Genomic DNA, 554,902 nt, shown 5'->3' with positions numbered 1-554,902 from the left:
TTTTTATATTTTCAGTTGCCCCAATAAAAGGGATCACCTCCACATTATTGGGTGTGCTGTAATCTGCTTTTCTGTTGAACTACAGCAATTACCATTTACGCATTCCTTAGTTTAAAGGAAAAAAGAAAGCTTTATAACATGGAGCCTGTTACACAGCCCTGTCATTGTGTTTACATGATTCAATACTGCAGCTGTTTATTTGCTTTTTTCTTTTTCTCTGACAATAACTTTAGATGACTTTTGTTGAAGTGAAATCATGTTCCTGTTATTCACCTATGTAAGAAAAAGCCTACTGTGTTTGAAAGTGTCATCATGATTGAAATTGTATTGAGAATTTAATAGATATGAGCAGATGTGTCCCCAGTTCAATTCCTACACTTGGTTATAGTGAAAGATGTGTACTTCTGAGAAGCACTCTTTAAGTAATGACTATACCATATGTTGTTGTAAAGAAAAAACATTAAGGTTTAGCTAACTGTTTAAAAAAATACTGCGTATCATTCAAACTCATTTAAGATTACCAAAGTTATCTCAAAACACAGAATGAGTGATTTAAATCAAGCACTTCAGTAGTGCTGATTAGCATTTAACCTTGTGTGTTATAAACAGCTATATGGCTAACTGAGACAGACTTAGAAAATTGCTAGTTCTATACCAAACAGTTTTTTGGCAAATCATTTAACTGGGCTGCCCTGATGGTTTGTTTGATATGTGAGAACGTAGCCATCTCACACTGTTTTTATTATGAATGCAGGAAGTAATGGTTATTAGGGCCTAGGAATCCCATTAAAACATATCCTTGATTTAACATGTCTCCACTGACAGTAGATTACTTTGTAAGCGAAGGAAAAAGCTTGAAGTATTCAAGTATTAGAAGTTTTTGCATAAGGTCAAGTAAAAAAAAAAAAACATACTCATAAATGAGATAAAAGATGAAATCAACAACCTAACTCTTGGTGCATTAAAAGTAGCCACACACTTAACATAAGAACTCTGTTCATTTAAAAGACTTTGAAACAGCAAATAAGAGAATAAGTCAAGCTTATATGGAGAAGTAGTATCTTTTACTGGACAAACTGACTTAACTGAAATAACAGCTGGACTTCCTGGGGAATCACATTTTAGACTTCAAGTGAAACAAATTCTTTTGTCTAGTAAAAATACTTGCTGTCCCTATACTGCAGCATCACTGCTACTAGAAATATAATGTATTTGTAAAAAGAACTTTTTGTTTCTTAGTTAGTCTTTGTTCTGCTTCACAGAATGATTGCTTCCTCTTCAGAGCAAATTCAGATACAATGCAATGAGTCAACAGTGGTGTTTTGTACCATGTGGTCCCAGTTAGAAGTGGTATGCTTTGAGCCAGAGATCCTTAGACACAGCTTGCATGGAATTGCTGTCAGAGTCCATTAGATGTGTTCCAACTTTGTAGCCACAGGGTATGCTAGACACTGAGCCTGGAGACACTACTTCTGTCATTTACAGCTGAGCTTTTATCCTCCAAGGTTGAATCCTTGATAATTTGGTATTGTTTCAGGTCTTGTTTTATAGTATTTTCATAGGGAAAACACCAATTGTAATTAAATATTTGGTCTTTTGAACAGCATTCTGTCTTAGTAAAGTCTTTAGTAAATTCTGCTTATAACATATCCTTATGCGTGTCCTTATAAGGATATGGGCTGAGAATAACAGTGCCCTGGCAATAGAAAATGGAATTTTCTTATTGAGAATTTCTTAAGTTTCCATTTCAGATAGACTGAGGAATGACTTTGCCACTAAGGTTGAATGAGCAGTTGTGTTGGATCATCAGGAGTTTGCTGTCTGTATAGCTTTTGTATTCTGGCTGTCAAGGGTTTCTTTAGATTTTGTCACTGCTTACTACAGTATTGAAACCAATACAACTTCTGAAGTATAAATACACTTAGTATTTTATGTATCCTTTTTGAGTAAGGATAAGAAGGTTTTTCTAATATGTAAGTAATAATTAGGTGATGAAGGAATGCATATTTAAGAGTGTAATACAGTGGCACAACCAATGAGTTGTACAAGCACACCCACAGATAGTATTGTAGCTGTGGTAATCTGTGAACATAGAAGATGTTCACAAGCAAGACCAGGATTCTAGGAAGAGGCAAAGGCTGCAGTTTTCAGCAGGAGCAACAGATAAGTTTTTGTAAATGCTAGAGAGAAAGAGAAATGAAGTAGAAACAGCAAATATCAAACTATATTCTGTTTCTGAATAATTGCTTTGATAATTCACCTATTTATATTAATCTATTAAATACTTTAAGACAAAAATGTGGCAAGTACTACTAGGCACAGTAGTGGGATAGAGGGAAATGGAAAAGTCATTAGCCCCTGGGAGACTGTAGGATAGTGGTAAAAAGCTACAACAAAGGGAAAGCTCAAAAGCAAGTACTGAAGAAAAAAACTAATCTACTGAGGTAAAGAGTTCTGTATAAACAAAACCCCAGCAATACTCTTGCAAGGTAATCTCATGAATTTTAGTATTTCTTGTGGCTGTGTGTCAGAACTTCTTCACTAGTATGCTTGCCAGATAGTGATGCACTATCTTTAATGTAATTGTCTTCACGTTTGTATTTAAAGTAGACTTTCTTTGTTCTTGCATTTTCTCAAGTTGAAAGTTTTCTAAGTTTGACACACTTGTTCTTTTATTTGAGAGAATCAAAGCAGCTGAGATTGCATAGAATTGTCTCTAATCAAATGAAAGCAGATAACTCTGTAGTTTGAAAGTGAAACCCAGCAGCAGTTCCAATGAAAACAAATCTCATTAACTGTAACTGTTTTTTCTATTTATATTGCCTTGTTTTCTATCTGCTTGCAAATTGCTGTTTCTTCTTCTGTTGTAGTTCTAAGAAGCCAAAATGGAACTAAATGTGCTTTAATTGTATTTACAACATTATCTAAAGAGTCATTGCCTCTCGTATCATGTGGAAGGTACATGGTCTATTCTCTTAAAGACTCAGTTATTTGAACTTAATAGGAAGTTTGTTCTTTCGCAGTATCAATAGTTCTTTCATAACAAAGTTGTCTGAAATAGAAAGATATCTTACAAAACTATAAAAGACATGATTGGAGGCCTACTGAAGTGTTTCCTTGAACAATACAATTCTCAAACAAGTGTTTATTAAAATGCATACAGTAACAGAGGCATTTATTTTTAATAATGATGAATGTAAGTGTTTATAAAACTTCTTTTTGCCTGTGAATTGTCCTCCCAAAATATAATACAGTTCTGCTGTGAAACACACAACAAGATTGATGATAAGCTTTGCCCACTTGTCACTGCAGAAGTCTCACTGAAGATGTACTTTTAAGAAGTTACACCTCACATTTCTGATACTAAGGGTATCTATAATAGAACTGATAGAATGACAAATATTGGTTTAATATGCAAATCTATATCATAGCAAAGAACAAAATAGCTAAACTGTTTTTCAAAGTGGCAATTGCGAATGCAAGCAAAGATGCAAGCATATGTGCACATAGGCTTGCATATACAAAAGTGGAAATTTGTGTTCTAATGACACCTGTGCCTGCAAAATGTTGAATATGTAAATATGCAAGTAGGTAACTTGAAAGGACAATTTCTCATGCAGCTCAATACCTCTGATACAGGCAAGAGCTGAGGACAGCAACAGTTGTGTAGCATTAATTCATTTCTGTGAAAATAAAGCAGTTGTATTGACTTGTAACACTGGATACTGAATGTGCTTAATATGTGTGGGAAAGGTAAAGTTTTTCTGTGCTTGTTTAAAAAAAAATCCTTCTGGATGAACTGGAATCTTCTGGATCAGGTGATGCACGAGCTGCCAGTTGCTTAATGATAATCGTCTCATAAAAGTTATAAAGCATATTAAAATCATCATCCATGATTCTAATCAGTAAAACATACACTTCTGTAGTCAACTGTATATTTAAAGGGAGAATACATGGAGAAATGCTTATGATAAAATGTACAGTTCATTTTTACACAAAAATGGTAAAAAAAAAACATTGGCAGTTTGTAAGGGGAGGGGTCACATCAGATGAAAGATGTTAAAGCTAGAATAATCCTGTGCTCTGGAAAATTAAGGAGGGAAGGAATGGATGAAAGAGTAGGGTAATGAATGTAAGTAAATCACGTTAGAGGTAGTAAGATCAAAACTACAGCATGGCTTCATTAGTGGTACAGAGAAGTCTGGGAATCAAAAATACTGTACTTCTAATAGAGTGTGGAGATGTTTTTTAGGCATTTGGTACTGTTGAAAAAGAACTGATAATGAACAGTAAAAATCTCCTAAATAAGAGTACTTCTCACATTCACAGATCACAGCATTATTGACACTGGAAGGGACCTCAGCTGACTGCCTGTCCCAAAGCCTCCTCTCAAAACAGGGTCAACTACAACAGGTTGCACAGGGCTGTGTCCATTTGGGTTTTCAGTATCTCCAGTGATGTCACTTTCACAACTTCCATGGGCACCCTGCTCTGTTTTTTAACCATCACAGGGAAAAATTAAGTGGAATTTCTTATGTTTCCATTTGCTCTCACAGAGAAACTAAATGCTAAACACATTAATGGTATTAAGCACTGCATTTCCAATTAAAGAATGAATAAATTTTTTCCTGCATTGGCTTACACTGGGTTTTGAGCTAAAAAATCCTTTATGCATTGAGCATATCCCTAGGTAGGTTTTGACTATTTGAAGAAAATCGACTTTAAACAAAATCAAATAACATGCAATGGCATTGCAAGTGCAGTACTACAGTTAGAAAAATGTAAATCTCTTCACAGTTCTAAATTAGTGCTTGAAATAGATACTCAGTGTGCATATTAGCAATATGCAGTATTGCTTCCTGAATGTGGGTATTAATTAGCTGGGAGAAGTTGCTGAAAGGGAAGAAAATCACATTCTATTTTCACATATCAGGCTTAGTAAACTATCTAATTATAATTTGACTGTCAGCGGGGGAAAAAGTGCTTGGGTAATCTTTTCCAATACTGTAAGAAGAGAAAAGAAAATGCTGGACTTTTTTCCCTATCTGTATTCTGGTTGCTGGAGCAGTGATGTAACTTTGTGCTAAAATAATTTATTTTTTACCTTGTCTTACCCACTCAGTTTCTTACATGTAACTGCTTTTACTAGGATGGTGCCATGACTGTTCAAATTCTAACAAATACCATTATGGAATTTTGGACGGATACATATATTGTCTATTCCTGAGATGTTTTTCCACTGTCTCATGTCACATTTTAAAGTATAGTCTTTTTCCTTGACTTGAATCTGTATATCCCACAACTGTTGTCTTTACAGCAAAGCTTCTGAGTAAAGTTGCTACTCAAACAATTCAGGAGCTACAGGACATCTCTTCTGTATCAAAGTAGTGTTTAAAGATTTACTTTCCTTCATGGAAGGAAGAAAAGAGGCTAGGAAGGAACCTTAGGTTTTAGTTTAATTCTTTTACTATCAAATTCAGGTTCAGAATGATGATGTTGGCCACTGATACTATCCTTCCAAAGGGTAAAGTCACATTTCTCACTTAATTTACTTCCCTATTTTAATCAACTTCACATGAAATTTCTTCATGTTTTTGCAGCCCAGTACTGCTGTTTGTACAGCATTGTGCAGTTTAATCTGTTACCTAAGAATCAGTATCAAAGGTTCTTGCAGGGGCAGTTGCTCATATAAAGTCACTTTATATGCTTATCTTCGTAGCTGGCAGGTCAAATGTTTCAGACTCCACAGTATATTTTGCACTTCAACTCATTAAGACTCATGGTCAGTATGTAATTCTCCTCTGAGGTGCAGCCTGCGATGTGTATGTGGCAGTGCATCTTGGTTAAAATCGAGATCTACCAGATCTGATGTGCCTGGAATAAATTCCAAATGCAAGGATCCATCCTGCAAAAGGTCGTGGCTTGTCTTGTCATGTTGCTGAAGACCTACTTAGCTTTGGAAACTTCCCTTCCCTTGAAATTTTGCATTCTGAGAACACAAACATGACTGACCTGTGCATCTTCAGTAGATATGATGAACACAAGGTCTCTAAGAGTCAAATTTTTCAGTAAGTAATAGAAGAACCCACATAGCAAGGGGATGTTCTGTTATCTTTGTTTGCTGTCTGCATCATCAGTTTTAGACACTTCTGGCTTTAGCATTTGCCCGTATGCTTTATGACACAGGCTTCAAGTCTCCTGAGCAGAGCACCCTTATGACACACCTTAAATGTCAGCTTATGACATTTGTAATATTTTTATCCTTTTTTAGCAGAGTTTATAGTAATAGCAAAAGATATTTTACATCAACATAAAAACAGCACATGATTCTCTCTTTGCCTGTAAGTGTTTTCTTATTGCAACTGGCTTGTTAAAAATGAAGATGTTTTGACTGTACTCTGTGTCTGGGATTTTCCAGAGGCACTAATGTACAACCTATGCTGTGAAGTCTGAATTACAAAGAAGAGCTGTGGGGGAGTTCTCAGAGTCCACTTCCAGGATTTGTGGGTACAACGAATATGATGTACTGGGAACCAAAAAGATCATCCGTTCTTTCTCTGAGAAACATAGATTGTGTTTGGTTCTTGTCATGCATATTTCAGAGTGCTGAGGAAGAAAATCTCTTGTGTCTTCAGCTCAGCTTTGTGGTCCTCTGGAAGACAGGGCTGTGATTAAGTCTACGCATGTTCTTCTGGTGTTACAGAGGTCAAAAAGACCTTTACTGTTTTGAACAGCTGTTTTCTATACAAACAGTCTGAAAAAGTAGCTGGGAAGTAGATGTGGGAGGAAACAAATTCCAGTCACTAGGAACTGAGGTGCAGGAGGCGAGCTCATAGACAAGCTGGCTTGCTTACATACATGTAGACAAGCTTTTTTTTGTTTATCTCACTTGTATGAAGTCTTCATGAATTAAAGAGTGATTGTAAATGGAATAATGCAATAATGTCCTTAGCACTTCTAAACTCATTGCCATTGTTTGTGTCTTATCTCTAATCTATTTCTAATAAGGTGTCACAGATTTGGCTTTTATGTGCAAAACAGCTAATTAAAGTCATGCTCTCCTTTTTCCATTACGTTTTCAGTTTCACACTTACAAGTGTAACTGATTGTTTCTAACACCCTGATCACAAACTCTAACAGCACTAATCTCCATAAGTTCAGGAAAAGATGCAGGAAAAACTCTTAAGTATAACTAGAATTTTTTCATGCTGCTGAAGCAAAATATTTTTGAGGGGAAAATGTGCCTGTCACGACTGAAGACGAAAGTACACTTTCTCCTGGTGTAAAATGTCTGCTCTGTCTGTATGCCTGGTCTTATTACTCTTCACATTTTCTTTAGTTTTCACCTTTCCTACTAGATACTTTCTCTTGTTGACTAATCTGCCTGTTGTCATCCCTGTGATCTTAACTATGGATGCTGCCTGCTGCCGTAGTTCCTTAGCTGTGCATTAGTATCAGCTGTGATTTGTAATTGTGGTTTCTGCATATTTCTAAATTGTTAAGAATACGTTTTTAGAAATGACTGGTGATTGAAGGTACATACCTGGTCACTTCTGAAATTATCATTGCTGAAAGACACCATTGCTGCATCTGAACAGTCCAAATAAAGAAGTCTGACTCCCATTCTCAAAAGGAAGAGTGCAGCAGGCATGCCACAGTCTCAATGAGGAAATACATTCTGCCATCAGTTTCATCTTCCTTAGCTTTCTATCTCAAGCCAAATCTGAGGATGGTCTCCCTGCTGACAGTATTTTCTCAAGAAACTGTTTCACTTTCTCTCACAGAACTCACAACTCTTTTATGTTGCTTATTTATTTTAATCATCCTCTCTAGCTTCATGAAGCTCTTATTTTGTACTTTTAATACACTTTCAATGTGTATTAAAATACTTTTTTAACACTTTCAATGCCTTTCTCTCTGAAAAAGGCCTTTTTGATCTCTGTAACACCAGAAGAACATGCGTAGACTTATTCACAGCCCTATCTTCCAGAGGACCACAAAGTACTGTACACTTTCAATACCTTTCTCTCTTCCAATAGGACACTTTTTCTCCTGATTGTTCCTACACTATGCTGTGTGATCAGAATGGTAACACAAGAATGTAGGCATCTCTCTGGTTTCAGTAAGACTTCTCAAAAACTGAAACTTGAATGTAGGAACAACTTCACTGCTCAGACCAAAGTTTTGTCTTGGCCAGTGAGTCATTGTCTTGCCACTGGCCAGCACTAGAATACAGGGAAGAGTGTAAGAAGTTGCTAAGCATGTAGCAGTATTTCCTCAGCATACTCTCTGAGCCTCCAGGGATTTTCAGACCAGGAACTACTTGGGTCAAATATAGCCTCTTTGCACTTAATTGCCAATGTTGAATTTTCTTCCATTAATTTTGTGATATCCCTTATTATATACTTCTAAATTTACAGCATCTTTTAGTTCTACAAATTATCTACATAGTATGAAGAAGTACCTCCTTGTATTGGTCTTGAATCTCATAGTTCCTAGTTTTTGTCAGCCTGATTATATGCTCTCATCTACTTATCTTTGTCCTGCAAAAATTGATAAGCTTATCTACCTAGATGCTGAGAACTCTTGTATATTTTGTTGCCTCATACCTGAGGTGCATATGAACATGCGATATATAGTTTATCTTGCTAGACTGAACAGCAAAATAAATATAATCTATTCATTGAGGAAACTACTGAATCCTGATTAAAAATTATTGACTTCAATCTAATTCTCTCACTCTCTCCTTAATCTAGAATATTACCAAATATATCAATTTTCTAACTGTCTACATTTTTTTGTGCCTAATTTGGGACACTATAAACCTTGAGAAATGGCAGAAGCATTAGTATCCTGAGCCCTTGCAGCTCTTACTTATTGTCTAGTAACAAACAATGAATACTGCTGAAGAACTGCTCACATATATGTGTGTGTGTCAAACTTGGCACTCAAATTCTGGATCAAGAGACGTTTTCAAATTTTGAATCTTTAAACTCTTAGTCATAGTTCCTTAATTAATAAAACCTGCATTAGGAGTAGTTTATCACTTCAGGGTTCAACTTGAATCAGATATTTTGAAGTAGAGATCAGGTGGGCTGATAATACAAATACTGCTAAGTAACATTCTCTTATCTCCAAACACTACCGTTTATCTACTTGCCTGATGGTTACTCACCACTTAGCGTTTCTTTATCTCATTAATAGCTTTAGCCATTATCCTCCCTTCTCCTAGCCCTGAGCTAGCTCCTCTAGCCTAACACTCTTAGTTCTTGACCAAGCAGTTTGTTAATCAATGCCACGAGAGTGGCACATTGTCTTTTTTTTTTTTGTCTTCTCATGACTGTAGAAGCATCTCAGTGTAAAGAAACTGGTAATATTTAGACAAAGAGGCTTTTCCAAAATCAAAATTATTGCACAGGAGAATTAATATAGTGGAGTGATCTGTTCACAGGAAAATAAACTTGTCACGTAGGCTGTAGGAGAGTCAGCACACAGGTGCTATCCGGTGCTTCTGGGAGGATGCTTGACTCATTGAGCACTCAACACCAGTATATGAGTAAGCTGCAGCACAAAAGTAGGAGAGAGAAAATTACAGAAAGTTAGTAATTTGATCCTTTTTTCCTTTGATCTTTTTTTAAGGAACTTCACTTTTTTTTAGAGATATGGCAGAATGTTTTTAGATTGTTTTAAACATATTTTATTTTCTCACTATCTCTTGCTATTAAATCCTTTTAAATTAATCTCTTTTATCACTTTTCTCTTTCTACCTTACTTCCTTACTCTCAACGTTTGGCCTTTGATTGCTTTATATTTATCATTCTTCTATTGGATCAGTTATAAAAAGTAAGCAACTACTTCTGATGTCTCATTACTAGTTGTGGAAGCTTTCTGCTTGCTTCTGGTTACAGTTACATGATAGTTGTCATGGTGCAAGTAAAGTAAATAATAGGATCTGTAGTTTAATAAATACACAATATTCAGTTCCTATAATAAGGCAACTGAGAAGTATTTAGCTTATAAATTAAGAAAAGTTTGCTGCTGTTTAATTTTCTGAGGCTGTGCACAGGCAGCATCAGAATAACCACCAGCAGAGGTGCCAACAATTGAATCAGATATCACTGCTGGGAAAAATACATTCCTAAGTTTGACATCTGGGTCCTGCAGCTGGAGTGACTGGAAGAAGAAAGGGAAACAGTACTGACTGTCATCAAAAGAAGGTAGTGTTGCCAAGTGAGCATGGAAATTACATACAGATGCCACTTTTTTTTCTTAAGACAAATAGCTCAACTGTACAAAAAACCAACAGCAGCAACATCCAAAGATGTGCTTTGAAGTGGCTGATGGGTAAATGAGCTTTGCTTTTTTTGTAAATGAAACTGGAGATGGTAGATGCTGAAATAAACTTTATAATTGTATACATTTTAACATTTGAACAGACATTGTGAAAAGCATTTATGTGCATAGAAGGCAAAGAGCAAACATGGTATATTACTGTTTTCAAACTGTTTTCTGAATAATTCATAGTTTTAGTTTCCCAGCCCAATTCTTCACTTTACAATATATTGCTCTTGCTCAGCACATCACATAACCACACAGGACCCACTGTAGTGATACTTGTGAAAAGCCCCAACTCACTGAATGAAAAATCAGCTAGAATTTCTTCTGGTATCTCCCATAGCAGTAGAAAAGACTGGAGAAGCCACTGCATGCATCTTGATCAAAACATATCCTGTGTGAGTCTCTACTGATTTTAGCAGATGTTTGAATAAAATACTAGTCTTCATTCTTTATTTAAGAGGATGAGTGAGGTTACAGTAAATGGGATGACTAAGTATTAGAAGATTTGCTGGAGAGTAGCATGATATCTTAGCTCAGCCTTTTCTTTACTAGATTTCAAGAAAGTGCTACTTCAATTGCACACTGTGTTCTGTCTCAAAAGCTTAATTATTTATGCTTTCAGGGGAAAAAAAAAGGTATAATAGAATCTGTTTAATGCATGCAATCTTCAGTATACCTTGCTTGTATTTTGAAATGATATATCGTATCTGAATGTGGATGTCTTGTATAATACAACTAAAATTAGCTATTTCATCTCTTTATGGATGGAGTTATAGCCTTTCATTTAAAAAGTATTTTCTGTTGTTGAAAATATATTTTATTTCAGTATGTCTCTTTAGCATTGGTGCTAAGCAAGCTCTACTTCCTGTCTTTGTTTCAGCCAAAATACAACTTTACTAGAACTGTATGATTTCAGTTTTTCAACAAACTATTTCCACAAATAAAATAGAAAAAGAAATGTGGACTTGAAGGTGTTTTTGAAGTTAACGACTGTTTACATGGGTTGTTAGTGATAGGACAAGTGAAAATGGTTTTAAAGTGAGACAGGAGGTTTAGGTTAGATAGTAGGAGGAAGTTTTTCACACAGAGGGTGGTGATGCACTGGAACAGGTTGCCCAATGAGGTTGTGGATGCCCCATCCCTGGAGCATTCAAGGCCAGGCTGGATGTGGCTCTGGGCAGTTTGGTCTGCTGGTTGGCAACCATGCACGTAGCACGGGTTGGAACTAGATGAGCATTGTGGTCCTTTTCAACCCAGGCTGTTCTATGATTCTTTGATTCTAAGTGTCTTAACTGATCAACTGATTCCTTCTGGGGAAGACAGATAATGAGGTACATCCTCTAATACATAAGTTATGCTTTGTGATACATAAACCCTTCTGTGAATACAAAAAAACCTGTGTGCCTTCTTTGTTGACAAAACACTGCAGTGAGGTCAGTAAGTAATAGCATAAACTTATGAAGGATGCTTTCACTAGAGAAAGTACTAGCTCTAGCTTTAATTACACTGTCAGTAGAGAAGACACACTTGAGAATGTTGCAGAAGTGAAAAAGGAAGATGCTGTTTCCCTCAGAAATTTTGTTATGGGATTAGGAGCTATTTCTCTTTGAGATCTAAAAATAATCTGTCTTGGAAACAGTTGAGAGCCATCTGTTGGGTGTTAACAGTCTTGAAATAAATTAATGATCTGAATCTATTGTACAATTGAAAGACATCCACATACTGGAAACAATTATACCCTGTTGATAACTTCAGCTGGAAAGCTGGGTAATGTAGGGACCCTACAGCTTTCCCCTGGTTTGCAAAGGTAGTACTAGGAAGGCTGTGACATCCTCAGAGGTGCACTTCTGTAAATATATACAAGTTGTACTGACACAAATAATATCAAATTAGGTGTCTTCTACAACAATAAATTAATCTTAATAACTATGCCATTGCCATGGTACCTGGTTTTGGAAATAGGATATTTAAGACCTCTTCTATTGTAAACCTCCAATATCTGAAAGATTTTGGATGAAATTACTAAGAGTGGCTGCAGTGGGAATACTTGTTTAGAGAATAAGCAGTTGTGTTGGTGGTTATGAAGTTCTGCTTCAAGATTGACTTGAGGAAAGGTAATGTAGTTTGGCAGCTAAATATCTTCCCTGAAGGACACTTTACATGAGATACTACACTTTGAAAGGAAAAAAGCTTGAATCCAAATCAATCCTATACAAACAAGACCCTTTCTTGTTTAGCTTGTATTATATCTTGCCGTCTTGGCGCTATCTGAGCAGCATCAATGGGTCTTGCTACCATTTGGGAAACCTGTGTATATTTCAGTCACACATTGTTCTTGCAGGATTTCCTTAGGCTAAGCTGCAGAAGTGAAAGAACTCCTTTTAAGAGAGTCAGTGAATAACTAGGAAATGAGCATCAAACTAGGCATTATCTGAAGATGTTTGTTAACATGCAGGATGTTCCTTAAGGCCTCTATCTTGAATGAGAAGAGTTTTTATTCGGGAATGCTTTTTGAAAAAGCAAGAGTTCTTTTGCATGCATGTCACTATGGGCCCTACTCAGGCAAAGAGCACTATTTGATGCACTTGGCACAGGTCTGCTTCTCTTGTTTCCTTGGATATGCTGCAATACACAGCCTTATTTGGAAGAAGATTATATCTTTTCAGGAATGAGAATAGGCACAGTTTACAACCTTACATGCTTGTCGATAAAGTACTCATTTTCTATTGCGAAGCCTAACTTAAGTCATCAGACCTGTGGATGTGTATTGAGGGATCTCTAAAGGAAAAACAAAGCTGTGGAGGGAAGACCATGCACTTTCAATATAAGACCAGCTGCGACCATTCCCTTTATCTTGAAAAAATACTGCTTTTCATATCTAGCTGAGGAAAAAAAACACAACAACTTTATATAGGTAGCATACTCTGCTGTCTAGAGAGTTTGAGAGAAAGTAATTTTTTATTGCACAGTGGAATGGCAAGTAGCTGGAGAAGCATGTTTTAGAAGGGTTCCAAGTAAAGAGTACAGGCAAGGAGATAAATAAGATTAGTTTTCTATCAGTATATGATTATGACCCAAAGTGTAATCAGTTGCATTTGTGTGTCTATCTGTGTTTATGTGTATGATTGAGGAAGAAGAACAATATATCATTCCAGGAGAATGTTCTTGCTTAAGGCCTTGCCTGCAAAATTTACACCAACGGAACAAAATCTAGGTGGTTGTGTAAAATTTTTTGTAATACTGATAGAGTCTCAGAAGCAGCTTAAGAGTGAAGAATCAACCTTCAGACTGTGAATGATTAACTGTGAAAGCCATGCACTAAAAAGTTTAGAAGTCATAAACTGTAACATTGTTAATTCAAAGGCAAAAGAGATCCCTTCAGTATATTTAGTCCTCTGTTCATTGCATAACAAATTATCTCTAGGGAAAAAAAAAGCCTTAAAAGAATATACACATTATATTCATGTTTATCTAATTAATTTACAGAGAGATTCCTAACTCAGCAGACAGTTTTTGTGTATCAAAGTCAAAGGTCTTAACATATGTTGGCTTTCTTAAGCAGATGTTAAGCATTTGATATCTAATAAATAATTTAACAGTGGATTCAGTAAATGTACACAGACTATGCATTTGGTTCATTTAATATTTGGAAAGCTACTTATTTTCACAAACAAAAATCATTTAGATAAAACAGACATTTTAATAAGTCAAGGTGATTTTGTTGACAAGATTCACTTTGAAGGCTCTGTCAATTTATGTTGGTTAAGTGACTGCAAAGTCACACTGGAATATTAAATGCATTAACCACTTTTTAGTTTGTGCTTACTTGTAAATTTTGAATCATTAGCTTTTTGCTTTAGATGGTTTTATTGAGATGGAATGAGATCTTTCAAATATGTTAGAACACTGTAAATTCTCAAGTTATACAGTCTTCTCAGATGTTTTAAATAAGAAATGAAGGCATCACGTCCTGTATATGGAGATAGCTGTCGTTAAAGTCCAACAATGTAAGTGTGGCTGAAGTGTGGCTCTGTCAGAATATGATTTGATTTCTCGACCCTCTCAAGTCATAAACAATTAATTGTTTCTTTTCCATAATCCCTGTGTATTTATTGTAAGGTAATGGAACAAATACAAAGCATCTGGATATAAAAGAATTATAATTAAATTACTCTTTCCAATTAGAGAAAATGGTGGGCCTTTCCCTTGATTTAGAGTTGTAATAATCATTTGTAATTTGATTTAAAAGGGGCTTATGGTTGCATTCATAAAACTTGGAAACATTAGGATTGACATGACCTCATAGGTATCTAAACAAATTACAGGCTTATAGAGGTAGGGATATATCATTAACTCTTGAGCTGGCAGCATTTTTTTTTTTCCTACTGACCTTTGGTTGGATTAAGTCCAGTCATCAGAAAATAATTCCATTTTCAGCAGCCAGGAGTTATTAGCAGGTTTTGTTGACTCAGGATTAAGTGTACCTCAGTGGCTGAAGAGCCTTTTAGGATCAACTGTCCTTTCACCTATGGAGTTTTGTAGAAAATGAAAGGAGAAAAACATTGCAGCTAGTTTATTTCTAGTGTACATCTTGAATTTACTAGTGCACGAATATCATCTGCAGCTCTTTTTCTTTAATGTAGGAAAGTTCTGCAGTAGCCTAGGCTCCATTTACTGACAGCTGTATTTATGAGCGAGATTTCTACAAACTGGATGCTTTAAACATAAATCTTAGAAAGCTCTTGTTGAACTGTAGCAGAGTAATCAAACATCTACTGCTGTTTATGGACAGAATCGTTTCAGACTTGATATTGCTGAATGGCAAAGTCAATCTGCCTAACCCCCAGCAGAAATAATAAAGCATTTCCTAGCTTGTTTCAACAGACAGTTCTTGCTCCATAAATGCTTTTGCAAATGCATGCTTAATCATATGCAAAACATTGAACAGTAGGAGGTGCCTTCTTGTACAAGCAGTGTTCTTTGTGAAGAGACTTAGGTGCAAAAGCTCAGGGTTCCCTGCAGAGTGAGGCAGAGTAGTCTCTCCTGAAGGAATGCCTAAGCACCACTGTATTTGATGGGTGCTTTTGCCTTGTGAGTCCTTTGAAATTGTTTAACTTTGCTTAAACTGACTTGATGATTCACTGATTCTATATCCTGGTGGTCAAGATGCTTAGGATGGATGAAGGAACAGATAACCACAGATGCTCCTCTCTGGCTCTGTTGATTTCTGAACTTGGTTAATATGTCCAAACATAACACCCTCAGCTCAACATAACCTCAGCATTTCAATACCATGCAGATGTATTCTCATTCTGCTTGCAGGGTATGGCTTTACCTCATCATTTTCTCCAGCATTCATGATTTGTAAATTTAGGCAGTTCCCTTCTCTGCACAATGACTTCTGTAAATCATATTTCTAGAAGTCTTTTGCATGTATTTTGTGGGATGGACATCCTGAAGTCTTGAATTGTGATAGCCTCACGTTACCACACAGAATGTGATTAAACTTGTGTTGCCAGGAGCTGGAGAAAGCAAGTGAGTTGATAATGGTTGGTTCTCCTGATGAGCAACACCAAATGATCTTAAAAACTGCAAAGTACAGGAATAGATGGAACTATTTGCCATTTTTGTTTCAGTAAATGAAATAAATTACATTAGTGCATTCTATGCTTGTGTATACTAGACCAGGGATGTCCAAACTTTTGCCTTGTGTGACTGCATTGAGTGAAGAGGAATTGTCTTGGGCTAAATATAAAATCTATGATGCAGTTAATGTAATAAGTTTTAAAATGTATTTAATTTTTTGTATTATTAATTAAAATAAGAAATGGGACAACAAGAACATGAAACTAGTGGGTTGCACATTTATGTACTAGATGATGTATTACTGGGAAACTGGTGTCTCTATATGATAGTGGTGTGTTAAGAAGCTTTTAAACAATGCTGGTGTTTCTGTCTAAAGATGATTCAGAACAGGTAAAATGGAACTAATTTATTCTTGAAAAACAGGTGGCAGCACTTAAAATCTTGCATGCAGTAACCATACCCACTGATGATTCAGTAGTAAGAAGGATAACTGAATACCTGCATCAATTTCACGTGTAAATGCTGCCTGATTGTAATTATTAGCATTTGGTGAAAATGTCCCCAATCTTTTATGTTTCTTACTGAAACAGAGCTGAAGGTGGATTTTGACGAACAGGAGCAGGGATGGGTAAACCACTTGTTTCCTTTTAATGCCTTCTGTCAAAGGTTTTAAGTAAGTTTGTGTAAGAGGACACATCAGATTGGTGGCTTTTAGGGGGCCTAATGGGCCTCTGTTTGGCAAGCAACTGAAAGAGTACAGGTCAAGTGTGTGCTACTAGGAAGAGAATTTTTAAATGGATTAGCTTTGCAAACTGGAATTATCCTAGAGATATACAAAAAACTTTGTTCTGAACTGTAATTGTTAATGAAACTGCTGGCTGGATGAAGAGGCTCTCTTTCAAACACCTGAGTAGCAGAGTGGTTCTTAAATATCACAGGCAAAGGATCTGGCATGTCTCATCTGTCACAGATTTTATTAGGGAGTGTCCACAAAGTGCACAATGAATTGAATGCAGTTTCTTAATACTCCTTCTACATTAGACTGTAGAAAGAAGCGAGAGTGTATAGATTCAGGGATTCATGGCTCTTAAGGTTTTTTATTCTCTGGGCTCAATATGGTCAGATTGGTGTACCCTATGTTGAATATTCATGCAGTTGTCAGGCCCTCCCCTCATTGTACAGTGATAGGAGAACAATGCAGCTGCACATATTGACACCATTGACACCAACAGTTTGTTTAGGCTGAATTTGACATGACAAGGCTGACTGCATTTCTTCTGTGGAACTAAGTTTGTGTTTGTGGGAGGGACTTAATATTTTTTTTCCTAGACATTATTCATACCAAGAGGCAACTTGGTATGAATCAATAGGTTAATTATAAGTAGGGAGAGTCACAGCATTACACTTTAGGTAAATTCTTGGTATTTTTCTTTACAGGAAGCCTTGCTGGAACATAATTGCTCTTAAATAGGAGACCAACTCCCTGCCTTTTAAAAAGCATATGAACATCCTATTCAGAAAGTTCTGTGAGCTGTACATGAATACTTTCAGTCTGATAAGCCAAATGAGTTATAATCAAGAACGTGATTAATCACACTATTATAGATCTATTTAGTTTAAAAACTGCTATTCAAGATGCCGTGTTTGAACCTTGATTCAGGGAGAAGCCCCCTGCAGGGCCGCTGTCACGTAGTCAGCGGGTAACCATGTTTTGGTTACAGAGGAAGCAGAGTTCATGTGCCTTAAAGAAGGGCATCTCAGTCTCTCCACTCCTTTTCAACATCTTTCCCTCTACCTGAGAGCTGTTTGATGTTTGTTTGGTTGTTTTCTCAGGGAAGTTTTGGCAAGATAACTAAAGCAGTCAAACAACAGTTGCTCCCAAAGGGCAGGTCCCACTTCCCCCCAGCTCCCAGGTGCCTAGTTCCCCCCTCACTCTTGCAAATGCTCTGGCTTTTGGCTTCTTAGTGGGCCAATTTAGTTAACTATGAGGACAGAAATCTATTCACTTTATCCTGCCTGCCTGCTCATTTTCTGTGGGTGAAGGGCTTAACAAAACATACACAGTCAAAATTTCATTGCTGCTGAAATAAATATTTCAAGAAGTCCGTTACTAATTTTTATTCTTTACTGAGCTATGTACCTGACTGCTTACTTTTTTATCTTGAATATGTTCAGCCTCTTTGTGAGATAAAATAACTTCATTAAAATAGCATAAAATAAATTAGAAAAAAAAAAGATTCTGTCTATTTAGTCAATTAACTCTGTTCAAAAGGTGTGACTGATATGGTGATATGCCAGAGAACAGGTCCACAGGACTAAGAATGGGAGAGTATTGAAGATACAAAATGAAAGGATTAGAAGACAAAGGAAGTAAGGGAGTTTGGAAAGCTTCCCAGCAGAGCAAACTATTAGATTGCTTCAAATTCCTGTGAAACCCAGTCTTCAAGAACTGAACTGGCTTGCCAATGAGTCACATGCGCAGCAGGGGTTGAGAGAAAGAGTAAATGAGCAAAGGAAAGGGACCGTGAGGTGTAGAATATCCTCGTTGGCTCCACTGACAATTAGATCAGCTCAGTTGCCATGTGTCAGCGCATCATTAGAGCCTAGGTCCATGCAGGATAGCATTGTCATAGAAAACATAGCCGTGTGAATCACTGCTTGTGGGGTGTGGGAGTTGGACTGACCTGGAAGGCTGTGACAAGGGAAGCGGTCAAAAGTAAGAGTAGAGAATGGCAGGAATGCATCAAGTCCACTCCTCTGTCGAGTCAAATATAACATGAAACCATACACTTGTACTATGACCTTTTCTTCCCTCTTATTCATGTTAGAGACTCGAGACTTTCTTATTCATAAATTCCTGTATTGAGTTCCAACAGTGCATTTAACACTCATATGATAGATGTAATTCCTGCACAAAAGGGAAGGAATAATAGATTGTGGGTTTGCAATAACGCAGTTTTGGCAATACGCATCCGTTGCTGTCACATTAAAACACTCCTGTTAAAAATCAGTATCATTCTCTTGGTTTCCACATATTTTCGATACAGAGTTGATCTAGGGAAACTGACGTCCCTGTCTGGTCTTCTCTATTGAGCATACCAACATTTCTCTCCCTGGTGAACATCTGTAGGCTGACTTGGCAGAATAGATGTTTTAAAGATAGCTTAAATACTGGATATTTTCCCCAAGAAAAAACAAGAGCAAATATTAGCCTGAAAAGGGGCAGCAGTGAAGAAGAGCACTAAGCATGAACAGGGTGAAAGGTGAAATGTTCAGTAAGAGATTGAATAGCCGAGAGAGAAGATTTAAAGAAATATTTTGTTTGAAATTTTCAGGTTTATTTTGTGTGGTGGCTGTTGAAGACTGTCATGCTCACCTTTGGCAAGCTGATACATTAGGAATTTTGCCAGTGATTATTATTGCTGTCTGGCCTTATTGCAGCCTTGCGGAGCACATCAGTAGGGAGAGCGAATTCAGGGACAGCTGGTGCTTGTAGCTGTGTTGGCATCATTGCTGATGCTGACACACAGGTAAGGGGCCCCCTCTGCCCTTCTTATTCAGACCTCACATTGGGAAGATCTGCCAGATTAGAAGTGCTGAATGGGAATCGAGAAAGTAAACAAATGTGTGCTGTGTTTACACTTTAAGAAGCTGGAGAATAAAACTAGCCTTTGAGTACGAACTTTGCATATGATATAGAAGTAATTTATCTTTTGGCTAAAGCAAAGCAGATGTTGGAAGGGGAATGCATGTGAAAAGACTTGGAAACTGTTGTGAAGGCTGCTTTTTTAGTTTGAAGAGTTTGTTTTGACTTTTTCTTACTTGTCATTTCCTTTAAAAATATAACTTTATAGATAACCTGAACAAGTAGAAGTTGTGAAGGCAGAAGAAACAAAAAGCGGTATCAACAGCAAGACCTCCCAAAACAAAGCAAAACAAAACAAAAAAGCAAAGAACCTTTCACAATGTATCCCTTCCAAAAAACTCATAATTTCTATTCACTGTGACATGTTAACATAGTGAGAATCTGTCCTGGTTTGAATTCCAAAAGATAAGGATATTTCAAATGGGGACCTATTTCTTTCAGGCATTACACCACTAAAGACAAATCGCTATCAGACTGCTGATAGCTGGCTATGCAAATGTGCATGCCTCCAGTAAGAGAAAACTGTTTTGCTGAAAATTTATTTGTTACGTTCCCCTGAATAATTCCACCTGCTCTGAGCTGAAAGAGCTGAAATCAGAGGAACTCATAATCTTCATTTGTAATTGATTTGGACTAGAAGGGCATGCACTTTAAGAAGCATAATTCTTTAAGTAACCTGCCCTCTGAATTCAATAGGATTTTGTCAGTAAAACCTTGTGCCCTTTTGAGAAAGGAGTCATTTTAATGATTATCTAGAATGTCTGCAATGAGTCTCTGAAGTCAGCAGTAGCTTTGCTGAAGGCTGGATCATTTGTATCAACAACTGAAAACGATGCTTATAACCTACATTGTTGATATGTTCGTATATGTCTCTATAATAAAATAAGCTTATAATCAACTATCATCAAAATTTGATTTCAAAATCAATAAGCACAGCAGAAACTTCTTCTATGTCTTGATGGTACTATAACAGTGGGAAGAGAGTAAGCAGAGTTGATGTCAAAGCAAATGGCCTTTAAACTTCATCTTGCTAAATATTGAAATACTTTCAGAGAAAATCAAAATAATCACAAAAGATTTTTTTGGATGAAGATAAAAGACTGTAAGAAATCTGTGCCTTCTCTGTAAGAAATAATCCCAGCACTCATGAGTTTCAATTGACAAGTGATTTATGGTTGTGAAAAAGACTCGGTATCGCTCTTTCAAAACATAAAGTGAGGGAGTGGCATCCTCTGAGCAAAAACTCTGGTGCCCTATCTGCTTAAGTGTTTCCTAAGTTTCAGCACTATGAGAATATGAGAATGCTCCATTGTTGGGGGTTTTGGAGACATGCCTGGATCGAGGAAGTACTTCCTCGTCATGCTGTTTCCTTTCCCAAACAATATAAAAAATGGCCTTTTCAGCCAAACATCCAGAGGTGGTCACTTTGTACATTGTCCAGCTAGAGCTCAACCATCATAAGATAAACCATTCATTTGTGTGAATGGCTCCATGTTATTTCTGCTACTTCCTTTTTATTTTCATGGTGATTTTGTTCTAATTTATGTATGCATAGAACTCGAATCCCTTCTATAACGATTATGTCATCTAACCAGCCAAGAAAAAAACACACTCCACCTACTCACAGCCCTGTATAGTATGCATAATGAGCTCTGTCACACTCACACCACTCAACTTCTTACACACTCCTCAAATGTGGGCTCCATACAATCTGATTAGGAGGAGTGAAAATACACCATTCAAATAATGCTGTAAGCTGTAATTTTATCCCACCACTTTATGTAGTCTAACTTTATTTCCAAACAGCATTTCAGGTGAAGCAAAAGTCAATTCATGTACATGTTCTATTTGTGGTTTAGACTTGCCTGATCCAAAGGATTTCTGAGTAATCTTAAGCACTTACAAGGCATGCATTATAGTATTAGGTGAATATCCATGTTTTAGTCCAGGCATTCCTGTTGGCATTGCATCAACCATAGCAGACAAAATCTGAATTCTGCAGAAAGAGACTTTGTATAAATACATTATGATGTCTTTGTAAATACTTTTTTCTTTTTTTAAATTACTTTGTAACTTTTTAAAGTTGCAAAGGCATTTTAATTGGTTTGTAACGAGTACTCATCTGTACTCACATGTTTTCACTTCTATATCTTGAGTTGCATACTTAAGATTAGTTGTATTATTTTATACCAATGAAGCACCAAGACTACGCATGGTGTATGTTGTGAAGAATAAGTCACTATGGTTATTTGGTATACTAGAAAGGAAAAACTGGAAAAAATACTTGGAAAGTCTCTTTGAAAACTTTGGAAAATTCTGCTTGTGTGTACTTGTCCAATAAATTACACAGGCCTATTCACCTTTGGGACTGAATTTAGACTTTGAGCAATACATTTATCAGAACGGCTTTTGATCCACAAAGATGTAAAAAGAGTCAAGCCTCATGAAAAATCCTCTTAAAGGTAATTTTGCTTTAAAAGGAAATAATTTTTTACTAGCATGTATATTTGCTGCAGTTCACTGGCTTTCAGTGAAATTTTCCTGCTATATAGTCAGAGGTAAAAGGACAGAATTGGAATCATATATTTTTTTTTTTTTATGATGTTTCTTTATGACAACTTTGTAATTTGCAGTTTTTTCATAGAATTGTAGAACAGCATGGGTTGGAAGAGACCTCAAAGATCATCTTGTTCTAACCCCGCATTTTAATTCTCTCAATTAACACTAACAAATATATCCATATTTATCAATACATAAAGTCATTTAAAAATAAGTATATGTTGCTTTTGACTCATTTTCTTTGCTGGACCCGAACTCAGCAAACTTTCTAAAGATTTCCTTCTGTCCATAGTTGCACCAATTTTACTGAGAACAACGGTGGTTTTATAAAACTAATGTAGGTCTCATCCCCACAGGGCATGAGTTATATTTAATTTCACTAATTTATTTTCTACACAAATGCTTTGTTGTTTGTATAAAATGCCCTTTCAGTGGTCTTTGGCAGTAACGTGGACTGCTGGGTTTACTCTGCCTTGCACCCTCTGTCCTGCTAGCTCTCCACTAGAGGTAACAGTTGGCTGACTGTGAAGTATAATGGAAATAATCAAAGTTAATGCTAGAGGGCTTTAAGCATTTCCTCAACAAATAAGCAGCGAAGTGTTGATAGCCAGTGAGTATTTTATAAGTGCAATTAAGTCACTGTGATTGATTGGGTTGGGGTGGAAATCAGAATCAGTTAGAACAACAAATTCTTCACGGGGAAATGCTCACTAAATTAAGAAAACACACAAATGAACAACAAAAACAAACCATTCGAGAAGTTCTGTTCCTATGTCACGTTTTCCTTGTTTCTCAACTCTGTGAGGGCAAATTTGGTGAAAGCGAGACCTTTCCTTTCTTGAGAATTTATCTTTTTCTGTTGTTCGTTTATGTTTCGCTGAATGAAGTTACACATTAGAGTTGAAATGATGTGACAGTTTACTTACTGAACAATGTGTCTGCTTCCTCTTCTTTTCCACTCACTTTTCTCTCCCTGTGCCTAGCTTCAGGTTAGAGTCCTGCCCTTTTTTAGTGCATGTTGGACACCTTGTTGAGCTGTTTCAGTTCATTGAAGTGCTAGAATTTATTTATTTTTTTACCAGGTTAGTTTTGCTCTGGTTCAGCAAACTGAGTCAGCTCAACACAAATCAGATGGGGCTACCAGTCATTGCAAGCATGTAGGATGCAGCCAAAATACTGCAGCTTCCTGACTGAAGGGCAGGGGAGCCAAATACAGGTGGTCTTAAATTTGTGAAAATATCTGAATTTATTCCTACACTTTAAGATATAGTTTAACATATTGAGACATGAAGTTCCCACAAAATGCACAATCTGAATAACATCACCAAAATGCCTGTGCAGCTCATTTCATTTGTATGACTAGTAAGCATAGTTAATGTTTTTCAGAAACCTGTCCAACTGTTAGCTACTGAGATAAGTGACAGCTGTGTTTTCAGTTTAAGAGCATACAAATATTCTCTTTCTTTTAGCATATTCTTTACTTTTGAATACACTCTGCTAATGTGAAGATCTGGCTAACTTAGTATTTCCAATAACTAATCTTAACTATCCATCCTCTGGCTGGTTTGACCCTAAAAGATATCTTTAAAAAAATGTTACACATTCAGGTTTTTTAAACTTGGATGTAGATGGAATAGGGAAAACTTCGTGGAGAAAAGATACTTTTCAGAGTGGAGATAACATAAAAAAATTGATTTCTAGCTCAAACACAATGTCAGGTACTACAATTTGGATTCAACTACTTTTGATCACTGTCAGCATGTGAAACCAAGTTTAGAACAGCACAGGGCAGAAGCACAGTATTGATTTTATATGCATGGCATGAAGGTTAGTGATATGCAGTAGTCTTACTTTGACACTTCAGAGGCTATAAGCCTCAGCAATTGCTTGAGCAGATTGGTTTTCATTCATGGATATTTTGTCGTCAGAAAACTCTTTGCTTGAAACGATCATTTCAGTCATTCTGAAGACAGTGCTAACTGGAGTAAATGTAGTCTGGTGGAAAAAAATACTCCAGAACACAAAGCTGTCAACTAAACAATCCGTATGTAGTGAAACTCATTTTCCCCCCGTTCATTTAGGAGCTATGCAGCTTTCAAAGAGAATTTACTTTGAATTCTCAATGCACAATAAGCATCAAGGAAAAAAAAAAAAAGATTTAACCAGAAATAAAAATACCACTCAAAATAACTTTCAGTCATATATTTTTATTTACCTTGAACAAAAAAATGTCCAACCATCAATTACTGATAATGGAAAAAAACCAACAAGCCCTAACACGTAACAGAGGCAGCTTTAGTTCTAAGTGCCATTTCTACAGCAGAGTTAAGCTATTGTAAACCAAACATTTAGTAAGGCAAAAATATCCAGCCAACGTTTAAGAATACAACAACATTGAAAACATTTACATATAAACAGGGAAATATTTTCTAATCTTTTAACAGTCACTCGCTACAATCCGGGTGTTTAGTTCACATATCTATACAAACAAACACTCAAGCTTTTGTGAACTAACCACTTGTCCACAGGACCTGCCTAGACAGTTTATCAATACAAAAGTTTTATATAAATAAGTCAAGTAAACTTCACAAAGACTAAAAGAAGCAATAAAAAAATTCCAACTGTAAAATAAATCTGTACATTATGGTCAGTCTTGTTTTTCTGAAATCTTGAGCATCTTTTAAAGTGTCTGTTTAGGAAGGGATGGCAAGGAGAAGTGTTAGCTGGAATGGAAACTTGAAGACTCTGACTCTGTAGAAACAGAAGAATGTCCCCCACGTTTGCTTTTTGAAAGAATCTTAAGGCTTGATCCTCTGCTAACAGATGTCAAGGCATTTTGTGCTGATGTTTTGAATTTGGCACCCAGGAAGGCATAAAGAATTGGATTGAGGCAGCAATGGAAGAATGCAAGGGCTTCTGTGATAGAGATCCATTTGTGCACGATTGTGTCCAAGCTGCAGCGATGTCTGATGACTCCAAGCAAGATGAACGTGTCTATGCTGATGCCAATGTAATAAGGCAGCCAGCAGGCAAAGAAGGTAAGGATGAGGATAACTGTTGTCTTCAAGGCTTTGCGCTTTTGGTGGCCTTTTGAATGTGACAGCTTAGATATGATAATACAATAGCAAGTCAGGATTATTAGACCAGGCAAGACAAGTCCTACCAAGATATGCTGGAATCTGAAAGAAATCAGCCAGGTGTCATGAGGGTACATGCGGTCACAGAGATACCGACCTTCTACTTCACTCGTACTGGCAAAAATGATATCAGGCACTGTCAGAAGCACAGCTGGCAGCCAGACACCCACATACACGATCTTCTCAGCCAACAGCTTTCGGGGTCGCTGGCTGTTGGTGGCATGGACTATTGCCAGGTAACGATCTAAACTTATGAAAGCCAAAATCAAGACACTGCTGTAGAGGTTGACTGTGTAAATGACGTGAACTGCCTTACACAGGACATTCCCGAAGTACCAGCTTATGGCTGCATCCACGGACCAGAACGGCAAGGTGATGACAAAAAGGAGGTCAGCCACAGAGAGGTGCAGCCTGTATTTGTCAGTCATGCTTCGTTGCTTCTTCTGGTAGCCCATAACAATGATAACCAATCCATTCCCGATTATTCCCGTTAGGAAGATGATGGAGTAGATAGTTGGCAAGAAGATCCGGTTGAAATCAGCGTTTTCATGCTGAAAGCATGGCTCTCCGTAGTCTCCATAGTCAGCTGAGCCAATCTCCTCCGAGCCATTGTCAGGAAATTCAATGACTATGCCAGAGGACAGCTAAATAAATAAGTAAATAAAATTAGATGTTGGCTCTTTTACAACAGCTCACTATATGTTAAGAGTCCCAGCAACAGTCTCCACCATCACCAACAGGCAAACTTTTTGAAACCCGGACAGAAAAATGCTATTTAAAATGCTATTTATATACAATTTCTATTTCGCTGGCTATTTTATACACAGCAAAAACCAGACAAGGAAAAACTTCCTTTGTGTTTCTCTGAGGACGTGTAACTGAAGATGGGAGAAAAGAATGATGACGCCGACTTTCAGAAATACCCCTGTGCTTCAGGAGATTTCAGTGCTCTAATGGGATGCGTGCTACAAATGCACAAAGCCAGATGTGTGACACGCACAGACTCAGAATTACACTCGTCATTCTGCAGCTCCGAAGTTCTCTCATTAAGGGGATGGGGTCACGGAGAAACACAGAGGATGCCCTCGGCTGATGTAATGAAGGATGAATAGCAAGGATTCCCCCCGAGAAGCGACTGACAGCTCGGCGCCGGGACGAGAGCCGGGGAGCGGCAGCCCGAGGGCAGCGGGCATCTCACCGCCGCCCTTTGTTCCCGCCCAGAGGCCGGGGAGCCGCCGCGGCGGTAGAAAAGGGGAAGCGAAATTCTGGTGAGGGCATGAAAGCGCATCAGGAAACCACCAACGGTTCGGGGCACCGCGCTGAAAAGCGATGCAGGCGGGCGAGTGCCACCTGGCTACGCAATACCCCGCGTGTTCTGCGAGCTCAGCCTCACGCCCCGCACGCCGCGAAGCTCTGACCCGACGCGCCCGGGGCGCCCCGCAGGTTACGGGGGCGGCTGCGGACCCCGCCGCTCCATGGGACGCATCGACCCCCGGCCTCCCGCCCAGCCCGGACGGAGCGGCGGCGGCACGCGGCTCCGAGCCCCGACGCAACTCCGCTTGCGAACAGCGCGCACGGGCCAGCGCGGCTGGAGGGCGAGCGCCCCGCTTCCCCTCTGCACTTACATCCAAGCCGTCCATGCTGCCGTCCATACTCCGAGCCACCGAGTAGGTCCAGGCGGACCGAGCTCAACGAGCGCAGCTGCACCGAGCGCACAGCCCCTCTCCCGCCCGGGACGCGGCTCTTTTATAGTCCCCGCCACCCCCGCCCCGGGGCAGCCCCGCCCGGCTCCGCCCCGCCGGGTGGCACCGCGGGACCGGCTCTGGCCGCGCCTCGGGCGCGCTTTGTCTGCGGCGCCGGGCACGGCGGCCCCCGCCTCGGGGCTCCCGCGGGAGGGACCCGGAGCCGCTGCCCGGGGGGAGCCGCTGGGCCGGGGGTCGTGAGAGAGGGGGAGGGTTGGTCCTGCACGCCTTTAGACGTGTAGGCGGCGTGGAGCTGTTCCTCGACCCTGCTGAAGTGTGCGGGGAGAGGCGAGGAGCGAGGCGATCCTTTCGCGGGCTGCAAGTTGTTCTGAACTCGTCCAGCATCCGGAGTTTGGCATCCGGAGCTGCAGATGCATAGGCAGTGTGTGTGGGATGACGTGGTGTGTGTTGGTGTCCCAAAAGTTCTGTTACAGTCACACACAGGATCACAGAATGGCCCGGCTTGGGAGGGACCCACAAGAAACTGGTAGAAAACAGGAAGAAAATGAAACGTTGTCAAAATAACGGTGCTGCCAACTTCATTTAAACTTATGGATATGTATGCCTAATGTCTTGTGATCAAAAAGCACTAAAGACCGAGTTCTTTATTTACCTGCTAATATCAGAACGCTGCTCGTCTTTCGCCTTAATCTCAAGGCTGGGTAACTACTTTTTTAAAAGTGGAGGCTGCTGAGCATCTTTCTTAATGGTCTCTTTCTACAAGCTGTGTAGTCTACAAAAGGAGAGAAAAACCTTAAATTGTGCATATAGAATAAAAATAGCAGTCATAAAATAGGTTTGCAAGGAAAAACTAACTAATATAAAGGACAGTAAAAGACAATAATGAATTGCCTTCACAGATACCTCTAGGATCTCAGTACTGTTGTAACTCATGCAAGTAAACTAAGTTTGAGAAAAGATTTTGCTGGTTTTAGTTGGAGGAGTTTTCTTTCTTCCCATGATTTCACAACTCACATCATCCTGAGTAATTATATTGGGAATAATTGATTCAGTTCTGTGGATTTACACTTTATAGTTGGAATTTGGAGTGAAGAGAAGAAGAAGGGACAGGAGCATTCCTAATGTAATGGCATATGCTCAGATTACTCTTGCGGTCTCAAGGGATGAATGAAGTGAAAGTTTGTCAAAAGTTTTATTCTTAAAGGCTCCTATTGCCAGGTTACATGCTCTGAGTTGACTACGGGCTTTAGATATAAGGATTATTTGTGGGTATTTGGCAAGAGTTACTCTCCTACCAGTCCCCTTACAACTCTCCAACTTTTTATGCACTCTCATGCTTGTGAATGATTGGTAACACTGATTATTATTCTTTTTGTTAAAAATATGGTACGGTATGTAATGACCCATAACATCATTAAATACTTTAACTTACATCATAATTTGATAGTCATTCATATTTTGCTAGAAACTCTGGAGTATCACATGTAAGTTGCTTTAAAGGCAAATGCTTATTAATGATAACACAAATTTTTCTCAGAAAATTGCAGTCTACTTTGAGTTTATGTCTGGAAAATGTTAAAAGGGGTTCCATGCCAGAACACTACAAGTATCATCTACTGAGTCCACATTTTACAGTACTAAACTTAGCCATACTTTATGATATTTCTACTCTTCTGAAATCCTGTGGGGAAAAAAAACGGGGTGGGGGGCAAAATTAAAATTGTTGTATTTGTTCCTTATTGTCCATAGAAGCCATGACATGTTCACTACTTTCCAGACATACAAATCTGAAAATACTTGTCCCAAGAAATCTGCAGCCCGAGGTTAGATGAGCAGGCAGATAAATGGGCAGTAAAACAAAACGGGGATTTTTTATATAAGGCTGGGTGGGATCAGTTCTGTATGATCATCTTTCACTTTTCATCTGTGGAGGACACCCAGCTGATGGCATCAGGAATTGCTGTGCAGTTTTCAGCAAAGGAATGCTTTTTGACAGGCTTGCAGCTTGCTGAACCTGGAAACACAAACCTGTTCTTCAGAAGTTATCATTTTGAACAGGTACTTAAAAAATAGGTTAGGACATGGAGCTGCACGCAGGGGAGAATAGACCCTGCTTCCCACAAATTCACGTCTGGAGGCAGATGTATTGTTATGGAGAAGTCATTCTCACCTCGGGAGGGTACAAAAGACTTAACAATGCTCCTGTGTGTATGCAGGGTGGGACATTATAATATGCCTGTGTGCAGATGACTTGTGGTCAACAGTTGCAGATAAGCAAACACAACAAAAATAGTGCATAATCTCTCGAACAATTTGAGAAGTTTGAGGACTGGTTGGCTAATTACTGGGGTGGATAACCCAAAGTGTGAGGTATCGATGCACAGAACTGTAGGTGTCGTTAACAATGTATGTAGGCAAGTGTTACATTCACACCTTGGTTTTGCTGTGCAGATTGGCCCATATCAGAAAAGGATATTGCCTGACAATTGATTTAATTGATTAATAGGGTAGGGGGCCGTGACCCAGACTGTTATTTGAATTCATAGATAAGAAGAAATTCAGAAGTGTAGAATAACCGAGTTCCATGGCTTAGCACTGAAGTAGTGCTGAGTAGTGGTAAATTCGGGGATTGATGAGATGTCACTGAAATGTATTTGGATGAAGGTCCTCTGAAGCTAGCATTCACACTGCTATTTTTGTTATCTACAAACCCTTTTGTTTCTCTTATCTGAACAGATAGGAGACAGCTTCCTTTGTTGCGCAGAGGACCATTGGGGGCAAGTTAATGATTTCCAAAGTGATAAGAGAAGGGGGATTGTTTCTGCAGAGCATGTAATTTGGAGAGCTAGCTACAAATCTTCTTAAGATGCAGTTAACAAATAGCAATTTTCAAGCTTGTTTTGCATTACATGTTTTTCTGGTTGCAGAATTACTGTGAAAATCAGACACTTTTAATCCATGTAATATGTATTTTTGTTTTGGAAAATGTGCCCTCTGAGGTACAAAAATCTGACATGTTCTTACACTATTAAGGCAGCTGAACAATTTCCCAAGTTGTGAATCATTAACCTACTTTTTGTCTTCTAGAAGTGTTGCTCTGAGACCAAAATAAGAGCAAAAATGTTTGTAGTAAGTCTTTCTGGTGGGAAAAATACTCTCTACATCCCTAAATCCAGTATCCATAGAAGCAGAAAAATGAATTGCAGGGCTTACTTAATTTTAAGGCCTTACAACTGTCTTTAGCAAAGCAAACTCCCAGCAATTAAAAGTTTGATGGCACTATTTTCTTTTGGTGACACCTAACACAAAGGAGATGGGCACTTTGATTTATGTAATAGATAAATGCCACCATAGTTTAATAATTACAGTGATGTATTAATAAACTGTTCTTTTTAAGATTAATGAAGTTATCCTTTCAAAACACACAGATGACTGTGTCTTAAAAATACAGAACCAGAAACACAGCAGAAATAACTGTACTGTGTAGTAAGGAGTGATTGATTTTCACTTTTTCACAGATTTTCTCTGTACATGTCACTGCCTGTACCAGGCTTCTGATAGCATATCTTTTGAATGAATAGCAGAAAACATGCTGAGGATTCATGAGGTACTAGCTTTGATTAGTGGGTTGTTCTGGTCTAAAAATACTCCAGAGATCTGATATTGTGGGCTTGCTGGCCACTAAATGAAAAGTGCTTTGCTTGTTATACTCAGGTGTTTCTTACCATATACCAGATTGACTTTGTGACAAATGGGTCTTCAAGTGGACTGAAGTTGTATACATACAGAGGAAAAGGATATCCACTGTTGTTTTTCATTTGATCCTTCTGCTGAAGTGGGAAATGGATCAATCTTACGCCTGTTACAACCGTCACCAAGGGCTCATTGGAGTTGGGTTTCAGCTAATGGCTCTCTGTTCTCCAGGCCCCTGTCTCCCTTTCTCCATGTCCTCCTGCCTCTGTGCAGCAAGCCCACCAACTGTTGCCCTGATCCTGGCAAGAGGACTTCCACGCACCTTCTGGGCAGGCCACTGCTCATTTGAAAGCAAAAATGACAAAGTAAAATCAGGATGTACCATTCTATTGGTAGTATGTTGTGTTACCACAGGAAGAAATCTTTGTGGAAGGAATTGATGCTTGAATATTAGAAAAAAGTTAAAGGAGAAAACTTACATTAGTAAAAGGTGACAGAAGTGTTGTTGTTCACTGGCATAGAAGACAGATTTCTTTACGGTTTTAACAAGGAATATTTATTTTGTTTCTTTCAAGTATTGTCACAAGGCCAAGATGTCTAAAGTCAGCACAGAAAAGTCACCAGAGAAGCGAAAAAAGTGCTGTCCTCTAAAAGGGATCACAGTCACGCCTGTGTTTTAATCCCACCTCCATCACGGGCTTCCAGCAAATCACTTACCCTTCTGACTGTGTTCACCCAACTGTAAAATGGGGATAACAATACCTACTTACCTACCTCAGAGGAGAGCTATAGGGATTAATTGGTTGATGTTTGTGAGGCGCTTTGAAGAGAGAAAGTGCTTTTTTTAGAGCCCGACAAAATTATTGGTGACACTGATCAGCTGAAATTCAAAGGGGACCAAACTCATTAACGATCTGGTCTTCTTCCTCCATTTGGCAATGTTTATGGGTTAGCAAATCTCACTGCATCTGGATAGTTTATTGTTTGTTTGGAAGCAGAGTAGACTAAAAAGTTGCTTTGAACAACTTTGTTAATCCTTTTTACAAACATGTCTTCATTTACATATCACTGAAGCTGAAGGTTTTTTCTTTGATGATGGTGTAGCAGAACATTCTAGTCATATTATAGAGATTATTTTTCCAAAACAGTGGTTGGATCAGAATTATGAAGACAAAGTAAATCCTGCCTAACTGTATGATGTCATTTCTTTGCTATAACCAAGTAGGATTTGGGCTTCCCTAGCATTCAGATACTTTTCTGTTTAGCTATGGGATGTGGTTCTTGTAAGGTTTTTTTATGCTGGAAAGTTCTGCTGAAAACCTGCTCACAGTTCAATTTTGCTTCTGCAGATGTGTGCTGACAGCGTGCTAAATCCCTGTCTTCAAAGCTCTTACAGTTAGAAAATAATGTGTGTAATATATAATTAGAAAATCTAGTTCAGGTATTCATATATACATGCATGCATTATCAGAATGTGACTTCTTCCTGCAGAGCTTTCAGGTGCAGTTATATCTGCACAGAGCCTCTCCTTCCACTATAAACTGCACACATTCACTTGGGGACACACTGAGTGAGTGGGGCCCTGGGCATCGTGATCCAGCTTTGCACCCAGATGCACTTTCCAGCCTGTCTCTATGACTCAAAGTAGTTCTGTCAGACCATGTCATTGCCTACTAGCAGAGCCCAGAGTTTCTTGAAACAGTGTCTCTGGAACTGTACTTGGGATGTAGTGAAGTATACTGGTATGTGCCTTGTTTTCTTTACCATTTTCACACATCTGTTTTAATTCTTTCTTTGAAAGTGATAGTGACTATTCATTTTTCACGTGTTTTGAGATTTTGAGTTGGTTGAAATAATTTCTTTATCTCCTTTGCCCAGTTGTTTTGCAGCTGAAAAGTGGCACTGAAAGCAGAATTAGGAGCAGCAACTCTTCCTGTTTGGCACAGTTTTGCAGTCAGAAGCTCACAAATGATTTAGTTTTATTGCAGCAACTCTGAAGGAAAGTCTGCACGTGGGTGCTGAGCTTGGATACTTGGTTTTGAATCTGTGTGCCAGGGATTACTCCCATCTGTGTTTCCTTGCAGGGCTGGTGGCTGAATCTGTTGTTCAGCATCAGGGAGATCAGCCAAATCCAGCAATGTGCTTTTCCAGTGTTTCTTTCCATTGGATCTGTCCTCCCACTATTTTAATGCAAATTCACTTTAGAATTCCAAACATTTCTGTTCTGCTGGAAGTCAGGTTTGCCGTATGCTGTCACTGGAAAGCCTTTATGATTCTGTCTTTTCTTCTAGAAGGAGGTACAGGAGTGAGCCTGGGCTTATGTTTCCAAGTCAGTGTTTCCTCCTTTGCTAGTAAAATCAATGCCATGTACTCAGTGACTGTCTGTGAATTTTCTGTCTGTTGAAAAACAACTTTTCTAAAACAATCAAAGCATCTCTACTAAATGTTGGCAAATTTTCAGTGCTGCAGAGTGAAAGCCTTCCACATGCAGCCCTTGCTAAAGTACTTAAGTAAATGCACATGAACAGCCTGCTGTTTTCATTGTCAAAAATATAAGGATGTTGACAGCTATATTCCTTTCTCTGCACCCTTATTATTTAGAATTGATGTTGGATTTTGAAGAGTGATATTTGTTCTTTGCAGAAAGTAAAATTGTATGGAATGTATATAGCAGTAGTGTTGTGGAACTCCTGGAGTTTTCTGCCACTGATGGAGATGCCCTTTTGAACATCTGATAGGTAAGATTTAGGGCCTAATCTTTGTAAACAACCAATGAGATCACACAGTGAGATTTCTTCTCTGCCATTAAACAAGCGATCTCTATAAAAGCAGCAGAACTGCTTGAAGAAAGGACTGGGATTGTAGAATCATAGAATCACCAAGGTTGGAAAAGACCTCCAAGATCATCCGGTCCAACCATCCATCTATCACCAATATTTCTGCACTAAACTGTGTCATGGTTTGTAGATGTTGAACCTCATGGGTGCTGAACCTCTGCTTTTTGATTTAACAGGAAAGTAAATCCAAATTTCAGGATATCTCTTACCACATCAAGAGTGCTCCAACCACTGAGATAAAAACCTAATCTCTCATAACTGGACTTGCTGAACATTCGGTTTTCTAGTTTGAATTAATTTTCTACTGGAACAGGCAGCTTTTTTTAAGCAAATATGCTGCTGAACCAGGCATCATCCACATAATTTCCCATAATGACTGGAATGGATCCTTTAAGACACCGTAGCATGATCTCTGGCTGATCTGACAGAAATATGATAGCTTGCTAATGCTGGATCCAGATCACATCTGTACAGCTGAGTGGTTCAGCTATCATCTGTTATTAGTAACTGGAGAGCCATCATCTCCACAACTGAAGATGAAGCAGGATCCTTAAGGAGCATGCAGAAGAGAAGATGAGCATCCTAAAAAATACAGAACATTAATAATCTATTCCTACCTTATTTTTTTCAAGAGGAGGATTGCATTTGCCTTCACATGCATGTTAATGTAAAATAGCTCTGTCCTCCCTGCCTTGGCAAGAGGAATTCACCATTGGAGCCCTGGGCAGCTTGTTTTTCACCATTTCATCAGATGATTGCACACATAGAAGAAGCATTTATAAAATCAACTTGTGAATATTTACTCATGTCTGCATTTATGTTCATGGTTCAGTATACCTGGTTATGCATAAGTGCATCAGCACAGATTTAAAGAAATCTTCCCCAAACATATACATAAACAGAGACAAGGTGAGTAAATACCAGTGAAGAAAAGGAAGAAAAATGCCAGTCAAGAAGGCTGTGCATGGGGTTTAGCTGTACCACTGCCTTCCAGGGCATAGCTGAACAGAATTACGTAAAAGCTTCAATACTCAGCAGAGATGGCTCCAATTCAGCTTAATGTACAATTCCAGCTTTTCCCACTAGAAGTTGCAGCCTACCATCCTGTTCCTTCATTCCTGAGTTCAGTACAGCTGAGCACGTAAAGAAAGACTTCAGTCTTGAAACGGTCGCTTTATAAATGCATTTGTTATTCTAGGAATTTGCTGGTATTTAAATAGAAGGTTCTAGATTTCTGAGGTTATTTTTCAGCACTGAGTGAATATTGTGAAAAACATGAGAGGGGAATTCTAAAAATATTTGTAGGTTACAGTCTGTGTTCAGGACGGTCTGTACTAAGTGCTATTTTATCTTTTTTTTTAACTTATAAAAACAGGAAGGAGCCTTGCTACTTCTGAGGACCCTGATAAATGTCTCTACCTGTCATTTTCTAGAAAGATCTCTTCAGGTGCCAAGCAGGGGTCACTGTAACCATGGATACTTGCGCTCCTTTTTCCCCTCGGGTTTCTGTGTAAAACTTGGTATGGTGCCCAGTTCAAACCACATTTTGTGTTAAGTAATCATAGGTTCATTCTGTTCTTTGGTATTGTGGTTTTTAAGTTTTCAACGGTTGCTCTGTGGTTTGAAAGCTGTGTTTTTTATTCCGTCTTCTCATTTTAAGTAAAGAAGATGTTAAAGCAAAGTTGCTTGATAACAGTTTTTCCACCAAAATAAAGTCTTTTGGGAAGGATTGATTGTCATGTGGTTTGAAATTGAAACCAACCTAAGAAACCACTTTAGTGCAGCACTGTGTTCAATGCAATATATACAGCGCTTTACTGAATTTGGAAGGACATCTTTCAGTTCCTGGGATCCCTCAAAATGCACTTAGGAATTAAAAAAAAAAGCTTGATCTGTCTCTAACATGTAAAATAAGAGTCAGTTTTAGAAAGTTGTGAAAATGTGTTTTACTGAAAAGTGGAATGCTTATTTTCCATGAAGTACTCTATCAGTCCTGCTTTGATATAGATCTACAAACGATCTACATCTAGTTGAAGGAGCAGTGCAGTACAAAAGGAGAAACTAATTACAGATTCTTCTCACCTTTCAGAAGCATCGTAAGTTGAATTAGGCGACAAATCCAAGGGTATCTAATATGAATGAGTATATGGAAAGGGAATCTGCCCTTCTGGATGTGGAAGAAAAGATCAAGAAGTATCATATGATCAGATCAGAAGAACCATATCTGAAATAACTGTGTTAGATGAGAAGTCTTAGAAGAGGTAATTTTCATAGATCTGTCAAAATTAGGCCAAAGTCATGTGACTATTGAATAGCAAATGCGGGACCTACATTGAAAAATATTAACATAGGCTACTGTTGTTCTGTCAGGCAAAGCTTTAGAACAACTTTTGATGGGAAGAATATTTGTAGGTGTGGAAGAAAATAGAAAACAGAGCAAAAAGGAAGTAGAGTTTATAAAGGTGTACTGTAGTGAGACTACTTAACGACTTTCTTTGGTAACTCATTTCCTAGGCAATGGTAATGGAGTAGATAACACTTGCCTGGACTCTATTAAAAGTATTTCATATGATACCATTTGAGTGTTTACTAGCTTAGTCAGTCTCTAGAGTGAGATTCTAATCTAGAGTCTGTGGGAATTGGTATCTGATATGAATGAGGAAGTTTCTAAAAGGGAAATTATAGTGATGACACTAAAAGGGAAGCAGTAGGTTGCAGGAAGGTAATTTGTTGAGCTCTTCAAGATTCAGTGTTGGAACCAGTTATATTTACTATTTTCCATCAACTCTGGGGCAAAAGTAGTAAGCTTCTGACATTCACTAGAGGCAGAAAGCTAGGTGCCACTGTTAAAAACTGGGATATCCTCTGGCATGACTAAAGGGAGAAAAACTTCAGTATATCAGCTGGCTGTAGGATAAGTCTGAACCACCAACACTGTGTCCTTGAATATGTCCTTGGTTATTGAATGTAGGCAGAACAAAAGAGAGAAAGATATACTACCACTACCATACAGAGAACTGGAAATAAAAAGTTAATTTGGATAGAATAGGTACAGGGAAGGGCCACTGGGAATGTAGTTGGGTGGATTGGAGAATTCCTCTTGTGGGAGGAGGTTGAAGGAACTTTTATGCCTTCATTCAGAAAATGAATGTTGAAAGGGGCAGTGAAGTAGGCACTTGAAAAGAAATACTTGCACCGTACCGGCACACAAATGACTAGACGTAATAACATGCTGAACATATTATGTAAAAATATGGTAATTTTTAACTGACAAAGGAATATCCTCTAGGATCAGTTTCCCAATAAAGGAAAATTTTAAGGTGTGGCAAAGCAGTTGGCTGCTTTGACAGATTTACTGGGACTCATTGAGCTTAGTTCAATCCTGTTATCCTAGATTCTCTTCTGAAGTTCTGTTCCTTTGATAGCTGTATGTCTGTGAATGTTAAAATGCCACATACCTGTTGACCATAGAATCTAAGCATTTGTATAACTTTTATACTAAACATTTTATTTAATTCAAAAGTCTTTATATTCCTATTTTTAGCATTTCAGGTGCTAATAGGATGGCAAGATCAATTTTGTGTGAGATGGAAATAACTGACAAGAAAGTACCCTTTTGGTGCCTAAAGAAAAAGTAGTATTGAGTAGTTCCTAAAATCCTGATTTTGCTGTAAGAAAGAAGCAATTTTCAGCCACAAATGTCAGATTCTAGTGTCCAAGCCATGAATCTATGCCTGAGTTGGTGAGCAACTCTCTGTTGACCAATATAGCAAATGTACTGCTTGTATCAGATGTAAGTAACTATAACTTGAAAACAGGTTTTAGAGTAGCATATAAAACCAGTCTTGTTCTGTATCTATTTATCACAAAAGCAATCACAGTCATTAGTTCAGTGGTGTCTGACTATGTAATGGACACGCTTTTAGAGAAGCTTCAAGAAGAGTCAGTCATAAAACATGTGTTAGTCTAAACAATTCCAAGAAGAGAACGATTCAAAGTTTATGAACAAAAGGACAAAAAGGCCTTTTCATCATCTGTGTTATTGCTGGAAGAAGGTGCTTTCCTACAAGACAGGTTGCAATCAAAGGCAAGAAAAGACAAGTAAAAGCAAGCGGTGAACATATAGAGCCAAAATCTCTATAGGGGTTAGGAGCAAGTCAGCACCTGACACAGTAAAAGTAAAGTTTAATTGTATTCTTAGACTTTAACTTAGTGCCCCACTGAGAGAAAGGCTGCAGACTCAAAAGGAGATAAATTAGATGTTACTTGGCATTATGTTGGATACTATGGAATATAACCACAATCACAAATCCATTGGAATGTTGGCTTTATTAATTACTGGAAGGGTAGATTGCAGCCTACCAGAAGATATTTTTTTAAATATGAAATGCTGTGTAGGATTTGAGTGTGCATCTGCGTCTTGTCTTATAAATAGGAGGCACACAGTGAAATAGAAATAATACAGTAAAGAACAGCATGATTCTATGTTCTTCTAGGTAATATCCATTTGATTACAAGGCAAAACTTGTACAACTTACGCTCCAGACAGAGGCAGCCAGATAAGAAATGGCAGTGAATGTTTAACTTGCCTCATGCCCATCCTTTGGACTAAAGTCCCTGAAAAGGCTTAGTTTCAAGCAACAAAGTACTGTACATTTGTCTGTGATTCTTTGTAAAATTTGTTTTGTGAAAACCACTTTCTATGCAGGTAGATTCTTTCTTAGGGAGAAGTTGCTGTGTTTTGCTTGTGAGGATTCAATGAACAAAATTAAAAAAGCAATTATCTCCATTGCTATGGAATAAAGGAAAAAAAATGTAAAAATGAAACTGTATGTACCATGCTTGAAACAAAATAAACTCCTGTATGGTCACCCTAGAAGAGCTTGTCCAGCAGAAATTATCATACATTAAATACTAGGAAGATCAGAATTGTCTTACGTATTTACTTGACATTGTTTGTAACAGAGGCAAAATCTCTCTAGAGGCCAGTCTAACTTTTGCATCTCAATTTTCTTGAAAGTTATTTAATGAAGTACATAAGCATGGAGCTGAGCAAAACCTTGTGACCCTTGTGTTGCTCTGAAAGTGCAGAACTTTCTGTGAAGTTAACATTGTTTATGGAATTAAGGCTGCTTCAAATTAATTTAGGTTAAACAAGGATGAGAGGAAAGAGTAGCAAAGAAGAAAAGATGAACAATAAGTTCAGAAGAAGCAAACAAGAAGAGCAAGAGTTGAGTCACTGGGGGACAAGAGCAAGAAAAGATGGTGACAGATGAAGTTGAGAGTCCTTTTTTTATTTTCATTTGTTAGAAAACCATAGACAAACAACCTTAGCCTGATGGGTAGGAAGAGGTGAAGATTTTTCAGTCAAGGAGCAGGTCTGTTCGAATTGCTGCATGCTGAGCAGAATGAAAAATGGGATGGCAAAGGGAAATGGGGACCTCAGGGAAAATTTGTCCTAGCTCAGTAAGGACAATGATAGTACTAGATTCACAGAGACTTATTTATCATCCAAGGAAAAAAGACAAGGAAGGTAGAGAAAATTGTGGCTTTCCTGAAATTTCTGTGTGAAATATTTTAGATCCAAAGTTGTTTTATAACAGCGTTTGTGCTTGTATTTACTCTAAAAAGAGAGAAGCATTATTCTTCTGAAAGTATGAAACTGGGGACTTTCAAGGTAGGAAAATCTGTTTTATTCCAAGTGCAAGTAGAGCACTGTAAGTAGAAGTCAAATATGGATCCCATTATAATTTCTCCTTCTTGCTTTGAGATAGGAAATCTCTTTATCTTTTTGTCCACCATGTTATTATTAAAACATTTCTCATATAGATACAATCTTATCTCTATCAAATAACAATTTTATTACAACTAACAAATCTTCGTACTATTTCTTTGGTTTTGTGCACACACACACAAGCACACATGCACACAGACATACACACATTCTCTGTCCTTGGAACTGTGAAATGGTGCGTGGAGGGGCTTTGTTCTTAACAGTGGGTAACTTGTAGCATATTCCCCATTGTGTTACATGACAAAGATCCTCAGAGAACCAAAATAATCACAACTCACCAACGTAACATTTTATCTCTTCTTATTATAGGAATTCCATTCATGGAGAACTTTATTTTTCATAGAGTAGTGCTATAATTGCTTCAAGCGTCCCACCAGTCTTGTTCCTAACCTTAAGGACTTACCTACAGAATAGAAAGAGTTGATTTAGTTCTTCCCTGAAGTAGTCAATGGGGTGCCATTTAGGTCGAAGTGTAAGATGGGGCCACTTGTCCATTAGGAAGTGGAATGAAACCACCAATTCATTTTATGTAGACTAACAAAACAGCTGCCAGACAGTAATAATTTTCAGTCAGTGCTGACCTGGGGTAGATTTAACAAGTGACCTAGAAATGAAAAGCTTGGAAGGCAACTGCAAATCCCCTGAGTTACTTTAAAAGGCATGCTTCTGAAAGACTGAGAAATATATAATTTAGTAAGGAACGGACAGTATGTTTTAACTAATATGCTTGCATTTTTTCTAGGTTGGATTATTTTTTACTTGATGCCATCATTTATAATGAATGTAAAGTACAACATCATAAGAATAATGATGTTTTGTATCATCTCTGCATGAAGTTAAATTAACTAGTGAACAGGAAAGCAATAGGGAATCAAACTCTTGGAGTACATTTTTTGCATTTATGTAAATGAGTGGAAATGCTAAGAGTAAATACAGTGCATTTTGAAATCAGTATAATATTTCTTTCCTTGTCCCTGTCAGGAGAGGTGCCCAAGGCTGCGTACTGAGACTATTTCAGGACGAGGGCTTGGACAAAAAAGAATGATGCCGTTTTTTTGGAAGATGTCAATAAAAGGAGGCTAAATTAGAAAATAATGAATGGCCTGGAGAAAATAGAGGAGGAGCCGACTGCCATCTTATTCACAAGAATAAAATAAGAGGACAGTCAATGAACTTAAAATAGTGATGACCTCTTGCTCTTTTGGCAGAGAAAGCCATGCAGCTGGTGTTCCTGCGTACCAGTAGCAGAGGGGTCACTGACCAGGCATGGTGTCTGTGAGCGTTCCCAGGGGCTGCATCTGCTGAACTTTCAGCAGGATGAAGAGGTAGATAGGAGTACACTGCCCCTTCCACACTGCTTGGGCTGCCTGTGTCTGCTTCTGCTTGTGAGAATTCACAGGGACCTGGATGAATTCTGTGTAGCAGCCACTCCTGGCTGCCTTCCTTTTCTACCGTCAGTATCAGCAATTCATATTAGATACCTCTGGTGTGAACAAGGAGAAATTTGAAGGTTAATTGGTACTCAAGAACAGGCTACTCACGCTGGAGAAACACTCCTTGTCTGTAGTCTGTACACAGTCTTGCATGCTCTTCAGGTAAAAAGGCTGCAAGTCTTGCCTGTGGTCCATTGGACTGACTTGGTGTAGACTGGAACTGATCTTTGATATAAAATATGGGAAGTTCAAATATTGTAAATGGAAATATTTTTCCCCATACTGTAAAATTTACACTGAAATTCTGCTGCAAGAATTTTCACATTACTGAAGTGAAAAATGTCTAGGGATTACAGAAAGAAAAGGTTGCTTTTATTAATACTGTATAGATTTACTGTTGCTAGAAAAAATAATCTGGCTCTGTAATAAGTTTCTGGGAGAAAAGTAGTAGGTTGTAGTAGGTTACTTTTTTTTTTTTTTTTTTTTTTTTTTTTTTTTTTGGTAGGGTTAATTTTCTGCTGTTTTAATACCCTGAATTGATTCACTGTGGAAATGGTGGAATCATATTGCTGCCATCAAGACTGACAATTGTGGAGCAGGGCATTACATCTTCTTATCCATAATGTGAAAATGCATTTTTAGAGATCCGTAGAAAACATAATGGCTGGCATGGAGGAAAAGCAAAGCATTTATCAGCTGTCAGGGTTTTTGCTTTTGAAAAGCTAACACTATCCAAAGAGGAATGCTGCATAATCTCAGCTAGAGCCCAACGCACTGTGGAAATACCTGTATTTTTAGTGACATAAAACACAATGTTTTAATTCACTTGGAGAAAGAACTGTTCTCTAGTCCTTGTTACACAAAACTTATTAGTTGGGACTCCTGCATTTTATTCATGGCTTTACCTCTCCTGCTCTGTCTTCAGACAAATCATTTAACCACTACTGCATCAGCTTACTGCTTAATGAAAAAAAGATAACAATGTGTGTGCTTGAATACAAGAGAACAACCTTGAATATTAGCTGATACCATATGATATGGGTAACACTAGTAAAGATGCATGATAACTTACTACTTCTTAAGTTTATGGAGGTTTTTTGTCTGTTTTGTTTTTTAATCTTTGGCTTTGATCTGATCATAAGGGCGACCTCTACACTACTTCACACCAACCAAGAGGTGCCCAAGTGCAGAAGAGAAACTTACTGTATGAGTTGCTGGGCCTTTTCTCACCAGTGCAAAGTTGCCTTACATTACCTCACCTTTACTACCAGGCACCACACCCCAAAGGCTGACCATGCACTCTGTTAAATCAGGGTGGTCTGTTGTTGTATTCCATGTCTGTCATGGCTCTATCTACTCACTTCCTGAGACTGTACTGTGTACAAAATATTTTTCTTTTGCTTTCAGCCAGCAAGAAAGTTTTAGTGGTGTTGTTCTGAGAGCTTGATGGAAACACTGAGTTTCGCAGTTTTCTCCATGGATCTGAGGTTGTTGACCTCTATTGAGAGAGCTTGTGGGATAGCAGCTGAGCCATTTTTGTCTTCTGCACACCTAAATTTTGCTCTTGGTGTTGACAGTTTCATAGTTCCAGTAGGATAGAGTTGTCATCAAGGGAAGTTGAGATCGTATAGCATGAAATGACTCCTCGTTTAAAAGGCACTGAAGGAGTTTTGGAGAACAAATAATCTGATCTTACTGAATGCCTGCTATTAGATGAATGAAGGGGACTGTACACGTAGATGATTTCAGTCTTTCAGCGTCTTGCACTAATTTGAAGATTTTGAAGACTTAATGAGATATGCTCCACAGGTATATTTCATATTCCCACATTTGCACAAAAATTGTGACTTTTTAGTTCGTTAACATATGAATTTCTGTGGTAAATTTTTAATCCATTGGTGAAGAACACTCCTCCTACTGATGAAGGTAGAAAAGGTTTTACCACCTAGGAATTAATTGGTAAGACATACTATGTTTTTTACTTAGGTTTATATTTTGTTTTCAGTATCAAATCTCTGCAATTCAAATAGAAATGTCTTTACCTGGGTTTAGAAGGAACGTGTGCCTGGACTAAGTTAGCAAGCAAAGAGGGAGTAAGTTGGTAGGTTATACAGAACCCCCTATTTTTTGCAGTATACATCCAAATTGAATGACTTCTACAGGTGCCTGCCACGGGCATTATCTGTTGACTGATTAGGGAAAGATTCTGAGATTTCTCCTTAAAAAGAAATGTGGAATATTCACTCAACATACAAATTCAAAAACAATGAGGACCAACAAACAGAGCACACTGTTGCTGAAAGAGGGTTTGCAGCTGACATATGCTTATAGAGAAATTTAGAAATCTATGTCAGTAATCCAAGGTAACTGCTATGCATGAATTTAAGCACAAGTGAACTTTGCAGAAGCGTTGAGCAATCAAAGTTGTAAGGAAACTTGACTTCTAATTCACTTGGAAATATTGCAACTAGTTCTCATATATTGTTATTAGTTAAGTACAGGGTTACAAAATATGTCCCTAATGGTTTCTTTAAACGAATGTTATGTATCAAAAAATATTAAGGTCTTCATACACTTACAGTTGTGTTTAGAATGCTTAATGAGTGCTTGGTGCAGAAGAGATTATATTTAAACAAAAGATATCTTGGACAACTTTCAATGCATGAACTCTGTAAAACTCCATTTTACAGTACATGGAAAATTATCTTGCCATGGACAGTAAGGAATTAGAATTCAATTTAATGAACTCGTGCCATAAACTGTTAGCTCCTCTTCTCTTAAACCTGGAAATTAACGAACATCAAAACAATGAATTCTGATAATCCTCTTCAATAAGGCTTAAATTCCTGCCGTGATCCTTTGCTGAAGGAGCTGCTCTTTAACAATGAGCCTTACAGAGATGCTCCCCAGGGCAGGGAGATAGGCAGGATGCAGGCTTGAAAGTTTGCTGGCTCAGGCAAGATTTTTATAGCCTTCAGCTAAGCAGCACCAGTTAATTCAAGGAGCTGTTTAACTGACTTGTCATCATACAATGTTTCTCTATCTGTGCTTAACTGAAAGCTCTTGGCTGTACCCTTTGGCACCACATTGACAGCATTACTAAAATAATTAGAAAGCTGAAATCAGGAAATCAGGTAAGGGAATGGCTGAACAGCATGAAAACAAAGACATGATAGTGAGCTTTGGGGTAATTTTCCTTTTCCTCTTGATTTCTTTGCAAAGCAATACCTACCTGCTGACTACTCAACATCACATCTTCACAATAACCCCCTGTTCCTCCTTCTATTCCTCCCACTCTGTCCTTTATTCTGAAAAATCCCCTCCAACTCACAGTTCATTCTGAAAGCAGAAGGAACTATGCATGTTAGAACCAAACATTTTCCTATCTTCCAGTAACTAGTAAATATATCTGCTTTGTGTTACAGATTTTTTTTTTTTTTAAATAGAACTTAACCCACCAGAGTGCACTTTTGTTTGTGATGTTCCCATGTGTCTCTTGTTATGTTGTGCATTGCTCTTTTTGTGCTCCTGTCTCTCAGAGGTCTGTAAGAACCTGCTATGTTGTGGAATTTATAAGCATCTCTGGTAATGCTGAGCTGCTTTATTAGAAATCTCACACTGTATATGACCAGCGGTCATTTTATGAGCACTCTGTAACTGGAATACAGCAAAGGACCATTTGGGAGGAATGGCTCATATCTTACACTTCCAATTTAAGAGTTCATAATGAAGCTGAGAGAGCAGAGTTAAAATGGAAAACAAAGAGTCTTATCATACAACAACACAGATAAAAAATGAATCAGAATGACCCTTGAGATATTTCTTGGTATAATTTATATTTCAATTAGTTTTAATTTAGATTAAAAATTATTTACATTAAACAGAAAGTTCTGTGTTAGAGAAATCATTGTTAAAATAACATTTCCCCCTTCCAGAAAGCTGCTTTTATGTCTCTATTTTTGAAAGGTATAATAGGCATCTAGTCAAAACCAATCTGCTTCCTTGTGGGAGCACATCAAACTCAGGCTCTTCACTGTGTCATGCCTTCCTTCCACTCTTACCTGGCAATGTTTTGAACCACACCACATTTCTGAATGGACGTAAGAGATACTTAGAACTCCAGCCTCTTCATTTTCACCTTAATGAAGACTACAGAAGAAATGATCTTACTGAGTTGGTATAATCACTCTATTTGCTTGGCTTCCTGCAAAGTTCAGTTACGAATATATATTGCAAAGCTAACTAAATTAATCACTAGTGCTTCCATTAACTTTGCTTGCAGTCTGAATGAGCTGGTATTTTGATTGCAATATCTTCAGTGTGGCCATTAATAGCGAGCATAGTCTCCTAGAGTCCCCTGACTTCCTTCTGAAGTACGTCCCCAAACACCTTCCATCACATTAAATGTAAATGGATGCAGTGTCAGTAAAAGCACAGCAGTTCAAGTAGCTTTCATGGAGTGGGTGCTCTGCTTTGGGTTACCAAGCTGGTTGGAAAGATTTAAGGCCAGAGAACCTGAATTGGATGACAGTCACACTTAAACATCCATTTGATGAAAGTACTTGCGCAGTGAAGTATACAGCAAATGCAATCTCCACAAGCAAAGCTTTCTTTTTTTTTTTTTTTTTCTATCATTTAAAAAAAAGAAGAAAAGAAAAAGAGGAAATTAAATTCAGGAGGTCACATTGATGTTTACACAACTGAAACTTTTGTAAAATTTAGAGTTTGGCACAAGTATCTGCATGTCTAGCAAAACTTTCTGTTTGCAGCAAAGACTTGAGGGCTCAGGGCCAATGGTACTGCAACTCTGAGTTTTGACCTGTGAAATTTTTTTTAAAGCTCCAGCTAACTAAGCTTGTATAGATGGTGGAAATAGTATAGCCTCTTGAGCCATAAATTTTGACAGTGATGAATTAAGAGAGGATGAAATGTGTTTAGAGCATCAAAAAAATTTGAAATACTTAATGATATAGCTGTTTCAGCTACAGGCAGGAAATGGGATGGGTTTAATAATTGTTGAAGCAGGTAAGAGAAAGCGGGTAAGAGATATCAGATAAAGCAGGCCCAACATGTACAAACTCGTAAGTGAGAACCTATGTTCCAGCTACATTTCCTATTGCAAGTTTTCCAAGATTTTGATGAGAGTTTGGAACAAAAGCTGTTCTGTTTCTCCTGGGGCTTACGTCACCAGTTGTCTTATTATTCCTGATCCTTTGCCAATCATATTGTAAGCTTTGAGAAAGGGATGAAAAAGCAGCTTTTCTCCTTTAAAGAGATTTGAACTTTGAAATCTTATTACTGTGACCATTAATTGCAGAAAAGGACAGACTGAAATGCCAGCTATGGAGTACAGTAGAGGTACTGCTGACAACATTTTTGTTCCACATAATGGCATTTCTGTATGGTGAACGTAAGATTGTAAATGTTCCCATAAATGTTAGTTGTTGGGTTTTTATGTTTTTATATACATTTTTTTTGTGGATTGGAATAATGTACATTAGGAGAATGGGATTGGAAACAAATCCATCTCAACACACAATCTTCATTTTCTAGTTTTCTTTCTTATTCTGTCATTTTGGAAACATTGATTGCTTGTCTTTAAAAACTTAGAATTGTTTTTAAAACACTTTTAATGCAAATATATATCATTCAGTCCTTTGCAACAGCCTAAAAATTAAAGCAATGAAAAGAGGGACAGTCTTCTATGCATTAACTGTTCAAACACAGTGTGCCTAGGGGACAAAATCCAGGGAAGGAACTGCAGCTGTTTCTCTAGGGTAATGTACTTTTGTACGTGTATCTGTGGAATAGCTTTATCTTAATGGAAATGCATTATTTCTATTTGTATTTGCATTCTATTTTGCTTATAAATACTCTAACATGGGTTTTACAGTGCAACAGAGCAATTTAGTTTGGAAATGTGCTTGCAGCTCATGAGCTGAATTTTAGGAATTTCATTTTAAAACTAACCCTGCAGTCCCTTTGCCAGGACATATCCTCAGAATATTTTCCCAAGGAGTAACTGGGACTGTTTTGTAGAAATAGAGATCTCATTTCAAAGTATCTCATCCTTAGTTTAGATGGATCTTACTATAGGTTATATAGAAAGATGCACAATTGTAAAGTCTAAATTGTTCATGTATCAAGCCAAAGAGGCTACCAAGGAAAGCAGCAGGATTCCCCAGTAGCAAAATGGCCTGTGCACTGCACTGAACACAATTATTTCTAGTCTTAGAAGTCTTGGGTAAAACACACACGTTCTGAAATGTTTGTCACTCAAAGCAATGATCACAGAACTGAATGATAAAGCAGAAATGCAAGTGCTTTTCAAATGTTTCCTTTCCCTGTAGCTTAGACTCTCTTCTTTGTGCTACTGGACTGCTTGAGGAATCTTGATCTATCCACAGGTCTGTGTTTGAGCTTCCCACAAGTTAAATTCCTCAGGATCTTGCAATATTATTTCATTATGGACTCAGAATTTTTTAGAAGTATTATTTTGCAGCCATTACCTGATTTTTTCACTTAACTGACTTTCTATTGAAAATAGCTTTTGGGGAATAAAACTCCACTGATTTCTTTCCTTTTTAAAACCATCTTTTGAAGCCACTTCTGATAACTTTTTTAAGGCAAAATTATCACCAAGCATTCTCAACACTAAATGACTGACTCCGGACTCAACTGTATTTTCTTAACTAAAGGCTTCAGAATTGTATCCAGCCTTGATTGTCCTATAAGGTCCCATTTTGTAAAAGAAGAATATATATCAAAAGATCAAATCAGTGTATATCATCACCTGAACTTGCATCAACTGCAATGCCAAAATTTTCAGTGATTTTGAGTCCTACAGTACTTGGATTTTCTGCATGCAATCATTTACTTTTTTTTAATATTAGTATTACATTATTTGAGGCATTATTGAAATGTTAACATTTTCACTGAGAAAACTATCTAATATAACGAGTGAACTTTCAGTGTATATCAGATTTGTTGATTTTTCTGGTGGTACTGTCCAGAGACAGAAATGAAACTGAAAACTGGCTCATGGGAGAAGCAGTCATGTGGAATCAGATCTTCTTCCCAGGACCTAAACCAAAGACATGCTTTAGAGCTAAAACTATGAAGATAATTTTCCCCGAGAAGATGGTAGCAGTAGCTGAGATAGACCCCCCTCTCCACTAACAAAAGTGCAAATGCAGCCTTAGCCAGAGATATCAAAGCATCTTCTTGCTAATATATGACAATATTTTCAATAACTCTTGCGTATTTAATATTTGTTCTCTTTCTATGTCTATTTTTATAACTTTTATTCTCTAAGAACTCTGTACTTTCTATATAACTTATAGTAAGATCCATCTAAGCTAAGGACGAGATACTTTGAAATGAGATCTCTATTTCTACAAAACAGACTGTTTTATTCTCTGATAATCCAAATGCACCTAAGGATCCACAGAAATTGAACAAACCTCAGTGAGGTGCCCCACCAGTAGTCACAAGCTGATGTTTTCATAGCAGATGGTAAAATCATGTAAATCAAACCACAGAAATATTAAGAGGATTTTAAGGATATCTGAAGTCTTGATACTATGCTTTCAAAATCTTTGCACTGTTATGTAAAATACTAGAAGCAAGCAATGAAGCTGGTTTATTACTACAATAAATTAGCCTAGAAGGAGGACTTGGAAACCATGGGTCTGAATCATAATGTTGGTATTAATGGTACAGGAAGGCAAGTTTCTAAAATATGAAATGTCATGCTTGCTATGTATTTCTTAGATGGGAAACAAATGGAACTACACAGCATGAAAGATTAGAAAATAACAGAATTTGCTACAAGCATTTTGTAAAACTGTAAAGGTTAAGAAATGTTATCACAGTAGATAAGATTCATAATTAAATCTAGGGAAAATGAGGTCTTCACAGAGTTTATTTTATTATGCTGATCTTCACTTTATCATACGCTACTTAAAATGTATTGCTAAGGACTGGCAGAGGGAATGTTGCAGCAAACAATCAAAGGGAAAGGTTTTGCTTTGAGATCTTACTCAGTGAACAAAATATGTATTAATGGCACTGAACTTGTGTGACATTTTACTTGTATATTTCAAAATGTTCTGAGATGAAAGCCATTATCTCTGTTTTACAGACTATGAGATGAAGGCCCAGAGAGATACCTGACAGAATCATACTGAAGATCATGAAGTCAGGAGCAGAACTGAGGTGAAACTCCAGATCTCTTAACTCCATCCCAGCAGAAAACAAAAAGGTACTTGATTGATTGTACATTTCTAAGTGGCTACGTCTACAAAATAATTTGAAACTTTCCAACATATTTTCAGTTGTCCCTTGATTGCATCGCAAAGCATCTTTTCTGTTCATTTTGATAGTCTGGTTATATTAGAACAATTATATATGGGTATTTTAGTTAGGCAATAAGCCTGGTTACTATCCTGTTGAGTTCGAAAGGAGTCTTTAGGAGACTTCTGCAAGGGGTCAAGCAAACCTCCTCCTCCTCTTTTTGTTACTTTTATTGTTTCTCTTTGTTTGGGTAGTGCCTGCAATGCTATGGGCAATTTCCGAACATAAGGCAATATTTCCTTCCCTAAGAAGCTACGTGATAAAAAAAACCAAAAAACAAACAAACAAAAAAAAAAACAGGCAAAAAGATAAAGAGTAGAAAGGGTCAGAATAGAAACCACTAGTGTTTTCAAATCTTGCCACATTTAGTGAGTTTATTGAGTCACTGAGTAACCTCCGAGGGCCCCAATCTGGCCATAATCAACCTAAAGGAAGGCTTATCCCATTTTTAATTATTTAGTCTATTTGCATGCAGATGACTCTTGCCTATTCTTAAGAAAGTCCTCTTTGCTCTAGCTGTTGAATTTGAGAGGGTAATGTGCAAAACCTATGTGTTTAAATAAGGTTTAAACATACAGCTCCTATTGATGATGAACCACTCGCATCTGCTACTCTGTGCATAGAATCTCTATAATCTACATATGTTGGGTGATTTTTTTCAAGTGTGAATAGATTAAAAATTACACAAATCAGTTTGCAGAGGTAAAATTGCATGTTCAGTCAGATTGTTAATAATTCAATTCATCGTGACATTACAAAAGGACAGTACGTTACGAAATTGCAAGTGTTACAGAGATCAGTAATAGGAGGATTATCTAAGGTTCCTAAGTAGTCAATTCAAATCAAGTTTAGGACTGTATCAATCAAATGTAACTATTTGGTTGTTTTTCACAAGTCAAAGACATTTACTTGTATGGCCGTCTTATGAAAACTATGACTGCAATGAAATCTTGTTTTAGCAGACTTCACAAATGACATTAACTTACTCCTGACTAGATGTGGATACTTGGAAACTCTTAACTCTTTCCTGTGGATTCCACCTGCATATACACCCCATTTAGATGGGCTAGTGTCTGTACAAGTTCTATATTTAGATCAGCAACCTGTCTGTTTATAAAATGCAAGAACTAGAACAGGGTCAACAAAGTATTGTTGGCATACATTCCATTTCTGAGCGTGATGGTTTTTGGTAGTTCAGAACTCAACCAAGCATTTTGATATGATTAATTCATATATGTTTTTCCAGAGTGATGTTAATTACCCATGAGTTCTCTAATGCAAACATTAAACCTTTGACAGTGGTTAATTAAAGCAACCTATTTTTTCTCTACGTTATTCTTTTGCTGTCTCTTTATCTGCCACAAAAGGTGCACTTTCTCTTGTTACAACACATATTAGATAGATAAAACCAGAACCACAAGAAATAAACATCAGAAAGGAACAGTATGCTTATTATCACTAGACCACACAGATAAAACGTAACAAACAGGAGAGAATAGAAAAGGGGAAAGAAGATTATTTCTAATTACTTTACAAGCAGGATTGGCAAAAAATATCTGATAAAAAAAATCACGAAGTAAAGACTCTGATGCAAGAGTAAAAAATAATTTGTTTTAAGAAGAATCAAGTAAGAAAAATAGTAAAGAGAAATAAAAGGAAAATAATATTTTAGTGATGACTTTTTCTTTGGATTATTTTTCTCATATAAGCTGAGACTTTTGCCATAATTTGTTTCATTTTAGTAGTTCAGTTCTTGTACACAAGGGTCTTGCACACTAGAGGTTTTTTTTGAAACTGGAATAAAAACTGTCCTGCCATAATTACTGGTAAGAGACTGACTGTTTTTCTGTGCTATCTCACTTCTTGCTCAAATATTAATACTTCTCCAGTTTGGTGATTTATTTTTCGGTTCTCTTTCTCTGTAATGCTGAGGTTTCAAAATCAGTTTATGTGAGGGTTAACTGCAAATTGCTACTGAAAGGGTTGCTTTCAGCTCTTTAGAAAATGGCTAAAAACTAACTATTTTCAGTGTTAGTTTTCAGTAGGATCAGGGAGCTGATCTTGTTTATCTTTCAGCAGTATGATCTCTGGAGCCCGCACAAGGGAAGTGGTGGGAACACGCAGCTGGAGATAAAAGGAAGTTGGATTGCTCTGTTCAGGAGCAGCGCAGTCTCAGATCAGCTTAAATTGACTGTGAAATCTTGCTTTTAGGATAGGGGGGGATTTGCTGATTTACAGAGCAAGAACATTTGCCGTAACGTTTCATTTCTGCCTTACATAGGCTTAACTTTACATTTACTTTGCTGAAGTGAGTAGACTGGAAATAGCAGGGAAGTGCTAGAAAAACTTTTAAAACCAGCAAAATGGTTCTGTCCTTCTTAAGAAACAAGTACATTTATTCAGCGATACGATAAGCAACTTTTTGATTCCTGTCATTTCTGAGTCTATTGGCACCCCAAGAAGATCACTGCAATGGAGCCTTCCCACTGACCCAGCCCTGGGTATTGCTGGACAGCAGTTTCAGCCATTCAAATGTATCTTAAAAACCATGCGTATCACAGGCTATCCCTTGGGCTTTTTTGATTTCTGTCGTCCTGTGCTTCTTCTGGGGAGATCTGTTTACACAGTAATTTTGTGTGAAATTAAGTGTGTACCTATTACAGTTATTAAATCCGCTGAAAGCGACCGTTGGCTGGTCAATAACAACCTGCTACAACTATTTCTAGAGGAAAAAAATTAAATTGATAAGTGAGCAATGACACTGAACAGTAGAGTTTAAGGTTTAGTGAAATTATTGAAGTATTCTTACTGTAGGGTTGGTTTGGCTATTAAATGTCATTCTTGGAAGCATAATATATGCTGTTTTCATTGGATTTCTCTTCACATCCAAAATTAATTTTGATACTTTGTCTTAGGAACGGTCTTGCACAGCAGATACTTTGCATAGGCATCTGATTTTGATAGTCTTAGATGTTTTTGTCTTACATTATAAACAGGAGAAAGTTCTTTGTCTGTCACTCATCTTTGAAACAAAAGCAACACTTGCGTGAGAGCATCCTGTCACCTCTTCCTGTCTCCTTCTGTTTATCTGACACCTTCATGAGACATTTGGAACCCTCCAGTTCAATATAAAACATTTGCTTGGCAGGTGAGGCCTCCTCTTCCTTTGATGGATAGAACACATGTGAAGAAGACACATCTGAGCATGTTCCATATTCCTGGTGAGCTTTGCTTGTCTGATTTAGTAACTTATAAAAATTCTCCTCTCTGTCCTTGAAAAAGAGCAGCTCCAAGCTGCTATTTCATTCTTAAATTAGAGGAAAATAAGCGTACTGCTGCTGTTGTAAAATACTTAGAATCTCATGCTTCTTCTCATTTTCTCTGGTTTTTTGTTTTGTTTTGTTTTGTTTTTTTGTGATCTTCACTGGGATTTGGAGCTCGCTGCAAAGGGTGCTTTGTGCTGTACATATCCTAGGAATAGTTCAACCCAAATTATGCCATTTCAGACATAACAGCAGAACCAAGAACACCGCAAGAACACATTTTGCAGAAGGATGCAGAGAGAAATAAAACCAGGAGGAATGTTTGAGGTCAAAAGCTTGAAAAAATTCAGCATTGCATATATGCATTTGGATATTTATTCAAGTTATGTAAGGGAAAAATCTGGACAAAACAGCTCAATACGTAAGCTCTACCACCAGATACTCTTTTCATCATGATTTACACAGATGTACACATAAAACTTTCTTCTCCTATAAAGATTTACATTTTGCCCAAGGCTATTCTTCCATTTACATGTAGCAGAACTACTGTGGTCCAGTTAAAAGGAGAGTAGAATTCTCAGGCACAGACCATGACCATGTTTACCCATCTGCTAGTTACTGAATTCCCCCATCAGAAGCATCTTTTTAAGAGTTTGAAGATGCTGGGCTCGAATCGTGCTGCCTTTTGGAGAAAACAACTGTGATTTTCCAAAGGGATCTCAAAAGGTCTGTGTCTGCCCATTGGCACAGCCCCACGGGAGGTGTGTGCTGTGTCACAGAAGGGCTGAGGGGCCAAGCTTTTTCCAGAAGTTTGCAGCACTGGCTGTAGGTGCTGAGACTGCGTGGCTGAATGCAGTTGACATTTTCTTGCCACTGAATGGCCCAAGTCCTACAATGAGAATTAATTTTTTTTTTCCCCCTGAAGTGATTTTCATAGTCTATCTTCACAATTAAACACAGAGGATATTTATCATTTTTTCCCTTCATAAACATTTCTAACTTCTTTATGCCGAACCAGGTAAGGTACAGACCATTCTGCATGAATTCTCACTGATCTTATTTGGGACACAACGAGGCATGTTTGAGTGATTTTGTAAGCCTTCACTACGAAGAGGAAAGATAAGTTTAGGGAGTAGAATGAACAAATTGAAATTGCAAATTCAGGAAACAGTATTGCAAATTACTTGAGTGAGGAAAAAAATTGAAACTGTGTCACAATTTAAGTTGCAAAATATAAAGTGCCAAACAAAGTAAAAATAAGCTTTTCATTAAGGCCATTTACCAGTTTGCCAATTCCTTTCTTCCCACCCTCCCCCAAGACTGTAGGCTTTTTTTTTTTTACCTTAATTGGAATCATGTGAAAGGAGAGGTTTACAGCAATGAAAATATATCAAAAAAGTTTACAGGAACTGTAGAAACTCTCCTAATGACATTTATTGAAGAATGCAAAGCTGGCATTTAACTGAGATAAACTAAGCTGGACTGAATGCTTTACTGAGATGTTTTCCAGCATGTTCATTTATCTTAATACTGTGCATCAGACAGAGTAATAGCCTCAGACAAGCAAATTCTGTCCCTAGGTCTTCAACTTGTTTCATATTTTAAGCTCAGCCTGTACACTTGCAGCTTTAAAATGATTGCTTGTCTTTGAATGTACAGCTTAAGAATGCTGTGTTTGATTTTCAGAGATTTGCACATCACTTTTTCACTGGAGATCAATGGACTTGCAGGTACAACTTTATCTCACACTCTAAACTAGCTCACAGATGCCTTTCTCTGCCACGCTGTTGCAGCACCAAATAATGCAGTTGAGTGGTTGTCTTGGCAAAATAAATAGTAAATAGTAGCAGTAAAAATGCCTTTAAAACAGGTCCATTATCTTAAGAGGAGCATAAAACAATTTTCAGAATGCAAAATTCTAGATGGTCTTCAAACAGAGCCCCTATCCTAAGGGATCCTTAACTTTTCATTTACAAAATATTGATGATGATGATAAATTCTCTCATTATTATTGTAATTCTTGCATTTCCTTGCAATGCTTTGACATCTATTGTGAACAAAACTGTAATGATGATGATGTGATGATGGCCTCTGTGACTGTGGAGCTATTAGCAGAAAGCAAGCCTTTAGATAGCCTCTGGATTCATGTGGTTTGTAATACTGATAGCTGTCACGTAAATTCATGGTACTTTTCTAGGTTTTCAAATAATAAAACATTTTTTTACACAAAAAGTGCCCAAACTAAGATTTTATTTCAGGCTTTTCTGTTTAACTTTTCCTGTTTTTTGTTTTGTTTTGTTTTGTTTTGTTTTTCTTCTATGTTGCAACTGAAAAGAATTTATCCACTTGCTTAAATAAAAGTCAATTCCACACTACATACCATGCACGTATGTGCATGTGTAAGCATGTGTATGTGCATGTGTAAGCATGTGTATGTGCATGTGTAAGCTGAGCAGTGCCTTGTGCAGGGGTTTGGAAAGGTCACCACTTTTTGTTTTGACATTCATTGTAACAAACAAGGCAAGAGAGTAAACAGGAGAAGTTGGAATGTAAAAAAGCAAACAAGATGAAAAGGGAAATTCTGAGAAAAGGCCCTCCATGCAAGATTTGTGGGAAATGCCAATGTTGTTTGTGTGGTAAAATAAAGCATTACTTCAGCTGTGATCTACTGCAGATACATGACAATGAAAAACTTGCCTCCTTGGAAAGTTCTGTCTGCAACCTGTAGCCCCTTTAGTTCCACAGGAAATATTTAATATGGATATGGATGCTGTCATTATTGACTCTCTTTTCTCCGTAGATACAATGGAGAGAATAGTTATTCCTTAGGAGAGAAGGGCAGAAATTACTTTTCATCTTTCTGAGCAGAAAGCTGTGGGGCAGACTGTAGCAAATGAAAAGCAGTTGTAAAACACAGGGATGCAGAGGAGTCATAAAAGGAAGCTGGAATACACAGCTGGTGATCAAACTGATTACCTTGGCAGGAGTCTGGGGACAAATTATATTTTCAGAAAAATTCAATGTAAATTAAATTAAATTAAAAACTCCTTTTAGCTTCCTATAGGGTGGAGTTAGGAAAAATTTAGGGTAACTTCTGCAACCCTGGTGCAACATCAAGCTCCTGCTTTTAGGGCTCGGTGCAGATCTGAATCAGTGCTCTGGTAAGCACCAGCTGCTCAGAGGTGAATCTCTCAGGAATCCCATAGCTTCAGCAGCATTATGCCTGACCTACAGGGCTGGCATCCACACTATCTGTTGGACTTCCCTCTGTAATGACTTGTTCTGTCCCTAAAATGGAAAGTTCAGTCAGATGTAGGCAGATATACTTGTTTGTGTACATTTGGTGCAGAAGCTGGCTTCTCAGAAGGTAACAGCAACAGATTGAGTGTAACTGTTGGGGAAATCGCTGGGGACTTGTGATGTGCACAGGATGTGATATATTTCTGGATGTGGGCTGTAGAGGCTTGCTGTGAGCCCGTGGAAGGCTCTGGAGATCAAAAGCACCGAGAAGCAGGTCACCAGAGAGGCAAAAAGTGCTGTCAGTGCCAGAAGACCAGAAACAAGTGCCTAGTGGGACAGAGGCTGCAGCAGCATCCTGGTGCTGAGTGGCAGCTCAATTCGAGCTTTAGGAAAACAAAGACTAAGAATAACCAAACCCCAGGGCTGCTGAATGGACTAGTTAAAAGAACTCCAGGGAGTTAGCATCCTGTTAGAGTTAGTGCTCAGTTTATGGTGTGCCTCTAGTGTTTATGAAAACGTACATGGAGTTAGCTCTTTGGAACGCTGCTGGCAATTTATTCTTTGCTCAGATTTTTATAAACGTTTATATTATCAGTTCTTTTATATTTTATACCTCACAATGACTTTCAGCTTTGCCAAATGTATCTCAGAGGAACTTTATTATTTCTGTATTGTTTGTGGTATGAGCATGAACTTTGACTTCCTGCCTTCCAATTTAGTTTGGTGTCTAGCTCTTTGCTGTCTGGGTCACTCGTGTTACAGCTGGAGCTTCCTGTTTTCAAACCCATAGCAGCCAACCATGTAAACCTGAGGGTCAGCGCGTTCAGAAATGATGCATGATTCCAGTCACTTGTTTGCTGAAATAAATTACATTTACGTAATGAAAGCTGTCAGGTGCTGTATCAATCTTCTGTGCTAGCCAAAGTACTTCCTTATTTACAAGTCTTGGTTCTTGATGCGCAACTCAGCTACTTAAAAATACTTGCATTATTTCTCTTAGAGAACAACTGAAAATTTCACTCAGACAAAAATCCTGTTGAATTCTGTTGGCCAGATGCAAAATTTCATTTGTTACAGAAATTTCATTTGGAGGCAAAGGGTATTCTGCCTGTAAAACCTTGGGTGAAGCAGTAATCATCTGGGTCTAGTTGCATGCTCTGTATCTGCAAGTAAGGCTGGCCACCTGTGTGTGCACTATCCCCTCCATCTGGAGGAGGAAGAGAGAATGAAGGGACATCCCTAGGCACACACTATCCTTAAATCCAGGGCTTCCATGATTTTTTGGAGGAAATAGGAAATGCTGTGTCCTAGCTCTAAGAAGAGACTCCACAGTTTCTCTAGGGATAACTCTGATGGTCAGTGTGAGCTCCTGGGTCTATTTCTGCCACAGTGCCAGACTGGGAGTAGTGTTATAAATAAAGAATCCCACTATTAGGACATTTTGGAGATTTTTTCACATTGTCCTCTTCCAGGGATTCTGGACAGCACTGCTCATTGCCTCTCCATTGATTGTGAGTGCTGGGATATCTCAAGGTAGTTTTCTGTTGCTGTTATTTCTAAAAGAACAGAAGCAGCACCAACCACAAGTGCAAGCTTCCCCTCCTTACTCATAAGTCAGCCTTCAAAGAATCATGAGATTTCCTTAAATCATGAGAATTTGAAGCTGCCATACATATGAAGTTCTTTTTATTTGACTTCTTGTTTTTGCATCTTCAGGATACACCCAAGTCACACTAACAAGTTTTCCACCCAAAAGGTCACATGCCAACTCAGGATTACATCAGCACAGGCCTGAAGAAAAACAGAAAGCAATACCATAAGTGCAATAAAATCCTGGGAGTTAGCAACCCTGTAGCAGATGGAGCACTCAAAACTGGCTTGCTCTTCCTTCTCTGATTCAGCACAAGTTCTGAGCGATTTTTATATAAGCTAAAGTGTGTTTGTGCTGCAGGAAAAGAAACTGCATATTCATCTGTTTTGTGTTGCTTGATTAATTAGCTCCCCAGAAGAGATTATTGCCAATTTAAAATGAAAAAGCATTTGGAAAATGTAGGTGTTGTTTTTATTTATAATTAAGGAGCCCCTGCAGAACTCCAACAATGTAAAGTGACCCTTATGTGCATTGAAATTACATTTAAGCCACGGTGCTATAGTAAGAATAATTTTCACTGAATTTTCTATTCATATAGTTTGGTTGGTTTTGTTTTTTTTTTTTCCTCACAGCTGAGGAGTTGCCAACATTTGTCAAACAGAGTAACTATTTTGAGGGAGCAAAATGTGTATAGCTTCCTCATAACTGAGATATTGATTGCCAATACAAAGTATCTCCTAATCAGTGTACCCATCTCTGTCGTGTTTGTTTTAAAGAATGAATTTACTTGGTAGATAATAACGTGTTGAGTTTCAGCTCAAATTCAGACTGTCAAGGCAAATGTTGTATTCAGATTGTGAGCAGTACTAATGGAAAAAACGGAGTGGCAGATGACCTTGAGGCCAATGGGAGAATTAACATTTTCTTTTACTTTATATTCATTTAATATGAATGAGATCTTTGTGCATGAGAGCTTTGAGTTGGCCATTGTCTTATTCAGTCTTGAGTTTTAAGTTTCAAAATGTGAGCTCACTTTGTCTGTGTCAACTCAGAAGAAATTACAAAATTGAAATTTTTCTGGTACCTTTTAAGAAGAGTTTACTGGAGGCAGATTTAGGTTATCACCATGTCAGAAATCTTCATGAATGCCATGGTGGTGGTTTGTTCCAGACTCCTGTGTTACCCTCCTCCCTAGAGGCTCTTCCCACCATGCATTAAGCCTTGTGCATTATGTCCTTTATACAAGGTTCATTTTCTCTCTCAGCGTGTTCCCTGGGAGAAAACATGCACACAGTGTATTCATCTGTCAAGCCTTTAATGCATAAACATATGCATGTATCCATTCACACAAGTACAAATTCAGAGAGATATACAGACACACATAGGTATGCACAGAGATCTTCCCTTATTGCTATTATTATTATTTTAATTGAAAGAGAGAAAATAAATTCAGAAAATAAATAATATCAGGAACGTGGAGAAAATAGCATGTTTTCCTACTTGAAGCAATTAATTCTGGCATTCCTTATTAGAAATTCAGAATATTTTTGCTCCAGTACTGATGAATGGCATCATAGTTCTTAGATTTCTGAGCAACAAAGTTGTCAGCCACAGTTGTTACTCTTGCTAGCAAGCTGAGGAGCAACATACAATTAAAATGATTGATCTTGCACTTTATTCATCAACCTACAGGGTGTCATGGCATGACGTGTTTAATATGTTCATGACAGTCTGTTTTTCCAGGAATGTATGTTGCTATATTTTCAGTAGCTGGCATTTCTTGAGGGTTAGCACGTTCACGCTCATGTTGGCAGGTGATGGAGAGCAGCCTCTTTGGTTTGATCCTAGAGGAGGATCACAGAGTGTATTTCTATTTAGTACACCGAAGGTGATCTTTTTAGCTGTTGGTTTTCTATGTCTGTACTTGAGTGATGCAGTCTACATTCTCTGCACTACTGGTGTGCAGAAAGCAATCTCTCACCTGCTGGAAAACAAGGCTAAATTGCACACCAAGCACCATATAGAGAGAACTTACCATCTGAATGCAAAGTACCTCTTCAAGAGGAAAGTATCTTTTTCTCTGAGGACAATCCTTGACCACCTTTGGGGTTTTCTTAGTTACAGGAACACGGTGATGACAGGACTGATGAATTTAGGTCAGGCTATAGTTCAGCCTGTAGGTAGGTGTTGAAGTCTCTGTCTTTTGGCAGCTTTTTAAGGAAGATTTACTAAATTTGTGTCGGAATCAAAGGTCCAAGAGAGTCAAGGTGATAAAAGACGGACTGACCAAAATGTCTACTAGTGGGTAGAATATGGTGAGATGTACGTTCTCTTATGTGATGCACATAAAAGAAGTGTGGGATATCCATTTTATAGGGATATTCCATAAAAAGAAATTGTTCTCAGATTGGAAAGTCTATAACTTCTTCATGTTCATCTGGCACTATGGCCAGGTGAGACAGGCAGCAATGACAGAGTTGTAACTGTATAGCATTCAGATAGTTATCTAGGCTGACACCACTGATGAGCGAATCATCAGTTCCTAATCTATGCTATTGGAACATATATATTTTTCTTACCTCCATTCAGCACCATTTTTAATGGGAATAGCCTTTAATCTGAATTAGCATTATAAATGATTAATTACATAATACATGCCTAGATTCTCTAACTCGCTGCAGAACTTGCACTGATGGTAAGGTAGCCTTGCACTCCTTTATCATCCTACTATTTTGGAACTATAGTCATCTCCCATGCAAGTTAGATTTCAGCCATTGCCCAAGTAAAGTTCAAAACTATTAACTCAGAAAATAGGTTCAAGAATTAGGGCCCTCAAGCTGCAGTGATAATTCCCTAATTATCCTAATGTTCCCACCTTCCTGCAGTAAGCATTATATACATATAGTACTCCTTTTCCCTTCAGCACTCCTTGGCAACCTGTATGAGCTCTAACTTAGACATGAAGTTTCATTTATATCTGTGGTGTTCAACAGAAACGCTGAGTTTTGCTTGAAATTTGGCAAGCTGTGGGCCAGCAGCAAGGCAGCTTCTCCATGTACCAGATCCAATGGCTGCAGGAAATGCTCCATGGTGAAATTCTTTTCTTTCTTTCTGTCTTGAGAGATTAGTGTTAACAATTAAAAAACAACAACAAACAACAATCAAACAACAGAAAAAAAATCCTAATTTCTTGAGTAAACTCAAGTGTCAGAGACTTGGAGAGGATAAGAAATGAAAAGAACAGAACCCAGTATTGGATACTGATTTGAAGGTATTTTAAATCCAACATTTGACCACAGAAAGCCTGCTGCTGGCTGAATTTGTACTTAAAGCAGATTCTCAACAAACTTCCTCATATTCAGTCTGTGTGAAAAAGGAAAACAGCTGGAACTCGTGTGGTTTTCTGAGCAGACAAGCCCTGAGTGCCGGAGTTGTGCAGGATCCTGGATTTACTCTGAGCACAGGGTTCTGACTCATTACGTGACCCTGAGCAAATCACTTGACCTCCTTGGTCTTCTGCCAGCTCAGATGGAAAATGAGGTAAAAAGCAGAGACTGCAGTGGAAATTTGGTTCTGTAACTGAACTGAACAGATGAAACGAGATGAGTAAACATACAGGTGTTTCCCTGCAGTTACACTGTTGATACCAATGGGAGCCATAGCAGGATTCAAACAAAAGATGGGGAACAGCAAGTGTTTGATGGCTTTTTTTCTGACAGAGTATAGTCTTTCATAACGTGTAACCTCTCACTGGAAGCAACTCCTTACAAAGATGTTAAAATAGAGCAGCTCGGTGTGTTGTGATTACCAAAGAGATGTCCATATGGAATGTGATTTTCAGAGCACAGTGGTTTTTTTCTGCTTTTGTTTCCCCTTTGTCTGTGGCTTTGGTATGTTTGATTGCAATCCCATCTTCTTGTCCTGCCTTGGGCAGAGAAGCCCTAGAAGTGACTGAACCACCGTGGAAAGCTGTGCACAACAGAGAGAGAAAGCTCAGGATGTCATTCCTGCATCTGTCACTGTCTAATGCTGAGCATCTGTTTTTGTCCTACCTATCTCATGATGTTTGCAATGAGATGTTCTCTAATACATTGAAGTTAGCAGTACTTGTAGCTGCTAAGACCAAATACTCAAGGGGGAAGGAAAAAAAATTATTCTTGGGAAAAAAATGAGTTATTGGTAAATGTGTGATGAAGAAAGCAGTAGATGTGATAATGTTCAGATTTGTTTTTGGTGCCTTTAGGAGGGAATATCAAAGAAAGACATGTTACAATTTAAAAAGAGAGTGAAGTATATGGTAAATCCTGAGTAGGAATTGAAAACAGATAAAAAGAAAAGATTTTCTTTGTATTTCTTCTCCACCCACGTTCCCAAAGCTCCTTTAAAAACCTGACATTCTGGAAAGAATTGCTGCAGTTCTGGTTACATCACAGCCTCCTGACCAAACTTGTTATGATGTCACCACAGCCGCCAAATTATTTAAGGCCTCATTATTCACAATGCTTTTATAACTTTTCATTAGGCAAAACAGTGACATTAAAAACTGCCAACACTGACCACAGCTTTCTTTGCCCTTAAACTGAGAACTCGAGAGTGACCGACTCAGTTCTACTACAAGTGCAGTTTTATTGCACTGTTTTATTTTTATTACCGTGCTATGGAAAACATGTTCATATTATGCTGAAATCCACCTGAGAGAGATCTTATTACTTGAAAAAAAATATTTTTTGATCTTTATACTTCAAAGGTAGCCCTTTTTATGTCTGCTATTGGTTCAGAGCCTGCCCCACAAATGCCATTTCTATTCTTCTTTTCCAAGAATATCTGTGTCAGAAAACCTCATCTTCCTCAATGCTCTTCAGTTTACCTGTTTGGTTTTTTTTTTTTTTCTCTTTAAAATTGCATGACTATATCTTAATTATATTTATTTTCCACAAATGCAAAGCAGATTCTGGCCACCAATACCTTAAAGTATTTTAGCTGGCAAGAGGATTTTATTTGTACTGTTATTAAGTCTAACACATTTTCCCCAGTTGAAGTTAAAAAAAACCTCACGTACTTTTTTTAGTTAGTGTGAGCCTGAAATTACTGAGAGTCTCTTGGCTCTGAACATCTGTAATGTCTCTGGTGGACTTTAGCCAGATGCAAAGTACCTGCAGTACCAGCAAGATAAAATCTGAACCTCAAACTAAACCCTATCCTGCATAAACCCTTGTCTTTGAAATAGAAGTAAAACTTTAATCTGAGCTTCTGAGAGGGCTGTTTGAAAACAGGACTGAGTGCTGGATTTCATGGGCTTATCCTGTCTCGCTGATTTGAATCGTCCTCTAGTTACACTGAAGTTATTTTGATGAGGGTAGTAAAGGAAACTGTTTCTGATTCAGTCTGATTCACCATGCCCAGACTTCTTTCTCATGACTGATTAAACAAAACACCATTTATTGTGTGCGCCTGTTACTATGGCTACCAGAAATGCTCAGCATCAATGAAACTGATTAGAAATTGTGATTCTTTATATTCAGAAACATATCCTTTGTGCACAGACTTTCTTATAAGTTTCAATTCATGAATTAGCTTTAGGAAAGCAATCCCTGAATTTGCTCCCACTAATACGTACGGACATAGGTGCGCACCAGTAATTTGTATGTGCAAATTAGCATTTGTGGAGCAAGAAAACAAAGGCAAATAATTTGTGTAAGATGTGGATCTGGGAAGCCTGAGTTCTTTCCCAGATTCAAACACAAACATCTTGTTTGGCCTTGGACCTTGTCACATAAAGAATAGCTTTAAAGAGCCTGTAAATTCGGGCACTTCTGTTTTCAGGCACAAAAGGTTCTGTGGGCCTGGGTTTTTTTCACATATTCTCTGTATCTGATTTCTCAGTTGTTGCCTGTGAGAAACTTTGGTTATTTCCAACTCTGAAAATCATGTCTTAAGCAAAAATATGTTTATTTTACTGCAATATAAAGCAAGGTGAAATAGTACAAATACTTTGTTTTCATGTAATAGCCCACTGTGCAGAACATTTTTTCACTTCCTTTTTCTGGACCGTTGATGAGATTATCTTAAAATGAGAAAGAAGTTGTTGTTTTCTTCTTCTAGTAGGTTCTATTAACTAGATTTGCTTTGTGCTGCCTTTTTTTTTAAACAAATAACAACTAATGAGACTATTCACATTTATGAATGAAGATTATTCAAAATGGATGCCATTTGTCAGGAAGTTTATGGCAAGATAAATCTAACTTTGAAAATGAATGTAGCTTGGCCTGAATCAACTGTGTGAAAGAGAAAAGCAGCTTCAATTTTCCTTCATGCAGCAGTGAAGAAACCCACTTAAGAGAATTTTTCTGCTTAGACTTCTGAAGAGGATACAAAACATATGCTGATGTTCCCTTTGCATTTCCTTTTTTTACCTTTGAAAGGATACTTCCCTGCTTCTTTTCCATGCCCAGAAAGAGATTCCTTTATTTTTTCCATCTGTTTATGCTGATGCTTTAGGGACAACCATTAGCTCCTGGTGTCTTAACACTCAGAAACTTCTAGTAGACAAATTCAGAGATCTTAAATATGAAAACAGTCTGACTAGACTGTGATGGAGAGAAGCTTACCATTAAAATCTGAAGCGGGTTCAAGCATGAGCTATCAGGAAGAATTTTTTTTCATAAAGAGACCAGAAATGAGCTAGCATGAAGAATGAATTTACAAATTCCCTACAGAATATGATTTGTCCTGGCCATGGGAAGGTCACTGCTAGGGCAATGTACATAGAATTAGAGATACAGGCTTGACTTGATGATTTATTTTTAGTTTGGAACTAATATCACTTTTCTGTTATAATGCTCAATTGCAGTCCATGACAGATGGGAAGAATCCACAGCCATTTGAACTGCTTATAATATTTCAGCTTTAGCACTGAAACCCTGTAGTTCATCATCTGCTATTTGAAAGAGAAGTGATTTAGACAACAAAGAAAATGAAACCTCTTTCTTTCTTTCCTTCTTTCTCTCTTTCCTTCTTTCTCTCTTTCCTTCTTTCTCTCTTTCTTTCTTTCTTTCTTTCTTTCTTTCTTTCTTTCTTTCTTTCTTTCTTTCTTTCTTTCTTTCTTTCTTTCTTTCTTTCTTTCTTTTTCTTTCATTTTCCCTCTTTCCCTCTTTCTCTTTCCTTCCTTCCTTCCTTCCTTCCTTCCTTCCTTCCTTCCTTCCTTCCTTCCTTCCTTCCTTCCTTCCTTCCTTCCTTCCTTCCTTCCTTCCTTCCTTCCTTCCTTCCTTCCTTCCTATTTGTATCCTTTTTTTTTTTTTTTTTAATCAAAGGCACCCAGACATATTTGTTCCAATCAGCTTATGATAGAAGTGTTTAGTATTCTATAACTGCAGACCTCATGAAAGGTGGTGAAGGATTGTTAAACAGATATTGGGACTTAGGGAAGTTATTTTATTTTATTTTATTAAGAAAAATATCCAAAATGTGGAAGAAGAGATGATAGTAGAATCCAGGACTCTTGACTACTCAGCACCATAACTTAGGAAGATACTGCCTTATAATTCTTCTGCTCCATGGTAATATTAACTTCAGTAAAGGCTCTTATGAGAATGAATTCATATTTGCAAGCATTCCTTTTGTAATTGATACCTATAGATATATATACATAATTAACAAGTTACAAAATATTCTTTATCACTGTGTCTATGGTTAATCTCCTCCCTCAAAGACAGTGAAAGCTGGTGGGACTGTCAGATAACAGCTTGGTACTTGTTTGACTCTCCAGACACAGATATCTTAAATCGGACAGGCTCCTTCTATTCCTTTAATGAATACAAACTACAATGTGGTGAATGAGATATTACAGGACAATGTTAAAATGCAGAAGGTGTAAAGGAGGTGAATTCAAATCTCAGTCTTGGAAAGGCTCTTCTTGGATATGAAGCTACTTCAAATGGCACACAATGAAAAAATAAGGTAGGTAGGAAAAGGTTATGTAGGGAAATTGCATCAATCTGATATAGCAATAGTGATTTTCATATAAGAATGAATGTGAGATGGTATCTTCATGCCCTGACTAAAGTTACTATTTCACTTGTAAAACTAAAGAGCAAGCTGGCTAAGATGGTGGAGCTTAATTAGTGTATTGTAAGCAATGTGTGTATTGTGAGCAGTGTGCATGATTTTTAGGAACAAGGGATGGGTGAATAGTCAAGTCACTGGGGGAATCCTGAAATCCACTGAAAACAAATGGGGTTTAATGGTGCCACTAATGTGTCCATTCTGCTAATGTCACTAACGGTTTTTCTATGGGTTGACTATTCTCTCGGTGCCTTTCCCCACAGTACTGTACTGCAGTCTAAGCTTAGTTTGCCTCATTCATTAACTGGTGTTGGTGGTAATAGATTCAGCTGACTGCGCTGACAGGTATAAGATACTGCTGTCAAAGATGGAGGTGAGAGATTTATCTTGTGAAACTAATTCTGTGCATTTCATATAAAAGTCTTCCTCTGCCAAAGGGTTATATAAACTCCAAAGCTAATCTGCGCTGAAAAACAAACTGGCCTTAGTAGACAGCAATTAAGGAATGAGAGGTTTTCTCTAAAAGGGAGAGTCCTTTGCAGTAAAATAGGTGCCATGAAAGTGACAAAGTGATTATGTGGCCTCTTGGTGTTGAAAGGAAATGCTAGCCAAGCTGACTCCGAGACCCAGCAGGTGGGTTCCCTACCTGAATGGTGCCCGGACCATGTGGCTGCCCCTCAGAACAAAGGGGACACTAACAGTTGGGGATGGGGTCACAGACGGCTCTGAGCCATCAGATAAAACTTGAAAGAGAGAGGTAAATTCAGTTGTAAGGAAAAGGAGATTTTGGACTAGAATGGAAAAGGGAAACTGAGAATCACCAAAAGGAACTGCAAATAAAAGTAGAGTAAGAAAGTGTAAAGATTCAGTGTGTGGTCATCTGTCTCTCAAAAGAAACCGCTTCTCAAGTTACTGTGGACCAGTTGATCAGTAAAGGGAATTCATTAATTAAGACACAATCCTTTCTCATCATTAATAGTCTATTCTTTGTCTCCTTGTTCCAATGTCTGGTGCTTTGAAGACAGTTACAGGATGTTGGTCCATTAGTAACAGATGTTGGTAAGGAGCTTTATAAGAATGGAACAGAAAGCAGGTGCGTGATGCACTGTGGAACTGTGTCCTTCTTTTTACTGATACTCTCATCTGATCTGTTTTGGCCTTTTCTTGTCATTGTAGTTCTACACACTTTTGTTCATGTTTCTTTAGTATTCACCTTGTTTTCTGTATTCTAGCCAAGACAAAGAATGATATAGGCCTGAATATGTGATCAGTTTGCTGTTGGATGTTTGAACTGAAGTTGAACACGAGCCCTACTGCTTCCCTGTTTTACACCTCTGTATTCTTTTCCAATTAATTTTTATTTTGCTCCTTTTTGCTGCTCTTCTTGGGATAGTCAGTTCTGTGCAGTGGACAGCTGCCCACCACGAGCCCCCCAGTTTACTTCCAGTTGCCCAGTTGTTGTGACTTTCAAACATGAGTGACCTGGATCCTATTCATATCTTCAAGCTGAACCCAACAGCTTTTTCTATACCGGGCTCTGATTAGCTACTGGCAGAGGCAGGGAGGAGAAACTACAAATCCTGCTATTGTGAAATGGAGCCTGACCTTCCATTCACTGAAGCTAGTGATTCCCAGGGAATCAGGATTGGGTCCAAAGTCTTGAAAGAAGCTTAAGCTATTTCGATTTTATTGTGAGGCAACAGAAATTACATTCTTGGCTCTCTAAATTATAGCTTTTGCAAGGCCAACACTGCTTTTGATTCTCTCTTGCCATAGTGTCTTTGTTATGAATTCATCACGTTTGAGACCTTAAAATACAGAGTCAAACAATGTCACTTAAAATGATCCAGAGTCCTCATTACCTTCCTCCTTTAGCTATGGGCAGCCATTCTTGCATGCAATCATTCTAACAATATTTACCAAAAGCCATGAGAATGCTGGAGTGGTGCTTTGCTTCTGCTATATGAAGTATACTTTTTAATAGGCATGGGTCAAAAACAAATTGACTTTTTAGAGAGAGACAGGCTGCTCCTCAAAAACTATTAGGGATTCTGTCATCTGGAATATCCCTATCCTGTTGACCTTATTTACAGATTTCATGAAAAATACAGCATCATAACATTGATGTATAGACTCTGTAGCTTTCAATTTCTTTAAAGGATGCCTCCATATGAAATAAGGATGCTGGTCATGAATGCATGCATGCTGAGGCAATACTAATGAGACTAAGCACTGTGGAATATATTGCACACAAAGGCTTTTTTAAAATGTAGTCATACACTTTGGAAATAAAGCAATTTGGCATCTTACCATAGCTACAAATGAGATAGGGCTATGGGAGGAGGAGTTGGGTAATAAAAGTGACAGTTGTGGAGTGTTATTGACAGCTTTTTTCTGTAATTGCAAACTGGGTCTGCATTTATCCACATTGTCCAAGCTCTGATTTTCTTTATGAGTAAAACACAACCATAGGATGCTAACATTTCATCTGTTGAAATAATATTTCATTATAAGCAATTAAAAACATCTTGTATTATTTTTGCACTTTTTATTACGTAGGTGACTTCGAAAGTAATGCCTTATATTTATTTCCATGGAGACTACAGAATATAGAAAGAACACAATAACACTATTTAGTAGAGCAAATGCTCAGCTACAAAACACAAGTTTTTGACAGTCACTATAGTCACTATGACTACCTATGCATTTTCATCAGCAGTGAATAAGAGCTTGCATGCCGTGCTTGTTACAATGTGCATCAGCAGAAAAGACCACTTCCACCATTGCTGCTGCTGAAACACACCACCCACCCCTCACAGCACTCGTATCCACTGTTTGGTCTCCATAAATGTCCAGCAAGAGCCAGTGAATGTCAGTGGGTGCCATTTTTTTCTGCATGGAGGGATTCAGTTCCACACCTTTGCTCTGTACCACTCCTTTGTCAGATTCCTTTTTGTCAGATTGCCCCTCTGCTGCCATCTGTCACGTGGCAACAAAATAAAGGAATATTGATGTGGAGGTTCAACCAGTACTGCCATCCCACCAATATTCTTATCTGATGTCATGGGCCAACATCACAAAATAGGAGACATTACTTTCTAAGCAGCCCTTATGCTATAATTGTCCTCAAGTAGTTATAGTAGAATGTTTATACCAAAGTGTGAAGACAGATATCACACCTATATTTTAATTAGTATCTTAATTAGTAAATACAGATATTTTTTCAAATCTACCCTGGTCTTTAAGATTATAAACTAGTGTCATACAGCAAGGTGTTGCACAGTATAGCCCTTGAAAAAAATATATCTGTTAGTAATAAATTAAGCTCTCACTTTCAGTGGATATAGTTTTTCTACTGTAGTATTAAGGAAATTAAACAAACATATCTGATTTACCTTCTGGGATGGTTTGTGAATTTTGCATAATTTAGGTTTTATGTGCATCTATATGGAATCACAAATCCCATTTCAAATATCAGGCTTTGTTTGTCTGGTTGTCTCTTTTCCCTTGAAACTGAATAAAATTTCATAGTAGTGATAGTAAAAGTTGCTGTGCCAGTTATGATGCTCTCAGTGGTGGTCCATTAAACCCTGGTGATTGCACACATATTCAAATGGAGCAGACTTAGCACAAAGAATGGCTGCTGGGTAAGGAGAACTGGGTTTATAAGTCTGAATTTGATCAAGGAGACAACTGTGCATGGATGGGGGCACAAATTACCTAATGAGATTTGTTAGGGAGCTACTAGCAAACAAGAACTCAAAGATAAAAGATATAGGGAGAGGGTGACACAGGTGAAAGAACATGGCTGAGCATTGACAGTAGGCATGGGTCTGAACCTTCATTTATTGGAAGTCACAATTTAGAAGCAAGAGGTCAGGATTTGGGATAAACTCTAAGAAGATTCAGGAGAGGTGAGATGCTGAGCTTTGAAATTTAAGTAATAGTGTATTTTATTTCTCTAGAACTGCAAAGGGCAATTGATTGTGGAAACCCACGTAAGAGAATAGACTTATCAGAAACAAACAGTCCTAGGATTCCTGGGTGTATTCCTGATTAGCATTAGTAAACAGAAAACCTTCAGTCCAAAAGATCAACCAAACAACTGGCATTTATGGATGCTTAGGCAAATTTGAATGCACACTGGGGAAGTCTAGCTAAAGTACTTCAACAAAGTTTGTGAATTTTCCATTTGTGCATCTCCCTCTTATCTCAAACCTCCATCTTCTCTCAAATTTAATCAAATCTAGGATGAGAGTTTGGAATGGCTGGGAGTATTTATCCTGCTAATCTTTTCTGTAATTTCAGTGAATTTTGTATTTGTCTAGGATGCTCTAATACTATTTGTGACCTTTGGGCCACAATACAATAAAGAATGTTGTAAAATGATATTTATAGATGTGAACGTGTGACCATATATACCATGTATGAGTGTCATTAGCAAAATACTAAGATGATTATCATATTATCTTTCAGAATACCTATTAAGTTGGAATGTGGGTGATTTTTTAATTTAAATAGATATCAGACTGTAAAGGCTATGCTATGACTTACAAAGACAAAACTGTTAATCAATGTGACATTATTAATCATAATTCAGCATTCAGATGCACAAAGGCTGACATACACAAATGCATTCCAAGTGTTTTCTAATAAAATAAAATAAAATACAGCCTTTGTTTCTGTGATTAAAAAAAAAAAAAAAAGTTATTTGTCTGTGAAGATGAAGTTATCAGGAATAAAAGATTTTTAGACTGAAACAAGTATATTCATTTTGCTTTCATAACCTTGACCAGAAGTGTGTTTGGTGTCTGGTATATAGGAATTTATAGCAAGTATTACACACACTTTTTGTGTGATCAATAGATCAGACTCAAATTATATTAGGGGCTTAGAGTCAGCAATTCAGTTTAATAGACACTTTATGAAATTATGCACTACGTTATAGGCCTTTAAAACAATGTTAAAATCAATTTCATGTTTGGCAAACAGTCAGTATAGCTCTGTCAATACAGAGTGACATACTGAGGTTATACAGTAGCAAATTCTGCTCTCAGATGGGTGTGTAATGAAAAAATAACACCATTAACATCAGCGGGGTGACTAACTTCACAGCAGTATGTGACGGCGTAGGATGTGACTTATGGGAAGAATCTCTTCACACTGGAATTGAACCAGGTGCCAGACATAATCTATGAATTAGATTTTCACTGATGGGCAGAAGCCAATCATCTTGGATCACAAACACACACAACCAGCATAACTATATGTCAACTCGTGGCTGCTGGTTATATATACTGATGTATTGAGTTAGTCCATAAGCGATCATTCTGCTAACATATGATAAAAATCATGTCTTACACAACATTACTTAGTGCAAATTTGACATGTGAGCCTCATTTGTCTCCTCCAATCTGTGTATGACAATGAAAATGCTCATACACTAGGGTGCTCTGTGCAGCATAAACGCACAGTTTCCTGGAAAAGAAGCAAATCCTGGGACACATCTCTGTCTTTTGTAAACACTGTGCTGACATGTAACTGTCAGCATATTTTAAGTGGATAAAATTATCTCCTTTCCCAATCATGTAAGTTTGATTCTCCCGTTAATAACATTTGTGCTTTTCTATTCACATCAATGGTATCACCTTATGAGGGAGTTCATGTGTGTAGCCAGGTGATATTTTAAGATGAATTCTGTCTTTCTGAGCCAAGTACAGTAAGTAACGAGTACGAGTAAGTACAAGCAAGACTGCCAGCTACTCTCACCTTCTGCAAACACAGAATGCAAAATAAATCACACACAGGAGCTATGCAGAGTGTTACAGGAATTTCATCCTGAAGGCCTGATTGTTTTTCACAGTGAATTTTTACATTTGATAAAGCTTCTGGGCTTGAAATTTTCCAGCTCTTTGTTGTCATCTGGAAGAGTTTTAACAATTAGCAGATGGAAACTTCAAGGGCTGTCATTTTTTTTTTTTTTAAATAAATGAGTTAAACCTATGATAATTATGATAATTACAGCACATCATATGAAATTATATTTATGGGAGCTAATCTGTCTTAATCACTTGTAGCAGAAGGCACTTTGTCATGAGGATTGAGTGGGACATCAGAACAATTGATTTCACCTTCAGTTGCGTAATGGGGGAAAGCAAGTAAGTTCCACATGTTTCTGGTTAGTTGTCTCTAAGATTGAAAACTAGATTATTATTACTACCATAAGAATACATTTACGGATTACAATTTTATGTCAGGGAGCAAGCAAGATGAAAAGTGATCCTGGTGCTAAAGGTTACCCAGAGGATCAGTGCCCTCACTGATCTGGGCACAGTCCTACAAGGTCTGACTGTGATGTCAGAGCCAGAGCTAGTAAAAGGGTTCATCAACAGCACTAGACAAAGCAAGTGATTAGCTGGGGCCAGGGTCCATCCAGGGAGCTCTGTCAAGGATGAAATAAGATGGGGCCAAGGACAGAACAGGGCCACAAACCAAGGACTGAAAGTCTGGATTGAGTGGAACCCCTGGGGCTGCACACCTCAGGTTTTTCAATTCTGTGTATTAACCCATGTGTTTTTGTGTTATCAGGGTTCTGAACGCATTCACACAATGTTTGGTTAAAAGGCAGTGAGAGGACCAAACAGTAGGAAATAACTTATTGCTGAGAAGTGCCTTATCTTAGCCCACACCTGAGAGCTATCAATGAACAATGGTTGAGACACTGGTTTTGAGAACTTGTCTTAATCTCCAGTTTACAGTATTGGTTTTATCTGGGCAGGGCAAACCCTGAGAATACAGAAGAATAGCCCTCTTGTGACACTGCTGTGTAATGGGATTCCTCCACCAAGGAGCAGTTTGTGCTCTGTTGGGGGAGGCAGGTTGGGATGTGCAGTGTTTGAAAGCGCCAGGCCTGCCTGCCCCAGAGCCTCTTGGAAAGGGCCTTTCACAAAGATGAGGCAGAAATGTGTCCAGTTCTCCAGAATCTCATTTCTTCAATGATTGCCTTGATTTTACAGTTAAATAATGAATGTTTTGTCAATATATGTATTTGTCAGTATGCCATTGATTGTAACCTAAACGCTGAAACTAATGCATGCATCACTGATTGTTGTTCAGCTGAGTGTATCTGTCAGAATGATTATATGTACTCAAAATATCAGTTTTCTATTTATTCCAGTTTAATAAACCAGGGCTGGATAAATTTACAATGTGGATTAGAATAATAAGAGTAGCAAAAAAGAAAGGAAAAAAAATAAAAAAGGGAAGGTAAAAACTGTCTTGTGCATACCAGATCTACCTCCAAGCAAATCCTACTGCACATTACAGCACTTATATCTTTATATGCTTTCTGTTTTCTATATTGAAAGGAGTGGAAGAGAAAACAAATTCAGTGCATTTATTTGTCTGCTAAATACTGTGCATGCCCTTTGGGCCTAAGTTTGTGATTATTTGCAATGTTTTTTCCATGCCAATCCATATACTACACTGCAATTAGTGGCTACAAACGTCAGGAGCACTCACATGAAATTGTGTGGAATGTGTGTAAAATAAGCTGTCACCAAATGAAATGAGTTAACCAGCACACAAAATACTGGAGGCATGGATCCACACCATACAGAGACAGTGCAGTCAGTATACAGCCTGGCTGCACGCTTATTTATGTCTATAAATTTGGACAAGATAGTGCTACTCTTTCATTTACCAGAGGTGCTGTATGGGCCTGTCTGCTGAGATGTATGGCATAGGTAGATCAGTTCCAAAGAGGAACAGATTTTAGTTGTGAATTACACTGTATTTCCAAAGAATGCAGCTTTGGAGTTCACTAGGAGAAGGAGTTATTGTTTTCAAAGTTATTCACATAGAAACAAGCAGCCAGTGAGCTTCTTCTGCACAAAGGGGTGAATTATAGGATTTGGAGGCCTCCTGTGTAGTTTCACATACATGAAAGAATATTCTCTTTTACCTGGCTCTGGTGCATGGGATGAACTGATATTCCTTCTCCTGTCAAGGAGATAGATGGGGGTGGCAGAAGGTATTGCAGTATTGTAGCTTTGTACTTGTGCAGCCATTGCACACTAAAAGGTGGAGTGTTTCATTCAATGTCCTAATGGTTGTTGGACTCAGCCTTCATCCATTTGCTACCACTTTCAGCAGTCCTTACTGTAGCAGGTATGGCGATGGGCACATCTGCAGATTAAGCCCAATATTTCCCCTGAACTCAAGAAAAGATCTGTTTGCAAACTCCTCAAATGAAGGACTAAGGCAGCAGTGTGCCAGCCATAGTATGAAAGGATGTACTTGGACTTCAGCTATTAAAATTTCACTGGATGAGGAAGAGGAGCATCCTCTGTGTCTGAAGCACAGAGAGGCCAATGAAATATTTCTTCTGGCTAACTGTGGATGAACTGTTTGGAATAACAGAAGCAGTGGTCTAGACGAACAACTTCCATGGCTATCAGGCTATAGGGGTTGCTTGCACTTCTTGATTACTTAACTGGCATTTTCCAACCTCTTTCTTTGTTGATTTCTGGCACTGAAATATGAAGAGAGGCATGACAATAGAAAGTGAAAAGGAGCATTCCCCATTTTTGGGGTGCATTATTCTGTGAGTCTCTTGTCGTTGCACATGACCAATTGACCTCTGAAACTCTGTCAGAAATAACTCCACATCTTGATGGATGACACTGACCTTAATAACAATAACAAAAAGAGAGGGAAAAATGCGGTCCCTTTTCTCTGTAATCACCATGGACTGCTGGCTGTCAGGCTCAGACTTCCCTTATTGTTCTTCTTATTTAAAAGCCAGACAGCATCACAATGGTTTTTACTTATTGGCTGGTACAGGAGCTAATGTGAAGATGGGCAGTGCGAGTTCAACGCTCAGGACTTCATGCTGTTAACAGAGGGGGAAAGGAACTCAAGAGCCAACTTTAAATATGTGGCAGGGACTTTGGAGACACGAGTGCTACAGTCTGTTTACAGTCTGTAAACTGAGCTTCATTGATTGTTTTTTTTCACTCCCCCCTCAACTTCCTCCACTTAAAAAAAAAAAAAAAAAAAGGCCTTTAAACACTGTAGTGATAAGTAAAGTGTTTACACCTACCAGCATTCACAAATGAAGGTATTTCTGCCTCCTGATAACACACAATATATGCATTATCATCGAATGCGTATTCTATTAAGAAGCAGACAGACCTGGATGAGATTGTAGTGTAAAGATTATGGAATGTTTCCTTTGTATTCTTGAATGGAAGGGAATAATGGGATTTACCTGATACAGAGATCAGCCCTTGCTAAGGAGAATAGACAAACCAAGAATGGGAACAGAAACTTTTTGTATCAGTCCAGGGAAGGGGAAATAAATAGAATGGCCCCAGCTTCTTTAACTCATCTGTGCTGATGCAGCAAGATAAAAATCACTTATTATATTTTAAAAAATAAAAATCTGTGCAACTATTCAGAAAGAAAGAAGGAAAGAAGGAAAGAAAGAAAGAAAGAAGAAAAGAAAGAAGGAAAGAAAGAAAGAAAGAAGGAAGGAAAGAAAGAAGGAAAGAAAGAGGAAAGAAAGAAGGAGGGTAATGATACAACGCCTGGAGTTAACAAAAGAAATGCTATATTGGTTTGATAGATCTTTTGTCCCTCTAAGTTTAGGAAGCAGAGAATATTCCCATTACACAATCCACTAAACTCGTCTGCAGCAATGAGCCCAAAATGGTGAGCCTGTTCCCCGGCCTCTAACAAAGGCCATTGTAAAGCTATTCCATCGGCTGCTTTTCCAGATTTCATGCCCATTAAAGCATCAATTACCCCTGACATTTCTATCAGCCTTCTATTAAGTTTGCACTTACTAAATTTCCAGAAATTACGAGCAAATTAATCCAAGCATTAATCAGATTGCAGAGGGAATAACTTTAAAAAGGAGAAAAAAGCTCAGCATAATTTATGATAATAGATTTTTAAATTAATTGCTTCCTTTAGTTAATAATTTGTTCTCCTGCGAGTGCACACTTGATATTACACTGGAAGCAGTTGTTTTTCTGACTAGATCAATTAGTTAATGTTTACACAGCACTTTGAAGATGTAAAGCAATATGTAAATGCGACCTATTATTGCTAGAGCAATTGGTGATCACCGGGCTCGTAGCCCTCTTTGTACAACATCTAACAACCCTGGAGCTGCTTTTAGCCTTCCTTGGAAAGGTGTTGCTTCTTTCTTTCTCTTGTTTGTAGAGGCCCTCCGGTTGTGTTGGTGGTTTTGCAGTTGTAGGGCTTTTTTTGGTAAAAATGCTCAGTGAGTCTCTTCATTGTGCTGTATGCTCGAGTCCCACGAGGAGACAGACTCAAGTTCTACTTTCTATTATCGCCTCACTTAACAGGTTTAAAAGCTCACTGGACCTGAAATCACATAGATCGGAAACGGAATGAATTGGTGTATTTTTCTCCCCATGTAGGACTGAACGCCCACCTCGTAGCGCAGGGACGGGGACGCAGCTCAGTGAATTTCAAAACTTATTTCAGTTTTGAAGTAATTTCAAAACTATTCGAGTTTAGCCGTGGTAAGGATTAATTGAACTGAAATAAACGCAGTATTTTCAAAGAGGCTTGTTTAGTGCTGCACAGCAGGGGACATTCTGCATTGTATGCTGAAGTCAGGGTAGATACAGAAACTACAATAGTAAGTGGTTAAGCTGCTGTAGAATGCCGGGGTTTGAAATGCTTGGAGCTGGTGGGAATTTGGGTGTTTGCAAGGAAGCTCTCGGGTATTCATCCACTCATCCCAACAAAGAGATGCGCATGTGGAAACGCAATGTTTATTTTTCTCTGGGTCTTTTTTATTTTAGCCTTCCAAACACGGCAGCCTAATGATGAGCGAAGTTCTCTGAGCATCACACCCTTGTTGGTCTTTCAGAAAAAATGGAAAGTAAGCAAAAACAAAAGAAAACAAAAGAAAAAACGGAAAGTGAGAATAGGCATATTGCAGACGCAGACACCTAAGAAATTGTGATTAATACCACTCACCAGTTTTATAACGCCTTTGTCTAGTGGCACTGGCCCGGAACAAACAATAACAAACCAACCATAATGTAACATCCCCTGAGAGCCATTTGGATCATGCGGGAGCTGGAAAGCCGACAGCATGAGGTAGTGAAAACTGCTCTAATTACTGCTAAGATACACTCTGCAACCTGGCAGAGCGATCTGCGCCGAGCACACAAATGGTGCAGCAGTGCCACCACCTGAAAAAGGAGAGGCGCTGAGGGGAGGGGAGAAAGCCAGAGGAAGATTACAATGGCTAAAATTCCAAGGGGCTGGTTTTAAGATCGGACTGATCCTATGGCAGCCTTGCACTGTACTCACAGAAGTCGAGTTGTTTCCATCTCCAGCACTAAGCCCAAGGCATAGGGGTTATGATACGTGGATGAAACCTGAGCAGCAGTGAGAAGAAACCATAATAGGAGAGGGTTCTCTCTGGCATGTGGAGTGGGAAGGGGTGATGCAGGATCACTTTTTCCCAGAGATCCTGCTGGAAACTGATGCTCCTTTTGCACGCCTCCCACTTTCCTGCTGGCCTTTGCACAGACGTACTGGGGTATGAAGGAGAGGTAAGAAGGGACGACAGCCATTTCATGCTCCCTTGCTAGTGTTGGCATCAATGCTTTATGTCTTCTCTAAGTTCAATGGCTACATACCTTTACATCAATTTCATGTGGTTTGATGGCTGGGTGACGGTGACAAGATAGTAATAAGTGTGCTCACCAAGGAAATATGTTTGCTGAGGATAGCAACAGGGCAACCTTGAGCAAGGTTTAAAAAAGATACTTTTTTGCTGTGAGGGCCCATAGCCTGTGGCGTACCTGATAGATCATCTCACAGCCTCACATGCATCAGGGCCAAATGATGCAAAAAAAAATTATTGTGCTGCTTTCTGATGGCAGCCTCTCTCCACTGCATACCAGGGACAGTTATTACTGGATATTAGTGGAAAGTTGGAACATTCCTATAGGAAAAGCCCCAAATTATTAAGGAATCTTGAATGCTGTGATTATGTGTAGCAAGAATGCCACAGAAAGAGGCAAAAGCTGCCTGTGTGGAGTTGTCAATTTAAAGCTTTAGAAGAGGTAGGAATTTACCCCTCTCTGGTTTGAGAGACCTGAAAATAGCAGCTCCTGAAGATGAAATAAGACTGAAATGTGTCATGTAAGTAAATATACCACATTTTTAACCAGAAATATATTAAAATATTTTCTTTTTGTAAAATGCTCTTGCATTCAGAATCTCAGGCTGTGTTGCCACTCTTGGTTCTCTGCAATACTGATGCCTGTGCTGGATTTGTGGGCTCTTAACAAGTGAAGACATGTTTTCAATAGGAGCATTATGTTCAATTTAATATCAGTTAGGTGGATTCAAGTCGTAAGGCTTTGTTGGCTGTACAGCACTGAGGCCTGTTCAAGCGGAATGCACCAAAGGCTAATTGCTGATGATCTGCTCATTGCAGTCATGCTATCTCAGCTATGTCAGATTCCCACTGTCATTTTTAAACACAGTTCTCTATTAAACAGTGTCTCCAGAAATGTACAGTAAAGAAAAAAAAAAAAAAAAAGTTAACCAGCTGGAAAACAGGTTGCTGAAGTGTTTCTGACCATTCCCTGGCAGCGTGAATGGTGAAAAAGCTGAACAGGTACATGGCAGAGCTAAGATCTTCTGGGAGCCTGTAAAAACAAATGAAAAGAGCCCACTCTGCTGCAGAGGTGAGGCTAAGAGAGAGCCTTCCTGTTTGTTTTTTCTCAAACAAGGAGGAAGCCCTGAGCTTTATTTTCCTATATGTTGTTTAGCCACCTTGATTAGCGTCTATATTCAGGTTCCTTAATGGACAGCACGTTATATAGGTTGTTTGAGGTTAAGTAACAATGGGGAGCACAGCTAGCACAGTTTCCCATGTCTCTAAATATAAACACAATAAGAATCCTGTTAAGACAATGCAGCAAGATAGAAACAGGCTTGCTGCTGTAGCGCGTAGGCTCTTTTTCTTGTTCTCTGGCCATTATGTAAACTGACATTCTGTTTTTCCCATTTGAGAGCAGACCCCTGCCTTATCATCATCACAGCAGATGTGCCCAGAGAATGTTTACCAATAAGGAAAAGAGACATTGCTGTTGTCTGGGTTGTTTTTTCCTATATAAAGAATAGAGGAGTTGGATGAAGGAGGGAGACGGAAGGCAGCCGGTGTCAAACCTCTGTGGGACAATGTAAGCAGAGCCCCTGATGTGCAGAGAGGAGCTGAGCTGAGCTGAGCCACTTCACTCAGGGGTGTGGGTGTGTAGGAGGAGTGTGAACTCGCACTCAAATCTCTGTGTGCATCCATACCCACAAGCACAGTGCTGCAGTGTCTTTTGAAGGCAGCTATGCAAGCTTTTTCCCCCCACACGGTTACACCAGATCAAACCGTGCCGTGCACGTGTGCCACCAGTGTGAAGTGTGTTTCAAGCTATGTAAGCCACAACTTCTGTCATGTTCCCTTCATGCTACTGCAGGTCATTTGCACCAAGGTTAGCTCTGAAGTTGCTATATTAGTAATGCAACTTTGGTATGAAAGCTTGTGTATCTCTAAGGCCAACAGGTGTTTTCTATAGACAGGCAAAATGTTCCACTTAGAAAAATTAATTTCTCTTCAAAAATACAAAATGGCTGCTTGGGAGCAAAATCAACTTCAAGTGTGAACAAAAGCTGAATATAACAACTGCTAGGCAGGAAGAATGTTTGTACAGTGATAGAAAATTCACACTGTTAAATATTCATGAATATCTCTGAACTTAAGGAAGCCGGAAAGTTACAACATTCCACGCAGCACCAGATCTGAACTTTTCCTGTTGTTCAGATACTGGGTTTCCTCTTGCCCAAAGCAACTGCTAAACAGTCTTGAGATGCTCAGGCCTGGGTTTTCAGGCTGCATCTCTTTCTGAAAAAAAACCAAGATAAATATATTTTGATATTCACTTGTATATCACTAATGTCTGTGAACACTGTTAACCACCTGAATACTTCTAACCAGACATGGATTTAAGCTCTCACCTCACCCAAAGCTCTATAGTTTCCGCATCTGCAAAGTATGAACCAAAATATGATGGTTTTCCTTACTGAAGCATTAGGAGAAGGCTTTAGATGATATGGGTGAAGATTTTGGCATATGTACAGAAAGAAAGCATAGAGACTTGAGACGTGGTTTTGCAGCATTACAAAAAATGAGTGCCTTCATGCTGTCTGTAGAGCATCAACAGGTTCTTTGCATTTTTGCACTGGGAATGATAGGCACAGAGTTCAGGTTCCACTTATCTGGCTAAGAGAAATAAAAGGCAGAGGGAAAAAGTGAAATACTGACCCTGTTAACAAGTAAATATACAGTGTCAGGACTTGGAGACATTCTGATTTTTCCAAACTATAAATGTCAAAAGCCCAGTAGTGCCCACATTGGAGTGAAAATGCACCAAGCTCAGTGTTCAATAAAAAACAGCTTCCTTCTCTCTGCTGTAGCTGACAAAGACGCACTGGTGTAAGTATAACCAACAGCAGAATTTGTGTTTTTCCAACTGTTTGATAAGGTTCAGCTCCACAAGGAAGTGTCACCATCTGTGAGGTCTCAGCAGCTGTATTCCAGGCTGCCATTGAACTTTCATTAATACAAGTTCATCCCATTGTGACCCTTTGGAGATGCCATAGATATGGAAAGCAAGGACACAAGGTTAGTTCTTCTACACTGGAGTCAACACGCACAATATATTTTGACCTCCTGGGATTATGTGGAGTGGTTCATTAGTGCAGTGGAATTTATTCAAGGCTCTAAGCTTGTTCTTCCAGGTGTTTGTCTCTCTAATGATGCTTTTTCTTGTTTTCATCACAAATACTTATACTAGAAGGCTGTAGGGTTAATAAACCTGGAATTTTTGAAGATATTTTTGTGTAATTGTTATTGCACACCTTACAGGCATTGCAACCATCATAGTCCTGCTGTGAAAAAAAAAAATAAATAAAAAATCAATATTTCTTCATCATACTTTAAAGACTAATTCCCCGGAGTAATCTGCATTCCCTACTAGTTTATTCTAAATGAAATCGATTTTTTTTTTTTTTTTCTGGGAGATTAAAACAAGCCTTGAAGATCGTCAATGGTTTTGTTGCATAGGCCTTATTAATAGACTCCCCGTAGCTTAATTCTGTTTATCCTATATAAGTTGAAAACAACAAAAAGAGTTGACAGTTTCGTCAGTTGTGTTTTCTCAAAAAAAAAAGAAAAAAGAAAAAAAAAAGGAAACGCAGACACCTCCTCCTCCTGTAGCAAGAGACATTGTAAACACACTTCAGTGCAGTGTTTAGGAAGATCTGACTCATTACTTGAGTAGAGTGGGCTGTTGAGTTTATCTATAAAGTGTTCAATCATGCAGAGAACGAGCCGTGGGGCTCGGTGTGCTTTGGTAGCTGGGGGAAAGCTGTTTATCAAGCTCAGCAATAACTGACGTAGCAGTCTGTGTGCAGAGATAGGTCCTACTGGGCTCCGGGCACCGAGCGAGGTTTTGCTGCGGTGTGCTGGGCCCAGCATCAGCCAAGTGCCAGGATGTGCTATAAGTGCCTCGTGGGCAGGAGCTTCCTGCATGGAGACATTGCCACTCGTGTCTGCTCAGAAAAAAATGCGTGTTTCTCCTTAAGGAGCTGCACTGTTCATTGAGAGAACTTGCCTTGTGGATGTGCATGCCGACAGGTTGCTACTGCCTTTGGAAGCTGAAGTCAGCCTTGCGTTATCGCTTAGCAAACACAGTGTTTGCATAGTGGCCCACAGTGCAAATTTACAGTTCGCAGACAAAGCCTCTTAAAAGGCAGAGGAGCTGAGATTCTGGGCGCTAATGCAGAGACATTTCGTTCTAACCATGCTATCTCCCAGGTACTGAGAGACCACTTTGCAAGTGATCAGATAACCTTCCACCACAAGGCCAGACAGCCTCCCTTTTAATTCAATTTACTTCAGGAACTGAACGATCTTCCTTTGCTATTCTACTGGCAGAGTTGCAAAGTTTTTATGATTATTATTAAAGCGGCATGAAAACAATACTTTTGTTCCAGATAATCCAATGAATACGATTTGCCTAAATTTCATTCAGTTCAGCTGTGTTAGGGACAGGCAACTGCAGCTGGGTTCTGCAACAGGTTGTCACCAAGCACGTATCTTGTGATCCCAATGCACACTATTAATTGGCTTACATTCACTTAAAACATCTTCTGATTTTATTCTAGACATATCCTGTACATTTGCTTTTCAGTGAATGACTTTAAAGTTTGGAAACTCTTTCAGCAACGTATTTTCTTAGCACAGATAAAAATCATGAGCTACATCTACATGAAACACAATCACAATATGTTGTTCTCCATTCACTTGCATTCTTGAGCAGGAAGAAGTCTGCATGTGTGCTCAGCTGTAAGCCCATGTCTATTCCTCCTAATTTGAGTTACATTGCTCTAAAGTTTTATTGCCCTGAAACTTGTGTTGACCTTTAAATTGTTGTCAACCAGCAGTAGCCTCAGAGATATTAAAGGATGTTATACCAGTAATTTGCCCAAATAATGACACAGTCACTTGAAGGGTTCAGTGCAAAATTTAGGTTAGAACTCATAGTTCTGGAAAGAACTCTATCTAAGCTCTCTGGTGTGGTCCTGTCCTTTGTCCCTAAGAAGTCGTTGTGTTTTGTTTAGGAAATAATTTCTGACAGAATAGAAACACCAATAAAGATCAGATTCACTAAAGAAGAAGATAAGCCTGCGTTTTATGTATGTTTTTGTCACCATAATGTTCTTCAGAGCAAATTTAGGATTTTGACAAACTTGTAAGAGTAGATATAAAAGCAGATACTGCTTCCAAGCAATGCTTGAGGCAATGCCAGGCAAGGTTCTCAGAACAAAATTATAGGATGGGAAGAAACAAAGCTAGAGGTAGAAAATCCTCATAGGAGTCTTTCCAGAATGTCACTGTGTTGAGAACAGGTGGAAGAAATGAGCTGTCCTATCTTCCCTCCATCAAAGTGCAAGAAGTTTTGAACTTCAGTTATGTCTGATGCTTTCTGCTTGATATGGGAATTATCTTCAAAGTATCTGACGCTTACTATCTGGAGGAAAAAAAAAACACAACTGAAAAAATACAACTGAAAGCAGTAGAAATCTACTAAGTATTGAATAGTAATAAAAAGAATTGTTCCTTTGTCTATAAATATGTTATTGATTCTGATACAGCAACGTCACCGTGTGGGTGGAAGAAATGCTCTGGAAGAATTGATCATCTCACAAAGGGAAAAAGAAAATTATTTTTACCCTCAGGAATGATATTTAATTTTATCTGAGCTTTTAGAGCTTATTTATTTGACAGTATTTCTGTTCAGTTAATTATAATTCAAGAAACATGCTGTTATAAATTATTTGTAATGTATGTTCTTCAGATTTCAGTTGTCACCCTCTGAAAATGTTCTAAACTAGGTCAGAAAAACTTAGCTTCCAATCCATATTTTGGAGAATTTGTTCAGTTCCTTGAAGTATTTTGAGCTAGTCTGTATGTACAGTGCCATGGATATTCTTCCAATGAGATCATTAGAAGCAGCAAGATTAGTTTGTGTGAGAAAGAGAAGAAAGCTGATGGTAAAGCCTTATGCTGTAGGGGAAAAAAATTAAACAAACACAAAAAGAGGTGATCAGCTAGAGATATCTTTGTACCATAGCTGTTCTTTCATGTATTCTGATTGCTGTAATTAAAGAAGTACTTGTGAGATCCCATCTGGAGTACTGCGTCCAGGTCTGGGGCTCTCAGTACAAGAAAGACAGGGAGCTGTTGGAGAGGGTCCAGAGGAGGGCCACGAAGATGATCAGGGGACTGGAGCACCTCCCTATGAGGACAGGCTGAGGGAGCTGGGCTTGTTCAGCTGGAGAAAAGAAGGCTGCGGGGTGACCTCATTGCAGCCTTTCAGTACCTAAAGGGAGCCTACAAAGAGGAGGGGAATCAACTCTTTGGAAGGGTAGATAACAGTAGGACAAGAGGAAATGGTTTTAAGTTGAAGGATGGAAGATTTAGGTTGGATGTCGGTGGGAAGTTCTTTACAGAGAGAGGTGAGGTACTGGAACAGGCTGCCCAGAGAGGTTGTGGATGCCCCGTCCCAGAGGTGTTCAAGGCCAGGTTGGATGGGGCCCTGGGCAGCCTGGTCTAGTATTAAATGGGGAGGTTGGTGGACCTTCCTGCAGTGGGGGGGAGGGAGTTGGAACTTGATGGTCCTTGAGGTCCCTTCCAACCCAAGCCATTATGATTCTACAACATGTATAAAACGTAGAATAAAAGCATTCTTACTTAGCATCTTTTGTTGATTTTCTTTCTTTCTTTTCTTTCTTTCTTTCTTTCTTTCTTTCTTTCTTTTTTTTTTTTTTTGAGAAATACTCCTGCTGCATAGCATTTTTTAAGCTGTTAGAGGAGAAATTCAGTCTACCTGCTGTTGTTCTAAGAAAGATAATCTTATGTGTAATTAGAAATTTCCGGAATAAATCTAACAGTGGTGGATATTTCCAGTAGAGACAGAGATATAACTGGAAAATTCTAGGAAACCTGCTGCAAGAACTTCATTACATTTGGGAAAAGAAGGAAAAAAACAAAACCTCAGGTACAGTATTTTCCATGAAAACAAGCTGGTGCTCCTTATGTTTTGGTTAAATGAAGTGCAACATCAATTAAGTTAGTGACTAAAGTAAAACTGCTTGCATTAGGAGAAGATCAAACCAAACAAACTTTTTTTGTAAAGCAAAAAAAGATAGATGAAACAGTAAGTACTCTAGTAAAATTATACAACAACTCATTTGTGACATATTTTTCTGCAATATAGTTAATGTTGTTTGAGTCTGACCTTTTTCACAGAAAAGAATGAGTTCTAGCAATAAGGAAAGAAGGTGGAATGCAGTGCTGATTTGAGTCAGTTGTGAAGCTCCTCATTAAGTTACATAACACTGCCCTCAAAACTCATCCAATAGCAGTTCAACAGTTCCTTTTCAGCCCCTCTTATTGTCATTTCCCTTTCACCCAGTTTCTTAATCACCTTGTAGCAGCTCTACTACCAACTTCCTGTGCAGTGTCACTTGAAGTCTGTTGCTGAAGTCCATATACTGTTCATAGAGTTTGAAAGTAAATCAGAGTGATTGTGGTAAAGAAGTTAATTCCTATTGCTAACAAATTTCTTCTGTACCTGATTATGTCAGCTTTCGGGAAATAAAAACTCCTTCAACTTCTGTCAGCATCAGCCTGCAGGAGAAAATCAGCAGTATGTGTATGGCATAAATAAATTTTTAGGGGTATGTTGATCCTTAAGATTGTTACCAGAGAACTTTTCCAGCTGCTGAGAAAAGGTTGAGAGAGTGTTTTAAATGAGAGTGTAAATTTGATATATATGTGCTTCTTGGGTTTCATGGAAGGGTAGTTAGGTCATGTTATTATCTTATGAAACGTATACTGAGATGATACATCTATGAGACACCATACTATGAAAGTACTTGCTGTCTCTTACTTGGTATAAATGGGACTAAAAAAAAATCAAGTTACTTGTGAATTAATTTAATCTTTTCAGACCTCTGAAAAACAGTAGAATAATAATCACGGACCTCGTCCCATTAGTTGTGTTATTCCATTGTTTTTAGTCTTGCAGCACATTATCAAAGTGCTTCAAGGAAATGGTTGATGGAGTGCTGCCATCTCTTGGCTGTGCAAATCACATGTTGCAAAATATCACATATTTTTCTTAAAATGGAAATGCTAAACAGCTTTTCAGTGTTTATATGAAGGGTGATACTCAACATATCTGCAGACATTTTCCATTTAATCTGTCCAGGAAGATTATTAGTGATATTTGAGAGACATTGAGTTGTCCTTCCTATTAAAGATGGAGAGGCTGGGAGCTATTGAGAAAGTGTGAAGAGCACTGCAGTGCTGCTCACACAGCTGGGTGTGTGCTCCTCGTTCTGGAGCTGTGACAAGGAGGCCATGTGTGCAGCCTTGTGGCCCAAGATGGGTAGTGCTGCCATTGCTAGTTGCAGCCCACAGCCCTTGTGCTGAGCTAATGACAGTCTTGGGACTTGTGGAACTGTGCTGGAACTGGAGTTTTGGATCGTTTTGTTATACAGTAGCTGTGTTATCTAACAACCAGTTGTCTGTTGCATGGAATGTTTAAGCTTTTGCTTAGCTTTGTACTATTGCTTGCTAATGCTTACAGGCACATAAATGTCTGTAACCAATAGATAGTAATGAATTATCTGAGAGCCTGTAATAAAACAGAAGGAAGTACAGGCAGAGGATGGATTGAGGCCATGGGAGCGTGGGTGATACCATAGGCACCAGGCCTATGGGCAGTGACCAGTCATCAGGTGATCCAGCTTAACGCCTTCCTGAAACACTAATGCTCCTTTCCAAAATGCCAACCGTGAGATTAGATTCTATGTCTCTCAAAATGCCAATGAGAAGTTAGTCAGAATTTGATTCCCTGTGGAGCTGCTGGTAACTCCAAATGCTCCAGTGCCTCACTGCAGGCATTTCAACATGCAGCTATTCACCCACTGGCAGCTGCTGGCTTCTCTTAGCCTGACTCAGCCTCACAGAGCTGCAGAGCTCTTTTTGATGGTACATTTGTCATGCAAGTTTCCTTGTGAGAACAGTGTGGTAGATAAACATAATGTTGTGTGTTGATTAAATGATTCAGCATGAATTTTAACAGCATGAATCCAATGGAGGGAAGTTATACAGCCTCTATGTGTGCCAATTCCATATACACTGTATTATGAATTATCCTGCTGGTTATTATCTTCTACAGTGCAAATTGAAGTTGGCTATTTATCCATTCACAAAACACCCAGAAAAATCTGATAATTAGTAGTGCTATTCCTTCAGTTAATGATAGGCATCTTTAAACGCTGAAGTTTAAGTTATTTCCTTCCATCTGTACATCTTCAGATCATACCAGAGAAACGTTGAGTACATTTTCGTTAGTCCTTTGATAGTTCATACATCCTGCTTGGTAGGCTACTATCTGTCCTCTTGTCAGTGGCACTGTGGAGTTTTCCATCTTTCAGTTGTATTCAGATACAGCAATTAGATTCTATGTCTCTCAAGCCTTTGGAAGCTTTCAGTGATAGCCTGAAAAGTGTTCATCTCTGAGATCCACCTACTAAAACTTTCTTGTTGTCACATCTAATGCTTTCAGTGATGATTCCTTTTGGAACAGTTCTAGTTTTGGAAAGGTGTGAAATGTCAGCTTGATTAATGTGGCTATGTGCAAGTCAACAGTGTTTGTATGAAATCTTGTTACTTCTAAATTATAAACATGACTGTCATACTGTTGTAGGGATGAATGGTGGGAATATACCTCCAACACTCCATTTGGGGAAGATGGTGTCTCTAATTAGTAAGGAAATGGCATGGCTGCTGTATCCTAGAGACGAGGTATGTGCATGGGCCTAGTCAGAAGAAACAAAGAAAAAACACTTTCTTAATTAACCTTTAGTTTATTTTTCTTAGTTCATCTTTCTTTACTCAATTGTTTATAGAAGGTGACAGCAGTGGCAGGAGAGGAAATAATTAAATGAGATTTTTGTTAATCCTTGTGCTCTGTCTGAAATGCTGCTGCAGCCTACAAAAAATTTGCATACTCTGCTCTTTCAGCATTTGCAGATCTCCCATGTTGCTCCTTCAGAGATAAATAGTCTCACTAATCGGTTGATTCAGTTTCGGATAACATCATCCTTACCAAACACCTTGTTAAGTGGGTGAGAATGAATTAAAGATTGCAAAACTCTTTGTGTGTGTGTGTGAGAGAGAGAGAGATTGAGAGAGGAACCCGTATTCATGGAGGATCTCGAAACATTTTCATCAGACTTAAAATTCAAAATGACTCTGGTGCTCTTGAAAATACTGCCCAAGGACACATTTTGTAAAACTTTGAAAAAATGGTTTGTTCTTACCAGAGCTATAACCTGAATATGAGAGGAGTCATAGTTGTACATAAAAATCCTTTTTCCTTCCTGTCCACTTCAGCAACACTGCAGGAAAACAAGATGCAAACCAAACAAACAACAATAAAAGAAAACAACCTCCAGCAGTTGAAAGAACTTGAAAGGGTGGAAGGGACTTAGAAATTCTTATCAGCTAGAAAGGTCAGGATACTGTTTCTGCATTGTTGCTCTTCTGTATAACCAGTTGGGATAGAACACTGGAAACAGAGGTAGAAAACTAAAGTGTTATCTTTATTCCTCCTTTTGGAAATCCTTTAAGCCCAAGTTCCCTTCCAAAATGAGAAACGTTTCCTGCTTTGCCACTGTCAAACACAGTGAAACTCTTCTCTGGGTATCAGAATTTTGCATGCTTTTTTTGAGCATTGTTTCTGACCAAGAAGCATTTTGGAGGTAGGACAGACATGTCTGCCATATGTTAGTGAAACATCACAGCACTGGGCAGAAATGAGATTCCCTGCTGCAAGTAATAACAGGTGAAATGTTATATGCAGTAAGTTGCTGTGACTGAGCTAAAAGGTTGGTAGAAATCAGGGAGCAGTTTTTCTCACTTTAGGGCTCATTTTGTATGCACTGAAGTTCATGAGCTGTATGTTAATTTTGAAGGGTATCTTGCAATACTTATAGGATAACAAGACAAATATCTGCAGTGCTGACTACATGACCTCTCAGGGAAGTGTTATTTACCCACTTCCACTCCGACAGGTGAGTTGTAATTCTCATGCCTACTTTGCTGTCTTAACTGCAGTTAATGTGCTCCTGAAGAGCATATTGTTTCTTCTTAAACTGTCCACCTCTATATGAGGACTGTTCTCGTGCTCCCTTGACCTGCATGACACTTGGAAAATGCCTTACCTTAAAAATATGTTTACTAATTTAACCAAGAGTGCACACAAATTATCCTTGTTTTCACTTCAGAAATAAAACTCTTTGCTTATGATTCTTCTTTTTGCTGGTCATAATTTTTTTTTGTAAGTCAGGGGCCTTTTGAGAACACTGCACGTGAGTAGGTAACTGATATTATGATTAGAAGAACAAAACATAACTTGGACATGACAGCGATGCTATATATACAGAGCATTGCTGGTAAGGATATGCTTCCTTCTCTAAGCCCTGAAGTTTTGGAGGGTCACAATGAGAGGACAAATGTTCCTTCAAGAAAGTAGTCGTCAGCTGCAAAGTCTGCTGTTTATTGGGAAATCGCTGTTTTGTTTTTTGTATTTGTGCTAGTAATGAACCCTGTCAGTACTCATCCACAAATCTAACTTTAAGTGCAACTGTCTTTGATCGATTGCACTGCAAGGAGGCTGCTTGTAATTCCCTCTTTGTTCCAGTTTACATACTAGACCATCTCTTGGTCACATTATTTTTATTTTGAAGTGAGTCTATAATAGATAATCTCATATTTATAGAAATGATTTTATTTCCAGCCTCTCAAGACAAATTTAATTAATATTTATACTTTATTCAAATGAAAATGATATCTATTTTTACACATTTGACCTTGTATCAGATAGCAATCCTTTCCCTGCTGTACAAGTCTGGTATGTTTTCAATAAACTCTTCTTTACTGATGTAGACACTGGCAGCAAGTTTTACAAGCTTTTGTTTTATTTTCCACTCCTCTTATGTGTTCATACTCAAAATCATTTCAAACAGTTGGCTATGAACTATCTTTATTATCCTGATCCATATGACAGTGAAATTATACAAACAATATTTACTGCACTGAAAAGCTTGAATAGCATCCAGTGGTGGATCAGCTTCTCTGGTAATAATTCCTGAAGAGAAATGGATTACCTTTTTCATAGCTTAAGAAAAAAGCTTAATATTGATTGAGAAATTCACACAGTCTTTTTTTTTTTTTTTAACATATTCAGTCGAAGAAAATAAAGGCACATGTAGGTCAGTTTTAAGAAAAAAGTATAAATAATATGAATATTTCTGGTTAGTTTGATTTTTGTGATATATTGAAACATTTAAACTTCAACATCGCTTGGCCACATTTTTTTTTGTTACAGAGATTGATGCGTTACACGTTCTCGGTGTTCTATAACACAATCCATCAACTTATCAAGCTGTTCTAGAGGAACAAACTGTGGCATAAAATTAAAGCACCAGAGAGACAGTACTTAAATTTTTGCCATATGTGTGCTACATCTTCATGTTCTGGAAGTAAGCTGAGTAAATCTCTGTTTTTATACTACATTTAAGGAAAGAATAGTATTATTTACAAAGCAGTGTGCTGTATTTATTCCAACATTGTTCTTTGCAAGTCTGTTCTTATGAAATAGAGTGAGTCTTAGGCTATGGATCCGTAGGCTGGAACATGATCATGTGGCTCTTGGGAAGGCAGGCTGCTATCTTCCTACCCTTTTCAACAAAGGTTACATAAAACAAGTAACAGTAATCAGCAACCAACATCTGAAGTCTTCTTTGTCATTTCCCAGAGAATATAAATACATTTTACACAAGAAAGGAGAAAATAAAACCCTGAGCTAAATTGTGAAATATGACATGAAGGTAGTAAATTTTATTAGCAACTGAATTTTTAAACTTAATACTAGAAATTTCTATACATGCATGTCTGCATTACCAGCCCATTGCAAACACTCCTACAGCACAAGTTATTTCTGGGCATAACATAGAGCTTTGCCCAGGAGAAAATGCAAAAAAAAAAAAAAGTGAGTCTTAATGCAGACAAACCATGAAGGATCCAGCCTGGATTTGTGGAATGATCTATTGATGAACTGAGAAACCAACGTACAGTCTGTTTTTTCTCATGTCACTTGCACCATGGGGGAGATGAAAACAAACACCAAGAAGTTGTACAGTGATGGCTGCCACAGCCTACTTTTTAAAAAAGCTTGTCAGCTCTTCGTGCCTGAATAATAATTCAAGCAGAATGAATGGGTACACAAGTTCTAATGCAATGTAACACCCACTTGAAATTTTAAAGCTCCTTTTCTACAATGCTGAAAATAATGAGAATTTAACCAGAATCTCCTGACAGTATGGTGCACAACTGTACAGCTACAAATGAAAGGTACTCACTTACACATTCTTGAGAAGAAAATCTGCTGGATACTTTGCAGGTACCCATTTTTTTCTTGACTTGTGAAGAGCAGACACAAACATTTTGAAGAGCAATGAAATTATGCCTTCACAATGAAGCAGCTTACGTGTTCCTTTAATTTGAGAAGCTTGCAGAACAGAGTCATGAAGAAATTATACGTACTGTACATTTTAGTATAATTTAACTAAAAAAACAATTATCCTCATGCAGCCCATTCAGAGGCGATAACAAAGTGACTAGTATACCTTCCAAGTAAAAGTGAATAGCAAGGAGTCAGGAGGAGCTTCCATCCTTGCAGCAACTAGTGGTACTTGTTGGACTGTTCCATATTACAAAGAAGTGAAACTATGGCTTATTGCAAAAGTGAAGAGGGTGAAGTATTATCAAGAAAAATCACTCATTTGGCTGCAGAAACTTTCTTGCCTAGGGGTTTTTAAGAATCTGGATTGAGGACACTGTCACCAGAGCACATATGTTCTTTCTGTGGTAGAATTTAGAATATTTATTTATTTATTTATTTATTTATTCAAGCTAAAAGGCTAACAGTGTAATTCACCTTTCATGGGGTGAGCAGGCTGACATGCATTGGTTTTCAACTATAATTAATCAACTATAATTTTTGTGTAAGGACTGTATAAAAAGATGTGACGCCTATTGATAAAGTGATTCATAACATTGCGAGCTAGTAGACTGAAAACATAATTAGGCTATTTTGTAATTATGACTTTCTGAGTGTGCTATTGCTTTATGTTCCCATGACTGAGAGACAAAAAAGGCTGTTTTCACAGTGTGATCCAGAACTCCCTCAGATGTGCTCTGCTCTGCTATGTAGCCCATGGCTGGGTAGCTGATCTATGTTGACTGTTGTACTGTCATATAACAAGAGCATAGCTTAACACTTGCTCACCTAAAACTGAATTCTCCAAAAGGTACCATACAGAGTCACCCAAGTGATGTCAGCTTGCCGTGACATCACTGTCACGCCCTGGTCCAGGCGTGGTACCAGACAGATTCTGTGAGCTGCTCCCTTAGAAGCACTGCTAGTTTTGTACTCTTGTTCAGGATGAGAGAGCAGAGGCTGATGCTCTGAACGTATGCAGCTATAGCAAAAATGCTAAGTCACAGCCTGAAGCCTGATTGAGCACCTGGTGTGAAGGCGGGGCCAACCCAGGGGAGCTCAGGTGCATGCAATGTACCTAAGTGACCATAAGAGCAGGAGCCAGGATCCACCCCTTCCCAAACCTCGTTGAAGGGCTGGCAGTGCAGGCAAGGGGATCTTGCTGGAGATGGTGTGCACATGAGGTCTTTCATAGGTAAGTGGATTCTTTCCTTTCTCTGCCCATGGCTGTTGCATTTGAGCAAGTTCTTACTTGCTGTAGCTTAGGACCTTGCGACTCTGCTATCATTACTGCATTTTCTATCGTATTACAGCAGTAAAGAAAGGGAAAACATAAGGTTGCAGCTTTGGTTTGGAGAGAATGGAAAGATATAATCAGGGTCTTGAATTGGGAGAACTGAGATTGTGCTCAGACTTGTGCCTGTGGTTCTGGGATGGAAATATGTCTCTATATGTATCAGACCATATGCCCCATGCATAATAAGCCTCATGCTTCTGAGAAGTGACAAAAGTAATGCAGATACAGAATAAATCTGCTGCTTTGCAGTGTCTTTATCAAACTGTATTTTTATACACTGGTTTCTAAGTACACTTCAATTATTATAACTGGAGAGACTTACGTAAGAGGAAATACAAATTCCAAACAATGGAAAAATGTTTTAGTGCATGTTTGTGATCTCCTCTAACACATTATGGTATGTGACAGTTCCAATGGACCACTGATGGATAATGTAGCAATGGTGCTGAGGTAGATCAGGGCAAACCCTGCCAGGTCTGTCTGGCAGCAGACTGCACTGCTCTGTCACAGCTCTGTCAGGAATTGAGTAAATTCATGCATATCCCTCCTGCTCAGAGCTGGAGAACTGCTAATTGTCTTAAGTAGAAGCTTAGGAACAGAGAGGAACACTTAATCTTCTAACAGGTCTAAATCTTATTTACCGTTCTGCTACAAGCTCTTTAATAAGGGGGGAAAAAAAAAAATCCCTAGCAAGAAAAGGCTGTAATCTTCTGTTCTGAGCCCCAGCCAGATCCCCGGTTAGGTTAAATGCCACCTTGAAACTCCCTCACAAGGCACTGCTTGTGATGCGAAGCTGCTTGTTGCAGCTGACAAGCGGTGGTCAGGATCCATCCTCCGTACAAATTAACGCGAAGCACTTCCCTGTCCATCCCGGTGCAGTAAGTGCAGGAAGCAATTTGTCTCGCAGCGTGCAGAAGCGGAGCGCGACCAGCGCTCCCTTCCTGTAGCGAAGCGGCCTCGAGGAACCGCGCGGAGCGAGGGCGGGAGAGCCGGCAGAGGGCAGCGCTGAGGGGAGGCGGCGGGATGCTGCGGGTGGAGGGGCACCGAACGCACAGCGCCGTGCTGGAGCTGTGAACCCGTGATGGCACGGAGATGTCCGAGCAAAAAGGCCCTAAAAGTCTCTGAAAGTGACCAAGTGCTGCCTTTGAACTGTGACCCCGTGTTTGTGTGGCTATAACTCTGTACAGCCAAGAGAGAATTGCACAAAATAAGCAGAAGGAGGTAAGCAAAACACTTTCCGAGGGGCAAAAAAAACCCCCCACAACACTCTAAACAAGTGACTAGCTTGCAAAAACACTTGTTCACGGTGTGCTGTGGTCGGAGCGTGCCGCTGGTTCGGCAGCAGCTGATAGCTCCCACCTGTGGGCTGCTGGAGGAGGGTTAATCCTGTGCCTGGTTCGCTGAGAGCAGCAGGGGGAAGCTGGCTTCCTTACAAATCAGGAAGGTGTTAAAGGGTGACCTTCATGGGAATGCTTGATGATTTCCCTTAGGCTTGTTTTGTTTGATGCTTACTGAATGGAGTAACACTTTGTGGAAGCTACAGCTTTAAAAGGAGCTATAAAGTGTGCATGCTGCTGTGGTTTCTGCAATTGTAGGGCTGAAATAAAATCCTGTACAACGTTCAGCAGGGATAGAGCAGCTTCAGTATCATTTGTGAAAATGTAGATCCAGATTAGGGTTAGGAGCAGGGCAGTGATATTTAAGATGAACATGAAGGCTATAGCTTAATGTGAGTCAATGTGGTGTTCTTCCAAGTCTTGGAAGGCTGGAGGGTCTGGGAAAAGGACACGCTTCCACTTATACTCTGAAACCAATTTGGGATCTTCCTTAGAACTTAAATCCAAGAGTGAATGTGGATCCTATGAGTTCCCTAGGTGCCCATACAATCCACTACCTGTCATTCAGATTAAAACCTCATGTTTTATGTAATGCCTAGAAAGTTTTAACTTCCCAGTAGTTTACATTGTCGTCTTTTCCAGGCACAGGTAGAAGATTTTTTTTTTTTAAATTCTGTTGCCTTTTATTAGCTTCTATACATCACTTCTATATATCATGCTAACTATGAGTATGTGAGCAGAATTTGTTGTGGGTACTTACGTCACAAGTTGTTTCATAGCTTGTGTAGTATGGAATTAAAATATGAAGGTACAATCATAAGATGCTTAAAGTTGTTTGTTGAGCATCTTCAGTATCAAAATAATTCAGTATCACCACCTTTATGGGGTGCTGATAAGATAAACAGCAATTTTCTGCGTTTGTGACTGTAGGGACTCAGCAATGAGACAGCACTTCCCTGGTACTGCACAAGGCAACCCAAAGGCCAGATGGAAAGGCAGGGAGGAGGTCTGCAAACTCCTGGATGACAAAGCTATCTTTTCATAATAATCACCATAATCTTTTCTAAAAAAGGAAGACTGGGCATCGTTAAATAGCATCAAAAGCTGTATGATTTCAAGCTGCTTTCTTGGCAGTGCTCAGCCTTAGCATTTCAGTGATGGTAGTTACTGACTGCACCCTGAGAAGTCCGTGTGGTGCTTACAGATGAATTTGTGGAAGTGAGGTCAAGGTAGCACTTGAAAATCTTTATTCTAATCACTGAATCTGTATGTAATTAAAAATTGCATGATTAATCTTTGATAAAGTCATAGCAGTGTAATTTGCACTACTTCTTATTAAGAGAACAAGGAGGCTTCCTCTTCCAGACTACAGAGCAAAGATTTCTTATGATCTGTTTCCTCTCTGCTGGTACTTTTTGCTACTTCTGGCCAGTTTTGCCTATTCAGTTTGAAGATCTTATTGCACTTCTCACAGGGATTAGTCTATTTTCTGTAAAAGGATGGAGATTTATCAGATATTTGCTTGTCCAATTTAGATGGTAGATACAGGTAGCTCGGTTTAATGAAGGGGCCTTCTTCAGAAGTCTTTGAGAAAAACATGTTCTGAACAGGGAGTTTCTATTAATAATGAATGGGAGAATGCCATATTTACATAAATCTGTGTGGTGAAAATCAGTCTCTTTGCATGGGGGCAAACCAATTGTAAAGGTTATGATAAATTAGTCTCATTGTAGACCTTTGCACAGGTGGGAAGACTGTTCTGACAAGTGAGTTTTATGAGAAGTGAACAAAGCATGACTTGAGTCACATACTGCCTTGTCCACTTGCCTGTGTAGGTGTGTGTGTGTGTGCTGAGTCACAAGGGCTGGGAAGCATTTTGCCTCCTCAAGAGCAGCAAGCCTTACCTACCACCCAGCAAATTTAAAAGTAGGTTGCCTACTCTAACTCTGGTACACCTGTTCTAACTGCTCCATAATGAGCAGTAACGTTTTTGGGACAAGTCCTCTGACATTGGCATGCCAAGCAGCATTCTCTGTATTCACCCTGTCTGGTGCTGCTGAGCTTGTCACCTAATGGTGTGCAGCACTCTGCATGACACTGTTCCCTCCCATCTGTCATATTTCTATTTTGTGAGCATCCATTGGGCTGGGGAAGCAAAGCCACAGGTATCTCTCCATCAGGTTCCCTCTTTGTAGGCTGGGGAGCTGAAATAGTCCTTTTGTTCTCTGGAAACATGCTTGGATTTGGGAGTAGGAGGATATTACAGAGAAATCAAGCAGCCTCTGCTTTTGTTTGCCTGTAGAGCTAGTGCTGGCAAAATAAACTCATTTGCTTAGGAAGAATCATGGACTCACTGCTAAGTTCAAACTCAGGAAAACATACCTGTTTTTGAAGCACTTTCCACTCAGCGGAACTGAGAAAATAGCCAAGAACCAACTGAAGTAAAATTCAATTCCCCCCCTCCTACCCCCCCCCCCCCCAAAAAAAAAAAAAAGGGAAATACCTTTTATTTCATCACTAGCTTAAATGATGAACAGCCTCACAGCACTGAAAGTGTGAATGACATAAGTAATTCAGTGATTCCCATCTAGAAACACAGAGACTTGACGTAGGAATGGAGACTAGTTTGATGTGATCCCAGTGCAGACAGGTAATTCCAAGTAGCTGGTGTGCATTATCTAAAATGTCATTAAAATCATCAGCTTTAAAGGTACTAGAGACCTAAATTTTCAAGTGTCCCTGGATGACTTGAATGTCATGTTATGGATTTGAAATGAAAACTACTTCTAATGGATTTAAACCCATTGCACAGTATTTGATGAGTTGAAGAGAAGAGTTTTCAGTATTTTGACAGACATAATGTGAGTGCTTTCAGGCCTAGAGGTACACATTAATAATAAAAGTGAATGAATATCTTCCTTTTGCTTTTCTGTAACTTATATAAAAGAAATTTTGCAGTTGTTTTGTCTTCAGCCCTTATTTTTGATTTCCTGGGTAAGGGGCATAATCATAATTCCCAAGTTTTTTTTTCTGTTAAGAGGTTTTATCTGTAATTAACTAACTGCCATTACAGATTCTTAGTACTAAAAGAAGGAAATAAAGATGGAGATTAACTGGAAAAAAAATATTTGAAAAAAAATGAGTTGCATGACAATGTGATTTATTTCAAACACTGAATGGATTTGTTAAGGGGGTATTTTTGTTATCTTATGTTTGCAGTAAAACAAACACACTAAGAGCTTCCTCCTGGCATTTCTTGAAGGAAAAGGGAATAGTATCCAACAGACTGTTTCAGCTGCTAACCAGCAGATCTAACTGGCTGTCTTCCATAACTTGATCTTAAACAGCATCATTATAGAAGTAAAGTTTAATATCTGATCTGATTCTGAACTGGTAGTGAAATATGCACAAGAGCAATCAATCCATGCTGTGCCATTTATTAAGCTTATTTTATGGTTATTTGTGTCTGTGTCAGAAATGTGTGGTGCTGGTTTAAAAAAAAAAATACATGGACAGCTGGAAAGACCAAGTAGTAGTTTAGAAAGTTGTGCTATTTGTTCCTGCTCATTACCTCTAGGTACATATATTGTTTGTATGCCTATTGTTGAGGAGCTGATATAAGAAACTGCAAGTGATGCTTTTTGGCAATGCATTTGTTATGTTCTACACATAAATTTTAGAAAGGTTCCCAATTTTGTCCTATGTGCTTGCCAAAAGTATTGGTATCTTTTCACAGTATAAGTCAAAGATTTGATATAGTTACTTGAGTCCAAATTGTTCTGTGTTGTTTTTAAACATGCAGATATTGTGAAAACATTTGTTGAAGTCTTAATCTTTTATTTAACCCACAGCATTTCATGTGAAAAGAGCCCAAGGATCCTAAACCACAGTGGACAGTTTCAGCAGTCAACTTAATCTGATTCTGATGCTGTGACTCTTTGTCAATCAAAGTGCCTATATGTAGGAACTTACTAGTTCATGTTCCTTTCTGACCAGTCAGCATTTTTGATATCAAGTCCTCTGATTTGGCATTTGACTTTACTTTTAGTTTTCACAAGGACTGCTGTTTGCTTTCTGATGTAGAAAAGAGCTCGATGCCACGAGCTGTGTGAGAAGAGATTACTTCCTCTGGTCGAAGTGTAGACCTCCTGCATGTAGATTATTTCCAGAAAGAGAAGCTGAATGTTCAGAGGCAGCTCCTCAAAACGCCTGCGGTAACATGAAACAGTCACAGATGTGAGCTATGTCTAAGCTACACTATCCTAGACTTCACCTGCATTTGGCTCCTGGGTAATATTGTAAGATACTTTTTCCCTGTGTTTTATTTATTGTAGCAGGAGTAATTTTCCTGCTACAGGTGTATTTTCCCTTTAATAAGAAAGCTCCAGCCGAAGACCTTTGTGCTGTTCCGGTGTTAAATATTGACTCCTCATCTCACTGCTTGGAGACAGATGTAAGGAAGGCCGTGCCAATGATGATGAAGGAAGATGTTCAGAGATTGCATTAGTGAGGTGGCTACCCAAGGCCTGAAGCTCTTATGATAGCTTAGCAGGAATTCAGCAGTAATGTGAAAAACAGGTAAAAGATGTCTCAAGTTAAATAGAAAAAGTAAAGTGAATACTTGACTGGCTGAAAATTGTGGTTGTAAGTAACTTGCCCAAAGTCATGTAAGGACTCTGTGCAGCTAGGGACAGAATCCTGCCTGGCTTTTATAAGACATGAAAGTTACTTACAAAGCCAAATCTAGCCTTTTGGAATAGGATCTTGCTGGAGAGCCGCAGTTCTTATGAGCACTTACTGAAGGAATTACGTGCAAAGATAATTTTGTGTTTTTTTTCTTCAATTATCCCTGGGTCTGGTGACTGTATTTCAAAAAATTCTCAGTCTTCCCATCCATGAATCAGTTGCAAAAGGGTGTAAAGATTTTCTTTCTGTAATTTTTCAGAAGAAAGGCCGTTTTTTAAATAAAGGGCAATCCGTGTCAACTTATGATGGCTTTAATTAATCTGTGACCAAAATAAATAAAAGAACAATGCAGGATGCATGGATGATCACTAGAAAAAATACTCTGTGCATTAAAGGGGTTTTTGAATTGTCCAATGCTCATGCATGTGAAGGATGGAAAAGGTTTAATAGATACTGAGAAGGTTGCAGGAGACTAACAGCAGAGAAATACCACTAATGCTTAGCAAACATCAGAAGAAACTGTGTCTTCTCAAGGATGTGCTATGTCCAGGCCATTAGTACTTAACTTCTGTTATTGAATGCCCAAATTCTAGAGAGGCTGAGCTTCTTTAAATGAGATGCATTTGAAATATTAAATACTGAAAACAAATATAGCATCTTACTACTTCTGGCTTAGAAAAAAAAACACTTCAGGTGAGTCCTCATGTGGTATGGTCACCCAGAGCTGGCAGGCAGCAAAGCACCCCTAGCAGTCAACATGTTCAGTGTGCCATGCACATTAACAGTGCTTAGGTATAAAACTAATGTGTTTTTGTACTGATTAAAGATAAACTCGCATGCCTGCCTGTGTATATAGGTAAACTATTGCATTCCAGCACTGCAGTTGCAATTACAGGATCTTACTACATATTGCTTTTCAGTGGTGAAGAAATGCCCAGATATGATACTGCTCCCTGTGCAAGGGCATTGCTCTCATACTGTGTTCATTTCTAAACTGACAGATCAGTATATAAAATGCACAGGCATGATGAGTGATAGAGAGCAAGAGAATTTCTCAATATTCTTGTGTTAAAGGTGGATGAATTTCTTGTCTTTCTCTTGTTCTTCTCAAAACATTCTGACATAAAGACTAGGTCGTTTGCACACAGCAGCACACATGCCATTATTGTGTTGATTGAGGTAAAGGGCAGAAGTATTGGTCATAGGGATGCAGAAGAGAAGAAAAATCCCTTATTACTAAACCAGGGCTTAAAACAGTTTAAATGAAAGAAACCTTATACTATCCAGGGAGGGAGGGACTCTCACAAATTCTGAGAAGGAACACTGAACTTGGTACTAAAGAGTAGCATGTGGGAAAATTGTGATGGGAGAGAAAATAAATCAGAGCAAGAGAGCAAAGCGCCCCAGAGAAAATCTAGCTAGAGCAGAAGAGAGACATGAAAAGCAAATTGACTGCTTTGTTTCACACTTAGCAAAGCCTGAATGTGTATAGCAGCATCAGTGTCAGGCTTGAACTTTTGATGAAACAACAACCTTAAGTCACACAGGTCAGAAGCCATCAGAGTGCAGCTTCAACCCTCCTGTGCTGACACATCTTTGGTTTTATCTGGACTGCTGCAGCTGTTTCTTCTGTGGCCTTTTTAGGACCCCTCATGGTCGATATCAAAGAGTTCCTTTTTATATTTTCTTTTTCACACCCCTGTTGCTACATGGTCCTGATTGTACCCTCTGCATCTGTTCAGATCTAATGCACTCCACTTGTTCTACCTGTTAAGCTTTTACTGATCCCTCTTTCTCCATTTCTCTTATGCTTCTATTTTTTCCATTTCTTTTCTATGAGCTGCATTTGTAGTGTTCTGTCCTTGTCCTTGCACTGGCAGTGTGCCAGTCTTAATGATCCTTCTCTTCAGTCTATTGTGTTTTGGGTGCCTCTTGATAAAGCTTTACCTCCCTTTACTTCAAATTTCACAACTGCAAAATGCCGATAACATTGCTGACTTTCTTTATGGAATATTTGGAAACCTACTGGTGAAAGGTAAATATTGCAACTTCAATAAGTATGAAGAATAGGGTCAGCCATGCGTATCTCGGAGCTTTATTGCAAGATACTCTTTGATATTCCTCTGTCCAACATGGATAAGTTTGTGCATGCTGTGTATCAGGTGCAGACAGCAATCTAAGCTTTAGCTCAAATTTATTGAGAATGACCATGTGTACATAATTTCAAGGTTATATCGTTGGCCTTAAAATCTGGTGTCATTCTGAGGAGAGATTGTAAACTGCATTTGTGGCTGCCTTTCTGCCTGGGGTGTAAGCACAAGTGAGGGAGGAAGGGCTGCTGCAGAAACTTCTATTGCTGGTCTGATGAATTCACAGAAGTTCATTGTTAAGTGCCTGATACACTTTCTACGCTTGCTAACTAAAAAATATGCTCATGGCTTTACTTGAAATTTTCCCTCAAGAATCATTTATCTCTATGTTGGGAATAACCATGAGAAGGTGAAGTTCAAAGCTGCTATTTCTGAAAACACAGCCTTAGAAAGGAAATGCCACATCAGTTTTGACTCTGGCAACTCATCAACACTTCCAGATCTCTTTTAACTTATTCTTTTGTGAAACAAACAATACATGTGAGAACAGAACTGCATATATTTATCCTTCATCTAAAATGAAGACTTTATTGAGACTATTTTTAGAGGGTTTTGGTTTTACATGTATTATGAATTGTAAGCTTTTTTACCTACTGGAGACTTTGTAAATGCTTACCCTTTAAAGCTGTTATTACCAATTGCCCAGTATTATGGAAGTATAATATGGTGTTTCATCACATTGAAGTATAAGATGTTCTGAAAAATACATGAAGTACTTGTGTGAAAACTTGTATTCTCGTAAGCAGTGACTAAATTTTTCAGAAGGTCCTTTCCAGAAACAGATACTACTCTTCATTGTGTGATCATAAAGAGTGTATCAATCAGCTGTACGTCATTGCTGCGATGGTGTATATTTTTCTTTGCTTTTTGCTTGCTTGGATAAGTTTTTTTCATTGAATACTGGCTTGTTTTTGCAAGAAACCATTGTTTTCAAAGCTTTTGGGGATTTTTGTCAGAAATGATCAGCTGTGGTCCTGAAGTTTCCCTTTATGTGAAACTGCTCATTCTCTCATTTTGAAACAAGTCTGCTGGTAGGAGTTGTGTAGAGCTTAAAATTATGCTCAATGTCACACTTACTGAAACAACTCAGTATGCTGAGATTCTCTCATTTCATTAGACGTTATTTCATCTTTTTCAATTTTTTTTTAATGACAGTAGCCTGATGCATAGATCTTTAAAAGGTCTGCAGAAACCAGAAGATGAAATGTAGAGTGATTCATCTGAACACTGATTCAGTCCAAAAACTGAACAATAGATTTCACAACTGTCAGTGCTGAGTGGAGTTCCTTGTCTGCTTCTACACTACAAGCCTTCAGTCACCCTTGGAGGAAGCTCATTTCTACTTCTGAACAAGGGTATTTTGTTCACGGCACCACAGGCAAGTATCTAGAAGTATATCTATGCTAGGAAGCGAAGAACTTCATGCTAATTGATTTTTATGACTCACATTTGCCATTCCAGTATAGCCATAATGCTGATATAATATTTCTGGACATTTTTAGTTCTTCCAGGAAGTGTTTAGGAAGAGGAGAGCTTGAATGGCTGCTGGCTTGGTCTGCAGATGTGTAGTTCTTCCTGGGTTGGATTTGCAGGGTTCATGTAAGCATGAACTCAGACCCTCTGCAAAGGTAGAGGTGATATTTAGGCTGCATTCTGCTGACGTGTTCCTGAGCTTGATGAAGAGGTAAGCAGTGTAGTTGATGTGCAAATTTGAATTGGCAAGGAGACTGCAGTTATTTGAAAAGGCAGACACTGGAAAAATGGCACCACTTTCTCATGGTAGTTACTAGGCTGCTGCATACAATCTCCAATCTTTTGTTCCTCTATCTGCAATTTCTCTTGAGGAGGTATCATAAAGTTCTCACTGTCTTTTCTGGACTGTAGGCAAGTTGTCTGTCTTAATCTCAAACTGTCTCTGAAAACAACAAATGCGGTTTCTTTAAAGCGTAGTGCTCACTTGATGGTAGCATCTTGGCAATGAGTGATGATGCATGTAACCTGCTTTAGTCTTTTCCTTTAGTCTTGCCACTTCCTGAACCTAGGAAAGATACAGCTTCTTTGGAAACTTTCCTTGAATCTCCCCTCTGTCAGCAAGCTCACCTCCATCTCTTGCTCCTATGAGATGGCCCTCTTAGCTTACTGCTCTCTGCCTTCGTTCTGCTGTCTTGCACGAATCAAGCTGTGAAAGTGGAATTTACTCCCTAAAATTATACCTCTAAATTGTGACTATGTGAACTACTCATCCTAGTCATTCCTCATGTGGAACAGACTGGTCTGAGGTAGCTTTGTGGCCAGGTGTGATACCTGTGAGTGTTACATGTCAGTAAGTGATCAGCTGGGGATTGCTTGCTAGCTAATATCTGTAAATACCATTTTATTCTGTAATCATTTACTTCTGCAAACAATCATTTTGTTAACAGTGGAGTCATGTACCCGGATGATGGAATTCTCTGACTTTCTGTGCTGAATTATATATTGGGAAATGGAGAAAACTTGCTCCAAAGTGGAGATAAGGAAAATCATCATCTGAATTGATACCATCTTAGTCTAAGGATGGTAACTGCATAGGCAGAGGTCTCCAGACTCATTTCTTATATATCCAGTGGAGTTAATCTAAGAATAATATTCTTTTGGATCAGTGTGGTGTTAGTGATAGAAAATCACTAGGAAAGAAGAGAATTCTTTTTATTAGTAGCAGGGCTGAGCAGAGAAGTACCTGAGCAGGAGAGATAGAAATGTCTGTTTGTGCTTGATAAGAAGTAAATCACTGTATTTGAAACATTTTCCATGCAATAAGTTACCATTGTTTTCTTTAAGGTATTTCTTGTATGTGTTGGCTCCAGTCCTACTGTGCTATACACTGTCCAAATATAAAGAAGAGTAAAAGCCAGCCTCAAATAGTTGAAAATCTAAGTGAAAGACAAACATAAAGATAAAGCAAATAGAGAAAGGGAGGAGGGGAAGATGTAGGGAGTACAAATGGTCTGAACGAATGAATCTCAGCTTTGTGTATACTAACTAAAAGGAATGTAGTGATCATGCTGGTATGGAATTTTATGAGACATTAGACAAAATTGTTATCAAAGAATGGATCAAATAGTTCCTGTAAAGGAAAACACTATTTTTGCATCCCATTTGATTTTTTTTTTTCTTTACTTGAACAGAGGAAATCTTGTAAATCCAGTAGTAAATGCAGTTTGAGGATAAAGCCACTATACAACGAAAGATCATGGAAATAGAAGAAAGCTCTCTTGTGAATTAGGAAGATTAAGAAGGTAAGAAATAAGGACTTGAGGAAAAGATTAATTGTTTAGTAATGTAGGGATCCACATTGCTGGAAATTATCTGGAAAGGGAGTAAATAGGGTTTCTTTTTGTTGGTAAGGTGAAGTTACATAGGGCTTGTTAGCCGTGAGGAGGTGCAAAGAATGCAGAAGGATCAAGCAGTGATAGAGCATTCTGTAATAAATGACAGGTGAGCTTCAGGGTAGACAGCTGACAGTAACTGATTCTGAAGGGACAATTGGAACTAATCATACTACCTGATAGATTCTAAATTAGCTGTAACAACTCTGAGAAAAATACTTGATCATTGCAGGGAACAGCATAGAGAAGGCTGAAGCGCTGTGCAGTCCAGAAAGAAATAGAGATGTTAGATTGTGTTAAGACAAAATGAGTATCATTACAGAAATTTATGGTACACTGTTGCCTGTATTAAAGTGTTCAATCTCAGTCATTCCATCTCAAAAGGCATATCAAATAATGGAAGAAGTCCTAAAGAGAGCAACTAAATTGATGAAGAAATACAAAAACAATTCCCAGAGAAGTAAACAAGAGGATATTTAAGATGATGCTAATGAAATTAATACAGGGCAACATAATAGATAGGTGATTGTGAGGTGAGTCTTCCCCTTTTATCTGCAATAAAACATAGTAGAAGTGATGTTTTGGTTTACTTACATGCATCTAAAAAGCTGCAGGCTCAGAAAGAATGATAAAAGCAAACACTCTGAGGATGGCTGAACTAACCCAATTATTTTCATTCTGAACACTTTGTTGTGGGAAGGATTCCTTGCTGTGATTTTCAGATCTGGCCTTTCCCCAGCAGCTGCTGCTCTTACTGGCCCTGGGCTTTCTGCAGGCTCTGGGCACTCCAAGGGCAGGTGTTCACCCACAAGCTGTTGCAAGCCACTCCAGGAGCTGTTTCAGTTTCCATTTTTCAGGACCATTTTTCAGAAGGCTTGCATCTTCTCCAGTTGCTGACCATGACTGAGAGAGCCCTGAGCATTCTGCTTGATGCTGCACTCTGTACAGATGAACAAACAGCACTGCCCAGCTTTCTAGCATCCTGCAAACCAAGAATGCAAACTCCAGCTCCTTTCTAGCTGTAGATCCCTGTGTGTTGCATCATGTAGCCTGTCATGAGTGCTTTGGCAAGTTAATTACCTTTCATTGTGCTAAGCACTCTCATTATCTAGCCTCATTATCAGTGCCATCTGTTTAGCTAATACTTTATCTGGACAAGCTCAGGTCTAAGTTGGCTCCAGTATTGTATCATTGACATTTAGTGTACTTTTTAAATGGGCAGGCAGATGATACAATGATCAGGATATCTAGAGCCTGTCTCCCACTCCTGTCATTGCTTCAGCTGGATTCGGGGGGACTTTAAGAGATCCCTCAGCCCACAGAAGATGGGATTAATAATTCCAAGGTATTCCTGGCAAACACTTGCCTTACTTGTCCTTAGATGCTCCTGGCTGCAAGTTAACCATCTTGTCAGAGTGGGTAGGAGCAGCAACTTCTGGGGAAACTTGTGTTACATGAAGGCTGTTGTTGTGAATCCTTAGCATTTGGCTAAGTTAAACAAACACAATTCTCCCAGTGTCTCCTCACAGAGTGTTTTCCAAACCTTTGATCACTCTGTTCTTAGCTATTCAGTGCCTCATATCTTTCTTGATATTTGATGTATTGAATTCCATACAGCACTCCAGTCTCAGGCTGCAGAGCTGCTTTGTGTGTCCAGTATGTAACATCTTCATCACACCCTCCAGCACCAGGGCAATATTACTGGAAAAAAGTACTGTTTGTTTGTAATCCTTCAGCTGCCACATCTTCCTCCTAATTGTTCTGTAATTGGTTGTTACCTGTCTTGTATTTGTGCAGCAGACAATTTCTACATAAATGCAGTATGTTGCACCTGTCTTCACTGAATTGTACCTTATTAGTTTCCTCAAATTGTCTACATAAATTTTGAACTTTAATGCTGTCCTCTCCAGCCCTTGTGCATCTTCTTAGCTTGATACTATCTGCAAATTTAATTACTGTGTGTTTTATTTCATTGTTCAGGTAATTCATAAAAATTGCACTGAGCTCAGTTTAGACTCTTTCAGGAGCTTACTCAATATGCTATTTTCTTTTGGCAGAAAACCAAGAGTTTTGCAGAAGTTTTTGTAGTTTTAGAGTATCTTCATTAAGACTGTATTCCCATAACTAATTTTAACTGTATCAAAGCATTTCTGAGTTTGATCCAAAACTAATCTTGACTTAAAAAGCTAGTTACCTTGTCCTAGTAAAACATTAGGAGCACTTATAATAACCATGTAGTTTTATAGATGTTTGTACGGTATCAAGATATTGAATGAGATGTAAGTGGATTCTGTTTAAGGCAAGTCATTTTTCATTTTATTACTGCTAGCCAGTGATTTTCATGCAGGGTGTTCACACTTCTCTCCACTGCCTTTGTATGTTTTTCCAATCTATACACACTGGATACTCTCTACTTGTGTATTTAGGTAGTAGAACTGAGTTCTTCTCCTGTTAGTCACTCCTACCAATCCCTGGCACTCATACTCGAAGAAATAAACTCAGCTGTAAAAGAATTGATTTTTGTCTGTTATGTATCTATCTATATTTATTTAAAATTGCCTATTTCCTTCAGATTTGGCAACTGATTGATGATCGTTAGAGGCAAAGGAGCTGATGTGTATACACATTGTAAAGTAAGGTGCAATTTGTTGCAACAGTGGTGATTAAACATGAGCTGTCAGCGTAATCTGGTTTTGTACGGTTAAATATGCATTGAAAATATTATTAATAGCTTCTATTATACAGAGCAGACTGCTTTACAGCCCCTGCATGGGGCAGGTAGCAAACAAATAGCAGAGAGCACACTGGTTAACTCTGGGAGCATTTCTGCAGAAACTCGTGCTGTTCGAAAAAAAAAAAAAAACAGGGAACTTTCCTATGACTTCAGCCCAAATAGGAAACAAACGTTTCAGGTATGGAGCAGCTGGCAAGGTGCAGTTATGGGCGTTTGCTTTTGTCTGTGGGGTTATGTGGGTAGAGGAGCAGTGACTGTGTGCTGGCCCCTAAAGGTCATCTTGCAGCCAAAGAAAGCATCTTTTCTCTGCAACAGAAGTGTGAATTTCTTATATTCCTTTTTCTCAGAGCCCTGTCTGCAGTACAGAAATGTATGACTTAAAAATCAGCTCTTAATGAAGTTGCTTCAGTAATGCAGGCCCTTTCAAAAAGCATGAGTAAGCCCAATTGTGAATCTCTTTCAGATGAGTCTGTGTTTGTGTTTGCTTTTTATTGTGTTGTTTTTGGTGGCAATACTCCTAAGATAATAGCTGATTCTGTGATGATTCTCATAAGAAGTTAAAGGAGAAAAATAGTGCTGCCCAGTAATCTGTGTATCATCATCTGTGCATCTCATCATCATTTGTTATGGTGCATATGGTTGGAGTGTGTAATGCCAAGAAAGGGATGGAGGAAATACAGATGAGCTGTCGGTAGTGCATCTGAAGCATGGGGTCTGCCTAGGAACCCCTGCCCTCCAGAATATATTAATTCTTCTGCAGAATAGAAGTGCTTATGGTGGCAATAGGGATGTCTGTGCTGTAACTTGGACCAAGTCCATCCTTTCTCTTCTGAAAGGTCACCAAAGAACTGCTAAATAGCAGCAACTTCCAGCTTTGTGTCAGAAGTAGTTTGCCAGTCACTAAGGCAGCACTTCACAAACTTTTAAATTCAACCTGGTACATCAGGAGCAGTTTAATGAGCTCTGGTAGTCGCTCAGGACACAAACTATGTGCTTGGATAACACTTAATGCATGCTTTGCCATCTCAGTAACTCTGCAGTCTTGTATAGAGCTATTACGCTTAAGAAAGGATATGTACCTGGTGAATCACACCTACTAAATCTGATTTACTTGTAGCAAAGCCTAAAACAAACAGCATAACACATTTTTATGTTTTTAAAGATATACTGCTTCCTTTGCTGTTCTACACACAGGATAATGACAATGAAAATAACAGCAAAGGGTGCCAGAACAGCCTGAGGGACATGACTTGCTGTAATAGCGCCTGACCTCTATCTGTTGTCTGTCCTTCATAAGTTGCTTGTACAGAAGTGGAACCAATTCTCATTATTAAAACCAAAACCAATTCTGTAGTTGCTGAGTGATAGGCAGGGTATGTATTTTTCAATACTATTCACTTGCATCTACCACCTTCCTTCTGCTGCTGAAAAAAGGGCAAAAGGAAACGTTTATTTGTTTAAAAATGTGTACCTTGCATTTCTCTTCTGATAACCCCCCAAAAACAATGTTCCTATACTATTACTTATTACAGTGCCTTGTTTGCTAGGGCTATGTTTTCTATCATGGGATTCAAATTGCTTCTTGTGCCATCAGCATTTTCCTTTTTCACATTTCTTTCAGGGCAAAATGGATAATGTATTTCTCTGCAGTAGCAAGAGCGATCAGGGAAAACTTTATTTAGGGTGAAAGGGAAAACAGCGGAGCAGTATCTACACTAAAAGTCTGTTTAGAAGATCAGAAACCAACATATTTGTGAGACAGCAACATACCTGCTTTAAATGAAGCTCAGAAAGATATAGGAGCATCGCATGTAATGAGCACTAACCTACCAATTTGCATGGTAGCTGAAATGCAAAGATTTAATAATGAGGAGTTGAAATGAAGCACAGTATTTATGAAAGTCTCTTTATTTTGCAGAGAAGCAGTGCAGAAGCAGTGACACTCTTGTAACAGTAAAATTTGAAGCGCCTTTAAAAGTAAACAAGTGTATTTCCATTCAGTGTTATTGCATGGGAGACTACATAAATAAAAATCCAAACAGTGCTTTCTTAATTCACACATACAGTTACATTTAATGGCAATAGGACTTCCAGCATGAGTAAAACCAGCAGGGTTTGGCCCCTAACAATTATTCTTGTTTGCAGTCTGCCTGTTTTCTAAAGGTTAGCACTAAGATTTCATGTACTTTCTTCCATAGCAGTGCCTCTGATTTAAGGAGCTGCTGGCTTCTGCCCTCCAGCTTCTCATTTCCCCTTCAAAGCACCTCTTCAGCTGCACCAACATGAGTGTTAGTTGGGCCATTTGGCTAACCAGATGTGGGGAAAAATACAAGCAGCACTCCATGCCTGTTCCACAATGGCAATTTAGAAGCAGAGAAGTGAAGATTTGGGAAATGTAATGAGTGTACCTCATCCAAAGAGAAATGAAAGTGGTCATCAGGGAATGATAGATACAGAAGCAGAACCTGTTTTTAAGTGCCAAACCTCTGCTTTAGTATGGTAAATCATGTAGTGATACGGTAAAGTGGTCACAGAGAAAGGACTATTAAAGCTGATTACCTAGTTTAAAAAGCAATACAAACATGTGCATAATCCAGCATCTTCTGAATTTTAGATCGAGTCTGCTTGCGTTAGTGTAGCATTTACAGAACTGAGCTGTGACAGGAGCTGACAGTGATTTCAGACAACTTAAAATTTCAAGTTTTCCCTCTTTTCCAGGTAACTAGAAATGATAGGGAGTCATGCCAATGAAGCAACAGGAAAGAAGCAGCATAAATTGCGATGCAATTAGCTTTTTCCTTTCTTCCCTGAATAGACGTGTTAATGGATACCATTCAAACTGCTTCATTCACAGTGATACAGTGCTCTGTTATGAAATCATTCAGTTTGTGTTTAACAGTAAAAATGGGAATACTTTAAGTGCTGCAACTGCTGAGACCACTTGCACTTAGTCTGTAGAAAGTACTTGATATTTTGCAGGATCAGGGCTAGAATACCGAGCCTTCTTCTATAGGAATGAATGTAAGCTGATCTGCTGCTTATGAGAAGGTATAATGAAATTTCATTTTTCCTCTCTTTTGAAGTTCTGTTAGCAGTGTATTCTTCCTGGCTCCCGCAGGAAGAACTGTATCTAGATAATGTTTCATTGTTACTGCAGCAAATGAGCTGTAAAGTAAATGAACTAATTAGTCTTTGAATCATTAGGTTGGGTGTAGCTAGTCAGATGGAATTGTTAGCTGGTGTGCAGGGATGCTTTTATTAGATTGGCCATGATTCTGAGAAGTAAACAGAGCCCTTTTACATGTTTTCATGGTTTCTTTTGCCTTATATGGCTGTTTTGACTTGGTATTCACTGTTCTGCTGCCCAATATCAAGAGGAGAATCCTTATTTTTTTGTTTTTTATTTCCGTAGCTACCTTTTTTGACCTGGGAAGATTGGAAAAGAAATCTGGAATTGCAGGATGTGGATTTGGCTTCAGTCTTTACCTTGATGATTTCAGGTGCAGTATATGTATTTTGCTTCAGTTTATGATTTATGCAGATGAAGAATGGGTTTTTTTGCCCATTAATACTATCTTTAACTGTAATATGCTTCATGGACGTGTCTTAATGTCCGGAAGGTCTTGTATAACTTAGTACTGATACTGACAACCACACAGGTGTGCTGACATGAGCATATTGTCTCTGGAGTGTTCACACTACGCACCACCATTTCATAAAGGTACTGTCCTGATTTGAGTACCTCAGAAGTCTTAAAGAGTGTCAGAGCACTTACTGTTGAGATGGCTTTCAAACAAGAATGAAGCAATGGATGTATAAAAACGTGAGCTCCTGTGCAACTGAAGCTTAAGTGTCTGAAATTCACATTGTGTAAAGTGTTTGAGGACATTATGAAGAAGGCAAATGCTCTGTAATAGGTCAAGGAAGGAAGAAAATAGGGATTTATGAGCTGAAATCCTGTATGTTGGTAATTCCAGAACTGTGTGGGTATTTTCAAATGAATTCCCATATGGCAAGAAAATACTGTGAGCTCTTCAATAGAAAACCTTATTGAAACTAAAGTGAAGATGTGCTCCTGTCTGCCATATTATCTCTAGACTTGGTAATCATCTCTAGAAGAATTCTACAGGCACAGGACAGTTCTCCAGGAAACAGACTGCCTGGTAAAGGATCCAGCCTTTACTTGCAGCTGTATGTGTGCTATATGTGCAGTTTAGAGGAACTCAGTTTCTCATCTCAGCAAGAAACTGCCAAAGATTAAATAATCATGGAAAGCATAATTCCTTTACCAGAGAACTTCCTCTTGGTACAAAAGCACTGCAGGGATTCCTGTGCCACTGTTTCACCTTATCTTATCTATTAGTATGTTTACTTGGATTTTATCTATACCTTGACAGTTCTCCAGCAAAGCTGTGGGCTACCAGAGGTAATACAGAGTGACATTAGGAGTGATCTAATCTAATCTGCCTGGGAAGCAGAGCTGGCTCAGATGCAATGCTAATGTAGAACAACATTAGGAGTGATTTGATTTATTGGCCCAGACCTAGCATCAAGGTTGGCTTAATGGCAGAGATGTCTCATCTGCCATTATGGTAGCATTGCATGGAGCCTTAGGAGTGCTGGTCTCCCCATGCACAGGATGGGTGTATGATGAGTCTATTACCATTTATTGTGTAAATATACATCAGGGACTTCATAAAGCTGCTGAATTCTTGAATCTGCAGGCTAACTGCTCCTTGATAGTAGCGGTGGCTTAGTTAAAAGGATTGTCTAAAGTGCATGTCATTAACTTGATGGACTAGAATAGTTCCAAAGGTTTATCATAGCTGTGCAAGTGCTGAACTGAGCGTGGGGATGATTCTAGTGGCTAGAGCAGAAGAATAGGAGGTTGGAAATGTCATGGAGTCTTTCAGTGGAATGTTTTGAGCCTCTCCTAACCTCAATTCTGACCCTTCCTACAGAAGTATTTGAAGAGAAAAATAAATGTCAGCAAAGACATTTAGAATCTAGGATTTTAGGTGCCTCAGAAAAGCAATGCGTTTTACAAGTTTTTACTCAAAATGTCTCCATTCTGGAAATAACAGTTATTAATTCTTTCAGTCAAACTACTCAAAGCTTTTAGTTCTTGTGTAAACTGGTAGTCAAAAGCCTAGGTAAGTTCAAAAAAAAAACAAAACCAAACAACACTTTATGTGAGCATCAGAAATGATGCCACTGAAATTGCACTTCTGGAGAAGACATGGCAGTTAAGCTCCCTCATTACATAGATACTGTCTCCAGTTAAAGAAACAACATTCAAAATAAAAAAATAACAGCCCAAGTTTGGAATCCAAATTTTAGCCCTTTGCAAACATGAGTTCTTCCCACAGAATGGACTTGTAGCTTCTTAGGAAAAGGTACTTCGGAAGGGACCTGTGAGGGTCCTCTGGTCCAATCTGCTTCTCCAAGCAGGGTGAACTTTGTTCAGATCAAGTGTTGCTGAGGATTTGGTTCTGTCTTCAGGACTTGTATCTCTGCTTGTTAATATTATTTTTAAAGCATACATGTTTCAGAGGGATCTGGTTCATGCCTTCTGAGTGCAAGTTGTAAAGCTTAGGAGGTGGTGGACATCAGTGAGCAACTGTTGATTGAAGGAAGCTAGAAGACAAAAGTGGCCTCTCTTTCCAGGAGGGAGATGCAAGCTCTCTACATCTGTGAATATTTTCTGTCTTTTGGTATGTAAACAGTCCAAAAAAACTTACTTAAGCAACTTTTCCCTCTCTTTGATTTTGTTTTCAAGCTAAATTTTAAGGTGCATTATGATTTTATGAGTGCTATACGTAAAAAAAAAAAATTTCTGAAGTTTGGGTAAAGAATGGAAGGACAGAGCTTTTGTTATAGTGCTGCTAAGGATGTTGCTGTCATAAATTAAGTACCTTTAATATTTTAGGATGGCATCTCTCCAGTCTCATGAAATTTCTTCTCAACTCCTTCCTTTAGCTGGAAAAATGAAAAATGGATCTCCCAAACACAGCGCCTCTACTACTTCAATAATATATGTATATATATTTCAGACTTTGATTAAGTTATACAGCATCTATATATCTAAATTCAATATCCATTTTTTATACCAAATATCAATTAAGAATTTCTGAATGGTGTTAATTTGTATATTTTTAAAATACTTTCTTTTTAAGTGGAACTTTTCTGCTTTAATATAAGGGCTCTAATCATAAAATAATGCTCCAGTAATCCTCAGATTTGCTGAGGGTTGTTTATTGCAAACAGAAAGCTGATACGTATGCACATGGACACATCCATGAGATTATGTATCAAATGATTTAAACTAATTAATAAAAACTCGTACATTGTTCACAAATAATTCAGATTGTGTAAATCAAGTAAATAATTCATTATGAACTGTTTGTCCAATTCTAAGCAAATTCTTATATGACAGGAAAATCAAGGTAAAGAATATTTTTGACTACATGAAGAGCACAAATCACCTCCAGCACGACCACTCCCTCACCCATGCAGGGTATTCAGAGAATCCTGTGATTTCCCTAACTTGCACTGTGTGCATTGTATGTAAAGGAGAGTGGAAACTGGAGGTCTCTTGAGAACTCTAAGACAACAAGTGCCTTAAAATCATTTCTTATAAGTATCAATTAACATGTGTAATGTGTTATTGTAAAGGGGCTTTGAAGAAGGAAATATTTTAATGAACTGTGAAGCCAAGTAAATTCCTTTTTAAGTAGAAGGAGAGAACAGAGATGAATGGGGGGAGGAAATTGAATTGAAGAAACAAAATGGATCAGGTATGAGTAAAATTATTCTGTCATACTGTGAGTAGTAAGAGAGCAAACCTCATGAGTGCCACTTCTCTCGCTGTTTTGAGAAAGGCACTCTTTCTCAGCTAGGAGATGTAGGCCATTATCTGTCACTGATATTAGAAACATAATGTGAGAGGAAAAAAAATCATAAAGTAAACTTGGGCTCTATTTTCCCTCCTCTCTTCACCTGATAAGTGCAGGGAGAAAAACTTCAGACTGCTGAAAGATGCATTTATCCATTTGTGTATTTGTATTAGCTAGCAAAAGTCAATGTACAGTTAAATTTGGTGATTAATTTTGTCATAAAACATGCGTGGATTTGTTTTCTGCTGCATAAAACCTAATTTTACATGAATGCCTACTCTTAAACTAATGAAAAGGGATATTAATTAATGCATATTGACCATTATGCATATAATTTAGGTAATAATAGTTGAAATTTGCCTCTTCTTACGCTCTATCTCTAGTTATTTCTAAGACATTGATCAATCATTTTAAAAAAATCTGGACACCCAAATGTAAGCAAGTTACTGGCTTACAGATGCACAACCACTGAAAATTGGGTCTGAACTTTCACTCCTTAACATCAGCTATGTTCCACTGCAAATGAATTTTCACTACAGCCATCCACAAAATAGCATTTCTGTTTAATGAGGTGTCTGAAAAAAAGACTTTAATTGTGCTGCAGAAATACAGATAAGAGCAGGACTTCATCTTCTCATGTGAGAGCTGTAAAATACACAGCTTTCAGCTGCCATGTAATTTAGCAAATCCTTCCTTAAATTTCACTCCATAGGGACAACCACCAATGAATGTTCTGACTCTAAGCACCTTGATTGTTTAGCATGCAGAATTTTAGACAAGTCAGCTTTGGTTGTTTGATTTATACCTATGGCCTATCTCTAATTATTTTGACCTTATAATTTGCATAAATCCAATCTCTGCTGTTAGGCTTGGAAGACAGCAGAAATCCCCTTATGCATTGTGATTCTCTAAAGGAATCGGAGGTGTGATACTGGGTGGGCTTTTTTCGTGTGACCCTTCTCAACTTCTACTTTTGAATCATTCCAGTGAATTTTTGCACTCTTGAGAGATTTAGGGAAGAGATGAGTGCTGAATGCCATATTGCTTTATGAATGCTTTTTTGCCTATTTCTGACAAAAGGGATTGATGGCTGTCTGCCATGTTCATGATGTACCAGCTACCCAGCTCAGCAGGGAGATTTGGATTGCAGTTCTCAGGGAATTTGGGTGTGAGTCATTGGGTGATATTGTTACATCAAGTATCAAACTTCTTAACTGGGACTTGAATCCAGACACTGAATCATCATGTGAACTGGGAGGTCTCTGAGAAACTGGGTGCTCCTTTCCAAGTAACTGGAGTGAGAATGTCCTGCACAAGTGGTGAAAAGATAGGAAACTGAAAAGTTCTAGTCTGTGTTTGCTTGGTGCTTTGCCCCAGATGAGAACTGAGTCCATGGTGTGTTTTTTGGTTAGACTGCTTTTTGAAGTTCAGGCTAAGGCGAGTGAACAACATATTAGTATGAATTTTACCAGTCTCTTTTCATGTACTTCTAAAAAAGCCCCCACAGTAGAAGTTGACTGATATAAAGTCAAATGCAGCTTCATGATAAAACTGACCAAAGGATGTCTTAATGAGTGCATATAGCTTCCTCTGTTTTCTTAGCGTTTTGGGTATTTCATTCACGACTGGCTTTATTTCTTCTTATCCCTCTTGCCAACAATCTGAATTGAATGTTTGAACATATTAACTGTGTACTAAGACTGAAATATCAACTGGTTCCTCATTTTTATGCAAACACACCAATCTCTGAACACAGTCAAAATCGGCATTGGATAATTGTACTGATGGCTTGCAACTGTGATTAACTTAGTTTATTATTACTGAAGAACTTAATTTCATATAAGGCAATTAAGTTCTCAGCATTGCTGTTAGCTGGAAAGAGTCTTGACTTTCAAAGACAATAGGAACAGAGAGCCCAGCAGTCACTGTATTTGCAGTACTCTGCACATCTCAGCTTTTGACACTTATGGTAATGAGATGACCATTCCACATCATTGAAACTATATGTAGAGCACAATTTAAAATACTGGCTACATGTCAGATCTGTGATGCCAGAAAATGTACATGTGACAAAGAGGTAGGTGATTATGCAAAGCAGGAGTTACCTTCTCAAAACAAACAAGTAGTGGGCATTTTCTGTTTATGGCACTTGGGAGAACTGTCAGGCTTCTCTGAGCAATTTGGATCAGACAGCGATGTGTTTGCAGCCACAGCTAGACACAGAACTCCTCTCTACTGCTGAATACGCAGTCTGTAATTGAGTAATTGCATGCAGAAATCCACAGTAAGGATTTTATTAGTTTGCCTGGTGGTCAAGTTTAAGGGTACAACTTTGAAAAACTTCCTGAAATGCACAGAACCAGTATTGGAATAAAGACTATATTGCAATATCCTAACTTATAACTCAGCACTTACTACTTTCTTCCTCTTGTTAAGGGCTCTGGCTTAAAGCATCTATTTCATTTCTAGTTCTCCTCTTTATGGAGGGAAGGTAACTATGCACAGTACTACTGTGCTGAGCTGTGGCTTGTAAATTGGCTGTCTTTTGAACAATGTTGCTTAGCATTTCTGGTTACTGTACAACTAATGAAAAGAGTTTATGCCTAAATTCATCCCTGATGTAATTCCAATAAAGAGAATGGAGCCAGGCATGCATTTAGTGCTGAGTGTTTTACTTCCCTTCTCTCCATTACTCAAGACTATGAGGCCACTGCAGAGGAGGGGAATAAAAAATGGTGAGGAAGAAACAAGAATGAATGGACAGCTGTTGACTGTCACCTGTGCTAGTATAGAGCTGTGCAAATGTACCAAAAGAAAAGCAGCACATCATGAGGATTCCAGCTTTTATCTGAAGAACATCTCTTACCCATAAAGATCATGGAGAGCTTTACAGTCGTGGAAGTGTGAATAACACTGTTAAGTCCTTTCAGTCAGAGAGGTGAAAAGGCAGTCATTGGACTGGGAAAGGGTAATTGACTGATGGCTTCTGTGACCCTGCTACTCAAAGAGACAAGGACCTTGTCAGTCAGACAAAAATTACTACTTAGAAGCAGCACAGAAATTTAGTCATTTAGCTCCGGTTATCAGTGAGGTCTGTTCATTTTAAACCTTCATACAATGCTTTAAAAATATAAGAAGAGGCAAAGCTTTACATCAGTTTAAAGGCATAACATGAATAAAAAATGTGCTAGCTGCTAGTTCTTTCCCTTACAAGCATAATTAGAGAACAGTAGGAGAGCAGGGAAGGTGGGGATCCTCTGAGAACTGTGCTCCTGCAGGGCTAACGATGCTCCATGGAGCCCTGGGCAGGTAGGGGGCATGGCATGTGGCTGGAGAAGTCTCAAGGTCACAGCTCCAATTTTTTTTTGCTTTTTTTACTGAAAAATAAGAGAGAGCACTTGAGCCTTACAGTGACTGAGAGCAGATTTTGGCACCATCTTCCATCCATCTTCCATTTGTGGACTCCCTGTTGTAAGATGAAAGCCTTGCAGTCCAGCGGAGTTTGAGTGACCTGTACAACTTGAGGTCAGGCAGGTTTTTTCATGTGAACTTCTAAGGCTTTCCTTGCTGCTAATCTTATGAATAGAAGTTGGAATTGTTCTTTGCATGTAAATGCACCTGTCTCAAATCAAAGCCTGAATTTGACTTCTGGGAGACACCAAGAGAGATCTGTTCTGTTCCCTCTCTGTTGCTCAGTAGCTCTGAGTACACTGGCTTCTGGATTTTACCCAAAGAAGAGCTCAGAGGAAACCCAGAGAGGTTTTTATTATTGTCATCAAATGGACTTGAAAGAAAACAATTTGCTGTGTTTTGAGACAAAACAAACACTTATTTTTCTTCATTGAAGGTCCTTCAGAAAGGGGTATGCGTTGATCCAACTGACTAGAGCTTTCCCTACGTCTTCAGAGAAGTTGCTTTAAGCATTGAAGGGCCTCTTTTTTTTCCCATTTAAAAATTCATTTCTTTAAAGTGTCAGCAGGTATTTAAACTGCAGCCTTTGCATAAGGAAAAGCATCCTTTGCTGGATTTGATTTATCTGTAGGTTATTTTGCCTTAGCAAGGCAAAAAGAAATAGACTATCTGGTAGTGGGCTATTGTAGTTGGAGCAGAGACATCTCTCCTGGTGAAAGGCTTGAATGTGACTCATGCTGCCTAAAAAAGAGCAGTGGTGGCTAGAGAGGCTGAGCTGGGTTGCCACACAGCTGAATCAACTTAGGACAATTTGAGTATGAATGCTTTCAGATTTACTTGGCTTCAACTATAGATGGCTGTCAGTGAGCGTGACTGTACAAACATGCCCATCTCTGCCATGGGAATGAGCACTTATTGTGGTGTGGGTAAATGTAGGCAGTTCAACAATGCCTTTTTTGTTGCTCTGAGGCAGATTTTTGCGGCTGCTGCCAGAGATCGGATGAAAGCTCTGTTCTGTGACTGAGCACATCAAGCCAGTTGACTTCTCTTTTGATTTATTTTTGGTATTTACAAATGCTGTAATGCTGCAGATATGATATTCTGAACTACATGCTATTGCCTGAAATCTGAGTACAGGTACTGTATGGTCAGAAAGGTATTTCAGTTAAGTAAACAGATTATAATGAAGGGAAAAAAAAACCCAACAACACCATGAGAGGAAGAAAGTTAGGAGATAAAAGTCTATGTTTGTATCACTTGTCTTTGCCTTTGCCTCATAATTAGCAGCTCATCATTTCTTGACCTTGTATAGAGTTTGTAGGAGACAGTTGCTGTGGTGTAGATAGGTCAGGACTCAGTCTGGCATCATTGCTATTGATTTTTATAGACCTGAAATCCCAAGGAGCTGATGTGTATAAAGATAATACCTTGTGCTGCTTGGTGTATAAATTTATGTATTTTTTTTTTCCTAAAGTGAAGCTGAATAAAGACTGTTTATTTTTCACACTCCTTAGATGAGCAACACAGTGATTGACTGTAGCCATGAGATATGCATATCCTATTGAAGTAAATTATGTGAAAAGAGTTGTATAATTCATTCACTGATGTGAACTAAGTTCATATAACACTGTCTCAATGACTGACTGATACTACTGCTTAGTAGATGTGACATTTAAAAGTTTAATCATGATCCTGCAGCATTCACTGGCTCATTCTAAATTGTAGAATAAGAAATGGGGAGTTTGGCATGCTTTCAGACACGCTGCTATCTGCTGCAAAGTACTCAGTAATATAAGTGCGTGTATCAACCTTTTCATCTATTGATCTCAAAATGTTTTACTGAGTTAAGTAGGAATCATCACCCTTCCTATTAAAAAAAAGGAGATAGGCATGCAGAACCGTACCCAAGCCCTTTAAAAAATGAGATTACTACTTGTGATCATATATAAATGATCAGGGGACTAGTATTTGGCACTTCTGTGTATTAGGAGAGCCTGAGCTGTGAGGTTCATGTCTGCTTACAATGTGGCTTTTTTTAATAGCTTTCAAAATACCTATTCAGTCTTGACAGTGTTTGTTGTAGGTGGTTGTACAGGTGAAGACATGATGGCAAAGGTGTCTCTTTCTCACAAACAGTAAATTATAAGTTGACATTGAGTTTGGTCTTATTACAGATATCAGCTAAAACTAGTGAACTGTCAGAACAGCTTTAAAATGTTGAAGCATCAATGGCCTTATCCATGTGACTTAAATTACTTTTCCCAATGGAGAATAAGCATGGAAATGTGTTCAAATCTTCCCTCTATCTTTGATGAGCTGGCTCATCAAAGACTTTCTAATTGGGTGTTTAACCTAGTTTTCCTTTTCTGTATCACTTGCCCTTAGATATTTTCCAGAAATCAGAAGCTTTGCTGGCAGTGGAAGCCAATGAGGCCTCATCAGGGAGTACCTGTGTGGTGTAGGCTGCTTAGTGGAAGAGCAAAGGTGATTGCATGAGGTGTTAGGTCTGGTACTCAAGCAAGAAGAGCAAAAAAAAAATGGGTTGCCATTCAGAAGAATTTGTCCTCTGGGCTCTTGTAAACTGCTATAATAAAACCATACTCAATGAATGCTTAATCCAATTTATTAAGTGGAGATTAAAAGTGACTTTAGCTTGCGTGTCAGAAAGATGATGGATGAAAACCTCTTATCTATGCATTTGCTCAGTAAACTCTACTGAGGTGCAGGCATAGGTTAGAATATAGTATGCTAATTTCACAATAAAGCAAATCCATTACACATCTGAATCTAACAAAATATTTTTTCTTAGTAAACTCTACTGTGGTTCTTACTGAAAACAATGCTCAATATTTTAAACAATGGTTTGTGCATATGTATAGAATGTATAACTGAGCAACAAGTGTTGAAACTCACTGTTTCCTTATCAGACTGAGAAAAAATCCTATTCATCTGCTATTTTATTTCTCTGAGCTCTGTTAGCTTGTCCTGCACTTGTTATAATGAGGGTTACATTCAGAGGAGCTTTGCATCCTCTTTAATATATAGGTTTCCACCTGCTCTTTTTCTGTACTGTTACTATCTCACTTCTTACTTGCTGGACAGGTGTGGTTTTCTGGCTACCACTGTGAGCTGTTATTTCTGTTACTGGTGCAGAGGCAGTGAAATACCATGGCTGCCCCTCTGTCTCATCAGTTGCATTTTGTGACTCTGAGTTATAAAGCTATAGCTGTTGAGGACCTTTTCCCTGCTTCGGTCTAAAGTTGCTGGCGTAGCATGTAGAGACTCTCAGGGTTCAACCCCTGGCATATTCAGATCTTAAAGATTCACTGAAGTATTGTGAATTCAGTAAAACAGTGTTGTTTCCTGTGTGCTTTTGTACCCTATCTCACATTTTTTAGGAATACTCAGTACTTGTTTAGTTCAGAGAGATTTCTGCTAATGCACCTTTTTTGTCATAGAATCATGGAATTCTTAAAGTTGGAAGGAACCTCTAAAGGTCATTTAGTCCAACTCTCCTGCATAGCTGGGTCAGGTTGCCCAGGGCATGATCCATCCTCTCCTGGAAAGTATGAAGGGACGGGGCATCCACCACATCACTATGCAACCTGTTTCAGAGCCTCAGCACCCTCACTGTAGATGATTTTTTCCTGTTTAGGATAGATATATCCTAAATCTACCCTCTTCAAGCTTGAATCCATTTCCTCTTGTTCTGTCACCACAGACCTTGCTAAAGACTCTGTTCCCTTCTTTCCAGTACCTCCCTTTAGATACTGGAAGTCTGCTAACAGGTCACCTCTCAGCCTTCTCTTCTCCAGGCTGAACTGCCCAAGGACTCAGCCTGTCCTTGTAGAAGAGGTATTCCAACCCTTGGATCATTTTTGTGTTCCTCCTCTGCACACGCTCCAACAGGTCCATGTCTCTCCTGTATTGAGGATTCCACATCTGGATGCAGAGGGGCAGGATCACTTTCCTCACCCTGTTGGCCACACTGCTTTGGATGCAGCCTAGGGTATGTTTGGCTTTCTGGGCTACAAGGACATGTTGCTGGTTCATGTCCAGCTTCCCCCTTATATAGTGTAAAGCTGATAAATAAAAGGTAACAAGTCTCTATGGGAAGTGAGCTGCATACTTAAAAACTGAATCTCCTCATCCATGCTGCTGTGCTGGTACTGGTCCCATTGGAACATGTTGCTTCCTTTAAAAAAATGTATATTTTACTCCAGAAATAAGAATATCTGGGTAAAATGAATGAGACTGATAAAAGAAAGGATTTCCTTTAACATAGAACTTGTGAGTAGATGAAGGGTAGATACAGACAAAGCTGAAGTGTTATTATTTGTGTAGACGTTGTTCTGATGTGTATGTAGATGCAAACTTAGGGCTAACTAAGTCATTTTCTTCAGTAAGAATATTTTGAAGACTAAATATGTTGAGGTATTCCTGTACGTTTCTGCTAGAAATCAGTTTTGATTGTGTTTTACAAAATGGCTTCTTTTTGCAATACTTTCATTTTTTATATCAATCACTGTGGCTCCTGCTATTCCATACATCTTCTAGGTACAGGTGGTACAGAAGACATCAATTTCATATGTTCTGGGAGAGAATGTATTAAGGAAACTGACACGTATACTAGAAATACTGTAATACCTGTTGGAAATACAGCCTTGTATTCCTAGATAACTTATTTACATGAAGTTATTGGCACCCAGAATTTCCATAGTTCTGTACCTACCCAGCAGCCTGCTATAAAGTTTCTGTGGTCAGTCATTCCCTGCTTTGTACCTTATATATGCATTGCACAGCTGATGCTGAATCAGACCTGGCACATTGATTATGCCACTCTTGTTTTGCGTGAACCCAAATGGCTGACAGGACTGCAGTGCAGAAAGGAATGAGAACCCTGCTTGTAGACTATGTGCACTATTTCAGAATTAAAAATGCAAATTCAAGTCTAACAATACAGAAATGTCTAGAAAAATGTTTATTTTTAAAAAATCAATGATGCTAATTGGAGCTGTACATGCACAACCTAGAGAGGTTTGCTGATGAAGAGTTACTGGGGAAGGTGGTTTCTGAGTGGGTGTGTAATGTAACAGAAGTATAGAACTACTCTTAGTTGGAAGTAGTGTTTTCTTTTGAAATACAGCACTGAAGGTATAGCAGCCAAAAAAGTCAGGCTGCTTTGTCACTTCACTTCCAAGAGTACAGTATCTCAGTGAATCCCCTTAGCTCCTACTGATTTCCTGTACTCTAAGCATCGAGTAAGATTGTTCAGAATGTATATGTCTGAACAGATTGGAATGGACTGATAAAAGTTGAAATTAATATAAGAATCACATTTTAAAAACTGAAATAGAAATTTTATGTATTCCTCTTTATTTTTCTTTTATAATGATAAAAGCATTTAATAATATTTTAAAATGGCAATTCATATGGATTCCTCCACTTCAGATGGATGGTGAAAAAATTTAAAAAGTAAAGTAGAACACAAATGAAGTGTTAAAGGGAGCCAGCTCACTGAACAGTCAGTTAACTATGGGGAATGGGAGCTGTTATGGCAGTACAGAGGGAATATATTTTCATTCAACCTTCAATTTTATGAACTGATTTAGTCAAATGGCTGTTTCAAACCTGATAAACTAACTTGGCATTGAAAAAGTGAGAAATACTGCATTCCAGGATTAAAAACAAGACATTGCTGAAATGGGATCTACTACTTTAGAAGGCCGGTAAGTATTTGATTACAGGCTAATTATCTCAATCAAGTTCAAATATACAGAGCTGGGGTCAGAGAAATGATAGTGTCTATTTTATAATATAATATCATTGAAATCGATCACCTTTCGTGCATACAGAGTTGACAGACAAGTCCCAGCTATCACTGGACATAACCTTATTGATTTTCTTGATAATTCAAAAAAAAAAAAGAAAAAAAGCCACAGGAGAAAATGAGAGACAAGATGAACTACAGACCTCTGGCTGATCTCTCAGTTATACCTGTACTTACAGCTTGTCTGTACATGAGAAAAAAAAACCAAAACGTATCTGTTCTTCTCCTGTGATTCTAAAAGTGTTGAATGAGTCCTCAGGCAAAAACAGAATAGTGAAAATAGTGTTGAAAACCAAAACTTTGAATCTAGACTTCAGAAGTAGTTTGGACTATGTCTGTAATTTGGGCAGACAACTTTAGCCATCCCAGTACAAATTGGCGTTCTTAGCAAAAACTTAATTGCATTGCTTAGAAATTCCTTGTCTTTCCCCCCCAAGCTTATGTCTTTTCTCTCCAGAAAACATTGCCAGTGGACTCATCTGAATGTGAGCCTTCTGCTCACATGTGTTCTTCTGGGTTAGTGTGGTGCTGTAATTGTGGACAAAAGGAGCAATTCTCCTGGACACACAACCCTGCTGTGCCACACTTTGATGGGGACCTTTCTAGTAAGATGAAAAGCAGCCTGGCACCGTAGAGATGCTTCTTGTCATTTTTGGTGGACTTTGAATTATGTCAGTCTCTTCTCTGTGGTTATCATATTTAATAATGGGAGTAATAATTCACTGTAAATAGCCATGTATTTCTGGACTATTTCAGATGAAATAAACATTAGAAAATTACTAAATAATGTTCTAGGCTTATGGAAAATTAGTGAATGAATGATGCATTCAAATGGGAGAGGGTAAATGTTGCAACACGTGGGCAATCCCATCCAACGACTGTTGAGTTATCAGAAATTGCAAGCACAATCATAGATTTCTTAAAGCACTGCAAAATTTGGCAATTAAGTGCGGCTAACTTGAAACTGGGTCCTGTACAGACTCATGGGATTTTAATCTTCTGGACAGAAAGACAGCAAGTGCTCTCTGTTTTGGAGAGCAGGGTGTGCTCCAGAGGTTGGTTCAGAACTCAGGGAGAGCTGAAAGCGTGTGATGAAGATTGTCTTTTGAACCGAAAGAATGGAACACACTAAAGCTCATTATCAGTAATGGAAATTGATGTGCTAACTGTCTCACAACAACAGGTGAAACATTGAGCTGTCTGATGAGGTTTGCATGGCAGTGCATTTTGAACGTTCCCTTTTGTGATCAGGCTGTGCTCCAGCTATAATAGAAAGGGCTGTTCCAAGATCGTTCTGGATGTTTCTGTGGACATAATTTGAATTTTCATCATGGATTTAAGTAAAGTAATGTCAGAAATGTTGGAAATCTCTCAGATTAAGTTGTGGCTTAAGGTAGTCTTTAACCACTGAAGGAAAGACTGCCAACTTGCTGAATCTCCCTCATCTGCATCTGCCCGTGCAAGCCAGCTTTGCCTCTAAGCCAAGGAGAGGCAGACGTGTGCAGTGAACTCCAGGTTGCAGTTCTGGACAGAAGAAAAGGATTGAATCCATTTGATATGAGAAATTGGAGAGAATATTGATTTTTTTCAGAAAAAAGAGTAGTTTCCATGTCAGTTGTTTAACTGCCATCAGACAATAGATGTATGTGAAGAGATGACAGCAGGTCAAGCTGAGACTTGGGCTTGGCTATAAGGAGCCACGTCTGTGAGCAGTGGAGGGGCCAGATCAGGGCTGAAGTGCTGGTGAGGACAGAGGGCTCGGGGGAAACCCACCTGGCCACAGAGCTTCGGCATCAGTTGTGAGAGAAAAGATTGATGCTGGAGAAAGAAACAGCAAGCAGCTGTAGACTGTACAGTTGCTTTTAGGTGTACAGGAAAAAAAAAAGAGGTTAGCATTGGTCTACACGGAAATAAAGGACAGAGAGGAGAGAAAGAGTGGGAAGTAATGTCCAGAAATCCTATCTGTGGTACCTCACGTTGTTCAGGGAACTTCTGTGGGACTGCCAAAGTTAACTCAGCAAGAGGTAAGAAACAGCAGAACTGCAATCCAGTCTGTAAGGACTTGCATGAGGGAGGAAAGAGGATGAATTTCTGTAGGGCCAAGGGCAGAAGTGAGCAGACAGTACTCTATGTTGAATAGGTGAAAACTTCTCACAGGGTAAACTTTTGCTTCAGTTGAATGTTGGCACATTTGTTCTGGCACTATGATAAACGTCTGCTCTGTTCCTCTGTATTCCTGTTATTTCTGTTGAGGAACCACAGTGCACATGAAACGTCTGTTATAAGTTACCAATTTAAGAACAAATGAAAACTGGTTTCCTGGTAGAAGTGCACTTGAACTGCAAACTGAACAAAATGCTCTGGGAGCAATAACAATGGCTCTGGAGATGGGGTGGGTAACGGGCTGAATGGCAAAGTGCCTGTGTGTGCATGCATGTGGCTCCCTCCAGCTACCCAGCCTCATTCCTGCCCTGGACCCTTCTCTTAGTCTTTAAGCTAATAGAAAGAGCTTGCTTTCTTTCTTTTTTAGAATTTAAAAACCTGTTGGGATTTGCAGTCTTTAAAGAGAAGTTTCGAAGAAAGTAATTGGCTTTGCCTTCATTCAGACACTGAAGCTCAATTTTCAGTGCAGGAGAGCATTAAAAACAGCAAAGAAAAATGGCCTAAGTGCATATAGTTGTAATACATGCTACATCTGTAGCATCCCCAACAGGATACAAAAACAATATAGCTCAGGCACTTTGCTAGCATGAAAGAGCATCATTCCTTTGGTATTAGTTTATAGCACATGGAGTCATCTCTCACTTGCAGAAAAAGTCACTGAAATAATTTATGTCACTATTAAACAGCTTCACTGCTGATCCATTGCAGCCTCAGCACATTAACTATATTTACCATCTAAGATACAGAAAGGAATATGTCCTTTCTGACGAGGAAGCAATAAAGTTTTAGTGAAATGGATGTAAATCAAAGTTTAAGTTTTCCTACTAAAAATACATAAAGCAATGTTTCACATCATGTTTTATGCATAGAAATATTCTGCATTTATAAATAAGCACTGAATTTGTTGATAAATACAATTTCTACGTTGCTGATTGTTTGGATTGCTGATTGTTTGGGTTTGTAAATTAAAAAGTGACAATCTAAAGAAAAAATGCTTTTTTTCTTTTTTTCCTCATAACACCCCCTTTGTTTTTACAGATATGAAAAGAGTACTGAATGGTAAAAGACAGAAAGGAAACGGCCTGAAAGTGTAAAGCTAATTAACATTCTTTTTCTGGAATTCTCTTGATTTCAGCTGTGTGGTTTGCTGCATATACATGGCTTTCTACTTTTCTTTTTTGGAGTCTGTGGTATTGCATCAAGCTGTCACTTTATTAAAGTTTTGCAGACTGTCTGTCAACGTGACAGACTAGCACCAGGTTGTGGTTTATTGCTGCTAGTCCTTTACTGGAAGGTGGTGTGGTCACCAAGAACCTGCATAGGTAACTACATGATAAGAGGGGAAGCTCTGTGCTGCTCCTGCACTTGCTGAGTTTTCTGGAGATCCTCTACTCAGATGTGAACCAAACTACTGTTGTTAGCTAAAGCTGTCTTTAAAAAGCTGGTGATGGTTATTGGTCTTGTAAGACACACCAGATTCTTGAATGTGACTTCTTTCTATAAGGCTGGAGCTCAGCAGGGTTTTGGAGGCATGCACTTGGCTACTGGCTGAGCTCTGGTGTGGAGTGATAGTGTTCTGAGCATGGATTGCAAGTCTGATTGACCTGGAGTGGTGAGTGGGACCTCTGGGCACAGAGGAAGAACTGGAACTGTTGGGGAAAGCAGTGGTACGTGGTGCTGATTTCAGGTCAAGAAACCTCTCTTCTCAAAACAATTCTCTTGTAGCCTGTGCTGCTTTGGAGCATACAGCCTGATGACAGCTGGCCCTTCAGGCATTAGGCATCATCCACACAGCTGTAAATGTGGCGTGCTGGTTGTTGTTCTTCCTCACACTGAGGAAAGAGAAGGACAACCAGTTCCTGGCAACCAGAGAGAAAATCCTGCTGCAGTCAGAGGGCATTTTGTGATCTGACATTTTGCTTGTAGGCTGGCCTCCACATACCAGGGTTTTGGCTTTGCATTTGGTTTTGAGTGCATGAGGTATTTTGATCTCACTTGGGCTTATTAACCCCAAACTTGTCTCACTTTTTCAAGACAACTAACTGGTCTACTGAAAGCAATTGCAAATCTTGCCTTGCCTTAGAAGTTATGAGGGTAACTTGTCAAGGCTTTTTTTTTTTTTTTACAGAATAATCTTTGACATTCAGAATTAATCAGTCCTTGGCTACTTCTGGAGAAAACCCCAAGCCATCATGGGCTCAGGATGTGGCCTAACTCCCCATGTGCAGCATGGTTCTGGACTACACAAGGTGCAGGCTATGGTACCAAATAAGCTGTCCTCATTCGGCAGGCTGAGCTGCTCTCAGAGGACTTCATGGCCTTGTATCACACCCAGAATGAGGTCAGAAGATAATTTGAGCCTGCAGTAATGTTTTTTCTCCTTCTCATTATTATTATCTTCATTATAATTACCATCATCCTTATTATTGACAGAACCAAAGCTTCTGCAACTTTCATCAGAAATAGCCCTTGAGGTCTGATGTATGTAGACAAAAGCAGATGTTACAAGCAAACAAGATTGTTAGCTTCTTTTAGCTTAAAACCAGCTGTTATGGTTTCTTTAATGTATCCTTTTTCTTTTTATCTTGAAGGCTTAAAAAATTTCCCTGATACTTATCAGTAAAGCAGGAGCTGTATTGAAAGAGTCAGCCATGAGGTATCCATGCAAAAGGGTGCTTTAGGATGCATCTGCTTCTGCAGCATCTTTCATGTGGACAAAATTATAGAGCCCAGCAAGCTATCTCAATGTGTCCAATTGCCTATTTTAACAAACACATCTTTAGGCTTCTGGAAGTAAAGAAAGGTCATTGCTAGGATGAATAATCTGACACTTGGAAAGAGATGCAGTGTGATGGGTATACTGCTCTCCAAACTGTGTGTACAGAAAAAATAATAGTAAAACTAAAAGATAACATATAAGCAATAAAAAAAAGCAAGAATCTCGTCCCAGGAGCATCAATCCTAGCATCATCAACCCAGCCATTTAGATGGTGAAGGGAAACAGAGAGAAAATGTCTCACTCTAGCACTGAAGATTACATGCCATCAAAAAGATAAAATTACCGGAGACCCTTCTAGATCACCCAAAAGGTGGGGTTGTGTGTATCCAACACATTGAAAATCTATCCCAATTCATCACCTTTGCGACAAGGCAAACACTTGGTAGGTTTTGTATTTTAAGTAGCACTCAAGGTGCATGAATATAAATAAATAAGATAACCTGAAAGTCCAAGTCCAGGAATGAAAATTGAGCAGACTTCAGCCTTCATCATCAGCTTAGCTCCCAGGGTGTGACAGGCAATTTTCCTTTTTAATTTTCTCTAGCAGCAAGGAAGCTAATGGTACATCTTAAAAGATACGACCTTATCCTGTAAGTTACCTGAAGCTTGGCAGAAGATGGGATGGTCTCACTTTCTGTGTAAGCCAAATTTGAAGGGAAAAGTTCCCATCTTGCTTGCATGAATGGACTGGAGAGTGGGTGGGAAAACTTGATTCTTGCACACAATTTTCATTCTGCTTCCAGCCTTTTATCCGTGTGAAGGTTTATAGTGTTGCCAATTTATACATTTTTAAAACATAGATATGGCTGATTGTTTTCATTTGGCCAGGATGAGTTGTAAAGCCAAATTTCTCCAAATCATGCCTCAGCACAGGATTTTCTTTCCCCTCATGGTCCTCTTGAAGTCAATGGAACTGTATGCTTTTGTAAAGTTATGGATTTGCTGGACTCTTAAGATGGCAAGGGCTTTATGAAATAAAGGGTCTGAATGGCAGCCAGAGTTATTTCAGTGGTGACCTGACAAAATATCATTGGTATTGTGAACCTGTCATAGATGCAGGTAAAGGAAACAATGAATTCTCCTGTGCTCCTTTCTGAAGGGTTAGTGATCTGTATGCAGTTAAGTGGGAAACTGCATACAAATATAACAGTATTATACATACATGCAAACGTGTTCCTCCTTATCATGTTACTTTGTTTAGGATAGGCAGGCTCTCCACCACACTTAGGCAGTAGTTACTCCCTTACCTTGCTGTTTCAACTGATATCAGAAAATGTTTAAATGTCATTAAATTCCTCTTTTAAGATGTCATACAGAAGCTCTGTGTCAGAGCCCAGGTCAGCATGCTGTAGTTATGGGCTGCATCTCTCTTCCTTTTTCTGCTCACATACGTTGCACTGTTTTTGATTTGTTTCATATTGTCTTTATAGATGCAATGGTGCTTCCTCCCATAATTCCTGGAGTTAATCAAATTCAAGAGCACAGCTTGTTCCAAGAACACCATGTGGCACTTTGCATTCAGTGTTGGCTGATCCCAGGCCTGAGGGTTGAACGATGTGCCCCTGTGCACGTGGAGCCCCAGCATGAGGTGGGCTCCGTGCCCCTGCTGGGAGAAGGACGTGGTATAATCCTTCTGCCAGCTTGTCCGAATTCCCACACCTCTGTGGATCAGCACAAAGCTAAACCTGAACATCACAAATGCCAAAATAATGATCTGGTCACTGGACCATGCGGCCTCTATTTAACTTGGCTTCAGAGAGAGCGTTCCGCTGAAGTGAATAGGAAGCTCACACGTCCGACTGCTGTTATTACAGGTGTCTAAAGACTTGAGCACACATTGCTGCACGGGTTTAAACTCATTTCACATTTCAAAGGTTTTCTTTGTGATCAAAGGGACTAGAGTCTCCTTTATAAATGAAAGTAGAGATTTGGGGACAGAAACTATATCCACCATAGAAAAGGAAAGGCTAGGAGATAGGAAAAGTGCTGGGAACCAACCCAAAGCAGGCTCCTTTTCTGGTCTAAGTTTGTAAGAGCAAGGCTTTGTTGGGAAGAGGAATATCTTCTCATTTAGTGGATGTGTTTAATCAGCAAGATTCTGAAATGCAGCTGTGACTGAAATGCAACGGTAAGCACTTCTTGTGGCTCTAAGGAATGATTTTTCAGAAGAGAAGCCTACTCCAAACAAGCTGTATTGTTATTTGCTTGTCCCATTCTGCCATCATTACTTGCTGTTACAGAATCAACCAGCATTTCACATTCTGGCAAAATGAGTCTGCATGTTTACACAAACTAGATCATTTACACAGAGCTTAGTCATTGTTAAACGTGATTATAATAAGTCCGTAATAACATCCTAACCAAATACAGTTTTTATAGGAAATTAACAGTGAAGAAGCTTCACTGAAAGCTACTGAGCACAAATCTGTTGTAGACAATTTGAAATGATAGAACAAATGGCTAGGACAGAGGCAAAGTCATATTCCTGCTGTGCTGTGCTGGCCTTGTGTGGCCCTTAACAGGGACCAGAACACAGTATACTGTCCTTTAGCCTGTATCCTCTTTTGAGCCACTGAGTGGGTACATCCTCTGAGTCCAAGAAACTGGCCTTTGTGTGGTTGTGTGTGTCAAGAGGAACCATGCCTCACTTTCCCCTAGATTGGGATGATCTCGAGAAGTAGCTTGCTATCGTCTGTCCTGCCAGCTTATGAGTGTCAGAGTTTGGTGTGAGTTTGGAGCCTCCTCATCGGTACCATCTGGGAAAGAGCTACAAGACTGTTACCCACTTTCTTGCACACCTGTTAGATTGAAATCTTCTGAACGTGGAGTGTGACTCTCGTGTCACATTCAAGGAGTTGTGCTATCTTCTGCCATAAGAGATGGAAGAAGCCATGCTGGGTGCAAGGATTTCAGTGGGCTCCGGTGTTTGTCTGCAGTTTTCTGATCAGATACGAAGAAAGTACAAGAAGGCTTTTTCCAAGGGTAAAATCTACCCAGTGTGACTATACTGGCATTATGTATGTGACCCTTTTCAGTCTATGTGCTGCTCATCTCCTGGTCAGCCATAAACACCGCTCAAGAGCGAAGGTGGCCTCTTGGCAACAGATCCTGGCAACTGTTTTACGCTGTGAGTATCAAGATCATCTGCAAAGATTATAAGCAAAGAGGAAGAAAGGACTCAAACGCTGTCAGAAAAGGACAGGTCATTTGTTTATTTGCTTTAATTGCTGCAATGGGTGTTCTGGGTCATTAGTTGCAATTCAGGAGGATTTAAGCTAAGGTCACTTAGCCCAGCTGGAAAGCACAGCCCAAGCTGTCTGCTTCCACATGTGGCCACTGCAGATGCAGATGCTCTTTTGGATGACTAAAACTAATGTTTGTTTTGCCTCCTTTGAAGCTTTATAGTTTTAAGTGTCTGACATGAATGAGTGATCTTGAAATCAGTGGCATCTGAGGGTCATGGTTTAAAGCGCGACTCTATACCAGCTTCAGAAATACAGGTAAGAGATCTCCCAGAGCTGTTATTTCATCAGGAAAATAATAACTGACTGGATCTATCAACACTCCTCTGCTCTCTGGCCACCAACTCTGAAAATTTACTGATGATACAGCATGTTAAGGTTAATTTCTGGCTTGAATGATGTATTGATAGGGCTATTGCTGTGGCTTTGATGTTTAGAAGGGTGTTGATTTATTGAGGCTGTGCTGTTTACCTTTGGAAGGGGAAGAATTACTTTGCAACAACAGCAGTTCTCAGAAGGCAGGGCCGGTGGCTGTCATTCATTCCCCAGAGTCCCATTATTCAGGCCTTCCTCTGATAGCTCAGGCCAAATGTTATCAGATGGTTTATATCCCAGGAAATCCTCACTATTTTGGGAACAAAAGCAATATCAGATGAGTCTCTGGGTTCACAGTTGCAGTGCTCCTGGTATGAGAATTCCCCTTCCCAGGACTGTCTTGTGCAAGTGATTTGTGAAAAATTGGAATGCCCAGGTACTGTTTTAAAGAGTAATATTACTTATGCCACATAATGCTTATAGGCTTAATCCCCAGCATAAGCCTTACATTTTGTACATCTTGGCAAGTTTCCTTGAATAAGCATACTTTGCAGCTAGATCTAGCTAAAGGAATAAATTCCATGAGTTAAGCAGAATGGCCAATATTCATTTTGAAATTAATTCTTACCTAATGACTCTAGGCTTGCATGACTGCTATTGCCACTACATATAGTATTATAAAAGTGAACATTTTCTCTGTTAAGTCTCTAAGAATGTCCAATGACATTTATAGAAATTCACTGCTTAATATTTTTCTCTTTTATTTTTCACTATCCCCTGCCACTTCTTTTTACATCTGCCTTTATGAACTTGTCAGGACTCCACTTACAAATAAATGGGAAAGCGGAGCACAATATTGAGGAATTTCTTTAAGACTTTGTAGATGATTTGCTAGAAGGCTTTATAAGTGATTTTGCTTATTGGTATGAGTTGGCTTTTGTAATTTGTGATCCGTGAAGAATACTTGCCACGAATACATCAATCAGTTGGAGGAAGTAGTAGCAAGCCTGTTTGATTTTCGTTTATAGTAGGAGTTAAGGCCCTATATTCCCACCCCCTAATCTATCCTTAAGTTAGGAAAAGCTGGTAAAAGATGCTTTTCCTGATAGTGGCAATTAAAACTGAAGTATCACTTTCACTTTCTTACAGCTCTGGGATAGAAATTGCCTTTCTTAATGCACTTCTGTTTTACATATAATCCTACATATGTCTCTGTTTTTAACCGTCTTCATTTTGTGCTTGCTCCAAATCAATATACCAATTCCATGTGTTTAAAAATTCCCTTCCAAAATCAGAAATTGGAGGAAAGGGGGAAATCCTCCATAGCAGGGCTGGGAGCTGGGAGCTGGAAGTGGGAGCACCAACAGCACCCCATGTGCTGCTCACTGCAAGGGCAGCTGGACAGACAGGAGCTGCAGCACGAGGGCTGAAGCAAAGGGACAGAAGTATAACCAAACCTTTTCCCTATTTTCCTGTGTCTTTTTAATGAATTAGTCAGTACGATGCTTATGGTGTGATGTCAGTTATGACAGCAGCTGCTTGGCATTGCTATAATTGAGAAGAAAGGAAGAGAGGACAAGAGGGTGAAGAACTGTCTGAGGGGAGGAGTGTAAGGGCTGGAGGGAGAGTGGAGAAAGGGCACTGCTACCAGTGTCTGTGGGACACTGATACCCCTCAGGAGCTGTCGTTGACTAGGATCCTGACAAGCAGCCCCTATAATCTTGCCTAGGTTTGATTATTTGTGCCTTCAGCATCCTTTTCTCTCACCTGGAAAATTGTAGCTGTGGAAAATGCTCACATTTTTTTCCATCCCTCTTCCCTATACCCTCTCCTGATGGACTATCTCACATGGAGAAGTGACAGATCAGCCTGATAAACCAGCCTGATGAACCAGCCTGGCTTTGTTGCACTTACAAGCCAGGTGTCTTCTTTATGTAACATTCACATTTTCCAAAATATCTTTCTTGCTGTCCCTTATGTTGCTCCTAAAGATCCATGCCAACTGCAGATAAGATGGTGAGGCTCCTTGTCAGCAGAGTCTGTGACCTATAATCCTGACTGATCCTAGTATTCCTTTTCCAGCTTTGTTTCCTCTTTGATTTTGGGACCGAAGCCATCTTTTTGCTAAGCATTTGTAAAGGGTTTAGCAGGATGTGGTTATCTCCCAGGACAAGGGCTTTCACATACCATACTAATGGAAATATAAAAATATATGAAAAAAATGATGTGGAAGAACTGCTTTTCCTTGCATCTTAGTCATGGATTTCTTGATAAATATGATACAATAACACACACTTTTAGATGATGACTTCTGTGATCATCAGCACTAAAGGCTTTTCGGTTCCTTGTGGCAGAAGGGGCCCCTGGATGGCTGAGGTCACCACTTTGTGAGTGCTTTGCAATAGTTGTAACTGAGAATCCTGTGGTTGGATACTGTATAGAGCCAAAAAAGTATTACCTAGGAGGAAAATTACAGGAAAGATTTTCCCCCTTAAAAGGAATTTATCTGATTTCTCTCTTCCTTAGATGTACAGATTGAATCTCAACTGCACAGGGTACTTTTTGCTGTTTCTATTGAGGAGAATGAAGGATTCTGATTTAATAAATGATGTGTGTGGGACATGGCTGATGACTACCAATCATTAATTTGTCCAGTGCTAGTTTTCAACCACTGCAATTATTTTCCTATTTTGTGGCCACAATATCTGCAACTATGTCACGAGTCAGTACTCCGAATTTGCTATATCACTGCATTCCCTGGGTTCCTCCCCACCCTTCTTCCTTGGTTCTTCTTGGTTTATCACTCTAAAAGACATTCACTGTGCAAATAATGTTGCTCTTCTGTCAATTACCTTGTTGCTTAAATACTATTCCAATGTAATAGGTAAGTAACTGCTTCCGAGAGAGATTGGCTGTTAATTTTTTTCCATGTCTTTGAGAAAAAGGAAGTTATGTCAGGAAAAAAAATATATTTATTGGGAAGGAGGAAGGTACTGTGCATTTGAAACCTATGAGACTAGTTGATTTTCAGTTCAAGGTAATACATTTAATTAATGGAAGAGGAGACTTTAAAAGGCAAAAGTATTAAGTTTGGTTCCTGGTACTCCCCATAGCTTCTCTTTTTCTTCTCTGAGCTGGAGGATTTTGCAACTTTTTGACCAGCAATACAGTGATCCAGTAAATAAATACTATTAAATCCATTTTGCACTTTTCTAATATTCCAAAGGAGAATTCCAGAGTATGCAAACAGAATGGGAGCAAGCTGTCAATGCTGTTCTCGTCACTGGTGTTTAATCACCCACACTTAGCCTAAGTATTTGAAAACAGTGTAGTTACTTTGAATTTCCCATGATAAATTTACCGTGACAAATTGGAACAGAATGTGGGTTTCTATTAGATGTATAAATTATTGACAATTTTTCACATCCTGAAAGCCGTATTGATATATGGATAAAGATAACTGTTTCTTGATGAGCTCAAGTCCTTGAGTTTTAGCACATTAAGAGATTTATACAACTTGCCTGAGACAGCACAAAGTCTGTGTAAGGAGCAGTGTATTTTTAGAAGCTAATTTTTTTTAATGCATTCAGGTAATAGGCCTATTTTTTGTCTATAAGGTATACCCCAAACTAATGCCTGCAATCAATAGAGTGTCCGGATGGTCAGCATCTCTGAGAATTAATGCTCGCTAAGAGAAGGAAGTGGTTTTCCTTTTAAAAACAAGAGATCAACAGAGAAAACAGAATAAAATACTGAAAAAAACCTCCATTTTTCTTGATTTTTCAGAAAACAAGACGCATCCACAATTATTACAGTTTCTAGCTCTCCTGAGTGTGAAAAACCAGCTATGAAGAAGAAAATTCCCAATCAGGCGTGTCATGTGTGGGAGAAAAGGAGCTGCTAGTTTTCAGGCTGTCACTTTACCCCTACTGCTTCAGCCTGAAAACAGCTGAGGCTCGTTCTAGAAAAATCAGTCTGGTGTACTTACCTACAAATGAAAGGAAGACAAGGGGAGGGGTTGGTTTCTGTTTTTCTTCAGGAAGTCCTGCAGTATTAGTTTTGGAGGACTCTGACTAGCTTGTTATCAAAAAGAGGTGATAAAATATAGCATTAAAAAAAAAACCGTACATGTAAGCCAACTGATATTTTGAGCTTTGGGATTGCATGTATGATACTGCCCTGCAGCAGAAATAGGGTCAAATCAAAGGCAGCTACAGAGAGTGAAGCAATAGTAAAAATGCCTGTTGGTAGAGAAATAGCTCCTGTCTCCGTCAAAGCAACCTGGATCAACTGTAGACTTTTCAAATCAATATCCAGGATCATGGGGGATATAAAACTTTAAGCGTGCTGGCCTAAGGAAACAATAGGAACTGTTGCAGTAGAGCTGAGTTGCAGGTGACTAAGAGTGTGTGACGTGGGCACAGCACTGTGCTCCTCTGGTGGGAATGCAGCGTTGAGCTGGGATTAGGGGACCCTCTGTGGGCACGTCAGAAAGACTCAAAGGGGTGAATGGGAAGGCTTCTGTGAGCTGTGCTCCATGGCTGCGTCCCTCTGGTTAGCTATAACTGATCCTTGTTTTTAAATGTTTTCAGGCATCTTTAAGCTGAGATGACCCTCTGAGAAATGATCTCAAAGCCCTTTGGGGGGATTTCATTACCAGAGCCTGGAGAATTGGCTTAAGAAGGGAGCCCTTCCCTGGGTGGAGGAGCCTCCAGCATTTACTTTGCAGTCAGAGTGCAGACCTCATTTTGCTCTACTCTGAGGAAATGGGAGTTCGTCTGGAGACAGCCTAGAAATCTTTTCTGGCAGTGAATTGCTGCCTTATTCGGAAACCAGGATGCTATGTAGGAGTTGAAGGTGCCTGTGTTCCTCTTAGCTTCCAGACCACACTGAAGGAATTCTGTGAAACCTTATTATATTACTGATGGGAAAACATGAGGGAATTTGCCATGTGGAAAGCACTAGTGTGTTATTGGGCTAGGGTAACAGATTAAGACCAGTTCTATTGTGCATGAATGTAGAATTAAATAAACAAGTTGGTTTTTTTTTTTTTTCTTTTTTAAAGGGAAACAAATTGATATGGGATATATTGCAACATCTTCCTAATGCAAAAATGATCACATACTGCCTGCTGAGAGCAACTTTATTTAATCTATGTAAGCTATAGCTTTGCAAATTTACCACAGAGGGAACTTCTTCAGTGCAGCAGAGAACTGCTGGAATTTGCAAGAGCCTTTCTTTTTTTTTGCCTGCTTTAGGAAAGCCTGCAAAAAGAGGGCAGCCTTTATGATTTATAGGTAACCACATATAGAAAAGTCCATTTTTTTACTACTCCATGATGTTAAATGGTAATTGTCAGCCATGCTTTCTTTTTCCACCTCCAAAGTACAAGGCTATCTGTCTAACCACAGTGTGGCACTAATGGTATAAATGCAGCAGAACACAGATGGGAATTAAGCACCAGCTGTGTCATCATCTTCATAAATGCAATATTAAAGATATTGTAATACCTTAATTTTTTCTTTCTGCTTGTGTAAGGCAGAGCTGCATGACAAAGAATATCATAACTTTTCTGATGAAGTGCAGCTTGTAGCCATTTTTACATCAAATGACTCCTTTGCCCTCCTGTTCTGCCAACAAATGCTCATCTCGCTAGGGCTTTCCTTGTACCAGTATTAACAATCTGTTATACACCAGATTGGGGTCATTAACCACTCATTAGTTCCTGAGCAAGGAAAGCCACCTCTTGTATGTTGAATATTGATTAGGAAGCAACAGAGCATACCAGTATGAAACCACCATGGAAGACGCTCAACTTCTGAAGCATAGCCTCTGCATTTGTTTTGTAATGTTTTGAATTAGATCTGCTGCTGCTTTCTTTTTCATTTTTGCTGATTGCTGCCTTTGTCTTTCCTCTTTTGTACAGGAGCGGGCACCAAATAATAAACAAAAATATGCTGTCATCCTCAACCTCTTGTGGGATGGAGGAGAAGTCTGACAACTTAACTTGGCTTTGCTATCCCTCATGGGCAAACGTGCTTCCTTTCCTTCCTGTGATGCATTGCAAGCGTAATGTGTCTTGTCCTGCTGCCAATACCACCACAATAGATTACAGTGCTTCTCTGAGCAGAGATACTGGTGAGTAACTCCCATCTCTACTGAAATTAATTCATATATTTTTCCCTGGTTTGCATCAAAATCAAGTAACTTGACTGATTTAAGGTCCAAACTTGTAATTCTTAAATATATAAAACCCTTTCAAAGAGGATGACCTTGAGGTAATAACTTCAAAAGCTGATAATAAGATTTGTGCTCTGATAGTAATAGGTGTTTAAAAATTAAACAAGCAAAACATTGTTTCAGTATTAAAAAAAAAAAAAAGCCCTCATACATTTTATCATAATATGTGCTATAATCCAAGCCTGACTGTGCATAATAAGCTTGTAATTCCATTGATTCATTGATGGTGAGATAACACCTGTAAATGACAAATAGATTGTGCACAAAATGGTGTGCAATGAGCCTGATGCAGCGGCGCAACTTCTCCGTAGTTCCACTGTGTTACTGTCCTTCTGCCTGTGAGGAGCAGCGTATCTAGAGGTGATGGAACTTGCTCACTGCCCTCAGAGCACTGTGAAACAAATTGGTTAGCTTTTGTAGATGTTTCCACTAGTCGAGACACAGCTTTAACTTGACTTGTTGGCCTTTTTTTTCTCATACATTACAAAAAGACACTTTTTTTTTAGGATGTTTAGCTGATTAAATTGATCCTTGGAGTAATTGTCACACAAGAACCACAGTGATTGCCTATGTTACTGGTTTTGTGCTTCTCAGAATAGCTTTTTTCTTGTAAATCTTCCTGTGTTGGCAGAGGGAATTTTAGGACTGACGTTTTGTGGTAAGGTACACATACATGATATCATTAAAAAGGCAAGCTTTTAATATAAATGTAAAACCCAAATTCAGTGTGTAATAAGAGCGATATATGTATGTGGCTATGTATGTATGAAGAGAATTTTACCGTTGGAAGAAGCATAAGTGTTTGAAGGTGTGAAATTAAAGGCAAAGGGAGGGCAATCTACTCCTCTACACATGACATCCCCACAAAAGTCACAGGGCCAAAATATCCCAAAGACACAATCTCCTACTTCTGAAGTCAATGACAAAAAAAATCCATGCTGTATCAGTAAGTAAGGCTGAAGGCTTTTAAAAGCTATTAATATCATTTTATCCATTACTTGTTTTGGAAAATGAGACAAGCTCGCTTGAGTCATCTTTTGTGGCTTCAGAGTCAGCATAACAGATCACGGGCTGGAGATCCCATCTCACCTGATTGTCTTCACCTCTGTGAAATGTACCCCTACTTTGGAGAGAAGGATATCTGCCATTTTGTTCTCCATTATTCATTTCAGAAAATGTAGCCTCATCTATTTACCAGTCTGTGATGAGGCAGAAAGCGGGGTCTGCTTATCTAATAATCTCCCTGCATCCAATTCAAAATCTTGCTACGCTTTCTTGTGGCAACACTGTCATCATTTCTCCATCCAATCCTTGCTAACTGCCTCTCTTAGCTTGATGTAGACTTCATAAAAAGTAAATATCAGGTTCATGCAAAATAAGATTTGCTTTGCTGAGTGTTAAAGTCTGTCCTTCTGATGTAGACTCTTATTTTTGTTCAGATAAAGTCTGTTTATGAGGCTCATAACTTTTTGGAAATCTCTCTCTTTTTTTTTTTTTTTTTTTTTTAAGATTAATATGATTTAGGCAATTGCAACTAAATGAATGCTTCCTGTTCTCATTTCTCATTGCTCCCAAAGAGTTTGAATAGAAACCACAGAACTTTTCTATATAGAGCCCTGGGGTAGATTGCTTCAGTAACCAGGAAATACTATGGACTTCTTAAATATAGTCTTGTCTTGAATGTTAAACAAGATGGTGATCTTGGCAGCTTTATTTCCAGAATCAGAGGTAGAAATTCCAGCTGTATTCTGCCCGGACATGGGAGGTTTTTTTTCTCTTGCAGTTCAAGTTGGGGCTTGTGTAATGGACTGGTTGTCAGTTGTGGGGCTGCATGAGTTGTTTGTGTTCAAACAGCACCTTTTGGTGCAAGAGCCCCAGCCAAATGTTCTTCTATAATGAGTCAGGGCAACAAAGATAGGGAAGGGTCTAGAGGACAAGACATATGAGGTGACCCTGGGTGGGCTACAAGTAGCACGATCACCCTCAGCTCTTGCCTCTGCTGCCTCCTTCAGAAACATCTCTCAGTGTGGGCAAGTACACACAAATGCTATCTGTAAATACATCTAGATGCAAAAAGGTTTACTTTTATGTGAAGTCTGTATGCGAGATGTTGCATCCGAAGATGTGAAGTATTGTAATGTTCAGAGATGAGAATGTTGTGGGAGAGGGTTAATGCTTCACTTGAAGGCAGCATTAGTGACCTGTAACTTGGTGCTGGTAAACCAAGTTGTCTAGAGAATGTAGACCCATATCTCTTTTGTTTTCAAGATAAACCTGACAGTTCTCATTAAGGCTGTTTTTCCTAATTCCCAACCCAAAATTGTGTATTGCTAAAAATAGAGATTGTAATGAAGTTACAGCTTTCAACTGTGGGGCCTTCTGGATAACTCCATTATATTGCAATTCTATTAATTAAAATGAAGGAGGAAAAATATGTAATAGGATTGTGTTAATAAAGCATGAAATGAAGTGTTACCTTAAGACACTTGTCTATCTGTTTTCCCTTATTGCATGAGCAGTTGTCTTTGTCTTTCCCAAAATACACTGAAATTGGGGGAAGAATTTTTCTTCCCTTTTTTTTCCTTTTTTTTTTTTTTTTTTTTTGAAAGGCAGCTTCCAGGTTTCCTATTCATGTAATTCTGTCATCCTCTGCTTTGTCACCAGGTTATTTTAGCTTTTTATGGGGGGCAATGAGTGGGAATACAATGTAGCCTGAATTGGTGCTTCATGTTGAATGCAGGCTGCTGAGAGTTGCAGACTGAGTCACTAGTGCTGCTGGAAAAAAAACCCCAAAACTATAAATCCTATGTCCTTTCAGAGGAACTTGTACTGAAAAATAACTTTCACATCTCACCTTAAACCTAAAGGGTTTCTAAAATAGGCTATGGTGTTATAAATCTGCAGTACAATTCATAGAATCTTAATGGTTATCATAATGCAGAAGCAAAACTCTTATATCAATATGACTGTACAAGGAAAGAAAATTGAATCTTTCCCCGTGTTTTCTGAATTAAAATTTAAAACATAAAGCTGCAGAACAGATCTAGAAGCTGCAGGTAATGTTGAACTTGATTCTTCAAGCATGGTATTATGCCCAATGCATTAATATTTTTTTTTGCATAGCTTTAGTATATTGCCTCATTTTTCATATACAATCTATGCATATATAATTTTTACACATTTCCACCAAATGGGATTGGAGCTCTTGTGAAACAGATTGAACTGACCTCAGCTGTTCATAGGGCTGAGGTCTAACAAGTGCAGGTCTCTGAACGATGAAGTTCACATTAAAAGACATATCAAATGTTAAATTTTACTAGTATTTTAAAGTATTGTGTGTTAGTATGAGCAACATTCGTATCATTTTTAAAAGGAAAAAGAAGTCAACCTTCAGGTTTAAATAAAGAGAAAGTTCAAGCAGGAGTCAGTTTGTCTGTGCGCTTGCCAAGGGAGAATTCAGAAGTGAGAGCAGATCATAAGGTTCAAATGGGCAGGTGTGCCTGGCAGTGAGGGGAGCACGGGAAATCTGCCACTGGCAGCAGCCAGCACAGCTTCCAAGGGGCTGTAAAATCCTGGAAATCAAAGCAGAGGCAAGATGTAAACTATGCCAGCTTCTGTCCCTTGCACAGCTCAGAGACACCGCCGTAGAAATAAAAAGTAATACTCTGAGTAAACCAAAATGACAGAGCGCTCGTTGCAAAGTGCTGTTTGAGCATATGTGCAATCCAGTTACTAACTCAAATGAAATATTCTTCTGACTGTTATGGGCATCAGCCTTGCACACAGCAGTGTCTGCGTCAGAACTGGAAGAAGTTCCATAACTTATCCTAAAAAGTCATTAGTTACTAAGGCGATTTTTTTCAGTCTAGCTGGATCAATTCACCTGAAATTGTTGCTAGAAGGAAACAAAAATATATTTCTTGGTAAGAGTTTCCATAGCTGAAGTGATGTTTTTCCAAGTTGAAATGCATCAGGCTTTTGATAGCCATTATTAGATGATATACTGTTGGGAGACTTCGGTTCTGAGGTGATCTTGTCTCATTTCGCTAAAATTAAAGGGTGATTTGTGAGCTCGCTGTAGGGGGAGCAACACTGGCAATTTTTGTTGCAGGGCTTGAGGTTTTACTGCGAGTTTGCAAGAGAAAATGAAAAAAACTCGATGTGCATTTTCATGTCTTACGTTTGAAAAATCAGCATAAGAATGTATTCAGTGATTAAAATGGACATTCCTTTTGGTGTTCAAATAACAAGGAAGCAAACTCTTTGATCATAGATTGTGAAATACTTGAAAATAATGAACAATAGCTCCAGTAAAGATTTTCATCTGAAATATCAGTGAAATATTCTCTGCTGCTCCAACCGCAATTGGATGTTAATCCAAACAAAAAAAAAAAAACTAAAAAAAAAAAGCCCCGAACAAATCACAAACTTGCCTGCTTCTTCACTGGTGGGGATGAGGATTGCCTTGTGGTATGCTGATCACACTGCCAGCTGGGTGCTGGTTAGTCTGACAGTACCTCTCGTCGCATCCCTGCTCTGCAAACTGTCCCTTGTGCTGCTTTCAGAGATGATGCTGATGCAAAGTAGCTCAGCAAAACCTCTGCTGAGCATTTGCACTGGTGTAGCAGGAGGGAGGAAGCACTGTGCAGGGAGGAGGAGGGTGGCCAGGGGATCTCGATGCTGCCAGTGTGACACACGTCAAGTCACATGCATTAAAAACTTATGCTACAGGCTGTATGACTAATTTGAGCTGACGTGTCTGATCTATGTTTTTGTTTGATGTAGTATTTCAGCCTTGCTGTTTGCTGCCTGGGTATTCCTCCTTGTCCCTACAAGGTGCTGCTGCAGGTTTGCTGTCTTGGCAAGTATTCCTGCTCTAGCTGCTGTCATGCATTTAACTATAATGTATATGTACCTAAACCCAGGGGTTTGTGTTTCTACAGAGCATTTTCATTGAGATTCACATCTAGATCCTTAGCTGGTGTAACAGAAAGTGCTAACTGTGTGTTTCTACAGTTGTTTTAGTGGTGTTTTCTTTGTGGAGTGAGGCTTTCCAAACACCTCTGGGATAAAGAAAGGATTTGAAACTTGAAGCCATATCATTTAAGAAAAAAAAACAAAATCAAAGTCTTCAAAAAGCAGGAATGATTTGATTTTCAAATCATGTTAGAGGGAAAAGTTTATACGACCAGAACAGAAACAAATCTGTTCATGTGTTTCTTCTATTTTTTCTTTCTTTTTGCCAGGCATCGAATTCAGGGTATCGAATGGATTATTACTGGTTCTTATCTAAGTTTAGAAAGAGCTGTGGATATATAATGAATACAGCAGAGACTTCGGTGTTTATTGGTTTCCTGGTTTATTGATGCTTTGCTTGCCTGTCTTTGCAAGCAGTGCCATTCAGGAAGGTCTGGCTAATGTCCAAAGGCAGTCTAGATTTGTTCCATTTATTGCTCTTCTGAGTTTGCCTTCTGGCAGAAAGTTTCAGATCAGGAAATTTTTGCATATCAAGGCTCACAGGTCTGCTTTGTAAAGCTCGGAGTTCTTAGAAGTCATGAAGCCTCTCATTATAAATTAAGGGAACTACGAGTTGATAGGTTCTAATTCTTAATTCTTCTGTGATAGCCATCCTTCATTTTACCATAACTTTGTGTAACTAAATAAAGACAGCATTGCATGCTGTCTTACAGCTTTTACAAAGCTAAAGTACAAGGGAATATTACAGAGGAGAGGTGTTTTGTACAAAAAGTTAGAGCAGAGTTTGGGTTTATTGTGCAGACAGGAAAACAGCCAACACTGGTCATGCTGCAGATGATGTCAGTAAAGGAAGTTCAAGTGGAATTGTTTCCTTTCTTCTAGAAGATTCAGAAACTGTCTTCTACATGTTGGTTTATGTTGGTCAGCAGAGCAGGGACTGCTGCACAATTAAATGCCACTGTGGAAAGGAAATATCTTAACATCTCTGCTTCGTGGGTGAATGCAGCCCAGCAGCACAGAGAAATAAGGACAGCTCTCGTTTTGGTTCGTTTTAACTGTAAGCACCTTGATGATGGTGGCCTGGGCTTATTTAATGTTAATCCCATGCAGTACGTTCAACAGTGTTTCCTAATTTGGCCCATCTATGGGCTCAATATGGAGGCATTCTTTTAAGAGAAGAAAGCAAAATGAGTGCCATCAGCATGGAGCCTGGTGGCAAGTGTGCATGCTGTTGCATGGCATTGTTCTTTAGTCTTCATAAGTATTTAAATATATTCTCTATTTTCTTCCAGTCTAAAAATTGGTATTGCATTCAATCTGTATTTTTTCTTGCCTCAGAATCTTTTCCCCATTCTATGAAAGTATTGATTATATTACTCATCCTTTATTATAAAATGATTTTTTGATGCATTGGTAGTACTCATACGCATACTAATTCCAGATCAGCTTTTCCAGTGTGACGCTGATACTATAAAGAGGGAAAAATTCCTTTCCAGGTGCAGTTTACAGCAATGTTGGTTTGTGCTCATTGAAAGGTGATGCGTAACACTTAGGGGATGAGTTCCAGCAGTGGAAGCTGCGTGGACAGACTTGTAAAAGCAAAACCTAAAGTCTCAAAGTTCATGGCAAATAAAAAATCCTGAAATTTCAATTCTTGTGATGTGAAGGACAGCTTGACTTGTGACTCCTGTATGCTGCCTGTCGTTATTGCAAAGAGGGGAAATAATACAGTGGGTGACTTTCCTCTAAAATTGAAAGCAGGAAAGATGTCTGAGTGCAAATGGATATGGCTTCTGTTAGCTCCTGGCATGCACAGAGGTCAAAGGAATTTGCTTTGTACAAGATATGGTTCATGAAGACTTGTTATTTCCTGCTTTGTATAGTTTGCCTTACTTGGCATCTTCCTCTAGGGTTAAGGGATATTGCCAAGTTGCTGAAACCAAAATCGCAATTGTGTATTTTGGAAAACGGAAATATTATGCTGGAAGGCTAAAATATTCTTACTTACGATGGTAGTTTTTTTATTAGGGGTAAAAAAAAAAACAAAAAACCCTAACAGGTATTGAACTGGGAGATATTATGGAACAGGGTCAACAAGATATGAAATATTTAATCTTCGCAAATGCGGAGCTAAATCCTTAGGTTTTCTCTTCAACTCTTTTTTTAAATGACTTGAATGTTAGGTGCCTTATTTACCTCAGAAGATGGAGAATGTTCTTATAAACGCTTTTTTTTCCAGCAAGTTTCACTTTAGTATTCCTTCCAATGGCAGTGATGCCTATTACTGGCAATGATGAATCTGTTGGCACTCTTAACTAAGCATCTAATGTCATATTCATACTTAATTAATCTAGGTGTTAACTGTTCTATAAAATTAATTTGAGGGTTCGTTACCAATTATAAAATTCTTGTTCTGAATTGTGATTTTTTTAATATTAAAACATTGTAATTGGTAAACAGATCTTCATGTCAAACAACTACTAAAGATTGAATGCAGATTCGTCTGATTTTGCATTTTATTACTTCATGAAATAGGAAGACAATAGCCAAGCTCTTCTGTTGATGACACCAATGAAACTCTCACTAACTATAGTAGTGAATGGTCCTGATCTGCATTTTCATACATCCTAGAGCAAAATGCAGTCCAGAGAATGTAGCGAAAGGCAGCACGCAGGGAAGCTGTGAAGGATAAAACTCAGAGCCAGTGGGTGTGGCTGAGCAGCTTTGTAGTCCGTCCTTACCGTGTAGGTTGGACTGCTCATCATCCCAAGAGCCAGTTTTGCTGCCTATGGACTCTCCGCTCCTCCCTGTGGCCGGAAGACCTGGATCTTGTTGTCATGTCACCCTAGAATCATTTAGATTGGAAAAGACCCTTAATTAAGATCATTAAGTCCAACCATCTGTCAGCCTTGATTTTCAAAAATCCTCTCCTGAGGCACTCCCCAGTGTTGAGTTTTGGTTGAAGATGGCTCCTACCAAGCTTGCTTTGCCTGCAGATTAGAGGAATTGTGAATTTGGCTGTTTGTCCCCTTCAATTCCTGCTTTTTTCACTTCTTATGAATATTTGATTTTTCGGCAAGTCTTTCCCTACCCTACCAGAGGTGAGGGGGACAGCGGGGCATTTTGTTTTGTTAGGGACAAGCTAATGCCCATTCTGTAAGAGGAACTTCGGTAGAAGCAGGCTCGTATTGATACTCTGGAGAGAAGGTAGACTTGTGAAATTATCACAGAAGAATGAAAACCAAATCCCTCCCAGATAGAGGGAGAATGAAATATAGAGGGCTCTTGCTCTCCTCATAGGTAAAACTTTGCTGTCATATCTTAAGGGCTTGTGGGCAGATGTCACGGTAAGGTTGGAAAAAAAAAGAATTGTCCAGATGTCTGGAGTCAGAGGAAAGCTGCTGTGTGGGGACCTTTGATAGGACAGGCAGGTTTAATGAACCGCTGCCTGGCAGACAGCAAAGTCCCAGTATCTGCTACTGCCTGACCTCCAGTGCAGTCAGCTGTGAGCCCATTATGTTAGCTTTCATATGCATAACCATCCCCATCCTTGTACTTCCAATATTATTTGAAAGGAACTGAAGTGAAAATACTGTCAAGACCCCTCTTTACCTTGAGGAAGGAGTAGGAAGAAATGATGTGAGAAGCTGTATTTGCAATGAATAACTCCCAGAAAAATAGCTTATTGCAGGGAGAGATCTATGAAAGCGTGCTCAGGATGAAGAGCAACCATATGAGACCACCAGAACTATTAACTGAGGTTATCTGAGAACCGAGGTATCGGTAAGAATCAACAAGAGAAGATTTTGCACTTATTGCTGGAAAAAATGTCAGTGTCCTCTAGGGATTTCTAACTGCCCTTTGATAATAACTGCTAAAACCCACTGTTTTCAGGATTTGCAGGTGCTGTGCCAATCTAACTGGCTTTTCTTCTCACCTTCTATGAAGGTTTTGGTCTAAACTTTTTCTTGGTCTCTGTAACAGCGCTGTTAGAAAATGTGTTTAAACAGCAGAACATCAGTTACGTAGATTTTCATTGTGTCATTAATACAGAGGATTAAATGTAAAATAGATTGTCTCCTGATCTGAAATATTCTGGATAGGACATTCATAAATGCTTGTATGTTTTCTGGAAAACAAGGTCACAAAGGTAATATAGATTGTTCATCATAACACTACCCATAGGGGCTAGTGACATTTCTTCTCGAGAGATAATGTTTGCAATCTTCCTATTGTATTTTTGTAGTGGGGAAAAAGGACCATTCATTCTTGAGTGTGGAAGGAGCCATTTTGTGTGGGGCAAATAAAATTGGGTTGTACGCCATGTATCTGTGGAATAGAAGCTATAGATGCTCCTCAGCTATGGCATTCTCAGGCTGTGCTATACCACTGAGCTTCTGGAGTTCACCCTGCAATGCTGCAGACTTAACAGGCAACAATTATCTCCCTAATTCTTAATACTGCTACACTCAAATCACTGTGGGTAGGTCCTCTGTGCTTGCTAGTTTCTTAATCACGTATTTGATCACTCTATGGCGATTTGCACTACTTTCTCTCAGAGGACGAGCTTGAAGCTCAAACACAACTGCTGTATACTGCAACCCTGTAGTGCTTTCAGTGTAACTGCCTGTCACGAAGCAGGAGTTTTTTTTTTGACGTATTTGAAGCATGTCAGAGCTGGCAGTTCAGCTGGAGCCCTTTGTGCTGGGAGAAATCAGAGCTGATTTTGTTGGGTTTTTGGCTACAGATGGGAGCGTTTAAATGTTTCTGGAGGGAAATGACAGTTCTGCTAAATGCCCCCTCTTATGCTTTGGAGCATCTTGGAGTTTCGCAAAGCCAGGAGGGTTATTTTGGATTTAAACTGGTGTTCTTGTTCTGTTATACTTGAGCTCTGTTTTAATGGGTGTAGACACCAGAAGATTATTTTATCCCCAGATATGTTCTTTTTTGCAGAGGTTTAGCTCTTTCTGAGAAGATGAGTGCATTACCCTGCCTAAATAACATCTCTTTGAGATTGACTGTGAGTGTATACCGTGAGGCATGCACTAAAGACACTATAAATAGTGAATCATCTGTTGCAGACAAACCGGCTTCTATAATGGAATCAGTTGGATAGGTGCCATTTATCCTTATCATTTTTCTACTAAGAGTTTTACATTAGGGGGAGAAGACTTGAAGAAATGTTTTCTAGCTGCTTGCCCATCATCCTTGAACCAAGATTTATACAGGAACTGATCTTTGTATCTTTAACACTTATTGGTATTAAGAACATAGTGGAGTAACAAAACTCACTATTTTTGCAAGTTGTCGAGGAAGTCAGAAATGGAATGGCCCTCAATTTTTTTTTTTTTCTTTTTTTTTCTTTTTTTTCTTTTTAATCTTGTATGCCACAAGGTCATATATGAAATAATTTTGGGAGGAAGATTCAAGAAAGCTGTAGAAGTTGGTGTCTTTCCTATTGAACTAATTAATACACCTTTCTTAAGTAGCTGCAGTGAAAGAAGCCGTTCCGCTAAAAATGCACTTATTTACTCTAGGTTTGAAACACTGGATGTGCAGCTTCAGACACACCTAACTGCCTCTCTGTCACTGAGTTCCCACCTGTGCTCTGGTTACTCCTGCAACTGTTCCATGGCTACATCATAAATTAGAGCAAGAACATGATCTGAATGAAGTACATGGTTTTAATTAATTACTGATTTGCACCATGGCATCACAATGTGTGGCATCAGTGAGAGTGAGATAGAAATGAGGATGAAGTGGGAGCAGTGTGGAAGAGTAGGATCTTCTTAAACTAACTCTGGCATCATCCTGGTGTGCCCAGGCCTGGCATTAATAACTCATAGCATATGAACTAGATGCGTAACTTGTCATTCACTGCTTCATCTGGTTTTCTATTTTATTGGTCCACGTAGCTCAGAGTGAAAAAAATGAGCAATTTGTCTGTAAATGCCATTTAACATACCATGACTTATGTCTTTGAGTTAGTTTTAACAGCCTGATGGAGAAAGCGGTAGGAAAGCTAGAGTGAGAAAGGTATAAAAACAGCAACACTAACAGAAGGGGAGGAACTGCCTCAGAAAAATAAGGTATGTGGATGGCTGAATCTCAAAAGGAGTCTAGGCTTATTGTCTAGCAGGATAAATATGAGGAAAAACAACATGTGAGATACAATAAAAAAAAAAAACAACAATGACGGTAAAACAAAACCATTTTCTGACTTAAAATCCGTCTTTGTATTGATTTTTAAAATAAAACCCCTATTTTATTATGTGTCCCTGAATATACCAGCTAAAACCTGAAAACACAAATGCTCATATGGCCTCAGGCAGCCCCCAGCCCCCTGGCCAATATCTCTTGTCTGCCTCATGCCGCAAGAGTAAAAGTGTATACTCCCTTTGCAAGGTAGTTTATCAATAAAATCCCACAGAACTAGTTGAAAAGAGTCAAGCACAAACTCCTTTGGCTCTATAGAAAGCAAATCACTGAACCTTCAGTAAAAATTGATACAGCTACAAAAAATTAGGGAGAAAGTTTTAAAAAAGATCCAGCCTAAAGATGCACAGTTACTACTTTCTGTTAGAAGCTGCTGCTTGAATTTTGTTCTGCATTAGTTAAACCCTAAGCTGCCTCTGCTGCTCAGATCTTCTGATGAAGGAAACCCATGGATAAAATCTCTCCTCCAACAAAGCCATACTGAAGATCGGGAAAGAAAAACAGACAAACTGCTCTCATTTGAAGCATCTAGAAAAAACTATTCTCTTAATATGAGAATTACTTCTATGAATTGTAGGCTTGCCCTTACATTCAATGCAATTACACCAGCTTAGGTCTGCTGAATGTTCTGACCAATGAGACCAGCTCTGCAGTGAATGAATCCGTTTGATGCTGGATTTGAGAGCTGTGATTCAATAGCTCTGATGATTCAACAGCTTTGATGGCAAAATGCTTGTTGTGTGTCTAGAAATGCAAGGTGCTTGCTCCAGCCAGCCAAACAGTGCTTGGTTTTGTTGAGTAGGTTGGTGGTAGAATTGGAGATGGTGAGACTGGTTTAGTCTGCATCAACTGATACTTGAGCCCTGGTTTAGAAAAATGAGAAAGGCATCTGCAGGAATGGAACTGCTGAGCTGTCTCTACTCCACCCCCAAGATATTCACATATTCTAAGTAGGAGAATAATCTAACAATTTAGCATCAATTTACATATAATTAGTGCAAAATTAGGCATCTACTGGTATTTTATATTAAAGAATAAAATAATGTTTTCAGAGACTAGAGAATTTTCTGTTAGAACTGGCGCTAGATGAAAAGGAAGCTGAGCATCTCTGGAAACAACATGGCTGGCAGCAGAAAGAACAAGTAAGGAAGAGGTGTGGATGGTTGGGGACAGGAATCTTCCTTCTTTTCCACCACAAAGTGTTATTTGTAGATGTAACTCAAGTGTCCTTGAGTAAGAAGAATGGAAGCGTTTCCTAGATAGTGCCTTGGACCTAAATTAAACTATGCTCCACTCAGGGAAAGAATAAACTGAAATACTTCTTTCTTAACCGTGGGCCATTTTGCTTGGCAAACTGCCTTGGTTTTCAAATGGCAAAACACTTGATCAAACCACTTAGTCTGGTAGTGGCTCCACAGAATTAACGCATTAGTCAGCTAAGGACAGGCTATCAGGCTCCAGTGCAGTGATCCCATTGCCATTGCCAGTTGACTGCATCAGGCTGATCGTTTTGCTTTTGCTATGCTGCTTTACAACTTGAAGTCAGCAATTAAAATGTTATTACTATGCTAGTTCCAAGGTGGTATCTCAAAAAGAGATGGTTCTCCTGATGTTTGTCTTACTTGCGGGGAGCAAAACATCCTAGCGCTAAGTGGAGCAATAGCTGGCCACGGTTTTGCAGTGTGGATGAGCATCATTCAAGAGCTCCAACACAACCTGGGTTTTTCGTTTCTCCATCCCCACACCTGGAATTTAGGTCAGCCAGGCTCCTTTCAGGCAAAGCAAGCTGTGAGCCGTGTGCCTCAGCACCAGCCCCCGCACTGTTAGCAGGAGCTGCCTCCTGCCTGGTGAGTCAGCGCTGGGAAGGTTGGCATGAAAGGCTGCGAGGCCCTGCGCCCACATGCCTCCAGCCGCCGTGGTGCAGGCTCCCCATTAACAGGCTGTGTTGAAAGGACTGAGCCTTCCCTCAGAGGATCAATTAGCAGCCTTAAAATAGAATAAGGGAAGGCAGAAGCCCTCGCAGAGCCCTGCTGCTAGGAGCTCTCCTTCTCACAGAAAATCCAGCAGTAAGCAAGCGCCTGACAGATGATGGAGAGCTCTCTGTCCTTGTTCCCCTTTTAACACTTATTTCCCTGTAATTACTGGAGTGCTACTGGTCGCAGCAATCCAGTTACAGTTGCATCAGCGCTTCTGTTAACAATTTCTATTTCCAGGGCTTCTCAATTTGGCAGTAAATACCTGCTAAGGATACAGTTTGGCACACTTTACAGCACAAAGTTCAAAATGATTTTTCTATGCAATTGTTCTAAGTCTTCATATTTCAGCAGTGTGCAACAAGAACACAACTTACACAGTTTCTACACATATTAATTTAAGTGTGGAGTTGAGATGAAAGTTTCAGTCTGACCCTTGTGTCTGCCAGCAATACCTTATTATCCTTACCAATCTGTTGGGGGCATCTTCAGAAATTTAATTTCTGAATTCTGATAACTGTAAGTTACCATGAAGCTGCTGATGAATACCAAAACTCTTTGGTAAGTACAACAAAGGCAGAAGGCTTGCCCGACCTAAATTCTTGTTTAGGAATTCATCTAAACAGCTGAATCTAGGTCATGATTAGACAGCATTGCCCAATGTGTCTTCGAAATTTCTTTAAATTATTTTTACTTTCTTCTTTGTGTCATTGCCCTTCTACAATTCCTTCAAGTGTTAAATTCCTCAAAAATGTTAAACGTGTTTTCAATGTATTTTTTTTATCAGAAATTCAACGCAAAGGGCACAATACTAAAATTTCATGCAATACCTTTGACTTCATCACATTTCATTATAGAGCATTTCCCAAAGGATAAAAATGATAAAAATGTCTCAGTCCAAAAAGCAGTTGGAATAAGTTGCAGATCTGTGTATGCTAAGCTGCCCTTATACAGCTTTGATTTGTGTGACCAGCACTTACTCAGCAGTTCAGTATAACTCTTATTGACCTTGGCAGCTGTCACATCGCTGCCTGGATTTTATGTCGCTCGAGGTGTCAGTGTTCAGGGGGAAAGATGTGCAGAATATGCGTGGTTTTATTTGCAGGCGGGATGAGGTAGAACCCAAACTACACTTCCAATAGCATTATTTCACAGATGACAGTCACAGGAGACCTGTGACCAGCTTTAACCTTCTAATAGTATGCATAAATTAAGGCTACGAGAGAATACCAAGCTGCCAAATATAGAAGCTGTAGTTCTAGGGTCTTTGATTAACATAGTCTTCCAAACCTGCTCCATGACAAAAACGAAAGCCAAAGGCTTTATGAAGCGTTTTTTTTGAGAGCAGAAACTCATAGACTTATCTTTCATTTACAAAATATTTTAATAAAAGGGCAAATCTCATCCCACGTGCAGGATGGATGGCTAAGGCTTCCATTAACTGCCAAATAACCGGAGTGAGAAGGCGGAATAGAACATAGACTCACATTCCAGCTTCCCTTCTTCCCTAAACAAATGCTGGATACTTTTCTCCACCTACACCCTTATGCAGATTGCAGAGAACTAAGTCTGGGATTGACCTTCCCCGAGGCTCATCCTGAAATCGTATCTAATGGTTCTGCAATAAACAGATGTGTTCAACTGCATTTGTAATATAAAATGAATGTTTTCTGAATATCTTGGATGTCCTCTTGAGGGTGAGTTCGAATGCTGTTTTACCTGAAGGCTTTCTGTGGGATCATGCCTCTAGGTGGCACATAGATCCTTACATGGTCTGAGCTCTGCATGCCACATCTCCCTGGTGCCTGAAGCTCACGTGGTGACTCTTACCCCAGCCCTGCAGGAGCTGAGCACCAGGAAGATCATTTTTGCTCATAAAAAGGCATTACGCAGTGAAAGTAAGAATGATGATTGATCCCTGTGGCTTGGACAAAAAAAATCCATAGTGAATCAAGATAGTCACCTCCATTATTCCTGGCAGCTCTATTTGGAAGGTGTACCATATACTTTCTGTCTATGATGAGAGCACTTCATTTGCAGATGAGGCTTTGTGCGAGTAAGCACAGTTTGTAAATGAATGTTAGTAAATGAATAAACTACTTGAGATGCAAGACACTATGTAGCTGATACCTTGTGCTTATGCTGTCTGTCTAGGGCTTCCCTTATAAGCCACGGGTGTAAATGAGCACAAAATACCTAAGGGTTAAACTCTTTCACGGAACCCTCCAGTATTATAACCTCTGTACCTTGCTATTTTCTTTGCTCTCTCTCCTTTTTCCTGACATTTTTCACTCTGTTGATCAATCTGACCTGTCTGTTCACGCAGCCTACTGCTGGGCATGAAATATACCTGAGAAAGGGCTTGTGGATGTTGTCTGCAGACGCTGCCCAAAGAAATACCCTCAGCACTGCCGTTAGAGTGCTGTGCCAGCTCCTGCAGTAACTCTTGGTGACAGATGCCACCTTTTTGGAATGGCCGAAGCAGTCTGTGACACTTCTGTTTTGACCTCATATTGATCGGCTCTTTGTTCTGTTAAGGTTCTAGCAAATAACTATGCTAATCCAGATAAACTAAGTCACAGCTGAAGGTCAGCATTAGCTACAGAGCAGCCTTCAGCCACTTGCTGATAGAGTGAAAGGGTACCAGAAGGATGATGATGATTTTAACATAGTTCTGTGGGGAACTTATATATTGACATCGTCCTCTGAATCTCATCATCTTTGATGCTGACTTTGATCAATGCAGTTAATTGTGCTTGATTTCCCAAAGGATACCCAAATGCAGCAATTAATTTAATTACAGATAAATTACAAAATTTAAGAGAGAGAGACTGATTTCAGTCTGTTACACCAAGCCATTTTTCTTGGATCCAGTATTTAGTAGTATGTTTTAATCAAGCAACCACGTATGGGAGGTGCATATGGGCTGCTGATTCTAATAGATGGGCAAAGCTTAATAATTCCAACCTTCATTACAGCTCTGGTATATTTATTGCAGATATTTTAATGACAGAACTGAGTGTAGTTGCTGTGCTGTGAGAAGAAGCATCTAAACCCTGTCCCTGCAACCCCAAATGCTTCTGTCTGTCATATAAAGGTGAGAGTCATGGGGTTTCTGCACTATTTTCTTAGAACTAAATTTTCACTGACCTTTGGCAGAAAAGTTTCTTTAACTACAGCCTGGTCTTGCACTTCCTGGAGAGCTGGAAATCAGAGTTAATGAGTTATATTGAGGTGAGAAACCATGGTGTCCTTTTCTTGGAAACATGCTTCACTTTCTCCTTAATGCTACGGGGTGGCTATCATGAGATCACAGAAAGGAAGAGCAAAGCCTTTTTCTCTCCCTTGCTCTCCATGGACAAGGAATTTTCTGTTTAATCTTTTTTTTTTCAATCACAAGGAAAATTATTAAATCACGTTCCCTAAGACAAAAGCTTGCAGGAGTGAAGTTAAAAACAGGAAGATGGTAAGCAGTGAGGAGTCAAAGCATTCATTTATTTCCATCCCCGTACCCCTTTTCTCACCCAAGTTGCCCTGGAAATTTGACAAAAATTACTTTCTATATGGTTGGAAATGCTCTATTTAATACCTCCGAGTCTCCCAAAAGGCATTTCAGTGGCAACAATGGTCTGGGTCATCCACAAACCTTTCTGTCTCCTCTTCTTGACATTTCTAAGAGCGTCTATGCACGTTGCTTTTTGCTTGGTGATGTACTACACTTCCACTCAGTGCAGGCAGCTAGAGGTGAGCTGCAAAATCCCTTCCTTTGGGCTGCTGCATCCTCACTGCCCTGTGGTGGGCAGAGCTGCCCAAGGGACCCACAGTGATGACCAAGTCCAACCCCTGGCTCTACAAAGGGCCACTCCAAACCCTGTGTCTGAGAGCGCTGTCCAAACACTCCTTGAACTCCAGCAGCTTGGGGCTGTGCCTACTGCCCTGGGGATGCTGCTCCAGACCCACTGCCCTCTGGTGAAGAACCTTTCCCCAAAACATAACTCACGGATTGCCTAGTTTAACTGTATAAACACTGGCTTGAGTGAATTTTCTGGCCTACTGCTTTACAAGTCTACTTTCTCTGATAGCCTACCTTGATTCCTCAGGTTTTCAAGTTGATGAAGACAAAACAGAACAGAGTAGGAAAGCCATGGCTTTTTCTAAGAGAAGAGCTTTTCCATTTAATGTCGTTTGTTGTTTTGCTTGGAAGGTGTGCACTAAGCACTCCATCAGCAGTGTCCCTACAGCTGCTACATCAACAAAGCTTGGGGGCACAGGGCAGCCATGTCATACCAAGTACTTTTCTTTGCAGATCCATTCCATCCTGAGTCTCTTTGTACCCCTGATCTCATTGATTTTATTGGCTGTGCTAATTTAGCAGTCCTTTGGGCTGATGATCATAATTATAACACACAGCTCAGCTTGAGTAAACAGGTTCATTGCAGACCCAGCGTTTTCTGATGTCCAATGGCAAATAAACATACCTTTGACAAGTGGTGCTTCTTAAATGCTTCTCTCTGCTTGCTACAAATCCTAAAGAGCTATTGCAGAATTATGCAGAAAATGGGAGTTATTCTGTATTAAGTTAAGCTCCATATATTTTCTTACATTGCTCTAAAATTTTTGGAAGGCTGAGTTCCTTAGAAGCAGATGGACACTGACAGAATTCAAGATAGCTTTTACTGTGCCTACCCAACTACAGTCTTTTTATTGTTACTAATAAGGTAAATATTTATGTCAGGTTTTTCTTTGACAGCTCTCTCAGAGTAACTGTGTCATGCAGTTGGCAGAGTGTGTTTTTAATAAAGACATTTGTTTTAGAGTTCAGTGGTGAAATATAACTGCAGTGCAGCAAGCTGCATATATTATAGACAGTAATTGGTAATAATTATAAAATCCTTTGCCTGAAAATAGTGATGAAAGAGCACTTAGATGAATGACAAATGAGCTGTTCAAAGCTCAGGTGATGCCAAAGGTAAGGCTGCAGGGGAAGGTTAATTCACTGCCTCTGTGCACGTGCACTGCAAGTATTAATGGTCCCCCCCTCCTTGCACCTTGAAGGCTTTCTGCTTCAATCAGTGGGCAACCCCACACTCCCTATTACTTTATGCCTGCCCTCAAAGGAACAAAACCCAACTTCATTAATTGCACTGGGGTTACTGTGTGCTCTGATGCAAGCATACATACTCATACCCCAGTAAGGCAGCAGAAGCTGGACAAGATCCAGAAGCCCTTATTTGCATCATTGCATACTCCTGTCCCAGCCACTCTTCCATTTCCATTAGCTGGAAGGTAGAATGAATAATTAGAAATAACACGCAGTCTGTTCTGAATTAGGACAGCACTTGAAGGCAAGCATTCAAGAGGAAATTATTGGTCCAAGATATGTCTTAAGGATGCAGAGCGTTGGCGTGATCAGTGTTAGGAAACAACTGCTGCGATCAGTTTTAGCAGCATATTCTTCTGTCACTTTTATCCACGCAGCTCTTTGGATAAATACATTTAGTGGGAGTTCTGGGCATACACTGATTCATCCGGCTGCAGCACTTAAACACATCTCAGCAATTTGTACTTCAAACAGTATTTAAACTCAATCTTTTAATTCAGTACAGACATTATTTGTATGGTACCTAATCCAGTGCAAAACTTTCTTCCAGTTTATTTCTAGCTATGATACCAAAAACAGGTTGCAGCCAAAGCATCAAATGCTGTTTTATCTGTTATGGCTTTATTGGTTGAAGATGATACTATGTAGTAGGCCTATTAATGGGGGAAAAAATTTCTTTCCCATAGACGAATATTTAGTACCTGAGCTAATAAGCTCACTTCACAAGAGAGATACTCTGAAGAAGCAATTTCATTGCCACAGCGTGACTTTACATGTAAGAAAAGGGACGAAGTGAAAACCTCTTTAGGAAAATGTGAATAGAAAAACATTCTTGCTATTTTTGGATGTGGTCTTAAGATAAGATTCAAGCTGAGAAAGTACATCCTGTTTTTGTTTTATCGGGATGCGACATCTCAGTCTTTTGCCACTGCTGGAGCCTGCAATTAGGGCAGAGTGATTTCCAGCCTCCTTGGCCTTCACTTGATTTGTGGGCTGTCAGGGTGCAGCCTGAAATGTAACAAACTGATTAACTATATGGAATTTTGGGGCCACAGTATGCTCTATATTTTCCAGTTAACCTTTTTACTAAGTGAGAACCTGCTTTTGGGATGATAGTGCTTGATTAATTATTAGCTCTTATTGATCACCACAGTTATACGAACTCTACGGTGTAATTCAGATTTTTTTTTTTTGGCCAAGTAACTTGTCATTGTGAGCTACAGCTTTGCAGAAGAATAATCTGTACAACCATGAGATATATAGCAGCAAAAGTATCAGAAGGAAAAGAAGTATTTCAAGGATTTCCTGCTGTGGCATTATCTCCTTCTCTTTCTTCCTCTGAGAAAGACAGCAGCTGAATTTGCACTCTGTCAAAAAGCTGAGAAGTCAGCCTCGTTTGTAGGACCCACCACCATTTCCAGAGCCGTCTGAAAAGCACAAGGTGATACTTTTCCTTACGCCTCAGAGACAGCACACAGCCTAGTATGGATTTTGTTTTTTTGGTGGAGAGTTTCCCAGAGCAAGTTGACTGTCTGTTTTTAGCTCTGCCTTCTGTTTGCATCCCTATAACAAGACATGCCTCAGTTAGGAGGAGCGGTGACGATTCTACCTGATGTAAACCAGTGTTTACTCTCTCCTTTCCTTGCTGCCCAGACTGAGCTACGGGTGCAGAACCATCCCTGTCCTTAAGAAACAAGATGTGTCTTCTAGTTCTGCAGAACTATTGACAAAGTGGATGGAACAGGACACACAGCTCTCCAAGGTTCAGCACTCAGGTCTGAGCTACTACTTTTTGCACAGTAATAACATCACTGTCAACAAGTGGATTTTTCCCCCTTTCATCTATCAATGTCTAACAGCCCATCTTTTCTATTACTTAATACTTTTGTATGCATATAACTACACCAGCGCACTAGGCAAGCTTCTTGAGTGCTAGGTGCTTAAATGCTTGGCAGTTCAACTTAAACTCTGGAGGAAATGGATGCATTGAAACATTTTCAAAGCAGGAAGGAAGGTTTCTGCATATTATAGCTGTGTTGAAGCTGTAGTAGCTATTACTCAGTGCAGAGAAGTCTTCAGATGCTGCTGAATGCAGTTCAAGGAAGAGAAGTTCTCAGAATTATTGATGTTCAAATCAGTAAATGTGTCTGGCATTTATCACTTCAGATGATGGTCACGCTTTACTTTCCAGGTATGCTGCAACCAAAAACCTTGTGCAACCGCTGCTCACAGAGCAGATATTGAGTCACGTTAGCTTCAGACTCACTTTAACTTCACCACTCACATAAAGAAATGCAATTTAGCGTAAGGTTTATAAATATGTTTTAATTGGACCATTACCCATCTCATCTTTTTGCCACAGAAGCTGGAATTGCCTGTTCTTATTAACACATTATTTCATGGTTTCATTTAACAACTGTTTTTGCCTCAAACTGGGATGGTTTGACATACGCAGTGTTGGTGATCTGGAAATAAGCCCAATTTGAGTTGACATGGATTGCACATGTTAGTTAATTGCTGGATGCATTTTGCTTCTGTATCACAAATATTTTTATATGTTAAAATGGTGTGTTTGCACTGAACAATAAGTTAACTGGATGCCAAATGAATATTAGGTCTGTTTCCTTTTAAATGAAGAAGAATGGATCTCAGTATGCAATAAGACTAGTGAACAGCAGTGCTTATTTTTAGATTATGCTTTTAAAGCTAAACACTATCTTTAAGTAGAAGAGGAAGGTGCCATTTCTTTCATTACATTTTTACACTTGATTTCTTTTGGCAGGTTAAGACAGCAACTTTACATGAAATGGATGATTGGATGGGATTTTGTGAATCCTGGCTTCCAGGTTATTTCTTTTCTAATAAATCACAGTGAAAGTGGTCTTCTTAAGTCATCTCATTAGTCTTCATTTTTGTCTCCTTCTCTTGATTTCACTTTGAAAAGACTCCGTCCGCATTAAATAACTCTCATCTTTCTGTTAAAATTAATGGGTGCAACTAACCTCTCCAAGCAAGTGAACAACCACTGTCTGATCACTGCCGAGGTTAAGCACTTAGCTTCCACTGTAACCGAGCTGCATAAACCTTGTTTTTAAGCCTGGTTATCAGTTCCTGCCCCATACTGAGGTCCCTTTCTGCCTACCTCAGTACTAAAGAGTTTGGGGTACAGACCCTGCATCATAGTGTTGCAGCCAGTTCTGCAGCAATCCCAACATAATTCACTTTGCTTGTGGTACAAATGCTTCACTGAGCTTGTGAGCGCAAATGAAACTTTAAAGCTACCTTTGTTCTACTTTCAGCACAGGCAGTAGACTTTTCCAGCTACCTCTGGACTGCACCCAGAGGGCTTTCCATTTACATACCCATGGTTTGTTTTTTTTCCATTCCTTTTGTTACTAAAAATCAAATATTTAATCACAAGAATTCTTTTCAGATTTCTAGATGGATGAGAAGACATAAATCAAATTATGGGTACTTGCTGGCAATCATATGGACTTGATCTGCCTGCTAAGAGGAGCATAAATTAATTCAGATTAACATTTTACGACCATGGAAAAAAAATTCTGGTACTCTGCAAACAAAATTCTTTTGGTGTCTGGGGATTAAGTTAGGCTGAATAGCTCGTGAATTGCTCTTCTCATTCTCTTTTATTCCCACCTTGCTTTCCCTTGAGAATGGCAAAATGAAATCTGCACAGGTCTCAGATTTTCACTAAAACTTCAATCTGTTTCTGTCAGACTGCCTTTTTCAGGAGTTAGGGAAGCACTGAGCATCCTCTGATTTATTTTCCTTTGAGCTTGTGTAATTCTAGATGCAAAACTGAAAAAGAAGGAAGTTTTGTATTAGATACTCTTGTATTATTTCCAGGAATAATATAAAGTTGAAAAGAAAAGCTAAAAGCTGGGGTGACTTCCTGATTCATCTGAAGAGCAATAGTGTAGCATCTCCTTTGCTACAGATGTATGCCTGCCTTGACTTAGTAAAAAAAGAGTCCAACTACCTGCAATACACAGCTGATTGCAGGGTTTCAAAGAGGTCCGACAAGAAAGGCTGAATGGGGAGACCGTTCTAAAGATTGTCTGCTAATTGAGATCGTTTGAATGCATGAAAACGGGTTTAAAGACCAGCTTTCAGCAACTGCTGCCAACCAGTGAAGGATACGTGAACCATCAGACACAAAGGGCACTTTTCCTTTTTTTTCCCCCCCCAACTAAATCAATACCTCCAAACGTACAAAGTGGTTTTTGATCTTGCCAAACACCCCACAAGTGGCACTGACTCTTCAGTACTCATGCTAAGAAAGTCATGACTTCTACAGAGCAGCTTGGAAACATCCACCAACCGTATCCTCCTTTGGTAACTTTTAAGAGCAATTACTTTATTCTAGGTACAAAATCCCTCATCCTTTGTTACAAAGATCTAATTATGTGGTAAAATTTCTCTTGCTTATATTTCAATTGGCTGAAGCATTGACCCTGCTGTGCTCTATATTGATAGATAAAACTACAGCTTTAGTTTGAGCATTGAAATCTCACAGCAGTTCCTCCTTTGAAGTGCTAGGCTCTGATACATGAGGGTAATCCAGCCTAGGACACAATACAGCTAAGAGACACGTGAAGACTCTTCCACTGTTTTCTCTCACTTGGTCCAGCATTTTATGAAAAGCAGCAAGAACTGCTGGCACGAGGTAGGCACTGCCAGCAGTGCAGAATCTAGAGATCAAGAAAATAGATGACTCTGCAAACACCATCTTTATTATGAAAGCATCTCTTGGAAGATGGGGGCAAAGAAGCAGTGCAAAAAATATTTCATCAGTTTGGAATTTTTGAAAGAAGTATACATCTTCTTTTGCTTAGGACTGTACCAGATGGTATTTCCTGGTTTTTAACAAATTTAAGAGATGTCCTACTGAATCAGACCAGTGGTCTGCACAGTATTGCCTTTGATGGTACAATGGAGATGCTATTTAGGGAGAGCACATGAGCCACCCCTCATGTGCCTCTTCTTATCCTAATTCCCCAGAATCCATGACATTGAATTAGGAATGTTACAGCATGATTTTGAAGTTAAAGTAGATTATCCCAAAATATTTCAAGCAATAGAAAAGGATAAATCTGCTTAATTTTAATATTGTATTTTTTTTTTTTTTTCAAACCCACCCAACCCCTCTGGATAAATAAAACCTATTAATGTGAGCATTGTCAATATTATTTTGGGATAACTATAACAAGTGCAGCATTTTGTGTCTTACTTCTCAGCCACTCACATGCATCTTTGCATTAACTGCTGTCAACAGGGCATTCTGGAAGCCAGTGTACCACAGGTGGCCAGAGGATAGCTGAAAGCTGTCACCTACCACACAGGTGGGAGACGTGAGTTCTGTGGGCTCTCAAGGTAACATTGAGTGCTTATAGCTCTAAACTGGGAGAAATCTGAGTTGTAGGTATTTTTATGTTATTTTCAGTTGGCACTGGTTCAACTAGTGAATTACCATTAGTTGTCATTGAATTGCTGATGAATTCATGTCCTTTTAAATTATTTTTGAATGTGTGCCTACAGGCTCTAGCAGGCTTCTTCAAGTAATATAAATGAATAAATCAACAATAGGTATCCACAGAACTATTACACTCGGGAGCACAAATGGCTCAGTAAGAAAGCACTTATTTAATATTAAATATTTGTTTTAAGCTGCTTGCACTTTCAGTATAACCAACTCCTTATCTGTTGTTAAAATGCTTATCTTTATGTGATAGGCAAGGAACAGTTACCTATGTGAAAGCTAAGGGGTGTGTGGAGAAGAGCTTGAGAGCTCTGTGAGTTAAAAGTGAACTCAGGGATACAAAACAAATAGAGATGCAACACTTGTGTTTGCTGCAGGTTTTCCTTCTTTTCCTTCTTTCTTTCATCTGAGTGGCTGGGAGAAAATGACACGATTGCAGTTAATTATAACTAATCCTTCAGAATTTCAACACAGACTAACAGAAAGTTCAGAGAGTTCCACCAGCAGCTTGCTCTGTCCTTAGGAGGCAATGAGACTTTGCCCAAAATAGTTACATTATTTCTCAGCATATGAAAAAATATGCCACGTTTCTTAGTAAATGCATCTGATATAGTTCTGAAAACCAAGGCTGTAGTGAAAAGCAATAAACTTTCAGTACTTGTGCATAGGTTCTAGGACTACAGAACATTTTTTTCTTTAAGTTCAGAAATGTCACTCAAACACAGAACTTAGTAAGAAAATGGTTTCATCTTGTTTTATGTGTGCACAGAGATGGAAAATAGATCAATATAGACCTTAGAAAGAAATAACTAGATGAGGATTTTGGAGGGAGGAAAACATTACATAAGTTAGTAACTGTTGCCCTAATTGGTTAGTGGTATTGAGAAACACTGCAGCACAGATGGTCACCTTTAGAAAGGTGAGGGTCTGTTACTCCCTGTACTGTTGATGCTCGTGGATATGCTGCACTTGATGGTTTTGTGAATTATCAAGGAGTGAGAATGTGTCAATTACTTGCTTCACGGGCTACCTGATGTGTGCAATGATGCTGATTTTGGTGCTTAACAGGAGAAGTGCGTGGTGGAGAACAGAGGAGCAGGAACACTGAACTCATTCCAAAATGCTGCTAGGAGGCTGCCAGTGCAAGCGCATGGGCTGGAATACATTTCCCTGGAAGCATTGCCTAGGCAGGAATGTGACCTGTACAGTAAGCAGGTCCTCAGAAGAAATGAACATAAGACAAATTCCCTATTACCTCTAAATAAAGAGGAAGAAAGAAGCAGGAGGTGATTTTAAAGTGTTTAAACCTTCCTTAAAAAATATGCAACAAAAATTGTTTCAAATTGTTTTGTATCTATTCTTGGACTCTCATTTAGCTCTATTCTACATACATTCCACATACAGATATGAATGATATTTGAATTGAATCCATTCTATTGGGAACTGGTTAAATTTGTTATTTTATATTTGAAAATGCTGAGAAGTGCAAATTCAGAAACTTATGCAAAACATGGTAAGTTGATGGAAAATAGCGTATAATGCATTTATTGTGTTTGTGTGTGTATAGACAGGACGTATAAACAATTTGTGAAGAAACTCTGAAGAGGGTGGAGATGGCTGAGTCCTGACAGGGAGCCCCTAAAAGAGGAAGAGAGCTGGTATGAAGGAAGGCTGCTGGCTGGGCTGAACATCCTTCTCATCACTGGTTCTTGGAGCAAAAATTGCTGACTACTCTCTGTGCAAGTGTTTTGGAAGTTGTGATGGAATATACAGCTGGTCACTGAATTTTTATTTGTTCTTTCCTCTTATTTCAGTTGTGGAACCTTCACTTCTGTTTTTCTTTTGCCTTAAAAATTGCAGCTATCTGTAGCGTGAACACTTTCCTGTTTCATGGTGCATAGTTAATGAACATAAAGATGTTATAATTATGAAATAAACAAGAGAGTGTGGCAAAGCAGATTATAATAACAAAAAGAGAATAGATAGAAAGCTTACCTTGTCCTGGGCTCACTGTAAAACTCCAAAGAAGGGATCTCCAGAAGAAACCCTTCCCTGCTGGTAGTCAGCTCTTAAATAGGTCTAGGAGAGGTGGAGCCAGGCTCCACCCCTTCCTGCAGCACAGGTGAATTGCCTTCACCTGTGCTCCCAGGGCTGACTCATTGCTCGCCTCAGGGAATCAATCGGAGGTTCAGGCTGTGACTCAGCAGTTCCCATACACATGTAGACAGGGAATTTAGTAGCAGCTCATTTAATTAATAAATCTAGCAATGTATTATGTAGAATTATTAAAGACTTTTTTTTTTTCCCTTATGAAATAGCGCTAGAAATACTTTTGTATCAAGCAATGATCTGTGCAAATATATTTACAAGACAAAGCCAGCAAAGTGCTGTGTGTTGGAGAACGGAAGCTGTTCAGTATCAGAGTGGCTGGGTCAAACCACATTTCTGCAGCTGACTACATTCAGGAACTTCTTACCATTTGGAAGTATGGTCCAAACCTTCAGAGGCTGAACACTGTTGTGACTGTCTTTGCCTGCTAGCTGCTTTTTTGCCTTTGCAGCAGGTTTTTGCATGCTGCAGTCCATCGAGCAGAGGGACAATCGAGGTGCACTGATGTTGGACTGAACCTGCAGTCCCAAAGCAGGAATTTCTGTGTTTCTAACATGGTGACTAGACTTAATCCATTGTATGGATGCTCAGAACTATGTGATGGGATTGAACTTCCTTGAGGAAAAGCCCTTCTTGGGAATCTCCTGTGGTAGTGTGTATCTGCGGAGCCCCAGATGTGTGACTAAGGATGACAGGCAGTAACTAAGAAGCATGTTAAAAATAGCCAGTCAATTTAACATCAGCATCAAATGCCGTTATTGATTGTGCTGAGCAAATCCCTTCAACATTTAATTAAAGTGGAAGAGAAGCACTAAAAAAAGCAGAAAAGCCAAAAGCAAAAACAGAATTATAAGAAAATCTTGTGATTTTTTTTTCTTCTCTACAGTCTTCAACAGCTTCAGACCTAATAATTACTCACTAGCCTGGAGCCCACTTTATCTCATACTATCACCTTTGTTACCAAGTAGTGTCTCAGAACACAAAAACCTTAATTCTTGACAGGTTCCCCAGATGCTAAATTATCGCCAGTTACTACTTGTAGAGAAGACCTTCTTTCTACAAGTAGAATCGCTGCTCGCTGCTCTTTCTGTAAAGCTAGACTCCAATCAGGAAAGGTTAATAGCTTGTGAAGTGCCTCCATTGAAGCTTTTCTTCTTTTGCATGGCAGGTGGAATTCTTGCCCTGTCATAGCTGTTGAATAGGAAGCAGAAGCATTGCTTTATGCTGTACTGTACTCCTGTTTTTCTTTAACAGGCATGCCATCATACTTAAAGAGGACTTTCTCTTATGCACCACTACAAGTACCGTGTTTCCCTGAACATTAACAAGGCTATCACATATTTAACCTTCAGGGACTCTAGCCAAGAAGATAATTGGTCTTTCTCAATAGTTCTGGTCTGCACTCCAATTTGTAGTGATTATCTGTTTGATAAATATACCTCCTCCTTTTACCCAACACTGGCACCAAAAGGTCTGATTCTGCCTTCTCAATTTCAAGATCATCTTGAAATTTGAACAGGGCAAATGATTTTAGGGTCGGTGAAAAGAAAAAAAAATGTCCTCAAACACATAAAGTCTGTAGGAAGGCAGGTGGTGGTTTCTGACCTTTGTGTACCCCTGCTGGTACAGCTGTGTTCATCCAAGTGCAGATGGAAGGTATGTCCCAGAAGGGTCTAGAGTGCAAATGTTAAATGCTTTCTAGTGACTGAAGGACTGCAGGACTTGGATTCTTAGGGGAACCCAAGGAGGGATGAGCAAGAGCGGGTCTCTGCACTGTGACTGGGAGCCACCAGGGGATGCAAGGGGGGTTAAATCTCTACTAATATTTAGCTCTGACCTGCCATTCACCCCTTGTAGCTTGCAGGACCACCCTCTGCTACTTATACCTTGGAAAGCAGTGCAAATGAAAGTCATATAAAGAAGAATGATGTGTGCTTTAGAAATCACTTCCAATCATCAGAGAACTGGGGTTGAGAAGACCAGGAAGGGACACGGAGCTGAAGGCAATGGTGTGCTGCTACACTTCTGCTTGTCCAGCCAGCTCAGCGCTGCTGGAGGCCTGACTTCAAAACCTGTTTCAGCAGTTGTTTCAAGTTTGGGCAGGGATGCACACTGGGATTTGGGATATTGTACCCCACAGTGGGTGGTGAGTTTGGACTTAATGCAACATTAAGACTGGCTTTAAGTATTCACTGAGCTATAGTTTAGCTAGGGTCTTAATAAAGATAAAAGTCCTGCCTACATGCATTTCTTCTGCATTACTAAAGAAATCATCATCTGAGAGTATGTTCACAACAGGACTGCCATCGTTTATGGCAGGTGTCTTGATAACTCCCTATTTAAAAATAAATTATGTTTGGTCCTTAAATAGGAATAATATTAAATGGAATGCCTGCTTAATCTGTTAGGTCTGCCACAAAGAAATGACACTACGAGAAGTGTGAATGACTGATATCCTCTTTCTTTCTCCTCCCTGTTCTAATTACACACGATGGCACTCACTGTGTCCCTTGTGAATGCCCAGAATTGGTGCAGCAGGGGAAATGCAAGCTTCCTTACGCTGCAGTCTGTTCATTAGCATCGATTTCTGAGGCACTGCCCCTAAGGATGAGCGGATAATTTCTTTTCCAGATTCCCATGATCCCAGCTCATAATAGACTATTAAAAATAACTTATAAAGCTTCAGTGTAAGTTCTGCAAGAATCAGAGATTCAAGAATTTGAGATTCGAGCTTCTCGTAACCCACCTTTCCATGAAGCATTAAAACAGCCACACCTATTTGGTGCCTGTCCTGTATGTAGCTCTGAAAGCTGTGCCTTCAGACTGCTCATCTATTGTGGCAGACATTCATTATCTGCTTGACTTTGTTCTTCTTTTCTCTTGGTGCCACTGACTCCAGTACGAAAGCTGATACTACTAAAAATAAAAATGCCGTATTTCATATATGGAAAAAGCTGTCCCTTATTTGCAGTTGCAGTACTCTGGTAGAGATTATATAATTCAGAATTTGTTTGGTGCTTTTTATCTTTCCCCTGAGTTAGGTTTGCTTTTGTGGTGCTGTGTAAAAACAGTACTACCACCACGCTTACACAGTCTTCTTTATAACGAAGAATAGGAAATGGATTAATTCATCTAACTGGGTTTGATCTGATCTGCAGTGTCTTTTATTAACTCGGGGCATAGGAATACATAATGAGCAGCAGTAAAAAGTGTTCAGATATCCTGAAAGTCCAATGTTAATTATGATTACAAAAATTGCACCTGGGACACTTCTCCTGATTTATTTTTTTGCTATCTTCCTCCTTTTAAAAAATGGCCATCTGAAGGAAGAAAAACATTTCCAAGTAATTTGAAGTACAAATCATACCATGTGCATATTAATGGCAAAGAGTGAGAAAACAAATCGTAGGTGAGCCGTAGTTTTGACAGGTCTACATTCACATGCCTCAAGTATCTACTTTTAGATAGGATAAAAATTTGTACAGAATTATGTAATACTTTTTAGGAAGGGTGCAATATATCATTAAGGACATTTTGTAGCATAGTTTGATCACTTCCTATTGACACTGGAGTGGATGGCTTGTTTCTAGTACAAGCTTGCTCTCACGCTTTGTTCCATAAGAAGCAGACAGTAAATGTGTCCATGTGTTTTTATGCAATCGCTCCATTTTTAAGTCTGGATTTTCATTTTTTGAAAATGTTCTCTATTCCTCTATAGGCTTTATTCCAGATGCTGTGCAGGCAGGCTGGTTCACATCCCCACGGTACAGAGAACAGAAAAAGACGGCTTCTTTACCCATCTTGCTGAAGATAGACCTGCCTGTAGTATGTGGCTTTATGCCCAGCTCTGCTGGAGCTGGCTGTTGCATTGCAAGGCTTGCCAAAATTATGCACAATAACAAGCTCCAATCTACATAACACCTGGCCTGTACAAACCAGGTCATTATGAACTTGATCCAAGCTGTCATTCAAGTAGCTTTGTTATTCTCTTCTTAGTCCAAGCCAGTCATCCACAAGGAAGGCTTAATGCTTCCAACACTTGCAGTGCTTGGGTACCGGTTTCCTTTCTTTGAGTTCTGCAAAGCAGGCCCACTCCATGTAACAGGAGGATCAGAAACAGCAGGAGTAAGAAGAAACAACAAGTGATAGGGGCTGAAGAAAAATAAAAGCTGAAGAGGTTACTCCTTGTTTTGCTATCTTTCCAAGCTCCTTCATACTCTACGTCTGTGCTATACTTTCCTATGGCTGCTGCTTGTTTTTTTACTTCAACTCTTCCACTCAAATTAGAAAAGCACACTTATCTCCTGTATTTACTTCCTGCTTTTTTCCTACCTGTCTTTCAGGTAACATACATTCCTCCACACAGTCCTTGAAGAACACTGAAATTTCAAAGAAGAGAATCAAAGGCAGAACGCCTGCGATGAAGGGAGCGGGCATTCAGCCTACTGCTGGACAGACCTCTCATCTCCCTCTCGTGCTGCCTCTGCTGTGGATCAGTGCTGCAGGGGCTCAGGCTGCCATTCTCAGCACTACACCAGCAGCATTAATGCAGCCCGGGCACTGACAAGCTGAGCTAAGACTTGCAACAGCGCTGCTTCAACTCAAAGTAACATGTGGTGCAAAAAAAAAATCTCTTCTTGGCAGAGGACACAACACAGAGAGGGCAAACAGATGGGGACTGCCTCTACTCTGGTCAGGAAAAATAGAAGTGTCGTTTGTGAAAAAACCCTGGCATTTCAAGAGCCGCATTCCATTGTGTCAGACAAAATGAGACCTTTCACAACTTACCGATGGGTGGGCGAGCGGTGGAGCTGGGGCTGGCCCAGCCCAGGTGAGCGCCCTCTGGCACTGACTGCAGAGCACTCAGGCTCGTGTTCCCTGGCCTCAGGCACCTCCTGGAGAAATCTGTTTTCAAAAAGTCACCTTTGAGGAAGCATTTCTGCTTGGCACATACAACTTCTATCACGAAAGCTGCTTGAAGCACTCCTGATCAGATGGCACGTGCTTTCTGGTGGGCTTTTCTTTCCCAGGTGACTTCCAGGAAGATGTCTTGTCACCAGTGAGAGCAACGGGCACAGCTGGAAGCAGGAAACCCACCTTTCAGTCCTGGACTGCATGCCCTATGCTTATACATCATCATCTCTCTGCCTCCATTTCCATTCTGCTTCCTATTTCCCTCCTTTGTAAGAGAGAAACACATTTATTTCACCTAGCACCATGCAGTCCTGGTGTCATTTGATGTCTGTGGATGCTATGGTAATATGAATAGCCATTGCAGAGCATTTTCTGATACTAAAAAAATTACATAAAGAGAAAACAAAATGCAAAACACGAGTGGTAACTCACAGAAAGCATTATATACATTGTTCTTGTTGGAAAACGTGTCTGGTGAGCTAAATGTCAGAGGCTGAATGCGGTGTCCTGGGGTGCAGGTGAGTGCCAAAGTGAGCAGTAGGTCCTGGCTGGCATCTGGCATTCCAACACAGGAGCCTTGGGTCCGTGGTGCCATGTCTCTCTCTCAGTAGTCACAATTTGCTTCACACTTTAGAGTGTGAGAGTGAACCTTCTGTGAGAATGCAGGAATAAAATCCATGAAAAGGTGAATAAATATTGCAGTAATTTCATTGTGTGTACTTGGTAAGCCGGATACATGCATTAATTTTTTTCTGAATAATCCTTTAATTTAGAGACTGGTTTACAAAATAATGTTGGTTGCAGTGAATAATGCCTATTTGAATTTCTAAACAGCGCCGATAGGCTGAGATCGTTCAGTTTGCGCATTTGAAAAGTGATGGATTCAGTACCACCCTTCCTCCTCTTCCTGCAATCAATAAATATTCCCTTCCTAATCGCCGGCCTCAGCCATTTGGCCATGTCCTGCACTAATTGCATTCCACAAGATAGCAGATGACTGCGATGACTTCGAAAGTCAGCGGGACAGCGTTCCCCGGGCAGAGCTCGCAGCGTTGGCATCGCCTCAGGTGCGGGCACGGCGTCTGAGCACCGCGTGAGTGACTCCGGGGCTGCGTGAACCTGCCGCTGGAACGCGGCGGTGAGCGTTTGATAAGGCGTGCGGGGAAGTCGGTCTCCTTTTAGCCTACGCGTCTAAAACAACTTTCCACGGGACCTCCGAGAGGTCTGGGGCCACCCGCCCGGACAACCGCCCTCAGCGCGGAGCCGGGCAGCGCCGCCCGCCCCGGAGCCGCACGGCAGAGGGCGTCAGACGGCGGCGGTAGCTCCGGCGGAGCCGAGCCCCGCCGGCGTGTCAGGGCCGGGATGGGCGGGCGGCTGCCGAGCCTCCATCTTCGCTCCGCCCGCCCGAGGCAGCGCGTCCCTCCGCGCCGAGCGCGCGCTCCGCCCGCGGCAGCGCCCGGCGCCGCCCCGACCGCCCGGGCTCGCCCGCGGCGCCGGCTCCGCAGAGCTGCCCGCTGCAGCGCTCCCAGCCCGCGCCGGGCTGCCAGCAGGTGCGGCGGGAGGCGCGCGGGGGGTCGCGGCCGGGCGGGGCCGCGAGAGCGGCGCGCGGCAGAAGTTGCTGCGGCTGCGGGACGGCGCCGGCCGCTCGGTGCGCGGGGCGGGACGGGGATCAGCGGGGCGCTGGAAGGCGGCGGATGCCGCCGCTGCTGCAGCAAACTCCGGCTGGGAAAAGTAGCGGGGCTGCGGCGGCGGGTCCCCCCGGTGCCGCGCTCCGTTGGCGCGGGATGGCCCGCCCCCGGCGCGGAGGTGTCGGAGGGGTTGGTGTCCGCCCAGTGATGCTCCGGGCGGTGCTGTGTGCCAGGTAACGCGCTTCGCCGCAAGCGCGCACCCCGAGTTTGCCGCGCGCGTGTGTCCGTCCGTCCGTCCGTCCGGCGTCTCGCGGCGCTCCCAAGGTCAGGAGCGAGCCGGGCGGCACGCGCTGCCCGCTGACCTCTGCGACCTGCGCTTCGCTTTGGAACAAGCGAGGTGTTCTGTGAATGAGCGAGCCCGCTGCGGGCACCTGTGGGCGGGTGTGAGGGACGGAGCTGCCGCCGCTTTGGGACCCGGAAACTTTTCTTTTTCCCGGATTGCAGCGTGTTTAAAACCGTTTTCTGAGGAATCAGAAATAAACGCTGCTCGCGAGTAAGCTGCCTCGCCGCGATCGCGTTTCACAGATCCGCTTTCACTCCGATAATGGAAGAGCAGCATAGCCGTTGAGCTCCATCTGTATGCATTAGGAGAGGCGGCTGATGTGTACCCTGGGGCCATATTATTTGCTATTTCATTACTTCGGGATCGGTAATGACATTCGGGAGAACTGCATGCGTAGCGACCGCTTTCTAGGGACGTCCCTTCACTAGAAAGCTCTCCGCTAAGGATCGCGCTGCTGCTGCGCGGCTGCCGGCACGCTGCCCTGCTAGGAGGCACTCGTGCTGCTCGTGCCCGCTGCCGGCAGCGCACAAGTTGTGGGGTTTGCTGGCAGCGGCGTGGCTTTGTGGGGAATCCCGGAGCTCTCCTCGTGCTTCGCTATCCACGCTTTTTCTTTTTTTTTTTTTTTTCGTTTTTCCTTACCGGTTTTCAGGCTGAGCGGCACAGCTCTCCTGCCTGCTTCCAGCGCTCGCTCCTTCTGTTTGCACCGAGCTGTCACCGCGGCTGGCAGCAGGAGAGCCTGCGAGGAGGCAAAGCTGGAGCGGGCGGAACGTGCCGGAGCTGCAGGTATCGCGCCGGGCTGCAGGGAGGCGCGAGGGAGCCCTGGGTGCCGCGCTAAGGCTGCTTTGGGTTGCCAGCAGCTGCCGGCTGGTGGGAAGGGAAGGATGGAAGATGAGCTGTGACGGGAACTTTCCCACCCAGGTGTCCAAGGCAACTGAGCTTGTTGGGCTGCGCAGGCTGGGAAAGAGTGGGATAAGTAAATAATACAAATTATAAATACCCTGAGTTGGCAGTGCTGCAGTGATAACACAAATGCATATCTGTTCTGCTTCCCTGCCCTGCTGCTTGCACCCACCCACCTCAGCTGGAAGGGATTATGAAAGCTGAGCAACAGGGGTGCTGTTGCTGATTAACAAGGTGGTGGGAATGCCTACAGGCTGTTGCTCAGCACGGTGAGCTCTCTGTTGTAGGTATACTCTGTGCTTTATCTGTGTGTATTGTACCAGGGGTCAGTGCTGTGGATGGGCTGGGTGAGGGGAAACTGCTTGAGACTGAAGGAGGAACTTGAGGTGCTCTGTAGCTAATGGATGATGTCCTGCCAGCTTGTGTTCAACAAGTGTGTAGCTGGGCTGTCAGTTGTTAGGAACTTTCTTGAGTCTTGGGCTTGTTTCAGTGTTGGGTGACAAAAGCATGGTTTTCCCAAAACATGGCATTGCTGTTAGAGAATGCAGTAGGAAGGAGATGAAGATTTCTGTTCTAGCCATGGCTTGCAGGCTCCTGTGCTATCAGTGCAGCTGGGAACAACTGGGAGTGGGTGCTGATGTGATTTGCTGCCAGCCTCGGGTGTTTAGCAGCTGCAGGTGGGCTGTCCTGCCTCGCTGTAGTTGAGTCTCATAATAGGACAGAATCTGGCTAAAAACCTCTGTGCTGTCATAGAAGTGCCACATCCCAGGTACTTCCACACCTGAGTTTACTCCTGAGGTGGCATTTAGGATGTTAGTGGCATTACTTGTGTGGCTGTTTGCTCTGGTGCCCGTGTCCCATTTTGTCCAGACCTCCTTCCATGCTGATGGGGAAGTGGGTGCTGTGGTAGGAGAAACAGGTAAAGCACCTCAGATCAAATAAAGTGCTGTTAATCTGAGAAATCCCAGGGAGTTGTGCCAGGAGACAGCAAAAAAGTTGTGTTGGTGGAGTTAACCAGGAGCTCTGAGTGTTGCTGTGCTCTTCAAGCCGCAGAAGTCTGGGCTCTGTATCACTGACAGCGTTCCGCTGAGCTCCTGGCTCTGAGCAGATGGCTTGCTGTGTGCTGTCCTGGCTGGAATATGAAATGCTAAAAGCTTCTGCTAGCCCAGGGCACGCTGCTTACCATAAATGTGCTGGTAATGTTCTTTTTGAGTGCCTTTCCTTAAGTCATCTTTAGGCATTCCTTTGTATTTCTGCTGTGCTTAGTTTTAAACTCTTGAGTATTAAGGACGTGCTGCATCACTTTTCTTTGCAATGCTTTCAGTTATAGTTCCTTTTTATGATTTTTATTTGCTAAGCTTTTGTTATTTAGATTGAAGCAAAACCTGCTTTTTTTTTTTTTTTTTGAAAGCTTTTCATTGTTTCTCTCTCTTCTCACACACTTCGTTGCATGCACGGTGTGTCGCGTCCGTTTAGGCTGTCTGTATGCTGGGCAGTTTGGGACAGCACTGGAGGAGGAGGCAGTGAGTATTTTTGAAGTGCTGGAGTAACATGGCAGCCTTCTGTTCCCATGGACAGAAGGCCACTTGTACCTCCTGGTCTGGCACAGCCTTATGGAAGGAATATGGCCTGGAGTGATCTCCTCAGTTGTTGGGTGGAGCTGAGGCAGGTTGTGATCCATCTCCCACAGTGGCTGATAACTCACGTTGGCGTTTTAGCATGCTGCAAAAGCAGCCTGGCTTTCTGTTTGTTGTGTGAAAAGGAGGTTGGGTAGAGAACTCACCATTATAGGGTTTGTAGGAGTTCGTGTTTATACATGCATGGCATGACAGTGGTATTTGGTCACTAGGTAGAGATTTTTGTCTTTGCTCAGTGGGAGAGGCTGTTACCAGCCATCAGAGAGCAGCAGTGCAGTGGGAGCAGAGTTACCACAGTGTGGGGCAGTGGTTCCTGGGGCACTGTTCCAATGGGCACAGACCTCTGTGTTCTGAGGTGCCTGGGAAGCACATATTTAGGGATCTGCGGTTCTGTTTGGGTACTTCTAGTAAGCACAACATACAGCTTTACATGGTGGAGCTGGTGAGAGCCATCTCCAGTGATGATGCGTGGTTCATATTGCACCAGTATACCTTGAGTGGTAGCAGTTGTTTCACTAATGTGTGATACTCATCTGGAAAGAGAAGACTTGGGTGGTGAGGGCAGCTTGGTAGGTGAGGCCAGTTTATTTTACAAACCACCCCAACAGAAACACACAATAGAACTTTGTTCTGTTTTGCTAATTAAAATTTTAGCTATGCTTCATCCTCTTCTAAAACAGCCGGGAGGATAACCTGCCTTGTTTAAGAATATGCACTGAGTTATACAGTTGTTAATAAAAGAGAGAATGTACCCACATCAAGAAGGCAGTGGATGGGAGAGCTGCGTGCGGGTGCAGCGCTATAGAGGTGAGTGCCATGCTGCTGTTAGTGAATGGGGCTGAAGCTCTGGTCTGTGTGTGTGGGGGCTGCTCAGTGCTGTTCTGCATCTGTGTGCATTGAGGCAGCTCCTCCAACACGCTGCTGAGGCTCAGCGTGGATGATTTCTATTCTGGAGAGTAACTTGTCAGGAAATGAGCAGCAGTACGCTCCGTGTGTCCGACAGTAGCACAGACAGGTCCAGAGAAAGGCTTTGTTTTGGGGGTGAAGTAATTTTGAACTTTCCATCAATAAAAAAAAAAAAGATTTTTTTTCTCCCCATTTAAAGTACTTTAGTGGTTGTGTTAAACAGAGAGGGGCAGAGCTTTGGTGAGGACAAAGCTTTGCTCGTGGGGAGAGTTTCCAGTGAGAGATCTCCACCTTTAGGAGGATTACAATGATTTGGCATCTTGTAAGCATTGTCAAAGAGTTGCAAGATTTCATTGCAATGGCTTTAAGTAAAACTTTCATTCAAAATGTAAATTAAAAAAATAATCAGAAGGTTAAATTTGCCCAGAATGAAACAGTCTTTCTTTTGGAATAAAACCTGACAGTGTCTGAGGGAAAGTGTTCGGATTGCTTTCTGGTAAAAGCTGGAAAGAAAATAAGCATTCGGTTCTTGTTCAGTTCTTTTTGCTCAGTTTTGTGTGGTTTTTTTTTTTTTTCCTTCCCTATTTTTGCAGTTGGTCAATTGAACAGAGAAGCCCATTAATCTTATGGACCAGCTCTGAGAGCCTTGAGGATTGCTGTCTTCCTGTTATTTCAGCTTTTGGGCTGAGCTGCACGTGGCTCTTCTTTTCAACCATCAGCCCTAGATGAAGTATCAGAGACATACACTTGATAGAGTAACTCTCCAACAAGGGTTTCTGAGGCTTTCGTTGACAATTCACATCATGCTGCGTTCTCTCCTGTGTCTGTGGGGCTCAGGGCTGGAGTGAGGTGGAGTCTCATTTTGGTGTGTGCTGTAGTTCTTGAGGGATTCGCATGCTGAGATGATGCACTGCATGGAGGCTGACCTGGTGGGAGAATGGGCAAATGTGGGGAAGCTTTATGAGCTGGCGGGGGGTGGGTGAGACACATACGTGGCTCGTAGGAGGGAAAACAGTAGGATGTGTCTAAAATAATAGGAAGTTGCTCAGCAGTTTGCAAAGATGATGGAAATCTGGCGTGGGGATGAGAAGAAGGGGTTGGTGCGTGAATGACGGCCGTGAGATGGTGGCAATTTGGAGCTGATTGACGATGACAGGAAGGAGCTCTGGTGAGTGAAAGCAAGAAGGAGAAGGGGCAAACGAGAAGGCTGGTGTCGAGAAGTGGGATCGGACTGCGGATGTGAGCAGAAAGCCGATGGATTGAAACCTCTGAGTGACAAGGAGCGAAGAAAAGACGTGAAAAAGAGACATGATGCGGCTTCGATTTTAGTGAGCTGCAACAAAGAGGATGTTTTATGTCACTCTGATCATGATGGAAATAGGAGCTGGGAAGGAGAGGAGAAACCTTAATGAACAAATGGGATGGAGACAGAGATGGCGTGTCAAGTGACTCGTTCCCTATAAAATAAAATAATAACAAAAAAAGGATGCTCCCACCCTTCCAGAATCCAAGCCGTCCACCCTCCAACCCATTTTATATATTTAGGCACATCAGTGATAATATATCACGTCAAATGCGTTTGATATATCTGCTTATATCATGTCTAATCTTGGCAGGAACTATAACAGTAATTACATTTCCTGTCAGGCTGATCGCCTCTCCCTGCGCCTGAGCCCAGCACTCTGTATACGTGGGTGCAGCTTTTCTTCTGGATATTCGGGTGACTCTCAGCTCTGCAGTGCCCTCTCTCTGGTTCCAGAGGAGTTTTATAGCCAAAAATAGTCTTCCAAATTAGCAATAGTGACGTCCGTATCAGGGCTGTTTAAGACAGAAGAATATTGATGATTAACTTACGATGATTAATTTTTTTGAGACTGGAAGCGAGAAAATGTATTTGTGTTTTTTGTGTGTGTGTGTGCAGGGGGATTGCCTTGTAAAAACATGCATTAATTACACTTCCAAAGGAAGGTGCCAGATGCCTTTGTGGGGCACGTCTGAAGATGACATGCTGAGGCTTTTCTCCATGTTTGGTGGTATTATAACAAATATTAGGCAAAAACAACAAATAATAACGACATTTCTGAGGAAAAGGAGGGAAGGTGGAAATGGAATGAAGAGTGATGGCAATGGAAGTGAAGGATGTTGCCCCCAGCAACATGAGCATAACCCAGCAATGCCATGCTCCTGCAGGGGGTGCAGCATGGGATGCACAACTTTATGCCACTGTGAAAGTATTTTCCAAGTTAAAAATACCTCTGGAACGGAGAGCATCAGAACTGCAGCAGTGGAGGAAATGGGGGGAGCAGCTGGTCCTGGGGAGAAGAGCAGGTTTGGAGGGGAAAGCTCTGGGAATTACTGCTCTGAAAGGCTGGTTTGTGGTTAGGATTAATGTCCCTCTGTCTTTGGGAAGATTCAAATAGTTCCCAGTTTGTGCTATACTTAAAAGGAAAAATGTGAATAACCCTTCTGGGACTGAGAGCTAAAGGTCAGAGATTGTGAACAGCAGCATTAATTGCTGCACTAAAAGGAAAACCCATCGGCATCTTTAATGGCTTGCCTATGGATGAGAGCTGTACTCATGCTGGTGAGTGATGACACAGCAAGATTCCAAGAGAGGGGACAGTTTTTCCCTTGTTACTCCATGATAGGAACCATCATGCTGATAACATGGGTGTTAGCTGTCTGCAGGCTGGAACGAGATGGTTGTGGAGGTCCCACATGAAGCATTGGGGTGTTATTTCGGTTGTATGCTGTGTTTAATACTCAGTATTCCAAGAAATGCTAACCGTAGGATGTAGGCACTGTGGGGCCTTGTGCCATCCAGTGCTGACAGCACGCTTTGGTTTATTTAAATTAGATGTTGAAATTTTGGTTAAAAAGTTCTGGCTGTGTTGTTGGCACCCTTCCAGTAAGTGATGCCACAGCGGGTCTCCCATCCTCAGGTCGGCATCTTTGTGTTTGCAAGTTAGTTTCTGTTCTCTCTGTTTGGTGTTTGGATGCTACTGACTTGTTAAAAAGCCCCATTGGTTTAGGATACAGGAGTTATCCTGCGTGTGCTCGCACTGCTCTGCTGAGTGCTCGTCACTGGCTCAGCTGCACTGGGAGAATGTGAATACTGGGGGAAGCAGTGATGTATGGGAGGACTTGCTGTTGCAGTGGATTGCTGTGTGTATGATTTTGTATAATGATAATGAAGCTATTTCTGCTTTTCTTCTCTCACTGACATATTCAGTGAATTAATGCATGTTTACTTATGCAAGCAAGGGTCTTGGAAATCAGAAATTTCCCTGCGTTGCTGAAGGGATTCATTTATTTCTTATTTCTACAGCTCTGTTTGCAAAAGAACCCTTTGCAGAGTCACTTGTTGCTAAAACTGAGTCGGGCTGTGCTCAGCCCTGTGCTGCTGTCAGCACTCCCTGCTGCTGTGTTCCTCGTAGGAAGCTGCTGTCTCTGGGGAGGGAGGGGAGTTGGGGGGGAATACAGTGGTTTGCGAACAAGTTGTTTTTTTTTTTAATAATATTTAAATTGGTTTAACTTTGTAGCAACAGGTGGCAGACTTTATTATTTTGCAACTCTTTATTTTGGATATGCTGTGGAAAATTATTTAGATTTGGCTGTTGCAGTCATTTGGGAAAAAAGTAATTGCATGCCGACTGTGTTTTAGACTTAGCTAATAGCAGCTTGCCTTCACCAGTGCAGCTTCTAGCAAATCCTGTTGGACTGTGCGATGATGTGCTTGGATTAAGTTTCCTCCCTATTGTGCATTCTACAGCAAAACGCATTTTCTGTTAGGCTGGTGGATAGTTGTATGGGATGGATTTTGTTTGCTTTTGAACTAGCAGAAGCCTCCTAGGCAGTTCCATCAAATCTCTGCAAGCAGAGCCTGGCTCCTGTCCCCTCCCTGCCAGATGCTGCTCCGTGGGGCTCTGGGCCAACGTGAGCAAAGGTCGAAGGTAGGACATGGTTTGGTGCTGATTCTCTTGGTGGATCACAGAACCATAGAATGGCCTGGGTTGTAAATGACCACAATGCTCATCTAGTTTCAACCCCCTGCTTTGTGCAGGGTCATCAACCAGCAGACCAGGCTGCACAGAGCCACATCCAGGGATGGGGCATCCACAGCCTCCTTGGGCAACCTGTTCCAGTGCATCACCACCCTCTGTGTGAATGGTGCATGGTAAGCAAAACGGGACTCTGAATGCTAAAGAAGGTTAAAAATTTGTTTCCAAAGAGAAATACTTTGACTCTAGCAATAGCCTTAGAGTGTGTAAGCAATCTTGATTTCTTGCACTTCCCTGTTTACCTGTCAGAACAGGATTCTGTACAGATAGTGGGTCTTCCTTACTGCAGCCAATGTGAATGAGGAGGGGCAGTGCATCGCTTGACCTCACTTGTAGGTACTTAAGGTATTTCCCCGCAGCAGCGTACTTCAGAAGTTGCATCTCGTGGTGGTTTGGCAGCATTGACCCACGTGCTCAGGCCCTGAAGGCAGTGCCTCAGGCCTGCCCTTCTCACTGTAGCCTGAGGTTTTGTGCTGCTGAGTTCTGTAAGCACACGCTGCCGAAAATATTTGCCTTTTCAGTGGGTTCAGATCTCCCAGAATAAATAGCTGCAGGTTGAAGTACTGGCAGCCCAGCTCTGTGGATTACTCTCGTTTGTTTGGTATCTGGGGATGCTGCTGGCAGAGCTGGAAGCTCTGAGCTGATCGGTATCAAGCTTTTAAAAGGAATAGCAGAAGTGTGAGTGTCAAATTCTGCAGAAGATCTGAATATCTCTTTTTTTTGATGTGAACTTGCCTGAAATGTTTAAAGTAATGTTATAACTAATGTCTGACCTTTTAATTAAAACTTTGCTGGTTTTGTCAAGGTATTTTCCACCGTAATGCTCTTACTGGCAGAGCTTTTTGTATTCTCCTCAACGGGTAAATGATTAATGGTCTCAGCACTGCCTTCTGGATCACCTTGTAAGAGGTCTCCTTCATCAATCTGGCAAGGGGATTGTATGGCAGTTTGCACCCTAATTACAGTCCCCAGCTGGGGATGTGCTGCTTAACAGATGACTTGGAGTGGAAGTGTGGTCGGCTCACGTATAGACGGCCGCGGAGTTGTATGATGCTCAGCTGCAACAATTTGATTTCCTTCCTGGAAAAAAAAATTCGCTTCAATATAAACAGCGTGGCAGACAAAAGCGGTTAGCTGGAATTAACTCTGTAACTTAAAGGTTTAATAATAACAGCAGTTCTGCCTCTCCCCGTTTTCATCTCTTCCTTCCCTTTCTCTTGCAGTTTTACAGACGAAGGCAGTACTGCAAGCCAGAAATTGTATTAGCAGCAGAAACATTAAGGTATTCTACAGGGCAAAACAAAAGTGATTCAAAAGGTGCTGTTATAGATAATAAGTTTTAGCATTGAACGCTTTACCCAGAAGACAGCAGATTACTTCTTCTAGTGGCCTGTCATTATTGTTGGCCTTGTTTTTTTTGCTCCTGGCTCGTCTGTGGTGTGATGCTGGCTGTCAATTAAGATGTATTTCTGATGGAGCTATCAAGACAACTGCCCCGCTTCCACCAGGCGTGTTGCTGACCGTGCACGTGTGTGCTGTTGCTCAGGCTGATGCATCTGAGTGTGCTGCTCAGGAACAGCTTAGTTAAGGACTGGAGGATAGTTGGCACAGCACCCAGGAGGGCTGGGAGCAAGGTGCCCATTCTGGTAGCTGGCTGTGAGGAGATGAGGTGCTTGGGAAGGATGTCATTTCTGAATTGTTTTGCTTGCATATCAGTGTTATAGCAGATAATATTGCCCAACCAGACAAAGGGGTGAATATATTGGTAATCTGTAAAACAAAACTGTCTTTTTTTTAAATTTTAGTAAGAAGTCTGTGATTTATCTAAGTACTGCTAATTCCCTACCATGTACTTGGAGGATAAAGACAGTGGAAAGGGGCACTGGAGACTGAAGCTGGGCATAGGAAGCGAGTGCAATTTGTGGCTATATCCCAAAAAACTGGACTTGAAGACTAACGTTTAAGGCAGTAGTAATGGTTGTGTGGTAGAAGTGTGGGTGCGACTAACCTCCTTTGACTAACTTGGAGAGGGAAGGAGAAGAAGCCTTGTGACTCAGTGAAGGAGTTGAGCTACGTTCAAATGCTGCAAGGTGTTACCAAGTGTTGGGAGTCTGCTCTCAAGCTCATGTCACAGAGGATGGACGAGGGCAGATAGGCGTGTGTGAGGGAGGAACTTGTCACTGCCTTGTGCCTGATTTACAAGAAATCCATGTACAGTATTTTCATCCTTAGAGATGATCAGATAATAGTTTGTTATGGTGCACTTACTCTACTGGGTTTCCTTCTCCATGCCAAATGTAAGGATTGATTCCAGAACTGCTATACAAAACATCTACTATCAGAAATTGTATGTACTGTGAAATAGAATCTCTTCTGAGAGGTCATCTGGAACGCTCTGCTTTCTTCATTCCAAGTTTTTGATCAAAACTCGTGGTTTCCTGATGTTTTGATTTCTGTATGCTCCTTCAGCTCCCATCTAGGGAAAGCAGCCCTTCCATTCCTCGTCCTTTCGGCTGAAAATTGAAGGCAGTCTATATCTTCTGTTTTTCCTTCTTGTTAAAAACTCAACGCAGTGCTTCCTCTGTATCTGTCTTTCAGATGGGATGGCACCATGGTTCGATGTTTGCATGAGCATTCATCATCCCTCAGTTTGCAGAAGCAATTGGAAGCAAATGATCCAGGTTGCTGCAATTTCTCATATTTTGTGTCCTTTCCAGTTGTGCAGCTGGAGCTCCTTCCCTGAGCTGCACTGACACACGGTGAGGCAGCACACCTCATGCAGCAGCCCCGTTAATTGTTGGCTGTGCTGCCTTTTGCCCAGCGTAGTTTGAGCAGGGTTGCTCCCTCAGGTTTTGTTCCAGGACAAATGCACCGTAGGTACTTGAGAGAGGAAAGCATTTTCTCCTAAATTACTTTAGCAAATGGAAGCTTTTTTTTTTTTTTTTTACTCAGGCTGAAGACTTTGTCTTGGCTGCAAGCCTGGGAGATTTAAACATTTGCTGTTCCTTTTATTGTTCAGACCTGTGCTGCATATTTTAAGGGAGCAAGCAGTCTGTCAAGTTATTAGAAATCATTACTTTGCTATGGAGTTATTGAATGGATGTGCAAACAGGTGTTTGTCAGGTTTTGCCTTCTGGACTGAATATTTTTGATGTTTCAGGAACTTTTATGTGCAGTCAACCATGGCACTTTGTACAGGAGAACGCTTGATTCAGATTATCCGAGCAATCAGGGAGCAGAGATGTGGCTCTGTGATTCATAATTGAAATTTAGCCTTTAGATTAACTTCATTAGTATGCTGTTGAACAAGGACCGGGTGTTAATAAATGAAAAATCCTTCTGGGTTTCAGCACTGAGTGCCACTGCAGGTCTTTGCAGTCCATTATGAATATTTTATTTTTGCTGTGACAGCATTATTTTAGATTTGAGCATGTTCGTTTTGGTTTTATTTGTCAGAATTGTACGAATGTTTCTGTGAGAGATGGAGAAAGGTTTTGGTCTCAGATAAGGTGAAAAACCAAGTTCTTCTGGGAGAGCTGTGTTTGTGAGCCATTCTGAGATCTGGAAAAGGAATTCTAGAGAACAACCTGAAGTTTCCCTTCCAAATGACATTTCTTCAAGTCACTTCTGAAGAAATAGAAAGTTAACAATCATCTCCACTCATTAGATGATGGGCATGTAAACGTTTGTAAAAATGGACTTGTTTATTCTATTGAGATTAAAAATATTCATTTATTGCTTCTATGTTTGTTTGCTTTGTAAATTTTTGGACTTGATTCTCGTTATTCTTTTTGGATCTGGATTTGCAGTTCAGCAAAGCCTCAGTGGCACTTGACTGCATTTGAATGTGCTGGGACTTCAGGTAGCTGCTTCAAGCTCACTCCATTCCTGGCACCTAATGCTGTCTATCACGTATCTGAGTGCTGCTGCAGATGAGAATTCAGACTTCTGTAGTGGAAGTGTTTTGGGTGGGGAAAAAAAAAAAAAAGGTGAAAGTGGTTGAACTTCCGGCACTTGTGCCATACCTGTTAGGAAGCTGTTATTGTTTCTACTTCTTAAGCTGTTTTCATATTTTTGTGTCATGTTTTTGTATGCCCTGTGTGGCTTTATGGAAGATTTGGATGGATTCTCATCTGTCATACAGCAATACTAAGAAAATATATTCAAGGAAAAAATACTGAGTTACCGGAATGGAAAAGAAGATAATAGGGATTCTTGGTTCCTTTCCATCCTCGGAGATGCTCTTGATCTCCCTAAAGCTGGTATCAGAATGTTTTGAGTTATCTGTACACATGCTCTTCAGTGAAGAGTCGTACACTTGATGTAATTCTGTGTATTTTGAGGTGGCACAGCATCTGCTTCTGCAGGAAAGGATTAGAATTCAGCTTTTTTCTCATTGCAGCCTTGAGAGAGGCTGAACAACAAGCAGGTTGGTGTCGAGTTGTTAAAGGTTGGCAGAAGGTTTGAACTCACAGAAGTCTTGTGTTGCCTTAGAGGAGTTCAGCTCCAGGGAGCTTCGTGGCTTGTGGCAACTGAGCAGCTTTGTTCTGTGACAGACACGCTGCTGATGTCTGAGAGTTTGCAAAGGAAATCTGAAGAGAAAAGCAGAAAGGGTTTGTTACGATGCAAGTGTTTGGTTCAAGTCCTTAAGTAATTGTGAAAAGTGTAGACTGTGATCTCTTGGCATATTTGAATGGAAATACGTATTTTTCTATTATGCTTTTCCGTGAAGGTTTGCAGTATGGAAGGAGGGAGCTTAAAAATACTGGAAGTTATGCCTGAGAAAAATCAGTTTGTAGGAGGCAGTTCAAGATGGATGGAGTTACGTAATTTCCATAATTTCTTTCTGGTTCTAATTAGATGTAATGCACATCACAGAATTCCCTACCACTCAAAAGGAGCTGCTGTCAGGAAAACTGGAATTAAGCTTCAGGGATTGGCTTTGGGGTGCAGGGGGAACTTGACAAGGAAGTCATTGCTAGATCCAGGTTCTCACAGCCACTTCATGGAGGAAGTGAGATGTTTGACTTCCAGATCCAGACAACAATATCTAGAAAGACTGCAGACAAAATAAAAATCATTTTTAGCCTTTATTTCTTTTTTTTCCTTCAAAATTTGGAATATTTGCTATGCTTTTGAGCCAGCACCCACAGCATAAAGTTCTGCATTTAGTTTTAGAAAGGATAGTCTAATCTGTAAAAGTTTGGAATTTTCTGAGACAACTGTGCATAGCGAGGAGAGAGGAATGGAAGGAAATTATTCAGCTATAGAGTTCAGGCAGCGTGTGGCTGCAGTCTGATTGCACAAAATTTGAACAGGCTGCCTGCTTGCAGACCAACAGGTAACCTGGGTTCCCTGGAACTTAAAGTCACGCTCTGTAGATGCTGATGGAGCACCTTGAGAAGGCACTCGAGTAAAGGAAGATGATAGCTTTGCCTCACCTAGGACGGTTTCCAGTAGGAAGATAATATGAGAGAGGTGCAAAAATATCTTGAAGAGTTTTGGGAAAAAGAAAGTCCTGTTTGATTTTCAGGAAACCACTGTTGATGCTGTTCTCCAGCAAGATGCGGGATACATGTAATAAATGCTCTGGGGATGCTCAGGAATCAAATGTGTTCTCCCACGTTTTGTTTTGTGTAATAGAGAACCAGAATTTTTCAGCTCATCCTGTAGCAACCCCAAACCTTGGCAGCTGCAGCTGGGGAACATGTCCAGCCTTTGCACGCCCTAACAGACCTGCAGCCAAGCCAGGGCCCGTGATGCCAGGCTGCAGCTGCCCTTGCTCAACAGATTTGCCACACTTCTGAAAGAGAAATACTTGTCGTTATCCAGGGAACTCAAGATCATGCTTACCTCAGAAGTTACTGCGAAATGCAAGTAGTCATTTATTCATAAAATTCAAAATATGCAGATGTGAGTAAAGGCTTTCATTTCTTCATGTATGTTTACAAAGATTCAGATGGAAAGATTTCTCTCCCTCTTTTTCTACCTGATGTTCTAGAGCGATTCTGAACATAGTGGTGGTGAAGTGTTCCCTCTTCTTGCGTTCCTGGTGCTTCCTGCAGCATTAATTGGGAAGTTCTCATATGCTGGTGGTTATGGTCGGCCTCTCCTTCGAGGTCCACATGGACAGGTTAACCTTTTAATGAAAATCTAGCTTATTATCCAGAGGTTAGTGTGACCATGTGACCATCTACCTTTCTTAAAACAAGCATTACTTTATTTCTTTGGAAATCCAAATGCATATCATTTTCTGCATTTAATTGACTGCTTAATTCTTCCATGCTTCAGTGAAGGCCAAACCCCTCTTCTTCTATCTCTTTGATAGCTCACTGACTAAACCAGTGCAGATGTCTCCTCTGCTAAGTCCTGGTTCACGCTCCATAGTAATGAGGCTACTAGAGAAAAGGTAGTTACATGTATGGAAAATGTACATTTTGTGTTAAAGCTTTTTGGCTGAGACTGCAACATCTGAACAGTTGTCTGACTTGGAGTGGTTGAGCTCAACCATAAATCTTCTAGGAACATTATAATGTACAGATATCATTATTCAAGCTGCAGATGATAGTAGAGCTTAGTTTTTGTGAGATGAATGTGTAGGAAGTAAAACCATGAATGATGATGTCTTGATGCTTGAGCTAAAGACTCCTCCGTGCTTTCTGGTTCTCTGTGCCCTCCTCACCCTCATGACCTCTTGGTAGGATCACAACCAAAAGTGGAAATACCAAAGAGCAAAACACTGAAACTGTCTGAAATCATTGAGAGTCTTCTTGTTGATTTAGGTGTGAACAAGAAAGCTAATGGGTTTGTGTTTAGCTTAAAGTAAATTTCCTGCTATGGAGGCCCTGTCTGGAAATAAACTATTTCGGATACCTTCCTGTTTCTTTAGTGACATAATACTGTAAAGTCTGGAAATCAATATTACTTTGAAGGAATTTTAGGAAAAACGACGAACCTTGAATAGAATCTGTTTCTGGCTTTCAATATTGTTGTTTTGGTAATCCAGATTTTGATTTTTTTTTTTTTCTTCTTTAGTAGTTCATAGAATCACAGCCTTGGCTTACTTGTGAAAAACTTCTGGTTGGTTGTTTCTATTGAAAGAAAGCTTAATCTTTGGATTCACCGATCCTCTCTTCTAGTCAGAGCTGCCACTTACTTCAAGTCAGTTCCGGCATGCTATAAATCAGAGCCTTCTGAGTGGTCAATCAGTGAGTGATTGCATTCTGCAGCACTGGAAGGCAATCTTTCCTGGTTTAAAATTGAAGTAAAGTGATCTGAAAGGACTGAGCACAGCGCTCGGAGCTTGTGAACTCTGCAGCCAACATTTCTGTCATGGGTTGCAGTGGGAGCCTGGGCATGTAGTTGTATATTTATGGTGTAGAAATATAATTTCTGCTTGAGTCTCTGTCTTTTTTTTCCCTTCTTTTTCCTCCTTACCCTCTCCCCCTCTTCTCTCCCCTTTTTTTCTTTTACCATGTTAAAGTTGAGCTCTTTTGTGAATATACTCCAGTATGAAAGTTGCATGTTATTCGACTTCCTGCTACCTGGCAGTACTCAGAGGCAGAAAATCAAGCTCCTTGGTGCTTCTCTCAGATGGAGTTATCAATGCCAATGAAGGTCTAAAAAAAAAAAAAAAAAAAAAAAAAAAATAGTAAAGAAAGTTTGCATTTTCAAAAGCCTTTGACACCTCTGCAGAGAAATTGGAAATAAGTCCAAATGGACCTTTAAGATCTCTTCAAAAGTTTAATAGAATATTGATTTTTCTTTTAAAGTTATAGAAAGCCTTCATGCTGTGCCATGTCTTGTTTCTGCCATTGCCCATAATATGGAAACACTCAAATCCTTTGTGGCTCTGAGTAGCAAATAACAAGCGCATCGTGATGGAACCAGCACTGACCTGTGTTAGTAGTAAAAAGCACTGGGAGATGATGAAGTCCTCTGTGCCTCAGGCTCTGGAAGAGGTGGCATTGCTCTCACATGGAATTCCTGGATCTCAAAGGTAGCGCGTATATTTTGTGTAACCTTTCAGTAATTTCAGCACATGAGAAAGCATTTGAGTGTGATCATACAAAGCATTTTAGCTTATTAAGAAAAAAATACTTTTAAAACATCCACTTTTAAAGTGGGACAAATTACCTAATTACATATAATGGAACAAGTTTTGAGACTTTTGCAATTGTTTCAGAATTAAATATGCTTTAAAAATAACAAGAGATGAAATCCTTTTCCCTGCGGTAGATGAAACAACGAGGATAACTGATAGCAAATCAAAGGGAAGCAGGGATGGTCTTTCATCCCTTTGCCCAGTCGCCGTCTGTGGCTCTTTGGCTGTGGTGTTCTGCTCACTTTGAAATCACCTCAGTTAGGATGGTGTGAAGCTATTGTTGCTATGAGGGAAATGTTTTTGCATGAGAAAAGTGTTTTGTCTGAGAAGGCTTGAAAGATCTTTCTTCAGTAGCAGTTCCAGTTTCAAAAATACAGCCAGCGTCATAGCGTGGGCAAGTAAGGAAATGAAAGAAGTACGTTTGCTGGCTGCATGCTGTATTTTTTTTTTCTTCTTTATTTCTTATCAGAATGACTCTGAAATTCTGTTGGGTTGAAATAACAACCAGGAAATATTTCTGTTTTTCTAATCAGAAAAAAAAAGCAAAATATTCTGTCTGATCTGTAGAATGCACTTGCAGCAATTCCAGCCCAGGGATTCTCTGGGTAGTGAGCAGATCAGGATCCTGAGGCTGCTCTCAGTGTTCAGCAGTGCCTGTCTTATGTCTCTGTATGGTTTATTTGCTGAAAATAATTGTTAGAACACCCAAAACAAAGCACTGCCAGCCCTGGATTCTGTCAGTCAGTGAAGGAGGGGCTCAGGTTATTCTGGAGCTGACACAGCACTCACAGCCACACCTGGGCTGCTGCAGACAGGTGTACTTGGGGTTGGCACAGGCTGCAGCAGCTGAAGGTTTGTCCCAAAACTTTGTTTCTCTGCATGTCTGCCTGCTCTAAATGTATGCATGTATGTTTATGCCAGTATGTTTGAGCAGTTATTTCATTAAAACTTAAATATTTGAAGAAGCTAAATCAAATGAGCTGTGATAACATTGTGTATGGCTGAATTTGCATATTTTGTTTAATAGATGCAAATTTGTTATTGTGTTCAGTTTAATTTGCCATCGTTTACTCTGCTTTATTATTGTTTTGAGTACAGAGAGTTTAAAGCAAGACTGGGCTTCCTGCAAAGCTGAAGAACTGGTGTATGTCTTCTTGCATGTTGAGTCTGATCTTGTAAGTTCTTACTCTTTCCCAGGGCTTTACTGCTGTTATGCAGGAGCCAGCTGGCTGCTTCCAGCTCTTGGCTCCCCTCTACCTCCTCCTTTCTGGGTGCTGCTCAGTACAACTCAGTTTGACCACCACAGTGTTGAAAGAGCATCAGACAGGGATGAGAATGAACTGAAGCCAGCACCTGTAAAACAGCAAGTTAATAATATATTTATAAGGATACTATATATAGGTACTTTGATAGTAATATATAGTATTAAATAATGTATAATGTATTTACAGGAAAGAAGTTTCAGCTCTGCAGAAGCAATTGCATGTACAACTAGTTGGCAGCAAGAGAGTGGCATCCTACATTGTAGATATATAGGTAACATTAGTCTGTATAAAACCAAGTGGAAGATTGGTGTAAATGTCCAGAATGGAATATATACCATCTGAACACTTAATGTGCTTTTGAAGTAGGTTATAAAATCATTAAAAGGAATCTCTGGAGTATTTAGGAGAATGTAAGAGCCTGTGTGACTTTGAACTTGGGAGTCTGAGCACTTTGGTATGAGATGTGTTTGTAAGGGAGATGCAGTGTGTTGGTGAGGTGCTCCTGGAATACTGGAAACATCTCTGCTAAGCGTTGGGCATATTTGTTTGGCCTTTCCTTCCTTTAGTAGAAAGAGCAGTGGTTGTATGTTAAGAGCAGTAAAGGACTCTGGAGACTAAATAATATTTCTGATGATATAGACTCACCAGTGTAGAAGATTGGGCTTCAAATCTGCTAAAGCAGGTGGTCACAGTCAGAAGCCAGAAATCCCTGTGTAAATGTTAACACTTATTAAAATCAGAGTTTTTCTTTTTGTAGTTTCAGCACGTTAAGGGGAGAAGGGGGAAGAAAAGGTTAATCAAATACCAGAATAAATAATATGTTGGTGTATAAGGCAATCATTCCTGTTCCTATTTTTACTCAAAGCTACTAAGCTAAAATTCTGAGTAAGTTTTCTAGCTCATATGTGTAACACCGGTGCTTTGTTTATGAAGCAGCAGCAGAGGTCAGACAGAGTGCTTTGACTCAGGAATTTGTCTCACACATGTGCCCATTTAGGGCAACAGTTGATGTGCTAGTATTTACTCAAAGATGCATCATTCTCAGGTCAGACTTAAGCTGTTTGCTTTAACAGAAAACTATTTCAAGGTTTTTTCTCATTTGAAATAGCATAGTAGGGAAAGAGGAATACATATAAAGTAGCCAGGAGGAGCAGCTGGGTAAAAGGAAGCTGGGGCTCAGCAGTCATGTCCTGTGTATCCAAAGGCTGTGGGGCTGATCCCCTTGATGCTGTGAGACCTGCAGGAGAGGATGTGGGGGCTCATCCCTCACCTGGAACTCTGGGGGGAGGTGCAACCACTGTTAGTTCTTCTGGCCACAAGGTGCTGCTGCTATACCTGTTCTGCCTGTGCACTCCCAATGGTTGGTGCCAAGGAGAAGCAACCACAGTTGCTGGTGAGGACCTAGAGTTACTTCTAGCTTTCCCTTATCAAAGCCCTTATTGCTGTGTCTCAGCTCCAGCCCAGTAACCTCCAAGAGGAAGCCATGACTCAAAACAACCTGATGTTGAGGGTAGTGCCTCGCCTGGTGATGATGATGGATTCACTAATGTTATTTGACATATCTTTATGTTGAAATGTCTGCCTCGATGTTGTGAAGGTTGAGTTCAGAGAAGGTAATCAGTACTTGATCTGAAAAGGTGTTTTCAAAGTTCTTGGTAACTGTTTGGTGGTTCAGCTTGCAGTCGTGTTCTGGCTGTAATTCCAGTTCTAATTACTGCATGCTGGTGGAAACGTCACATGAATATGTGGAAAAGCGAGCAAAAACTCCAAGAGTGAGCAGATTGGGAGTTTGGGAGTTTTGGTCAGTGCTGTGGAATTGCCAGGTGACAGCCTGAACCATTGATTGAGCATCAGGTGAAAGGGCTTAATGAGGGAGCTCAGGTGCAAACAATGCAGCTGAGTGACCAGAAGGGCTGGAATCCACCCCTTCTCACCCTTATTTAAGGGTTAGCAGCTGGGGGAGCAGCATGTTTCTAGTCTGCACTCTTTTGGAACTGTTCCTGGTCGTTGGAAAGGGTGAGACAGTTTTCCTTCTTTATTACCTGCTATTGCTCTCTAGTGCCTGTATCCTGTTTGTGGCCACTGCCATCACCTTCTTTTGCCAGACAGTAAGCTAGAAGACCTCAGATTTATCAAATTACATGTCTAAGTTTTTTTTTTTTTCCACTTAGGCTTATTCAAATTATTGAAATATATGTGGGAAGATGGATATCTTATTTGCAGATGACTTATACAACTAATTTGGAATTTTTTCCCCCTCTGTGTGTGTGGTTATTGTTGCAGAATTAAGGGCACACTGCCTCTAGCAATATTCTTGAAACTTATTTTTCTGAAGGTTTGGTGTACTCATCCTCAGAACTCAAGGAGGTGGAGCAGCCCTGGCATGGCTTTGTGTTCTTTAATTCAGGGTGGAAATACAGTGGATTCCTGGCTGCTTGCTTTAGTTACGCAGTCACTGTTTTTGAAGGTTGCTTGCCCATTAGAAGGGAGTTCCAACACTTATTAGGAAAAATTTCTTCTTTGAAGAACGATGATCTTAGAGGCATTTTCCACCCTTTATGGTTCTATGTGTGGTGGAGCTGGAATTTGTTGCCTCTTAGTACTGAACATCTTGGAATGCAGGTGGGTGATGGCTGTAATTACATTCAGTAACATACTGATTATGATAGTGATGATTCTAAGTGACTTCAGATTGATTAGAGATGGACTCTAAAAACTTGAGCTGAATATTTCTTGGGGTTCCGGATGCAGAGAGGAACTCTGATTTCAAGTCTCACCTTCAAATGGTTGAAGTTTTCTGCCTCTAGAAAGGAGACGGAACCTGATTAGAAATCACTTTGTCTGCATAGGCACTGTGATGTGCAGGGGGAATGGAGAGCAAATTCTGCTTCCTTATTTCTGCAGGGACCTGAAGGTTTGGCTTTTCTCACCTGGCCTTGTAGAATGGTGGACTCCAATTTTCCAAAGTGGTGTTATTGGTGGCAAGAGTCTTAAAATGGTGATATGACCAAGTTTATGTGAAGATTCAGATATTAAATACGTATTTGGATTACTTTAAATAGCACCTTTGATTACAGATACGCTGTTAGAAGATGAAGTTGCATCTTCAACATCGTATTTATTCCTGGATAGTTAAGTGTGTTTCCCTTAAGTAATGATAAAAATAATTTGTCCTTTTCTTGGGTATAGAAATTGGACAGTAATGTGCAGCAGTCGTTCATTAGATGTTAATTCCTTATAATATTGTCAACAACAAACTTCTAACAGCTGTAAGTACATCTAGAACTGTGCCTATCTGCAGATATAGTGGGAAAGGTTGTTTTCAATTTCAAGAAAAGTGCTAAAGAATGCTATTTGTCCATAATTAAATATTGAGGATTTCTGTATTAAATATTTAATTGACCAGCTGTACTGCAGTCAAGTAGTGGGGAAATGGTAGAGCTCTGTGTTTGCACTTAACAGCTATTTCTGGGGCAACCAAATGACCTGTTCCTAAATAATTGGAAGGAAGGAGATGCCCTGAAGGAAAATCTGTTACCCCAGTGTTGGGCCTAAGGAATGGCACGTGGTCATCATGTGGCTGCACCGTGCATCGTGTGGCTCTTCTGAGCTGCAGACCTGCCTCTGACTTCTGGCTCTTGGAAGCAGAAGTCCTGGAAGCTTGGAAAGGCTGTGAGGCACATGCAGGGAGGTAGGAAACTGCCTGAAATGCTTTTGTTATGCAGGATGTCTCTGCCAAAATTGGCATTAAAACAATGCAAATTGAAAAAGATTGGGGTAGATAGAATTTTTTGTCAATTTTACAGACTTCTGTGAATCAGATAATTGCTAAGAGAAAGAAGAGTTGCTCTTTGTCAATGCGTGAAATGGTCTTTGTGCTTTGAAGATCAAATGGAAAGAGAAAAGAGAGGCAGCAGATACGGAGATACTGCAGTATCTGTGGAGGTGTTATGGGTCCATAATGCATCAGAAAAAGAAGAAAATATGCTTGTGGTCTGAGACAGCACTGCGTTAGTAGCTGGCCTAAGACCCAGGGTTTGCATTGGCATTATCTTACTTAAACATCTCAGTCATGGAAACCTACCCTTCACAGCAGAAATTTGTCTGTGAACTCCAGTGGTTGTTTTGAAGATGCACTGAGAAACGTGTGTTGGGAACTCCTGCACAGTGTGTTCTTGCGGTTGTTGCATCTTGCAGGGTGATGTGGTTCTGCTCTGTTTCTTCAGCCACAAAGAAGTAATGCAGAAGGGGAGATCAGCCACAGGTCTCAAGATGAATGATGGTTTGGTATCACTTGACCTGAACGCATACACTGACCAATGTTATTTTGACCTGAAAATTGAGAGGAGATTTAAACCACAAATGAGAGAAGTCCTGGAATGTATTTGATGTCCTTGTACCCTCTGCTACATCCAGAGAATGTATGCAGTTTGAATCTATGGATTTTGGTGTGTTTTGTTCTGTTAAAGGTAGGTCGTGCTAATGCTGCATCTGACTCACTTGTGCATCTGGGAAAATGAGATTATTGGATATGAGGAAAGGAAAGCAAGTGCTTCTCAATCAAAGCGAGCTGAGGATTTTGGCTTCTTCTCTAGCACGTGGGGTTGTTCACTTCCTAGAATCAGTGGGGTATTGGCCTGAGCAGAGGAGGCTCTGCCATCTGCTCTGTGTTTCAGTCCTGCTGCCCGCAGAGCACAGACCCACCAGAGCTGCTTGTGGGCAGCGCGGGCTGTCGTGTATGGGATGCAGAGGAAAGGAACTCTTTGATGTAGACACTGTTGAAATGTACTGCGTTCCATCTCGTGTGGGAGCTGAGGCAAAGTGGGAAAGGTTACCGCAGAGTTGGTTTTGTTTTCATAACTGGTGGGGAAAGGTCGCTTTGAAGGCATTTTGTATTGCAAACTGGGTTGCAGTTCTTCCTCTGAATTTACAGTAGCTGTGCTGTATATCCTTCCTGCAGCTCTCCAAATTACATAAATACATCCAGAGGGACAGAAACTGTTGTATTGAATGCCAAAAGCTCTTATATAATATTTTTAAATGCTTGTGGTGAAATTTTGGATAATTCAGCAGTCAGGAGCTGGCAGGATGAATGCAGGGTTTGGCTTATGGTGAGGAATACTGGGCTCCACATCAGCTCTTCTTGGCTTCGTTCAGATCTGGGACCTAGATTAAAACTCTCTAGGATTCAGTCCTTTGCACATGGAGCTGCATTGAGGTGCATCTTTCACACTTTTGATGTAAAATGTATGTGGGAAAGATAACCTTCGTAATCAGGGAGAACATTAAAATTGCTGGATTAAATAAACCATTGCAGTTGGGTTTAATGACAGTGGTGGATGAGCTCTGCAGCTCCCCTGTGCATAGGACAAGACTGTTCATAATTGGGAGAGCTGCTTTAGTTTGGCTGAAGTGTGGTCTGTTATAAAGGAAGCTTTATAAGCAACTTTAACTGTATTATGCAATGGAATGAGGCTCTTACAGAATTACCTACATTTTCATTAATAATACACAATTCCTGGCTTTTCTGTTCCTTGAGGTGATTAACCAAAGACTTTTGTTAGAGATTTCTCATCTCTGTTTTTGAGGGGTGCACTGGGATATCTCCCTGTTGGTGGAGGCAGTGCAGGGGTAAACTCTTATTGCTGATCTGCCTTGTTCTCAGGAGAGGGGAGCATTGATCTCTCATCATTTGAATATAGATCCAGGGCTGGGGTTGCTGGGATTTTCTGGCTTTTAGATTTGTTTGAAACAACAGCAAAAGTTAGATGACAAAACCTGGGCTGAAGTGCTGGTGATGTCCATCTCCAAAGGAATTTTTTTTGGGTGTGGGTTAGTGTCATTACTTTAACAACGGCTGCAAATTGCTAAAACTAATGTGTGTGCTAAGCTATCCAAGAAGGGTCTTCTGTAAGCCACGTGTGATGTGTTGTGGGCTGTTTCTGCTGTTCTTGGCTTATCTGCAGTGAGGGCTCCTGCTTCAATGTAAACACTTCTGCCCTGGGGCTGAGATCTGTCAGTGCAGACTGTATAGATGCACTCATGGTTGCTTCCATCCAGAGCAGAGCTGTGCTCCAACCACTGCACCAAAGACAACATTCAAAAATGTCATATTTTTGGAATACGTTTTTTTGTAGAATTGTTCCTATGCTGCTTTATAATTTTCTTTGCAAGCAGTATGGAGAAAATCAGATGGGTGAGTGATAACTTCAGCTGAAGATGTTGAACAGGGCAATTGCTGCTGACAGCAGAACAAAGCAATCAGAAGTGTACCCAAAGCTTTCACATTCCAATGCAACTTATACATTTAAATAGACAAAAAAAAGCGCCATGTAATCAGAGGGATTTAAAGGAATAATATTTCTTGCAACTACTGCTTATTCAGGTGTTGCTCAATACATAATCAGTTGGCACATTGTTTTCTCCATTGCCATGTGCTTATTACATTGTGCAGTCAGCTTTGACTTAAAAGATAAGTGAGTTAAATCTGATGTTAAGCCTTCCTGATGTTTTGCTAAATAGAATGCTCGATCCAGGGTCATAAAGGCAGAAAGTTAAGTTCAACGTGGTTGTGGGACTTGAAATAACGTGTGGGTTTGAGTGTGAGTTACAGCCAGTTGTGCCTTTGTGCTCATTTGTAAAAGAGAAAAGAACTTTAAAGCAGGGGAAAAAAATCCTGATCTGGTGTTGTTTTTTTTTTATATATATAAATTGAAGTTTATACTTGAACACTGACATTCCTAAAGCATTTCTGCTAGGCTTGGAGCCAGCCCTGTTGCTTGTGTTTGTGGGCAAACCTGTCCTCACTGTCCTTAGTTACTCACTACATTTGGATTTGATGGCTGTGATACAAAAGGCAGAGAACAGGGAGGGTTAATTAACTCACCTCCTTGCCTTGCTGCTTGTTCTGAGGTGTTTGGGGGCAGGTGGTTTTTCATCTTGTGTCTCTGCTGGCGGTGCCTGAGGTGCAGTTTGCAGCTGGGAAGCTTCTCCAGAGCATCCAGATGGATGGATCTGCTGCTGCTGTGTCTCCAGAAAAACAGAGTTCAGGATGCTCTCTGGATTTCCCTCTCAAGATACTTTTATGAGACGCTCAGCAGAGAATTAGGTGTTTATGCATGGGTGAGGAGAAGTGTAATGAAGAGGAAAACGACGGTCTTTACTCATTTTAGGCTTTCTAGTGCTTTTCAGATAAATCCGAAGATAAGTTGTAATACAAAGTGTGCACCTATTCTTATGCACTTTTCAGCACTTTGATGTAGGACTTAGACACAAATAAACCCTCCCCAAACCAAGCCCAGAAGCAAGCTTTGAAGAATGATAATGGGAAAACCTTAGAAAGCTGCGTATGTGAGGCCTTACAAAGAGAACTTTTTGAAAAATGTGGGACTCCAGGGCTACGATGCTATGAAGTGAGGCACTGCTTTAATATTAATTGTTAAGATATTGAGAAATGGAGAGAAATTTGACCAAAAAGCAGGGACTTGACAATCTTTAAAAATAAAGAAATATATGTTGGACAAATGTCAGCAGCTGAGGGCAGGACTGAAGATACTGTTATCTCGATTGTGCACCCTGTGTGCACGTAGTTTGCTTCCCTGACCAGAGACAGTGCCTAGGCACGTGTTCTGTAGCACTATATTCATAATTTATGCTAGGGAACTTGAAATATTCTCATTTGTCTTCCTCTGTTACTGGAGCAGATTTGGCTGGCAACAAAGGAGCTGTAAGCAGTGAGAGGTTCTGTTGTTCCAGCTTTCATTTTTCTTCTGTGTAGAGCAGTGAGCTGTTAAGACAAACTTGCAGGCTGTTGGGATATGATGAGGGCACACAACTGGCCTGATGCTGAGGATGCTTGCTGGACTCCCAGTGGTCTGCTTGGGGGAGTACCAGGAGCAGATGATACAGATGCAGAGAAAGATGGTGTCAAACAGCTGATCTCCTCTTTTCAAGTGGGCTGCAAAGGAGCTGAGGGCAGTCTGAAGCCATCAGGCAGTTTGGCAGCAGTGCTGTGTTATTCAGTGGGGGTTAATTTCTCCTTCTCAGTAGTGTGGTGATTGCCCTGTGCCATTTCTGTAGGTGAAGGCAGTGAGTTGTGGGCTACACTGTGAAGTGGTGAATCATGAGCCTGGAAAGAAAATGCAACTCTGAAACTTTTCTGAATGGAATCCGTGGAATGTTTTGGCAACTATAAATGTGGAAACCAGCAATGTTTGTGTTGGGCACGTTGTGTGGCTTCTCACCTTGTTTATGCGAGAGTAAATCTGAATGAGCTCTGATGTAAATTTGATTAAAAGTCACCCTTGGGGCCTAATTAGGCAGTGATATAATTAGTGGAATAGGTCAAATAGCAGTAGATTTCTCGGGTGTGAATAGATGTTAGTCTGCTCATGTTTTCATAGATAAATGAATTGTAATTGCACTCACTGCTCACTGTCAGGGCAGTTGCTTGGAGCCCAGGACCAGGAGCCTGCTCAGCATCTGGTGGCTGTGCTCTCATCAGCATTGCACAGCCCCTTCTGCAGGCTGCAGTTCTGTGTGGTGCTGGTCACCTCCAACCCTCAGTGCTGAGCATCATCAGTAGATTTGCAAGTGACACTAAGTTAGGAGGAAGACCCTGCAGAGAGATCTGGGTAGGGTGGATCAATGGACAGAGACCAGTTGTGCCAGCTTCAAGTAGACGTGATATCTTGTTGGACTTGTGGAAGACCACTAACATCACCAGCCTTAATGATTCTGTGACTTACTCTGCCTTTAAGCCAAAAGCACATAGAAATGCATATTTTTGTTTTGTTGATCAAATGTTTTATTGACAGGCTTCAGGCTCCCAGCTGTACCAAATGCGGTCATTTTCCTACTGATAAAATGTTGTACCTGCTCAATAGGTTACTGCATTTGTGAAGCCTAATGCGCTGTCTCCTGTCTTGCTCCAGATAGCTGAAGGTGGCTGTGGGAAGTTTTAATATGTTGTTCCTTCTGCAGAAACATCCATCAGGGAAACAGAAATGGGAAAGGCGATAAGATCAGCACCAGCCCCATTTCATATGCAGTGCTGCAGACACAGGCTACACCCTTGGCAAAGCACCTCATTAACTTGCCACGTACTTGGTGGTGGGCACACAGACCTGGCAAACATATAATTACTGTGCTAACGGGGGGAGCTGCCACTTGCTAGAGTGCTGCCAAGATATGTATGTATCTAGCTCGGCTGCTTTTATATTCTGCTAAATATTAAAGGTTGTTTCTTTATAACTAAAGGCTCTGTTGAAGTAATAGGGAACTTGCATTTTATTTTCTGTTTGATTGAATCCTGAATTCAGTGCTGAAAGCAAGAGAGAAATTCATATTAAAAAACCTAACCCTTTCCATCAAGGAAATTTGATTATAACGAAAACCCAAATGTTTTCTCTTTCTATATCTATTTGACTGGCTTTTAATGTTAAAAAAAAAAATCAAAGTATTTTTGAAAAGTGATGTAAGAAGAAAGTCATGAACCTTTAAAAGTATTTTTATTCACTTTCACAATTTATGATTACTGGAAGGAAATGTGATTTGTGTGGTTTGAATTAGGGGATGAGATCCTATGGTTACCAATGTTCTGAAGAATTTGCAGCTGGTGGGTTCCTTGTTCTGCTGAAGACCACAGTGAGACCTATCCACAAGGTAGCAGTGTTTCTTCTTGGGCCAGGTGATGTGATTTGTTTGCTGGGACTTGAGGCCTCTGCCTGCAAGGCAGGGAAGGGGATTGTGAGCGGAGGTTTGGTCTTTGAAGGTGACTTCGTGTGTTCATCATTGTACAACCTTGGATGGTTTGTTTTCAAACAAAAAAAAGTCCATGCAATGGAGAAATAATATGATAGATGATCAAATCAGAGCAAAGCCTTATGATTAACTTTTGCAGGTTTACTTGCATTTAAGGTTCTTGCTTCGATTACCTGTTTTGGAGGTTTTTGTGATTTATCAGTTTCCTTTATTTTGATTAAGAGAGTAATTGAAGCAAATCCCTGCCATACAAGATACCAAGTTCAAATGTAGATCATATTTAAAAGGATTTATAATGAACTGTTCTAAAAATTTCTACTGGTTTTCTCTGGTGTATTCAAATGCATTTTTTAAAAGCTGCTGATGTAAAGCTCAGGTTATATATTGAGAACTTAAAGGGTCTTTTCAGTATAAATTTGGACCAATTCTATATGTGAGATAACATTGCAGATCTTTAGGAGGTGAAATGCCAAAATTGTGTCCCTCCATAACCTCTCATTCCTGTGGATGGCTCTGTAGGACAGGAGCCTTGTTCTTTAAAAACCTCCCAATGAGTAGGACACTGGTGCAGTGTTACCATGTGGTATTCACCCTTTCTTCACTTCCAAATATTGGGAGGTTGCACTTGAAGTTTTCTAGAAGTTCGTTGCTCAGAGAAGCTTGATGCTGTCTCTGTTTTAACAGAATGTGGTTTAACCCAAAAGGAATGGATGAACTCCTGTAGCTGGACTTCAGTACTGCTTTTGCCTTCTGCAGTCCATTGAATCTAGTTGGTACAGAGCATACACACCTGGTTCACTAGTTGTTATGCAGAACATCCTCTGCTCTCTTACTACACACTTCTGCACTAGTTCTAAAACTGATGTCTGTATTAACTATAAAGAAATCCTGTACTGCACTATGAGAAATCTGTTGAAATAGAGAACCATAAAGCTTGAAAAAGTTAATTATGTGAAAGTCTGTGTATGTGTGTAAGGTTACTCTTCCATGTCAGGGTTTGTGGCACTGTCAGTGCCTCATTGGGCTGTGTTAGGAGCTGGTAGCCCAGGCCCCCTTGGGAAGTCAATCAGGAAGAGTGTAGGAAATATCAAGTGAGGTATAATTCTTAGTACAAGGTACTTTCTAAGCTTGAATTTCTGTTCTAGCAAATCTGCATGTTACAAAATGCCACTGTGTAGGGTGGTTATTACAGTGCTGTACTGTAATGTAAATAAAGTGGTTTCTATTTTGTAACCACTAGAAAATGCTGTTTGGAGTAGAGCAAACAACGGACAGAAGTAAAGGGCAAAAGGTGAATGTTACACAGCCGTTTCTGAGCGGATACTCATCAACAGTCAGTCAGCTTATCTTATTCAGACAGCACAAATGTGGGTATCTACACTTCTACCTAATCAATTTTTATGTTATTTCTACAGAATTGTGCAGCGCTCTCCTGGCACTGATGAGTATGGGAAAGCCAGAGGAAGATGGGTGTAAAATACTTTGTGTACTGAAATGCCTATCAGAAAGTTTTGGGTTTTGGGTTCCTTGAGCTGCTATCAGATTAATTTTAAAACAGTTGTCTTTCATGAAGGAAAAACATTCACTTATGGCCTAAGAGGGGAGGAGAAATACAGCCTTCTTCCAGTCCCTCCTCGTTTTTATCCTGGAGTGGAGATGTCATGCATGGTTGGATATGTTGCTAAGGTACACTGAATTTTACGGTCCCTAACAGATACGTCTCTATGAGCTCAAGAAAGCAAAGGCTATTTTAGGGACCTAAGTAGACAAGAACTGCAGGTGACATCTCCCAGAAAGGTGCTGCCCAAGCCATGGCAGGGAAGGGAGCGGTGACTGCTAGAGCTGGACTCTGGGAGGCACATCTGCCAGAAATAGGAGAGCATGGAAGTACCAAGTTCCTGTTCTCAGTGGGGGTAGGTGTGGTCATTGAGAAGCTCAGAATGGTAAAAGGAGAGAATGTAAACACTTCATACTGTCTGAAATGTTCAGTGACACTGCAGAGGCTGTTGGTACTTTTGCAGATGTTAGATAATACAGGTGAGGTAATACTGAGAGCCCCTCAGTGACACTGGAGGTACTGATACCCTACAGCAAACTAGGTGTGAGAAGGCTGGGAAAGGTTTGCACCCGAGACAGCTTCATCAGACTGTGCTGTATGTAAACAGAGGAAAACGTGTCTGGTCTCTAGGCTGGCTGTGTGGCCAACATCGTAACATTCAGAAGTAAGCCAGGGCTTTAGAGATGAGCTTAAGGGCTTTGCAGAGAAGTGTGGGTTTGGACATGACATTGGCAGTCACCGTTATCTTTAATCCAATAAACTGATGAAAAAGGTGTGAAAATAAAATTAAAACAAACAAAGAAAAAGGTCCACTGAGAAAACTTCAGAATTAGATTCTGTTCAGTACTGTTACTTTACAGCATTGCAAGTGAAGAAGAGATTGTCAGCTGCTGGCATTTGTTTCAGCAGAAAGAACGTCTATGCTGTCTGATATTGATGCTGGAGTCTTTGGGGATTATAGATGTATAGAGAGACACAAGGCAAAACAGTGAGAGAATCAATATGATTTGGGGCTCCAGAAGTTGCTTCTGCCGTATGGAAATGATGCTGTATGTCTCTTGCAAGAAAGAGGTAACTTCAAGGTCACAGGAGATTGCTGCTCCATGCTGTGGAATAATAGGTGATAACACAGGTGGATTGCTGTAGCGCAGGTGATGAGTCTTGATGTTTCATAAGCTCTCCATGACTGTGGTAGCTTGAAATGAAAGATGTTATGGTTTCAGGACATAGCACAACCTAGACAAATGAATTTGTTTTCCAGTGGTACTGATACTGGGAGCAGACTTATGTCCATCTCAGCAGCCTAAGTCATTCTCAAGGACTAACTGAATACTGCCGTCCAACTCACATCGTAGTTTGGCTGTGTCAATTTGGGTGCTCTGCATTGCTTAGGGACAGGCAGGAGGGCAGGTGGATGACTCCTGAGGGCAGGGTGAGCCTGGCGGGGCTTCCTCAGGGCATCTGAAAGGTGTTAACAGAGGCTGAACGCAGAATAAATCGAGGCTTCTGCAAGAATATTAAGCACTGCATAAAAAGCTTCTGAATCCTTTTCCGGATTTGTCTTGTGATTCTTTGCTCCGTGCAGAAAATATATGGCCAGAAATGCTGATATCAAGTGAATCATCTGTGGTGTTATTATATTGTGGATAATGTTTTTGAGAAGCTAAAACAAGCAATACACTGGGAGTCTAGTAAAACATGTATCGTGAAAATGATACATGATTGCTGTTAAACTTTATAAATCTTTTATGGTGTAGTAAATGTGCTAAAACCAGCTAGGCTGGAAAAAGTATGCAAATTAGAAACAAAATGGAAATTGAGAAGGCTAACAGGGGAAGGAGAGATACCTGTGTTTGCAAGAGTACATGAGAAGAGGATGTTCCTTGCATTACATCTGCCTCTGTGTAATCCAGCTCTGAGAACTGAGGAGGCACAGCAGTCTGGGGCTTAGCAGCAGCAAGTTCAGGTGTGAGGACTTGGAGCCTTTCTGTAGGGGGAGGGATGGCAGTGGAGAATTCTTGGAAGCTGCTCCACTCCCTGTGTAGGCTGCTGTCTGCCTTGCCAGTACTCCCTGGTGGCCTGCTCTCTGCTCAGTATTGGTGCGTGGTGTGAAAGGGCTGCTTTGGTAATGTAGTACTATGGGACAAAAGTTCTGCCAATTCATCTTCATAGCTGGTAGTATGGAGGTGCTCTGAGAGGAATCAGCAGCTACAAGAAGAGTGAGATTTCAAATACGCTTTCATATTTCTCCTTTTCAATTTGGTCATGGCATCCATAACCTCTTATAGAGTCAACTTGATGTTTCTTTCCCTGTCTGAGGCTGGCAGTAGGGCAGTGATGGGCTGGTGCTGCAGCAGGGGATGTCTGTTTGGGAAGTGGTGTCCTTTTTCACAGAGAATCACAGCTTTCAACATGCTTAAGGGCTCTTGTGGAATAGAGCACCTTTTCTGTCAACCTGGGGGGATGGCTGAGGCTGAGGGATGCCTGCTCTGAACACCTACAGTGCCCCTTCAGTAACTGGTGGGAATATGGCCAGTAGCCTACATGTCAGGAGTAACTTTGGAAAGAGTTTCCGGTTTTTTCAGTTCATGTCACTAACCAAACTGGAGTGTTCAGTAGGCTTCAAGAGTTGTGAAGGTGCTCATCCACTGCTGGAAATGCTTGGAAGATCAAGTGCAGTTCTCAACTGTTGATATTGGGTTGTGAGCTTTTGCATCCCCTGAAGAGCCTGATCTGAAGTGAGGGGAGGCAGGTCAGGGCCAGCATGCTCTGGTGTGATGCCTGTAAACATGTGGCTGATGGTTGCTCATCTGGGACTGTCAGTACTGGCACTTAACTGGGCAGGAACCTTAATCCAACATAAATTGTTATGAGCCTTTCAATTCCCACAAATTAAGGCTTCAGCTGAAAGTTTCTTTCAAAGTACAGGAAGATTTTCTAGCACTACGATTTGTGATGTATTATTTGTCTACCCTTCTGGTTCAATTTTCTGTGTGCTGCTTGAACTGCTGTGAGGAGAAAAGCCAAATGGACAGAGGTGGTGGTGCAGCTCTATGTGTGAGCACACTGCCTGCAGGCCTGGGGCGCACAGTGAGGGAATGGGGTGCAAAATGCAGCTGCTGGACTGTGTACACTTTTGGATCCCTACAATATGTGTGGGATGTCAGAGCCCTGGGTCATGCTGAGCAGTGCCTTGCTGCACGTGGGTGCTCATTGCATTGGTTCTCTGCTTGGATTTGGTGCTGGCTGCTTTAATCTTAAAAACATCCATCAATTTTTCACTTATCTTCCTACTTTAAATTGTAAGATATATTGAAGCTTTTAATTTTCTTTTGAGATTCTGAGCCCCTTAGGATGCATTGAGGATATTGTTTGCAAATTTTATGATGCAACCATGAAAGACAGAAAACTTCCTTTTCTGAGATGAGATAAAGGAGATTCTCATACAGCAGCATGATGTGTAGATTTGGTCCTTAAGGAAAAGAAACACAAAGTGGAGGACTGTAAGAGCAATATTTATGGAGGCATTTTTTCCCCGATTATATAGCTAGGGTGCTTATTTTTAGTTGGAGACCTGATACTATGCCAGTCCCAGACAATCAATTTCATCTCAAATAATATAGAATGTGCTGTCAAATTATATATGGTAATTGATTATGAGCTTGTATATAATGTATTATTACATCTTATTTTTAGCCTGGTTTGTTAGTGCCTCTTAGCCTGCTGCAGCCTAAACCAAATTTCATGGAGAGGTAGATGTCTCAAAGGCAATTATGTTTCTATACACATAATGAAAACTGGTGGCTGCCTGAAGTAGACAGTCAAAATTAATGCTCCTGTTGATGGAAAGGCTGCAGCATGTGTGGTGAGCATCATGTTGCTTTGGGATGATAATGCATGTGTGTGGTTTGGGGCCTCTTCACAGCTGCTGCTTGGGGCTACAGGCTGAAGTTAGAGGTGCTAGAGGGTGTACAAAAGGGTGAGGAGGTGTGAAGAGGAGTTGAGGACATGGATGAGACAATGAGGCAGCTGAGGTTGTGTAGGGAGCTGGAGGAAAGAGCGTGGGCATCTGTGGAACACCCACACATAACCAAGCTTCAGTACGCATATAGGATGATGACTTAATAAGATGAAACAGTGAAGGAAGTGTGCAAAAAGTGGTTTTTTTTTTTTTTCCTGATGCAATTCTAATATTTTAATTTCTTTTGAAATGAGACTGTAACTTCTAGCAAGGAGAATGGGTAGGTGCTGTCTAGATTTCATTTACTTAATTTTCATGGGACTGCGTTTTACGTTAGAAGCCAACATAAGATGCATAAAAGGCTGCTCTCCTGCTGGAGACAGTGAAAGATAGAGGAATCGTGCCAAGCAGTGTCTTGATTCAAGAGTAGGCAGAGCGCAGGGACGAGGTGCCTCATACATTGCCATTTTCTCTTGTATGATGCTTGATTTCCTGTGAGCACAGGAATTTGCTGTGATTCAGAGTAGAGTCTAAAAATATAAATGGCTGCTCATGATATGGGCTATGGTTCATTTTCTAGTTATTTTCCTTGGAATAATAAACAGCTAAGCTAGAACTGTGCATAACCACCTTTCAACAGTGTGTTGAGAGGCACCTGCAAGCTGACTAAATACAGCTTTAAACAGTCCCAAATTTAGGATCTCCATCATATGGTTTGGTTTGTGTGCGTCTGCCCCCTGCTCTTTGCAGCTGTGTTTCTCTGGAAAGCCTTGCATTTCCCTGATATTCTTCAATTATTTCAGAGTCAGAAGAATATTGCACTTTGAGTTTTGAGGATATTCTGTTGGATTTTTTCTTTCTTTTTGCTTTGGTTCAAAATATGATTTTCTTTCTTTCCTGTGGTATTTCGAAGAGGCTATGGTAGATGAAACGTTACTGATGAATGCAGTTAATAAGTACATTAATGAGTGCATTTTATGTATAGGACTGCTTATCTGCATGCATTAAATGTTCTGGGACTTAATCCAGAAATGTGGTTTTCCTTCTGGAAACGAAGTAAAAAGAGTGTTAACCAAATAATTTGTGTTTGACGTGCATTAAATTACAAACAAGTTTCGTTTGAGTTCAGTGCCAACAGGATCAGGTCTGGCACTGCAGTAGCTTGTATCAGATGAGGTAACTTTCCCTTATACAGCGTTTGTTAAGCGCTCCTTTTATTTCAGATAAAGATTTAGGGAGAGCTTTTGGTCTCATGTTTTTTTTCTTTTTTAAAGAAATTGAAAATTTATATCATGAAAAATTCATATATATTTTATTAAGAAGCGTAAACATCAGAGTTGATCTGGACAGAATTTTTTATGGTTTCTCTGCACTAACATTACCTCCTCTGGTACAGCTTCCAGAACTGATCCATTCAGAAGAAATCTGCTTCTTTACAGAGGCTTAGTTCCTTACATGAGCTGTTTTTAACATTTCTAATCTATCTTAATGTTTCCATTATTCTATAGCATGGCATAATAGCTTTTATTAGGATACGCACAAGGTCAATTTTAATCCCCAAGTAACACTGACGTGTTAGGGTTTTATTTATATATATGTATAGCCTTTTTATTTTCAGTATGTCTGGAAATTGCAGCAAGCCTGATGGACACTTATTTTGCACAGGCTGCTATTTTAGCCCCCTCAGGCAATTGGAGGAGAATTTGCAATAGTGTATGGAACGTGAATAATTTTGGATACGTTCCTTTTTCATTTCTTGCAGCCACCAATGTGAGAGGCTGGTTTTTGGAGGCTCTCATCCCCGGCTTTCTGCAATCCTGACCCATTTATGCTGTTCTGAAAGGAGCATCTGAAATCATGGCTCATGTCTGAAAGTATTGCTGAATGAGTGATTTGTTTTAGTGATTTTATTTTTTTGGACTGAGTCCTTGCCAACCTCTTTTTTTTTTTTTTTCCGTATTGTAGTTTGATTTATAAATTGATGCTTTAAATGATGGCTTGCTACAAGAAGAACTTATTTAAAAATGTGTTTTTTGACTCTTGACACTTTGAAATAAACATCACATTTGTATTTAAAATACATATTGTGGGTGAAGTAGAAGTTACAGCAGATACTTCAGGAGGATTGTTTGACCTGCTTAATGCCAGTCTTTAATAGAGAATAAATTTGAAAAGCTTGCAGGAAAACAATTATCTGTTAATCTGCTCAGAAGTTAGTGAGACAAATAGGGATTATGGATTTACAGAAACTTCTCTGTATTGAAAGGGAAACACATTAAGCAGCTTCTGGTGGGGTTGTTTGGATGATGTCAAGGCACAGGCTTGGTAGGCCCATACCTTGCTCCATCATAGCACCCTGTTTGAAAGCGTGTGGAAGCAGAAAGGAATTATTTTGCTGTACTGTTCGTTCCTGATGAATCAGTGCTCGCAGAATGATACATTTATTTTTAGCTGAGAGCAACTCCTGAATCCTCTCTGATGAGAAAAGGTACGTGAGAATGAAAACCGGCAGCTTGTGGGAAGGGAAAAAAGGGAAGGTTGGTACTCTGACTTATTTCCCTCTGCAAGCTGCTTTGCATTGAGAAACAATGCGATTTAATACAACAAATATGTGAAGTGAAAAAAATAGCAGACTGTTCATCTGGTTGTCATGTGAGTGTGTGAAGCATCCATTGAAATGCCACTGAAACTGAAGCCTTTGAGTGTTGTGTAGCAGTCCCTGATAACGTTCAAGTGCACCATTGAGTGGTGGAGCACACGTGGTATGCACAGCATACATTTGGGCACTAAGAAATAATTAAGCAGGTGCATTTGCTGGAGGTTTTACATTGCTGTTTACTTGACACTTGAGAAGACTTGTGGGGTTTCCTCTTGAAATAGGCAGGAAAGTTGGAGATCTGTCCCCTGCTCCAAAGTTTTTTCCCTTGTCTGCAGCTGGGGGGGGGTCTTGCAGCTCCTGAGGTGCAGGGTGGGCTCTGCTGCTGTGCCCTGTGGGCACCAGGGCTGTGTTAGGGCACAGAGCTCTTCTGTTGTCTTACTGAAACAGGTATTTCTTGTAGCCCGAGGCACCACTTCAGCAACTTCTAATTATTCTTTCCCCTTCTTGTTTAACTAGGGGCTTTCTGTCTGTAATTGGATGTGATTTCCTATTACATAGGCTCTCCGTGGTGAGCTTCGTGGGTAGGCACTTTGTTTAAATAATTGACTGTCGTCTTTAGCTGTGGCAGGTCTCTGTTCATGTTTCATCTCACCTTCACCTTCTTTGTGGCTGTGCAGTAATTTGGGTCTCATAGCCTTTCCCAGCGCGCTGGTTTGCAGTGGGGATTGTTTAGAAAATAACTGGCTCAGTGCTGTGCTGCTTTGATTACCTGGAAGGCAAATTGCTGTTGGAATGAGACTGTCTTAGGCTAGTTCTGGTGCTGGTGCAAGTTTTATGAAGAGAAGCAGTCATTTCTTAGGAGCGTTGTGCAAATCTCTGATAGTAATTGGCCTAAGCAAGGAATAGTCCAACTCCTTTCATTCTTTTTCCTTAGTAGAAGTGTTTCTGTAATGTTTGCTCGTGGCTTAAATGATTTTTCCCAGTGTGTCAATCTTAGTGCTAGCAAGAGAAAGATACGAGTTAGCTGTCAGCTTCTCCTGCCCCAGTGATGCCAGCTTGGCCTCTCTGGGGTGTGTGCCATCGGCTCCTTGCTCCTGGCTGACACCTCTTCCATGGGATCTAATGGCTGTCCTGTGTTGGAATGCTGGCAAGTACTTCTGCAAGTGCTGACAGCAGAGATTGGAGTTTGGAGGGTCCTTGTGGCATAGGCAAGGTGATCTCCTGAGGTGGTCTTGGCAAAGGAGCCTGCAGCTTTTCCTGAATGATTCAGCGCAGTTCTGAACCTGCCTTTTCTATCTGTACTTGCAGCGTGTTCATCTGAAGATAGGTTATGTGCTGCTACTTCAGCACAGTGTTTTATCTGCTGCAGATGTGTGCACATCACAGTGCTCTATCTGAAGGATGAATCGTGTGTGCAGATGCCATTGGTGCCCCAGCACCAGCTAGATCAGTCGGATGTGTCCTCAGCCCACAGACTTGGCATTGCCTTACATCCCTAACAGAACCTTTACAGAGACATTCTTAAAGCACTTTAAGCTCTTCTTGAGTACATTCCAGAAGACTAAAAATATGTAGCTTTTGGTATTACCTCTATCTATTTTGTGTGAGAAAACACGTGGCTGTATTTTTCTGCTAAATGTTGCATATTGTGTGAGTTTTCTTGTGTCTGTTCTTATTAGTTATTCTAAAGTGCAAATGTGCAATTGATTCTTAAGTCTCAGATGCTGCTGAAAACATCTACCAGGTGTAGATTTATATAGGTAAATGCTGATCACTACTTGCAGCTTATAAAAGTGTAGTGGAACGTTGTTTTTACATGTTGCACATCTAACACAGCCTTTTGCTCATCTTCATGCCTGTACTTTCACGTCTCGTGATTTGGAGAGCTTGGGATTAAAATGAAGGAGGAATTAAGTACAACATAATCCATTTACACCTACTTCCACAGTCCTTTATTACAGTGGCTAATTTGTATGTGGGTAGGTTTTATCAGCGAGCATCTTTCCTTTGGGATGGATATTGATGATAACTTTAAATACTGCTTTAAAGCTTAGTGTATGTAATACTTTGGTAGATTAGTTGCACAGATATGAAGAGCTAGGAGAGCTAGGCACATTACTTTTTTTTTTAGTAATTTTTTTGGAATGCTTGTTACAAAAATGATTGATTGTAATGATCATTGAGGTATTTAACCTTAAGTATTGCAGCTGGAAGCAGGCGAACTTTGGAAAATTGCTTGGAACTTGGTAAGAAATGAGGTTGGAGAACTGAGTCATCTTTCTGTTTGCAGTTTGTATCATGTTTGTCTGAAGGGATAGCAGTTCAGGAAAACCAAAACAAGTTTTATGTTCTGCTATAAGCTGTTTCTATGCTTCTGGGCTTAGGATGGGTTTTTTCTTTTTTTTTTTTTTTCATCAAATGATCTTCAAGGGAAGAGAATTGTATTTCCTCTTGCTATTCACCTAATCTACCTCATTCTTTGTGCTTGCTTGTTTTAGGCTGTGAGCACCACTGGCATCAGAACTGAAGGCATGAGAGCTACTAAATAGGATTACATTAAAATCATGATTTAGTTGAGCTCTTACACATGATTAGGAGATTGTTTTGCTGAATTGCAGTACGCAGAGGTCCTTGATGAGGAAATTCCAAGTTGCTTTCGGCATTCATTAACACAGAGTCCAACCCACTATTAATTGTATCTAGAAGGGAAGATAACAGGAAGTCAGAGGCTGTCATTTTGAGCAAATTGATATCTGAAAATGTGCACTTACATGTAAGCCAGGGGAAATTCTTCCCCAAAGCCAAGAGGTTTTCTAGTTTTTTTTCCTCTATCTTCATTGTGGACTGTGCGTAAGAAACAATTGCTGGCATGACAAAATCCCAATCTTCAAGTAGAATGGGGGATGTCTTTTGCTTTATACAGATCAGTCTTTCTGTGTAACTCAAAGCAATTGCAGCCCTTAAAAAAAAAAAACAAAAAAAAAACAAAAAAAAACCCTCATGCACTGAAGAAAAATTACATAGTAAATGGAGTTTTGAGTCAAGTAGTTACCCAGTTCCTGCTAGTTTTACCACATGAGGAAAAAAATATAAAGACAAAATTATGACCCGGCTCTTCTGCTGCCTCTGCTGAATATTGTTTGGTAGACCAATTTTTCAAGAAATGCCTGGGACTCGCAGTGTATTTACACAAATCTGGCATAAAATTACAATTTAAAGGGCAGAAGTAATCAGATGTATTGGATTGCTGCTACTGCCAAGTCATGTGTTCAGTTCAGATTCCCATCTCTCTGATGGAAGAAAATGCTAAAGGACAGTACGGTAGTTCAAACCATGGGGAAGACGAGCCTGAGAATGAATGTGGATTTTAATATTGGAAGTGTTTACAGCAGTGTATGTACTTTCAGCAGGCAAGAATATATGAGACTTGGGAATCTATCAGCAAGGGAGTGTTTATGTAATTTAAAGCACACCGTTTCATTGAGGAAGCTGGTAATCTCTGTGAATATAAAGGTTGACTCAATTTTTATTTAAATTCTGGAACACACGGAAAATGAATACTGAAGTAAACTTCTGTCAGCGTGTGAAGAATTGTACGAAAGCTTTTATGCGTTAGTTGACTCTTCATTTATCCACCTGACTTGGAGGAGTGCAGTATATAGGGAACAATATATGTCAGGCTTTTGCATGTTAATACGTTCTGATAAGTGTCTATTGACTGGTAAGAGAAACATGTTTCTAATTTCTTTCTCAAAACAAATAAGTGCTTTATCTTGCACTGGTCACCACAAAATCTATTGGTCAAAATGCAAGTCGAGGCTTGGTAATTGGAACTTAAAACGTTGGACTCCCTCCTGTTGTGTCTTAAAATACACCTGTTAGCCAGGCTTGGCACTCTGTGAGCTGTTCTCAGTCCTTCCCCTGCAGCAGTGTTTTACATTCCTTGCAGGCAGCTTAGAGTTGTGCCCAATATGTCTGAATAGATAGGTTTTACTTTTCCATTAATAATGCAACAGAGCTTTGAAACAAAACTAGCCAGGGAACATCATGAAATTATTTGGTACAGCATTTGTTGTGTAGTTTCTCTTTTTTACTCAAATTGAATCTAATCTGGAGCATGTTTATTAACTTGTATAGTTAGATTAAAAAAATAATAGTTATGTGCACCATTAAATACATAAGAATAAAGTGCCTAACTTTTTAAATTGCAGTTGGTGTCTGTGAGGACTGTCTGCTTGTTTTGGAAAGAGGTGTGAGGAAGGTTTTAAGAGTGTGTTGAAAGCGAGCATCACCAATTGATAACAGCAAAAGAAGTCAAAGATTGTAAATGACATTTAATATAGACTTCAGTAATATGATAAAATTAAAAGTAATCATGACTATGATAATGAATTCATGCAAGGCAACCTTAATTTTTAGCTTTTTTTTTTTTTTTTTTTACATTGTAATTATTTCCAGCTCTAAAATTGGTATGTGTACTGTGTTGGATATAATGTAGCATGTCTGTGCAGTTTCTTTCATAAGCTCCTGCAGAAAGGGGAGGAAGCAGAAAACAATGGAGGAGAAAATGTGGGAGGCTGGAAAAATGACCCCAGGGAATCAGAACATAGGAGAGGGGAGATGCAAGTGAGCAAAGGCCTCATTAGGAGAAGGAACAAAACACTGTAATGGGGTGAGAAACCAAGCTGAGAGAAGGTGGCAAGTGTCATAAAGTTACATCCATTATCTTTTAGAAGAAATCGACTAATTTAGCGTGGGAAAGAATTAGAGGCAGAGGATAAGGAAGAGTTGGGGCACTGAGAAAAAGGTAGCTAGGAGTAGATGTGCAGCAGGTGATTAAACTGAAGGGCAGAAGGAGATGGCAGAGCTGATTAAAGAAAAGAGAATTATCCTGTGATGGAGGGAAGCTGCCAGGTTTGTAGGATTTGCAGGAGCTGAAGTGCAAGTTGAGATCTGATGTCAGTTGGCACGAGCTTTGGTAGTCCTAAGCTCTGTGTTGGGCAGCAGAAACAAAACAGTTGAGGGTGGTGTAGAATAGCTTATGTGATTCATAGCTGCTTCATCTTACCTGATCCTGTTTTCAGCAGCAAGCTGGGCTAGAGACCTACAGAGGTGAGTAGGGAGCTGCCAGCTGGAATTAGCCTGTCCTCCAGTGAGCACGGAAGGAACAGGCCTGATGGTGGTACTCAGAGTGGTCAGAACGGTTGTGCAGTCAGCAAGTAGAATGGTGCAGATGGCTGTGCTGGGAAAGATGGGCATCAAATGAAGCTCATGTTTGGAGAAACGAGGCCAAGCATGAGGAGATGCAGGAGGTCCAGTAACCACGTAAATTCATCGTGGTTTGCTAACCACATTAGCAGAGCTAAGGGAGGAAAGGTGTCTTAACCTCACGCCCATCTTCTTCAGTAAATTTTCACCTGAACGGCAGTAAGAGGCCGTAAAATAGAAAGTTTCTTTGAAATTAAGTTGAAAGTGCCTGTTTCAGTGAATAAGGTCACTGAAGTAGGGCTTGAGATCATTGAACATTGAGAACTTCGCAATCAAAAGCAAAATAAGCCTTCATCCTGGAAGTTGGTGACAATAAATGTGGGGGTTAGAAGGAGTGAACCAAAGGTAATGGGGTAAAGAGGAGGTGGTCAGAATTTGAACGTCAGTGGAAGTGGTATAGAGAAAAAACGTTCTTGGATTTAGTACTTAGAGGGGGAGAAATAGGATGAATGGAAGAAATTGGAAACCTCGAGTGGAGGCAGTGAAATTTCCAGCGCTGTTTGATCCGTAGCGCTGAGTGTGAGAGAGCTCTGCAGGACACGGTGCAGATCCCTCAAATTCTCCACCAGTGATTCTTGCTGATGTGAAGAGGAAGAGGTGGCAGATGGCTCAGTGTTGTTGTTAGTGATGGTTTTTTCCTTTTTTTTTTCTCCTGGGAGTAGGTGGTTCTAAACCATCAGAGTAAGAGAGAGTCAAGGAGTGAGCCTACAAGAAAGAGAAGGAAATGAAGAAGTGAGGAGGAGGTGAGCATTTCTCTTGACACTGATAATCTTGGTTGCTGTATTCTTTGGAGCAGGGAGAGAACTGTCTGCAAAATAAGAGAACCTGGAAGATCTTGGATTTGTGAAAGTGTTTTCTCTAGGTTTGGCCTGGGTAGGAGTTTAATTCTGTCTGCTGCTTCAGTATTAGTTTTGGTTGGTTTGCTGTGCTCAGGTGCTTGAATGCATGAGCAGGATTGTTCTAGCAGAACTGGCAGAGAAAAATTTTTACAAAGTGTATCCTCTTAATGTGGGAAGGGATGTTAATCACAAGCTGGACACTTGTGGACTGTGCAGTTAGAGAAGCCAGAGAACAGTTTAACTTACCAGTAGCACATAGAGACTCTGAAATATGAAATTAGTGGATAATTTTCTTAGGTCACGCTCTTTCCCATAAACCAAACTCATCTGCTCTCCTAAGGGGAGACGGAACAACTGGGCTGACTTCTCATTATCTCTTCCTATGGTGTGTCCTTATTGCATTACTGCCAGGTAGATGCAGCAGCTGCTCATCAAGCCACTGCAGGACTTCTCTGTTAATTGAACTGTAATGGGGGTGACAGCAGGGAAGGTCATGATGATGGGACCAGTGATATAACGTGACCTCTGGTAAGAACAACTGGCACGGGCAATTGACCTTGCTTAAATAATATTATGCTAAGGGCTTTTATCAGTTGATGTCAGGATGATTATTTTTTCATATCAGAGCTGTGATGGTGTCAGGGACCCCTGTGTGAATCATATTCAATTGTGTTCAGAGCAAGTATATTTCTCACCTTAAAGAGAATGGGGTTTCCTACGTGATAAAATACAGTGAGTGACTAACCAGCGACGAGAGAATACGGTGGGAATGGAAAAGTTAACAGAAAGGTTTTTAATAGATATCTGGTTTTACTTAACCAATTGCTGCAATTTATCTGAAGGGTGGCATTACCTTTCAAACTGCACTTCATGGCATTTCAGTATTTTTTTTTTTTGTTGTCGTGCACAGTTAATCTTAGGGTGAAAGCAATTTTTAAAGAAATGTGCAGATTTTATTAATGTCTTTGGGGTGAGAAACGTATTCCTACATCTGATTCTGGGGCTGTCAAAGTGTGTGGAAGTGACTGAGTTTGAGGCATCCTGATGCCCATTCTGAGCCACAGCATAAATCTGGCATTTCTTCCGCTCCAGAAGGGGTGATGTGATGTTCGCATCATTGGCAGGAGCTTCTTTTTCCTGGGTCCTGCCAGTGCAAAGGGGGGGATGAGTCTGCAAAGCCCTTCCTGGAGATGCACAGTGGCACGAGGCAGTTGGCTGCAAGCAGCAGCTTGCACAGTTCTGAAAACCTACGTATAAACAACCACAACTTTTTATTACAAGCCACAGATTACACTGTGTTACTCCTAGCGTGTAGGAGGAAGTCTGCAGAACAGTTATAAAAGTTGGTTGGTTATATAGTGCAGGTGTGCATGCTGGCATCACTATGTATGTTTTCTTTTTTCTTAATAGCCCCTTTATGTAACATGGTGTTTGTGGGCCAGTTGTCACTAATGACTGGGAGATCTGTTGCAAAGTGCAGAGGGAAGGAAAATGAAGTAATCAATAGCCAGGCATCACACAGTGTCTTTGAGCTCATTGACAACTGTAGCTGTGTGTATTTGAACACATTTGAAGTGTGTATTCTTACACAAGACCCGACAATACAGTTTGTTTGACTTTTCCAGTAGAAATAACGAAGCCTGGATTGTAGGAAATCTCGTTACAGCACTTTGGTGGAAATGCCTGGTAGGAAATGGAGAACCACTCCTTCTGCGCTGATCAGCAGTGGCTGTTCGACCCAAACTGTGAGTTTGGGAGCGTTGCAGGGTGTGTGCTGTGCTCTGCTTTCTCATTCCCATAGCTTCATGCTTGGGTGCATTGAAATGAACAGCTGATGGTAGAAGATGTGTTGGGATAAATGTTTGTTTCTGCCTTTTGAAAGTAAAGTTTTGAAATGGGATTTGTCTTGTGGATGTGTGTGTGCCTGTATTCACAAGCTTATTTGCAAGTAAACTACAGTAAGGTGGTTCCAACAGCCAAATGGTGGTGATTGGTTATACAGAAGCTTAAGTGTTGTAGAGAATATATTGTTCTTAATGAAAGCAAACAGCAGAAGGAAAATGTCATGCATTCAAGAGGCACTGAGCTTGCACTCTGTCTATGTACCCAAGTAGTTCTGACCAGCTGCTCTTATTTGCTAGCCATTACCAATACACGGGATTCAGTTTTGAACCTCTACATACTCTCTCCAAAACTGAGAACCAAAGTAAAATTGTGACATTTTCCTGCCTACGTTTATTATTTTTTGTCAAGTGTACATGTGCTCTGCCTGCTGCCTGAAATCCCAGCACACAAAAGCCCATCCTGCAGCCAGGAGGGAGCTGCTGTCCCCATCCTGCTCCGTGCTGCTTGCTCGTGCTGTTCTGACCTTGTGTTGAAGGCTGATAAACCCTGCGAAGTGGCCACATTCCAATAAGAAGAGAAAAAAAAAACCCTGACCTCCAACCTGCGATACCCTATTAATGTCAAATAATATAAAGTAATATCAGAGCGTAAAAGGAAATCGCTGCAGTAAAGCAATTTAATTTCTGTGAACTGAAAGCACTTGAATGGAAGTGCTGAGGAAATTTGCTGTTGTTCCTGCAGCAGAGGTTATGAGGTTCTTTTTTTTTCCCCTCTTTTTTTTTTTTTAACTGCTGCATTGTAATTGGTGACTTTGAAGCTTTCTGTTGTTTCCAGTGGGAACGATCATGCTGCTAAAGTAGAGAGCTTGCTCTGCTGAGTCTGATTTTCAGGCTTGCCTGTTATAGGAAAATAATTTCAAATACTAGTTTTCAAAAGGTATTATATTGCTGAATGTGCATTATATGCAATGTTTAGCCGATGAAATGAGAATAATCCTCTTTGAACAACAACTTGCATTTACTGAACTGGTGTTGGAAGCAGTGCCAGCTGCCTTTGCCTTTGTCTGCCTAATTGCAATTTAACGGTAATCCACGATCTGTGCAACTGTGACTGCAGTTCTTTGATAGATCTGAGTTTGAATGGACCTCTGGTTCATCTGCTGCCAATGATGAAAGCCACTGCACAACAGCATATTGACAATGGACTCAAACTTTTCTCAAACCAGTGGAAAATAAACAAAAAGAAACTTGTATTCCTTCAAAGCTGTCAGGTTTTGCTGTTCCTGTGTTGTGCTGTGCTGGCTGCAGGCTTGCAGTGAGCAGCCATCCACGTGTAGGTGCTAAAAGCTTCTGTAGGTTTGGGGCTGGTGCCATATGTTTGTAGGAGAAATGTCCGCTGAGGGCTGTCGGATGCAAAGATCTCCTTGGGCTGACTCAGGAGGTGTGGAAGCAGTAAATTGCTGGTGACGGGGCACTTATAGCAGGAAGTGTTATTAGTGCATGCTCTGTTCCTTTGCACCCTGGGTGTTTGGCATCAGCTCCTTGTCAGGGGCAGGATCTGTGCCTTTGCAGAAGTCTGCTTTGACTTGCTGCAGCCATTCTTGTAATTTAGTTAAAGATGTGACAGTGCACAAGCAGCGTGAAAAGGTTGCTGAAAAGTTGTTGGGCACTTTCTATGTTCTGCTTCTCAGAAAGAAATCAATGCCTGAGTTCACAAGAGAAACCTATTGACAGTCCTGAGCATTTTGATCTTAATTGCTCTGTGCTTGTTCCTGCTGTGAGGAGTATGATAATATTTTGAAGAACATTTGTGAAGGTAAATGAGTGCACTTTGAGCACTAAGACAGGATGAGTAGAGCACCAAAAGGTCTGTGGCAGTTAAATACCACTGAGTGGTTAAATACTATTGGCTCACATTTGGACACGTGTTGGGTTGCGTGGTGACTGGTTTCTGGGGGAGGAAATGTCAGGGTACTGCTGCACGTGTCTGGGCACCTGGTGGAGCTTCACATCCTCAGCTCTGAAAAAACAGTGCACGGTGTGCACGTTGTATGCATGAATATTGGATGCCCAATCCCTGGGTGCATTCGATGTCAGGCAGGACCAGGCTCTGAGCAACGTGGTCAAGCTGTAGGTGGCCCTGCTCAGTGCACAGGAGGTGGATAAGATGACCTTTAAAGGTCCCTTCCAACTCAAATGATTCTATGCTTGTGGAAAAGTGAGGCCAGTTTTGTTTCAGCTGTGTGGAACTGGTCTTCTGAATCGAGTTCCCCAGCAAAGTGAAATCATATATATGTTTTGGTACTGAAAGTTGAGTACGTTTCCGTAGAGTACGCTGGGAGCACTTAGCCTGAACGAGATGCAACACAAGTGCCATTTCACAGCACAGTTCTGCTCTATCAGTGTTTTAATTAAAGTCATTCTACTGATGGAAAGTCTATTCTCTGGTGTTTTCTTTAATGTAGTCATAATGCATCAGTTTGAGCTCCCTTGCTGGAACATTTTTCATTATAATCCACTTGGCTAAGTTTATAATTAAACTTCTAAATTCAGACCTGCTTTTATTGCGTTTTTGGGACAGATGAAATCTAAAGCAGGGAAACTTAGGGTTCCTGGGTTTTACCCCCAACAACTCAATGCAAGTTAAGAAGCAATTCATTTGCAGAATGGTAATTTCATATCCTTGCTTTCAGTCCCCAGGATCTTCTCTAGCTTTGAGACAAGAAACAGATATGACTGAAGAAAAGAAAAAAGATGAAATAATTAAGATTTGTGCAGTTTGACTTTGGAGGTCACCAAAATACCTGGACTGGTGAATACAGCCGATAAGGATGGTGCCTACTTACTGAAGTTTTCATAATTAAATGTTAAGAAAAGTTGTTCTGGGGACCTGCTGGACCATGAGGCTGCATGGGGCAGGAGAGGTTCCTCCTCACAGAATCATTTGAGTTGGAAGGGACCTTTAAAGGCTGTCTGATCCAAACTCTCTGCTGCATCCACCATCTCTCTGGGCAACGTGTGCCAGTGCTTCATTAAATAAGACTGCTGCTCTGCCTTTGCTGCTGCAGACCTGGCTTTCTGCTCGTTTGGGAGAGAACAGAGTTAGCTCTTTGGATAACAGTTTTCTCACAAAGCAGGGCAGATTTCACTGCTATCTGAGGATGTAGAGTGCAGTGGAAACGTCCACATTACCTAGGGATATCATAAGGAGTGGGTTTGTGCTGTGCATGCTAGGAAAATGGTTATGTAATTACTGCTTACGTTGATGTTAAGAAAATTTATGCATGATTAATGATGCTTATCTTTGTGGTAGACATCTACTAAATGATTTATAGCCAGCTAGAAGGGCTGCAGTTTCTTCTGTTGTTGCTGCTGCTTAGTGTTTGGGATGATTCTAATTGCATCATATATTTTAAATGGAGAGTGCCACCCAGGTGTCCGTGTAAGCATTTCCATCTCAGACAGATATAAGTAGGTCAGGTTTACCTGTGGTAGGGGAAGGTCACGGCTCCCAGTGAACATGGGGAATTTAATTGGTGTATGACAAGGTTGAAATCGCTTCTTTAGTTCAGATTGGTTCAGGTTGATCGTTTTCTAAGTTCAGTTACAAATACTATACAAGTCCACGTTAGTGCAGTACCAGACTGTGTTTTCCTAAACCAGTGAAATGCTACAGGGTGTGTGGAGAAACATCTGTCCTGGGGAAGCTGCAGGAACACAGCTGCTCCCTGTTCCACAGCACGGTGTGTGCGGATGGGGAGTAAGAATAGGGCCAGCAGTCTGACTTGGAGTCATCTGCCCCCGAGCACTCCTCCAGAGCTGGTGGCTGTCTGACAGTGGCTGGGGAGCAGGAGCAGCTGCAGAGCTTCCTTCCATCTCTAGCTAAGCAGGGATGAGGCCAGGATACTTCACTGATGTGTAACAGGCTGCCCAGAGAGGTGTGGAGTCTCTTTTCTCTGGAGGTATCTAAGAACTGTCTGGGTGCCCACCTGGATGCCTACCTACAGTAGGAGCCTGCTTTACCATTAGGGGCTGACCTAGATTATCTCTAGAGGTCTCTTCCAGCCATTACACCTAATGGACTTCATCTGATTTTTTTTTTTTTCTTTTTTCTGAGCTATAATTCCATACGAACCAAACAAAACTAAAGGGATGCTTGTTTAGCCCTTCAAACACACAAAAACAGTAGGTCGTTATTTAGTTTCATGAGTCTATTAGTGCAGACAATCTCTTAGTTGGAGTGCTAGGGTGTTGAATACACAGAATCACAGAATGGCCATGGTTGGAAGGGACCTCAAGGATCATGAATCTCCAACCCCTCATCCAGTCTGGCCTTGAACACTTTCAGGGATGAGGCATCCACAACCTCTCTGGGCAGCCTGTTCCAGTACCTCACCACTCTCTCTGTAAAGAATTTCCCTCTGTCCAACCTAAATCTCTCCTCCTTCAACTTAAAACCATTTCTCCTCATCCTGCAGTTATCTACCCTTTCAAAGAGTTGATTCCCCTCCTGTTTGTAGGCTCCCTTTAGGTATTGAAATGCTGCAATGAGGTCACCCCGCAGCCGCCTTTTCTACAGGCTGAACAAGCCCAGCTCCCTCAGCCTGTCCTCATAGGGGAGGTGCTCCAGTCCCCTGATCATCTTCGTGGCCCTCCTCTGGACCCTCTCCAACAGCTCCCTGTCTTTCTTGTATTGTGGGCTCCATACCTGGACGCAGTACTCCAGATGGGACCTCACAGGAGCAGAGTAGAGGGGAACAATCACCTCTTTGTCCCTGCTGGCCACCCCTCTTTTGATGGAGCCCAGGATACCATTTGCCTTCCGAGCTGCAAGGGCACACTGCTGGCTCATGTTAAGCTTTTCATCTATCAAAACCCCCAGGTCCTTCTCTGCTCTCAAGGACCGCTCCTTCCAGTCTGTATGGATGCCTGAGATTCCTTCAGCCCAAGTGCAAAACTGTGCTTTGCTGTGTTGAACCTCATCAGGTTCACCCAGGCCCATCTTTCCAGCCTGTCGAGGTCCCTCTGAATGGCATCCCTTCCTTCTCCCATGTCAAAATACACCTAGGTAATAAGGAAAAGCGCTACGTGTTTCACATCTCAAACTTATTTAAGCAGCTGCATGAATTTAATCTTGAGAAGGCTCGATAGAGTCAGTTTTAAAAATATAAGATTCAGGTTTTTCCCCTTTCCAGTTTTTTCCCCTCCATATTTGTCAGTTTAAGCTGGCCATGCTGACACATGTGGGAGCTGAGATATACTGTGACTAAATTTGATGCGAAGTCTTGGTGGCCTTCATAATGTAACTTATTCATGTCTCTGTAGATAGCATATGTTGCCTGTGCAATATTTTTTTATCATATCAGGACAGAGCAGCCACTGTTCCAAATTGTGTTATGTGAACCTAGCTATGCAGAAAATCTTCATTGTGCTTACTGTGGTGTGAATCAGTGGGCTTTGCTCAGCCCTGCTGGGGTAGCAGAGATTAGAATCAGTCTCGTGGTGTCTAATTTATTTCTCTTTTTTCAGACTTAATGTCATCTCTGTTCTTGCTCCATGGGGAGCAGCAGCCAGTTATCTTAGTAGGCTTGCTGGAAGAATGAACATATGTGAAACCCCTTGTTTCGGGCAGGAGTCTGCTGCTCTCAGGGATTTTCTGGGGCTTGCTGTCCTTTTGAATGCTGAGAAGATGACAGTGTGTTTAGGAAGCAGCTGATTAGCACTCCTTGTGCTTCGTTAAAAACCTCAGCATCATTCAGCTGCTGGGGGAAGTTTCCTTGCACTTGTCCATTTGTGGCCCTGACCTGTTCAGGACGCGTTGTTTTTACTGCATTCTTCAGCAGCTGGAGCGCTGCCCAGCAAATTCAGATGAGCATGGTCTGTACAGGGCTGGGGGCTGGCTCTGGTCCAGTTCTTAAATCTGAGCATCTGAATAATTTCTTTGCTTGTATTGCATTTTTGGGTGTGAACTGTGTTGCAGCCAGTGTCATTTACTCCTCCTCTTTCTCTTGACAGAAGGTTGGTGACTGTGTTCTGACCGCCGTACATGGTGACTGCAATGCTGACAGCACTGGGGGAGCTGCTCCTCCTCAGCTCTTCTGTGTGAGGTGAGCACCCATCTGGATGGGTAAAAAAAAAAAATTAACCATAGGGTATACGAGTGCCCCTCTCTTTTCCTGGGGCTTCTCTGCTGTGTTGGCACTGGGGTAACGTCATTCCATTGAGGAATGAGCCTTGTGCATCTCAGTTCTGAAGGATTCTCAAAGTTTCCCGACCTCACTTGGTTTTTGCATGAGGCTACTTGTGGTCTGTGTTGGGAGTCTGTGGGTTGCATTCTGAATCCAATGTGAAATGCTGAATTAATGTAGAAGACATTAGAAAAGCAATAAGCCTGGCAATGTTGCCTGAGTTGTTGTATTTGGTCAGCTTGATGGCCTTATTGTTTGCTGTTTGTCTGGAATGTAAGAATGAACTAAACCAGATAACAGAACATTGTATCCACTCCTGTAGTTAGTCAATATCTGATTATGTATAATTGCATGAATTTATCGTGATAGAAACTGTTTCAAAGTAATTTAAATGCATCTTGAAATGACAGTCTATTCAGAATGTACTATTTTGGGGTTTATCTTCAGTTTCTTATCAAGAACAATGCTGTGTATTATGCATTATGACAATGTTGCTTTTCAAAAGGTTAGAAACATAATGGAATTTTCTGGACTAAACTTCTAATAACCGATAATTTTAATGAAAATCACCAAGATGATGGTAGTGGAGACCAATCTTGAAGACAGGTGTTATCTCTCTGCTTCTTTCAATATAGATGTGGCATTTCTACCTGTAAAGGTAGGATAAATCAATTACAAGTAAAAATATATTAAGAATTTAAACATGATATAAATACAAAAAAGTGTTACGTAAGAAAAAATTGATGTAAATTTACACCAGAAACTTGGTCTTGCTTAATGTGGCATGTACCATGTGCCAGGTTTTTTTGGGGTGTTGGAACTATTCCCATTTGAAAGTGGGTTAATCCAAAATACCTCCTAAGTCACGCAGAACAAAATATCTACCTAAATTAGTGCCTAGCTGGTCGTCTTGTGGCTTGAGAGAGATGGTGAACATTGGATTGTTGTGGGATTTCTGTGCCTTTCTTATTCTCTCATGTTTTCGAGCTTTTGCAGTATTTGTAAGCAATTTGGATGGTTGCTGAAGCAGGCATTTAGAAGTTGGGCTCCTGCTTTGTGTGAGATCCAGAAACTCTGCCAGAAACATTATTCCTTGCTTCTGATGTTGTACTGTGATAATTGTAATGAATTGTACAATGCGAAATTGCTACAGCTGCAGGATTTGGTGCATTCCTGTCTCAGTTGCAGTGTGGCTCTTCTGTTCATCTGAAGTGGTGAAGAAAGACCTCCAGAGTATTTGGATGTTGCTCTGGAACTCAGAGATCAGGGTCACAAATGCAAGGCCCAAATTGTGGGGAAAAGCCTCAGTAATGTTCATTTTTCTCTTCCAGGCTGCTCCATTAGGTAGCGATAAGCAACGTCTCTCTTCCCTGCCTTTCCTGCTGTGTTTTGCATGTTATTTTTGTGTCTCTTGTGTTAATACATGCTGTGAAGCTAAACCAATTTCAGATCTGGAGTTTCAGTTGTCAGTGACCTTAAAACATGGGATGTGGAGTCTGTAGTGTCAGACTGTTATCAGATTCCTTGCCCTTTATTTGCAGCGGCACATTTCTTAAATTCTTCAGAACATTTAGAAACTTTTTTTTTTCCTATTTGTTAATTTTAGGACTGAAGAAGACAAGAGACTGAATTATCTGAATTATGCTTCTGCAACAGAACTGGGTTTCTCCTCGTTGGACATGGCAGAGCCTGGGGAAGTCTTTCATTTTTTTTGCTTTCTTGATGTTGCAAGCAGCTGATCTGGAAGCCAGGAGAGGTCACCAGTTTGTCTGGAAAACAGGTAGGAATGAGATTTATCTACTAGATATATCCTGAGTTTGAGAATGGATGCCCCTTCCTCCATGTTGTTTTAGGTCAGTAAGAAATGGCACGTGAGACCTTTGGAAAAGCTTTATGTACACACTGATGTTTGTGGTTTGGTGATAAGGAAAAGGCAAGTAAGAGTTGGTAAGATACAAATGCGTGAAAACTAAGCATGGCTCATTGTTTTGTAGCATGACAAAGCAACAAAGAGCGTTCAGTGAAATGGAAACACTGGCAAAGTCAGTAAATATTTAGTCAATGAAAATATTTATCAGAAACACACAACTGAGCCAGGGGCTTCAATGCCCGCAGTACTTTTGAGATTTGGCCTTTTGTGACTGAGCAAGAGAGTGGTTAAACGTGATGGGAAAAGTAATTTTCCTTTTGTTTTTGAGAGATTTTTAATGGTTATTTTTTAAGTTGAAGTTGTATATAAGCGAAGAGGTTGAATTAGCTGCATAATGAAGTGATTATTCTGGGATAGTTGGTTATTCTGGTTGGATCGAAGCAAACTTTCCTGGCCACGGATTAAATACCGGTTGAGTACAATGTGATTCTACATTTTTGAATATTTTTTTCCATTGTCTTTCTTGTAAAGTGAAGAGGAAATAACAATATAAACCATCTTCCTTTAATTCTGTATTATATACATGATTTCTGAACAAAATTTGAAAGCCTGAGTTTTCATAAGACAAGTCTTCAGTGCAGTTTTACTTCACTTCTGAAGTGTGCTGTGCCATCAGCGTTTAGAGGTGTGCCCTGTGAGTCATAAGAATTTAATTTGAGCGGATGGTTACAGCTGACAGTAAAGTGTTATTGGTGCTTCAAAGACTGAAACAGCAGTAGTTAGAAGTGCCAACAGGCGATGGCACAAATTTGCATGGGCAGTGTGCTTTGAAAGCCTGTGATGAGAGTTCATCCAATGCTGAGCTCGTGGTAAACGTTCTGGGATAGAAGAAAGCTGTGTTGGCTCTCATGGTCCCACAGGGAAGCAGAAATATTGGAGATTTTCAGAGGAAATTTATAAGGCTTAAATCCTATCGGTATTTGGCTGTACTGTCATTGTGAATGGTTAGAGGTAGAAAACTTCATGTGTAATGTCTTCAGAATGAAAATAAATGCTTATGCACGCCTAGGATGGTGGTTTTGTACTCTTTCCTCCCCAGATAGAGTTAATCATAAAGATCTGTTTTTTTTTTTAAAAAAGTTTGCAAGGAAGTGTTTTGGGAAGATCAGAGAGTAACTAATGGATCAGATCCAGAGTCAGAGAGGTTAACAAAGCCTGCTACGGCAGGGTATCACTGAAAAAAAGAACCCTGGGATTTAGGCAATCAAGTTCTTAGCCTAGTGAGATTTGTGGTGCATATAATAGGAAAAAAAAAACACTCTAGTTTGACGGCTTATGTCCCCAATATTTTAAAAATGAAGTAAAATAAAAGCACAGCAAACCTATAACTGAGTAATTTTAATGTCAGAATTGAGCAGATTCTTTCTGATAGCAAGCAAACCTGCAGCTGCTGTCTCTTTTTAATGAAAGGTTCTAATGAGCAATCCCTAAGGGGAAAGGAGATGAACTATTTTGTTTTAAAATCTTGAGTTGTCTTGCGAGCATGGCAAGTTATTCTACAAGTTGTAGAGATCAGGTTACTGAAAGCTTTCACCCCTGGAATATGTATTTCTGTGTGCTATATTAAAGAAGAAAAGTAAAGGAAAAGGTGTTGTATTAGTGCTGAAGTTTCTAGATCAGTCTTTTTTAACCAAAATCCTTGGCTGCATTTAATGAAGACTCGTACATTTTCATGCTGGGATTGATGGTCTTGGTATAGGCGAAGGCAATTGCACTGAAATCGTTGCACGTACAAAAAGCAAAACCAAAAGCTCAGGGTCAGTATATTTTCAAGTTTCAGAAGTTGGTAATGTGCATTTTCTTTCTTTGTGACCTGTCTTGAAACCGTTTATTTTCAGCTCTTGGTTTCTAGAGATGATATAATATATCTAAGTATCTCTACGCTGTGTTTTTTCATTTCAAGACATTTCTTGTCAGATTCTGATTTTGTGACTTTCAGCCTAACCATGAAAACAATGATTATACCAATTAAATTACTCAACTACCTTAAATAGTGAATAATTTTCTGACGCTTGTTAACTAACAAAGCAGTTTTAGTGATATAATCTTGAGAAAATTTAATTGGATTTAAATCCTTGTAAATTAATATTGTTTAATGGGATACTAAATTAGCAATTAGCATATTTCACGTTGTTAGTTTTATTCAACTCTTGGTCCTAAAAAGTCTGGAATCGATGTCATGTAAACGGGTTTGTCCTAATGGAGACCTCTGAAGCTCTTAAAACTTTGGATGGAATATAGACATACATGTGAATTTCAAAATGCTGTTTCCAGAGATGCCTGCAGCACATGTGTTGGCAGCTTGCAGACTCTCTATCGCTACCAGTGTCTTCAGTTCCTCCATAAACTTACACATCAGTTACAGTGTATGTGTTGCTTCTCCTGAAATATTAATAGAAATACTTTTGTAGGATGATAGTGTTTAGGTTTTTAGGGAAAAAACTTCTCTAAGGTAAAAACAGAAATAATATTCTGTGTGCTATGGAAGGAGGAAAAGGACTGTTAGAAACCAGAAATGTCCCAGTGTCTTCCCCATGAATAATTATCTCTGTAGAATGAATCCCAATGGGGATTTAGCCCAGCAGGGACATGCTCCCTGTTATGAATGGGAGAGCACTGAAAGTGAGACATCAGACTGGGAAATGAGTTTGTACTGATCATAGCAGTGAGATTTCACCTGAGGAAGAAACCATTAATCTTTTGGTGTCTGTGGGCTTCTGGGAGATAGGTGTGGGGAGCTGCATGCTGTATTGCCCCAGGTGAACACAAAAGACTTTGTTCAGTTGAGAGTTATTGCCTATATCTGAAAGTGCTTCTAAAAATAGGGCTAGCAAATGGGTTTTGATCATTAGACTTTCTTCTGAAGCAATCCTTAATGGGAAAGATATGAAATGAACTTTTCAGAGAACCGTCTTCTAATGTGGAGGAACCTTTGAACTCGGTGGAGGTGGGTGAGCCACTTAGGGCTGAGATGAAAAGGATCTTTTGTTCTCTGTTCTCAGATAATGCTGCCATAAAATACCCTTTCTCAAGATCTTAATTTTAAGAATGCCACGTGCTGGTTTGGAAGTGCCTTTGACCTTGCATGTTAAAAGACAAACTTTTACCTACATGCACAAAATGTTAAAGAAAGTCTCCATCTTCGAAGAGATTAGAAGATAGCACTGCAATAAATGGCATTTTTTTTTTTTCCAGTGGAAGAATTGGAAATTTAGCCTGTTTAACCAAATAATGAAAGATTCTAAAGTTCTTGGCTATCTTCAGTTTAAGACAGCAGCAATCCTCCTTGGTTATAGATTACAATTCTGTTATCCCAACAGCAGGTTCAATTCTAAAACTAGTCAGCTTGTTGCCATAAATCGGGTAATTGAAAAATTGCCCTGCAATTATGTGCTTTATTAATTTTACATTTAACTTTATTCATGATCAGTTTATACCTTTGTACTTGAGACAAATTATAATTCAAGTAACCCTTCTTGTGGTATTTGCTCCTAATGTATTTGCAAATTAAAGATACCAAGCCATTGTGGACTCCTGCTGTTAGTCATGTCCTCTTTGAGCTGGTTTGTCAAACTAATCTTTTCTAAATGTTTTGCTTAGAAATATATCAAATCTCAGGTGAGACTTCACCCATTGACATACTGCAATTCTAATTAGAAGTGCAAAATGTTCTAAAGTTGATGATAGTTGAAACCTTGTAAATAAAGTTGTTTTGCAAAATTTTGCTTAAAGCAAAATGTAATATTCTGGCTGATCTCTGTCACTGATATTTCAGAGGCTTTAAGGATGGCCTCAAAACTCATGGTGTATTTCCTTAAAAAGAAATGCAGTATTTTCATATTGCTAAATATTTAGATTTATGTCCTCATTATTCTTTTTCTTATTTGTATTTTTACTTCTCTTCCAGGCACATCTAAGTTTCATTGCATAATGTTCTGCTATGTCCCCTCACTCTTATTTCAGTGGTGTTCTCACCTGGCATTTCCTCAGCAGCTGAATCATCTAGTCTTGGGGCTATGGAGATGCATCTCATTGCCTTCCTCTGTAAACTTTGCAATGATGGTATAAATATTTATGTGGATGACACATTTCAGAACTGTTGCAGACCTTGTGTCTTCAGGCAGTAAATACTGGTGTGTTTGCCAGAGAACTGGACAGAGTCCATGAGAAGAGCTGGATCTCTCCTGCAAATGATCTCCCACGCTAGAAGCCCATCTGTAGGGAGTCAGTCACCAGCAAAGTGTTCCTGGTGGCACTGCTTAGCAGAAGAGTCTCTCACTTCTGTAATTCTAGAAAAATGCACATTGCAAGCAATATGGGATGTGTGAAGTGTCAGTCAAATTAAGAAGTTGGGGTAGGGAGGAATTAAACTGAAACCGAAACATCTGTTAATTTTAACACTTCATGCTGTTGGAGAAAAATCTGCAATGTGATAGCTGCTCCGTGAGATGAGCGCTGTGCAGCGACCCAGATGGACGACTGTGCTTGCTGGGTTCAAATGTAAGCTTTTACTGCATGTCTGGTAGATTTCTGATTGTCAGGCTTGCCATACAGAGGTCACTCAAAGTAACGTCTCCTTTATTTGCATGGAAGCCACAGCAGATGCAAAGAGCACAGCAGCATTGTCTTTCAGCATAGTTAGCACCATTAGCTCTGCATTTTCACCAGTGATGAACAGGAGCCTGCATGTCATGCCTGTAAAAATCTGCACCAATAGAAGTGACCCACTGTTTTACAGCTGCTGTGATGGTATCCTTACTGGGAAAATGTTGTCCATGCTGTCCATCCTTCATTGACCTGAACAGATGGAAGTGGTAGGATAGTCCAGCCAAGACTGGCAGCGTGCTCCATGGTCTTCAAACTGGCTTGGGGCCTGGTGTTATCTTGTTGTAAGAGAAAGGTTGTCTTCTTTGCTGTCCTGATTCCATATGTTCAAGCCCTCAGCTTAGTCAGCATCGTGACGTAGCAGTCAGAGTTCCTGGTCTGGAGTTCAGGAAATCCAGTAGAATCACCCCTTTCTTACACCAAGACAGTGCACATCACTTCATCTGCTGGGAGCTGTGTCTAAAACTTTTATTCTGTGGGGAATTCATATATCACCACTCTGTGGACTTCTGTTCAGTGTCCAGCTTATAGTGCTACACCATGTCTTGTCACTGGTAATGATGTGATCCAGGAAACTGTTGCTTTCAGCCCTACATTGGTTCAGTAGGTCCTGACAAGCTTGTGTACAGTGTTCTTTCTGTTCCTGTGTGACCTACCTGGTGCAAACACTGCGGTATTCCAGTGTTGCCACCGTTGTTTTGAATGCATTGAAGCTGATATTCAGCTCTGTATGTGGTTCCCTGGTCATAATCCAATGATTTGTGCAGATGAGCTGATGGAGGCACTCTTCATGGTGTGATGTGACAGCTGTGCATGGCCCTTTGGAACATGAGTAGTCTTCCATCCTCTGATGCCACTGCAATATGTCACCCACCCCTCACAGTGCTCACATCCTCTGTTAGGTCTCCATCAATGTTCAGCAAGTGTCAATGAATGTCAATGGGTGCCAATTTTTCTGCATGGAAGAATTCAGTGATGCACCTTTGGTCTACACACATTTCTATGTCAGATGCCATTCTGTCCTTGCCCCCCGCTGCCATCTGTCACACGGCAACAGAATGTCACAGAATATTGGTGGGAAGGTTCAGCCTCTACTGCCATGGCTCCATCATCTGTCTCTGATGTTGTGGGATAACATTATAAAACAGAAGGCATTACTTTTGGAGCAGCCCTCATACTAAAGTAGTTTTTTTAATGCGAAAACTACATGCTTTAACAAATGTCTTTGTCTAACCAAAATCAAACGTGCAGTAGGTGGTGGTTTAAACTAGATTACACAGGAGATTCTCACTAATCTTTTAATGTCCCTCTTCCCTTCCTGAGAATAATAGTTTTTGAGAATAAGGTGCTTTTTTCCTGTTTTTTGTTGGTATTGGGAAAAGTATAAGTTAGGCATCTTATCCCTTTCTTTCCTCGGTAGTTACTATGGGAACAGAGCTGTGGGTCACAGGGGAAAATCTGCAAAAGTGGTTCCTTTTAAATTGTTCATTTAGAAGCAAAAGGATAGCTTATTATTGGAATTGTAGTATTTTTCATTCAACTTTGTTGGATTGTATTGTTGTACGTATTTCACTCACAAAAGAAGCACAGTGAGTGGCAAGAAAAACAGATGGAGATGTTTTTGTACTTTTTCCTTGGGGTTAATATTTTTTTAATTGAATGCAGCTGTTGGAAAAAGATTTCTGTTATTACATATAGGTGGAACATTAAAAATGGATGCTCACATTTTCAGCCTGTTTCAATGGAGTACTAAGCTTAGTTATTCTGTTGCCAGGGTTCAGAACCCTGTGGTGTGCTCATCTTTTTTTTCTTCTTTTTTTTTTTTTTAAAGATTTAAGTATCTGTAAGTTGCAATAAGAGTTTTACTTATCCACTTAACTGGGCTAATTCAGCATATAGTGAATGAACATAACTAAAGCTGTATTAGGAAACCCTAAGGTCTCTGCTTGCAGCTCCCTAAGCAGGTGATACAGCTGGCTATTTCTAGGGGCACAAGTTCTGGGTAATCTGCCCATTCATACCTGTATTTCCCTTGACTTTTTTTGCCTGGTACTTAGGGGAATAGTCCTGCAATCATCAACGTTATCATTTAATTTCTCTTCATAAAGAATGTGGGAAGTGTAATTCAGGAACATTAAGTGGGAAAGTTAGCAGTGAGAAATGTTTCGTTGTTGACACAGCATTCACATGGCTTATTCAAATCACCCTCAGCTGGTTGATAGTTATGTTGAAGTGCTTGCTTAATGGAATCTCCAGTATATTGGTTTTAACTGGCTCAGAAAATTCCTGTTGGGGTCATTTGGAGCAGGGTGAGTCCAGAGGCAGAGTCTGGTCCTTCCTATGCTGCCTGATATCCTCTACTCTGTAAGCTTGCATGCTTCCTTCTTTTAGAGACCTTTTGGACTCTGTTGTTAACTGCATCTGTGTCACTTCTGAGAAGAACAGTGATTTAGGGTTATGCAGCTAAATGTGGGAAAAATATGTGAAAACCTCATTATAGCAGTTGTAAATATATTGGTTCTGTGTGCTGGAGGATACGTAGTGGACGGTTGCAGATGTTGGTGTGTGGTGTGTCCTGGCAGGCTAGCCGTGAAAAATTGCTTTTCAAATTAGAACTTAAAAACTTTCCTGCTCTGCACACCAAAACCCTGCTCCCCGTGCGATTAGTGGTTTCATTTCTTTCTCAGCAGTTGGGTAATGATTATGGCTCCAGATGCTGCAGGAGTGATAAAGAGATTGATTAATTTCACTTGAAAGGGCATATGTTCAAAGAGGAGTGGGCGAACGCCTCCAACGCCGGACCTGCATCGCTGCTGCTTGCACGGCATGGTAGCCAGCTGCTCCTGAGGAAAGGACCAGCCAAACCACATTATTTATCTAGCCAGTGTATTTGCTGCTTGCTTTTGCCCACTTGCTGATTGACATTTATTTTCTTGCTGCGTTCCGCGATATCCTGCATTCAGTGCTTTTTGTGTCTCTCTATGAAGCACTGCTGTGGAAGTTCCAGCGTAAGGCTTTGGGAAGGGGCTGGGGTCAGCACAGTGTGAGCAGCAGCCAACACGTGCAGTGTGGTGCTTATCCCCTGGGCGGAACCAAGGGGTAACAAAACGAGTCAGATTCCCTGGCAGAATCAACAGCAAGTTTAACAGTCTTCCTGTATGTTATTTGCATAATGTTTGTATTATATACTACAATATCGTTAGTAGTCCACAGCTTATGACTTACTGAAAAATGCTGACTTCTGAAGTATTAAGTGTTCAACATTCTTAAAGCAATAATAAAAAAAAAAATTCAGCTTGTGTAGATACTTCAGTAAGTCTTCATTGCGTCTTTGTTGACCTATGGAACAGGTCAGTACAAGTATAAAGTATAGCTGATGCTGCTGGCCACGTGATTAAATACAGGGCTATGGCAGATCTGATTTTTATTGCTCTATCACTTGAACTTTTTCGCTGATTTGTCATCTTTGGGGTTTATTCCATCACCCCTGAGACCCAAAGACCTTCAAATATCAATAGTTTAAAAATATCCTCCAATGTGCGAAACATGTTTTGCTGTTCCGTGGTGTGACATTTATAACCATAAACTTCACAGGTTTGAAGCTGCAGAAGACAAAAATAAACTGTACATCTTTAAGAGCTTTTGACCCATTAGTTAAACTGCTTTGTATCACCCAGCTGCTTTTAAGCAAAACAAGCACTTATTTCTAGCTATTGAAAATCTCACCAAGGTTTGCAGTGGAGACACTAGGTAGAGAAGCAATATTTTTGTATCTTTATTAGACTCTAATGTATGTATTAGCTGCATGCAGCTGCTTAATGAAGTACAGAATCTGAGTCACATCACAGACAAGGAGTAAGAGGAGGCTGTAGTGATAAAGCACTGGGAACTTTTCAGAAGTTCCTTTATTAATCATGCACATAAAGTAGTGCTCATGTGAAGTTTTTAATACCATTCCTGTAATATTTTTGCTCATACTAATAAACAAACAATGAATTCAAACTGAAGTAAAAGCGAGTGATGTGAAAACATTTGTAGCTCTGCGTTAAAAAAAAGAATCTGTACATAAGCTTTCAATGTTTTCAGTTCAGCCAATCCGGTACTAAAAGCTAAGCATATCCTTGTACGCTTGGCACTGAAATGAGAGCGATAGGGCATGTGTTAAGTATGCTGCTTATGTGCTAGTGCATACGTGTGTGTATGTTTATACATCATTTCTTCTGTCTGTGTGAAAATCTGTTGCCATATAGGCAAGGACACCCTTGTAGTTGCAGAAACAGAAACTTAGCTGCAGTGTTTTGAAAAGACTGATGGAGAGTGAAATGAAAGAGAGGGAAGTTGACGTAAACGATGACAGCAATGTTACTGTGCCCTCAGGGCCTTGCAAAGTACCTTACTTAAAACCAATTTTTGCTTTGTAGATAAGTGAGCATGTCGTGGTTAAGTCAATATAAGCGTGCAGTTGGTGATAAAGGTTGGTATTACACACCTTCTGTGGTATTTTTCATACTTAGGCTTTAAAGGTAATGTCGTATATACGTTCATAATGCTGTAAGCTGTTTCATGCTTTTTGTTACGAGCTTTCCAGCGTGTTACTTGGTTTAGTAATGGCAGTTCGGGCTGTCCACAGATTTCACTCTTTTCTTGGGGATGGATGGCTAATTGATTGCTGACCTTTGCCGGGTTCCTCTTTGAAAAGCAGAGTGTGTGGGTGAGTGACACCAGGGGATAACAGATCAGAGAGGCTAAAAGCAGGTGAAAAAATGTAGTTCTGTAACTTTCATTTAGATATTGAAGACTGTTTGAGAATAGAAGCAAAACTGAAAAAATAACAAGGAAATTCCTTCTTTGCCTTCAGATATTTTAAAATTTTTATGAACTTTTTTTTTTAAAGTAGTTACTCTTTTTCACTGTAATTTACTTGTCCTTGATTGATTTTTTTTTTTTTTTTTTTTTCCTTTTAAATAGATAAGCCAGCTTCCAGAGTCCTCAGAATGATTTAATTATCATTGCACACAGGGCCCCAAATCAGATTTAAGGCATTTTGATACAAGTTTATGGAATAAAGTGGTGAGCAGGTGCAGACGATGTGAAGTCGCTGGTACTCAAATCTACTACATTATTCTGCAGGCAGGAGATTCCTCATAGACCTTAACTGAAAGGTCAGGAGCTAACCTTAGGATATGCTGTTTAATTTGATATCTTTGGGATAAATATTTCAGAATGATGTGTTTGTGTGTCTTAGTGCATCAGGAACTGATGAAACTGTGAACTTGCAGCGTTCTGAATATATTTCCAGATAAAGCTATGCAGCACTCAATAAAGCAATTACATGAAAAGCATTGCAGTCAACTTCAGTTCCAATATTAGTAGTAATAATCAATCGTCTTCAATTCCAGACATGGTCTAATTGCTTTTTGTTGTTGCTTTGGAAGGTTACATTACTCAGTTATCCTGGAACTAGGCAATCTTTACATGTTTGCATCACGTAGAATTTTATAACTGTTCTTGTAGTCTCAGTATATCAGCTTTGGCTATTTTGTGATAGTTTAAAAAATGTCCCCTAGCCTTTCTCACACTTCAGCACATGAGCTTTTCCTCCTCGGACCGATCCCTGTGACCAGGGAAGGTTTCTCTCCTCTTGGTCTCAGCCACGTGTGCTGATGTCTAGTAAATACCATTGCCAGTGGATGTTAATTGATACGAGTTACTTAACGGTACCTAATTCATTCCTTAACATACTTAAGAAATGGGTAAGGACCCATTCAGATAATGAGTCAGAGTCATCATTACATTAATAAGTGACTTCAACAAAAACACAAGAGAAAACTGGAAAGGGAAAATTACCATCAAGCTTTCTTCCTACTTCACCTCTCAAGGAGAAGGAGGACCCTGAGTGAGTGGTTGATGAAATGAAAGACTTAATTCAAATTTTTCTTGTGAAAGGGTAAATTTTATAGGGACTTTTTTTTCCCCCCAGGCAAAAGCCTAGATACTTTAGGTAAGATCCTTGTTTGTATGTCTTCTGGGACCAATTTTAACCAACCCTTCCCAAATATGGATGGTGCCACTTCCCAAATATGGATGGTGCCATTGAGGTAGTGTTAATCACAATATGGAATGCAGGCTTTTACTTTAAACTGCATCTCCTTTTCTCAGATACAAAGATAGTTTTTGCTTTACTGATAGTTGAATTTCCATGTCCTGTGTGCTCCCCGTTGGTCCATAAATTCCTTCACTGCCTAGCAAAATTAGTGTATTTCCCATGAATGGCAATTAAAAGGTCCATAACGTTTAGTGTTATCCCATGTAAGCAGAGATGGAAACGACTGGGAGATTATGATGAGGTGTAAGTTAGGAGTGTAACTATAAAATAACGTGTTATTGCTTAAGAATAAGTTAATGGAGATTTATTTCTTTTTGTCTTTGGTATTAGTACAGCTAAAGCTGTCCCTTTGGTGCTGATGGACTGTTTTTAATTCTGGCCTGGCTTAATGGGCCCATAATGTATTTGATGTCATATGCGTGTTTGCTATGGTCTGCTTGCTTAGGGCAGTGATTAACAGGTGGAAAGCCAGGGTATCTGAATGAATTTTTACTGTGATAGTGTTTTGTGTTTTTACTCTTTTATCAACATAAGCATATTGTATCTGACATCTGTTGTCCTGAAGCCCTGACAGCTGCACTGAGGTGACATGGTGTTACGTGGGACTGGTGACTGTTCATGTCATGAATAGACCTGCTTTTTTTTTTTTCTTAAACAATATTGGTAAATGCTGGATGTAAAATTGCACGACTTTCTCATGAAACCCTTTTAGTTTCTATCTGGAGACCCTATTGATAATTTTTTCCTTAAGCATACATGCATATTAAATGTGAGAACCAGCAGCTAAAAGAAATTGCTCTAAGGCAATGATTCACATGGATGAAAAATCAATAGGGGTTTCATTAAGAAAGGAAGGAAAGTTTAGACAGGCTCTTTTCTTTTCTATGGAAAGTAGAGGGAAAATGCATTGATGATTTTATTCAGCTTTATTCTTAGAAAGAGGAGTTGTAATGTTGATGCTGGTATTTTGAAGCATGAATGTGGCTGGGTGAAAGTATCTGGTGTCTGTGATCTATCCTACATCCCTGCTGTAGTTTTCCAAATTCTTCTCCTTTGTTTTCCTTTTCGTTTGCGTGAGCAGCACCTGCTGTAAGTGGAATTATCTCTGGAGAAGCTGCCTCAGTTGATAAGAATCCCAGTTTTCTCAGCTGCTGCCCATAAGATTTCTGCCCCAGACCCTTCTCAGCTTTGTTGCCCTTCTTTTGCTGTGCTCCAGGGTCTCAATGTCAACCCAAGGAGCTGCCTCTTGCCATGCTCTGCAGGTCTGTGACTGTACTGCTCATGCTACTGGGTGTGCACTAAGTTTTTCACTTTCTCTAATGAAAAGCTTCTCCTGCTGAAACTGATCTTCAGCATTTCCTGCTGAAATGGCCAGAAGGAGCCCATGAGAACCGAGATCCTTGATGTAGCAACGAGCTGCAGCCAGGAGGGTCTGTGTCTGCCCCAGGGAAGCGATGCACTCCCCACTGTGTGAGTAGATTTTGATAGCTGATGTGCTTAAGAACAGAAATATATATTTTTAAGGGTTTTCTGCTGAATCATCCCTCTGAGAGGTGATGAATCCTGCTGCACATTTACAAGAGGAGTGCTGTATCCCTGCGAGGGTGACAGGGCAACACGAGCCCATGTGGGTGGCACACAGGGCTGTTTGCATGCAGCCATTGCATGGGCACTGGTTTCTCTGTGGGCAAAAACTCCTGTCTGCTCAGGAGAATGTGCTCGTGGCAGCTTCTGTAGCATTTCCTGCCATAACTCTCAATTTGTTTTTAGCTCTGCTATTAAAACTTGGTGATGACACATGTCAGTAGTTTTGTGGTGGCATTCAGCAGTTATGCGTCTGTTTGTTTTCATTAAATACCATTTTTTTTTTTTTTTAAAGTTCTGGTGGCTGCCCAGTTAGAATGAAAAACCAGGCAGAAGTGCTCTCAGCCAAGAGCAGATTTATTTCTCCAAGCTTGTTTAAAAACCAGGAATGCTGGCAGGGTCGAGCAGTAAATACGGGCTGTACATCTTGTTCAGTGGGCTTTATCTGGATGCCTTGCATGAACCAAATGAGTGAGTAAGTGAAAGGCATGTTGTGGGGCCCTGACAGCACCATGATGGATTGAATCAGAGCAGCGTGGCTGCTGCCACCCCTCGCCATCTGCCCTGCTCTCTGCTGCACATCCCAGCTCAGCGATGCTCTGTCCATGGATCAGTTTTTAGAAAGGTTTGTAGTCTGGAATATGGAAGTAAGCTGAGCTGGGGCTGATTAATGCACTTCTCCCAGACTCTTTTGGGGGAGCTGATCAGTGCTGATGTTGCTCTGAGCCCAGAGTCTCTTCTCAATGTGTTGGGCTCCTGTTCACCTCTCTACTCCTGCAGAAATGTTGTTACGGGTCGGTAAATATTTGACCTTATTTTAAGAGCACTACTATTTCTTCCTCAAACATTTGACAGTATACACAGCGCTGGGCTGTGTTGTCATTTGCAGAGGGTGTGCTGTCATTCGGGAAGTCTGTTGCTTGCTTTTAGAGCAAAAGCTGATTATCTGAAGCCTGCGTGTTGCACCATTGACGTGCACTGTGTTGTGCTGAATGCTGTGAACAGCAGCAAACAGCTGTTCAGGGCTGGAAGCCCCTGCAGCCGAGGACTGCGACCCACTGGGCGACCTGCTCACCTTCCCCGCTTCTCTGAGCAGTGCTAAGTGAACAGATTGGAGCAGATCTTGTTTCAGCATCATCTGTTTCCACAGCTGAAGCGCCCATCTCAGCAGCTCTTGTGCATTATTTAAGGTGTGGAAACTGTGTAACTGGAATGTCTGGGAAGGGTGAGGGCTCTGTCTGCTTTGCCAACCTGGAGGACTGCTTGTCTCACCCTGATGATAGCTGTGGTGCTGGATGATGCCCTAAGAGCTAAAAGGATATGCCCTAAACTGTAGCTTCAAGGTAACATTGCATCTGGGTGCTTGCAGTCGGCTCTGCTTGGCACCAGGGTGAGCATCCTTTGGCACAGCTAAGCCTGCACGCAGCATCGGGAGGCAATGTGCCTCACTGGGGAGAAGGCAAATAAAAATTAGCTAGAAAAATTTAGTAGGAAAACTCCTGTTCTGAGTTTCAGGGTCACCAACCCCATTCCCTCCAAGGGCAGAAGTGAAGCTTCTGAAGAGCTCTCTGAAATAATTATTCTTGCCCATTTGCTTTGTGGCATTAAAATTAAGTATTGAGACTCTTTTTCCTCCTTCAAACTAATAGAAACATATATTCTCTATATAAGGTACTCTATGTACATAAAAGAAACACTGAGAAATAGACTTTCTTAAAATTCGCATGGCTTTGGCTATAGGCTTATGAAGTCACTCCAAGTATCACAGCTGCTTACAATAAAACTGTGGCAGTGATGATGAAGTTTAGACTTCACAGATGAAAATGACAAACTAGGAGTGTTTGCTGTCGTGTGCTCCTGGGTGTGGATCCAGCAAAGCTGGGGCAGTTTTGGTGCAGTTTTGGTGCAAAGCTGGTGCAAGCACTTATGGAGGCAGCAGTGCATGTGAGACAGAGGGTGCAGCTCCAGATGCAGTGCTTTGGGGAGGGGGTTATTCTCAGCCTCCACTGCCAGGCTTTGTGCCTGGATCAGGGACTTATCCTGGAAAGAAGGAAGGAATTAAGAGGAGGCAGCTGAATCTCCTCTTATGCTTTTTTTTTTTTTTTGACTTCATGGGATTTTTCCTTCTGTGTCATGGCTGTGGTTTCTTGAGCTGAAAACTGGAAATATAATGTAAAAGCTCATAAATTTAACATAAGGTGGAAAGGCCGTAGAATGAATAAATACATTTACCTTCCAGGGAATATCTTGTTAACTTCTCTCTGTCCAGATCAGGCTCTGCTGTCTCAGGCATGCAAGCTTCTTCAGGAAGCTCTTTTTCAGGAGAGATTTCTCCCATTTGGCTGTCCTGGCCCCTTGGAAGGGCACTGTTGAGTAATGGTGATAGGTGGTACCTGGGTTTCCCTGCATTTAATGATACAGAAACATCAGGATTTTAAAGAGCTGCACTTTTTCTCTCCTCTGTAACGCCAACCCCAGCTCTGCTTCCTGTCTGCTCTTTCCTGGATCTTCCTATTGTCCTTCTGAAGTTTCATGTAAATTGGGAAAAGAGGAAAGTTGGCAAAAATGTAGGTAGTGGCCATGAAGGATGTATTGCACCCAGGGGCCTGCTAGTGTAGGAAGGAGTTTGTTGGGCAGTGTGTCCCCATGTGCAGGGTCATCAGTAAAAGGAGCTCAGCTGTCACGCTGTCCTCACTGTGGTACTTTCCTAAGTTTCCCTCCTGTTCCTCTAAACTCATGACTTGGGCAACAAATGCAGTCATTTGGAGCAGTCAGCAGGGAGTTAAGCTTTGGGCAGACTACATACCACACACCAAGCTTAGTGGAATTGCAGAAAAGCAGACTTCAGGGCAGAGAAATAACAATGAGATCCTAGGTAACAATGCAAGATGCTAAGGCTTAGCATCCTGGTTGCAGCCTGCCTTGTTCTGCCTGTCTGTGCTGGGGAAAAATGGCTGAATGAACGTGGTTTAATAGTTTTGTCAGACCTCTGATGTTTATTCTAACATATGCTTGTTAATCAAAAAAGTAATAAACTTTTTATTAAAATGCATTGGCTGCCCAGAATCTTAATGTCCTTTTGTGCGTTTATTGAGGGGTCAGGCTTGCTTAAATTCAGCACATTATTATTTTTTTTTTTTTTAGCAAAATTGTTTTATTCCTTCTAAAATGTGCAGCCCTTTTCTCCCTGGTGAGTTCTTAAACACCTGTTAATTTCCTTCCAGGGGCTGAACATGAGAGAAAGCGTTTGAGAACTAAATGGTGACCATACTTAGCTTCTGATGTAACTTTTTGGGAAGGCAGGTGGGGAAACAATGGCACGTAATAGGATCTTATATTCATTTAGGTTTTTTTCTTTATTACATTACGTGCAGCAGTTGTTGACTTATTCAGTCTTTTTGAAGAAGTCAGTGCTCCTTTCTAGCTTTTTCTTCACAGTGACCGCTTACATTTCTTGTAAAAATTGTGTTCTATTTGATTGGGACTCAAACTTATTTTGAGAGTGCAGACGTCACCCTTGTAAAGAACAGCATGCATTTTGGAGTTGGCAGGTCCTTTGGTCCTATTAATTATAACTTGTCATTAAGTTATGATCACCACAGTGTAGGCTGTTTCTGTGTTGCAGTTCACTTTCTTTCTGAAGCAAATATCAACAGCTAAAACTCTTTCATTAAATACCCAAAGCTGAAATATATATAAGATGTATTGACACCAATTATTGAGGGTTTTTTAGTGAGATTTTACAGGGAATTAACTGTGACTAGCAGTGAGTTTTTTGAAGTGTTACGTTGTTTTGACTGCATAACTAATGATGTTTTAATAGATGTCAACTCTTAGGAAAACACAAAGATCAGAGATGAGGGTGGATTTTTCAAAAGCACAGAGGATAATTGGATATCTGACTCGCATCAAAAGTTAATGTGACTTGAGTGCCAAGGCCTTTTTGTGCCCTCAGAAAGCTGAGTGGTTACTGCTTTCACCCATGCACCATCCAGTCAGAGTTCCATCTACGTTCCCTTTTACTTTATATTTTTTATTTTCTTTAGCATTTGTTTGGCAGTTGAAAAACAAAACTGTGAAATGAGAGATTTCTGTGGATTAAGGTCTCATGGGTGCAGTGTCACAGTACGTACTGCCTGGTTACTTCTTGAGTCCCTGCTGGGAATGTCAGCTGGTTGGCTCCTTGGCTTACTATGGTCTTCTAAAAGGCTTAAACTTTGGATAGCCAGATGTATCCAAAGTGACCAGCCGTGTAGCTATCAATTGCATGTAGTTTCTTGGGAGCAGTTTGATTTGAACTTCTTTTTAAAAATCTTTTTAAAAAGTAGGGTTCCTTTGGCTAAGTAGTTACAATAGATCCCTGCTGGCAGTAAAAGGAACAACCAGACATCAAGCCTTAGATGTGAAGCTGTTATAGAAGACATCACTTGTGATTAAGACTTGCTTAGATTTTGCCTTCATTCATGCTCTTTTTCCTGATGCCTATCACTGTTTTGTTCTTATTCTTTCTTAGTAACTAAGGTCAGCGCCCATGCTGGAATCTCACTTGATCACACACTTCAATAATTTAATGGTTTTTCCTCTCCTCAGCTGTATATGCACTCCTTTTGTGGAAGCTCTGTGTACGATCCAACAGCTGAGTCAGCAGGAGTTTCCCTTGACTTTTGGTGAGGTCTGCGGAAAAATAATGATGAACACTACAAATGCAGACACAACTTCTAGCGGGCAGTGTCCCTGGTGGACAGGCTGATTGCTTGGAAACATTAATCAGATAAATGCTTCTTAGTTTCTTCTCTGATGTAAGGCCAGAAGATGATGTCTGTGAGAATAAACGTATTTCTCTGACTGACCTTCTGCAGACCTTGCTTCCCTCTTTCCTCAGCAATGCCAATGAGAACAGCCACAGTGAGCATCTTCACAGCCCCACTTTGCCCACACTCCAGCACTGCCCGTGCTGCCTTTTTTTAGGACATTCTGTAAGAAAAGGGTAAGCTTAGAAACTTCACAGAATGGCCTGGGTTGGAAGGGAGCTCAAGGATCATGAATCTCCAACCCTCCTGCTACAGGAAGGGCCACCAAGGCCACTTCTTTGCGTTGCCTTCCATTTCTGACTGAAGTTCTGTGCTGGAGGTGGTGCCTGCATCTTAGGGATAATAACACGGTTAGCAGCTCTCATGAACTCCCCTGAGTCTGCTCAAATTATTTTTTGAATCAGTTTATTCTTCTGGCATCCAAACATCCCAGAACAGTGAGATCCAAAGCTTAATTCTCCTTAAGCCTGCGATGGCATGTGTTGAAAACTTGTTTGTTTTTGCTACTAGTATTTGGTCTACTAAATGATACTCCTCCATACAGTTTGTTTTTTGTAACTGAATGATGCCTTGTGTGTCTGTAAGATTTTAAGCTTGCTGCCTGTAGGTTAGGGATAATAAACAATGGTGAATAGCCATTACTTTTTTCCCATCTTTGTGCTGCCTACATTTCACATAAGCACCTTATTTTTGTATTTGATTGTTTGATGACTCAGTCTATACAAGCACTCTTAAAAGCAAACCTTAATTGTTGTTGCTCTGCTCTGGACCTTCCCTGGTTTTACAGTTATTTTCTGGAATGGGAAATAGTGCTGTGCCCAGTCTTTCAGAGGGAATGCACCATTGCCTGTTCCACACCTTACCCAGGGCCGTTGTGTGCTTTATTTCCTCACGTTGTACTCATCTCCTTCATCAGAACTGAATGTTTTTTTTTTTTTTTTTTTCCATACTGCTCCTCCAGAAGACTCCATGACCCCCTTCTGAAATGGTAATAACTACGTTAGGAGTGTTCAGTTGTTCTGTGTACCTAAGGTTGTGTCTTCTCTAGCTAAAAGAACGATGTGCTGCCAAGCCCAAACCTGAGTCAGGATATGTGGCATCATCCACCTTTGTGTAGTCAATAGTGATGGTTTTATCTATAGGCTTTCTCGTTGCTCTGGAAGAGTCTTCCCCACTGTATTTATGTGCATCTGTTTATTCCATTGATTTTATAGCTTCTCCCTGTTTAAATATTTGATTAAGTTATGATTCTCTTGGTGTTACAGTGAACTGAAAATGGAAGTGGAAGATGTCAGGCAATGGATTTTTCTCAAACCTTATTTGTTCTGGGCAAGGGGAAAGGAAAGAGCAAGAGAAGAGGAGAGGAGCAGGCAGTGAAACGTGCATCTGTGTGCCTTTGGACAGCTCTGTTTTGTAGTGCTCTGTATGCAGGCAGCTGGCATTGCACATCCATTCACTTCTGCTGCTAAATATCTTTCTGGTCGTTGAGGAAAGAAATAACCTTGTTTGTGAACAGTTCTGCTTACCTTTAAATAAAAGTAACCAAGGTTTTTCTGCACCTTTGTTAATATCTGCTGGAGTTAACCTCGTTCTATTATTTCTGTAGGGAGTGTTTGAAATGGCTTTTCCTGCAAACCAGCAGCGTTCAGTGGGACTTGAATGAGTGACCCAGAGAAAGCTTTTTTTTCCCCTCTTGTTTAGTTGGGATGGCAAAAACAACTTTAAAGCTGCTTTTAATAAGACTTTAATGGTGGTATTCTGTATCATCTGCCTCTTTCTGAGCTGGAGCAGCAGGTCTGGCATAGCAGAGCTCTGCTGAGAGGCCTGGAGCACCTGATGCATTGTCTTAATTTCTGCTGGCTGCTTTAGGGAATTGTGTGCACACAGGTACGTCCTCTTTGGTTTTAATTAGAATTTTAAGGTGTTTGCTGCTTTAACTCCTGGCCACAGTTGTGGGTGCAGCAGTGTCAGAAGGACATAAAACTATTAGAAAGCCTCCAAAGGAGAGCTGCAAAGATGGGGAAGGGGCTGGAGGGCACAGTGTGTGCAGAGCAGCTGAGGTCCCTGAGTTTGTTGGGCTCAGAGCAGAGGAGCTGAGGGGAGGCCGTGCAGTGATAGCAGTGTAATGGGCAATGGGCTGCCTGTGTCAGCTCTATCTGTCTCTGTTTCTTTAGCAGCAATGAGGAGAGCTGAAGGTGAGGCTGCTGTTAATGCTTTTCTAGGAAATTTACTTGAGAGCTATGTGATTTTTTTTTTTTTAAATTCCCGTTTTTGGAACATATAAGTTTTACTCCAGTGAACTTTAAAATTGTAATCAAATTGTGCGTGCATTATTTTTATTATGCGCCTCTATCAAATAATCTGTCATCACCTTCACCAATAAAAACAAAAACGGACCTGAAATTCAGCTCCTTTGGAAACTGCAGCCTAAAGCAAGAGCCCTGTGAGTTGCTAGAAGGAACATCTGTGTTCTTCCATCTGTGTTCTTCCATGCTGCTGACTGAATGTTTCATTCAGCACTGCAATTTCCATTTCACCATTCTGTGCTTTGGACAATCTCCTGTTTTTTTCCTGCAAAAAAAGTTCCTGTTTCTATCTTAGATGTGGAGTTGGCTAATAACTGCCATTCTCACTGAGTTAAGAGGTGGAAAGAAAACTTATCAGCTCTGTCATGGACCTTTTCCCAACCTTGCTGTGTAATGCCCATCTGTTGACCGGAGCGATGAAATGAATGATGGGAGACTTGTAAAGCTATTGAAAAATATATTTTTTTCTTGTTTCCGTTTATTGTAATAAGAAAAAATAGGTCATTAAAGCTGTTTTATAAACATGAATGAGCTAGAAAATATTATGACAGCGTAAGTTGCTAAAGATACAGAAATGAAATTTTTAGATGAGATTTATCTTCTTACTTTAATTTGTACTCCTGCTGTACTGTAAATGTAATAACCATCAAAATGAAAAATGCAACAGATTGATAATACCATTGAGTTTTAATTAAACCACTGAATTGAAAAGGGCCCAGATGGATAACTGGAAAATGTAGTTATAACCCTGGTATGAAAAATGCTGGATTGCTACTGATATGTCTTGTAAATAAATGCTATGCCAAAAATAACCTCATTTTTAGAACAACTTCCTAAAATTAATCATTTAAGTTTCTAAAACAGATGGTTTCTGGATTTTTATTTAATTTAACTGCCAAACACTTATTACCCTGGATCAGGAGCTGTGCTTTTAACAAATCCCTGTCCAGGAGCCCAGTCCAGTACTTTGGAGTCCCAGGAAACACAGAGGTTGTGCCAAAGTGTGTGCAATCTGAAATATGTGAAATCACCGCTCAGTCTATTAAAATGTTGAAATTGCATTACTTTGGCACAAAATGACTCAAGTCTTGGAACTTGGGATAATGTTTAAAACACCACCAAAGTAAAATCGGATCTTCTGCTGTGGAGTTTTCAAATTATATTTTAAGTGGAGATTCTTAATTGAAAGTTAGCTACAACTGAGACCTTTCTTCCCTTGTCAGAGTACTGCAGTTAATATTTTGTCTCTAAATGAGTTGGCATTTGTATTCGTGTGCACAAATAAACACCAAAAAAACCCAAGTTTTTCCAGTTTTATTTTCTGGTGAGGATTTTGGAGGTTATTATCAAAGGGAATCTTCATCTTCAAGTTACGCTGTAGGTATCTAACAGCCAAAAAGCACAAGTCAAATTAAATTAGCTATGATCAAATCCTAAAATTAGCATAGAAAGTTGCAGAAATCAATACCTTGTTACCTTCAAAGCTTGTTATCTGTGCCTTCTCGTGAATTAATTTTTGGAAACTTTACACTAAATGATGTAAAAATTGATCTAAAGATGAAAAAAAAAAAATTGTGATCAATAACTTTCTTCTGGTCAGAGAGAAATTCATTAAATTTGGTATGTATTACATTGCCACATATTCTTACTGAGTGCTGTTCTAATCACTGCATTATTCTTGACTGAGAACACATTAGCTGTAAAAATTCATGAAATGAGAAACAGGACATTATAAAGATTTTCTCTGGCTATTGTCAGTAATGAGTTGTGCAGAAAAGTGGAACACATTCTCATTGCTTGTAGAGTTGTTTGTCTGGCATTGTTTTACACTTAAGCATGAATAACTTAACTTTTTTGTTGAAAGTCATTATTTTCCAATAAACTGGGAGGAACACAGAATACTTTTCTTTCCCCTAGATAGAGGTGATGTAACTTTTTCTCTTCTGTGTCCAGCATCTCTCTCATCTTCAAGAGAAAACCAAAATGTTGGGTAAGAATTAGGAGGTTTGGAGCGCATCATTTGAAGTAGTTGGAAAAGATGAAGTTGCTGTTACTTCCTTGGCTGCTCCTGCAGTGATTTCAGTGGGGTGTCAGCAATGCTTTGAGTGACTCTGCACGCCCATCACTGTGCCTGGCTGGGGTGGCTCAGGGTGAAGTAGCAAGTGAGGACTGGGCAGAATCTCCTCTTTTAACGTGGAAAAGCTGCGCCCTCAGGCTCTTCAGTCTCCTCTGTGCTGTGTGGTTCTTGCTGTGGTGTGCTGCTGCCTACACCTGGAGCATCCTTCCTTTCCTGATCCACAGAGTGCATGTTGGTCCAAATTAAATTGTTTGAAGAAGCTGTCTGGCTGAATGTGGCAGCAGTGAGGGGCAGTGAAGCACTTGCCCGCGTTTGGAGTGCCTATGGAGCCCTTCTCTAAGGAAAATCCCTTGTTGCACTGATTATTGGTTGTGTTTTCTTGCTGTGTTTTGCAGACTGCCAGAGTTTTCTCCTGTCGTGCTGTCTGTTCTCTTGCCCTTCTGTCCCTTTTTGGTTCTATTTTTCATGTTACTTTTGATATGTTTTGAGCATACCTCGGCTTCTGTATGGATGCCACCCAGCTTAAAAGATTGGAGTCGTTGCTATTTTACATAATCTACTTCTCTACTACTTGAGTTTATTTTGATGATTGAGGGGAGCCTACACATTATGTAAGCTGAACAGCAAATATGGCTTCCTATCGACGAGAGGCAAAAACACAATCTTGCAGGAAAGAGGAAAGCATCTCTTTTACATGGAATAAGAAATAATTGAGACTGAATGAATTGTCAGAAAATGCTGCTTAATAAATTTTGACTGATGGTTAGTACAAGTGTAATAAAGAAAATCTGTTTTCTGTCTATCTTGTGTCACAGAATACAGGTAGAAATGTAAATCTACTATTTAAAGCAGCATCTATAAAACCAATGTGATACTGTGCTTGCAGGTGTGTACTAATTAACTATATATGTTTTACCCTTAAAACAGTTCATATGCTCTTCATGGAAAACTATTTCCAAAGGAATAATGTAGACTTTTTCTGAATCTCATATGTGTTTATTTGAAGGAAAGTAGTGAAGTGAATGGAAGGATTGCCAATTCCTTGAGGAAATCCATCTGAGGTTAGATGAAACCCAGGTAACTCCCTTTATTTCCATGTTGGTTTTGGAGTAGTTGTACTTAAATCACTGCTGTTAGTGGGATTCTACTTCTAAACTGGGGCTTCTGCTGGATATGCATCAGCAGGAATGAAAAGGAAAAATATATGTTCTTTATTACTGGAATCAGAGTCAATCTCTGGAAGTGCAACATGACCATCAGTTAGCAGCTTCATAATTGAAACTTTCCTGCTCAGGGGAGCAAAGTACCCAGTGTGGGCTGCAGCTGCTGAGTGGGGGAATCCATCACGAGCATTTTCCAAACATGACATTTTTTGATGCAAGGTACTTTACTACAAATGAATTGAAAACTGCAGTAAAGTATTTCGTAGTGTTGGCACAGCCTTTATTCTGTGAATCAGATGTTATTTATGCTTAATTCATGGTGTCTTTAAGAATATTTTAATAAAATCTCTGTAACATCCCAGTTTTGCAGATGTCTTTTAAAAAGAGTTATTCCCTATGGCTGCATGAGTACGGGTGTCACTTTGTAAGCATTTCACTCCAGCAAGACTTCATGCCTCTGTTGGCAAATGAAATGGTGTCCAAGGGCAGCTCTGGGATGCCAGCCTTACTTTGCCTTTCGTAACTTCGAATTAATCATGTTCTCAGTTTCCTGATGGTTGAAATGCAAACATACTGATGTTATGCATGCAGCTTACAAAATGTGCACATCAGTTATCTTGCAGAAACTTTACAGACTTCTTACTAAAAAAAAAAAAATAAAGTGGGGTGAGTCTGTTATTTTAACCGAAGTCACTGTTAAATTGAGCCAAGCGTCTGACATTGTGTTATAGGAAATCATTTCAAATTTAGTCTTTTTTTTTTTCTGTCTCCTCATCCTTGTGCAGGTTCACTGATGCATCATCATGCCTTGCACTTGTTAATTTGTACTAACGGGTCTTTGAAGTACATTTTTTAGGGGATGAAGATCATTACAGCTTGGAAATGTAAATAATGTTTACTGATGTATTGCAGTTCATATCATTTACATATTATGACTTAAAAAAAAAAAAAAAAAAAGTAATTTTCTCATGCATATCATTTGAGTATCCCCCCTGCTGCCTGACAGGGAATGGGGTCGGGGTGTCTGGGATCTCCTTATCCCTGCTGTGATGATGTGTCCTGTAGGGAGTCAGGTTGTTAGGTGATATTAGTCTCTGGAAGGTTTGCTTTGTTTCTCTTTTTTCTCCTCACACCTGCAGGCCAGTGTGTTCTTTCTATAACACTGGAAACCCCTAATTCTTCTACTCCTACAGCTGTCTCGTACCTTCCTATTTGCCCTATGAGGCAGTTGTGAAACCTGATTAATACCCTGAGTTGCGCTTGCATGAAAAGCACTGCTTATTTTTTCATGTCTTTAAGACGTGTATTGAATTTCTCAGTAAATCTAAATTTCCTCGTGCTGCCCTCCTTTAGGTGCTGGATTAAGTTGGAGTTAATGGATGGAGAAATGTAGCCTTGGATTTGACATTCAGGAGAGTAATGTGTGCCTGTGTGCAGTAGCAACGTATTTTAATCCAATGTTGTTATGTTTCAACTGCTGGAAGAACTTTTTTATCGAGAACTTGAGGAAGTGATGGAAGTGGCTACAGCAGGATGCTGCCTGCGTGGGTGGTTTCTTTTGATATAACCTGCAATTGAGACATTCTGAAAGAATTTTTTAATGAAAGCATGCTATCTTTTCTGTGTCTGCTCCTATGACATTTAAACCCAGGAAATAAAGAAGGGCATTTAATCCTCCATGCTTAAGAGATGTAAGAACAGTCTGAATAACTAACTCTGTACCTGAAGAGTGTAAGTTGCCTTTAGTAGAAGTGAAATTGCTTAAGACCTCCAAGTGACATATTTTAGTTACCTTTACCTATGATCTTCTTTAGCTATCACTATTTCTTAATTCCTTTATAAAGCAGCTGTCTTGTCTGAAATGTTCCTGACAACCTATTGAGTGAAGGATAAAATCAAATACAAAATAACTGCATGGTGAAGTACAGGACACTTTTATATTCGGTAGAAATTACTGATGAAAGTGGTGGTACGCTTAATAATAGCAAGCACTTGATGTGATGAAAAGTAGCATGGATTCTGTGATGTAGATGAGGGAAAGAGAAAGAGAAAACGGCAGCTTGTGAAGTATTCTGAAAAAGATTTTGGCTGTGTTGGGAGGAGAAGAGAGCTTGGAAGCTGTGTTGGAAGCAAAGCAAGCTTTGGTGGATAATTACAAAGCACATGTAACACAGCCATGCTGGTAGAGCATCTGGCTTAAGCTACTGGCACTCTTGCTTTATGGAAATGCTTGTACTCATATAGGCCATCTATTCTTTTATATGTATTATATTTATATATCTGTGTGTATACACATACATTTATATGTGCATATATGTGTACTTGGGACCTGCTAAGGTATACAAACAACTTTCCTTCAAAAGTGTTGTAAAAAAGCTGAGCAGACTTGGAGACAGGAGGTGAGAGGGCATCTGAGCTCTCACTCAGGAGGTAAGAGCCAGGAAGGTGGAAAGAGTTTCCTGTATGTACAGTGAGGCCTGAAGCTCTGGGGGTTTCATTGCCAACAATTAGAGATGATGGGCAGAAGATGGAGAGATCCTGGAGGTGGTTCATGGAAAGAAGTTTTGAATGAATGGGAATGCTTTTAATGTATAAAGGACATTTTTTTAGAGTAGAAAAATCCTCTGGCGTTGCAAAATAATGGCAAAAATGTCTTTTCATGAACTGAGCAATATAGCAAAAGAAAGTTATTTTTATTTTATGCAAAGTTTTGATCAAACAGCATTTGTACTAGTTTTCCATCTGTAGCAAACCTTTCTAAACAGTGACTCATCTGTTTCAAATTGCTGCTTTGTTTGCACATTTATAAATTCAGTGTTTGTGTAATGTGGATCGTTAAAGAAATACACTTGCCTTCTCTGTGTGCTTCAGCTTTTCATGTGTTAACAAATGGCATTTGGTGACTTGCTGATCATTCAGTTCATGGAAGGGAAAGCAACCGCATCTAATAAAGGGGAACTGGTTGTACTTCAACTTGAAATCAATGACAGAAGTTTCCTGACTGCTTAAAGGGAGGTAATGTTGGGTTGTGGTATTAGCCTGGAAAAGCCCTAAGTATGTGTGCTGAATCCAATGTAGTTGCATCAAATCCAGTTTTCTTACCTAATTGACTAAAATCATAAGAAGAATCTTAATATTCTCTTCTCCTTGGGTCTTTTTCTCTTGTTCTTTCCCATCAGCATCACCATAATTTCCCAAATTGTTCGACCTCTGTTCCCCATATCTAAAGTTAAAATACATAGAAATTCTTCAGCGCTGTTTGTATGGGCCCCATTGTAATAGTTTGGTTCTCTTACTCATTTTCATTTTGTCTTTGAGTCGCTGCAATAATGAACATTTTAGAATGCTTCAATAGCAACATCAGCCATCGAGTTCAAAGATGCAAACAGATTAAAGTTGTACCCACTGCCTGCTTTACCCACTCTGCCAACGTGCTATTTTACACCAGACTTTGAAAATCATTTAGTTGATTGATATAGCAATAAAGAGACCTTTAATAGCAACCAAGATAAAAAGCTTTGCCTAACACCCTTTGTCATGTAATAATGATCCTTGCAGGATTTCCAGACGTTCTTAAACCATAACGCACAAAAATGCTGTTTGACAAAACTTTGCACTTTGAAGATTTCTTATAGGATGAGAAGACCAGTGGGGGGAAAAAAAAAACAACAAACCCTCAAAGGCTCCTATTTCCTCTCGTGACATCTATGATTGCAAGAGAATTTGGAATCAAGTGAAATCAGAAGGAAAATGAGCATAAAGCGTGTTGTCTCTTTTTTTGGAATAGAGTTATTTTCCACTTCATAGTGTCCATTTTACTGCTTTTTTCTTTATTAAATAACTTCGATCATTATTTCAGGCATTTATAAAAGTTGGGCAGCAATTAAAAGGTCAGACAATATTTTGTGACTTCCTTATTTGGATTTCTTACAACTCTAAACCTATTTGAATGCTACAGATTTGGTCTGAGTTTACTTTTTTGGGAATTGCATGCCCGTAGCCAAGGGCAAATTTCTATCTGAGAGGTAATTGTTCCCTTAACAGGGAAAGGGAAACCTTCATGCCTTTGTTCTGCACCTTGATTCAGAGAGGAGAGGATGCAGCAAAGCCAGTGGTAAACCTCATGTGGTGTTGTGTTTTTAGCAAGTGTTTACTTGGAGGTAACAAGTGTGCAATGTTGATAATGGGCAAAGGGGAAAAAGGCAGGATGGCAGAACGTTACATACTTCTTTCAGCTGAGGGAATTGGACGCAGAAAATTGAGAAGTTTGCATGGCTGAAGTTTATTTTGAGGCAGGCAGTAACATTCTCGACCTTTTTGTCCCTAGATTTTCAGTTAAAGTGAGCTTGGCACTCTGCCCTGAAGTGTATTATATAGAGAAGACCATGGAGGGGGTTTGAGTTACTGAGTATGTCCAATGAACACATATGTTGTGCAGAAATATTGGAGAGATAGGTGGCTTGTGAGATCACCAGACATAAAGGAGAAAGAATTGATTTAAGCTGGTAAGCCAAGGATTTTGCTATTCTGGTGCATCCAGTTTGCTTTGGTTGGTATAAGAAGAATGCAAGATATGGTTAGGAGCAGCATTTAAAAACACTAGAATTTTAATGCTGTTTCTTGAGGGGCAAAGCAGGATTGCCAGAGCAGAACTGAAGGTGAAATATGTGAGAGCTTAGTACTTGGGCTGGATGGAGAGCAGGGGGATGGCTGAGTTGAAAATCATTTTGAAACACAGACCTGAGGTGACCTGTTGCTTGGGTCTCTGCCGGTAACTCACAGGAAAAGACAAAGAAGGCAGCACGTGAAGGCATGTGTGTGCTTTCACTTTTGGACCCAATTTCATATCTTTAGTCTTTTCCTGTCTATCCCCATGAATCTTGTCAGTTTTCAGCATGTTGTGGCCCAGTATAGAGCATTTCAGCATTTACTTTCCAGGGATAGCTAAAGGCTTAAAAACATCTCAGGTAATTAATAATGTATACCTCCTTATAAGCACAGAGTTTATGCTCCTTATGCCTACAAAATATTTTAAAAATTCTCCCCTAAATTGGAAGTGACTTAGAAATACAGATTCATATAGAAACAGCCAAAAAATCCAGGGCTATTTAGAAAGCCTGGCTCCATCCTCACCTTTGTGTTGCTGAAATAGCTTCTATGGGAAGAGGTCTGAGGATGGGCACGGCTGGTGCTGTGTGCTGCTGGAGAAGCCATCAGTGGCTGATGCTCAACATCAGCAGGGGCTCTTCGTGTGGGGCCCCTTGCACATGTGAGTACCACCCATCACATCAGCTTTAGTGCTTTGCTGTTACAGGAGGAGCTGAAGTGTAGAAGTGTCTTTAGGTTGTGCCACTTCAGTAAGGACTAGTTATGTGTGATTGCTCCTCCTTATGGGTCTGCATTCTCCTGGAAGTCAGTTCAAAGAAAATATGTGAAATAAGTGCTGTGAAATTGCAGGGCAATAGTAAGATGCAAATTCCTGAATATCTCTGTAGGACATTTAGACATAATATTCTGCCTTTTGAGAACACTAGTTCGTTTTGGTTTGTAAACCAGCCACTAATACGAGGTGATAAAGTGATTTCCATTTCATAGGGAACAAGTTATTTGTCCAAATGTGGAGTTGAAGAAACTGTTCCTTTTGAACTTCTGTTCATGGAATTGCATATCAGACCAGAAGGAAAATGCCTGAGGTGCTAATATTTAATTGGCATTGAGTCATACTGCTGGCATAGAATTTCCTTTTCTTTTTTATCCTAAAAATATAGAACAAATATATCTAAGCATTCTAGTGGCTTTGACAGGCATTGAATCAGACTTCATAGCATTCCATTTTGGGATGAAGCAGTCTTCTGTTTTGGCACCAATCATTAAGCAAAAAAAGTTCCTTACCTGCCATTAAAATATCTGCCAAACAGAATTACCTGATATGTGATACATTAACTTTGAGATTGTCAGTTTTCTTTCTGAGTCTTTGGTGTATATACGTATAATATTGCTAATACTTTAATGCTGAAAGATTTTAATAATTATTAGGATTATAATTTGTTGCAGTTCATAGTTGGCAAGTGCAATTAACAGCAAAATAGTGGTTGCTCCAGATGCTGCTACAATTAGAGGGACGCTACTGGCTGCTTCAAATAAATTGCCAAACAGAGGCAATACTGATTTACTAGCAGAAGTCTTTGATTTTCTATGTGCTTTCTCAGACAAGCAGAACTATTTGAAATTAACATTTACTCTGTATAGCATAACATTTACTCTGCATAATGCAAACTGCAGCGAGCTGCTATTAAGTAAAACTGAGGTGCCTGCGTGTGGGTGTCCAGCAGGTCTGGGGAGGGTCAGCACCACTGCCTTGAGCTGAGGGCCATTGATTCAAGATGATTTCAATGCCCTCTTCAAAGAACAAAAATTAAAATCGGGGAACGTATAATTTAAAGAGAAGTGGCTCCATTTTATCCCCTTCCCACCTGTGCTGTGTCTTTGGCTCCAGAAATCCTTGGGCTTGGCAGTCCCAACTTGTGCTCTGGGGAGGATGCTGAGCTCTGTGGATAGAGCAATGGGGAAAAAAAGTCTGTGCCATTTGGGAGTTAGCGCTGTAGATGGGGAATTGTTGCTGTTTCAGTTCTTGAGTTGTCACTGGAAAACAGGATTAGAAGAGGATGGATTTCTCTAAGCCTCAGGAGAAAAGCTATCACTGTGGAATATTGACACAAGAGGAAACGCGTATCTTCTGTACTATTAGGCATACTTAGGAAAACAGTTCACTGTCAGTCACAGTTTACAGTTAGGAAATTTATGTAAATCACTGGAGCAGTCTGAGGAAGGCGTTTTGTGTTGGAGTGAACCTATTCCCACTCTGCTTTTCTGCTGGCTCCTTGGTTCCTGCCAGGCACTTTAAGGCTGCAAAGCTGTCTTTGCTCTGGGAATGCTCTCTGCCCACAGTCTGGTTGTCCCGAGTCTCTGGTGTCAAATCTCCTGTGCCAGTAGTAAAGCAGAAGCGTGCTGCTTTGTATGCCAGCTGGTGTATGTTTTCCTGATTGGCTTTTTCTTCCTACAGAGTCAATTTTCTGAGGTCTGTGTTTGTTCTGCTGTTGGTGCTGAGGAAAGGTAAGATATCTTCCTCAGAGCTGGTATTTTTCAGTTAGTTTCTCTCCAAGCTTTGTCTGGTATTTCAGCTCCTGGACTTCGCTCAACGGAACTACAAAATGATTAAGAAGATGACAGTGGTGTAAGCAGTAGTGGAATTTTGTCTCTGTCGTTTAGAAACATCTGTGTACACAGCCATCCAGTGTACACTGACTTAATAAAGATTTATTTCTCAAAATTCTACATTTTTGGAACAGCATAATATTATCTTAAATGCGAGATGTTAAATCAAAAGACACTCCAAAGGGAGCAAATGCAACTGCAACAGTGTGGCAGGGATAAGATATTCTCAAAGTGATTACTCAGGTTCTCAGGGGAAACTGGAGGGGAACTATGAAATGGGAAATAAATCACATTCTGGCAGCCATCAGTGTGCTATATATTACTTTTCTTAAGCAGGTCTTGGGGTAAAAAGCATAGTAAGCCCTGAAAGGCTCTTGTCTGGGCAGAAAAAGAGAAGGATGACAATAGAGGGAGAATGACAGGATTGGAACAGAATAATTTGTTGTACCAGCTCAGAGGTGGAGGTAAGAGGTATTCAAAAATGTATAAAAGAACAGGATAAGATGTATGTTCATAGAATCCATTCAGGTATGCTTTTTATTGCTTTTACCCTCCAATCTTCATGTTAATACCTTCGGGTGAGGGAACAAACAATTATTTATGTTGTGAAGAAATGGTTTTTTAGGCTCGTTTTAATAGGAAGCGTCACAGTGTTGTGAGAGAAAAAGGATTAGAGGGGTTGTGTTAACGTGGCTGGGAAGCAGACGACAGCAGAGAGCTGTTTTGAGAATGGGAGATTGCATCCAGGAAGAGGAAAAGGCTGGGTAACCTGTTCCCCAAAGAGGTGGATGTCTGGGGAGCTGGGAGGCGAGTCTGGAAATCAGCACTTGCTGCTACTTTTAACAGCTGCTGATTGTTTTAACTCAGATGTTAACAAAAAATCTATTGAAAAATTCATGCAGTTTGTTTTAATTTATAGTTTGGAATAATTGCTGCAAACTGGTAGGCTCCCTTTTGGTTATGAGCTCTCACCATTTTCGTATCTCTCCCTTGAGATTTTAATTGCATTAAGAAATGATTGGCCTTAATAAACTTCTACAGCCTGTAATAATTATAATCAAATAAGATATCCACATATAAAGCATAAAATTATGCTGAAGCAAATGCTTCCTTGATCATTAATTAGTGAACTATCAAAGGCATTGTTGCAAAGGGTAGTCATTTTGTTCTCTTCAGGATGAAGTCCGACATCTCAAATGTGGAGTATATTTTTATTCCAGTTATTCTTGCATTAGGAAGTACATTTCAACGTGTATTTGTTGAATACTATCTGCTGCATATATTTTTTTTGCTTTTCATGTATGAAGATACTTTCAGTAAGTACATTTAGTTCTTTTATTAAGGCTGTTATTATACAGTGCTTTAGGAAACAGATAAATGAATGGGACTGCTGTCATTGAAAGGTAAAGGTGGTGTGTAAAGGCAATAGAAGTTTGGCATAGGCAGTACTTGTAGAAACCATAGAGAGATCTTGCTGACATTTTGTAAAGAGTTGATGTCCGGTGGCAGACTGTGGCAGCACAGGGCAGTGAAATGATAGGGAGGGAATGACAAATGTAAGAGGATTGAACCCAAAAAGACTGTCAAGGGTTGGGCCTCCACGTTTGGCAGTTTGGGTTGCAGAATAATGGAGGCTTTGCAGCTGGTGATGCTGGGGTACCAATTGGAATTCTACCAACGTGGGTTTTGTAACATAAAATGCAAGTTTAACAGCTGTGTGCTTCCTATTTCTGGAGCCCTTAGAGAAGTAGTGGAACCACAGAAAGCAAATGCAGAGGGACTGATGGGCTCATCCCTCGTGCTCTTGGAAGGTGCTGCCACCAAGGCTGTTCATTGCAAGCACAGCTTTATTTACAAAGAATGCCATCGAGATCTAAAGATGAGGAGCACCACTTATACCCAGTTATCATTATCTAATGGTAGATGGTTCTCGTGTGCAGTATCAAGATAGGATGTGATATTTCTGTCTTATGGTAGCCTCCCTCTAGTTAAGTGGGCATCACGGCTGTCTGAGTTGCACGAAGGCTTTGATTCCTAAATCCTATAAAGTGGATTTAGGTCCCAGTTTCCCTTTTATTGATTAAAAAGTTAAATTTAATTGCTTATGCAGTCTCTCTTTCTATTTTACTCATTTTATCAGTGAAATACAGGCCCACATCTTTGACTTCAAACAGTTCCATTTACATAATCAGCACATTTACCATTCTCCCTCTCAGTTTACTTATTGGTTGAGCTTGCCTGCCTGCCATGTGATCTGACCACAATGGCTAACCACTCCTTGGTGATAATTTACATTATTATTGTAATATGGATTAGGCATCAGTTGGAAGCGAGTCCGAGTCAATACCAATTTTTTTCCTGTGACATCTTAAAAGAAATTACTTAACAGGCTGATACCCATTTCGAAATTCAGAGGCATTCCTTAAAATGTTTCTTGGCAAACTGAAGTTTATCAGTGAAACTCAGCAACTGGTTTAGCAGGCAGAATGTAGGGGATAAGGTTAGGGGATGAGCAGAGCAGGGATGTGTACTGTCTGATCACTGTGAATTGGTGCTAGCACTGAAATGACCAGAATGTGTCCCTGTCTTCTGCTTTGGGAGGTGATGCCTTGTGGTTGTGTCCATTGACTGCAGGCTGGGAGTCCTGTTGCTGGTACTCCCTGGGGCTGAGATCATGGGTGTTGTAGGTCAGATATTTGCCTTGGACAAGTGTTTTTTCTCCTTGATCTAGCAAGTGTATGTGGAGGTCATAAAAAAAAAAAAAAAAAAAAAAAGAAAAAGTAATGTAATGTTTTCTTCTCTTTATTTTGCCTGCCCATCCAATTCATTTGGCTGGGACTTGAATTCCCTCAAGAAAGGAAATACAAAAGATTTTACAGGAAGAACCAGCTGTTCTTCAACCCTGGGGCAAAGGATATACATCATGATCAGTAACCACCCAGCTTGTATTGGTGTGACTGGCACCTGCTGACTGGTTACAGCACTCTGACTGCTGAGTACCGTAATTCATTAGGGTCTGATGACACGTGGTTGTTACTACTGTGTGCTGCTTACATGTATTCTTGATGCTGAATTAATATTTTAACGTAGTTTATATAAACAGTTTAATTATGACTGCATGATTTAGCAGTCTTTTAAGGTGGCTATAAAATGGGCTTCTGAGCTCATCTGAAAGTTTTGATGGGGAAAATCAGTTTGCCCATAAATTATTAATTTTAAAACCCTACTGACATGTTATGGGTGGATTTATTCACATCTGAAACTTGAGGAGAGTTTTATATAGCAGTAACCTAAGGAAGAGTTTATAAAATGCTCTGCTCGATCTGGTCAGTGAAGATGTGATCCTCTGTCTTGTTTCATTACAGCAGTGGTAGGACTTTTGGACTGAGGTTGCGGAGATGAAAATACACAGAGCTGCATTGACTGTGAAAGAGAGTCCATCCTTCATAAAATTTTAAGTGGGTGTTTGTAGAGGTAAATTCTTTCTTCCCTGTCTTTGCAGGGCTTGTCCTTTTGTTATGCAAATTTCCTTTAGATAGTCTCCCAGTCACTGGGGGAGGTTTTCAAAATGCAGAGATGCCTGCTATGTTTTCTAGGATATATTTTTCTGTGGGGCTGCCTGTTAGCCTTTCTTCACTCGTGATTTAAGCAGATACTTTCTTTTGGGTATGCTTTCCTTAGGTCCATAGTGGAAAAGATGTACTTAATATCTTCAGTGCTTCAGGAATGGGATCAACCAAGCATCCTCCTGCATCTCACAATGGACGAGTTGGTCCTCTGCCTGATAAGTCTCATCCCATATTCCCACTTGTATAATTTGTACTTTCTATAATCACATTTTTATCACTGCTAACTAATTGCTACCTTAATTTTTGACATAACATGTTAAAAATGCCTTATGTGGCCAGAATCAGAGAGGAGGACATTGAAGGAATATCACAGTGGGCGTGTGGAGCAGGCTGCCTGGTGAAAAATAAGTTGGCAGTGAAGCTTTTATTATGCTTAAAATCTTGCTCTTGAGAAAGGAGGAAGCACACCTTAGGTACAGCATAACCAATTAATTATACTTAGCATAATTGAACTCCTAGGGGTCTAATCATTATTAGTCCAGCTCTAATTGTTTCAGAAAAAGAATAATAATGCAGGTAAAACTGTAATGCAAACACTTCTTGGTTTCTACTCATTTTCTTGGCACTGTGTTCACCCTGCTCTGCAGGGACCCAGCGTTTCATCCTGGTGCTGTTGGTCTGTCAGCATCCAAAGCCTTTCCCCAGGAGGAGCACGGTGCTCGTGTGGAGGGCTTCTTTTCACTAGGACCTACGTGAGGTTCATTTTCATTTGCACCTTTCTCTTTCTTACAATGCCACAACTCTATTTACAATATAAGATCTCTTTTTACTATGTTAGATGATGATTATTTTACTCCTCAAAGCAGTTTTGTCCAGCTCCAGGTGTCCGTGTGTTTCTGTAACTGAGCACTAGGGAGTTAGCTGTAGCTGTGGGTCTGTCTCTGGTCATCCCCTGTCTGCACACTGCCTGGTAGGAAGCTGCTTCTTGGTCTGGTAAAAGCTGATTTCATATGAAAATACATAGTGCTGTCATGTGGTATTTGGCATTATCAGAGGAATGTTCTTCGGGTGGCAGCAACCATTGTAACAGATACATTGAGAGGTAAGAAAATGTGGACTGAGTAATAATTAATAACGTGTGCTTACGTGCCTTAAAGTTTAACATAGGAAAGCGTTTAGTTGCTCAGTTTACCTGTCAAAACTGTTCTACTGGTTTAAATTAGAATGCTTTGGAGAATGTGAAGATAGTACAGTGGAATGGCTTGGGAAAAGTGATGGAGCAATAAACCTAACTGGTCTAATTGATGGAGTTGTTGGAGACCTTGAGGTAGGAGAACATACGACAGACCTGCCCTGCTTGCCCTTTCTTCTTCAGGGACTGATGTAGCAACAGCTTGCTTCTACTGTACAGGTTCTACTGTAAGAAAGGATTGCATGTGAATTTTTTAAATGCTATATCCTTTAATAAAAAAAAAAAGTTTTAAAAACACTTGAAGATTTTGCATATTATTAGCCATGTGCTTGCACTGCACTATGCTTTTTCGAGGCTACTTTTCATCTCTACAATAATATCAAGATCTGATGTAAACTGAAAGTCATTCTTGATCACCTGAGAAAGAACTGAAGTCATTTAAGGCTGATTTTTGAAGATGGTGAATATCTTGCATTAGGAAGAAGTTCTTTACTGTGAGGGTGGTGAGACACTGGAACAGGTTGCCTGTTGAGGCTGTGGATGCTCCCTCCCTGGAAGCACTCAAGACCAGGCTGGATGGGGCTGTGAGCAACCTGGTCTAGAGGGAGGTGTCCCTGCCTACAGCAGGGGGCTGGAACTAGATGGTCTTAAAGGTCCCTTCCAACCCAAACCATTCTATAATTATATCTTACATTTCTAAACTTCAAATAGGATAAACTGTAAATGTCCAAGCTCCCCTTTCTTCATTGATTTTGCTATTCAGCCAGTCGTTTCGATTTTTATATATAAAATATGTGGCTTACTGTTAAAAGGATTTCAAATCAAATTGGCTTTATTTACTTCAAAGTATTCTGAATAATGTTTATTGTGGGAATCGTAAGAAAGGAACAGACATTTCTAATAGAAGAGTATTTCCAAGTGGCTTGATTGAATTAAAGAACTCCCACTGGACTGAAAGCTCAAATAATAGCAGTTATTTTAGTGTCTTTAGTGGAATAACAGATTTTTCTTATTTGGCAGGACAACCACATTTATAAACAGCAGTGCGTTGTCCATCAATTGAGGAGGCAGAGAGCTTTTTTACTGCAGTAGATTATGGATGGATGTGCCATCTTTGCTGTAAAATTTTATTTTAATGAATCTGCTCAGGGAGCAAATTGAGAGTCAGGTTTCTTTCTGGAGGAGGGCAGGATGACCAGTCTGTTTCTCCAGGAGGCTCTTCCTCTATTGGTTGTCTTGCTATGGTGATGCCAGATCTCCACGTGCTGGCTAGAAAGCTGGATGGAAATTCTTATTCATAAAGAAGCAAATCAGAAACCCCTTTGAAATATACACTTAACAGCAAAGTTACATGCATGTGCATGCATTCTCTTCCTTTTATTAAATAAGTAATGCATTATTCTCTTAATCCAATGTGTTTTAAAATAGTAAGCAAAAAAAAGAGTATTTTCCTTGGCTTATCTTTTCTCCCCTGTGACCATTTTGGAGCTGGAGCAAACAGCTGTGTAAAGGTCCATATATCATAGCTTCTTCCTTCAGTAAAACGTCCTTCTGGACGTGAGGCTCTCTCACTCCTTTCGTTAAACTCTTGTGGCTTCAGCATCTTGGCCAATATTTGGTAACCAGTGGGATTTCAGGTGTGTGTAGTGTTCAACCTAGGTGTGACCTGAATTGAACTGAAAGCAGTTTGAGGCAGGAATGGCTTTTTATCTTCTTGAATCGTATTTGAACTTGTGGTCTCTTTTGAAGCATGCTGAAATTAATAACCACTACATTTTCTTGACAATACTGGTGAAGATAATGTGGGATTTCCATTATTCTTCCTGGTTTTTGTTTTTAATCATTTCCCAGTTACAATGAGGATGATGAATGAACTTCACCAAGAAATGATATTTTAAAACATTAGCTTTGCTGTCTTGGTGATACTGTGGAACAGAGGTGATTACCAGCTCTGATGCTTAATTTAAAACTGACTAAACATTGTACTTGGCCCCTGTGTATAAAGGTGAACTTGAGGCACACACAGTCTGTTTCATGGGCAGCTCTGGCAGTAGTGCCAATATTGGCTTTATTCTGCAGGATAAATGCTGAATTTGTATATTCACTCAGGGCTACAAGAGAGAACTCTTTCCAGTTGCATTTTCATGCAAATATCTTTATTTGCAGTGTAAAAAATTAGAACAATTAGGTACTCTTGTGTAAATTAGTAGCTCTGTTTATAAATATCGCTGCAATTGAAAGCAGGAGAAGTACCAGATGTGTAATTACATTAGCACAGATATTCTACAGAAAGCTGCTTCTGTGAAACAGGAACAAGCTTAATGTGAAAATCTTTGCTTTTGAGAGCATGCATGCTATGCACATCATTAACCTGTTAATTAGATCTGTTAAGGGCTACACTTGTTAAGCCTTGTTAAATGATTACTTGTGTTTAAGAACATTTGTTTCTAAACATCCTTGGTTAAAAAGGGTGGGCTAATGTTGAAAAAGCAGATGCTTAACTTTGAATGTAAAATACCTGTGCAACAGATGTGCACCCATAATTGGTATTTCTCCAAGTTACCATTCTTTTAATTCAAAGAATCACAGCACAATAACTTTGATAGCCACAGTGGCCACGTTTCCAAGTTAAATATCGCTCACCTCTGCTCAACAGAAGTCCTGAATGCTCCACACTGCCACATCTTGCAGTGGTTTTCAGGAAACATGGATCAGTGCTCAGCAAAGTCACCCTCAAGGTGTGTGTTCTCAGGTATTTCATCATCAGAAGGAGCTGGCTTTTGCCATGTGAAGGAATTTCTGAAAACTTAGGTAAAGACTGTTAGACTTCCTGGGATAGCTGAACACTATTCAGAAATGTGTAACTACCACAACTTCAGAACTGGCAAAGCATCTGCCAAAAGGCAATGAAGATCTGCCTGTGTTGCAGAGCCGACCTGAATAATTTGGTACATGATTTGAATAAATCACCTTTAGAACTGAAGCTCTATTTCAGATTTTGTTATTTTAGCCGTGCAGGTATTGAAAACCAACCCAAACCCATCAACAGCTTTTCTCTTTTCCTGTTATTCCCACCCTGGGACATGGGTTAATGTTCTGCCTGCTGTGTTGTTCACATATAAGGCTTGGGCTTTTGCTAATCCATTGACACAGATTTATGGCCAGGACTGCCCTACTCTCTCCTCTGTTTGTACTTACAGTGTTGCTGGTTTTGCCCTGGGGAATCTAGCTTAACTGAAAAAGAAACAACAACAACCCCCTCCCCCATAAAATTAAGAAACACAGAAACAAACAAAGTATAGTTCTGTGTGTTGTCATGCTTTATTGCTCTGTATCGTTGTAGCTTTTGTTCTCATTTGGGAGTTGTGTGCAGAGAAGCATGCAGGAGGTGGGCTGTTCCTCTGGGCTGGCTGTAGCTGTGTCCTGCTCTCCGTGAGCACAACATGCATAATGTGCTGGTTTGAAAAAACACAGCAAGAAAACAACAACAACAAAAAAAGCCAAACTAGCTCAAAAGCCCTGTAGGGTAATACAGTCTTTGTAAGATCACAGAATCAAAGAATGGCTTGGGTTGGAAGGGACCTCAGAGATGATCTAGTTTCATCCTGCCATGGGTAGAGTTGCCAACCACTAATTCAGGCACGAGATCAGGTTGCCCAGGACCCCATCCAGCCTTGCACACCTCCAGTCTGTCAGTGCCTTGCTGTCACTCACATGCAGGTGCAGTTGGTTGGAACTTGGGGAATGCAGCCCCCAGGCAGAAAGGACACGTGTCTTTCTGGGGTACCTACCTAGATATGCTGTGCTTGCTTGTAGTTTCTGTGATTCTTGTCACCAAATTCCCAAGATTTTTCTAGTCCTAACACCTGTGAATCAGAATGAGGTGATGTGATCCTGAGTGCAAACTCAAGTAGTTTAGTTATTCTGTTCTCCTGGACCTTGCAATCAAGAAGCTGAATTTGTGATGTGATAGGAAACCACTTCAGTTTGTAAAATAACGCCTTTCTCTCCCTCTCTTTTTAATTTTTTTTTTTTTCAGAATTGACTTTGCCCAGATTTCATTACTTACAGTGCAGTGCTGTTTGGCTGTCACTCTTCCCCAAAGTCCTGAAGTAAAAATCACTTCAATCTTAAAGCCCTTCATCCTGGCTTTACGGTGTATGGAAACGTAAGCTCTCTGGCCCTCTCAGATTGATTGGAGGCTGCTCAGAGTTCAGCCCTTCTTCCTGACAGCAGCCTCTGCTTAGGAAAGCTGTTGGATGAGCAGATTGATTTACTGCTGGAGAGCACATCATTCTGAAACTTTGGTGTGCCTGCTAACGTTGTGTATTCCTGCACTTCTCTAAGTATGGCGTTTTTCTGAAATAGGTTTTTTTTCCCCTGGAAGCTGACAGCTCCAAATAGAGTAACACAGTAAGGTAAATAGAGTGTCCAGAGTAAGGTAAATTTAATAATGATTAACTGAAAGTGGGTAATTAAATGGGGACTGCAAAGAAAAAATGAAAAAGGTCCGCTAGAAAGCAGTGTGCGTAGTTCTACAATGGCCTCTGTCCAGTTCTTATAAAACTGTTTGTGCCCATTTGAAAGTATCATATTTCCCATGAACTACCTATGCTGTCTGTCTCCTGGGATTGCTGTTATAGTGCTGTCCATCTGTGCAAAAACACCGATGAGTAGCAGTGTGAGCAGCATGGGAAATCCAGCCCATTGGATTGCTCTTCTGTAATGCTTGCTAAGAAAAGTGACTGTGTGGCCCATGCACTTTCTGCGTAGAAGCATCTCCCAGTTCTTCCTATTCAGGTTACATTTACAAATACTTTTATGTTGTAAAAGGAATTGCTTTTCATGGTTTTGAGTTTTAACTCTGTAATCCAGTAGTACAATGTTTTAACAGTATACTCAGTACTATTCATAGCTGTAACCTGTTGGTAACATCTATATATTGTTTTTATAGTGCACTTAAATTTGTATACATTATGACCTCATCTCTTAACATCAGCTACTATCAAGACAAGAAATCTGCTTTCTCAGACCCGTCTGGCATATTTAGAGGGTACTACAGACATATTTTACAATCTGTGGGTTGGTTTTTATTTATTTATTTATTTTAATTTTAAACTGAGAGTTGAAAGAAAAGAATATTTTTCCCTGAGCTGTCTCTAGGGTGTGGACACATGATTGAGTAACTCAGCTAATGCAGTTTACATTAGTGCTTAATATTGAGAAGCCCTGCCTGCAGGTGTCAAGGGGTTAGTAAATCATTGCATTTTCATAAACAACAGTGTTCCTTAGATTGTGCTGCAGAATGTCTTGCTTGCTGGAGTGTGTCTTGAGTGTTACCGCATGTGGATAATAAGGTAAAAACCTGAAATGTAAAATTGGAACAAACTGCTGCATGGCTGTAAGTCACTGAACTTCACTTTCAGTCGGGTCTAAAGTGAGATGAGTAACTGAGATGCTGAATTACTTGTTTGTGTAGGTCATGAAAATGGAAAAAATTGTGGCAGATAGTTAGAATTAATCACAGGAATCAGGAATTTTATCTGCTGTGTGTGATGTATTGCAAATAGTGCAGTAGACTTTTGTATAGCATCTCATACAAATCATAGCAGAAAGTATTTTGCTGTATTGCTATTAAGTAGCAAAATAATTGAGATAAATGCAGAGGAGGAAGAAAAGCTGACCTTTGTCTGAAATGTGGCAGTAGGTGTAGAGTAGACGTACAGGAGGGCGCTTCTGAAAAGCAGAGGAATAGGCAGATATGCTAAAAATGGCTTTTCTGTGAAATCATGAAGGTTGGAAAAGACCTCTCAGGTCCCCAGGTCCAACCCCAGCCCACCCCACCTTGCCCACTGACCACAGCCCTCAGAGCCACATCTCCACAGCTCCTGAACCCCTCCAGGGATGGTGACTCCACCACCTCCCTGGGCAGCCTCTGCCACTGCATCACTGCTCTTTCTGACTGGTATCTTACTTTGATATACTTGGTCACATAAAATGGCTGAACTGCTCAAATCTGGTGTCTTTGACTCTGTATAGAGCTGGTATTTGAGATTTTAGTCTGATCGTCATGTGAGAAAGGATGCAGTTGGACTGAATGCACTGGCATAGAGCAGTATATGTGTTTTGCATCCATCAGCACAGTTAGTAAGACTGTTGTTCAAATCATTAGAAATATTTTTTTGTGGCATTTTATCAAATGTCTTTGTGTCATACCTAGAAGGAATTTACTGGTGAGTAAATATGTGGTAGTTCATATGATCTTTAAAAGTTTGGTCCGTAAAAAACCAAACGTGCATCTAAGTTTCATTAAAAGTTACATATATCTCATAAAAGTATCTGAAAATTTACATAAACCCACTTAAAAATTTGATTTTAATGCTTTTAGAAATAAAGCCCACATGTTCTGTTTGGTTTATTTTCTTCTGTTCTCAGATTCAGAAAATGAGTTGCAGTTTTCTATTTCTTATACACGTGATCTGGTGGAGGGATGCTAGAATTACATCCCGAGTAGCTCTATTACATTTCATGCAGAAGTGCTCAATTAAAGTGTATGCTGCAGTGATCTGCTGGGGGTTGTGATCACATCTGGTGGAGTTATTCCTCAGCCAGACACTAATGACATCATATTTCTGTTTTGATTTAGGGGGCTCTTTGTCTACACTAAGAATTATTAGGTCCTTTTTAAATACTAGAGTAACTGCTTTTAAATTTGATGCTTGAACTAAAAGCTGGGGTAAAAAAGCAAAGAAATGATGTGGAGGACTATGCCAATGATAGCCCATTCGTTTTTTGTCAGACTTGTTTCAATATTTTATGTATCAGATGCAACTTGGAATGTATCTATAATGTATTTGAAAGAAATTGCTAACCCAGTACTCTATTTAACTGATTGCTAATCTAATCTTAAATTTGCAAATTAGTACTGAGCTATAGGGACAGAATAATTGTAGAAGATGCTTATTGAAAGAATTCTCAGATGGCGAAATGGTTGCAATTAAGCTAAATGTCATATTAAACAGAGTATAATTATTGTAGCAGTCCTTACTAAGCAATAACATACTTGTTAAGCAACTCTTATTGGGTTATCTATTTGAGATTTGATATTTAATGGTGTTTCATTTTGTCTGTAATACGTAATTATTGACTGAATAGCCTGCTTGCCTTACGCTTTTGTGACCTCTGTGTCAAAGAGCAGATGTCACTGTATCCATTCAGACATAATTATTGCATAATTGTAGGTGGCTCTAGCAGGCAGGAAAAGCCAATCAGTGCCTGCTATATCAAATAAACACTCGTTTGCAGTGCTATATTGCTTGCTTCCAACTGGATTAGGGATGCTTCTTGGGCTAATTATATGGTTATCTTTCTGATGGATAAAAGATGGCAAACAGAATAAGGTGTAGGTTTTCTTTATTGGACGGACTGAATTTATGAATTGCTTTCACCCCATAGTGCTATAGATGTCTTGTAAGAGATGGTGGGATGTCTCTGTTTAGTTCTTCATTGTGTTACTTCTCATTTTTATAAATAGTGATTTGGTAGACTTGCTCTTCAGACTAAAGGATTTATTTGTGCAATTTTAGGGACTTTGCAGATCTCAGTGGCATTTTTTTTTACTGAAAAACATTTTTTTTTTTGGCGTTGTAGTAAGTCCTGTTGAACAATCACTGATTTTATTGGGTACTTCTTTGTGGTATGTTACTAGAATATTCCAGGTTGGAATGAACAGTTCACAGTCATCTGGTCAAACCTCCTGCTCAGAGCAGGGCCAGCATGGAATTTACACCAGGCACCTCAGGTCTTGAGGTGTTGAGAACCTCTAAGGAACCTATGTGACCTGTGTGCCAAAGTGCCTGTCATCTTGTTAACCCTCTGGTGTGCTTCCAGGACCATCCAGTTTGGTGCCAGCCTTTGCCTCTAAGGGACTTTGGTAAATTTGGTAAAAGTTAGCAGAAGAGCTTGATTATAGTCTTAATAACTAGCTTCAGGGGCATTTTTCACTTTGTTGGCATAAATTCCACGTAGCTTCCCTGAGATGGCATTCATAGAACATAGTCATTGGCCACATATGTCACTGACCATCTACTTTTTTCTTACTGCAGTTGGGTGTCTGTGGTCCGTTTCTATGGATGCTCCTGCCTTCTGGAAACTGTTGCATTTCGGACCTCTTTGTTTCAGTTTTCAACTTCTCTTGCACATTTGCCTGCTTGAATTCAGAGATCTTTGCTCCTGGATGGACAGAAAGCGTCCATCTAGGACACTTTGAGTTTCAGTGGTGGCATGAGACTGTGTGTTCATCTATTTTATCTTTATCTCTGTGTGCTTTCATAGACTGATCAGCATGAAATAGATTTTATTCTATTTAGCCCTCTGATTTAATGTCAGTATCCTCCCAGCTGGGAGCTGTAATGTATCTTTTAAAAGTTCTACATTTTGATGTGTAAGTTCTGGTGGGTGTTCAATGAAATATTGTTCATACCGTTGTTCACGTTCTGCTGAGACGTTTCCTTTAATTGACTCGTTTATTTTAAGGAAGGTGTAAGTTTACATGGCTGCTCTAAAAAAAAATAGTTAAATGCTAAGTAAAAAGCAGGCTGTTGTCTGGGAAGTATTTGTATCCCTCTCCTCAGTTAAACTACTGAACAGGACATTTGACTAAGCAGTGAAACATTGTGGATAAGTTTATTACTGTGACCTGAAGTGATCATTGGAAGTGAAAAATTCTATAGTAACAGATTTGCATCTGATTTAGCACCCTTATTTTTTCATTCTTTCTTTTGGTATGCGAAGAGTGGTCTTATAGGCTACATCTTTAGTGTGTTTGCCAGAGTGTAATTGCAAATTGTGATCTGTCTAATGATAGTGCAATTGCTCGTGAGTCGTTTCTTTTATTTGTAATTTTTCACTCTAAATTCACATCTGACATTAAATAACGGCCAATTCTTTCCAAGGCTTCTGCTGCATCTCTATCGTCTTGTTAATGTCAGAGCTGGTAAATCTGCAGCTATTATATAGAGTGGTTCATGAAGTACTGAAGAGATGAGTTCTACAGAGTAGTCAAAGAGCAGTGGTAGGTTTGGTGAGTTGAATTTGGCTAATCTTCTACGGTGGCTTTTTATTGTTCTATGGGGATTTTAGTAGTGTCTCGATATAGAGAAATATGAATTGAAAGTCTTCCTGTCCTAAGAATTAAGTAGTAAATCCTAAATTGGTGTAGTGTGTTCCAAGCAATCTATGAGGAAAAAAACCAGTTATGCACTAAGCTGAACTGAAACAATATTGGTTATGAATTTTTGCTTTAAAAATGAAGCGGTGAAAAAATAATCTTTGCCTGTACTGAAAATTCCAAAACACAAAAAAGGAAATTGTCTTTGTTAAACTGCTTCAGAAAAGTAAGCACTGAAATGAGCTCATGATGCAGCTGCATTGTGTTGCCTAGTCTTTGTAGTGGTTACTTTCCTTTATTAATAAAAACCAATTAGTGTTGAATTTCAGCTATTATTTTTTTTGTAAGATGCAGCATATTCATAATCCGATGTCTGTTTTTGAGTAGTGCTGGTATTTTATTGGAATAGCCTTTTAAATGAAGGTGACATATCAAGAGTGAGCATTTTAAAAAGGCCACTTCATGTAACTGAACTAAACATAAAATTCCATTTTTTTTTTTTTTGAATCTTCAGGTTTTTAAGCACATTTAATTATATAGAAAGTCACAACTATAACTAACAATAATTTGTGAAGTACAGTATAGTTTGCTGCTGTCTTTTCCCATTCAAGATGTGTCCTCATCTTGCAATGATATCTTTTGGTGTGAAATACAGGAGGTATAAAAGGGAGAAAGATTTTTCACGTAGCCTGAAGACTGGATACATCAAAAGCTGCAGCTGTCTAAACCTTGGTGACTCTGAAAACCCTTCTTGCCCGCTGCCTGTTGACCACGGGAGGAAGTGACAGACTAAGGGTAGACTTGCAATCATAGCCTGGAGGATGAGAGAGGAAGAGCAGCCACAAAAGAGATGACTCCTGGGTCTCTGCTTTGTAAGTGCAGCCTTTGGGCAGTGAGATGCTGGCAACAAATGGTGAAAAGGAAGGTGGTGGCATCACTGCCCACCTGCCTGGACAGTCTGCGCTCCACATGCGCTCCCAAAGCTCCCTGATGTTGAGGAGAGGCAGCTCTGAGGAGCTCAGAGGAGCTGCCTGCACTGATCTGGTCACTAAGTCTATGAGCTTGGGAATGGGGATGCTGGAGGAAGGTCAGCAGTGATAGCTCAGTGGGGCTCTTCAGGACTGTATTTAAGTCACTGCTCTTCTCCAGGGTTCCTGTGCAGATGCTTGGGATGTGTAGTAGAAGAAACTAGGCTATATCCCGTTTACGTACCTCTTACTAATGATGGAAAGGACATTGTTTATTCATGAATTGCACAGTATCATGGCCCTGGCTCTAGGAGAGTCACTACTCTACTTGTATAGGAAGAACAACAGGTTTACCATCAGAAACATCATCAGCTGGGTGAAATACATGCGATTATAATTGCAGCGATTACGGGGGCTGTTTTGGATCTTACATTCTTGTTTTCCTAGTGTAAGCTTACAACTGATTCCGATAGTTTTTAAAATCAATTTTGGAAAACTTAACTAGAGTAGCATTTCTTGATATAAATTGACCCATTTGTTGTAAGTTCATTTCCTGCCTTGAGAAAAATACAAAAGACAGGGTTATTGCTGTGTACTTTCAAGCACAGATTACATATATAGTTTTCTTACCAAGTGAAATGGTTCTGTTGAGATGTTCTGGAAAGTTTTTAAACTTAGGATTGAGATGAGACTCTCTTGAGACATGATCATAAAAATCCTTTTAATATGCTAAGATTTGGCCTTAGTGCTTTCCGCTACCTTTTCTTCTCATTCTAAAAGCAATTTTGCACTATACAGCCCTTAGATTCCTTTGTGGACTTGGTGGATTTTGTGGAATAATATTTTTAGAGAAAAATCTTTCTACTTAGCCTTGTCTGATTTACATTCACTTAGAAATGCTTAAATAACATTCGTATAGTTATATATGTATGTTCATGTGCTCTGGAACTAAAAATGAGATTGCTGGGTTTAATTTTGATTCTGTTTCTCTTGCCAAATGACCAGCTATACTCCCACCTGTAGTACATGTACTGCAAATGGAGACACCTTGCTCAAGGTAATTCCCTGGCTAATGCAGAAGGTGAGGGACCTATTTTGCTGAATGGGGCTCTGCAGGAGCCACTCTGTAGGACATGCACCATTGTATAACATCACTTCCTACATTTTCAGCTCCTTATAAGAGCATGCTCTTATCCCTGTGGTATTTATCTGCACCATTTTATTACCGCAGACAATGATTTAGCTGCTTCCCAGAGCAGTTTATTCCACTGACTAATTGTCCTATTAAGAATGTTTTCCCCTTATCTAACTTGACTTTCTCCTCCTATTAGATTATTGTTCCTTTATGATCATTTTTATATGCATTTGTACAAGCGGAATTAAATATTCATATTTCCTCAGGCTTTGGGTGCATTTCCCTGTTGCAGAAGCGTGTCTGGTCTGCCTTTAATTTGAGACATTGGGGGCCAATGTAAAGCAGTGTTTTTTCCAGGTTACAGGAAGCAAGTATTGGACCCATGTGGATACATGGGGAAGAGGAGTGTCATGTGGGCCTTTGGAGGCATTTCATAGAAGGCTTGGATTGGAGGGGACCTTAAAGACCAAGTGGCGTTTACTTGGTTTTAGAGATGAGCTGATAGTTATTCATTGTTTAATGGATGCTGGAATGTGATTTTGCCACTGATAGGTGTTAGGGTGGCTCAACCCTCCCTTTTTTGCAGGTCACTGGGGCCGATGTGTGGGTGACTGCGGTTCTGGGGGCACACGAAGCCGGGCTGTCTGGTGCACCCACACCGAGGGCTGGACGTCCCACCACGCCAACTGCGACCAGCAGGAGAAACCCGAAAGCCAGCGGCGGTGCTTCAAGGTCTGCGACTGGCACTTGGAGCTGTTCGAGTGGGAGGTTTCGGGATGGGGACCCTGCGTGCCCGGCGGTGAGGCTGGACCCTGTGTGATGGCGCAGCACGGCCTGCAACGCCGCAGTGCCCGCTGCCTTCAGAAACTGGACAGGAGTGCCGTGGCTGCTGAAATCTGTGAGCACCTGGCACCGCAGCCACCTCTGGAGCAGGCCTGCCTGGTGCCGTGCCCACGGGACTGCGTTGTCACAGACTTCTCCCCCTGGTCCCAGTGCGGTGGGGGTTGCAGCAATAGCTTGCGGCACCGGACCCGTGCCGTCATCGCTCCTCCTCTCTATGGCGGTGCCCCGTGCCCCAACCTGACGGAATCGCAGACCTGTGCTGCTGCCGCCTGTCCCCTGGGTGAGGAGGAGCACACCTACAGCCTCAGGGTGGGACCTTGGGGCGAGTGCAGGCTGCCCCGCCGCCAGGACGCCTCGTTGGATTTGGGGGAGGACTCTGGAGAACTGAGTGCGTCGTGGTTGGAAAGCCACAAGGCTCAGCATCATCCCCACGTGGGGCAGGTGGGGTACCAGACCAGGGCGGTCAGCTGTGTGCGGAGCGACGGCAGGCAGGCTGTGCTGAGGTAAGGGCACTTCCACATCTCTGCTTTTATTTCCTTTCTTTCACGAGTCGCCACTTTGCACAGGCTAATGCACTCACCTTCTTGAGTTTTAAATGCAAATTTTTATGCGTTTTCTTTACAGGCTGCTTTTTGATTTAATTCCCTGCTTGTGAAGCTAGCATCCGCTCAATATTTTGCATACTTGTACGGTTTGTGGCTGTTTAATTCATTTTCTGTTCTTAATATTTCTCTTCTGGTTTTGTTTTGTGGAAACCTCAAGGAAATGGAGGTATGTGTATATCACCTCTTGCTGGGGAGGTGCTGAGCACGGAAGGGTTCCACTCTCAATCACCTACTGCATGTACTTGGCTGGAGAAGCTTAACTTCAACTCCTTCATTCCTACAGATCAACACTGAATAAAACAAGAAGTTAAAGCCTGACAAGTTTGGCCCTGTGAATTTACTAGAAGATATTTCTTGGCCAGATAGATCAGTGAGCAAAGCTATGGTTGTCTTCTGCTTGTGAGGAACATTCATGATTGCGATGTTTCTGATGCCAGTATAAGATCTGTGACTTGCATGTATTTCTTTGACAGCAGTTGTTGATTTCTATCCTCATGTGCTTTATTTAACAATTTCCCTTGGTCTATGCAGGTCGCTTTTCTGTAATTCAGATGTGAAGGTTACAATAATGTACAGCAAATAATGGAAAGATTTATTCTCTGCGTTTCTCGCATTTAAATTCAAACAATCTGAGCTCTACCATTTGACTTCAGATTGAATTTGAGCGGGTGCCAGGAGCTATAGATTGCTGAGGAATTGATTAAATTCTGAGAAAGTCAGAAGCCAGATTTTTGAAGAACTTCACCTGCCCATTTTTTTCCACTATTATTAGGAATTGTTGAAAAATCAATGGCCTGTGTGAAGGAGGAGAAAAAGGAATATCTTGAATTGAACAAGGACAAGTACAGGGTCCTGCACGTGGGGAGGAATAACCTCAGGCACTGATATGGAGTGGGAAGCAGCTCTGGGGAGAAGGATCAGGGAGAAGACCTGATGGACACCATGTTGCCCATGAAGCAGCAGTGCGCCCTTGTGCCCAGTGGTATCCTGGGGTGCATTAGGAAGGGCACTGCCAGCAGACCAAAGGAAAGGGTACACCAGAGGTCCCTTCCAACCTCAATTACTCTGTGATTCTGTGAAAAATCCTTCTCCTGAATTTTGCAGGAATCAGCTGTTATCAGTATCTATAGCTCCTGGTGCCTGCGTGACTTCAAATTGGAGGGATAAGAGGTTATTCTCTGTCCGATGCTCTACCCCTGCTAATGTCAGTAGTTATTTTGCACATATACTGAGGTGAAAGTAAACATTCTAGCCATTTTCTTACCTCCTCCTATTACATCTGTAACAAGGTAAATATTTTTTATCTCTTGGAAAAACGTCAAGATTTGTGAACTGTTGTAGCAGTTTCTAAGATCTTGACTTCATTACTTGTCTCTAAATGTCTGCTGATTCTAAATGCACAGATTTTATACTCATGTTGCTGCTTGACTTTAATGGAGTTACTTGTGACTTATGTCACTGTGGGACCTGCAGCAGGTTTATGTATGTGCCACATGGTAGCTGCTTTTCTGACCATTATATCTCATTCTTTGTCAGAGACTCTGGTTAGGGAATCCTGGCTTGTTTTAAGTTTCTCTCTCTCTTCCCTCACACTCACTGGCACTTTTGCTGTAGGAATGGGGATTGGAAGCCACTGTTCATACTTTGCTTCACTGCTGTGTAATCCATTGAATTTCTGCATGACAGTGCAGATCACAGATGGTTTAGTTTTATTGTTTCTACCTGGGATCGAGCTGTCTTCTTCCCTCATCCTTTCTGATTTTTGGGGGTTCTTTTGTTTTTCTTTGTTTCTTCTTTTCAGGTGATCTAGCCCCCTGTTTGGGAACATGTAGGTCCACTAGCTGCCTCCTAGCAGAGTTTTTCTGCTGAGTCTGTGTCTCAGGTTTAATGCAGAGATGTGAATAGCCTGTGCCTTACTCTTACTAGGCCGTATGCAAGAGGAACATCCACAGTGTGCATAGTTTTCTTTCAAAAATAACTTGTTATTAACTGTAACTATGTAGCTTAAACTTGGAAACCTGATACCTAAACCTAAAATCTGGCATTAAATCCGATCTGTGTTTAACTGCATGGCTTGAATGTCACTGATACCAAACAGCTCCCTTAAAACAACCATGTTAATGCCTTCCTAGTTTCATTGTGCAGTGTATTTGCTGCCATTCTGCTGAAGAATGGACCCGATCTTGCAGATGTCGCTTCACAAGAGTGATGATATTTTGGCTACTGGTAAAGAAGAGTAAATGCATTTGCATAACCCTGAAGCAGAGCTTGGCGGACAGCCAAATGTCTGCTGTAGAACTGGGGAGAATTGCTTTATTTGTGCTTTTTCATTTTCCTGGCTGAGATTTCCTATTTAGAATAACACTGTTGAGTAAATCCCAATGAGAGTTACAAATTAAATTTCTGGGGTACTAAGGGAAGAGAAAAATATCCCTAGAAATGCTTCACCAGGTCTCTAAGCTGCTTAATTATGCTGCTGTGCTGGGATTTTATCACCACCACTCATTCCTTCTGCCACTAACTAAGAAAAATAGCATATGACATGTGTGGTCACTTGAATACCATTACCCATCAAAGAGCAAACGTATGGTCAGCCCCTTTCCAAATCTATAATGCAGTGGCAGCAGAGATGGCTCTGTGGTGTTCACAAGTGGTGTCTGATGCTTAATTTGTTATCAAAGTTGATAAACTGACTGGTTTCTAATCTCAGAGCTGTGTGTCAGCCAGCTGTGCCCATGTGTGTCCTTGTGTGTGCGAATGGAGGGGCTGCACTGGAATGGTGGTCAGGATTTTAATGGAATGGGTGCGAGTTATTTTTTAAAGACTAAATGATTGAATGCGTTCACATCTTAGGGGTGCGAGGTTACTGGCAGAAAACTCATTTTGGCTTCTTCGTTAACAAGTCTGTGATTAATGAGAGGAGCAAATGCGTTGTCCTTTCTCTTGTGAGATAAGTAGCAGGAGCAGGAAGTGTGCCTGACATTTGCTTTCAGTTTTTCTCTTATTCTCAAGTTGTGTGGCTGAATCCAGAAAACAGGAGCCTTTGGTTTTCCACTGAACCCACAGGTGGGAGCTGTGATTAAAAATCAGGTTAAAAAAAAATTAGCTTTCACATCCTGTAATAAGGTCAAACATAAAGACTCCCATACCTTTAAGAAAACCTTAGAAAAAGTTACAGGAGATGTGCATTTTAAACTTCTGCTGCTTTTGGTTTTCTGTCTTGTCATAGTTGTGAAAACCTCCTGAGTAGTGACACAAAGAAACTTTTATTTTTGTTCCCCACGTTTGGGTTAGAAGCTAGATTGCATTTAGATAAATGAGCAACTGTCACTACACTGAAATCCTAAATACATGTCTTGTTTCTTCTGACCTGATGGATGTGCTCAATAAGTACATTTGGTGTTCCCAGTAAGCATAAGAAGTTAAAGCTGAGAGCAAAATGGTCCCTTCCCTTCCCTTCCCTTCCCTTCCCTTCCCTTCCCTTCCCTTCCCTTCCCTTCCCTTCCCTTCCCTTCCCTTCCCTTCCCTTCCCTTCCCTTCCCTTCCCTTCCCTTCCCTTCCCTTCCCTTCCCTTCCCTTCCCTTCCCTTCCCTTCCCTTCCCTTCCCTTCCCTTCCCTTCCCTTCCCTTCCCTTCCCTTCCCTTCCCTTCCCTTCCCTTCCCTTCCCTTCCCTTCCCTTCCCTTCCCTTCCCTTCCCTTCCCTTCCCTTCCCTTCCCTTCCCTTCCCTTCCCTTCCCTTCCCTTCCCTTCCCTTCCCTTCCCTTCCCTTCCCTTCCCTTCCCTTCCCTTCCCTTCCCTTCCCTTCCCCTGGATTAGACATCTTTTTCAGGTATGTGTTTCTTAAACTCTTCATGCAGTGTATAAAGTGATGATGATAGAACAGAATTGGATTGGGATTCTGTTTACTTTGCCTCTGTAAGTGAAAATTCAGATTGAATTCAGTCAAGGAATAATGCGTCCATCAAGGATGTGGTTGAGCAGTATCCAGTTCTTTTGTTTGCCTCTGTAATTTGAATTCACACGATCCATTTCCTAGTGGATTGCACTTTAACCACTGTGCTGCTGTACGTTTCTCGGAAAAATTATTTGTGCTTCTCAGACTTCTACTTTCTGTAGATGAGTACAACATTTTACAGTTGAGAGGAGGTAATGCTGTGCTGCAGTACACCTACATGTGATGGCTGTGACTGTTCTGGGGGAGGAGGTGTGCATTCACATCCTTCCCAGCACATGTAGGGACTGAGCCTCGGCACTCAGGCTTGGAAATGAATCCCTGAGCTAATGGGAATAGAGGAGATTCTCCATTCTAGGGATATTTAAAAAGAATAATCTTGTTGACTTCGTTTTTACTACTAGCATGCTAAACACCCAAATGGTGACTGTTTTTAGCCTCTCAACCAGAGTAATGTTTTCGAAATACTGTCACTAATAACTTGGCTTAACATACATTGCAAAACAATTCCTGCAGTTTTCCCTTTACCAGTCCAGCCCCGTAACACAAAGCATCGATGAGTAAGCATGTTATAATGTTACCATTACCAGATTTACTCCTAAAAGGACGCTGTAACCTAAATACATTAATCTGTGGAAAGTTAGTATGAAAACTAGGCTCACAAAACATCTCCCATCCTCAAGACTTCCTTCCTTACAGCTAGTTCGGATACTGAGGTTTGTGGGCTGAGATCAACGGATGTCTCACACATCTGAGCGTTCTCTGTATCAAATTGTTCTCAGTGCATCAGTGGCATGAAAGAATGTGTCTGAATTTCATGCAGAAGAACAGAGTGTGTTTTTACGTTTGCATTTGTGTTGCTTGGTGTCACAGTTAGTTTGGCTTTGAGGCTCTGAATGAGTGGGAATGAGTTAATTAGATTCACTTTCTGTTAGGGAGTTGTGTGCAATTCTCTCTCAAAAACATCTTCCCCAGCAGAAGGGAGGAAATTGCCGGCTCCACATCTTGTTCATCTTAAGGTCAACAAAGTTCTCTTATTAGCCGTTTATAGCAGGAGCCAGTGGAGGGATTTTTCAGGGAAAGAATGAGCTGTTCAGTCTTCACATACCTGAAAGCCTTGCAAATAGCAAGGATGATTGCTGGGCAGCAGTGTCTTTTGCAGCCTACGTGTCAGCATCTGCTTGAATCCATTGGACAGAGGAGGTAGCTCTTGCCTTGCTAAGAATTGGGGATACCAATATGAGCAGTTAGCAATATTAATTCTGAAGAAAACCCTAAAGCAAATTTTTAAAGGTTTCATTTTCTTTGGTTTTTCAGCAAAGATCAACCCAGACTTAGTATTTCGTTTACAGTGGTGCTACCCCAAAAATGGATTTGGATTTTCTTACTGGTATCTGAATGCAAAATTTCAATTACTCTTCAGAATGTGAGTTCGCTTGCCCTCCTTGCTGTATTTTAGATAGGCTCTAGTTTTCTAGTATAATCACATAGGACAATGACTTCTATTTGCCAATATTTTATCTACTTAAAAGCAGGAATTTGTGTTCCGTTACCATTGTGGCGCTGGTGGCTCACCTGATAACTGTGTTCAAAAAGTACTGAGAGGGAAATAAGGGTACAGTCGGTGTGACTCTCCCTAACCTAATGTTCCAGCCAAGTCTCCAAATCACTCGCCCAGCACAAGTTCAGATACAATTATTTCTCTTCTGTCTTCCATTCAATAGTATTGATGTTTTGCACCAGGTACAGCTTTGCGTTGGTTGTGTTTGGTATGTAGTAGAAGCATGAGAAATCTTTTTTGGATATAAATGAGAATAATTTTTTGGCTGCATCAGAGGCTGTTCCTGCTTCATGCAGCTGTTTAAACCTCAGCAGATTCATCCTGCTGGCACCTGGCAGACTATTACTGTACGTGATGAAAGTGAGACAAAAAAAAGTGTTATACTTCAAACAAAAAAACTGTAAATTTAAGTCACTAAATGCTGTATTATGCTAGTAATTCAGGATGTAGTCAAGCTAGTCAAGCCTGATCACGTGTAGGTGGCAATACTCCTATTGACTTTTGTGAAAAATGGACCAGTTTCTAAATTGGAAGAGAAGCGAATGGATGCCCGTTATCTTCTCCGCTCCCCCTATGAGATTGCCGTGCAATCCTGAAATGATTGCCCAGAGTATTTTCTGTGGAGAAAGTTAGCCTAGTCAAACTGTGTTATAAGTAATATTAAGTGAGGTAATAACTGGTTCCTTGGCAGCAGCTCTAGATTTCACACCTTTTAAGTGCACATGTATTTGCTCCTTACAGTTGGTAAAAGCCTGACTGTGAACAACTGGAGGCTGGAGGAGACGAATTTAAAGAGGGTTCATACTGAGTTCATGTATGGTCTTAATTTTGGAGAGCAGTTTGCATCATGCTTATAACACTAGGCAGAATTCTTAGGTTTTTTTTTTTTTCTGGTGACTTTTTTTTTTGCTGGGTTTCATTGTTTTTTCCCCCTCCTTTTTTCCCCCTATCTGATCGATCATTTGTGATGCTCCAGTGATGTCTTTGCTTATACATAAGTCTGTCATTTTTTGGTGTATCCTTTCCAGCTCTATTGACGTCAGTTATCTGAGGTCTCACACAGCAGAGGTTTCCCCCCCCCATCCTTGTGACCTGGTGGATGATCTCTAGCTGTTTGAGCTGGATCAGAAGCAGCTGCACTCTGCGTAGTCAGGCAGGACAGAGCAGTCTTGGACATCTACTGTTGTCAGCTCTCCTTTTATTTTTCCATTGCATTGATCCTTTCTTGATATCTTACAAAATGAATGAGGATTATGTCCTAATAATAATCAAAATGGTTAAGTAATGTAACTGAGTGCAAAAACACATGCACAGTTGCAGCGTGCTGGAGTCTCCTGTGCTTTGTCAGGTTTGAAAACCCTCTGACCTTGTTTAACAGCATTTGCTTGGTAACAGCCTCACAGAACCGGAATATTTCATGTTAATGAGAGTCTAATTACTTTCATAAAAGAGCAGAGTTGCTCAGCAGGACATGCTGACACTGGGATGGATGGATGCTGGCCAGCCAGCAGTGTTTGCAGGCTGATGGAGGCGTTTACCAATGGCAGCTCTTCTCCTGGGCTTGCCTTCTCTTTTCAGTCATGGTTAAAGTGTGAAATCTAAAAGCACAGCATCATTTACATCTTTTCCAACCTGAAATAAATTAGGTGTATTATTTGTGAGTGGCTCAACATTTGCACTCACAACTCTCTGGAAATGCAGTGTGTGCCTTGCAGCTCCTCTTATATTCACTGTACTGGCGTTGATGCAAGTCTTCTATTTCACCCTCAAATGACTATGATTTCTTAGTATTGTAGGATGGTTTGAGTTGGAATGGACCTTTGAAGTTCATCTAGTCCTACTCACTGAATATGGATGTCTGCAGCTTGACCAGGTGCTCAGAGACCCATCCAGTCTGACTTGGAGTGTCTCCAGGGTCGGCACATGCACAACATCTTTGGTCAACCTATTGCACTGCTTCACTATCCTTTATCATAAAAAAACCCCTTTCCTTATATGCGCTCTCAATCTCCCTTCTTCTAGTTTGAAACCATCTTCTTGTCATGTAGGTAAATGTAGGTAAAATAATCAGGGGTTTGGGCTGAAAAAATGTTAAGATCTTGTAAGCATAACCTCCGTACCTGTTTTACTTTGTTCTTATCTCAGCCTTTGTGTGCAAGATGCTGTCCCTTTGACCTCCAAGACCTGTGTCATTGCTAAAGACTGCGAAACGTCTGAGTGGTCGGCGTGGAGCTCCTGCTCACAGACCTGCAGCTGGGGAGATCTCACCCCAGGCTTTCGGAGCCGGCACCGTAGTGTGCGGAGCGTGGCCATGGGAAGTGGGAAGCTCTGTCCAGAGCTGGAGGAGAAGGAAGCCTGCAGCACAGGAGGGAGAGAGATGCTGAAGCCTTGCCCGAGGTACCTGAGATTTAACCCAGGTTTTCTGAAATTCTGGGGTGATCTTATGCTTCCTTGCTCTGTGTTTTTGTGTGTGTATGGAGACGGTCGCACATCATACTTTCTATCTGTGCTTGAGAGACATTGATTTGATGATTGTTAACGATGGTTTGCTTTATTTACTGCTAATGTTCTTGTAATTGTTTCCATTATCGTTATTGCTATTACAATGATTACACTTCCATACAGAAATTAATTGCGGTTATACTCATTACAGCTTATATTTTCATATTTTAAAAACTGAGAGCAGATACTCTTGTTCTCTGAAAGTACTTTTCTGCCTATTGCTGGTTTGGAGAATTTCCTCAGCTGCACAGAGGCTGGGCAGGTCTCCGTGGCTGTACTTTTATTGGGCTTGCAGCCATGAATTTTACATAAGATTTAGTGATTCCTCTTCATCTCCCCATGAAAAATCCCAGTCCTCCATAAGAAAAATGGGAACTGTTCAGAGATAGCAGCTTGGTAAAGAGCAAGTCTCAGATTCCATCTGGATATTTTTAAACCTGGAAACCTCACAGTCCCCAAGTTCTTGCATGGTTTATGGCCCTTTTCGTTTTGACAGAAGGTGAGGAACTCACCTTTCTGGTGTGCAGATCTGTGCCATAGTGTTTGGCCAGGCTAGTCTAGAGGGGAAATTGTTTGCTTTGCAAAGAAGATAAAATATAGCTTAATTTTGTGTTCTGAGATTGACTGTAAAATGCTTCAAGATTAAGATTTTATACACATGTAGACAGATCTCCCCATGAATAACTCTGTTTATTAGGAGGACTAATCAGTGATCAAGTTGTGAATTTCTGGAGCTTCACCAGGTACTGCCAAAAGCTTTGATAAAGCTTTTGCAAGAGACATTTCTTAGGAAGGTGTAACCTATGAAAGTGTCACTATATTGTTGAATTCATTCAAATCAAATGCTGAACATTTTAATGCACCCTGCTAGCGAAGGAGAGGAAGTATATTAAAAAAAAAAAATTCTGTTGCTTGATTACATCCTATGAAAAGGCTCTTGAAGAGTGATTTTTGCTCCTGCCCAGATGCACACCAATTTCAAAGACAATAGATTAACACATTGTCTCGCTGATTTTGTATAGGAGCGTGGGTGCAGGTGACACCTGATTGGGGTATGCCAGCTGGTAGCAGATCAGGAGTGAGCAGAATGTGTCTGCCCCTTGTTTCTCAGCATTTGTGTTTTTTGATACTGCACTGTATTAAAGTGCAAACGATTGTTAAGGTCTTGATGTAGAGCCAGGAGAGCCCAAAATGTGAGGATCTGCATAATGCTGATAACTTTCTTGTGGTGCCGCCCGTGATACAGAAGGAAACTTGTTGTTCTTTCAGTGTATTGCTGCTATGCCATGGTTTTCATGAAAATATGAACCCATAAACATTCTTCATTCTGCCATACCTGCACATCTTCAGTTCTTCAGGCAACCTTTTCAGTAAAGTATCTGTGTGAACTAGGATAAACTGTCTAATAAGCTGGCCTGGAACAATAACATGAGACTTACAGGTTAATAGAACCACTTAGCCAGAAAGCATAGCAAGAAAATCTCTGGTATTTAGTTAATTTTTATTTCTAGGGATTTAGTATCTCAAAATGCAAGTGATAGATTGACCTTCTTTCACTAAGCACCGTTAAGGAGAATTTTATGATTGCTTTCTGGTTAGTAGACTTTGATTTGGCTATTTAGTACTTCAGAAGCAAGCACGAATGAGAAGCTGCTACACTGTGGTACGTGCTATGGGTATACCAGTTGCAAGGCTCTGGGGCTCACAGCTTTATGCTAATAAAGAGGAATCAATCATTTTAAAATCTGTTATTTAAGCATCAGCACTGGCAATAGGGTATTGTCTATCCGTATTACAATTTACAGCTGGTAATTTGGTTTCAGTGTTTGACCAAGGTACTGGAAGTATCCTTATCTTTAAATTTTATTCTCTTGGTAAGGATTTTCCAAATCATGCTCCAGGCAAGCCAAAGGTAGTGGGTGAGAACACTGGCCAGAAAAAGCATGTCTCTGTGTAAGAGAATGAGGCATTTTCCTCTAGTGGCTGTTTTTCACTGGAAGGTCAGCAGTCACCTTTTGAATGAATGGATGCGTGCTTTCCAGACTGTGTCCTACATCTTCATCCTCCACATCCACCCGTGTGGAAAAGCAGCAGCTCTGAAGGTTGTACCTACAGCTTTCTTTTCAGCAGAGGAAGGTGGGTGAAGTTATGTTCCCATCCATGGCAAGGCAGCAGGTTAAAGGTCTCATCGCAGGCATGCGATACTGGTATAAATTTACTTTTAATAGGAAGGCCTTTTAATTTTAAGGCTGAAATTTACTATAACCTCTTTAATCAATAGTTTAAATACAAGAAAATAAAGCATTTTAAGTGCAGGTAGGACTCCTGAGCTTTGTACTTTGTTTTACTTTTGGTTATTTATTCTAAAAGGATTAGATTAAGGGTTTAGAAAGCTTAAACACATACGAAGTGATCCTACCTCCTTTATTGTCATATAAATTTGGGGTAGTTCAGTTAAAGAGAACAGGCATGTATAGGTATAAAACTCGTTTCACCACTAAGAGGATAAGTCCTACAGACTGCAGAGACCAAGAGGTTACTATAAATTGAGAAGACATTGAGCAGTTGTTTGTTACGTAGCTGTCACTGAGTCATCAGTTTTAGAACAATGTTTTATATCACTTGTATCCTTGATGCGTAGCTTACATGTTCAGTGGGAATAGATAGATTTTCCAGAATTATTATTATGTCTTTCAATCTTTCGTTTTGGTTGTGGTTGCTATGTTACAAGACAGGGATTTAGAAAAAAAAACAACCCTTCTCTTTTTGTTGGAAATTCAAAGCTTTTCAGAACTTAAATAATGGAAAATGGGAAAATTTTAAGACCTGATTTTTACAAAAGGCTTGAGATTACTGCTGAGATATGGGTGTATCACTTTGTAGGGCTCATTATGTGCCTTAATTAAAGGCAAGGTATTAGTGTGAATTGGGAAAGACGTGAACAGAAGCTCTCAGAACTCAGCTGGTCTGCTGCTGGGATTGCATGTTGGGAGTGGAGGCAGCACCACTCTCCAGCCCTTTGAACTTCCCTGGTCTCTGGCACCCCGAGCTGCCCTTGGTTTGGCTGGACAGCCTTGTTGCCTCCCCTCTGATCAGGAACAAGCTGTGTTGCAGCTGTAGTTCTCCAGCCCCAGGTTGGACGTTTCTCCTGTGGCTGATGCTGGCTGTTGCAGTGTGAGAGCTCGCTTTGCTTTGATCATAGCAGACACGCAAAGAACCACCTCTTCTGCTTCCCCAGCAGACTGGTTACCAGTGAAAATCTTGACTTTATCAGCCCAGTTTCTTCCTAGATACCCCAAACAACAAGTTTGTTTCCAGCAGCTCCTGCTTGCCCATTTTCTTAAGCAAACTGACATAACTGCATGTGGATTCTGCAGGTTCCCATTTTAGGTGTTCTCTACCTAGCTCTCCAACCACTAGCAGTGGTGACTGTCCGTCTTTGGAAGTAATCAGACCTCCTGCGACTCAAACAGTGTTATTAAAAAAAAAAAAAAGGAACAAATCATCTAACTAGATGTTGAAAGGAGTTCAAGTGTTTAAATCTATTATCATTTTAAATTTTCACCACTCACAGGTTTTGGCATAGGAATCACACGCATGCACTGAGGCTGACCTGCCTTGATGATTCAAATGCATCTCTTTCACTTTGTGGTTTATTGTGCTCTTACAGGGACAGAGAACAAAGTAGTGGAATGGTGTTATCCCTTGAGCTTAGTTCTGATCAGTGCACCTTTGATCAGGTCTGCTCTAACAACGTAACTGTGGGCTTGGGTGTCATCTTCATTGAGGTTGGAGAAATCAGTCCCATGGTGATACCACAGTGGGCATTGCTAGTAACCTGCAAGTACTGTCCAAAGGTTAAGATTCAAAAGAGGAAGCCCAAGTGTTTCCCTGTAAGAAATCTCAGTAATCTCTGCTCTTTGTCAGTTGCTATTAACTGCTATTAACTAATTAAATTTATGGAGATTATACAGTCATTTTTTGTTTCAGCAGTGCTAATTCTCCTTGTCTCTAGAACAGCCTGTAGATGGGCAAATTGATACCAAGTGTCAGCTGCATAAAACCTGGCAAAGAGTCCATCAGAAGCTGTCCAAGAGCATCGCTTCCTTCTGTAGAAACAGGTTTTGCACTCAGTGGGATAACAATATGTCAGATATGTTTCTACTGTAGTTGACTTGTTAATGGCTGTGAAAATGTGTACCTTTTAAACAGCTAATGCTTGGGGTCAGGATTTGTTACCAGAAAGCTCCAGACAGCTTAGGGCATGCCCAGCTGGGAGAAAGCAAGATGGGCTGATAAGGATTTAGGCTTTAAGCTGCTTGCAGAAGAACCAGTGCTGGCAGTTGCACCTGACGGCTGCTCATTAAATACTGCTCTGCGGTGCAGCAGAGATTTGGTTACTCTGTGTAGATATCTACAGGGATTTTTTTTAGATTCAGAAGCTGATGAGGTTTAATTATCTCTGAGCTCAGATTTAGTTATTTTGCATAATTTTAATCATTGATGGCCTAATTTTTGTAGGTGTTAAGTCCCACAGCTTGAGCTGAATAGGAGAAGCAGGTGCTCGCACCTTTGGAAACGAGTCTGTAAGATCCAGAATTCACAGCTGACTCCCTAAGCCCACATATTGATAATGAGCTTTTCTTTAGTCAATTATTATTTTAAGAACACTACCCTATAACAAGTATTGCCATAGCTGAGGGAAGATGTGTGTTCTATATTTAGGCTTCTGGTTGTGAAATACAGACCTGAGCAGCACAATGTCCTGAGGTGCTGTGGAGGAGGAATTTTTCTTTGCCCAGTGCTTGATGAAAATAGTACTCGTCTTTATTATAACTAGAAGTTAGCATTTAACACTGCGTGCCCCCCCAAAAAATGCAGTTAGGAATTCCACAAGAGGAGCACTGTAACAAAAATCCATGGCAATGCTTTATATGTTGCAAGCGTTCAGTTACTTCGTATTGGTTGTGTGAAAAGAATATTCTGTTTTGTTTCCTCTGCTGGCAATAAACCCTGTGAACGTATCCAAATTTGCACACGGTACTGTATATTAATTAAAAGAGCCTGACAGCTCATCTGAAAAGTACCTGTAAATTGAAAGTAAGTGGCAGTGTTCACAAACCTTTTCCATTAGTATCTTACAAAATTCCTAAGTGCTCTGGGGCTAAAAATCATTCTTATGCCCGAATTTGCAATGCAACATGTTGTGAGAATCTTGGTATGTGCTCGGGCAAAAATGATGTCATTATTTTTCATGTAGTTTTGAGATGCATACGTCCTTGCCATAGCTGTAGTCAGGGAATGGATATTTGCAGTGCAGAATGCAAGGACTACAAGATGGAACAGAGACGCCCCGTTGTGCTGAGCTGGCAGTGATCAGTTAGCAGGCAAATGCACAATTTTTAACAACTGTAGATCTGCCATAGGAGGAGAGATGATTTGGCTTGAAGCTAAATGAAGGAAATTACTTTATGTATTTTGGAACAGTGAAATTTGTATGGAAAAAGAGAACTGTGAGAAACAGAGGGGCAAATGAATGAAGTGGCAGAAGTGTAAACAATTTGATCACAGGAACAATATTGGCTAAGATTCAGAAAGTGGAAGGAAAACTTTGAGCTCTTACTCACCTTACCACGCCGATACTGTGACCTGTTAATTAAAATGAGCTTCCTCTATGAAAGCTGCTGCATAAGAAAAGTGCTCTGTGTTTTCGGACATGATGAGAAATAGTTTTTGCTTTCTGTTGTTCCCCATGCTATTCCCCTGTGATTTTAATAAGTTCTTCTTGGCATTTAGGCTGATAATTAATAATACTGATTGTCAATACAACATTCACATACCTGTGCCCAAGAATGTTATCCTTTCTTTAAAACCATTTATACTCTTTAGGTGTGAAGTGAATACAGAATGAAAACAGACCTTGCTGCCTATCACAACTTCTGGAAAGAACAGCAATAGAACTGAGTTACCACAGGCAATCCTTTGGAGAAATTGATAGTACCCTGGGCCATTGCAAAGCTGTCACCTACGGAAAAGCTGCTTGTTGCTTGGAGCTTCATTGACATACGTAGGGCTTTACCTGTTAAGTGCATTTTAGAATGACGTGTTCAGCTCTTGGTTGAGAAAGGTGGTACAGTGGTTGGAGCTACATGTTTGAAAACTCATTTTCACACTTAATCGAACCTCTTAATCTTCGTTCCTTTTTTGCATCCTGCTCAAAGGTGTTGTCAGAATGATTTAGTGTTTGTGAACACTTCAGAGATCAGTGCTATGTGAAAAGTTTACCTGAGTACTACAGGCTAATAGCAAATACTTAACCTTCGTATATTTAACTTTCAGAATGTTTCCGAACATTCCCTGTTTTGAACAGGGGAGTGGTACCATAAATACTAAACCAATTGTATTTTGTCAAATAGTAAACTAGCACCTCCTCACCCATAGTTTTTCTAAAATTATTCTTGTTTTACTTGGTCTCTCTTTTTCCCAAAGGTTTTCCTGGAGGACTTCTGAATGGAAAGCTTGCCAAGTGTCTCTCTTTGACCAGCAGAGCCCTCGACATCGTAAGCATGCAGTGCTTTGTGGAGGTGGCATACAAACCCGTGAGGTTTATTGTGTCCAGATCACTGTAGAAGCCGAAAAGCACCGAATGAAGGAAGGTATGTGTGTGGGGTTATTCTGAAATGTCTGTCATGAGTAGATCTGAGTAAAAGAAGAAAAAAAAAATCCTTTCTGCACACTCATCAGAAAGCTTGGCTAGCTAGTGCTTCCCTCGTATCTGTCTGTTCTTACTAAGGGAGATGTTTCTTGGCATCAGGGTAGGAGCAGGAGGGCTTAGCCCTCGAGGGGTCTGCCTGGAGCCAAAGCCTTCTGGGAATGAACTGCTGCTTGTTCTGTAGGTGTACTTGTATGGGTGAGGTCTGAAGGATGGAGAAGCTAAATTTTTTTTGTGCTAGTTTTCTTTGGACTTCAGTTTTCTTTCTTTCTTGTGTCAGGTAACCTGCCCTCTGTAGCTGAACACGTTTGTCTCTGGTTTTAGTTCTGGGTTAGAGTATAAAAACAAAGATGTCACATATCTATTCTAGATATGGCTTCAGCCTGTGCTTCAAATTGATACACAGTCTTTCTTGTGTTTTGAAGGGGAAAGCAAAAATAATATTGTCACAACTTCTGAGCAGACAGACAATTTTTGGATCCTGGAAGCGAGTTATTTTCCTTTTAGAAGAATAATGAGTAGATACAGATGCACAATGAATAATTCATCTAAGGCTGTTTTATTTACTGTATGTAGTGCTCTTGCAGAATATGCTTTTGAGCAGAGATACAAAGATAATAAGAACACAACATCATATCTTAGATTTATTTACTTACAAAGCCAAAGCAAATGTTTCCTGGGTGCCCAGTTGTATCCTAGCATCCTGCACAGGCTCTGAGATTATAGAAAATCAGACCTCTTTTAATCTCTATCCAGTCCATGCGTAGTTGCTGCTTCACCTCTTCCAAACATCTGGTACCACCTTGTCTGCCAACACAAAAATTTCTCGGTTGTTCTACTCAAGTATATGATGTCTATGACTTTCAAAGTAAGAGAAGTGTTGTTGATGACAGGCCTGTAACATTTATTGACCATCTTCATCCTTTTTGCAACTTCTGTAGTCCATGCTACTACTGTATGGCACACTGGTAAGCAGTAAGCTTTAACTGACTTCAGCCATCCTGTTCTTTGTTAGTATTGTGAATTACCCTAGAAGGCTGGAGCAGATCATACTTATCCCTTATCCATACCCTTATCCAACGTTATTCATAACAGAATTTGTACTCTATATCTAGATGTGATCACCTGCCAGTTCTTGCTTTGTTTAAGATTTAGTACAACTTAAAAAATGGCAAGCCCTACCCTTAGTGGAAAGAAGACTCCAAGATATCTCTTCCTTGTTTGTACAGTTCTAACCTTTACTGTTTGAGAAAGAAGTATGTCTTTTTTTTTCTATTAGGTAACTGAAAAAGCAAACTTGCACAGCAATTGTACGAGGTATAAATTATTCCTGCTATGCCAAGGCAATTGTGGTGGTGATTTGCAGTAGTCCTTAGGAAGTGAGAATCCTATCAACTGTCAGTATAGCCACACTTAAAAGGAAAGACAGAAAATCTTTGTTACTGTTTTTCCCTATCTGGTACTCAATGTGTCTCATTTGCTAGTTGGTCAGGTTTTGTTCTTTGTCCAAATGAGGAATGATGTATTTTCTTGCTTCTTTTCTAGAAATCTGAACTGGTAGTAAATTTTTATTCATCGTGAGAAGACCTTATATTTTATTGTACTGTTTTTTAGTGAGGGGGAGAGGATTGAGAAGTCGATTTGCTTTTGTATAGGCAAATATAGAGTCTAACTGCTTCCATAAAAAGTACAGTATTTTTCTTTCATCACCTCTTGAATGTCCTTAAAGGGATCATTCAGAAATCAAACAAGCGAGTCTAATAGAATATTATCATCCGTCACAGTTGTTATTCTTCTGGTTACTTCCAATAAGAACTTGGACCTGACACAGTGACATATGTAAAAGAAGATTTTGTCTGGTGGTATCTCTAGCAGTATTATTGGATAAAATATGTTGAATTGTAGTTGGAGACAGGTACCATCTGTGATGTGTTTATACATATTGCTCAAAGCTCTCTTATCCTCCCCCAGGCTATCTTTCCTATTTTTCAATGGTTTAGTCTTTCCATCTACTACTGCTTTTATTACAGTGTGTGCATTTAGAAATGAGACCATGTTTTATGGAGTTTCCATGTATCCAGTTAGTCAAAAACTCAAGTCTATTGATGTATTTATATTTTTATAAAATTTCAGTATGAAGGTACTGAAGATGGAAAACTTTCACTCGGATATTACTTCTGGAAACAGATTGTTAAGATTCCGTATCTTTCTATGCAAAGAGGTCTCCTAACTCAGAAACCTGTGCCATGCCCCAAATAAAGGCTTAGCGTATTTGTTAAGCCCTGGGGAGGAATTCTGTACTTTAATCATGGGTGATGAGGGAAAAACAGCTTTTCATGTTTATCAAAGAGATCGTGGTGGTTTTTTTCTTTACCATTGACTCAAAAAAAAAAACCAACCATTTTTGGTAGTATTCTTCTTGCACATCATTAAATAAATAAGCTACATTTTTGTGTACCAGCTTTATCTGAGTTTTTGACTTCCTTGTATTTGGAGGAAGAAAGTTTTGCAATTTTTAAAAGTCCTTTATAATATTCTTGCATTCTCAGACTCTTGCATCTAGATGAGCGTGACAGGAAAGTGTGTCACGTGGTGTGTCACTCAGATATCTGTATTTCTGTGAACATCAGAAAACCAATGTATAAAAACCTGTTACGAGACTATGATATTTTTAGTGTTAGCTATTCTGTCCATCTAAGGATTCTAAATCTTGTGAAGCTTTTATTAACTTAGACCCAACTTGAACATCGTATGTTAAACATGTCCAACGCTTTGGTCACAAGAACCCCACACAACACTAGAGCCTTGGGGCACTAGAGTGGCTGGAAAACTGTGTGGAAGAAATGGACTTGGGGGTGTTGACTTGGTGCTCAGATGGCCCAGAATGTCAATGGCATCCTGGTTTGTATCAGAAATAGTGCAGCCAGCAGCAGCAGGAGGTGGTCATCCCTTTGTACTCTTAGCACTAGCTGCATCTCGAGTGCTGTGTTCAGTTTTGGGCTCCTCACTACAAGAAAGGCCATGAGCATGTTCAGAGAAGGGTCATGATGCTGATGAGGGGTCTGGAACACAAATCTTGTGGGAAGCAGTTGAGAAAACTGGGGTTGTTCAGAGTGGAGAAGTGGAGGCTCAGGGGAGACCTTATCACTCTCTACAACTGCATGAAGGGAGGTTGTGGTGAGGTGAAGGTGTTCTCCTGCATAAGTAGTGATAGGACTTAAGGGAATGGCTACAAGTTGTGCCAGGTGAGGTTAGGAAAACTTCTCTGAAAGAGTGATGAGGTGCTGGAATGGGCTGCCCGAGGAGGTGGTGGAGTCACTGTCCCTGGAGGTGTTCAGGAAATGTTTAGACATTGTACTAAGGGACATGGTTTAGTGGGAAATATTGGTGACAGGTGGATGGTTGGACTGGATGATTTTGGAGGTCTGTTCTAACCTTTGTGATTCTGTGACTGTATGAACTTACATGGCTGTATGGACACAGTCTGCCCTTTCTGCCCTTCACATCCTGGTGCCCCCGGTTGTTGTGTCTGAACATCTCATATTTGAAACAATCTGTGGTTGCCAATCTTCCTGATGCAACTCTATCCACTTGTATAGAAGCTCTGCAACTGTTAAATAAAGCAGAAATGCGGATCTCCAACTTATTTCCACAGTTAAGCTCTGCTGACAGATATGTCTTACTCTTTTCTAAATTGAGACTTTGTGGCTGTTAGTTACCTGGAATTTTTTCCCCACAATAGCTTTTAATTAACATGGATGAACATTGCTAATTAACAATTCTCGCCAACAAAAAAACGTGGTAAAAGTATGGAAGAGTGTTATATGATCATCAGTTGATGCAGCTTCTCTCTCTGTTTGGCAGTAAAATTCTTCTTTCTTCATTATGCTATCACAGTAAATAGCCCACTAATATGGGAATTAACATTTCTTGTAGTGTGGGGATGGTGTCTGTGTTCAACCTGTTATTAAATATATAAAATTCCTACAGTTGATCTTCCTCAGGATATTTTGCCGTCTCTCCTGAAGGTGAAGGAATATCTTTCTGTTTTCTGATTTTCTAATTTTCCTGTTTGGCTTATCTAGAAATTATAACTCCTTGTAATATAGGGCATAGGATCCTTCATAAAAAATTTTCCAAAAATATCTTCTCTCTTTTCTGAACTAGTTACCACTTATCCTTTACTGTCCCTTGTGACGGGGATTGCATTCTCTCCATATTTTCTGTAACTTTCTAACTAGGGATCTGTCTGTCTTGTCACTTTTTTTTCCATAAAAATTATGCTGTATATATCTTGACATTTTTTTTTTTACCTGCTTGAATGAGATCCAATTTTCCTCTCACTTTCTGAATTCTCTTATAATGTTTTTGGAGCCTGTCTGCTTAAGTTTTAATTATAGGACTGAAAAGACCTTTGTGAAATGCTATTCTTCCTTGAGTCTTCTTCATTGTTTACCCCGCATAGCATACTTAGCTAATAAAGTTTCTCTCTTATTACCATCTCAGAAAAAAACACTGCATTTTCCAATCTTCTTAATCTGTGTTATGTTCCATCTGAAAATCCACATTTTATTCTTGTACCTGATTCTAGAGTCTTTTTAACTGTTTGTTTGCTTAATGATTGTTCCTATCTTATTTGTCTCTCTTTATACTTTTATTTGATCTTGGATTTCAATAATAGGTCTGTCATTGCATGATCAAAGTAATGTGATAGCTCCCACAGATTCCTAGTCCATTTCTACTAATATTAGGAATGTTAAAAATACCACAGTGAAATAATAACAATAATAAGTCTAATTGTTAGGCTCAGGGCTCCTCATAATTCAAATATTATTAGACTCTTTTTCCTTTTAAAAATTAATAGCTTTTCAAATATTCCTTCATCCATCTTAACACACAATCTATGATTTTATTGAAAATCCTCCAGCATGTTACATTTCCCCAATATAGCCATGTTAAGATTTGGTTACTTTTTGATCCATCCTGTGTCTATTCCCTTATATATTTTTGTTTCACAAGCCACTTTATTAACCCAAATGGCCAGAAAGTGTTCCCCAAGTATTTTCATGCAAGTCCTTAAATGAGTCTCAGAGTTTCATGGCATTTTTCTTTTCCACAAGATATTGAGCTTTTTCCCTACTTCTGTTACACAGAAATGCCTCATACCTTCTTACCTCACGAGTAAGCTTTTCAGACAGTTTTAAATACCCACGTGGGAGATGTTTTTGCACTGCATTTTATCTCCCAGAAATTAGTGGCCTCTTTAGACTTATGGAGATGTATTTGAAAACTTTTATTCACATCCTGTATTATTCTGCATTTATTCTCATCCCTTTCTTTCCATCCTTTCGCCTCCTTTAGCTCTGAAATATGCATTTTTGCCTGTTCTGCTCTATATGCTCTGTTTCCTAACGAGGATTCAGCTTTTTTTTTTTCTTTTTTTCCCCTTCAAGTTCTTTGTTCTGCTTCGAATCATGATCTTCCAATGCATTCCTTCTGGGGGATTAGTGTTTCAAATTGGTACATGTGGCATCTGTTCAATAAACCATGTGAAAGTACTTTCAGGAAGAGAGAAGTACCAGCAGAGTGCTATTAGAGTAGAGCATGCCATTAGCCTCTTGAATGCTAGCTGTCCTGTGCACCACCAGGCCCAGCTCTTCAGCAGCAGTAATTCAGGTGTGCAGGTTGTTGTATTCCTGCATATTTACTGGGGAAAGACTGCGTTGATGCAGATAAGCTGCCCACAGGCATTGGCTCTGAGTATGCACTACTTCAATGAGCATGAACTCTGTATGGAGTATGAGCTCTGTATTAAATGCACACTGTTTTTTTCAAATTTATGCTGGTGTAAGCTGCGGGAATGAGAAATTTGATTTACTCTACGGAAATTAGAATCGGGAGTCTTTGATGTTTAAATCCTGTTGTCTTCATCTGGTTAATGAAATTGGGAAGAAATGTGTAAGAATATATTAGTAAAGAGAAACCTTGGTTAGGACCTTATGGCAGAGAGCTGATGGTCAGCAGTGGCATGGGAAAACACTTGGCATTGTTTCTTGGCACTGTGATACAGCAGCAGGAGAATGCAGTGTGCCTGATTCACAGAAATAGAGTGCTCAGGAGGAGGAAGAACCCCATAAGCAAAACTGAATGCCCAATAATGCCCTCACCCCAAATTTGGGTATTTATCATCAGGATGACTCAACTGGTTTGAAAAGATGAGAAATAGACCTGTGAAGTGTAAAATATATTCAGGCAAGTCTGCATCGGATTTATATTGCTGGGATGCCGAGTTATTGATCTGTAAGCTCACCAAATGCTGAGCAGAATTTACGAGATAAAACTCACATAACAGGAAGATAAATATGTAACAGCTGGCTACTTTGGGGGAAACCCTGTAGAAGCAAGAGAGGAAATGGTTTTGAATCTTTGGGGTATCTGACAGTGTGGTTTAAACTGTATTTCAGAAACTTCAGTTTGGATCCATTAGGGAAAAGCATTTTCCCTGATGTGTTTTATAGGTATAAGGTTTCCTTTCTTTTTCATGTCTGGGAACTAATTAAAGTAAAATGAAAAGAATGTGTAAAATGAAGTTGACAACGAAAGAGACATGCTTTCTAAAAGGTGCATTTAAAAGAATCTGCTTTTTTTAGCATGCCATTTGATGTGGCCATGAAATAGGTACCTCTTCATAAATACATTTATTTACATCTGTCTTCAGTATGCAGCAAATAATATGCTGCCCAGTCATTTCACATGAGATACTAGGTTTTAGTTCAAGTATTTATCTTGGAAATCTAAGGTTTTAAATGTGTTTGCATTTTGTCATTATTTCCTGCCACTGGAACTGGATGAGTTTTATTCAGGACTGGTTTGCTCTGAGTTTGGTTTTATTGCTACAGGAAAAGGGAGCTGCAACACAGTCAAACAATGCAGTTCATTCAGGTGAGAAAAACGGTGGGATTTGTGTGTGTGTTACACCAGAGTGGGTCAGCTAATGAAGCTGGAGGTGGCAGGACCGGTCCTACAGCTGTGGGACAGCTCTGCATGGAGCCATTGGAATGACCTTGAGCATCACGAGCTGCTGTGAGTGGAGCAGCTCAGTGTCACCTGCTTTAGGGGCACCACTGCCATGTCCTGTGTGTGAGATGGGCACCTCACCACAGTGCTTTGTTGGTGATACCTGTGCTCCTGCAGTGATGGTTTGCAGAGCAGAGTCCTGCTCTTTGGTGGTTTTTTGCTGCTGATTGAATGCTAAACTTAGTGATGGGCAAAGTCCAGACTCTTAATAGGCTTTCATGATGAAAGCTTCATCTTTTGTTTTTTTTCCCTGTTTTCCTTGTGGCTTCTCTTACTCTCTCTGGCAGTCTGTTGCAAGGATGGTTTCCAGCATCTGATGGCCAGCAAGGTTCATATCCTGGAGAATCCTCCTTTCTCTTCCTGTGATTGCCTTTATCGGTATCCGAGCAATTCATTTTTCTCTGTTTCCTCCTGGACACCTATTAGTGACTTGTCACCTCTGGTCTGGACAGTTGTGTGACTGAGAATTCTTGCCAGATTAAAGATTTCTGTTGGCAGTCTCTACAAACCCCCAATTTGGGAAGAAGATCCTGCCATACGGTGTGGTATGTGGAACTTTCTGAACAAGAAGTGCTAATAGCTTGTCACTCAGTAAAATGGCAAAGATCTTTGTTGTTCTGAAGTACATAAACTACTATTAATGTTTTTTTTTTTTCGTGCTGTGATGAGCTTTCGGTTCATACTTTGCTTCTTGTCCTTTAATTCATAGTAGGGTTTCAACTGTATGCCTTGTGGCTTCCAAACTAACTGATTCTTTTTGGGAGCATAAAAGGATCCTTGCCATCAGGGATGGGTTGCATGCAGCTTTTTTTGATGAGGTGGTGCAATGGGCTGGGGTTGATGCTGTCTCCATGCTAGTTTAATTACATTTAACACATCTCCTTTGTCTAATCTTTTATTTTTACTATAAAAACAAGTCCTTCAGATTGGAGAAATTACACACCAATGTTGTAATGGTTTCTGCTTCTTATGTTACACACGTACAGGTGTTTTTATAAAAATTCATTCCCTTGTGATTTTCTCAGGTAACTTCCCTTCATAGTGATCCAACTGTCTTTGGTTCATATGTGCTGAAAAAGATAAACAGAAGTTTTACAAAGATGCAGCATCCCTTCTGTATACTGTAGTTAGCCTTAATTAAGCATAACTTTGCCAAAAGATGTGGTAAATATCTGGTTGTATCACTTTGAGAATAGAATATTCAATAATATAAGGCCCTGCCAGTATGCAAGAGATCATCTTGATGTATTCCAGATCTGCTAGCAATATCTAGATGTGTCTCATTAGAGTGTTAATATCAGAAATACTTGTGTTTCATTCTGGAGGGGAAATGAAGTTTAGGTCCAGGAAAAGATTGTGTTAGTTACCTCCTGTGGAGTGAAAAACTAAATTTGGAAGTAATCATTGCTACTGAAATGCAGTCCTATACATTTCTCTTTCTGACTGGCCATCGTTGTGCTTAATGTAGTATTGGTATGTATGCCTGCAAATATGTGCCCATGTGACTGTATTCAGAGATAATTTATTTATTGGCTTAAAATTACATTATACAAGTAGTATCAGAGCTGATTCCCTCTTCCACACTTCCCCAAAATCACTACCTCGGTAAAAATATATAGGGAAACAAGATACTTTAGAAACCAATTTATTATCTCCTGCTGGTAGCAATAACCTGAAAATAACAGCAAATAGTAAAACTCAAACTTGAAGCAGACGCCAGTGCTGGGAACAGCCAAAGTCGCATTTATAAAGGATAGATTCAATATAACAGCTAGAGAAATGTGCAATGTTTCAGAGGCTTCCAGATTAGTACTTGATTGCTTTTTCAAGTTTATTCTATAGATTGAGGAGAACAGAGGATTTTGTAATGTACAAACAAGCGTAACAGATAAGCTGCTACTTGAATGAGATATTGCCTCTCCCTCCCACTCCTCCCCTCTTGACATCGGCCTTTCCCCTTACCCCCCAAAAATTGACTAATGGGTTTCCAAGGAAAATAATTGCATTAAAACAAACAAACAAACCAAACAAAAAGACCATAAAAACACAGTTTTTCAGTGTAGGAAAATGCCATTACCAAATCCATTATTGAGCACAATCACAAGGCGGTCTGGTATTTAAAGACAAGCCTAGCAGCTGTGTTAATTCATCATAGGCATAAACTGAGGGTTCTTTTTTCCTGACCAGGCTCTCTGCACCTATTTTTGGAGACTGCTCTGTGTGAGAATTTTGGCATTTAAAAGGTTCATAGAAAAAAGTACCTTGTGGTTCCTTGAGAAAAGGATGTTTATTAAGAGTATGAAGGAACAGCATTGTTGAAGAAGATACTTTGGATGGTGAATATTACTTTTTAAGAACTGTATATGATTCAAGTATTACTATAAAGAGCTCGATCGAATTGAGAATGTTAAGGAAAAAGAAACAAAAGAAATGTCAAAGAGATGTTGAGGTGTGAGATGGCTACATCTCAGATGGCTCAGGGAATGGACAGAGCAGTAGTGCCTGGCCAAGCCAACAGAAAAAAAACTGCAAAATTGAGAAGAATCAGTTAATCTCAGAGCTGAGACAAGTTTGTGAAGATATGACAGCATCACTGGCATTTCTTGCTTTGTGCTCCATTGCCACGCAGCATGAGGGTGGATGAGAGATTATGCTTAGACATGGCAGACCTGTCCAAAATGGGGTGTGAAAGCAGCCCTCCTCTGTGCTGTTTCTTCCTTTGTGCTTAAAATCTTCCCACATTTCCTTCTGGCTGCAGTTTTGTGTTAGAAAGTGAATGCGTCATTACAAGACTAAAAGCAAGTCAATTTCAGCAGACACTCAGACAAAAATCATATCAAGCTTTTAAATAAAACTGACTGAAATCAACTGATGGAAATAGGAGTTGTCAATCAAATGGCTGACAAAGTGATGAAACTCTTTTATGGAGCCCCACTGGTCTGTCCAGTTGCTCTGGATGTCTTGCTGGGAATAGCAGGTCTTTGTTCCTACCTGTTTTTCAAAAAGAATGATGTTGTATGTGCATTTCTTAATGCAGCTTGTTTGGTTTTGATCTTGGCTTCAGAAATGAGTTTCACTGAAGGATTGTAGTCAGCGCAGTGAAAATAAACTGGCACAGACCCTGAATACATATGGATATTTGTTTAGAATAGTTTGTGTATTTTCTGATCTACATTTTATAGAACATTTAGAATTGTTTAAGGAACCGAGAAAACAGTTTTGTTCTAGGAATGAGTAGGATGTTGATCCTGGGAATCATAAGGGGAAAAGAGCACCCAGGGCTGGAATCAGATAGAGCATTAGTCTGAGGGAGGAGTGGGATGCTGGTTGGCAAGTAGAGGACAGCACACATTTCCTCTGAGATAGAGTCATAGAGTGGTTTGGGTTGAAAGGGACCCTTAAGACCATCTAGTTCCAACCCCCTGCTGTAGAAGAACCCTCTAGGCCAGGTTGCTCACAGCCTGGGCTTGAAGTGCTTTCAGGGAGGGGGCATCCACAGCCTCACTGGGCAACTTGTTCCAGTGTCTCACCACCCTCACAGTGAAGAATTTCTTCCCGTCATCTAGTCTAAATCTACCCTCTTCCAGTTTAAAAACATTTCCCCTTGTCCTGTCACTACATGCCCTTATCAAACTTTCCTCCCCATCTTTCCTATAGGTCTTCTCCATGTACCGGAGCCTTCCATGAATCTGGTGTATCCAGTATGCTCAGTTTCACCCTTGATGTACCAGTAATTACCTGCCACTTCAGCTTTTTGTCATTGATTTTTTCTTGTTTTTCATCTATTCAAACAGAGTTCAAAATACCTTTGGTACGATTGGTTAGTTTTCAAGGCAGGAGAACCAACCTATATTATCAAGTATTCCTCCTTTCAATAGGTACAGTGCTTCTGTATTATAATGTAAAAATCAGCGAGGAGAAAAGAACCATTGCTAACAACACCTTGAGTTAATGAAGAGCAGAACTGCACTTTATTTTCTGTGTTGACCGTATGCACTCAAATCTATTTCCTTTCATTTATTCAACTGAACTTTCAAAAAATGATACAGGTTTGCAAAGTTTAATGCTGAAAGGCAGGTTAAGCCAAGCATGAGACTTCTCTGCAAAATACATACTCTTATCCTTAAAACTCTGGTATTTATCTCATTCTGTCTGTCACTTCACTTGCGTGGTCTTTAGAAAGGTGTGCTTATGCTAGTGTTCAGGTGAATTGGATTTATGCCACCATGTTGCAGTATCTAAATGAATATGTCAAAGGCTGTGTAGTGTCTCAAAAATTATTCAGAAAGTGGTCTTCTTGCTAACGTGTGATCTTTCAGGTTAGAATTAAATTACAGCTTTTGTTTAGTCCTGTTATTCTGGTGAGTTGGAATCATAAGCGCTGTTATTGGTCTTAAGTCTCAGGTTCTGGACTTGTACATCACCATTTATTGGGATTTTGGGCAGCAAAGTCATGAGTTTGAGTGGGGAAAAAAAAGGGTTTTTCTTCAAATGAATTATTTCATAGAAAATGGTGTAATATCAGAAAAAAGAAAAGATTGCTCATATATTGGACATGTTTTTATAAATTCTTTTCAAGTCAGTTCCACTCATGGAAGCAAAGAAAAATAGATGTTAAAAATAAAAGTGGGGATAAAGCAAGCTCAGTAGCTATAAAAATTAATGAAGGTTTGGTCATATCATGGCAGAGTAAACTCAAACAAGCCTGTGCCTTTTGAAAGACTGCTTTGATACTGATTTATCTAAAGAGACAGCCAAATTCAGTCCATCATGTAATTAAAATGCAGTATCATATAATGACTCAGAAAATAGATTTAAGTCAGCTCCTTTTATTTCCTTCTTCCTCCCTGTCCCAAATAAAAAGGTGAAAGACATTAATTGAAAGTAGAAATCTCTTATGATAAATGAAAATGTAAGGGAGTCAGCTTTCCAAATTTATTGCCAGTATCAACAAAACCAACGTGTGGCAGAACTGGGGATTGTTTCATCTCTGGAATGAAGAAGTTTGGAGATCTGCGCGGTTCATCCGTGTCTTCCCTGGCTCGAGGCAACTAAATAAACATCTCTCCTTCCAAATGAGAAAGTCTTTCTGCACGTGTGTGAAAGGATCAGATAGCTTTTTTGAATGTATGTGAAGCAAAAAGGAAGGTCTGGATCCTGCATGGACATGGCACGATCACCCTGTGCTCAGGCTTCCCCTCATCCGCCTTCTCCTGGTTCCCAATTACAGTGTGAGTTTTGTTGGATTCCCTTCTCATGCATTTTTCTCTTTTGTATGAAGAGGTCTCCTCATCTATAAATGCGGGGGAATAGGTTCCAGTCTGTTGCTTTGACATTGTAGAAAATCAGCACAGAATTTATCACCCGTTTCCCCTTAAACATAGTCAAAAATTGGGCTGCTGAATATGAATGATTTAGATAAAACTAAGTGCCCTGCTGAACAGAAGATTAACTTTTTGATCTAGGAGATAAGACCCTCAAAAAGCAGTGGATTATGGCATATTTTTATGCCAGCGGTTATCTCCGGAGCTCTGCACATCAGTGAGGGCAAAATAACTGTCCCGTGTTTTCCCTCTTATGTTTCCCTCTAGTTAGCAGACCAGTTGATGGGAAGTTCTGCCTGGGCCCTGCTCCCTCTGCCTCCCAGCTGTGTGACCTGCCCTGTCCCTTGGAGTGCACGGTGTCTGCCTGGCTGGCATGGGGCCCCTGCCTTCCCGAAGACTGCCGGGACCGCCAGGGAAGAAGAGGTAATGGCTTCTTTTGCCATTCTTGTTTCTTGTAGCTGTGTGGGATCTAAAGCGGGTAATGGAATATTATGATGAGATTGCAAAAGCAGCGCTGTCCAATTCTACACTGGGAATTTAATGTATGTCTTTTTAAATTAACGTAGGATACAGCTCTTAGATGTGCACACACAAGTGGAATATGACCTTTAAAAGCTTTTTGCAGTTATTTTTGAAAGAAAAAAAGGGATAAGATTTTCAGCCTGATTCAAATCCTTTTATCCTACATGGAACTTGTAGAAAGGGAGGATTTCTTGGGATGGCAGCTGCAAACCTCCAGAGTGTGAGGGTGTCCCTCACCTCTCTGTCTCCTTCTGAAGTCCTGCCGAGTGCCTGGGCTGAAGTGAAAGACTTGGGTGAAGCTGAAGGGCCTCTGGTCTGAGGTGTATCCCACAGCACTGCCATGTGGAGCTCGGGCTGAGCTGAAAGATGGTTCTGGGTTTGGTTTAAATTCCTGCAAGGGGAGTGTCTGGAAACTGTTTAATGTTCTCTGAATCTTAATTTTTAAGAATTCATGCTGGATGCTGCAACACTTTGGGATTCGTTGGTGAGCCATTCTGTCCTTTATAAAATAAGCTGGAACGATTGCTATTGAAGTTCAGGTCAGGAGAAAATTTTATTACTTGGAAATTTTCTGAAACCAGTAGAAATTGACACTTTTCTGAAACCAGCAGAAATTTCTGAAGTGATCGGAGCTCTTTGGAATTTTGCAGATGAATAAGGATTAAAGTTTTATTCTTAAACATAAAGGTTTGCAACATTATTCAATATTTAAACCGCTTTCAATGGTGGTTTTTTTTTTCCTGATGTGAGGATGGTGGAAGTTCAGTCTGCTGTATTCTGTGGAGTTTTTGGGTTTATTTTTTTCCATTTCCTTTTCTGTTTCATGGCCAAGTTGATTCCTTGTGGGCTCCACTAAAACTACACCTTTGCCCCACATCTGGACATTGTTATAGGAAAGACCACCACATTTTTCTTCTGCATTTCTTACAATTCTGTGTCATTTACATAAAAAAAAAAAAAAAAACACAGTGAAAGGCTGAAAGGTACTCACATATTATTTCTGCATCTTATATCACTGTCTGACTTTTGGTTTTATTCAGAAGGAGATAGATTATGTAATCAATTCTTTCATTATTTTTGTAACCTTTTTCGTCCACTTTACATTTGAATCTACCAATTTAATAGGATAACATTTCAGAGAGGTCTGATATGCGTTATGAATCAGAAATCCTTACACCTTCATAAGGCAGAATACTAATTTCTTAGTAAACTACTCTGCTGTGCCCTGAAACAAATCTTGTCAGTAGTGGATTCTCAGGCAGATATAAGTTGCTCTTTATATCTTTATTTTCTTAACATTTCTCTTTTATCTCAATGCTACTATAATGTTAATATGTCCCTCAGTAGTTAATTATTGGTTTTGTGCGTGTGTCTTTCTAACCAATGTTAATGAAAAGGGAAAAAGAAATTTTAAAAACCTGAGCTGTTGGAATTCTTGATGCACTGTTAGATTTTGTGTGTCTGGGCTGTGGGCAAATACAGCCAGTTACCATTCCAGTCAGTTCAGTAGCTGCAAATGGGTTTTGCTTGATTTCTTATGCCCTCTACTTCCACATGCCCTATGAGGTCCTCTTGGTACTAAATTATTGGTATAAATATTTTTTTGTAGTTGTCCAGTTAATTTAGTTCTTCTTTTCCAGGCTTTAGAATGAGGCAGAGGCATGTGATTGTGGATCCTGTCGGCACCCTGGCAGGTTGTCCACATTTAGTTGAATCTATTCCTTGTGAAGACCCAACGTGCTACGAGTGGATCGTTTCAGAAGGAATATGTGTTGCTGACCATGGAAAGTGTGGACCTGGAAAACACATCCTGAAAACTGTATGCAAGAACAAGAAAGGTAGGTAATGGTATAGTTTTAAAAACCACCCTTATAACTGGTTTTCTTCTGAAGAGCAATCACAATTATTTACAACAGCTTCTTACTGTTTTTCTTACTGAACTTTATGAAACCTCAGCTCTTTGAGTTGACTGTGGTGATCATTAGAGCCTAAGGCTAGTATTGCCTGGGATTTTGCTTTGAGTTTTTCAGTCTATTTTATGTGAAGTGAGAGGCTCATCAGTACAAGTTACATATTGTCCCTATGGCATATGCTGTACCTCATCCACAGGCCATATTGTGACAACAGTGTGATACCAGTGGCTTGGTTCTCCTTTGTATCCCTTTTTAAGCCCATCTTGTAGAGAAATAGGGCTGTCACTGAGGCCAGCAGCACTATAGACATGAACACAATTAATCCCTTTGCATTGCTTCTAGCCTCGGTTTTTAGCATGTAATTTGAATGTTTGTCTTCTTACAACAACCCACTTACCATCGTGTGAAGGAATGTTCAGTTGTGCTGTTAGAATTAATACAGGAATTGACTATTATCTAGATGAAATGCTGGGAGTAATACTTTACCTACTTGATAGCAGTTCGAGACCTGCAGAACGTTCAGTTTACAAGTTGTTAATAATGAATGAGTACATTTTTATACGACGTTTACAAACAAACCAGCAAGAGCTGATTTCTCATACATGGTTTGAACTTGAGCCAAAAGTTTCATTTCTTGATAAGGTCAGTGTTGTCTGATCTTTAGATTCAATTACATGCAGCACAATTTTGCAGTCCTTAATCACGGTGAGACTCTACTCACATCTCAAAAGTAGCAAAATTGTGGAAATTTAGAGCCTAAGTTTATATCTGAGATGGAGGATATCTTTTTTATATGGTACTCAGACTGACCACAGAAAACAATTTCAAGTTGATAACATGAGAGTTTGATTGACAAGTGGTTAAAAATAATGTGTCATTTATGAGGCACAGGAATCTGACGGAATTAAATTATGTCTCTTTTGTCCATCTCGAGTAAAGATTCTTCTGAAATACATCAAGAAGAAGTGGTTTTCTCCCAGGTTTGTGGAAATGGGGAAAAAATCTTGAGCTATTATAAAGATGACTTAGGCAGGATACACTAGAGCGATCTGTCCCTGAACTGAGGGTCTCTTCAGATGTGTGATTCTCACTGTGTAAGTCCAGTTGTACGTGATGTGTGCAGATGGAGCCCTGTATTGCTGAGGAGCACCATGATAAAACTGTGCCAACATCCATTTCTGTGCCCCAACTTGAGGCTTCTAAGGATACAATGTAATGTGGCAGATGCTCTGTCTCTGATCAAACTGTTCTCTATGGCTGTGATCTTTAAGAAGCCATGCTTTTGAAGTGTCTCTTCATCATTTAATTGCTCAAAATCATATTGTAACTGTGTTTTTCATTTTCATTACTCTCTGCATGTTCTAGTTCCCAAAAAGCAGTGCTGGGACATTGGCACTGTCCCTGATGTATGTGATCATCATCCGTTCTAACTGAGAAGGCTTCACAAGACAGACCAGAAGCATTGGTTAACAATACTTACAAGCTTTTCTGAATTTTTTATCTAGTGGGATAGGACTGGCAGAGTTCTTGAAGTCAAGGTTGAAAAAAGTCAACTTGCTGCTGCTTCTGTTACTCCAGTAATATTAATTGCTTTCTTTGTAACCTTTGTTCCTTCTATAATGTTCTCCTAGCAAGATTCCCACTACAATGCATGGTGTATTTTCTTGGATGAAAGCTGGAGTAAGCATCAGAACTGCATAAAGTGTTCTGCCTGGAACAGCTGACTAATTGGCAGTGGAAAGCCAACAGGAAGAAATGTGAAGCTGAGACAAATCAGTTATGGATAAAATAGCTTAAGACCTGTATTCATGTTTAGCATTTATATAGAAGTCTAAATTCAATGCAAGTAACTGCCCTGCTGAAAGCATTTAGTGTAGCTGCTTTGTGTCTTGATATTTTCATTTATTTAAGTAGCTTTTGTAGAATTCAGTGCTGTATCCAAAAATTCAGTCATTTATCCACTGTCAGCCATGCCTAATATGGCTGCTCAGTATTCCCACTGTATGCCTAAAGAGATTAAAAAAACACACAACACTTCTTGGACCCCTTTAAATGGCAAAATCAAATGTATCTCGTCTTAACAACAAAGTTAATTAGAGCCTGCAGTATGTTGATTAGGGTACTTAGGTTCTTCTTTGTATCCCTCCCTGCAAGATGTCTTCCTTTTCATATATATGCCAGACTTCTTGGCATGGTGCTCTCTTACTCTTGTTGCGGAGTGTTAGTTCACCTCTGCTTTAGATGTTGAAAGCAGTAAATGAGTCAGCCCTGCTTCTGTCAGCCCTACCACAGAGCAGCTTGGCGTCATGGTTTCCTACCCTTGCCCATCTCCTCCTCTCCCACCTTTCTCAGTGTGGCTGTGAACCCACATCCTTTACGAGCCTGTGCTCTGTGGTGTGATGCTGTGTTGTTGCATGCTGCTCCCCTCAGCATGAGGCATTTTTCATGATGAGACCGATTCTTCCCTTGCCAAAAATGAGCTTTAATTACCTTTCTTGCAGTGGGAGGGAACTGCCCAAGTTTTTTACTCCTATCTTCCATAGCACAGGACTTTGATGCTTGGCCTAAACTTACCTGCAGCACAGCGGGGCTTGGAACTGTATCTTATCTCTGATGTATGTTGCTGAAGATAGAAGTGAACAGAGCACTGGCCCTTATCTGTCCCCTTTCTGATCGCCCCAATGTGTGGGGAGTGCACAGTGCAAGGGCCTCCATGAGTTTAGTTAGTGATGGGCACTGGATGCTTTGAGGGACTTAGCACAGCCAAAAGAATAATACAGGAATATGGACGATGGAACTGGAAGTTAGATCAGTACCAGGCAAAATGTAGTTAAGAATTTTCTTGATGTTTACAAACAACCCAAGAATGGTTAGTGATTTTTCTCAGAGTTATTTTAATTTGATCAACAAGGAATTGAATAATCTCCTGTTTGTAACGTATTCTTGATCAGAGTGTTGCAAGTATTTGACATTTGCATTTGGGCAGTCTTGATTAGAACTGACAAACATTACTGTGCATTGACTAGATGAAAAAAAACATGAAATCTTTCCAGTTCAATTGCTCCCTTTAAATGTTGTTGCTCAGTAGATACAAAATCATGATCATGGTCAAACTATTTCATTTTATAATGCAGTTGAACAGCAGCCAAAATATATTGTTTCATTTTGTGAAGACAATGACTGAAATAATTTTTTGTATGTTCTGCTCCTTATTTCTCTGCAGTAGCTGCATACATATCGAGTACAGTAAGGCAGAGGGAATCTGAGGTTGTAGCAGTGTGTAAAAGACTGATGATAATATAGACAAGCAGGACTTGGTCCAGGGTAGAAGTTCAGCTCAGGCAGGAGCTGGTACACCTTCACAGTTTCCCACTCTTTTGGCTTAGATGCACAGGAGACAACTGAGATTAACATATCAGTGTTGCTGGGCCCAGTCTGATACAGGAATTGTTTTCCATGTCTGTATCACAATATTAATAATACACAAATAGATTGAAACAAGACAAATGTTGAATCAGACTGTGATTTTAAGGATTGCACTTTGTAGCTTGCATATAGAAGAGTGATTCTGGTGAGAAGTATGCCCTGAATGCTCTGAGAACACGTGTGAAAGGAATTGCAGTGATTTCATGAAATAACAGCTGTGTCTCATGAAAATTAATAATTCATTTTTCAAGCATTTAAAAAATGTGTCTTACTGTACTGCAAGCCAAATCTCAACTATTAGCAGTGCTGTTGAATGAATTGTAAAGTCTTATTTTTTGGAATCTATTTGGTTGTAATTCCCATGTCAGCATTTATTAATTTTCATGTTTGTGTTCTAATAACTACCAGAAGAACAGTTCATAACAACTCACTATCTTTGTAACAGTGAACAACCTCGTGTCTAAATAACAGAAAATATGAAACAGTTTATATGTAAAGCATTCATTGTTTTAATTAGCAGATCATCAACAAAGTTTAACACAAAGGTAGTCTGATTTTACTTGATTAAGGTTGTTTTACTCCTAGCTAATAAATCTAATCAAGGAAATTTAATTTAGATGAGAAGAAAGGATTAAGCTCTCCAGAACTGCTGAGCATTGCCATTCCTTTTGACGCTCTCAGCTTGGGCATCTGGCTTGCTTTGTTTTCTGGAATTAAAGTTACAGGCAAATTTAAGTGGTACCCAAATGGAAGTTCCAGGGCTCTGTCACAAATCCACCTTCTTCTGCCTCTCCTAGATGCTCCCAGGCACGGGACATTTCTGCACCCTTCTCAGGCCAATCCAACACATAGCTGGCTTGGTGGTGAGATCCTTGAGTAAGTCAGGTGAGATGGCTAATAGCTGATAGATGGAAGAAATCCCCAGAATTAGCATGCCCACCAGCCTTTCAGACCTGCTGCTGCTTGAGCTTTTGAACAGAAGACGTTTATACAGCTTCTGCTGCTGTCCTGGCAGTACTGCCTCAAGTCAGAGCTTGTCTTGTTATTTAGCAAGGTGATCTCTTTGATTCTGGAGAGTCACCATCTAGAATGTGGCACTTGTTGAGGTGGGAATAGATATTTTTATTTCTTAAACTTTATTAAGTTCACTGAAAAAAGTGCACGTTGGGGTGAAATGCATCCGTTCCCAAACTTGAAGAGTTTTTATCTGTAAAACTGGAAAGCAGTTTTTCAGAGAGTCAGAATATTTTCCTTCAACTCTCTTTTAAATTAAGCGTTTGCTTCTTTGTGATGAAATAGACCAAGTCTGAAACAAAATAATAAAATATTTGAAAAAGAGAAAAATATAAAAGCAGAATATTCCTTTTAGAGTAAACATGTTGCTTTATCTTGAAATTACTTTTTCTTAAATCCTCCCCTACTCTCTTTTCAGACTACATAAAACAGAGGGTTTTTCTTTCTTTTTTTGGTTCAGTGCCCAAACAGAAATCCATTATTCGCACAGCTCTATTGACAGAGCAGACACTGAAATCTTGTTGGAATTCAAGCAAAGAGTGAAGGGAAGTAAGGTAATCAAAGCAGTGTTATTTTAAGGTCCAGTATTATGTTCTGCCACAGCCTGCCAGTGATGCATTGCACCTAAGGAAGCTTTGGAGACTCCTTGGGGGTAGAACGTTAATGTTGCTGGGTTCAGTCAGCTTATACTTCCAGTGAGACTGTGTCACATCCTTTGTTCCCCAGGAGTTGTTGTCCAAGGAGATAGCGTACAGTGTGTGTGCTGCTTGGCACATGGTGTCACACAACATCAGCTGGCACATCCACAAGAGTGTGGCTTGCAGCCTTCAGAAGAAAGGCACTGCTGGGACAGGAGGTGTCTCACTTCATTCCTGGTTCGGCACATGAAGCTGTCTGAAAAGCTCTGGCTTAACATGAATTTCAGAAATCCAAGTCATCAACTTTTAACCTGTCTTTAATCTGAGCTTAATACATGGAGGAGGGAAAATCATCTTTTGTGATGCTTTTTCCCAGATGTGACTCTGTGCCAGGCAGAGTTGGGAAGGCTTTGCAGAGTAAGTTCTGAATAGTACATGTGCTTTATGGATTATACTGTGCTGATCTCTCTGGTGACAGCAACAGGGCCCAATAGAATAGCATGGAGCTTTGTGGGGGGAGGGCCAGGTGGGAGAAGGGGGGAAGGTTCTGCCCTAAAGGGTGGTAGGCATGGCCCCGAGCTGCAGGAGCTCAGGGAGCATCTGGACAGTGCTCTTAGATGTAGGGTTTGGATTTTGGGTGGTCCTGTATAGGGTTAAGACTCATGCATGTGTTCACTCATCTTTGGTTGTGGGCATACCATGCCAAACCCAATCATTGGAGCTGCTGATCCCCAAACAATAATTTTCTGGCACGTAGAAACCCAAATGCTTGTGGCAGCTAAATAGGATGTGCTTCTCATGTTGCAAACCATGATGAAAGAACATACTACAGTGCAACAGTAAGGCTGATGAGTGTCATGAGTGTTTCAGAAATCTCCTGGAATGATGTGTGGCTTGTTCAATAGGCTTGGAAATTGGTGGTTTTTTTGGTAGTAATTAAGATTGATGTGCTCTTTGGGCAGACTGGTTTATGAGCCTGGTGGAACAGATGTAGTTACCTCTGTTAAATCTTACCTTGCTGCCGCTGAGTCACTGCCAAATATTTGACATCTCCTACTGAAAACATTTAAGAAGACAGAATTCAGATTGTGAACTGACCCAGGAAAGGTGCATCAACCATTTGAGGACAGACACCTTCATGGATTCCAGTGAATTTACTGCCTTTGCAGCCCCTACTCAAGCTGATGTCTGCAAAAGAAACAGAAGATCATTTTTAGGTTAATTTTAGGGAAAGTTGCTGAGAAGTAAGAACTTTCTTTGCTTAGTCACACCAAGACTTTTAAAATTCATTCAAGATTGTAGCAAATGTATGGCTCATGAGCCAAGGAAGATAGAAACTTGGAAGTCTGTACATACAATTCTTGCAGTAGCTGTATTTGCATAGATATCTGTGTGTGAGAGTCAGGCACATTGTGCTAAAATACAGGGTATAATATTTAATGGTGAAAAGCTGGGGGGTTTAGGCGATGGTCTTAAATCTGAGGATAAGCTCAGATATACTTTGATTAATTTCCTTTGCCCTTAAATGCACATATGTTGCACGGTTTCCAGCGGAACTGCGGCTGTGCCTTGCAAATCCTAGCAGCATGATTTGTGTCAGTCACCCAGAAGGCAGCTATAATCAGTATCCAGTGGCGATTTCAGCTGCATAGAGTTGGCAGACACAGATACCAGTCGAGTTGATTAGGGATACGGACAGCTTTCATCCTCCCTGTGCTTGTCAATATAAAGAATTACAGCCACCTGTGAAAATAGTTTCTCAATGTCAGCTAAGGTAAGTGTGAGCTTGTGGTGTGGTGCAGAGTGCCCTCAGATGAATTTCTACACATAAATACTATTCTTTTCAGTATCTGCTGCTCTTTTTTCATATATAATGTGTCCAGAAGATGTTTTTCAAGACTTCAGAAAGGTGTTAAAATGGCCATTTCTTCCCTATGGCTGTTGCAGCAGAGAGGAGATGGATTTCTTGCTTGAATTCCTGAGTGGGAGCAGCAGGTGCTGCTTTTTTGTTGTTGTTGTTTAATGAACTTGAGCTTCTAACACCTGTAGATGTGGAACAAAGGTTTAAGGTCACCGTTTCAGAAATGGAAATTGTAACATTAAGAAAAACATAAACATTACTCATTACTGCAAGATTTTTATTGCCCTTTAGTGCGTTAAATGTTACGGAATGAGGCTGACATAAGTTGATCTGAGTTTGTGGTAAAGGTTACCTAAAGAGCATGGTGTGTGTGAGTGACCTGCAGTCTGTAACAGTGGTATGAGAGGATTGAAGAAGCTCCATGGAAGGATTAATTTTTAAATTAATCTGTATTAGTACAAATTTAACTAAAATTAACTATTTATTTAAAGAGTGAAATGGACTGAAATAGGGGTCCTGTGTTATATTTTATCACTGTGCATGTGTTTATGGATTCTGGATCTGTGACCCAGCAGGGAGTGAAGTTAGCTGGAGGGAATGGGTGGGAGATTTGAGAGTGAGGGTGAATATCATCCGTAAATATTCTCAATCTGTGGACTAAACAGGTTCCTAATGAGTTCCTAATGATTTCACTGCCATTTTAGCAAGGAGAGAAGCATTTGATGTATGTAAGTATTTTCCTCACTTTTTGTACGTCAGTGCTAACACCTGTGTTATGTCTTTTATACACAGAGCACAAAGCTCACAATTTTGAGGAATACAAATGGGGATGCTTTCTGACATCTTTTTATGCTTCTCATCCCAGGCAGAGTTGCTAAGGCATTTTGTGCTTTAGTCACACCTCTGTTCATTTTGGTACCTAGGAATGTGTCCTCTGAAAATAACCAGGGGCCATTCATAATGCTTGTGAGTTATCTTTTTGCCTGGTTTTGATGTGGTGCTTTCAGAGCCTCTTTGCATAGTTGTAACATGGGGCAAACCACAGAACTTCCTCGAGCTTTAGTTTCCTGTCTGTAATAGCCCCTTGAGATACATGAATTCAAAGCTTCTTGCATTTACACTGTCCTTAAGCCATTTCTCTTTTTAACCAGATATTACAGCATGTGTATATGACACATTCACACCATTTTTCTGAAGGATCCTGCAGCTAAATAGTGAGAAAACCCAGCACAGGTTGTGCAGACGTGAACCTTTCATTTAAGCAGCTGTTCTGATCCCTTCAAGTTGAAAAGAGATCATCTGCAGAAGTGTTACCAAAATGCCTTTTAAAAAAAAAAAAAAAAAAAAGTGAGCCAGGAGGGGTTCCTGTTCTCTGTACTTGCAGCTTTTATCCTCCCTTGGTGATGATGCAGTCTTTGCCTGTGTGTGCTCAGCCTCCTGCCCCAAATCTCTGCTCCTTTCTGCGTTTCCCATCCATCCCACGGGGCAGGCCAGATGCTGGATGCATACAGAGCTCTGGGTGCTGGGTTTTGACCAGCCTATGTCTGGCCAACAAAGAAAGCAGGCTGGATAACTTTCCCTAAGTGATAGCATTTGTGACTTTTTTCCATCAGGCTGCTGCTAGTTCAAGTAGACATGTAAACCTTTAAAGGACCAACCTTGCGTTAAATTCTGTTTACATTGGTGACTGGTTTCAAAAAGAGCATGATAGCATATTGTGATTTCCTTAGGAAGCAAGGCTAACATGAAGAAGACTGCTTTTAATGTGGTTGATACTATTTTCTTTTTCTCAGTAGACAGAAAATTGTCCAATTCTCGGTTCAAAATTATTTTAGCTGGGACTTTCTTTCCCAAGGGAAATACTACAAACATTGTAATGGATTTAAATTAAGCAAAAGGTCGTTAGGGTAAATAAATTGCTGGTGTTTTATTGCATTGTGTATGTGAGGTCTGGTAGGCTGGAATCCGAGCTACCATGCAGCCCATGGCAGTGGAAGGCAGCCTGGGATCTGATGGTGTGCCCTGCCATGGGGATCAGCAGCAAGCTTCTCACAGTGCTCGTGAAAGGAAATAATTTGAGTACAGCTTAAATAGACAGCTTCTCACATTGATCTCTGACCACAGACCTTTTTGTGGAGGAGACAGAAGTGCCCTTTGTGTAATTTAATCCTTTCCTGCTGGGTGGCCCTACAGAAGGCTTTTTCTGCAGCTGAAACTCCTTTGGTGCTGTGTGCGGTGCAGAAATGATTTGAGCTGCCTTCATACAGCATTGGAGTGAAAATTAGCGTTGCCCTTTCTTTCTGTTTATGCAGTAGAGTTGATGAAAAACAAATTTAAATCCTTGTTTTGAGGTTAGTGGCTACTAAAGGGGAAGGCTCCTCCCTTAAAACACGAAGTTGGAACAAACTTTAATTAGGAATTCAGGACGTGGAAATTTTAGGCTGGTGCTGCACTGCAGAGATTGGCTCTGCCGCATGTTGATTTGTCATTTTATTAAGGTAAATCTTCCTCTTAATTCTAATTAAATATTGTAATACCAGGACTCTTCATTAAGCAGCAATTTGTGATTAGTCCAGTGGTAGTAATGAAAAGGATGTGCTGAAATGGTAAGAAATTGCAGAGTGGGGAAAATGGCCACAGGGTACAACTCCCAAATGCTCTCTACTGTTCTTTTCTGGGTCAAATTCCCAAATTTCAGCACTTCTCACACTGATCCTGGTTTGTGTAGAAACACAAGGGATCAGTGGGCCTTGACTGCAGGACTGAGCTCTGAAATAGTAACAAGAAGTAATAGACTAAGATGGGCCAGAGAAAGGGAGAACTCCTAATTCTGCCAAAACTTGGATGCCAGGTTATTACTTTAAGTATAGATTGCATTATCATTCTTGTTTATCTGTGAATTGAATCTCATATTTAAGAAAAGGGAGCTTTTGTGAAGTGCTGGAGTGAATGTGAATTAGTGAACTGGGGGAGATTCAATCTTTGGGGAGATTGAGAACAATTTAGAATTCCATTGTTCAGTGTTCTTCTTGTTTTCTGCCTGTACAAAACATGTCTGCAGTTGTCTCATACTGGGAACTGCTTTTGTTTGGAAGAATTAGACAAGTAACAGGAAAAGGTTTTTCATAGCTCCTTTTCAAGTAAACAAGCAGTTAGGGTTTTATCTTTAGGCAGCTGACAAATGCCAGAGCGTTTTCCAGTTTTGAAGCCTGTTCCTCCCATATTGTATGCTTTTAATACAACATCGTTCATAAAGCAGATCCTTTTTTTTTCCCCCCTTTTCTTTCCTTCTCCTCCCCCCACATAGAACTTAAACTGAGATGTGGGATTTGGGCTGGTAAGCACGAATTTGTACAGTTCCTTTCTGGGAGCTGTGTCTGTGCTTTGCCATTGGGTGTCTGCTCGTGTTGCCATATGAACCCTCACACTGATCCAGCAATCACCAAGCCCAGAAACAGAAAGAAGAACAAACAAGGTGTGTGCTGAGTCAGTTTTCCTACCAGATGTGAAATTCCCACTAAATGCAGCAGGAATTTTCCCCAGTTTCACCAGATTGCCCAAGTTAAATGCAAAGCCAGCACTGTTTTGTTGTGTGCTCAGTACTGTGCCAAAAGAGACTGCAGCCAGGAGAGCGGTTTGCTCCTGTTGGTGTTGTTTACAAATAAAGCTGACTGGTTTGGTATAACTGTTGCAAACTCTCTGAGACTGTGAATTTAATGGAGTGCTCCCAGGGCATGCATAGATTTAAGGGTAACAGTTTCTTGCCTATCAATAAGTATCTTAACGCCTTTGCTTTTAATACTGTATAGGACTTAAATCCCAGGAAAGTAATTCCACCACTGCCATTCCTTTATATCATAGGAGTCTGTATTAATTCAGGCTAAGCTCAGTTTTCTAATACATTATTTATTTAGGTCTTCAAAATGTCTGTGGAACTGCATGTAGTTGACGGAGCATATTCCTGTTTGTTAATATTATATGGCAACCTGTTTTCCCAAGGCGCTTAAATAAATGAATGCCTTCAAATAAGGCTGTGATTTTAAAACCCCCTTTTTTCTTCCTCTCTGGGAACTGTGACATCCCATAATCTCACCTATGATTCCTCTTCTCTTCTGTCGTTTATTTTAATAGTTCTGGAAGCATTTTCATTTCTTTAATATTATTTTGTGATAAAAACGCTTGTTGAGGGGGCTTGATTGTGATATCTAGCCTGGCTTTTGCCCCCTCTCCCGTGGGAGATGCAAGCTTAGAATCACCCTTAGATTCAGTAACAAAATCGCTTACATAAAAGGTGAAGTACTGAGCTGGTATTTGCTGGCACTTGGCAAAGCTTACAAATCAGGATACACAGCAGTGCTGCGGAACTGACGGCAAAACAAATGGTGTACAGTGCTTGGAAATGAATGAGTCGTGTGAATGAGCATTGGCATGTACATCTTCAGCCCCATATTAAGATTAAAGTGAGTTGTCTGCCGTACAATTGCATAATTGCTTCTGTGACTGATTTGGTGTAGCTCTGTAATAAGTTGTGAATACTGTATGCTGACCTGGTTAATGGGATATTTACTGAATGAATATATTTGTATAGTTTAATAGGAGGGTGTTTGGTAAAATTAGCAGGATGAGAAAGAATGGCTGAAGAAAGTGATTCTTCAGTGAGCTGTAGAGTCATAATGAGACAGCTGGGTTTGGAAAAGGCTAAGGAATAAGGAGAGGAAAAAATAGAAAGCATCTTTGTCAGATTAAGCTTTCCTTGGGAAGGAAGAAATAGACTGAGATAACAAATGAGGTGATGGGAAGGCTGTGTGAAGGCAGGTGAGACCTTGGAGGGGCAGAAACCTGTAAGAGGAGCACACGTGGCCTTCTGGTTGCCTTCTGAGACTCCTGGAAGGAAAGTGCTGCTGCTGCCTTTGGAATTTGGCTGGTGTGATGTGGGCTGGAGCCCCTAATGTGCAATAAGGGGACGGTGGCCACATCGTGCTGTCCCTACAGGCACCTCTATGGAGTTGCTGTAGGCTCTTTGTGCCCGTGGCTCACCATCAAGTTGCTGAGTCGGGGCCACTCATATCTGCAGTCTGGTCATAGAGCTCTTTTGGTAGAGTGTTAGGGGCTCCTGTTGGGGAGGTCACCTCTCTATGGGTGTATGAAGGCTTGGAGGAGGTCATGCAGGGCCAGATCCCATTCTTCATCCCACTGCAGAGGTCTGTATCCACTGCCAGGGAGAGGAGAATGCACAGAGCTTGGTGGTACCGTGAGCCAGGCTTTGGCACTGCTGGGGGAGGCAGCCTCCTTGCAGCAGTAGTGACAGCTTCATTTTTACATATCTCTTTTTCAAATTTAGCTATTTTAACTACTATAGACTAAGATAATTATTTCATGAAGTAATATTATCTGTAAATTAACCTTGGATCTTTGCGTAGGTTCAGAAAGGGAGAGATAAGGAATTTTATCACAAATTGCAGACTTTCTGGGTTTAACGTAAAGGCCGTGGCAAGTAATACATTTAAACTGCGTTTAAGTAGAAAAGACCAGAATATCAAAGTCTAAAAGCAATAAACATTAATTTATTCAGAAAGTTTTTATTTTTTCTTTCTAGTTTATATGTTCTTTTCGCACACTGTCATTTAATGAGGTTATACTCTGATTAAAGTGAAAAAAAAAAAAAAAAGTGAAATTAAAAGGGAAAATGTTTTATTTCAGTAGATAAAAATGTAGCTTTTAAAGTATTTCAGCTCGCCCTGCGTTGTCTGAGCCGGCTGTACAATTCTCCCTTCATTCAGTGTGGCTGCTAGACTAGCAGATTTGGGGGGAAAAACTCCCCCTTATGTTGAGTTTCTGTTGAAATCCGCGTTTTCATTTTTTGTGACAACTAACACAATTCCAGTAATCCTTTTCAAATATTCACTGGCAGTCTTCCCAGGCATATATTTTGAAGGTTAAATGGTTTAGGATTTATGTACTCTACTACATAGGTAGACCTGAATAAGCTAATAAGCCTATATGGCCTCTCCATTGCCATGACCAGCTTGGATCTCAGGAAGCTGTGGCAGCACGGAGTTGAAACTGGTTAATGAACTGCAGTTCTCATCTCTCTGCTGGGCTGATGAGCCCAGGGTGAGGTGCTGGGCTGGAAAACTACTGCTACTGGTCACAGTGCTCACTTGGGTATTGTTACATAGTGCTGCTTCACGTGGTGGACCTGTCTGGCAGCTTGAGGTTTTGGTTTTCTGTCCAGGAACATCTCTGGTTTTTTTATAGGCTGCAGTTGGCATGAGTACAGAGCAATAATTAAAATAATATTCCATGAGGTTTGCATTTTAGTACTGCAGTTTGATTAAAATTGGATCTGCTTTGTCCTCTCCCTTGAGAAACATTGCTCTCTTTGTGGCTAATGAAGAGGAACAGCCACTGCGATCAATATTTATAGTGTCAGTTGGGGCAGAACCTGCAGTTCTTTCAGCCCTTTTTGTACTGTGGAGCTGGAATGGACGTTGTAACTCCAAGGTAATTAATGGCTACCTGTGCAACTTGATATGAAGTCTCGAATGACATTTCTTTGTATTGTTTCCTCTGAGTCACGTGTGACTTGCACAGGTTTGCTGGTTCTCACAGCTGATGGGGCAGAAGTAGGACTGTGGTTTTCTTCAGTGACGTACTTCTGGATCCTTCAGTTATATCCGTTGGTATTAATTAATGTGTTCTCTGAATTAGGAGCAGTCTCACTTGGGAGTAGGAACTCTTGCCATTGAACACACACTTGAAGGGAACATGTATGCACTCTTTCAGCTGAGTTCACTGAAAATCAAAGAGAGAAGAATTCTTTTTATACTTCAGTCTCTTTTGCATGTCCCAGTAACCGCTGAACATAGCGAACGTTTAAGTCAGAAGTGAGTGTTGCAAAGTTGCTGGCTGTTCTGCACTTCTGCGTCTTACTGGTTTTTGGTCTGCTCCTGTGTGTGCTGGAGCATTATTTTGCAGCTGATCATGAAGTCCACAGAATCTGACAGTATTCTCTGTTCGTGTTTGCACAGCTCATCTCTGATTCCTTCAATGCTTTCCCAAAATAACCGTATCATCTTTGAACTCTTGGTGGGTTGTTCCTTGCAAAGTTCTCCTGTTCTCTGCCAGTGACAGGGGCTGGAGGCAGTCCAATGTAATTAGTGAGTATTTTGGAGACTGTTTTGGCAGCCCTGTTAAATATGTGCAGTCAAGGCAGGATTACTATGGGGGCTCATCATTTTTCTCATTAGGGCATCTCTATGATCTGTACTCTTTTTTTTTAATTGGAAATTAGCCACTCTTATTAACACAGGAGATACCCTTTGGTCAAAATTGTGACATAGAATAAATGTGTATAGTTCCTAATAAAGAGAGAGAAAATACATCTGCGTACATCAGGGTGGAAGTTTGCCCTTTTGTGTCCATTCCATTTCTCTCGGAGGAGAATTTCATTTTCTAGTAAAGGCAATAAATTTTCACTGCTCAGATAAGTGACTACAGAGGTTCATCATCAGGATTTGAGGAAATAAGCCTCCTAAGAAGATGGATGATGACAAGGGGAGTAAGAGTTGTTATCCAATCATTTGTCACAGTCTAGAGCATTAAGATATATGGGCAAGCCCCCTACACAATGTGTAAAAGTTCCTTTTTCCATCAGACGGTTGGTACGTAATAACTTATCTTGTGTGTTCAGCCAGTATTACATGCTCTCTGAAAACTCATTTTGTTTGCCTCTCTGGGTACACAGTAACCGTATACATTATACCCTTATATATTGATGGGAAGTTTTCAAACATCATCAGAATGCAGCCCGACGATTAGTGAAGGTTAGAGCTGGCTTCCCTGGTGCTCACATTGACTCCCTTCCCTCTGCCCTCCATCCCTGTCCAGATGTTAACACAAACTGCCTTGCCTGGTGTGCTGATACTGCTCTGCTCCTGGCTTTCTCCGGAGACTTTTCACTCTGACTGCTTTCCTGCGATTCCCTGTTTTACAGGAGCTTTCCTCAGGTTCTTCCCTTGTCTCAAGGCTTCGAAACCATGTAGCAACCATTGGGTACAGTGTCAGTGAAAAATGAGATTAAACATTCATGGCTGTGGGAGAGTGTGTTAGCATATATGTATTAATTCAACACTTCCTGCTGGCTTTCAATATGTTGGGAGGTTACACTGCCAGTGAGGTGACTTTAAACTCTCTTCCATCTGTAGAAGAATACATTTCAATTGCTTGAGAGCAAGTAAAATCTTGTTCTGCTTTCCTAGTTTCAAAGCAACCTTGCCCCTTTATTTTAACAAGCAAGCATTCTTCTCTAGACCAAGTGTAGTTAAGACCAAATTTGGAAATAGTTTTTTGTCCTCTGACAAAAAGTTGATTGTTACTCTGGCACGGGAGCTCTTTTCCTTGTCCTTTAGCAGTTTGTTCACTTTGATGTTAACAGTGCAAAGTCTGTGGCTTTGGCTGCCTTGCTGCTTGTTGCAGGATGTCGCACACAGCTGAGGTTTTGCCCTGCTCCAGCTGGGTGTGCTGTGGCATGGAGTAGCTCAGGAACCTGACTGCCATCAGCTGAGTCTGAGAGCTTGGCATCTTGCATTAAGTCTTAGAAAACTCTGGGAAATCCTCCAGTGTGGCAGCTTCCTTGTATCTCTGTGCTGGAGTTTTGATCTGGCCCTCAATGCATTTCCTCCAGCCTGTTTGGGTATTTTGAGGCCAAAAATCTCTATGGGGTCAGTATATTTGTTTGCGTTTCTTTCTTCTAGCTGGCTTGGCAGGATGTGCTGACTGCTGATGACTCACAAGTAGAGAACTTTTATTTCATTCTCCTTGATAAGGCTTTTAGTTATGAAAGTATCTGGCTCCGTCTTCGGTGGTGGCCTGGAAACCTGTGTAAGAGATGTAGACATGGTGGGAACTGAGCAGGTTTCCAGCAGCCTGACTTCAGTTTGAGTGTGCAGTCCTTTGGGCTTTCAGTGCTTGGCCATGAATGGGAGATCTGCTCCTCTGGGCTCAGGAGGCAGTGAGCCATGTTTTCAGATAAACAGAACGCAATTTTGAGTTCTAGTTGTGTAACTACAGCGCTAATGACAGCTACCATTTTTGATCCCTCAGCACCGAACATAAAGGTGGTCATTTCTGTTACATTTTCGGAGTCTTCTATTCTGCAGGCTTTTTTCCCCCATTTTTGCCTTATCTTTGATTGAACAATCACCTGAAATGTGATGAGGACATGGTATGCAGAAAGTCATCTGCTTGTCTTTTTTTCCCAATGACTCTGAGGCATGTGTGAGCAGCAGTTATCTCAGCTGCTGATCAATGAAGCTGGAGCTAATGTGTGAAGTGACCTTTTGGAAGAAAAAGAAAGTTGTGCCAATATTACAGTTGTAGTTTGAGTCAACTTTCACGCTTCATCATGTATTTAGTTGCAGGAGCTGCCACTTCACTGATTTGTATTGCTGTATCACTCAGTATTATGTCAACCAAATCAAGAGATGCTCAGAATTTGTCTTGTTTGTCAGCTGTCATGTTTTTATTGGCCATGTATCATGATTGGCCATGTTACATGATGACCTTCAACGTTTTAAGGTTAGATTTCACCTGATCTTCATCGTTCCTCCCTGGTATTATTCCATCTGACAGCAGATAGCTCCAAACAAGTGTAGAGGCTTGTATTCTGCACGTATTTCACAGGTGTTCACTGGGTTGCACTTTTCATGGAAACTGAGTTTTCCATTCTGGTTAAATTCCTCCCGTGCTCTTACTTGTTTGCGTTTCTTGTAGTTTGAAGCTGCATAGCTACATGGTTCCCCATTTGGTGGAGCCAATGGGATTTTTACCTTTGAAGTTAGACCTGGTTTACAGCTGCTGAGGGGCAAGCAAAGGTTATGCTCTAGCACTGCCCTGCTCTACGGTTTTGTAGTGCTTACGATTCTGATGAATGGAGCACTCAATTATTTAGCATCTATCACATTTTCACTTGCTTTTACTTTTGTTTAGTATTATTTTTTTTACCTTACTTTTTCTCCAAAGATATAAAATGTAATTTTGCTACATTAATCCACAAACCTAAAAGAAGCATTTGCTGTTGCTTAAGTTGCCCTTTGAATGAAATAGCGTCTGAATTGAAATTTTAAGTATGCATGAAGACAGTAAGGTAGCATTTGCAGTGTTAGGATTTCAATAATGTATGGAATTAGCAGAGCTTTATTATATTTCTATGCCTGCGTGCCTTCCGTTGAGTAAAAGTTGTAATAAATATAAGTTCAAAGGTAAAATTTTATTGCTGCACATGAGAGGATAAAAAATAAATTAGAGTAATGTAATCATGCTCATATATGTTATGAATTTTGAACACTGTCTATTAGAAGGTTTGTCAAAATGTGCTTAGCTTTGAAAATACAGATTAACGCTGAAGGTTTTAATATTGTTCTTCCTTATGTGCATATTCCTTGAGAATATCAGTGTAAAATATCTCCTGCCGAAAGCAATTGTCATAAAATGGCACTTTCCCATTTTAATAGCTGAATAATCAGAACAGAAATATTTTCTGAGTTGCTGAGAGGTTATTGCTTTTTTCATGCAAAGAAATTTAGCGGTAGAAAACCAAATTTTATCCAGATTTTCTCTAGTTTCTCTCTTTCAGTTCTTATATTTGAAAAGTGTGTCCAAATGCCTCCTGACAGTCCTGACAGTTCCAAGTGTTTAGAAAGGGGGAGGGAAGCCTTCATCTGATTCCATTTACTGATTCTGTGTTTTCCTTTTGTCTAGTAGCAAAGTTAAAATAGTACTTCAACTACAACAACTGGAAAACCTAGGAGGGAATGACTGGCTGGTATCTATCTGGACTCTTTACAGTTCATACATCATTTTTTTTTTTGCTGCTGTGGAGCAGCACAAAGAAGGACCAGGTCAGCACTGCAGGCTTACTGGGAGATCAGCTGTTGTTGCCAGCTCAGCACATAGCCCACTTTTAGCACCCTGAGAACCCCAGCTTTGAACACGTTTTGACATCAAAGTCAATTCCTTCTGTGAAGGAAACTGTTTTCTTCAGTTACTGTGTGTTTATCCTGTTCTTCATTTTTTCCTCTGCGAGCAGCATTAGCTCTTTTAGAAGTCCTTTTAACACAGCCTTCAAGCAAAAGCCCCTTGGTCTGAAGCAAGCTCTGGGTGGAATGCCAGTAGTCCAGCTCTATGTGCCATCATCTGGAGTCAGCTGCCATCGTCCAGCATCATGAGAGCTCTGAAAGAACGCAGTGGGCAGTATGTCCTGCTGAGCAGAGGTTTGGGGGCATGACATCCATCTCGTGGTGGGTGCTGCTCTGCTGGTAGTGCCCCAGTTCCCAGTGAGTATGGTAATATCAGCCAGTGCTGCCAATATGCTCCATCTTGCTGTGTCAGCACTCAGTGACAGCACCATGAAGTTCCACCTCATGGGCAAAGGAGAAGTGCACGGAAAATAGTATTTATATTGGTTTCTGTATTTGATTTCTCTCCATTTAAAGTACTAAATGATCTACACAAAATACAGTGGGAATCAAACACTCCTGTTTTTCTAAAATTTACAACTTGAAAATGGTTCAAGCATAGGTGTGGTTAGTTACAGGTATCTTAATGTATCTGAAAACTATCTTACGCAGTTGAGGCGTATAATTTGATAGCTGGGAAAAGCTATGTGTACAGTGATAGCTTTTATTCAAAAACAGGATGGCTCAAGGTGTGTATTGCTCTGGTCTAGAACAGATTTCAGTCCTTCATTGAGTCCCCCTTGGCTGGTAGTCAGTCTGTGTTACTGCATGTCTTGTTGTGTGAGCTTTTAAAGCTTCTCCAGGACATCCAAATACAGTGTGTTCTGAGTTTCGTGCATCAGTTAGAGGCAAAATTGAAAAATGAACTACTACTGTTAGTAGTGCTAATAAAAGCAAATATAGCCTGGCATTTGGCCCTGCATGCTCTGAGCATTGCCTGGTGAATTGTGAAGCTCTGAGTGACTGTATGAGATTGGGCCATGCTCTGCATCTGAACTAAGAACACATTTTTGTCTTAACTGCTTTTAAATGAGCACTTATTTTTTAGAGGTTGGCATAAATCTAATTTTAATTTACTGTTTCCATTTTCTTCTGCATTGATCCTCTTTCTGTGGAGATTCAATTTCAGACTTGGAAAAAGATGTTTTTCAAAGATTCCAGATGGTATTTGCAATTATTTATTATCATTAGCATTCACTGTCTCTGAAAACAAGTCTTTTGCCAGCTTAGATAAACCATTTCTGTTGCATTCTTGTTTACAATTTTTCAGTCTTATGTTGATTAAAACTCCCTCTTGGGCTGATTTCTGTGGCTAGAAGAGAAAACGAGAAAAAGGTTTCCACACTGTGTGGCAAATTGTTAACTCTTATTTGGGAATATTGCTTGGATAATAGTCATAGCCTTGATGACTATGAAGAGCCAGCAAGGTACATCATTCTTAAGGGGAGCATAATCAGAACAAAAAAATAATCATAATCAAAACAGTAGGTATAAAAGCATTGCACTTTTCCATGCTCTCATGACTTTTCTTTATTGGGTTGTTCGCTGTTTGAGAGCACCATTAATGTAGTTTGGTTTTTTGTTTTTGTTTTGTGGGGGTCTTGAATGTGAAGATGGCACCTTAATTCTGTGGAAATTGAGTGTTTAGAAATCTCTGGCTGTGATGCATTGGGAATAAATCATCACCTTCTTTATTCTAAATTGAAGTGCCTGAATGCCTCCACTAGAATTGACATGTCCTGCTGTACAGGTGTTTAAGATGAAGTGGACTCTATATACTATTGGAATAAATAAGTCAATTCATAACAATTGTTTTTTTCTTGAAGTTTTGGAAGCATGTATTTATAGTATTTAAATGCATTTGACTTGCTTGCATAATTGGTTTCTGCAGTATCTTGTATTGGTTGGCATTTTGAACAAAGCAACACTGGGAAGAAAGCAGAGGGACACCTGCTTCAGTTATACTACAGCATCAATTTAAACAATAAATCTTAATTGTAATCAGTCTTGATCAACCCACCTGCGTAGATTTGTTCATTTATAATTAGTAGGGATAATGAAGGAAAAGAAAAGGATGTTAGGAGAGAGGGGTAAAAAAAAAGGAAGGAACAGAACACCAATTATTAGGAACAGCCACTTGCAGTTATGTGCTCTTCTCTCTGAGTACAGCGAGCTCATGTTTACCTTCAGGTGCCACGTGAGCAATTTCTCTTAATTCAGGAGCAGTTGTATGTGCAACCACAAGATAGAATTAATTCTCCTGCTCTTATTCCCAAGCCCAGCAGGTGAATGCACAGCAGTTTTTAAAAAATGACTACTTGTCTTTGTGTGTGAGGTAGGAAATACATTGGAGCCAGTGTGCTATGTAGGGAACTCTTGCAGCTCTATTATTTTTTAACTTGGAGACTGGTGGCTGCTGTAGCATACTCCATAGTGGTATAGCTGGGGTGCTCTCTGCAGGCTTTGCCAGCTGCTCACTGAAGTGCCTCTCACCAGGGCTCGCTTTCATGGAACTTCCTTGGAGCTACAAATCAATTTTCTTCTGTATATTTACATAAACATAAAGGGAAAAAACCAGTTGTGGGTAAACAGTCCAAACTGCAGTGGAAGATGTGAGGGAAAGAAGAAGAAATAGCTCATCTTTCCATGCACTTCAACTGTTTCTCATAAGCACTGTAATGGTCATAAGGGAGCCCAGCTGCACATAGCTGTAAGGGTGGTGCAGGGATGAGGGCCAGCCTGCAGATTTTGCAGTGCCTTCATGATGTATTTACAGGCGTATTGTTTCTTTTTCAAATTTATTTTGATTCTGTTTTTGTAACTTTTTATTTTATTTCTCCTTATCCTTATTACCCAAAACTTTATTGTTTTTCTTCCCAGTGCATTATGCAGTTGAAAGTGTTTTTTCTCTAATCTAATGCATTGGTTTTCCTAATTGCATTTCAGCAAAGCCTTTTGACTCAAACCCTTTATGATTGTATTGTCTGTTCTTTTTTCCCTCAAAATGATCCTGGTTGCATTAGTGCTTATTTCCTCTTTTCCATTATGAATAGCTGTTGTTTCTTCTCTCCTCATCTTTTCTCATGGCAGATCCTTACCTCCATTTGTCTTCATTGCCGTTTCATTTGTCCTTTCTGCTATGGGACTCTGATAATACTGATGGACCACTGCAATTAATTTTATTCCATACACCATGGCTTGCTTTGACAAACTGACACTGTTCTTCTCAGCTGTTCTTACCTATTGACCAGCATTAGTAAAAATCAGCCAGGAGCCACAGACTTCAGTGAAGTGCTGAAGGCAGCAAATCATAGAATGGCCTGGATTGAAAAGGAGCACACTGATCATCCAGTTCCAACCCCCTGCTGTGTGCAGGGTCACCAACCAGCAGACCAGGCTGCCCAGAGCCACATCCAGCCTGGCCTTGAATGCTCCAGGGATGGGGCATCCACAGCCTCCTTGGCAACCTGTTCCAGTGCATCACCACCCTCTGTGTGAAGAACTTCCTCCTACTATCTAACCTAAACCTCCCCTGTCTCACTTTAAAACCATTCCCCCTTTCACTATCCACACTCATAAACAGCTGTTGCCCCTCCTGTTTATATGCTCCTTTCACATACTGGAGAGGTGTCCCTGGAGCCTTCTCTTCTCCCAGCTAAACAAGCTCAGTTTCCTCAACCTTTCTTCAAATGTGGGATGGCTGGGCACGGCAGTCCCTGCATGTCCTCGTTCATCTCCAGAGCTGGCAGAAACAGCAGAGGAGAATCAGAGTTTTGTTACAGCACAAACACGTTGAAAATGGTTATAAGCAATCTCTCCTATTGTTGTTGTGTGAGTGTTATTACTTTTAAGTGTAATGTTGTTGTTATTTGATGAGATGCCTGGGCCGAGATACTGCCAGCAGACAGCACTCTTGGAATGTGGTTGCCATTAGCAAAGTGGCACGCAGTCAATATGAATTCCTCTGAATTTACTACTGCCTGTTGACATCTTATTCTGTTACAGGCAAGTATTTAATCAAAGTTTATTGTCATTCTTCTCTGAGATTTAAGTGGGAAATAAAATTTTACGATACGTATAGTATTTTAGATGACGGCTTCATTATTTCCACTGAATAATTTGAAATGCTACAAGGAGAAATATTGATGTCAAACTGGTAATTGTCATTAAATATGCAGCATTTTTGCAGCAGTCACTTGTGCAAAAAAATAAATTTCCTGAATTTACAGGTAGCATTGCAGTACCATCTGAAATGCAGCTTTAAGTTTTTCACACAGAGGGTGGTGATGCACTGGTTGCCCAAGGAGGCTGTGGATGCCCTATTCCTGGAGGCATTCGAGGCCAGGCTGGATATGGCTCTGGGCAGCCTGGTTTGGGCATGGGTTGCTGGGAAGAACAGGAGTATTTGCTCTGGAGCTGGGATTTCTGAGGGGTGTCATGCAAAGTAGGCAGACGGGTTTAATGCTGAACTTCTGCAGAGTGAAGTGTTGCTGTTTGTTCAGTATCTCACTGTGTAGTGCTTTATTCAAAACCATGAAAGTATCTTCTCCTTCTAGAATGGAAATGGCAGGAAGAAAAAAAATTCTGGAAAAACAAGCTTTATATTTCAAGCAGAGTTCTGTTTTGTTCTTTGTTTTGCCCATTGGGAAGAATTTCATTTCTTTATAAGATGAACCAAAAATTCATCTTGGTGTGTGTTTCTCCGTGTAGTTCCTTCTGTTGACTTATTAATTCAAATACAGAACCTGTACATTAGGTTATAATTAACTTTATTACCAAATATATTTGCAAAAATTCTATGTTTGTCTTTCATATTTATTACACTCTGTGGAAGAAGAGGGATTCAATCTTTACTACATTGAAAACATTATCTATTGTGTAACTGATGTAGCACACATTGCTTAACAGCTGCGACTCATAAAATGCAGGTAGAAGTTCAGTTTTGCAGCTAGTACTTTCCACGTGCAGTTGGGTTAGCAGCAGTTTCACAAGGATAGAAGGCATTTCCCGAGGTTCACTCTGATGAGAGCCTCACTTAATTTCCACCCAAGTGTTCTCAGCGTGAGGATGAAGCTCTTCAGTCGATACTGTCCTCACCAGTCCTCCAGCTGCATCTCAGCTACTGCTTGGCTTTGCACTCCTGAGGGTCACAGCAGAAAAAAAACAACTCATCAGAGCAAACGCAGTTCCTTGAGACTAATTCTGGGCACTCTGCCAATGTCAAGGTGGGGGAAAAGACAAAATGAGCAAGTGAGACCTGAAGGAGAGGCAGTGAGGGTTGTGGCAGTAACCCCTGAGGTGGGTTGGATGGGCTTGGATCCGTTCCACGCTAATGAGAGGACGCCTCAAGAACCAAAGAACCTTTTGTTTTTCTTTAGAAGTGTTTTCTGCCCTTCTGCCTTGGGCGCTGGTGTTTACTGCTGAGCAGCTCACTAAGTTTATACCAGCATTGCAGCAATTTGTGGGCAAGAAGCAGTTTCACATCAAGAGAGGGTTCTGACTGGGAGAGATGGGAGACCTGAAGAAATACCGCTGTGCTCTGAGCTGTCACCGAGTTTAACTCCTGGTTATTACAAGATGAACTTCACTGCGGTCTCATCATTTCTATTCTTAAAATTCTGACTAGGGAGTGGAGTTGCAGCAGTCATTGTCAGTGCTGTCTCCTGCTCTGTTTTCCTGAAGGATGAGTGGCTTTCACAAGAACTGCATCCTTCCCTGCCACCCCACAGTTCTCCATGGCTGATTTCAGATATTGCAGCTTGAGATCTAAACACGTACTTGGAGGAGAATTCGTATTGCATTTAGGTAATTTAGATGCTTAAAGTGTTATTTAGCCAAGAGTAAGCCTCCTCTAGAAAGATTATTGTGAACATCTGCAATAAGAATTCTACCTTCTACCTTTTGGGTGGACAGTTTAGAGGCTGTGGAGAATTTAATATCTTTTGTAAGCCTGTGACGGTGCATAAAGCACATTTGATATGTATCCTGTTAGAGTATTTTTTCATAGGAAATAAGAGATATTACCTTCTTTTGTAATATATGGGGGTTTTCTGAGATCTCTCTGCTAGGCAGTTGGTACAGAGCGGTGCATTTCCACGTTAATAACAGCCAGCAATTAAACCTGAACACAGCAAGCAGAGCTGTAACGTAGATCAAACTGAGTGTTGAATTGTACCTTCATGCAATCATTGGTACTCTCTCTATAGCAAAGCTCAAATCTCCCTTTTGCTGAAGAACTTTGAATTGCAGCCTCTGTTCACGCTGCTGCTGCTTCTGTCACCTGTTATAAATCCTATGGAGAGAAGCAGAAGGCAGATTTTGCTTCTTTACCAGAGCTGTGGAATGCAACTGTTTGCTTTCACCCAGGATTGTGGGTGGAAGAAGCCACCCCAGGTGGGGTGCTGGGTGCTTAGAGGTGATCTTTGGGAAGTCTGAAGGCATCAGTGGGAAGGCTCCTATGCCTCCCTGTGACTGTAAGCGATGGCAGGGAAGGGTGTGTGTTTTATGGTACTTCACTGAAGCTTATAATCTCTTGATTTTACTGTACCAGTGTCTCTTAAAATCAAGTCTGCCTAGGAAACCCTCATGTTATCTGCTGCTAAACAGACAGGTTGTCAAAATATTAGCAGGGATTTTGACACTAAAATGACTTAAGGAGACAGCTGGAACAAGGCTTACAGGTTTATCTGTTGTTTTTTTTTTTTTGTTCCTGTTTTTTAACACTGGTTTGGTCTGAAGATAGTTGTCAGCATTGTGTGAGCAGTGGTAATAATGGACTAATCAAAATAAAGGGTTTAAGCATAAGATTTGCAGGGGTTGCCAAACGCAGTGCCAAAAGATGTGGGGCTGTCTCTAAGGGGGGGCTTTGGTCTTGATTTTCTTATCCAGCAGCCTTGGAACAAATAGCAATACGAGTGGGCATTTCAAGCCCTTCCCAATGAACATAAGTGCAAGGAAAAAGAGAAAGTATTTTTAAACGTATTTTTGCAGTCAGATTGCCTGGCTGGGTTCTCTGTTCCTTCTTATAATATGCTTGAAAAGTTTTATTTGTGCCTTGAGGGCGATGAGCCTGTCTTCATTTAGGGATGCAACTGCAGATAATAGGACTGCGCTACTGACAGCTTTATGCAGTCTCAGTAGCAGCCTCCTTCTCTTATTTACACACTTGTACATGTATTGTCTTGCAAAAGCAATCCAGATTTCTATCCTTGTGCTTATAATTGCATCTTGGGCTGCCTTGTTACAGACCCTGTTCCTGTAAAGCGATGTGGAAGAGCCAGTGTTACTCTGTTGTTTCCATTATAAATTTTATTTTATTTTTCGAAGTATAATTGAGATTGGATAGTCATTATTGTGGTTTTTTTTTTTTCCTGAATTCATTATTAAAGAACCTTCAGAGGAAAATGGAAAACTTCATAACTGTTATAAAGGTAAAAGAGGTAACAGTCAGTGTGGACTTGTTTTTAAACAGGAAGATTTGAGCTTACAGGAATTTCAGATGTATATCTGATAATTCATGAGGGCCCAGAAACAGAAGGCAAGAGAGCAGTGTAACAAATTCAACCATGTCTGTTCACTGTTTGTTATACATTCGGTGTACTGAAAGAGTTTTGTTTTATGAAACTTTGTCAATTATGGTGTCTTCGTAAAGTCTATGCAACTAATGAAATTGCTGGATGTTTCAATTGTTTTTCCTTTGTTAAAGTAGAATTATGTTCTATTTTACTTTTTAAAACACTAGCCCAATGTCTTCTGCTCCACCCAACATCCCTCCTGTGTGCTCTGTTCTGCTGCTCACTCTGCCAGCCGACCTTTTGGTTGGTAGCTCTGTCCTCAACCCTCCGATTCCCTGCCTTCATGTTGAACAGGATTTTAAAGAGATTCTTCTCATCAGGATGTGTACTTCTAGTCCTTGTCCCTTAGTTCGTTCCCACAGAAGGTATTTCTTCTTGGATGTGGTTTGTTTAGTTGAGCTGTTATTTTGGATCTCCTAGTGCATTCAGAAGTGGTACGTGGTCACTTCTAGGGAGGTTTCAGGAGAGCGACCAGTACATCTATCAGATGCTTTTCTGACCTGCAGGCAGAAGAAAACTGTCTTCTATAGGGACCTGCATAATTTATGTTGTGGGAAGTAGGTTCTGTAGTTATAGATTTTTATTTTCTGAAGAAATCCTTTAGGTGGTTGTTCAGCTATTATACTTTCAAGCCTGAAGCCTAACCTTGTGTTCTTTTGTAGCATATTCCTCCACTGCTAGGCAGATATTTGACATAAAGTCACTCTGTATGATAGAAAGCATTGATAGTGAAGCAAGTCAAACTTCCCTCTGTTTGCTTTGTTTTGTTTTGTTTGCTCTAGGTGAAGAAGTACCATATCACCTTTGCTCAGAGCTTCCACGTCCTGATGTCATGGCTTGTGAAATCCCTTGTGCAACAGACTGTGTGCTTAGTGAGTGGTCCCAGTGGTCCCCGTGCTCCCATTCATGCTCCAGTAAAAGTGCAGAGGGCAGCCAAAGCAGGAGTAGGTCCATCTTGGCCCTTCCAGCAGAAGGTAAGTGGTAAATATTTTAAATTAGTTGCTATTTGTTTGTTTAATGAATTGACTTGTGTTCCTCTGCCAAGCTGTGTTTAGATCAGAGCAAGTGCCAATACTGAAGCAATGAGAAATAATACATCTTGTCTGTCCTTTATGCCTAGCAACTGAAAGATCTTTCTAGGCTTGAATTAATCACAGATGCATGAGTTATTTAGAGAAATTCTGTCATAGTTCAAAATTATTTACTTTAGCCTATGAATTATTGTATGTTTAGGGCTAGGACTGGGTGTGAATTTGTTCAGGAGAGCTACATCCAATACTAACGAAATTACGGCATGACATGGAAGCTTAACATGGAAGTGTTTTTATATGGTAACATATTAGTATCGATTTAGAACAGAACAGTGAGCTGTGTCAAACAAGGAAATAGAAGAGGACCTGTTTCTTTTATTAATGCAAACCTGAGATGTGTTAACCTTGTTTTTCTGTTGGAATAAGTAAATAACTTTTGATGAATATACGTAATTTCTGCTGGATGTTCATGGACGCATCACGTACCTCAAGTTTAATGTACCAACAGCACAGTGATACAATTGTTTACACAGAGTATGTCTTATTAAAATGATAGTCTTCTAACTTTGGTTACACATACAGTAATGCAATTCTGTACTGGTTTATCACGGAGAATTGGAATGATACCACTGTGGGCACATAAAAATGCATAAAGCGTGAACAGGTCTAACAGACTCAAGCCTTGTTGACACAACAGAAAATATCTAGTATTGTTAGCATTGTGTGCGACTAATCCATCACCAAAACACTTCAGATGCAAATCTAGTCCAGGAGAACCTCTGTTAAGTGCCATTTTGTAAATTATCATTAAAAGCACCCACTCTTTCTGGGCCAGCAGTACAAGGACTTGATCCTGCAAACTCTGCTCGTTATGAATATTCCGTATTCACATAAACATCCTGATAAGCACTTGCAAAAAAAATTGGGACCCTTCAGGATGGAAACTGCTATGTAATTGTTGATTGAATGATAATAACTGCTAGTAAAAAAGCCTATATGCTAGGAAATAATTAAACTGAAAAATAAAGTTGGTTTTGTATTTTCCATGGTGAGAACAAAACTTAAATAAGAGACTTATGTGGAATTGTGAATGTAAAGGCTGTGCTATTGCTAGTGTTGAAGAAATGAATTTTAGAAGTGCAAAAGCTCAGTGATCTCAAGAATATATAACCTGAAACACAGTAAACAGAAATATAATTCTTTGAACTGAGTGTTTCAGGCTCCTTAGAGAAGAATAATTCATTAATAAAGCCAAACACCCGAGTGTTTCTGAACATCTTTAAAGATAAATGAAGTATTTTACCATATAGAAGATGAGAAGTTGGGGAAACTTAGCAAAAGTGGATTGAGTAGTGCTGTGTCAGTAGTATGGCAATGTTATGTAACCTGACACACTCATATCCAGCTCTTAGTGAGCCACCAAAGCCTGTGGAGCTCTGCTAGCCACTGAAGATCGTATTTCATATGCTCTCAACAGGGACAATGTTGGCCTTGGCTGTGCTCTCAGCACTCCTGGATGCCATCTCATAGTCTGACCTCAATTCAAATCCTCAGCTCATTTTCTCCTAGCTGTTCACCAGATCCCATTACATGGAAACCAGGATGCTGTTGATAAAGCTACAAGAGGGTGCTTTAAAATCACTTTTTAAAAGATATTTATTAACACAGCAAATTTTGGGAAGCCTGTACAAAAGGTGAATGTGGAGATAGCCAGTCTCAGCAGATGTAAAATGGATTTGAGGAACTGATGAACAACTGGTCCCTATGAGGTCCATAAAAGATGACTAAAAGGGCTGGAGAGGGTTGTCCTGTCCTGCTTCCCTTGTACAAAGGTTGTGGATGAGCTGCAGAAAGTGCCTAAGCTCTCATGCTTTTTCTGAACAGCATCTACTGTTAGTTTTGCTGGCAGACTGCTAGGCTGAACAGACATTACTTATGAAAGGCATTACTTATGTTCTGAAATTAAAACGGCCTTGTTATTACACTTGGTGATTTAAGAGAGCTTTCTTACTGTGGATACTGGAAAAAAAAAAAAAAAAAAGACAACAAAACACACAATTTTTCCAGGAGAAGCCCAAGTTTTGTTAGATCTTTTTTTTTCTTTGGTTTTTTTTTTTTTTTTTCCTCCCTTTTTTTCTTTTATTCTGTCTAATGGACCAGATATTTTGCCATTTCCTTTTTGCTTATTTTTTTTACATGTGCTCAAGCACATGAGCAGTTTCTTCTGCCAAGAAGTTTTCAGGAAAGTAAGATACCCAGGGGCATTTTCCACTCCATCATCATACTCAACCTTTCAGAGGCTGAACACGATGTGGAGCAGACCATTTTCATGGAAAAGAAGAAAAAGAGAGCAGTAATGTGGCGCGATTATCCAAATCAACGTGCTAAGAAATCCCTGTCCCTCTCTTTCCTCGGTGTTATGTGCCATTTGGGGTCATGCTTCATTTCAGAAGGCTCAGTCCTGCAAGATGATCAGCGTCCCTTCGAGGAGCAATATTGCCTTCATCTCCTGTTGATTTTAGTTAGGGCATAAAGGTGCTCTGAGTCGTGTGGTGTCTGGCCCCGGCACTTCAGTTCTTTCAAAACGTGTTACTTTAATTTTGATGTACGTTTGCGGTGTCATAAGTTGCCAGTTCCTCCATCCAGGAAGAGAATGATTTTGATTGTAGTCATTTTTGCTTCTTTCTTCCAAAAATGACAGTGCTTACGGTTACAATTTCACTGCATTACTCCCTAGCTTTTGAGCTATGAATGTCTGCAGCTTTTATGGGCTCAATTCAGACCCCTGGCTGGAGTGTTAAGGCTTCTGGGGAGACTGTTCCTACTCCTGTGTTTTGTAGATTTATTACAAGTTGCTGACAAAGTGTAGTATCTTAACAAATTCTGCATGTGAATTTGGAGGATGCTGCCTCAGACAAAGAAAGACTCAAAGTCTTTCAAGTTTTTTCTGACTTGATTTGCAGACTTTTAACTAACTTTGTATCAGTTAGTAGTAACAACTTTCCATCAGTATGGATTAGCAGCCCATACTGCTCTGTGAATGTAGTCCAAATATTAGAGAGCAATGTTCCTCCTTTGGAAATTAGCAAGTAGAATGAGCATAAAAATAATGCTTAATTTGTCTCTAAGGATAATTGCATGTTTGCTGAGTGATACTGCCATTTAAATGGAATCAACTTGGCTGTGTGTAGGAGTATCAATAAGGTAACTCAGAAATATACTTTGCCTATTTCTGTTTCCATTATGCGTCGGAATGCAATTTTATGCAAGGCTAGTTTAATGGGGAAACAATATTTTAGAAAGTTGTTGTTGCAGCCATAAAGGTCAGCAGCTTTATTTAAGCTTTATTTATTTATTTAGTTTGGAAAAAAAAAAAAAAAAAAAAAGATGTGAAGCAAACCCATCACGGTTATTTTTTTTTTCCATTGCCTCCTTTTGCCACATGTCACGAGATAAAATATTTTCTTCTTCTCATGCTTCCCAGGTGGAAAAGCCTGTCCTCCTGACCGAGCCCTGCAGGAGCAGCGCACCTGTAACGATCACCCATGTGTGCATTTCTTCTGGGAAACCTCCCCCTGGAGCTCTTGTTCTGAAGATGTGTTGGTAACTGCACTGAATGCAACCATCGGTTGGAGCGGAGAAGCCGCTTGTGGAGTGGGGATGCAGACGAGGAAAGTCTTCTGCATGAGGAGCGGTTCTGGCCACGTTACACCTAAAAGGTATTCAAAGAAAGGTTATTAGTGGTGCACCTTTGTCTGTAGAGCTCAAGTGACGATTTGTTACGGTACATTACACTTAAGAGTATTTTCAGACAGCGTAGGGAAACAGCAGACTTAGTAATAATTCCATTTCTGCTCTTATTCTCCAGTTGCTATTCCATCACTACTGTTGAAAGGTTATTAATGTGTAACAAAAATGAGCAGCTATCTCATTTTTAATTTTTATGAGTAAATCCAAGGAAAATGCGTGCTTCTAGTGCTATAGATCTTGTTTGCTGTACCTCCTCTATTATTCTAATTCAGATTTTTTTGCAAATGCTTTTCCTCAAGGACTGGCGTATGGAGAACACAAAGTATCTCTGGACATAACGTTCATTAATACATTATTAACAATGCTTTAATAAAATAGAAAAAAATAAGTAGAGTTTGCATTGTATTTACACCATGATGAGGCAGAACCTTTGTGATACGTATCATTCTGTGATTTATAGAGCTGTTATAATGCAATACCAACAACTGTATTCTGCAGTACAAGTATTCTGAATTTTGCTTTGTTTCCCTAAGTGAGGAAAATAAGTAGCACAGATGTTTTCCCCAATATCAAAAAAATCAAGACGCTGCTAATTATTTTTTCCACTGATAATGAGTCTGGAGACTTACAACTGAGTTTCACTTCTTATTGTAGCTCTCAAACAATCTTGTTGGTATAAGCAGACTGTTGATTTCTGCAAAGTTAATTAAAATTCTTGAGGTTAATGGGATTAATTAAATAAAGGGAAAGAAATCTAATAGTCATTTATATCTAAAATCTATTGATATGCTGCAACTTTGTCTAATTAAACATATTGTTTGTAGAGCTATATAACGTCTAAAATAGGTTTTCCCCCCTCCACTTGAGACAGTCTGAGGGGAAATGGATGTTCCACTGACATGGTTTATGTCTGAGTTGATGAAAACTGACCCAAAGTAATATTGCATTTGGAACTGCTGCAGCGAAAGCCTACTGCTAATGTGGCTTCAGAAATGGGCTACATTATGGGAATTAATAACCTTTGTGTGCTGTTGGGCTGAGTCTTTGTGTTCTGTGTTTTTCCCAGTTTCATGATAAAAGCCTACGCAGCAATTTAGGGCAGTTGCGAGGCACAGAAAGTTGAATAAAGCTAGAATTTCAGCTTAAAAATATTTCAGCACCTTACTGGTTGGATAACAGAATTCTGCTCTTTAGAATAGTTACGATTAATGAGGACAAATGTCTCTTTATTTTCTTTTAAATTATACCTTTCAGTATCCTATTACCATCTCAGTAGCAGAATCATGACTGCAAGGTTTATTTTCTTTCCTAGTGCGGTTTAATGGCATATTCTTCTTTCAGTTCTGATCATTTTAGATTGCCTGTGTTCCTAAGTATTTTTGAGTGATCTTTCTACTACAAATTAATGAAAATTAGAAAAGAGTAATTCCCTTTCCGATCCCCTACTTGAAATGCATGATGTGCCCGTTCCCATAAAGTTGTCCTTTTTCCACCCTTTTAGTTTTTAAATATTGATTGTGTGTGTCTGAAGCATTTATTAGAACATGCATCATGTGTTTTTCATTTCAGAGTTAAAAATTGATGCAAAAAAAAAAATGAAATTTCTTTTCCCATACTGTCTAGTACAACTTTCCCAATACAGCTTCTGTCCTGCAAGCTCTTCCTGCACTTTGGGAAGAGACACAAAGATGGCTTCAAGCTGCTTTTGAATTTCCTAGTGGTTTGAAAGCAGGAGAATATCTCATCAGTCCTTACACACAGTTGCAAGTGAATAGAAGGCTGTTGTATGTCATGTTAAACAGGACTACCTTATAGACTCAGTTTGGTAATAAATATATCTGTTTTGCTTCAGTGAGCATTGTGTTTTAGGCAGCAGATAGTGTTACATTTACTCTGTAGTCATCAGGCCAAACTCAATATTTTTAAAAATCCGTGCACGTGTTCTAACTTCAGTTTGGTTACATGTGTGCAAAGGGGAATGGAAATGAGACTTGCTGTGAGCAGGAGAGGTTCCTGTGGTGTGGCATCGGGCTCACAGTGCTCTGAGAGTCTTATGAGCTGAACATTTCCCTACAGATTTGTTGTTTGTTGAGGAAATGGTATCTCTGCATTTGTACTTACAGATGTCCAGATTCCACCAGACCTGAGACCATGCGGCCGTGTCTCCTGCCCTGCAAGAAGGACTGCATCGTTACGCCTTTCAGTGAGTGGACTCGCTGCCCGACAGCGTGTCAGCCTGGTAAGCCTATAAAAAAGAGAACAGAATATGGGGCAATTTATTACATTCGTGGCCCTGGGGAAAGGATGGAAGGGCATGAGGAGCCCACCGAGGGCTTTCCAGACATCGTCTGTGCATGCCATGTGCCTTCACCTCTCCCAGTTACTGCTGAGACTTTGGCAGCTCTGCACTCTCCCCAGCAAAGGCTCCTAACAGGTGTTGAAGGTCTCAGGCAGAGATTCGGGCTGCTGGTGCTGCTAATGGTGAACTGGGAAATGCAGATGCCAGTGGGCAGGGAGGCCACAAGTGGTCAGAGAGAAAGAAAAAGATCTGCAAAGATCCAAACCCTTCCTTTTCTCATGATGCATCTCCCCATCATGTTGTCCTTCTACCTAATGCCTACAAGAGGGTCATGAAAGTGCTTGAGATTCAGCATCTCACGCATTGAGGGAAAAACTTAAAAGATGAAAGTCCAAGGCCCCTCTGTTCTATGTGGAATTGCTGTATTGTGTGAAATTTATTTCCGATCTGAATGTATGCACAGGGCTGTGTAGAAAACCCTTTGTGGTTTTCTAAGGACCATATGTTTCTCTGATCTGGTTGGTTAGCTTTTGTATGCTAGATGTTTAGCAAAGATTCTTTATAATGATCTGGTGTTGGTTTTCGTGACAAATTTCTGTTTCATTAATTGTTCAGATGAAAGACTTCATAGTTACCAGAATATTTCCTTTTCCTTGGCAGCTTCCTTGCCCTTCAAAGATTCTCAGTGGATGCTCTAGCATAGTCCTTGTAAGATTTTGTAGGAAAACGAGTTGTTTCTAAAACAGTGAATCCTGTTTTAATTAGCAATTTATTTTTAGACTTTAAATGAGCTGCCTATGAAGAAGTAGAATAAATTACCTGGTAAATTACTTTGTTTATTAAATAATAGTCTACAATTAAAATGAGAAGAAATTAATTATTTAACCTCCTTGGCAGTGTTATCATTTTAATATAATTCTAAATTAAAACTTCTTAGATGGGGGAGTTTGCTTTCTGCTAGATCTGTTACCGATATGGCTGCACTGCAAGTTTTTTCTTAATTTGCATTGCACAATTAAAACCTCAGCGTGATAATGAAATTTCAAAAACGCGATGTGTATGGGAGTCGTTCGGGGTTTTGTTGCTTTGTAGGAAAGTTATATTTAATGAAAACAATATACAGATGGTGAATTACTAAGCAAATCAAGCAGAAGCAGGTATTGCCTGACAGATTTAAAATTAAATGTGTACCAGCAGAAGATGAGAGCTTAGACAAACATGCAGCCACTAAATCAGGTTTACACAGAACTTTACCAGTTAAGCTGTTTGTAGTTTATCTGAGAAAGTGCATCCAACTTTACTATCTAACAGTAAAAAGCTGACATTTTCCCTACATTTAAATGTCATCAGACAAGAGGCTGTCTTCTGGCAAAGAATTATCTCATACCTCAGAAGTGTAGACAGCAGTGAACGTAGGGCAATAACAGATGGACGGACGATGTAATTCACAAAAGAAGTGCAATTGAATCAAAACACCTGTTGGTGAGTCAGGAACAGAGAGGTTGTTGCGAGTTATTGATTCTCTGCCATTTCAGATACTTAAAGGTGACAACTGTCTACCGCACTCCCCTATAATCTATCTCTTTTAATGGGTCTTTGAGGATGAATTGAAGCAAGATTCAGAGAACCAGCATGGAGGTTTCGGAAAATGAAATGGTTTGAATGAGCAATGTTTTTTTTGTATACCTGATGGTGAATGTGTCCTGAACAGGTATCTGCTTTCAGCATGGGTGATGTGCTCTCTGGTCTATCAGCATAGCCTTAAAATGAGATCAAAACAAAGCTCTCAATAAATAGATGGTGACTGTGAGTACTTCTCTTCTTTACATTGGTTACCCAGAGTGAAGGTCAACAGTTTCATAGTTGCTTAATGATGTTTCATGTGTGCTAGTTTACACTAAGTGTTAGACAGTAACTATCCAGTTTGTTTTCGTGACTTAAAACATATTTGAAATGTTAAAGTTGGTTCCCTCATTTAGAAATTCCTATGGCTTTTACCTTGCGTCAGTTTCTCTCAAGGATTTGCCACTATCAGTTTTCATAAAACAGCCAGAGATGGTCAAGCTTAAACTTAGGCTTTTGAAACTCTTATGTGCACAAGAATACTGGAGACAGCTCTGATTTTAGTGATTGAAATCTTAGAGGATCTGTCCCTGTTATTTGTGTGCTCATAGAGTCTTTTGCTGTCCAGTCTGTGCCCTTCCCTCTAGAGTCAGAAGCACAAAAGATGAAGCTGAATGCTTTCTGTAAGAGCTGCGACAGCGATTTTATCAAGATAAAGCTGGGCTTTATAGTAGTGAGCAAGAAGTTTGTCCCTCATCTGACAGTAATCCACGTTTACTAGCCCTGAGCAGTATGCCAGGGAAGCTGTGGGAGAGAAAGTAAAGATGTGAGAGCAAAAGAGGAATGAAAAGAATGGATTGATAGAAGGAGTTGTACGAATCTATGGGTAGGGAGAGGAGACTGGAGATGGGACAGGTGGGTGGGAATAGAAGCAAGGTAAGACACTCTCAGAATTCTCAAATAGCTTTTTCTGAGTTGCAGAGTTGAGGGCATGGAATTTGTCTTGAGATCCTGGGACTTAATTTTTCAGAATGGCAAATGGTCATAACTTACTTGAAGTCAGCTGAATTTACCTTTAAATGTACAGTCCTATATAATGTTAATACCTTGGAAAATCAAGCTGTAACAATCTTAAATGAGATATAAAAATTACATTTAGTAACATTTGTAAGGAATCCCGTAGAAAAGCCAATGAGGAAATTCAATTTTGAAAATGGGGTTTGAGTAACGTGCAATAAATGTTGAGGATAATTTAGTTTCTTGAGGTGGAGAAAATTACTGTGGGAAGCTCATTTAGATTTGGTGCTGATTAATAGGAAGAAAATGGCTAAGATTCTAATGGTGGTAGACAATTTGAATTAGAAAATCATCACAGAGAAAGAGATAAAGTTCATGATTCTTAGGAGAAGGGGAAAAAATAGCAATAGCAGAAAGACATTTCTGTTATGTATTTCAACAGATTCAGCAAATAGATAGCTGCACCTCTGATGAATGTGTTGCATGCAAACAGGAGTGTGGAAGGTCTGGAAGCTACCAAGGAAAACTGTACAAAAGTCTGGAGCCCAATAGGATTCTGCTTTTTTCACTTTTTATCCCAAATAAATATCCGTACTAGTAGCTAGTAGGGCCAGCAGCTTCAAACATAGAAGAGAAAACATCAAACATGGCTGTTTTTATCTTTTCTCATCATCAGAATTGTTCAGAATCTTTTTATTGCCAAACTGTTTTGCAGCAATTAGAAACAAGCATGTAACTGAAGGTGAATTTAAAGGAATGCCTGAAAGTATAATATCAAGAATGCAAATTAAGTTTTAGCTGATAGGAAAGTGGATTGGGTAACAGAAATGGATTGGAAATAAGTGGAAGCTGGATGGAAGGTATGCCCAGTCCTTACTGGGAAATGTGCAGTGCTGCTGTTACTTCCTATCTGCAGCCAGGAGGGGAATGGACTGTAGAATAAATATTTCAGTAAATCATCTGTTTCCATGTCAGTAGGGCTGTATGAATAGAAAAGGAAGTACTGCCAGAGCATCTTGTGACAGCCTTCTGTGTGAGAAATTGCTAAGTCCTAAAGAACTAAATAAAACCCCAAGAATAAAAAAAAAAATACTACAAAACTGAAAAGAAAGGTCAAGGAAATTATAGATCACTCATCCTAACTTCATTATGTAGAAAAGCACAAGTAGTAGTTATTACTTGAAATATAAATGTCTTAAGAATAAGATTATGATAAACTGGTCAGTATGGATTTGTTGAGAACAAATCATGCCCAGTAAATTTAATCTCCTCTTTTGACAGCATAGCTGCTCTAATTAAGGGAAGTGGTAGATTTTTGACACATGAAACTTTTATCAGGAAGCTGAGGAACAAGTGGCGTGAATTAAATCATTGTAAATGCATACTGAGCTGCTTGAAAAATGTCTCAGTGAAGATCACTGTGAAAAGTGTTATTCCATCTCCTTTGTGGCCCCTGGTCAGGTATACTGATACAATACTCAAGCTTTCTTCTCTCCAACTGAGCAGTTGCAGCTCTCCTTGCTTTTTCTATGTGTCAGACACTTCAGTGCCTACATTATCTTTACGTCTATTCACTGAGCTTGCTCTGTGTTCATGTCCTCCTTGTCCTGTGGAGCCCAGAACTGGACACAGCCCCGAGATGGCTCACCCAGTGCCCAGCAGAGGCAAAGTCTCCCTTTCCTTGACCCTTCTTTGCTGCAGTGGTGCATAGCTGCCTCCTGGTTGGCTTGTCCATCAGGTCGCCCAGGTCCTTTGCAGTGCTGCTTCCAGTCAGTTGGTTGAAGATACCACTATTCACACTCAAACTGGAACAGGAGCCAAGGAGAGTCCTACAGAAAACTGTTCCTGTCCCTACTCTATTTGATATTTGTCTGAAAAACATGATTGTTTGCGTTGATAGCATTAATGGGTGGCGCTAAGGCGAAGGACAGCTGCAATATATTAAGTGATATAGGAATCTTTGAGATCTGGGAAGCACAACAGTTACACCAGCTCTCAGTTTCAGCTTCCCAGTTCTGACTAGTGCAAATCCTGTCCTTGTCTCCTATGCTGCCTTGTGTACCACACACACATTGTGAGCTGTGTTTCCAGGCTCATTGAGCTTGTGTGTACTCAGGCTAAGGAGAGAATTAGACTCCGTTGGTTGTGATGGTTTTCTTATCAGGAAGAATCAGGAGTTACTATCTGTAACTCCTAGATTAGTACAGATGATTTACTGGCAGTAGCCTGAGACCACCAGGATACAAAATCTTCCATTGTAACAGTTGCATTTGTTTTTTAATTTTCTTTTTCCCCGCTCAGATGTTTTAGCATTTGCTTGTACTTATTTTCTTGTCTACCGTGATGTTCTGTAAAAAGGCCATTTTTAAGCATGTCTTAAACTGTGGATTTATCACCTTTGCTGATGCTACTTTTCTGAACTGTTTGTCATTTTAAAGAAAATAAGGGTAGCTTTTGGCTCGATGTACTATCCCCCCCTTCTTTGTGAAGATTCACAATTTCGCAGTGTAAATGTAACATGAGAAATCTTAAACCAGAACAGCAAGATGACTAACTCAGGGTACCAACTGTGTCTGAAAAGCATTTCTCTTTGTTTCACAGGCAATGCCACAGCAGTTAAGCAGTCTCGGTACAGGATTATCATTCAGGATGCTGCCAATGGGGGACAGGCATGCCCAGACACCTTGTATGAAGAAAGAGAATGTGAAGATATTCCTATCTGTCTAGTTTATAGGTAAAAGTGTTAGCTTTGAATTGGTCTCTTTCTAGTGGGCTTCCATTTCTCCAGAAATTAATCTTGTGGGATCGTCCAGCACAGTTTTCACAAGAAAATGACATGAAACTCAAAAATGGAGGGTCAGTAAACAAGCAACAGTATACAAATAATAAGTTTTGCTAAATGTAGAAGAGTTCAAATTGGAGATTTCAGATGATCTGATTTCGTCAGAATGAGTGCCAATAGACACAGCTCCTAAAAATGGTGAATTCAGGATTGGAGGTGTCTAAGGAAGGTTTTACTGGGAACTCTCTCCTCAGTGTATCTAAAAATCAATGCAGGCTATTTTGATACTGCAGGCACTCAGCTGCCTTAATCATAATTGTATGCTTACTGCAGAAACACTGTCTTCTCCCCTGATGCTCTTACTCCAGTGAATAATATGCACTTTAAATTTCTGATTAGACAAATAGTACAATAGGACAATTACTCACCACTCTTCATTAAAATTCTCTGACCCGTCTGTTATACAATGTTAGTAAATATAGCCATATTATATCTCTGCATATAAATCTTCAAACTGCACACCCTGGTCTCAGAGCAGAGCAGGCAGCTGAACTCTGGGACAGAGCAGGAGTCAAAACATTCAGTGCTACGTGGCCCTGTTCTGCACAGCACTGTGAAAGCCACTGTCTTGCATTCTTGGTTGACACGCATCATAGCATAGAAAGCAGATGGTGCATGAGAACAAGATTTTGGGAGAAGAGCCTGATTTCAAAGCACTCTGAAGCTGTTTGCTGTTTTATTTTGTGGCTTTGGATGATGCCCTAGAAAAGTCAGGGAGGGAAGTGTGGTTGGAGAATGAAATGATCTTCTAGAAGGTAAACCCTACTTCTGAATTTCAGTTCGTAGTGCATATTTCAGAAGTGATTACAACTTTCTGGCTATTTTTCCTCAAGTTTTTGTAATATCTCATCATTTCCATCTCAGCTTTCTGAAGTTCTTTTCTGGGAATATTATTTTCCAGTTTTAGCCACTTAATCATTAACATTTTTCTCCCACAGGTGGAAGACCCATCGATGGAGTCATTGCGTACTGGTGCCAGAGTCAGTGAGACAGAATGTGCTGGGACATAACGAGGCGTGTGGACATGGTTTGCAGTCAAGGGGTAAGCTTTCTCCATGTGATCTCCAAGTACCTAAGGTGATGGAGGTTGATGTTTAATAGAGTCTTTACTTTTCTAGAGTAACCAATTTGGAAACAGTGACTGAAGCGCTTCAGGTGTAAAATGAAGTGTTTTGGGAAGTGGATCCATTGTATGGTTTTTCAGCCCCATCGAAAGTCAAAATACCAGCAACATGATAGTGTGCTTGGAGGATAGGAACAGATTTATGCTTGGCGTTCAAGTATGCTTAGAGTAACCTCTCCTTCTGCTTAAGGATGAAGCACAGTGGCTTAGGAAGAACTGTATCTATAGTTCTCTGTGAAGTAATTGCTGCTTGGTGCTAAAAATGGAAAGGATAAGTTCCTTGTAATTTTGAATTTTACTAATAATTTGCCTGAGGCTTGCTTTTATCAAGACTGTTTGAGAAATCCAGCCTTGGCAAAGGCTTTGGGCTCCTGCCCTTTGTGTGCTTAAGCACTTGGAAAATGCAGCGATCCAGTTGTCTGAACAGAAGTGTTAAAAAGAATTTCATTGTTCTGAGTATGCGATCAGAGTCTGTAGCAGTTCCTGCAGATGGCTTGAGATGTCTGCTATCAGTCTGTTGAGAAATCTAATAAAACCTTTAACAAAAGGTTATTTTTATTGAAAAAAGATTACTATACAGGTATCCTAACTGAAGAAATTTGACATAGTAATTTACTCCTTCGCAAGGTTAGAAACTGTTCTTTAAAGATGAGGTGATTTTCTTACATAATCTGGAAACAAAAGGAAAGAAAGAAAAGCTCTGGCAGTATGTGAGCTGCATCTGAAAGAAGAAATGTTTTAAACTGACAGAAGTAAATACCTTTAGGTTTTGACCACAAGCCTTTCCACAAGGTTTTGAAAGAGAACTCTGTAAATTGAGACGTCCTAAAAATGTATTCCTGGATCTCGGTGTGAAGGGAGGGCAATCTTTATGCTCCAGTAGTTGTATGAACTTTTTACTAATCTTACTCTGACAGGATGTGAAGTAGAATAGGAGAGTATCGTGCTTATTTCTGCTCTGTGAAGAGCTCTCCAACAATTAAATAGGCTATGTACTGCTTTGTGATAATCATGTGAAAGCAATCTCACAGCTCGGTGGGTTCAGGCAGAATTTGCTTTGGTGCCAGGTTCACTTTTCATAATTATCTGTGATTTTCACAACAGCTCTGATTTTGGCAGTTACACGATGTGATGGTACAAATCGGCAGTGTTGAAGATGAATGGAGTTTCAGAAAAATGAATTCTCAAATGGAATGCACACAAAATTTGCAGGGTGCTGCCTACAAACGTGAGCAAAGGCAGCTGAAACCCAGCTACCTGTTGGAGTTGCTTCTGAAAAACAAGCTGGTAGATTTTCAGTGATCATCTGTAAAATTAAGGGAAGCTTCCAAAAACCTGATGTTTGCACCTCATCTTGCTGCATGAGCTCTTGAAGAGCAGCTAGCATGTGCAAAGACGTGCTGTTACCAAACTGTCACTGAGTAACCGTTCAGCCAAGCGTGGCAACCCACTTAAACAAGTTGCAGGATCTCTTCCAGCATGTAGACATCACCACTAGAGGACTTGTGAATTTATCTTTCTTCACTATGAAGGTGGCCTTTGGAGGTTTTCTGAAATAATGCATGAGGCAAGGCTGTGTACTTGGCTCTCTTCAGCCTGAAATTGGGTGTGTGGGCAAGGAGGTGCACCCCTTCCAGAGAGGCAGAGTGAGACAGCAGAGCATAACAGTTGTAAGTCATAGCAACAAAATTTCCAGATCACCTGGGAAGGCTCTAGATTCATTAAAGGTACTTAAAACTCAACTGCATAAGGCCTCCTTTTCTAACTTTTAGATCTGTCCTGCTTTGAGAAGGCATCGAGCCTCCAGAAATCCATTCTAAATTGGATTGTCTGATTGTGTGAGTCTGAGGAAATCTTTTGAGGGAAAACTTGTACCATTAGTGTAAGATCTCCAGGTGTTGATGTTACAGATACATGCTTTCGTGCAACATTCATGCATCCTGAGTTTGCATTTGAGGAAAAAGCACTATTCTGTGCAGGAATACACTGCAAAGCAAACTGTGTCACACAGCAGTGTGTCAGTGTCTTCAGCCAGTAAGTGCTTATTCTCCAAAGAATATTTGCACAAATGTGCCCAACTTTTTTTTTTTTTTTTTTCAGAGTAGCAACTGTTATTCTGTTGACTGAAAATAATCAAGCTTATAGCATCCATTTTTAGAATTTGTTTTTTCTTTCTCTGTCCACGTCTTGACTGTCATTTGAATAAGCGGATTTCAGTTTTCCATGACTGTTGTGGTTGGCCAGATACAAGGGCACTGAATTAATATGAAGTATTTCTAAAGATAGAAAGTGTGTTTATGTGTCTATGCTTAGAATGTGTTTTAGAATACTTGGAACTATCAATACATTGAGGAAAAATGGAGTCTGAAATGACTTTCAAGCTCTGTTCTTAGAATAGATTCTGAGAAAGATACTTGTAGATCTTATTCCATGATTGTTGTCACTTATGCACATGTAACATGCTGAAGATACCAAGATTTATCTCAGTAATGAGCAGAGTAGCCAAAGAGATGATGACCCTCTGAAGCTGCAGTTTTTACAGCTTTATCTTGGAATTGCATTGCACTAATTACAATGGCCTTTAATTTAGTATATCACCTGTAGTAGACTTACATGTTCAGAAAACAATCATGCAGTTAAGAGGAAAGAAATATTTAGAGCTAAGAAATGTTATTTAAACTTCATTAAGGCATCATTTGAAAAAATAAAAACCAACAAACCACCTAAAATAGGGACTCGAGAATAAAACAGTGCAGGGATATTACTGTTGCTTGACAGTAACATAGGCAACATTTCTAACAATAAATGAAGAGCTTTACGAGCTTTTCTATTGCTATATAGCTGTCATTTTCCTCGACAAGTGACTAATTTACTAGAAGGTGTCAAGAATGTGAGAAAATTGCTTCTGCTTCAGATGCCCTTCAGTGACTTTACTGTTCTCTGATGTTTGTGATGGAAGATCCTTCTGAAATGACCTCTCCCTTCAGTGCTGACATGATCAGCCATCTTAGACATTTACATTTTGGGGAGGAAAAAAATGTGTTGCTCATTACAATGGATTGTTAACATTTAATTAGCGGATGGAAAGCAGGCTTTAAGCAAATGCCTTTGAAAGCTGCTTCAAAAGCCATTGGACAAATAAATAGACATGTATTAAAGACCAGACTGATGTAATGAGGTACCACTTAAAAATCTAGTCTTGAAAATACCTGACAACATGGTTATGTAAAGAGTAGTTACTTTCCAAAAGCAGGGACACACTGCAGCAGTGGAACACATCATAGCTTATTTTCTTCTTCTCTTGCTGCATCTCAGCTGTGATTCATTTGAGGGATTTGACCATATCTCCCCTCATTAACAGAAGCAACGTGTCCATCTCAGAGCTGTACCTCCCCATCAGAAGAACACAGAAATGCTGTGACACAAAGCAGCAAATTCTCTAGGAGAATAATATATTGACTTACATACGGGCAAACAACAAAGCCACCAATGCAGTAATGAGAAACTACTTCTCTGCTTTGAAAGAAGTGCTCACTCCTTGGCTCACCTGAGGTCTTGGGGTGGATCAATACTAGATTGCCTCCTTGTGCATCTTAGTAGAACATTTTTTTTTTAGCATGCTGTACTATTAGACCATATATGATCTATTTCTTTCATCCATTATACAGGTTATAAATTCGTACCATGTGGAATTTGCTAAGAGAGTTGGTGATATAGATATAATCCATTTCTGTGCGGAAGTTGATATATGAATTGACAGTGAAAAAATAGAATGAAGAAAGCACCAGACTCAAGGAGTTTAAGATTCTGCTCTCCTTCTGCTGTAGCTGTAGGAATATTGCAGATGAGTGGTTTTAGACTAAGATGCAGATCGAGAACTTATCATTAGGAGAGGAAAAAAAAAGGGTAATAGTCTGCCATGAATTTTTTACTGGTGTGTCTATATGCAGAGAATATAAATTTTATATATAAAATAGGTGAAACTGGGATTACAAACGTAATTTGTAATAAGTTAGTGACTAAGTCAACATTGGTGCTATACCTAATAAGATGAAAGGATGAATTTTGGCATTGCCTGTATACATTGTACCTGCAAGACCATTCTTTAGATATATTACTTATTGTGTGATCAGTCTGGAACAAAGTTTGGGCCGCATACGTTACTGTTGTTTTTACTGAAATTATTTTATGGTAACCTGTTTATAATGAGATGTGCCATCAAAAAACATCACTATTACTATTTTATTTTATTTTTTTGCTTTTTTTGAAGTAGAGAAGTCTTTTGAAGCCAAAAGACATAAACACTGAAAATGGATGTTACAAGCATGTACCAATGGAGGGATTGTTAAAAGATCAAAATAATGAGAAGTAAAGATAGTCACCCAACAGCTCTTATTCTCTGCTCACATGATAGTGGACTTCCCTCCTTTTTATACGAGAGATGTCAGCAGACATCAGAAGATACCTAAACCAGTACCACTATATTTCAGTCTGGGTCTGGCTCAAATTCCACCTCTGGTGTGTCTGCTGTAAAAATACCAATTTCAGGAGGTACTTACTGGAATCTTTTTTATAATTTATAGTCTAGAGGCAATGCGATATCCCAAAGTTTGCAGTGGATATGTTTATGATGGCAAATGTGGCAAAAACACGGACTACTTCAGTTAGATGATGATGTTTTATGAGCAGTGGTTTGCAGTGTGAGTCCTGCCTGTGCATAAATCTGTCCAGCTGATAGTGGCTTACCTGTGATCAGTAGTTCCCTCCAGTGTTAGCTCTGCCTGATAGGACACTTGTCCCTTGAGCCATATTCTCAGTGATGCTGAAAGTTTGTTAGTGCTTATTCTGCTGCTGCTGGTCTAGCAAACTGACACTGATTGACCCAAGGGAATGGCGTGAAGCTGTGCCAGGGGTGGGACCAGTTGAGCATAAGGAAAAGGTTCTTCACCAGAGGGTGATGGGGAACAACCTCTGCAGGGCAGTGGTCGTGGCCCCAAGCTGCTGGATTTCAAGGGGTGCTCTCAGCCATAGGGTTTGGATTTGGGGTGATTGTGTTTGAAGCCAGGAGTTGAGATCAGTGGTCCTTTTCCAGCTCGGGATATTCTGTGATTTTACGATTCTTGTTGGAGGTTGTGGGGACGTGACTGGGAGTGTGGACTCAGGAGCACAACAGACAGAGCATGAGTCTTGGCCAGACAGCAACGTCTGGAAAACACCTGCCTGCCCACTGGTATCTCTGATAGCAAATAACTGAGGACAGGGTAAGGACAGGAGCTGGGTCTTGTTAGTGATATATTTGAAAGGGTTTGTGAAGGCGTTCTGTGATCAGTGTTCAGCGGGTAGCCTTTCTAGGATGTTATCTCTGCAGCTTTGCCAGCGTAGCCGTTCTGCATCCTACTGCAAATTCAGACAGTACGTGTTATCTGTATTTTTATTTTCTTGTCACTGATAATGCAATTTTCAGCTTACAAACACATGGAGAGTAGAAAGGTGATAAGAAACAACCAAAATGGAATAGATTTACTATTATTTGTTCTTGATAATCTGATTTCTTTCCTTGACAAAGCGGTTTGCTGAGGATTCACAATAAGCTAAGTGGAAGGCAGCACAGATAATGTTCCTTTGACTTTAGGAAGACATTGAGTCCTGTCCCCCACGATAGTCTTCCATATGCTACTCAAATTCAAAGATTGATGATGTATAAATTTGAGAATGTTCTGCAATCAGGGTGACCTAGAGAAATACAGAATGAGGTGGTTGTGTAACTGGCTGAGAAAAGACATTGATAGCTATGTTATCAGCTGTTTGCTGTCAGCCAGGAAGGCCATTTCAGGCAGCCTCCCACCAGGAACGCATACTCTTGGATGTTTTTGTTATTTTCACTACCACTGTATGTATTGAGAGTGTAGCTGTAACACATCTGAGTAATGGCAAATTGCAGATTGTGAATATTCCAAATGAATGGTAGGCCTAAAAATTCAAGTTGGATACGTTTGAAAATGCTCTGAAATCAGTAAAATGAAATTTTCATTAAAGAAAAAAAAGGTGCAGTGGTCACACTGTGTAGGAAGACAGAAAGCAGTGCTGCAGAGGTGAGTGCTGAAGTAGGATTTATGGACTACAAGCTAGTAGCATTATACCATTGTAAAAAAAAAAAAAAAAAAAAAAGTGTCCATCATTAAATCTTCTACTTCTTGCATTTTCATTCTGATCCCCAAGCTCCTGAGATTGATTTTTTCAGATTCTGAAAATAAAATATCGTTAACAAGTAATCCTTACTTTTCTTTCTGTTCAGTAGTGCTTTCTGCCACTGTAAACAATGACAAAGAAATAAGATCAGATTTAAGCTTCAGAACTTTCTCTCAAGTAATTCCAGTACCTTGTTTGCCAATGGAATAGATGAGAATTTTATTTTCCAAATTACTGATTTTTTATTCATGGGAAAAAGATAGGCATTTATGAGGCCATGGTCTGATTCCACATTTGATTTTACGTTTGGAACTTATTTTGGTCTTTGTGAACTATGCTCATCTGTGCATGGGAATTTGGATGTATCACCACAATATGAACGTTTCACTATGTGAGTATGGATTGTTTGCATCTAATTTCTATCAGTTTGCTTTTAGATTGTTACCTTTAAATTATTCCCAGAGCCAGGTTTTAATTTTGGATTTGATAGTAGATTCATTTCATTCAAAAATGTGTAATAATGTTTCATAAAGGGAGAAACAAGGAAAAATGGAGGAGGAGGAAACATTAATTAAAAAAAAAAATCTGCTGGAAAAGCTGCATGAATGCGTTGTTTTCCTTTCCTATACTACCAGAAATAAGGAGGATATCCTTTCACAGGCAGATTTTCAGTAAATTGAGATTTGGAACCATTGGAATTGAGCAGGAGAGGGGAAGGGGCAGATGTGACTGTGTGAAATGTGGTGCATAAATCACTCTGAGCATTTTGTGACTTTGAGATTCCTGCAGCTTAATTTATGAGAACTAAATTCAACTCTGTGTATAGAAATCATCCTGAGCTCCTTTCCTAAAACCTGGTGACTTGGCAGAGTTGTCTATGTAAATGCCTGTGTTGCAGACTGCAGCTAAGAAAGGTGATGGTTTGGGAATGGCAATTAGTCCTTGTATTGTCTTACATCCCACTGATCTCTAGGTAACTTGTTCTTATAGACCAGTTTTTTCTTTACTCAGGACTTAGTTGGTACGACAAGGGGGGAAAAGATTGATGCTCCAGTGACACATTGCTCACATGACAGTGGGCTTCCCTTCTTTTTTTTTTTTTTATGAGGGATGACATCAGATATCAGAAGGCCTCTAAACCAGTGCTGCTGTATTTCAGACTGAGTCTGGCCCAAATTTCACCTTGTATGTATCTGTTGTAAGAGTATTTCACAGGCAGTCAGGGAATCAGCTTGACCTTACTTTATAGATGCTAACTAATAGCAGGAGAGACTCCAGCTCCTTTCAGTCATTGTACTCATTGCCAGCAACATCAAAATTGAGAAGACTCTTAAGAGAATTTGTCCTGACAGTAATCTACAGTGCAACATTTTATCCAAAGGCAATTCAGTATTCTGTAGACTTTCCATAAAATAAAGATGATGAAGTCTGTGCCAAATAAATTATTTGATTTCCTTCAAAAATAGGACAGTGTATTCCACTCTGTACAGGGAATCAAGCATGTTTTCTAGCTTTATTCTATACTGTTCCTATCTGATAAACAGAGCAGGAATAGCAGCATCTTAGTACCACACACAGCATTTATTTTCTGAAAATCAAGTAGAAAAGTCTTTTGAAGCCAGAAGGCATAAACACTGAAAATGTATATTACAAGCATGTACCAATGGAGGGATTGTTAAAAGATCAAAATAATGAGAAGTAAAGCAGAGGAACATCAAAGCATTCCAGGCTATGTATTTCTGCCTTGATTAGGAGGAAGGAGGGAAGAAGGGGGGAGGAGGGGGGAAGAAGGCTTTAGATCAATAGGAAATGGCCCAGTCACCTCAAAGTCAAAGGCAGCACCATTCAAATGTGTACAATTTACAGGAATTGCTAGAGCATCTCAATCATAAAAGTCCCCAATGATCTGACAGTACTCACACCATACTTAGCAGGTACACAGAAGGAGTCAAGATCATCTTATCTGAAGGAAACTCCTTTTTAAGAGTAAGGCTAGAGAGATTTTCATTTTGTCTTTCATCCCTCTGATTAAGTTCATCTCTCTTTGGTCCTCCTAAGATTTCTTTCATCTACTGTGTAGTCTGTATGATCTAAGCAACTATCTTTTGTGAAAGTCATTTTTGGGGCCCGTTTTTTAAATGATGGATTGTCATTAAACAGTAGAGTAGATGAAAGAGGTCCAAGGAGAACCGAACTGCGCTGAGACTTGCTCAGGATGATAAAAGACATTAGGAGAGTCATAATGAAGAGCAATCTCTCCTTCCAACTGGAGACAGGCCCTTCCAATTACTACTTGTTTTAGCATCAACTTCCAGTGATTTAAGATTCAAGCTACGAACCATTGATTTCAACTTTTCTTAGGGAACTGAGAAGCTTCCATTGGAACAGACCTGGATGCTCATGTTCCATGCACTGTGCAGAGGGTGTGATAAACTCTAACAGAAATCCTTTCTGTGGGGTGTGAATAGAACTGTTCACATTACGTTGTCTGCTCCTTTTCAAAAATACAGCAGCCATTTCACTCTAAAACTGCTTTCTTGACTTAGAACCTAAAACAGGAGGTTTTATAATCCTTAATATTTTATATGAGCTCATGTAACTGTCACTGTAACTAGATATAAAAATATCTGATTTTTTCTCATGTTCTTCGTGGTCTGTTGGTTTCTGCTGTGTCTGATATACTGCAGTTCCATGAATTAACCCTGCAGTGTGTAAACTGTTTTACTTTATTGATGATTTTAAATGGAATTAAATCAGCCTTTGTTCTTGAGACATTTGAGTTCAGTTTTGTTCCATTTTCTGTTTGCTGTTTTCTGCAGCCCTTCAGCGTCCCTCTTGTTCACATCTCCATGCTGGAGGCAGTCCCATTCAGGACTGATGTAGATCAACTTTTGCTTTTATGAATTTTTCATTTCCTTCTTGTTGTGGTTGTGCTGTTTACAAATCCAAAGATAGTTCATGCCAAAGCCGTTCTGGTTCATAGGAAATTGTTAAAAATTTATCTGAGCATGATAAGATCCACGTTCTCTGGAAAATGTCCTGGAGGAGAACTTCTCTTCAAATAGGCAGCTTAAATGAGGAACCTTGAGGCAAAACAAAAAATAAGCAAATTTATTAAAAAGCTTTTATGCTCTAAATTGTTGAAAAAACTTCAGAGGTGCTTTTCTGTGAGCAATTACTGGAAAAATGTCATCTTGTCCATAATGATCTCAGTCAAGTGGAGTACTGAGTTCCAGAAATTCCAGAGATGTTAACTGGGAGGGATAAAGAAAGAGTTTTGTTCTTAGAGTAAGGTAGTACAAAACAGACTTAGTAGTAGTTGCATGTTGTTGTTGTGTTTTTTTTTTTTTTTTTTCTTGTTCTACATTTGTTAGAAAATGCTTCTCGTTGATAATTACTGAGTCAGATTTCTTTAAACTCTGTTACTGAGCACAAAGATTAGCATCCTAAATGACAGAGCTCATCAGTGCAGCTTACTGTAAGTCTTCAGGCACAAGATATGTTAAACGTGGCAGGCCACAAAGGTGCAAAACGAGTCACGATGTCATGTTAATTGAATGTGAACTTGTGTATTTATGCTACTCCAGCAGCTTCGTGTCTGCAGTGGAGGATTTAGACATGACTTTTCAATTTTAGAATAAATGAATAACTGCGGCTCAAACTACCTTTCAAAAATCCCATAATCTCACTTTCAAATAGGTGCACTAAAGTGGCAGTATGGTATCTGGAAGTGATTGGAATACTTATGAAATGCTCGTACGTAGGAGGGAACTTGAAGCAATCATGAAATAGTATTACCAACATCTTCTGTACCCATCCAGTGGTTCTCTTTTCTATAGGTCCAGTTTCTAAAGATGTTTATGTCACTGTGTTCTGCCTGACCTGGAAGGATAATTAGTTGATTTTCTTTTATTTTCTTTTTAAAGTAGCCTTTCTGTATTAGGAGAATGAGAAATGGTAGATTCTAGTGCAGAGAGCATTGCTCTTTATGGGATAGAGGCTTTCTTTAAGTTCAAAAATATTTTTAAAATATAATTTAAACAGTATGTTTAGCATTTTTTTAAAACAAATGTGATTATTGCAGCATTAATGCTTCTGAGAATTCGTCCTGTTAGAAACACTCCTTCTCTCTCATTAACAGTATTGTCATGGAATTGCTTCTCAAGAGTCAGGAAAAAATTCACTGTTCTTTATAATATAATAATTCAAGAGAAACCTCATCCAAAAAATTGGAATACCACTGGAATAAAATTACTACACAAGAAAAAGCCATCTCTGTATTTCAGTGGCAGTAGATAGTAATGAAAAGTTGTCATCTTCTAACAAAGATTTTTCTGAAGTCAATTTTTTTCCTGGCAGCTACTGGTTTTGTCTAGAGCATGCAGCATTTATTAAAGGATTTCTGGTATTGGCTTTGTGAAATAAGGAAAGTGTGGAATAATATATTCTGATATTTTACAGATTTTTCCTAAAGTAGAGTATTTTGTAATGTCAAATTTGGGTCTTGGATATGAAGCCTTGTAGAAGATGAGACTTCCTACCTCTTTTCTAGGCAATTCTAACATCAGTACTATCATTCCTTCTTGACAGTCCCCAGAAGTTTCAGTCGTGTGATCACATATTTATTTTCTTTGATATGTGCCCCAAGGTGATAGAAATTTCTTTGAGTAATCTCTTTTCTGCTATCTCCTGGATATTAACTTTCTGTATCTTTGTTTCTATCTCAGTCTTTCTGTTGGTAAAAGAAAAGCCCGAACTAGAGCTATGTTATGTATGGGAATCTAACCAACCTATTAAAATGTAATAGGCTTGTCGAAGGCCATCTACTTCAGCATTTGTTTAATCCAGGGTGAAGTAGATCAGCGTGTCCTCGAGGGATGTGTTACGTGACAGAGCAGCACTCCCAACCACTGCTGTGTGATGAGAGCATGCAGGTTTCCATAGCCTCTGCCCTAACTGACCACGAGTCTTCACCGCTGGTTTGTCTTGTCCTTTCTGCTCTGGGAGAGCATTTTATTAATAGCTACTCATAAACAATTTTGGGGAAGATCAACCTGGAATCGGGTACTGAGCAGCTGTGTGTAGACATGAGCTGGTGAGGGAACTGGAAGGATTTAACTCTTCTGTTGCATTTAACATGATGTGGTCACAACACACATTGCCATTGAAGGGCATCGGGACATTTATTTCATTCATTTGCAGCAAATCAGACAGACTGGAGTTGTGAGAAGTTGCTCTGAGCAGCAGGTGCTTTCCCAGTACTGCCCTGGAATGATCAGCTAACGGAGCACATCGACATCACAGCCTGCAAGATGGATTGGTTTTGTGCAGGCTATATTGCTGTTAAAGTAGCATGTGAGCAAATGTCCAAACAATCAGAAAAATACATTTGTGCTTTAAAATAAATACATAACTTCAGCACACAGTTTCATGGAGTATAAATTTTTGTGTAATCTAAGCACATCTGCTCATAATAATTAACTTCTGTGGCGGGTGAAAGGAAAAGCTACATCAGCTCTCTGGTATGATGAGATGGATTGCCTTCTATTTCTTCATCATAATGATTAATTGTAGCATTTGTATGAAAATGGCTGCTTTTTATTCATTTTTGTTTTTAGATCATGTATCTTGATTATTTTTTTAGCCTATTTAGATGTAAATACTCTGAAAAATCTGGTATGAAAGCATAAAAGTTTCCAATTTTAAGTGCTTTGATTAGAAACCAAGCAAAGAATGTCTCTGCTTAAATTATCTTATCTGAAGACTTTGAAAGAAGCCTGACTTTGCTAGTTACGTGAATTTCACAGGTCAACGTAAATGTTAGAAATAACCATGAAAGAAATTTAGAAGGATTATGGAATTTCATTTGACCCTGAGGGCCAGTGTTTGCAAGGGGCGAACTTAATAAGAATGAAACATCATAGCAGTTTACAGTTGATCCTGTGGTACTGCAAGTATTAAATATATACAGTGAGGGAAATAATAACATGTGCTTCCAAAAATTAAATGCAATTAATTCATAGGCTTTAGTGTAATAACTTTTGAGTAAGTGCTTTGTTGCATGTAGGCTTTCAGATGTGATGAATGTGCAAGTAAATGCAATCAAGCAGTGCTCGCCTGTCAAGTCATTGGATCAGGGAGCCAAACCATCCTATTGTATTTTCTCTCTCTGCAGTTGTTATCTTCTTCCATTACTTGAAAACAAGTTGTACAGGTTACCCCTACTCTGATTCCATTATGAAAGTGCTTTGAAGTCTCTTCTGCTTTTTTTTTTTCTTTGTTGATAAGGTGATTCCAACTCAATGCTTTGGTTAGGTGGCCTTCACCCACAGCATCTCTGCAGTCAGCAGTACAACTCAAGGTGTTTCCCTGAGCAGAAGCCCTCCTTTAGCTTTTGTCCAGAAGCATTAACACCAGAACACGACAGCTGGCGAACAAAAGCATCAAGGTGTGGAATTGGTCTGTTTGCCCAGTGCTGCTGACATACTGTGATGTGTGTGGGCTCCTGGACTCGTGTGGGAAAGGGAGCAGCTACATAAAACAAAGCCTTTAGTAACCTTTGGCTGTCCTATTTTCTTTTCTTTCTTTCTTCTCCTGTGGGAATAAATATGAAGGAGGTCAGTCACCTGGTGTTGAGTTTGTACAGGAAGACTGGTGGAAGCAAAAGAAATGATGTGTGGAGAGCATTTATTGAGTGAAAGTCAGGTAAAGTTGCAGTAGGTGTGAACAGAATTTAGCCTACAATTTAAAAATCTTTCTAGGTTACTCAAACCATATTGATTAAATGATAAACAAAGCACTTTCTTGAAATCTCACGGTGACTGACATAGGCTCCCTGATCAAATTATGTAGCAAACAGAGTGCTATAAAGGAAAATGTCTTCACCAGTTACATCTTTTTTTTTAAGAATTTCTTATTAAAAATTCCATTGCACGATTTCCTCAGAAGATAAACTAGACTCAACACAGAAGTTAATGCAAAAAAAAAAAAAAAAAAAAAAAATATCAAACTATTTCAATGGCATCAATGAACAAATACACTGAGCAAATAAGCAATTTGCAGATACAGTCAACATCACATGAAATGTTTATAAAGGTAATATTTAAGATCTCATAAAATCAAATTGTATTCAGATACAATAACAAAAGTCAGTAATAAAACAGTGGTGAATCAGGTCCAGAGAGGAACATAAAGCAAAAGGCTATGTTCTGTTTCAGTTTTTTAGTGATAAGCATACTGTATATTTTTATGGCAACTCCACCCAATCTTTGCTTACCCAGTTATTCACCACTGAGTGCGTGCATACAAATGAAACTGCTATAGGCATGTGCTTTTTGATGCAATATAATTTAATTATTGAGACAGCCATTTGGATGACATTTAGGATTTGTGGTGCTGAGCGTTTTTAGGGTTTTATCCTCAAGGAAATAAGTTATTTCCTGTAGTGGTTTCAATCCACATCACATGTAGTGCTGGGGGTAATGAGTGATCAGGGAAGTATTATGAAGTGGGGTAGCAGGGAGGTTAAGGAGGACTGGAGAGCTGTACTTCCTTGCAGCTCTGGAAATCCCAACTGAAGAGTCCTGTATTTTCTTTACGTGATTTTCTGCTGCATTTGGAGTTTCCTTCCGATCATCGAGGTCATTAGTGACCTTGTAGAATCTGAATTAATAGTATATTCTATCTTGCACAAAATTTCCATCCTCCTTTGTGTGTTTTGGTACTCCTCATCTTAGAACATAAAAAGCAATGGCACAGTTACAGGCTAGGCAGGATGTCTCCTGATGAGGTGTGCTTGCTCCATGAGACCTAGGATGCTAATTTCTGACGCGTCACACTTGCTAGGGAAAGGATTCATTAGGACCACCAATTTCAAACCAGCCAGCTTAACTTTGACAGCATTTTCCACTGTAGGAACTTAGATCTCACCTTCATATGCACTGCTGATTGTAACACTGCAGGATTGTTGCTGGTTTGCTCAGTGAATTCCAGTGCAAACTTTTCTGTGTCTCTTTTTTGGGAGGTAGGTCAGAGGGCAGGAGGGTGTCTGTGTCTCCACATGTACAGAAAGATCCTTTGTTACCTTAGATGCCCTTTACTTGCTCTGAATTTTGTATTCTTGTGCTGCAATCTCCTCCTAATTCTCAAAAACTTGACCTAATTTCCAGCATTCTTTTGAGGACATCGAATAGCTTTTGACTGAGGTTGGCTGAGCTCTCATATTTCAGCTTACCTCTACCATCTCTGCGCCCAGTTCCTAATGAAACAGCTTTTGCTTTGTCACTTGTTTTTATGACCTGCAACTTCCTTCAGTTTCTTTTCCTTACCACCTGGAAGCCCAGCCTTCCAGGACACCTCACTTGGCTTTAGTGCAACTATGTACATGGATGCATTTGTTCACTCACTCATCTGAGCTGTTAACTGGGAAATTTTGTGGCCATTCACTGTCATCCTGTCTTCTACCCTGATGGTCTCTGTTGGCTCATCCTTATGGCTGATGATAAGCCTTATTGTGTGTCCCACAGAACACCAAATGTTCAGATTCACCAGGGCAGTCTATGGATTGCCTGTACTCCGAGCCATTCTGTGTCCCCTTAGCACCAAGTGGGGTGAGGTGGATAATGTCCTGCTATTTGCTGCATGTTCATCTCATTTGAGGTCCTTTGCCTAGCAGTTTGTATATTCTTTTCCATTTGAACCATCACCTGGGCATTCAGTAGGCCATCTTTCTCTACAGGCTAGCCCAGAGATTGAAAGGTGTATGATTTTTAGCTGAAATAAGACATGTCACTGTTACTTGCATGTCCTTCCAGAAGAGCTGCCCCACTCTGTGTTTCTATTCTGTTGTGTGAATTCAGCTCATAAATTTTGGTTGTGTCAGGGTTTTGCTCAAAGATATGCATTCATGTGATTGCTGTGTAAAAATTTTCAGTCTGGTTTTTACAACTTTGTTGATTAAATGCAACTTTATTGGGAAACCTCAGCTATCTTCCTTGAAGTGTAATGCAAGGGGAAAAAAAAGCCAGCAAACACTTGTCCTGGAAGAGGCTTGTGGGGAAGGGGCATTGGGCAGCCTCTTTCTAGAGGTGATAAATCATCATTCTTTTCTGTATTTCTTTATGTCACTTAGTCTGAAAGTAGGAGTAAAACATTGATAGCAGTTGAATTTGCTATTTATTTAACATGTTTGTAAGCGCAGCAAATCTTGCATTGATAAAGAACAATTTGATTTTGGGAACTGATTACATACAATGTGCTTGCTAGGAGTTGTTACTGAAGAGTCCCACTATCATTGTTATGGAAGCCATGCTAAGCTTAAAGTTATACATATACCATGGGAAAAGTGGGTAAGCATTTGAAATACGAAGTGTTGAACATTTCCTCACTTCTTCACAGTCTTTGCTCACTCTTTTTCTGGGAAGACTGTCAGTTTCATGACTTCCAAGTGCATTCTGTGATTCTACATCCTATGTATGCTTTTTTTTTTTCTCTACGCTAATTTTATATAGCAGCGTGGAATAGACTTCTCTCATATTCAGTAACATTAAGTAGAATACAAAATCTGTGTTAAGACACATGTGAACCTCTGCATTTTTTGCTTGCTTACTGTGATGGAAAACCTTGTAGTGTCATCAAGACTTCTTGTTTATTGATGGCAGACATCAGCATTGGCAGCTCATCTTCTTCTTCTCTTTGTTAGAAAGACTCTATTTATTGAGTAGAGGAAATAATTTTCTAGTTTTGTGTTCACGGTTTGTTAGAGTATATTTGTCAATAATTACTGTTGCTTCTCAAAATTCTTATCTCAGTCAGGAGATAATCTTGTAGGTTTTTGGTTTTTTTTAATCATTTTTAAGTTTCTCTGAACTTTAACAGTTGTATGAGTACTTAGGATAAAGGGTTAAGAGCTGAAATAGCCTTTTAGTGCACTCCTTCATCATTTTCAACAACTAGAGAACATTTTTTTCATTTTGGTGTAACTCTACCAGCAATACTCACCAGTATCTTTTTATATCTCCTCTTGAGAAATTTTTAGGATACGGTTAATCCTATACCTCCAACCTGTGGTATTTAATCTAGATTTCTAACCCTTAATTATTCTAACTGCTACATTTGATCCCTACGTGGAAAGCTGTGAAGACGTCTTTGTTCACATGTCTAATGCTTTATGAGATAAATAAGTAATTCATGCCTTGTAGTCTCTGTGTGCCACATAATGACCTAGTCATAATTTTTGAGTCGACTGTCAACACACATTAAATCAGAGCATCTATTTGAAACAGTAGTATTTCATAAGCTGCATATGACAGTTCATTATCTTATCTGTGAGAACTCCTTTCTTCATCCTGCCTCAAGAACAATATCCTTGCATTTGAACTTTTGGTAAAAGTCAAGGTCACAGCTTTGGAATAAAGTTGTGGATGAGAATTGCCTGTCTCCATGTTGAAAATATGAGTAAATCAAAAGTACTGATATGGTAATCTACATCTACAGTATCTTCTCCTGTGGTTTATTGAAAGTAAAGGGTAAGAAGTTTTATTGGCTTTTTAAAACTGTTCTTTTTAGTGAAGCTTCCTTGAAAAAGTTTCCCATTAATAACCTAAATAGAGTTACCTCTGGACTTAAAAGAAATAAATAAAATAAAAATAAAAATTTCAAGCAGTAAATTATAACCCAGAGATGCATGTATGTACACACACACATCTGTATGCTTATATATGCATAAGACCTACAAGGAATGGATTTTATGTAAGTATTTACGTAGAAGAGTGACATCTATGTAAATTAATGGAGTTAAGGAAGTTGCCTTTGGGTTTGCTGAAATTTAGCAGAAATACCCCGTGTTTTCTGTCAAAGATGTTCCTTGAAGGTGACTGGGAAAGGGAGAAGAGGGGAGTATTTTAATAAGAAATCTGACTTTTTTTCCCTGGATTTTATTTTTTTATGGAGCAGTTGTCATGAAAGGGACTGTCCTGATGTGGAAACCAATGCCATTTGGTTTTGGTTGATTGAGGAAAGCTGGGAAACAACTTTGCTTTGGATTGTACAAACTACAGCTAACGTACAATGCAGTGAGAGGACTTTCCCATAAATCCATTTCTATTTGTGAACTGATTTTGATATTGTCAAATGTCTTGCTAATAAATCAAAAGTCTTTATATGAGATTTTAATTACTTTATTAAGTGTTGCCAAAAGTTACAGTCTTTATAACCTTGTAACTATTCTAGTAAGTTCAGCTAATAATTTGATTTGGTGACATGAAAAAGGTAGTCAATTTTTTTCATACTTTTGAACAAAACTTTATATTCGACTTTTCATCTGATGGAAAGAATCATTTTGTGCTTCCTAAAAATGACATTCCAGACTTTGAAACTTATTTCTAATGCAAATGATTACGGCTTTCTTAGTAATTCTGTGTTGCTGAGTGAATCACGAACCGTTTGCTCCTGGAGGACTCTCAGTTTTAATAAACTTTTGGCATGGCTGGGAAACTTTTTATTTTTATCAGAGAATAACTGGGTGATACAGCTGATAAAAAGAGTAATTCAACCCTCACCCTTAAAAAAGAAAGAAAAGAAAACCACAACAAAATGCTTCCCTAGCAAGCTTACCTAGCAATAATATGCATTCTGTCCTCCTATTCCTTAGTGGGAAGAATAGCCAGCACTGCATATGGGATCATAAAAGCTCAGGGAAACCCTTTTGCATCAGCTACAGGTGATGTGGCATTGGTAGAAATGTGTAAGTCTCTGGGCTGTGCAATAAAGCTGGAGTAAAAAATCCCTTATGTGGCAAGCATCATCTTCCAGGGGAATTAATTTACATCCTCTTTTACATCATTTAGCATTGTGTGTATATGTTGGGGGCTAAGGGGATCTGGGCAGAGAGCTGCCAGTGGCACACCTCTAGGCACCTGAGTTTGCAGAGTTTTGGGTTTGGAACTGTGAGCCATGCTCACTGAGTTTGTAGGAACTGTTGTAGTCAGTTTTCTGCCTTAATTCTTCACGTGGCTTAAAGTTCTGCTTGTTTGTTACCCGGTGAGATTAGCACGCTCAGCAGTTGAAATCACCAGTCATTCCTGTTAAAGAGGTCAATAAAAAGTAATGTATCCTGTAGGTGAAACGAGCTGGGAACCCAAGAGGCTGGTGGGTGAGGAGAGCTCAGGGTGAGGGGATGTGGCTGTCCCAGCCTGCCAGGCAGCCCTCTGACTCCATTCTTTATTCCTCTTTCCGTGCCTCATCCTTTTTGCTGCCAGGTCTTCCATTGGCATTTTGAACTGTGGGCAAAGCTTTTTTCAAACACTGCTTCTGTTCAGTTCCCTTTTGCCCAATCTTATTTTTCTGCACATCAGTGAGATCTAACGCTGGGGGAGGAATCATAAAGGTAAATGCCACGGTGTTTCTGAGGATCCTCCTTTTCCTTATTTGGTGATTAGAGTTTTCAAACTTAATTCATTTCTCTTTAATTCCATGTTCCCCATGGCCTTATGAAACCTAAATGAATGTTATGTTTTCATTGCTTCTAGTATTTTGTTGCTGAGCTGCTGATTATTTTATAGTGAGGGATCTGACACATTCCATGCACTCCCCCATACTTACCTGCTAGTGTTGCCTTGATCTGAATAGTAGTGTTAAGCTTGGCTTTAGCTCTTGTTTAAAAATAAATTGATTTTTTTATTTTTTTTTTCTTTTTCTGAGATGAATTTTGCATTGTTTTGAGAATGTGAGAGCAGTGGATGAAACTTTGGTATTTAAAAATGTAATAGCAGACCTTAGATGCATAAGGTTTAGTAGTTAGACTGATATTTAATCTCTATAGCAGTGTTTTTTGCTGTAGTAAACCTCACTATTTCACACACCTCTTTGCAAGACCTTCTTTTGCCTCAAGCTATAAATGGAAGATGCAATTTTATTGTAACTATCTTGGATTAGGTACACAGGATCTGAGTTGGTTGCCATTGGCTCTGATATATGTGAGCAAAACTTCATAGTAACTTTTGCTTTTTCCATTTTAAAAAGTTAATTAACTGATAAGACATAACCCTGGAGCTTGGGTCTTCAAGCAGGGCAAGACAAAGGTTTAAAGAGAAGTTGAGACAACGCTCTGAAGCAATAAAGAATCTAGAAAAGGCAAAACATGGATAAAGTATAAAGAATCCTTCAGTTCTCTGTAGCCATTCAGATCTTAATTTATTTGTCTTTCATGTCAAACTTGTGCATAAAAACAATTTACTGTGAATTCTTGATGTGCTGTATTTACACTTCCATTCGAGCAACAGAAAAAGTTGGTTGTTTCCCAAATATATTCATACAGAAAGTTTCCTTTCCTTTTTGCATTGGATGAAATTAACAAGCAGTTATTTACTGTTGTTTTGAAAAGCGCTCTTAAAAATTTCAAATATATCTTCTGTAAAGGAAATGTGAAATTAATCATTTGAGTTGTTTTATCATTGACTTTAAGTCTTGGAATAACTTACTTCAAAATGGAATTGGTAATTACCACTTGGGGAAGTTTTGGAAGTACCTTTGATTGCATTCCCTTGCTTTTAAGAGAAATGATGGTGCTGGGTGTAATCAGAGATAGCTTTTGTCCCCTCTCCCCAGTTCTTGGGGTTGGTAGCAGAGCAGCACAGGAGGCTGCGTGGGTTGGATGTTCCTCTGTGCTTTGTTTTGCAGAGCTTTGAGCCTCAGCTTTGAGTCAGTGTCCTTATTTTAAAATATTTTTTTTTAAGAAGTCAGAGAAAATAAACATAGAACACTTTTGTAAAAATTTTTCTCTGCGTTGCTCTCCGAAGACAACCTTCCCCTGCTTTAAGTGTTCTCACTTGGAGTGTGATGCGTCTGATCTCGCTGTGATGACACTTGGCAGAAAGCTTTTGCATCAAGGGAGAGGAATTTTGTGGGAGAAACTGCTCTGAGCTCCAGCAAAGATGAACAAAACTTCACAGGTGGAAAGAGAATAAGATGAAAATCAAGCTGGTGATTTAATATCGCCGAGATTAAAATAGTTTTTACTGGAAAGACTCTAATATAGAAAACATACCGTGGTATCACAGTTGGCTGTACCCCAAGGTTAGCTAGAATGAGGCAGATGAAGAATATCTGAAAATACTAATAATCTCCCAGCAGGGTGGAAAGTATTGCTAGTTCTGATGCAATTTACTTTCCGTTGTGCTAATTTGTTTTTATTGCATTTGATTGTTTTTCAGTTAAATAAACCAACAAATTATGGTTCCATTATTTATAATTATATGATCTGAGCCAATGGTAAAGAAGTCAGAAATGGAGAACTTTTTGTTGCTATTGTATTTGTTGTATGTATGCTGTAGTAATCAATCACTGTTTTGATTGTGTAATTGCTTTAGAAACAAACTTGCAAACAAAAGCTTCATTCACAGATATTAAAAAGAAAGTGTAATGGGATCTCTTCTTTTCACACTGAAAGAAACGTGAGTTTTGCCACTGCTTTATAATCCCCATGCAGTTAGAACAGCGTGGTACAAATTTAAGAAAAGTAGCAGCAGGTAAATAAGAAATGTTTCCTTTTTTCTGTCTTCAAGGAAGGAACAGATCACGATAAGAAAAACATAATGTGCTGTAGGATATCTCCCTTTGCATCTTCTCTGTGATCTTCTGCCTTGTTTTAAGGAGAATAGAAGGGGAAAGCAAATCTTCTCTTTAGATCTGCTAGCTTCAAAAGAAGTGTAAAAAGAAATGTACTACCACTGAGACAGTGAACTACAACAGCAAACATGAGAATTATAAAAATAATTACACTCCTCTTCCGTTAAAAGGCAAACGGATTGGAACACATTAAAAAAAATTGCCTAATGTGACCCAGGGGAAATACTGGTTCTTACACATATGGAAATCAGAGTCTCATATGCATTATATATAAATATATCCTTCATCATCTTGGACTGTTAGTCTCTTCTGGTGATGCTTTTTTTTTTCTCTCTAAAGAAAGAAAGGCTGCCTTAAGGCAGAGTTTCTGTGAAACATTGTTTTTTTTCCCCCACATACTAAGAGTGTTTAGGAAGAGGTATGAAGAGCTTTTCTGGATCTATAATTTATACATTATGTATACGTGCGTAGCGCTCCACACATCAGTGTGACTGCTCTTACTGGGATTCAAATCCCTGTACGTAGATTTCCTACCGAGCAAATCTACTGAAAGGTCCAAAACATTTGATTTCTCACAGTTCTTTATGAACCTTTTCATAATTTCCCTATGCCTCTTACACCTTTACCCTAAGTAGCCATATCCTTACTGTACACACGCTGTACTGATCCTCCAATCTCAAGCACGTTATTTGGGCAGTCACAGCAGACAATATTGTAAGACAGCTGAAAGATGGTGCATTTAGATCTTGTATAAAGAGTGTGCCTTTTAATTAACTTTGGTCAAAGTAGACTTAGGCATGTGTCAGTTTTAGGCTGCAGGTGAATAGCCAGACTTCAGAACTCAAAGCATTCAACATCCTTATCTCTTTTTTTTTTACTGTAGAAATGTGATAATTGAAGTGAAAAGCTGAATGCAGGACTTTTTGTGCAATATGCAGTGCTACTTCAGAGAGATTTAATGTCAATTTCCATGAGTGGAATACAGAAAGTAATGAGGAGGTTTCCAAGTTTCCATGTTAGTCCTTTCTGAATTGAAGTTTTGAACTTGGATAAAGATGACAGTTCTGTATTGTAAAATGCCAGTTACCTGAATTCTGGAAAAGCATGGCTTATTAAAGAAAAAAGAGTAAAAGAGACCATATTTTGGTCCTATTGAAACTGGTCCAAATCTGACAATCTTCACTGAGGTGCATTTGTTTACACAGCATTATGCAGGCACATACGGTCATGGATAATTTCAAACCAGCCTATCTCCCCTTAAATGTTAGCCACAGTGCTGAGTAGTGAGAAAATCTGAATTCTGAGGAAAATGGAATGAATACAACCCAATGGACAACAGGCTACCACATAAATCCCTTCTGCAATAAGACCTATCCAACTGTGCATTAGTTTCTCTTAATGCGACATGCAAAATCAGGCTTGGGGAGAGAGAGGCTAAGCCAATGCAATGCAGTGTTTTCTTACGTCCAGTTACCTGCAAGATGATACCAACTGATAATTTTGTCAAACCTGATTCCAAAAACACATAGCCTGACATGCATAGTTGACTCGACAGTCTTACACAGGCATTTTTTGGGACCCTCCCCAGACTGGGTTTGCCAAGTGAGCTGACTGCAGTGTTCAGCTCTGCGCTGCTCTCATGAAAGATGCCCATGTGTTCCTGCTAAATCTGGGCCTGGATAGACAAAACAGGCTGCCTTTATCCAGCTCTCCTAAAGGCACTGACCAGAGAGAATGCAGTTGAGGCAGAGCTTCCCAAAGAAAGTCAGTGCTTTCAAAGTATTCAGCTAAGTGCTTTTCTGATTGGAGTTACTAGGAATACTGTACAGATGTTTGTTTTCCATTTTCTCTCTCTCTGTTATTTGGCATATTTGATTATCTGTATTTACTGTGTTCTCAATGCATGTATATATAACAGGGTATATTAGTTTTATTTTCAGGATGTGCAAAAATAATTCATCTTAAATATAACTTGACGATTGGTGCCACAAATAAATTGAACTCCAGTGCTTTTAGTTACTGTGGGCAACAGAAAGAGCAGAAAAGGAAGCATATTTTTGTGTTTTGTTATGTTCCCTGAAAGGAGTAGAAGGATAATTTCTATCATTAATCATCTAATGCACTTCCATTGATTTTTCTTTTTAATAGAAAATGAAAGTAAAAGCAATTCAAAACCTATAATAAAGTCAGGAAAAAAGGAAAATTGTGGAAGATTCCTTAGACTGATTGCATAATGTAGAAGCACTCAGATTGCAGTTATTCACTGGCCAAAATAAATTTGAAACATTAAAAATCATATTATTTTGTCTTCCCAGCCAGACAGTGTGAACCACTACAATAAGAAAACACTTGTATTAAAATGAAAATGATGCTAGGCATTAATGTATCAATCTCCTGTTCCACATCCAGTGTGTGGGTGGGAGGAAGGATGGGCCCTATTGCAATGCGTTTCTCTCCTATTTCTCCTTAAACAGTGGGCAGTCTTGGCTCAAAGACGAGAAAGAATTAAAACATCAATCACATACTTTAGCACAATTGACACGTACAGCTCAATTCTATGTGTTTCAAATCATATATTCCCTACCAAATGATCAATAACCTCATCCATAAATATTGAAGGAAAAACGTACTCTAGGAAGTTACTTTAAAGTGGAACACAAGTGAGTCCTGTTTCAGGCATTAAGTTGCAGAAATCAGCCTGCCTTGGGTTTGCTGGTTGTGATGTGCAGCCTCAAACGTTTTTAATCACTTTCAGACCAAGCTCCCTTCAGGCTGAGCCCTGGGAAGCTGCAAATAGATGCGCTGCCCCTTCTGTGGCTCCTGTCCTGCACTAATCTGTCTTCTGACAACATACGTGTCTTCTTGTGAGAAGGCTGTGGAGAGAAACCAGCCAAAGAATGGCTGCAGTCTTAAACTTTAAACTTAAACTCTTCCCTTTTCCTGTTACAGTCTCTTGTACACATTAAAATTGCTCCATTAGAGTCTTTTCTTCCCAATTCTTCCCTAACTCCCTGTTTATGCAAATCTTTTCAGTTGCTTATCTTTATCTTTGCAATTGCTATTTACATCTTTATTGCTTCCCAGCCTCATCTCAGGCCTCTCGTTTGTTTATAGTGCACGTTGGTTGGGGTCTGTGTTTACTCAGAGCTCTGTGTATTTGGTGGCATTTGTTAGCCCTTTAAGCACCACTGTCAATATCATTAATAATTACAAAATGGGAAGCTGGTGATCTCAGAGCCAGTTTCTCTGCTGAATAGCTAGTTTTTCCAACCCTGCCTTGCTTGTTTTTTCTAGATTTTCCTCTGTGATGTCCTTCCCAGCATCATTTGTTCTTTTTTTCAATTTTCTTTAAGGAATTATCTTGTGGTTTCCTTCTGTAAGTCCGTGCTTTGCTTCATTTCAGGGAGTGTGCTGAATATGAGAAGTGTTGTGGTGTTGAAATTTGGCAAATACTTGTGTCAGTACAGGATCAGGGCCTTAGTCTTCAATCTGAGTTGCAGCAGAGCCTTGTATTCTCTGTTATGTGTACAGCACTGCCTGTGGTCTCCTATAATTAGGGATTGCTATTTTGGGTATGTTGCACATAAATGTACATAAATGTTCCACCTGGGATTTTAGAGAAACTGATTATACGTGCGAAGGAGTGTCAATACAGAAAACAAATGAGATCATAATGGTTTGTGAGATGATGGTTAGAACCAGCAAGTCTGAATCCTTAAAGTTTTTTTTCTTAAGTATTATCTCTAAACTCCTTTTTCACTTACTCTAATATGTACTAGCTACTGGGTTACTGTTATGTTGAGGGGTAACAAGCATTTTTCTGAACAATGAAAAGGTAAACAGCCTCGTTGAAATAGTTCCTTTGACTTTACATGCTGCCTTTGTTTTTTTTTTCACTGATTCTTAGAATTTGAAGCCAGAGAAGCTTATTACACAATTGTTTCTGCTCCCCTTGGGGATAGGCCTCTCTTGTCTAGCCTCATCAGACATCTTCATGTATTAAGTCCAGCCACCTGTATTACACTGCTGCAGAGCTTTGCTTTTGGTGTTTGACCTGACTGTACCTTGCTGGAATTATCAGTCGTTGTTTTCAGATATTCTGATGATATGTAATTCCAGAGTTTTGTCACCACCAATTTAGAGATTCCAAACTGAAGTGCCGTGCTACAATATAATTGTAGTGCCTGATAGTTGATATTCTCTCTCTTCAGTTTTCACTCTTTGGAAACTGTTGAAATGCATTTTTAAAGGAGAATTGATTATAACTTTGGTAAGTGAATATGATTACCAAGAGTATCCGTAATTGGATTTTTACTTAAGAGGAACCATTATTTATGTTCTTGCAGTGTTGTGCCTATAATATTTCTATCCCAGTGCTCTCTTTTGTTAGGACCATCTCTGGAGCTGTAAGTCAGGCATGAGCACAGGCAGAGGACTTGAGTTCCCCTGATTGGATGCTCACAGGCTTCTTTGATAGTGACATAACGTCTAAAGATGTTGTTGGCATCTCTGCAATTTGTCAGCGTGCAAACATTTGATTTCACAGTGTTCAAGTTTATAGATTAGTCTGCTATTTACTTTTAATTTAAGATAAATGTAGTTAAAGTATATAGCTTCCATATGCTTCTTTATGCCTTATGCTAAGATGATGGCACACAAGTGCGCTCTTGCGGGTGTAAATACAGAACAAGAAGACAGGGACTGTCGTACTGAATATCTTGTTAGCAGTCCTAGCTTCGTGTTCCTGCAGGACCCTGTACTGATGGAAGGGGGAACTTCCTCCCAACACCATTCAGGTAGCAGCTGACTTATGCCTTGAAGCAAAGCAGTCGCATCTGCTGCTATTTTCATCGCTCATGTTAATCGCTTAGAGTTGCTGGCATCTTAAATGTTCATTAAACAGCTCCAGTTCTGCCCTGGGAACAGGCCTGTGCTGTCTCTGCACTACGCAGCCTACAGGTGATGGAGCTGGGCCATGGAGATGCCCCACAGCTCTCGGCCCCAGGCAGGGTGGGAATGGTTTCCTCTCACTTGGCCCTACCTCTCTGGTCACTTCTTTATAAAAATATGTTTTCTCTTAGCATTTGGAACCTGGTTACCTTTTGTTTAATTCATGATCTTGTTTTTGTTGTTAGGGAGAATATGTACTTTTTTTTTGTGCCAGCTATTGTTTGATATTTATGTCAACAGAGCTGCATTAAATTGTCACCTTGGAGCGTGGGCCCAAGTGTTTAATTCCAATTTGGTGGTGTTTACTGGCACTAATAAGAAATAGCAGGACTTCAAAGGGAAATTTTGCGTTTCTCTTCATGGAAACCAAGATTCAAAACCCTGGCAGTGTCCTGTTAGTAGCTGCTTCAATTCATGTTTGTATCCATTTTAAATGCTGCAGCGAGGTGGCAATCACACATTGTGTCTAGGAGGGACTTACAGTTACTGTGTGATTTTTGTTTTCTCAAAGCATAGAGCTGAAAATGGGCTGTATTTGCCCTTCGGTGGTATCCCACTTAAAAAAAGAATTGAGATGTTGACAGAGCAGAGATTGCTTTGTGGTATGAGTTTATTTAAAACCGTTGTGACAGACCTGAAGATTATGAGGAAATATTTCTTATGGAAAGAGAACATACATGAGCCAAGCCAATCAGTAGTTTGAAACCATTGCGGATGAATAATTTTATTAACTTTTCTGCAGGTTCATTAAAAAGAAATTTGTCTCATTCTGTTTCCAGAAGTGCCTGTACTTGAAAATATTTTTGTCTTCAAAGAGCTGACTTAACTGAGGAATAAGTTTGCAGCAGGAAAATAGGAGGTGAATATTTCCTGAGCAAACCACCAGTATGGATCCATCAGTAACACTGCTTCCTACCTTGTACTTCTGAAGCATTAAAATGCCCTGATAGGCATTTGTTTCATTGTTTAATTTATTTTAGCAGTTTGTGCTGCTTGTCTCAGATACAGCATATGCATATAGTAGAAATCCTACTGTTTCTTCAGGCTAACATGCCATATAGATCAGGCATTTTCACGAATCTTGGAGATAATTCAGACCAAACTGGAGAAGTCATGCATCAGCATCATTGTTGAAGATGGTTGCAGACTGAGTGGAAATGGGTTCCCTAACATGTCTGAAGTTCATCGTCCTGCTTAAGCCCATCTGAGAAAACGTGGGTCCATGCTGTGTGAGGACACAGATGTTCATGCTGGGATTTTGTTCTGTGCACATACAAGGAGTGCCTGCCCTGGCCAGCCAACCCATTAGCTGCCCAGTATGTGCTGCTGTGTGCCCTCCAGTGTAGCATTCCCTCTTGGTACTGGCAAGTGCAGGACTCCAGGAAAGTGAAAAGCTGGCTGAACATTTGGTCCTTAAGTAGTATTTTGGGCTTCAGAAATAGGTTTTTGGATTCCTTGTTTTTCAGCTGCTGCCTTTTCTCCTTGGTGATACTGAGGGCTTTTTGTTCCGTCAGAAATGGCCTGATGGAGTTACCAGGATATGCACTTATAAAAATTGTTAAAATGGAGAAGTAATTCTGAATTTACAGTCACCTGCCTGTCCCTAATCACCTCACAGGAGATCCTTCTCCTCTGCTATTCCTAAAATCCCCATGTTCTTCCTCTGTCCTCCCCAGGAATGTCTTTTATGCCATTCTGACAAGTTGCTTCACCTTTCCTCTGCCTTTTAAATCTTTGCAGTCTGTGCACTAATTTAAATTTCTTGTTCCAGCTTTGAAATCTCCCTGCCTTCATTTCCCACTTGCTTTTGTTTCACATTGTTGTTGTCAGTAATATCAGCCTCATTCCTCTCCTCCTCACTCATGATTCTCCATGGTACATTTCAAGATGTCACTTCTCAGACAAAACATTACACTTTCTGCTTTTCAACTCCTCCTTGTCTCCATGCTTTTTTCATTGTTGCTTCTTGTGTCAAAAATGTGATTACCTTCGTTGATCTCTGAGAGTCTTCAGGGTCTCTTTAAAGCCCATGTTTTCTTTTTAAATTTTTCTGGCAAGTTTTTGTTATGTGTAATGTAATCCCCCTCAAATGTAGTTGCTAATATCTGTATTATATTGCTTCAAAATTACTATTGCATGCAAGCGTTACAGCACAATTCAAATTACTTGTTGTTTTCTTTCCTCTACCTGTGTTTATTATTGATGCTAATTTCTTTATGCTCCATAATCTCTGTCAAATATTTGCCCCGACCTTACACATCCGTTACTTTTTGCATCTAAATAGCCTGAGCAAACTCAGTGAATTATGAGTATGCTTAAAATTAAGGGTATTTGTGCAGATCAGGCCATTAGATAATAACTCATTGCAGCATGGAGTGCCTGTTTTAACACTGGTATTTAAAAGTTCCATTGCTTGTGTTACCATTAATAAATGTCGAGAATGAATTGTAGTCTTCTGTCGGATAGTAGTAAACATTGCAACAGGATAGTTTATCATGCAATTGCAAATATTGCTGGACAGGGCCTGCAGCACAGGATATTGCTCACTTGTAGCTGCTGCAGCAATGCTGAGGAGTGTTGCATACACTTCATGATTTTGTGTTGCTGAATCCTTAGTGTCCTTGCTGAAGGTAATGAGGCTACAAAGACCTCGGGCAGCAGAGTCTATTACTTCTTTAACCTTTCTGAAGAGGGCAATTACACCGCTTTCCCATACGGTGCAGCGACCTCTGTCCTTCTGCTTTCGTAATTGAGAAAGAGAACGTCTCCGAGTTGCTGCCTTCCAGTGTGGAGAGATGGCAAAGGTCAAAAGGATTGCAAGTGAACGGCTAGGATCAGCAGTTTAGAGGTGGTTATTAATATGCTGATTTACTGTCACTCGAGTCTAAAGAGACTTTTCACAATTGCTTGCCTTGTGCATGCTCTTTAAAATGCTGATTTTTTTCCTCAGAAATCTAATTATATTTTAATAAATTACTTTTTATTTCTAGGTGGTTGCTGACTTACCCTTCCTCCCAAGCAGCACCATAGTTAAAAACGGAATCTGTGTGAATTCATTGCAGGGTTACACCTTGGTAAATCTTTAAACTGTAAGAAAACAATGAGTTATTTTTCCCTTTTTCTTAATGCACTCCTAGTTACATGAAGTGCCAGCGACAAGAAAAAATATATTCAGCCTTAAAAATCTGAATTATTTAGTAATCTCCATGAAGTAATAACACAGGTTGTTGAAGTTAAATAATAATATCTGGATTAAACCATTTCATCTTCTGTAGCTCTATGGTGCAACGTGTGGAGTTGCCTGAAGTCAGAGAGCCTGGCATGACTAAACTCTCGGGGCCAAATTTAATTCCTAACTCTGTCCCTGACTTCATTACTTTAATCAAGTCACAACCTTTCTTTGCCTGGGTTAACCTACAGGATAGGATATAAATAGCCTATAATCTTGGAGATTTTCTGAGAATTAATTATTATTAATGAAATGAAAGGCTCCATGATGTGCAGGCTATTTTTATTTATTATAATTACTTATTATTAATTCACTGAAACTTTAGAAAGTTTTATTGTAGGCTTCCTGTGACTCAGATTTTTATATTAATACATTTGTCCCCTGCTATGGCTATTCAGTGCCATTATCCACCTTAATAAATTGTTACAGGCTAGCTTCAAAAAAAGTGTGAGGTGTTGAAGGAAAAGGGAATTTGGCTTAAAATGGAATGTGGGGAAAATCAGTGCATGTCAGTCCTGGGCTGTGCTCTTTGCAAGCCCCCTTTGACTCTTGACTGACCATAACAGCATCTAAGTTGGAGTTCAGGACCTCAGCCTCACTCCAGCACTGTCTGCTATTTCCAGTTGCCATGGCCCAGTCTTGGTGGTAAAGCTTTAGGCAGGGGACCAGCCTTGTCAATGCTGTGTGCAGAGGTAAAGCTGTGTAAGTGTGGAGGAGTTCTCCCTCTGCCCATGCTGAAGGCACTGCAATTGGGTGGAGCTCAGACCCTGTCTTCGTCTGATGCCCATGCGGTAATTGCTTTTTGGGTTTGGTTGGTTTTCATATTGATGCATCCATTCAGTGGTGCTCTTATAGCAAGTGGTCATGTGCCATAAAAGCAGGTATAGGTCTTGCTTTGTCTCCTAAACATCTCCATCTATTGGGAAAGAGATAGAAAATCTTATGTGGCCAGAGAGAGGGAGCCCAGGAGGAGGCACGCTGTTTAGGGCGCACAGTCTGGAGGTGATTGTATCTTGCTGCAAGAAGCCCTGAGCTTCGTAAGCAGCATCTGCTGCTCAGACACTTGTTCTCTTTATCCATAATGCAGAGAGGATGACAATTGTGGAGAAGGAAGCTTTCTTTTACTTCTTTTATTTTTTCACACTTCAAAGCAGTTTCAGTTCCATGGGGGATGTGTGCATTGCAGCTTGGGAATCCTGACCTCGACCAGACGTGCTTTATGGCACAGAGCTGCGGTGTTATATCTTTTCTTATTTGGTCTCACAATGTATTATTAGTTGAACTGTTGCCCCAACGCTTACAATGACTGCCTCTTTGAGAATATTGAATTTATATCATCATTTAGGCAACAGACTGCTTGAATAAGAGTGTGTCTTTATGGTTTTGCAGAGCTCTTAGAACATGTTTGAGTGATGCATGAATAATGACCAAAAAATAAATCAGCTTTATGCTATTAAGCCAGAGGAGTGAATCTTGCATGGAGCACAAGCAGAGACTAACTACAGTGTAATACAACACACAGAACAGCATAAAGGTTTCTATCCCTTTGCTCTCCAGCTGTTACATGCCTGACAGAGAACAACGAATCCGCTGACGTCTCTGAATGCATGAAATGGGCTGGACCTATGCCACCTCTTGTGCAAGACTGTCTCATTCCCTGCAAAGATGACTGCACATTTACCCCTTGGTCTAAATTTACAGCGTGCTCATTTGACTGTGAATCAACAAAAACTAGGAGACGATCACTCACAGGTAAAATCTTTTCTAATATTTATCTAATGATGATATTCTTGAGTGATGTATCTTAGATGCTGGTGAACTGATGTTGGAGTTTCAGAAAATCCCAAAAGGAACAGGCAATTCCTGTTTGATTTTTAGTCTGATTCTGATCATTGCCTTCTTTATGCACGTGCCTTTTGGGATGAGAATACTGCAAAAAAACCTCAGTGGTGAGAACCTGTTTTTACTCAGAAACCAAATAGCGATGACACCTTGTGAGAGTTTATTTGACCTATTTAATCATGAAACATGAAGAAAAATATTTTTTCAGTTTTAGGCTGTTGAAATCAGGATAAAACTTAAAACTGGGAGGTCTAGGCATAGCACTATTCAGTCGTTCAATAGTGCAAATTAATACCATGGGTGAAGAAAGAACAGTATCGTTCAAACAGTTTTGTTTGATCTTTTATATATATTCATAAAAAACAACTCTGGTTCAAACCATTTAATGGAACATTCTTCCATACTTGCTGTTGTGGTATATAATTATGTTATTTGAATGCTGACCAAACTGAAAAGCTTTGTAACTCTAGGATGTTAATAGTTGAGAGCAACTTGCTTTGTTAGGATTTGTCTCCCCCCCACATAGTAAATCAAGTCAAAATGAATTATACTGTTTCCAGCTTTACAGCAAATTTGCTGTTGTTACCCTGAACATTCGTATCTTGACATGTTGCTGTTTTGTGTCTGAGAGCTGTGGTGCACACAACTCCTTTTCTGGAGGTGAGCTCCACTGCTAGAAGTGAAACTTCAAAGAATTCTACTGTGAAGTGGAAAACTAACATAGTCGTAAGAGTATCTGCTGCGATAATGTCTGGGAACAGAATGGCAACCAAACCGGGTGGCTACCACTGTTTCTTTCTTCTGGAAGCACTTGTACCATGATTATTTTGTTATTGCTGAAATGATCCAAGTTTTTAGTAAGTAGCAATCACAGTATGTAGACACAATGGCATCAAGCTGCCATTCGTGAGTATGGCTCACTGTAAAGATTTTGCTTCTACATAAAAATCATTGTTATAAAATGCTCTATTGTTTCTGTCAAAGAGCACAGTCTAAAATCTTACCCATATTGATGCCTGTATGTTTAAAATGGTAGCAATCCTCCATCTCTATCAGATTAATATCTGCATGATCTTATGGAAAATATGATACCGTAAGAAAAAGTTGAATATATACTTGCAGGTGGCTTTAAATCTGAATTGTCACTATGAACATGCCTGCAAAATTCAAAACAGCATGGCCCCACCTACATTCTTTCTCGTTCTGTTCTGCATCAGACATAGATCTGTTCATGCAAGTGGCCCTCAGCCCACTGCCTGCCAGGGCATCCTGAGAAGCTGGTGGTGAAGGGCAGCAGGTGTCCTGGGTGGGACTGGGCAGCACAAAGCCACAGATTCCAGCAAGGGAAAGACCAAATCAGAAATCACTCTTAGGAAGCCACAGTTCCAAAGAGGTTTGTTGGATTAGGGCTCTCCTTTCTTTACATAAAACTTGGTGATAACTGGTACTGGCTTCATCATATAGCTGGAGTTTTTAATCTCATCACTATGACCTCGGTCCAAAGATCCAAGAGAAGTGTTGTTTGGGGTGTACTTCATAGTGTTGAAGAATCCTCTCTCCACTTGTTTTTCACCTTTTTTATGTATGAGTTGCATCTCCTTGCTCAACATATGTCTACGCTCAAATGAATGCTTAGAGTTAATTATAAGAGTTCATTAATAATGTCATTTAGTGGGAATCTGCTATTTGTTTGCTAAGTATTTGCCTGCCTCCCCCTCAGTTTTTGGTATTATCCATTTTACTTTGTAAGTAATCATAGACTCTACGCAGAAAATTAGTCATTAATTAAGGAGCTTATTAAAAACATATCAAAATTCAAAGTCATTATAATGAGAATGCAGCTTTTAAGCCAGTCTTCAGTTAATAAATAGTCAAATATTCAGTATATTATAGATACATTACATTTTATGTAGAAATGTATTCTCTTAATGTCATTTAGTTTTTATGCATAGTACATGCTACCTGGTAATGTTGAATGTAATATTGAATGACTACAATATTTGTTAGTGTTCAGAAGCTCAGTTTATAACGAGAAAATGCTACTTAATTGAAGGGTTTGTGTCCTTGAAAATGTTTGGGAATGGTATTTTTAATCAGCATTTTTGTAGCACTCTGTGAAGATCATAGAAATATCACCGCTGCTGATTCTAAAATGACTTCTTTGTGAACAGTATGGATTGGATGCTACAACAGGGCTTTAATAGCACCTTCGTTAGAAGATTCCTACAAAATGGATGGCAAGACAAGCTGTGTTGTGGCAGAGTGAGGTTATTAGCATCCTTACCTATATCTGATGTGCTTCATGTAGTCCTGCCAAAAATTAGGACCCACACAGTCATGGCAAATCCCAAATTCCTCTGCCACTAGAGAGTTCCCAATCTATTTAGAGCCTTTTAAGACTCTCCTTGAAGCATGGGGAGTTGTACCTTTTTACCTGAATTTATACATTTATACATTCATGAGAGTTAAGGAGGATAATTTCTCCAAAATCCTCTATGGTAGTTGGATTTGTAGATGCCAGTGTGGCATGTCCCATCCTCCAGATGTCCAGCTGCTGTGTGGGCACGCAGGGAGATGGGCACGGGTCCAGGCACACACAGCCACGTGCCTGCATGGTTCTGTTCATTCCCCGCTCTCCTTTAGGGCTTCCCTGCCATTGTGCTGCCAGCTGAAAAAAAATAATGCTGGCATTATTTGATTTCTTTGGGCTTATTTTCCTTTTGTGCTTGCAAACTTCACCTTCCCCAAGACTCTGGACATACACTTTTTAGAGAGCTGGAGTTTGAAGGACATGAGTCTGAAGGGCTCTTCTCTTTGCAGAGATGCATGTTTGTACACAAAACAGGTTTTGTTAAGGCCAACTCGTGCTCCTGTTGAAATGACTGCTGGACTAGCAAGGGGGCTGTTAGGTATACAGCTTATTGTTTGGTTTTAGTATCATACTTGTCTGCAATTGCAAAGAGAAAACATTTCTTTTCAGATCAAAGCGTTAAAAACTTTTTGTAGGAGTATTTTTAGAGTGTACAGGATCCCCAAGGGGTGTTTGAGGATGTGATACAGATGCAGTTGTTAGTGAAGATGAATCTCCCCTTCTGCTTGGATGCCAAATACAAAGACATTCCTGAGCTCAGACAGTGTAAAGATTACTCCACTTCACACTGCCTAACCCATGCCAAGAAAGGCATTGATTTTACCTTCCAGAGGCTGTGCACAGACCTTTTTTCTGCTTGAGCAGTTGTAGGGATTCAGGGAGCATGGATTCTCTCCTTTGCATTATCTCCTTCCAGGGACCTCTTCTCATGTCTAGAAGTCCTCTAGGAGCAGGGTCTGCAGAGTGCAGTTGCAAAGAGCTGCTCTGCAGGTTCATTTAAATGCTTCTGCCTTCCTAAAGTTGCTGAAGGAGAAAGATCTGTAAATAGCCTTCTTTTAAAGCCTGTTGAAGGAACAGAGCAAAAGAAAAGATTAAACCAATTGTAACCATTGAAATGCTTTCCAGCCCTGATAATTTACTGAGGATTATCTTTTCTGTTTTCTTCAAAGTACAGTTTGTGTGCAGAGTGCATCTTTAACTAATTTGTAAAGTAGCATCAAAGAAGAAGTTGTGGCTAATGTGGAGTCCTTTCTAGGTTGTCCTGGCAACCATTGATTGCAAGCAAATAGAGACAAAACAATCAATTTATTTGCATCAGATAATTAGAGAAAAGTGATATTATATTAAATTACAAAACGTTTTCTGAGCAGACTGTTAGTACAACAAGGCTTTGCATTTTGCTCCTTGCCCTATCCATCAAAACAGTATTTCTGAGTTCTCTGGTTGCCCCTGGAGATAAATACATGGTCCTTGCACTCCAAAGCACTGGCAGCAGCTAATAGATGCCTAGGAAATGTTCCTGGATATTAACATTCAGATTGTCTTGGTTCTAATGTGTTGAATTCCTGCAAGTATAAATAATATGACATGTCGTTATCAAAAGTAGCAGATGTTAAGCTAACGAACAGATTTCTCTGGTTGGAACAGGGAGAAGCAGAAAGCGAGACAAATGCCAGAACACAGAAGTTTATCCTCAGGTTGAAACAGAGCTGTGCCCCTGCGAGGTGTTTACCTCCCAGCCCCATGGAAACTGGTCAGACTGCATTATCGGAGGAGGGAAGGTAGAGCTGCAGGCAGGAGTGCAAACCCATGGAGACACCAAGGAGTGCGGACAGGGCGTGCGGCTGCGAGCTGTTGCCTGTTACGATAAGGCAGGCAGGCTGGTGGAACCATCTCACTGTAGCAGCTCAGGTAAGGAGATTAAAAAAAAAACAACAAAAAAAAAAGTGCACAAAGTATGTAAATAGACCTGATGCTGGGTGCGGCGATCCACTCAACAGTTTTTGGAGCCTGTCACTTGAGTGTAACGGTGTGCTTGCTGGATTAGGACAGCTTTCTTGAGATTGCTGTAACACAGTTCTTCTTATCTATCTTGGGACCAAGGTTTTCTTCCATCTAGGAGTCTGATGACATTTCTACAATTGAAGTGAAATAGAAGAGGGCTAAAGTTGACTACACTAGTGGCATTTAAATGGATTTCTACTGTTTGTATTAATTCCATAAAAGTCTAAAGTAGATTAGAGATTAGAGGGAGAAGTTGTATTTCAATCAGCAAATTCTTTCAAGATATCTCCTACTTCAGTTTTTACTTGTTTGTAAACCTTTATTCCTTTTGACTGAATCTGGTAATTCTTAGAGTTGTTTTCAGTGTGGGATTTTCCTGATACAGTCTTATATAATTGCAGTAGGTCTGTGATGTCCTTGTTATGCTGCTCATTACTCGTGACTTCAGCAGTCAGTGGTCTTGTCCTTGTAACTTTGAACCAGCCTTGAGCTCCAAGTGATATACAGCATATATTCTAATTTCACTGTTTGCTGGGACTCTAGGCTGTGCTTCTGTCCTAGAAGCAGTTTGTCTGTATGTATAATATATATCAAACACATGCCTTAGAGGTAGGGCAGTAACAGAGCTGAAACAAGCAGGAGATGTCACTCCACCAGGGTATTTTCTCCCCATTGCCATAATTTGCAGTTCGTTGAAATCATTACTCTGAATTGATTTACAGGCAAAAGCATTATCTTAGGAACAAATTCTTTACCCATGCTGCTCCCAAAACACTAATGCTCTCTGACGTCCAGCCAAAAAGTTTAGGATGCCACGCAGTGCAGTACAGTGAGTTGGAAGACTTGGTGAGCTCTGTAATGGGAGAAGGAGGAACGAAGTCTCAGGAGGAGATTAATAAGTACAAGTGGGGCCATTATTGTTCCTGAATACGAGGGAATGGAGAGGCTGCTCTGTGGAGGGTCTTCAGGACAAGGATCAGCGGGCTGAGCTGCATGTGATAAAAGGAAAATAAAAACACATCCTGATGAAGTGATTCAGTTCTGGAGTGAATTTCTCTCGCAGCTGCTTATGGCTGTTCCAGCTGGCTGCACGGATTCATAAAGCAGCTTTCCGTGGTTTGTGTTTCAACAATGTGCTGCTGTACCAATTGATTATGCCTCTGTGGCCCATGAAGGAGGAATGCTATACCTTACCCCCACAATGTTACCTTTTCTTCTGCCAAAAGGGAGCTGCTGAGCTTTGAAAGGTGGATAAGGTGGATTTGACCGTAGTGTCTTGCTCTTTTGAAAACCTGAAGGCTTTTATCACTATTAAAAGAGGAGCTTGTCTATGCGTGGGGCTTCTCTGCATAACCTTGAAGCCTGTCAGTGATATTTATGTGGTATTTTTAATGGTCAGGCTTTTCTTAGGGAGTGGTAGCTTAAGGGGATCATTGTTGGCTTTCTTGTCTTCAGCTTTTTATCTGAGCAGAAATGATTGCTGTGTGGCCCTGGCACAGGATTCATGTCAGAGGCTACAAGGGTGGTCAGTACTGTACAGCAGAGTCCTCCCATGCACACTGTGGTCTACATACAGAGTGCTCTTAAGACCCCAAGGTTTGGAACTGGGAGATAAATGAAGTGTGAGATGTTTCCACCTCGTGGATACCCCATAATAGTTCCTTTAAGGGTGAATTATTCACCTCCAGCCAGACCCCTGTGTAATATTCATGTGTAAACTGGCTCTCCAAAAACAGAGAATTTCATGTTATGAAGGCAGTCACAATGGTTTCACCATAATAAAAAGCACTCCAATGTCACCACGGTAGGGGAGAAGCCCAGTAGGATGCCAAACCTTTGGGAACCCTGATCAGACCCAGGCAGTGACCTCTCAAAATCTTTCCTTAGTTGGATTCTATACCCATTCCCCCTTGCTACCCAGTGCTGGACACCTTCCATTCTCTGCAAGGCATGGATGTTTCTGACTTCAGTCTCCAATTTCCATCAGTTGGAACCTGCTTTCCAACCAGAGCAGTTAAGTGGAGATAAGACCAATATTTATGGTCTCAAGAGCTGGGAGCTTTCAAAATGCACTTCTGAACATATTGTTGAATTAGTGATAGAAACAAATCATTATCCAATTAATAATTAGCAGGATGTTATTCAACCATAATAGAGAAGGGCAAATTACAGAAGCATGCGGTATTGCTAAGCCCTGTGAAATTATTCATGACAGGTTTTTCTGAGCAGCTTAGTCTGTCTTGTTCACAATTAGAATCAGGTAACCTTGTGACATTTTCTAGGTGACTACATTTATATCTAATTAAGCCATGGCCTTATTTTTTGAATGCCAGTCATTGTGATATCTAAGCATTGCTCTTGCTTCATCAGATTTGGAGATAAGCAGTGTTCCTCTTTTCTTTCTTTGAGCTCTTCTGACTTCTCTTTGTTTCTTCCTCCTGTCCTTTTGCCAGGACAATTCTTTCTTTTTCTCCTTTGAGCAAAAGTGAGAATTTGTAAAACCTACTTTTTTTTGCCACGTCTCTTTGAAGAATTTTTACAAAATATAGAAAGACACATCTAAGGTTACAAACTTTGCCTTAGAAGCAGATTTAGGTTTGTCCCAGACTTGATAATACCAGGAGAACAAGGTATAGAAAAACAAAAGTGGTCAGTTTGCCACTTTTTTAAAGAGCAAATTTCAGCCTTTTGCCTTCTTGCAGCAATGATTTTCACCTTCCATGACTGAAACCTGGCTGTTAAACTTCCATAGGATTTAGTTCTCCTACATCAGTGTGACTTACTATGAGAATGTATCATAGATGTGTGAACATAGCAATGGCTTTGAGCCTAATGTAGAGATTAATCACTCCTCAGAGAGGTTCAGGGCCTGAGGCCCTTAAAAATACAAATCTCAGACAAATTTCTTTCTGCACCAGAGCTTTTCTGTGATGTACAGGAAAAAAAAACCCAACAACATAGCACAGCTTTTTTTCACATGACTGGCTTTTGTGATTAGTGTGCTGCTTTATTTTAGTAGTGTCGTTATTTTCCTTGATGGCCCACTCAGTAAGCCCACAGAATGACTGTCTTGCAGTTTCTAAACCAGACAAAATCTTTCCTGCTGGAGTTGGTTCGTTCTCCTTTTCCTTTCTTTAATTTGGAAAGCCAATTAGGAAATTAAGGATAGAGGTAAATATCTCCAACTGTATCACAAAAATTGATAATTTGCCTCAATTAGTCCTTCCTATCAGCAAAATAGATTATCCTGTTTTCAGCTTACCACTCTGCAGAGCCGCTGTTTGCTGGTTGGCATTTGGAGCATCCTCTTTGGATGTGAATTTGTCCTGCTAATTGCAGCTCATCTGCTTCTTTCGATCTGTCCTTATACTGGTTGTGCATTTCTACCTCCTTTGTTTTGAATTATTTCATGCGACTCCTTGGCCTGTCTTTTTTGTGTGCTGTGCCAATGGGTTTTTGTTGGTGGTGTTTCTTCTTTGCATTGTTTTTGTTTTTTTTTTGTTTTTGAATCTTGGAGGAGGAACGTAGGGTGCCTCATCTGTTCCAAATCAAAGGCTGGAGATCTCTGTGCTGCTGCACAGGGGTTTCTCTTTTGATCTGATGGGGAATTTATGGAAAGCTGCAATTTATGAAATGCGCTTATGCTATTCAAATTTTGCTTTGCTGACAACAACAGGAGTCTGGAATAAAGACACAACAGACAAACAGATCCTTGCTTTAAATCATCGAGCAGTGGGCTTCAACACACAGTCTCCACAAAAAGCTTTAATTATCTCTAAATTTTTGAAAAATAGTCCCCCTTACTCTCAGTAGAAAAATGTCCTCCTTGCTCTCACTAGTCAGACGTTTTCTTACATGCTTTAGTTGCCTCTGGAGAAATCAAAGAGGATTGCAGTTTGCTGAGACAGTTCCTGGACATTTCTACTCATAGAGAGGTGCCCCTCAGCTGCTTCCCAGCAGGTCCATGGGACACTGCTGCTGGGAATGCTGCTGACAAGGTCACCCCCCGAGAATGTCAGTTCTCTTCCTGTGAGGACCTGGGATGGGTGATCCTCATTTGCAAAGCTTTTTTTTGTTTTGTTTTTTTCTCTTGTAAAACATTGCTCCCGGAGCAAGCACTTGCACAAAGAGAAGTTGAAAGCTTTCATTTGTTGCTGCTGGAGGAGTGCTCTCTGCCTGAGGCACAGCAAAGAGCACTTGCCAGCAGTGACAGCAGTTCTTCTGCCCTGGCCAGCTGTTCCCTGATGCTGAGAGATTTAAGAAAATATTCAAAGGTCACGGATCAGGAATTTTAACTCCTGTTGCTGAAAACCAGGTAGTGTTGAGTCTCATGAAGTCTGATTTTCTAAAAGGTCAGTCCGCAGTAGAGCTGTGCCTTTTCCCAGGGCATTCCTCTGGGGTTTGTACTCCCTTACTTCCAAATGCTGGCCACCAGCTTGATGGACACAGTGTGACCTACCAGGGATCCATCTCAGGGTCCTGCTCTGAAACGCTGCACGAGTGAGCCCTGTGCTGAATGACCCTCTGTCTTTCATCTTCTTGCTTATACGAGACCTTCAGTTCTAAAGGAGTACTGCAATTCCAGATTTAGCAAAATGATTTTGTTTCTGGATGAAAAGCTAAAAGCATCTGAATTAAATGAGTTATTTTAGGAGAAAATGAGACCCTTTTAATCGCTGACCTTCAGTAATCTTTCTGCAAAATGATGTTTGTTTAGCTCAGAAAACTACAAGCAGAGCCTGACAGATAAAAGAAATGTGACCTAAGTCTATCCTGGACTGATAGCATGCTTATCTTTTCTGTGAGATAACAATTATGGAAAGCCAAATTTGGGAAAGCTACTTTGAGTAAAGGCCCATTTGTTTTTGAAAGTGTACCTATTCTGGCACTTGCTGCATTCAAAACTTTTTTTTCATATGTGTTGAATTTTATCTTGAAGAATGAAGATGTTACAGCAATCCCTGATTTTGTTTTGAAATGCTTCAGAAATAGAAACTTTTCTGACCAGATATTTCACCTGCTTTTGAAAATAAGCATTAACCTGAATAGAATTGCATATTGAAATCACATTTTTTACTCACAAACCATTACTGCCTGAATGCACTGGTTTCAGCACTAAGAGATTTCTGTACTGCCATAAACAGCATCCAGCAAACATCTACAAATGAGCCCTTGTGTTTGACTCCCTCATTCTTTTACAAGCAAAATTGGCAGTCCTGCCTACCTGTTCTTTTCCAGTTCTGTGCTTTAAGCTTGGCAGCCTTGGGGTGCCTCCTCCATAAAGTATGGGAGCAGTAAGTAGTCTTGATACCATCAGCTGCTGATGATACGTGGGCTCAGTACTCAGACTGTGCTACACCACCTTTGTCTGGCATTTGTCCTTGGTGAAATATTACCATGCTCTTTTTGAGATAGCTCTTGTGTCTCTCTTCTCCCTGCAGCTTTTCTATTATTATTTGTATTACTTAGCAGGACAAACCTTTTTGAAGACTGCTGGAGGAAGAAGTTTCAGCTTCAAGTTCACCTTCTTTTCTGCCCATCCTATCCCCTGACATGGGAATTAAAGCTGGGTTTCTATCACAGGTGGAGGGATGCATTGCCCACAGCCTTGTCCTATCCTGTCTTCAGTCTCCACTTCAGGACGTAAAGCTGTTATCACCTTTGAGAGTCTTTCTGCTGTCTCAAAGGAAAATAGCTTTTCAATTTAGTCCCCAAATCCCATCTGGGTACTACTCTGGACCTTTCTCCAACATTTCTACACATTTTCTCATGTGTGAAGTGACACTCTTAATTACAGCTGTGCCTGCTGATGGAGCTGTAGGTGTAGCAGCAGAGCTGTAAAGGGCCTGCCCTCTATTTCTTGTCTGTATGCAGGATTTTTAATTATTGTTCTCATTGCAGTGCTCAAAGAACAGTACTTCTCCCCCTCTCTCTTCCTTCCCTTTTGTTTTTATTTTTTTTCCTTTCCAAAATCTACTCGCCATAAGAAAATTTGGCCATAGTTCTTATTTCCTGGATGTTAAAAGAATTATCAAATGAAATAGGATCAGAAGACAACTGCTCAAACGTAGCTGTTCTTTATGGTTTTCTGGCAACAGATTCAAAGGCAAAAAACCCCATCAAAATCTGTTATTTCTGAATGGGGCAAATTGTCTATCAAAGAAGTTTATTTCAAGCAAGACTTCCCCTGAGGCACTAGTACATAGGAATGCACATTCTTCCAGATCTTTGCCTTACAGAAAGCAAGCACATGTCTTATGAGAAAATATTTAGAGAATGAGCTCTTTGAGCAACATCCTCTGCAGATGCTGCCGATGTTTGGTTGTAGTGATATGTGCTATTCTTTTTCCCCATCTTTTGTTCTTGTTGCTGCATTCCATAAAACGACCCCTTTGAGGAGATGGCATTACCAGAGCTACAGGAAGAATTTTTTTCTTTTTCTTTTTTTTTTTTTTTAACTAACTACACATCTGAGTTTCTGCAAGTTTAGCTGGGAGCCGTTCAGCTGGAAATCCTAGTGTTTGCTACAGGGTGAACCAGGCTGCATGCTCTTAGTTAGGGTACTAGCAGGCTGTGTGCTGGGGCTGTTAGTTAGGTTCAGATGGGATATAACCCTTGAGGGTAGGGGCAATGAGCAATTAATGTGGAGCAGCTGATGCACTGTGAGCCTTGGCTTCCTGGTCCACCTCTGCCCAGCCTTCCTTGTGATCCTGCCTTTTGTTTCTATTATTAGGTTGGGCCACTTTTTCTAGTTTTGACAGCTTGATTAAAGCTCTTCCATGGGAATTGAGAACACTTTTGGTGTAGAAATAGTAACTCAGTGTGGAAAGAGTCTATCAGAGGCTTTGGGCACTTTTGATAGCAAGTTAAGGCACTGGGCAGCCTGCTACTGACTTCTGCAGTAGTCTGTAATAAGTCTGTCTTTTGGAAATGTGGTCTGTCTCTTCATCCTTAGTAACACATTTATCACAAGTACGGCCTGTTATAAAGCAAAGCCCTAGTGAAATGTTATTGTAGAAGAATTAGCAGTTTTCACTCCCTGTGCATCCATTTAATATCTTACACTGGAAGCATGAAGAAATGCTGTTTTCGCTGAAGTCATTTCATGAATGGTGAAATTCTTAGTGAGCCTACTCTACTGTTAAAAACTCTACTTTTCCTGCTCAAAGAGGGCTTCATGATCTCTTTGAAAGATGTGCAACTGAGCTCGGAAGTGACATACACATTAACAGAATTGTTCATGTGTCTTACAAGGTTTGTTTTCCCAATGTTCTTTAACCTGGTTGCCTTTATAAGTAGGTTTGTAAAGCTTCCAGTAAGTGTGAAAAGGTTTAATGTCTGATGATATTCAGAGGCAACTTCATACGTTTGTGACTGTATGGAACAAGTTCTACAAAACTAAGAATTCCACTTACTGCACATAGGTCAGTGACTGAATGAGTTGGTGCACTGCTTGCAATAAGAGTAGCACTAAGTGGGGATATGGGCAAGTGGTGGATGATGAGTAACTGAGTGGTTATCCTTCCTTAGTCTGTGCCTGGGTCTGAGATACGCTTTGAAATCTATCCTCCAGAGTTGTTAAGTGAGGGTGGTGTATGAAATGATGAAGAGCTTGGTCTGCAAAGCTCCTGATACCCTCACTGTGGACAGGTTCCCTCTGTGAGATCTTGGACTTTGTATTTGGTAACAGATGAGTGCCTATTAATAACTGTAGTACTTCTCAAGATCGCATTGCTTTCTGCTGCTGTCTGAATTTATTGGCCAGGAAATGCTCCAGCAGGGGAGATTGAAGTATACAACTAGAGTGCTCTGAGTCACACTGCAAAATTGAAACAAAAATCTATAAGCAATTCAGTACATCAGTACTCTGTGCTGGGGCCTCTTTACATCATGAAAATGTCCTATTCCCATCTCAACGTTTTCCATCATCTGAGTCAGTTGTGCTGTTCTCCCTGTGCTTAAGCTGTAAAAAACAAGCAGGACTCCTCCTTTTCTTAAAACCCTGCTCCTAGCAGATGTTTCTTTCAGTACATCTTTATTTAAGGTCTGATGTCTTTGTGTCCATTGCCCTGTGTCAAGGTGACATCTGGTAGCAGGAATTGCAGCCAGTGCCTCCATCAGGAACTCAACCAGGAGAGCCTGGGCTGGACCTTGCAGCAGTTATGTGCCTTTCAGAAAAGCACTTACAGATTTCCCCAAGGCTGATAATGCTTAATGACATTTTTAAAACATCACAAGTATGATTAAAGCATGTAGTTAGGTTTCTCAGTTAGCATCAATGAGACAAGAAGGAATTAAGGCGGTGTATTGATTTAAATGTATTGATTGGAGAGGTCACTGTGTCACTTGTGACTGCTGGGAGGGAGGCTGCAGAGGTCGGTGTGGGCTCAGGAGCTCCTCAGTGCCTTTCAGGGGTGGAATGACCTGGTCTGGAGTAGAGTAATGGTAATACTTGGTAATACTTCTCAAGTTTGTGAATTAAAGTACAAGAAATGTGCATTCAAAACAAAAAACAAACAGAAAAACAAAGTCAGCTTTTGCTCATGTAGTTGTAAGCCTCCTTGATAATATTTATTGCAAATTATTCTGACTGCTGTGTTCCCTTCTGCATAGTCACCTGGTGGTTTGTGCTGTCCGAAATAGTGGCGGTATTAGAGTGCTCAATTCTTGCTAATCATCAGGATATGAGAAATGCATCAGCATTTGCCATGCTGTAAAATGTAGACTTGTCTGAGCTAAGTTGCCTAAATGAGGCTTGCCCATGTCTTGGTTCCTAACTTGGCAGCTGAAATTAGGTGGCATATTGTGTTGACAGTGTCTGACGTCGTGTGTCTGGAACCTGGCAGAAAGATGCTCTCCATGGAGGGTCCCGAACTCAGAAATTGGGTTTCTTAGTGTGCTCCAGCACAGCCTGAAACCATTGACCTTTGGGCCATGTATGATTTACTGATGGGGGCAGATAGCTTTGGTGCCATTTGGCAGCAGCTTTCTCCCAGGGCTGGACCCTTGGCTCTGGAAGATGCTTCCCACTCGGTCCAAATAGCCTAAGTCTATATTGCTCTTCAGAGCACTCTGCAAAGTGCATTTATTTTTGCAGCTACTGTGGAATTGGGCCTTTGAGAGAAGTCAGATGTATGAGAAAGAGGGGAATTTGACGTTCTTTGGACAATTTAATTTTGTCTTCATGATGTATTGCAGATGTGTGTACTGCCTTCAAAAACAGCCTTGTTATATTATCTAGTTCTCGTAATAATAGTAAAAAGTAAATGTTGTCTCAGGTTTGTTTTGCCATATCTGCTTTTGCTATGAATTGAATAGCCTGTAAAGTCATGTATGCTAAATAGTTAATAATAAAATATAATAGGATGTGTTTCTTTCCTAATATACCGAGGCTAAAGACACTGGGGAGAAAAAAAAGCAGTTTTGCTTGGACAGGGCAGGTGATTTTCCCAGTTGCAGGGTGATGAGCAAAGTATATAGGAAAACACAGTTGAGCTTTTACCCTTAATACCCTTGATCCCAGTGCATGGGTTTTATTTGTGTAAAGACTTTCTTAAGACATTGGGGCTTCCAAGCAGACAGTCTGCCTTTGCTGCGGGGGAGCAGGGATCTTTGCCATGACTGGCTTTGAAATCTGGAGCCCAGGTTTGTGCAGTGAATTTCTGCCTGTATGCATCTGAAGTCCCCTGCGAGGTGAGTGTACACAACGAGGTCCTATTTATTTGCACTCAGAAGGCAGCAGATGAATCTCTCTTCTCTGGAAGGGTTCTCAGTTTTTTTTGCAATCTGTTACAAGGGTTGTGCTAATTATTGGAAATTTTCTTATTTACTTAACAGACTAAACATAGCAACTATTACAGTTGATAGTTAAGACAAGGTGTAAGCTTGCAATTTCTTTAAGGAAATGCAAAATCAAAGGAAATTAGGAATCATAATGCAAAGTCAGCATCAACCCGACTGCCTTGTCAGGATTTATAGAGGCTGTGAAATTGAACAATAAAACCAACCTTTGGATGAATTTCAATAACAATAACGATGACTTAAACTTACCAGCATGTTTTACAAGTCCTCTCTGGTCTATTTGGAATCTATAATCAGTCTGCTACGAGATAAAGGGAGCGTGTGCCTTATTGTTGAGAAGAGCAAGCGGGAATAAATTAACTAAGGTGGTCCATTATTCAAGCTTTGCAAAACACTCGATGTAAAAGTTATTTTTGCTGGGTTTTTTTTTTGTTGTGCATTTAATGAACGCATTCATTAGATTATCTCTTAAATTTCCCCGGCTAGCAAACTAATAATGCATACAATCTCTCAAATCCTTGGAAGTTAGGGGAAAAGAAAAGATTAAACATTTATTCTGTGGCAATATTACATCTTGTTCAGGTGCAACTGAAGTTGATAAAAACTTTAAGACTCCCAGATTTGTTAATAGCATTTGCCCTTGAGGCAGAATTTAAGCACTTGGAGCGGGCTTGCTTAGGACAAGGAGCTCCTCTTGTAGCTCCTGATGTGCTGGCATCCCTGCTCACATCTGCTGGGACTTGCTGGAGCAGCCCCAGCCTGATATGCCCAGCTGGCAGAGTCTTAACTGCAGTCTGTTCTCAAAGCTGTTTTCACCTGACTTAAAGCACAAGGTTGCTTTGTAGGAGATCCCAGAGCACCAGCACAGCAGAACGTGGCTCACTGGGTGCCATGGTCCACCAGGTCTCACTAATGAAGTCCTTAGCTATTAGACTTGCAGTGCTGCATGGATTTACCGGTGTTACTCTGCATACTTCACAGCCCGTTACCAAATGAAGGTAAATATTAATAGGAAAATGAATCAACTCTTTTTCCCCTCTGCCTTTGGTGTGTAATTAGAAACATTTCTTCGCTGTCACTGTCCATTTTGTTTCTCCCTTGTTTGCTGAAAGGTGATCTCTTTTATCCTGGAGGCTCCAAGGGAAATCACTTGTGTTATTACCAGTGGCAGTAGCGGTGATGCACAGAATTGTCCCTTTCTTGGTAATGACCTTGAATTTTATGAAGTACCTCAAGGTTTACTAACAAGGGTAGTACTGCTAGAAGTTTGTTAATTGAAATGATGAAATATGCTAGAGAGGATACAAATGAGTTTAAAGCCAATTCAATTAGAAGTGCATCTGTTTCCAAAGCTGCTGGAGGAATGCTGTTTATTTTCAAAACACTTTTCAGTCAGCCTCTTGGAATCCTTTTGGCACATTTGTTTAACGCTGTGCACAGACCTTACACCCTCAACAAATTTATCATTTGGAAGTACAACAATCAGGTGGATGTCAGTGTCTCCCATTAGCTTGTAAATCTCCTAATTGCCTGCCTCCCCCCGCCAGGGTTTGCTTGTGAATGTGGACAGGGACACGGAAGGGTGCTGCAGCCTCTTGTTGGCTGTGCCCAGCGTGACCTGTGTTATTCACATAGGGAATGAAACTGTACTACTGCAAAAACTCACCGCTCAGTTCTGCAATGCAATCACTTTGTGTCTCCTACCACCTCCACCTGAACTGTGTGACATCCCCACACCATCATTCAGCCACCTCCTCAGCTCTTCTGGGTTGCATGGCAAAAAAAAAGAGACAAGAATAATAGTTTTTTGCACCAAGCATTTGAGCCTTGGCCTCCAACACCCACCAAACCATCATCTTTGCTTTATTTGCCTGCCTTCTATTGCTTCGTCTCTTTTGGGTTGCACAGAAAAAAAGCGAGACAAGAATAATAGCTGTTGTTGTATCTTGTGCCTTCCCAATACATCCTGTGTATTCTGTGGGCACTTTGTTTATTATGGATGGGACGAGACTCCATTTGCGGCTTGTAGAGCAACATTGTTCTTAATGAATAAATAATAGTAAGATGAGTTTGGCAGCCTAGGTAAATGCATTTGTTCATCCTATTACGTTGGCAGGATCTCAGTAGTAAAACAATAGCACTTAAACATGAAAAAGGCTTATTTGATCATCCAGTACAATTTTTCCTGCCAATTCGAGACTATTCCCAGTAGTGTTTCCAACTGCTTACATAAATATCCGTGCATTGGTGTTTGCATCTCTATCTCACCTGTGCCTGCAGCCCCAGCTCAGTGGCACACAGCAGCCTGGTGTTGGTTCAGACTCTGCAGAGGTTCTCAACTGTTGTTTCTAAAGTAACAGGACTTCAGTTTAATAGTGTTTGAGATTTTGAGGAATAAAAAAGATTAAAGGAAGCTTCAAGAGAATAGAGAACATGAGAAACAGGCTGGGCAGGGCTGGGAAAAGGATGGTGTCTTTTCCTGCAGAAAGTCTTGGAAACTCAACACATGTTGGTACCAGGTACTACAGAAGAGAGAACGGGGAATGCAGTGGATGAGTGAGGTGTTTAAGGATGACATTGACAAAACATGGCTGAGCTTGAACTTGGGTTGAGTTAATCTCCCCAAGCTGAGCAACAGTAACTCAGAAACACAGTATGTTCTTCCCTTTTCATATTTCTTTACAGTCAGAAATATTTTTTTTGTTTTCATCTGTAATTGTGTTTTATTGTTCCTTCCACTGGTAATAGCCTGCATATAGAATTTGCTATTAACAGCTGGTGTTAATGGTATATCTCATTTGTTATTTGTTATGCACCATGCCAACACTAAAGGCTTGCTGGGAATGCCATGTCAAGGTTTACTTTCTGTTTCCAAACCAAACTCTTCTCAGCTCCTGACACTGCCAGGCCATTGCAGTGCTCCTACAGAGAAAACCAAATATCCCATTCTCATGGGCACTGGAAGGGCTGGGAATGAGCTGAGTACAGCAGTATGTACTAGTTTCTCATAACAGGGTATCAATAAAGGGATGATGTATCTGTGCAGAGGGCACTCATCACACAGATGCTTTTGCAAAAAATGTTGTTATTGAATGAAATCTTTGATGATGGGAATCTCAGCACAGGATAAAACTCAAGGACTTGATGGAAGATATAATGACAGTTTGTGAGAAGGTCTTGAAAAAAGGTTATATTCCCATTCTGTTTTTTTTTTTTTTTTTAACCATTGTTTAATATGGAACATCTGTTTCTTTTGGACATTAAGGTAATTTACTGCTCTATTAGCTTGCTATTTTTTATTTATTCTTTATTTAATTTATATATGTGGATGAGGAAACTCAAACTGCAGTAAGTTGGTCTCTTAGCAAAACCTTCATTTTGCTGAGGGATCCCCACAGCACTTCCCTACAATGAAGTGGAACAGATTTCTTTAGTTTTGTTTATTAAAACTTTTTCTTTCTCTTTCTTACTTTCCTATTTTTTATTTTATTTCTTTTTATTGTAGAGGTAAGTCTTGAACTATCAGAAGGCTTATCCCATTTTGCCTTTGCTGATAAGCTGATAACCTCTCTGTCTAACCCTCCTTTTAAACAAGGCACTTTCTTTGTTTCTGTTAAGAGTTAATTACCCAGGCTGTCATACAGCCCAAGGAATGTGGTGGTACAGAGCTCTTTGAAGAACTGCCTAAGAAATGCTGCTCATAAATCTATCATGAGGAAATTTCTTTTACTTATCATAACATGTTATGAACCGCTTTGAGTGACAACCTAAGCAGGTTGAGTAGAATATTAGTGAGAAAGCTGGGAGTTTCATTTTGGATAGCAAGTGAGTCTGTTGTGGAAGTGTTTTATGTGTGCGTGCATGGGTGTAATCTGAGCTAGATGACACAAAGCATGCAAAGTTAAAATACCCCAAACATGATCACCACTGCCATGGATTAGGTAGGAAATAATCAAGATAGCTAATGCTAGTGACTCTGAAACTGCAGATGAAAAGGGAATGCAGCACACAGAGATAAGCAGGAGCAAAGTGAAACATCGCATGCTGCACAAGGACAACTGGGCAGCTTTAGGAAAGAGTTACAGCAGGAGCTGCTGGTGGAAATGATAGCAGCCGTCAGACTGCTGGGATGGCCGTGCTGAGACAGAGAGAGGAGAATGCCACATGAAGCCAAAGAAACAGAGCATCATTGAGCTGAAGGAGGGAACTGCTGTTGTTTTCAGGAATTTTTAAGGGACTGTTCACTAAAACAGTGTCAGTGTTTCTTGTGCTGCTAGCTGGAGGATATTTTCTAGGTGGGGGATGCCTAACCAAGTCTGAAAGCTGTTTCTCCACAGTGAAACGAGGAGAGCATCCTCGTGCTGCTGCTGTGGATCGATGCTCAGGATGCAGCACAGTCCTGGTTTGGAGTCAGTAGCAGGTTTGGATGCAGCAGAGCCGGTAAATCCGGCTGCTGGGCACGACTAATCTCCCTGCCTCAGCTTCAGTGTTTCCTGGCTGTTTGGGGCTCTTTCCAGAGGTTTGGGAGGGAAGCTGCTTCTCCTTTTTTATTTATTACATATTTTTGTGCTTTATCCTGCTGTGGTGACTGTCGCCTTGATAGAGAGTGGAGAAATCCTTCTTAAGAGCATAATTAAATCAGCTAATTTAGTATTCTGTAGATATGGCTTACATAGGGAGGGTTAGAGGCTGAAAACCAAACAGAAAGGACATAAAAATGAGTAACGTCAGAAATACGGTAGGGATGAAATTCTTTTCTTTCCATTACTTTAATTACCAGAGCTGTCAGAGGACTTAAGCCTTCTGTAATAAGGGCTGATCCTAGCAGCCACCAACTTTTGTGGCTGAACATGAAATCTCTTTTTTGTTTAAATCTAGTAGCGCTTAGAATCATGTCAACCAGTTAATGGAAACTTGAGAATGAACATAGCACAGTGAGCAGGGATGTGCAGGAGCTTGTCCACATCTTGGCCAAGGGCTGTGGCCAGGCATTCCTGGAGACCCCGAGGGCTCAGGCACCCTTTGAGTGTGCTTTACAAAATCTCTCTTCCCTGTGGGGCTGGGTATGTGAAGAGGAACCCTGGCCTGGTCCTGAGAAACCCTATTGGGTTTTGATTCAGTAAGGTGCTGCACCTGCAGCTGTCCGGAATTCTGATTTGAGAAGGTGATCCTGGAAGCACTTTAAGGTGGCAGAAGGTGAAAGCAAAGTTTTTGTATGTCTCTTATGAAATACAGAGTGGTCAAAGCAGTTGGAGAGATGTATGAGAACTACCAGAAGAAAGATGAGACCATATGTTTCCTTTGCTTCTCCCAGGAAGACGTCCCACGTAGATGCAGAACTTGTGCTTCAGAGGATCACAAAATTCAGTAGTGCACTTAGATCTCCAGAGTATGTGATGTCCAGATTCTTACAGCGTGGATAGTTGTTGACTGCCTGCTTCACATGGGTTACTTCTTGTCAGTGTGCATTCTTTACAGCAGTCCATTTTATCACGGCCATGCTAGTGATCATTGGGCTAAACCAAGAAACTGGTTTTAGTCACTGCTGTTCTTTGCAAATAATATGATAATTTTGCATTGGGAAAGTGCTGTCGGGCAGCCAGACTTCTTCTCTTTAAGAAGTCCTCATTTGAAGTTGATTATACAGATTGCAGAGAGCCATTAGAGGATCGGAGTTCATGAGTTGGAGTGATTATAAAACCTCTGTCTTCAATCTTTGGTGTAGGTTACATTGAAGAATCTTGCACGGTTCCTTGCCCATTTGATTGCAAATTAAGTGATTGGTCCAGCTGGAGCCCCTGCAGCTCTTCCTGTGGGACAGGGATGAAAGTCAGATCCAAATGGCTGAAGGAGAAGCCCTACAATGGAGGTCGCCCCTGCCCGAAACTGGATCTCAAGAATCAGGTGAGTGTGTTAAATCACCAACAGAAATCTCACTGTGCTCGTAGCAGTTTTAATTGGGATCATTAGGTAGCGAGCTGGTATTGCAATTAGAAATAGGAGTAATCTCAGGGGTCTGGCTTTGTTTTGAGTTTCATGGGCAATGCTAGAACTTCTTGAGGATTGAGGGAAAGATGCTCACGTCACAGCAGAACGTGACCTGAGACACTGTATTTCTTATGTAAAAACAATTTTTATCTCCCAGAGCACAGGAAGCTCTGGACAAATACTCTCACCTGGATGGCATATAAATATCAGAGAGCTCAGGCATCATGGATGTTTTAAAAATCTTTAATTCTCTCTATAACGATGATAGCTGCAGAAACATGCATTTGTTAAATATACACTGCTATGCTTTTCCCTTCGACACAAGTTCCCTTCAACATTAATCTCTGTATATTCAATATTGAAGTGTCCCATTAGAGGAAAATGGTCTTTAAATTGCTACTCTTAAGAAAAATCAGCATCTATTTAAATGCTTTTTAGTGCTATATGTATATCTAGAAAGCCAATAGAGGTTTCCTACATTTACTGATTATTTTGTAATGCTAATTAACACTGATGAAGCACTATATAGTTAAGCCTGTTCTTTACTGCTTTCAAATTCAACTATGAAAATTAATTAATAGGATGGAAACTGTCATGCCAAAGGGACTTGATATATATATGTATAATTTGCGGAGTGTGTAGAAATATATATATGAAAAATGTGTTGCATAATATGTGTAGAAGGACTTTTAACAGCAAAGATGTATTTGTGCAGCAGCTTGCAGGTGCTAGAGCTGCTGGATCATGTTGTTCACTGTGCAGTCACTGCCACAGCTTTGTCCTGGGAAGCAGCACCACTTCTACCACCTGATTCTCAACTCATGTCGTTTTCCTCACAGTTTATTTTTACTGGTTTTAGAAACTTGTTAAATGCTTCTTCTTTTGCATATCACTGTTTGGAATTCATAGGCAGTAGCCTAACAAGAAGAAAACATAAAACTGCAACAAAGTGCGTGTTGTTCATACCTCAGTGCTTTTCTTAGTAGATCAGAGAGGTCACCAAAGAGGCAAAATGAATTCCCACAATAAGTTGTTTGGTAATAATAAGCTCCTTTGTAATGAAAAAGTACCAGGATTGTTACCCATAGACACAGCAGACAACTTCTGATGAAAGGTAACGTTGCTATAAAGTGTTGCCTATCCCCACACACATTAAATGTACTAATTTCAAAACCCTTCTGGAAGATATTGAAGGAAAAAAATTGTCTAAATTGGGAATTTATGTCTTTGTAAGATTTATTGCTGTATGGTGCTTGCAAAGCATTACAGCTGGTGGTAATATAAAGGTAGTTGGTGCTTTTTTGCCTCTTTCCCAGGAAGATAAGACTTCATGTATATGTATGTATGTGTACGTACACATAAGCAGGTGTGTGTGTTTCTCTTCATTGGCTTCACGTGTGCTTCCTACTTCTTTGAGCACTAATGGAGCCTTGCTCTGCACCCACTGGACTTTGCTTCCAGCAGTGATTTAAAAGTGCTGAACTCCTTAGGCATTGCAGCACGAAGAAGTTCTCTGCCCAGATGGCAAACTGAATTAGCTGGCTGCACTGATGTTCAGCTAAGCTGAACACATGTCTTTAATCCAGTATAGGGAGGGATTGTCTTCTTTTTTCTCTGATGTGAACAGTGTTTAAAGCCTAAAGCGAAACGCTACAGAATTCTGCACATGTTAATATATGACTTCCTAATTATTTTTTGCATAATCATATAATCTGGTTTAAATACCTGCAGTACAGTACAGTTCTTTGATATCAGACATGAGAAAGCTAGGTCACCTTGGTGCGAGGATTTTCCTTATCTTTATCTGGTGACAATGTTGTATTGTGTTCTATGCTTTGATGAAGACCTTAAGACAACTGAAAACCAAGAATAAACTCCTGTAGGTGCCAGCAGATTTCTCTTATTATCTCCTCCACTATTTTTCGTTATCCCTTTAAAATTATTGCTCCTGAGCTTGGGTCTTGTTACTGCTTAATCTTTTACTTTGTAGAACCCTCCATTTTCCAGTATTGTATAATTAAAACCCGTGTTCAGTTTGTGTTTTTTCTTATTCAGCCAAATAATCTTTTATCTCTCTTCTTGTGAAAGTTGTTTTCTAGGCTTCTTGGTGGCCCCTTGTATGTCTTTTTTGTCTCCCCAGTGCCTTTCAGGTATTTGGCATAAATTTAAGTACAGAGAACATAATTGAAACAACAGCCCAGCAGTTTTCTTTTTACCATTTCTCACCGTGGAGGGGCTCTGCCAGCTCTGGTATTTCAGCAAAGTTACTGCTTTGGAGCAGAGGACAATTCGCAAATCAAAACAATTTATTTGACTGATGCAAATAATTACTGAATCACTTAAACCTTTTTATAGAAGACTGTCCTCCTAGAATCAGTTCAATCATGGTAGTGCAGTTTTTCTGGTCTCTTTAGAGCACAACTTTTTAGCATAAATGTAGTTGAGTTAATATATTTATACAGACACTGAGATAATGACGTATTCCTGCATGATATTTCATGGAGTTTATGCTCCTAAATGTTTGATGATTGTTTAAGTGTTAGTTGCTTGCATTTTACTACATCTTTTAAAGAAAATGAGCGTTGCATGTTGAAACTGTGCAGCTCTTATCTAAGGCTGTGATTGCTTCTGAACAGGCGATTGGATTACGGGGTCAGCTGGCAGATGTTCTTGGCTGTGTAATGCATGTTAAAAAAGGTGTAGTTTTACTTTTTTCTGTATCTGCTGTTATTTGAATGCACTGACACAGCATGCAGTTGCTAAGCTATTTAATATGTAGTTCTACCTGACTAAAGGTTAAATATGAGTTATGGTGGGTTTATTGCTTGAATATTCTCTTGTAGGTTTTTAGGATTACTAGAAGAAAAATGCTTTTTATTTTAAAACTCTTGGTTTTCCAGGGATTACCTTTCTATTGATTGCTCTAATATATATTCTTGTCAAGGTTTTCCCTCGTTTTCCTTCTTCCTTTTCCTGCTTCTACCTGGTCCTGCTAAAGGACAGATAGCACAGCATGCAGTTTGCTCACTCTGTACGTGCTGGATCTGTTGAAGCAGCAAAAGTATTTGGAGTCTAATGTTACCACTTTATTTAAAATGAACGTGTTGTTCTTATTACATCCAGCTGTCAGTCAAGGTCCCATCCCTTCTCAAATACTTTGAACCAGATTTGATGAATGAAGGTAGACATTAAAGATTTTTGTTTCCCACTTCTTCAGTGGAAATAACTGACTGAGAATTGCCCCAGCTAGAGGAATACCTGCAGCCTGGCCCCAATTGTTATTTATCAGAAAAATCTCCGTTAGAATTTGGCTTAAAATGGAAAATTTGTGTTTTGAATGCAGAAATTCTTTATATCAGAAATAGGGAGAGGAACCTGTTTTAAAGCATGTGTCTTGTTTGCAGGCTCCTGCAATATCAAATAATGATTGGGATAGTTCTCTGATAGAAAAATGTTTTCAGGTCAGACATTCACTTTTATCTGCAGGACTGTAAGGTCCTGTTAATGCATATGATCAGTGTGAGTATTTCACTGAGTAAAGTTAAATGGGTGTGAATGAGACTGGGGGACTGAGGTGGTGGATTCTGGTGTCACAGATGAAGCTAACTTATGGCTTGTGAGGATATGACTTGTCCAGTACAATGCAGGCCAAGAAGCTGCCTTGAGTTGAAAGGAAAGAAGAAATTATACTGCAAATGCAAGTCATTAATCTATGACAAGGGGATATAAAAGGTCAGAACAACAGCAAAAAAAAAAACAAAAAAAAAAAACAACAGGAAAGTTTGACCTGGCTATCTTTGAAAAGGGAGTATACTAAGTGAGAACCTCCACTGGGGCAGGTTGTTAGCAGCTTGGCATGCAGGCTCTTGTTCATCACTGACAAAAATGCATAGCTAATGGTGGTGACTATGTTGAAAAATAGTGTTTCGTAGCTGAGATTTGCTCTATCCAATTGTACTCTTTGTGTCTGTTGTAGTTTCCACAGGAATAAATAGGAGGCATTACTTTCAGAGTGACCCACATACAGTTTTAGTAAAGGCTTGTTCAGGAACAGCCTTTTGTTAAGATGCTTCCAGGGCTTTTCACACTTAATTTCCTAAAAAAGTTTTAAATAAGCAACACAGCAGTGTACAGACTAAAGTTTGATTTACATTCATAGTGGTTTCTCGAGGCAAATTTTTGGCTCATGTTTTGCAAGCTAAGTTTCTGTGATCCAAAAATGCCCCTGCTCTAAACTTGCAAGCTTTAGTCTGTGTCAGAAGAACTCTGCCTAAGGAAGAGCAACGTAGCATATCTTATCACAAGACACTGTAATGAAACAGATCCATTTTCACTTAGGTAGGTAACTGCTTTCGGGAAGAGCAGTAATTCTGTATACATTAGTGTTTCTGAAGAGGCAACATACAGCACTACTGCGCTTCTCCTGTTCTATTTCCTTCAATTTATATTCCAGTCCTTACCTGCTGGCATGAAATATTGACAGCTTCTTTTGTTTGTCTTTATGTCACCTGCCTAACAGTGAAATATTCAAATAATAATAATCGCTTAATTTTGATTGTCTGTCTGTGAATGATTTTGTTTTACTTTGGTGTAATAGTTGTACTGTTCCTTTGCATAAATGTATCTTTCATGAATGCATCTGCTTATATTGATCTATACATGTGCGTGCATGAAGCATTTTCAGAACTGTCAGGCTCCTATGTTAGAAGTTAGGTGTTAACCAGCATCTTCCATTGCTGGCAATGATACCCCTTGCACGTCGGTGTCAGAAATTGGTCTTCGAGAATATGATTAATAATGTATTATCTATTAATAGCTCCTGCATAAATGTTTTCTTCTATAATATAGATTGCTAATTGTCAGAAAGGCCCTACGTCACACTTCTCAGGAGGCAGCCATACAATAATGCCAGCTCAGCCACGTGCTGCTGTATCAGTAACACCAACTGTGGATGATCCCTTGCTGTGGCATACGGAGACACAGCTGACCTATATTTTCCTCCAGCTCTACCAGTGCTCGTTTGCTTTGTGAGAAACATAACTTCTGGATACAAAAATCCTATCCTTAACCTCAGTTTTACCTTCAGAAGATCAGATTTCCTCCCACTCAGCATTAAAGGATGGAATTACAAGATAGGAAACATTTGTCCTCTGATTCTAGTGTGTTTTTACAGTATAAAAATTCTAAAAATTCTTCATATAAAAATTCTATGGTTTGGGGTTTTTTTTTTGCATGCTACAATCACGTATGAGTATATTCAGTGTCAAAAAATAGTGAAAACCTCGTGGTTACTTTACATGTTTCTTGCTGTGTCTGAAAGTTTTGGTACTCAGCTGTAATTTAGTTCATTGAAAGTGCATAAGTACCAAGCCAGGTCTGTACAGCATGGCTGCTGGCTCAGGTTCCTTAGAAAAGTGTCTGAAAAACCAACCCTGTGAAGGGATACTGCTTCTTTTTCTAAAGAAAATACAGCCATTTCCCATTCTACCCTTCAGAATAATAACCTGTGGCATGTACTGTAATTCCCAGCATATGATAATTTGGTATCCAGTTTCACGTTGGATTTTTATTTCTTCTACAAGTTTTCTGGCAAAGAAAGACTCATATAAGCATATTTTCACTACTGCCATTCATGACAAGCTTTATCCCTGTAAAATTGAACCATTTGGCAACTTCCTGGAACAACATCTTTCTGCCTGCCACATTCCCTACCAATGTCTTCATGTAATTTGGGTCAGAGCAGGACTTTTTGCTCTAAAAGTAACTGATGCATTTGCGCCTGAACTGAATTTGAACTGAAAATTTCCCCATAATTATTTCTGATTGAAGTACAAAGTTCCTATTTCTGTTGTTGAAGAAAACAGTGATTGTTTAATAGAGCAGCATACTGCAAAATGTTGTAAAAGACGGGAGTTGCACCAAAAGTGCTTTGTCCAGAGGAGACGGAATTAAATGTAAAATCAGCCATGGGAGGTTGGGTTGCCCAGTGGACGAAGAATTAGCATTTCACCTCAGAAACTGGAGTTAAATTGTCTTGGGCAGTGTTTTTAAGGGAATAAGTTTGGTTTGTGCTGAATCTCCTGTGGACAATATGTCATGTTGGAGGGGCAGCGTGCGCTGTGTGTCATAAATCAGTGTGACAGCAGCTAGCACCGAGACTGAACTTACTCTTGCTTGTCTTTGTCTTAGGAGCAGAAGAACACAGAGGATTGATGCCTCAGTTGTTCCTTGGCAGTAGATTTAATCTTGGTGCTTTTTTCCCCCTCCTTTCTTATTTTACAACATTTCTATTTCTTTTCCACAAAATGTTGTGGTGGAATTTGTTCTCAGTTTTAGGTTCGCAGTCATTATGGAAGTTAAATACAGCGTTAACAGTTAAAATAAACAGGTAGGTTTTGTTTTAATTTGAACAATGCAAACAATATTCAGAATAAAAGGTGTTGGTCTGTCTTCACCCGAAGATGTGAAAACGCAGCTATGTGGCATCATGAATTTCATCTCCAGAAACAGTGAATTACAGAGAGAGGTATGGCTTTACTTGTTTTTGGCAAGTTAAAGGTGTTTCCCTATAGTCCTCTCTCTTTTATAATGTCTTTGTGTACAAAATTAAATTTCCAGAATAGTATTCTGTTCATTGCAAAACTGTGTTTGCTATAATAGAAGATACGAGCATGGAAATTTCTTTTGAAATAGATTCCAAGTCAAGTAATGAAATTAATTACAATAATTTATGATTCTGTGGAACCTGACATTTAGTGATCTCAAAACTTTTTGAAGTAGGAGCACAAGAAGATACTGGCATTACACAGGAGTGCATTAAGCAGGAGGCAGAGTGGGTCTCATATAGGCCTCTATACTTTCTTGTTCTGGGCTTGCTCTGCTGTGGGTGCACCTCCAGTTTGATGATTAAGATTCTGGTCACTTTTTTGGTTTTCTAGTGGACAGCACCATCATTTAGAAGGACTGAATTTTCATATAAAACGAGAGAGGATTCTATCTGTTCTATCTGTCCTATCTGTTTAAAGGCCACGCAAATTCAGCTGTTGGATTTTATTCCAAGAGCAAAGGGATTCCTTCAGGATGGTCTGACACACCTGCATGCTGTGACTGCATTCCAGCTTTCAGAGCAGAATGTTCCTACCTCTGTACTAAGTGTATGACTTCACAGATTCTGGCTCTTTTATGAATAAGAGACAGTAATTTGAAATGAAGTTGCCATTCCAACAGGGAGAATGAACAAGAAGCTGTATGCTGTTATCATCTGTCAGAGCTACAGAGAAGCCCAGCAATGCTCAGACACCTCTTGCATTATGATCCTTAAAATAACCCTGGTCTTGCCTTCATCAGTATTTAATATAGCTGTGTTGTTCCATGTACAGCAGTTATCATTGATTAATACTTAACAAGTGTTAACATTTTTTCCTAGTGCAGACGTTTCTTGTGGCCATTTCCCAGAATTTATATCCATATCATGTGTAAAGTTGGCTTTGCTTTATGCAGGGTGGCTGATTGATAGATTCAGGAATTGATTTTATTTTCTTTTTATGTTATTTAATTGGTTTCCTCCTCCAAGACGGCAGAATAAAAGTGAGAACAACCTTCTGTATTCGTCCCGATATCTCTTCACGTGACTGCAAGGATTGTGCTGAGATTCCACCAGCTAAATGTGTGCATTTGAACTGCAAGCTGAATACATGAATCTCACATCTTTTTTAGGTGACAGCGTCAGGATCATCACCATTACCAAACTGCTAGCTGGAATATAAAGCACTTTGTGATTTTGGATTTTAAAGCCCAATTACAGCTTTCTGAGTGATTGCAGAGGCAACCCCCGTGTCAGGGAGGTCTGTTGTTTAGAAGAGCTGTTTTCCAGAAGTTGAAATTCATTCTGGTCACATACAGGTTGGTTTGGGGGAAAGAAAGGAGATATTGTCTTCATCATACAGCTGTGCAGGGCTGGCCCTGCCTCCTGGGGTGCCTGTTGTAGCAAGCACACTAAGAAAGCAGCTGCACATACAGCTCTCTGGGAGAGCACAGCGTGGAGCCTGTGTAAGATAAGGAGCATACATTAACATTCCCAGTGAAGGATTTTACGTCTGCTGGGGTGGAAATGCCCTCTGGGCTGATGCCATGGGTGCAGATGTTGAAGGAACCTGGATACCTTCCTGCCCCTAGTCCACATCTCCAGCAGCACCTGCAGATCTCATGGGGAGAGACAGTATCAGAAGGACATAAACTAACAGAGAGCATCCAGAGGAGGGCTATGAAGATGGGGAAGGGTCTGGAGGGGTGTGTGAGAGGCAGCTGAGCTCCCTTGGTTTTTCACCCCAGGGCAGAGGAGGATGGGGGGGGGGGCTCATGGTGGCTGCAGCTCTCACAGGGAGCGGATGGGCAGGCACTGACCTTATGGGTTCCTTCCAACCCAGGATATCCCGTGGTTCTATGATGGTGTAAAGATCGTGACATCTTTCTGCTATAAATAAATGTGTTGCATTTAATGTGTGCAGGCTATAGCCACCCATAGAAAAACTGAAGACAAGTGGATTTTTTTGTATTAATGAAATGCAAATGGGTAGATTCTTCTGCATATAGATGTATATTCTGTCTTGTCTAATTTTATTTACTGCTTCTCACTTAAGGAGTGCATAAATCAGCAGTCCTGTGTAGTCTGTTGTGATATATTACTTAATTAAAAGTTATGAAGGCTTTTAATCCTTTATATAATTAATATTATTTTTGAGTCAGCCATTTCCCATATTTTAACTTAACCAGGAAAGATGCATTATGTTACAGAGAGAGCATTCTGTGAATCGTCGTGCTCACTAACAGATGTGGCACACAACATGTGTCTCAGATGCTCCAGATTGGGTTTGGAATTTGAACTCAGAACCAAAGATAATTAAATGTTACTGCACCTAAGAAAGCTTATGTAGCACTGATTAGAGTTTAATAGCAAGTATAGTCCATGTGTTTGTTAGAGTCATGGATTAGTTTTAAAGGGGTTGAGACACAACGTGGTTTCACAGTAAACAGATTTTAGCTACACTTTAATAATTTAAAAAGTATGCTTAAAATGGGTATGTATGTTCTAATGGAGTCTTAATTTAGTGTTCTATATTAGTGTGATCGTTGGGTGATTTATTTTTTTTTAGTTGGCAGGTTATGGTATTACTTTTCACTTAATTAAGGTCATAGCTGACATGATTTTTTTTTCCATAAGAGTCAGTATTAAGGAACTGGTATAGTATGAAAAATCATGTGATTTTTGTAGAGCAGAGATGGGTAGTTTGAGGAGTTCTGCAAAATCTGAAAAAAAATCCTACGAGTGATTTTGAGTTGTGTGTTTCAGAGGAGTCACCCCACTGGAATTTTGCTGTGTTTTGCTCCCTCATTCTCAAATGTTATCTTTGTACGTTGAAAGCATGTGCCAATTTCATCCTGAGAGCTCTGGGATTTCGAGGGAATGTTGGTATCCAAACTTGCTAGTACAGATTCCACATCAGCTTTTCATAAAATTTGATGTCAGTTTGGATTTCATTGATGGCAAGGGTGTTTTGCAGAAATAGGAGTTTCCTATAGCTGGGAGTCAGCTGCCCTCTGTTGGTTGGTTCCGCTTTGCTGTGGTTTGTGTTTCTTGTGATGACTTTGGATGGATGGGGAAAGCTTCCCCTGGTTCCAGCTGCCAGTGCTGTGTTGAACATCACTGGGGTTCCTCCAGTAACACACCTCTGCTGTATGCGTGGTGTGTCTTTAATGAACTTCTCTTAACTCGATTTTAAAGTCTGAATCTCCTTCTTTGAGAATAGAATTATTATTAATTAGTATGAACTTTGGCAATTAAAAAAGCTAGACTGAATGCTAGCTGTCAGCTCTGCTGGTCAATCTGCATCAGGAATTTATTCTGACATCTGTTCAGTCTCGGTGTCCTCGACTCTCTAAGAAGTTAGTTTTAAATTATGACTACTAAATAAAGATGAGAATTTTTCTTTCTCTAAGTAAGTGATATTAAGTGGTTCGTGAACTTTCTAGTCAGCTACCAGGCATAAGTATATTTTCATTAATGTTCTGAAAAGTCAGAGTAAAAAGAGTAATGTTGAAAAATAGTGAGGTTTAGCAGTCTCTTCTAAGTAAAGCTTTGAAAAGTACTGGAAATCTAGTCAGATTCTTCTTTTAGAATGTCTTATTACTGGTGAAAATAATAAATATGCATTTGCTAATGCTCTTAGGCAATGCAGTATGTGATACATGGGATATGGGCTTTTCAGCCACCTGCAGTGATGTGCTGGGGCTCAAGCCTACAAAGTGTGAAACACCTTCAGCTTCCCTGATTTCCAGTGGGAGTTCTGTGCACCTCCTACTTCAGCCTGATTGTGAGGAGCCCTGGGCTCCCAGGTCCAGGTTTTCACACAGTGTGGGCATTCAGCTGACTTCCCTGAGGCACCTCAGAAAGTTGGGTTTGATGTGGTTGGGAGCGCTTAGCGATCAGCGGGTCTGACAAGCTGGCCTATGTGAGTGTACACATTTCCAAAATGTCTTAAAATAAATCCAATCTGTTCCTTTAATTTGGATTCAGTTTACTCACAAGTGGCCATCTGGCATATAGATTTGTGTGTGTAAATCATTCTCTTGGCAGCACAGTAGTATCTTCGCTGCTATTAATGCGGTTTTCAAGGAATTTCTTCTTTGTAACCAAAGATCTGGACCTGAATCAAAACATGCAAGCCAAATTTTTACCTGTCTTATGTATACCCTCCTTTGTGAGAACTTAAATCCTAACTTTCAATCTAAATTGTAACTGCAGATTTTAATGTAAATCTATGTCTAGGCCTATTTTGGTTAACAGAATATATATTTTTGATAATGCTCCAGTCTCAGCAAAACAACACTTTAAATGGTGTTTTGCTTCAGAGTGTCACGTAGTTAGAATTTGCTGTACAGGGTGTAGTGACATTGCTTTGTAGGAAGGCTCACATCTCATGCATGTCTGCTGCAGGGCGCAGCGATTTACTTCTACAAGTGGCAAAAGGGGATGAGAGCCAGTGCTCAGATCAGACTGCACGTTTGGAGAGTAACATTTGCAAATGCATGGGTGTTTGTTTTTTCCTTTCACGTGGCTTTCCCCCAACTAATAGCTGGGTTGTAAAGCTGGATGGTAAATGAGCAGATTTATATTTGTTGGAACACAAACATCAGCGAGTACTTTAGCAACTAGAGTAGCAATAGATATTCATTAGAAAATCCATTGGAGAAATCAATTATACTTTGAGTTTGTCTTGTTGAGAGAATGGAGGTACTTGGTCTGTGTAAAGCAGGCATTACTTGAGCGAGCAGCAGGTGGGCAGACAAAATGGGCTTCATGGATAGTCTCACAGGTGAGTAAAATAATAAGAAAAGATTAATTTTCTATCCCTCACGTTCCCAAAGCAACCATTGACAAAACAAGTAGTTTTTAAGAGTGAGAGATGGGAGACTGTATCTTGCAGCGTGTACTACGTACACAGCTCATCAGTCCCGAGGAAGAAAAGCGATGATTAACCTTGATCAGATTAAACATTTGCATATAAAAGAGGCTTTTCTTAATATTCATTTCAGGTCAGTGTTTGATAAATGACTCACAGATTTTCATCAGCGTTCTGGTGTCTTAATTTTTGTAGAGTAAACATCCTCTCTGGAGCTGTGTGCAAACAGCAGCATTTTCAGCATCGCAGCGTATCACGCAGGAAACTCTAAGTGCAGGTTGGATTTTCATGCTAACTACGGAAATTAAACCCAGCCAGAGGAGGAGAAATACTTTTTAAGCTTAATTTCCTTTCTTTTCCTCACCCCGTAGCAGTAATGTAGCATACCACCAGTGATGGCTGTATTGCTCCAACCAAATGTTAGCCCTATCGTCGCTGGCCAAATTCCCATTGTTTAATTGAATAAAGGCAAATTCCAATTAACTTTGAAAGCCCCCATGGCTGGCCCTGGTTTTTAGAAAGCAGCGTTCATGTACTCAGGGTTCCCCTTTTGTCTGTGTGTTTGGTGGAGGTGGACCCTTTGATCCAAGCCATACATAACACCCGTTGAGTGGCCTCCCCGTAGATTGGCCTCTTGTTCCACATCCTACCCTTGCACTTGTTTTGCTGGATCATGCTCTAGTTGCAGACTGCATAACAGATGAAGTTTGACTCTAAAAATGGTAGGGTAGTTTTTTTGGCTCAAATGGATATTTATCAATGAAAGGGAGCAATCAGTCTCCACATGCTTCCCTGAAATTGGTCCAGCAGCATTTGCAGCACTATTGCAATATATTTGAAATGGTGAAATAGGGAACATTTGTTACTTTAAAAAGATTGTGGCTGTTGTGAGAAGAATACAAAAGTTTGGAGTCTGTCAAAGTCAGGTACGTGTAAAATGCTGCCTGATTGTATTGCAGGCACCTCAGGATGGGGTGCTTCCCTGCTTCCCAGGACAGCCACAGGAACTGAGTGAACCCAGAGATAACATATCTCTATTCTGTCACATACAAGTTTTGTCAGAGGTCTGTGCTTTACATTTCAGCTATTTGCTTAAACTGAAGTTAGGTACAGGGGTATCCCTTCATTAAGTTCAGTGGTAGAAACTTTATTTTAGTTTGTTTTAATTGAGGTATATTGGTTGGAGTGTGTAAGTTAAATGCTTAGAAAAGGCCTCCAGTTTTCAGTGTTACCAGGCAAAACTTGCTGGCTTTTATTGTTACATTTCATGTGTATAAGGTTAATGAAATTACAAAAAGTAATTAAAGAAAAAACTAATGAAATGAAGAAAAATCTAATTTTATAATTGATGATTTTAATTATTTTAAACAGTTTGTAAGAAGAATGGAGGGGAATTCTTCCATTAAATAATAACTTTTCCCCCCTGTTTCCACTAAATGAAATTGATTAATATTCCTAACAACAGTATTGAAGGCAGGCAGCCTTGCTGGGGGCCTGAGCAGCAGCTGTGCTGGCTCCTGGCACTCAGTGCTGCACTGCTGGGAAAGGAGGAAGCATTTTTGGCCTAGAGGCAGTTACAAAGAACAGGTATCCTTTTTAGAATTACATTTTGGAACAAGCTGAAAAAAAAAAAAAAAAAAGGCTTATTTTAATCATTTTACATTAGTCATTGCTTAAGCCAGTTTATCTTTTCTTTGATATCACAGAACTACCTAAACCCAGTTGTTAAGTGCTAAAGACGAAACCCAATTCATTACCTCCTTCTAGCCAAAGGTCAAATTTTCAGTGGTCTAGAATTTAATTTGCATTTAATTCAAGGTTTCATCAAGATAATTGTCTGTTTGGTTCACTCCTCTAATTGAACGTTTGCAAGAAATTTAATGTCGGATCCCCCCTGGGAGAGGGGAGGTGCAGCACTGTTGCACTGCAGTTTTCCAGCTTCACCCAGGAAATGCACCCAGGAAAAGCATCCTGTTTTCATGAGACACAGAGCTCCTTTCTCTGCCGTATTCAGAGAATTTGCAGGCTGTATCGGCAGCTGAAAATGTTATTGTAGTCTGCTTTGGCATTAAGCAGATTGTCTGCATTACTCCAGTGAAAACTCTGATCCATCCTCTCTTATTTAACAACCTTGTCATTCCCAGGCTGAATGGATGGGTGTTTTTTCTGTCTTGTCTCTGCTGAAGTTTCCATTAGTAGCAAAAGCTCTGCTCTCTGGTATTTTACTGCCCTGCAGGTGTTTTGGGGAAAAAACAGCTCTCTTCTCTCATCATCAGATCCATCCCTTGCAGCTCACAGTCTCCAGACACCGAACCCTTCCAGCCTCTTCTGAAGGTGGGAGCTTCATCCTCACAACCCGATATTTCTCTTCTGCAGTTGTTTCTGCCTGCGTGTTTTGAGAAAGTAAGTGCACAGATCTGCACGCAGTAGACAACTGAGGATCTTAGCAGTAGATCTACACCAGTAATTGCATCCTGTGTTGTAGGGAAATTCTAAGAGAATGCCTTCCTGCCCTGCATTTTCTTCTTTATTTTGTGGCCACGTCACGAACTGTTTCATCCAGCATTCTATCTGGATGCATTTTCCCCAGGCTGACCTCTGAGGGTGTAGCAGATTTTGTTGTTGTTGCTATTAGTCCCCAAACACACGATCTTTGTAGTGAATCACAGCCTCTCTCTGCTGCCCAATCCAGGCATCAAGCCACTCTTCCTTCACACTGTTCCAGATCTCTCTGTCTTAAGATGGCACTTAGCTTCATCAGTAAACCATCAGCAGGACTGTAGCTGTTTGTGTGCTGGCATACTTGGTGAAATATTAAGATTGGCTTTAAGACCAGTCCTTTGGCAGTGATGCTAATAACTTCCTTGCAGCCCGACATTTCCCATTTAATATCATTGCTACTCTCCTACCTCTAGCACTGTCATGCCAAGTTAAATTTTTTGTACTAACCCCCATCTTCTTCAATTTAAGTGCTGTGGTAAGCTTTGCTAAAATCAGGCAGCCAAGACCTGTTTCATTTCCTTTGTCCAGAAAGGAAGTTTTCGTCTCTAAGAATGGTATCAGATTAGTCTTCTGTGCCTCACCTGTATTAAACCCAGGTGGTATTTTTCCCCACGTTCTCTCAGCTTCACTGACTTTTAAGGAAGGAATAATAAAAATTGCTCTAAAGTCTTGCTACTGCTAAGCATAGAATAAAAGGTTTTAGTTGCTCTGATATTTTTTTTTTTTAATATGGATAGGACATTTATTACTTCTGATCACATGATATCATTCTTGTCTCGCTTGATTCATTGAAACTAGCTGTCCCATGGGATTTCTCATATGTCAGTTCTTTCACAAATCGTCATGGAAATTGCTTAGTTCTTGTACACGTTTGGGCTCTTTAGATATACTTTTATCCTGACTGGGGTAGTTTCTCCATGGTTATCATCACTGACTATCATAAAAATTGAAGCACATATTCATGTAATTTGGAATTTGTATACTGTCTAATCTGTACTCCATCTTCACTGTGTAGTGGTTCCTCTCTTTGCAGGTCATCTCTTCATGCAGCCAACACAGCTTTTGTTGTGTGTGTTAGTATTTCCTGGGTTGGTTTTGGTAACTGCCTCTTGCTGAGTTCTGATGCTTTCTTCAGCTCATGTGAACACTGTTATCCCTGCTGGACTATCTCTGTCCATTCATCTGATTGACTGGTGAGGCCTGGCTTGCTGCCCTCTAGCTTTTTCTTACTTGAGATATGAGTCGCTGTAAGTATTGGCATCTTTGACTTGAAAAACGTCTGTTGTCTTCTCCAGGCGGATCACTCAACCTCTTTATTAGCTGACTTCCCTGGCTGGTTCCCTCTCTATGTACAAGTTGCCTTTGGAAACCAATATGTGGATGGAAAATGCCTTTTCTAAGGGATCTACAATCTGCTGTGACTACTTTGCTTTGGAATCAGCATATGAACACATACTTCAATTTTCTTTCTAGAACCAGTAATTTTATTCCTCTTTTTTTATCAAAAATGAAACTGAAATCCACCACCTTCCAGTTTTGATTAACACTGAATTAACTTGTCAGTAACTGCTTTTAGGAATGTTTGGATCTAATGTTATCATCAGCTTTTGTTCCTGATTAAATGAGTAATCTTGTTAGTAAATATATCTGTATAAGATACAGGTCTGTGTCATTTTCCCCAACAGCATCATCACAACAGAATCACTGTTGCTGTCACAGGTCCTTAGACAAAAGATTTTTCAAGCCATGTGTCATCTTGCATTTTTGTCCTTTTGGAAGGGTCTGTTATTTCCTATGAGACTTGTAGAGGTGCAGTCATCAAGAGTAAAGTGTGTAGCAGTTCCTCTTTGGTAACAACGAGAATCCCAACACACCTGTCTAGGGCTTCTCAAACCCTGCCTTCCCCTTCTTCTCCTCTTTCTGAGAGAGGAGTTTTAGGTTTCAGGTCATTTAGTGATGTTCATTTGGGTGACCTGCAGAACTCTTGGCATCACCCAAAACTTCCACCAGTAAATGTTAACACCTCTCTCTATCATCATGTATTCCTTCTACCACGCGTTTGCTTATACTCAATATTCAACCTTTCCACTCCTTAGCCTTAAATTATACATAAGTTTAAGAATTCAGCTGCATATATCATCGTGTGGAAATGTAGAGATGTTGGCAATTGGTGTTTGATGAGGGAGGTTTTTCACCTTGTAATTAAATAAGCTCTGTGAATGTTAGTTCACATGAAAAATAAATAAGAATGCATGATAGCAGCCAGGAGGTCATAGATAAAATGAGGCACTAGTGTAATGTGGGAAAAGGAACTTTACAAGTTAATGGTCTGGGTGCTATTACTGGATATAGTTTATAGCAAACAAGAAGAAATATGTGATGATTTTTATTAGCATAGAGAAGTTTGAGAATAACTTTCAGTCATTGGTTTATCCTGTTTGCCCCCTGGAAATGTTCACCTTCAGGCATGCTATCTGTGAGTTCAGACAAGTAAGATATAGACCCACACAAAATAGTTTGCTAAAAGGTCTTTATTTATAAATAGGGCAAATCTAGGAAAGAGGATCTGTTGTAAAACGCTATGGTCATTATTTTTTTTTTCCCATTTAGCCCTCAAGGTGCTGAACATTGGAAGGTCAGGCTTGACAGACTTGTTTGGGAATGTGTGGCCACAGAGTAGTACAAAATGGCCAATATCATGGAAGAGTCTCTATTCTGTCTTTGTGTGTCTCAAGTGCACTCAACTGGCAAGTTATCTGCCATTGTTACATTTGACTCCTACCTCAGGTGCTCATTTTACATTCTAGTCACTTGGTGGTACTCTCTTAGACTAAACTTTAGCTGTACTCGGGCAGGGCTTCATTGCTAAATAGCAATGACATTCACGAGGTGCATGCTCCATAATGGATAACAAGTTTGAAGCAGGAGAGACCACACTTACGAAGATCTTTCTGAGCTACAGATGTGCTTCCTAACAGATGAGAAAATCCAATCAGATCAGATTGGTTTATCTAGAAGACTAATGAGCATGGAGTCTAAGTAAAGACTGCCCCCTTGGATTCATTTCTTGTAGGCTGGTTTGGGCTGAAATGAAGCCATTTGTATGATATGTGACAATCACAGCTTTTTAAAAAGAATAGTTTTGGTCCCAGTACAAATATCATAAGTATCCAGATCCCCTGAACAACTGCATTCTCTTCTCCTTTTTAATTTGTAATTCTTTTTATTCTTCATGACTCTTCCAAATTAGCGCAGTGTTCCTCTGTTTGTCACATAAAATGCTTTTTTTTTTTCCTGTGCATCAGCTGCTACAAATAGCCCAAACACATCAACATAACACAGAAGGGGATAATAGGCTAAATTATCCTTAAGCAGTTGTGGTTGTAACTGTTTCATGTCTTATCGTCCTATGTAAATTTGGTTCTTTGCTGGGTCCCACGGACATATCTTTATTTTGACTACTGGAAGGCACGGTAGGATAAATGGATTAAAGAAGGGAACTAGCTCTTAGCACTATTTCTCATCTGTTTTATGGTAATGCTTTAGCTGAGGTAGTTGCTGTGTAAACACATAAAACAGATCTGCTTCCTAAAAGTAGTTTCCTATTAGATTCAACCAAATGTAAAAATAAATAAAATCACAGAACAATGGGAAAGGATCAAAAAGTAAAGAAAAGGGTAGTAGTGCTGAAAGAGTTTGGTCATACAGGTTAATAATAGTAGGCATAATGTGATGGTTACAGTATTTTAGCAGTGTTATTTTTGAAATAGCAAGTATGAAAAGCAGCAGATCTCAATTCTCCAAAATTGAGGAGAATGATACAACCTAGATGCCACGTCTGGCTGGCTTTAGGAGGAGAGGTGAGTCTCACAGTAAAAGTGGATCTTGAGAAACTACTAAAAGCTGGAATGGGGGGTGATATTTCATATTAATTCCATTTAAGTATTCCAGGGAGGGCAACATAAAGAGAAGTATGAGAGAAGTTCAGTCATGAGTGCTCTGTGCTGGTGTCATTGACAGAGCGAAGTGGGGACAACTGAAGTGAGAGCAAGAGGGCTAAAATAATGTGTTGGCTGGAGAGCAACACTTCAGATATGACAGCGTAAGTGCTAGTTTAAAATGGAAGTTGAAGCCATGGGGGAGATAAAATTAGCCACAGACAAGATAGGAAGAAAGAAAAGCAGGAGAGCTGAGAGATGGCTCTCCAGTGCCCCATAAAAAGGAGGATAAGTGGAGGGAGCAAACTTATGAAAGGCATAGCAAAGAGTCAGCTAGCTCCCATGTAGTCTTTCTTTGGTGCAATATATATAAAATAACTTGTGACATCTTTGAATTAGAGACCAGCTATTTGTTCCTTGTTTGTACATCAAGCTTTTGATACTACATGGGGATCCCCAGTCACTTTCTGGCAGGAGCACTGCATCTGGAGGCAGGTAGTGCACATCCTTCTCCCTTGCCAGCCAATCTAGGACTGTAATTTTGGGTGGCACCTGGTGGCTGCTGGGGCAGTTCCCATGCTGGAGTGTGCTCTGGCAGGCAGTGATGCACTCCTCCTGTCTTAACAGACAGAAATTCCTCTTCAAGAAGTGTTTGCAGGGAGGCAGGAAAAAAGAAGTTACCATCTTTCAGATGTGGGTGGGAAATTGTGGCATTCCCTGAGCTGGGCAAGGTTCACATAAGAATGAGTAGGCTCTTCCTACAGCTGTCCCAAATCTGTGCCCTCTAAAATACAGTGGTTCCCCTCCTTTCACCTTCACCTCCTGAACCTCTTCTAGCTGCTGTTGGGCTCTGTGCCCTCTCGAGGGTCTCTCTGCTGCTGCCACCAAATTCAATTTTGCAGCCTGTAGAGCTGGACCAAAATAACGCATTCAATTTTGCCTACATTACTGAGCAGCCTTGGGCTGGCTCTGAAGGCGGATGGGTATTTAATTTGACATTTGTGCCTCTGCAGATCTCCTCTGTAAGCTGGAGGAGCAGCTCTAGCGCTGTTGCGGGGGCCAGCTCATGCAGGTGAGCAATTGCCAGTGGAGGAATAATCTTCTGAAGAACAGTAATATGTCAGGTTATACTCCTGACTTCTCTCTATGGGATGATACAGCTCAAGAAAATTAAACCTAAGAGATAATTTGGCAACAGTCTTATTTTAAATACTGATTAATGACTATTGCTTTAGCTTTAATGCTGCTCCTGCTCCACTCATGTGATGTTTTAATATGGCAGTGGAATTATGATTAGTGCATTTAAGTTTTTAATGTTCAGATAGTTAAAATGCCCCCATAATAATCGCTGCCTTTAATACTCAGCAAAACTATTACAGAGATATAATTGCCCTTTAGTGTTGAAAGGAAGAAACCAGGATCCTAACACGATCTTGAATGCCTCTTTTCTGGTAGCTTAAATCAAATCCTTGAATTTGAAAGTCCTTGGCAGCAAGTTTTAGGAACTTTAATTAAAAAAGAAGTTTTCCATAAATAAATCAAAGCTGAAGGACTAGAGATGGAGATAGAGGAGTAGTTCAATAACTGCAATATAAAGTGCACGAGAAGGTGCAGTAGGATATGTCCTAGAAATCACAACTTAAAGCATCCAAATCAAAAACCAAGTTCATATGCAGAAGTCTGTAATCCAAACTGTACCTGCCCAGCATACAAAGTAGCTCGAAGGTCTGTAATTGTTATTCTCTTGTCATTAAAATGTTCTAGATCCAGTTTTGCAATATCTCACACTTCTGGGAGTGAGGAGTGATTTTCTAATAGAATTACAGGAAAGCAATAAAAATGGGAGCAGCTCCAGCTCTGTGAATTTGGCTGATACTCGGCAGAAGCAAGAAATGTGTTCCTTTTTTTCCCTCCTCCTGCCTTGGAAGTGCTGTCTTTCACGCAGCAGTTAGTGTACAACTCACCCAGCCTGTAATTCTGTTGCTTTCTGTTTTCCGTATCAGGGAAAAAAATATTCCACTGTGATTTTTTAAGCTGTGTAAGAGTCAAACGAGCTTGAACTCAAACCTCTCCTTGAAAAGCAGAGTCCCTCTGCTCCTCTGGAGAACCGCTGTAAGGCACAGCAAAGCATCTCTGCATTTTGAGTTGCTGAACTCGCCGCTTGGCAATTTGTTGGAGAGAATTTTTACATACAGCCACCTTTTGCAGCAATCTCAGCTCTCCACCCAGCCCCACCAGCTCTGCCCCTGCTTGGCTGAAGCAGCAGCACATTGAGCTTTGAACCTGCAGAAGTGTTCCTTAATGATTATTGTCCTTTCTTGGTGTCATTTTTTTTCCTGATGGTTTCACTGCCCTTGTCCATGTGTTGGTACACCACGAGTAATAAGGACCCTTTCCCCATATGGGACCTTCAGTTGTCAGTCCCTCTTTCTTCTCCCCTTCCTTCTCCATTTACTAGAAATAATGCTAAATATGGATGATTGATTGCCCTCATTATCTTCCTGGCATGGTGTTTCCCACTTTCAGGATGAACCCAGGGATGGCACGTGTTAAGAACTAAGCAAAAACTAAGCACCTGATTTACCACTGACTGGCTTCCTATATGTGTAGGAACTCCTGTCCCCAGGCTGCATAGCAGCTCCTGACTTTTCCTGGTGTCTTAGGTAAGACTGAGAGATGGAGATAGCTGTGTAGTTTGCTCTCTGTGCAATCTACTGTTTGCATTTTCCAGTGCTGATTGAAGCAACTGCATTGAACTCGTTGTTGGCAGCAACATACAGGGCTCATAATGTACGAGACTGAAGTGCTGAGCGTGACAGGGTTAGAAGAAAAGCTGCACCATCGTGAAAGGAAGTGAATTCTTGTGCAGAATAGCTGCTGCACTGCTAGGTGCCATTACAAAGCCAGGCATGTTGAATGGCTTAGCCTGTAGGGTAGTGTAAGCTGGAGGTTATGCAGAGGGAAGAAAAGGCACTGTGGAGATATTCTCATCACTGTGTGACTGACAGCCTGGCATAGCCAACAGAAGGTGGTGGGATGTCTATAGCAAGCCTTATCTAGAATCTAAATTACAGTGTTTTAATACCTCCTGTTTTATTGTTATGATCCATGATCTTATTAATGTATTTTAAGAATGAATGAAAGTGTCAGACAAGAGGAAAGATAAAGGGTAGGTGGAGAGCCTGAAGACCTGGTAAATGTTCCTTTCTGTTCTTTTTAATCACAATTCTGATGGCTTTCTTTTTCCTTCTTGCTTTATTACTTTTAGGAAAATGAAACTGCAACATAGCATTAAGCTGATTTTGGAAAGAACTGTCTGCATGCTCCTTCTCTTGCAGAGTTGGTTTGATCTGTGTGATGCAGTTTTTTGCATTAATGCAGGAACCTTTTTTATTTACCTTTATCTTCAATAGTGAGTTGTAGTGCAGCGATCTCTTCTGTAAAGATGTGTCCTTAGAGGATTTGACAGTGTTTGTGGCCAAAACCATTTTTTCTGAGCCATTTAGACAGTGGTTTGGGTTTTTTGAAGAAGTACAATGCAATCTTTACTGGCCAAATGTCTTACCTGTAATGAGAGCAGCTGTTTTCTCTTATTTTTGTATCCTGGGGCTCCTTGTATTTTTGGCAGAAATACACATGACAGAATTTATTTTCTTGCATCCAAATGCAGCTTTCAGTTATTGGCAACATACAAAAATTTGGGAATGTATTGGGTAATTATGTCTGAATTCTTTCTTCATAGGCAGTCTGTAGGAAATAAACTGGATTCTGGGAAGAACTCTCCTGGAGGCATCCAAATATAGTTTGACCATTTTCTCCTGTGTTAAAATATGTCAGCGTGATGCCTGGGAAATCAGTGTCTTCCATTAGTGCAGAGGTAAATCTCAGGCAGGTGGCTGCCTGGTGGCTGACCCAACTGTAATTGCACTGGATCTGCTACAGTCATCGGTGGTTCTCTTGGGTGTCTCTCCCACACCATCATCACTATTTCCTTTAACTTTTACAACACAGTGCTGTCAAACTCATAAATGCTTTTCTTTTCTTTTTCTTTTTTTTTTTTTAATCTCTGAGGGCTAAACTTCTAGCTGACATTCTGGTAGATCTTTTCTGGAAATGCCTACAGAACACATTCTTGGCAGCAGTTCTTGGTCCCAGCCAAATAGCAGAGCTTGTGGTAGGTGTCTCCTGAAGGCTGCACCAGGATGGTGAGTTAGCAGTCACAACCAGGTCATGTTTAGTTGAGTTGTTAATCACTGGCTCTTCCATAGGTCGGTCTTTTGGACTCCTTTTCTCCTGCCTCTGAAGTTACAGCACTGGGACCATACTGATAATGCACATGACTGCATCACAGTCATCTGACGCTGTGAGTCATTAGTGAGGCTGGTGTTTTGAATCCAAATTACTCATACATAGGGAATGCCTTTGCTGTACATTAGCTCCATGAGCAGATAGGAGCTTAAAACACTTAGAAAAGCAGCTCTTTGGGTACGTGTTCACCTTGTGTAGCAGTATTTGTTCTAGGTTGATTCTTGCAGTCGTTGGGAGAAGGTTTACAGACCACCATCCTTCTGCTCCCCTGAGTGCTGCAGTAGCTGCAACTGTCTCCATAGCTGTTTGCAGCTCAGAAAAAGCAAGGGTTTTTGTAAGCCAGCTGCAGCATGATGTCTGGGAGCAAACTGTTAGCTTGGAGACTGTCATTTCTTGTTCAAGCTGGAGTTCAAGTAGTTGTGAGTGGCCACACAAATTCAAACTGCATTTAGTGAAATTTGCTGCTAAAAACTGTTGTCCTCAGAGGATCTCTTAAAATGCCATATGAAGGAACACTAAGGTGTAGGTTAGAATGATTCTTTCAACCTCTGTACTTCTTGTACCTTCTGGAAATTGGACACTTAAAACATCAGATTAATGAATTGGTTTTTTTAGCTCTGATTCCAGAAGTGGTTTAGGTTGAATATTAAGGAGAAAAGAGCTCTGTGAGATGAAATAATATCCCAGGTAACCTGATGAAATCCCTATAAATAACTGTTTGAAAATAAGACTTTATTATACTGAAAGTAATACTGTATTGAACTAGTAGGAAAGTTATATTGACTTTGTTCAAGAATGTTTTATCTCTGGTGTTTGTGATTCTAAGCTGCGCATTTATTAGCTGTGCTGCTATTGGGAAAATGGACAGCTATATATTCCTCTAGGAAAGGACAGTCATCTAAGATTCAGCCCATGACTCTTGGAACAAAACAAATAGAAGAGGGAAAATTAAGTTTCACTGAAAAAATGAGGTAAAGGATAAAAAAGAAAATATATATATATGTTATGAGAGGTCACTGAGCACAAAGAGAATCCAACGACCAGAGATCACTGGTTGAACCCAATAAATTATTCAAGAAGACCTCGATCCCTAGGGATCCTGGGCTGAATTGGCAATTGAGCTCTCCCAGTCCCTGCCTGTGGATGTGAATCGATGCCAGACCACTCAGCTCATGCTCCCACAAGAACTTCCATGCCATAAGCCTAGGAGGCTGTATGCTTTGAATAAAGATTTAACATGAGCAAACAGCTTCCTGATGCAGCCAAGAATTTGGAGAATCAGAAAGATTGAGGGAGTTTGAGATACAGAATCATAGAATCACAATCAGAAAAGTTGAAAAAGACCATCTAAGTCCAACCACCAGCCCATCACCCATGTCCACTAAACCACGTCCCTCAGACGTGCAGCCTTCTGACAAGTAAGGATGTCTGTAGGGTGAAGTCCCATTGGCACTTAGATTCCCACTGCTTAGTACATCTGAAAGTACAATTAAAGCTTCTGAGGTGCATTGAAGCATTTGCATTTTAGCTTCATGCTGTCCTTAATGTGCACGTTAATAAGTATATCTCTACATTTAGCTTTCCTGCAGCCACAGGAGAGCTTGTTCAGGCAAGAGAGGCTTGTGCATGGATTTCTCCTGACTTCTACGAAATTCTGCCTCCAGTTTTCTGAAATCCCCACTATGAATCTCTGTGGCAGAGGATCTGTCTGAGGCCAAGTGGTTCAGCCCCTGTACATCAGCACCAGTTACAATAAATGCATCCGTGTTATTGTGCCAAATGGTGCATAGAGGAAGAGATGAGTGATGGGATGAGTGAAAAATATGAGCACATTTTGAGCAAAATAAATAGGACAACTCAGACTATTTTTCAGGCTCTATCATATCATCAGAAACATGCCAAGACGGGAAGTGCTGGAGGGAGATAAGGGACATGTACAAGGTGGCAGTTATGTTGTGGATGATAATCTGTGGGAACCTGAGAGAAGTCGCCGGGTCTAATCTTCTTAGGTCTATCTCAGAGAGGAATAAGAAACATTTATGCAATATTGAGATACACTGCTCCAGTTTGTGGGAAGTGTCGATGTTTCATGTTGCCAGTCTCTGTGTCAGCTTTGAGGAGCTGTACGGAGATGAGAGCGATGAGCAGTGTCCAAGGAGCAAAGTGTAGCTGTGGCAGAGCATGGGACCCATGGGTGTAGCTGGGAGTAATGGGGTGGAATTAAATGAATGAAGGTGCCAGCTGGCTATAAGGAAAAATCTTCCTAGCTAATCAACTTGTACAACAGTGCCCTTTTCAGGCTGAAGGAACAATTGAAATGGATGCAGACTAATTCTTCCTTCAGGAGTTTCTCAAGTTGATTAGGTCTGCCTGAAGGCATGCTTGCTTCCTCCTGACACTGCCTGTGCTTTGCAGCATGGCACCCTTCCTGAAGTAGCACTGGAAATGTTTGCAGTGCAGTGCCATCTGTGGAGGTGCGCTCAGGTTGCATTGGAGATTGCTGCAACCAGCAGCAGATGCAAATGGAATTTTGCAAAGAAAGCAATCCAAATGAGTCAACGTGATGGAAAATGATCTGAATGCTTTCAATCAAATTGCTTTGGGAAAAACAAGAAAGATAAACTAAGCATTCAGTCTGAGGAGGCTAATTCCCAACAAAACATGCATTCTTATCATTAGAATTGTTAAAAATGTCAGTTATGCTATAAAGAAGCCTGACTGTATGTACTGCTGCTTACAGCAGAGATAAGCTTATCTTACTGACTTCTGGTTTGTTTTCCCTATTTTAGTGTTCCCTTTACATACAACTCTGCTGGAGACCACCAAAGTCTTCCCTCGATACCTAACCTCATTTTCTTTAAGCCTCCCATATTTCTTCCCTGTGGAAAGATGCTGTGGCATCTAACCCCATCCTCAGAACATCTTAAAAGCACAGCCAGTAAAATTATGTCAGTATTGAAATTTTCTCTGCCCCGGTCCTCTCACTGGTGACATGCCTTGCTGCTGTCAGAAGTCCAAAGAACTCGAAGACTGTGATTTTATGAAAGCATCTTTTCCAGCATGCATGGAGGAGGATCAAGGCCCCTGTCTCTCAGGTTGGCTGTGTGACCTGCCAGTAGCTTGTACGTGTCCATGACCTGGTCTCATTGTGCTTCCATTGGCTTGGATGTGGCAAGAGTTCCAGATTGCTCTCTTACCAAGTGTGCAGGGAAGCCAGTGGGAGCAGGGAGCTGTGAATGTCATGGGTTGGGATAATGGTGTGTGGTTGTGTATTGTGAATATCCCAAGGCTGATTCTGCTGATAATGGCTTTATACTTGTGTATGTTTTGTGAAATGAAACCTTAGATAGAAGGAGTCAGAGTCAGCTCCACTATTGTTTTCTGAAATACAGCAGAGATGGAGAGAAATCCCCTCAGATGCTTTTCTCAAGGAGACAAAGGGCAGCATCCCTCCAAAAACACACTGCTGCAGTCCCCAGCTGGGGCACAGCTCACACGAGTCTGGGCTGGGTCAGCTTCACTGATGTCCAGTGCCTGCCTGACTTTGAAGGTCGGCTGTTCTCCTTGGGAAGCATTATTCTCACTATTTAAAAGAAGGACACATCACCTCAGGCTTATGTTTGCCATCTTTTGATTTTATTAAGAAAAACATTTCCATGTCTAGATATACGTAAGCAGAAACATCAGTTACTCAGTTGATTGGTTTTCTTCATCTCTGTGATGCTCTAGAGGGAATTTGTTTGGCACTTTCTCTTGTTGATATAATAGAAGGTAACTTGATTATTCCATGTGAAATAATTATTCTTTTATTATTTATGCTAAATGGGATGGATTTTTCAGGGATCTGTACCCATTTGATAGAATATGTTACATGTCTGTCCTATGCAGCCTAGCCCTGTCAACATTTGGCCATTAAAAATGGCATTTGTAAACTGCCTGATGCCAAAAGGAATTTAATGCCACACGTGAGTATTCTGAAATGCAATTTTGAGCAAGCAGTTACTTTCCTCGCCACCTTGCATTCATCTCTAAGTTATTTATCAGTCTTAATGAAAAGGCAGTGAAATGCTGTGAACTGTTTCCCAATTGTGACGTGCCCCAGGAAGGTTGGTTTGAGCCCGTGGATCAGCCAAAAGCAGCAATGGAGTGTTTATGCCTGCCCACGTGCTGCTTTGAGAGCCTGGTGAATAAAACTGGTGGAGCTTGACCCCAGCAACTAAGTGGCAAAGACTTCAAAAATGATGGGGACAGGGATGCCCTGGGAGTGTTGAGGGGCCAGCAATAAGTCCAGGAGTGGTTGGCTCCACCCAAGGCAATGCAAGGACCTGGAAGCCTCTACTCAAATGGGAGAGCCCCACTTGCATTTGTAAGGATGCTGTTACCAGCTCCGGAGTTACGGGTAAGTAATGACAGAAGTCATTGATGAGCAGATGCAGCCAAAAGAGTGTTTGCTTAACTTCAACAACTTTTTTCTGTTTTTCTTCTCCATCCTGCATTTTAATGGCAGCATCATGACCTAACTGAAAAGTTTATTCTCTTTGCTCAATTCCAGCTCCTGCCTTGGTTTCGGTTTAGTAGCTGGAGCTAATGCAGTAAAGAAAATATTGTCTTCTTTGTGAGCTCGATGTTTATGGGATGATACATGGACTGTCTGAACTCCCGCGTGCTTCTGTTCTATATTTAGAACAGTTTTTTTGACAGCCTCACAAAAGGCATGTAAAATCCACACAGGCGTACTACTGCCCTTCACCTTTAATGTTCGGTTTATATGTTAGGTATGTACTTAACAAGTGGTGGTTAACAGTGATTAATGTGTGATTTCCAAGTTTTCTATGGAACTCCTCATTCAGAAGTACTAAGGTCAGAGTTAGACCGTGATGATGCTGGTGATCTGTTCTGACCTCCTGTACAGCATCAGCTCCTGGCCTTGCAGTAGATCCCTGCCTACCTATTGAGTTGCAGGAGGGCATCCCACCTTGGCTCACACTTGAGCTGAAGGAGAATTTTTCCTTGGATAAGTTGATCCAGTAATTAATTCAAGCATAAGAAGCTCCCCTTTTTTTGTAACTTGAACATGAATTTGTCTAACCACAGCTTTGGGGATGTATATCTGCTAGCTTTAAAAGACCCTTTCTGTAGGAAATCCTTTCTGTAAATTCCCCAAAATGATCATGTTTCCTATTCATCACCTGAACCAAAAGTGTAGTTTTCTTCAGTTTGTTATTGTAAAGCAACTTTTTCAGACCTCAAATTGTTTTTTTTGCTTTTGTCTTTAACCACTCTGTCATGATCAGTGCTCCTTTTACAATGAGGAGCTAGGACTGTTGGCAGTGTTATAACAGCACTATTAAATACTTCATATAATGGTAATTTCACTGACCTACTTCTGTGTGAGGTAGAATAGTCACTGGTTTCCAAAACACAGTCTGGCAGCCTGATTTAGTCAAGGCAACAGCGAGTTAGCCAGCACTGAAACCATAGATACATGATTTCAAGCTGCTGGAAGATCTTTAAAGCTAGCTGTGCTGTGACACAGCAGTGTTATTTCTTTGTGTGACTCAGCACTGCTTTTTCATCTGACAGTGATACCATGCTTTGTTGGCAGACCTACCATTGTATAGATTGCCATTAATTACACTGGTGTTTTAATTATTTACCTGTAGAGCAGCAGTGGAAATGCCACAACTCACTGCGTCAGTTTGATTCTGGTCTTAGTAATCCTGCTGTCATCTGCTGGCTCTCAGCTGTTTCTTAAAGTTAGAAAGATAGAATCATGGAATTTGAGTTGGAAGGGACCCTTAAAGGTTGTTAGCTCAACTCCCCTGCAGTGAACAGGGATAGCTACAGCTCAGTCAGGTTGCTCACAGCTTTGTCCTGCCTGACCTTGAATGTCTCCAGGGATGGGGCTTCACCACCTCTCAGGACAGCCTATTCCAGTGCTTCACTACCTATATCATAAAAAACTTTTTCATTATATCTGGTCTAAGCCTCCTGTTTTAGCTTGAAACCATTTTTCATTGTCCAGTCACAACAGAGCCTGCTGAAGTCTCTGTCCCATTCTTTCGCACAGCTTACCTTTTAGATACTGAAAGTCCACCCTCAGGTCTCCCTGGAGCCTTCTCTTCTCCAGGCTGAACAGCCCTAGCTCTCAGCCTGTCCTCACAGGAGAGGTATTCCATCCTTTGGATCATTTTTGTGGTCCTCCTCTGGATGCACTCTGACAGGTCTGTGTCTCTCTGCATCTGAACACAGTACTGCAGATGAGGTCTCACCACCACAAACTAGATGTACAGGATCCCCTCCCTTGCCCTGGTGGACACATTTCTTTTGATGCAGCCCAGGTTATGTTTGGGTTGCAAGGGCTCACATTGCTGGCTCACATCCAGCTTCCCCCCTCAGGTATCCCCAAGTCCATCTTTGCAGGGCTCTATCCTTTTGTCCCCCTGCCATGACCCAGTTGCACAACCTTGTCCTTAGCTTTGCTGAACCTCATGAGGTTCTCCTGGACCCACTGCTTGGGCCCATCTCAGTCTCTCTGGATGGCATCCCATCCCTTGGGTGATATCCACAAACTTGCTGTCAATGTAATTGATAAAGATACTAAAGAGCATTAGTTCCAGTACTATCTCCTAAAGGACACCACTCATCACTGATCTCCATCTAGACACTGAGCTGGGACTCTCTGGATTTGATCCTGCCAGTTTTTCATCCACTGAACAGTCCTCCCATCAAATCCATATGTTTCCAAATTGTAGAGAAAGATTTGTGGGTACACGTATCTGGACATGGTTAGTGAGCTGAGCCCATGCCATAGCTGAATATAAGGTCAGTGTTTAGTCTTTTAAAAAACAGCAACAGCAAAAAAAAAAACAAAAAACCAACATTATAGAACGTTTTCTTTATGGGTCTTTACAATTTCTGGATCCTGTGCAGGAGCAGTAGTTTCCTATCCTGTGTTTCCACTATTATGAATCTAATTTTGTGGTTCTCCATCAACCTATTTTTTCAGTACATACCTCCAGTTTGAAAAGCACATTTTGAATCCTCTTATTCTCTTAGTGCTGCCTTACTGTCCCTCTCACCTCAGGAGCATCTGCAGAGTCAGTAGGAATCATTTTCAATCCATCAGCCCTAAATTAATGAAAACACAAAGTGAGACTGGATACAGAACATAAAGCTCTGCAGAGCCATGCATGAGACTTCTTGCTTGTTTCACACTACTAACCATTCTGAGCATGGTTTTCCAACATATTTCGTACATATCAAGTATTAGATTCATCCAGACCATATTTCCTTAGCCTGAGAGATAGTGTCAAAAGACTTTCTAAAGTCACTGTAATATCTGCCATTTCATCCCTATCCGCAGCATCTGTTCCTGTTACAGAAGAACATCAGAATGAATTCACACATTTTTTCTTCATGAGCCCATGCTGCCTGCTGCTAGTCTCCTTGTTAGTTTCTGTTGCTCTTATATAATGCCTGTATGAAAATATTTTTCCAGGAGTAAAAGTTTTTCTGTCTGCTCTGCAGTTCACTGCATTTTTCCCCCTTTCCTCCTCCAGCTTTCTCGCATTGCATCTTCTGAAGAATCCTGTGCAATCACATCTCCATCATTCCTAAGTAGCTCATTGATCCGTAACTTATTTTGAGTCTCTTCAAGTTTGCTGTCCTTGCTGGCCAAACTTTCTGAGCCGGTGCCCATCATAAAGAGCTTGTCTCATCCTTCTTTCCTTTGGTGATCTCCTTTGGTGATCTTCCATTTTCTACTGTCCTCTCTACTAAATATTGCCTAAGTTTAGGTTGAACATTCCCTGTGTGGTTTCTGCAATAGGTAACAGCACTTCCCTTTTCTTTGACTCTTCTGTTCTTTTCAGCTCTGCCATTCAACTTCAGTTTCTCTCACCCTCAGCTATATGGACTGAGTGAATACTTCTTTTTAGGCCATTTGCATGGTCTTTGAACTGCTGTTTCCTCTAGCTTACACCACATACTATTTGCTTTGTTGCATTATTTACTTCTTTAAGAGGTTTTAGGTGGATTGGTTTGTGACACAGTGAAGCACAGCTATGTTGTGTAGTCTTGATGTGCATTTGCCTTCTACTTTCCCTTTTGCTTACCGTTTTGGGGAAGAGCCTTTTTTGCTGTTATTTCCAGAGTCATGGATGCATAGAGGTAATGCTGTGGAAATGGAAGAGGTGCCAGACCTGCTGAGTCACTTGTGCCCTGATGTAACCTTCTAAACACTGCAGCCCTACGGAACAGGGCTTGGGGCTCTGCTGGTGATTTATTACTGGGGCCATTAACCCCAGTGGATACTCATAGAGAGCTCTGTTTTATGGTAAAGTATAAATATTCAGATTAAGTTAATTCCTTAAAAACAAAACACAAAGAAAACAGAAATAGTTGCTAGATATTGATGTTTGCAGAGCATGGTTGTGTATGCACTTAGCATTCTGCTATAATCATATGTGGCCAGACTTATTCTAAAAGATGTCTATTTTTTCTTTAGCTTCTCATTAACTACACTATATATATAGGCATCACTGGTACACATTTTAAATAAATAGGAGCTGCAGCAGAAGTTCACCATGATTGATATTTTTTTTTCTTTCTAAACATGATACTGGTCTACCTGTAAATGTTCAGATGGTTCATGCTTGCTCCAGCGTGTCCCACAAGAGAAGCAGCCAATAGAAGACTCTCCATTGATTCCTGTGGATTTGTGTAGGTCCATGTAAACAGATAACCTCAAAATGCAGGTTGATGGTAGAAATGCAGGAATCTGAAATACATATATTTTCTGATCTGAAAGAAAGAAATGGAAATGCTGAAGAAAGATACCATAACTAGAGACATGCTCGTTACCCTGCAAGGAGTGGCTAGCAAGCACTCTGTTGCTATCTTCTGGTTCCAGGGATAGCATATGTAGGCATATGTACGTTCTGGTGTCTAAAGGAGATTGGGTAGGATTTAAAGGGAACATTTAGTTTAATGATGGATGTCCTTGCTGGGGAGTGGTCTCAGGTAGATCAGGATTCTCTCTGCAGAAATCACTCTTCTAGAATGCGTGCATTTTGTAAATAAAACCGGGCTCTTGGATGTCTGTGTCTACTCTGCCTGAATCTGCCTATAAGAAACATCAAAAAACCCCACCACCCTCACAGATCACAGCAATTGCAGGATGTCTGAGTCTACAGCGCTGTGACTGTGGCTGCCTTCATCTGTGCAGCAGCCTGACTTCAGCTTGCTTGTCATGAGGGTGGCCTCTTCCCAGCCATGCCAGGAGCTTTGCACCACCTGCAATTAGACAGAGAAAATTGCTCAAGTTAACGCTGCATCGAAACACAGCGCTAATATCCGCCTGTCTCGGCAGTAAGACAGCCACCATAAATACGCGATGCAACAGGCTGTCAGCTATCCTGGCTTCTGGAGCAGCTCGCTTCTGTAAGAAGAAATTTCCAGGCCCGGTTATTAATCAGGCTGTGAGTGATCTGCAGCCCTAGGATCCGTCACGCATCGATCAGCTCCGTCCCGCTCTCCCCATGAGCAGCTGTTTCCGGCTCTGTCTCGATGGTGATGAGGAGCAATCAGCCCAGCTGCTGAGTGAGGCTGAGGGGAGAATGACAGCCGTATCCTAATGAAACAGTAAGGTTAGGAGCTGGTCTGTATTTCTGCTGCTGCTTTTGCAGGACCCTGAAACGGGGCGGTTTGTGGCTGTGAGCGTGGGCAGCCCTTGGAGCATTTTGCAGTTGTCTCCAATTTGAGCCTTCGGCGCCGTCACGTGGAAGCGTTTCAGAAAACATATATGACTTTCAGCTGTCTGACACTTCCCAATCTCTTCTGTTTCTTGCCTATAGGGCTATCAATCATTCTGTTCTTTTCGGCTAAGCGGTTTTAAATCTCCTGTGAAAAAATCGTGTCAGGCCAGTGTAAGGACAAGTGGCTGCTCTGCAACACTAATTCGGTCTTGCTTAAGACATGAAAATAGACTGGTCAAATATCAATTTGAAGTTTCTAGACCTTGAAATGATTTAAAATCTCTTTTAAGAGAAAGACCAGGGCTGAAACTTTGTCTCCGAGGCATCGTTTTTAACTTAGCAGTAAGCTCTGATGATCTTTTCTTCAAATTGCCTATTGTAGAGATGCCTGCAAAGAAAGTGCTTCTTTGGGACTGTTTGTGTTTAGTAGCAGCACTTATTTCATTTCATGTGACAGACGACTCGGCTTTTCAATCGGGCAATGGCTCGTTCAGTCCCATTGGGGCAGGGTTTGACCTGCAGAAGGGCTCTGCTTTGGCAGGACGGAGGCAGTGGGTGATGCTCGGGATGCTCAGCCGCCTCCACACAGCTGTCCTTTTCAGTTGGATGTGTACACGCTGTGTGCCCCCGTTATTGAATTTTTATCATTTAATTATTTTTCCTTAATGAAATCTACTCAGAGATATTGATAGCATTCATGGAGATCGGTCGCAGCCGATGGCACACAGCTGGTGGGGCTGTGCGCTCCGCAGCGGATCCACGGGCTTCGCAGGGATGGTGCCACCCAATTAAGATTTAAATGTCTGAAAGCCTTTAATATCTGTTGTGATTGATATTCTGTAATTGGGGGGTTTCTGAGCAGATTCCAAGTTAAGCTTCATAGGTTTATTTTTCTCCTAAGGCTCTGATTTTGAGACACTGAGGAATTCCAGAGGATTGCTGGGTGAGGCTGAATGAACTCTGGTTCGCTCCTCACCATCGCCATGCCTTCATTCACTCGTAAATAAGTGCCTGATTTCTACTTGAGGGATTTTTTTTCTTTTCTGAAAGACGGGGAAATCAAAGAATTGAATGCAACCTTACATTGTAATGATTCTATTTTAAGCAGATATTCTGCTTTTTTTTTTTTTAATCTCAGTATTGTCATACAGCAGCTCAACTAATGAATATGTAATTTTCTTTCCTTTCTGCTTGTCACGCCCTGCTAACATGGACATCTACAAAGGCTCAGGTTGGTGTTGCAATCTGTCTTCATCTTATCTGATTGTTCTCATTTAGTAAAAAGAGGCTTCGATGTTGTTCTGCATCAATCAGCTTTTTTCCCTTCCTCTCTTTAAAACTGGATTCAACATTATTACCACATTACAGATTCATCCACAGAGGTGCCACATTCATTTGTTACCCCTGAAACTATCCTTCAGCTTCAGCAGAATGTGCTGTTTCAAAAACGCAGGACATTGATTTATTTATATCTACTTAAATTTGCTCTGCTTGCCTTGCTCTGTGACAGGGAGACAGCAGAAGCTGCAATACTTACAGCTTCTGGAATCAGCAAAAAAAAAGCAGCACCGCTCTTACTAATGAGTTTCTGCCTTGGTTTAGACCCCTGTGTTTGACAACACAGTACAATATCCTTTGTTAATATCTTGTTTACATTCAGTGTTTTCTTGGTGTCGAAGCAATATAATTAAAACAAAAAGCAAAGCCACAGGAAGTGGCCCCTTGTATTAATGTATGCCCCATTCCCACATTAAGATCTCAGTTCTGGAGGTATAATTCTGAGAGTAAATTGTCTTGCCTCAGTATTTCAGGTAGAAACACCCCATGCCTGCGAGGTACCTTCAAGGTCATCCACAGTACTGAGCTCTGCTGCTCAGAGTCTGAGGACTGTGGGGACAGTGAAACCTCAAGTTGTTTATCCATCCTCCCACTCTCTGCCTAATTAGTCCCACAATGAATACCAACACCCGTGTGTGCAGACCTGCCAGCATTGTACAGCATGGGGTTCAGCTGGCATCTCAGGGGTCTGGGATGTGGTCGGGGCTGGGAGCTGCCCCTCCTCACCAGGGCTCTGAGGTGTATCTGAGCCTCCCAGCTTCTAGCCAGAATTAATTGAAGTGGACAACCACTTACAGAATGTTTTCTCCCATATTTTCTCACATTTAATTACGCAAACTTCTTGCTTTAATCTCTGGGAAGAAGCACTCGTGCTTCACCATGTTATATCCCAGCGTTCTTAGTGCCTGCATGAAAAGTGTAAAAACACTTAGTAATAGTAAATATGAATTAATAAACCTTGCTGAGCAACTTGTTGGTTCTGTAGGTATTTGCTGTAATGACGGTGCTTCAGCAGAGCTTACTTCAATTAACTTTTTAAACAAGACATTTTCCATTCGTTACGCTTAGGAATTTGAAATACAGTGGTGTCTGTCTTTGCATATTTAATCATCCATTAGAAGAAAATAAGTGACTTACTAGGAGGCCAGAGTTCCTACAGAAGTGCAGCAATGAACTAGAAACAGCAAAGGCACGTGAAGGCCATGGTGAGGGGATGTGGAGCATCCAGATGTCTTCGTAGCTAAAATGTTCCACTGCTTTCTGAATGTCTCTCCTCTTTTATTTTGCCTCGTTCTACAGAGTTTTGCACTGCTTCTTTTTCTGATGGTTCCATCCTGAAGTGTCTTTATCTGAACAGTTCAGTATCTGATTTCAAGCTGTCATCTAGTTAGTGCAAGAAATAGGGCATTTCCAGCTGCAGTCCCCTGTTCCCTGGGGGCTTCCTCTCCAGCCTCTAATAGATCACTTAATTCTTTCTTCATCCTCAGTTTTCTCATGTGTAAATTAGGATTAAAGTTGAGCTGTTTTGAGGGTTGCCTTATAAATAGATAATCGAAAGCTAGGGAGACTTCAGAGGACTCATGGTTGTTTTTACCCATCCTACTCACTGAAAACCCATCATTTTTTGGCACTGTTTTTGAAGGCTGTCACCGTGGCCAGTCATTTAAAGTAATGCTGAAGTGTCTGTAGGAGCTTCCAAACGTGAGCCTGAGAATGAATACTTCTTTCTGTCTTTCTATGAGTAGCTACTGCCCTGACTTGCAATTCATGTGTTCTGCTTAGATGTTAGAATAAAATCGATCCCATCCTTTTGTCAGCTACCAACCAACAAACCAGTTTCAGGTTTTCTATAACCTTGCTTCAACACCAGTGAAGGTTTATCGTAACCTTATGGAAGTTCTAATTGATTTCTTTTTTTCCTTACCACAAAGGAAGTCAGAAACACTAATCCCTTTGCCTCGTGTGCAGATGCAAACTAAAAGTGCTGAATTTGCTTCACAACAATTTTGGCATTTCTACAGACTTACAGGCACACAGTTTCAGGAACTCCCATCTTTTCAGTGGATCAAACATATGCTTATGTTGGCAAACTTCCGTGCTGAAAGTTGTTCTTAAACAGTGTCTTTTGAGGTTGGTGGCTATTTGCAGAGTTCAAATGCCCCAAGGCAAGCATTCATCACTGAAACAGATGCTTTGCAAAATCCATATTGCTTAAAAATCAATTGTTAAATGGGTTTTCATACTGATGAGCAGTTAGCATATTTCTAACTATTGTGATCAATGCGCAAACGAGAATGAATTAAAATCAATTTCATTTTAAAGAGAACTATTTAATGTTAAAATTTTAATGAGGTCATTTCTGTGATGTAGTGTTTGTTAATGTGAAAGTACTTGTCAGACTGACGCACGGCTAGTTTAGTAAAGTTTTTAAATGTGTGCTTAGATCTGCCAAATCAGACCTGCACTGAAGTAATTAACAAAGCATGTACTTCATTTTGAAGTGAGTTTTGAAGAATTAAGTAAAATGAACTCATTCTTAGGAAATGTCTGCTGTGGATTAAATGGAACATGAAGGCGGTATTAGGCTGTACAACAATTATTCAGGTCGTATCTGAGTGGAATATCACCTACCTCACCAAAAAAAGACATTTGGATGAACAAGGTGGAGGCAACATACAGGTCAGATGTACAGGTAATTGTAATAGGGGGATGCCTCTGTGGCTGTTTCCCACTGTGCTCTGGATCCACGTGCGTCAGGCTGCCTGCAGGAGAAGCACTGGCTGCAGTCCAGGCGTCATGAAGTCACAGCCCTGAACTGTAAGTCGAGGAGAGTAGTTTGCACATGTTGACATCTCAGTGCTGCTGCCTCTCGAAGTTTCAATATTCAGGAAATAGAGAAATGGCCATGCAAAAAGTATTAAGTGGGCAAATTGCTGGCAAGCCTCAGTAGGAGCGTTTTGAATATCTACATTTGTATTTCATTACCAAGAAGCATCTTTCCAAACCAGAGAAAATCAACTCTTTCTTCTACATTTATTTTTTTTTTTTAAGCCCTCACAGGGTTTTAGTGTTATTTGTGGTGGTCTCTGTAGCTCAAAAATAGGTTGTTATTTCTTTGGTTCAGGCTGTTTCAATGTATTAGATCTAATGTAACCTTGGTATAAGGGCAGTGATGTGAAATGGACTTACGTTAGCAATGAATTTAGCCCATTTTTATTAGAAATGAATAGCACAGAGGTAGTCCTCGGTGTCTCAGGCAACTGCTACAGTGATCAGTTTGGTTGTTCTAATATAATAAGCAGATATTGACTTTAGTTGAGGTGAACACTGAGATTTACTGTCTTGAAAACTAAAATATTGACTGAGGGAAAACCAGAGTCAATATTTACCTTGAGGGACAATAAATCTTGATGTTCACTGGAATATGAAGTTGCTGTGATTTTCAGAAGTGTTGAACCTTGTTCTGGTTTAAGCTGCAGGTGCTCATCAGGAAAGCTACCCAAAATACACTGAATTTCTTTCAGTGAATCACATTGGCAAGTGTACTTTTTTTCTCTATGTTCTTTGGGAGATCATTGTTATTACTGACCTACATGTAAATAAATACATTTCAGAGTGCTGTTAATTACATAAAAGTTCTCATGTGGTTAGATGGTTGGACCTTTCATTAAAAGGTAAGTATCAGCTATTAAAAAAAAAATAGATTAGCGATAGATATATACAAATGCTAATTTCTGTATGTTGTGTAGGTATCCAAGATACTTTAGGAACAACTTAGAGTTTGCATTGGAGTGAATGAGAACTGGCTTTTTTTTTTCTTTTCAGAGGAAACCTACAGCAGTTTGTCTCCTAAAAAACAATTTCTATCTTTCTTACACTTAATTTCTTTGGACCGTGCCTATCAATTTGATTTTAGGACTCAGGTGTTAATATATCTCAGATTAGTTGTGGTTACAGAGGGTGATACAGCGAGCAGTGCTGAGTTACAGAGCTCTCTGCTCGTCCCTCCATCTTGTTCTAGCTTCTGTCCTTCAGGAGATGCAGTGCAGCCATGCAGCTCTGCACCGATGTTGGATGTTCACTCGTAAGGGTTTTCAAAGTGCACTGCATAGTGGGTTTGTGTAAGTTTGGCAGGTTCTGCACTGGAGGATGGTTTGATGGGAGTCCTAACTTTACGTGGATGTAAGGAGCAGCTGAGCTGCAGACTGCCATGCTTGTGGGCTCCCTGGGGCCAGCACACGAAGCAGGAGCTGCAGGGTTTGAGTTGGTCCTTTGGGCTCTGCTGATATTGTGTGGCTGGTGCTGTGTGCTGTTGTCTGTGTGTGTGCCCTGCTCAGCTCGTACAAAGCTGCAGCCATCTCCAGGGAGAGAGATGAGGCTCCACATGCGGTCACACAGGCTTGACACGACCAGGCACCAGAATACAAATGCTATATTAACAGCTTTATTATTGCAGCCCTGCCTGCTTTCCAAGAGAGTGCATTTGAAGTATCACTTCACGTCGCTGTTAACTGTGTATTGTCTTTTTGTTTTGCCTGCACATATTTCCTCAGGTGGGTTTTAGTTCATGTGGCATCCCATCCCTTCCCAAACCCTGCTGCTTTTCTTATACAAAAATGTGCCACGAATGGCAAATACCACAAGTTTTGACCATCAAAACATAAGTGTCGTAAATTCCTGATGTTAGTTCTCTACTGTCTGCAAATGGGCTGCATGGGTTTTCCATATATAACTGTAAACCAGAAGGTGAGAGGTGACTGTGCTCACAAGGCAGCAGTGCCAAGCCTTTGGTCTGGCCTGGTGCAGGAGCAGCTATAGCTCACTCCTTGCTGTGGGCTGGGTGCTGAGGTGCTCATGATGTTTGCATTCTGGTGTTAGTTCACCTCCAACACTTAGGGAAAACTCTGCTCGTGCCTAAAGCACACATTTCTCACAGATATCTCCTGTAGAAAGCAGTGTTTAGTCAGACAATTCAGGCCGAATGTGATTGCTTTTCCCCCTGTAGAGCAGAGATGCTAATAAATACCCTGAGTCTCTACATCCATCTGTTGGGACTGTGCCTGCTTCTCAACACTGCTATGTCCCCCTGTGCCTGCAGGCTGGGCTGGGAGCACAGCTCCCACCCACAGGTGCTTCCCTGCTTTGCTCCTGCGTGCATCGTTTCATGCTAATGAGTGTGACTGCACAGCTAATTAGTGAATAGCTGACACCTGAGACTTAGCTGCTATGTGCACTACATAGCATATAAATATACCTGTATATCTTTAGCAAGTTACCTTCTTCTCATCTGATAGGAAGTTAATGTGCTGATGAGGCACCAGTTCTCTTCTCAAGCCAGTTTCTCAATCTCCCCATCCTTCACCTGCAAAATACTGCAAATAAGATTTCTTTACTGCTATGACCACAAAAGAATAGTCATAAGCTGTTATTTTAAAATGAAGCTGTAAATCAAATGTGTAGCTGAAATTCTTTATTTGAGGGGTGGGGTGGATGAGTCTACAGTTATTTTATCAGTGAGACTCGTACTGATGACAGCAGCATGGCCAAGGAAATTTTGGTGTGCTGAAGAAGGATTCTTAGGTAGGTTCTATTTTTGAGGGGCAGCAAGAGAGAACGTTGTGTCTTCAGATCAGCTTCTGCAGACAAACTGGTTCAAAACAAATAAGTTTTATTCATTACAGTAACAGAACTGTTGAAACAGTCATTTGTTTAAACCTAGAAATCTGCTGAAGTACTGCTCCTCAGTGTGCTGCTTCAACCAGATTGAATGCTGAGCATCAAAAGAAATGTTTATCAAGCTTTTGTGTTATTTTTCTCAGTATTTGGCTGTATTTTTCTTACTGCATAGATACTGTGGTTCAGGTGAATACACAGTCATGTTTGATTGAGAGATGTGTTAGAGAAAAGTCACTAGCATTTATGGTTTTGTGTATAAAGATGAAATTTGTGGGTTGTGTGAAATTACTTACCAGGATATGCTAGAAGCACAGGCAAATGAGTGCTGATTTTAAACATGTACCTTTTGAAACATGAAAATGATGCGGTGCGTATGGTCCTGGTGAATGACATGATAGATTATAGCGAGAGCAGTCTGAGCAAATGAAATTGTAATGGAATTCCTGCTCTGGCTTTAGAGAATAACTTATTTATCCTGCATCCTAAGATGCTGCGTGCGTACTACAGTTTATCATATACTTAGAAATCCCCTGGCAAGTCAATAATGAATAAATGAACTTAAAGGTGTGACAACACTTACAGCATAAGGAGCAGAAGGCAGGATGTTTTTCAGTGTACTCTTTGTTGTTTTGGCTGAGGTGTTTCTGCAGAGATGCTAACCCGGATAGTTCAAATGAATAGTTTTGATTCTTTTTTCTGGCAGGTGTACGAGGCAGTCCCATGCTACACTGAGTGCAATCAGTATTCTTGGGTAGTCGAACCGTGGTCTCCGTGCAAAATCAACAGTGAACAAAATTCCCTCCACTGTGGAGAAGGAATACAAACGAGGAAAGTCAGGTACGTGAAGACAAAAGCACAATTGCGAATTATAAAGAGCTCAAACATGCTCGCATGAAGCTGAAACAATTGGCTAAGTGACAGTGAGTATGTTGTTAAGTCCAAAGTATTTCAAATGAAAAGAAATGTGTGTGTCTGTATGATGATTAACAGGGAAAGCACTGAGAGATGAAGCCTTGTGTTATGATTGAGATTTCTTTCATGACGAAGGCATGCTGTTTAAATTACAATTCTTTAACCTAAATGCTGTACAGGTACAACACACTCCTGACCTGCATAGCCTCCATATTCTCATTGCTAACATATTCCCTGAGTAATAGCACTGTGTTAAATGGAGTGGTGTTCATTATCAGTTAAGTATTCATTCCCTAGGCTTGGCAAATACTGTGATTTCCAAATGTGAGGATGTTACTAATGGGAGTACAAAGGTTTGTTCTTTCTGGTTGTCATTTTCTCTTCATTCATGTGTCTTCCAATCAAAGTTGAAAGCTCCTTGTATGAAGCTTTCAACTGTATACTGTATTTATCTACAGTATTTATTGAAACCTGAATGACAAAAGCCCATCATGCGCATAGCATTTCAATTTGGCTTGTTAACACCATTAATTCATCATTTTGACTTACTGCATACAGCTTTGTGTTACGTACAGTGTCCTATCTGGAGTTGTGCAGACCTGCTGCCATCCGTCACTTCTGTAATAAGCTGATTAAACTCAAACAAAAATTTCTGTTTTCTGTGTAGGTGTGTAAGTACTACAGAAGACCACGGAGGGGAAACTGTACCCAACACCCTGTGCAATAAGGCTGAAATCCCAAATGAAATTCGGAAGTGCAGCTTGTACTGCCCCAATGAGTGTGCAGTGTCTGACTGGGGACCATGGAGCACGTGTCCGCAGGTAGGCTTGCCTGGCTGGGGTTCCAGTGGAAAGTTCCTCATGTTGTATTCTTTGTCCTTCAACAATTGTGTGAAATAATTAATTTCTAACAACAAAGTAAACACATTTTCATGGATCCTACTGCCAACACGGTTCAAAATGGAGATTTCTTTATTTCTACAGAGACTGAGTTCTAGAAAATTACTTAGTAAAACACATAGCTATGTCTGTGACAATTCAATCCACCCTTTCACAGATGAGGATCCAGACAAGCACAGCAGGTGACAAGATCACCACTGTGTTGTGGTTAAGTGTCTTTCTGTGTCCCACTGCTCAGGGCAGCACTCTGTGTGTGGTGCATATCTCTCATGGTTAGGGGTGGTGGCACTCCTCTGGACAGGTCTTAGGCTGGAGGGAATTACAGCTCTCTCTTCTCAAAAAGACAGTATTTCTGTCTAGCATCTCCTCCTCCAAAAACCCTGAAGGAAGATTTGAAGCAGCAGTATCAAGGGCATGGCAGCAAGATGTGTGAACAGTTTGTTATGTCACAAAATACTCTAAGCTCTCTGAATTATGCAACCTGTGCCAAATGCTCTCTGTTGTTTGTTGTTGTTTTATTTTTAACTGTCCAAGATGGAAAGAAGCTGCAAATTCTGCCCAGTGAAAACTCTCTGGCCTCAAGGCATAAGATTTGAAAGCTATCGTTTCTCTCTGGTTAGTGCTGAAATAGGTGCTAGGTTTATTCTAAGTGGTTTTGTTACGTACTTAAGTGGCAGAAATATTCATTGCCCCAGTGTTAACAAGGCCATTATCAAAAGTCCGAGTGGTTATTGGACAGGTACTTGTAGTACTGCTGACATAGGTAATTTCCTCCCGTAATATTTTGTGTAGGCTATCGATATACTCAGTAAGAATATGTCAAATGAAAGCTTGCATTTCATTTCCTGTATTCACCTCCTCCTGAGCAGATCAGCTTCAATGAAGTAGAATTCACTTGCAGCCGATACAGATCCTTTCAAAGTCCCGCCCTGGTTGGGCTGTTTCTTTGCCATTAACTTGTTTTCAGAAATAGATTTTCTTCACTTCAGCTTGCAGTAACTAATGCAGATTCTCAAAGCCGTTGGGTATTTTTCAGTCACATTAGTGGCAGTCGGTTATGAAGGACTGCTTGAGGCATCCCGATATCCTTAAGACACCCTGAGTTTTTGGTGGAAGACTCCTTTACTGCAATGGTGAGGTCTCTGCAGCCCACAGAAGCACAAAGGGGTGACCACAACAAGCCTGATGAGATGACACTCCATCAGGTGGCATAACTTTTGGTGCTTCCAGGCTCAAGTGCCGCAGTCCTCATTTCTCCTTGTACATCGTTCTGCCATGGGAGATGTTAATTCATAAATATGAGGGCATCTGCCTGCCAATGCAATTAACTGAACAATATGCTTTCACAAGCTGTTCTGCAATGCTTTGTTGTGAAACAGAGATGACTGTGTGTGGATAGAGCATGTGTTTAAATAGTTCTGTCCAGATACAAAGCAATAAACAGCTTGAAGTTTTATGGACAAATAAAACCCTCCCTTTGAAGAGTTTACAGCAGCACTGTCTCACTTTTATAGCTACACGGGCTGTTTGTGTTCCTTTGGTTTTAAGAGGGCCACACAGCATAGTTCCTCCCAGACTGCAGATGCTTAATAACTCTAAGGCAAGCACTGGATTTGCTATACGTGCAGAATGACCCTTCTGTGAAAATGGTGTTTATTCATTCTGTACATGGGGCAGGGATTGAGGGTAACTGAATGGCCAGGAGTGAGGCACTGCCAGCACAAGGATGATTAAAGCAACCCTCAGCCTCCTTAGTTGTCACAGGGAAAGGTGGCAGCCAAGAATGGCCATGCACTGGTGAACAGTGAATGGAGTTACAAAGGCAATGGAGTCAGTGGAGTTTCTCGTTTCATCTTTGAGGGAAGAGCTACGTATGCTCAGTTGGATAACTCCATTGTAGCTGAGAGGTTGGATCTGGGCCTTGCATGGAGGCACTGCAAAAAACCACCCAAATATAAGAGTTTGCATCTGGAGCCAAACATCATTTTGGTCAAACCTGTTGTGCCTCCAGCCTGCATGAAGTCTCTTTCCATGGAGTCCCCAAAACCACATCAATAAGTTGGTGTATGTAGAGCCTCTAGCTCATTAGGATTGCCTGTTCAATTTTTTTGAGGCAATTTTTCTCAGTAGCTGATAAACACTTGCATGATTTCCAATTCACCTCATGCTGCAAGTAAATGCCCATCTTCAGAGAATGTATAGAACACTTTTTGTATATTCACTAAAAATACATTTCCTAAGTATGGCTCCTTATGGCTCCCCAGGTAACTTAAAACTTTTGAAGGATCACATCGTGCCTAACCAGAAAAGACAAACCATACAGCCTTGTTACTTTTCTTTTGAAAGCATTTACATTTCATTTCAAAATAGTTGGCGTTATTTTAGGCCTAGAACTCTTATGAGGCATCTGCCAAAGTGCGTTCTGGGAAATCCTCCTGTATCTCTGGCCGTGTTTGGCTTACAGGAGATAAAGAGGATTTATGAAACTTGACAAATTCCAGTTTGTAAGAAATGAGCAACTCCAATTTCAGCATCGTCTTTGACTGAGTAGCTCTTCGATTCAAGATATTTACCTAAGATTTGGTCATGTGAGAATTCTTTTCCAGTCACTTTGGTGCTCTGCTCCAATTTTATAGTGTTGATAATAAATTCATCCTGATAGCGGAATAACTAAGCCTTATCAGCCAAATGTAAAAAGGCCTTTTAGATTATCCAGTTTACCCTTTGTCAATATGTCATTGTACTCTGGATGCTTTCTGGGGTACTACTTTATTACTTCTGTTTTGTCCTGTAGCAGTACTCTTCCCATGTGGATTTTCTACTTTCAAGATAGTAAATGATCTTGAATCATATTGAAATCAATGAGTCATAAAGGTGGTGACTGCTTTGTCAATAGGAAGTATTTTCTTCAATACTTCTTTCTACAAAAGTGTGTGGCTGTTGTTGTATTCCTTTTGGTTTCTTGATTCCTTTTACTTTTAAATATTACTCTTTGTAGGGGCATTTTTCTTAGTTTAAGGTGCTGCCACCATTCCTTTATGTAGATTTTTCAATCGAATTGCAATTTTTGCATCTTGATTATGCTGCTATTTAACATCGCTACACAAATATAAATTATATTTCCTCTAATGGCACTTTGCTGTGACCCAGAAATGCAACTGTCTGAAATGTAATACCTCAGGATTACTTTTGAGGTTCTGTCTCTTTGCTGGATTCAAGAAACTCATAATTACTGATTTAAAGCTTCTCTTTTACTCTCACAATCTCTATTGTAAGAAGAAATTCAAAATGGTTTTCTCTCTGATTGAAGACTATTTTTTGGCTCATAAAGTTTTCTTCTTTGTCGCTAAGTAACACCCATGTAAGTTAAATATCAAGGCTTTAAAGCCATTAAAATAACAGTTTGAAGCTTGCTAGTTAGTTAAAAAAAAAATCATGAGCAAATTAGATTGACTTGCATTTTGCTTCAGAGATTTCATATTCATTCCGGCTACAATAGCGTGTTTAGTCAGACATCATCACTTGATTGCTCAAAGACCCAACTAAACAATCTGGAAGCTGAAATCCTATCATCTCTGTTAAATATTCAGTGATCGAATAACATGCACTACCTGCAGTGTCTTGACTTTGTCTTCATCTGACTTGGAAATGTAATTAATTGACTTCAATTGAATTCATCAAAGCATTCTTAAAATGAGTTAATATGTGAGTTGTGCTACAAGTCCCTGAAATAATTACCTCAATTTTTTTTTTTTGTTAGCTGTCTGCTACCTTGTGGATAGCAGTCACAGCCCTACTGTCAGATCTGAGTGGCCTTCTTGTTTGCCTCAGCTGTTGGTTTTCCTAGCAGCAAATTCTAAGAGGTCTGAAATTAGTTAATTAGAGGAGGTTACATGTCAAGCGAATGAGAGCAGCTGTCCCTATTTCAGTGAGCATTTTCCTCCTGGATCAATAGCCATTTACAGTGCTCAGGACTTGTAACAACTGATTTATTATTCTCCTGAATCTGTGAGGTGTGTGCAATATTCAGATAACTGCTTGTACTAAAAGTGGCAGCAGGCAATACAGCTGACTCACAGGTTTCACAGTGACTTTCATCTCAGGTGTGAGTCTGAGTTGTTACGGTTTGGAAGTGCTTTCCCCCTAAGCCAATTGGAAAAGAAATCGAGGACTCATTTGTAGATTTTGTGGTTCATTGCATGTGTTACTGCATCTTCATCTCAACTGGTAACTTCACATGTAGGCTTGGCAGAGGACCTGTATTATGGGTGTAGGACTGAAGAATGAAGCTTGAATAGAGTTTAACTTCTAGACCAAGGGATAATTCATTTAAGTCAAGAATAAGAATCATGCTAGCCCAAGGCTTTCCTGGATGAACATACACTGTTCCTTATCCATAGGTGTGACCTCATTTTTTTGGATGGTTTTATCAAAACGTTAGTGATTGATATGTATTTTTTTTAGATTTGTTGGTTTATTTTATTCCCCTTTATTAAAAATGTCTGTAAAATAAATAACGTTGTTATGTAAGTATGCAGGTGGGTTTCAGAACTTAGATACATCTCAAAAAGAAAGTCTACGTAAATGCATTTTCATTTCAAAGGACTGCTCATGTTACTGTAAGGGGATTGTTAAATTGTCCTGAAACATCCACGTCTGCATGAACAATACAGTGGTTCATTGCAGTGTTAAAAATAGTTAAACCTTGTTGCTGCCAACGCATTTACCTTAGTTTGAGGTTGCATGTTTCCTTATGAATAGACTTTTAAATATAATGTGGCCAGCTATTTATAGAGCAGCGTGCTTTATACAAGCCGTTTGATAAATAAAGCAGCTTAAAGGGCTTTCTATTGGGTTACGACCTGTATGCTGAACAATTATGATGCATGTGAAAGCCTAGATCAGTGGACAGCTTTTTAAATCCACCACAAAGAAAGTCTGATGGAATATATTAATGTGCAATGTTAACAGCCCTTACTCAAGAACTTAGATTTCATAACCTTACGGTTTTATTTTATTTTGCATCCTTTTCTTGTGTAGCAAACTTTCTATACTTCGTCTGTTCTATTATTGTCTGGAGCAAAGGCTGGGTACGTTCTTTGTGTATGTTTATATCCCTCACTTTTCATATTAGCTTAAAATAGTGTCAAGTGGTCGTGCTAGAAAAATGTGACTGGCTAAAAGAAATACTAAAAATACAGTAGATATAATGCCAAGAATTCCTCTACAGAATCAAGAAGATGGCTTTTATAGTTTCTCAAGTGAATAGTCCTTTAGGAAAGACAGCAGTTCATTCCTCCCTTAACGTGATATGTATCTCCCAGTGCCTCAGGATGTTTTCTTTTTGTTATCATTTATATAATCTTGTCTGTAGATGCTGGGCTCAAACTCAACTTTTTCCACAATTGATATAAAAGAATAATGAAAACAGTGAGATTTAATGCAGTAAAGTAGGGGACAGTCTAGTTATGCATGTAAAGAAACTTACTGTCAGTATATGATGTCCTTCTGCTCTAAGATTTGCTGTATGATTTGTAAGATATGAATTGTGACCTGAGTTACATGCCCGTTATTATTACCATCTAGGAATTAATTCCATTCCTACCAGTTATATCAAAGGAAGTATGTGCCTGAACTGCACACTCCATTGCTTAGTCATTGAGGAAGAATCTGGAATAAATCCAACAACCAACACTGTCTGTAAAGCTAAGTGCCAAAATAAGTTGGCGCTTAACCTTGAAGGTACATGAAGTTACAACATCTGTACCTTCTGCTTCCATGCATCATAGCATTTCTTGTTTTCTCTCTTATATTTATTGCCAGTCAGCATCCATATTCATCCTCCTTCTTTGATCCAGAAATCTCTAACCTGTACATAGCCTGGGTGGTGCAGAAAGTAGATTCAGTTACCCTGAATAGAGATAGAAATTAGACAAAGGTTTTCCACTGGCCAGGCAGATAGTAAGCTCTCATGATTCTCAGGTAGAAGCAAGACTAAGTTGTCCTTCGTTGTAGACCCAACCCTCTGGCAGAGCAGAGCCTCGGTTTCCTGTGGTCTGGCATCTCTCCAGAGCTGTTCTCATTGCAGTTTGCTGGTGGTGTCTTTGGGGCCACGACCCAGCCCTTTACACTCAAGCCAGAGGCAGAATTTGAGCCTACTTTCTTGTCTCATTTCTTATACCTGAACTGTGTGCAAGAGCTGCTCTGTCTGGACCCCATCACAGATCCGTGAGATCCATACAAGCATGGCATGGAGAGCTTCAGCTTCTGCATTGCACACAGTTCAGCCATCTTCAAGCTCTGACACAGTCTAAATCTACCTTAATAAATCAGTCTAAATCTGTCACCTTGACTTTCAGGGTAGAAAGATTTCTATGATGCCCAATTTAAGCTAGTTGTTACACGCCAAATCCTCCCACAGGAGTAGAAATAAATAGCATGTCTGTAAGGTCTGATCTAAAAAAAAAAAACAAGTCAAAATTTAATTCCCACAACTGTACACTGTAATTGTACATACCTGCCTGTCTCTGAACAGTGATGCTGACTGCACCTTTTCTTCTTTCATTTTCCTTTTGCTGTATATACTGCTTCGGCTGATGCTGAGCACAAACCCAATTGCTTACAAGAGGGAATGTCCAACTTTATGTAAAAATAATAATGAAAAGCTAAATCTACAGTCAGTAAAAATAGTATTTATTAGTGGAATGACATGAAGTAAAATAATGTCTTTTAAAGTACCACATTGTTTAATGGAAAGAGAGGAATTGGGAATGAAAGTCCTTAGAAAAGGGCTGATGTGCTTTCTGTTTATTAAAAAAAATAAAGTAGATTCATATATGCTTGTGAGAATAAACTTGGTTTCCTAGTGGGGTAGGAAATCTATCCTTTTTCAGTTTAAAACCTTTTCCTCTTTTCTTTTTTCTATATGCCCTTGTAAGAAATCCCTTCCCAACTTTCGGGCAGGCCTCCTTTAGGTAATGGAAGGCTGCAATGAGCTTTCCCTGGAGCCTTCTCTTCTCCAGGCTGAACAAGACTCTCTCTTTCAACTTTTCTTCGTAGGAGAGGTGCTCCAGCCCTCTGAGCATCTTTGTGGCCTCCTCTGGACCTGCTCCATTCTTGTGCTGGAGGCCCAAGGTCTGGACACATTACTCGGGATACTTACAGGGGCAAATTAGAGAGGATTTTCCTCCCTCACCCTGCTGACCACCCACCTCTTTTTTGATACAGTTGGCTTTCTGAGTTGCAAGCCCACATTGCTGTCTCATGTTGAAATTTTCATCAACCAGCACTTCCAAATCCTTCTCCTCAGGACAAGAAGTTAGGTAGTGCCAGCCCCAGTACCAGCACCTGAGGAGCACCACTCACTGATGGAATAGCACCTTTACTATTTCATATGGAATATTGTTTTTGAATAGTCAGGTTGACTGTCCTTTTCTACATCTCTGAGAACACTCAGAATCAAGCCCTTCTGTAGTCTTGCCCAGATCTTGGTTAGCTCTGTAACAATTCCTCCTGCTTAGCAGCTGATGTGTTTCTTTATTTCTTGTTAATGCTCCCAGTATTTCCCCACAAGAAACAATTTCTCTCCTTTAACTTTTGCTGTTTACATCCCCTAACTACTTTGAGTTTCCAAAGCCATTCCTTATTCTTTGCCATATAGTAAGTATTTTTCCAGACTGGGATTTTTGTGGAGTCCTGCAGGAGTTGTGCACCCAACCCTATTGAGATTCCACAGTGGTTGGATGCTCGGCTCCCTCTTGCTCCTTTGAAAATTCCAGCTTTCATCTTTTTCTTTGCTAGCCGTTCCCTCCTGCCGCTTATTCAGTTCCATATATATTTGGTTCAATTTTTTACATAGTTAACTTGAAAGAGTAAGGCCAGAAAATCAATTATAAAACTAAATTGACTTCTCAATTGACGTAAAGAGAAACTCAACAAATAATATTACAGGATATTAGTTACAGTTTGCAGACTTTGAATTTTTGCATGTTTCCCATGTCCTCGGCTTGATTAAATGAACACTTTTCCGACAGAGATTCTTTATTATTCAGAACAGGTAAAAGTGAGTTGCTTATCATATCAACCCTGGCTCCTCAACAAGGTGGCTCATCAGTGCAGTGAGAATGCCAGCTTCAGATCTGCAGTAAACTCCTCATGTGTTGTCCTCATCCTGGCAAATGTGAGATATATCTCAACCTGTTGGAGTCGGGGCTGTTTCAGTGTTCCACTAAAAGGACATCCGAGAGGGAAAATTGCCTGGCTAACAAGGACTGCTGGGTGGCTGCAACAGCATGAGCACCACGCAGTGCTGAGCTGCATCAAGGCCCTGTAATTGTGCACAGCAGGATGCGTGCTAGACAATACTGTTTTATTAAAAGCAGTTACTTATCTACAAATTATGCATATTGTCTGCCTACAGGTGGGCTGTTTTTGGAAAGGGAGCAAAGGCAGGTATTTTGGAGCTGGCACAAACTTCTTTCCCAGTGTTCGTTGATTTACTTCTTTTCCTTTGGTAAAAATACAGAAGAAAATTAATTAGCAGTAGCTACGGAAACACCTGCTTTGATTTTTTTTGTTTTAAATGGTCAAGTCATTTAAGCTATTAATCCTCACTGTGAGGATGAGCAGACTAGTTGAGGAGAAGGCCATAAGCTGTTGGTAAACACTTAGCACGGGTTTGATTTTCAGACAATTGAGAACAATTAGTTGTTTTAGATGAGCATGGATATTCAAATAAAATTACCATTGAAAATGGTTTGACAAGGTGTGTGTCAGCAATCAGAACATAATACAATTTCCTTCATGTAATATAAGCATCAAGGGACACACAGCTTGACAACTCTGTTTTCAAACCAGACCAGAACTTGTCCTGTTTGTTCTGATATTTATTCTGTTTAGTTATGCTATCATCTGTGCTACTAATCCAGTTTACAGCAGTCTGAGATTTTTATGCTGCAATGCCATGGCATCTCAGTTTAATATTCACAGTACAGGAATTATCCATACTTTCACCCATGCGGGGTTCAGTATTTGACAGCACTTAGTAGGATGATAATAAGCCTGTGGCTTTAAGCTGTTAGTTTTTTATTTTATTTTATTTAAAAGACTCTATAGAAAAATCATGTTTTAAATTCTCAATCACTTATGAAAATATTTTTCTGCATGTTTTGTTTTCTTCATTTTCTTTGCTGTTCCAGAGCAATCTTGAGTCCTAATGAGAGACTGTTAGGAATTAAATAGGTCATCTTGTTCAGTAAATGCCTCTGGATAATAGAGATTTATTTAATTGGGATTCATTTCCATTAGGTTGGCCGGGACCACTCTCACTTGCCCGCTTTGTGGGACTGTGGAAGAGCTCTGCTGAGCCTCAGTGGGCCAGAGCCCTCGGGGCTGGTGTTCTGTCCCAGCCTTACAGCCAAAAAGGCCATTACATACTTCCATAATCACCCTAGCTTCAGAATAAGTCTATTTATACTTTTTTATGAGATCATTTAATGAGACAAAACAGCTGTCTGTAGTGCTTTTAACCGCCAATTAGCCCTGATCGCTGCCACAGCCATTTAATTTTCAGCACTGTGACTCCATCCTCCCCAGGCAGTGTGATGTGGATGTGACAACTAAGCTGGGCATACAGCAGTGACACAGCTCTCTCTGGTCCAAACCAGAGATTAACTAAGCCAAGGGAAAAACTGAAGTCATGTGGGTGGCACCTCTGTGTGAAATGACAAGAGCTTATGTCCCTCATGTCCTGGAGGGTGGATGATGAGCAGGTGCTGTCCTCACCAAGAAGGGGATGTTGTAAGACTGGAAGCATTTGGTCACTGTTGCTAAGAGCACAACTGAAATGGAAAGCAGAAGTAGGGATGGAAGGCTGGTAAGAACAAACATCTGCATGCCTGTGATGCACAGGGACAAATGAAAATAGACCTCAGTTGGCTCATATTTGATTCTATGATATTCATGTGACTATGTGAGCAAGCAAAATCCTGGGTTATAACCAGCCTGACATCAGCATATCATGTCACAGGCTGTAAAATTCACCCCATCTTGTCAGCACAACTCTCAGCACTGTGGGTGTGCTTGCGACAGCCCCAGCAGCCAGTGTCTGTGTATTCACCGAGGTCTCTTGTGCTGTCCATCACTTCTGTATGCAGGTGTGTGATCCAGGTACTGTGCAAACCCGATCTCGGCAAGTGCTAAGATCTCCTGTCAGTAGAAAGCCCTGTCCTGAAGATTCACAAATGAAACCATGTATTCTTAACCAAAACTGCTTCCAGTATCAGTACAATCTAACAGGTAGGTATAATTTTCCAATCTGTTCTTTCCAGGAAGGGACACCACAGTGCACATTAAACTGATGTTCTGCTTTCCTAATTATCTTTACGTAAAAGACCCAGCTCCTTAAAGGCTTTCTCCAGTTGTGTTGTTAGTTATGTTTGCCTGTTGTGTTGGTTACAGCCTTGTCATTACAAGGCTTACTTGCAGACATTGCTAATTTCACTAACGGTAATTACATGCCTTCATTTCTGCAGGTTAATGGATAAATGTAGGGTTTTAGCAGTTATCATTGTGGGTGTGCTGGAAATAGAACAAGTCAAATGGGGTCTCTTTGTTTGCTTGGTCATCAGCAGAACTGTGTGCAAAATTCCAGTTATAAGAGAGTGTAACATGTGTGATTCTAGGGAAGGCAATAATACCCAACAGAAGTCTGATCTGGAGGTGATATAGCTTATCTGGGTGGGCATAGGATATTGAAAGCAAAATACATTGTTTTGACCTTAGTCAGGAGCAATTAGATCTGTTTCATATGAACTAGCAAAAAGAAAAGTGCAAGCTCTTTTGTTTTGACTAACTCAGATCATTAAGAAAGATACTAAGAGGAGATCTGAGATGAAATTGTAGGCTGGTGGAGAGGGAGAGCAGAGCTGCAGAAACTGTTACACCTGAATACAAACTGAGCATCATGATGAAACCTTTTTTTAGCACCGTATTTCAGAAATGAAGAACAGTTATGCATTGATGTTTATCAAAGGTGGAAGACAAAGTAATATGTTTTCTGCTGGTATGCTTCCTATTTCTTGCTGGTGTATGGAAGTTTTAGTTGTGCTATGTTTTTTATTTATTTTAAATGGTGTTTTATGGCTTATTTTGCTTTGCTTGCATGCTGCTCCTCATAATTTTGGACAAGCAATATGATATGAATTCTCCCCTCCTAGTAATGCCTGTTTTAGTTCACGAGTACTTGAGCTCCATTTGAAATAATGGGAAGCTTTGCTTTGAGACATAAAACGGATGAAATTATAGTTGCTTTTCAGAAACTTCCACAGCTACTTTATCAAAGTGAAGCTTTCCTTCTGACAGTACAGCCCTGCAAACGCACCAACTGGGTTTAATTGATACGCTTTATCAGCATTTAACAGTTTTCTGTGCACCGTGGTGTACTGGTTTTGTTCAGGATTATCTGCGTGCGAAGCGCCGAGCTTCAAATCTGAGCCTCGCTTTTACTGAAGAGCAACTTCCTTTTGTGTGCTTTCTTCTTGGGTTCGATACGAGCTAACATGGTGAAGTATAACCCAAAGGCGAGTTACAGCATTGTGCTGTGTCTTGTGCCTGCAGCCTGGAGCACGTGCCAGCTCAACGGGAACGCGACGTGCGGGCGAGGAGTTCGGAAGCGGCTCCTGAGCTGCGTGCGCAGCGATGGGGAGACGGTCAGTGCACGGCACTGCGAGCAGGTGAAGAGAGAAGCCGCGCGCCGCGGAGAGACGGGCAAACGTTAATTGAATTCTCCTAATTTTCTGCCCCTCAGCAGCATGATGTCGCCCTGGTTATGGCTTACGTGTGCATTTTGTTGCTCGCCGACAGCGTCGCCTGGAGAAGCCGGTGGAGACGAGCAGCGAGTGCGTGGTGCAGTGCGTGGTGGATTGCCGGCTGTCGGCGTGGTCGGCCTGGTCGCAGTGCTCCCAGACGTGTGGCTCCGGTGGTGAGTGCCCTCCTGGCCTTCCCCTCCTACCACACACCATAGGAATTCAACATTTGATGTGCTTACGGCAGCCCGTATGGATTACGGAGATGTAACTGGCTGTTTTCAAAGGAAACAAGTAGATAGATGTCTGAAGGTGGGACCTGGCTTAGTGGGCACGGTGGTGATGGGTTGACAATTGGACCAAATACCCTTAGTGGTCTTTCTCAGCCTCGGTGATTATTTTGTTATTTAATTTAAACTTTCAGATTTCAGCCATAGGAAACACTAACCCTTCCCAGATAAAGTAAGTGCTTAGAGTTAGCAGAAATGCTAGGGAGTTACAGGATTCCTGATAAAGAGATAAGTAATCAAATAAAAAGCTTTTCATATTACTTTTAGCTACATGATGAAATTGAATTGAAGAAAAATCAGTAAGAATATAGTTCTTGAGTTCCTGTATGCTGCTGCCTCTGTCCTGTGACCACAGCCCCCTGAGTGTTTGCATGACTCCAGTAACTTCAGCAAAGTTTTACATAGTCCATACTGCTCACCTAAATAAAAAAAGCAAATGGATTAGGGCCTTCCTTACTTCTGTATGAATTAAACAAAACTTTCAGTTGATAGGAGGAAATGCACTGAAGATTGTATTCCAAATACGCTCATGATATTGTTTCCCAGGCTTGTAGATTGCATCAGACACACAGGGAATATTTAAACCGAATTCACTGAAGGTCAAAAAGAAAAAAGTTTGTAACTTCCATTAAATGATCCCTTCAGATGGATTTCGGAAATCAAAACATGTTACAGAAGAAGCTTAATATTTGGATTAGTGGTGTTCTTTCTTTGCTGAATTTTTAGCCCTGTTGTAAAACCATGCTTTCTTAACATAAATGAATAATTCATAGTATTTTAAAAACAACGCTCCAGGAATACTATTCATTCCAAAGTTTATTTTTCCTTCAAAATGCATTTTGGAGGGTTAATGCTCATGTTGCTGGATGGGCTTAAAAATTTTTTTGGAGTGTTCAATCACTCACTAAAATAAATAGTGCAAAAGCAAGTTATAACTTCCTTACGGCTTTTAGCATGATTAATGGAGCAGTTTGTCCTGTGTAATGCCTGAAGGTGTTTTTCTCTTGAACACTCAGACTGCACAGTCTGCAAAGAGATGTGCTACTACAAGTAGAGGCGTGCCTCATATTCCTGATCCTGAAATGCTCATCCAAATCTTAAAGACAAGTTAAAGAGTTGATGGTTGGTAGTGCATTTAAGAAGAAAATACTTGCTTTGTGTCCTAAGCCAGAGCTGGGCATCTGCAAGGATCTGAGCCAACTAAAGTCTTCAGTGCCCTGCAGAAGTGGATCTCAGCTCTTCTGTGAGTTCCTTACTGGGGGTGTCAAACCACATTAAAGATAATTAAACCACATAGTCAAACACAAGCTTAGTTCAGTCTGGGTCATCTTCGGCTTCACAGACAAGGTAAGTGTTATACAGTGAGTAGAAAACTAACTAGAGCAGATCAGGCTGTACAGGTCTATGATTCAAAAGCTGAAGGTAACTATTCTGTGAGTGTACAGACAATAAACATCTGTGAAACCTACCTTGAATTCTGATAACAAACACAGATGATGGAGGTACTTTTGCACCAGTCCTGTAGCTGTGGCCTCTTGTTTTCAGCAGCAGAAACTGAGAACCAACAGCAGAAACCTTCCCTTCAGCTTCTTCTTTATCTTCCAGTTGGCTATAAATACTACTAATGGTAATATCAATAGAGAAGCCATTATCGATGTACCCACTCACAGGTGGTACTTCACAGATGAATATCATGCAGCTTTCCTTCCCAAATGTTGACAGGCTGCAATACTTTTGAAATCACCATGAGTTTCTCTTTGGCATTTGTGAGAATAGGATTAAGCCTCAAATTAGACACAGGAAACCAAAGGATGATAGCAAAGAAGCTGTGGGAATATGGAGTAGTAAACACTGATTCTGCTTCCCTTTGCCAAACAAATAATTGCCCACTTTTTGATAAAGCCAAACTGTAGGACTTAAATGCACACTTCTCAGAAATAATTCACAGCAAATCAGCTGTGTGTGCTGTTACTGGCTCTGCTCTTCTCCCGTTCACTCAGAAAAACATTCTGCTTTTCTGGCTTTCTTGGAGAGAGTGTGAAGGGCCCTCTGAAGTACCATAAACAATTTCAAAGGGAAAAATAATTTAAATATCATTCAGATCAAAATTTAGTGTTGCTAGATGTATGCTTTCGCGTGTTTCTTAACTCAAGCAACGCTGCTAACATTTTTATTCTGTCCTTTTCTCCCAGTAACTTGGTTTGCTGTGATGTATTTTAATGGATGGTGCCTTTTTCTTGCCCAGGTTTTATTTTATGGAGCAATGCATTCAAACATGATGCGGTGCTGCTGTGTATGTGGCTCTGACATCTAACATGGTTCTGGTACACAGCAGCCGAAGGCGAATATATTGATTTTTATAAATGATGATGAGTAAAGTAGATCTCTTCCCTGCCTGCACTGAGCCTGCGGAGACGTGTAACACATTTTGCCTGTTGCAGCTGTGGTTCTGTGCAGCATCTGCTCTGGATGCTGGCTGGGGCCTGTGACTGACTTTGTGTTACATAGCAGGCTTCCTCGTACCAGTTGCTGCACTGCTATAGAAAGGTGTATAGCACTGGTTAATGCATGGTGTTCCTAGGATTAAAGTTACTGGCAACATATTGGAAAAAGATGATTCCCCCCAGGATATGTTTCCTTTATTGAGGCAAGTGAGTGCCAGGGGAAGTAGTACTTTTTTAAATAAATGTTTTCCAGTCTGGTATGATTTCTCTCCTACAGGTGCATTAAATAGTGTAAAAGCAACTAAACCTATGCCTTGTCACTCAGGAAAGTGACCTTGTCAGATAAATGATGGGACTTAACCTGTGTAACGCACAGTTCAACACACACTGCCGTGTAAATATCCCCAAGTAATTATTTCTTATTTCCAGTTTTCAGCACACAGATTTTGTTTTAATTTTCATAACATTCAATGCTGCAGAGCAGAGGAGGCAGACTTGTGGCTAATTCATTGTGAAATTAAGGAAAAAATCATTAGGAAATTAAAGAAAGAGCTAGCATTGCTTTTTCTATTCTGGGGTTTGTGTTGGGAACAAATGAATTTAGATGCGTGGAGTTTCTGTTCTGCATAGGCAGTAAAAAATAAGGTATTTAGAGAGAAAAGACAGGTGGAGTTTTTCTGCTCCTTGAGCGGCAATGGAGCACCTAGGTAATGTTTATAGAGTGAGGAAATAAACCACAGAGCTTTAAGAGATCCACTGCAGTGATTGCACCCAAGAGACATTTCAACAGAAGTTCTTAGGCAAAATTTCTTTCATGATTTTTTTTCACGGTGTAGGAAGGAAGAGAGAGGAGAAATGAGGCAAACACCATTTGACCATTGTGAATGCAGTGATTTTAAACGGTTTGGATAACCCACTGTGGGGAAATAAGATGTAAATAAAAACATAATGGTTGTTAGCTCCTCTTTGAAGGAAAATCGCGATTTTTATTCTGTGATCTTCCCATTTACATTTTGTTAGAAAATTGTTAAGCAGAGAGTATAAAAGGAAATTACGTCTTTAATTAAAATAGCTTGATGAATACTCCAGGGTTTCGAGCCCCTCCACATGAGCTCAGATCTTTAACTCGGAGCTGTGGCTGCCACTTTCCAGCTCATGCCTGTGAGGCTCAGCGGTGAACTGCTTGCCCCAGGCATCCCCTGTGCTGTCTCCTGCAAACCCCACAGCTGCAGCTTTCCTGCTTTCTCTAAGAACCTTTTCCATTGCTAACCAGTTCCTAGAGCTCACAGAGCTACATGCTAACATTCAGCCTAATTTTACGAGCTGCACATCGCTGCTGGTTGCAGCATCCCTGCATGTGCTAGAGGCTGGTTCGCACATCTTCCCATTCTGGAGTAAGCAGCATCACGTCCCTTGGTCTTCTCTCATTCCCCTGCTTACAAGTACCTTGGTATCTGAGTTCCATTGCTGCAACCCTCTCTCTCCATGTGCCAGCAGCAGAATGGTTGCTCTCCTGGTGCACCGCAGTTCTTACCTTTTTTCTTTTCTTAGCTAGGAGGGTTTTTGCCACCTCCTAATGTATCTAATTCTACAATGGCTGAATGCACAGTCATGTGGATAAGAGCTTTTATCATCACTTCTGTTACAAACTTCCTCGGTCCAGAGGATTAGAACTCGAAAAGGAAAAAGTCTTAAAATTGGTTTAAATGGGTTTAAAAATGGAATTCAGTGGGTAAGAACGAGGGAATAGCATTGGACAGGTAAGAAAAGTCACTGAGATGTGTCAGGAGCATTTTCAGGTGAGTGTGCTTTTAATTTTCACTTGCCAGATTTTTTTGGGAAACCCTGCTTGTAGAGACATTCATGATGGCAGTACCCAAGATGGTAACTAAGTGGCTGAAATACAAATGGGAGTACTTCACCGCAAAGCCTGCTCTCTTTCCTGGTCAGGGAGTTAGCAATTACGCCTTGCACCTGTTTTGCATGGGTATGCTCTTATTACTGAATCCTTTTCCCTATTTTTAACTGCCTCTCAAATCCCCGTCTATTGAGAGGCGAGGCAGAAGATTTATCCATAGCACAATCTTATGCCTTCCATTGCATAAGGGCTTTTTTCCAGTTTTCTTTTTAATTGGAGCCAGGATTCTAATTGAATCATTTTGAGTGAAAACATTCCTGGATAGAAATGGACAGCAAAAGAGAAGGAAATGGAATTGCTGTAACTTTAATGAGTGCATTCAGTTTTATTATTTCAAAAGTAGTAACATAATTGCTTTTTCCATTCAGTAGCTGAAGAAGTTTTCACCAATAATAAATAGGATTTTAATGGAAATGGCAGAAGTGGTTATGGACGGTAATAGCCATTAGGGTGTTTGCAGTTTTCAAATTAGATGCAGATAATTGGTCATAAAAGGAAGATTTCATTTGTTAAAAATCTCTAGAAACATACTGAATGGACAGTGGTAGAAATGATGCTTCCGTAGGAATTATTTTCTTGTCATATTTAATAATCAGGATTTAGTCAAGTGTTTAACTGCGTTGCATAAACAAATAACATATTTGGGAAACATACAAAACTGTGTTTAAACACTGTGCTCAGAAGCACCAGCAACTGCATCACGCGGCAGAAGATTGGTAATTGCATCCGTATCAGCCGAACAGTCTTCCCCAATAATTGCTTTATTAATTTATTTTTGAAAAAGAGCATTTTTAGTGACGGAAGATGAGCTTGTAACCATGCTAACCCCCCCAAAACACCTCCAAATCCATTCCTTCCTGCTGACTGCCATCTCTTCTCTCCACAGGCCAGATGGTGCGCGGGCGCACGGTGCTGCTGAAGGCCGCGGCCGAGGGCCGGCCCTGCCCAGCACAGCTCAGCCAGCACCGCAGCTGCCCGGTGAAGCCCTGCTACAGCTGGCACCTCGGGCCCTGGTCGCCCTGCAGACTCCAGGTATGGCTCACGGCTGCCTCGGGGTAACCATAGATCTTCCTTGTGGTGTTTCTCTTCCAGTTGTTGGAGATGCCACGAGTTGCATGTTAAGCAGGGGCGATTCGGGGATGTAAACCTGTGCACGTGGTCTCTCAGCTGGCATCAGCGATTTATAGCAATATAGGTTCGAGTAGTGTGAGCTTATAGATGTATTAAAGAAGATTTATGGAGTGAATGTGCTTGAGCAAGCATGGTTGTGGTGAACTATAATTTAGTTATATAAAGCGACTCTAACGAGAAAATAGCTTTGTCTCTTCTTCTAAGAACAATATCTGAGGTTTTTTCCTGCACGTTCTTAAATGCAATACTGTTCCTGTAAAGACTGTGGGCTCCTTCTTGCTCTTTTTAACTGCTGGAAAGTGGCTGCAGTCAGCAGCAGGGCTGCCTGTGCCATCCACACTGCGATCGTTCTCCCACTGCCATTGGCCATTGTCAGCCTTGAATTGATATCTTTTCCCCCTGTGCTTTTTCTTCTCTCCTTAGCTGTTACTTGATGTTTCCTGTATTCAAATAGATTAGTTGGTAACTAATGGGCTGCACGTGTGAGTTTCCCAGACACGATGAAACCCGCTTGGACTGCTGAGAGCCCTGTTTGCTGTGGTTCAGGTGGAGAATTGTTCTTTCTCATCCTGGGGCACAGGACCTATGCACAGGCCCCTACTTGATTTTCCATATTGCCAAATGTAGGAAATGGAAGACAAAAGTGGAAGTGAAGACACATTATTTGTGTTTTCTGATCTGCCCTTTACTGCAGCATGCATGACTTGAATGCTTGTTCCATCTCTGGCTGCAGCTTGATGGACCAATAGCAAACACCAGAATTTACATGGAGATGAAATTTGGAGTATTGCAGCCTTTGGACAGCTCAGGATCACAGAACCAGAAATGCATTTTAGGGTCACCTTTCTTCTTCATTCCTGTGCTTAACAACTCGTTGCAGATAAGGATGTGAATTCAGCCTTTGTATGTGCTGCACTCAGTATTTATTTATGTATAACATCCTTAGCTGATATTTTGTCCAGCAAAGGTAAGCAAATTCTGCTGAGCATTAGGGATGAGCGATTCAAGCAGAGGAGCTAACATAGCTGATAAAAGAATTAGTAGAGAAGCTGAATTAAGGCCCCACATATTCTAGAAAAACAGCATATCATGCAGATTAAAAGTGTGTACATCCAGAACACTGCTATATTTCAGCTCAGAGCAAGTAATCACAGCCTTTGCTTAGCCAGATATCATCCTGCACTTGTAGTGAGATAGAGCTTGCTTCTCTCCTTAAATTACTGTGTTGTAGTTTCTCCCCCCTTTGCTTTGTTTTGGAGAGGAGCCATTTTTTTCCACGTTCAGTTCTCTTTAATGAGGTGCTTAGGAATTAAATGTAGTTCATAAATACCAGGTGATTTATTCCTGTGCTTTTCTGGAAAAGAAGCTTAAGTGTACTTTTCAAAGAAAGCTTTCAGAAGTTGTGTTTTCAAGGATGCTTTGTAGAAGAAGGTAAATACATCCCATGGTAAGACCAAAATGCATGTCATGAAATTGTCCTCCTGGAGTAATGTAAACAGGACAACTCATTATAAGGCTAAAGTATTTCTTCCTTGTTTTATGAGATAACTGAGACTGCATTTCTTAATTGTAGAAGGACCATTTTATGCTAAATTGACTTTGTGTGAATAATTAGAGGTGTGTGTATGTTCAGGAGCACAGCCTGCTAAGTGTTTTGTACTGCTTGCTTTCACAGTTTGTAAATCAGTGCACTGCTCCCTGGGCAATTCCCCATGCCACGAGCACCCTCCTGTAGGTGTGGGCATTTCTGCTGCATTCAGAGGGGTGTGGAACTCGGAAAACGGGCAATACACGTAATCTTAAAGGGCTGCATTACATCAGTCTTTTTCCCATGGGAGCGGAAGTGTTTAACCTTGATTAGTAAAAAAAAATAATAATTAGAAAATAGAAATTAGTAGTGGGTGACAGTGTTCATAATTCTTTCATTAAAGGAATACGAGCCAAGTAGCTGGATATTATCAAGAACTAGCTGCCTAACATTGATAAGAAGACCAAGAACCCCTTCTTTAAATTAAAGTGTTTTAAAAGATGGTTCCTTAGCTGTACTCAGACAATGCTTTCTCATTAAGGAAAATTTTTACCTGATGAAATGCTCATCAACCTGTGAAAGTATTGGCCAGTCAGCTCTTTACCTAAGATGACTGTGAGTACACATGAACCCCAGTAAAAGCTAAAAAGGGAAAACTTTTCTTAAAGGCACGTTTCAACAAAGCATCTCGTTGGGACTGTGAGCCCTTGTGCTGTTGGTGTGCTATAAGAGGCTGCTGTATGGGCAGACCTCAGCTTGCACCTCCCAAGGAAGAGTACTTACAGTATAGATTTGGTCCCCAAAGTTCTGAATATTCGATCATTTCCTCAGCAGTGCTCTTCTGATTAGCAGCTGCTCACTGAGTCCTCATTGTGCCGTTACTGCAGCAAATTTCCACTGATTCCACACCTATTAATTCAGTCTTCAAATGTATAATTGTGGGGACATGAATAATTTTTAGGATGATAAGGAAGTTAATGCATTGCTCCTGCATTGCTTATGACCTTGCCAAAAACATCAAAAAAGCCCACTGTCATTTTCCTCTGTAGATGACAGTACGACACCTTATCTTTTGAATGTGCTCAGTTCATTGTGAAAATGCATTTCTAGTCTTGAGTGAAAGCAAGCAAATGGAAGGCACTGTTAAAAAGCTAACGTGTTTGTTTGGAATTGGTTTAGAGTCCATGATTTCTCTTTTTTTTTTTTTATCCTAAGCAAATGTATTGTCAATATTGCCTGTTAGAAGAATGCAAAATGTTGCTTTGAGGCGCGCTAACTTTTATAGTGGAGACTACCAAAAAATGCATTCTTTTCATGTTATTTATACTTGTCTCTGTTGCTGTATGACTATTCATACATCGTTGTGTCGACAGATACTTGTATATTTACGTCTCGTTTATAAAAGAACAAGTATCTTTTTAAAAGTTTTTTGTCCTTTCCAGTAATCTTCAGTAATTCCTTGATCCACTTCGTGAGCTGCACGCAGGCTGCAGTTTGATTAGTGCCCATTTCCCCAGAGAATTTTCTCCACATCGCATTCTGTTTCCACCAGCAGTTTCCAAGAACTCTAACCCAATTGACAGCTGCATGAGTTATTCACACACCATTAATCTCAGGCTGCAATAGAGGTTTCAGCAGTGAAACGGTAATTTAGAACAGTGCGTTACGGACCGACTAAAATGAAACACGGTGTTAAAAACTTGAAATCTGGCTGCATATGGTAAATCTACACTAATGCTTCTCTAAGATGCTTTTGATAAGCAACTACTCTCAGTCCAACTATTTATGCCCCTATTTCCATTTCATTGTGCGTCAGCAACAGAAGAGGTCTGGAGAAAATGAAAAAGGTACCACATGTTTACAGGAGAGATATTCTTGAGATTCCTGCTATCAAACACGCTGCCAAATAAATGCACTTGGTAGGAGCCATTCTGTTCCACAGATGAAGTCCATTATTTTAAAAGAATCTACTGCCAAGTGATTCAAAGTAGCATTTCCCTTGGTTATATAAAAGCAATGTTTCATCCTTCTTCTTGAGCTTTATTTACTGAATTTTGCAAAGTGCCATTTCCACAAGGCTTGAGACACACGTTCATAAAGCATCACACAGGTTTAAGTTGTGTACCTCAGACATCACTGCAGCTCTGTTTTTCAGAGAGAAATGAAACAATTCCAGCCTCTAGAAATAGCCTCAGGGCATCAATTCTCACAGCATCTTCAGCTCTTGATCATCAGGTTAGCCAAATGATATTGATTTTCTGGTAGAGGAAGTCTTCAGCAAGTAGTTTGGTGTATGGCAGAGTATTTCAGGACTGGGCTGAAGAGTGTGGAATGGCTTGCATGGAGCCTCCTATTGCTTGTTCACACCAGGGTCAGTGCTAACAGAGTGTGGTTGGCTTCAGGTGGCACTTCAGTAAAGCAGGTGATCTGTGTCCACTTCAGGACCTCTAACTCCCTGCACAATTAAGAAATTACATAACACGTTAATCTTTGCAGCCTAATTAAAAGCGTTGATGGGTTTTTGCTGTTTGAGTTTAAACCATTTAAGTGCTCGAGTTGGGCTGTATCATCAGAGGAGGTGAATGGAAATGCCTCTTCAGGGAAGCCAAAAATCTCAGTGTTCATTGAACTGAGCATTCCTTAAGAATCAGTAAATACATGAGCTCTAACTAAAGACATGGAGAGCTCACCCCAAAGACTGTATTCAGCTTTTACAGTACCCATCTCTTTGCCTAGGAGCTTTGCTGCCCAGGCAGTGATCAGCATTCCTAAAGCTGTGCTCTTCACATTTGGCTTTTTCCAGTGCTGTGCTGGGGAAAGCACCTGCCTGAGCTCTGCCCCATCTGCTCTGTGACTCCTTTCTTCCCACATCTCCCACATGTGGAAAGGAAAGGATTGATGTGCTCTTCTCCCCACTTGGGCTGCAACACACTTCTTCATGTTCCATTTCCTCTGAGCTTCTGTAGAGCTGTGTGCAGAGATGATCTCCATCTGTTTTCCCATAACTGAGGGTACTACTGCAGCCCAGAAACTGGATTTATATCTTTGAGTTCTTTTTAGGTGGAGTCAGGTGTGTTTCTTCTGCTGTCTGCTAGCAGCAGCAATGGGTGTCTCTTTCTTTTCTGTCATTTCCTAGGGTGGACAGTGTGGAGAAGGATTGCAAGTCCGCAACCTCACGTGCGTAGTGCATGATGCATCTGTTTCTGCTACATCCAAGCCAGTAGAAAACGCATTATGTGGTGAGCTACCTTTGAAGGAGAGTGTGCTGCAGTTACCGTGCTCTGTGCCTTGCCCAGGTAAAGTCTTTTGAAAGTCACACTACGTTTCTGTCTGTAATAGCTTTCTGAGACTGAGTTGCTTGCATAGCTGAGCACTGTCAGCTGCTGCAGTAAGAATTTGTACTTCAGCAGATCGGGTAAATGCTCAGTCTGCTGTTTCTAGATCACCTGAAAAAGACTTTCTTTTTGGAGAAAATGAGATTTCTCATGAAGCAGAAAATCTGAATAATGCATACCATTGGGTGATAAGCTGGGGTTATTTCACTGTTAAAGCCGTTGTACTCAGTTTGTCCTTAATCCTTTAAGGCCGATTCCTTTTGCAAACCTGTGATTTATTCTCTCTACGTGCAGGTGACTGCCACCTGACCGAGTGGTCAGAGTGGAGCTCCTGTGAGCTCACATGCATTGATGGCAGGAGCTTTGAAACAACAGGACGGCAGGCTCGCTCCAGGGCGCTCATCGGTCAGCCTGCTGAGAACACAGAGAGCTGCTCTGGACAAGTGGTGGAAACACGGCCTTGCTCAGGTAGCTTTGCCAGGGCTTGTCCCGCACGAGAGCTTGTTCTGGTTTTATTGAAAAGTGAAGGCTGACTGGTACTGATGTTGCAGGAGGGAGGTGTTACGAGTACTTGTGGAAAACCAGCCTTTGGCGAGACAGTGTGCGCACAGTGTGGTGTCAGCGCTCAGATGGAATAAATGTCACAGGTATGTCCAAAAGCACACGTGGCTGAAAAGTCTTCTTCCAGGTATTTCTTCTTCTGCACCACATGTTGGAGAGCTTTCCTTCCTGATTTCCGCAAGATTTCAGTTTAGAGCTGTGTGTAGGAAAGAAAGGTGGGCACTCAGCAGCCTTGCTGTCAGGTCACCATCTCATATGTCATTGCATGAGGTACATGTGGGTGAGATACCCTAACTGACTGTTGGGCTAGATGATCTTAGTGGTCTTTTCCAACCTTAATGATTCTATGATTTTATGACTGCTGTATTGGTCACAGGAAGAAATGAGTGCACCTATACTAACAGGCCTGCTCAAGCCTTCCTGTAACTGTGGAGAGAGGAAGAGAAAATCACATGCAATGGAAAAGAGCCCAGCTTCTGTAATGCTTCTTTTATTCAATAGACAGGAATCTCAGATCACTCAGACTGTGAGATTCCTGCTGGTGCTGTGACCTACAAATTCCTCCTGCACGGGTTGAAAAGTGAAATTCATGGTCAGCACTTTGAAGCTGTACAAGAGGTTGGCAAAGGTAATAGGGCTTGCACATCTGCAGGATCTATCTTGGTATGCAGAGGATGAATGAAGAGAGAGCAGGAATGAAAATGTTATCTACTTCTATTTATAATGAGTAGTTAAGATAATATACAAAAGTTTTATGTGTGGAGGTTGCCAAGTAGTTAAGAACTCATTAACACTTTTTTATTCCTATAGAAGCACAGAGTTTCCCTAGTGTGAATGGGCTAAGGTGTTATGTGGATTATGTCTTCTTATGTAGATAAGACATTAATGAGGACACAGAAGATCTGCATCTAATTCCTGATTCTGTCCCCAACTTCCTATGTGGCCTGGGGCAAATTGCTTAAGTCTGTATATCTCTTTTCTCTATTAATAAGATGGGTATGATAATAATTCCCTGCCTTGTGAAAGTAAATTAATTAATACGATTCCGACAGATATTATGCTAATGTGTTCAGTAGTCTAGTACTTAGCCATTTAAAATAAGCAAGCAACCACTTCCTGCAGTACAATGATCCAAGTAAAAAAAAAAATTGTAAAGCATACCCTTTTCTCTTTTCTTTGAAAAGCACTCTTCTGTTTTGAAAGTAACTTCTTTTCCAGGAGGGTGTACTCTTCAGACCAAACCTGCTGAAGTTCAGCACTGCAGCCCAGCATGCAGAAAACCCTTCTCCTACTGCACCCAGGTACTTGGCTGCTGCAGAATGTGGCTGAGGAGTGAACGCTGCAAAACCTTTTTCATTACCTTTGTATGTTAAATGTATTCTAGGACCTAGGAGGTAGTTTAGCATGCCCATGATACCACCTCGAGGCAATAGTAGGAATTTCAGTCCAAAAGCTTCATAATTCTGCACGGATGAGTAAAGGTGTATAAATGTAAAAGTGTTATAATTTTGGTTTTGTTTCCTGGGGAGAGATTGGAACCTTCTGGTCTAATTTTCACTGAATGCTGTTTTACTGCCGCATAGCAAGTGGACTGTTTAAAACTTTAGTAAGCGAGGAGATAAAAGTATATTTGCTCTCCTACTCCTCTATGGATGCAGGAGGCCCCCGTGAGTGCAAGGAAGCTGTAGCAGCCTGATCCCACTACCTCCACAGTAACCCCTAAAGCAAAGCCAGAACTGACCTGCTCTGAAATGGTGAGCATCTGAAGCACCTGCTGAATCTTTGAGCCCTCATCTCCTCTTTGCCTCTGAGATTACAAATGTCCCTTCCTGTAGGTACTGAAGTCTAGATTGAGAACTACCAAAAACGCCTTCTCCTTGTCCTCCGTGTCAGTGCTGTGACAGCATAAAACTTTAAGGTAGCCAGATACAGCTGAGGCGTAGATATTTCTGTTTTAAAACTAGCTTCCACAGCTCTCAGTCTCCTCTGAGTCTCTTGTGGGAGGATTTAGCACTGGATGCGAGCTCGTGTTGTTGTAAAGTGATGGGTAGACATGCATTTCTTAGCTGTAAAAACTGTTGAGGTATCCTTCACCTTTTGCACCAAAAACTCCAGATTGTGTCAGTCAACAAGTGGGGGGGCTGTGGCAAAAACCGTGATGACAGAGTTAAATTCTTATCATATATACTGTAAATCAGTTTTCTGCTTGGATCGTGCAGAGCATATCAGACCTCCACACAGGCATTGTAATTATAGGATAATTAGAAAAGAAATGCAGTCTAAAAAAGCTGTATTAAATTAGACATCCAGAAAATGGAGTATCTGTTTAGTGAACCACCACATTCTAAGAAACCTCTGGAAGAAACTGCCTACACTGGTCCAGCGTAGCAGATATTTGGTCAGAGGGGCAATGCTTCATTATAGATAGCTCTGTGAAATACTAGAGCAGAAATAGATTGGAATGGAGAGTTGGGTCTGAACTGGGATTGTTTCTTCATTCATTTCTTCTAATGCCCATCAGGGTCACTACTAATTTTTTTTATTGACAAGAGGAGTTGGATTAGGCCACAGATGCCTATGATTAAGCCTGTTGGGATGAGAATGTTTCCATATTGAGCTACTCAGTAATTACTCTTTTAACCAATTCCCCAAGTATATTATGGCTGTTTGATCTGAAATGGGTTTGCAGCTCCAGCTCCTGGCCTGTTTGGTTTGGTGGCAGTGAACTTGCTAATTACATGTGTATGATGTAACTTGCCGTTTCTTGATAGTTTACATACAGTTTGTGCTGTCCTGTGAGAGGATGCTAACGTTTTAATATTGAATTCCCTTTTATCACCTAGAGAGGAGTCTGCGGTTGTGAGCGAGGATATACAGAAATAATGAGATCAAATGGTTTGCTGGATTACTGCATGAAGGTACCAGGTTTAGAAGATAAGAAGGCTGATGTTAAGACCATTGCTGGAAAAAATAAACCCGTCAACTCCAAAATGCATGACATTTTCAAAGGATGGTCTATTCAACCTTTTAATCCAGGTGAAAAACTTAAATAGGAATGGAATAAATTTTCTTTACAATGTTTCTGCAGAAGAAAGATACAAGCTTTGTAGATCATAACATCAGAGATTGCATCTGGAGCTGCAGAGCGGCCTCACAGTTTCTAACTCGTGTGTCATCTTCCATTCCTTTGTGACTGTACAGAGTAATCACAATCTCTTATGTTGGGAGATAGCAAAGAGAATGAAGCAACAATATTTTGCAGAAGTATACTTAATTGCAGTTTGGGGGGATGCTTGGAATTGTCTGTGATGTTTCAGAAAGTAATGCATTTGGACCAGGGAAGACATCTGTAGCACTTCAGAAGATTCTGAGCAAAAAGTGCTTAAGACTTCATTAAAGACAACATGCGTTGTTTCTTGACATATTTCAAAAGTGTTTGAAAAAATACAGTAGAAAGCATAGAGTTTGGAGTTTCAATTGTTAAAGTTAAGACACTGAGAGAACAAAAACAAGCCAGAAGCAGGCAGGCTGCTGTGCCCAAGCAGTGAGTCCTCAGTAAATCTTTGACTTGTTTGTCATCATTCCCAGCTGGAACAGGCACACGGGTTGCAGCACACCTCACTGCTACACAGGATTTACGCAGTAGCTGTAACAGCTGGTCACCATTTTGATTATGACTAAAATTAATTTATGCATATTAAATTTCTGATATGAAAATATAACTTGAAAATGTGCAACAAAAGTATCAGACAAGTCAAGTTTTACTGAAATACTTCAGTTGCCTCTATATCCTGCTAGTCCCATCTTCCCTGTCTTCTGCTCTCTGACATTGCCTTTGTTTCCTATTAGCTTGTAATGAACATGAGATTTTAGAAAACATGCAATTTAAGGTTCTGTTGGGGGATTTCGGGAGCCATAATTCTGTCTGATATATGTGATTGCACGTTGAATGTTACATTTCCATATTTGATTTGCATACGGTAGTTAACCTTTGTGTTGACAGTCTCTGAGCTAATAGAGCTTGGTCCAAAGCCTTTTAAAGTTGGCTGGTTTTTGACCAAACTCATCATCCAGAAACTCACATAGTTCACCAGCTGTTTGAGTCACAGGTTTGGGGTTAATTGCCTTTTTGTCAGCAACCATGGCCCTCTGTGGGCTGTCTTCCTTAGGTGTCACATCTTCAGCTGATAACTTTATGAGGTTAGAAAAAGGGAGAGAGGTGTAGGTGGATGCTGCAGTCCTGTTTTAATCAGCATTCCAGGCTGCAAAGCTTCCTTCTGGTGAGCTTGACCTCAGTGCAGTGTTTGTGAGCCTGTTCTCCACCAGGACAAAAGACAGAGATAGGGACTAAGGAGCTTCAACAGAACATAGTGTTATGTAATATTAGAGTATAAATGTTACAGCAACAATGTATGGTAAATAAATGAACATCCTACATCTGCTAAGTGTATCATCAACCCATCCAGTAGGTTCTCTTCAGTCTGTATGTGCCCTTCAGACCCAGCTCAAGGCTGGTGCTCTTCACACTGTTCCCCTTTGTCTTCCCTCTTGACAAAATATGTAATTACTGCCTTAAAACAGGCTCTGAGGCTTACTCATCTGGGAGATTGCAGTAATTATTGCTAGCAGAACCAGGAGACCACTGCTACCTACCAGTTATGCTCTTGATAGCAAAACTGTGGTGAGTGCTCCCTGTATGGATGGCATTTATCATCCTTCAGTGCTATAGTCCTTGACATTTGTGTATGTCTAAGGACTTGTATCTGTCACTAGAAGTATATGTGCCTTTCTCTACTTAATTTGTGGTTTTCCTTCCTGGTTACAGTTTGGAACACAAATTTTATAATGATTTAATGGGTCTTGATGTTTTTGTTCTTTCAAATGCTCTGCAGGAACACACAGAACTGATTTTGAATCAGGCTGTTTTTCCATTCTTCGCCACACTCTGGGAGGCCAGAGTTCAACACAGAAACTTTTTAAATAGTATTGTTTAAATTATTGGTTGGTGTGGTCCAGTGCCTTCGTGTTGCAGCTGGAGAGCCTGTCTGCCTTCATAGCAGAGCTGCTGGGGTGCCATGTGCTTGCTGTGACAAACCCTTTGCAGCACTGTTAAATGTTTCGTGGCCGTAAATTTCATACCTGGACATCAGGAGAAGAAGTAAAACCTGACATGATGAACAGAACAGTTCTCATGGGGAAGATAGGCTGCAAGTGATTAGAAAAAAGGAGAAAGTTTGTGAGCAATACTCAGACTTCTCACAAAGCCCAGAAGGAAAAGAACCCACAATCAAAACCAGGAAAAAAATGGGATCAGATTAAGTATGTTTCCTTTCGAAAAAAAAAAGATCATTCCAACATAAATTGTAAAATAGGTTCCACGTCTGTCTTATGCAGAAAGTCCCCACTTGCATGAGTACACTGGAAATGGTCTTGGTCAGCCTATGTCTGTGGGCATGGAGAGGTCTCATATTTCTGCCTCCAGTGTGAATTAATAACTGTGTTGATATGAATCAGCTCTGGCTGCTGCTGTGTGGAGAAAATACCACCATGTCCATCCACCAGGAATTCTTTACAGCCGGAACTGAGCAAGAAGCAGAAATATTGATCTTTTAAAAATGATTATTATTAATGCAGAGCTTTAGCTCAAAACCTGTCCCAGTAAGATGTATTGAGACTTCCTATCAGAAGGAAGTGTTTCACAGCACTCGAGATGAAATGTGTGTGGAGGGGTTCTTGCATGGATTGTAGAGTGAGTCCCCTGCCAGTGCATGGGGACAGACCAAGCAGCCCTGTCGGCAGCCCTATCTCATTTTTGGAAGCTTGTTATGTTTCCTGTGGCACAGCTTCATCCCTCTTACTATTACAAAGCCTATCCTTGTTCTTCCTCTAAGCTGAATTTATTCCCAGGCACTTTTCAGCTCTGGGCAGCTGGTTCTCTTTGTTGTGCTGATGTCTACCCCAAGTGACCCACAAGTACAGGCTGGCTGTGGGTTATGAAATAGTGCTGCTCTGGAAAGCTGACACAAAGAGTTCCTTTCAGCTTTCATCAGAAAGCATCTAAAGTCCTTACCAAAGTTAAGATTGCGTGTTCAAAAAAATTGATTTTTACAGGAATGTCTTTCCTATCAAAAACATTTTTGATGGATTTGTCCCAGCAACTCACTGTTGTGTTTCCCATCAATGATGCTATGAGTTCCGCTTGTGTATTTCCTCTTTACTTACCCTCTTGAGAAGAATTCATTTACTTTAGAACAAAACGTTTTATTTTTTCTTTCTCTGTCTTTTTTCCAATCTTCCAACAGATGGTAAGCTGAAGATGTGGGTGTATGGAGTATCAGCTAGCGGGTTCCTCATCATAGTCCTCCTGATTTTTACATCCTTTCTGATGTGGTGAGTGTGGCATGGGGTTTGGGGCTTTGTTTGCTCACTTGTTTTTAAGATTTAATCCTTAAGGCATTAAGGAAGAATGGAACTTGGATTAGAGATCTACCATCTCTTGGCCCCTACCTCAGAGCAGTTTGAAACTCTTCACATTACAGATGCTAACCTACATGATTGGGAAGACGTGTGGTGGTCATGTGGGGAAATAATTACTTTTGGTTATCAGTAGACCTATATATTCAGAATTCTGGTGGGATTAGGAATGGCTTCTTATTGTTTATTGGATTCTTAAAAAAAAAAAAAAAAAAGGGGGGATTAAAAAGCTGAAAAATGGCAAGGAAGACAGTTGGATCTAGGAGCTACTTCCTCTTCAAGGAAAGACCAAAAATAATGGGGTCATTCATCTGGAAAATGGTGTTTGATGGGAGAATACAACAGAGAACTATGAAATTGTGAATGGAGTTGGAAAAGAGCCCAGGGAATCTTTATCTCATGCAATATAAGAAGTAGGAGGCATCAGATGAAGTGTTTAAAATAAACAAAAGATCTTTATTTTCACACTGTGCATTACTACCTTGTGAGCTTACTGCTGTCAGGGGCTGTGCAAACCAGTAAGATAAACGGAGTAAAAGATGGCAGAACAGTTAATGGGAGAGTGGCTTTCTTGGTGTTAAGCGTGGCTTTCTACATCTTAGCTCAGGAAATCCCTACATAGGTTTTTGCAGTGAATACCTCAGGAGGAGACATGCCTTGTGTCCAAAGCTGCTGTTATCAGCCACTGTTAGAAATAGGGCACCGTGCATGATGAAGCTCTGATCTGCACCAGCACATCTCATGAGGGGCTTCATGGTGACAGAGTCCAACCGTGTCCTAACAACAGCATTACCCTGTTTCACCCAGAATTTATTCTCTCATTATTTCTCTCATTCTCTCTTCAATTAAAAGCAGTGTTTGGATGATGCATTGGGAGAGTAGTTTCCATGTTTTTTTAGTCATATAGCCACTGATTCTCTGCAATGGAGCATGCTCAGTGGAGCATACTTTAAAATAGCATTACATGCTTCTCCATCACTTGAAGACTAGAAGTGAGGAAGTGTATTTCTCAGTAATAATTACTGTTGTTTCAATGCAAAGAATAGGAATATCCCAGGTCTAGGCAGCTCATGTTTCATTTTTTCCGTGAGGTGTACTTTGTTTTATCATCTGTGAGAAGACACCAGAGACAAATGTGTTTGATTTCCTCTCCAGATGATAAGCACAGCTGGCTGCACACTGAGCTGCCCTTTCTCGGCAGGCTGCATGTCCACACCACCCATGGAATAACACACAAGTAGCTCCAGGCCGGCTTGCTTGGAAGAAGCCTCCATGCTGCCATGTCACCTGGTTGCAAACTGAAATAGCCAGTGTGGGAAGCTGCTTTTTATGTTGAAGTTTGTTTTTTATGTTGATGTGTTTGAGTTTCACATGGTATTACCATTCACGCTTTTTGCCTCCTGAAATATTTTTATTTTTCTTGCAGCAAGAAAAGCAAGCAGCATCAAAGCACTCCTCCACAACAGAAGCCTCTAACCTTAGCCTATGATGGAGACATTGACATGTAACATAGAAAAGAAATCCAAATGTAGACATCGACTGCCTTAACCACTTTCTTTTTTGTAACTCTCAGACTTCTCAGTTTTTTGAGGAATCTCCTGATGTGTAATAATCGGGCAGAACAGAAATACTGCAAGCTTAAAATTTTGCCACCTCGTCACTAAAGAAAAAATAATGGAGTCAAAGTCTTGGATCTTGTGAAACTTTCCTGAAGAAACTGGAAAATGTATCTCTTCCTGTTGAGCAATGGGAATTAAAATGAGAAAGTCTACCAACATCAAATGGAATTGGTCCAAAAAAAAGAAAAAAGAAAAAAAGAAAGCATGACAATCTGGAGGAAAATGTGACATTTACCGTAAATGACAAGTTTGACACAGCATCATTATGCACTATATTAGTGCAGGGTTCTTTATTCTTCACATATTTCAACAATGAGTTTTCTAGTGTTTACATTTCGTTCAAAGACTTTAAAACTGGATCACGTATTTTGAGAAATGCAAAGAATAGTGAGCTGGAGTGTCTGAAGTTATCTGGTTTTTTAAAGTTTCTTCCTTCTTATCCTGTTTTCTAGTCTGGAATATGATTTCGCTTCATTTCCACCTACAGGACAGAATAAGGATTGCTAAGAAGAAGCCTAGGTGGTTTCTGAACTGAAACTATTTTTTAAAGGGTTGAGTAGATAGATGGGTGCTCTGACGAATGGCTAGAGGGTCTGATTGTTTAAAAAGTATTTTAAATTAAACAAAAGCATGTAGATACATTACGGCCAGTTTAAATTGTTATTCCGTTTAATTAATACAAACTCTGCTTTTGTATTTAAATTTTCTTATCTGAAATATTTATAAATTCTTTTTTTGAATTTAATTACCTGACCTCATTTAATATACATCAAACACAAATACGGTTTGTAGCAGGCCTTGCTTTTTTAAATGTTTCAAAACCACTGAAAAGTTACATGTTGTAAACATCTGGGAGTATTTGAAGAGGGTACGTGTTTATAATAGTATGTGTTGCAAGTAAGGAAGTGCCATCTTGTGGTATTGACTTGTATTTATAAGCAAATAAAATGCTAAAGAGAGTGAGAAAGTTGCTTCTGGTATGTTGAATTAAATGCGTGTAAACAATATTCGTTATTAGTCCTTTACTGTGTCTGAGACTGAATGCTGATTTCAAACAGTTCTGGCATGTTTGGTGCTGTAGTGATTAGCTGAAGAAATGGTGTAGACAAGCACAAGTTGAGAGTAATTGCAGATCTGGAGAACGCTCGGGATATTTTTAGCTCAGTGCTGCTTCTTTTTGGAATAATTAGATAGAAGGGAAGAAAAGAATTATTAGCAGCCCTTGTCAACGTGCAGTTGCTGTACAAGGGTTTATCACGAGAGAAGAGCATCACAAGGCAGAAGGCAGTGCTCGTGTTGTCACAGCACTGCTCATATTCAGAGCTTGAATGCTATGATTTCATTGAAGATATAGCATGGTGAATAGATTTACTTCCCAGGCAGGGCAGGAGGTCACAACATCAGGCCATGGCGGTGCTGTGGCTGCAAAGCAAGGTCAGAAACACACTTTTCCTTTTCCACAGAAACAAATAGTGATGGAATCCAGAGGGAACCTTGTCTCAGTCAGTTGCAGAGAACCCAGGCATTTGGCTGGTCCTACTTACTGCCTTGGAGTTGTAAGTGAACATGGTATAAGCATCAGGGTCTGGTTGCTATCAGTAACATTGGGAGCCTTATATATATATATATATATATATGTAGCCTATATGTTTTTCTTCTTATTATTATTTTTTGTTTTATTTTTTTTCCTTTTTTTTTGCAGTGCCCAGTACTGAACCTTTGAGTGGCATATGAGTTCCAAGGGGAGTGACATTCCAGTGCTGCTAGGAGGAGTACTGCCAGGTGGTAACATACAGTATCTGTGGGATATGATGTAAGGAGAATGGTAGCTTGTGAAAAAATGAAGGAACAAACTCAATTAAGAAAGCTGCTCAAACAGGCATTGGGGTGGGAAAGTTGGTGTAATAATAACAAAACATGGCAGCTGCAGTATGTGGCCATTGTCCTCATTATCAGCCCAAATAGAGGTGCTTTCTTCTTTCCCTGGGCAAGCCCAAGCACTGAAAGCATAGAAGCTGTGCTCTGCTTGAAAAACTGCTGGTGTCTGCTATTCCATGTGTCAACTGCACAGGTGGGCCCTGTCTGGGATATTTGCATGCACAGATACTGCATCCAGATGTCACTGTGCCTAAATACATGGAACATCTGGGCTTTTGTGTGTAGGAGCACCAGAGGGACTGGGAGCCCAACATCGCTGTTAGCAGGGCTGGATCCAAGCTCTAATCCTCTCACCTCCACCAGCCACACAGGAAGCACTGCTGGGTGTTTTAGCTTTGGATGCCACAGCCAAGAGCAAAAAGAGTGATTTTATTTGCTCTAGAAATAAAACAGTGTAAGAACTCTGACTAGCCAAGATAGATAAAGACCTGTAAATTAGCTTGTGCTTGTCCTCATATGACTTTAAGAGTAGCCTAATTGTGTAGTGTTCTTTGCTGAAGTGCACTTATATTCACCTGTTTCCTAGAAAATGAAGAAAATACAGTCAGTTGAGCATTTCCATTTTGGATTAGTCCTCATAAGTATGATTGTTAGAAATCAGATCATTTGCTGCTCTCGTGGCATAGCTCGTTTCTTGAAAATCTGCCTTTTTTTCTAAATACATAGCCTAATTTGCACTTATGAATGGAAGAAGAGATGTAGTTCAATGTCAGGGCTTGATTTCAATTGAGTAGTAATGCAGAAAAAAATGATACAACTCAGGGCCTTTTGAAACATGGCTTGGAATGCCTGATGTATTCGCGTGCCTCAGGACAGGTATAACGTGTGCCTGGTTTAAATGTAATGTAAATGAAGCAACTTCCATGTCTCACAGCTGGGACACACTCCTATCCTGGGCAGGAGCTTGATTTATGTTATCTCTTTGAGGATGACTTGTCTGGGGGCACAGCACCCCGCTGTCCCTTGAAATGGCTTTGCATTTGGCCATGCGTGGAGATGTGGTTCCATTTACACCTGGGGAGAAGAGAGCAGACTTGGCTGTAGTGGTGATCACAGCTGCAGGATGCTTTCTGCAGGAATGTTTAGCATATGCCCTTTTATCTCCCAATCTAATACAGTTTGTCCTTACTTTAAAATGTAAACAACTTTCATTGGTCACACATGAAATATCTCAGAAAAGAATCCAGAAACCCTATATTTGCACTCGCTAGTAATTATGTTCATTTGTTTTGATGACATGCTTTGTTACAACAGCGTGTAGAGCAGACTCCAGACAGATACATGAGTTAAAGCAATTGATGGGATTTGTCCTGTTGGCAAAGAGGCGTTTTGATGGAATGAGAAATCAGATTCAATTTCCTTTGATAAGAAAGAATGTTAATTTTCTCCTTGGCTCTATGAAAGTTCACCTGCATGTTATGAATATTGTGGATGTTACATGCCAATATGACATTTGGAAGAAACTCTTCAAACATAATAACAGTGGAGAATCTTTCAGCAGTCTGTGGATGCTTGGAACACCAGGCATTAATTTTGCAGCTGCAAAAGGTAGCAGTTACAATGTTTTTTGAGGCAATCTGGCTTCCAATGCACGTGACCTGGCTTCAAGTAGCTTTTCTGCAGAAGTGTCAGCAGTGAGTGCAGTGGAATGGTCTCACATTGCACCAGGGGAGGTTCAGGTTGGATGTTAGGACAAATTTTATCTCAGAAAGAGTGGTATTGGCACAGGCTGCCCAGGGCGGTGGGGGAATCACCATCCCTGGAAGCATTCAACGATCATGGAGATGTGGCACTGAAGGATGTGGTCAGTGGGCATGATGGGGACTAGCTGGAGTTGGACTTAATCTTTGTAGTCTTTTCCAATCTTCATGATCCTGTGATTCTAAATTAAGTGATCTAATTGCACAATTTTATTTTGTGCTCTGCGCTGATATTAAATTCAGCGACTGAATTAGGGAAGAACAGCAGCCTGTGACTCAGAGTGGTGAAAGATTTAAGTGTGCCATGAGAAATGTGTTTGGCAGGTGTTCTTCTGCAGGATCCAGCTTCTTGGCTTTCCTAGACTGCGTAGACCAAGTGTATCCAAATGTATTTAGGTGGGGTATTTTGGATCCATCTGAGCGCAGAAATACAGAATGGTTTCAATGTCAAGACACGATGGATTTAAATCTAGCCCATTTAAATCATTCCCCATGCCTTGAGAAAAGACAATGCAAGCAATTGATGGTGGCAGTTGACATCTTATCCTCGGATAAGCAATCCCAAGTGTGCCTTTGCAGGAGAGATTCTTATATGGGAGATTTTTCTTCCAACATACACTAAGTAGGGCTTGTGGGATTTCCAGCACAGCCAAAGCACAGGTGACTACTTGTGTTTCAGCTGCTGCAATTGAACAGCTTGCCTTAAGAGGTGTGAGAGGCACATTTGTTGAAACCCAGGCAGTGTCTGAGCTGTTTGAGTTCTCTCCCCCATGACAGACTGCAAGAAAACATCACGGTAGAAGCCAGCCAGGCCACCTTACAGCTATTTGGTGTTTTCTCTAACCCCAGCACTATTTAACTCAGTAAAGCACTTCATCTTGTAGAGTCTGACAGTCTGGGAGTGGAGAAAAGATGGGTCGGTATCTCAACCCTAGTTCTACTCTGGTTCCTGTTGCAGCAGGGATATGCATTGGTGTGAGCCCTGTGCCATGATCCTGCCTTTTGGGCAGCAGCAGTGACATTTGGGCATGTTCCTCCCTGTGGGGAAGCATCACGAGGTTGCCAGGTCTTCAGAGAATCTCACATTCTCACCTGACACAATCAGCTGGTGAAGCCTGTTAACATTTGGGCTGAGATGAAAAGCTGTAGTGCAGCTGTGTCAAGTCATGATTGCATTGCCACTCTATTTCTTTGGATAATATGGCAGATCCACAGCAATTATTTTTGAATGCAGTCTCTGTCTCTGCAGAGTAGTAATGTGAAATATTTACTATTTTGTTTGCCTCGTGCCAAGTGAATTTTCACTCAATTTGTCATTAACACTGCTGTCCTCTTCTGAGGGAAGTGTTTATTTATGTGAACTGCTCTTCAGTAATTTTGTGTTTTCTACAGGAATAGGTGCTGGTATCATCTTCCAATTTCATCCAGTTTTGACCGCAAAAATCTGTGCTGATGAAGCTGTGGGACCGACGGCGGATGCGAGAGACAGGAGGACAGATCTCATGCTCAGTAATGTTCATACAATGCGGGTCATTTGTGACCCCCCCCCCAAAAAAAAATCCTAAAAGCTTCCATTTACAAAAGTTCTGAAGTATTTTTGATGTACAGGCAGAACACTACCTAGAAAGGAGCAATGCTGAGCCTATTGGGTCCCCTCCACAGCTCCCACCTCACATGGCTATGAGCTCCTCATGGAAATCAGCCCTGCTGAATTGGCAGCCCTGCTCACAGATCATCAGGGCTGACTCTTTAGGAGTACAGTTAATTAGTAATGAACGTTTTGAGTATTTTTCCACATAATATTAGTGCTTTTACTGTTCATCCCCTCATTTCCATCACCATGACAGCCAAGAAGATCTAAAACACAGAGAGCCGCCTGTCTCACACAATCAGGCAAACCTGAGAAATGGATGTTAGGGGAAAAAAGCCCAGTGCTGTGAAATCTCAAATGAAGTGAGGAGAGCTGCAGCCTGAGAACAAGCAGCACGAGTCTCAGCTGGGTTCTACCAACCTCATCTCCTGTGAACAACAACCCAATGCATCACTACAGTCTTGGGTGAGGGTGGCTGGAAGTCTGCACAGAGGAAAAGGATCTGTGAGTGTTAGCTCACAGCAGCTGAGCATGAGCCAGCAGTGTGCCCAGGTGGCCAAGAAGGCCAGTGCCATCCTGGCTTGTATCAGCAGTGCAGCCAGCAGCAGCAGGAGGTGATCATCCCTCTGAATTCTGTACTGGTGAGGCCGCACCTCGAGTACTGTGTTCAGTTTTGGGCCCCTCACTACAAGAAAGACATGGAGATCCTGAACCTGCCCAGAGAAGGGCAACAGAGCTGTGAGGGGTCTGGAGCACAAGTCTTATGGGGAGTAGCTGAGGGGACTGGGGTTACTCAGCCTGGAGAAAAGGAAAATTTTGGAAAAACATAATCAGAAAACACTGTCCTATGCCTGGGGCTCAACCCCACTGCTGCTGGGATGGGGTCTTGTGGTCAGGATAGGAGTAGTGACAGCCAGGCTGGTGCTGGGGGCTTTGAGAGAGAAATCCACCCATAAATCTGCCCATTACAATGCTGTCAGTGCCCAGAGCCGCTGCTGGGTGTGCAGTCAAGCACGTTCTGTGTTCTGTATTTTGTTAATATTAGACACCGTGTCTGATGCTTGCTTTGTTTCTATTAATTATCTTTGATTTTCTTTTGCTTCTTCATCAGCTTTGATTACTTTTTTTTTTTCCCGTGGAACTTCAGATCAGCTTTCTGAAGCAAAGCGAATTGTAAAGTGGAACTTTTATTTCTCCCTTGCTGACATCCAGACAATGAATATAGATCAGAATTTTCATTTCCTTTTTTTTACCACATCCATTTGCATGATAGAACAAGCTTGCCAGTCTGGCTTTTCTTTGATCAACCTAATAAGGAAAAAGTGCTTTCTAGCTCTGTATTATTTTATGCCTTGTTTGTGACTTCAGCATCCTTTATAGAGGTTTAGAGACGATTTATGCTTTATTGCCCTTGAGTCATTTCGTTGAGAGCACTTGTGTTCTTCCCACCGTAAAAACATCCCCCTGTAGCATGATATGTGTTAATAGGCGTTGAATGGAAACGTGATGCATTGAAATGTTGGTGCTCCCAAACTACTCCATGCAATGACGAAAGCCAACTGAAGTTGGGGCTGTTGGTTTTGTTTCTCTTTTAGCTGTAGGTGTGCTTTAGCTCCTGGTGTGCTTCCTGAATTCCTATTGCATTTGTTTCAGTTCCATTTGGTAACTGATGGAAAAATGACTGTGCTAATAGAGTGCAGTCTTGGTGGCCTTACTGAGCCAGAGAGGCTCCCTTCATGGTAACTGCTTTGCCATGTGGGAAGTGTTCATTTTCAAAGGGCAGAGAAATGGCCGTATCTGCACTATACCCAAAGGGAGGGGGGGCAATCAGATTAATTATTGCTTGCTTTTGTAAAAAAGGCTGTGTAATGGTGCAGAACAAATAGCATAAATCTCCCCAAGACTGTGTTAACGCATTCTCTCAACCAAAATAAAAAAGAACTATCCTGTCCCTGTGTTGTAGAGGGAAGAGCTGCAAAAATACTACACAATGATGGGTCTGTTTGAGGTGATGTATTAAGACTTATGTGGCTATTAGCCAAAATTGTGTATTTATAGTATTAAAAAAATATAATAAATTCAGTGTGAATGCACCAAGCACACGAACACTCACACCTAGCTGACTCCATGCCATGCTCAGGTCCAAGTGAAAAGAGGGGGCACATCCCTCAGGGAGGTGCTTGTAGGTCTGCATAGAGCTGCATCCCGAGGAGCACACGGAGCTGTGATGGAGCCCCAGCTGTGCCATGCCGTTGGTGTGGCTGCTTGTTAGCAGTGTCTTCCTGCTGCTGCTCCTTCCCTGCTTCCTTGGCCTGGCCCCATTGCTGAGGTGAGATCTGCCCTCCAGACCCTGATGTTGGGGTGGCTGTGGCACAGTGAAGCCCAAAGCACGGCATTAGTTGTGTTCAGGTCACAGCTATAGGAACAGAGGACTCACACTTCTTATCAAAAAGCTGAAGGACTGCCGTGAAGCTGCTCCCTCCTATTTTCCCACCGGTAAGCACTTGTAGAGGTGTTTTGCAACCTTGCCGTGATGGCAATAAGCCTTTATCTGAACAAATTGATCCTGAGATGCTGGAGTTTGTACCTTGTTTGCTGCTGCCTTGCCTGCTGTTTCTATCCTCGCTCCGAGCAGGTACAAATAATGAATTAACTGCTGGATAAGCCCTACCGTCCCCTGAGCAATTATTCTGGCTTCTGCCATAGCAGACTCAATTTGTCCTGCAATAAGTACAATTTTCTGAGAAGTTAGTTCTGGTTCAAGCACTAATGATCCACATCTGTGCAGTGTAGTTGTTGTTTTGGGGAACGGTTGTGAGCCACGCTGTTGGAGAGAGCATTAGGTTGCCATGCAAAGAGCATATTATGTGGGGCATTCAGATACTGCTCTGTGTGCTGCTGGGACAGCTAGGAGAGAGAAGGGTGGTGTAAAATAGGCAACAGTCTCCAGCATATGGATTCTATATTCTTTCTGAATATGGAATTATAGAATCATGATGGTTGGAAAAGACCTCTCAGATCCCCAAGTCCAACCCCAGCCCACCCCACCTTGCCCACTGACCACAGCCCTCAGTGCCACATCTCCACAGCTCCTGAATCCCTCCAGGGATGGCGACTCCATCACCTCCCAGGGCAGCCTCTGCCTCTGCAGCACTGCTCTTTTGGAGAATAAATTATTATGTGTTCAGTGGTACGAAAAGGGCATAAACAAACAGCATGCCAGCTGCAGATAAACCCTGTATCCGTGGTGGCTCTTGGCACAGGAGATGAGTAAATTTTATTAACATTGTCATTTCCAATCCACCACATCATAAAGGACTTGGACGTTTTCTATTATAGTTGCAGATCTACCTTAACATCACAAAAGCACAATGCGGGAAATTAGATATAAACTGAAAAATAATTAAAGGCCTGGTGACAACTTGATAACGTTGGGTAATTAAAGCGTTGGTAACAAATCCTGAATTTTAATTTTTCTTGCAGTAGCTGATACTAGAAATCAAGATCAAAAGTACATTATCTGTAGGAAAGCTCACTTGCTTATGTGTTGTTTAAAGAGGAAAGGGAAAGAGATGAAAGCTGGAGCTTTACTACAGTCCAGCAACAGATGAAAATGTGCTGGAGCTGAGCTTTGCCTTTGTGGAGACATTGGGTGGTGGTCATTTCACAACCCATCACATCTGCCCAGCAATCACAGCCCTGCTAGAGGAGTTGGCCCAAAAACTGGTTTGGGGTAAGGAAATGAGATTCTGGGGCTGAATGGGAGAATAAGAGCAATGGCCTGCCATTGCCCTGATGCCCACAAAGGCATCTTTTTCCTCTAATAAGAATATATGGTATTAATAGTTTGACATTGTGTCAAACATATGTTTAAACAACATCACTGGAGTCCATAACTGTATCAGAACTACAAAGAGCACCAGAGGATGAATGCAGAGAGGCATTTTGGCTCTGGTAGCATGCTTAGCTCTGTTATCTCCTCCACTTCTGATCCCTCGTTTGCTATCTCAGTGTTTCCCATCCCACCTGACACCTTGTTTGTGGTATTGCTATTCAGCCCTCACTTGGGCTTGCAGCAAATATCAAGTTGTAAGCAGCAAACAGAAGGAGGTGGTGTTTTGGTAGGACTGGGACATGGGGATGTCCATGGAGCTGACACCTGGCTGCCTTCCCAGAGAGGAGACTACAATGGAACAAAGCACAAACACCCCACAAAGTGCAGACTGTGCTCACAGAAACCAGGTTTGGCTTCTCCTGCCTCTGCCAGAGCCGAGCAGCACAGTAGCAGATTGTAAAGGGACTCAGGGCCCTGCAACTCTATCAGTTTTGATCAATTTTTCAGCCAAGTTAGTAATACACCGGAGAGCGTGTCAACATGCTTTATGGAGGTCTGCAAGTGCCTACCATGGCTAATCCATAACGCTCAAATGGTTTCCTGGAAAACAGACATTTCGTTGTCACCATGAGGAGACTGCTAAGCAGTGGGGGAGAAAAATAGAGGAAAACCACGGGGCTGCTGCAGGCACTGCAGTGTGGGGCATGGCTTAGCAGCAGCACCCAAGGGACTGGCACTGCTTGGGGAAGCAGGAGACCAACGGCGCTTCTCTGTTTAATGGAAACTGGCAATCAATTTTTAGCAGCTGGTGGAGAAGCAATTTAATTCACAAAACAGTTTCCCTCCCATTCCTCTGCCCCCCAGGTCTGAAATCATGCTATGAGCTGATGGCTTAAGCTGCTTGCTTTAGGCGTAATGAGTAAGTAGGACATTTAGTCACTTAAATACGTGAATGGTTCTCCTAAGTATTCTGGTTTTATCAGTCTGTAATAAAATTATTTTGCTTTCAGAGTTGTTACCAAAGCCTTTTCTGAGGTGGTTGTTCAGAATGGGGCACTCCAACTACCCTTCCCCTACCCACCAGCTGCTGAACGCTTACTTGAAATTGCTGTTAAGTGAGCCAGTGCCTGGACCTCTTCCAAGGCATCCAGGGGATCTCTGAGCTCCCTTCCAGCCTGGGTTTTTCCATGGTTCCATGATCCCATGATTCATCTTCCATGTTCTGAACGCTTTGGGTGTCCCACAACACTGCAGAAGCTGGAGATTTATTATTACCGTTTACCCTTAGCAAATTTACCCTTACCAAATGTACAATTAAAGATGTGCTAGGAGAGCTGGGACCCACCTCTGCGCATCCCACAGCATCACTCCTGTACAGTGTGCTCCTGTATCACAAATGTGCTCATGGCATACATCTGCCCTACAGACCAGAACTGACTGTGCCACTGTCAATCCAGTCTTTCTCATCTACTTTCTCTTCTTATTTGTAGGACAATAACTGGTCTCAAAGGAGGAAGAAAATATTGCCTGGAGATCTGACTGCTGACCCTGAGGAAAATCTCCTGACGTTTTTTCACGGTAACTGTTCCAAAGTGTGGCCATTTGCAAAGATTACCAGTTTCCTGAAAACCATTTTTTTTCTCCCACTGTGTTTAATATAAAATACTTTTCTACAGCCTACAAAAGAAGGCTAATCCGAAAAGTGAAAGCCAAGTCCTTTGCTCTTCCCTGTGCTGAGCCTCAATGGAGAGAAACACACTCCCCTAGCAGCAAGCACGTCGTACTGTTGTACTGCTGACTGCAGCCTGGCTCATGCAGGACAGGCGGGCAGCGAGCGATCTGCTGCCAAATGACCTCTGTCAGCACTCAGAAAGAAAAAGACAACAGCCACCTGTGATACCAGGAAAGGCCAACCTCAACTAATGGGAAGCCAAGGGAAGAGAAGGAGCGGAAAAGCGTCCTTGCATCACCATCTAGTGGTCTCTGTGTTCAGCAGAATAAATGCAACACCCGTAGGTCCTTTCTTGTGGATGATTCCTCTGTTAACCATGTTACAATCTGCCAAAAGGTGGGAGAGAACAGTGCTGGGCTGTCAAAGCACCTGGATGTGATGTATTTCTGCAGTACAGCTGTAAATGATTCAGTTTTCTGCTGAATGTACCTTGGGAAGGGGATAGTTCTCCACAGCCTGGTTCTGCTGACTGTCTACCAGGGACAGACCCCAGCAATCCTTTGCTCTTCTGTACACCGCTGCTTGCCCTGCTCTGGGGTGAGGTGTTCTGAATTCTGCTGATGAAGTGCCGTGAGCAGGTCCCAGCCCTTCCCAGTCTGCAGCTGCTTTGTGCTGGAAGCAGCACAAGAACATAGGAATTGAAATTCTGAGCATATTTTTTCCTGTTGAAATCCTGTGAGGTACTGAGAGTAAAGGGAACACTTTACCATAACTGTCTTTGCTCTCAGATATATATATTTTTAATGCTTAGTGGTCTGTAGAGCAAAAGCTAGTCAGGCCTTGAATCAAACAGCCCTTCTCGAGGTGGCCATGTCAGACTCCCCTCTGCCCTCGCCTTCACTCTGTGATTACAGCTACATGAGATGTGACCTCTAGTCAAACAGTCTGACAAAGGGTGTTTTTAGTGCTCTAAAAGAGCTGTGCCATCAGCCAGCCTTTAATGGAAAGGCAGAAAGGGTGTGTTAAAAAAAAAAAGATTTCCATGTTTCAGTTCTGGAGGAGATGGGTCATGAGTTTCCAAACTACAAGGCTTGCAGGTATTTGGTGGTGCAGATCCAGGGCTTGTCTCTGCAGTCTGATGGAGCAGGAGGGGGCATGGCACTGTGCGGGTGATGCTGAGCCTTGTGGAGCCCTGGAGGACCAGCAGCTGTGCGGGGAAACACAGAAACACAGCTGCTTTGTCTTCCTAGAGGAGCAACCTTAGCTTTAGACATCGCCCTCAGAATCCAAAAACCTGCCTTCCTATTTGCACGAAACACACAGCTCAGCTCAGCTCCAGCCAGCACCTTGCCAGCACACCCCAAAGCACAACATGCCCGGCTGCCTCGAGGGCTGGCATTGCAGCAGGGCCGTGCACAAGGCCCTCTTGTCCCCTGTGCTGTTGAACAAAGGCTGCTGCTGTGCACTAATGCCAGCTCGGCACTGGGCCGGGTGACGGGGCGGGCAGGGATTAGCTTCCAGTGAGCACACTGAGCTCTCAGCACCTCGCAGCTCACAGACGCTGGAGGTTCTTCCTCAGCTCCTGCTGCTTCAGAAAGGTTTGGTTGTGGGGTGCTCAGGGCTGCACGGCGTGGGCAGTGCTTCCTGTGGGGATGGGATGGGAGGAGTGCAGGTGGTGGGGGACTGCGGGATGGCTTTGGTGGGGAATGTAGGGGGCCTGGCTGTATGGCTCCCGGTGGAGCAGAGACATGGGATCCTGCCCTGTGCCCACTCTCCTCTCTGGGGACAGCTGGGACTTCGGATGTTGGCAGGAAGCAGTGCAGGGCTGGGAAGTGGAGAAGGAGTTCAAAGCAAATTAAATAGCAAATAAAATAGCCCCTGGGTCTGCCCGGTGGTGGCTGACATCCCTCAGCCACTTCCACTGCAGTTGTAAAGGCTTTACACTCTCTGTCCTTTTATTTCCCCTTGAAAACACCACAGCTCCCTGCCCAGGCATTTCCCGTGTCACTGTCTGTACGAGGAGGACGGTGTGGCAGACGTCACCGCTTGGGCAGGGCTCGGGTTTCCCCTCATCGCTCAAGTGACGCTGCTGTCCCAACAGGTGCTGGCCAGAGGCCACCACCAGTGTCCCCAGAGGTCGAGCAAGAGGCTGGTGCTGGTGGCAATGCTCACCTAGGAGCCGGGTGACACGCCGGCCTCCACGCCGTGCCACGAGCACACGGCCAGGCTGAGGGAGCCCTGGCACCAGCCCACATCATGGAGCCCAACCCTGAGATGAAAAGGTAGGTGTGGTGGGGAAGGGGTCCCTGTGTCATGAGCAGCCACGTGTGATTTGAGAATAAAAGCACGTGTGCCCGCATCCTGGGAGGGATGGGGGTGAGGGAGGCTTTGTGAAGAGAGACCTCCTGTGTTTACACGTGATGGAAAGACAGAGATCCTGGGCTCGTGCTTCAGGGCTCCATTCAGCCTCCAGGGATGCAGGAGAGGGACTCTTGTGCCTCTGTGCCTGCTGCTGCCAGGGGGAGCCTTTGGCTGCCATGCTCAGTGCTCCCAAAACGTATCTGGCTTCCCAACAATAAGTGTTAATCGGTCTTAGGAACCCTGCCTGCAGAGAAATGCTGAAAACCTCGGTGGGAGAGTTAATTTGGCATCCTCCCTCCTGGTGAATGCTTGTGCTGAACAGTCCGTCCAGGCCTCCTGGCAGGTCTTCTGTGGTGGCTGGAAACATTTGACCTGTTAGAAATGGAGTATGCGTCCCCAGACCATCCCCGTGCAGGAAAAATCATGCCATCTCTCAGTATTTTGGTGGGTGATTTATCCTGAAAGTCACCTTGCTTGGTTCAGCCAGCTGAGAGGACAAAATAGTCCTCTGTTTCGACAGGCAGAGATGGAAGAGGTCAGAAGGTTGAGTGGAAATTTGAAGAACTGGCCTGCAGCCAAGCTGGAGCTTATGGAGGGGGGCTAAGTTCAGGCTCATTACTGCAGAACTTCTGTAAGGCCTTTTGTAGGGGATCTGAGGTCGAGATGACAGAACTGAGACCTTTGATCTACCTTGTGGGAGCCTGAAAAGCTCTTTCCACAGGATTTTTATCATGAGCTCAGATGCAAGAACTCAGATGAAGGGAAGTTCTTACAGGAGCCTGGCAGGCACCCCAGTGTCTCCAAGTATTTCTGGGACACCTTAGTCTTTTTTCATTCACCAAAGCAGCATGTTGTTTGCACATGTGGCCATTTCCATGCTACCTGCTAGCAATCTTTGTATGCTCATGTCTCAAAGCCACTATTACAAGTCTCTCATTTTTCTTTTCCACCTCCTGACTTATTTCTTATTTGCACAAGAGCTTTTCCATTACAGGGGGGAGCTTAGGGCTGCTTACTGCTTTTGCAGACTGTCATGAAGCATTTCATAATGGAAAGGCTAGGGGAGCAGCAATGTGGCTAAACCAAGGTTATATGGGAATATCACTTCTATGTCTGGCTGTTCATCTCCACACTGAAATGCAGTTATGCAGAACATAAGTATTTCCCTTTCGTAGGTAGCCTCACCCTAAAATTTTCTTTGCAGAAATGAGGTCCTTGCTTCAATTTCATTTCATACCTTCCTTTTGCACATCTCTTTCATAGATGTGGCACATAGTCAAAGGAAAATGGAGAGGTGACTTCATTGCTGGAAATCTTCACACACTAAAATACCCCTAAACTAAGAATGAAAATGTTTGCCTGAATGAAAATGGTAATGGTCCAATGACTCCTTTACCTTTTGTCCCCTGAGTTCTATGGATTCTACCAATCACCCAGGTAACAGTTGCAGCCAGGAGAAGGTGAAATTAAAAAACAGAAGCAAAACAAGCCCTGAAATATCGGAACAAGAAATGCGCTTCAGATGCTGAAGCTCCCTATAGACTTTTTGTAATTTCACTGCTATTTCTTCTACTCTTTTCATGACTAAAAATCTCACAGTTAATCTAATGCCTTCCTCTGTGTTGACTGGTGAACGATTCTTCAGAGAGGGAAGAATCTTCCACCACGCATCTCAAGCAAGCACTGGTGCAGGTGGGCACACCATCACTGGCAATTCTGTACGATCAAGAGCTTTTAGCTTTCTTTATTGTAGTAAAAGAGCACCAAATAGTATTGATTATCGAGTGAGGAAAATTTCTCCTGGAGTATCTTCCTTCTGTTCTGCATTTTCAGTGCAGCTTCAAAAAAGCATACAGGTTCTTCAAATAACCGAAGTACTATACTTTCCTTACAGGAATAGGTTACCCAGCATGAACTTTGAAGCAGAGATTCTGGCAGATCCACACGATAATTCAGGTATTTGGGAGTAAACAAACAAACAAACAAAAAAAAAGAGATAAAAGTAAAATGCCCATTCACTATAAATATATCTTAATTCTCTTGGCAAGAATTGGAAGTTGTTAAAGGAAGAAAGAAACAGGGTGCTACACTGAATTCAGGGGATCTGTCTGAGATAGATATTGATATCTGTACCTCCAGTTGGGCTGGATGTTGAATCCCTATTCATACCTCACAGAAACACAGCAGCCAGGGACACTTGGTTTTGGAAACAGCATAGGCATCCATGTAAGGTTGAACAGTCCTATACAAGATGTAAAACATTATCTTATTAGCAGCAACTAAAAGCAGAATTTAAATAGGCAATGCCTGAGAAGGCAAAAATGAGGATGAAGATGTTCTGCTGAGTCCTGTCCTTCATCCTCACTTCAGTTAGAAGGAAATTAGGTTAGGAGCTGATTTTTTTCCCTTCTCAACGCTACCTTTTCAGTGCTGATCTCAGATGTTGAGGTTGGCACTACTGCTGCATCCTTGATGTAGCCATCTGTCTGAGATAGACCCCAGAGACAGCATTTAGCTGAACGGCATCTTTGAGTGAGCCTGAAGTCTTAGTCTTATCACTACTCCTCAGACTCAAGCAGCTGGCCAGTGCTTGTGCCCAGGCAGGAACAACATCTTTAGGATAAGACATCAGGAAAGCAGGTTTTTGCAATAATTTCTTGTAGCCCCTTGAGTTGCCTGGGCCTTGGTTCAGAGCTGCAAATCTTAGTCCTGGTGTGTAAGTATGAGCCCATCCAGCTGAAATGCTTTTGCTGCCGATTGCCCTCATGGCCACAAGCCATGGCTCCCAGTGGGAATTCACCTCCCTGGCAGTGTATTGCAGTCCCATGTCAGTGAGAGCCAGAAATGAGGCACACGGAGTTAACTATTTTTGCTTCAGCTGCAGGTGTGCATCACCCCTAATAGCAAGTGTGTCAACAGCTGGGGGTTTCATTCATCCTGTCCAGCATGTGTGAGAACCACAGCCTTTCCAGAACCTCCTGAGCAATCGTCTTCACCTTCTTGCCAGAAATACACTCCCTTTCTGCAAACCAAGTAGCGTCCAGCTAAACACCTCCAGGAAATTATGGGTACATCTTCCTCAGGGCAACCTGCAGTAATGAGCATCGCTTAACATGCTGGTGTCAAAGGGCATCAAAGAGTAATTTTTGTATCTTTAGTGTCAACAGACTGAATTTTCACATGAGCCCATGTGCATGGATGGCTCCTGGGCTATGTGACCTCTGCACCATCTTCCCGAATCTCTGGCTTCTGTTGGGTTGGGCTGGGTTTGGTTTGGTTTCTTCCACGAGGTAAGTGCTTTAATCCTTCATTTGCCTGGAACTCACTAACACACCATTCATATTTGTTTCTCAAGAGCTGTATGTCATCCCTTCTATGAGAAGTCTCACGGCTGAGGAGTATGTAGAGGCCTTTCAGTCATTTTTGGATCACTCGACAGAGCACCAGTGCATGGATGAGTTCAACAAGGAAGTGATGCCACACATCATGGCTGGGTGAGGAGTGTGTCCACTGAGGTGGTAAGGCCATCTGTGACCTTGGGAGGGCAGCCTGCCTATAATGGTTCAGCAAACATATTGGAGGATGAAGGGTTTTCTGGAGCATGAATGAACTTTTAATGCTTTTAAGTTCTGATTCCATTAACAGCAGCCTTTCAAATATTCTGTTTAAGTGCAATTTCAATTAATACCCTGTGCTGCTTCTCTGCTTATGTAAAGGAAAGAATCAAGACCTTATTTGCATGTCCATCTGTTTCATTAGCTGATTTTCCAAGGATTAAAAGTGTATTGATTTTTTTTTCTCTTTCTTTCTTTCTTTCTTTCTTTCTTTCTTTTTTTCCTTTTTCCCTCTATCTCCTTATCTATCTATCTTTTTTTTCCCCTGAAAGGAAGCTTCCTTGTGCTCTCTTCCTGCTTTCTGGACTTCCTCACACATCAGTCCAAAAAAAAAACCATCTCTAATTCCATTCTAATGACTAATTCTTGGTTTTCTCAGTCCCCTAAGACTCCTTATTTCTATCCTAGGTTGATTTGCATTGCTTAAGCATCAAATGATAATCAGTTCTGTGAAGTACTGATGTAATATACTAAGCCTGTGTGACTATAGATAGTTTCAGAACAAACTAGATCCAAGCTACAAGACAACAATTTCAAGTCTGGATAATTGCTGGATATTGTGGAAATGTGTTCTCCTTCGAGAAAAAAAGCAGATAACTCCAGACCAGACACTTATATGTGTCTATCTATCGATCTATTTCTCAATCGATCTATTTATCTAATGCAATATAATAATTGTAATAATAAAGTAAAAAAAAATTGTTTGAGGAAATGTTAGAAGAAATATTTCTAAATATTTCTTAATGTGAGTTTTAAACAATTTTGTTTGCTGGACCAATATAAAATGTTGCAGCTTAGTAGGATGCTAATGAATATGCAGTGCAGAAAACCAAACTTGTCTCCCAAGGGTGCAGAGATTTGCCCCATTTTGCCTTGTCCCCACAGCCCTAGCCAGGCACAGCTCTGCTCCCTCAATGGGAACTTCTCGCTCTGGGTTTTCTTGAGGCCTTTATGCGTGGTGTCAGCCATAGCTTGAAGAAAACTCTGGCAGGGGAATAGAAATCCTATATCCTGCTCCTTACTGTACTTTGAAATATGAGCCTGCTCATACAGGGTAAGCTCCTGCCATGTAGTAAGTTATAGCTGAGTTCCAAAGGGATGCTCAGATTTCATGTGGCACGTCTCAGTTAAATTGGGCCAGTATGGTATCCAAGATGTTATAATTAAAATATAAAATTATGTGACACACTGTGGTTGAGTAACATGTACTTATAATTTCAGTCTCGGCAATGGAAAATCGACTATAAACATCCTGGGAGTGGGGAGTGGCACAGGTAAGGAGCTGAACAGCACAGCAGGTGCTGGGGAACGGTGGTCCTTGGGGAAAGGGAAAGTACTACCCAGGTGTTGAGCTATGGGGAGAACTGTTCATGTATTAATAACAATATTTCTCGTGGAAGCTTCTTGATGACTCTCATCTGGCTACATGTGTCTAAAATCAAGGAGTCTTTCATCAGATTAAGTAGGAAAGCATCTCCAAATCTCACTGGAAAGACTTTGAGCGTCTGGGAGGTTGTTCCCACCCAAAGGTCCCGTCTTAGAGCCTCCCACTCACAGGCACTTCCCACCTTATGTTGCTTTCGGGGACACGAGGGGCTGTGGAGATGGACGTGGGCTGGCCACAACCAACCAGAATGGCACTTAGCCAGCTTCTTCAGGATGGGTTTCTTTGTTACAGCTCTGTCTTATCCAGAGATTACTGGAGTTTAACTCTAAATGCTATTTCCCCCCAGAGAAGAGCAATCTTTTGGACGAAATGGCTTTAAAGCTGTTCTAAATGAACAGTGAAACATCCAGCTTTGCTCCCAGGGAATCTGGAAAAAAGTAAAAAAAAAGTAGAGAAAAGAAGTAGCAGTTCAATTTATCAGAGTTTGATTTTGCTTTAAAAAGTATTTTCAGCTGAATTATAAGTGTTAATACTTTCTAGTGAAAGCATTTTTTCTTACTTTTTCTGCTTGTTTTCCTGAGTAAGACAAAAATAATAGAAGCTGTTTTCCCCAGCTGGGAATATGTTGGAGCATATGAGAAAACAAGGAGGAAGAAATCATTCAGTTCTCAATTACACTTCTTTCTCATTATGTACTATAACTTTGAAATTCTGTCTGGCTCCAAGAAAACACGAGGGAAAGGAAAACCCTTTACATTACCCACATTTTTCCTTATTCGCTCTTCAGAAGAACTTTCAGTGAGAAAGTAAAAGCCCTAAGACATTCTAGCAGGGATGCAGGCTCCCATCTTGCAGTGCCAAGGCTGCTTTAGTCGAACCTGCGCGGGCAGCATGGGAGTGAGCCAGCATGGCACCAAGCAAAAGGTCAAGTGTGATCCCTGACCTTCTGAGGCTTGGACTCTGATTTCACACGGCCTGAATCAGTGTAGTCAACTGAACTATTAATGGGGGTTGTGACCTGCTCTGCATCCTGAAAGGCTGCTGCTTGATCCCGGTCACGCTTTCTCATTCAGCCCATGTTCCCCATGGCTGGTGCAAGCATCTTGGCTGTCAGCTTGGTGAGGATCAGGCAGGCTGTGGTTTGCAGGGGATTTCACTCCTGCTTCAGCAGTGCCCCAGTGTGGCTTGTGCTGAAGGGCTGCTGCTGGCAGCTTCCTTGCTTTTCTCCAGGAGTCACATGAGCCTGAGAATGGGAGAAATCTTGAGCAGCATCACTGGTGTCAGCTTGTGTTGAGTTGCCATGGTCCATCATTATTGTATCTCAGCATCTTTATATTCAAGCTGGCTGTAATTTCCCTCCTTGAATTCTACTTGCTATAACAGCTATCGGAGATGTCAGTTCTTGTCATAGTCCAGAAGGTCAGAGAAGATACAGGATCTGGTGTCGAGTGCCCTGAGTGTACAGTTTGCATGGACAGGACAATTTCTAGGCCCCACCCTCACCAGCAAACAGGATTCTCGCAGAGAACCACTCAAGGTGATCATCTCTGCTGTTTCTTTCCATAATTCCAGATGAACCAGATGAGTTTTGAACACTTAGCACATCATGGCCTTTCTGGTAGGAGCAAAGGTGACCTGCATCACCTCAGAAGGCACTGGGGATTTCCTAGGACAACAGGACAGGCTGATGCTTATTCCTCCAGAGCTCAGACTGTCTTGGAGGAGCAGCAGTAACTAAATATGAAGGGCAATTACATGATGCTCAAGCTGCAAATCTGTGAGCCTTTATTTGTAGCTCCAATACAACAGCTGGATAACGGATGCCCAGACCACGTGGCCTGACTCCAGAGAGGACTGACCCACTGCATATCCCCAGCTCTCCAAGCAATGTCACACCTGTGACAAAGCAGCTGTCACCTCCCCAGGACAGCACCAACGTCAAAGTTGCACGGCTGTGTTGGCTCTCTCCTTGCTCCTCATTCTAACTCTGCATTTTTCTCAAAAACTTACGTTTCCTATTGTTTTAAAACACTGATCTTTGATTATTTGAACCTGTTCCTCCTGTGACCCAGAATATTACCATTAGTAGGTTTCTGCCCTTTTGCTTATCTCTTCCTTATTCTTGGTATTATCTGCAAATAATGTTACCCTGCCAGCTGGGGCACTGGCATCCTTTCATCACCACTCAAGTGTTTTTAAAAATAACAGATTTGTGTTTATTGAATAGGTGAACAGGATCTAAAAATGATCCAAATCCTGCAGGATGCACATCCAGGGGTCCTTATTAACAACGAGATCATAGAGCCCAACCCACAACACGTGGCTGCCTACAAAGGTGAGGCACCTTGGGCTCCTCTGCCATCTGGGGTATGGCCAAGACCATTGATTTGTATGATCATTTTTTATGCTGTCCTGTGAAATTTGTGTTTTGTTTCTACTTTTTAAACAGAGCTGGTTAATCGAGCTTCAGATCTGCAGGGGGTCTCTTTTACTTGGCACCAGCTTACTTCCTCAGAGTATGAACAACAGGTGAAAGAGAAAAACACACACAAGAAGTTCGACTTCATCCATATGATTCAGGTAAGATATACAGTACTACTGGTTTTAACTACTTGGTGAGTATGGTGTGATATGGTGAGCTGTGCAAAGAACTTGCCTAAAAAAGTTAAAGGGATGCACACATCTCCCAGCCACAAAACTGGCAACGATGGGAGGGAAGCGTCAGAGAATTGGTGTAAAGCACCAGCTCTGCACAGAGTGTACAAGCCTTACAGGGCTGGAGTAGGAATAACTGCATGCAGCTCTCCCTTCCAGATGCTGTACCGTGTGGAAGATATTCCTAACACCATCAAGTTTTTCCACAGCTGCCTCAACCATCAGGGTAAACTCCTGATCATAATTCTGTCAGGTAAGAGAGGCCTCCCATTTTTGCATCGTTGCTATGAAGTATGAGAGCCAGCAATAATTGCCTTCGGATCTCAGTAGCACTAATTCTATAGCAGTTAAACAAAACAAATGTTTTCATGGGCTTGGACTCTTGGAACCCAATGTCTGATGCGACCACATGGATATAACCTGCATGCTTTTGCTTCCCTGCAGTAGATGAATGACTGTGAAATTATTGCCTAGAGAGAAGTACAGCTGTGCCTGGAAGGAGGCCAGTCCTTGTTCATGGTGAAATGAGCACCATGCAAAGACAGCCTGAGCTCTGGGGCTTTTCTCTCCACACAGCAATGGCCAAGACTCAAGCAGGACAAAGAGAGCTGCCTAGGTCTGTGGGCTTTGGAAAGGAGGCACTTACAATATTGCCATAGTTGTTTTTTAAAAAGTGTTTTTTTCCAGTGTGTCATTCTCGAGTCCCCAGCTGGTGGTGTGGTGAATAAAACACATTTCCCCATGTTTGGCACTAAGGCTTCCACCAGCAGTAGTGGGGAGGCTGATCCGGGATGAGCTTTTTCAGGTGTATGCTTTTAGATGTGCCTGATCTTCTTCCCCTCCACAGACAGCAGCGGTTGGGCCAGCTTATGGAAGAAGTACAGGCATTGCTTGCCTTCAACTGACAGTGGCCACTACATCACCTCCGACAGCATCACGGCAGTTCTGAGGAAGCTCAGCATCAAGTACCATGTTTATGAGTTCCCATCGGGCTGGGACATCACTGAGTGCTTCACTGAGGGGGACCCAGCTGGAGGCCATATGATGGATTTCCTGACAGGGACAAAAAACTTCCTGGGCACAGCACCAGCAGCTCTGCGGAGCCGTCTGCAGGAGGCTCTCTGCCAGCCTGAATGCAGCAGCAGGAAGGATGGGAGAGTCATTTTCTGCAACAATCTCAGTATGATCGTAGCGGAATCCTAGAGCCTGGACCAACTTGCAGAGTAGGGCAATGCAATTGTAAGGCAAAGCAGAGATGGGCAGGCAGTAGAGCAGGGCTCATCCATCCCAATCTGGGAGGATGAAGCAGCCTGTGATGTCAAGGATGAACTCTTTGTTCCGCTGAGCTCAGTGAGACCAAGAGTTCACCCTGGATTTGTTCAGTATTGGGAGAATTTGTTTTAGAATGTAAAAAGCTGCATTATACTACAAGCCTGCATGGAAAGTATTTTATTATAGAATTGTAGAATTGTTTGAGTTGGAAGGGACCTTTAAAGGTCACCTAGTCCTAGTCTCCTGCAATGAAGAGGGACGTGCACAGATAGATCAGTTTCTCAGAGCCCTGTCCAGACTGATCTTGAATTTCTTCATGTCTCTGGGCAACCTGTGCCAGTGCTTCACAACCTATATTGTAGAAATCTTTTTCTTATATTTCATCTAAATCTCCCCTCTTTCAGTTTGAAACCTTTTTTCTTTTTCCTATTATAACAGAGCCTGCTAAAGAGGCTAACCTGTTCTTTCTCATAGACCCCTTTTAGATACTGAAAGTCCACTCTCAGCTCTCCCCAGAACCTTCTCCAGGCTGAACAGCCCCAGCTTGCAGCTGTCCACATAGGAGAGGTGTTCCATCCTTTGAATCATTTCTGTGGTCCTCCTCTGGATGCACTCTGAAAGGTCCATGTCTCTCCTGTACTGAGGACTCCACATCTGGACACAGTACTCCAGGTGAGGTCTCACCAGCACAGAGTAGAAGGGCAGGATCGCCCTCTTCTCCCTGCTGCCCACGCTTCTTTTGATGCAGCCCAGGGTACTGTTAGCTTTCTAGGCTGGCTCATGTCTGGCATATCACCCACCAGTACCCCCAGGTACTTTTCAGCAGGGCTGTGCTTTATCCTATCATACCCCAGCTTTTATTAATAGTGAAGGTTGCCACTTTCCAGGTTCCCAACCTTGCACTGGGCTTTTTTGAACCTCACGAGGTTCTTCTGGGCCCACTGCTCAAGCCTGTCTAGGTTTCTCTGGATGGCATGCCATCCCTCAGATGTGTTGAGTGCATTAAACACCTTGGCATCATCCACAAACTTGCTAATTGTGCACTCAATCCTGTTGTTGAGGTCATTGATGAAGACATTAAAGAACACTGGTCCAGCACTGACCCCTCAGGGACACCACTGATCTCCATCCAGAAATTGAGCCATTGACCACCACTCTCTGGTATGCATCCTCTCTGTGCTTTTGATGCTGGGAATTCCAGCTTTCTATGCAGACAGCATGTTTACATACCTGAAAATGTGTCCATGTGACACCATATGATGCCCCCATGCCAGCAGCATATATGCACTGGTTTCTTACAACAGTGCCTGGACAAGACCTGCAAGGTATCCCCACTGCTTTGCACTAAGAATGTGCCTCAGTGCGCCCTGACAGGAGCATGCTGCTCTGCACTAGGTTTTTTGGTTTTTATTTTTATTTTTTTTTAATCAGCATAGTTATTTACTACCCCAAACACCTCAGCATCTCGTAACATAGACATCTTAACAGTTTTTTTCCACCTTTTTGTTTGGAGAATTTCTGGATTCTGGGATAATACTTGCCCTCTGCTCGTTCAGGCAGGTATTAATTTTGTTACTTTCTTTCTACTGTTTTTTCTCCATACAAAATAAAAGCCATTTTAAAACAGAAAATGTCACATCTTGCTCTGTATACGTGGGCTTGGAGAAAATGAAGAGTGAAGAGGTTATTAAGTTAAAAATAGAGAAATGCAAAGTACCATTTTATGGAAACACTAAGTGCTTCTTCTAAGTGAGAAAAGTGACCCTGAGGATGTGTGCAGACACATTAGCATTGCTGCAGCCCGTGTCCTGTGCCTGCCCTTGGGGTGACATCACCACGGCACCTACATACTTAAATACAATGAATAGCCTTACAGTGGTCATATAGGTAAGTTGAAACCTCACTCTGCACTTTGGGCCATGGAACAAAGAGAAAAGCTGTGGAAAAATGGTAGTGTGACTTCATCTCTCTGGAAGGACCATGGCTTCATGATCTGTAAGTACTTTTTCTTTGCTGTTGGTCTAAGAAATGGTAATCCACACTGGAGAGCCTCCTTTAGATCCCCCTCTATCCTGTACCTTATGCACAAGCTTTCTGTTTTGATCCAGACTGTTCTTATTCCATAGCTGGCTCCTCTGCTTGCTCACAGGGCAGGGAGTATATGTCTGTCCTGGTGGAAGGCTATTAGCACTGCCCCAATCAACATCCTCCCTCCACTATTAATTCCCCATGGTTTATTTCCAGTTGTTAGTGAAGTCTTTGCCTCTCTTTGGTAGAATAAAAATAAAAACATATATATAGCAAATATTAGGCTTCCTTTTCAAGCTTTAAAGTACCACTTACCTCATATGTTCCCCCAGATCTTCCCCAGCCAAGCAGCACTTACAGTCTCACTCCTCTGTGGAGTTTCCTGAGCATATAGATGTGTTTCCAGTAAGCAGATGCTGAAAAAAAAAATCACTGAGAACAAAATTTACTCATATCTTTGTAAATCAATGCACAAATGCTCAAAAGAAAAGGAGCACTTCAAAGCAGACTGTTCAATGACAGCCTAGGGAGATGAAATGGGGCACCCCCATTAAAAACACCGCTGCTTAATGCTTTAGCTGCAATTTTTCTTTTGATTCTTGAAAAGCAAGTCATTTAGCAAGTCATTTAACAACAACTCTTCTTGTACACCTGGAGCAAGTACTACTCTAAGCGTCTATTCCTTTTATTTATATATTTATTCTTGCTTTAATATAGTATCTATTAGCTATTAGTAGTGTTTTTTAAGACATGCTGCCTTCCCACGTATAAATTCTGTCTTTGAGCTGACCACGAGGGGGCTGCAGCAGCCAATGGATTGCATCTGGCTTGCAGTTGGATGCTGAGCTGAAGGAACAGAGCCAAGCAGGCAGGCTCACACTGCTCTGCCTGGGCTCTGCTTGCTTCACTGGATCCATGCATCTGCAGGTTTGTGACTGCTGGGATAGTTTGCTACACAGAATCTGTATTAATAGTGTATTAATAGAGGCAAGATTTAGATGTGGCAGAGCAGTTCCCACAAGGTTGTACATAGCCTAATCCAGGATAAGGGCTGGTCCTTCGGTATCAGGCCATATCTCTAAAAAGGTGTTTATCACTCTAATTCTTAAACTCAAATATTTTTAAAGGTAGGGTCCTGCAGGCAGAACAACCTTTTTAGAGCCCAAAACATCTTTATTATTAACCATTGTTTCTTGAAGTAGCTCAATTCCAATACTCAAGTGTCAGCAGATACTTAAATTGTGCTAGAAGATGAGAGTTCTGGTGAGGACTCATAAGATGTCTGTGGTCCAGTGAGTGCATGGTCACTCTGCCACATGCCAAACTGTGAGGAAAGCAGATGGCAAAATCTGCAATTTGACATATTTTGGTATGGACACAGTGGACAGTACAAACTACCACACCTACACACAGCTGTGTGCTTACATCCAATCCCATCCCAACCCACTTCATCCCATCCCAACAGAACAGTTTCAGACCATTTTGGTGATGCTCCTTCTGACTTGTCTCACCAAAAAGCACTCAGCCAGACTGATGTCTCAGGGTGAGCATCTCAGAGTCCAGACAGATGTTCCTAATAACACCTGCTCCCCTGCTGCTTCCTCAGTCATTCAGATCAATTCTGCTGGGAAGTGCCAAAATTCAGATGCACATCCCTTCAGAAATTACAAAGCAATGGGAAAACAAACCTTACATCTTACTTCCCTACTATGAATAAATAAGTTCAGCAAGACACAGGGCCTGTGTCTGCAGCATGGCCATCCAGAGGGTATTGTGGACCAGTCCTCCTCCACTGTGTTATCTAAGGCTAGCTGTCCCAAAATGCAGGAAATGTGTTGTTCAGCCATAATTCTTTAATTTTTTTGTTCAAGCTGAAGGGAAATAAATAAATAAATAGATTGATTGATCATTAAATAAGTAATCAAATAACATTTTAAGAATTGCTCCAAAAATTTTGAAGAATACAAGAGAGAACAAGCTCCAGCTGGAAAGACCTTGGGTTTGCAGAACATATGAGGAGGGCAGATCCCAGTGGGGCTTTTCTTTTTGTTTCTGAGAAGGAACGAAGAAGAGCAGAACAGGAGCTTCATTTCCACTAGTCAGTTCCCGATAGTCTGATGACACTTTTGGTTAGATCTGCCAGCGAGTTTGGAGAGAAAACATATGTTTTGTCATACATCATAAGGATGGTACCTCTGGTGAATTTAGAAACGTGATAAGGAAAGTTTCAGAACTGTCTCTCGGTCCCTACTGCTTTGCTAATATTTTTTAGCACTCTGTATGTTATCTGTCAACAGCTGATACTATGGATTAAGGCAGATTACAGCTCATTGCTCCAGTGGCTGTTTTCTTCAGGCTGTAATTCAATGGGCACTTTGCCACTGACTTTGCTGTGACAAGACCAAGGCCCTTGTGTTTATGTACGCTGCAATGCTTTCCTATCTCAGAGTGGTTTTACTTTATAAGGTGTCCGAATGATCAGCTGCGGGAATAAATTATTTAATTTTATTATTTCTAGGATAAGGGCTAAGGTACTTTTCATGCTGAACAAACTGTCGGATGGTCCTGATTTGCAGGTGTTTCCTTGTAGATAAATGTTGACTTTGGTTTGTCGTGGACGTACAGATTGTGTAGTATGTCATTTGGGAAAAGGGGAAGGTATTTGAGGAAATTCAGAGAAAACATCTACAGATTTAATACATTTAACCGACAAATCTTCATCATTTACTACCAAGAAGTTGTTCTCTGATTTTCAATATTGTTTATCCGTTTTGGAAGGAAAAAAATCCTTTTTACTCTCATGATCCAACTAAAGGCAGAAATAATTAGCACTGGAGAATCAAACCACTCAGCTGTGAATAACCTTCAGTCTAAAAGCTATTCACCCAAACTTACCCCTGTGTGGTGGGACTTGTTTTCCTACATGCTTTAAAACAGCTACAAGAATATAAATTTCAGCCTAGACATCCATCCTAAACTTTCTCAGTTTGCAAGGTTCCCCTCAAAGCCCTCATCTTTCCTAGCAGATCATGTTCCCCTCCATGGCCTTGTCCCAAGGAACCCAAAGGAAGGCAAACCTCTCTCCTGTGCCCTGTGGACACGAGGTCATGGCCAGCCTCCCAGTGTGACTCACTGCCAGAAGTTAATGCAGATTTTTTTTGCTTCAGAGCCTAAGGTGACACAAAACAAATGACCTGCTCTCATCTGTGTGTTTTATGAGGAGAGTGTCACCCCATTACAAATGTCTTAAAACAACAACCGCTGCCAGAGCATAACTTCACTGCACTTTGTGTAAATTATTCCTGAGCCAGTCCTTAATGTTTATTAATATCACTGATGCTTCTGAAATGTTAAGTAAGGACATTAATGTAACCCATAGTACAAAGCCATAATAGGACATTAATGGGAGAGCTCACCTCCATATGGGTGAGCTGTACTGTGGGTCCCAGTGTGTGTAGAGGAGCAGCCACCCCAGGCAAATACAATCTCTGCACTTGTGTTGGACTGGCAAGAATTTAAATAAATCTGCCACCTTCATCACCCAGCAACTAATTATTTTTGAAAATAATTAGCATTCATATTGGTACTGGAGTCATGCTCATATATTTCTCAGCACAATCCCTGAAAATTTAATATACAAAATGTCTCTTGGCTCAGAAAAAAAGCCCCACCTTGACCAGAATCCTGCCCAGGCTAGGGAAAGAAATAAGGAATATAGAAAATAGCCTTTCCTTTATGACTCATAGTATTTCTTTCCAATCCACTCTTGCTTTCAGGCAACCCGCTGGCTGAGCACCTCCTGCACGGTAGGTTAAATTCAGACTTTCATACTGTCTCCCCTTATTAATTTGCCTAATTTCCCTTCATACATTTTGCAAAGATGGGCAACGTATAAACTAATTTCAAGTCTCTCTCTGTGGTTGCTTTTTGTCTTGGTGAAAGCCATCTTTTATTTATTTATCACCTCTGACACGAAGACTATCTGGCAACAACAACCATGACCACTCAGCTCTGCCTGGCATATTTCAGGCCTGGATGGACCATAGATGCCATACAATCTCCATGTGTTTGGCACCACGAGGTTCTGAGAGCAGGGTGAGGAAGGGAACCTGACCTGCACGAGGCCCAGCACCGATGGGACAGGAGGCACTCCCCAGTGTTGCAAGGGGAAGAGAGGGAGGAAAAGTTTGTTCCACCACACGTTTTAACCCTCTGGGGAAAAAGGATGACACTGAGTTTGTTTCCAACTGGCAGTTAGCATCTGGCAAAGCAGAGTGGCTGGGCTGTCAGCTCACAGAAAAGGGTTTCTTATCTGCTGTTCCAGCAGGTATTGTGGTATTGCTGTCAGGCTGAAGTTGCACTGCAGCTGCCTGTAGGTGGGCTGGGTTTGGGCTTTGCTCTCTGCTCTCTGAAAGCACGGACCCCACACCTGATGAGGTACCACTCCTGTGGTGCAGCTGCGCTCTGCCATCTGCCGTTAGCATACACCCAACCACAAAACAGTCTGTCACTTTGTGCTTCCAAAATCAGGCTAGAAAATATTGAATATAATTTTTTTCCTGACTGGCAGAGGAGCATATACATCTGAGCGTGGAAAGGTTATGTTCACTTGTGCAACAAAGTGCTGTCCTGTGCTCAGAGGCCTGTGTTTCACACTGAGCTTGCCACGAGATCCTGGCCATAACCACTTCATCCTGCTGGGCCTCAGCTTCCATCCTCACAGCCTTCCCCAACTCGCAGGCAGGCTGTGAGGCTGGATCCAGCACTGCCAGCAAGAGGCTTTATTGCTGTGATGATAAGTGCCATGCCAACACAGTTGTAACAATAAATAACTTCTCTAAAACTGCAAAAGGATCTGACGTTATTAATTGCATCTTGAGCACCTGCAGTGTGTGTGGATTGGGATTGAATGCAGAGCAGGCTGAAGGTTTTCTCCTATTCACATTCTTTGCATTTGAAAAGAAAAAAAAAACAAAGCCTCTCTTCTGCCCCATTCCTCCACATCTCTCAGCCCCTTCTGTTCCCATCCAAGTGTTGCTGTTTTCCTGGTGGAAGGGTACGTGTAAAGGCGTTCTGTATCTGCCATCTCTTTTTAAGCATTCCAGAGGGATCTACTGTCAAAATGAAGAAAATATTGAGAAATTTCAGCTTGAGCAATGAAAATTTGGGGCAAGTTATTAAATGCAGAAGAACAAGACTTAGAAGGAATTGGAAAATCTTAATGGTGGCAGTTTCTCCTGTCGTATAACTTAAAAGCTGTATAAAGTGCAGCCTGCTAAACAGCAAGGGAAAACCCTGAGTTATTTAGAATTTTATCTATCTTCTTTCTAAAATATTTCTCATGACAGTTAAATGTTACCCAAAACAGAGAGGAATTACAATATCTACAAAACCACACTGTCATCACGGTAGAGCAGAACCACCCTGCTTAAAATGCTTAGACAAACATCAAACAAGCACCTTGCAATGTCATTCATGTAAAAAGGAAGACCACAGCAAATTCTGAGTTCTGTAATACTGGGGTCAGAAACACAGCATCAAACTTGTCCTTTTCGAGAGCTGCGAAGTTTCTTTTCTCCTTCCTTTAAAAACAAATGCAAATGCTCTAAATCTTCTCAGCCCTAAGTGGAGATGGTGTCAGATGGAGTCAACAGGAGGCAATGCTTTTAGATGCTTCTAAAAAACGTGATTTCATCCATCTCTCCTCCAGGCTGTTGTCTGGTGATGAATGTGCAGAGGGCCTTTATGATGCCCAAAAAGTGGCTGAAGTTCTTTGCAAAGACAGGAGTTGGCCCCAGGGACAGCAGTGCCCTGACACAAGGCTTTACTCAAGGCTGAAGCCCACCCTGAGTCGAGATGCTCATGGTGAGTTCTCTGAGAAAAAGCAGGTCACATCAGTAGATATCATGTGTTCTTTGAATCTCAGGTACCTCATTTTCTGTCCTCTGCTGTGGCACCTGTCTCACCTGTCTTCCTTTCAGCTAAGGGCAGTTATTATTTCTGTACAATGGAAATACAAGTAGTTGATACAGGAGTGGGGTGTTTTGTCTATTCAGAGCAAAGCTGGAAACTTGCACTCTGGAGTCAGCTTGAATAGATTGAACATTATGAAGTGCTAACAAGAGAAAGACCTCTCAGAGGAGATAATGCCTTCACCCAATTAATGCTTCCTAATGAACTTATTCTTTGCAGGTTGGTAGAGCGCTTTCAACGTGAAGTTTGCTTCCTGTGATCACTTCTGCCAATAAAAGTCCTGTGAGAATGCTGATGAAAACTGATGGGAATGTGCCTGAGGAGAATTTATTTTGATATTTGACTCATCAGAAAAAAAAAATATATAAAAAGGTTTGTACTTTTCAACCAAATACGCTATTGTGCTATCTCTTCATGATTTCTGTCCTTTAATACCTCCTCAAATGATACTAAGGCTCCTAGGCATGTATCCCTTTGAATTTGAAGATGAGAAAATCCCATGTTTGAAATACTTGGAAATGGATTTTTGTTTGATAACCTGTATTTTTGAGGTGGATAGCTATTTTGCTGAACATTAATGTCTATTTCAGTAATAGTGGTCTGAAAATGCTCTTCTGGCTCTCAGAGATTTTGACTGAGGAAAGAAGCCCTTTTCCAGCCAAGCTAAGTTATAACAATACTTTGCACTTAGGAAGATTCTTTTATCAAAGTATGATTTATTCATCAGGTCACCAGAACCTCATTTGGTTCTGTCTAATTGTGGCTGTCTTTCTAGCATGCAATCTTGGAAGCCCATCTGCAATAGCTTTTTGCTGTGCTTTGGAGATCCTGGGGAAAAAAGTGCCAGAGAAAGGGGAAAAAAAGTGTGAGGCTCAAATGAAGCGACCTCAGATTAAAACAAATTCAGGAGGGGAAAAGGCAGGATTGATGAGAAGGTTTTATAACTAATATTATGATGTACCATTTCTTTCATAAAACTATGAGCTGCTCTTCACTGCCATCAGAACTGATTGCCAACAGTGGGAGAACATCTCCAAATGAGGGCACACAAAGTTAGCTGCCTAATTCCTACTGCTGTTTCAGGGACTTGTACCAGTGATTAGATTTTCAGCAATTGCTGCTGAGTATTTTGCAGCCTTGAAAAAAGAAAGTGTCTCAACAATAAGATTGAAGCTGATGACCTGAAATGTCCAAATGTTCAGTGCTGGCAGCTGTAACCTTTGCTGAAAAAACAGTTCAGTAACATGATTGTGAGACAGTGAGTCTTCTTCACCTCTGATACAATCAGCGAAAGGTAAGACACTTAATGAGGAAAATGTAGTACGTGACTGGGCAGAAAAAACTTTCCAACTACTACACATGTTTTGGAATCATGTTAAAATTAGTCACTTTGTATTTGTGTAGCCTGGTTTCATATCTCAAACCACCAATTGGGATCATTTTTGAACACTGCAAGCAGACAATACTTCTCAGCCCATGTGGCAGGAATGAACAGTTTCTAAATTGCACTGTGTTAAATATTGTTGCAGAAGAGCCAATATATCCAGGTGGTAGGCACTGAGCTCATATTTCTTAGTGTATTCTGGAAGAGTCTCTCAATCAAAGTGAGATTTTATGGCCTGTTTTTAATTTCACAGTTATAAAGAGGAACACAAATGTTTTTCATGGAAATAATTAGGTACCACTGAAAAAAGCACTTTCCTACCAAATAGTAATAGCATATTTAATTAAGTAAAATGCTATACTAGCTATAACATATTTTAGTGTCTGTGACTTATTTCTAGATTAAAGGATTTTTTATAGTCCACCCCACATGTAAGTTAGCATTATTACATCAATTCTTTTCAATAAACGTCTGAATACAGTTTTCCTTCTAATAGAAAAATATTTTCCTTGCTCATTTTTGCCAGACATTGCATGTCTGCCTCTGGTCTGGTCGTTGGGGTACAACAGCACATGCTGTCCTTCTGTCCACAGTGGTTGTACCAATGAGCTTGGGTTGGAGCAGGTGCTTCATCAGAGGTCATCACTCCAGCTGCAATGAATTACTGATGCAAATCTCTTACTCAAGTCTTCAAAATCAGCAGTTTTCTTGCTCTTAGAATGTTGATCCTCTGTTGTTTTACCTTTTCTATTAGAATTTCTAAGGCTGTCCACATCACCCAGGTAAGACTCTTGGTTCTTGGATCACCTTTCTCAGTCTGCACTCCCAGCTTAGATTTGTTACAGCTCCTTTCTCCTTGGTCTGTGGCATTATGTTCTTGCAACCAAAAAGAAAATGTATGTAGTCACATGTAACTGTTTGAAAACCAGCCACAGGTTGACTGGGGCAAACTGTTGAACTGAGCTGGCTGTGCAGGTTGTATAGCAGCTGTAAAACCTGAAACTAAGCAGTTGTGATGGTGGAAAGAGCAAAGGGCATTGCTGTTTGTTCTTGTCAAGTTTTTGCATTTCTTTTTGGTGAGACCTCTCCTTGGGGAGTGTTTTAGGCTCGTGTCTTGGAGCAGGAGAGTTGCTGCTTTCCAAAGCATGATCAGGGTGGAGGAGACAATTTTGGTTTTAAAAACTTAAACAAGCTTATGGCTTGTGGCTAGACCAATGCCTGAGTGAGTCCTCTGATCATAAAAGACACCGATGCATCAGCATCAGCCAGCGCTACAGCCATCTATTTACCCAGCGAAGTGCTGCAATAGATCAATGTTAAACGCTTATTTGCGCTTCACTGCTCCAAGGCACAGAAACTAATTACCAAAGATAAATTAGCCCTTGTGACAATGACTAAGAAATACACGTCCCACCCTGACTACAGACAGACATAATTCCCCCCTGACTATGAGCAGCAGTAGAGGGTTACACTGCATATCCTTCAGGCACTGTTGGCTCGAGTTGGAGGGCTGTGGGTTTGTCCATGCACCCAGCATGTGCATGAATGCAAGGAGATTTTCACAGAATCATTAAGGTTGGAAAAGACTTCTATCATCTAGACCAGCTGTCAGCTCATCTTTGCCATGCTCACTGACCACATCTCTCAGTGTTGCATCTCCACAGCTCTTGAACAAATCCAGGCATGGTGACTCCTCCACCTGGGCAGCCTGTGCCAATGCCTCACCACTCTTTCTGAGAAGGTTTTCCTAATATCCAACCTGACCCTCCCCTGGCTCAGCTTGAGGCCATTCCCTCTCATCCTATAGCTGTCACCTAGGTCAACCCTCACCTCAATACAACCTCCTTTCAGGGAGTTGTAGAGGGCAATGAAGTCTCCCCAAGCCTCCTCTTCCCCAGACTATTCTCCAGTAAAACAAGCTCATTGTGGCTATAAAGGATGTGTGGTGGATGCAGATGAGAGCTCAGCAGGATTGCAGACTGTTTGCAAGATGTTTGCTCCAGCTTTACTTCCACTGAACCATTTGCTTCTTTCTTTCTCCTCCAAACATGAAGTGTCTGAATTTGGATAACATCAGGAAGAACTTCAAACCCATCTTTCTCCCTTACTTTCTAACTGTCAACAGATGAGTGTTGTGGGATGGGTTTTCAGATCCTGGGAGGCTGCAAAGCTGCTCTCAGCTGCAGCAAGGAATAACCTGAGTGAGGAATCTCGTGGTGCTGCTCTGGGAATGGTTTCTGGAGGGAATTTCCACCTGGATGCTTACATAGCGTTTGGGACAGCAAACCCAGTCTGCCTTCGTGTTGTACATTTGCATTGGTGTTTCAGCTTCTGCAGCAAAGCTAAAGTAATCCAGGTGAGTTAAATGAGAGGCCCCAAGCAGGACAGGATTTGGCCCAGACCTTTAACCCTGTCAGCTTTTCTAGTATCTCTCCAGGCTCTAGCTTGTAGGTCTGGAATTCAGAACGCAGCTCACCGGTAATTTTACTTGCAGGCAGCAGAGGTCAGCATTGCTCTGCTGATGAGTCCTACAGGATGACTGTCCCACCAAAGCAGCTGATACCTTCAGCATTACAAATGGCACCAGGCAGGGGCTGCAGATGGATCCTGTCCACACCGGGGCCCTTCCCCTGTCCTGTTTGTGTCAGACTGTACTATGTCTCTTTACATCTTGCTAAATGGTGGATAAAGATTGTAAGCATGTGCCTGACACAGCTGTCACTGAGTGTAGGTATTCACAACACTTCCAGGCAACATGTTGAACAATCTAATTAGTGCATTAGGTGATTTCTTCTTCTTTAGGAATGTACTTTTGATCATGTGTAAGATCAGGAAAGGAAACACGTTGGAACAGATCCCCCAAAGGATATTTTAACACTTTGAAACTCTGTACAAGAGGGGTTGGAGCTTCACACCTTTCTCATTGTCCTACAGGAGGTACAAAGAAAGATAAACTCTGGCTAATAATTTTCTTTGCCATATTTCTGATTCATGTCAGCAAAGAAAAATAAGTAATTCAAAGGCTGGACTTGATGTATGCCAGAAGGAAATTCGGGTATAATGGTAAACCCAATCATCTTGGCTTTCAGCATTAGCTGTCCAATTGCAGCTGAACCTGAAATTACCCCCCAGCAGTGTGTGATATGACAGTGTGTTGATCTGGTCTAGGCAAGCTGTGCAGGAATCCCAGCACTTAGAAGCCTCTTAGATGAATAAATTTGGCAATGCCAGTCCCAAGACATTTGCTCAGTCTCACATATTTCTGTGTTTTCTTACATTTTCCACCTTTTGCACTGCTTTGGCAAGGCAGTGCGATGGAAAGCCTGTGCGAGTTCACTGCTCTTAGGGCATTGGGATGGAGCACAGCACTGAGGGGACGCACAGGGGGAGCCGCCTCCCTGCCTCGTGCTGTGTGAGATGTTTTCTATCGAGGTCATAAAAGAAGACACAAGGCAGGACCCCCTGGCTGCAGAAATAGCTTCGATCAGTCTCAGTCCATTAGTTTAAATAATCAATAGCCATAAGTGCCAGAACGGAGTCTCCTACTTCATCACGAAAGCTGGGAAACTGCAATTACAGACACTCTCTCCATTAACTTCAGCAGAATTAAGCAGTCACTATTTGGACATCTGAGAGGATACTTCTCTCTGTAAACTGGGTGCAGTAGGGAGGATGAAAGTGTTTTTTATCAAAACACTTCTGTGGCACGATGGTGTGCAGCTGCATTGCCCTGTGCACAGTTGGCTTGCTCTGTCCTTGTGGCAGCAACCTCAGCTGCAGGGCCCTCAACTAGAGCCATGCTATGGGTTTGAAGGATTGCTGCTTGCTCTGGAGCAAGAAAGTCCCTGAGGCAACTTGCAATAAATAACATTGCATTAAAATAAAAAGAAGGACTCTGTCCTTCCTAATTTTTCTGCCTTGCTCTTGTGCTGCAAAACCTCAATTTGGAAAAAGATGGGTCTGAAGTTTTGTATTTAAATGTTTTTAATGCACTATGGGTGACTTATTTTTCAGCATTATTTACAGCATAATTTTTTTCTTTTTGGTGGGGACTGGCATACTCCAAATTAACAGTGTGCTCCTATTAGCATTCCATTTCTGATGTGACAAAGTACATTCATCCCAAAACAGGAGTAGGCCAACGAACCAAAAAATAGGTGATTAGCAGAAGCCCATTTCCTAGAATAAATCAAAGGTTTTGTGCTGAGGTTCTCATCTCCCCAGCGAGCCTCCCAGTCCCTTTCTTACACACTTATCTGCAGTGCATTTCTTCCCACTGAGCGCTTTCATTTTTGCACAATAGCAAAACAAAAGGCAATTAAATCCCAGAGGAATTAACCCAAATGTTTCACAAAATGAAATTCTTTCTCTTCATCCGCCTTTAAGGCTGCTGGCTTCAGAGGAGGCAGCAGCTCAGGGCTTTGTGCTGTGTAACCTGGGCTGCGTGGGGAGCACTGTGCACAGAGGGACTGTGTGGATAAATCCCCAGCGTGACTTTTGTTGGCTCCATTATTAGGTGCCCTCGCAGCATGTTCAGGTCCTGTATACAATTTATTTCTTGCTTTTTTCAGTTGCCTCTGATGCAGAAAGAATGATGTGTTGTGCATGCAGGTGGCCAATGCAACTTGGAAGTGAAGGGCTGCTCTGAGTGCCATGGCAGTCAATAGGAGTGTTTTACATGCATACCTTGAAGGTAAGTAGCTAGAGAACTTTTATCTGTAGGAGCTGTGAGCTATCATATCCATGCATATCCTAACCTGAAATACATCCCTCAGAGCCTGGCTGCAATGGACGAGCAGGTGGCTGTAGCGTGGCAAGGAGGTCCCAACATTGGGAACAAATCCTGAAGTCCTTTACTTACTCCCCTTTTTTTGTCACCCTAAACTTCACCATGGGCTGGTCAGAGCAGAGACAAAACAAAGCCAAATAACACACAGAACACCACCTGCTGAGCGGGACCGTCTGAGAGCAGAGATCGCAGAGAGGATTCCTGCCCAATAAGAGAGTGAATTCACATATATATAAAGAAATTCAAGGCCTTTGTCTGCAGGGAGAGGAGAGGTGAATGGGGATCAAAATAACCAGGTGGTAATGTAGCTTTCTAATAAAACCCTGATAACTTTTGAGTAGCTGGTCCTGGGTTTATTTAATCAGGAAAATAGCTGGGAGTTTAAATAACTTGTGATATAAAGGCTGCACAAAGGGGTGAGCGGGCAGCTGAGACGGATGTGCACTATCTTGCAGGAGAATGTGATGCCTGAAAGAAGCGGTGACGCATGGAAACCGCCTACAATGGCACCAGCTGGATGGAGGTGAGAGATAGAAACGGTGTGAAAAATTATTACAGGCAGTGGTTGCAAATCTCCAGGGCAGGAAGGGAGCGGAGAGCATAGACATTGCAGGAGATAAGGGTGAGTGAGGAGGTGAGGGCACGGCTGCGGGATGAGTGCATGCTTGGGATGGGGTAGGGGCAGCAAGACGATCTCTTCATCTGGTTGCATCCCAGTGGTGAGGCTACCTGCAGGCCCTACTCCTTGTGCAGATAAACATCCAAAAATGTGAACAAAATTCTTCCCATCTGACTTCAACGCAAATAAAAACACCTTCAGCTTTATGCTTGTGAAGGTGACTGTCATTAGGTTGGGAGCACAGAGAGACTGAAAACGCACGGTACTTACAGCTGTAAGATTGCCTTTTCTATACCCCTTTTCTAAAGCACATTGCAGGGAGGAGCTTTCAAGTCAAAACTCCTGTTGGCTCCAAATTAAGTTGTAATTAAAAAAAAAAAATGCAGCATGATCAATGAACAGCTTTTGTATGTTTTTGCTTGAGCAACGTTTTGCTACTTGCAAGGCTTTTGCATGATCTGTGCACCTAACTCTGATACGTGCTAGCCAGGAAGAGCTGTTTGTGTGCTGATATTTCACTGTGAAATCCCACATTTGCAACTCTTTTAGGCAGTAAGTGGTAAGCTCAGCTCTGAAACTCATACACCAGTTCAAACCCCAGTATGAGTGTATCTTAGCTTAAGGAATGGCTATTCACAAAGCCAAGGCACAGCACAAAGACCTGAAGACTGGCAGGTCACCACTCATCTTGCTTTCCATCCTGTGTAGCAGCATGCAAGCATCTAATTGTATGTGACAGTAGCTGGCCACCACATCTGGCTTTTTTTTTTTTTTTAAAGAAGTTAAGTGAGATAATTTCTCGTATCTCTGGTTTGCAACAATTTCTCAGAAGCTATACAGTTTTAAACGCAGTTAGTTTTGTGCTTCTCAGTTTGTTTTCAAGGGGCTGTAAGAAAGAAGGGGGCACACTCTTTAGCAGGTCCTGTTTGGTAGGACAAGGGGAAATGGATTCAAACCAAAAGAGAAGAGATTTAGATTGGATAAAAGGGCAAAGTTTGTTGTTGTTTTTGCTTGTTTGTTTGTTTTTGCAATAAAGCATAAACTAGCACAGGTTGCCCAGAGAGGTGGTGGATGCCCCATCCATGGAGACTCTCAAGGTTATTCTAGACAGGGCTCTGAGCTGTAGGTGTCCCTGTTCATTGCAGGGGAGTAGGACTAGATCACCTTTAAGGAACCTTCCAACTCAAATGATTCTATGATTCTGTGATTAAGGCAAGAGTTTGGTATGGAGTGTAGGGATGTGCATAGGTTGCATATAGGATGCATGTATATAGGTTCCCACAGTAACAGTGCCCACAGCGGTGAGCAGGCTCAGTGCTGTGCAAGTACACAGTGGGAACATATGGTACTGGCCAATTCCATCCACAAACAGGAGCCTGGGAGCACGAATATAAGAAAACAGGTTTTTCCAGAAGGGTTGGTGTTGGTGAGGACTTCTGATTCCATCTGGTCCAACCCCTGCTGAAGCAAGGACCCACAGAGCAGGTGCTCAGGACCATGTCCAGAAAATTTTTGAAGACCTCTATGGAGGACAGCATCTCTAAGTAGGGAGGTAAGTTTTTAGCAAGTCAGGGTAATTTAAATGCTGGGCTTCAGCACAAACGAAGGATTACAGACGTCTAAGTGCTCCTAATGCACGGTTTTATTGTGATCTTAATGCTAAGATTTCAAGTCTGAGAGTTGCACGAGGCTACTGCAGTCTGAGAGGAGTGTGTGTGTCTAAGCCGTTTCCAAAGCTTATCACAAGTTCCCACAGGAAGAGATATGAATGACATGAAAATATTACACTTCAAGCAGAGAGATTTAGGAGGAATGTGAAACACACCGAGGAGATGAGAGCAGAATATTCAGTTGTCAAAATAATGCTCTGAAGGCAGCAGCCCCGTTAAACCAACGCAGCTGGGCTCCTTGCATCGAAATGTCTGTGCTGGAGCTGTGTGTTTGCATCCAAACAGAAGAAAGCTCTTCCTGTTACTGCTGGTTGTGTTAATGATGCAGAAACACTGGGTCTTTTGGATCTGATGTTGTTATGGGCAGGTAGCACCCTGGCAAAGCTGGGAAGGGCTTGTGCCTGGTAAGTGTGGCACCAGGTGTTCTCCTCTGACCACCTCTGTGATTTAGGGCAGAATGCCCTAAGAACAGCATTTTTATAATGAATGATTGTTGATTTCAAAAATCCATGCCTGCGTAGAAAGAGGAAAACCCAGCTCCTGTTCCCTGGCACAGTTCTGTTCTCCCATGACATCCGTAACATCAGCCAGGTCTTTGCTGAGTCCTTCACGCTCCTCCAGCTCAGAAACTGGCTTCTTGGCAGGCATTAAAGTCCCAGCAAAAAGTGAGCTGTGAACTGCTCAGGTGTGGTGTGAGGCAGAGGCTCTGTGATCTGGTCCATCCAAGCCATCTCTGCAGGATGAGAGCTGCATATGATTGTAAGCCATCACTTGCCACCGGCTCTTTCTGATGAGGACATGAGGCAGTGAAGGTGTGCAGCAACCTCCATCACCTCCAGACAGGGCCTCAATAACAAGCCCCCTGACCAGCCTTTGGGAGCTGGAATTGCTTTCTGATATTAATTGAAGAATTTCAGTTTCAAATTTCTTATTGAAATACTCTGTAAATATTTAATTTTTTTTGTGTGTGTGTCAGTCTGGGGACAGAGCACTGATTTGTTTCAGTAATTATGAGCCAGCAATTGGGAGCACTCCATTATGAGATATTTCACAAACAATTTTTGATTCAATTAATTTTGGGGAGGGGAAGAAAAGCAAAACGATTTCAAGCAAGGCACACATTTGTAAAAATTACTTCTATTTCCCAGGAGTACTGAGGAAGATTGAGTGATGTGTTTGTTGAATTCATGGCTCTGGGTAGCTGGATTTAGATTTGGTGCAGTTGCTGCCCCATGTGTGTGCTGTGTTAGGGGTCAGGAGTGCTCTGGAGCAGCAGTTTGAGTGCTGGAGAAAAGGTGGGGGCACACCTGTCCCTCCCCCAGCCTCAAACTGTGTGCACAACCCCTGGCTGGGCTCAGCTGGTGCCTTGCTGCCTCACATTCAGGAAATCTGCTCTGATGGTGTGGGAGGCACGCAGCATGTAACAGGTCTGCTGTAAGGTGGTGATGTCTACATGGTGCTTGGGGAGGGAGAGAAAATCCTCAAAGCCTTGTGACCAGCCCCAGGAGGGACTTCAGTGCCTGTGTGTGCATGCAAAGCTTTGGAAATTTCCATTTTAATAAAAGCAACCTTGGAGGAGCATGAGCAATAACCTGTCTGCTCTTTGGCACTGACAGTTCAGTTGTCCTGTAAAATGAGATTTTGCTACCCTAGCGCAGCAATCGTGTTATCAACTCCAGCCTACATCGGCGTGCTTTATTAGAAGACAGCAGAAATAATTCTTTGGACATTAAGCGACGTTCTCGCTCCCGCTGTTATCGATGGGGCTGAGCGTGATTAAATCAGACCCAGAGGGGAGCCCAACAAATGCATGCATCTCGAGGCGTGGATATTTGGTCCATCTGCAGCTGTTCTGAGGTGTGGAGGAAGGAGAGAAGTGGATGGAGGCAGTGTGCCGCAGGGCCCTGTGCTGCTGGGTGCTGGCTCCTTCACTGCAGGTGCTCTGGAGGTGTTGCCCTGCATGGACAGAGGGATAACGCAGCAAGAAAATAGCACAGTTCCCAGTAGTGGCTCAATCAGCATTTGCAAATGATAATGTGATTTTTTTTATCTTGATAAACTGTTAGCTAAATGTCACATTGCAGTCTTTTTTTTTCCTGTGACTGCATCTCTGCAAGTAGGTTTATTAATATTACTGGTATTATTTGATATGTTCTTTACAACACGGATAGTTCATTCCTCTGTGAACAGTTCATTTTTTCCCTGCAAGTCCAGGAGGAAACCTTCTTCATTTAACTTCAAATGTGAAGGAATAGTGAATAATATGAGTTGGATCCTATTAATGCTATGAACACCAAATTGCAGTGTGATAACAGGCGTGGGTCCACTGCCCTTGTACTCCCTGGATTAAAACCACTGCTAGCAAGTCTGTGAAGGGTGCATGCAATATAGAAAATAGTGTGCTTAAGCCTTTGAAAATAAGAGATGAGCAAAATCTGGGCTGCTTGCTAGAAAACCGTATATAAAGCAAAGTAATCTATCACGATAGGTTTCTATAAGCAAACTGTAAATAAAACTGTGTGTTACCATGTGCTGCATACTGAGACAGCCACTTCCAATTTCTGAGAACTCTTGGTAACCCAGACCCCCATCAAGGTGTTGCTAGATCTCTGACCCTGTACCAAGCGCCCTGTGAAGCAGCAAGCCTTGACTGGATCCCAGAACCTTCAGAAATCATAGAATCACAGAGTGGTTTAGGTTAGAAGGGATCTCACTGATCATCCAGTTCCACTTGCTGCTGAGGGCAGGTTTGTCCCCCAGCAGCTCAGGTTGCCCCAGGGCCCATCCAGCCTGGCCTTGGGCACCTCCAGGGGTAGGGCAGCACACCGCCCTCGGCAGCAGTACCAGGGCCTCACCATCTCTGAGTAAAGAATTTCTTCATAGAATGGCCTGGGTTGAAAAGGACCACAATGATCATCTAGTTTCAAGCCTCCTGCAGTGCAGTGTTGCCGACCACCAGACCAGGCTGCCCAGAGCCACATCCAGCCACCTTCTTAACATCTGACCTAAATCTCCCCTATGAAATCACAGAAAGGCTCAGAGATGTCTCAGGGAGACTCCACACATAGACATAGAAACAGAATCATAGTTGTGGTGTTGGAACAGGTCAGAGGAACCTGATGTGACTTTGTTTTCCCTTTCTCTCCCTTCTTCCCTGACTTTTCCAGCTGGACTGTGCACAGCCATGATCTGGGACAGCACACATGTGAGTTGCAGCCAAACTCCTCCGCTTCCCCCACCCAGTGCTTGCAGCCCAGAATCACATCCCAGGACCTCCTCCCAGCAGCAACGTCGTGTCCTGGGGTGGGACCAGAGGCACAGAGAGGACGGCAGTACAGCACAGCACAGTGACACTGCACCACACCAAGGGAGCTGCTGCTCACTGAGTCCCATCATGTAAGTACCAGGCACGGGCATCGGCTGCACTGGCATCCTCCATCAGCACCACCCCCCACTAACAAGTCCCAAACCTCCTGCAAAGGAAGTTTCTAGCAATCGATTTCTAGCAACCTGACCCAAAATCCCCAATCCTTTCCTCTCTCTGTCCCTCTCTCTCTTTTTTAAACTCACTTTTGAAGTTCACTAGCTCTGGTTCAAACTGCAAAACGCATAATGAAATAGATGGGCCAAATTCAGGTAGCCAAAATCATAATGAAATAAATGAGACAAATTCCTTGAACTGCACATAACATGAAAATGAATCTCAGCTGTTTGTTAGAGACTGCAGAGCCAGGGGTGGGCAAATTGAATCACAGGAAGCAGAGAGAGCTGGACAAGAAATGTTGATTGTCTCAATCTCCTCTCATTAAGAGCAAAATATTTTCTCAAGATTGAAGGTTGTAAAATATTTTAGCAGCACGCAATGAAACTTCTTTGTGAACTGAAAGCAAAAAGCAAGGAGGTGAGCTGAGAGACAGCCGGGTAAATGAGGATGCTGCTCCCTACTTCTCACATAGGGCAGCTTGGCAGCTTTGTGCTCAGGGGTCCCATCACATCCCAGTGCTGTGCCAACCAGCACTTGACACCGAGCAGAGTTCTCATGTTCTTCCAGCATCTTTTTCATCTGGTTTTCTATTCTGTCCTAGAAAGTATCTTTGCTGTGTTAGAAAGGATGAGGTACAAAGGGGGGGTCTGCTGTGGTGGCTGTCCTTAGGAGGAATTGTTCTGGCTGAGCAAGCAGCACAGTACAGCTTGTGCTTGGGCTCTGGCAGCGGCGTGTGGTTCCTCGAAGAAGAAGAATAGTGGGAATGCCTCCTGTGAGAGCCTCTGGGACGTGCAGGGCTGCAGCTCTCGGGATGCAAAAAGAGTGCGTGTCATGAGCTGGACGTTATTTTTGGCACCAGCAAAAAAGACAGCCAGTAAAGCCTGGCAGCTGTTGTTATCATTGAAAAGGAACAGGAGAAGTCCAGTGAGAGCAATAAAAATAACCGGTGAGGCTCAGAAGGGGGAAGCGGGGAGCAATGGCAGTCACAGGCAGGGCCCCGTGCTTGGTGCCTGTCCTGCTGAGGACAAGATGTGATGGACACAAGCTATGGTTTTGGTCCTTCCTGCTGTGTCCAGGAACCATGCTGTCTGCCCAGCTCCAGGGCTTTTGACATCCATCCCATCAACCTGTGTGTCTTTCAGGAAAGTTCTACTTTGCCTGTGGGAATTGTGCCATTATCTTCACAGGGACTAAAAAATAGAGTGCATTTTTACAGTTCTTTTTATTTTTTTTCAACCCTACCACCAACATTCCCCTTTAAGAACATCAAAAGGTTCAAAGAAAGCAATAAAGACATCCACTAGCATCTCTGGAGACACATGCTGCACTCTGCTAACCCAGCCTAGCCCTTCGGAGCCCTCCATACCTCCAAGGCACGAGGGAGCTTCTCTCTGTTTAACAAGCATCTGAAGACCTTCCGCTGGCTTGTAACAGTGTTCCGTGTAAGTGAAGCCAAAAAAAGCTGGCATGGAGATTAACAATAACATATTTCCATTTGCTGCTCCGATCTACGCCTCCTATTGCAACATTCCACAATGCTCTTTAAACAGCACATGGACAAGAGCAAAGTCCTTCATTCAGCCATCCAACCATGCAGCCACATGATAAACTCTTATATATAGCACCTCTCCGTTGCTTGTTTTTCCTTCTCCAAGTGTAAGAAGCTGGAACAATTATTGCTTCAAAGCCTGTTCAGCACCCATCTGAGACATAACCCACTCAACAAGCTTTTGGGGTTAATGGTTACCATTAGCACAGTGGCAAGATAAACGTCTGTGGCTGAGGGACCAGGAGAAAGCTTTTTGTTTCTTTTAGACATTCAAGATGACTTATGGGGGTCGTTTAAGAGGAGATGACCACCATGCAGTCAATGTGCATACCTAGCAGCCCACCATGCAACAATCGCATGATCAACAGCCCATTACCCAACAGGAGAGGCATGTACTACAGACATGCTGTTGCCCCTGACAAGCAAAACATAAGTATCCCTGACAACTAAAGCAAGCCCTGATGAACCAAACAGAAGTGCCCCTGACAACCAACTGCTCACCCTGGCAACCAAAAAGACAATTGGAAAAGAATAAAAACCCAAAATGTTCCAAGGAAGAATGAGTATTCCTTCTGCCAAACTGTTGAGCAAGTCAACAAGATGTTGCTAACCAACTTGCTGCCTCCCTATGGACCAACAAGACGTTGCTGCATCCCTAGTGGTGACTATCCCTGCTTTGTAAACCATTTGCTAGGATTTCTCTCTTTACTGTCGCTAGCTTCCCCATCTTCCCCACATTCCTTAGTCGCTTAGAATTTGTCATAAATCAATTGGATAGCATTTGGCCTCATTTGTTGCCTAAATCTTCCTCTGGGGGTATGTCAAACCATCCCCAATAATTGGTTTGAGACACCAGATATGGGAGCAGAGCTCTTTTCCCCCTCTGCTGTGTGCAGCTCCCAGATCCATCATGGCGCCCCCCATGAAGAACTTGCTGACAGACCTCAGCCACTACGTCCGCTGCTTCCACGTCTTCCTGGCCAAGTCTACTGAGCACCAGACCATGAAGCAGTTTGTGGAGCAGCAGCTGCCAGGCCTGCTGGCAAGGTAATGGAAGGCTGGTAAGCTTTGTGTAGTGGGTGTAAATCTCCCTGGTGTCAGCTCCCCTAACATCTGTAATCGTTTTTGCAGTACTGGAAGCGGGAAGTCTGCAATCAATATTCTAAGTGTTGGTGGTGGAGCAGGTATGCTATCAGCTTCACTATTGATATGCTTTTACCCTTTTATACAAATTGCAGTAAAGGCTTTTCTCAAAAAGTCATCTGGAAGAGGTGAATGAACTCTCATTCTGCCCCATTACTTCTTGAGGACAGAGAGGTTCAAACTGCCCCACTGGCTTTCCATGCAAAAAACGCTAACTCAAGAGCATGAGTTAGGTTCCTCAGAGTATTATTTTTTTCCTTTCAATTTCTTTCCCCTGTAACTCTCATGGTCTACTGACCACGGCCATTTCACAAGCCCCTTCTGCAGCTACTGGCCTGCAGAAAAACAGGGCCAAACATGAGCCCAAGTCACCATCCCATGTTCCTCTGGTTTGCCATCTGCTAATGGTACAGCTGGGGACACCTCCAGCCTTACCTGTATGTACTTATCATAGAATGGCTGAAGTTGGAGGGGACCTTAAAGATCCCATGGACAGGATTGACAATACCAGATCAGGCTGCTCAGGATCCCATCTAATCAGGCTTTGAATGCCTCCAGGGATGAGACACCCACACAGCTCAGGGCAGCAGTGCAGGGTCTCACCACCCTCTGAGTAAAAAATTTCGAAAGAAATTCTAACCCAAATCTCCCCTCTTTATTTTAAAGCCATCCCCCCTTGTTATACTTATCCCCATTTGCCCTAACTGGCACCTTGCAGCCATGTGAGGGACATGGTGCTCCTGGTCAGTTTGATTTCAGTCTTCTGCAGGTCTAGGTGTCTGCTGAACAGGCTTCATTGCGATCTGTAATATCAGAAGAAAAAGGCTGAAGTTAACTAGATGGAAAAACAATACCAACAGCACACAGTGGCTTCTTTTCATTATGTTCTCGCTTAAGTTCCTTCTTAATTAAAGTTTATATTTCCTAATTCTGCTCAGCCCATTAAGACACCAAACTATATGAACAGTTTGTTTATTTAAATGCTTCGGTCATACTATCTTCAAGGATTAATCTCAGTTTTGTTGATCTCTCCTAATAAGTAAAAATAATTGTATGTAAATGGTGGGTGTTAAGTAGAAAATAGTGTGATAGAGCAGGAACATTTCTCTCCCATCAGAGGAAACCACTCGTCTGCCAATAAAATGCTGTTTATAACAGGAACACTTTACTCAATTAGAAAGGTGCTTAATTACTTAATCAGGGGCACTCCAGTTTAGCGAGGAAGGTGTTCAGTCAATAATGTGTCAATGTTCATTCTGAAATGTAAAGGCTGACCCAAAGCTTGTCCCTGCTGCAGATCCTTGAGGGGCCAGGAGGGAGCAAACTCCCTCCAATCCCCAACCTAATGCCAGCATCTGTGGCCCCGTCCCCTGTACTTCACAAGGAGGCAGCATTGAAGGAAAAGGTTTTTTTTCCCACTTTTTCATGTCCTGTGAACTTTCTCCACAGTGAGAAAAAAAACAAACCATTTAATGCAGCATCATATCCCATTACCCTTGCCCATCTAATGCATCTGCCTTTGCCTACAGCCTCTGCCTTATTAAGTTCACACTCCAGCGCGCAGCACTCTGTACCTTTAAAAACCATAAAAGTCATCAATGCTGCTATAAAGTAGCAACTGTGCTATAAACTATCCCGTTACGTAAAATGTTTAATTAGAAACTTAATGGCGAACATAGTGGTAGCCTTTAAAAGGTAATTGTGTTGGAGAGTTTAAATAATTCGGATAGCCTAATTGCCAAATTGTTGATAATGCAAGCTGCTGCAAATTTGACTGTAAAATGCCTCAGGACACTTGTTTGCATATAAAAGAGCTAACTGAAGTCAATTAAGGCTGTGGATGAAGTTATGAATCAAAGTGGTGCTTTTTTGGTTAAAAACAATACAGGGGTGGTTTGGCCACAGAAGAGTGGAAGGGGATATATTAACCTACCCACATATGGTAACAGGAAATTAATTTTTTTTTATTCCGATCTGCACAGCCTTTTCAAAGGGATAATCTATTTTATAGGAAGATGGCAAATCAACCAAAACAAACAAACAATTGCAGTAGTTACTTACAAATTCTGTTTTTCCAGAGTTTACTATGGATGCCTGCAAATGACTGACTTAGCTTTGATTTGCCAACGAAATACTGGGTGTGCAGTGATAGCAAAGCCACAGCTATTTATGCAACTTCAGAAATTAAATTTCCCTTCCCTCAAAGAACTTACCAGCCAAGATGTCAAGTAAATTTTGGTGTTATTGGTTGCTTTAGGAAAGACTCACAAGTCTGAAAGCGTTGTATTCTTCCTTAGGTTTTTCTGTTAAGTTTTTGAGGCCTAAATGAGATGTGAGACCCTTGGGTTGGAGTATCTTGTTCTGACCTGTGGCCTGGGGCCAGAAGAAGGCAGAGAGCTCTCGGTGGTTAACTGGACCCTCCAAGTGGAGGACCATGTGATGGGTTGAGCTCCTGTGTACGCATTACATTCTGCTTCATCTGTTTATTCTTCTATTGTCTTCTTCACCTACATACATTCTAGCAGAATAAGCAGAAGTATGCCCTAGGAAAGCCATTCAAACCAGCCATAAATCATCTCTCAGTCAGGCGCATCATCTCCCTGAGCTTCCTACATGGTGAACAGGAGAGGTGGCCAAGAGCAATGGCTAGAGCAAAGCCCTCAGTGGCAATCTGTTAAGAATTCAGAGCAGCTCCATATACCTATGTGGTACATGTTCTGTACCTTAATATCATGCATGAGACTTAAAATAGGGTCATTGGATGGTGCTGGAGACATTATCTACCTGAGCTCTGCTTTCATCTCTTGCGCATTGTTGCCTCTTTCCCTAGGTGAGATTGACCTGCAGATCATCTCAGCTGTGCAAGCCAGTTATCCAGGTGTCGCCATCAACAACGAGGTGATAGAGCCAAGTGCTGATCAAATCCTCAAGTACAAAGGTATTTTGTCATTAAATAAATTAAAATTACATTGAATACTCTAAATGCATTAAAAAGAGTTAAATTCTGGATGACCCCACATTCAAAGTCTTTCTTGCCAGAAAATTGGCTCTTAAAAGTTATGAAAGTCACTGTTTAATGCTTCCCTGCCATCGTTGCTTTTCAGCATTCATTTTCTCATAAAAATCTTTGTCTCTTACACTGCAAAGCTCATTTCTTTACACCAGTCAGGCAGCCTGACTCACTTTAATGGAGGAAACCATAACATTTCACAAGGATAGAGTGTAAGCAGATATGTTTTTGTTAGATTGCCCTACAAACTGAGCATTAAGTATCAGTCTGCAGTTTGATTACCTGGATGGTTTGTTGCTGGATTAGCACCTAACTGGCTTTACTAGAAGGTAATTATGGCCTTGCCAGAAAGCTGCTGCTGAATGAACACGGTGCTAACATGCAAACCTCATCAGCAGTTTGCCTTACTGGAAGTGCTCCACTAGTAAATAGCAGATTATAAAACCAGAATGTAAATCTTCAACTCCTACTCTTGCTAAGGTTCCTTAAAAAAGACCATTCCAAGCATGAAGCAAATTGAGGAATATGAAGGTGGAAAAAAGCAATAATCCCCCAGAAATGCATTATTTCTTGATACCTGTCTCTTTATCATGTGGACCTGATCTCTGAAAAGATCACTTCCCAGTAGCTTTTATGTTGGTCAGGATTGAGACGGTGAAGAATGGGCAACAGAGAATTTGTTGTGTTTATCAGACAGTCTGGGCACATAGCTCTGTGTCCTGTCTGGGCAGTGGACCATAGGCTACATGAGGCTGTTTGAGCTGCATTTTCCTAGATTCACCTTCTACCACCAACAGGCAATCCTGTTCCATTTTGGTGAGTTTCTTTCCTGCAGAAAGTTAAAGAAAATATAAGATGCTGTCCTTATTTTAAATTTTATGCTAAACTAGAAATGAAATATTCATCTGAATTTCTTTCTTTAAACTTTCTTATTTGGTAATTAATCATGTCCCCAGTAGGTATCATTAATTAAGTTTCTGAGCTCTTTTTTCCACGGAGAATTGGAAATGTTATCTGTGCCTCTGAGGATTCCCTAGTTCTGTTTTCTGCCTAACCAGCTTCTTTCTCCTTGGAAAGGAGAAGCCAAGCTCACGAGAGAAACTTTCTTCCTGGGACTTGCAGTGATGACAAACTGAGCTTCCTCTTAGGACGTGTCATTGGATGGAGTCTCTTCTCACAGTCTTGTGGCCAGGCAGTGACTTTCCTTCATTCCTGGCCTGTGTCGGGGTGAAGCCCTTTGGTGACCATGGCCTGTGCTTTGGTTTCATTTCCTGAGCAACACGGTGTGACTGTGGCCAGCCCAGTACAGAGCCATGAGTCAAGGGCCTGTGGGTGGCTTTTGCCAAGGCAGCAACCTAGGTTGAAATGAGGATAAAATTTAAGGAAGTTTTCTATGCGGTTAGAGTGATATGTCTTGGGTTCAGATGAATATTTGGGCAAAAGCATCCCATAATCAGAATGAGTTTGTCCTTTCTGAAATTTTGCCTTTAAAACCTACCTAGGCACATAATTCACTTTCCTTCCCCGTGTCTCCTTGCAGACCACATAGCAATCGAACTGGAGCAGATTGCACCAGATTACATGTGATGGTGATATGAACTGCTGCTGAAGGAAGCCCAAGTTTAAAGCAGCAAATTAAATCTAAACTGCAAGTGCTATGGCCAGTTACTGATAAATGGAAGCAAGCAAAGTTACAGCAGCAGCATCTGAAAGGGATGCCCCGTTTCTGGCCATAAAAGAGGGGAGATAAGAACTAATGGAGCATTTCTCATCTTCTGACTGGGATTTATCCTAATCACAGCCCAAAGGAGGAACATTGTGATTAGCAGTGTAAAGGCACTGGTGTTAGCAAATCATGTTTTGAACATGTGTTCTGTAGCTAAGGCTCAGTCTGCCTTTGGGCCATTTAAGTTTTAAATTTATGTTAACTCCAGCGAAGCACAGGAATTGCATCAGGGCTAGTTTTGTCCTGGAGCAGTTCTAAGCCCTAAGCAGGAGCACAGCAAGATGAGCTCCATATGCCAGCAGATGGACATTTGTATTCCAGCATCTCCTCAAATAAAAAATCATCCCACAGTTTGCTCCTATAAAAGCAACAAAATGCCGTGGGGAGCCAAGCCCATTAGTATAACTTATGCTTTGAATCCATTCCTCCATCCTCAAGTTCCTGTATTTATTCAATCAGATCTGGGAAACCCTTTGGCACAGCTTCGCTTCTGCTCTGCCATGTGGGTGTTGCATGACACCCCAGTGAAGGGGCCTCGTTGGTATTTGTCCCAACCAACATCTTTTAATGCAGCTTGAACCAGCCATGGGAAAGAGTTTCTTTTATTTCTTCTATCAGATGAAGACCAGGGGGAACCAAATGAAGGTGCAAAGGGGAAACATCAGACACTCTTTAAGACTTCACCTTACAAAGATCTGAACAGCTCCCTTCTCACACAGAGGTTCAAGATTTTAAGAATGCTATTGCTGTATTAAGTTGGTAACAAAACCCTCAACATGACTCCTGGATGTATTAAGGCTTTGAATAGAGATTAATCCCATATTTGCAATTGAGTTAACTGTTCTGTCTTCTCCCATATTTCAGAACGTGTGGCTGCAACCTCAAACCTCGACAATGTAAAGTTTACCTGGCACAAGGAGACAGCTAATGAATATGAAAGGAGAATGAAGGCAGAAAAGAAGTCTCAAAAGTGGGACTTCATTCACATGATTCAGGTAAAAGTTAACAACGTAAAAGTTGTCAAAGATTTGGCTGTTAAAAGCAAGCACGAGGTATGCGACCTCATTATCCACTCTGGGGGAAGAAAGGTGAGTTTCTTTCCCTATAATTTAAAGTACTTAAGCTGAAGTAAACTGCGAAAATGAAAGATGAGTTACAGCAAAGCAGCTTTGAGCACAGTGGTCCTATTTACCAGGCTGCGGGCAGCAGTAAACTGAAAACACATTTTAACTAGCATTTTCAAAGTCCCTTGTCCTCTCTGTGAAATTGCCTTTATGTTTCCAAGTATACTGAAGCCATTACAAGCTGTCCTCACAGCTAAGGAAGGCAAACCTTTTAATCTCAGATTAATGAAGAAACATGAGCTAGGTGCGGGGGAATAGTGAGGGCAAGCCAGGGTTGCTCCTGTTGATTCCTTTTACCTTGTGGTACCAGTTATAGTGTTCTCCAGGACCTCACCATATCTCTGTGAGTGTTTCTGCTCTTCCCAGATGCTGTACTACGTGAAAGACATCCCTGCAATTATCCGGTACTTCCACAGCCTCCTGGATGCGCAGGCAAAGCTCCTCATCATTCTGGTGTCAGGTGAGAGCCACTCCATGGCATGTTCAGTAGGGCAGGAGCCTCTGGGATTCCCAGAAAGCAATGTGTATTTGTATGCAATATCCTTCATTGCCTATAGAGGGAAACTAGAATAAACAGTGCCCATTCACCTGCATCTACAGAAATCTGCATGTTGTCTATACCTGCCCAGCTCCTCGCTGCAGACTGTGAAAGCTGAAGGTTCTGTGAGCCAGTAAGCCCATTCTGTGGGTACAAAACACCTTTCTCTCACCTTCTTCCCTTCCCTGTTCTGCAGCTCTGCCAGTGATGGAGCAAGAGGCACTTCAGGCTCTGCTGCAGCTGTTTTCTGCCAAAGGTTTTCAATGCCAAAAGCACTGTCTTGCTCCTGGCGATGTGCAGCATTAAGCAAACGGTGAGGGCAGGGCTCGGCTGTACTGTACAGCAGCTATTGGAGCACATGTGGCTCATTTTCTTCTCAAATTATGTGTCTCTTTAATGTAGCTCTTTTAGGTGGAAATCAGTGGGGTTTTTTTGTTTTGTTTTGTTTTTCTCAGAGGTTTAGGCGATTTTATTGAATTTGGCTATATCTTCAAACTGAAATCTATTTGATGGAGTTCCCTTTTTTCTTTGCCTTCATGAAGTTTCCACAGAGAAACTGCACTTCTCTGACTTGTTTTTCTGCAAAATGATTTTGCTTTAGAGTGTTTTCAAGCACTTTTCTACAAGAAATCTGTATCTCAAATGATCTGAGTTATTGTTATTGTTCTTTGAGTAACAATAATAATATCAGTTCATTGCTGATTAGGTGCCTATAGTCATAGTGCCTATCATTGAAATTCTTTTTCAGTTGCTTAACCTGTCCCTTTTGATGTTCATGAAATGTGAATACAGGGAGGAACATGTGTCTATTCAAAATCAATGTCACTAAAAATTTGAATTTATGAAATTTATTGGGAATCTTCCCTGGGCCAGGTGGTTCCTTGTTGTATCATTCCTCCTGTTTCTCCTCCTCACACCTTCAACACATGATGCCCAATGATTGCATAAATGATTTCAACTCTTTTGTGTTCAGATAAAGGAAGTTACAAAAACAAGTGCCCAGTAATAGCTCTTTCCTCTGCAGGTGCAATTAGTGAATAGGGCTCCTCTGAGAATCAGAATTAGTCTCACTAAACTGGGACATAGCAGTGTGTCTGGGGAAATGTGTAGGCTATAGCAAGAGGTCAGAAAGTGGAGTGGAAAATGCTGGGGGAAAGGAAAACCTTGAGGAAAATAAGTGTATAGAGAAAGGAAGGAAGACCTAAACGAGAACCAAAGCAAAAAGAAGGAAAGAAAGATAAGCAGAACAAAGCTCGTTTCAAAAAAAAAGAAAAGAAAGAAAGAAAGTAGTGCCATTTCCAACGCAAACACATTAAGATGTGTTAATTAAAAAACATTCTGGGAATAGGATTGATAGCAGAGGGCTCGGTCACTCGGTGGAGGTTGCAATGCCGCCTGTTCCATCCCTGCTGGGAGAGCAGGCGAGTTGCAAGAGCTGTATGGTGTTATTTTTAACACATTTTAAAAATGTGTTTACATCGCCTTGAAAACAAAAGTAGTGCCATATGCTGAGCCTATCGAGAGCTATTATAATAATGCTTTGTTCAGGTAGTGTATAATTGCTCAGCTCGGAGATGGCACCGAGTCATACAACACTGACACCAGCAAATTTTCTGCTATTAGTGCTCTGCATTCAATTTCCACCAGGTGAAAGAAAATATCGAAGCCCTTCTAAACACCAAACTGTTTATTTGACTATAAATAACTGCTTGCAGATAAAGCATTTGCAAAAGTGCCAAGCAACTGGTTCTAGCAGTTAGGGAGATTTATAGTCATAACTCTCAAGAGCTGCTCATTAGGCTCAAAGGTATTTTCATCCTGTCCAGTCATTTTGGGTGATCCTTTTATAAATGATTTATAGTAGAAATGCTGAATCACAGATCTTGGATGAGGAAAAAAAAAAGAAGTGAAGATGTATCTGGGGAGTTTTCAGCTTACCCAATTGGTTTTCTTTGTAAAACCCCCTTTAGAAGAGGGGGGGACTTAGTGTGGGGTCTTTTGGAGGTGATTGCAGGAGCCTTTTCCTACCTGCCCCATCACCATAGAATCATAGAATCATTATGGTTGGAAAAGGCCATTAATATTATTATCTAGTCCAACTGTCAACCCAACATCACCATCCCCACTAAACCGTGGCCCTGAAATCTTTGTGCAGCCCAAATAATACACAGCCTAAGCAATCTTCTGGCACCACAGGGAGGATTGCCTGGAATGCATGCTGCCTATGCCCCACAGTATGTGAGCATGGTGGGAATGAAGGCTGAAGGAGAATGGTGCAGCTTCTTTCCAGGCTCTGACTATTTCAGTAATTTTCTCTACCACATGTCTAATTGCAATGTGACCAGGGCTTTGCACCCTGTTTATTTAATGCAGCAGGTAAATAGTTTACTGGCAATAGGTGTTTTAATGAAGCTCTGACATAAATCAATCAACTAAGTAATTGGATGAAGGAATGGGAGAGATTTGGTCTTCCAAATGGATACAGAAATCTAAAGAATGGTTTAATTCAAGAAGATATCACTGAATAGCTAGTGCTTAATACATGGACTACAGAAGGAGGTCCCTGAGAGATACAGGCTATTGCATTGGCACACATACGTTGGAACACTTTGGACATGGAGGGAGGAACTGTCTCCACTGTGCCCCACGGCTTGTGTCCTAACTCTTGGAGCCCCAGTTTGCAGTGTAGACAACAGCTGAAAAAAGAAATAAATCATCAACATTTGTTCAAATAGTGTTTTTCCTGAATGTTTTTTCTTATGGTTTATTTCTCAGAAACCAGTGGCTGGGAAACACTCTGGACGAAGTATGGGTCTTCATTTCCTACAGATGACCTCTGTACTTACGTGTCCTCTGCTAATATCAAAGGGATTCTGGATTCAGTTGGGCTGAAGTACAAGATCTATGAGCTCTCATCTCATATGGACATAACTTGCTGCTTTACTGAAGGGGACAATGATGGAGAGCTGTTGCTGGATTTCTTGACAGAAACCTGTGAGTTTTCAAAAAATGCTCCTCCTGAACTGAGGCAACAGGTACTGGAAGAATTAAGAAAGCCTGCATGCAGTGAAAACAGAAATGGGAAGGTGTTTTTTAATAATAACATGAGTGTAATAATGGTTGAGCCCTGAATTAAGAAAAGCGAATGGTTAGATACAAAATATTAAGAGTTGAAGTACGTAAAGAAAATTCTTTACAAATGGTTCAATTTACATAGTTTATTTTTTGGAGTCTGTTAAGAAATCATTACTAACATCTGCTGTTACAAGTGATCTTTAAAAGTGAGATTAATTCTGTACTAATCTATGAATGTGTAACTCAGCGGTAAATTGTGTTTTATCATGTGGATATGGTATAATCAGATATAACTTGGATCATCAGCTCAAACACTGCAGAAACCACACCACTTCCTCTGGCTGATGGATAAGGAATAATCAAGAACTATACATGATTATGTCATATGCATTTAAAAACTCTCAGCAGACAAAGTACACAAATTACAGCTTCTCAGTGCCACTTTCAAGACTGGAGGCTTGAAACAACCAACTGCTTGGGTGGCTGCTGAATATCTTGAGAGTATCTTAAGCTTGTTGTGACTTCAAAATCTCATGCCTCCAGTTACCACGAAAGTGACCTAAACCTTCTGCATGTGTGACATTGCCTGCTCCTGCCTCCACGTGCAGCTCTGCGTGATAGCACCGCTTTCCCATTCCTGTATTTTCACTTTATTCTTATGACATTGCCACAGCAGAGTCCTTTCCCTGTGGTTCACATATATGGCAGCTACACAATGCTGAGGGCCTGATCCAAAGGCTGGGCCATAAAAGCATTTTGGGTACCGGGTCCATACTGGTCTTGCAAGATGGAAGCAACTGAAGGTGGTCATGGCAGAAGATTGTTAACAACCAAACTGGAGGAGCAGATTTCACTGGTGCTGAGCCTTGGTTAAGAATCAGCTATTGCTGTAATGTGGGGGCTTTTTATTTTTTGTTAAAAGCACAGATTTTCTGGTTGTGGCCTATAACTAGCTCAGCTGCAAAAGACTGTGCTAATGTTTTGAGCTTTGTAACTTGGAAGACATAAAAATAAACCCTGAAGCCAAAGTGACAAATTTCAGTGGGATTTGTTTCCTTGTCTGTGGAATCACGCCAGGTCAATCCATCCAGAACGTGGTAGAAGATGTCCAGCAAAAAGGTACTTCTCTTCCCCAGCCCTTTCACCCTCTGGGGCTGTCTCTGCTCTGGTAATCAATGTATTTGTTTTGCTGGATGCTTTCATGGTTTTAAGAAGGGCAGCACTCTCTATGAGGTGCAACGCAGAGTGCAATGCAATACAGCCGCTTGGATGACTTTAATAGTCTGAATGCTTGGCGTATCCAGGGGGACAGGCGTGATGTCTGCCATTGAAATAGTTTGGTTCAGTGTGAGAATGGTGTACTTTAGCTAATGCTTCAGTGGCATGAAATAATGTTTTATTTCTACATATGTATTTCTGATATAATGTCGATTATTGAAGATTTGAGGTGATTTACAGGAGAATGCATCAGACATTAATACCCATTTCTGTGCATTTTAGGGTGAATTATTTGAAACACACACTTTGCCTAGTGATCAAATATTAATTCCGGTGTGTTTTAGAACATTTCCACAGCATTTCTACGCTGCTGAACAGAATAATATCTATTGCCACTTTCACACAGATTCCTGCATTAGGAGACCTCGGTACATCTATAAGCTGCTACAGTGATGTGCCAGAAAGGGATAGAAAGAAAATCTCTCATTAGGACAGATTCCTACACGCGTCTCTAATGGAAAACAAATTAAAGCTGCAGCTATTTCCATAGCTCTTTTGTGTCAACGACCTCTTCTAAGTGGTGCTCATGGAGGCAATGACCTCTGCATATCGCCACACCGACCCTGGAAGAAGTGATGGGTCTTTTGGAGGCCCTAAGATGCCATAACAAAAGAAAAAGCCTAACGACAGCAGCGAACAACGGCTGCACGGCCCGTTCTGTGATTTTTCAGAGGTTCAAAATAGCAGAAACAAGCATTTTAGAGTTTTCTGGGGGGGGCTGTTCTGAAAATTTGGGAATGGTTCCACCTCATGGTTGAGCAGGAAAAGAAGGTAAACAACAGAGAGGTTCTGAAGGGATGAGAGGAGGATATGAGCAAAAAGAGAAATGGAAAGGTGATTCAGAAGATGAGAAATTGAGTGCTTGATGGGTGTGTGCCATTAAATGGGGCCTTGTTTCAAAGCAGATTTCACTGGGAAAACTGCACTGTCACCCCAAGCTGGAGAGGAAAACTCCTTATCTCCACACTATGGGATCCTCTGCCATGGTTTTGAGTTCTGAGGAGAACTTCATTGAAAAAAAGGGAGAAAATGCAACTAAGTTCATTTTGCATAGGTGGCTGCTTCTGTTGGGCTGAGGGAAGACTGAATTACAAAAGAAACCATAAGGGATGTATTGTTTTTAATTCTAAATTTGTAACACACACATTTCCAAGAAGTAAATGCTGCCAGTATTATTTAGTAGGAAATGAGTGCGGGGAAAGACAATTCTGTATTCATTTTTTTAATAAATCTTTCTTTTGTACATCTCTCAAATGCTTTCCTAATAGCCTGAAGTGCCACATCTTCATATGAGCATCACCCTGAATTGCATGGCACGATGCTGCTGCTCCAGAACAGGCCTGGGGAGTCTGACCCCAACGCTGACTGGAGTTTTGTGTGGCAGTTTTGATCTTACCTGCATGCTTTCCACATGGAATTATCTGCTTTCCTCTCAAAAAGCCCACCTTATCTCAGCCAGCAGCCTTCTCTTCTAAAGGCACGTTTCCAGACTTCACTCTTTGCAAATCCCTGGGGGTAAATGGGCCAGGTCTGCCTTGCTCACATGCCTGTAAGCTGCATTTATACCTATGGGGTGTATTTATATGCTTTTTGCACGGGTTTGCTAAGAGCAATGGCCTTACACTGTCATAAAGCAGACTGAAACACAAAAGGCTTCAGGCAGCTTGTGTTAAAGACACATCAGTAAGGATCCTGGTCTTCTCAGGTACATCCTTCCTGCATCACATACATCTGTGTGAGCAGCTTCAGGGCTGTGCCTTTAAATCATACCTAGGAAAATATTCTCGCTGCTCTGTTAATTACAACAGCAAATTGAACAACTGTACTTACAGCTCAGTTGCTGTCGCCATTTCTACATCAGCGTAATTCATGCTTGTAGCCCATGATAGGATTTTTAATGTCATTACACAGTAGGGCAAAGTCTTCATTTTTAATAAAAATACAAATGCTAAAATGAAATGGATTAATATCTAATTTTACATCTTCATTTACATGATGTGCAAAATTATCTTAAATATTTGTTATGGATGGAGTGGCTTTCCACCAATTTAAGCTTTTTTCGAACTGGAGAATGTTAACATAAATTGTAGCATAAATCATTGCCTTGTAGAGTACCAGAAGGCGCATATAAAAACCCATATCTTTACTGCACATATTTCCCATTAACCATAATCTATTAGTAATTGAAGTTCATTACAAATTCTTGTAGACTTTATTGCTATCATGCTGCATGACATAGTGAACCTGGCTTGCATAACAAGAAGTCCTTGCTGGGAAATATCCTATTAACAATGACAGTGCATTTGTCATTGCGATAATAAATCCAAGAGCTGCCTGTAGATTATAAATTATTGCGGCGCCATTTCCACTGTTGTAGTTTAAAAGTTTTGTCAGCACTTCCATTTTAAAGCCCTGCTTTTCAGAGAGTTATATCTTGACCATAAAAATCTGCAATGAGATGAAACTCAGCTTACAAGTTCTCAGCCTGAGAGCACGTTTCTTCTCCCGGCACCATTCCTATTTCATCCACATGAAAGACTGAGAAGCAAACTCTGTGATTGTATAAGATTTTTTTTTTCTCTCTATTTGCTTAGCTTCTAATTGGAAAAACAACAACAACAACAACAAAGAAACAGGCCATTTGACAAGTAATTTGTCCATAATCTTAGAATTTAAAAATATGACATGGCAAAAAAGATGGAAGCTCAAGCAGGCCTCAAACCTCATCTACAGGACTTTGAGGATGCAATGGGCAAGTCCGGCTTCTTTTCAAAGGAGAAACTGAAAAGGGATGATGTTACCTGCCTTGCAAAGGTGTTTCGAGGATTAATTACGAAAGTTGAAATCGTGGCATCCACTCAAGTCATCCTTCATCATGTCTATGCAATTCTTTGAGCTCTATATACGTTTTAAGTGTTATTAAAAGAAAATTGCCACAGAGTTGAACTTTAAGTGTTAATTATGACTCGAGATATAAATGACATCATGTCAAACCTTTCCCAATTTAACTCCGTAATTGACTTCAGCTCGTTACACCAAGGGAGATCTGGCTAACTGAATGCATCTGTCTATTATATTTCTCTGCTGCCTATAGCAATGTGTCTAATTAGCTGGACGTAAGCATTATGCTTCAATGACTTCTAAATACAGTAGGGTGAAGCCTTCACCTCCCTAAAATGACCTGGAAAACTTTCCTCCCACCAGCAAGGTAGGGTTTTCTCTTCATCCTTCAATACATGTTCTGACTTGAAGTACTGCTTGTGTTTTCATGGAACTGAAAACTGATTTTGCTGTGAATGTGGTGAATATTCACATCTTTTCACATCCATAGTATCTTCCGTGTCAAAACATCCCAAATTGTTTTAAATCTCGATATGCAAACTGCTGAGGTGCAGCAGTCTCCTGGATGAGATTCAGCAGCTGTTGACTGGATTTCAGCACCATTTCACAGAGATTTACAGTGGCTGTCCCCAGTAGAAGCAAATACACCGAGAAGCAGAAAGCAAATATTGGAGCTGGCACGGCACTGGTGTGGGCATTAGCACGTCTCCTCTGGCCAACGTTACTGTCAGATTGATGCTTTCCTCATTCTCAGAAGTGATGGGATGAGGGTGTGGGGTCCAAAGGTGGCTCAAGATGAGGCCTGGTGCCCATCACTGACCCAGCACATTCCACAGTGTGGACCACTGATGGGAATGAGTGCTTGGGACCAGCTTTGGTGCTGGAGACCTACCTTTGTCCTAGTACTCCATTACACTACTGATGATGAGTGGGTCTCCTACACCACATGAAGTCAGCCTACATTGACTTGCATCCCCCAAGTCTTCTGAGTTTCCTTGCACCTCAAAAGCACTTCACCAATGGCCTCTGCTACCCACCAGAGTCTGTACGACAGGTGGAGCTGGATCTGATGGGTGTGAGGGTATCTTCCCTCTTTATCTTTTATTCCTCTCTTCACTCCCAGGTGAATGAGGATAAAATGCAAGGATCTGTGGGCCCAGCGTGGTCATGGTGTGACTCAGAATGGTGATGTTATTCAAGAGCAGTGAACTGCTCTAAATAAGCACTGGAAAAATAAACATGGCATGTTATGGATTTCTTACTCAGTTTTACGTATTCTTCCTGTTTTGTATGTTTGGGCCTGAAGCCAAAAAAGACCCAACACCCAAAACCAAACCAAGCCAAACCCCAAACCCCACCAACAATAAACAAAAACAGCCTCACAACCGATAAACAAACAACCAAATTAATGACTCTTTTTTTGCCCTAAGCCTAAACCATATCATCCTTCGATGCTGTCATTCCCAGTTTGAAATCCCTAAATCTCATAGTATTACTTTTCAACACAAATAGAATACCAGGTCCCACTATCTTAATGCTTCAAATAGTTATTGATATTTTATAGCAGAGTGATTTTGCAGAGGTGGCAATGAGATATTTCTTTTGGTGAGGATAAACAGAATATTTGCCATCATAATTAATTTCTTTGTTTTCTTAAAGAAAACAACATTTTGGGAGGCTATTTTGAGGATCAGGTACATTACTGTGGATCCTGGCGGAGATGGATTAGTGGCTGGAGTATAGGTGATCTTGCCAGCAATGAATAGCAATGCAATTTATCATACGCTCCTGTAATTTATCTCGTGACTATATATTAGATTAGATAAAGATGGAAAGACACGAGAATTGAATTGACTGAACTAACACTGGAAGCTTACACCTGGTTTTATTGAGGCTGACAGGGAGATTTCTGTTGCCCACATTGCAATCAGCATTCGGCCTCACATTTTTAATTTGCTTTGAAGTCTGATCTTGTCCAGCAACAAGAAAAAGGCAAACTCGACATTAAAGAGTTTGTTAATCATCTCTGCTAATTCATAGCCAATACAAATTTTTCTCCACTGTGTACTTCATGCTCAATCATTTAAAAGTGGTAGATAAAAAAGAAATTGTTGAAGCTTAAAAATAACTGCAATAAGCAGCTGTGAAACAGCCACAAACACTCATTACGGGCTACACCATTTTCAAGGTAACAAAACAATGGTTTATTTTGTTCCCTTCCAACAGAATCCATGCTTCAAAATCCACTTTTCATACCAAATCAGTCTGTCTGTAAGACAAACTGTCTGCAGCCCAGAGTGTTTACCTACACACAGCAAAGAGATATGCTATGCTGCCTGCAAATTCTGTAACACCACAGCTATAGTCTTTGGGCTCATTGCAAACCAGTGATGGATATCTGTTCCTCTGCATTGCTTCCCTATCATATCTCTTTGTCCTGCTGCTATAATCGATCACAGATTTTTCCATCAGGCTTTGTGTCAGGCTGGGATAGTGAACATGACTTGCTTAGAACAAACTGCTTCAAAACATACCAAGCTGAGCTGAGGAGTCAAACTGCTCTAAAAATGATTGTTTTGGGCACGTCTGCAAATCCCATGCAGTATCAGGAAGTCATTAATGTGCTTTGATGTTAAGGGTTTGGGATTGCTGTTCTCTAACTAGGAAGCCTGCCACAGCCATCTCTGCACTGTGGAGCTGGGTTTTAAATAATGAGCATTGCCTGGCTCTGCATTTTCCTGGTTCAGAAGGAAATTACAGCACGGGAGTCAATAGCTGGGTCTGGATGAATTTGCACACAAATTTGGGGATTCGAGTTACAAAGTCACACTCAAGCTTTTGTGTTAGGCACTTTCTGCTTGCTATCAGGGACAAAAAGGAATGAAAGCAGAACAGCCATCTCTGCTCTGCATAGAAATAGATTTTAAAGATTCACATTACCTGGTCTTCATAGGAGAACTAAGCTATCAGTTCCTGACTTTAAAAGCTCTTTGGGGATTACTGTTTGTTTTTATAGTGCCTAGCACAATTGAGTCCTCATGTTGGTTGGTGGTTTTTAGATGCACCTGCAGTAAAAAGGATTTTATTTATTTATGTTTATGTGAAGGACAGAGCATTACTTATGGAAGAGAAATGTAAGGACTTGATCCAGATTTGACTAGAGAAGTTTGGGATTTGTTGTCTTGCAGGTAAACCACACGAGCTGGGCAGCTGATGACCCTCGGGGAGCTGGCCCACATGACAGAGAAGGGTAATGCAAATTACCCAGGAAAACCTCATTCTGGCATGATTTATAGAGAGGGTACAACCTCCCTGTAGTCAGGAAAGGGACGCAGATGCTGTGGTTTCCTGTTCAAATGGCTTATGGACATGTAGGGTCATTCATCACACATTGCTGTAGATCCCAGGCCAACATATATAAAAGGCTCCCTCACAGCAAACACAGCTTTCTCATCTCCCATCTGCCTGCATCAGCCCTGCTAATTACTTCCCTTCTCATTACCGTGTTGGCTACAGCTCACCTCCAAGCCATGTTGATGTGCCCCAAGGGCTGCCTGTGCTAACAAAATAAGCCCAGGAGTTACTGCTGGTTAAGCTCAACCTCTGGATGATTACAATTCCATTTGGAAGGCAAACTTGCTCCAAAACTGTGGGATGTTTTTCAGTTTGGTTTTTAGTTAAAATAAAAGGTGCTACAGCTCAGTTTCTCATGTATATATGGCTACATATACATGAGTGGTGTTTGAATTTTTTATCTAGGACATGTACCTCTGCCTCAGAAGAAGCCTCAGAAGAGGCCCAGGGTTGTAGATCAGTGGCCTGGGCCAGAGGGAAGGGGTAGAAGTGTCACAGAATAGAATCATAGAATCATTAAGGTTGGAAAAGACTTCTAAGATCATCTAGTCCAACCATCCACATACCACCGATTTTGCCCACTAGTCTCTATGCATTTTGATCTGTTGGACCATTCGCCACCCAGCCAGTGCCATGAAACAATGCTCATCCAACCCCTCACCCCTGCTCCAAAAGAAGGCAAAAAAACTGAAAGCAATCCCAGCCTCAGGGCAGCAGTAAATGTACAGTGAGATGGCTGTGATTCATATCTGAAACTGCAGCTTTTGCCCACCATGTGCCACATCACTGCTGAAGGCTTTGGGGACTCAAAACCACACAGAACAATGGGGATGGAGAAGGACATCACTGCAGTGAGAATTCAGAGATCAACTTAAGATCCCCCCAAAATTGGTGAGTGCCCTTTTAAACATATCAGCGAGTTCCTGGTTGTACCAACACAAAAGGAGCAGGGAATTGAAAATTGTGTAACAGAGTTTTAATTGCTATTCCTCTTTTACTTTCCTAGAAAGCATTAAAATTTATGATGTGCCCAAATGACTCAAACTTAAAAAATGCTTCTGATTTTATTTTTATACTCATTGTGGCCCTTTGCTACTCTATAGCTAGCGAGATAATAAATAAAGCCAATCTTATCATTTACCTCCATCTGATATTATAAAAATGCTAATTTTAAAAAGGTTACCTAGAATCAGTGGGACACTTTGATTTCAGCCATTAGCATACTGAAGTCTAGCTCAGAAAAGTGCTCCTCCCTGAAACACGCATTTTGTTAAAAGCTGTTCAGTGCCCATAACCATTCTGCTGATCTCGAAATACGTTCGCCTCGCAGGGCAGAGCTAACCTGTGCATATGGAATGAGCTCCGCTTAATGTTGTGTTAAAAGAGTTTGGTCTCTGGAGCAGTCACTCGTCTTAATAACATGTAATCATATGCCATCTATTTAGTTTTCATTTAACTTGCCCCATGCAAGTAATGAATCCAGTTTAATTAAATGTTCCTTTAAACAGTGAAATGACACTGGTTTGTAGTTTAAAAAATCTATACGCCACAGGGCACCCTCAAGACACAAAATCCTAATAAAGAGGATGTAAGACGTACAGCTAATAATACAGAGCAAGTTTGACATTTGCAGGGTAATTTAGTGAAACAAGTGCTTCCTTATAGGCTTCGTGAGGGATCGTGGTGGCTGCAGCACCGCTTAATAGAAGATGAAGAGCCCTGTTTGTAATAACGCTAATAAACAACTCATCTGAAAATGAGGCTAGTATGTGGTAAAGGGATGTGATGCATGAATTATAAGTGCTGCTTGGCAGCAGGATGGGAGATCCATAGGAAGTGCAAAACGTGCACGTGAAAGTTAAGGGATGGCAATGGGGTGCAGAACTGGGCACCTTGGGTACCCCGAGAAAGCTTAAAACAGCCCTGAGGTCCTGGCAGCAGAGGTTGGTTTCAATTCAAGCAGTGCTTTGTTGGGCAGCATAGCAGGGGAGGGCTGGCACTGAGGGCTTATGGAAAGCACACCAAGCAGCCCCCTCAACGTTGTTGTTCCCTGTTGTTCAATCTGGTCTAACCCCAGCCAATAAGTAATTTAACTCTCCTTCTTTCAAGGGCAGCATAAGAGAGAAGAAAAAAGCGAGGCAGAAATGAGTGGGAAATGTTCGTTTTTTCTCCGTTAGAAAAATAAGGAACTTTAATAAGGTAAGTATTAGGGCAATGAAGAAATAAACACTTAAAGCTTCTCACTCATTAGTAAAACAAAATTGCTTGCTAATATATGCAATGCACCTGGAAATGCCCATTCGAGTAATTACAAAAGAGAAAAACACCGGGGAAACAGGCAAGCATGAAGACAATAGCCATTAGAAACAATATTAAATTAAGCATGCCTTTTGAGATCTACAAATTCACTGATTAAATTGTGCATTACCAGCCCTGCCTTGCTTGCACTTAGCTGGAGTCCTGGGGCGAACCTGCACAACTTGGAAGCAAGCAGCCTTCTGATTTGTGCCAAGCGGCAGGCAGTGCTGTTACAACTTTGCTCAGTTCTGGGCTTTTCAAGGCATAAACAATAACTTTTTTTCTTGTACTTCCCCTCCACCCCCCAGTCTCCAGCTAGCAGAACACACAGCACTCCGAACAAGGGCAGAATAAGGGCATGCCGTGCCGTGCAGCATTAAGCTTGGCACATGGCACACAGCACATCAAAATCAGCAGGCACGTTCTCAATGACCAAGCAGTGCAGGAGCCTGGCACAAGCATCGGTTTGGATGGAGCTGTATTTCCCTGGGGAGCACCTTCCCACCCAGATACTGGGCTTCCTACCCTGCATTTTGGCTAAGGTACCACACACAGTGCTTGCAGCTACGTGCCAGTGCCCATAGAAAAGGGAATCACTGCTGTGATTTCTGCCCCTTGGATATTCCCACCCCGTTAGCAGCAGCTGGTCCAGAGCTTGCAGTCCAAACCATAGATATCTGTGTGGCTGTACAAAGGAAGGGTGGAACAGAGATCGAGATCTTACTGGTGACAGAATGGCAGCCTCACACAGAGACACACAAAATGATTGAGAATAGGGTTATTAATATGTTTATTGGAGTGGAGAGCGGTTTGTAAGATTTTTCTTATCTTTGATGAGGCTTTTAGGGCTAATGGAAGCTCTCTCTGTCATTCTCTTGGAGATCCCCTACAATTGATTGTGGAAGCCAGCAAATGCTTCCAGCTGATTTGGTGTCATTAGAGACTAAAACCAGCATGCAGCTTCCATACGTGCTTGGACACAGGGATGAAAGTTGGGGTAAAATTGCTGGAAAATTCCTTTCTAGCTTACACTCTCTTGTACCAACAATGGTATGTTGAAAGTATACTATGGTTTGTTATGTTGAAAGACCTGGAGAGGTGGTCTGAAGCTTACATGAGAGCAAGAGAAAACAAGTCATGGAGAACCTTCCCCTCCACAGACCCATTAAGAGCCTCAAGGTCTTCTCCCACCCCTTTGCAATCCACATTTCCATTATTTGTACCCAAAACCAAGATTGCTGGCACGCTGCTGAGGGGACGGCGATGACAAGCAGTAGGACGAGCCACCTTGAGCAGAGCAGAGCATCAGCTGCTTTGCTCAAACGTCCTGCATGCCGATGGAAAAATACTTTGAGTGACAAAGCCTGCTGCTCCCACAGGGAGCACATTTGATAGGACAGCTTCTGTGCACCGTGTCAGACTTTGTAATTAAGACTGGAATAGCACATAAAATGACACATAACATATTAACCACCTTCTGCAGCTTCAGAAGTGCAAGCTAGGTTTATAAATGGAGACTCATGCAGCCCAGCTGCCCCAGGCCATATGGCCATCCGGCTCCTTGCTGTGCTGCTGTAGGGTGGGAAGTACAGCAGGACAGTGGCTGGGAGGCTGGCGTGGGCAGGGAGAGCTTGTGGGGTGAAAGCAATGAGGGCTGGACAGAGCGATGGGCTTCCTCTGGCAGCGCTGGTGGACCTGGTTCAGCTATTCAATTTGTGACAGGCAGAGCAGCCAAAATAACTATGCAAAACAAACAGCTGAGAGCAGATGAAAATAGAGCTAATAATATAGTCATTAGGAAGAGAGCCAAAGCACAAATTGCAGTGCCTATTGTGAAAGGAGAAGTCAGAGAAGGAAACAAATGTATGTAACCTGCAAATCAAAAGGAACACCAGTACTGCCCCGGGCTGCATTGCATTGGTACATCAACCTTTTGCGTGATGTAAGGCTGCACTACAACAGAGGTGGGGAACAGCAGCAAAGTGATGGGGGACGTCTGACTGCCCCTTGCTTGGCTGCTGTGAATCTGATCTATCTAAGGTCAGGCAGTGCATTTCTTTTTACCCTCAGGTGGAAACAAACAATACTGCTGCTTCTTGACTTGCCTCTCCCAGCAGTTGTGCTTGTGCATTCTCTTAGAGAAAAGCCTTCAAGTGATATTTTGTGCACCTGACCTACACCTACTTCCAACAGGAAGTGGGAGGAAAGTCCTTCCAGAGGGCCAGCATGGGGCAGTAAAATGTATACTTATTTGTATAATAGTCTTTTTCCCAAAACGATGAGCATAAGAGCATTTTTGCTGAGGTAAAAATGCTGTAGAGCAAACGATGCCCGTGCTTCAGAAATATCAGTGGGGATGTTTCTCCCCATTCCTCTGGCCTTCAGGGCCAGTCCAGAGCAAAACATCCTTAAAATGAAAAAAAATATATGCCCTGATTTTTTAATCAGATGCTATGGAATGATTGTGATTTCCCTCAATCTCCCCATGCCTCCAGGGAAATATAGCAAGGCCGATTTCTGGCAGCTGTCTTTCCTAATCCCAAGCCCACAGCATGGCCAACAATTTATTTAATGGTGTGGGAATGCCCACCTCATCCGTGCTTTTTGCCTGCTTTGTTCTCTCATTGCTGGAGGAAAAATGGTGGAGGATGTTCATATTTTTTCCTTTTATCTTTTTTTAATAACACCATGAACCTAATCAAAATTGGTTATTCATCCCTTGGTGATAAATAATTTTTATTTACAAGTAACACCTACAATTGCAGCAACAGAAAAGAACATGAGTTATGTTTGCTGACTTTCTTTTTTCTTTGGGAATTTCAATGTATGTAATTAATTTTCCTATTTAGCTGAGGCACTCACACGACCACTGTCAGAAGTTTCTCACCTTCTCACAAGAGCTCAGGATAGAGAAGTAACTTTCTCTGCAGTATAGGTAAAGGACCAAGATGCAGAGCCTTGGACCAGTTAATGGAGTCCAAAACCGAGCATAAGAACTAATTGGCAGTTTCAAGGGCTCTCTGTAGTGGAAATGCTAAGTCACAGCTTGAAGCAGTGATTTAGCACCTGGTGGGAAGGCAGGACCAATGCAGGGGAGCTCAGGTGTATGCAATGTACCTGAGTGACAGTAAGGACTGAATCTAGGATCCACCTTTTCCCAGACCTCATTGAAGTGTTGGCAGTGGAGGTGAGGCTGTCTCATCTGGAGCTCCCTACATACTTGAGGACCTTAGAGGCCTTCTGAAGGTAAGCAGCTTCTTTCTCTTATTTCTGTGCCCACTGCTGTTGCATCTGAGTGGGCCCTCGCTTGCTGCAGCCTGGAATCTTGCTGTTCTTCTATCTCACTTGCTCTCCATTTCACTGTGTTTTCACTGTGAAACCAGGAGGAGTTGGTACTACCTCTTCATCTTTCAAAGCCTGAAGTCCTGCAGACTCTGTCCTTCACTGATGTGCCTGGGTTCACCCAAAAGCCTGTGCAAGTTAGGCTTGTGCTCCAGTTTCAGCCCGAGGTGTCAACTAAGCCTTCATTGAATGGCAAGCTTGGTTAACCACTGAGAAACATGATTAGAAACTCACAAAGCAGCAATGAGTACAGCAAAATAGATTTGGGGAGGATAGCATCAAGGTGTTAGCTGCTCCCTGTTCCTTCTGGCAATGACTAGTTCATCTTTGCCAAGACACTGATAGCAGCTCTTCTAGAAGATGTTCTGCATGAGCTGAATCCAGGCAGAGAGATTCCCCCTTCTCTCTTCACTCCTTGCGTGATGCAAAGCAGAAGATACCTATGCCAAACCATTTCAATTCCTCCAACTTTATTGCGAGCCTTTGGGCTCTCTCATTCTGGACCTGCTGCAATCCAATCTGCTCTTGCTAATACTTCTAATATAATATTTATAACATCTGAGGTTGAACCGAGGGCTACTTGCACTGACAGATGCCACAAGCTATATCTCTCCTTTCCACTTTATTGTGTGGTAGCTTCTGGCAAAGAGGCAGAGGATCTGGTAATGAAATACTCCTTCACTGCTTTAAACTACAGGAACATTTTGCTGTAATGCCCATTAGTCATAGGGGAGCAATCGAGGGGCTGTCGGTTCAATAGCGATGCCTTCTGGAAGAGCAGAATATGAGATTGTGTTGGATAAGATCAGTTTCTCGTTTAATTATCAAGCTGCAAGAGCATATCAGCTTTCAAACTTGTGGTTTTGGGGTCAGGTATTGCTGGACAAATTTGGCTGCAGCACTGCAGGTAAAGGGATATGCTGTAACAGGGCTGTGAATTCAGGTTCCCCCCAACTAAATACCCTCACTGGGTTCTGCAGGACCATAAATAGGTGTGGAGCTGTGCTGCAGATAAAAAATCTCTGTGCTACTCTGCACCAGCAGAGCACTGGGAAAAATTCTGCAGGGAACAATCTTCTCCTGGCAAATGGCTGGACCAGGAGACCAGCTTGACATTTCCCATGTCTACTTTTCATGATTTATAGAGCATCACCTCTTGGAAAAGCAATTCTGAGAGGACATTATGATTTTATAACAATCCAGTGAACTTGAAAGAGGAGAAAAAAGCCCATATAAATACAGGCATCCCAATGGATGGAGCTGACCAACACCAGTCCTTTCTCAGGTTCTTTCTTGACTGGAAGGGTTATCTCTTGTTGGTCTTGTTTCAGTTTGTTAGATGGAAGACTAGAAAAATGACACGTTTCCACTGGTTTGCTTGTGATACGTGGGCAGATGGGAGAGCAACAAAGGGAAAAAAGGATGCTGAAGGCTGTCAGAAACTCCTGTCCTGCACTGCTGGGCTCTTCTGCACTTTGCAATATCTAAGCTCATGCTTTGGTAAGGATCAGACTGAGCAAGTATTCAGCACCCCCTGCCCTGGGTACATGCCTTAGCCAATGGGCTGCTTATTAGTTTGCTATGGGGCAGAAGGAAATCCCTTGTTACCCTCAAATCCCTATTTTCACTCAATCATGTAGTCAAAAACACAATGAAATGGCAAAGAAAAGAAACAAAAACTTTTCAAATAAGGAAAACATTACCAGCATCAACTGGAAGGATAAGAAAAACTGCAGACCAAAAAGCATGATGGGAGATGGTTGGAGACAGATGGTATAACGTTAACAATTAGCTTTAAATTAAACTAGCAGTGTATTTAAAGCCACAGTCTAAAGAGAGGATGACAATTATGTTCCTAAATACAGGAAAGCTGTGGGGGGAAAAAATAAAATCAACTTCTATTTGCAGCTGTACTCTGTTCCTCGTCCTGGATCTCTTTAAATGCAGCATGGAAAAAGGCCCCAGAGCTTGTCAAGTGCTATTCAAAAGCAGTGTAGAAATGCAGATATTTGTTGTTTTTTAGCCTTTCTTGATGTGTGTGCATGGCCATGGCTCTGGTGCAGCATCCATTGAAAACTCCTGTTTCATGCTCTTGCTGTTTCCTGCAAATAAGCTGCACTCTTCTGGATATAGATCTTTTTAAGGGGAACATCACCCAAGAACTGGATGCCTTCATTGTGTGCAGATTTAATCTGGAAAAACGTATTCTGATGCAAAGGAAATATTGATACCCCTGATCCTTCCTTACATCAGCAGTAAACTGCAGCTATATTTGCTCTTGGGCAGGTGAACACTTTCCCATAAGCCATGAGGAGCAAAGGCACAAATATCCATATTTTCAGTGCCTGAAGGAATCCCCATGTCATGTACTTCTGTGTGTGAATGGCTCAACTATTCTATAGGAAGAGAGCATTCAGCTCACTCTTGCTGCTCTTGGACATAACCATCCAGGATAAAAAAGGATGCAAAGCACAAAACACAGCTTGCATCCAACTGATTTTGCTCAAGTATTATTTCTGAAAAGCCCCAGTCTGAGTAGTCCTAGTGAGGTCTCTCTCACTCTTTTCATTTCTTAATATGTGTAAAACTAAAAAGAAGAAAAACAGGGCAGAGGGTTTGTGCAGCTAAGCTCTAGATTGACTTCATCCAACTTAATGCTTTTTAATCACTCTTTGAACAAAAGATTTAGTCTTCATAATCCTCCTTTTGCTCAATTTGCTGTTCCTTTATGAAATCTACTATTTGTTTAGTTTTCCCTGATTCCCACCCCCGAGCAAGTTTGAAGTAGAGAAAATGGCTTATATCAAAGGGAAAATGATTTTCAGGAGTACAATAAATTCCAAATTACAGGGCCAGCCTTTCTTTTATTGGCTCTTCAATGGAAAGGCACACCCAAAAACGAACAGTGTCCTTTCCACTGTGTCCTTTGTCCTTTCTAGTGGGTAATCAGCTGATCTACAAACTATAATTTCTCATGCATCTCTAGGAGGCAGAGTGCAATTATGCCTGCTGATTTCACAGCCAGAGTAGCCCTCTTTTGGAAGACTGAGGTTTGGTTTTGGCATTAGAGATGTTTTCAGGAAAGTCAAACCTGCAGATTGCTGTTTTCAATCACCCAAATCCTGCTCTACTCTTGATTTCATCTGGTGTGTTGTAAACATAAGCCTCCAGGCCTGTTTGCAGTGCCCAGAGCTGCCTGTGCTTGCAACTCTACTCACTTTCGCAGTGTCTGTCTCAGATATGCTGGATTAATTGAAAATTAAATGAACTTTTTCCTTCTTAATGGTTTGTAAAGCTAAAAATACTGCTTGTTTTCCATTAGCTCCTCACTTAAAATAAATCCATTAAATATCACTTTTAAAATATTAAAAACTATTACATACTTGAAGACATATTTATTCTCCAAGTAGATCATAAATATAAGTGCATATTCATCTGAAGTGCTCTGTGAAATTTTACCTTTCAATTCAACAACTTTGCTGACGAAGACTTGCAATGTTTCCTCCTGCTCCATAGGGTCAGACAGATGTGATCAAACATATGTAACATGTCAGATATATGGAAAACACAACTGCAATCATTTTTCTTTATGAAAAGAAAAGAATGTGCCCTTAAGCCACGTGAAGGAGAAAAGCCTATACACCTAGAATCAAACTGTATCTAGATTCATTTAGAAAACTGGAACATGATTTCCTCTGAATAACAGACACAGAGCCCCAGGCACTTTGTATGTTCAAAAATTAAACTTACAACTGGCATACATCTGGCAGTGATCCTGTACACTAAATCCATTTGGTTGGCCAGATGGCCTGAGACTTGCAGCTTTTTAATCTCGCACACAAAGCACTTTAGGCTGGAAAAAATAATAAATACAACGTAATACAGCATCGTGACAGAATGCTTCTTTTATTGATTTTGGAGCTATAGGTATGGGAAAATCTGGTCTAAGAAGGTACTGTTTTCCCAACTCACTCTCCCAGACTTGTTCAGATGCTGTGATTGTTATCCTCTTTTCCTCTGTTCTTGTACCTTGTTCATTCTCAGCAAAGGATCTGTGACCCCTTAGGTTCAGGGGTGTATGCTGGAGGCAGAGAATGGCACAATCAGACTGTAACTTCTCTCTGATGAGGAAGAACAAGACTGTGATATCTTAACACCTATTTTACTTCTGCATCCCATATTGTCTTTTCTTTTTTTTTTTGCTTTAAAACCAGACAAGTTTAAAATCTGAGACTTTCTAGAACCCACTGACTTCATGACTACACGAATATCCATCTATGACATTACTGTGCTGTTACCATGCCTTTCACCTGCCTGCACTGCCATTAACTGAATGCCATCAGGAAAGGAGGAATTTGCCAGGTTTGTGTTCATTCCTTGGGTGTTTTGTGCACTGAAAGCAGAAGCTCTGCATGACTGACTGAATGAAGCAGGAATTCAACTTTCCAGCATTACACCCTTCTTTTAGCATTGATAAAGTCTACGTGTTACCCTCAGCTCCCTGCTTCCCAGAAATACCCCTTCTATATTCTTTTTTTGTGAAAGCTATGGAGCATCTTTGGCTTAGGCTTGTGTTATGCACTGTGCAAGTAATTTGGTTGGAATCATGGCTTTTAGGACAAGCAGTTGACTTTACTCACTGGCTTGTTTCATCTTCCCAGTGATGCCTTTTTTGCTGGCAGCTTCAAAGGCATCTTGGTGGATAAACTGTCTGACCTACTAAAAGAAGTACAAAGAGAATCTCCTTCTCTCAATTAATTCTTGTGCTCCAAATTCATGCTCAGATTTGTTTCTGAGCAGCTTTCATTTCTGTTAATCAGCTAAGACAGTTTTTGTTCCCTTGAGTTGTTGCTTGGCTGCAGATCTCCTCCCAAACTCTACTTTTCCCAGTCATTTTAGGAAATGTTGCTGCTGAAAAGGCAGGGGCCTGCACTTTAGCTGAGCTGAATCAATACATCTCTCCAAAGGAAATTCTCTCCAACTAAAGTTATAGCAGATTTGTGCCACCCAAAGCTCTTGTTCCTAAATGTTAGACACTGCATGTATATGTCTTCTGCCTAAAGACCCAGTCCAAATGCTGTTTCATGCTAAAATTCCATGGCATTTTATAAATACAGCTACACAGAAGAAGCAAATTTATCCACACCTTCATGCCAAAGCTCCTACAGTAAACTCTGTACTCTGGGGGAAGCAGCTGAATGCAATCAGAGATGTTCACAGCATGTGTTGAAGATAAGCATCATCACTTACAAATGAGAAAGGAGAGGCAGAGAGAAGTTTCACCCAAGGCCATGATGGGAGTTGAAAGGAAGGCTGAGAGAAGCTCTGTATCTGCTTAGTGCACAGACTGTATTTTCAATGAGTGAAGATAAAGAGATGGGGTTCAGAGTCCAGATCCAAGTTCACTTGTTTAAAAAAAAAAAAAAAAAAAACACTTTAAAGCCTCAAAACTATAGTCAATGGATTGCTACCCAGAGTGCTTACCTGGAGCATCTGAAGCCAGTATGTAGAAATTGGAGCTGAAAAGCAAAGCCATAAAACAGACTCTTTGTCTTGCCTCAGTATCCCTGGGAGGACTTGTACTGCTGGGTCACTCCCTGGAGTCCCTCCAGCCACATCAGTGGATGTGGCACAGCTGGAGGCTGAAGGCTTTCATTTGGAGGCCCAACTACTAATTTATGAGCCCAACTTTAGCCAAGCAGATCTGACAGCCCTGGCCTCAGCTTTTAATGCAATTAGTATTCTGGACGCTATTGATGATTTCATGCCAAATCAATTTTGGCACATTAAAGTGATTTGTCTGAAATCCAGCAAAAGAGCTCTCCTAATAACTCAGCTCTCAGACTCCGCAGCGCTGGCAGGAAGGTAATGTGTGTCTGCATAGGTGTCCTCAATCTGCTCTAAAAATTTCAGGGAGGTTTTACTGGAATTTAAAGCATTTTAATGCATACACTTTCTTTTAAGTCTTTGCCATTCATTTTAACTCTGAGTACTTTGTAGTTGGCTTCAAGGTAATTTTAAAATAAAAAATTAAAACTGTCTTCAAGAAGGAGGGGTTTCATCCTGAACTTCAGGTACAGCTGTAATGAAAAAAAAAAAAATCCACATTACAGCGTTCAAAAGAGCACTCACAAAGTGGTCTTGAACCACTTGGTGCTCATCAGAGAATGCATTTCTCTTCTTGCTGAAGCAAGGGTGGTGCACAACTGAGCTGACCGTGCAGGTAGTTTGTCAGTGTCCTCTGTGGAGGATGGCCCCTTCCCAAATATTCCAACAGTTCATCATAAATGCAGATTCTTATAAATGCACCAACCCAAAGCTCTTGCATTAGCAAATTATAAACCTCTGAGATCATGTTAGATGACATTATAGAAAATGTTACTTAGACCTTTTTTGAGGGTGTGAAAGGAGGAAATAAGAAATACAGTATTTCTCCCACCTTTGAGCATGGGATGAACTGGGTCTAGAGTACTACTGAAATCTGGCAGTTGGAAATGTCAAAGAGCACCAAGATTAGTTGCTCAAGATTAGTTTGATGTACATATTCTCAGCAGTCACTGATTTTATTTGATGCAGGACATGAGAGATTTCATTTAACAAAGAAACAGACAGTGATGCTGAATAGCTTGACAGGGGCTGGGAAACAACCAGCCCCTGACCTGCCAGCTCGTTTGGGAGTATAAACTGCGGCACAGGGACAGAGCTGTCTAGAGTCCATCCGAAACAGTGCCACCCAAAGCCAACCATAAAGCCAAAAGGAAAACAAACACTTCTGCCTCTTTGTACTATTCCTCCCCATTACAGAGTTTACCATCATCTCTCTTTATAGACCTTGGATTGGGCCAGTACCAGCTGATGGTTCAAGTCCATCAGTGTGACAGCAGCTGCTAGAAATGGCTGGGCTGGGGCTCTGGCCACCCGGCCCTGTGCAGAAGAGCCATCTGCCCCATCACCTTGCTGTGTGCCAGCTCTACAGGACTGCAACATGCCATGGGCACTGGTCAGTGCTGCAGGGCTGGGAGCACCACCTCCCCAGGGATTGGCGGGAAGCACTGCCAACTGCTTGAGTGGGGGCTAAAACCTCATCAAGGAACATAAAAATTAACCCTCAGATCTCTCCAGGGTCTTCTGGTAACAGATCCTGAATGGAAATGTATGTTACAGAAATAAGAACTGCACATGGAAAAAATTAAATATATTTCCCCCAACTTTATGCTCTGCAGAATGGTCAAGCAGACCTTTGGAAGAGGACTAAAGATAATGTCCCAGAAATGAGAAGTACATTTTTCTTACTCTAGGTAAACATTACTGATATGCATGAGCAGCTTTCCTAGTTCTGGCACATTGCTTCAATCTTTTCTTTCCTGCCATGTGAACAAATGTTTGTTTGTTTCAAGTTCAGGACAGGCTTTCCAAGGCAAAAACCATCCAGATGGTCATCAGACAAAAGGAGGGCTCTCAGATTTCTGCAAACACTTTTTTTAAACCAAAGAAATTGTTTTCTACAGCTCTCTTCTCTGATGATGCCTTTTCCGCTCTTGCTCACGACGTTGATGGAATAAGCTGCTTTTGTTGATTAAAGCTCTTGAATCCCATAGGCAGTTTAAATCCTATCAAAAGGTTCATCTTCTCAGATGTTCTTTTTAAGTTCTTTAACTATGTTTTCTGAATTCTCCTTACTATTTCAATCCCCATAGCTAAGCCTTTCACACCATCTTTATTAGTTCCTGGAAACGACACGTGCACTGGACGCAGTACACAACTACTTCAAGTTAACGTCTATTGTTATAAACATATCACACACAATGACCCCAAATTGCCCTCCGTGTACTGCATGCATAATAGATACATAGATAGATGTTTGATGAGTATTCCATATATTATTCCCAGTTTTATTTCTTCAAAAATCAAAACAATCACCCAAGCTCTTAATTCCAAAATCTCGGTTTCCATCCTACGTATTGTTTAAAATATTGCATTTGTTTTCAGGTCCAATGCTTTTTCCTCTTGTTTTCAGAAGCAACCACTCCTACAGATGCTTATGACACTTGATTTGATGCAGGCTAGTCGTTGCACAGGTCATTTTGTTTACAGGTAGTAAAGGCTCTTCGTCAATGGTTTTTCCTTCATATCCCGTTCAGTAATTAGCATGCATTTCATCTGAGAGGGACAAAGGTATTTTACTGAGCTGTAGAAAAATCACGTGGATTTTGGTGTGCTTCTTGTAAGCATTTGTAATTTCCTGAGATCAGCTTCCTCGGAGCCAACTTTGGATATGCTGAAACGTGTAAAACGGCTAGATAGATCGTATAGCTCACTTGATCATTACACTTGGTGCTTAAGGTGATTGGTGCCATAGGACTTGATATGTTTGGCATGTGAAGCCACATATGCCTGTTGGGGCAGGCTGGATCCAGAACACACCCAATCAGCATGTGGGGTTTGCTTGCCATCTGGGCAGTGAAAGGACTTGGAAAACCCAGGTTCAGATCTCTGCTCCATCTCTGTGTGTGACCTTGTGGAACACAAGAATTCCTTCTCTGCCTCAATTAAATGCGGAAAAATACACTTCCCCAACTCACTTAGTCCTGAGGATGAATCCCTGAAAGTTGCTGAGGTGCTCTGATGCTATGGTAACAGAGGCAATATAAGTACACAAGATTGATAGTCCTTCCGTTAAGTTGGATGAGACCTTATAGGCATTGTGCATTTCTTGTAATGTTCAAAGTAAGCAGTCATCATGATTTCCATCTGTTCTTTCTCTGCCTGTGTCCTTTAAAAGTTATGGCAAAGGCTGACGAGGTAGAAAGACTGTGTGCTTCCAAATCAAAGTGAAACAAAGCTCCTCTCCAAAGTATTCTGGAAAAGTGTAATATGTTCTCAAAACTGCATTACCTGGTGAGCAAAAAAAAACCAAACAGTATCAAGCCTAAATTTTTTGCAAATTATTTTGTGAAACATCACGTCAAATATCTTTAGGACTCAATGAATGGTGCCTCTCCACCACTTGGCAGCCAAGGTGTTAAAACTTAGCGCTCAGTACAAGCAAACACAGGCAAGGGAGAAATGTCCGTTTGAAAATGTATTTCCCTCTGTGTGGGATAGGCCTGTGTGTCTGGAAATGTTATCGAGGTTAATTAGAAAAATTATCTCATCAGAACAACAAAAAAAAAAAACAAAAACAGGTGAACAGAGCCTCTCTGCCTGAGACACGCTAATCTCTCCCAGCTCGGTTTCAAGAGCAGCCTCGATCCATCAAAGTCACTCCCCCATGCAGTCCCTCGAGGACATCTGAAGTTAAGTCAAGTGTGGCACAGCGCGCCTCGCACCTGCAGTGTTAATGGAAATGGGCATCAAGGCTGCTTCCACCAGTGTGTGCAGGAGAAAACATAAATCCTTATGGTTAAATACCATTGTTCCTGCTGGCCGTTGGTTCTGAAATGCCCATCATCTCCTTCAGCACGTTTTTTGATTAAAAAGCATGATTTACTGCTCATCTCTCATGTAAATAGGGTGCTGTAGGGGTGCCCCATCCCTGGAGGTGCTCAAGGTCAGGTTGGATGGACCTTGAGCATCCTGGGCAGCCTGAGAAGGTGGGGGACAACCAGCCCATGGCAGGAGATGGAAGTGGGTAATCTTTAAGCTCTCTTCCAACCCCAGCCATTCCAGGATTCTATTATTCTATTCAGAACAAGGTGCAACAGAAGCAAGATATTTCTGTTTTCAGCTTTAATATCACTCACATTCTCCTTTGGGAGGATTTTGCTGAACTTCCAGTTCCCTTTCTTCTCCCTCACCATTCACAGAACCTGTCCCTACGAATTCTGTACCAGGACAGCAATATTTAGCTTGAGCCTTCTCCTCTGATAGAAAGAAGTCATAAATCGTGGGCTATCCTGCTCTCATCTCTGCTCTCCTGAGAGCTGCCCCATGCCAGGCCCAGACCTTTGCCCATCCCAGAGCCCCCTGTGCCACCCCAACAACACAAGGCAGCAAAACTGTCAGTGCTGAGATCTATTTTTATATTTTGCTACATGGTGTCACCATAGATAAAATGGAAGAATACTGCTGCAGCTCTCTCTCTTTCTCCCTTTATCAGTTGTTGTCCATTCTGCTGCTGCAATACAAAATAAACAGGAAAGAAAACAAATTAAATTACTCTGCTGTACATGCAGAGAAAATGCCATTTAGCCCAGAATTCCCACCAGAGCTGCCAGACTGCAACAGGGAGGAAAAAAGCCTGCTGTCATCACTGCATTGGGCCAGGCAGGATAGAATGTGTGCACAGGGAGCTGCATGGTTGTAGCTTCCCATGCACTGCTGAGCTCCTCCTACCCATGCCAGGAGGAGCTGCAGTCATTGTCTGCTACAATCCTTTTCCCAACACAGCTCCTACAGGTCCAGAACTCTTCAGATCACTGGCCAGACAGAATGCACAAGCTGGAACCCACCAGGGCTGCCTCCTCTTCACTAAGTTCTATCTTCCAGCTCACCTTGCATGCTGCATGGACTGACTCTTGAAATGGGTTTTAAAATCCCATTTTGTACCTAGAATAATTCACAATTATGGGCCCTCTTCTCTGTTGCTATGTGTTTATTTTGTGCTGTGCTGATTTGTGGTGTCCCTAATGAGCAGTTAACAAGACGTCAATTAATCATGCAAATGGGGAGAAGTAGATATTCAGCTGATTGCACTGCGTGCAGTTAAGATTTGGGACTTCATACAGTTAGGATTAGATTCTGCATACACCATTAAAGATAAAGGGTTGCCCAACCCCTTCTCTACACCATGGTCTTGAATTATGGAGTCTATAAACAGAACAATGCTGTGGCTTCCACTCAGGTCATCACCAAAGTAACCACAGGTGATACCAAGCCTACTAGACCCCTGTATGTCTTCATCACCAGGCAGAGAGAATGCCTGAAATGAGGAGGTCCTTGGGTGGGCACTGGCCATGGCTGGTGATGGGGCTGCAGCCACATGGAGCGTGGGGACCATGCAGCCCTCGCATATCCTTTCCTTTTCCTCTCCCTTGGGAATTTCCCCTCACCTAATTTGATTTTGCAGTCCTGTATTTTCCTGAATATCCTCATTGATTTTGCTTTTTTTCTCCTTTGCTTTTTTTTTTTTTTTTTTCCCTGGCAAAACTTACCCAGTGATTATTTGAAAGGCTGCAAAGGCATCTGGGGAGTTTCTCTTGCGCTGTTATGATTTAGGCTTGAAATTGCTTAATTGCTGTTTCCTGTAGTTCTCATTTTCAGTTCCCTAATGACTGTATCAATTTGTTGCCTATTATCCCCAACGACAGGGCAGTGTTTTTCTGTGCATGTTTCAGCAAGGCATTTTAAAATCTCTCTCCTACAAGTTGCTGGAGGACTCAGATTTTCCCTCCTTGGACCTGTTGGCCAGTTCCCACTTACAGCACCAGCAGTCCCAGGCACGTTTTGTCCAACACTTGAACACCATTTGAATACCATTTAAGTTGGAAAGGACCCTTAAAGTTCATCAGATCCAACTCTCCTGCAATGAACAGGGACATCTACAGCAGTCAGATGCTCAGAGCCCCATCCAGCTTGACTTTGAGTGTCTCTGTTATGGGGCACCCACCGCATCTCTGGGCAAATGTTAGCAATGAAGGATGAAGAAAAATAGCCTGCTGCAGATTCTTCTTTGCCATCTTGAATTTCCAAATGTATAAATATTGGACTGCTATGCACAGGTTGGTTTTGTTTTAGGAGGGATTCTCCTGGCTGTAGAAATTCGAGGTTTGGTTGGAAAATCCAGGTTTCTTTGATCTTTTATGTTGGTGGGCACTTCAGTGTGACATCAGTCAAATGCAAGCTAAACTTTTCTAATCAAGCCTGATTGGTGAATAACACAAATGTGAATGATGTTAATAATTTTTAATTATAATGCTGAAATAATACTGCAATTATAATACTAATTATTGGGAGAACTAGCATTTTAAAAAGGCTATTATGACAACAAGTCAAACTTATGAATGGAATGATGCTCGGTGTGATACCAGCTATCTGGACCATATGGCACACTTTCTGGAAGATGACAGGCTGTAGCCAATGTTGAGGAGAAGACTCCTCTTAGCTGCAACTGCAGCATATGTTCCTGCAAGGAATTTGCATGTAGTTTGGAAAGGAAATGCTAATGATGCCTTCATAAATTCTCTTCATTCCTAGCTCTAATGGAGTCATTTCAAGCTTCTGACACCTCGGCTTACTGCATGACCACAATACCTCACAGGAGCTGATAGTTGTGGTTCTTAATCATCCAAAGACAAACCAGGACTTGATATATCTGGTGTGCAACAAGCACAGCTTCAGCAAGGATTCAAGGCTTTCTTCAGGGATGTGACCTCTTGCTGATTTACAGTGAACAACAAACGTTCCACTTTTATTAAGTACAACATTTACTATGCTTATTAATTTTGCCTAATTTGTCATCATTTTCAAATATCCTCTGTATGAAACTGCCTTTCAGGAACTGATGTCTGCTGATCCACTGACCCCAGCAACTTGGACACAGAGGGCTAAATCTCAAAACCTGCAAGTCAGAAACATGGCTGGACAAATGCAGACTTTTGACCAAGCTTATTCAAAATATTTACAGCTTACTTGGTTATTTTGATGCAGTGCATTCAGACAAAATACCCACCAAGCACTTTTTGTTGTGTTTGAGGCATGTTTTTAAAATTAGCTTAGACAAGGTGCATTACCCTTGAATTATCTGTGTGAGCTAAAGCAAAGCAGATGCAGGAAGAATGTGATTATCTTGGTAATGTTTGTGAAACAGATGCAAGTGCTAGCAGTAGAATAAAGCACCCTTCTATGTTATTAATGCTGTTGCCATCAGGTTAATAATACACTGCAAATACACAAGTTCTTTGCTCAGACTACCTGGGCAGATATATGAAGAAATATTGTTAAGAAAAGGCCACATCAGAAATGCCTTTTTAAAATAAGGTTTGCCCATTGAAACACTGAGCAGACTTTGCCTTCTCTCTCCTAAAGCATCACAACCCACTGGTGGGTAATCACATTTCTGCTACCCTTACTTTTTATTTATTTTCCCTCAATGCAGCATGTTCCAAAAGGGCAAAAACAGTACATGCTACATGATGAGACCAGACATGAAGCTCCTCATTCCAAGAGAACTCATCCATTTCTCCCAGGTTCCTCACAGTTTTGACAATGGTTGAGTCCACACAAAAGGAGAGAGCTGGAGAAATGAAGATTTGGTCCCAGATGGTCTTTGGAAGTGGCAGTTGGGGACAATTTGTTCTGAAATGGGGGAGGTGATGGGCAGGTGTTTTTAAATGCTGACTGAAATGTATACCTTTTTCCACAAAGGGCCTGGAAATGGCTGGTAGATGCCCTAGGCTGGTTTTAGTACATCCTTATTCCCTTCCTTGTGAGGGATTGCTTGTTCTATCTACCTCAGAGGTTGCTGGCCTACAATAAGCAGCCTGTAGGAGAAATCTCCAGGAACCCTGCTGCACTGCAGTCTTACCTGTCTCAGGATATGGTATCACCCAGCTGGGGACCAAATGTCTCCTTAGCAGCTCTTCTTTTTGTCCTTCCTGACTATGGAGTGCTGACTTCGTCCACGTGTAAGTAAATGAGAAAGTTTTTCCTTCTTTGCCTCTGGAAATAATCAAAATGGATGGGGAATCTATTGCTCTTGGGGGACTCAAGTCACATCTGACACAGAGTTATGTGAGGTGAACCAAGAATGCAAGGACTTGGTTAGCTTAATGTTTGGTCCTGATCAGGCTGGCATCTCTGGGTGTCATTTTCTAGACATGATTTCTTCACAGTTTTCAATCCCTGGCTAAAAAAAAAAAAAAAAAATGCATCCGTAAAGACATCACGCACTTGTCTGCTAAAGAAAGCTGGCAAAGAAAAGATAAAAAGCATATATATTCCTTTCACTTGGCTTCTAGGGAATAAGTACAGAGCTCTATCTTCCTCTTCAGCACTGCGTAAAAAACAGAATGCAAAATTTCCTCCTTGAAATACTTTGGCACAAACAACTATTCTGCACTATTTGTTTAGAAATCCAGTGGGGCTTTGCTGAATGAAAGCAAGTGTCTTCATACTGGTAGTTGAAATAAGAACTAATTTCATGCACAATTGACAGTGCAGAAGGAACTTCCTTGATATTGAAAGAGCAAAAGATTTTATGGGGCTGCATATGTATTTATGATTATTTAAGATTCTTGTTATAATGAGGATCCTTTAAGGAGAGGAATTTTGTATTTTAATTTGCATAAAGACAATAAAAACTCTTCGAAAAGCAATTTCTCTCTATATAAAAAGCAGGAACATAGCACCTTAGTGGCACAGACATCTGTTACTTTAGCAGATGCTGCCATGTAAACTCCATCAAGCAACACCATCCACTGATCACAAACCACCCAAACTGCATCCAAGGCCAAACTTGGGTGGGTGGTTGGGAGCCTCTGAAACAGGTTGAGAACTGATAGCCTTTTCTTCAGTGCCTTCATTAAGCATGCAGTGATCTGATCATCGTTACCCAATGCTGCTGTATCCAATGGCTCTGTAGCTGCTCTTTGGCACAAAGTTGAGTGCCACGATCTACAGTCTGCAGTTCTCACTGCAGATTCATCCTGTAGGAGAGCTGGCCTTTTGGCAGATGAGCTGAAGAACCACTTCCTTGTTTCTCATTATGGTTGTAGTTTAATGTCCTCATTCTGGAGCTGATGTATCAATATCTTGGAAGGAGATTAAATATTGCTTGCTCAAGTGCAACACGCAGCGAGACAAACTCAAGGGACTGCGTTCCACTGCAAACAGCACCAATGGAGTCTGGGGCTGATAAGCCCTTTCTGAAGTTCGCTTACACTTTAAATCAGCAGTTCATGAAAGGCATTAAGAAAAACTATTATATTACTAGAATGGATGGCAGTAGAGTTTATATGTTACACCTTGAAGTAAGCAGTAGGATTTTCAATCACTTGATAACCTTGAAACTGCTAAGGTATCAAATTGCTATCATGAATATTGTGCAGGAACAGAAATAACTCAGAAAGCTGCCTTTGTGAATAATAATGTGGGAGAGAGCACTGTTCTTCTGGGCTGGACTTATAATAGCACCAACAAGCAAATACACAAGAAGGCAAGGCATGTACTTAAACATGCATGTTTGCATTTGACTATACATCAATCAGTTGCCGGCACTGCTCCATCTTACTGGCTTCATAGAGGATGAAAAGTCTGTGAGATATTTTTGCCAGGCAGGAAAAAGGAAACAGAAAGAAGCTCATTTTTGTATATGCAACCCAAAATGTGAGGATAAAATACCCCATTATCTGATAGGAGTTGCATCTTGGACAGAGTACTGTAATAAGTAAGCACAGTACAAAGCCATTCATGCAGGAATTTAATTTAAAAACTTAAACAACCTATCCTCCTATTTGCATGCAAGATGTTTTAATAAGCCCTGTGGTTTTGTTCACTCTGGACAAACACAGAGATGTGTGGATGAGAAGACCCCAAACCAGCCCTCCAACTCCCCTGTTTATATCCCGAGTCAGCGGAGTTGATCCCAAACTCTGCTTTTGTTCTTGTGTTTGAATCTTGTGGCATTTCCAGGTGATGCAGCCTACTGAGATCGCCTGACAGCCCCGTGAAAACTCAATGTCGGGAGTGATTCATCATTGTGTCAGATCGTCCTGCTCTTTGTCACAATGACTGACAATAGGGGAAACTTGGAAATAATACAAAGATTCACCGCTCGCTGATAATGCCTGCACTGTGATTAGAGAAGGCGGTGAGCGTGTGAGCAGCATGCTAATCTCAGCCCCCGCCCCCTGCTCCATGGTGCTGTTGGTTCCAACAGCTGGGCGCCGGTGCTTGCTTGCTTCATCTTCACTCCTGTGGCATTTGTAAATGCAGAACCTCTTTTCCAGCATGTTGCAGAGCCATGCTGTTGTGAATGTCAGAGGATGCGGAACCGTGCAGAATGGCAAATTCTGTCAGTGGTGCTGGGCAATGTGTGGTCATAGGTGTCTGGATGGACAAGTCCTTCCCCTCTAAACAATGAAATTTTTGGAGTATTTGTCAGTAAGAACATTTCTGCACAGTAACTCCAAGAATTCTATAAAAGCCAGCAGGCACACGTGAATTTGCATGGGGAGTGGGATGCGGTGGAAGGGTTTTATAAAAAATGATTACTGAGAAAATGTTCCTTTATTTTGCATTGGCTTGCAGTACGGGTTTAGGATAATTGCTGACTCGATAGGGTATTGACACACAAGCAACAAGAAAAACTGTCTGCAGCAACTTCCATGCTCTAAAGCTCCTCAAATTTTATCAGCGCTCACAGCAGCGACATCAAAGAGCACAGCCTCGGCTGTGCAATTAATTGGGAGGCAACGAGAGGCTCTGAGCCACGGCCTGAGCTGTTTTCCTGGGCAAGGAAGAAAAGGGCCGTGAGAACCAGTAAAGCCCACGCTGCTGCCGTGGTGTGGAGGGCAGCAGGATGTCCCCAGGGCTGGGGCAGCTCTGCTCATGATGTGGGCAGCACGGAGCATCCACCGTGGCTCCATCTTTCCTTCACTTTTGTTTGGTTTTTTTGTGCTTCTCCCCAGAAAAGGATCTGCAAAAAAATGTTCTCAGAAGAGGAAGGACAGCGTGAGCTTTGAGCTCAGTGGATGATGGAAAGTCCATTTCTTTTCCACTTTTAAGACAGAGAAATGTAAATTCCTCTGAGGAGAAGTCCTTGCCTATAAAATCAGAAGTTGTTTATGTTTCAGAGCTCAGCCTCTCAAATGGCTCGCTTTATTCCATACACAGCATTGTGCTTCAGAAGCTGGGCCTTTAGAAGTCAAAATAAAGGAAAAAGAAATTTCTAATGGAACAAAAAAGAAAGATCCAGTTGTTTAATTGGCACTAGTGATGTGTACTTTAAGGAAATGCCAGGCTTAAATGCGTTCAGAAGAAAAGATGGGCACTCCCTCTCCCCCCCCCCCCCCCAGCCTGGACCCTGCTTGAAGAGCATGGGAGAGAAGCCAGGGCCTGCTCCTGCTCCTGCTTACACTGGTGTAAGAGTGGAGAGCCACAGATCCCGAGCCTGCACTGCTTCCTCAAATCCTTTTTCTTCCAGTTCCCATTTCTTCTTTGTGCTCCTCCAGGGGAGCTGAGTTATGTTTATATGGAACATAAAAGGCTCTTTACTGCAATCAGTTAGCATTTTGTTTCCAACAAACATGCACGTATAGCTTGAATATATTTAATGGATTTATCCATTAAGCTCAATAACACATTTCCACCCCTAACTGCAATGGTGCAGGTGAAGACAAGTATGTGGTTTATTTGCTGAACGCTGTTTATCTCAGGATGGTGCGTGAGGATACAGGAACAGGAGAGATGTTAAAGCACATAATAAACACAAAATAAACGATCCATACATTAGAAAGATGTCGGAAGTTATCTACAGATATCATAAGCTGAGGGAAAGAATGACCCTGTTGCCATTGAAAAATTTCATTGTTTGCTTCATTTTCTTTAAAATGACCAGCAGGAATAACGGGTGTAGTTTTTCATTCTGTTGCTTTGCCAAGATGAGTTTCAGCCATTAGCTTAGGGTCTCTGGACCTTTAGCTTGTGACAATACTGATGGAAAGCATGAGTTTCCCCACCTGTCTTAACAACCACAGCAGCATCTCTCCGTGTAGGTATTAAAGATACAGGCAGTGGAAGCAATACTAATGCACAATGGGATTAAGATCTGCACACCTGGGGAACAATTGCCATGTTCAATCATTCGGGTGAAATCACTGCTGGCCTTTGGACTACCCATTACAGTTTTGTTCCCAGTTGTTTCTTTCTTATAATTAACATGTAGTATTGAGTACAAGACTTTTTTATTAAAAAAAAAAAAAAGCCACCCTTCCATATGGATTGCAATTATCTTTGAAATATTTTAATATGAAGAAAACAGCATAAAATAAAAAGCAGTTTCATTTTTAATGTTCCAGTTTAATTAAGAAAGTGTTCAAGTAATTTAAAAATGTAGGCATTAAAATACCAATTAAGCTTAAGGCAAGTTTTCCTATTAATTTTGATGACACCAATACAGGGGTGTCATGTAGAGGTGACCCTTCAGAAACAGGTTATTTCCAGTACTACATTGGGCTGTACTGATGCTGAGAGAAAATTAATTAATGAGGAAACTTCACCTGTTTGGCCAATCCAAGAAGGCTGAGCCTCGAGAACGATGATGCCATCCTTACAACAAATAACAGCCAATGTAACCTCTTTCAAGGCTTTAATTACCACTTTTATGTCTCAGCCTTCCGCTCTGGCTGGCCACCCTGGTAAAAACTGAACATATTCTAATGGTTCTAATTGTGCAGTATGAACACGACTGAAATGTGCTGTTTGAAATAAAGGTTATTCTGATGTGCGGTAATTATTTTATAATCGTGTTTATTGTTCTAATTCTGTATTAGTGACTAAATGGTAAATGTAGCATTTTAATGCATTAAAATTTAATTATTGCCTGAAACTCTAGTGAAGGAATACTGCAAGTTTCCTTGGGTGCCAGCAACATTCGCAACGCAAGATGCACGTATCTGATCTGATTAAAATTTTGTGCCCATTAACAAAAAACCTCGGGAAAGATTACTTTCCAGGAATGGCCGCTTCCAGTAGCCTTGCAAACCCAGAGATGTTAATTCTTAATGCCAGCCTGGGCAAGATGGATTTAGGTTAAATTTATCTCATTTCATTTCAGATCTTAAATTGGTTAATGAGGCTGAAATACGCTTTATTTCAGAGAAGCCGCAGTGCTCTGCACGAGGAACAGAATTTATGCCAACGTTTGAGTCAAGTGCAAATACCACCATTGCTCCTTCATTACCGCCTTAACCGGTGAGATCTGTTCTGCTCGGCAGAACTCGCACCAAATGTCAGGTTCCTAAATGAAGGAGCTCCTGTCTCTCTGCGAGAAACCAGCTGATTGGCTAAAAGTACTTCAGCCTTTATTTAATTCATGCCTTATAAGTGCTCCTTGGCGGGAGCTCTTGGGAGCTGATCTTATGTCACACTTACTGAAACTCATTTAATTATTTGCAGCTGAGGAGGGCAGGAGGATGGTTATCACACAGTGAAAAGCTCATCTGCTTCTTTTTCAGCTTGAACCCCGAACCAGGGAAGTCGGTTAGGATTCCTGTTTTACTTCAGCCCCACGACCCTTTCCTTGGGGCTGCTTTTTAGGGGGATAGTTTCTTCCAGAGTTTTAAAGGGATTTTGCTCATTATCATGCTTCGATCAGCAAATAAAGTCATTAACATTGGGACCTCCACAAGACAAAAGCAATGGAGAAATTTGGATGCTCTACAAACTCAGGCGGCTCCCAGCAAACCACATCACCACAAGGGCTGAGAGGCTCTGTGTATGGTTCCCGTGCCCCTGGGGCATGGGTTGATGTCAAGCTTTTATACAGAGCAAAGTCCTGCCATGAGTTTCTGAATGTTTTCCGTGGATCCTTGACCAAAATAAAAATTGTGCGCTATGTATGAAGGGATGCGGAAAGACAAGAAAACACAAATTCTGCTCTAATGTGCAGAACATGGAATGGTTCGAAGGAAAGAAAAAGAATATGGGATCCAGCCTGAGGCTGAAGACAGAGAATCGGTGACTTGTACAGCTTTAAAAATCAGCTTTATGACTATCGTTAAATGAAAGCATCTCTCCTCATGGGGACTTTTGTTTCATCATGAGATGTATATCTCTTAGCACAACTAGTCGCATCCAAAGCATTATCATAAAACTTTTTATTTAAAACAAGAAAATCAGAAAGACATTCTAAATGAGGATGTTCTGTACTGGTGGATTTTAGATAAAACTGGTTAAATTTATGATAAATTCTTACATATGTGGCTTCCTTTTAATAAATTCCAACCCAAGCAACTTATGAAATATATTATACCAATGTTTCCTTTGAAAACTTCTCTATGCTTCACGATTACATAGCTTAAGAAGTTTAGAAGCCTTGGGCAAGCAACTGAAACTACAAGAGGAATGTTTAAGAATTGTTTGTATGCTTGATTTGTTTTACAGTGCATTTGGTCTTTAGTTTTGATTGGATTGTCTTACTGAAACATGAAGGGCATTTAAAAGTAAGAAAGTGAATAGGATACATTTGCAACTATATGCCCAAAAGCAAGATCTTAATGTCAGAAGTAAATTATAACAACTTACATTGCTGATGACATACATTATAATTCAAAGCCTGGCAAACCGCATCAAGGTTGTTCTTACCATGATCTGACAAAAATGTCTTAAAGCCTTGTGGTTTTTAGGTTTACAGTAACCAGACTTTATTTATGCTAGGAATTTCATAAATAAAAAGCAAGCTTTACCAAAGGTAAGACTTTTTTTTTTTTTTCTTCTTTTTTTTCTTTTTAAATGCTGCTGAATCTTTTTGAAAGTTCAACTTTTTATGCCAATAATGATAAAAGTGGGATGATCCCAGCGGGTCAGGCATGTGCCAGCCATCATCCACTTTGTCATGTTGGGTGACAATGGTGAGCTTCCTAACGTTGCATGTGGGAAAGGATGCAGGCAGTCAAGTCTCAACTCGCTGCCTATCTCTGAGGGTTTTCCAGGTCTTTGAGCAGTTCTTTGGCAACGTGAGATGTGCAAATGTATGATGCTGTGCCTGCAAACAGCCAAGCAGCCCGTGAGGCTTCACATTCTGTGCATCCTGTGGGATTTTCCAACTTGGCGCTGCCTGTGGGGACCCGAGCTTGTGGGATTACCCAGTGAAAGGTGAGGGCTCACAGTGGGCAGAGGCAGGAGGTAACACCCCAATCCCACACCCATGCTGTAGTGCTCAGGCCATGGGTGTGCTGTAGTTCGTTGCTCTGTCTTTGACAGCAGCCTTAGGAAGGCAGGAGCACAGCAGCTCTTTGTTGCAGCTCCTGACACTGGCACAAGTGTCCATGTGCTCCCTTGGATGTGCCTGCTCAGGCTTTTTCATTGACTACAGCATTTTCCCTAAACCTTAAAAGACTTATTTTCCATGGATTTGTTTGGTCTTCTCACACCACTTAAACTCTTAATATCCACTGCCTCTTTGAAAGAAAATCTCTTTTTGGTTGTGTTAGACCTGCTCTCATTACAGAAAAGGAGCTGGAAAGTCCCTGCTGGAGCTCTCCCTGCCACCCGTGGCTTATACGCCAGCCCTGTCCTCACACTGGCTTTTTCCAAGACAGGATCCCCACCTGCCTCCTTGAAAGGAATACCCTTCCAGCAGCCTCATCCACCTATCTCATGGAGATCCAGCTCAACATCTGACCTCTCCAGCAGGACCAAATCCTAAACCTCCCATTATGCTGACTTGACTCCCAAGTTTCTCTTCTGGTTAAAGAAAAACTCTCCCCCTCCTTCAGTTTCTATATAAGCAGGAGAGGAGAAAGGGTGAGAGAGAAACAACAGCAGCCTTTCCTGCAGGCTGCTGTTGGGGTACACACAGGGATGAGGGGCTGTGTTTCAGCTGCTGCTTTGCTAAATACTGCACTGTGTTACTCTGATTATTCGCAGGCTCCGGCTCCGATCATCACGCCGATGAATGAGAGCCTGGTTTAATGGCAGGTGAATGACGACGAAGGTAAGGTGATTGCTCCCCATTTACTCTGGAGGAAATGGTACCACTTTGGCATCAGGTCCACTGGAAAAAAAAAAAAAAAAAGAAAATAAAAATATTCACAGCCTTAAGCATAACAAGCCTGATTTGTCTGCCTTTCAGCTGCAATCAGTGAGAAACAACCCCACTGAAGTAAGCCTGAATGAAACATGAGGCTGTACATTTAGGTGAATAATAGCTGGATTTAGGTTTGGATTCTAGCGCACGGTTTTAGTAAAAAGGGATGCATGCTGTCACTGCATCAAGGTGCTGAAACCATCAGCTCCTGGCACGAGAGCCATAGCATCATCACACCATGCCCAGGCAGAGAGCTGCTGCAGGGCAGGCAGGGATCATCCTGCAGGACTGTACAGAACGCACACCACATTTATCATTTACCTTCCGGAAACCCCAAAGTAAATAGATAACTAAAATCCATTAGAGAAACACACTCCCTGCCTTTAAAACTAATATCATTTTTTTTGGTATGGCATTGTCTGCCTACCGTGCTGACTGTGAAGCAGAGCTCGGCTCCCACTCTGGTCTGTATGGAGTGAATTATGCATTGGCAGAGCCTGCCCACGGCATACATACAATGCCTCTGCACCAGACTCTGCTAGTGAATGAGAAATTAAAAGAGAGTTGTCATACGGAAAATTAAAAAGTGGCCACTGTTACAAAAATCTGTTCTTTAATTCATGCTGCTTCTAAGGACCTGGAAAGAAAGTAATGAAAAAGCTTGAGAAATCTTGTGACGGCTCTGAACGCCCATCAGTACCATGATTTGCTGTGTGATTTACATGTTTAAATTTATTATTTACATGCTTAAACTTCCAGAAGCAAAGCCTGGGCACAATTCTTCGAGGCACTAAGCACCCAGTGATCAATGCAAAACATCCTCCTCACTCACTCACTGCTTTTTTTCTGTTTCGGTTTGGTTTTGCTGTTTCCATTCCTATGAAGTGGTCACTCATCATTCCTGTGCTTCATGAGGTCGGCGCAAGCGATTTTAAGAACATCTGGAGGCTCACAGCTCATCTTGGTATATATAGGTGTTAAAGGTGATGATTTATTTGTATATTTAATTTACTGATCAGCAAGAAACAGCTTTTGTGCTCCATCATTCCTTCTGTACTAAAAAAATATACACTGAAGGAAGTTGTTTTCCTACTCATGCCAGCTCATCCGAAACAGCAACCTCTCATACAGTATCCATCTCCTCCTAGGCCCACAGAGGCATTCACCAGGTAATGGGAACAGCTGCAAGGAAGGGAAAAAACTCTCTAAGTATCTTGAAATTCATGCTGTTCTTGTCTGCTATTACACCCAGATATATTAAATGCACACTTCTTAATCTAGCCAGTGCCCTCGCACATCTTATGATGCTGTGCTTGACCTTTTATCAAAGAAAAGTCTTAATAAATAAGTTAATGGAAAAGCTACATTTCCTTCATGTACTGACAATCACCTCAGACTGACTTTTGCCATGGAACCTCGCCAAAGCATCAGCCTGCTAGCATCACATTTACTCCAACAACCCAATCTTTCCTCATCTGCACGCAAGAGATTTTTCCTTTTGAATCAGACACACAGGAATGTTCATGGGGTTCGAGCACTGAGCATTTCTCCAAGCTCTGTGAAAACAGCACTGCAGAGGGAAGCAGTGCACAATCAGTGACATGGATACCATCACCTGCTTCCCTGTGAGATGGAGTTATGATGAGTTGACTGCAGTGTGTCCTATCCAAGACTCCAAGCAGCAATTGCTAACAGGAAGGAAATGCTGTTTGGTGATGTGTTGCTATATGACAGTTCACATAAACACAAGTAAATTAGACAATGACATTAAGAGCCTTGATTATTATTGATGTTATCAGAACAAGAATTAGGATTTGCTGGCAAAATCTTCTTGGTTGGCACTGACTCCAGCAGGGAAATAAGAGCAGACAAATACTGCAATATTTTAATAAGCAGCTGAGCAACTCCCAAACCACAGTTATCTTAATGATGTGACAAGCATCAACTATCCTATCAAGCAAATTCCCATAAATCAAAGAAGTAACCTGTGTGGCATGTGACAAGTTTGTGATTAGGAGAAAACTAAAATATTCAAACTCTGTTGTGCAGTAATGACCAAAATATATAGCACTCTCTCTTTAGTAGTGAGCCTAATTGGATCCCATGCTATCTGCCTCACCTGTCAAAGGTGTGAAGGTTTCTGAGTCTCAGAATTCCAAAATTTCTTGTAACAAATGTTGAGAACACATCATCTACTCACCAAACAGCCTGGTTATCCCAGAGAACAAATGGTTTTTCCGGTTACAATACGTTGATATCTGAGGAAACAATGGTTATTTCCCTCTTCCCCATGCTTAAAATTACTGTTGTATTTCAGAAAGACCAAATGCAAAACTAAAGGCAACTACAGATACTTAAGTACAATCTGATGGCATTTATGATCATCAAGTGAATGGGAAGAAAGTAAAATGCAGATTTGAGGCTGCTCTAAAACAGCAATGGTTTTATTTTTTTGAAGAAGCAAAACTTTTATTTGCACATTGTGTTAAATGCAATGTAAATTTCTACTCGTTCTTTGTGAGCAGAAAGTCCAATGGAAGGAAACTAATCTGGGCATCTTACTGTGGGAGAACCTGCAGTGTTAACTCAACCGAGCTATTAGGCACTAAAGGAACACATGGGAGGGAGCCACAGGGAACAGAGCTTCGTGAGTTCCATTGGTCACAGAATTACTTGTTTTTTTCTCAGTTAGGATTAGCCTCTATAGAAGTGAATGGAAATGCTGTGAGAAACTCCAGCAGGTGACTTATTATGCAATGCAAAATTAAACACAGCCAATCGGATACATTCTCTATCGCTTTTTGAGTAAGAAAGCACAATCCAATGCCAAGAAGAAAAATCTTCATGTTTCCATTTATTTCCTGAAAACACTTCTTTTAAGATATAATGAAAAAACAGACATTTTTTTCAACTATATTAATTCCTTTTACCAAACTGCAAATGCTACTTGCATGGCGAGGAATGAAAGCATGAGGCAGATGCAGAAAATTGCTCTATTTGCTACTAGCAGAGCTATTTATATGTTGACAAACAGTTGTGCCAAGAGCAGATGGATATTTTCTAGTATTGAAGAACTGCTAATTGTGTGCTGCTGTTCCTCTCAAGTTCATGGGGAAAAACCATTGGTGTTCTGCAGAGCAAGGCATGAAGAAACCAGTTCAAACCGTGCATTTGGCAGAGCAGCCAACACCTCCTAGGACGGCATGGAGGATGCCCTGGAGCAAGAAGATGCTCAGCCAGATGTCAGCTTAGCAACTCTCAGCAAAGCATGACCACGAGGAGCAGCACTTTGCAAATCTTCTGCAAGTCCTTCGCAGAGGCACACAAATAAGGCAGAAGAATTCAGCTCAGAGGCTGATAAACAGCATATGCCTGTAAAGAATTTACAAAGCCATTTTGTCTGCCCGTGTCTCACCCATATTTTAATTATGTGGAAACACAGATACGCTTGTCCTAACGTACTGGAATGATATGCAATTAATCTGACAAGGAAAAGGCATCTGTCTGTAAATCTGTATGTTATCTCATCACTGCTTGTTTGTATATGAGGCTGAGGCATGCACTGTATGCTCACAACACGTTGGATCACATTGGCATCAGGAGAAGGGGTGAAGGCAGATAAAGAGCAGGAATTGCTTTCACAAACTGAATTGCCCCTATCCAGCCCTTGGTTAAAAAATAAAGAAAAAAAGCCCCGCACACTGTGTCTTGATATTCTTATGTGTATCAGTACTAAAGTACAATTTAGTTACCTTAAGAAAGTCTCAGACCTGATTTATCTATGAGACACACTTCACAACACAAACCAATTTTGCTGTAGTAATACCATGTCAATATTTCCTGACAGAAGACAAATGTTGTTATTATTTTGCCAGTTCTTACCTTTGTAAAAGTTTAGGATTTTACAAAATGACTCTTCTTTACATGTCAAAATGGTAAGTTGTTGGAAAGGAAAAAAAAAATTGAAGACACTCATATCTATTGACAGGGATGGATTCTGCAGCAAGGTTGAAAATGATTTGGGCACAATATTGACATTTAAAAATATTAAAAGGAAACCCTGTTTTTAATGGATACCTATATAAACGGGAAGATAAAACAGAAAAAAAAAAATAACAGAACTATTTTTTGATGTATCCTGTGATATTAAAAATGATTTATCTGTACGCTCTCTGTTGGAGCTCTTTGTGCAAATATGTGCAGACACACATTCCTCTCCATAGTTGTGATCTGAAAAATCAGTCTTTCTTCTGCATTCACCTTCTTCTTTCCCCTCCACTACATTAGAAGAGACATAACGCATGATCTCTACTTTATATTCACTTTAATACTTCTAAAACTGATGCAAACTGCCCAAGCTGAAATCTTTTATTATTTTGTCTCTGTCTTTTTTTAAATCTCCTCTGCACTGCTTACTAACCATTGTTTTGCCCTGCACTTCCATACAGAACTCACACTTGTGTTCGTGTTCTCTTGGTTTCTGTCTACAGTCATATCTTGTGCCAATACAAAGACATGAAACAACTTTTCTCTGTTTTAAACTGAGAAAGAGAAAGTCATATTTGGTAATCAGCTACAAGGATGTCAAGGCTATTTCCACAGTGGAGAGCAGGTTTGCAAGAAGCACAACACGTAGCCCACATAAGAACAGGTGAGCTTTCACAGCAGGGAAAGGCTTCTTCAGATAAAAATTGGTATTAAGGTGGTGATCTGGCCAAACAATGCAGTTCATACTCAAGGGTCTCAAACTGTCCCATAGAACCTCTGCATACTACGTTTGTTCAGCATAAAATGTCTCAAGAAGCACAGCTTACAATTTCATCCTTAGAGAATTAAAGGAGAGGGAAAAACACAGGGACTTGTAGAGAGAAAACCAGATGACTCTATTCACCTCATTAGCAACCAGTCAATTGGGGACTTTACTTTTGAACACAACATGGTCAATTTTGGCCTTTACAGAACATGCATCAATCCATCCAATTACTTTTTAATCTAACCAGTTTACAAAAATACATATTTCAACATTAAAAATGAGCAAACAGCAGTTTGTAGACTGTTTGGAAAGTCCCACAATGGAGTTTGGTATTTAAGACGTAAAAGTGCTGAGCTGAGCTACCAATGAGCAGAGGGCAGGAATGTGGCTTCAGAAAGAGATGCTGAATAACAGAGACAAATAGCAGCTGTAGAACATCTGTATTTGACTGAATTACGCAGAAGAGCTTTAAAAAGGTTTTGATTTATGAAACAGAAAGACCTCAAAGGTCGTTATCATCAAATTTAAAGAAAGCCACGTTATTTATGCAAACATTCACACATTTATTTCTTTAGCACTCAACTGGCTCAGTTTTAGCTATAAAAAAAACAGAAGGCCAGAAGAATGCTGGGTATTTTATTTCAAACTGAAGACCATAGAGCAGAAGTCTGAACATTTTCCCTTATCTAAGAACCAGCTGCACTGAAACGGGTTTTATTTGTATAGCAACAGCAATACTTGCCTAAAACTGACATGAAGGAAGAATTAGGTCATATGTTTAAGTTCATTTTCATGCTGATTATTTTGTTATGTTTCCCCAATTCCATGCTGCTGAAATAACTGTCTATTATTATTTCCCATTGCAGCAGTTATACACATGATCTATCAACTCTTGAATAAAAACAAATGTATTCTAACTTCTGAGCGCTACGTCTTCATTTTACCTTAATTCTATGCATTCCATAAGAAGAACCTCAAAAGCTGTTACCTTAAAATTACCCTACACTTAATCTGAAGATTGTGCAAGAACACAAAATTACAGTATTTCAAAGAATTGAGCATTATTATTTTTGTTTCTCTTCCCTGCTTCACTCCTTGCATTGGCAGCATGTCCCACAGAGTACACTGCATGCTTTCTCAGGCATAAGCTGGGGGTCAGTGGAGAGCAGTGCGTATTCCTGCAACGTTACAGTGCTTCTTTCCTTCTTTATTTTCCACCAGAGATGCTAAGCAGATGATTTTGTGAAAACTTATGGATCCATTTAATTCTAACCATGCCACATGTTCCTCCATCTCCATCAAAAATTGCTCACATGAAGCTAAGTGCATACATAACAGTTTTCTGTATTAAGCCACTGAATTATGTGTTGAATTCACTGGCAATTTTTCCTGTGTTCACATGGATTTTAAAAACAACCAGACAGAAATTAAACACTTGTTTTTATATAGAGCAAAATAAAATCTGGCAAGGTGACTTGTGCTGCTGCGATACGCAACACCTTCCCCTTAGCTGAAGAGAATTTGATTAGATTTGGGAGAGTGAGGGGGTGTGGATTGAACCCTGTGGCCTTTCCTCTGGTACTACAATCCCACCCCATGCTATTTTGAAGTACAGAGAGCAATGCTACCAGGTAATTTTTGCTATTAGCATTTATTTTGTATAAGGAAAAA

General features: G+C 40.7%; 5 protein-coding genes and 1 long non-coding RNA gene across 37 annotated transcripts; 4 read left to right on the top strand and 2 right to left on the bottom strand.

Annotated features, from left to right (window-relative positions):
* Nucleotides 1-24,316: 24,316 nt before the first annotated feature.
* Nucleotides 24,317-27,006, bottom strand: CXCR4 (C-X-C motif chemokine receptor 4). Its single transcript, XM_031590752.2, has 2 exons — nt 26,892-27,006; nt 24,317-25,910 (listed from the first exon to the last, which is right to left on the bottom strand). Exons 1-2 carry the CDS (start codon nt 26,916-26,918, stop codon nt 24,849-24,851), a joined length of 1,089 nt encoding a protein of 362 aa, XP_031446612.1. The 5' UTR covers nt 26,919-27,006; the 3' UTR covers nt 24,317-24,848.
* Nucleotides 27,007-91,378: 64,372 nt separating this feature from the next.
* Nucleotides 91,379-168,762, top strand: LOC116227292 (uncharacterized). 14 transcript variants are annotated; one of them, XR_016468116.1, is made up of 9 exons: nt 91,379-91,687; nt 101,118-101,340; nt 101,465-101,646; nt 103,127-103,237; nt 109,474-109,561; nt 136,624-136,835; nt 153,102-153,200; nt 156,858-156,979; nt 157,987-158,069. XR_016468116.1 is itself a non-coding variant. In XM_090143554.1 (4 exons), the coding sequence occupies exons 1-4, from the start codon at nt 91,672-91,674 to the stop codon at nt 167,375-167,377; spliced, it is 537 nt and encodes a 178-aa protein (XP_089999680.1). In that variant the 5' UTR covers nt 91,379-91,671; the 3' UTR covers nt 167,378-168,762. The 14 variants fall into 14 exon arrangements, 4 of the variants coding, with proteins under 4 accessions (XP_089999680.1, XP_089999682.1, XP_089999683.1 ...); XR_016468122.1 differs by lacking the exon at nt 103,127-103,237; XR_016468124.1 differs by lacking the exons at nt 101,118-101,340; nt 101,465-101,646.
* Nucleotides 168,763-169,177: 415 nt separating this feature from the next.
* THSD7B (thrombospondin type 1 domain containing 7B) lies at nt 169,178-460,450 on the top strand. Of its 16 annotated transcripts, XM_090143545.1 has the most exons (31): nt 170,443-170,867; nt 210,382-210,462; nt 210,970-211,086; nt 218,418-218,509; nt 220,197-220,370; nt 267,007-267,766; nt 275,527-275,778; nt 282,373-282,539; nt 295,264-295,419; nt 297,159-297,356; nt 323,745-323,936; nt 327,478-327,712; nt 329,867-329,982; nt 335,224-335,356; nt 336,403-336,506; nt 367,138-367,332; nt 371,441-371,704; nt 387,324-387,502; nt 427,269-427,402; nt 428,145-428,298; nt 438,531-438,672; nt 439,993-440,108; nt 440,239-440,356; nt 445,719-445,864; nt 450,628-450,787; nt 451,121-451,294; nt 451,378-451,473; nt 452,606-452,688; nt 454,231-454,423; nt 457,690-457,777; nt 459,288-460,450. In XM_090143545.1, exons 5-31 carry the CDS (start codon nt 220,232-220,234, stop codon nt 459,367-459,369), a joined length of 4,776 nt encoding a protein of 1,591 aa, XP_089999671.1. In that variant the 5' UTR covers nt 170,443-170,867; nt 210,382-210,462; nt 210,970-211,086; nt 218,418-218,509; nt 220,197-220,231; the 3' UTR covers nt 459,370-460,450. The 16 variants fall into 16 exon arrangements, with proteins under 16 accessions (XP_089999667.1, XP_089999665.1, XP_089999674.1 ...); XM_090143539.1 differs by lacking the exons at nt 170,443-170,867; nt 210,970-211,086 and adding an exon at nt 169,210-169,277; XM_090143546.1 differs by lacking the exon at nt 210,970-211,086 and having other exon boundaries at nt 218,421-218,509.
* Nucleotides 460,451-471,699: 11,249 nt separating this feature from the next.
* Nucleotides 471,700-482,415, top strand: LOC116227293 (carnosine N-methyltransferase 2). Of its 4 annotated transcripts, none has more exons than XM_090143534.1 (9): nt 471,700-471,814; nt 472,318-472,498; nt 474,472-474,533; nt 475,933-476,071; nt 477,413-477,465; nt 479,806-479,913; nt 480,028-480,158; nt 480,393-480,486; nt 481,081-482,415. In XM_090143534.1, exons 2-9 carry the CDS (start codon nt 472,473-472,475, stop codon nt 481,434-481,436), a joined length of 969 nt encoding a protein of 322 aa, XP_089999660.1. In that variant the 5' UTR covers nt 471,700-471,814; nt 472,318-472,472; the 3' UTR covers nt 481,437-482,415. The 4 variants fall into 4 exon arrangements, with proteins under 4 accessions (XP_089999660.1, XP_089999663.1, XP_089999662.1 ...); XM_090143536.1 differs by having other exon boundaries at nt 471,746-471,814; nt 472,197-472,498; XM_090143537.1 differs by lacking the exon at nt 474,472-474,533 and having other exon boundaries at nt 481,081-482,411.
* An 18,796-nt stretch (nt 482,416-501,211) lies between these two features.
* LOC116227438 (histamine N-methyltransferase-like) lies at nt 501,212-514,664 on the top strand. The gene is made up of 7 exons (XM_031590755.2): nt 501,212-501,364; nt 503,898-504,048; nt 504,133-504,185; nt 506,975-507,082; nt 509,745-509,875; nt 510,371-510,464; nt 513,318-514,664. The coding sequence occupies exons 2-7, from the start codon at nt 503,912-503,914 to the stop codon at nt 513,671-513,673; spliced, it is 879 nt and encodes a 292-aa protein (XP_031446615.2). The 5' UTR covers nt 501,212-501,364; nt 503,898-503,911; the 3' UTR covers nt 513,674-514,664.
* A 31,941-nt stretch (nt 514,665-546,605) lies between these two features.
* On the bottom strand, nt 546,606-551,155 carry LOC149917196 (uncharacterized). Its single transcript, XR_016467988.1, has 3 exons — nt 550,679-551,155; nt 549,311-549,660; nt 546,606-548,445 (listed from the first exon to the last, which is right to left on the bottom strand). It is a non-coding gene; the product is annotated as an uncharacterized LOC149917196 (long non-coding RNA).
* Nucleotides 551,156-554,902: the final 3,747 nt, after the last annotated feature.

This window comes from Phasianus colchicus, chromosome 7 (genome assembly GCF_987193195.1).
Source record: "Phasianus colchicus chromosome 7, bPhaCol1.hap1.1, whole genome shotgun sequence".
NCBI classification, from domain to species: domain Eukaryota; kingdom Metazoa; phylum Chordata; class Aves; order Galliformes; family Phasianidae; genus Phasianus; species Phasianus colchicus.
This window is presented reverse-complemented; position numbering and strand designations above follow the sequence as displayed.

Excerpts from the sequence above, each read along its gene's own strand:
- LOC116227438 (XM_031590755.2), top strand. The coding sequence starts at position 503,912 with ATGGCGCCCCCCATGAAGAACTTGCTGACAGACCTCAGCCACTACGTC. Across the intron at positions 504,186-506,974 it reads AAGTGTTGGTGGTGGAGCAG|GTGAGATTGACCTGCAGATC; the intron begins GTATGCTATCAG and ends CTCTTTCCCTAG. Across the intron at positions 510,465-513,317 it reads CCTCATCATTCTGGTGTCAG|AAACCAGTGGCTGGGAAACA; the intron begins GTGAGAGCCACT and ends TTTATTTCTCAG.
- LOC116227293 (XM_090143534.1), top strand. The coding sequence starts at position 472,473 with ATGGAGCCCAACCCTGAGATGAAAAG. Across the intron at positions 472,499-474,471 it reads CCCAACCCTGAGATGAAAAG|GAATAGGTTACCCAGCATGA; the intron begins GTAGGTGTGGTG and ends CTTTCCTTACAG. Across the intron at positions 480,487-481,080 it reads CCTGATCATAATTCTGTCAG|ACAGCAGCGGTTGGGCCAGC; the intron begins GTAAGAGAGGCC and ends TCCCCTCCACAG.
- THSD7B (XM_090143541.1), top strand. The coding sequence starts at position 220,232 with ATGCTTCTGCAACAGAACTGGGTTTCTCCTCGTTGGACATGGCAGAGC. Across the intron at positions 282,540-295,263 it reads AAAGCACCGAATGAAGGAAG|TTAGCAGACCAGTTGATGGG; the intron begins GTATGTGTGTGG and ends GTTTCCCTCTAG. Across the intron at positions 451,295-451,377 it reads GGAAACACGGCCTTGCTCAG|GAGGGAGGTGTTACGAGTAC; the intron begins GTAGCTTTGCCA and ends CTGATGTTGCAG.
- LOC116227292 (XM_090143554.1), top strand. Across the intron at positions 109,562-136,623 it reads CTTTACCTTGATGATTTCAG|GAGCGGGCACCAAATAATAA; the intron begins GTGCAGTATATG and ends TCTTTTGTACAG. Across the intron at positions 136,836-167,156 it reads TTCTCTGAGCAGAGATACTG|GTAACATACATTCCTCCACA; the intron begins GTGAGTAACTCC and ends CCTGTCTTTCAG.
- CXCR4 (XM_031590752.2), bottom strand. The coding sequence starts at position 26,918 with ATGGACGGCAGCATGGACGGCTTGGAT. Across the intron at positions 25,911-26,891 it reads GCAGCATGGACGGCTTGGAT|CTGTCCTCTGGCATAGTCAT; the intron begins GTAAGTGCAGAG and ends TTATTTATTTAG.